Consider the following 576,716-nt stretch of genomic DNA (forward strand, 5'->3'; position numbering starts at 1 on the left):
AACTACCTCTTAAAACGCACCACAGGGCGTGTTTGCACACTGGTGAAGGGAGGGGGGCCTGAGGTGACAAGTGTGCAAACACACCCTGTGGCCGTTTTAATTTGGAGGATAAAGTCCTCTTGAATCCTGAGAGTCCCTAGGGTCAAACTAGCCCACTAGGTACCTCCAGTAAGCGCCATTGCAGAGAGGTGTAAAAAGGGGCATGGCCTGGACCACCTCTCTGCAACGCAGCGCAGTGGCGCTTACTGGAAGCACCTGGTGGGCTAGTTGGCCCCCAGGTGCCCTCAGGATTCAAGGGGAATTATTTCCCCAACTTAAAACACACCACAGGGCGTGTTTGCACACGTCACCTCAGGCCCTGTCCCCTACCTTCACCACTGTTCAAACGCGCCCTGTGGCAGTTTTAAGTTGGGAAATTAAGAGGCATATTCCCAAGGTGGGCGATAAGAGATTATCGCCGCTTTAGCGGCTGTTTTTGGCCGCTAAGCGGTGATAATTTTATCGCCCTATTAGCAAGCTGTCGCTAACAGCAGTTAGCAACAGCTTGTAGGCGATAGCGAGCGGTTTGGGGCCCGCTTTGCATGTCAGCGATATTTATCGCTAATGACATGCAAAGTGGGCGTACCCAACCTGTCGCCTATTATCAACGCAGGCGTAGAGATGGAAATATTCGCGCTAAACTCGAATATCTCCAAGACCTAACACCTGCTCAGACCAGTTCTTAGCCTGTATATCCAATGGAAGGTGGATATTCAGGCTAAGACCCTGTTAGCGATAATGCCTGAATATCGCTGGATTACCAGCGATATTCACGCATTTCGCCTCTATCGCCGGACATTTTACCGCTGTAGAGATAAACGTTACTAATAGCACGTTATCTCTGCGATAAAATCCGGCGATGCGCGGCGATAAAAAATATGTCGCTAAGCTTATTTAGCGATAAATATCGCCTGTTGTTGATAATATGCCCCTCAGTCCCCTTGAATCCGTGAGAGTCCCTAGGGTCAAACTAGCCCACTAGGTACCTCCAGTAAGTGCCACAGAGCTGCGTTGCAGAGAGGTGTAAAAAAGGGCGTGACCTCTGAACACCTCTCTGCTACGCAGCACCCTGGCGTATACTGGAGGTACCTGGTAGGCTATTTGGCCCTCAGGGACCCTCAGTATTGAAGGGAAATTAATTCCCCAACTTACAACTCGCCAGGGGGCGCGTTTGCACAATGGTAAAGGAAAGGGGCGGGGCCTGAGATGACATGTCTGCAAACATGCCCTGTGGCGCGTTTTAAGTTGGGGAATTAATTCCTCTTCAATCCTGAGGGTCCCTGGGGGCCAACTAGCCCACTAGGTACCTCCAGTATGCGCCAGAGAGCTGCGTTGCAGAGAGGTGTTCAGAGCCCATGCCCATATTTACAACATTCTGCAACGCAGCTCTGTGGCGCTTACTGGAGGTACCTGGTAGACTAGTTGTTTTTCAGTTTTCTTGTGCTTCGGTTCTACCGAGGCACAAGATGGCTGCCAACACTTCCTGGTTTGGAGTGTTGACAGCCATTTAGAATACAGCTCGTGGTTGGGAGGGTCCGCGATCCACCACGGCCATAGACACTATTTAATAAAAAGAGTTTTTTCTAAACCAAGAGCTACCTTTTTGCCAAAATTGGTGTAATTCCGTTCAGCAGTTCGGGCTGTAGCCGCAGCTAAATTTTCCTAAGGAAAATTGCATGGGGAAAACATGTTTTGGGACCCACCTTTTTTCTCGGCCCCCGTTTGCTGAATCTCCCCAAAACTTTCAAGATAGGAGCAGACCAGAGCGGGCCACGAGTTTTGAAAATTTAGGGAAGATTCATCAACCGGTGCCAAAGTTATTGGGAATAGAATGTTGCGATTTTCCTATGGTAACTAGGTCCTAACTATAACTACCTACTGGCAACCGCCAGTAGGTAATATATACACATATATATATATTTTCTGAACAAACAAAGCTTAAAGTTATGTTATAGTTAAGTGATAATGTCAGTTTCTGTGGTGATTTTTAGTGAATATGGGCCTGATTCACAGAATGAACTTAAGACTCAATCCTAAACTTACTACTATTTTGGTATTCACAGAATGCACTTACTATTTTTGGTATTCACAGAATGAACTTACTACTTTTGGTATTCACAGAAGTTAGGATTTTGTCTTAAGTTTGTCTTAAGTCAGTCTTAAGTCTGTCTTAAGTTTGTCTTAAGACAAACTTAAGACAAAATCCTAACTTCTGTGAATACCAAAAGTAGTAAGTTCATTCTGTGAATGCCAAAAGTAGTAAGTGCATTCTGTAAATACCATAATAGTAGTAAGTTTAGGATTGAGTCTTAAGTTCATTCTGTGAATCGGGCCATATATATATATATTTCTTGTTCCGAAAACACCAATAACACGAGTCACTCGTGCAGCGGGTGCTGTTTCCGTGGTGGTGTCCCGCGATAACAATGTTCGCTCCAATTTCTTCAAATGATACCCAGCCGGGTTAGAAGAAGTACAGTACTCTCGGAGTTCCAATAGTCAGCAAAAATGGTTTTATTACCAAAACAAACGCGTTTCGGGAGAAACTCCCTTCGTCAGTGTTACAAACGAACGCGCTGCGCGGCGTCATTATGTACATCCGTTGTGGGTGGTAATAACAAACATAGGACTGCTTCAGACATTTCATGTTAAGCGCCATCTTTGAATGTGCATGTTATTGTTGTAAAAAACCACCACAGTACAATCCTGCCGTGTATCGGCAAAATAAACATAAATCTCAAATTTGTGACATATACAGTTTCTCTTATGCATGGGTCAACGGGATATCTCTCATTCCTGAATTACGATGTCGAAAGAATATAAAACATCGCTTCCCACATAATAAGTGTCAAATATAACAACCATATATGATTAGTATCTTTCCGTGGATCGGCAATTGCAGCCTTTTTAGGCTGCCCAAAAATCCAGGTTAATGAGATGCTCCCAGATATAGCCATATTCTTGCATTTTTTCAATACTATATAGCCACTAAATATGATTACCTTTAAAAACAAATTAGCCCTCATAACGAATACATCATAGATTAAACAATCTCTTCAGCAATTCAGAGTTCAAGAAATATCTAAATCACTGTTGCACTAGGGTTATCACACATATATCATCATTTTTCAGAATTGACATTCCAGTAACTGACGTTCCAAATTCATCCTAAATGAGATGACATTTCTTCTTCCATATTTAGACCCCCCCGGTGCCTTGGTCTCTAAATCGGTTATATATCGAGACTCTAATCTCCTGAGTATCTGTAACTTATTGCCACCTCATGGCCTTTCGGGAACACAATCCAGGCAGAAGAATCTCAGAAGATCCCTATTGCTGTTGTGCTTTATTGCAAAATGTCGGGCGACAGGATATGAAAAATCTTTATTAGCTATCGCCCGCATGTGTTCAAGCACTCTCAATTTCACTGGATTGATGGTACTGCCAATATATTTTAGTTGGCATGGACACATCAAGCAGTAAACTGCATGGTCTGTATGGCAAGACATGAATTTGTTTATTCTTTTTCCACCCTTACAGCCCCTCACGTCAAATGTTAACGTTCGTTTACTCGATGCGCAGGCTTTACATTTTCCACAGGGGAAAAAGCCCTTGGCATCTTTCAATGTCCCTTGGATCTTTCGTGGGGATTTCAAATGGCTTTGAACCACACAGTCTCGTAAAGATCTCGCTTTTTTAAAAGTGATCAAGGGAACAGCCGGAATATCCGGACCAACAATGTGGTCAGTTTTTAGGATATGCCAGTGTTTTGTCGAGTCAAACATTGAAATTGATCAGGAAGCACCCACAAGCGGGTTGAAATTAACATCAAAATTTGTGCCACAAACCGCTATGGATGCTATTGACTCATTTTCTGACGCAGTTATTAAGGACCTGATGAATATGAGGACAGAACAAAAGTCCAAACAGAAAGATTTTAATATTTCGAAAGAACAAAGATTGGCTATAAAACAACTATCAGGGGACAATTCAATCGTATGTAAACCCTCCGACAAAGGAGGTAATATTGTCATCATGACAAGAGAGCAATACGTGATAGAAGCTATGCGGCAGTTAAAGGAATAGACTTGTTATGCCATAATAACCAAGAAAGAGTATCTTGAGAGCATTGATATGCTACATGATCTTTTGAAAAAATGGCATGACAAGCAGATGATAGAACTTGAAGAATATTTGTTTCTAAAAACTGTGAACCCAATTCTGCCCACGTTTTATCACCTGCCCAAGGTTCATAAAAACATTGACATTCCCCCAGGAAGACCGATCATCTCTTCCATTGGGGGATTAACTGAGAATCTCTCCAAATTTCTGGACCACTACTTATTTGAGTTCGTACTTTCATTGAAGTCGTACATTAGAGACACGTCTGACTTCATTCAAAAGATTGAGAACTTAAACTGGCAATCGACCTATGCATTAATAACTCTTGATATAACGAGTCTCTACACGTGCATTGAGCACGAGATGGGCCTACATGCCATAAAACATTTCTTGGACAAAAAATCACTAAAATATGCCATGCACAACAAGATGTTGTTAGAACTAATTCATTTCTGTCTACATCATAACATCTTTCTTTTCCAGGATGACATATACAGACAGTTGTCTGGAACGGCGATGGGCTCCTGCTTCGCCCCCCGCTACGCAAACTTGTTCGTTGGCTGGTGGGAGAAGCAGGTAGCCTTGGCCCCTGGGAATGCCACATGGAACACCAAGGTGGTGGCTTGGTGCAGGTACATCGATGATCTGCTCCTAGTATGGGATGGGTCTGTGGCAGAGGCCCATGAGTACATACGAGTGTTAAACAACAATGATTGTAACCTAAGATTCACGGGTGAAGTGAGCCAAGAAAAAGTTAACTATCTAGATCTGCAAGTGAGCATTAGGAAAGGTAAAATCTGTACCCTTTTATACCGTAAGCCCACAGCAGGGAACAGTGTGCTACACGCATCTAGCAGCCACCCCCGAAGACTTATAAACAGCATCCCATATAGGGAATTTCTTAGGCTAAAACGTAATTGTACCTCAGTAGAGGATTTTGAGAAGGCAGCCAGTGAGAGCTTGGACAGATTCTCTGATAGAGGATACAAACGGAATCTTCTATTTGATGCATTGAACAGTGTGAGGAAATTGGATCGAAGTTCGCTCTTTCAGAAGAAGTTACGTCCACAAACTGATGGGAAATTTCGTATGATTACCACCTATTCAGCCAATTCCTTTAGGTTAAGATCTATTATGACAAAACACTGGCATATCCTAAAAACTGACCACATTGTTGGTCTGGATATTCCGGCTGTTCCCTTGATCACTTTTAAAAAAGCGAGATCTTTACGAGACTGTGTGGTTCAAAGCCATTTGAAATCCCCACAAAAGATCCAAGGGACATTGAAAGATGCCAAGGGCTTTTTTCCCTGTGGAAAATGTAAAGCCTGCGCATCGAGTAAACAAACGTTAACATTTGACGTGAGGGGCTGTATGGGTGGAAAAAGAATAAACAAATTCATGTCTTGCCATACAGACCATGCAGTTTACTGCTTGATGTGTCCATGCCAACTAAAATATATTGGCAGTACCATCAATCCAGTGAAATTGAGAGTGCTTGAACACATGCGGGCGATAGCTAATAAAGATTTTTCATATCCTGTCGCCTGACATTTTGCAATAAAGCACAACAGCAATAGGGATCTTCTGAGATTCTTCTGCCTGGATTGTGTTCCCGAAAGGCCACGGGGTGGCAATAAGTTACAGATACTCAGGAGATTAGAGTCTCGATATATAATCGATTTAGAGACCAAGGCACCGGGGGGTCTAAATATGGGAGAAGAAATGTCATCTCATGTAGGATGAATTTGGAACGTCAGTTACTGGAATGTCAATTCTAAAAAATGATGATGTATGTGTGATAATCGTAGTGCAACAGTGATTTAGATATTTCTTGAACTCTGAATTGCTGAAGAGATTGTTTAATCTATGATGTATTCGTTATGAGGGCTAATTTGTTTTTAAAGGTAATCATATTTAGTGGCTATATAGTATTGAGAAAATGCAAGAATATGGGTATATCTGGGAGCATCTCATTAACCTGGATTTTTGGGCGGCCTAAAAAGGCTGCAATTGCCGATCCACGGCAAGATACTAATCATATATGGTTGTTATATTTGACACTTATTATGTGGGAAGCGATGTTTTATATTCTTTCGACATCGTAATTCAGGAATGAGAGATATCCCGTTGACCCATGCATAAGAGAAACTGTATATGTCACAAATTTGAGATTTATGTTTATTTTGCCGATACACGGCAGGATTGTACTGTGGTGGTTTTTTACAACAATAACATGCACATTCAAAGATGGCGCTTAACATGAAATGTCTGAAGCAGTCCTATGTTTGTTATTACCACCCACAACGGATGTACATAATGACGCCGCGCAGCGCGTTCGTTTGTAACACTGACGAAGGGAGTTTCTCCCGAAACGCGTTTGTTTTGGTAATAAAACCATTTTTGCTGACTATTGGAACTCCGAGAGTGCTGTACTTCTTCTAACCCCGCTGGGTATCATTTGAAGAAATTGGAGCGAACATATATATATATATCCATACTAATATAATAAAGAGAGAGCCCAAACCTTTGAGGCGGGTAATCTCAGGAACCACAGCACCAATCACAACACCCAATACAGCGTTGGAAAGGGCAGTTGCAGCAGAAGGACATAGGCTACGCAGACGCCCACCATATACATTTAAAAGGTAAAAGAACCAGGCCAGCAAAGAAGTCCCTTGTGGGCGTGTCTGCATTGTGCTGTGGGCCTGTGCTGGGGGCGTGACAAACGCTGGGGGCGTGTGGTACATTCCGCCCTTCGGGCTGGACTGTTCCCATGATGCACAGGGTCAAGGCTGATTTGCATATTGCCATGTCTGAACTGGGGTGGTGTGGATTGCAAAAACACGATGGATTTAGGCCCAGATCTCTGTACTGGGGTGAATGTATGACATTGTTCTGCATTCTGTCCATCAACTGTTGTTTTTGCATTTGTCACCCCGAGTGGTATGGGTGTGCTCAGACGTGAGTCCCATGCTCTCCACACCACTGGAGTCAAGTTATTCTGGCTCAAGATGGCTGATAGCCAAAAACTGGTCCTAGGATGGATAAATCTGGTCCAGGAAAAACATGGCTTGGCAGTTCGGGCTGGACTGTTCCCATCAGGCACAGGGTCAAGGCTGATGTGCATATCGGCATGTCTGAATTGGGGTGGTGTGGAGTGCAAAAAATGATGGAGTTAGGCCCAAATCTCTGTACTTGGGTAAATGTATGAAATTGTTCTGCATTCTGTCCATCAATTGTTGATTTTGCATTTATCACCCCGAGTGGGATGGGTATGCTCAGACGTGAGTCCCATGCACTCCACACCACTGGAGTCAAGCCCATGCACTCCACACCACTGGAGTCAAGCTATTCTGGCTGAAGACGGCTGATAGCCAGAAATCTGTCCTAGGATGCTTGATTCCCGTCCAGGAAACACATGGCTTGGCAGTTCGGGCTGGACTGTTCCCATGAGGCACAGGGTCAAGGCTGATTTGCATATGGCCATGTCTGAACTGGGGTGGTTTGGAATGCAAAACAAACGATGGATTTAGGCCCAGATCTCTGTACTGGGGTGAATGTATGACATTGTTCTGCATTCTGTCCATCAACTGTTGTTTTTACGTTAGCCCTTCATGCCATGACTCATATCGTGTGCTGAGGGCCTGGGCGTGTGCGGGGCGCGGGATTACGGGGAAAAAAAGCAAGCGTGTTCCAAATATTTCATTGTTTTTTCTTCCCAGGTTCTGTACATTCCAGCTCCGGGTGTCCACCCTGCTCCTTTTAAATACCAATGTACCCCATAATCATAACCCACCCGTACTCCTTAAAATACCCCAACACCCTTAAACACTAACCCATCATAACCCTATAAATATACCCTGTACCCCAAAACCCAAACCTATCCCTAAACCTTAAGAATACCCCTGTACCCTAAAACCCAAACCTAACCCTGAACCCTATAAATACCCCTGTACCTCAAAACCCAAACCTACCCCTGAACCATAAAAATATCCCTGTACCCCAAAACCCAAACCTACCTCTCAACCCTAAAATACCCCTGTACCCCAAAACCCAAACCTAGCCCTGAACCCTAAAAATACCCCTGTACCCCAAAACCCAAACCTAGCCCTGAACCCTTAAAATACCCCTGTACCCCAAAACCCAAACCTACCCCTGAACCCTAAAAATACCCCTATACCCCAAAACCCAAACCTACCCCTGAACCCTAAAAATACCCCTGTACCCCAAAACCCATACCTATCCCTAAACCCTAAAACTACCCCTGTACCCCATAACCAAAACTATATCTGAACCTTTAAAATACCCAAACACCCCAAACATATACCTTAGTACCCCAAAACATATACCCATATACCCATACTTACCTTATTTAAACATAAAAAAAATACTTTTACCATTCATGCATTTATAACGAATTTCGTTGCAAATGTATTCGTGTTAAAAGCATATAAAATGTAATGCCATGCCTTATAATGGCATTGCGGAGTCATGGTACTTTCGTAAGGAAAGTATGCGGAGTTTTGGTATGCGGAAAGAAAGTTGCCAAATAATGGGTGTTTACCCTCCCCCGGTAAGTACATTGGTGGCACAGCGGCCCACATCTCCAGCAACATACTCATATTTTTTCACCACCGATTTGAAAAATGCACAGGTTTCTCTCATTGATGGCCAGCACCGACATATACTTTTAGGCACACCTCCCGCCACAAGTTCTAGAATTGCGAACTTTAGAGCTGGCGAGCTACGTTCGAATCTCGGCTTCAGCTCAACATCCTGTGATTCCAGGCAAATCGCTTTGTCTCCTCGTGCCTACCACAAATGAATGTGTTCTTCTGTCATGCCATGTTGTCGAGTTCGCGCTATATAATATTTCAAGGAAAAATAAAGTAGGGCAACTCGAGTTCACTCACTATTGAACGGGCACTCTTAAGTGCATCAGCAGTGCACTGTGAATCGGAGCGTTTCACAGGCCTGTCACAGATAAGAAATGCTATCAAAACGAAATCCTACAAAACAATATACTACTGGCCGGCAGCAATTCATACCCGGACAACGTCGGGACAGGCTGCTAGTATATATATAAAAAAATATATATATGTATATATTACCTACTGGCGGTCGCCAGTAGGTAGTTATAGTTAGGATCGTTATCCATAGGAAATCCGCAACATTCTATTGGGAATAACTTTGGCGCCGAATGAGGGATCTGCCTGTAATTTTCCTTAACTTTGCCTCGCTGCGCTCCGCTCCTTCCCTGAAAGGTTCGGGGGGATCCGTTAAGCGGGGGCCGAGATAAAAGGGGGGTCCCAAAACGTGTTTTCCCCATGTTAATTTCCATAGGGCGGTTGGACTCACTTTTAGCCCGAACGGCTGAATGGATTTCCACCAAACTTGGCAAAATTGTAGGGACTGGTACCCCGATGTGCCTTTGCTATGTCTCAAGATATATGCTCCAGTGGTTTTTACGAAAATTAACTTTGAAAAAATATATATTGGGCTACATTGGGCTATATATTGTAGTGTAGTTCCTATTTTCCCAATAGGCTCTGCGCATTGGAATAGTACCTACAGCAGTAAAGGCCTAGGCCAGACGTTAACTAGGTCTACTACTGTCGATACTAGACTTAATTTTTGGGTTTGCCAGCTAAGCTCAGAGTTCGCTAGAAACTTTCTCGAATGTTCAAGGAAGGAATTAACTCCCCTGATTAGACAAGAAGGGATTTAGGGGTATATTATCAAGGGGTTTATCTCCGCTTTTTTGGCTTTAAAAGCCAAGAAAGCGGAGATAAAATTATCTCCCTATTACCAAGCTGTCGCTAACACCAGTTAGTGACAGCTAATAGGAGATAGCGACCATCTTGGGCCCCGCTTTGCATGTCAGTGATATTTATCACTAATGACATGCAAAGTGGGCGTGCCAAGATGTTAGCGACTGGAAACAGTCGCTAACATCGCTATCTCCTATTACCAACTTTTGGAGATATTCGCGCTAAGCGCGAATATTTCCAAAAGCTAACACCTGCCCTGAGCAGTTCTTCACCATGTTATCCAATGGGAGGTGGATAACATGGCTAAGAGCATTTGCTCGATAATGCATGAATATCGCTGACTTTTCAGCGATATTCATGCATTGCGGCCGTTTTTTATCGCATTTGCGATAAACCTTGCTAATAGCAAGGTTTATCTGCGATAAAAATCGCCGATGTGCGGCGATAATTTTTGTCTCTAAACAAGTTAGAGACAAAAATTATCGCTAGTTGTTGGTAATATACCCCTTAGTTTCTGACAACCATAGAACATGACAACTTTGCTCTCCCCTAATCAAGAGTCAATCTCGAGAGTCGTGTGAGCACAAGGCAATTATTTTACTCAGTCAGTACGTGCATTCTTAGTCTCATCAGAATGTAGAGAAAAGGAAGAGACGGGCGTGTTCAATAAAAGATGTTATTTATTGATCAGTCTCTTTTCTCGTACAAGAGAAATGGATCGATATTATTGCAATACTTATAGTTAAGTAAAGTGCATACATTAAAAGCAATAGTATAAAATAATACTGTAAAAACATTGATATGGTTTCTGAGCCATATGATGTTTAAAATGATTAAGATATATTTACATACACATATACATTTGACTAAACGTACTCAACTGGTGTTTCTAAATACGCCTACCCCGTGTACCTGACCTAAGTCTAATGCGTGGGCGGGAATAGAAAGTTACAGTTTAAGTTAAGTTTGTTTTTGCCAAGTGAATAACTAAAGAATTCTCTGTGAGGGGTTATTCAGTTCTGTACCTGGAATTTAGGATGGATGAGGAATGGTATCTCTTTCTCTGCTCTCGATATTCCAGGCTGCCTGCGAGGGCTGCCCGAAAGCGCCGGTGCTGGGTCTCTCGGCTTGAGATAGCAGCGCGTCTCTCAGCGCGTCAGGAAGGCGGGGCTGCTGCCAGCGGGGTCTGCTTCTGCTCTCGGCTTCGGCAAGTATGGCTGCTCCGTCTTGTCACCACGCGTGTGTTTGCATAGGGCAAGGTCGGCAATATTTATACCTTAAAGGTGCCGAGATTGACGTAAGGATGGACATAGGTACGTCAATAAAGATGTCATACGACTTACTCGTTAGCACATTCTTTTGCAAAAGTTCTCTGTGAAATCAAAACAATGGCCGCACGGATTATCCAGGTTGTCATAGGTTTGATTTGTTATGAGAACGTCGTATGCCTTATCAGGGGCTGGAGGAATGTCGCTTGTCTAATTAGATCTCAAGCGTTATGACCTAATCAGATAACACGTTCCTGTGCCGTAGTGTGACTGCGTCAGATAACGGTATCTGCATCATGGGGGTTTTCTTGCCTCATGGGCTGACTGTTAGTTAACTAGCTAGTTAGTTTAACCAGAATAGGGTCAGGAATAGGGGGATCGATTCAGGACCTATAGAAATACACGACACCCACTCCACGCTAACTATGGTCATATTTACTAATCTATGCATAGTATAACATAGTACAACATACTATAGAGTATAGTGTATACCTTACCACCCCAAAATACATAAATGCATTTCGAAATTTTCAAATATACTGAAAAATTGCAGTCATATATATTGTATGCACTTAAGCTATGAATTAAATGCAAAAGTAAACACGCATTTTTATGCATTATTGCTTATTGGTATATGAGAAATACACATGAAATGGCTCTTAATATGGCTATACAGAAAGGAAGTTCGAGACCATTTCATCACATAATAAAATATTTGTGAACATCCCAGCGGGCAGCTAAAGTCTATATAAAGTATCTAAAAATAGAAATCTTAGTTCTCTAGGAATAGTTTCTTACTTTAAGCAGAAGATCAGTGTCCCGGGAAAAATATAGGAAGAAAAATATTTTAGGGGCTTGCTGAAAAAATTGCTGTCCGTGAACTGGATTGTAATTGTTCATGTGACTTTATTTTTAAAAGTTGAAGGCCGAATTCAGGGAACGCCGTGTGCGAGTTTACTCAAAAGTCTCTATTTCTGTTCCGGAGAGAACATCATATCATTCAGGCTTTCGAAAAAACTGTCAACAGCTTCATGGGAAAGTTCCACTAAGTCGGAAATAGGGGTAACCATGCATTCGTGCGCATGATTGTCTGCATTGACATTCTGATTCGCATTGCTGACAGAAGGTCGTACCTGTTCGATGCTGCTTTCATCTCGAACTTCACTACTCTTCAATCGTAGCGGTGAAGATTCCAGGAATGCCGTCATCAGGATTGGCAGCCTTTGAGGGCAGCACAAAGCGTGAACCTTGGTAGGAACCAACAGTGTATCTGCATCCACTGGCGCATCCGATTGTAGCGTCAGACAGGTGTCTAACACGCATTCTTCTCCGCATAGCAGACACCTTAGTACAGGTAAAACACACCTTTGCCACATTGGTCGAAATGATAGAAACCAAGTCATGTTTAGGTCTCTAAGCCGGGAGAGTCCCAGGATTTTTGATATCCGGTCCCGGTATCCAATGGCTAGGATCGTATCTTCCATTGTCGCGAGAGTTTGATCTGTGACATGGGTTGCCATAACGAAAAATAAGGACTAGGAATAGGATTCCTGCAATTAGTCCCAGGATCAGGGGAAGTCCGCCAAAAATCGAATGGACGAAATCTGGAAAAATACCCAGTATGGCTTTGAATGGTGTTAATGCCATCGAAAATACTGTCTTAAATACCTTTGAGACCCCAGTGGTATCAGAAATATTTAAGATTTCGCTCAGGATTTCCGCGAAATGTACGGGGGAATTAGTTGATAATAATGTATGTATCTCTGCAGTCGTCCTTGCGACTTGTAGATCATACATTTCTTTTGATGACGTGAGCCTTGTAGGCGTCTGAAGAAGCACTGTTTTCATTCTGCTTAAAGTGTCTATTCAAATAGAAGTAATTTTCAAACTGGGCCATGCCCTTGCCTCCCTGTCTGGAAAGGAGCTGGGGAATAAAGAACGTCCACAGCACTTGACCTTCGCCGTTGTAGTTACTAGATAAGGAGTCCCGGGCATAAGACTGCAACATCTGCGGTCTACAATAAGAATGTAACTCCCATTATAGAGTCTTTGAAAGAATGGTTCTATTTCAGTTGCAGGTGCGCCTTGCTGGTGACATGAAAGGTTGTATGAATTCCCTTCACAGGCTCCATGCAAACTTATTCCGTTACACAGAAGCGTGCCGCTTAGTGACATAGCACAATTGTTGCCACTAAGAAACACTTTCTGTCCTTTATTACTGACACATGCATGTGAATAGGGCAGGTTCCAAGTTGTTTTAAGGTACCCCTTTCCCAATTTCTCGTACATGCCAGCCTGTATATATTTTTGGCAGTATTGAAACCTGAAGGTTGAGATTGGAATATTTATGATTCCGTGGATTATCCATTCACTGACAGGTCATTCTGACATTGTCATTGGTAATCTTTCTAGTTTTTCAATGCTCAAGATTGTATAATCAGCACCCTTTTGCGCCATACCGATTTGTCTATCAGTAAGGTTAAAGATTTGGAATAGTGACGTTGTGTTGATTAAACGCCAAGGCACATAGCCTGAACGCAGATTTTGTAACGTCCAGCCAAGCTGTACAATGGAACGCAATTGTGACTGACCATGTTGTAATAACAGTAAGTCTTGCGATAATATATCGATTGCTGAAGACACAATGCTGTCCAATGAAAAAATTCTGGAGGACAGAGTCATTAACCCATTGTCCACTACAGATAGTGATTTTTCCAAATTGATACGGTCAATTTCCCGTATTCTTTCTGCTGTCTCAATTTGAGTAACCTTCCAGGCCTCATTGTATGCTGCATATACAGAGGCTGCTATGAAACGCTTTTGACGCTGTTTGCGTGGTCCCAGTATGAAATCACGCAAGTCAGCACCATCAGTAAGTAAAGTTAGGTGTTGCTTAATTTCAGGCAGTGTGGAAGTCTGTAGCCATTGAAGGCATAATTTGCCCACACTGTAGGTTGTTATTATCCCTGGGTGATGTCTTTGGGGATATCTAGGGTCTGGCCTGGTCATTTTGAAACCCTGTGTTTTATTCAGGAATCTATCTTGACAGTTATTTGTATCTGTGGGCCAGATCAACCATTGTTTCCAATCAGGATGTGTTCTGTTTTGGTTAAGTATATGGTTTACGTCTATCTCTTCATCTGTATCAGAGCTATTGCTAAACATTGTTGGCTTTGGAATAGACGGTTTAATTAAATCTTTGATTTTGGCTAAGCCAAGACAGGTGGTTTGTTGAACAGTGTCATTTAAAAATATCATTTGTTCTGGGATCATGCAGGCTCTAAACAAAGCTTCTAAACCCTGTACTTGCCATTCTTTTGTACCCCAAACACTTTTCAAATCAACATTTTTGTCCCAATAATCAAATCCAAAAGTATTCATTTTTTCAAAGAACGAATCTGAATATATCAATTTTGTGTTGGTTATCATGGTTTTCATCCCTGTCTTGTTTGACAATTTAAAATAAAATGTTTCAGCATTACTTGTGTTAAAACCTGAAAAATATGAATATTTGTCATAAACAGTTCTAGAGCTCCCTTTTGGAGGTGTAGCACAATGTTCCCATTGATTATAATTTAAAACATTTCTAGGTTGTGCCGATTTATGCAAAAAATGGTTACCATAATGGTTATAGCAATACATACTATCATAATTTGTAGAACCTTGCAAATAATCATGTTTTGTAAATTTAGCAGACATTACTAAATCAGACATCATATTGTTAATGCTTTCGAAGTCCCAATCATCAGCAAATGAGTTTGGTTTTGCAAAGTCACTCAAAGAGATCTTGATTTGGTGTGGATATTTCAGGATCTCGACCGGACCATAAATTTCATAGTCAGTGTTGTCCCAGGCTACCCCACCAGGTATCGGATTGGCTGTGAAGTTGGCTGAAGAAAGTTCTGGAGAAAGTTCTCTTTTCTCGACGTGTGAAGATGTGTGTGGTTTGAGGACCAAGTTGATGTTCTGACTTGCTGTGTCCATTTTAGCATATTTTCCCTCAATGAAGCGTCCCAAAGTAATTACCATGATGAGCCAAAGTATGAGGATAAATGCACCAAAACCCACCCAAAATTCAATCCATGGAGAAATCAGATATGTTTCTTTCAGTTGTTTCAAAAGTTCCTTCGCTTTGTCTTTAAAGGATTTTGATGATGGCTGTGTCTTTGATTCACTGAAGCCGTCAGAGGAATCATCGAAGTTGATGAAGTAACCAGATGCAGTTCTGTCAATTGTTCCAATTGGTTCAGGATTTTTGTTTTTTGCATTTTCACTTGGTACTTCAGTATAGATTGGTGTGTCTCTGCTAAATGTCTTTATTTGGGTTTTCAGAGGTCTGAGTGCTATTGCATTGTTGCATAGTCCTTGTTGTTCTTCTGTAGGCGTTTCGAATGTGATGAGCCTCTTTGTTAGGACCTCTGTACTGGTAGCAAACCTTGGTGTTCTGCTACTTATTGGGAGTCCACTTGGCCTACTGTTTGTTATCGGCCACATGTTGTGGTTTTACCAGGTCGATGGATAGAACTCGGTTCTCCTTTTTTCCAGCAAGTGGCGGTAGTACAACTAATCTTGTCCCGTTGACAGACAAGACAGGAACTGCTTTTCTGTAAGAAGGCCCAAATTCCTTCTTTACCGCGATCTTCTCCCTGACTAGATCCCCGACTTTTGGAATCCAGACAGGTCTTGCTGGGACAGGTGGTGATTCTTCAGTGGTTGTTGGCTGTTTCAACTGTATGTTGCTCAGGTCTTTTCTTGTTTTGTTTAAGTCCTGCAAAATAGCCAAACGGTCCTTGACATCAAAGGTTTTTTCTATTACCACTGAAGTCTGACTATCAAGGTCAGAGATCAACATCCTAGTTCCGAATAATAATTCGTACGGACTGAATCCCTTCAGAGAATTTCTTGGCAAGTTATTTAGACTACGTTGGACACTTATTAGATGTTTGACCCACCCAGCTCCCGAACCTAATATCCTTTCTATTATAGATTGCTTTCTGCCTTGGTTTTTTCTTTACACCATCCCGTACCCTCAGGAAGGAAGTGAGAAGATTCCCGCTGGGCTGTGCTCATTTGGCCATGTTTCCCCCCCAGGCTGGATTGCCTGAGTGAAAACAATGGTCGAACGTAGCATGCTCTTAGCGTATATGCCATTTAGACTCGCAAATCTTGTATAATAGTCCGGACGTCAGCCGAGTGCTGGTGATCTACATTATAAGTGGAAACTAGCCTGTATATGTTAATCGCAAGCCATTCTTTTTGCTGGTAATATTATCTGCCTTGATACGACGAGGTATTAAACTGCTTCTCTCCCCACTGCGATCTCTGTTGCAGTTTGGGCAGTTTTTTACAAACATGGTGTAGTGCAGGCTCATGCCTGGCCACCAGTACCGTGATTGTAATTCTTCCAGAGAATCTTTTAATTTAAGGTGTCTGAGACCCTCGCCCATGTGTGCGTCTGCGATTAACAAGTTTCTCCTGTCCATGTTTGGAATCACTCTATCCCCCACTCCAGGGATTCGAGCAAAAGGGACGGAGTTTGCATCGATTATGTATGTATAATTGAGTGGATAGTTGATCGGTAACGCTGAGCAGTCGCCTTTTGATGACGTTTTCACCGCCAGCATTGTTTCACCGTCAATGTATTTTAATGTACGCTTTTTTCGATCTACGGGAGCCGGTTTAGTGGCTGCCGCTGCGGCTGTTTCAGCCAATGAATTCCCCACAACGTGAACGCCATCACGCTGATGACTCAGTGAGTGTGTCACGTGAGTCTTTGGTAGTTCTTTTTGTAAAAGAGCTATTTGTTCCCAGAGCAATTTCTGCTTTATTGGTGCATCTGTGTCATCTTTGTAACCGTTCTGAATCCATGTCTGCAAATCCTTGTTATATGCTTTGACGCAGTAATATGAATCTGACACTATAAGTGTCGGGAATTCGCGATCCGCATTATCTAGCGCCATTTTCAAAGCTATTATTTCAGTTTGATTTTCTGAATTAGTTTCTACTGAGTGTGATTTTGTTAATAGAGGTCTTAGTTTACCTCCGCGCCACACTTCTTTTGTAATCTCACATGTGGGGTTGTATGCTTGTTCTCCCCAAACGGAGGGTTGAGCATGTCCGTCTGTATAGATTACACAGGCGTAATGTCGTAGAGGCAGAATGTCGATTGGCAGAGGATACGTCTTTTCATATTTTAGATTTTTTAATTCTTCTAGTTCTTAGAAAATTGTCAACCAGGCTATACTTGATAATTCATATCCTACGTACAAGACTGTCAGATGGGCAATTCTGGATTTTTTGAAGTTGAATTTGTAACCCTCTGCAGCGAACCCAAGTATTATGGTGTTCACCCTTTTCAAGTGAGTCTCCAAGTCATCATCTGTTAAGTAAATGTCATCGACATAAGATAATGCTTCATCATCATATAGTTGTAGTAATTCTGTTACTCTCGCTGAGAATACCCCCGGGCTGTTCTTGTACCCCTGGGCTAACCGACAGAATTGTTTTTGAGTGCCATTTACTGAGAATGCAGTTAAAGATCTGCTCTCTGGTGCTATGTTTTGACAAAAGAATCCATTGGAGATGTCCAAGGTTGTTTTGTATTTTTTGCGCACTATGTTATTCATTAGTGCAGCACTGTGTGAGTTTTGCACTGCAAAGGTTTTGCAACATGTGTTAAGGTGTCGGTAATCCAAAACTAGACGATATGAATTGTCTGGTTTGGAGACCGGAAACAAAGGATTGTTCATTTGTGAGGTGCAAGTTTCAATCACCCCCTGGTATTCTAGCTGATCTAGTATTTCATTTACTTGTTTTTTAGCTTCTTGCTTAATTGGGTACTGCCTTTGTGCAGTAGGTTGTGATTTTAACTGGATTTTGTGAGGAGGGGAGTCCTCATCCCATCCTACATGATTTTTATATAAAGCAGGTGCTAAGGCCACTGCCCACTTTCTAGCAAGTGTATATTTTTTATGAATTGGGATTTGATTCGAGAAGGCAGGCATAATTACTTCTTCGCCATGAGGGCACTCCCTGACAAACTCTGGTGGCCAGTCTTTTTCAGCTAGAAGGATGTCATAGCCTTTGGAGAGGTTATCCCAAAATAGTCCCCTTATTTTCCTAGTCTTATCTCCCTCTATACGTAATGTTATCTCGTATATCTTGTGGGGCTTGCTAACTCTGGTGTCTGCAGTTTCCACTTGAAGGTATTCATTCGTGTCCACTGTCTCCAGATGATTCATAAGGACTTTGCGAGCTATGCTCACCTCTGCTGCGCTGTCTAGCATTGTCTGAGCCCAATCCCGTTTTTCAGTTGTGTCCTCAGTATTCTCGGCATTGTTAACTACCTTGATACTGGCTACCTTCTTTTTTGGAAATTGTAATTTCTTTTTTAGCTGAGCAGGTTCCTTGTCTTTGGACTTGGCGTGCTCTTCTGATCGTCCTCTTCTTTCCGATTTCTGCGAGGAATTCTGAAAAGATTGAGAGGGACGTGTATCAATGTCTTGATATCTATCAGGTTTTTTAATATTATCCCTATTTCTAAGGTTATATCTATTCCCAGAGGGGTCACTCTGCGGTGACCTCTGTCTTTGGTTTGGAGATTTCTCTCTTCGCCTCGGAGACCTTCCTCTGGACTGGAATTTCTTTTCTTTAGGATTGGATTGTTTGTTTCCATCCCAGTTCTTTTTTGGTGAAATATTATTAAAAATTATTTTTTCTGGACTTGTAGTCAGTTGCGGTTTTACTGGTATTCCACCTAGACTATCTCTGCCTAGTTCTTCATAGGATTTTTCTATGATTCTGGCAATTTCAGCTGGTTGGTCTGCTATATCTGTCTCTTTTAACCTCTGGCGGATCGCCACGTTTGCTGCCTCACCTTTTATGTTGGCTAATAATATAGCCGAGACCTGCTTGAAGTCTTTTAGTAATTTCATACCAAGAGTTAAAGCAGGTTCTGGACCGTATTCATCTTGAATTTGTTTTAGCACATCTGGTATTACCGAAATGGATGGAACACCGTGCGTTTTTGTGTAGATGGAAGCAAAGACTGTACCCCAAGTGTCACAGTCCTCAATGTGTGGTGCGATTCCCATTGGGAGACATATAGTCAGAATCCTGTGTTTTTCTAATGGGGTGGTGTCAGGAAACACCGCCTCTATTTGGGTAATTTTCTGTGCCAACCAGAATGGTATCTGTTCCCGTTTAGCTGGAACTTTACCTAGGCAGGATTGGATGTTCTGTGGTGTAATTTTATTTGTGTTCCCCTGGTGAGGGGTCAGCTGTGGAAGTTTAATCGCTGGCTGAATTGTTGAAGTCCGCATTACATACTGAACTAATTGTCTATGAATTTTTAGTAATTGTTTTAGCTGTATTAACAGCTCTCCTGTAGACATTCCTTCGATGTCTGGGTGTGGTGTGTATCCGGCCAAGACCGGCCACGTTGCTCCTAAAGGACCGAGCCTGGTAATGTGATTGTTATGTTTTAGGGCGCCATCAAATAAGAGCAAATGCTCTTGGAATTTGAGTGGTACTTCCACCTCCTCGAAAGGAGTGTATGTTTCAGGAGGTTCCTCTACTTTGTAATAGTGGAAGTACTTTGTTACAGCATTTGCTGCCGGAAAATGTATCCATGAATAGTATACCTCTGTCTGCCGATATTCGTGTGCCTCGATTACGAATATGACTGTGCCACCTCTAGGTGTCAGTCCATTTTCTATAAGTTTTAAGGTTATAGATCTCCTTTTAATGACCGGAATGAGTGTTATATTCGGGTCTGCTGCTTGCACGGTAGCATCAGCATCTGCGAGTTCAGTTGCTAATCTAACTGCCTCTCTTTCATCATCACTCTCTGCCATTTTACAGACAGGATGGTATTATGTTTGTTTGCAGATCAGGTTTCTTTATGGAACAAAGATTAGATGTACAATATTTTGGAACTGTTTATCCTTCAACGTTGACTATACCAAGAACCATACATAGGAGTTCCCTCCTGCGAGGTTTTGGAGGATATAACCTTTCACCCACTCCAGACGTCTTTGGAGTATTTGGGAAAAGGGGTCTGAGTGAGAAAGCACGACTGAGTTACTCTAAATGTCTTACGTTAGTTTTATCGCCCTTTCCAAACGCGTTGGGCGCCATGTAGTGTAGTTCCTATTTTCCCAATAGGCTCTGCGCATTGGAATAGTACCTACAGCAGTAAAGGCCTAGGCCAGACGTTAACTAGGTCTACTACTGTCGATACTAGACTTAATTTTTGGGTTTGCCAGCTAAGCTCAGAGTTCGCTAGAAACTTTCTCGAATGTTCAAGGAAGGAATTAACTCCCCTGATTAGACAAGAAGGGATTTAGTTTCTGACAACCATAGAACATGACAACTTTGCTCTCCCCTAATCAAGAGTCAATCTCGAGAGTCGTGTGAGCACAAGGCAATTATTTTACTCAGTCAGTACGTGCATTCTTAGTCTCATCAGAATGTAGAGAAAAGGAAGAGACGGGCGTGTTCAATAAAAGATGTTATTTATTGATCAGTCTCTTTTCTCGTACAAGAGAAATGGATCGATATTATTGCAATACTTATAGTTAAGTAAAGTGCATACATTAAAAGCAATAGTATAAAATAATACTGTAAAAACATTGATATGGTTTCTGAGCCATATGATGTTTAAAATGATTAAGATATATTTACATACACATATACATTTGACTAAACGTACTCAACTGGTGTTTCTAAATACGCCTACCCCGTGTACCTGACCTAAGTCTAATGCGTGGGCGGGAATAGAAAGTTACAGTTTAAGTTAAGTTTGTTTTTGCCAAGTGAATAACTAAAGAATTCTCTGTGAGGGGTTATTCAGTTCTGTACCTGGAATTTAGGATGGATGAGGAATGGTATCTCTTTCTCTGCTCTCGATATTCCAGGCTGCCTGCGAGGGCTGCCCGAAAGCGCCGGTGCTGGGTCTCTCGGCTTGAGATAGCAGCGCGTCTCTCAGCGCGTCAGGAAGGCGGGGCTGCTGCCAGCGGGGTCTGCTTCTGCTCTCGGCTTCGGCAAGTATGGCTGCTCCGTCTTGTCACCACGCGTGTGTTTGCATAGGGCAAGGTCGGCAATATTTATACCTTAAAGGTGCCGAGATTGACGTAAGGATGGACATAGGTACGTCAATAAAGATGTCATACGACTTGCTCGTTAGCACATTCTTTTGCAAAAGTTCTCTGTGAAATCAAAACAATGGCCGCACGGATTATCCAGGTTGTCATAGGTTTGATTTGTTATGAGAACGTCGTATGCCTTATCAGGGGCTGGAGGAATGTCGCTTGTCTAATTAGATCTCAAGCGTTATGACCTAATCAGATAACACGTTCCTGTGCCGTAGTGTGACTGCGTCAGATAACGGTATCTGCATCATGGGGGTTTTCTTGCCTCATGGGCTGACTGTTAGTTAACTAGCTAGTTAGTTTAAGCAGAATAGGGTCAGGAATAGGGGGATCGATTCAGGACCTATAGAAATACACGACAATATATGTTAGAGCCCAAATGTAGCCCAATGTAGCCCAATGTAGCCCAAAGATAGCCACCAGAGACAACAAAAAAACAAATGTAGCCCAAATATCAGCCAGATGTAGCCCAACTATAGCCCAATGACAGAATGTCCCAGAGTGTTCTAAAGAACAACTAGAGCGCTAACAGTCTTACTTATGACAAAAGTATGGCACACCTGAAGTCATCTTGATTGGAATAAAGTGTTAACACTTAAAACATTTAATTTGCAAAGGAACAAAATGAGGGGGTTCATTTTGCCATAGAAATTATGATTAGTGCTGAAGAAAGAAAAATTAGGGCACATTTTGAGTGACTTCTCAAATCCTCTTATATTTCATTAAAAAAATTCTGATATGCAGTCTCGCAAGATGGCCACCAGAGACAAAAGAGCCCAAATGTAGCCCAAATATCAGCCAGATGTAGCCCAGCTATAGCCAAATGACAGAATGTCCCAGAGTGTTCTAAAGAACAACTAGAACGCTAACAGTCTTACTTATGACAAAAGTATGGCACACCTGAAGTCATCTTGATTGGAATAAAGTGGTAACACTTAATACATTTAATTTGAAAAGGAACAAAATGAGGGGTTTCATTTTGCCATAGAAATTTCATATATATCTATATATCTATCTATCTATCTATCTATATATCTATCTATCTATCTATCTATCTATCTATCTATCTATCTATCTATATATATATATATATATATATATATATATATATATATATATATATATATATATTCACTGAAAAAACAATAGGTTTCACACCAGTTATAGTTAGGAATTAGCATTTAAAAAACCTATTAAATTCACTGAAAAAACCATAGGTTTCACACCAGTTATAGTTAGGTGGAAATTTTACTCGCATAAAACCATTGAAATTCCCACGTTATAGTTAGTTGGACTCACTATAACTTGCGCGTGCAATGCACTGCTGATGACGTCACATATTACATCACTCATGACATGGTCAGTGACATCACTCATGACATCACTGATGACATCTCAAATGACATCACTGATAACATCATCCAGTGAATGTGTATCTTTCTGAAAAATAAATATTTTTTAGATATGTATATCTAAAGGTTGATTGAAGAATAAATGGGTAAATAAATGTCTAAATGGATGTTTTTTTGTGTAAAATTGATTGGTTAACTGACTTATTAAATGTATCTTAGTGAATACATATATTAGCGAGTAATGTTTAAATATTTAAATATCTGTATCTGTGTCTCACTTTGTCTATAAGTAGCTGCATGGGTTGGTGAGTAGCTACATGAGTGTGTATATGGGTTATTAGTTGTTTTTTTGAGTATCAGTATCAGTGTCTGTATGGTTCGGTGGGGGATATTACTTAGAGCACAGATGCATGAATGAGTGACTCACTATTTGTATGTATTTTGAAGACAGCATGTGTGCAAGACTGTATGGGTGGATGATTGTGTGTATGGGTGGGTTAGTGAGTATGTGTTTTTATAATTGATTGTTTAAGAGAGTAAATATGTTTCCGTTTCTGTAGAAGTATGTGTAGTGGTGTGTATATAGCAGTATAATCAAGTAAATGTTTTTTTGATAGTTTATTTGCATGTGTGAATTTGTGTGTGAGTAACTATATGGATGGGTATTAGTGTGTAACAGGATGTATAGGTGTATGAGTACATATGATGAGTAAGTACATGCATGAGTGACTATATAGAACTGTTGGTGAATGAGTGGATGTGTATGTAGATGTTGGAATTACCTATTAAGTTGTTGTAATTGGTATTGGTTTCTCCTTTTTTAAGAAAATGTTAGTTTCTATTTTTGAATGTGTGTGTCAAGGGTTATTTTATGCTGATAGGAGGTCTGCCACTTTGTCACAAGGATGTTGTCATCAGTGATGTCATTTGAGATGTCATCAGTGATGTCATGAGTGATGTCACTGACCATGTCATGAGTGATGTAATATGTGACGTCATCAGCAGTGCATTGCACGCGCAAGTTATAGTGAGTCCAACTTTATGCGAGTAAAATTTCCACCTAACTATAACTGGTGTGAAACCTATGGTTTTTTCAGTGAATATATATATGTATATATGCATATATACATATACTAGCAGCCCGTCCCGACGTTGTCCGGGTATGAATTGCTGCCGGCCAGTAGTATATTGTTTTGTAGGATTTCGTTTTGATACCATTTCTTATCTGTGACAGGCCTGTGAAACGCTCCGATTCACAGTGCACTGCTGATGCACTTAAGAGTGCGCGTTCAGTAGTGTGTGAACTCGAGTTTCCCTACTTTATTTTTCCTTGCAATATTATATAGCGCGAACTCGACAACATGGCATGAGCACAATTTGCATTACAGAAGAACATATTCGTTTGTGGTAGGCACGGGGAGACAAAGCGATTTGCCTGGAATCACAGGATGTTGAGCTGATGCAGAGATTCGAACGTAGCTCCCCAGCTCTAAAGTTCGCAATTCTAGAACTTGTGGCGGGAGGTGTGTCTAAAAGTGTATGTCGGTGCTGGCCATCAATGAGAGAGACCTGTGCATTTTTCAAATCGGTGGTGAAAAAATATGAGTATGTTGCTGGAGATGTGGGCCGCCGTGCCACCAATGTACTTACCGGGGGAGGGTAAACACCCATTATTCCGCCACTTTCTTTCCGCATACCATCACTCGGCATACTTTCATTACGAAAGTACCATGACTCCGCAATGCCATTATAACGCATGGCATTACATTTGATATGCTTTTACCACGCATACATTTACAACGAAATTCGTTGTAAATGCATGAATGGTAAAAGCATGGTTTTTTTTTTACGTTTGGATAAGGTAAGTATAGGTATAGGGGTATATGTTTTGGGGTACTGAGGTATATGTTTTGGGGTGTTTGGGTATTTTAAGGGTTCAGATATAGTTTTGGGTTATGGGGTACAGTTGTAGTTTTAGGGTTTAGGGATAGGTACGGGTTTTGGGGTTCAGGGGTATTTTTAGGGTTCAGGGCTAGGTTTGGGTTTGGGGTACAGGGGTATTTTAAGGGTTCAGTCCTAGGTTTGGGTTTTGGGGTACAGGGGTATTTTTAGGGTTCAGGGCTAGGTTTGGGTTTTGGGGTACAAGGGTATTTTAGGGTTCAGGGGTAGGTTTGGGTTTGGGGGTACAGGGTTGTTTTTATGGTTCAGGGCTAGGTTTGGGTTTTGGGGTACAGGGGTCTTTTTAGGGTTCAGGGGTAGGTTTGGGTTTTGGGGTACAGGGGTATTTTTAGGGTTCAGGGCTAGGTTTGGGTTTTGGGGTATAGAGGAATTTTTAGGGTTCAGGGGTAGGTTTGGGTTTTGGGGTACAGGGGTATTTTAAGGGTTCAGACCTAGGTTTGGGTTTTGGGGTATAGGGGTATTTTTAGGGTTCAGGGCTAGGTTTGGGTTTTGGGGTACAGGGGTATTTTAGGGTTCAGGGGTAGGTTTGGGTTTTGGGGTACAGGGTTGTTTTTATGGTTCAGGGCTAGGTTTGGGTTTTGGGGTACAGGGGTATTTTTAGGGTTCAGGGGTAGGTTTGGGTTTTGTGGTACAGGGGTATTTTAAGGGTTCAGGGCTAGGTTTGGGTTTTGGGATACAGGGGTATTTTAGGGTTCAGGGGAAGGTTTGGGTTTTGGGGTACAGGGGTATTTTTAGGGTTCAGGGCTAGGATTGGGTTATGGGGTACAGGGGTATTTTTAGGGTTCAGGGGTAGGTTTGGCTTTGAGGTACAGGGGTATTTATAGGGTTCAGGGCTAGGTTTGGGTTTTGGGGTACAGGGGTAGTTTTAGGGTTCAGGGCTAGGTTTGGGTTTTGGGGTACAGGGTATATTTATAGGGTTAAGATGGGTTAGTGTTTAAGGGTGTTGGGGTATTTTAAGGAGTGAGGGTGGGTTATGAATATGGGGTGCAGGGGTATTTAAAGGGAGCAGGGTGGATACCTGGAGCTGGAATGTACAGAACCTGGGAAGAAAAACAATGAAATATTTGGCACAACGTTGATGGACCGAATGCAGAAAAATGTCATATATTCACCCCAGTACAAAGACCTGGGCCTACATCCTTCTTTTTGTGCACTCCAAACCACCCCAGGTCAGACATAGCCAAATGCAAGTTAGCCTTGACCCTGTGCCTCATGGGAACAGTCCGGCCCAAGGTGCCCAGCCATGTTTTTCCAGGACCGGAATGGCTCTCAGGCTACCAACTGTCTTCCATCAGGATAGCTTGACTCCAGTGGTGTGGAGAGCATGGGACTCATGTCTGAGCATAACCATCACACTCGGGGTGACAAATGCAAAAACAACAGTTGATGGACAGAATGCAGAACAATGTCATACATTTACCCCAGCACAGAGATCTGGGCCTAAATCCATCGTTTTTTTGCACTCCACACCACCCCAGTTCAGACATGGACATATGCAAATCAGCCTTGACCCTTTGCCTTGATGGGAACAGTCCAGCCCGAAGGGCGGAATGTACCACACGCCCCCAGCGTTTGTCACGCCCCCAGCACAGGCCCACAGCACAACGCAGACACGCCCACAAGGGACTACTTTGCTGGCACGGTTCTTTTACCTTTAAAATGTATATGGTGTGAGTCTGCATAGCCTATGTCCTTCTGCTGCAACTGCCCTTTCCAACGCTGTATTGGGTGTTGTGATTGGTGCTGTGGTTCCTGAGATTACCCGCCTCAAAGGTTTGGGCTCTCTCTTTATTATATTAGTATGGATATATATATACATATATATATTTTTTTTTCACTGGAAAAAAACAAAGGTTAAAGTTACATTATAGTTATAGGTGGAAACGTATATATATAATAAAGAAGGAAAATATTGTAAGTTCTAGTTACTTCCGTTATTTACAGTACATATAGAAAGAGGAAAACACTGTTAAGGATTGTTTTTGTGCAGGAAGATGTCACTTCCTGCACAAAACAACCCTGCCAAGGTGCAAGGGTATCTGCATTGGTGCTAGGCAGCAGAAATGCACCATATCTTCCTTAATATAAAGCATTTCTGCTGCCTTCCTTTCAGCAACACAGCAACTTTTCTTGTTGCCCTCCAATGTCAGAAAATTTAGTAAACTTGCCCAAACGTCTTTCATGAAGCTTTAATTCCTCAAGGTGTTACTAGATGTCAGTCAGATTTGAAATCTCAATTTGTTTCGGGAAGCTGCAGTTCCACAAGTGTTTACTAGTGGTCCCTCTCCATTCAAATACAAAAAAATAGCATTACTCATTGAAACCTGTGTACAGACTGTAGCAGCACGCCATAGACACTGATGTATGGTGGACTGAATTCTAAAGCCAAAAACCGGGACGTTTCACGGAAATAGAAGAAGGACTACAGTTTTAATTCCCACGAGCGCCCAGAATGACAGCGTTCTGCAGCACAGAATTCAAAATTTGCAAACATTTGTGACAAGAATTTTCAATTCTATTAAGGACTAGGAGGCGAGGATTATGCTAGTCTAATTTCTTTATTTAGAAATGCCCAGCAGCCATGTAAAAAACCACATTACCCAGAAACACTTGGGTGATAACCATAGAGTCTGCACTATAAATAGGTATGTAGACAATCCCACTTCCTCTTTCTTTGGTGAGGAGTAAATCCAGGAAACAGCAAACAGTTCAACAAAGTCAATACAAAAGCGAACCCCAATCCAGTGAAATGGACGAAAAGTTCCAAAACAGCAGCAGCCGAAGGCAGAAACCAGGAACAATCTTCAGAGAAGAAAACAGGAATATCCACGGTGCACCGCAGGCACGTCATTTGGGATCTGATCCTGAAAAGAGACACAAAGCCGTAATACACGTCCAGCAGATAGAGGAATATGTCGAAACAAGGGTGGGAAAGAAGACAAGGCAATAGATACTGTTCTAACAGAATAATGCATAAACATTTGTCATTAAACACAATCTATAAACCACGGGTGGGATAATCCTCGCCTCCTAGTCCTTAATAGAATTGAAAATTCTTGTCACGAATGTTTGCAAATTTTGAATTCTATGTCGGGACAGGAGGCTCCGATTATGCTTGTTCAAAGCTCATCCAACACCACAGAAGCAACAGTAGCAACAGGCTTAAAGTAAAAAGTCTTAAACACAGAATCTGTAGACCAATCAGCGGCTTTCATAATGTCCCCCAAGGTGACTCCCAATGAAAAGGCTTTAGAGGCCATGGCCCCATGAGCAGAATGAGCACCAAATATAGAAACATCAATGCCCGCCTCCCCCATAAGCCACCGTACCCAGCGAGCCAATGTAGCAGGAGTAACGGGGCGGAAAGGCTTTTGCAATGCAATCAACAATTGACCTTGCATATCAGAGCGAAGAAGCGAAGTACTCACCTCATAATCCTTAAGGCATTGGACAACACAAAGGTTGGGACGAGCAGGAAAAGAAGGGTAAGAAATAATCTCAGTATTAGTTTTTGTGCGCCTGGACAGGCGAAATAGAACCCCTTCAGGAGTGAAGCTGCGTCCAGCAAGATCTAACGCGCGAACGTCTGAAATTCGTTTGCAGGAAAGCAAACACAGCAACATAGTAAGCTTGGCCGAGAGCTGTTTACGAGAAAGCAAGGAATTGATTGGCCAGGATTCCAAAAAACGTAAGACAACCGAAACGTCCCATAAAGAAACATATTTGGGACGTGGAGGAATAGCCATTGGAATACCTTTAAGGACTTTAGACACCAGAGGATGTTCACCCACAGGTTTCCCATCAACAGGAAGATGGCCCGCCGAAATTGCGGAACGGAAGTTGTTGACTGTACGGTACGCCAAACCAGAAGCTGAAGACAGAGAAGCCAAAAAATTGACAATCAAAGAGACATCAGCAGATGTCTGATCAACTTGCCGTTGAGCACACCAATCACTCCAACGTTTCCATGAACCTCTGTAACGTTTGTGAGTAGCTGGGGCTCAGGCATTGCTGAGGAATCTGGTAGCGTCCGCAGAAAGGCCTGACATCGCCCAACGTTCCCCGAAATCCGCCACGCCAGGAGAAGGAGAGAGCCGGACTGAACCAGGGGATGCGGATTCTGAAGCGGATCCAACAGGAGATTCCGCCTCTGAGGCAGAAGAAATGGCAATGCACAAGCCATTTCCAGGAGAACCAGGAACCATGGTTGAGCCCGCCACAGAGGAGTGATCAGAATTAACTCCGCCTGAAAACGAGTCGCATAGGCCAGAACCCTGGGGATCATCATAAACGGGGGAAACGCATAACATAAGGTGGACGGCCACTGCTGAAGGAAAGCATCCATTGCCAGGGCCTCTGGATCCGGTCTCCAGCTGAAGAACCGGGGAAGTTGGGAGTTGAGACGGGACGCAAAGAGGTCGATCAGACAAGGGCCCCAAGCCCGGAGAAGCTGGCGGAACACACGAGGATGGAGTCTCCAGTCGCTGAAGTCCCTCAGATACCTGTAGTTCCAATCCGCTACAAGATTGCGACAACCAGGAAGGTATTCCGCAATAACTGTGATCTTGTTGTGAAGACAATAGTGCCAAAACTCCTTGGCTATCTCCGCCAACAACCTTGACCGAGTCCCTCCCAGCTTGTTGATGTACCGGACTGCTGAAACATTGTCCATCCGGAGAAGTATGCAGCAGCGGGACTGAAGAGGAGACAGACACTTGATCGCGAACGATCCCGCCAGTAACTCCAAACAATTGATGTGGAGTGAAAGTTCCTGCGGGGACCATCGTCCCCCTATCGAGATCGGGCCGCAGCGGGCCCCCCACCCCCAACGGCTGGCATCCGACTCGATCACAATCTCTGGAGAAGATCCGAAAAGAGCCCTGCCGTTCCAGGCCTCCATGTGATCCAACCACCACTGCATTTCCGACTTCGCTTCCTCCGATAGAGGAATGTGGTCGGAGTAACGAAGGCCCCTCTGAAGATGTTGAATCTTCAGACGCTGCAATGCCCGGTAATGCAGCGGAGCCGGAAATATCGCTTGCAGGGAAGACGCCAAAAGACCGACAACTCGTGCTAATGATCTCAATGATACTGTCGGATTCGAGACAACGGAATTCAATTCCCGTTTGATGTATCAAATCTTCTGACGAGGTAACAGAAGTTGGCAGGAGAGGGAATCGATCTGGAACCCCAAGAAATCTATCACCTGAGTAGGATGTAGTACAGATTTGGGAACATTCACTAAAAACCCGAGAGACTGAAGTAGGTCGACCGTCCATTCCAGATGAGTCATTAGCTTGACAGGACAATCTGCCAGAAGGAGGATGTCGTCCAAATAGATGATCAAGCAGACTCCGAGACTGCGGAGGGACTCCACAACCGGACGCAACAGTTTCGTGAAGCACCAAGGTGCTGATGAAAGGCCGAAGGGAAGAACCTGATATTGATACCAAGTTCCCAGCCACTAAAACTGCAGAAAGCGGCAATGGGGCGGGAAAATTGGAACAGTTTAGGGTCTAGCTTGAGCAGGATTGAGCGGCGCCTCTCGCTAGAGAGCGCGCAGTTGGCATTACCCAACTGGCAAATGGCGCGTTGAGCCCATTCAATGAGTTCATCAGGGTCAACCATCCTGTTAGTAGTCTTTGCCAGAAATCGAAGATCTAACATCTTGGTGAGGGGCCCCAAGAGATCTAAAACCTTGTCTTGGCAAGCCCGTCAAGACCTGTCAAGACCCTTCTTCGGATCTTTCGCAAATTTGCGCAAATATGTGATCATGGTGGGATCCACCTCAGGAGTCTCAGCCAGGTGGTCAGCCAAATCGGGCAGTGGGCACTCAGAACGGAGGCGGGCACGTACCTCCTTCTCGAATGGCTGACGTATGTGTTGTTGGACGTACTCCGTCACTGCTGGGGACGGTAGCCATGCCGTGGACTGGGGATGGACAATGTCCGCAGGTTCGAAAGTAAGCACTGGGGGGGGTGTTGAAGCGTCAACAAAATGCTCCTTACATTGTTTCTTCTTGGGAGGGGGAGGAGCGGGGTCCGAGGACGAAGAGGATTGCTGTTTATCACTCTCGTCATCCTCTACAATAGGATCAGGCTTGGCAGATGACAAAGACTGCGCCAACTTCCGGAAGTCCGAAGCATGCGGATTACCAGGAGAAGAAGAAGAGGACTTCTTGGCCGCAGGGACCCAACCCTGCTGTTGGGCATACTTGGTCAAGTGCCGCTTCAGAGGCGTAATAGCACGTACAAGGGCTTTATTCATGGAGTGTTGGACTCCTCGGTCTAAAGCCTCCACAAGATCCTGCTCCATGGTGTCAGGAGTCTCATCATCAAATTCCCCTTCCTCCTCATAATAGTATTCACTCATGACGCACGATGTTCATGCAAGTATGCCCACAAAATGAGGAAGGTAAATTTAAGTAATGCCAAAGGCAAAATTCACAGGGGAGTGAAAAAACCCTCACAGCAAGCCAAAGTAGTAAAACCACAGGTCAATAATAATAAAGAGTGGAGGGAGGGCTCACTGCCACACAAAAAAACGTCACTCTAGGCAAAGCCTATGCAAATTCTTACAACCAGAGCCTTTTGTCAGACACTGGCGTCAACAGGGTCAATCCCGGAGGCTGTGGGCGTTAACGTCTCGAAGGACGTCTTTCTGTGAGGCTCCGGCAAAGGAAGAAAACACGGAGCGCCGGAAACAATAAAACGCGCATGCGCGTTGACCGGCCGCCTACCAGGAAACAGGGCAGCTCGCGCGAGCAGTGCGAAGCTGTCCGGACCCCAAAACTCCACTCCACAGAAAGCAAGGAATACGGGCACAAAGCGCCCGACCTCTGGGTGGAGAAGCCTCGCACCCGACCGCGTCACACCGAAACGGAGAACAGAGGCAAAGAAGCCGAACGCGGCGAGAATGCACGAGCACAGCGCAATATAAGGCACAAACAATGCGGCAAGTCAAGCAGAAACAAGATTAATAACCACAATAATAATAGTAAGGTAAGAACACTTAACTGCCTGCGGAGCAGCAAAGAAAGAGGAAGTGGGATTGTCTACATACCTATTTATATTGCAGACTCTATGGTTATCACCCAAGTGTTTCTGGGTAATGTGTTTTTTTACATGGCTGCTGGGCATTTCTAAATAAAGAAATGAGACTAGCATAATCGGAGCCTCCTGTCCTGACATAGAATTAATGCTGGGACTGCTGGTGAAAAACCAGGACCGTCCGGGCAAATCGGGGACGCCTGGTTACCCTACACTGATGTGGCCCAGATTAATCAAACTTTCACGCAACAGAACGCAGCAAGACTCATTGGAATGGGAGAGGGCAAGAATGCACTATATTTAGCACTATGTGGTCCATTCCTGTATTTTCTTTGTGCTTGTGCACAATGTGCTGCCTTGCGGCATCGCAATCCTTTCTTTTAAATACTATATATGGGTTGACCTCCATAAAAGCAGCATAAAATAAAAGTCACATTGGGTTAAAAAACAATTAAATAAACTCAAAGCTGAAGTTTCCAAAAGGGACAATGCTGTAGTAAACAAGCATTTACAATGCAACGGTTTCGCCTTTGCCAAAGTTAGAGCTATTAGCATTGTAAATGACAAATTGTTTATTTATGAGTTGGTTTTGAAAACAGATAAATAAATGGCATTGTCATTTACAATGTCAATAGCTTAATCTTTCATGAATAAAACTTTGTTTCTTTCCATTGGATTACTTTGATTGAATTGTCTGCAAAATTATTCTGCACATAGGAGTGCTCAAGAGCGCCACCTTACACCTGTGAGTTTTTTTGTAACATAATATATGTATCAGGTGTAAAATAGTCCCCCATACAGAAGATGAAACAAAAATACTCCTGTGGCTGATCCAAGATGTGTCTGATAATATTTCAAGCCAATGTCTGAAGACCAATCGACCACTTTTCTTACTTTACAGGCGCCCTGGAAGGCTGCCTGCTGCACATTCTGTTCACAAATTCTGACCACAGTGAAATCTTAAAGCTCTCTTTTCAATGGCCTCAAAAACATTTAAATGAAAACATGCCTGAGAGAAAGTTTGCAGGGGGTAGAGGGTGCTAAAATGATGACAAACAGATTTAGAGCCTTAATCCCCTGTGCACTTTAAATTGTTCGCAGGTGTGCCTAACACATCAATAATTAATCTGTTCCCTTCCAGCTGGCAGCAACAGACCAAAAGAGGGGCACGCGCGGCGCACTCAGGAAAAGCATGCAGCAGAACAGACTTGTATGACAGGCTTGTGAGCGCTATAAAACTAAATGAATCTAAGAGACAATAGTTATGGAGACTTGTGAGCACTGTCAAATGGTGGTAGTGAGGGAATCCCTGGTCTGCATTTTAACAGCTTTTCGTCATTATGGCATTCCTTTCTCTTGCCCGCATTATCTTCACCCTACCGCTCCCATTTTTTTCAACATACACTTAAAAAGATGACAAATGGAGGGGCGCCACATTTGGTTTTGTAGGTGGGAGGTTGGGGGGTGGAAGTGCCGGGGGCACTCGGAGCAAAGGCCAGCTCTGCCACAGCCAGGAATATGCGTTTGCGCTGGTTATAAGTGAAAGCGTGCCTGTTGGCGGATTGAGTGGGCGTGCACCCGCTTGTGGCGGAACGGAGATCCTCTTGTGTTTATATGAACCACACTTGTGTGCTTGCTCTGCACACCGCCCGCTGTCTGCGCTGGTGTCTTATTACAGAAGGAAGGGGAGGGCCCGGCCCTGTCCTCGCCCAGGCAGAGAGTACACTCTGAGCTGCGAAGGGCACCGCAGCGGGCAGACCTCAGCACAATCATCAGGTGCTTCAGTCCCACGACAAGGACCTACATTTAAGCAGACCCCTTCCGTGGGTTTAGAGAGTAGGCAAGCCCCCCAAGGCAGTCTAGGTAGGTGATGATATCGCCGTCCTTACCAACCCACCCGCTGCTCTATGTTCACCTTAAGCTTAGTTGTCACTGAAGAGGAACAACTACACCCCACGCAGAAACGCAGCCCCAGCCCGCAATACCACCCTCCATCCAGCAGCTACAACACATCCACCCTCCACCTCTCAGCTACAACACATCACCGACAACAACCCGCCCTCTAGTCCCCACCTACAGCAGTACTTCCTCACTACACCCGTCCTACAATTCGAACGGCTACACTCCTTTCACAAATCCACCCTCTTGTAATGTACCGTTGGCTACCTCTGGTATCTTGTTTGCTCACAATTGTCACTATTGCCTCATGTAACGTAACGTTTGATTTTCTAATTTGCTCACTTGTAATTTTCTCCTCATGTATCATTACTGTTCCTACTGTGAAGCGGTCTGACACCTTCGGGTAAAGTCCGCGCTATATAAAAACGCATTAAATAATAAAAAACTGGAACACTGCCACCCTCTCCACCCCGCCCAAGGCAGATGCACTTCTAAAATCCACCACCAGTTGCTCACCTACAACAATACTACCTTTGACATCCCCCCCACACGTCTGCGCTCTACAACTACCTGCAAAAATACAAGCATCACACGCCTTACCTACTACATAATACACCAACCGCAGCAATGCATCCGTTATAGCTCCACCTATACACACCAATGTCACCCTCGACACCTCACAGCGTTCCACTCTAGGCCCTCACCTGCAGTTCTACTTTGCACATTACCCTATAAAAAACACACACCATCGATAGCGCCACACCAGCCGCGCCCTCAACACTCTGTCCACAGTACCATCGCCCCACCTACACACCAGCCAACGGCTCCACTGTTAACAGCACACCCTACAGCCTCCCTGCGAACACCGGCACTCTCTACTTCGCACCCGTCCTACAGCACCGCCAGAATCCCTCCCGTGCGCGCGGTCGCAGCACGCGCCCCCCGGCGGCAGCGGCGTCCAGTGCGGCTCCAGGCCACGCGGCTGTGCCCCCTGACACAGTTGGGGCCGCGCCAGGCCCGTGTGATGGAAACAAACGCGGACGCAGTTCCCAAAATATGCCGCTGTGTGCTGCCAGAACTCGTGACTGAGTAAACTGTCTCTCCCGCCCTCATGGCCACGCCCATACTCCTCCAGGCCGCCCACTCTGCGCAGCTCCGACCCGAGCCTCGGGGCGCCTGGAAGCGACAGCGAGGATTCTTTTACAGGCGTTTTATAAAACGGCCATACCCGCTGATGACGTCCCAGTAACGGTTCCTTTTTAGTTGGTAACTTGAGCGCTCCCACTCCATAGAGTTGCGCCGCACTCCCTCCCCCACGTATTCACCTGAAGAATATGTTACTCTCTCTTCCCATTTTTCATGGACTGGGTTCAAATTACGCCTTTACACGTGTACCGGTGGATTGGGATTAAAAATCGGCCCGGGGAACGCTAAACAAGCCAGGTCCCGGGCCGCGCTGTGATTGGCTGACGTCACGGGGGTGTCCCGGGCGGCAGCCAATCACAGCGCGGCCCAGGAATGACGTCACGGGGGTGTCCCGGGCCGGCAGCCAATCGCAGCGCGGCCCGGGACAAAGGGGCGGGGCTTAAAAAAGCACCAGAAACGCCCCCGAATCGCGTTTTCGAGAGAAAGCGCGATTGACAGCCTCTGTCTCCCAATGGCTAGTCTCCATTTATGGAGCTAGCCAATTGGAAACAGAGGCGGTCCGAACCTCACTACTGAAAACAAAAGATTTCGATCTGGGAGGGGCTTTGCCCCTCGCCAGGTCGAAACATAAAAATATTTGTTATTTAGATTTAAATAAAATCTGAATAAAAGCTTTCGCACTTTAAAACATACATTTGGAGGAGATGCTGTATGAAATCAATATTTTGTTAAAAGTGTGTCTATTCTTGGGCGATTATGTTTAGTGGTTCATCGAATGGTGCAGGAAGGGGCAGCTTCCTGCACTAAAACAACCCTCCTAGCCTTTTTTCTCTTTCTGCATATGCTGCAGAATGCAGCATGTGTACAAAGAGAAAAAACGAGATGAAATAAAGATATTTCTCCTCATTATGCCTCCCCTTGGAAGGTGTAGCATTTTGATGCATTCCTAGTTCTACCACTAATAGTAAATCTGGGAATGTGTGAAAATCCATGGGTGGATGTGTGGTAACACCCACGCTTTGCTCCACAGAAAGTGATATGTGTTCTGCGCTGTGTCGAGTGACTGGGAGAGAGCAAGAAAGTGTCATAGCTACAGATAAATAGCATTATATTGCTTTCTCCCTGGCACCGATGCACAATTATGCTGCCGAGCATCACACACACACCTTTGCGCCATAGTGCTAGGGTGTATGCGTGATGTATAGCATAGGTTTTGCAGTGGAAGGCTACCCTTCCAGTGCAAAATACTATGCCTAGACAAACTTGAAATATTTTCCATCTTCGGATGTGTGCCGTACAGTACAGCATACATGTAAAGTCATAAAGTTAGGAGAAATAATCCTTTTAATCTAAAGAGACATCAAGATACAACACTGCCTCCCCTGGTGATTGCCCCGATCCCCGCTTCCCGCCGCCGTGATCTCGTGGCCCCACCCCCTTTTCTTCCGTGTCCTCCCCGCTCCCGCCTCCCAGCTGCTCCTCCCTCCCACTTGGCCTTAAATGTAGACTGCGAGGACGCGCAGCGGGCGCGCCGATTGTGCGCCGCAGGCGCGCCAAAGGCAAGCCCGTCTGCGCCCGTCCGCGCCTGGACCGCGCCCTGCGCCAGGACCCTTGGCCCCCGAGGATGCCAGCCCACACAACGGACTTACGACTCCACCACCCTCTACGCACTCAACGCCGGCTGGAACCCCGCCTGCTACCGAGCCACCCCGAGACGCACCCACGGACCCTTCACCTGCCAAGCCTGCAAGTTCTCCTGCCTCCGGACCTGCACCGCTCCCGCCAAACCAAACCCCAGCAACAACCACCTGAAGTGCATCCTGCTAAACACCCGCTCCGTCCACAGGCACGCCGTCGAACTCTGGAAGCTGCTTGACACAACAGCACCAGACGTCGCCTTCCTCACGGAAACCTGGATGAACACCTCCTCAGCGCCTGACATCGCCATTGCCATCCCGGACGGATAGAAGATCACCCGGAGGGACCGCGTCAACCAGACGGGAGGAGGCATCGCCATCGTACACAAGAACACCATCCGCATCTCGACCAACTCCGACAACACCTTCACCGCCGCCGAACACTTCCACTTCCAGATACACACCGACCCCAAGACGACCCTCAGAGGCACTCTCATCTACAGACCCCCGGGACCTCGCACGCAATTCAGCGAAGACATCGCAGACTTCATCAGCCCGCACGCCCTCCCCTCCGCTGACTACATCCTCCTAGGGGACCTCAACTTCCACCTGGAGAACAACAATGACAACAACACCACCACGCTGCCGGCCAACCTCGCCAACCTCGGACTCAAGAAACTGGTGAACACCCCGACCCACTACGCCGGCCACACGCTTGACACCGTCTTCTCATCCAGCAAGCACATCTCCTTCAGCCACTCCACCGGACTTCATTGGACTGACCACAGCTGCGTCCACTTCAGCTTCAGAAGAACCACGACCCACCACCACCCGCAACAGGTTCCTCGCCGGAGCTGGAGCAAGATCACCGCCGAGCAGCTCACCGCCTCCCTCAACGAGAACCCTCCCACCAGCACAACGGACCCCAACAAAGCAGCCAGCAACCTCACACAGTGGCTGACTGCCTGCGCCGATGACCTCGCACCACTAAAGTACCCTCACAGCAGACCCGGCAGCAAGAAAACCCCCTGGTTAACCGATGAACTCAAGGACTCCAAGAAGAACTGCCGCACCCTCGAGAAAGCCTGGCGCCACGACCAGACCACAGACAACAGGACCGCCCTCAAGCAAGCCACCCGCAAGCACCACCAGCTGATCCGCGCCACCAAGAAGACAGCACTCAAAGAACGACTGGACAACAACGCCCACGACAGCAAGGAACTCTTCAGCATCGTCAAAGAGTTCTCCAACCCCAGCGCCGGAAACAACGACATCACACCCTCGCAAGACCTCTGCGACTCACTCGCCTCCTTCTTCCACCGCAAGATCGCCGACATACACAACAGCTTCGGCGCACAGACCACGCACCCAACCACCGAACCAACACCTGCCACCACCACCCTCTGCAACTGGACCCCGGACAGCACCAAAGACACCACCCGCACGATGAACACCATCCACTTCGGATCCCCTACCGACCCCTGCCCCCACCACGTCTTCAACAAGGCCGACGCCATCATCGCACCCCATCTCCGGGACATCATCAACGCCTCCTTCCACACCGCCACCTTCCCGGAGAGCTGGAAGCACGCCGAGCTCAGCGCCCTCCTGAAGAAACCAACAGCGGACCCCACCGACCTCAAGAACTTCCGCCCCATCTCGCTCCTCCCTTTTCCTGCCAAAGTCATCGAGAAGACCGTCAACAGACAGCTCGCCGCCTTCCTCAAGATGAACGGATCCCTCGACCCCTCACAGTCCGTTTTCCGAGCCAACCACAGCACAGAGACCACCCTGATCGCAGCCACCGATGACATCAGATCCCTGCTCGACAACAGGGAAACAGCGGCCCTCATCCTCCTGGACCTCTCCGCAGCATTCGACACTGTCTGCCACCGCACCCTAGTGCAGCGCCTCAGCAACATCGGAATCCAAGAGAAGGCACTGGAGTGGATCATCTCGTTCCTCGCCAGAAGAACCCAGAGAGTCCGCCTCCCGCGTTCAGATCCGAAGCCACCAAAGTCATCTGTGGCAATGCGATGTGCGAAACAAAGTGCTTTAAACTTAATGCGCTCCTCAATAGGGAGCCAATGAAGTTTAAATAATGCCGTCTTTCCTGATGCTCTGCACGGAATAGCATTATATTGCTTTCTCCCAGGCACCGATGCACAATTATGCTGCCGAGCATCACACACACACCTTTGCGCCATAGTGCTAGGGTGTATGCGTGATGTATAGCATAGGTTTTGCAGTGGAAGGCTACCCTTCCAGTGCAAAATACTATGCCTAGACAAACTTGAAATATTTTCCATCTTCGGATGTGTGCCGTACAGTACAGCATACATGTAAAGTCATAAAGTTAGGAGAAATAATCCTTTTAATCTAAAGAGACATCAAGATACAACACTGCCTCCCCTGGTGATTGCCCCGATCCCCGCTTCCCGCCGCCGTGATCTCGTGGCCCCACCCCCTTTTCTTCCGTGTCCTCCCCGCTCCCGCCTCCCAGCTGCTCCTCCCTCCCACTTGGCCTTAAATGTAGACTGCGAGGACGCGCAGCGGGCGCGCCGATTGTGCGCCGCAGGCGCGCCAAAGGCAAGCCCGTCTGCGCCCGTCCGCGCCTGGACCGCGCCCTGCGCCAGGACCCTTGGCCCCCGAGGATGCCAGCCCACACAACGGACTTACAACTCCACCACCCTCTACGCACTCAACGCCGGCTGGAACCCCGCCTGCTACCGAGCCACCCCGAGACGCACCCACGGACCCTTCACCTGCCAAGCCTGCAAGTTCTCCTGCCTCCGGACCTGCACCGCTCCCGCCAAACCAAACCCCAGCAACAACCACCTGAAGTGCATCCTGCTAAACACCCGCTCCGTCCACAGGCACGCCGTCGAACTCTGGAAGCTGCTTGACACAACAGCACCAGACGTCGCCTTCCTCACGGAAACCTGGATGAACACCTCCTCAGCGCCTGACATCGCCATTGCCATCCCGGACGGATAGAAGATCACCCGGAGGGACCGCGTCAACCAGACGGGAGGAGGCATCGCCATCGTACACAAGAACACCATCCGCATCTCGACCAACTCCGACAACACCTTCACCGCCGCCGAACACTTCCACTTCCAGATACACACCGACCCCAAGACGACCCTCAGAGGCACTCTAATCTACAGACCCCCGGGACCTCGCACGCAATTCAGCGAAGACATCGCAGACTTCATCAGCCCGCACGCCCTCCCCTCCGCTGACCACATCCTCCTAGGGGACCTCAACTTCCACCTGGAGAACAACAATGACAACAACACCACCACGCTGCCGGCCAACCTCGCCAACCTCGGACTCAAGAAACTGGTGAACACCCCGACCCACTACGCCGGCCACACGCTTGACACCGTCTTCTCATCCAGCAAGCACATCTCCTTCAGCCACTCCACCGGACTTCATTGGACTGACCACAGCTGCGTCCACTTCAGCTTCAGAAGAACCACGACCCACCACCACCCGCAACAGGTTCCTCGCCGGAGCTGGAGCAAGATCACCGCCGAGCAGCTCACCGCCTCCCTCAACGAGAACCCTCCCACCAGCACAACGGACCCCAACAAAGCAGCCAGCAACCTCACACAGTGGCTGACTGCCTGCGCCGATGACCTCGCACCACTAAAGTACCCTCACAGCAGACCCGGCAGCAAGAAAACCCCCTGGTTAACCGATGAACTCAAGGACTCCAAGAAGAACTGCCGCACCCTCGAGAAAGCCTGGCGCCACGACCAGACCACAGACAACAGGACCGCCCTCAAGCAAGCCACCCGCAAGCACCACCAGCTGATCCGCGCCACCAAGAAGACAGCACTCAAAGAACGACTGGACAACAACGCCCACGACAGCAAGGAACTCTTCAGCATCGTCAAAGAGTTCTCCAACCCCAGCGCCGGAAACAACGACATCACACCCTCGCAAGACCTCTGCGACTCACTCGCCTCCTTCTTCCACCGCAAGATCGCCGACATACACAACAGCTTCGGCGCACAGACCACGCACCCAACCACCGAACCAACACCTGCCACCACCACCCTCTGCAACTGGACCCCGGACAGCACCAAAGACACCACCCGCACGATGAACACCATCCACTTCGGATCCCCTACCGACCCCTGCCCCCACCACGTCTTCAACAAGGCCGACGCCATCATCGCACCCCATCTCCGGGACATCATCAACGCCTCCTTCCACACCGCCACCTTCCCGGAGAGCTGGAAGCACGCCGAGCTCAGCGCCCTCCTGAAGAAACCAACAGCGGACCCCACCGACCTCAAGAACTTCCGCCCCATCTCGCTCCTCCCTTTTCCTGCCAAAGTCATCGAGAAGACCGTCAACAGACAGCTCGCCGCCTTCCTCAAGATGAACGGATCCCTCGACCCCTCACAGTCCGTTTTCCGAGCCAACCACAGCACAGAGACCACCCTGATCGCAGCCACCGATGACATCAGATCCCTGCTCGACAACAGGGAAACAGCGGCCCTCATCCTCCTGGACCTCTCCGCAGCATTCGACACTGTCTGCCACCGCACCCTAGTGCAGCGCCTCAGCAACATCGGAATCCAAGAGAAGGCACTGGAGTGGATCATCTCGTTCCTCGCCAGAAGAACCCAGAGAGTCCGCCTCCCGCGTTCAGATCCGAAGCCACCAAAGTCATCTGTGGCAATGCGATGTGCGAAACAAAGTGCTTTAAACTTAATGCGCTCCTCAATAGGGAGCCAATGAAGTTTAAATAATGCCGTCTTTCCTGATGCTCTGCACGGAATAGCATTATATTGCTTTCTCCCAGGCACCGATGCACAATTATGCTGCCGAGCATCACACACACACCTTTGCGCCATAGTGCTAGGGTGTATGCGTGATGTATAGCATAGGTTTTGCAGTGGAAGGCTACCCTTCCAGTGCAAAATACTATGCCTAGACAAACTTGAAATATTTTCCATCTTCGGATGTGTGCCGTACAGTACAGCATACATGTAAAGTCATAAAGTTAGGAGAAATAATCCTTTTAATCTAAAGAGACATCAAGATACAACACTGCCTCCCCTGGTGATTGCCCCGATCCCCGCTTCCCGCCGCCGTGATCTCGTGGCCCCACCCCCTTTTCTTCCGTGTCCTCCCCGCTCCCGCCTCCCAGCTGCTCCTCCCTCCCACTTGGCCTTAAATGTAGACTGCGAGGACGCGCAGCGGGCGCGCCGATTGTGCGCCGCAGGCGCGCCAAAGGCAAGCCCGTCTGCGCCCGTCCGCGCCTGGACCGCGCCCTGCGCCAGGACCCTTGGCCCCCGAGGATGCCAGCCCACACAACGGACTTACAACTCCACCACCCTCTACGCACTCAACGCCGGCTGGAACCCCGCCTGCTACCGAGCCACCCCGAGACGCACCCACGGACCCTTCACCTGCCAAGCCTGCAAGTTCTCCTGCCTCCGGACCTGCACCGCTCCCGCCAAACCAAACCCCAGCAACAACCACCTGAAGTGCATCCTGCTAAACACCCGCTCCGTCCACAGGCACGCCGTCGAACTCTGGAAGCTGCTTGACACAACAGCACCAGACGTCGCCTTCCTCACGGAAACCTGGATGAACACCTCCTCAGCGCCTGACATCGCCATTGCCATCCCGGACGGATAGAAGATCACCCGGAGGGACCGCGTCAACCAGACGGGAGGAGGCATCGCCATCGTACACAAGAACACCATCCGCATCTCGACCAACTCCGACAACACCTTCACCGCCGCCGAACACTTCCACTTCCAGATACACACCGACCCCAAGACGACCCTCAGAGGCACTCTAATCTACAGACCCCCGGGACCTCGCACGCAATTCAGCGAAGACATCGCAGACTTCATCAGCCCGCACGCCCTCCCCTCCGCTGACCACATCCTCCTAGGGGACCTCAACTTCCACCTGGAGAACAACAATGACAACAACACCACCACGCTGCCGGCCAACCTCGCCAACCTCGGACTCAAGAAACTGGTGAACACCCCGACCCACTACGCCGGCCACACGCTTGACACCGTCTTCTCATCCAGCAAGCACATCTCCTTCAGCCACTCCACCGGACTTCATTGGACTGACCACAGCTGCGTCCACTTCAGCTTCAGAAGAACCACGACCCACCACCACCCGCAACAGGTTCCTCGCCGGAGCTGGAGCAAGATCACCGCCGAGCAGCTCACCGCCTCCCTCAACGAGAACCCTCCCACCAGCACAACGGACCCCAACAAAGCAGCCAGCAACCTCACACAGTGGCTGACTGCCTGCGCCGATGACCTCGCACCACTAAAGTACCCTCACAGCAGACCCGGCAGCAAGAAAACCCCCTGGTTAACCGATGAACTCAAGGACTCCAAGAAGAACTGCCGCACCCTCGAGAAAGCCTGGCGCCACGACCAGACCACAGACAACAGGACCGCCCTCAAGCAAGCCACCCGCAAGCACCACCAGCTGATCCGCGCCACCAAGAAGACAGCACTCAAAGAACGACTGGACAACAACGCCCACGACAGCAAGGAACTCTTCAGCATCGTCAAAGAGTTCTCCAACCCCAGCGCCGGAAACAACGACATCACACCCTCGCAAGACCTCTGCGACTCACTCGCCTCCTTCTTCCACCGCAAGATCGCCGACATACACAACAGCTTTGGCGCACAGACCACGCACCCAACCACCGAACCAACACCTGCCACCACCACCCTCTGCAACTGGACCCCGGACAGCACCAAAGACACCACCCGCACGATGAACACCATCCACTTCGGATCCCCTACCGACCCCTGCCCCCACCACGTCTTCAACAAGGCCGACGCCATCATCGCACCCCATCTCCGGGACATCATCAACGCCTCCTTCCACACCGCCACCTTCCCGGAGAGCTGGAAGCACGCCGAGCTCAGCGCCCTCCTGAAGAAACCAACAGCGGACCCCACCGACCTCAAGAACTTCCGCCCCATCTCGCTCCTCCCTTTTCCTGCCAAAGTCATCGAGAAGACCGTCAACAGACAGCTCGCCGCCTTCCTCAAGATGAACGGATCCCTCGACCCCTCACAGTCCGTTTTCCGAGCCAACCACAGCACAGAGACCACCCTGATCGCAGCCACCGATGACATCAGATGCCTGCTCGACAACAGGGAAACAGCGGCCCTCATCCTCCTGGACCTCTCCGCAGCATTCGACACTGTCTGCCACCGCACCCTAGTGCAGCGCCTCAGCAACATTGGAATCCAAGAGAAGGCACTGGAGTGGATCATCTCGTTCCTCGCCAGAAGAACCCAGAGAGTCCGCCTCCCCCGTTCAGATCCGAAGCCACCAAAGTCATCTGTGGCAATGCGATGTGCGAAACAAAGTGCTTTAAACTTAATGCGCTCCTCAATAGGGAGCCAATGAAGTTTAAATAATGCCGTCTTTCCTGATGCTCTGCACGGAAGGTTGAGCACCAGGCGAGCGGCAGCATTTTGAACGCACTGCAGTTGGTGTATGCCTTTTTTGCTTAAGCCAAGGAGTAGAGCGTTGCCGTAGTCCAGATGTGGTGTGACTAGGGCGTGAATGAGTGTTTTCCTGGCGCTGATGGGGAGAACGTCGAGGACTTTCCGAAGTGTTTTCAGTATTCCAAAACATCTTCCCGTGATTTTACTAATCTGTTGTTTAAAGGGAAGCTCTGCGTCAAGCATGATTCCTAGATTTCTGACGGACTCCGCCGGGAGGGGAATTGCGCCCAATTCAGTCGGCCACCAAGCCTGCAACCAGGCAGAGGGGGATTTACCAACAACCAGCAGTTCTGTTTTGTCGCCGTTGAGGCGCAGGCAGTTGTTGTTCATCCACCCTGCCACAGAAAGCATGCAGTTTGAAAAGTTTGTGGCGTCCTCTGTCTGATTGTGGGTGAGTTTAATTATCAGTTGGGTATCGTCAGCATATGTGACGATATCCACTCCAAAAGTTTCCACAATATGGGCTAGGGGTTCCATATAGAGATTGAACAGCGTAGGGCTCAGACTTGAGCCCTGTGGAACCCCATGTCTCAGCTTGCGAAGAGAGGATTTGTGAGGAGGGCAGAGCACCTGAAAACTCCTGTTTTCTAGAAAGGATCTAATCCATTCCAATGCCGATCCTTCCACTCCCATATCTGAGAGGCGAGACAGCAGCATCGTGTGCAGCACGGTGTCAAAAGCTGCACTAAGATCTAATAAAACCAACGCTGCTGTCTGCCCCTCATCTACTAGTTGTCTCAGACATTCTGTGGAGAAAAGAACCGCCGACTCCGTCGAATGGCCTGCTCTGAACCCTGACTGTGTGGAGTGGAGAAGGGAATTCTCCTCAAGAAATTTCATGAGTTGGCTGTTAACTACCTTCTCCACAACTTTCCCGCAGAAAGGGAGGAGGGAGATAGGGCGGAGATTGTGTAGTTGGGAGATATGTATGGTGGATTTTTTTTTCAGGGGGATGACTTGTGCCGTTTTCCATACGTCAGGTACATGGCACTCCTGAAAAGATAAGGTGATCAGGTGTTTAATCTGATCAATCATACATTCTAGGGCTCCCTTACAGCGATTGGGAGAGATCACATCATAGGGAGAACCAGACTGGATGCTGTTTGCAATGGTGAGCAGGTCTTGCCTATCAGGAACTTTAAAGCAGGTCAGATGGGGTTTGGTGGCAGAGTCACTTCTCACTACCGAATGTTTAATCGGCATGCTACCTGTAAAAGTGGCATGTATTATATCCACTTTCTTTACAAAATAGTCTGCAATGTCATCACATAGCTCATTAGAGTAGGTGACTTGGGCCTCAAGTCTGATTGGGACCGTAAGTTCTTTGTAAATGGAGAAAAGTTCTTTGGTGGGATTATTAGCAGATTCTCTTCGTTCCCTAAGATGAGCGCCTTTGGCTGCTCTCACGAGTTTGTGATATTTTTTTAATTCTCTTTTATAGTTAAGCTTGTCCTCTGGATTGTAGTTTTTTCTCCAGCCACGTTCTATGTTTTTGCATTTGGCTTTGGCTTCCTTAAGCTCTTTGGAGAACCAAGGAGCAGTTTTGGTTTTTCTGGTGGGGGGCTTGAGTGTCCATGGTGCTACTGTGTCTAGCGCCCTGGACATCCATATTTCATAGTCAGCCAATGCCTTTAGCAGAGTGTCGCTAGGAAGGGGAGGTTCTTTGAGCAGGGCAAATTTGAAGTTTTCCTGCGTGAACTTCTTCCAGTCTCTACGTTTCTGAGGCCTGAGCTTGGTCATCCTGCAATCCTGTGGGGCAACTTCTGCCTCGAAGGGAATGATAAAATGATCTGACCATGTTATTTGAATCGGGGTGGCCACTTTAATGCCCTCCCAGTTAGCAAAAACAGGGTCCAGGAGGTGACCTAATTGATGCGACGGGACGTTGATTGTAGTTTGAGCGTCAGGGATTTCAGTGCATCAACCACAACCTGTGCCTCCTTACAGTTTGTGTCCTCAAAGTGGAGGTTAAAGTCTCCTAAAATGAGAAATTTTTTGTACCGAATTGCAGGCTGAGTTATCAGTTCTGTCAATTGATTGCAGAACTGTGAAGTCTTGCCTGGGGGCCGGTACAGGAGGAGTCCATTGATAATATTTTTAGGATTGACTTTTATAGTGAAAAAACCAACTTCACTGTTAGGCAGTGTGGCCTTCTCTAAGGTACATTGTAGGTTACTTTTGTAGATCATTGCCAGAGCCCCACCTCTCTGCCTTTCTCTGTCAATTCTGAGCAGACAGTAGCCTAGGGGAACAGCTTCCAGAATTTCGGGTGTCGAGGCTTCATCTAGCCATGTCTCTGTTAGGAAGAGCACATCGAGATCCCCCTCTAGCAACAGGTCATGTATCTCCAATTTGTGCTTTTTCATGGATCTACAATTTAATAATGTTAGTTTTATTTTGATCAGTGTCAACTCGTCGCTCTTCCGCTCATAGGTGGCAAAGCGGCAAGTCGCGCAATGCGGCGCTGGTGAGTCCACTGACAGGGTATGGCGACAGCTATCTTCAACAATGGGGCGGAGGGCAAGTAGGTCACTTGTAGTATACCTAATTTGTCTTCTATTATTACTGTCAATGGAGATAAAAGGGGCAGGGGTTCTGGCCCCGCGCCCCGTTCGGCCGCGGACGGGCGCAGACGGGCTTGCCTTTGGCGCGCCCTCTGCACGGACGGGAAGACGGCATCTTTTTATCCAGTGTGGAGGCGGGCGGGAAGCGTCCGACCACTGGACGGCTACCCTATTCCTCCCACCAAGATGGCGTGCCCCCTCCTAGCCTACCGGCATCAGCACCTGAATCGGCTGCACCGGTCAAGAAATGACTGCGAGGGGCCTCGGAACTACGTAAATCTCGCACCGAGGGGTCAGTGATGAAAGCAGGTAAAAATGAACAGTTTAAAATATTTTACAGTTTGTTAAAAGAAGTTCAGCAATCAATAGAATAGGTGCCTGTGGGCTGCAGGGATAGCGTAGAGGGCCCCCGGCTTCCGCCTCAGGGGTGAGCAAAGCAAATCTAGTTCTAGTGATCACCTTGTATCAGTCCAAACAACCCTTATGGTGATTGGTTGTAAGTCAACCTTATAGACCAGCTATCCTAATGGTAGCATGGACAAAGCAGTCTTAGGCTAAACTCTTTTGGCATGTGAAGCCAGCTGTTTTACCACAATATAACCCCTTGAATACCAGATGAAAGGACACCACACAGGTTGTTATGAAAATAAACAGTATATTTATTAATAACAACACCTCTAAACTCTTTATGAGGTCAGAGGGCTAAGCACATGACAATCTCTTACGAAAAATACGACAAGTTGCACAAAATTACAATGGTGCCTTAGAGGCACGACAAACCATATACTAAGTAAGTGGAATGTGAGAGTCGATAAAAGGAATGGAGCTGTCCAGAGGCTGGTGGTTCGCTAGGACTACGCTATCTTCACCTTAGGTAAGTAATAGGAGGCCCACGGGACGCGTGTGTAGAGTGTGAACTCACACGCGAGATGCGTAACAACGTCTATGGACAGTACAGTTCAAGTTAAAGGTGAGTACGGACAATCCTGACTAGGTAGGACTAAAACGACTGTGGAACTGGACACTAGGACAGTTAAACTACCCTTGAGCACCAAAATGCTCTCGTTACCTCACCCACGGGCTGCTGGTGCATAGGTGCCAAAGTGTGTCAGGTTCTCGCGTTGAAGTCAATGGAGCCTAAAAGAAAAGATGCTGCAGGCGACCAGGAGGAAGATGTCCGGTGCGATCCAAGGGTGGATCGGTGAAGAAGAGGACCTGAAAGCAGAGGGGACAATGTTCACAGTCACTAGCCAGTGACTGGAGTGGAACCAGGAAGGGACCAGATGTCGTCGTCGCAATCAGGTGAAGAGTGGACGCTTGACTCTGCAGCCACGTGGACCAGGAGGTGTCTTCGATGACCAGGATGGAGGCACGAGCTGTCCCACACAGGCTCTCGCAGTCGGCGGTGTTGGATCCGGAATCGGCGTCAACAGACCTTGGCAAAGGCAACCCACGTGGTGAGTGGAGAAAGCGTCTGGTGCGGACTAGGAGAGTCCGGGGTGCCCCTCTTTTGGAAGGGAGCAAGGGCCAGTCTGGAGCAACCAGACCAGCAGCAAAGATTCAAAGGTTCGTCGTCTAGGAGGCCACTAGCCAGCTGGCAAGTGACCAGACAACGCGTCAAGCAGCAAACAAGCAGAAGGGCCCCACGCAGATCTCGTGGATGCTGGAGGGCTGATCTTCGGTGCAGGGGCTGCTCGGGGCTGGGGCTTCTCAGTCCCCAAAGCACTTGGTCGAGTTTACCTCGGGAGTCGTGCTGGAAGCGAAGTGCAGGTTCGTTCAAGATGGCCGGTCCCACGTGTCTCGTCGCACCCACGGGTCTCAGCTTTGCTGCAGATGTGAGTTGAGGTCGGAGAGGTCTGGGAATCTGGGTCTCGACGGGCTCTGAAGTCTGGATCCTCAAGTGAAGACGACAAAGTGAAGCCGCTGGACGCTTGATGGTGCCTGCAGTTGCAGGGTGGACACTCCTTGCCCACAAGGGAGATTTTCTTCAGTCTTCTGTGGAGCAGAACGTCGAAGTCCAGAGTTTCTTCTTGTAGAGTAGTTCAAGATTAATCTAATTTGGAATGGGACCAGCTCCTACCTTTATCCTGCTAAAGGGGGCTGCACTACTGACTAGGTCCCTCCCCTGGGTGGGACCAGGAAGGGGGGTTGTTACACCCCCTATCCTTTGTCCGGTTTCCCGCCAGAGCTGGGGCTGGAGTGCCCCAGCAACTGGTTTGAACCGGTGTATGCACAGGGCACCTTGTGTGCCCCAGGCATGTCTCATTCCTTTCAGGCCTATCCTACCCAATACACAAAATCCTGTCTGGGGTGGTGCTAGCACCTCCCAAGGCAGGAAACCCTTTGTCCAAGCCTCCCTCGCTGGAAGGACTCCCAGCAGCAGGAGGTCAGACTTGTGTCTGTGGTGGCAGCATCCATTTTGTGATGCCAAGGCTCGAGTTAACTTTAACCGGGGTTCACAGTTACATACATGTTGTGTCCCTCTAGAAGGGTGGAATGCTACCCCCGTCACCAGAATTGGCGAGGGGGTAGTATTCCAATTCGTATGACACCTTACTCGACATGTTTTGATAATGTTATACCAGAGTTAGCATTTAACCGCGAGGTTGATAATGCACTTAAGAGTATATGGTAAAGCGTTATCATGGAACAGCTATTAGGACTTGGTTCCGCAAGCTGCAGATGGGCTCAGCTCATGCCAGAGCACCATCTCACATAATTCCAAGCACTCTACCTTCAGGATTGTTAAGGCCTGCCATAGGAGTGACTGATAGGAGGATATGTGTCCATTTTAGGGTTAGATATAGGTATACTATATCTATAGCAAAGGGTGATTACACCACCTTGCCCCAGCTGTCATCCAGCCAGTTGTGTCAGTTTTAGATGGCCAGCCAGGGGTGGCATAATACATGCTTCAGCCCCTGGTAGGCCCTGGGTACACCTATGCCCTGGATACCTAAGGTATACTGTACAGGGACCGATAAGGTGGCCCAGTACCAATTGGTAAATGCACCTAAAGTACATGGTTGTCGATTTAGAGAGAGAACAGCTAGGCTGTGGGTCTGATTAGCAGGCCCACAGCCAGGGAAAGTCGTAAACCAGTGAAGCAAAAAGCAAAAATCTGGGGTGACCATAGGATTGCAGACCCCACTCTCCTACATAACCCCCTCCCCAAACTTAGGGACATTAAACTAACCTTGACCAGGTGAGTCTTCCTGTTCTAAGTGGAAATACCTGGAGAGACCATCTGCATTGCCATGGTCAGTCCCTGGTCTGTGCTCCACTGTAAAGTCCATCCCGTGTAGGGAAATGGACCACCTAAGAAGTTTGGGGTTTTCACCCTTCCTCTGATTTAGCCATAAGAGGGGCTTATGGTCGGTCTGAATCTTGAAGTGAGTTCCAAACAAGTATGGCCTCAACTTCTTCAGGGCCCAAACCACAGCAAAGGCCTCCCTCTCAATAGCTGACCAACGTTTCTCTCTAGGGGTCAGCCTTCTGCTTATAAAAGCAATGGGCTGGTCATGACCATCAATATTCAGTTGAGATAGAACAGCTCCCACACCCAACTCAGATGCATCTGTTTGGACAATGAAGGTTTTGGAGTAGTCATTACTCTTGAGAATAGGTGCAGTACACATGGCCTGCTTTAGGTCATCAAATGCCTTTTGACAGCTAACTGTCCACTGAACTTTCTTTGGCATTTTCTTGCTTGTCAAGTCATTAAGTGGTGTCACAATGGACCCATAATTTTTGACAAACTTCCTATAGTAACCAGACAGGCCCAAGAAAGCTCTGACCTGTGTCTGGGTGGTTGGAGGAGCCCAGTCCTTTATGGCCTGTATCTTGCTCTCCAATGGTTGAACCTGGCCTCCACCCACAAGGTGGCCCAGGTACACAACCTGACTCTGCCCTATCTGGCACTTAGTAGCCTTGATAGTGAGGCCTGCCTTTTGCAGGGCCTCCAAAACTTTCCTCAGGTGGATCAGGTGATCCTCCCAGGTGGAGCTAAAGACAGCAATATCATCTAGATATGCTGCACAGAAGTCATTCAACCCAGTGAGAACTTGGTTCACCAACCTTTGAAAAGTGGCAGGTGCATTTTTCAAACCAAATGGCATCACCACAAATTGGTAATTACCTCTTGGGGTAGAAAATGCTGTTTTGGCCTTGGCATCCTCAGCTAACCTGATCTGCCAATAACCAGCTGTTAGGTCAAATGTACTTAAGAAAGTTGCAGAAGCCAACTTGTCTATCAGTTCATCTGCCCTAGGTATTGGATGGGCATCTGTCTTAGTGACAGCATTGAGACCCCTGTAGTCTACACAAAACCTCATCTCTCTCTTACCATCCTGGGTGTGAGGTTTAGGCACTAGAACTACAGGACTAGCCCAAGGGCTCTCTGAGGGTTCAATGACTCCCAATTCCAACATCTTTTGGACTTCCTTCTTTATGCAGTCCCTGACGTGGTCAGGTTGCCTGTAGATTTTACTCTTGACAGGCAGACTGTCACCAGTGTCCACCTCATGGGTGCACCAGTTTGTCTGACTGGGGGTCAGTGAAAACATTTGCCTGAAGGATTGAAGAACCTGTTTACAATCCTCTTGTTGATGCTCAGAGAGGCTGTCAGAAAAGACTACACCATCTACTGACCCATCATCAGGGTTCTGAGTGAGCAGGTCTGGGAGAGGGTCACTCTCTTCCTCCTGCCCCTCATCTGTGGCCATGAGCAAGCCCATGTCCTCCCTGTCGACAAATGCTTTGAGCCTGTTTACATGAAGCACCCTGTGGGGGCTCCTGGGAGTTCCCATGTCTACCAAGTAGGTGACTTCTCCCTTTTGCTCAATGATGGTATGGGGTCCAGACCACTTGTCTTGGAGAGTTGCTGGGGCCACTGGCTCCAACACCCACACCTTCTGTCCTGCATGGTAAACAGTTAGGACAAAGACAGTTGTGGTGAGATGCACACCTTTCCTTTCAATTTGTATTCGACTCCAAATTTTTCTCGTTTACTCATTTCCACTCGTATTTTAACATTTTTTCGGCGTGCAAGCCTACTCCGCGCTCCGCCCAAATTGCGCTGCAATTGTGAAACCAAACTGAAGTGAGGCCTGTTTAGACCCCGTTTAAGCTGCACAGCCATGTCATCAAATAAGTCCAATAAATCAAACTTATATTTTGCTTCAATTTAATCCTTATTTTCTCCATGCTTTTATCAATCCTTTCATCCTTTAATTTCTTCGATTTATTTTACTCATTTTCACTTCTTTCTCGACGCCTTCGTACACAACACAGGAGAAACTTGTTTCCACATGTCACCATTTATTTTTAGAATACCCAATGCATTTCGGGATTTCCCTTCGTCAGGGGTTTATCTGAGAAAACCAAACGTATACTATCAATACAATCCGATTTTTCAGCAGCAGTGCACAAGCATTAAATTAAATATACATCAACACTATCTGTTAAAAATTGCTATTTGTTAAACCTTATTTCATTAAAAAAAATTATTATCACCGTGTACAACAACTTAATACTCATTTCTATTCAGAGTTCAACAAGAATGTCCTCCTGATTTTAATGTATCATATAGCTCCCTTTTAAATATAGAACCTACAACTTTATTATACTTATGTTGTGAATTCCCTCCGTTGAGGCAACTTTAAAGTTCATCCGAACCCTCAACTTCCACTGTCTGCTTTCTATTAGAGTCTAAACTGAAAATTCAGCCCATACTCTGCTTACCGTGACTCGTGTTCGAAAACTGTTGCCATCATCATTCTGATCTGCTTTACGCATTTAATCGAGCCTCATTCCCGCCGTCTCACGGTCTATCTGCGGTTACGCCCGCAATCTTGTTACTTACACAGCTTTGCTCTGTTTCTACAATTTATGTCCAGACCTCCCTTTCCCAGGTGTTCTGATTCAATGCTCCGCCATGTGACATTTCATGTTCATGGTATTTACAGAATTTAATGTCACATCATATAGCGTTTAAAATAGGTGAGCCCACGGCGGAGATGAGTGTTAGTTCAGGGTGGGTAATTGCATTCTGAGTAATGTAGTTTTAATATGAGAGCACGACACAGTGTACGTTTTGATGATATCCAACTGAAGTTTTTATAAACATGTCGTAGAATAAGAGGGCTCAACTCCGGTCCGTATCTTAGGCGGAGCATTGAATCAGAACACCTGGGAAAGGGAGGTCAGGACATAAATTGTAGAAACAGAGCAAAGCTGTGTAAGTAACAAGATTGCGGGCGTAACCGCAGATAGACCGTGAGACGGCGGGAATGAGGCTCGATTAAATGCGTAAAGCAGATCAGAATGATGATGGCAACAGTTTTCGAACACGAGTCACGGTAAGCAGAGTATGGGCCGAATTTTCAATTTAGACTCTAATAGAAAGCAGACAGTGGAAGTTGAGGGTTCGGATGAACTTTAAAGTTGCCTCAACGGAGGGAATTCACAACATAAGTATAATAAAGTTGTAGGTTCTATATTTAAAAGGGAGCTATATGATACATTAAAATCAGGAGGACATTCTTGTTGAACTCTGAATAGAAATGAGTATTAAGTTGTTGTACACGGTGATAATAATTTTTTTAAATGAAATAAGGTTTAACAAATAGCAATTTTTAACAGATAGTGTTGATGTATATTTAATTTAATGCTTGTGCACTGCTGCCGAAAAATCGGATTGTATTGGTAGTATACGTTTGTTTTTCTCAGATAAACCCCTGACGAAGGGAAATCCCGAAATGCATTGGGTATTCTAAAAATAAATGGTGACATGTGGAAACAAGTTTCTCCTGTGTTGTGTACGAAGGCGTCGAGAAAGAAGTGAAAATGAGTAAAATAAATCGAAGAAATTAAAGGATGAAAGGATTGATAAAAGCATGGAGAAAATAAGGATTAAATTGAAGCAAAAACAGTTAGGACAGCCATTTGGTCATGCCAAGCTTTTTGAAGTTCTTGGCTGGCCTCAAGGTTTTTAGATGCCTTCTCCATGTACTCTGCCATCCTGGAGCGGAGACCAAGTACATAGTCCACTATGTCAAGTTTAGGCTTTTTGAGAGGTAACTCCCATCCTTCCTTCACAAGACATAGGGGTCCTCTTACAGGATGTTCAAACAAAAGCTCAAAAGGGCTGTAACCAACCCCCTTCTGTGGGACCTCTCTGTAGGCAAACAGAAGGCAGGGTAAAAGGATGCCCCATCTTCACCTAAGCTTTTCAGGTAACCCTTTTATCATCCCTTTGAGGGTCTTGTTGAATCTTTCAACAAGCCCATTGCATTGTGGGTGATAGGGTGTGGTGAATTTGTAATTTACACCACACTCCTTCCACATAGCAGTCAAGTATCCTGACATGAAGTTTGCACCTCTGTCAGAGACAACCTCCTTAGGAAACCCCACTCTGGAGAAAACTCCAACCAGGGCCCTAGCCACAACAGGAGCTGTAGTGGTCCTCAGGGGAATAGCTTCTAGATACCTGGTGGCATGATCCACTACCACCAGTATAAATCTGTGCCCAGATGCTGTTGGGGGGTCCATTGGTCCAACAATGTCAATCCCCACTCTTTCAAAGGGAACCCCCACCACAGGTAGTGGTATAAGGGGGGGCTTTGTTGTGCCACCTGATTTGCCACTGGCTTGGCAGGTGACACATGAGCGACAAAACTCTTTAGTGTCCTCAGACATATGAGGCCAGTGAAAGTGTGGGGCAAGCCTGTCCCAAGTCTTGTTCTGGCCTAAGTGACCTGCAAGGGGAATTTCATGGGCTAAGGTGAGAAGGAAACCTCTCAGAGACAAGGGGATGATCAGCCTCCTGGTAGCACCAGGCTTGGGGTCTCTTGCCTCAGAGTATAGGAGTCCATCATCCCAATATACCTTATGGGCACCTGTAGCATTCCCTGCAGCCTCAGCAGCAGCCTGCTGTCTGAGGGGTTCAAGAGAGGAACAGTCTAACTGTGCCTGCCTCAAGTCTGCCCTGGAAGGTCCCCCTGTCCCAAGAAACTCAACCTGTTCAGGCTCAAGCTCTTCTAGGACAGTTCCTTCTGGGGTCTTGGGCTCAGTCTCCTGAGAGAGCTGATCCTCCACCTGAGGCAGGGGGGAAGGGTCCACCTTACCCCTACTGCTCTTTCTCTTGGGTAGTGTCTGGTCCATTCTTCCAGGATCCAGCACTAGTTCAGCTGGGTATTTCTTGGCCTGTGACCTAGTCACAGCAAGGACATGTGCTGATAAACCTAACATTTCCACATGAGTCCTATACTCCACATCTGACCATAAGGAGGATTCCAAATCATTGCCCAAAAGACAGTCCACTGGGAGGTCTGAACTAACAACAACCCTTTTGAGGCCATTTACCCCTCCCCAGGAGAAATTAACAAGTTCCATACTATGGGAGGTAGTGGCATTGCTAGCATTGGTCACCAGGTAGTCTGAACCTAGTATTACCTGTTCAGGGTCCACAAAGTTTGGTGTCACCATGGTGACACTGGCACAAGTGTCCGTGTAGGCCTGAGCCATTTTTCCATTGATTAAAGGCGTCTGCCTGTACTTGCCAGAGTACTGGGACTTATTGTAGGGGTCATATCCATGTCCCCAGTACAAACAAGAACAGCCTGAGTAGGTATCCTGACTAAGTCAGAACCCGCCTCAGTTCCCAGGGTTAACCCCACTATAGCCTTGGGAGGATTACTACCACTACTAACTGTACTAGGGGGTGTAGATGCCTTAGGGGCAGTAGTGGTAGGAGTTGGGCCTTTCTTGGTGCACTCACTAAACCAGTGAGTATTACTTTTGCAGTATTGGCACCATGGTTTCTTCTGACCATTATTCTTCTTCTTTTGGGAATTCTGGGAATTCTGGGACCCACCCTCTTTAGATTGTTGGGGCCCTGTTGAAGACTTCTGGTCACTTTGCTTATTCTCATTACCCTTGGAGTCTGCTTTCTTTTGGCCACCACCCTGGTTCTGGTTCTGCTCCTTGACCCTTGTCCTGACCCATCTGTCTGCCTTCTTTCCCAATTCTTGGGGAGAGGTCAGATCTGAGTCAATAAGGTGCTGATGCAACAACTGATTTTGACAATTATTTAAGATTTGTTCTCTCATAATTAGATTATACAATCCTGTGTAATCAGTGACTTTACTTCCCAGTAACCAGCCTTCAAAAGCCTTAGTGGCACAATCAACAAAGTCAGCCCAATCCTGAGACTGAATTTTCTGGGTGTCTCTGAACAGCAACCTGTACTGTTCAGTTGTTAAGCCAAACCCATCAATCAGTGTAGTTTTCAGGACTTGGTAATTGTTAGCATCCTCAGCTCTAGTAGTGAGGAGCTTATCTCTACCTTTACCTTCAAAGGAGAGCCACAATATAGCTGCCAACTGACTCTGGGGGATGCACTGGACAGTGCAGGCCCTCTCCAAAGCAGTCATCCATTTGTGGATGTCATCCCCTTGTTTAAAGGGGGGCACTATTTTACTCAGGTGTCTAGTATCAAAACTCCTGTCTTTATCCTTAGGGATATTGCTGCCATCAGTGGGGACTACCCCACTCAACTGTTGCTCTCTAGCAAAGGCAAGCTTCTCCTCGGCAAGGGCAAGTTCTTCCCTCTGGATCCTCAGATTAGCCTGTTTCATCCTTGCTTCATATTCTCTCCTCTGAGGGGAAGTCATTCTCCTCTGGGGAGAAGTCATTCTCCTCTGAGAAGAGGCATGAGAGTGCACAGATCTATTGGAGTCCCTAGAATGAGACCTATCTCTTCTAACTCCAAAGTTAGGCCTGCTTAGGGTCAGTACTGGGGGTCCCCCAGATCCTTCGCTATGTAGGTCTCAGTTGGCCCTAGTAAGTCTGCTGACTAGCTCAGGACCTCTGTCTGCCTCATCCCCAGAGAGAACCTCTTCATCCTCCTCCTCCTCTACTTCTTCAGTTTCAGGGAGGTCAGGATCACCAAGGGTACCCTCTAAGGCTGGCATGCTCCCATCTGTCTGAGAAGCTTTCCTAGCATCATATGTCTCTAAGAGACAGAAAAGGAGTGATAGGGTTAGAACCCTGTTTCAATTTCCTGGAGGTACACAATTGTCTCATCTCCTGGAAACTGAGAGCTGCATATCTGGAAAGGACCTGTGGAGGGCCACTAACCACTAGGGGAGTCTCTGCAGACTCTCCATGGGTAGACATGCTTCTAGTGTGGTGTAAGTGATGCACCTACCTACACTATGGGTTTACCTACTGATCCCTTGCTAGAGTTGTAGTTAGGGTGTGCTAATCCCTGTTACACTACAACAGCTGGTTCAGTAGAACTCAGAGTATTATAAGCTAAGTTATATGTACCTTGGTACTTATGTGATCTTTCAAATGATATTCTTAGGATACGTGTGTGGTAAAACAACAGCAAGCTCAAATCCCAACCGCTGCTCACCAATGTGAGAAGTTGGCCTGATATATAGTGCTGACTATTCTAGTGATCACTCTGTATCATTCCAAACAACCCTTATTGATGATTGGTTGTAAGTCAACCTTATTAGACCAGCTATCCTAGTAGCGTGGACAAGAGCAGTCTTTAGGCTAAACTCTAGAGGGCGTGTTAAGCCAGCTGTTTTACCATCACATATACCCCTTGAACACCAAGTGAAAGGACACCACACAAGTTGTTATAAAAATAAAGGATATTTATTAATAACAAGTCTACCCTGAACTCTTTATGAGTCAGGGAGCTAAGCACAATACAAAACTCTTACGAAAATACTACAAGTTGCACAGATAACACAAATGCCCGAGGGGCACGAAAAACCATATACTCTAAAAGTGGAATGCGAAATACTAGCAGGTAAGTAACACGATCCAGAGGCTTCAGGACCGCTAGGACTACCTTACTGAACCCTCAGGTTAGGAGCAGGAGGCCTAGGGAACCCGGGTGCAGAGTGGGAACTCTTACGCGGGATGCGGGACAAAGTCTATGGATACTAGTATTTCTAAAGTTACTGTTTCCGGACGAATCCGACTAGGTAGACTAAAAACGAAAAAGGATCTGGACACTAGGATAGTGAACCTGTGCTGGAGCACCGAAATGCTCGAGTTACCTAGCCCAGGGGCTGCGGCTGCATAGGGTTCAAATGTCGTCGGGAATCCTCGTTGTAGTCTATGGAGCCTGAAAGAAGATGTTGCTGGCAGGCGACCAGTGAAGATGTTCGGTGTGATCCAAGACTGGATCCGTGAAGAAGTCGACCTGAAAGCAGAGGGGACTCAGTTCTTAATCACTAGCCAGTGATTGTGTGGGCACCAGGATGGCACCGGATGAAGTCACCGCGATCAGGTGAGTGGGTGACGCTGGACTCTGCAGCCACATGGGCCAGGAGGCGTTGTTGGCGTCCAGGCTGGAGGTGCGAGCTGTCCCACGATGGTGTCTGCTGTCGGCGCTGCTGGATCCAAGATTGGAGCAACAAGCCTTGGCAAAGGCAAGCCCACGCGGTTGAGTCAAAAGGGCGTCTGGAGTGGACCAGGAGGGTCCAGGGCGCTTCTTGTTGATCAAGGAGCAAGGGCCAGTCTAGAGGACCTAGACCAGCGGTGAAAACGTCGTGGTACGTCGACAGGAGGGCCACTAGCCGACGGGCAAGGGACCGGACAATGTGGCAAGCAGCAAGGAAGCAGAAGGGCCCCACGCAGACCTCCTGGATGCTGGGGGGCTGGACTTCGGTGCTGGAGCTGCTCAGGGTTGGGGCTTCTCAAACCCCAGTGCACCCACTCATACCCTTCTTCAGACATAATTGTTCCCTGATCACAAGTTTTTCACCACGAGAGGGCGCTAGTGACCAGTGTTCCTGTGAGCGGAGAGCAGCAGAGAGCAGCGAGCCGGGAGGCTGCGAGGAGCTGCGAGGAGCAGGGACGAGGTGAGGGCGAGGCAAGGAACAGGGCAAGGCAAGGAGCCCCCACCTCCTCCCCCAGCCCCACCTAAAGCTCCGAAAAGCCCGAGCTACAGTGGATACTGGCACCGGCACCTGACACCTGGAAACTCGGTGCGAGAGGAAGGAAGAGGAGCAATGGGGCAAGCGGCGAACGGTGAGCACGAGCAGGTGAGCTTGTGAGTGGACCCCTGCCGTGCCTTCCCGCTTTGCTCCGGTCCTCCCCGCCTCCCTGCTTCCCTGCTTCCCTGCCTCCCTTTATCTCCGTTTACCTCTGTTTTCCACGATCTCGCGGTCTGGCCCAGTACCTGAAATCAGCAGCACCTGGGGGCGAGAGGAGGGGTGGGCGGCAGAGAGTGAGGTGAGCACGGGCGGGTGAGTTTGCTCACGGTTCCTGTGGCTCCCCGCGGTTCCCTGCCCCGCGCACCGCTCGCCATCTCGTTTCCCTGCTACCCCACCGTACTGCAACAGGATAGACCGGCGAGCTGGGAAAAAGGTCGGTCCAGCCGGGCAAACCAGGAGGGAGCTTCGACTCAGTGCTCATTCAGTGCTCGCTCCCTCCTGTGCTCGAACCTCGCCTACCACCCCAAACACCACTCCCTTGGACATTCAACCTATTTAACAAATTAATTAAGCTGAAAACAAGGGAGCAACCAAGGAACCAAACAACCAATATAACCAATACCGGCTAAACAAAACTAATTAACTAGGGAACTAAGGAAAAACCTCCTATCAACCTCCTATCAAACCTCCTATCACCTCCAAGGCATCTTCAGGGTGCCTTCAAAGGCAACAGAGTGAGTGAATACGAAGGAAGCAAAGGACAAGGATAAAAGACAAAGGGCAAAGGCCTTAAAAGGATACAAAAAAAAAAGGGGACCAAAAGAAGCAATAAGAGATAGAAAATAAGAATCAAGAAAAAGAAAGGAAAGGAAAGCAGTGAAATGAGGTCCGGGAAGACAAGGAACTACTCGGTGCCAACAAGCCCACCCAAAAGACTAAGGAAGCAAAAGAATAACTCTAAAAAGAACGTAATGGACGTCTGCAACGAGGGAAACGAGAATGGAAAGGACAAGCGAAAGATTGGAGAGGAAGAGGGCGAACTCCCTCTGATTTCCCCCTTCATATTAGCCATGGGGACACTAAAGTGCGTCAATGCTCACATAGCCCGTTAGGGAGCAAAACGGGCTTTCAACCAAAAATCTACACAAAATTCTCATTTATCAAAGATCCCAGCACGGCTCTCTATCTAAACAGCGCCAATGCAAGCAATTTACCATCACCACTCCAACCAACCAAAACAAACGGAACATCCCCCTCAAAACAAGAACCTCCGGCGAAGGAGGAGATGATCAAAATGGACTACAAAAAAAGTGAATACAGCATAGTGGAGGGTACATCGGCAGCCAGAGGAGAAGAGAGCAAGGGGCCTCCCGGAGACCAATCAGCACAGGCCCAGGCCAAGGGAGAAAGACAGGACTGGGGTGACCCAAGTACAAAAACAAACCGAAATATAATCAGAATCACCGAAGTCCATACGGAGGAACACACCATAGCGGACCAAAGGGCAATCCCAAACTTTAACACCTCAATAACAGACAGTAAGGAAAGGAACACCACACCCTTCACAAACATAACAAAACACAACAATTACCATAACTGTACTGAGGAGGAATACCTCGAATGCTCAGCAGCCAAGATGAGAAGGCAAGGCTCATCTGGATGCTCACCGGGAAGCGACAAGGGACCGGGCGGACCAGCCGGGGCAGCAAACAGGGGACCTCAGGTCTCATCCTTGCAGGACGACTGGCAGAAGATCGAATTCACGCAGAACGCCGAGACACCAATACAAGGAGAAACACTAGCCTTCACTCACACAGCGACAGCGTCAGCGGACAGGCTAGTAAGGTACAACCTCAGGGACCTGAGGGAACCCATAACAAGGGCAGACTTAGATACAGCTAGGCAACCAAACAGCACAACTTCGCAGGATGCAAGAGCCCAGGATCTATGCGCACCCCACCCTAATGTCCCACAATGCGAAAAACATGACAAACCCGAGCAGCAAGAGGAGGGCGCAGGGCAAAGGCGCCGCTCTAAACCGACCGAATCAGAACCTCTAGGCCAATCTTCTGTATCCATCCTACAATCCAATAGAGCACCTACACCATCAAGGATAACGGACCTTGAATCCTCGTACCTCACCCCGGAAGAGTGGGAAGAACTGGTAGCATCTTATCCCTCGGTCTCTAAGAGGGACTCTCCAGAGAAAACCATCAGCGAAATCCCGGGGACGGAATCATCAAAGGCAAAGGAAGACATTTGGGCCTCCCTCCTGCATACAATGCAACTATCGGTAAACGCCATACAATACCAGTCGGATAAGATGGACCTACAATTCTCCGTCCTCAACTCCCTGTCAACATTCGTTAATAATATTGACGGTAAGCTAGCAGAGCTGAACGACATGGTAAAAAGGGCGCAAGCTGAGACCCAACTAATACAATCCAATTGCTCCTGTATCTCAATTGTGGACAAACTGGCAACACTACCAACAGCAATGGACAACCTCCTCTCGGACATTAGGGAAGCAGCAAAAAATAACAGGCCTGGTAATTCCACCAACAATAGATACGAAACGGCATTGCTCACGCACATAGGACCACCGCCCCCACCTCAGGAGAAGCAAAAGTCAACCCCAGATCCGCTTTCGCCCCTGGGAAAAGCAAATGAAAAGAATGCATCGGCTAACAATAGACAAAAACACAAAGGACCCCAAACCCCTCTAACAGAGAGCATAGCGCAAATAGAAAAAACACGTCAAAAAGACGAAGCGCCGGCCCACCATCAACAAGGAAAAGTGGGAAGAAAACAGAAAAGGAAGGGAAGAAACCAAAAGATAACACCTGCAGTGATAGCATGGTGCAACGGCCCCACTAGAGAGAAAGCAACAGCCAACTTATCACAAGATAGGCCGACCGAGATGAGCGATGCAACAGACTTCGAGCGCAACACCCCAAATAAAAACCAACCAAGGGAAACAAAACCCGAAAGAAACCCGCCATCAGAAAGAAGGCCTACAGATAGCCCTCCTTCCAAAAGCGTGAAAGTAACGCCCAACCCACCACAAGCATGGCAGAAGGCCAAAAGCGATGACGCCGAAAGGGTGTATAACTTGCAAGAAGCCCCAAACCCAACTGATAGGGGGCACAAACTACAGGAAGCCACAATCTCAATTGATAGGGAAAACGATGAAAGTAGCCCACCTCAAGACCGAGGACATTCCAAAAATCCTCTTCAGATAAAGGAAATTACACAACCTGGAGAAAGCCCCGAACTGTGCGCATCGACATCAGTAAGTACGGCCAGACAAAAACCAACGCAAAGTTGTAAAATGGTTGACAAACGACACATAGTAGAGGCGGAGGATCTTCATGGCCAGGCGAAGGATTCAATCGACAACGTAGATAACAGTCGGATACACGACATGGGGCAAATTGGTACGACCTCAATAACATTCCATCCAGAGTATCAATCTAGGGGCCCAATGGACATCCTAAACAGGGGGAACATCCTACGACTACTGAAAACCATAGATAGCCTAAAAGATATTACATCTAGGGACCTGGAATCAGTAGAATTTACAGAACCATCGGGAACACTCAGAGTAGAATCAACAAAAACTGTATGGGCCACGGCAGAATTCCCGGAGAGACTACTAAAAGAAAAAGCAAAGTTCGACTCCTGGGGAATAAAACTACAACCTTTCTCGAAACCAAGATACCCCGATCCTCTATCACTTGTCAGCCAGCTGAGGATAAGAGCAAAGGAACAATCACACCAGAACACAGTTTTAAGAGGGGCTCAAAGCAAAACACCTGAGATCCTAGGCCATCAAGAACAGTCCTACAAGAGAACATCAGACATCGACAATCCGCCCGAGTATAATTGGAGCTGGTTATCAAGGACTATAAATACCAAAGATACAAATCAATGACAAAGCAAGGCAAAAACAGAAAAAACATTTAGTACTGTCAGCTTATGCTCTTGGAATATCAATGGCCTAGGAGACAAGTTCTCGGATGCAGAACTAAATATCTACCTGCAAAGATTCGCCATTATCTCACTGCAAGAAACCTGGTCAGATTCCCCTCCGGCACTGTCTGGATTCAATCTGAACTGCGTTCCGCCCACGCAGAGCTTGCCGTTTGGACATAAGAAAGGAGGTCTTGCAATATACAGTGCAATACAATTGATAGCTAAAACAGTACCACTGACGTACAAGCTAACCCCCCCAAATGCAATGCAAGCCTTGAGACTGTCACTTCGTGAACAGAATAAAAAAGAAGACATAATCTTAATAAACCTCTACTTGCATCCAAGGGAGAAAATCAAGGGAGCACAACAGCTGAAGGAAGAAGTTGCAAAAATAATAAAATCTGAGAACACAAACAGCATAATCATCACAGGGGACTTTAACCTAAATATGCTCGGCATCTCGGTTTCTGAAAGCACCAATGAGGAGGATCCGTTTGCCTGGGAGCAGAATCATCAAGATCGCACTTCGGGAGGCAGAAGTACGAAAACCGCCAGGAGTCTGCGGGTCAAACTTGAAGAGCTGGGCTTCAGGGCACTTAATGGCAGATTTCCCGGAGATCGCCCACAATCTGCAACATTTCACAGCACAACGGCAAGCTCCACAATTGACTTCACATTCTTCTCTCGCAGTCTGTACGAAAGGGTAAGAGATTTCCACATTCGCACAACGGACCTCAGCGATCACCTCCCCCAGGAAACTACAATGGATGCAGCAGCAATTCCAAGTCCTCCAGGCGGCAGCAAACTAGGCACGGACTTCACAACAAATGAAAGACGGATAAAGTGTAAAACCAAAGACCCAAAAAACCTCCTATTACAAGCGAAACAAGTGCTAGAAGAGGCACAATCCGCATTTCCAAATGTAATTACATGCTGGGAGGCTTTTACAAAAAATCTGAGAGACACAGCCGGAAAAAAAACTAGAAACATAAAGCCAGACGGAAAGGGCTACGCCGCGAAACACAAGAGCATCTACAACTTCAGAAATTATACACGGCTAAAAAGGTTGAAGACGCAGATTAACAATACTTTGCGGAGAGTAAAAACAGATCCCACCGCTCGCCAAGCACTGACACAGCTAAAAGGCAGCCGTAGGAAATTATTATGGCAACTAAAAAAAGACGCTGAAGAGGCCTTTTGGGGAAAACTCCTATACGATGTGAAAACAAATAACAGCGCACAGTTCTGGCAAAAGATCAACAGCCTGATTAGTGAACGAAGCCAGGGGATCGAATCCCACGTGACGGAAGAGGCTTGGACATCTTACCTCAGTTCAAACTTCAATGACCCCCAGGAACCGCGGAAAAAATCTTGTATCACTCAATCTAGCTGTAAAGAACAGAAGCCCTCGCCCCAAGAATCCATAGCAGGTGACGAGGAACTATTAATCACGAACCAACAAATATGTAATAGGATCTCAAAAGGGAAAAGAGAGGGAGCACCTGGCCCAAATGGCATACCCCCAATCGTATTCAAACAAGAGCCAGAATACTGGGCCGCTGTCCTTAAACCAATGTTTGAAAATATATGGCAGGCTTCAGCAATCCCACACTCATGGAGAGGAGCAATCATCTCTCCAACATTCAAAAAAGGAGACCGAAATGACCCAAGAAGCTACCGCCTCATAGCTCTACTCGACAATGAGGCAAAATACTATGCTGGCCTCCTACTCCAAGAGCTAACATCATGGGCGGATGAAAATTCAGTAATACCACTCAACCAAACAGGCTTTAGGAGAAACATGGGGACGACCACCAACATATTAGCCCTTTCACTTCTCATTGACACAACGCTAGAGGCAAAACAATCTTTATATCTGTGCTTTATCGACTACAGCTCCGCCTTCGACCACATAAATAGAAATCTCCTGTGGAAAAAACTAAAGAGAATGCAAATTCCTACAACACTGCTCAACCAACTAATTCTTCTGCACAGTGATACCTGGGTTCAGGTCAAACTAGGAGCAGGGGACTTCCTAACCATGAAAATCCCAACTAGTACAGGAGTAAAGCAAGGATGCGTGTTAGCACCAACCCTATTCAATCTCTTTATGGCCGAATTATCATCCACACTAAATGAAAACAACTCTCACGCACCTAAACTGGGAGGTTTCCAGCTGTCCAACCTATTTTATGCGGACGACCTAGTGCTAATTAGCCGGAGCCCAATAGGCCTACAGCGGCTCCTCGACATCACCGCGCAATACTCCAAACTAAACAAACTTAGCATCAACTATGACAAAACAAAAGTCATGTGCCTCAACCATTGCAAAAAGAAATCAACACACAGTTGGTTTATGGACGAAAAGAAATTGGAAATCACAAACAAATATCGCTATTTAGGAGTAATCATATACAACAGGGGAAGTTTCACACCACAACGAGAGGAACTAAAAAAGAGAGGCCTAATGACAGCTGTATCTTTAAGAAAGTTGAAAAACAAAATTGCTGGGCCAAACCTCTCCCCACTAATAAAGCTGATCCAAGCCAAACTGACCCCATCCATCACCTATGGAAGTGAAGCAATGAGAAGCAGGGACGCTGAAACAGTAAACAGAATAATAACAAGAGCGATGCGCATGATTCTTGGACTTCCGCGATACACCTCACCGGCGCAAATCCGACTCGAATTCGGGTTGGTAAAAGAAGAGCTGTCGCGCAAGGGAGCTTACCTCAAAAGCTGGTACAAAATCAGTAGGGGAGAGGCAAATACCCTGAACGCACTACTCTGGAAAGAACTTCAAAGCAAAGACAAAAGCCCAGCAAGGCTTTTTTTGGAGGACTCGATAAAGCAACTGGGGGCGCGACAACTGTGGGATCTTCAAGGGACCTTGGCAGGCTTTAAAAAAACAGTAAACAATGTCGTCAGAAAAGAATCTCTCTTACAGGATAAAGCCTCACTGACGGAGCGAGCACACGGCTGGCTAACTGTGCACACTTATAAAAAGCTTGCACCACAACCGTATCTTTTGACCAGCTTCACCAAAAAAACAAAAGAGGCATTCCTAAAACACCGACTAGGTGTACTGCCCTCCGCAGACCACATGGCCCCTTGGCTGCGACCTCCAAAACCAGCAAAATGCCGCCTGTGCGGGAACGATGAGGAAAATATCATACATCTCATTACAATCTGCAAGGCGCTGCAGACAGAGCGCAGGAACCTGCTGAGACCACTGTTCAACAAAAAAGGGATCAGGTCCTGCAGGCAAGCAGTTCTGGCTTGCTTTTCAGGCGATGAAGTCCAAATGGCCTCTCGACTGGTAAAATATATCAAAGCCGTAGAAGCCAGAATCAATATAAAGTAAGAACAAATGGACAAAGAAACCGTATCTTCCATACCCCTGGAGCATAAAACACTCGATCCACATAGAGGCACAGTTGACTAACTGGCATAAACACGGACAGAGCTCCCAAAAGGCTCGAGCACATGGGGACAAAGAACAGTACTCCTTCGAAAATGGAACGAGATCCGCAACGCTCTACGAAATGGAAAAGAGGCTAGGTTAACCACAAGAAATCGCCCCAGAGGAACTGCAGCAACGCCTTAGTGACGGACAATCATTCACCCCCAAAAAACTTTCCTTCCGTTCTTTTAAACTTTAATTTTCAGTACTGTTTAAGCGAAGCTATCTTCCTTTAATTGGAGTTTTTAACTACTCACAAGAACCAACATTTATGTTGCTACAGATATCTTCCATTTTTAATTGTTTTTATCGCTGCTGGTTTTTTGTAATGGTTTTTATTAACTGTACAATAAATATTACTTACTTACTTACTTACCCAGTGCACCCACTCGAGGATCCCTCTGTGGTCGTGCTGGTTAAGCGTCGTGCAGGTCTTGAAGATAGCCGGTCCCACGTGTTTCGTCGCACCCACGAATCTCAGCTGGGCTGATGATGCAGGTAGAGGTCAGAGATGGCGGGGAATCTGGGTCTCGTCGAGCTGGTCAGTCTGGATCCGGAGGATGGACGTGCAGCAAACCGCAAGCGCTTAGATGGTGCCTGCTGGTGCAGGGTGGCTACTCCTTAGCCACAATGGAGAGTCTTCAGAGAGTGACAAGAGTTCCTTTCATGGAAAGTAGTTCAAGTTTCAAGATTATCCAATTTGGGAAGGGTGCCCGCTCCTACCTTTATTCTAAGAAAAGGGGCTGGCACGCGACTAGGTCCTGCCCATGGGTGGGACCAGGAGGGGGGTGGTTACACCCCTCTCCTTTGTCCGGTCTCTCCCCAGCTCAGGGGCTGGTGTGCCCCTGGAACTTGTTTGAGCCGGCATATGCACAGTGAGCACCGGGGTGCCACTTGCAGTCATCTTCCTCTCATCCCTGCCTACCTGGGATACACAAAATCCTGTCTGGGATGGTGCTGGCTAAGACATCAGGGCTTCTCAGGTCTATTGGGCCTTCTAAGGTGTAGCATCAGAATCAGTTCTGTCAGGAGTGCGGTCTGGTGGACTGGTCATGAAGGCTGAAAATGGTGCGCCAGTTCCAAATTCAGCAGCTCTGGCCAGAGTGCCACATCCTCTCCCACACTGAACACCATATTGCCCCACTGAGAGACATTTGCACTGCCTTCAGCTACAACTCAATTGAGCTGCGACTAAATCCAAATTATGCACTAGACAACAGTAAAATGCTGCCTGCAAAAAATTAGTCACCCTGGAAAAAGTAAACACTCATAAGGAATGCAAGAAGAAGCAAAGCATGTGAAATGTATTCAGGAACAACATGGTTACCTTAACAGTTTTAAACTCATTATTCAGAAATCAGTAAGTGATTTTGCTTGAAAAATTCAGGACAGGACTACAGGATTAGGAAGGGACCCGTTTCAATGTCCATTGCTTAAATCCTTTCAAAATGTAAGCAGTTTGGTTTAAAAAGGACCACATCCTCGGACACAGATCCGCAGTACACATTTTATAAGCTAAAATAATTAAAATAGTTGAAAACGATCATATTAAACATTTCCACTCCACCCATCAACCAGGTATTGCAGTCCCTTTAGGAATGGTGCACTTACCCACCCTGAAAAAACAATGGGGCATATTATCAAGGGGGTTTATCTCTGCTTTTTTGGCTTTCAAAGCCAAGAAAGCAGAGATAAAATGATCTCCCTATTACCTAGCTGTCGCTAACACCAGTTAGCGACCGATAGTAGGAGATAGCGAACATCTTGGGCCCCACTTTGCATGTCAGTGATATTTATCACTAATGACATGCAAAGTGGGCGTGCCAAGATGTTAGCGACTGGAAACAGTCGCTAACATCGCTATCTCCTATTACCAACTTTTGGAGATATTTGCGCTAAGCGCGAATATCTCCAAAAACTAACACCTGCCCTGAGCAGTTCTTAGCCATGTTATCCAATGGGAGGTGGATAACATGGCTAAGAGCATTAGCTCAGTAATGCATGAATATCGCTGACTTTTCAGCGATATTCATGCATTGCGGCCGTTTTTTATCGCATTTGCGATAAACCTTGATAATAACAAGGTTTATCTGCGATAATTTCTGACGATGCTTAGCGGTAAAAAATTAGTTGCTAAGCATCGTTAGCGATAAATATCGCTTAATGTTGGTAATATGCCCCAATGTTGTTCAAAGAAAGAAGAAAAAAAAAGAAAGTAGCGTTTTCACTGGCAAACTCTGTAAAGTGGCGCTAATGTGTGTGGGTGTAAATAACAATCTGGCCTGTCTACTGACCACTCTGTGACGCTTTCTTTAGATATTTAATCATTTTTTTCTCTCTGTCTGAGGTTTTTCTTTGGAATTATACAACAGTCAGCAAATGCGGACATTTCCAGCCAAAGTGTTCTGCTCATTTTTGGATCCATTTCACAGGGAAACAAATAAGGAAAAGGTGAAGCAAGAGAGAGTACTTAAGAGCTGTCTCTAGAAATCAGAACTGAAGGAGGGAGACCGAGACAGAAAGAGATGAGGGAATAAAGAGAGGGAGGGGGGCGGAGGGAAGCTGCCAGAGGCAGATCAGGAGTGGGCACTGTCCTTGCCTTCCCTGGGCATGACGGAAAAGGGACAGAGGGGCATATTATCAAGGGATTTATCTCCGTTTTTTTGGCTTTAAAAGCCAAGAAAGCGGAGATAAAATTATCTCCCTATTACCTAGCTGTCGCTAACACCAGTTAGCGACAGCTAGTAGGAGATAGCGACCATCTTGGGCCCCGCTTTGCATATAAGAGAAATCTATCACTAATGACATGCAAAGTGGGCGTGCCAAGATGTTAGCGACTGGAAACAGTCGCTAACATCGCTATCTCCTATTACCAACTTTTGGAGATATCCGCGCTAAGCGCGAATATCTCCAAAAGCTAACACCTGCCCTGAGCAGTTCTTAGCCATGTTATCCAATGGGAGGTGGATAACATGGCTAAGAGCATTTGCTCGGTAATGCATGAATATCGCTGACTTTTCAGCGATATTCATGCATTTCGGCCGATTTTTATCGCTTAGGAGATAAACCTTGATAATATCAAGGCTTCTAAGCGATAAAAATTGTTGCTACACGGCGATAAAATTATTGCCGCTAAGCCAACCTAGCGATAATTATCGCTAGTTGTTGGTAATATGCCCCAGAGTTTTTTTTCCTTCTCTGCCCTTCCCAGACCGCAGAGCCTTCATGCAGCATAACAAAGGGCAGAGGGCGGGTGGCCTCTTTGAAGACTTTGACTCCAGGCAGGTCAAGTGCAGGGCCATTAGGTAGCACTTACACGTGCTAATGGCCCTGTGAATAACAGAAGGCAGAGGGGAAAGTCTTTTGTCGCCTCTTTTCCCCACCCTTGTCCCCCGTGACCCTCCCACTCCAAAATCTGGGGGGGATATATCCCCCACGTACCCCACGCTTCCTACGCCCATGCGTCTCTCAGACTCGAGTCGGGAGCAGCAGGAGTCCTGCACAGGCGCCGACGGTGGCGCGAGTTTGCGAGTCTGCAAAATGCGTGACAAGGCATTTCAGTGCGGTGATGCGGAACACCGCACTGAAATGCGTGAGTGTCACACCCGATGCGTGATACTTGGCAGGCATGATCGCCTAAAAGCTGTCGCTAACATCAGTTAGCGACAGATTGCTAATAGGGCGATGACATTATCGCTGATTAGCGGCCGAAAACGGCCCCTAAAGCGACGATAATGTTATTTCGCCAGGCTTGAATATGCCCCAATGTTTTTACCGATTTAAGAGTGAATCAGTGGATCTCATCAGGACCTGGTGCAAAATACCGAGGCATAAAGTAAACCCTCATTAGAATACAGAGAAATGACATCTGGGGGCATATTACCAAGCAATATTTATTTATTTATTTATTTATTTATGCGATTTTATATAGCACGAACTTTACCCGAAGGTGTCAGAGCGCTTTACATAGGACCCAGTTTCAACCATAAGAACTGATGGTTACATTCGGTAGAACAGATTTGCATATTTTTGACTTACATAAGAACCAGTTGAAAACATACGGACTTAGCAATTACATGCGTACACAAGGAAGATACACAAATGGATATATTCTAGGCCTATACTAGTAATATCTCTATCAACATAGGGAGGGGATACACATGGATATACTCTAACAGTCATATAGGGGACTAGTCGTTAGAGTTATCTCTATATACATAGGGAAGGGTTATGACTGGATAAACTCTAAGGCCCTCATTTATATAGAGCTTGCGCCGCCGGTGCGTCAAAAATAATGGCGCATCGTCGGCGCAACGCATGCGCCATATTAATGAAGTGGCGCATCTCCGACGATGCGCCACTTTCAGCCCACTGCGCACGGAAAACCACTGCGTCAAAATGCCCTGCGACACGTAAGTATTAATGTATGCAAGGTGGGCGTTACCACGGAGAAACACGCGCAAAAGTGACGCATCCATATTAATGACTTTATCCACTTTTGTCGCATCTGTTGCGGAAAATGCGCATCGTTGCGGTTACGTCAGAATTGGTGCGCCTACAAAACGGACGCGCAGGAAATGACGCATCGGCACATAGCAAGAGGAGAGGCCACAGTGGACATTGCTGCAACTATCCCCACACCATGGAGGTGGTAATGCTGCGAGTAGCTGCCAGACGGAGACGACTAGCACCAGGAATCCAACCACAACCCCCGCCCCACAAACCCCCACCCCCCCCAAGGCAACGCCGCAGAAAGGAGCGGTTATTCCGTCAAAGGAGCATCCTGAGAGGCCTCAGGAATGAGGAGGTCATAAGTCTATTTCGCCTCAAGAAGCAGACCATACTACATCTACTGCGACTCATTGGACCAAGGCTAGAGGTAGGAACCAACAGGCCTACCAACATACCGCCACAGGCAAAGCTCCTGGCTGTGTTGCATATGCTAGCGTCGGGCTCCTTCCAGACAACAGTTGCCAAAGTGGCAGGAATATCCCAGCCAGCTTTCTCATCATTCCTACCAACTGTCCTGGATGCCATCATCCAACTGACACCCCGCTACCTCAGTTTCCCCAACAATCCACAACAGCAGATGGAGATCAAGCAAGGATTCTATGACATAGCAGGCTTACCCCATGTGCTGGGTGCCATTGACTGTACACATGTGCAATTAGTACCTCCGGCAGCAACAGCACATTTGTACATAAATCGCAAACATACATATTCAATCAATGTACAGGCCATTGTGGATCACCGTGGACTATTTACCAATGTGCTGGCAAAATACCCTGGCAGTGTACATGATGCCTTCATATTCCGGAACTGCATCATAAATGACCGCTTCAAGAATGGCCAGTATGGCAATGGCCTACTTGTAGGTAAGCAAAAGAGTATGATACAATGCACCATCCATGCTACCCTACTGTTAATATTGCTTCAATTACGCTTAAATGAGGACATGGATGGAATAATGTTGCACTAGCATATACATATACAGCAATAGAAGGGGCATAATTAATTAAGGTCATGCGCTGCTGGTGCCTAACTTAAAAAATGGGAAAAAGTCACGCACCAGTGGCACAAGTCCTTCATAAATGAGTGCCAAGGTCATGTAGAGGCATATAGGGAGTCAATGCATGTCCGTCCAAATCTGTGTCCATTTCCCAGCATAACTATGTGCCAAAGGTGTCTTGCATGTGAGTCACTGGGTGTGTTCTCTGCAACATCCATGGCCAATGGACACTGCCAAATGAAATATTACACACAACATATGGCCTGTACTCGACCAGAACCATTACAAGCATTTCATTGTACCTTCTCATTTATTCCATTACAGCTGACCAGGGATATGGCATCCAGCCATGGGTGATGACACCTTATGGAAACCCACAGTCGCCACAGGAAGTAGCGTACAACCAAGCACATTGCAGGACCAGGAACATTGTTGAAAGAACATTTGGTCTGCTCAAGGCCAGGTTTCGGCGCCTGGACAAGTCTGGTGGACGTATGCTGTATTCACCAGAGACAGTGTGCAAATTAATTTTGGCTTGTGCAATACTGCACAACATATGTGTGCTCACAAAAGTCCCCTGGGATGAGGGACCTGATTTAAATCCACAAATGCTGGAGGATGACCAGGAGGACGGCCATGCTCCTGTAAACCAAAGCATAGCAGCAGGCATCCGCGTGCTGACATAGTGCATAATTTTTTTTAAGAATGTGAAAAATAACATCCTCATCATGCATTTTGATTTTTGTTAGGACTAATAAAAATACATCATACAACCTTTACTCCCTTGTGCATGATTATTTTTCCAAAATTTACACTGCAAGTTGCATGACAATCTCATATGTGGAGTACATCATCAATCAATCAATCAAAGCTATTATATAGCGCACTACTCACCCGGAGTGTCTCAAGGCGCTAGGGGAGGGGGGGTCCGCTACTGCTCGAACAGCCAGGTCTTGAGCCACTTCCTGAAGGCAAGGTGGTCCTGGGTCAGGCGGAGGTGGGTCGGGAGGGAGTTCCAAGTCTTGGTGGCCAGGTAGGAGAAGGACCTTCCTCCTGTGGTGGCTCTTCGGATGCGCGGGACGCCGGCAAGGGCGTGGCCGGTCGATTGAAGCTGGTGTGTGGGAGCGTAGAAGTTGAGGCGGCTGTTGAGGTATCCTGGGCCTTGGTTGTGTCGGGCTTCGTGTGCGTGGGTGAGGAGATGGAAGGTGATTCTCTTCTTGACCGGGAGCCAGTGCAGATCTCTCAGGTGTCCGGAGATGTGGCAGCGATGGGGAATGTCCAAGATGAGTCGTGCTGAGGCGTTCTGAATCCGCTGGAGTGTCTAGTGGAGTTTGGCAGTGGTTCCTGCGTAGAGGGAGTTGCCATAGTCCAGTCGGCTGGTGACGAGGGCCTGGGTAACAGTCTTTCTGGTCTGGGTGGGGATCCACCGGAAGATCTCACGTAGCATGCGCAGGATGTTGAAGCACGACGAGGAGACTGCGTTGACTTGTCTGGTCATGGAGAGGGAGGAGTCCAGGATGAAGGCCAGGTTGCGTGCGTGCTCTGTTGTTTTGGGTGCACTGCCCAGGGCGGGGGGCCACCAGGAGTCGTCCCAGGCGGAGGGTGAGGATCCCAGGATGAGGACTTCCGTCTTGTCCAAGTTCAATTTCAAGCGGCTGTTCTTCATCCACATGGCTACGTCTGTCATCCCTTCGTGTAGGTTGGCTCTGGCGGTGGCGGGGTCGTTGGTAAGGGAGAGGATCAGCTGTGTGTCGTCAGTGTAGGAGATGATGTAGAGGTTGTGTTGGCGTGCGATGGCTGCAAGGGGGTTCATGTAGATGTTGAAGAGGGTTGGGCTGAGTGAGGAGCCCTGGGGAACGCCGCAGAGGACTGTGGTGGCTTCTGATCTGAACGGGGGGAGGCGGACTCTCTGTGTCCTTCCGGCAAGGAACGAGGTGATCCATTCCAGTGCCTTCTCCTGGAGTCCAACGTTGCTGAGGCGCTGCGCTAGGGTACGGTGGCAGACAGTGTCGAAGGTCGCGGAGAGGTGTAGGAGGATGAGTGCCGCTGTTTCTCCACTGTCTAGCAGGGCTCGGATGTCATCGGTGGCTGTGATCAGGGCCCTCTCGGTGCTGTGGTTTGCCCGGAAGCCAGACTGCGAGAGGTCGAGGGATCCGTTCGTCTTGAGGAAGGCGGCCAGCTGCTTGTTGACGGTCTTCTCGATGACTTTAGCAGGAAACGGGAGCAGCGAGATGGGGCGGTAGTTCTTGAGGTCGGTGGGGTCGGATGAAGGCTCCTTTAGTAGAGCGCTGATTGCGGCGTGCTCCCAGCTCTCCGGGAAGGTGGCGGTGTCGAAGGAGGCGTTGATGATGTCCCTCAGGTGGGGTGCGATTACAGCGTCGGCCTTGTTGAATACGTGGTGAGGGCAGGGGTTGGTTGGAGATCCGGAGTTCATCGTGCGGATGGTGTCTTTGGTGCTGATCGGGGTCCAGGCGCGGAGGGTGGTGGTGGTGGGCGTTCGTTCAGTCGTGGCGAGCGTTGGTTGAGTGCTGAAGCTGTAGTGTATGTCCGTGATCATGTTGTGGAAGTAGGAGGCGAGGGACTTGCAGAGGTCTTGCGAAGGGGTGATGTCGTTGTTTCCGCCGTTGAGGTTGGAGAGCTCCTTAACGATGTTGAAGAGTACCTTGCTGTTGTGTGCGTTTGTCATGAATCCACTTACCCCTAACACACATATCCTAAGACATGTGCTGATTTCCCCCTTGGAAAAACCCACCCCTGTCCCGTGCTCCACGCACGCTTCTAGTCAGTGTGATTGGGTGCTTACATTTTCATCTGCCTTATCACATGTTGGTCACCTCCTTAAGGTTTTGTTACTCTTGACTTTGCATGTGCTCCTTATTGCTAGTACACTGCTGTATTGCCTTATATGCTTGTTGAACTTTTGGAGCTCAATTGATGTGCTTTGTAAGCTCCGCTTGTGGCTCCGTGAAAGACAACGCCCTCGCGAAGGTCTTTCAGATCTCTCCCCGCATCCCTACACGCTGCCTTTTGGTGCGCGCTAGAACTGGGACTGCATTCAGCGTCCCCGCGCACGTTAACAGAACGTGACTGGGAGCGGCTGGGTGCAGTCAGGTATTTAAACCGCACCCAGCCTTCTGGAAGGCGCTTTGCCTTCAGGTTTTCTTCGGAGAAGGTCGCGTCAGTAGGAGGAACTCACCTGAAGGAGGATTTTATCCTGGCAGGACTCCACGGCGGTGCTTCTTATTTCCTGGAGATTGAAGTCTAAAGAACTAACTCTGAAAGCTAAGTACTTTTGCTACTTTTAAGGCGCCCTTCGCAAGAAAGGTTAATTTTTGGAACAATTACTTTGTGAAAGCCTTCACGAAGAAAGAGACTTCGGACATTCAAGGCCTAACAGTATTTTGAGGACTATTTGCCAGATCATTACGTTTGTAAATTGTTAAGAGAATTACAAAGAACTTTATGTTTGTGAAATTGTGAAGAGATTTACAAGGAACTTTTAGATTTTGTTTAAGAAATGTGGGATTTAAGAAAGATATCTAGGAAATGGTGTGTCTTTGTTTAATGCTTTTTTTATAGCACAATTAACAAAAAGGAACAGAAACCCCGAGACCAAGAGACAAAGGTTAATACCAAGTAAGTTTAGGAAAGAGACAGAAAGAATGCAAAGGGCTTCTTAAAATAGTAAATAATCCTTCCTTTCTTTTATGTACATTTTCAGACGAACAAGCTGACATCACATCGGACAACCAACTATCCTAGAGGACATCTGACAACTTAATCACCACAACCCTACATCCCTACAAAGACATACTGGGCGAAGGCCTTCAACTTGCTGATTGCAGGTAGGGGGATCTCTGAACAGCTAAACTAGATTATCGGAGCTCTGATTAGATAGAGATCGTGGCGAAGGGGGCTAGGGAGGTTAGGAAAGCTCACTCCTAAAACGGAATACTAATATCTTGGTGCTTGTTGCTTCGCAGGTCGACAGCAAGAATCAAAGTCTTCTCTTCAACGCCCAGTACCGGCCCTCCTCCCTAATTTCTAGTTTAAAATCTTGCTGTTAATATTTAATTCAGTAAGTTTTAGTTAGTGATTTGGGAAGTTGGTCCCTTGCGTCCCTGCGAAATCATCCACGTCTTCCAAGAGAACTTCGGTCAAGACAAGGTAAGGGACGACGTGGTTAGCTTTGACAGAAGGCAAAGCCCACGTAGATAATTTCGCCCGGACGCAATGGATCAAGTAAATATGCAGGATTTGGCAGCAGTTTTAGAAGCTATTAGGCAGGATAATGCAGCCTTACGTAGAGATTTATCCTCTCTTCAAGACTCTATTCAGCAAAAACCAACCACTTTTCTGAGTCCCTCATCCAGTACAGATACCAAGACTCAGATCCAAGTGGTAACTCCGTTCCCCACTCCTTTAGCCCCACCAGAAAGATTTTATGGGGATTGTAATAAGTTTTCTGTATTTTTACAGCAATGTCACCTACATTTTATAGCCAAGACTACAGCCTTCCCGGACGATTCTTCTAGAGTAGCTTTTATGTTGTCCTATATGGGTGGAGATGCTGCTCTTTGGTCAGTTCCTTTAGTAGAAAGGGACGACCGAATTTTGTATAATTTTAAGGATTTCGAGAGGGCTTTAAAGAAAATGTTTGCAAAACATCTTTTCGTTCAGTCTGCAGACAATGAGCTTCTAAGTTTAAAGCAGGGATCTTCGGATCTGATACATTACATATCTACCTTTAACCGTCTGGTTTTAGAGGCTGACTGGCCATACGACAAAAGAGTTTCTATCTTTTACAGAGGTCTAAGAGAGGAATTAAAGGACATGATTACTCAGATTCTTGAACCCCCTGAAGACATAAGCGAGTTCATTGACTTAGTGGTAAAACTTAATCATCGTATTTCTGAACGAAAGGGAGAAAGAGGGAAAACTGAGCATAAAGTAGTTTTCTTTAAGGAAAGGTCAACCCCGAATCGAGAATCAGGTCCAAGATCAGATTCCGTCGAACCCATGCAAATTGGTTCGATCCGTGGACCCTTAACTAAGGAGGAGAAAGATAAAAGACGACGTTTAAACCAGTGTTTATATTGCGGAAAGACAGGACACTTCGTAAAAGAATGCCCAACTCGACCTAACAAGTTTAAAACCAAGACTTCCGATGTGGCCATCACACAGGAAAAGTCGGAAAACTAGTACACTCGGTAAAGGGAGAGGTCAGTTTATCGGGTGGTCTTTCTAGTTTGGCCTCAACTCTTCCCCCTGCAGGTTTCAGACACTTTTCTATCTTAGTAGAACTCCGAGATTTGCTTCCTAAATCTCACACAAGAAAAGTGGAAGCCATTATAGATTCTGGGGCTACAGGTAATTTTATTGATTCCAAATTTTTCTTACAGTTGGGCTTTCAGTCAGTGTTTAAAGATCATCCAGAAACAGTCAGAGCAGTTGATGGCAAGGAATTGACTTCAGGGCTGGTAAACAGACAAACCGAACTTTTAGAGATGGATTGTTCTCCCATACATCGAGAAAGAATACAATTTGACATAATTGATGCCCCTCAATTCAAGATGATTTTAGGGATACCTTGGTTAATAAAACATAACCCAATCATAGATTGGGTAACCAGGTTAATTACCTTTAAGTCAACCTTTTGTACTGAGCAGTGCTTCCTAATCAATAGGTCCAAGGACATAGTTCAAGGTTTTGATTTCGGAATTGAATCACCCAATGTCCTGCTTTTGGAAGGGGTTCCATCGGTTTATAGCGACTTATCTGATGTGTTTGACAAAAGAAAAGCCAATACTCTACCTCCACATAGAGATTTCGACTGTAGAATAGATCTCGTGCCTGGAGCAACCTTACCCTGCAGTCGCATTTATGCTCTTACGGAGGCAGAGAACATTCACCTGAGAGCATACCTTGATGAGTATCTTGCAAATGGGTTCATTAGACACTCTAAATCTCCAGTATCTTCAGCTCTTTTTTTCATTCCAAAGAAGGGAGGGGAATTGCGCACGTGCATAGATTATAGGCAATTAAACAATGTCACCATTAAGAACAGGTACCCCTTACCCTTGATCCCAACACTTTTGGATCAAATTAAGAAAGCTAAGATTTATACAAAACTGGACTTGCGAGGAGCTTACCATTTAGTCAGGGTAAGAAAAGGAGACGAATGGAAAACGGCTTTCCGCACTAAGTTCGGTCTCTTTGAATACCAAGTCATGCCTTTTGGACTATGTAACGCTCCTGCCGCCTTCCAGTTTTTTATAAACGAAGTGTTGCATGAATTTATTGACATCTGTTGCGTAGTATATATTGATGACATTCTCATCTACTCAGACACTGAGGAAGAACATGTACAACAGGTCCGCGCCATTCTTCAAAAACTACTCTCCAATTCTCTTTATGTAAAATTGGAAAAAAGTCTGTTTCATGCCTCCAAGGTGGACTTTCTGGGTTATATAATTAGTCCCGAAGGTATTGAAATGGATCCTAAAAAGGTGGAAGCGGTAACAACCTGGCCCAGTCCAACTTCTGTGAAGCAGATCCAAAGCTTCTTAGGTTTTGCAAACTTTTACCGTAGATTCATCCAGAACTTTTCTCAAATAATTACACCCATAACCAAGTTACTGAGAAAAGGAGTGAAATTCTTGTGGAACTCTGATGCTGAAGAAGCCTTCCAAATTTTAAAGAAGAGATTTACCATGGCCCCAATCTTGTGTCATCCAGACCCCAATCAACCATTTATTGTAGAAGCAGATGCATCTCAATATGCATTGGGAGGAATTCTTTCACAACGAAGTTCCGATACTGGCCAAATGCACCCTATAGCTTACTTTTCCAGGAAATTGTCTGAAGCTGAACAGAATTATGCCATTGCCGATAAGGAATTATTAGCAATAAAGGCGGTTTTTGAAGAATGGCGCCACTACCTGTTAGGGGCTCGTCATCCTGTAACAATTTATACTGATCACCGTAATCTTCAAGCTCTAAGATCTGTGAAAGCTTTGACAGCTAGACAGTTACGTTGGTCTATGTTCTTCAATGACTATACCTTTGTGATAACTTATCGCCCTGGAAAAGAGAACTTGAAAGCAGACGCTTTGTCTAGGATAGGAGATAAAGACCCAGAAAAACCTGAAATTATCCATCCTGTAATCCCGACTTCTTGTTTTCAGGGAAGTTTAACCACTAGTAACATTATTAATGATATTAAGGAGGCCTTGAAAGATACGGATGTTGAGATGCTGAAAAGAGATCATCCTTACCTCCTGGAGAAAGATGATTTGATGATGGTACATGGTTTGATTTACGTTCCTACTGAAAAGATACAAAAATCCATAATTCAGCTTCATCACGATACAATGTTATCTGCCCATCCTAGCATCTTAAAGACCATGGAACTAATAAGACGAACCTTTTGGTGGCCTTTGATGTTCAAAGACATTCAGTTGTTTGTAGAAACTTGCAGTGTTTGCATTCAACATAAGACTTCTCATCAAGCTCCTAGTGGGTTGTTAATGCCTCTGCCTATCCCACCTCAACCCTGGCATACTATATCGCTAGACTTCATAGTTGAACTACCTGAAACCAAGAAGGGATTCAATACAATTTTAACTGTAGTGGATCAGTTCACAAGAATGGCCCATTTCGTTCCCTTAAAGAAACTTCCCACTGCCTTAGAGCTGGCTCATCTAATTATGTCACACGTGATCAGATTACACGGAATCCCATCAGTGGTCATTTCGGACAGAGGCTCCCAATTTGTTTCTAAGGTTTGGCAAAAGTTGGGTACATTGTTACAAATGGACGTTCGTTTGTCTTCTAGTTACCATCCCCAAACAGATGGTTTAACTGAGCGAACTAATCAGACAATCGAACAATATCTCCGATGTATGTTACCCAATGTTCCTGATGAATGGTCTGATCTCTTGAGCCCCCTAGAGTTCGCTTATAATAACTCTGAACATTCATCTATCAAAATGTCTCCGTTCTTTTGCAATTTCGGTTTCCATCCCAAAAGCATTCCTGAAAATTCTTTAAACTCTGATTCAGTACCTGCAATTTCTGACTATATATCCAAAGTATTTTTTATCCAAGAAGAGGCCAAATTCAACTTGGCTAAGGCGAAAGAATCTCAGAAAGAGACCAAGGACAGACATCGATCTGAACAACCGCAATACCAAGTAGGTGAAAAAGTATGGTTGAGTACAAAAAACTTGAAACTTAGAGGAAATCGGAAATTCAATCCAAAATTCATTGGTCCCTTTCCTATTGAGAAGATAATTAACCCGGTTTGTGTAAGGTTGAGTCTCCCTCATAAGTACTTGATACACCCGGTTTTCCATGTCTCCCTGGTTAAGCCATTTCATCCCCAGACCCGCATCTCCAAATCCCCATCCCCCATCATGATTGATGATCACCCGGAATTCGAGGTTAAAACTATCTTAGATTCCAAAAGAGTTCGAGGAAAACTGTTTTACCTCATAGATTGGAAAGGTTATGGCCCAGAGGAAAGGTCTTGGGAACCTTTAGACCATCTAAAAAACTCCCCTAGATTGATCCGACTCTTCCATCTAAGACATCCTGAGAAACCAAAGCCCATTTCAACCGTTCTGGGGGGGATCTTGAGGAGGGAGTACTGTCATGAATCCACTTACCCCTAACACACATATCCTAAGACATGTGCTGATTTCCCCCTTGGAAAAACCCACCCCTGTCCCGTGCTCCACGCACGCTTCTAGTCAGTGTGATTGGGTGCTTACATTTTCATCTGCCTTATCACATGTTGGTCACCTCCTTAAGGTTTTGTTACTCTTGACTTTGCATGTGCTCCTTATTGCTAGTACACTGCTGTATTGCCTTATATGCTTGTTGAACTTTTGGAGCTCAATTGATGTGCTTTGTAAGCTCCGCTTGTGGCTCCGTGAAAGACAACGCCCTCGCGAAGGTCTTTCAGATCTCTCCCCGCATCCCTACACGCTGCCTTTTGGTGCGCGCTAGAACTGGGACTGCATTCAGCGTCCCCGCGCACGTTAACAGAACGTGACTGGGAGCGGCTGGGTGCGGTCAGGTATTTAAACCGCACCCAGCCTTCTGGAAGGCGCTTTGCCTTCAGGTTTTCTTCGGAGAAGGTCGCGTCAGTAGGAGGAACTCACCTGAAGGAGGATTTTATCCTGGCAGGACTCCACGGCGGTGCTTCTTATTTCCTGGAGATTGAAGTCTAAAGAACTAACTCTGAAAGCTAAGTACTTTTGCTACTTTTAAGGCGCCCTTCGCAAGAAAGGTTAATTTTTGGAACAATTACTTTGTGAAAGCCTTCACGAAGAAAGAGACTTCGGACATTCAAGGCCTAACAGTATTTTGAGGACTATTTGCCAGATCATTACGTTTGTAAATTGTTAAGAGAATTACAAAGAACTTTATGTTTGTGAAATTGTGAAGAGATTTACAAGGAACGTTTAGATTTTGTTTAAGAAATGTGGGATTTAAGAAAGATATCTAGGAAATGGTGTGTCTTTGTTTAATGCTTTTTTTATAGCACAATTAACAAAAAGGAACAGAAACCCCGAGACCAAGAGACAAAGGTTAATACCAAGTAAGTTTAGGAAAGAGACAGAAAGAATGCAAAGGGCTTCTTAAAATAGTAAATAATCCTTCCTTTCTTTTATGTACATTTTCAGACGAACAAGCTGACATCACATCGGACAACCAACTATCCTAGAGGACATCTGACAACTTAATCACCACAACCCTACATCCCTACAAAGACATACTGGGCGAAGGCCTTCAACTTGCTGATTGCAGGTAGGGGGATCTCTGAACAGCTAAACTAGATTATCGGAACTCTGATTAGATAGAGATCGTGGCGAAGGGGGCTAGGGAGGTTAGGAAAGCTCACTCCTAAAACGGAATACTAATATCTTGGTGCTTGTTGCTTCGCAGGTCGACAGCAAGAATCAAAGTCTTCTCTTCAACGCCCAGTACCGGCCCTCCTCCCTAATTTCTAGTTTAAAATCTTGCTGTTAATATTTAATTCAGTAAGTTTTAGTTAGTGATTTGGGAAGTTGGTCCCTTGCGTCCCTGCGAAATCATCCACGTCTTCCAAGAGAACTTCGGTCAAGACAAGGTAAGGGACGACGTGGTTAGCTTTGACAGCGTTGCTGTCCAGTCGGTCCTTGAATGCATGTTTCTTGGTGGCGTGGATTAGTTGGTGGTGTTTTCGGGTGGGGAGCTTGAGGGCAGTCATGTTGTTTGGTGTTGGGTCTCTGCACCAGGCTTTCTCGAGTGCTCGGCAGTTCTTCTTTGAGCTCTCGAGTTCGTTGGTGAACCATGGGGCTTTCTTGCTGCGGGGTCTGCTAGGTGGGGTCTGCAGAGGGGCGAGGTCATCTGCGCAGTTGATGATCCACTTTGCGAGGTTGGTGGCGGCCTGGCTTGGGTTAGTTGCGCTGGTGGGAGGGTTCATGCTCAGGGAAGTCGCAAGATGGTCGGCTGTGATCTTGTACCAGCTTCTGCGTGCTAGCTGTTCCTGGTGGTGGTGGATCGTGGTCCTTTTGAAGCTCAAGTTGACGCAGCTGTGGTCCGTCCAGTGGAGTCCGGTGGCGTGGCTGAAGGTGATGTCCATGCTGGATGAGAACACGGGGTCGAGTGTGTGTCCGGCGTAGTGGGTGGGGGTGGTTACCAGCTGCTTGAGACCGAGGTTGGGGAGGTTGTCCAGCAGGGTGGTGCTGTTGCGATCTTTGTTCTCCAGGTGGAAGTTGAGGTCCCCGAGGAGGATGTAGTCAGCGGAGAGGAGGGCGTGCGGGCTAATGAAGTTGGTGATGTCTTTGCTGAATTGTGTGCGTGGTCCTGGGGGTCTGTAGATGAGGGTGCCTCTGAGGGTGGTCTTGGGGTTGATGTGGATCTGGAAGTGCAGGTGTTTGGCGTGTGCGAGGGCGTCGTCGGTGTTGGTCGTGATGCGGATGGAGTTCCTGTGGATGATGGTGATGCCACCTCCTGTCTGGTTTACGCGGTCCCTCCGGATGATCTTGTAGCCGTCCGGGATGACGATGGCGATGTCGGGCACTGAGGAGGCGTTCATCCAGGTTTCTGTGAGGAAGGCGACGTCTGGAGATGTGTTGTCGATCAGGTTCCAGAGTTGGACGGCGTGTCTGTGGATGGAGCGGGTGTTGAGCAGGATGCACTTGAGGTGGTTGCTGCTGGTGCTCGGCTTGGTCGGTGCTGGTGTAGTGCAGGTCTGGATGCAGGTGAACTTGCAGGAGTGGCAGCAGAAGGGTCCGTGGGTGCGTCTCGGGGTGGCTCAATACCAGGCTGGGCTTCGGCCGGCGTTGAGTGCGTAGAGTTTGGCGTTGGCGTAGGTCCGGCGGGTGGGCTGGTGTCTGCGGGAGCCAGGGGTCCTGGCACTGGGCGCGGTCCAGGCGTGGACGGGCGCAGACGGGCTTACCTTTGGCGCGCCTTCGGCACACATTCGGCGCTCCCGCTGTGCGTCAACGCTGCGCGTGCGCACGGTCGCCATTTATGGCCAAGTGCAGGGAGGGAGGAGCAGCTGGGAGCGGGGAGGGCACAGAAGGGAGGGGGCGTGTCCACACTCCCGGTGGCGGGAAGCGGGGAGCGGGGGACAAAATACACAGGGGGGGGACACCAGTACAAGCAGAGTGCAAAACAGGAATTAAATACGGAATGCTGTACAGTTACAAACTAAACAACAAAAGGCAGAAAATGCGGGAGAACGAGCAGCAGCGGGGTGCCTGGCCAGAGGAAGGACGGCTCAGCGAGGCTGAGAGCAGTGGCAATCAGGCGGGGGGCACACGCGACAGCTGGTGGCCGTGCGGCGCGGGTGTGTCCTAAGGATAGGTCACCAGGTATACATGACATTTACTCTCATGTCTGGAGGCTGACATCAGACATACATCAGGCCACACATCCATTTACATTGTACTGCCTTGCAATTTCACCTGCAATGGCCACACTCACCAGTGTATGTTCAACACAGGTACCCCGGCACCATAGTGCATGTGTGTCTGTGTGCAGGGTATGAATGCACATGTGTATGAAGGTGAACGTTCCTGTACTAAAATATTCCTCCATGCAACACAGCATACATAGTGCAGGTAGGCAGGCCGGCCATTGTGAGTCAGCGCACATGAAAAGCACAGGAATCTCCCCTATGTCAAAGACACAGCACCTTCCTGCCCTATTAGCTTGCTGCAGGGAAGTGCCGCAGGAATGCATGCTGTAATAATCTACACAAAAACATCATAAATTAGGGTATAAATTCACAATAGTCAAAAAACAACATTTACCATCCCCATTTAGTGGTGCAGAAAATGATAAAAGCACAGGTGAAGATGAGTCCACATTATGAAATCACACAGCAGGTAAAAATATAAAACATTTCTTGTAAGTTGCTAAGTCATGTTGGAGGTAAATCAATAATAGGACAAACATTACATTCATTATTATGTTACACAGTGGATGTGAGGCTAAATATGACCATCCATGAAAAAGTTGACCTCAGTGCTCACACAAGTTTGCATTATAGAACTAATGTGGCAGGCACATAAATGAAGTAGGTGTATCATACTTCACAATCTCATCCATGCATTCATGACTCTACACACAACAGTGACGTTGGGTCTGCGTATGTCACAATCTGACCCATGCATTCCTGACTCCACGCACAAAAGTGACGTTACACAAGGACCAAAAGTGACTTTGGTCAACACATGTCATAGTCTGACTCAGCTGAATATAGAAACATGAAATATTTACACACAAACATTTTGTGTTCCTGTTGAGACACTTTCACGCTAAGCGTAAACATGCATCTTTTGGCCAGCGTCAAAACATACAGCACTTAAGATATGCAACAACATTGTCAGATAATAACTGCAATGTGCCTTTAATGAAGATTGTGACGCATGCCAGTAAAGTCACATCTACTAACACTGGTCGCACCTTGGGGAGAAAATATGTCATCAGTAAGCCATGCATCTAATTTACGATGCGACATTATGAAGATTGTGTCGCATGACAATAATGACGCTTCCACCAGAACAGTTCGCACCTTGAGGGGAAAATATGTCATCAGTCAGCCATGCATCTAATTTACGATGCGACATTATGAAGATTGTGTCGCATGACAATAATGACGCTTCCACCAGAACTGTTCGCACCGTAAGGGTAATATGTCATCAGTCACCCATACTTCAAATCAATGATGCGACATGATAAAGATTGTGTCGCATGACAATAATGACGCTTCCACCAGAACTGTTCGCACCGTAAGGGTAATATGTCATCAGTCACCCATGCTTCAAATCAATGATGCGACATAATAAAGATTGTGTCGCATGACAATAATGACGCTTCCACCAGAACTGTTCGCACCGTAAGGGTAATATGTCATCAGTCACCCATGCTTCAAATCAATGATGCGACATAATAAAGATTGTGTCGCATGACAATAATGACGCTTCCACCAGAACTGTTCGCACCGTAAGGGTAATATGTCATCAGTCACCCATGCTTCAAATCAATGATGCGACATAATAAAGATTGTGTCGCATGACAATAATGACGCTTCCACCAGAACTGCTCGCACCGTAAGGGGAAATATTTTAACTGTACCATGCTTCAAGTCAACGATGCGACATAATTACGTTTTATTCACATGCCAATAATGACGCATCGACGGAAACGAGTCGCATCGCAACAGGAAATGATGTAACCAGCCTGCCCTGCTCACAAACAGGAAGTTATATAATACTTTTGCTTTCTCTTTCACTCCTTTGTAGTCTCAGAGAGGTGTAGGAGTATGTTTGCAAAGTGCTTGAGAGTTTTGTCCTGTCCTGCAGTTGTTTTACAGTGTGTGTCTTGCTAACTGTGTCCAAATAGTCTCTGTAGTGTTGTGTATTGTCTACCTGTGTGTTGTGTGTAAAGGGGTGTCTGTCTGTTTAGGGGTTTTAATATTCATTAATAGGGGGGATTAGTGTTGTTTTAAGGGGTTTTCAAAGTTGATAATAGGGGGATTAGTGTTCTGTTTAGTGGATTTATACTATTAGGGGGATTCCTGTGAAAGACACCATTTTTTTTGTTGCATTCACACAGCGTGGCTTGTGCTTTGTCACAATGTCACCCAGGTCTAGGAACCTCACTGAGCAGGAGTATGGGAGGCTACTGTGGCTGATTGTCCACTACCTCCCAAACATGATTGGGAGTGGAGGCAGGGTACTGCTGGGTTACCCAACCCAAGAAAGGAAGCTGAGGTGGGAGAGGGTCCGGTACCAGATGTTGCGAATATTTGGAGTGGACCGGACCCTCAGACAGTACAAGAATCGGTGGGCTGATGTCATCAACCGTGAGCAGGATCTCCTGGACCACCTTGGAATCGAGGTCGAGGGAACAATTGGTAAGTCAAATTACATTTATTTCATGTATTAACAGCTGTATTGTAAGGTGAAGCTATTCCATTGTGAAACTACAGGGGTCTCACTGATGATCCCCTTGCACGGCTGTGACATCAGATATAGGGCCATATCTATCAACAAACCCTTTGGCTAATCTAAACTTGAGATTATCAAGGAATCCCTATTTATGATTTGCTAAATGGTATGTATTAAGAAAAATCGCTATTATTTTAGGAAATCATTAATCTTTCGTATGTGCAACTTAGCATGTTTATACTTTGCAATTAAGGGATAATTCCATATGCATTGCCATGGCCCAGGAGGGCCATAGGAATAATTTGCAATAAAAACACTTATTGCAAATCAGCTATTTGCTAATCGACATTTGTGAATTATTACAAGGGTGCAGGGGTGTCTCAAAGACGCACTGCTGCAGCCCTCAAAAGTATATGGGCCCGATTCACAGAATGAACTTAAGACTAAATCCTAAACTTACTACTATTTGGTATTCACAGAATGCACTTACTACTTTCGGGATTCACAGAGTGAACTTACTAGTTTCGGGATTCACAGAATAAACTTACTACTTTCGGTATTCACAGAATAGATTTAAGACTACTAACTCTAAGTCCGAAATCGGGGAGTAAATTACGGCCCGGAGGCGGAGCTTCCGGCTTGGGGGTGGAGCTTGTGGCCCAGAGGCGGAGCTTCCAGCCCGGAGGCGGAGCTTCCGGCTCGGAGGTGGGGATTTTTGCCATGCCGAAATCTCCAACTCTGGGCTGCAAGCTCCGACTCCGGGCCGGAAGCTCCGCCTCTGGGCCGCAAGCTCCGCCTCCGGGCCGCAAGCTCCGCCTCCGGGCCGCAAGCTCCGCCTACGGGCCGCAAGCTCCGCCCCCAAGCCGGAAGCTCCGCCTCCGGGCCGTAATTTACTCCCCGATTTCAGACTTAGAGTTAGTAGTCTTAAATCTATTCTGTGAATACCGAAAGTAGTAAGTTTATTATGTGAATCACGAAAGTAGTAAGTTCACTCTGTGAATCCCGAAAGTAATAAGTGCATTCTGTGAATACCAAATAGTAGTAAGTTTAGGATTTAGTCTTAAGTTCATTCTGTGAATCGGGCCCTATGTGTGTGCATATGGTGCACATACATGCCCTATGGCCATGTGTGTGCATCACCTGCCACCTTCCTAAAAGCAAAATTGTGCATATTTGGAAAAAAATGCACCTTACCATTAACTACAGGTTGGTGTTAATTTGCTAAATATCTAACATATTTTGCTACACCAAAATGCAACATACATAAAGGCAGATTAATTAGGCAGTTGTGCCTCTTTGCACCGCAATTGCGTCACTTTATTTGACCAACTACCGCGCAAATAAAGCGCCCTATTTACAACGTTGTAAAGCACTGCGCCATAAGAAGGTGTTCCTGCGCAGGGGGGGGGCCTTCCTGCGCAGGAACCCCTCATGAAAGTGGCTGAGTGAAATCTATGAAATTTCACTCAGTCACTTTCTGGGCAATGCTGCGTAAAAACCCTGCGCCTGCTTGAAGCAGGCGTAGGTCTTGACGCAGCATTGTGCAGATGGTGCATCCCCGAGCCTTGCTGGAGCTGCGTTGCGCTTGCGACGCAACTCCAGCAATGGCCCACAATTCCCGCACAGATGCCTCGCGCATCTGTGCCGTTTGTTCACCATGGTGTGCTGCATTATTAATGAAGTCCCCCATAAAAGCACAATCACATACATCTACACAATGCAAACATATTATCGATATGGGACAAGTGTGCAAGTATTTGGCAAATGCCATCTCAATGTGACACCACAAACAAAGGATCACATGTGTGTCATACATGCAGTGGAAGAGTGTGCTTCACATGTGAAGTACTTAGCCAGAGACTGTTGTATGAATCAGGTTGCCTCATGGGATGCATCGTAAGCCAATGTTGAAGATACCACTGACTCTCATGTAATCTCTGTACTGTGTTAAAATATGCAACATTTGCTGAGAATCTGCACTATTGTCTTTCCCTTGTAGGTGGTCCACCACCATACACAAGGGGTGAGGTGGAGTCCTTCAAGGATCCTAAGGCCATTGGTGAGTGTGAAATCCTTACTATGTTTGTCTGTATGCTTAAAATGTCTCCTCATGCATGTCAAGTATGCAGACAGTGCCAAAATCATCATTCTTGCATGCAGCATGTTTACACATCACATGTGCATGGAAGTGTGAAGGACTCAATGGCACCATGTGGAAAACCATAAACTCAATGATAAGGGTCACATGTATGAGGTGTTACAGTGTGCAAGGGACACAGTAAAAAATCTTGTGCTGCTGTAAGTATCTATCACATAAATTGAGACCACAATCAAACAATACATCTATACCTCCATAGAGCACCATACTCAGGTGTGAGGGTCTGAAGGCACTGAAGGGAGGGGGTGTGCTGCTACTGATGAAATAGGCAGCTCTTCAGTTCTTTAATGAAGGTAAGATGGTCCTGGTCAGTCGTAGTTGTGCGCCAAGGGACTTTCATGTCTTGGTGGCCAGGTAGGAGGATGATCTTGGTCCAGTGGTGGATGAGTCAATCCTTGGGATGGTGGCCAGTGGGAGGCTGGTGGAGCGGAGGTGGCGGGTAGGACGTGATAACGAGAGGCGGTTGAGGAGTCATTCTGGGCCCATGTCATGTGTCTGTGTGTGTGTGTGGGTGAGGAGGCAGAACGTGATCCATGTGTTGACGGTGACCCAGTGTTGGTCAATATGGCCTGTAGAAATGCTGCAGTGGTGAGGGCCGTCGAGGATGAGTCGTGCCGATGGATTTACTATGGGTAGTAATTGTAAGTGAAGTCTGGCAGTGGTTCCTGTGTATAGGGCCTTCCCGTTGTACAATTGGCTGTTGATGAGGGCCTGGGTGACCGTCTCACACGTTCCGGTGGTGATCCACCAGAATATATATCCGAGCATGTGCAGGGTGTAGAATCATATGGATGACATGACGTCCACTTGTTTGTTAGTTGTAAGTGAGTAGACCTTGAAGAATCCCAAGTGGGGTGTATGCTCCGTGGGTGTTCTTGCAGTGACCATTGTTGTGGACCAATAGGCGTCGTCCCTGGCGGATGTTGATTTGCCAAGAATGAAAACCTCTGTATTGTGTGTCTACAGTATCCGCTGACTGACCTTCTTCCATTCTGCAGCGTCTATCTTTCCTTCATGGAGGTTGTTTTTGTTTGTGGCTGGGTCATGGGTGAGGGACCGTACCAGATGGGTGTCATTGGCATAGGTTTGTATGTTGTGGTGGTGTGTGCATGCAATGGTGGCAAGTGTGCACATGGAGATGTCGAAGAGTGTCATGCTGAGCAAGGAGACTTGGGGTACGTGACAGTCAGTGTATGTAGACCATGGCTACATGACACATGCTAATTGTAGTACAACATAGACATACCTCCTACAAGTAGGATTTCCTTGTGCCCCACGTGTGTCAGTACTTGCCATTGTTAGAGGGATGCAACAGTGCTGCAAGTCCATCATCAATTAGCACAATAATCATGCAGTTACCTATGCAACTAAAAGGGCCACCGGCAGATTTGACTATTGACATCAGTAGTAAATATGCATTGATGTACATGTGTATAAATGGCCATTGCAACATTTATCATGCATAGTCAACTCACATACCAGGCCTTGATGCTGGCCATGATATGACGTCCCCTGTCAAGATGCGTCTACCATGAAAGTGTTGTGCAGTGTGTGTTGCGTAGTGTGAAAATGCAGCACGTATTTACTCCCAAGCAGCACCCCATGTACAAGAGTTAAATGATAGGAGGCGGTGCACAAATCAATTGCAGTGCACACCTGTGTCTTTCCTTGAAACACAATCCTAATTTGGCCATGTTTTGTTTCCATGGTGCATTTTACATGTGTGTAGGCTTGTGCAGCATACAGGGATGATGTTCCATATACCTTGCTATGTATCTGCGTATGAAGAGCACAATTACAATGCCTATACAAACCTTGCCTGCACACAGATGCACTGGCATCATTTTGAGAAGGGGCCTGCATATGTGATTGGCGAGCATTGGGTACATGGCCAGGACAAATGCATTGGAATGCACCATCTCATATGTATTGAGGCCTTACATGTCATGTAGATTATTTATCATGTTAGGTAGTACGCAACATCACTTAGCATCCCTGTGTATGACCATCGATGAGGATGCCAGCATGCTTTTAAATTGATGCCCTGTTAACGATAGCCCCTTGACAATTTTTACTGAAGATTGCATGAATGTGCATGTGTACAGGTGTCAATGTGTTAGTGCAGACTGATGTGGATGTCATTGCTCCATTACAGAAAACATGACACAAGATGAGGAGAGGCAGTATCGCATCCGTCTAGAGAGATACCGCCACATACGGAATGTTGGTCATTCATTCAGGCAGATGGGACGCCGACATGAGCACTCACGTGCTGATGGAGCATGGAGATCTCCAACTCCCACTCCACCATCCAACACGCGGAGTCGGAAGGAAAAGGCTAAAACCTCACGCATGCACTCCGGACAACCAACTGGATCATGTGAAGATCAACATCCCCAGATGGACACCAAATCTCCTACACAGAGTGGACCCTCAGGCATTCAGACATCAGCACCATCAACATCTGGTTTGGTTGCACCCCCAGCTGGTCTTGGTTCAGGATCTGCTACTCAATCCACTTCTGGACATCCCTCGGATATGACCCCAGTGACAACCACTGCTCCAAAATCGCAACCCACAACAGCAGAGGCCCTTCCAACGAGGACAGGTGGAGCTGCAGTAGCGCAAGTTGGACATACAGCAACAGGGCATGCAGCAGCTCCCCCTGAGATCGACGGTGTGCTCCTGATGGCCAAAATTAACAAGATTGAGGGCCAAATGGAAATTTTTGAAAAAGGCCAAAAGGAACTGACATTGAAGGTTGCGGGCATGCAACTGCAGCTGGCCACCCTGCTGTCCATGGTTGCCGACATGAAGGCCACCATTGAACAAATGGACGAGCAGGAATGAACACAGAGTTAACAACTGTGGTCGTTGTCCATGACATGGAATTTCACATGTCAAGTTACGAACGTTGTTATTGTTTACATTTTTAAAATAGTTAGATAGTATTTAGGATAGTTGTAGTACTTAGGAATAGTGTTAGGATAAGTGTTAAGTTATTAGGAGTGGGTGGGGGCTGATGTATAGTGTATGTTAAATGTATTTTTAGATGTATAAAAAAATATATAAAAAAAAATATATCATTGTTTAGTTAGGTAGGTTAATTAGTATGTGTTTAGATTAAGTGTATGTATGCCTGATGTGTGATTGTTGAATAGGGGGTGGGGGGTCATCTGTGTGTTGTGTAGTATGTGTGAGGTAGGTATAGGAACAGTTAGACAAGATAAGTGTAGATGTTAGTGCATTAGATTAGATTAGTGTAGGATTTTATAAATATTTTTGAATAGTGTAGTGTAGTTTAGCATAACATTTAAATACTCTGAACAATTTTTGTTAATAAAATATCTGTTTCAATTACAATAAGTTGTACTTGTAGGCATATGAAGTAGAGAAATCAGCTCTGGGTGAGCCTTACCCTTGCTGGCCAAGGAATGTCAACAATGATCTCTTAGCTGAGATTACCGTTACATGTTAGCTATTGTAAGCCAAATGTTCATTACACTATCACAAAATCATACAGGCCAATACTCACCCTTGAGGGACTTTAGGTAATGTGTCTCAGGTGAGGCCATGTGATCAACAATCATGTGTAAAGATTCTGGGACCTCTTTCATGACGTTTTTCCGTAGTGGAACACAGCAGGCCTTCCTGTAGCGCTACCCTTTTGCAGGATTAAGTGCAGGACCGTGCCGTATCTGCTAGTTACTGCGCAGTCCTGTTGTTCTCACCAGCACTGTTGCACAATGTCCTGTTCATCGCTAACGCAGTCACCTTTGCACAATGGGGCAAGTGTGTCTGCCTTGCAGTGAACATCAGACTTGTACAGGAAAGGACACCTCTCAGTTAATCATTCATCACAACGGCCTCTTCCTCTTACTATGTCTACTGCATTGTGAGAAAAAGGGGAGACAAGGAGAATTCATCATATTTGTCAACATTGAGCCTTCTTCACGCCTGCACTGGGTCTGTGTAATTTCTGGACAGTGCCTCACATTTCATGTTCCTATTACATCTGTGGCAGTGTCAAAAGGCAATGGATGTTGCTGGGAAGGCACCCAGCAACACCCATTGCACGTGCCTGTAACGCAGATCAATGCGTGCAAGGGTTGGATTTGCTGCATGCAGCATTATCCCATGACTATGTTCCTTGGTGATGGATGATGACTGTTATGCAGGGTTAGGCATCACACAACGTCACAACAAGTGAGGGTCAGATGGCACAAGGGCCGTCATTTATTGGGCCACCTGGTATTGAGACTGTACCTCAATGTTTGCAGTGTTTCCCAATGCTGAGGGCCAGTATGACCCACGTCTTTCCTGCAAGTGGAAAAGAAAGCTGGTTTACAGCCTGGCTATGTAGATGCAGGGAAATGTGACCATGGATAGGTCTGTATTGCAGACGTATGTCTTGTGGGCCTAGAAGCAGATTCATTGGTAGAGGTTTGCTGGCCCAGGGTTCTGGCTGACTGTGTAGGTGTGTGTGAGCTCCTTGAGTGTCAGTATAGCTGTATGGGTGTGGATGCAGTAGAGCTCCTGTATGTGCAGGCGGAAGTGGTATTATCATGTGAGCCACAGGGAACGTCTACCTACGGTTGTCTGGACATTCATCTTTTTTGTACTGAGGGTATTTTTGATAATGTTATTGAGGGCTTTCACATTGCACAGGCTGATGATGATGGATGTGTGGCAGATCCAATCAATGCATCAGTTGGCAATAATTGTGATGCACTTGCAGAGTTAGCAGAGGGTGAAGAAGTATGGTGAGGATACTGCTATTATCCGTAATGACGGGGTGAGGGATGTGTTCTGTACAATGTATAGTTTGTGTGGCACATATGAGTGCAGAACTGTTTATCCAGCCCAGGGTACCCCCAGGTATAGTTCCATGTGGTAGTGGTTCTTGGGATTATGATGACTTTTTTTGACAACAAATGGAGATTTGTCCAGCTGAGGCACATACTTGTTGGCACATCTCGCATCCATTGTGGTTAGTCGTGTCCTGTGATGTTGGGTACCTTGGTGAGGGAGAGGCAGAGCTGGGTGTATTAGGCGTAGGGTACTATGCAGAGTCCATGTTCACTGATGCCCTCAGCAAGCGGAGCCATGTAGACATAGCAGACAAAGGTACTGAGGGACAATCCCTGAGGAACTCAGCATCAGTACTCTGTGTGTTGTGCTGTGAAATGTATTAGGCTGATTCATCTGCTCCGGCCTGCAAGGGTGGAGACATTCCAGTGTGGTGTATTACCTTGCCTCATGCCATAGTGGAGTCTAACTGCTAGTGTGTTGTGGAACATTGGGGCATATTACCAACCAATAGAGATAATTTTTGTCTCTAACTTGTTTAGAGACAAAAATTATCGCCGCAAATCGGCGATTTTTATCGCAGATAAACCTTGCTATTAGCAAGGTTTATCGCAAATGCGATAAAAAACGGCCGCAATGCATGAATATCGCTGAAAAGTCAGCGATATTCATGCATTATCGAGCAAATGCTCTTAGCCATGTTATCCACCTCCCATTGGATAACATTGCTAAGAACTGCTCAGGGCAGGTGTTAGCTTTTGGAGATATTCGCGCTTAGCGCGAATATCTCCAAAAGTTGGTAATAGGAGATAGCGATGTTAGCAACTGTTTCCAGTCGCTAACATCTTGGCACGCCCACTTTGCATGTCATTAGTGATAAATATCACTGACATGCAAAGCGGGGCCCAAGATGGTCACTATCTCCTATTAGCTGTCGCTAACTGGTGTTAGCGACAGCTTGGTAATAGGGAGATAATTTTATCTCCGCTTTCTTGGCTTTTAAAGCCAAAAAAGCGGAGATAAAGCCCTTGATAATATGCCCCATTGTTTCTTGCAATGATGCGATGTATTGTGTATATGGAGTGCCAGTGTGACCTACTTTGAGGATTGTGTGGATGTTGTTGTGGCATGTAGGAGGGACCTCTGGATGCTGTTGTTTGTCATGGCGGAGGATTGGGGATGTTCTATGTTCCTATGAACATCACTGGGTGCATGATGACCCTCTGGTTAATGATTTTGACTGCATATGTGTGTGGAAAGATGTGCCTGTGGGTCTTGACATCTGTTTGGTCAGCAGGGGTGTAACTGCTAATGTCATGTAGCTCTCAGCATTTGCTATTACTGTGGAGGTGCATGTTCCAATGGTGGAGGCCATGTACTGTCACTGTTTGTGTGCTATGGGGGATGCAGCCCTGTGGAAGATGTGCTGTGGGCAGGGGTGTGTGGGTGCTCCTTAAAGTATGTCCATCACGGTGTTTGTGATGTGAAACATGTAGACATGTGGACACCAGAGGATGGTGTGTAGTGTGGCTTACTTGGGCTAAGGTGTTGTGTGGTATGCCTTGCTTATGTTCATCTAAGTTGACATTCACTTTGATGATCTAGTGGTAGGAGACTGTACCAAGTGTGTATCAAAGGCATTGAGGCATGAGGGCCACAGTCTTTGCAGCAGCACTGAATGTTTTGTAGGACTTCATACATGAGACACCATGTGAGTGTTGAGTGATGTTGTTTCAATCACTGGTGTGAAGCATGTCCCTATTCCCATGCTTAAGTTAATAAAATTGTGTGCTACTCATCTTACGTTAGGATGTGCCTTTGATGCCAGCCACCTGCTGATGTTTTCCTTTCATACATACATGTGGTATGTCAGATATTTCATCATCACATACATACACCTTGGACTGACCCACAATCATGGTAGCGTGCAAGCATATCTGGTGTTCCCAGTCACCCCCTCCTTGTACAAAGTTGTACTGTTACTCATTCGAACTAAAGTCATCATTCGTAATGTTGCACATTAGCAATGCTGTTGTACACACGTTACTAGTCACTTTATGAACGTTGCCAGTTGGACATTGCATGTTGTGGGTGCACATTTATGTAAGTGACACAAGTTAGCAATTAGCAAGGTATGACAGGACTATTCTGATCAAGGGACACATACAGTAGGGTTGAGTTTGTACATGCACAGTCCATACATCAACATGACATTTGAGACATGCATGAGTGAGTAGTGTTTTTATTGTGTGAGACGGGAGTGTCAACATCATATGTTCACCTCATGGAGGGAGGCCACAGATAATTAATAGTACATCCATTGGCTAGCAGTAATTTGTTGTTCATCATTACTGTGGTACAATGTCAGTATTATGTGCACCAGACAATGTATATGTATTGTCCATGTACAATATGTCATGCTAACGCATGGTTCTGCGGAGGACTGGACAATCTTCAGACTCTTCTTCATCAGATGTGTTTGTTGTCACAGCTGATGGTGGAATCAGTGGTGCAGTTGACACGGGAGGCATAGACACATCAGGGGCTGCAGATGTAGATGGGATTGTACCAGCATCATGTTCCATGCCCATCAGGTACCGCATGAATGCACTGAGCATGAGTTGTTGATTTTCAAGCACAGCTGTTACATCACGTTGGTAGTTAGCCAATTTGGTCAGGTAGGCATCCTGTTTTGCATTCATTTCTTTAAGGGTGTCCTGAATTTCCCTCAGCCTGTTGGCCACTTCAAGACTGCCACTTGTGTTAGGCATTTGTCTGTGCCTCTGCTGCATGACCTCTGATATCTCATTCACGGCGTGAAACAAAGTACGTGGTGGTGCATCATTGCTGCTACCAGTTTCCGCACTGCCACTATTGGATGATAGGCAATGGAGCACTCCCTCTAGGGTGCCTGCCATGCTCTCAATGCCTTTACGCACCTCCTGTGCCAACTGCCCCTGTACATCCACGACACGTTGTTCAAAAGAATTCAGCGTGTTTGGCGAGTGGTGAGGCAGAGATGTTGTGGGAGGTGGCGTAGGAGTGCTTCCAGGTTGGGCAAGCGGAGATCCCACTGTGCTGGTTTGCCTTCTGGTGCGGGGAGAGGGAGTTTGTATTGATAGTAAGAGGTCCTGGATGACGTCTGTGTCCACACTTGGTACACTTTCCACGCCGTCATCATCGGATTCAAACATTTGTTCCTGCTCATGAGGATGTGTGCCATGCTCTGAAATAAAAAATAGATGTATGTTTATGATCATGTCTGACATATGGTGTACAGATGCACAATTCTGAGTCATCTACCCTTTTTGAGTTTGATGTGTGTCAACATGTCAAAGTTAAAGCTACACATCATCACTCATGTTACCTAAAATGACATGGCATGAATCATTTGATGGATTCAAAATGTTTGTCCAAAAACATGGCACATGGCCACACAGTGCTTGCACACTTGCAACATTCAACTTGAGTGCATGTCCTGATGTCTGTTTTGTTGGTGTATATTGGGGACACATTCCAGCACAGTAGCAAGTCCAAGTGGCTTTTTGCACTCTATATATGTGCAACAGGTATCAGGCCACAATTACTGAGGATTGGGGACATGGCTTTCTTACCATCTCCCATCATCCCACCTGTCATAGCCATCACAGCTGTGTTGTTTGTGTGTGGACCATTTCCTGTGTCTTCATGCTAATTACGTTACATTTTGATAATACAGATTGCTCCTGGTATGTTGCTCAACCTACACCCAGCTCCCCCTGTGTGCCCCTGCTGCCGCTGCTGAGTACACACTGGCAGGTGTGCAGTACCACCATATTAGTGTCCCATTAGTGGCCTCATTACAACTATTTTACACCCTGTTTGCACACCATTTTGGTTTCAGTGCCACTGTTCCACCACCCCATGTACACTTGCTGCTCCCGCCTATCAGCTGCTCCTCCCTCCCACATCCCCATATGTCCCAAACTGTGCTCGACTGTGCTACTTGCGCACCAGAGACACACCTTAAGCAAGCCAGTCTGCAGCCATCTGCGCCTGGACCATGCCCAGCGCCAGGACCCCTTGTGGCCACTAACGCCACTACACCAGACTCAAGTACTACGCCGGTACCCTCCATGCACTCAAAGCCATCCTACACAACAGTTGCTTCCAGGCCACCACAATAACATACACACGGGACCCTTCTCCTGCCGCACATGCAGCTTCACATGCAAGTGAATCACCAAACCCCCATGGAGTGGACCCAACCACCTCTGATGCATTATCCACAACACCCACTCCACACGAACACAGCCCATGCGGCTCTGGGATGTGCTTGACACCTCCGCCCCAGATGTGTGATCATTAAACTTGACCTGGTGGGACTACTCCTCTGCAACCAACATCACCATAGACATCCCAGACAGCTACAAGTTGAACCGCAGGGATTGCGCTGACTGATTTTGTGTATGGGTCACCATCAACCACAAGTCCACCCTCAAGGTCGGCACCCATACAGACAACACCATCAACACCGCCAACCACCTGCACATACACATCCACACCGACACCCAACACCACCTTCAGAGGACCCTCGTGTACAGCACACCAACCCTGTGCTCAGTTATGCTGCTCCATCAATGACCTCCCCAGCACCCACACACTCCCCTCCACGCACCACATCATCCTGTGGGACCTGACCTTACACCTCAAGGACAACAACGACGACAACTCCACCATACTGATCAACGACCTCACCAGACCCGGCTGCAGACTACTCGGGACCAAACCCACGCCGCCAGCCACAAGCTGGACCCCGTCTTCTCAACAGGCACCCACGTCACCTCCAACCACACCACTGACCTGCACTCGACCGACCACCGCAGCATCAATTTTACCTTCTATTCATCAACCACACACCACTGCAGACAACTGCTGCCTCACCAATGCTGGGTAGAAGTAAACGTAGACCAGCTGGTCACACCCCTCAGCCAGGGCCCGAACTACAACCCCACCAACCCAGTCGCCAGTGCCCAAAACACTATGACAGTGTATGTAGGACTGCACCAACACCTTTGCCCCACTCACGTTGCCCTCCAACAGCCACGCCTGCAGCAGAGCCACCCGGTTCACCGACTACCTCCAGACCTACCAACGCACATGCCGGAAGATTGTGAACATGGCTCCATTGACACACACTGCACAACCACACAGTCCACAAGGACGCCACGTGTATACATCACCACCTCAACAGATTGGCAAAGAGCTCCTCCTTCCAAACCTTTCTGGATACCAATGCACACAACAGCAATGATGTCTTCTGCATCGTTATTGAACAGAGAAACCCATGCGCAAACGTTGTCAACATCCCACCATCACAAGAAGTGTGGGACTCACTGTCCATCTTCTCACAGCGCACGTTTAGTGCCATCGATGACAGGTTCACCACCACATCCACACCAACTATGCCAGACTCCACCTCCCCAGCGAGGACCACCAGCCCCAACCGCAGCACATCCTGGTACTACGTCGAAAAGGACGCAACACACAAGGTCATGAACTCCGTACACTCTGGATCACCACCAGTACCATCACCACACCACTTATTGTAAAAAGCAGAGGAAGCGATCATACCACAACTACACAAGTTCACCTACATCTTCTTCAATGCAGCAACATTCCATGAAATATGGAGGCACGCCACAAGCAATGCCCTCCTCAAGACGCACAAGGCACACCCCAAGGCCCTCGGGGACTCACCGCCCATCTCCCTGCTCACGTTCCCAACGAAGGTCTTCTAGGTAATGATGTACATGCTATTGGGCCGCGGGCTGGTAGACCCCTACATGTTTCACCCGTCCCAGTCCGGATTCATACGTACATACAGCAGCAAGACAGTCCACATGTCCGGCACAGACAACATCATGCACCAACTAGCCAGCACCAAGTCAGCAGCCCTCTTCCTCCTGGACCGGTCAACCGCCTTTGACACGGTATGCCATCACACTCTGAAGACACACCTCCGAGAATCATGATTCCAATTGAAGGCCCTAGACTGAACCACGTCCTTTCTCTCCCGCAGAACCCAGAGCGTCCAGAGTCTCCAAATCCCATCCATCAAATGGGACGCCATCAACATCATCTGCGGCGTACCCCAGGGGTCATCCCTCAGCACAACACTGTTCAACATGTACATGTCCCCCTCGTACACGTGGGCCGCCATCACAGACTCTACATCATCTCCTACACCAACAACACCCAGCTCATCCTCTCCATCACCAGGGGCCCACACACACCCTCAACAAACCTCCACGAGGGACAGAATTCCCTCACCAAGTGGATGAGGAGCAGCAGTCTGAAACTGTACTTGGACATGACACAGGTCCTCATCCTTGGACCCACACCCTGAGCCTGGGACGACTCCTGGTGGGCAACCACACTGGGAACAGCAACAACACCCACTGACCATGCACGCAACTTACTATACATCCAGTACTCCTCCCTCTCCATGTCTGAGCAGGTCGACGCCATGTCCTCCTCATGCTACAACTGCCTCCACATGCTATGCTGGATCTACAAGTGGATCCCCACCCCAGACTGACATTAGTGTGACGCAGGCGCTGAGCAGCAGCGGACTGGACTACCGCAACGCACTGTACTGAGGATTCCCTGACAAACACCTACAAGTACTGCAACGCATCCAATACACTTACAGCTCATTGATTGTCAACGTCCCACACCGCAGCAACATCTTCCCCCAAATGTGAGACCTACACTGGTTCCCCATCAGCAAGTAGATTAGCTTCAAGCTCCAGACCCAGACGCACAATACACTCCAGTGGCCCGGAGCAGCCTACCTGTACAGCAGACTCAGCTTCTACACCCCCACATGCCAGGTCCACTCCACCAGCCTCCCCCTCACCACTGTCCACCGCATCCTATGATCAACCTCCAGCAGCAGATCCTTCTCCTACCTCGCCGCCAAGACCTTGCACACCCTCCTGGCCCACCTACGGCAGACCCAGGACCTACTCCCATTCAGAAGACTCATCAAGAGCTGTCTCTTTGAGCGGTAGCCGCAGCCCCTTCCCATCAGAGTGGGAGATCCAACAGGTGTTTTTACATGCAGAAAGAGTTGTTCCAAGGACACAGACTTCTGTAATCTCTGAATTATTTTTCAAGCAGCTGTGGTTCATGCAGACTGCAACGTAATGCATTCCACAATGTATTTCAAGTGTTTGGTTGGTGTAGTCTTAGGTGTGAGAGAGTATGACCTGTCTGTCATCAGCAATGGATACAATGTTGAGGTTGTGTTTGTTTTCAAATGGCGCTGAGGCAGCCCTGTTGATGTTGACAAGGGTCAGACACATAGATGGTCCCTCTTGCATTCTGCATTGGAATGACATGATTATGAAGACGAAGGTTGTCAGTCGGATCCTTGGACCTCTTGCTGGGATGAGTGACCCAGTTAAGCGTTGTTCCTTGGAATCCTGCTTCATGTAGTGTAGCAAATCTGTGTGGTGTTAGTCTGTGTCGGAGCACACTCACAGCTCTTGGTCCCGGAGGGTGCAGATGTCACCTGTGGCTGTGAATAGGGTGATCTTGGTGCTGTTGTTGATGTGATGAGGACAGGGCTGTAGTGATCCCACAGGTGGCTGTATCTCATGTTGGAGGGGGTGCATTGAGCTTTGACTGGTGTCCCGGTGGGTATGGTAGTATGGCTGTTGTGTTGGAAGAGGTTTGCGTGGTGCTGCCTGTGGCATCTCCTGTGTACAGCAAAGTTGTTGTAGTGACATTTTTTACTTTATGGTGAACTTTGTTGGACACTTATCACCGGTCTGTAGTGCCAGGGTGATGTCTGTAGCTTTGCAGCATAGGTTGTTTTATTCATGCAGGACCTTGACGAGTTTGCAGGACTTGGCATTATCGTAGACTATTTTTTTGTGGTACTCCCTCATTGCGTCCATGTATGTGTTTTACATTTCAGGGGCCTCATTTCTGAAGGACTTGTGCCGCCGGTGTGTCACTTTTTCCATTTTTAAAAGTGGCGCACCGGAGGCGCAAGGCCTTCATCAATAAGGCCCACAGTGCTGCAGACTCGCTGATGATCCATTTGTATAATTAACTATGGTGCATATTTGCTGGATGTTCATCATCTGCACTGCGCACCTTGCAATATAGGTGTGCTGCAGTGCATGCATAGGTACAGATCATGAATGGAGGCCTTTGGTGAGATGGTGCACATTCCTGCAAACTATTGATGTTGGATGTTCTTTCACTGCAAGAACACCATTGGTACACTTATGTTTTCCCCAAAGTCATGACAACATAGATGTGCTGTATTCACTGCATGTCACTACATGTTGTTATTCATGTTATATACGTCATTCATCCAGACGTAGCTGGTCAGTGCTTTAGTCATGCATTCATGTGAGGAGCATCATTCAAGTACATCAAACCTTGGTGCAGGCCTCTCCCAGTGGCACTGGCTCACCCCTATACCTACCATGATGCAGGTGTGAGGTACTGACACAATTGCCAGATGCTAATGTATTAAAGAAATGTGTAATGATTGCACATCACCACTACTGATATTTTTATTTGGATGTGCAGACCCACCATGCATACGTTATACATGATGCTTGTGTAATGTGGCACAGGGCTTCGCATGCTGAGTAACATTCATGAGTACTTTCCCTTACATATGCAGATGATGTGGCTAAAACGATCATGCACAAAGTAGTACAATGACAGATTTTGGGCCTGCATGGGGTGACTATGAGTAGGGTCTATTTATTGGTGTCACCTGTCCTTCACAACGACACAGGTGCGCAATGCTTGGCATGCGCCGACCCAGGCAAACTTGCACCATGTTGCAGGGGGTCCAGCGGTGCAGGGGATCAGTGTTTGTGTGCATGGAAGGGACACATTCCTGCATGATGCAGTCATCTACAGATTTTTCCGCTTTCTATGTGTCCACTTGCATGCAAAAGCTATATGTTGGGTATATCCGAGAGGGAACAGTTTGTATTTCTTGAGGTTGTGCATGCCTTACACAGACCCTGTGGATGCATATATTTGTGGCACAGCGTCATTGTTACAGTTTGACTTTGCTATTGGACATTCTCAATTGGACATGGATGTTTGTGGGTACACCCCCAGCAACAGCCCTGGAATTGCGCTTTCTCACACTTTAATGTGGGAATGGTGCAATGACACGATATGTTGTACTATGTTACATGGCTGTCTGTGGCCTATTATTGTGGGTGTGGCACATTGTGACACCACTACATGATCAAAATGACATCATGGTATTTCATGAGGGTAGTTGGATATTTGCACCTGCGTGTGGCACTTGTCAGGTGCAGCAGTGGGCTGGGACTTCACTTAGAACATATGTTATTACTTTGACAGGGGTAGGTGTTTACCAAATGTGACATGTGCATGTCCCTGGTACATTACTTTTTGTAGACCCTTCACAGTTCATGACATTGCATGACTACTCTTTCCACTACACGTCTGTAATTGAGCCGGCTACCTTACTTTATGGACTGCACAACATTACCTTCTTTGCACATTTCCCCTTGTAGGGACTTACCCTGTGTGTCTTGCGGTTCCTCATGCTCTGCACTGTCCTGTCCTGGAATGCCAACCACCAACTCGTCTGGGATGACCGCCGCAACCCGCTCCTCAAGGTCATCCAGCTCTTCCTGTTGTGATGGGCTGCCTCCTCCTGTCGCCGCTGCTTCTTTGCGGTTTTTTGCCATTTTCTCTTTAGTCCGGCGCTTTATGTCGTTCCACGTTCCTTCAGGTCAATGACTGTCCTCTTAGATTGGGCCACACAGTTGACCTTTGCCAATATGGACAGCCAAATTGCCTCTTTTTTTGATAGTGGCAACTTGGAACTAGCAAAGAGCTGGTGCTGGTGGTCTGTGACCTCATTTATGAGTATGTTGTTCTCCTCAGCACTAAAATTAATTTTCCTCTTCCTCTTGACATGGGTTTCTCCCTGTGTTTCAGGCTGCGCATCCTGGGTGCCATGTGGCTGGACATCCTGGCTGCCATGTGGAAGGTTCCCTTGGCTGCTGCTCTGTCCTTCAGGCTCCATGGTAACAATTTTTTCCATTTGCGGGAGAATTAGGAGATGGATGCGTGTATTTTTGGCGTTTTCCGGATTGTGACGCAACGTAAATGTGACGCAGCGATGCGTAAGCTTACGTCAGTTCCGCGATTGCGACTTACGGCACTTTTCTCGTACTTGCGTGACTTTCCGGTACGTCAGGACGCCAGCGTCTGCGTGTCTTTTTTCCGGCTTACGGCATCACTTGCGACATGATGCGCCATTCCATTAATGTGACGCATCCGCGTCGCAAACTTCTGACGCAGCGCGTCGTAAGGAATTGTGGCGCATCCCTGCGCCTGCGCAAGGATGCGTCACTTTTCATAAATGAGGGCCCAAGAGTCACATAGGAATGGTGGAGAGCACAATGGCCTACAGCATATACTAGTGATTAGAGCTATCTCTATATACATAGGGAAGGGAAAGGACTGGAAATACTCTAAGAGAGGGCAGGCACGTGAGATAACGAACTTTACCCGAAGGTCTCAGAGCGCTTTACATAGGATCCAGTGGACAACATAAGGACTGAAGGTTACATGCGTAAAATGATTGCAAAAATTTAGCATTACAAAAGAACCAGTTAAAAGCATACGGACTTAGGATTACAAGCGTTACAAAAAGGTATACAAATGGATATACTCTAGGCCTAAACTAGTAATATCTCTATCAACAAAGGGAGGGGATAGACATGGACATACTCTAAACAATCAAATGCGAGACTAGTCGTTAGAGTTATCTCTATATACATAGGGAAGGGATATAACTGGATATACTCTAAGAGTCACATAGGAATGGTGGAGAGCACAACGTTCTACAGCATATACTAGTGATTAGAGCTATCTCTATATACATAGGGAAGGGAAAGGACTGGATATACTCTAAGAGTCACAGAGAAGGCAGGCACGCGAGATAAACAAGAGAGGGAAGCAGAGAGTGATGAACAAGACAGTGAGGAGTGTGTCAGAGGCAACAGGAGAGACAATAGGAAAGTCGAAAGGTCAGTGGGCGATCACTAAAAAGGCGGAAGAGAAAGTTAGAAGAAGAGGCAAGTCATACAGAGAAAATGGCGGGGAGCACGGAGGTCCATGTCCGAAAGTTCAGGAAGAGGGCTGGCACAGCCAGCAGGTCCAGGGGGAGAAAGGCAGTCCGTAGCAAAGTTGCAGCCTCATTTTTCAAGAGGAGCTGGGGCAGAGGAGATCAATCCGGAGACCAGAGGAGGGTCAGGGGAGAGAGACCACAGGCGCCCAGGCAGAGATGGAGGGCAGCAAAGTTTGAAGCAAAGGGAAGGAGGGGCCTCTCACCAGAGCCCAGTTAAGCACAATGTGGGTGGTGGCGTTGAGCGTGTGGGGGGGGGGAGACCGTGTTGGCGCTATGGATGCGGTCGCGCTGGCTCCCGGCGAGTTGCGTGTGAGTTCATCCGCCCTGGCATGTGTTCATGTCCCTGGAGCCTGTATCCGCCGGTCGTAGAAAGCGTGACCCCAAGGGCGCCATCTTGGAGTCAGGCACCGTTGGCGCGAAACAGCGTGGTCAGCAAGGGGGGGGCACATCACTGCCCTCGGGCCCAGGCCCGTCTGTGGCGGAGAACGGATGTATGGCCCCCGGAGCAGGTAAGTGGGGATGGTCACGAGGCGGCGCCGTCATCAGCAGAGGGCGCCGCCGTCAATCACCTGCCCTTTTCTGGAGTGCCCCTGGAATGACCGCAGAGTCTCGGCGGGTGGCGGCGGGTGGCAGCGGGGGACGCGGTAGGAGCCCTACATACCGCTCGGGTGATCAGCGCCTGTCACGCTCGCCCCCGGCAGGACGCCACAGGCTCCGCTCCTCATCCTTGTTGTTTAGCCCGGGCTGGTATCGGGCGGCCGCCATGTTGGGTCCCAGGCAGGGATCGAGAGGAATCAACCAGCGCCGCTCCACAGGCACCAGCAGCGATCGGGGGCAGCCCTGCAGGTGCCCCACACCTTCCGCTTCAGTTAGGAAGCGTGTGCATCGCGGAGGGCTTCCTAAGGACGCTGGGCTTCAGGCCGGAGCAGCGCGCGGACCGGGAGCCGAGACGGTCCACGTCCGTCCGTCTCGGCTCCTCCTCCTCAGATAATTATCGCTATTGCTTGGTTAGAGACAAAAATTTACCGCTGAGCTGCGGCGATTTTTGTCGCAAATAAACCTTGGTATTACCAAGGTTTATCGCAAATGCGATAAAAATCGGCCGCAATGCATGAATATCGCTGAAAAGTCAGCGATATTCATGCATTACCGAGATAATGCTCTTAGCCATGTTATCCACCTCCCATTGGATAACATGGCTAAGAACTGCTAAGGGCAGGTGTTAGCTTTTGGAGATATTCGCGCTTAGCGCGAATATCTCCATAAGTTGGTAATAGGAGATAGCGATGTTAGCGACTGTTTCCAGTCGCTAACATCTTGTCACGCCCACTTTGCATGTCATTAGTGATAAATATCACTGACATGCAAAGTGGGGCCCAAGATGGACGCTATGCATGAATATCGCTGAAAAGTCAGCGATATTCATGCATTATCGAGCAAATGCTCTTAGCCATGTTATCCACCTCCCATTGGATAACATGGTGAAGAACTGCTCAGGGCAGGTGTTAGCTTTTGGAGATATTCGCGCTTAGCGCGAATATCTCCAAAAGTTGGTAATAGGAGATAGCGATGTTAGCGACTGTTTCCAGTCGCTAACATCTTGGCACGCCCACTTTGCATGTCATTAGTGATAAATATCACTGACATGCAAAGCGGGGCCCAAGATGGTCGCTATCTCCTATTAGCTGTCACTAACTGGTGTTAGCGACAGCTTGGTAATAGGGAGATAATTTTATCTCCGCTTTCTTGGCTTTTAAAGCCAAAAAAGCGGAGATAAACCCCTTGATAATATACCCCTTAATAACGTCTCTGGACTCGGGAGGAGTAGGAAGAGGTGCAGTAACACTGGCTGTCCCCAGAGGTCCCTGTCTTCATCGACGCTGAGAGGGTGCAGTGTCGCAGGCTGTCCCCAGAGGTCCCTGTAGAGTCTGCACTGTCGCCAGGTGTGAAAGGGTACAGTATCGCAGGCAGTCCCCAGAGGTCCCTGTAGAGTCAGCACTGTCGCCAGGTATGAACGAGTGCAGTACCGCAGGTCCCTGTAGAGTTCTATAGCAGCAACTACACTGGTGATCGCAATAAAAGCCAGGGGGCATATTATCAAGCCTGATCTCTGCATTACATTTTTTTTTAAATAAAATAAATATATATATATATATATATATATATATATATATATATATATATATATATATATATATATATATATATATATATATATATATATATATATATATATATATATATATATATGTGTGTACATCTCCTAACGGTCATACAGAAAAGCCAAATCAAAGATGTCTGAGTTTGCTGTGAGGTGCGGTTCATTCATCGCTTTGTATGGGTGGTGCTGTGTCATCCTTGGGTCATGCATTTTTATTTACACTTGCATTCACATGGCCCTTTCTACATTTTTATTTGCCTCCTGGGGAGAACATTTTCTATGTGATTTTTTTTTAAAGACGGTGAGGCAAGTTATCAACACTTTGTCGCAGAGTTATTAAATCTTTGTGCTAGTGCAGTCATGGAAAATGACGCAAACCACTGCTTTATTATTTGGAAATTCCGAGCCTCATTTACAAAGAAATCACGCTGTGCCGCAAGCCATTTTGCTGCGCTGAGCTGCTTCATTTTAAAAGCACAAAGATGCGTCGTATTAACAACAATACAACACATTCATGTGCTTTCCCCTGCACTGGCGCACAATTAGATGCCTTGCACCAGTCCAGGCACCCTTACGTCATGTTGCAAGGGTGCCTGCATTGTGGGGATGATTGTTTTTGTGCATGAAGAGACAGCTTCCGGCACAAGCATACCCATTAATGGGGTTTTCCTCTTTCCTTGTAAATATGGGTATGCACACAGCACCGCCGGTGCGTCAAAAGAACTGATGCACCAGACGGCCCAACAGCCTTGTAAATGAGGCCCTTCATTTGCACCAAAAAGTAGCCCTAAAAGTAAAAACAATGGGGCATATTACCAAGGGTGGCGATAGGCAATTGTAGCCGGTTTAGCAGCCGTTTTCGGCTGCTAAGCGGCGATAATTCTATTACTCTATTAGCAAGCTGTCGCTAACGGATGTTAGCGACAGCTTTTAGGTAATCGCGAGCGATTTGGGGCCCGCTTTGCATGTCAGCGATATTTATCGCTAATGACAAAAGTGGGTGTACACAACCTGTTAGCGACTGAAAGCAGTTGCTAACGTCGCTATCGCCTAATAGCAAGGCAGGCGTAGCGATGGAAATATTCCCGCTATCGCCAAAAACCAAAGTCTCCTCAGACCAGTTCTTAGCCATGTTATCCAATGGGAGGTGGATAACATGGCTAAGAGCATTTTGTCGCTAATTCGTGAATATCGCTGTATTCTCAGCGATATTCACGCATTTCGCCGCTATCGCTGGATATTTTAGCACAATGGAGAAAAACGTTGCTAATAGCATGTTTTCTCCGCTAACATATCCAGCGATAGGCAGAGATAAAAAAAATCGTCGCTAAGCCTATTTAGCGATAATTATCGCTTCTAGTTGGTAATATGCCCCAATAACTGTTTGTGTTACTTTGTATTATTTTGTGTCAAGCAGGAGTCCAGTGGGTAGTGCATGGCATCACCACACTCCCACCCATGCTTTTTGATTCGAATCCCTAGCTACTAAAAGTGTTGTACAGGGATTTGTGCCACAAATTAACATCCCCTCAGGGCACGCTCTATGGGACTTATTTATAAGCCCCGTGCGTCTTTTTTTTGACTCACCGGCGGCACAGTGTGCCTGCCCTTACTTACAAGGCCACATAAAGTCACCCTGCATGGCTTTTCATGGCGTTGCAACTATGGCCCCCTCTCATGCGTTACTCTGCATGAAGGGGTGTTTCATGGGTGTTGCTGTGGCTGGTTCCATGCAACATCCATTGAACCTGACGCATTCCCAGATTTACAGTGTTTGGTAAACCTGGGAATGTGTTATATTCCTACGCCTCCCCAGGGGAGGCACAACAAGGAGAAATACCTTTATTTCCACGTGTGTTTCCTTTTTCTATGTGTGCTGTATTATGCAGCACACATAGAAAGAGGAAATCACCTCTCGTGAAGGAAGGTGTCCCTTCCTTCACAAAAACAATCACCCCTACAACGCAGACACCCTTGCTCCATGGCACAGGGGTTGGCGCTTGGTAGTCCATTGTGCGCCAGTGCAGGGGAATGCTTGCTGCAATGCTGTGCATCAAAATATTGTAAACCTGGCCCAAGTTAGAGCTTGGGTTTTATTTTTCCAAACTTAAGGTATGTGTTGTGCCAAAGCAAAGGGACACATAGCAGCGCAAAGTGTGGAGAAAATATTTAGGGTCAGCTTTATGATTCAATTGTGTTGCCTTACATCACGAAAGGACAAAATAATCCATAAGACAGATTTACCAAGCAGTGCAAGGCCACCGATGGCGCAAATGTGGCGTACGGGGCTTGTAAATCTGCCCCTTAGGGTTTATTTTTTGACATAGGTAAGGCATACTTTTGACATTCTCAAGGTTGATGGAAGAATAAATGGGTATATAAGTGTCTAAATGGATGATTTTTTTGTGTGTAAAATTGATTGTATAACGGACTGATAAAGTGTATCTTAGTGAATACATGGGTTAGTGAGTAATGTTTAAATATGTAAATATCTGTATCAGTCTCTCACTTTGTGTATACGTGACTGCATTGGTTGGTGAGTAGCTACATGAGGGATGTATGACGTTATAACGCATACTTTTACTCCGCAGACCATTACAACGCGACTTTTACTCCGCATACCGTTACAACGCATAGCGCCTTGGGGCGCTGGATAGTGGTAAGTATAATTTACTATTCTAACTCCAGTCCCCGTGGACCCTAGGGAAGGTGTTGGATAGTAAATTATACTTATCCCCTATCCTAGAGCGCCCCCCAGCGCAATGCGTTGTAATGGCATGCGGAGTAATGGTCGCGTTGTAATGGGTCTGCGGAGTAAAAGATCCGTTGTAACGGGTGTATACCCTACATGAGTGTCTATATGGGTTATTACTTGGTTTTTCGAGTATCAGTATGAGTGGCTGTATGGTTCAGTGGAGGGTATCACTTAGTTCATAGATGCATGAATGAGTGAGTCACTGTTTGTATGTGTTGAAGACAGTATGTGTGCAGGACTGTATTGGTGGATGAGTGTGTGTATGGGTGTGTTAGTGAGTGAATGACTGTGTCAATAGTGTCTTTATAAGTAACTACATATATTTTTAACTAGTATATGTATGTATTGGTATATATAAGTGAGTATATGTGAGAGTGAGAGATTGGAAGAGTCCCTGTATGAATACGTATATATGTTTCTATAAGTGATTGTTTAAAAGAGTAAGTATGTGTACGTTTCTGTAGAAGTAAGTGTGGTGGTGTGTGTATAACTGTATATGTATGTAAATGGATGTTTGATTCTTTGTTAGCATGCGTGACTATGTGTGTGAGTAACTCTATGGATGAGTGGCGGTGTGTAACAGGATGTATAGGAGTACATATGATGAGTAAGTACATGTATGAGTGACTGTATAGGACTGTTGGTGAATGAGTGGATGTGTATGTAGATCTTGGAATTACTGAATAGGTGTGTTGTAAGTGGTATAGGTATGTCCATTGTTTTGAAATTGTTAGTTTCTATTTTTGAGTGTGTGTATCAAAGGTTATATTAGTGTGAGAGGAGGTCTGCCACTCTATCACAAGGATGATGTCATCAGTGATGTCATTTTAGATGGTCAGTGACATCACTCATGACATCACTGATGACATATCATGAGTGATGTAATATGTGACGTCATCAGCAGTGCATTGTGGGCGCGCAAGTTATAGTTAGCTGAATTAACTATAAACGGGGACATTTCTAGGGTTTTGTACGAGTGAAATGTCCAGCTATCAATAACGCCCCTGAAACCTATGTTTTTTTCAGTGAATTTCAAAGGTTTTTTAAATGCTAATTTCTAACTATAACATGAATGAAACCTATGGTTTTTTAAGTGAATTTCAAAGGTTTTTTAAATGCTAGTTTCTAATTATGCTTACAGAGGTAGGACATGTGAAGAAAGAACAAAGAAAATTGCAGGAAGAAGGAAGACTTGCAGAAAGAACAAACAGAGGAGCAGAAAGAAACCTTGTTGCAAAATCATCCTGTACCCTCATCTTTTTCCAATGGGTACTTGTGGTAACTGAGTCTGACTAACCAGTCCTAGAGCCAGTACTATGCTACAAGGCACTTACATACACTATGGAACACTATGCGTTGCGGTACCCCTGTGACTACCATGGCCTCCTCTGTAAGATCCTAGTACATAATAGGGCAGGGGGATTAAATCTTCCTCTTAAAAGGCACCATAGTGCGTGTTTGCACACTGGTGAAGGGAGGGGGGCCTGAGGTGACGTGTGCAAACACACCCTGTGGCCGTTTTAATTTAGAGGATAAAGGGGCATTTTACCAAACAGGACGATAGGCAATTATCGCCGCTTTAGCGGCCGTTTTCGGACGCTAAGCGGCGATAATTCTATCGCTCTATTAGCAAGCTGTCGCTAACAGCAGTTAGCGACAGCTTTAGGCGATAGCGAGCGTTTTGGGTCCCGCTTTGCATGTCAGCGATATTTATCGCTAATGACATGCAAAGACGGCGTACCCAACCTGTTAGCGACTGAAAGCAGTCGCTAACGTTGCTATCGCCTATTAGCAAGGCAGGCTTAGCGATGGAAATATAACCGCTATCGCCAAAAACTAACGCCTGCTCTGACCAGTTCTTAGCCATGTTATCCAATGGGAGGTGGATAACATGGCTAAGATAATTTTGTCGCTAATGCGTGAATATCGCTGTATTCTCAGCGATATTTGCGCTATCGCCAGAAAATTTATCGCTTTGGAGATAAACGTTGCTAATAGCACATTATCTCAGCAATAATTTCCGGCGATGCTTAGCGATAAAATATTTGTTGCTAAGCCTAGTTAGCGATCAATATCGCTAATCGTTGGTAATATGCCCCAAAATCCCCTTGAATCCTGAGAGTCCCTAGGGTCAAACTAGCCCACTAGGTACCTACAGTAAGCGCCGTTGCAGAGAGGTGTAAAAAGGGGCATGGCCTGGACCACCTCTCTGCAACGCAGCGCAGTGGCGCTTACTGGGAGAACCTGGTGGGCTAGTTGGCCCCCAGGTGCCCTCAGGATTCAAGGGGAATTATTTCCCCAACTTAAAACACACCACAGGGCGTGTTTGAACACGTCACCTCAGGCCCTGTCCCCTCCCTTCACCACTATGTAAACGTGCCCTGTGGCCGTTTTAAGTTTGGAAATTAAGGGGCATATTACCAAGGCGGGCGATAAGAGTTTATCGCCTCTTTAGCGGCCGTTTTCATCCGCTAAGCGGTGATAATTTAATCGTCCTATTAGCAAGCTGTCGCTAACAGCAGTTAGCGACAGCTTGTAGGCGATAGCGAGCGGTTTGGGACCCACTTTGCATGTCAGCGATATTTATCGCTAATGACATGCAAAGTGGGCGTACCCAACCTGTTAGTGACTGAAAGCAGTCGCTAACATCGCTATTGCCTATTATCAACGCAGGCATAGCGATGGAACTATTCGCGCTAAGCGCGAATATCTCCAAAACCTGCTCAGACCAGTTCTTAGCCTGTATATCCAATGGGAGGTGGATATTCAGGCTAAGACCCTGTTAGCGATAATGCCTCAATATCACTGGATTACCAGCGATATTCATGCATTTCGCTGCTATCGCTGGAAATTTTACCGCCTCAGATATAAACGTTGCTAATAGCACCTTATCTCTGCGATAAAATCCGGCGATGCGCGGCGATAAAAAATATGTCGCTAAGCTTATTTATCGATAAATATCGCTTGTTGTTGATAATATGCCCCTCAGTCCCCTTGAATCCTGAGAGTCCCTAAGGTCAAACTAGCCCACTAGGTACCTCCAGTAAGTGCCACAGAGGTGTAAAAAGGGGCGTGGCCTCTGAACACCTCTCTGCAACGCAGCTCCCTGGCGTATACTGGAGGTGCCTTGTGGGCTATTTGGCCCTCAGGGATCCTCAGTATTGAAGGGGAATTAATTCCCCAACTTACAACTCGCCAGGGGGCGCGTTTGCCAATGGTCAAGGAAAGGGGCGGGGCCTGAGATGACATGTCTGCAAACATGTCCTGTGACGCGTTTTAAGTTGGGGAATTACGTCCTCTTCAATCCTGAGGGTCCCTGGGAGCCAACTGGCCCACTAGGTACCTCCAGTATGCGCCAGAGAGCTGCGTTGCAGAGAGGTGTTCAGAGGCCATGCCCATATTTACAACACTCTGCAACGCAGCTCCGTGGCGCTTACTGGAGGTACCTGGTGTACTAGTTGTTTTTCTGTTTTCTTGTGCCTCGGTTCTACCGAGGCACAAGATGGCTGCCAACACTTCATGGTTTGGAGTGTTGACAACCATTTAGAATACAGCTCGTGGTTGGGAGGGTCCGCGGATCCTCCGCGGCCATAGATATCACTATTTTTTTACATTTGATTTTCTCAGCAACTACTGGACGGATTTACACTATTTAATAAAAAGAGTTCTTTCTGAACCAAGAGCTACCTTTCTGCCAAATTTGGTGTAATTCCGTTCAGCAGTTCGGGCTGTAGCTACGGCTAAAGTTTCCTAAGGAAAATTGCATGGGGAAAACACGTTTTGGGAACCCCCTTTTTTCTCGGCCCCCGCTTGCTGAATCTTTGAAAATTTAGCGAAGATTCGTCAATCGGTGCCAAAGTTATTGGGAATAGAATGTTGCGATTTTCGTATGGTAACTAGGTCATAACTATAACTACCTACTGGCAAGCGCCAGTAGGTAATATATACACATATATATATTTTCTGAACAAACAAAGCTTAAAGTTATGTTATAGTTAAGTGATAATGTCAGTTTCTGTGGTGATTTTTAGTGAATATATATATATATATCAAACACGAGAGTTTACTTGTTAGAGAGAGGACCACACACAGGCCTTACTTACAAGGCCACATAAAGTCACCCTGCATGGCTTTTCATGGCGTTGCAACTATGGCCCCCTCTCATGCGTTACTCTGCATGAAGGGGTGTTTCATGGGTGTTGCTGTGGCTGGTTCCATGCAACATCCATTGAACCTGACGCATTCCCAGATTTACAGTGTTTGGTAAACCTGGGAATGTGTTATATTCCTACGCCTCCCCAGGGGAGGCACAACAAGGAGAAACACCTTTATTTCCACGTGTGTTTCCTTTTTCTATGTGTGCTGTATTATGCAGCACACATAGAAAGAGGAAATCACCTCTCGTGAAGGAAGGTGTCCCTTCCTTCACAAAAACAATCACCCCTACAATGCAGACACCCTTGCTCCATGGCACAGGGGTTGGCGCTTGGTAGTCCATTGTGCGCCAGTGCAGGGGAATGCTTGCTGCAATGCTGTGCATCAAAATATTGTAAACCTGGCCCAAGTTAGAGCTTGGGTTTTATTTTTCCAAACTTAAGGTATGTGTTGTGCCAAAGCAAAGGGACACATAGCAGCGCAAAGTGTGGAGAAAATATTTAGGGTCAGCTTTATGATTCAATTGTGTTGCCTTACATCACGAAAGGACAAAATAATCCATAAGACAGATTTACCAAGCAGTGCAAGGCCACCGATGGCGCAAATGTGGCGTACGGGGCTTGTAAATCTGCCCCTTAGGGTTTATTTTTTGACATAGGTAAGGCATACTTTTGACATTCTCAAGGTTGATGGAAGAATAAATGGGTATATAAGTGTCTAAATGGATGATTTTTTTGTGTGTAAAATTGATTGTATAACGGACTGATAAAGTGTATCTTAGTGAATACATGGGTTAGTGAGTAATGTTTAAATATGTAAATATCTGTATCAGTCTCTCACTTTGTGTATACGTGACTGCATTGGTTGGTGAGTAGCTACATGAGTGTCTATATGGGTTATTACTTGGTTTTTCGAGTATCAGTATGAGTGGCTGTATGGTTCAGTGGAGGGTATCACTTAGTTCATAGATGCATGAATGAGTGAGTCACTGTTTGTATGTGTTGAAGACAGTATGCGCCCGATTCACAGAATGAACTTAAGACTCAATCCTAAACTTACTACTATTTTGGTATTCACAGAATGAACTTACTACTTTTGGTATTCACAGAAGTTAGGATTTTATCTTAAGTCTGTCTTAAGTCTGTCTTAAGACAAACTTAAGACAAAATCCTAACTTCTGTGAATGCCAAAAGTAGTAAGTTCATTCTGTGAATACCAAAATAGTAGTAAGTTTAGGATTGAGTCTTAAGTTCATTCTGTGAATCGGTCCCTATGTGTGCAGGACTGTATTGGTGGATGAGTGTGTGTATGGGTGTGTTAGTGAGTGAATGACTGTGTCAATAGTGTCTTTATAAGTAACTACATATATTTTAAACTAGTATATGTATGTATTGGTATATATAAGTGAGTATATGTGAGAGTGAGAGATTGGAAGAGTCCCTGTATGAATACGTATATATGTTTCTATAAGTGATTGTTTAAAAGAGTAAGTATGTGTACGTTTCTGTAGAAGTAAGTGTGGTGGTGTGTGTATAACTGTATATGTATGTAAATGGATGTTTGATTCTTTGTTAGCATGCGTGACTATGTGTGTGAGTAACTCTATGGATGAGTGGCGGTGTGTAACAGGATGTATAGGAGTACATATGATGAGTAAGTACATGTATGAGTGACTGTATAGGACTGTTGGTGAATGAGTGGATGTGTATGTAGATCTTGGAATTACTGAATAGGTGTGTTGTAAGTGGTATAGGTATGTCCATTGTTTTGAAATTGTTAGTTTCTATTTTTGAGTGTGTGTATCAAAGGTTATATTAGTGTGAGAGGAGGTCTGCCACTCTATCACAAGGATGATGTCATCAGTGATGTCATTTTAGATGGTCAGTGACATCACTCATGACATCACTGATGACATGTCATGAGTGATGTAATATGTGACGTCATCAGCAGTGCATTGTGGGCGCGCAAGTTATAGTTAGCTGAATTAACTATAACAGGGACATTTCTAGGGTTTTGTACGAGTGAAATGTCCAGCTATCAATAACGCCCCTGAAACCTATGTTTTTTTCAGTGAATTTCAAAGGTTTTTTAAATGCTAATTTCTAACTATAACATGAATGAAACCTATGGTTTTTTAAGTGAATTTCAAAGGTTTTTTAAATGCTAGTTTCTAATTATGCTTACAGAGGTAGGACATGTGAAGAAAGAACAAAGAAAATTGCAGGAAGAAGGAAGACTTGCAGAAAGAACAAACAGAGGAGCAGAAAGAAACCTTGTTGCAAAATCATCCTGTACCCTCATCTTTTTCCAATGGGTACTTGTGGTAACTGAGTCTGACTAACCAGTCCTAGAGCCAGTACTATGCTACAAGGCACTTACATACACTATGGAACACTATGCGTTGCGGTACCCCTGTGACTACCATGGCCTCCTCTGTAAGATCCTAGTACATAATAGGGCAGGGGGATTAAATCTTCCTCTTAAAAGGCACCATAGTGCGTGTTTGCACACTGGTGAAGGGAGGGGGGCCTGAGGTGACGTGTGCAAACACACCCTGTGGCCGTTTTAATTTAGAGGATAAAGGGGCATTTTACCAAACAGGACGATAGGCAATTATCGCCGCTTTAGCGGCCGTTTTCGGACGCTAAGCGGCGATAATTCTATCGCTCTATTAGCAAGCTGTCGCTAACAGCAGTTAGCGACAGCTTTAGGCGATAGCGAGCGTTTTGGGTCCCGCTTTGCATGTCAGCGATATTTATCGCTAATGACATGCAAAGTCGGCGTACCCAACCTGTTAGCGACTGAAAGCAGTCGCTAACGTTGCTATCGCCTATTAGCAAGGCAGGCTTAGCGATGGAAATATAACCGCTATCGCCAAAAACTAACGCCTGCTCTGACCAGTTCTTAGCCATGTTATCCAATGGGAGGTGGATAACATGGCTAAGATAATTTTGTCGCTAATGCGTGAATATCGCTGTATTCTCAGCGATATTTGCGCTATCGCCAGAAAATTTATCGCTTTGGAGATAAACGTTGCTAATAGCACATTATCTCAGCAATAATTTCCGGCGATGCTTAGCGATAAAATATTTGTTGCTAAGCCTAGTTAGCGATCAATATCGCTAATCGTTGGTAATATGCCCCAAAATCCCCTTGAATCCTGAGAGTCCCTAGGGTCAAACTAGCCCACTAGGTACCTACAGTAAGCGCCGTTGCAGAGAGGTGTAAAAAGGGGCATGGCCTGGACCACCTCTCTGCAACGCAGCGCAGTGGCGCTTACTGGGAGAACCTGGTGGGCTAGTTGGCCCCCAGGTGCCCTCAGGATTCAAGGGGAATTATTTCCCCAACTTAAAACACACCACAGGGCGTGTTTGAACACATCACCTCAGGCCCTGTCCCCTCCCTTCACCACTATGTAAACGTGCCCTGTGGCCGTTTTAAGTTTGGAAATTAAGGGGCATATTACCAAGGAGGGCGATAAGAGTTTTTTCGCCTCTTTAGCGGCCGTTTTCATCCGCTAAGCGGTGATAATTTAATCGTCCTATTAGCAAGCTGTCGCTAACAGCAGTTAGCGACAGCTTGTAGGCGATAGCGAGCGGTTTGGGACCCACTTTGCATGTCAGCGATATTTATCGCTAATGACATGCAAAGTGGGCGTACCCAACCTGTTAGTGACTGAAAGCAGTCGCTAACATCGCTATTGCCTATTATCAACGCAGGCATAGCGATGGAACTATTCGTGCTAAGCGCGAATATCTCCAAAACCTGCTCAGACCAGTTCTTAGCCTGTATATCCAATGGGAGGTGGATATTCAGGCTAAGACCCTGTTAGCGATAATGCCTCAATATCACTGGATTACCAGCGATATTCATGCATTTCGCTGCTATCGCTGGAAATTTTACCGCCTCAGATATAAACGTTGCTAATAGCACCTTATCTCTGCGATAAAATCCGGTGATGCGCGGCGATAAAAAATATGTCGCTAAGCTTATTTATCGATAAATATCGCTTGTTGTTGATAATATGCCCCTCAGTCCCCTTGAATCCTGAGAGTCCCTAAGGTCAAACTAGCCCACTAGGTACCTCCAGTAAGTGCCACAGAGGTGTAAAAAGGGGCGTGGCCTCTGAACACCTCTCTGCAACGCAGCTCCCTGGCGTATACTGGAGGTGCCTTGTGGGCTATTTGGCCCTCAGGGATCCTCAGTATTGAAGGGGAATTAATTCCCCAACTTACAACTCGCCAGGGGGCGCGTTTGCCAATGGTCAAGGAAAGGGGCGGGGCCTGAGATGACATGTCTGCAAACATGTCCTGTGACGCGTTTTAAGTTGGGGAATGATGTCCTCTTCAATCCTGAGGGTCCCTGGGAGCCAACTGGCCCACTAGGTACCTCCAGTATGCGCCAGAGAGCTGCGTTGCAGAGAGGTGTTCAGAGGCCATGCCCATATTTACAACACTCTGCAACGCAGCTCCGTGGCGCTTACTGGAGGTACCTGGGGGCATATTACCAACACAGGCGATAAAATTATCGCTTGCTTTATCGGCAGAAAACTGCCGCTAAAGCCGCTTTTGCGGCAGTTTTCTGCCGCAAAAGCGGCTTTAGCGGCAGTTTTCTGCCGATAAAGCAAGCGATAATTTTATCGCCTGTGTTGGTAATATGCCCCCTGGTGTACTAGTTGTTTTTCTGTTTTCTTGTGCCTCGGTTCTACCGAGGCACAAGATGGCTGCCAACACTTCATGGTTTGGAGTGTTGACAACCATTTAGAATACAGCTCGTGGTTGGGAGGGTCCGCGGATCCTCCGCGGCCATAGATATCACTATTTTTTTACATTTGATTTTCTCAGCAACTACTGGACGGATTTACACTATTTAATAAAAAGAGTTCTTTCTGAACCAAGAGCTACCTTTCTGCCAAATTTGGTGTAATTCCGTTCAGCAGTTCGGGCTGTAGCTACGGCTAAAGTTTCCTAAGGAAAATTGCATGGGGAAAACACGTTTTGGGAACCCCCTTTTTTCTCGGCCCCCGCTTGCTGAATCTTTGAAAATTTAGCGAAGATTCGTCAATCGGTGCCAAAGTTATTGGGAATAGAATGTTGCGATTTTCGTATGGTAACTAGGTCATAACTATAACTACCTACTGGCAACCGCCAGTAGGTAATATATACACATATATATATTTTCTGAACAAACAAAGCTTAAAGTTATGTTATAGTTAAGTGATAATGTCAGTTTCTGTGGTGATTTTTAGTGAATATATATATATATATATATATATATACATATATATATATACATATATATATATATATATATATATATATATATATATATTCACGCTCCAAGGTTGTCCACCTTATGAGTAGCACGCGAGCAGCAGCTTTATTTATGTGTAGGTGAGGACGGGGATCCGCTCGTAGACGCCGCTCCGTAATGGATCTGCCCGACGCGTTTCGAAGCTCCATCTGCTTCTCTTCAGGGGCTTTAACAGAAGCGGTGTGCGCACCCGTTACACTTCTCCAATTTCATATAACTCACCCGCCAATGGGAGGCTCCAATGAGACTTCTGGGAAGTGTAGTGCGGAAAGCACACAATCAAGTCCTGTATGGACTCCACGAGTGGGCCCGTCCTCGATCCCATGTACGGCTGCTACTTCACTGCCGTGACCCCCACGTTAACGGGGTGGTGCATACTCTGCGGCTGGACTGCCGCATATAGATTCACGCTCCAAGGTTGTCCACCTTATGAGTAGCACGCGAGCAGCAGCTTTATTTATGTGTAGGTGAGGACGGGGATCCGCTCGTAGACGCCGCTCCGTAATGGATCTGCCCGACGCGTTTCGAAGCTCCATCTGCTTCTCTTCAGGGGCTTTAACGGAAGCGGTGTGCGCACCCGTTACACTTCTCCAATTTCATATAACTCACCCGCCAATGGGAGGCTCCAATGAGACTTCTGGTAAGTGTAGTGCGGAAAGCACACAATCAAGTCCTGTATGGACTCCACGAGTGGGCCCGTCCTCGATCCCATGTACGGCTGCTACTTCACTGCCGTGACCCCCACGTTAACGGGGTGGTGCATACTCTGCGGCTGGACTGCCGCATATAGATTCACGCTCCAAGGTTGTCCACCTTATGAGTAGCACGCGAGCAGCAGTTTTATTTATGTGTAGGTGAGGACGGGGATCCGCTCGTAGACGCCGCTCCGTAATGGATCTGCCCGACGCGTTTCGAAGCTCCATCTGCTTCTCTTCAGGGGCTTTAACGGAAGCGGTGTGCGCACCCGTTACACTTCTCCAATTTCATATAACTCACCCGCCAATGGGAGGCTCCAATGAGACTTCTGGGAAGTGTAGTGCGGAAAGCACACAATCAAGTCCTGTATGGACTCCACGAGTGGGCCCGTCCTCGATCCCATGTACGGCTGCTACTTCACTGCCGTGACCCCCACGTTAACGGGGTGGTGCATACTCTGCGGCTGGACTGCCGCATATAGATTCACGCTCCAAGGTTGTCCACCTTATGAGTAGCACGCGAGCAGCAGCTTTATTTATGTGTAGGTGAGGACGGGGATCCGCTCGTAGACGCCGCTCCGTAATGGATCTGCCCGACGCGTTTCGAAGCTCCATCTGCTTCTCTTCAGGGGCTTTAACGGAAGCGGTGTGCGCACCCGTTACACTTCTCCAATTTCATATAACTCACCCGCCAATGGGAGGCTCCAATGAGACTTCTGGGAAGTGTAGTGCGGAAAGCACACAATCAAGTCCTGTATGGACTCCACGAGTGGGCCCGTCCTCGATCCCATGTACGGCTGCTACTTCACTGCCGTGACCCCCACGTTAACGGGGTGGTGCATACTCTGCGGCTGGACTGCCGCATATAGATTCACGCTCCAAGGTTGTCCACCTTATGAGTAGCACGCGAGCAGCAGCTTTATTTATGTGTAGGTGAGGACGGGGATCCGCTCGTAGACGCCGCTCCGTAATGGATCTGCCCGACGCGTTTCGAAGCTCCATCTGCTTCTCTTCAGGGGCTTTAACGGAAGCGGTGTGCGCACCCGTTACACTTCTCCAATTTCATATAACTCACCCGCCAATGGGAGGCTCCAATGAGACTTCTGGAAAGTGTAGTGCGGAAAGCACACAATCAAGTCCTGTATGGACTCCACGAGTGGGCCCGTCCTCGATCCCATGTACGGCTGCTACTTCACTGCCGTGACCCCCACGTTAACGGGGTGGTGCATACTCTGCGGCTGGACTGCCGCATATAGATTCACGCTCCAAGGTTGTCCACCTTATGAGTAGCACGCGAGCAGCAGCTTTATTTATGTGTAGGTGAGGACGGGGATCCGCTCGTAGACGCCGCTCCGTAATGGATCTGCCCGACGCGTTTCGAAGCTCCATCTGCTTCTCTTCAGGGGCTTTAACGGAAGCGGTGTGCGCACCCGTTACACTTCTCCAATTTCATATAACTCACCCGCCAATGGGAGGCTCCAATGAGACTTCTGGAAAGTGTAGTGCGGAAAGCACACAATCAAGTCCTGTATGGACTCCACGAGTGGGCCCGTCCTCGATCCCATGTACGGCTGCTACTTCACTGCCGTGACCCCCACGTTAACGGGGTGGTGCATACTCTGCGGCTGGACTGCCGCATATAGATTCACGCTCCAAGGTTGTCCACCTTATGAGTAGCACGCGAGCAGCAGCTTTATTTATGTGTAGGTGAGGACGGGGATCCGCTCGTAGACGCCGCTCCGTAATGGATCTGCCCGACGCGTTTCGAAGCTCCATCTGCTTCTCTTCAGGGGCTTTAACGGAAGCGGTGTGCGCACCCGTTACACTTCTCCAATTTCATATAACTCACCCGCCAATGGGAGGCTCCAATGAGACTTCTGGGACGTGTAGTGCGGAAAGCACACAATTCCGTACTACACTTCCCAGAAGTCTCACTGGAGCCTCCCATCGACGGGCGAGTTATATAATTGGAGAAGTGTAGCGGGTGCACACACCGCTTCCGTTAAAGCCCCTGAAGAGAAGCAGATGGAGCTTCGAAACGCGTCGGGCAGATCCATTACGGAGCGGCGTCTACAAGCGGATCCCCGTCCTCACCTACACATAAATAAAGCTGCTGCTCGCGTGCTACTCACATGGTGGACAACCTTGGAGCGTGAATCTATATGCGGCAGTCCAGCCGCAGAGTATGCACCACCCCGTTAACGTGGGGGTCACGGCAGTGAAGTAGCAGCCGTACATGGAATCGAGGACGGGCCCACTTGTGGAGTCCATACAGGACTTGATTGTGTGCTTTCCATACTACACTTCCCAGAAGTCTCACGGGAGCCTCCCATCGACGGGCGAGTTATATAATTGGAGAAGTGTAGCGGGTGCACACACCGCTTCCGTTAAAGCCCCTGAAGAGAAGCAGATGGAGCTTCGAAACGCGTCGGGCAGATCCATTACGGAGCGGCGTCTACAAGCGGATCCCCGTCCTCACCTACACATAAATAAAGCTGCTGCTCGCGTGCTACTCACATGGTGGACAACCTTGGAGCGTGAATATATATATATATATATATATATATATATATATATATATATATATATACATATCAAACACGAGAGTTTACTTGTTAGAGAGAGGACCACACACAGGCGAGTTGTTATCTTGCTTTATTGGTTGACCAGGAGGCATTTCTTTGTGACTTGTTGCACAGCAATAACATAAGACAGTCCCTCCCGACGCGTTTCGTGCCTGGTAGGCACTTCTTCCTGGGGTTGTGGGCTGGAAACAGTGGAGAAAGCATAGATTTCCAACACTCCTTTTCAGGTAAAACAGAGTTCCGCCCCAGTGGGCGTGGCCACCAGCGTGGCCTGATGGTACATGTAGTGTTGTTTGTTTGTATCTAGTGAGTCTTTGCTTTTCACCACGGCGTATATCAAAAAATTTATCCCAAGTGGGTTTGTTGTGTCAAGTTCGTCGCACGGAGTGCCGCTTACTCCCATCAGCCGCACACTCCTGTCCCAAGGCTGAAGCGTAGGTTGACACTTCTGCAGGAGTGTCAACCTACGCTTCAGCCTTGGGACAGGAGAGTGCGGCTGATGGGAGTAAGCGGCACTCCGTGCGACGAACTTGACACAACAAACCCACTTGGGATTAATTTTTTTTTTTGTGCAGGAAGATGTCCCTTCCTGCACAAAACAAAACAACCCTGCCAAGGTGCAAGGGTATCTGCATTGGTGCTAGGCGGCAGAAATGCACCATATCTTACTTGATATAAAGCATTTCTGCTGCCTTCCTTTCAGCAACACAGCAACTTTTCTTGTTGCCCTCCAATGTCAGAAAATTTAGTAAACTTGCCCAAACGTCTTTCATGAAGCTGCAATTCCTCAAGGTGTTACTAGATGTCCCTCTCCAATCAGATTTGAAATCTCAATTTGTTTCGGGAAGCTGCAGTTCCACAAGTGTTTACTAGAGGTTCCTCTCCATTCAAATACAAAAAAATAGCATTACACATTGAAACCTGTGTACAAACTGAAGCAGCACGCCATAGACACTGATGTATGGTGAACAGAATTGTAAAGCCAAAAACCGGGACGTTTCACGGAAATAGAAGAAGGACTACAGTTTTAATTCCCACGAGCGCCCAGAATGACAGCGTTCTGCAGCAGAGAATTAATGCTGGGACTGCTGGTGAAAAACCAGCACCGTCCGGGCAAATCGGGGACGCCTGGTTACCCTACACTGATGTGGCCCAGATTAATCAAACTTTCACGCAACAGAACGCAGCAAGACACATTGGAATGGGAGAGGGCAAGAATGCGCCATATTTAGCACTATGTGGTCCATTCCTGTATTTTCTTTGTGCTTGCGCACAATGTGCTGCCTTGCGGCAACGCAATACTTTCTTTAAATACTTTATATTGGTTGATGATCATAAAAGCAGCATAAAATAAAAGTCACATTGGGTTAAAAAACGATTAAATAAACTCAAAGCCGAAGTTTCCAAAATGCCGTAGTAAAAAATATTTGTTATTTAGGTTTAAATAAAATCTGAATAAAAGCTTTCGCACTTTAAAACATACCTTTGGAGGAGATGCTGTATGAAATCAATATTTTGTTAAAAGTGTGTCTATTCTTGGGCGATTATGTTTAGTGGTTCATCCAATGGTGGTGTGCAGTCACTCTTACACCATGGTGCAAGGGTGCTTGTGTTGCAGGCAGGATTGTATTGTGCAGGAAGGGGCAGCTTCCTGCACTAAAACAACCCTCTTAGCCTTTTTTCTCTTTCTGCATATGCTGCAGAATGCAGCATGTGTGCAAAGAGAACAAGCATTTGCAATGCAATAGGTCTCGCATTAGGAAATTTTGAGCTATTGGTATTGTAAATGACAATTTTTCTATATATGTGTTGGTTTTGAAAATAGCGCAATTAATAGCTTTGTCATTTACAATGCCAATAGTTTTAACTTTCGCAAATGTGACACATATAGCATTTGTACTGCAATGTGTGTTGTATTTACGTGACTTAGATGTATTGATATTAAAAATAACAATGGCTTTTAATTTTTTTATATAATTAATACTTAAATGAAAGTTATTGTAATTTATAATGGCAATAGCTTAAACTTTTGTAAATGACTTTTGTGAAGATTATGTTCAGTTTATTTTATTGTGACGAAAATCCAAGAACAGAAGTGAAATATTAATATATTTTTGAGACATTTATAATAAAGCTTGAAACATTGAGATAACATATTTGAACTAGTTGTTGTTGAATGGTTGCACAGATTGATGCTGTGGAGGTGCTGAGTGATGCTGTGGTGATGCGATAGCTAGAGTGAGTGAGGGCGATAGATAGATAGAGTGAGGGCGATAGATAGATAGAGTGAGGGCGATAGATAGAGTGAGGGCGATAGATAGATAGAGTGAGGGCGATAGATAGACAGAGTGAGGGAGATAGATAGATAGAGTGAGGGCGATAGATAGATACAAAGAGGGCGATAGATAGAGTGAGGGCGATAGATGATAGAGTGAGGGCGATAGATAGAGTGAGGGCGATAGATAGAGTGAGGGCGATAGATAGATAGAGTGAGGGCGATAGATAGAGTGAGGGCGATAGACAGATAGATAGATAGAGTGAGGGCGATAGATAGATAGATAGATAGATAGAGTGAGGGTGATAGACAGATAGATAGATAGAGTGAGGGCGATAGATAGATAGAGTGAGGGCGATAGATAGAGTGAGGGCGATAAACAGATAGATACATAGAGTGAGGGCGCTAGATAGATAGATAGAGTGAGGGCGATAGATAGATAGATAGAAAGATAGAGTGAGGACGATAGACAGATAGATAGATAGATAGATAGAGTGAGGGCGATAGACAGATAGATAGATAGAGTGAGGGCGATAGATAGAGTGAGGGCGATAGATAGATAGAGTGAGGGTGATAGAGTGAGGGCGATAGATAGATAGAGTGAGGGCGATAGATAGAGTGAGGGCGATAGATAGATAGAGTGAGGGCAATAGATAGAGGGCCCGATTCACAGAATGAACTTAAGACTCAATCCTAAACTTACTACTATTTTGGTATTCAGAGAATGCACTTACTACTTTTGGTATTCACAGAATTAACTTACTACTTTTGGTATTCACAGAAGTTAGGATTTTGTCTTAAATCTGTCTTAAGTCTGTCTTAAGTTTGTCTTAAGACAAACTTAAGACAAAATCCTAACTTCTGTGAATACCAAAAGTAGTAAGTTCATTCTGTGAATGCCAAAAGTAGTACGTGCATTCTGTGAATACCAAAATAGTAGTCAATTTAGGATTGAGTCTTAAGTTCATTCTGTGAATCGGGCCCAGAGTGAGGGCGATAGACAGATAGATAGATCGAGTGAGGGCGATAGATAGATAGATAGAGTGAGGGCGATAGACAGATAGATAGATAGAGTGAGGGCGATAGACAGATAGATAGATAGAGTGAGGGCGATAGACAGATAGATAGATAGAGTGAGGGCGATAGACAGATAGATAGAGTGAGGGCGATAGATAGATAGCGTGAGGGGGATAGACAGATAGATAGAGTGAGGGCGATAGATAGATAGATAGAGTGAGGGCGATTGATAGAGAGAGGGTGATGGATAGAGTGAGGGCGATGAATAGAGTGAGAGCGATGGATAGATCGATAGACAGATAGATAGACAGATAGGCAGAGACAGATATACAGACAGATAGAGAGACAGAAAGACAGATAAAACAGATTTGACAGATAGAGTGAGGGTGATAGATAGGTAGAGTGAGGGTGACAGATAGATAGAGTGAGGGCGATAGATAGATAGAGTGAGGGCGATAGATAGATAGAGTGGGCGCGATAGATAGATAGAGTGAGGGCGATAGAGTGAGGGTGATAGATAGAGGGCGATTGATAGAGTGAGGGCGACAGGCAGACAGACAGATAGACAGATAGATAGATAGAGTGAGGGCGATAAATAGATAGAGTGAGGGCGATAGATAGATAGAGTGAGGGCGATAGATAGATAGAGTGAGGGCGATAGATAGATAGAGTGAGGGTGATAGATAGAGTGAGGGCGACAGACAGATAGATAGAGTGAGGGCAATAGATAGAGTGAGGGCCATAGATAGATAGATGGTTGTGTGTGTGGGGGGTGTTGTGTTTTTGGGGCTGTTGTGTTTGTGGGGGGTTGTGTGTGTGGGGGGGGGTTGTGTGTGTGGGGGAGGTTGTGTGTGTGGGGGCGTTGTGTGTGGGGGGTTATGTGTGTGTGGGGGGTTGTGTGTGAAGGCGGTTGTGTGTGTGGGGGGGCGGTTGTGTGTGTGTGGGGGGCAGTTGTGTGTGTGTGGGGGCGGTTGTGTGTGTGGGGGGGGCAGTTGTGTGTGTGTGGGGGGTGTTGTGTGTGGGGGCGTTGTGTGTGGGGGGTTGTGTGTGGGGGAGTTGTATATGTGGGGTATGTGTGGGGTGTGGGTGGTTGTGTGTGGGTGGGGTTGTGTGTGTGTACGGGTTTGTGTGTGGGGGGTTGTGTGTGGGGGGTTGTGTGTGGGGGAGTTGTGTGTGTGGGGTGTGTGTGGGGTGTGGGTGGTTGTGTGTGGGTGGGGTTGTGTGTGTGTAGGGGTTTGTGTGTGGGTGGTTGTGTGTGTGGGGGATGTGGGGGGTGTAGGGGGTTGTGTGTGTGTGGTTGTGTTTGTTTGGGGTTGTGTGTGTGGGGTTATATGTGTGTGGGGTTGTGTGTGTGGAGTTGTGTGTGTGGGGTTGTGTTTGTGTGGGGGGATGTGTGTGTGGGGGGTTGTGTGTGTGTGTGGGTTGTGTGCGTGTGTGGGGGGTTGTATGTGTGTGGGGTGTGTGTGGTTGTGTGTGGGGGTGTGTGTGTGGGGGGGGAGGTGGGGGGGGTGGGGGGGTTGGGTGTCTGGGTGTGAGGGGTGTGGGTGTGTGGGTGGGGTTGCTGATGGGTGTGTGTGGGTGTGTGTGTGGTTGTGTGTGGGGTTGTGTGTGGGACGGGATTGGTCAACCAATTCCTGCTGTGAACAAACATCTATTTTATTTATTGCTTTGCAGTTTTATGTAGGGCTTCATTTATTGTTTTGCACTTTTATGTAGCACTTTGAAATCTGCAGGTATAGAGTGTTTTACAGAGATCGGTTTCTAGCTACATGCAGGAAGTTTACACTCGATCACGGACACTGACTTTTGGTAGCAGCTGCTACTGGTATCTCGCACAAAGTCCTATATTGTAAAGGGGCCTTTCCAGGCATTCGCCGCATGATCACCAGACCCACCCTCTGGTCCTGGCGAGAGTATACCTCAATGCTGTTCCACCAAAGCGCACTACTACCAATACACGCTACAGTGGGCTGGAACCCTGAGATTGTTATTGTGTGCCATATTGTAATAGTTGTCACTCGAACGACACTGTCTTTCTAATAGGTTGTGCAAAATTTAAAAAACTTTAATAAAAAGAGAAGAGTTTAATAAATTTAAAAAAAACGAACACCACCACACCACCAGGCTCCAGCATCCAAAAAGTGCACAATCGCCAAACAACGTGTGGCTGAAACGACAAGGTTGAGACAGAGGCAGAGTCGAGTGAAGTGAAGTGGAAATAGATACAAACAGAGAGGTGGGCCAAAAAGAGATGAGTGAGAGTGAGGTGAGGCAGATGGGGCGAGATACGGCGAGCTGTAATGGAAACTGCAGATGTTGAATTACAGAGAACTGTTACAGGGGTAGAGAGAAGCCTAGAAAGTGGTAAAGAGACAGGTGGAAGACTGATAAAGATTCAAAAGGCAAGTAGACAGATGTGGCACTGATAAGTGTATTGTGAGTGTTGAGGTAGACAGAGGTGAGTTAAAGCAGGGCTGGTTTTGTAGGTGAGGTGCATAGAGATGTAGAAAGAGGGTAAACGAGAGGGAAAGAGGAGTGAGGTAGAAGAGATGAGATTAAATAAGGAGAGATGGGATAGAAAGATATGTGAGTGAGACCGAGAGAGACAGGCAGGATGTAGTAGAGAGGTGAAACAGAGATAGAGAGAAAGGGAAACGGTGAAGCGAGGTAAAGAGATGAGCATGAATGTTGTGATTGGTGAGGTAGAGATAAAAGATACATGGAGTAGTGTGGCTCACTGGTTAGAGGCGGCAGGCCTGAGAGCAGAAGTCAGCCTGGGACCAGGGTTCAATTCCCGACGCGGCAGGGTCGTGGACCTTGGTCAGCGGACTCGATAATTCTCGCTTCGGTGCTTACTCTAATCAGGGGTTCCACTCGGCAACTCTGGGCATTAGCTTGCCTAATCTCCACAACGGCCCCACCAATTCCGGGGATGCCTGGCTCCACCTTGGGGACTCCCAGCAAGGGACCATCCCACAGGGAAAGCCAGGACGGGTTCCCCAGAGTTATACAGCGCCGGGACGCCCCGTTGCTGGGGCAGCTGTGCGCTTTACAAGTATACTACATTTACATTTACATTTACATTTACATGAAGACAGATTGGGAGGTACGGGCGTGAATAAAGATTGTGGGAATGACTGCAGGGGGTGCACTAATGGGGCGTAAGCACTCACACATCTGCTCACTCACCAATGCAGCCATTCACACCTACACTTACTCTCCAGTACAGCCGCTGGTTCCAACAGTATTTGAGTGCAAGTCCGGTGAATCCTGAGTGCCAGTCCGGCAGAGGCTCAAGGCGAGCCCCACAGATGATTAGTGCATGCGCCCCAGATCAAGAGTGCCAGCACCACAGAAGATAAGTGATATCCCGCATGGGGGAAGCCAAGCCCTACAGGGGCCGAGTGTAAGCTCCACATACCCTTTTCTGCAAGGTGCACAAAGTGACTGTTGTATTTGGAATCATAACTGCCAGTCACTACCATCTTCGGACCTGCAACCCCCGCCTGCTCTTCAAGGGGACATTTAAAAACGCCAGCCCATGGCAGCCTGAGCCGGCAGGCTTTGCCTCAAAGGCCATGTGAATGGCTTCCTGCAGCAGGTTTGACATCGCATCGCGCGCTGCGGAACCTTCTGACAGAAGCGAACTTTACAAGAAAGGGTTTAAAGGAATGCCCGGTTACTCACCGGTAATATCCATTACTCCGAGTCCTGGTCTCCCCGTCCCATTCCTTACAAGTGAGCTAGTCTGCTCCACAGAAACCTAGTACCTAGCAGAGCTTTTTGCCCCTCTCCCAGTATGGCGTCACCATCATGTGACAATAAAGGGGGAGGAGCGGCAGAGAAAATTCCTGAGAATACCAAAGACAAAAACCCAGAAACTAAACAATCCCCAAAACCAAAAAGAGGGAGGGAGGGAAGGGCTCAGGAATGGGACGGGGAGACCAGGACTCGGAGTAATGGATATTACCGGTGAGTAACCGGGCATTACCTCCTCGTCCTGTCTCCCCGTCCCATTCCTTACAAGTGAGCCCATACCCAAGCACACGGTGATTGTAAGAAAAAAACAGACCAAACAGTTGAGAGAAAAAAAACAGGTCCATTTTAATCCACAGAAAACAGTACAGTTCACAAACCATGTACCGCAGAAAGGACACTAGCCCCAAAGGCAGCCGAGGCCGCCAACCCCAACTGAAGACGACAATGTGTAACAAAGCCCACGTGGCAGCATTGCAAATGTCCCTCAAAGAGGCCCCCTTGAACATGGCCCAGGAGGACGACACGCTCCGAGTCGACCGACCCTGAACAGAAGAAGGCAGAGGACAGTGGGCAGAATCGTAAGCAGAAACCACAGCGCCCCGGACCAAACGAGACAAGGTGGACAAAGAAGGCCGAAGCCCCAGACCCGCGAGGCCATAGGTGACGAACAAGGAATCAACCATACGCAAATCAGCCGTACGCTCCAAGCAGATGTGGAGAGCCCTCAGCACATCCAACGAATGGAGGAGCACCTCCTCAGGGGAGGCAGGAGCCGGAAAAAACACCGGGAGAACAACATCCTCCTGACGGGGAAAAGAAGACACCTCCTCAGGAAGAAAGAACGGACTCGGACGGAGAATTACCTTGTCAGCGCAAAAGCGCAAGAAGGGGGGAGAAGCCACCAGCGCCCCAATCACACCAAAACTCCGCCCAAAAGTAATGGCCAGCAGGAAAATAACATTAGCAGAAAGGAACTTCAGGGCCATTGAGTCCAAAGGCTCGAAAGGAGGACCCGTCAAAGCCCGCAGAATCAAGGGAAGAACCCAAGGAGGCACAGGAGAACGAGAGACAGGACGCTGAAGCAAGAAACTCCCCAGAAGGCGAGCCACCAACGGGGAGACAGAGGAAACAGAGGAACCCCGAAAAGCAAGAAAGGCAGCCCATTGCACCCGCAGGGAAGAAACCGCAAGCCCCAAGACAAAACCATCCCGCAAGAAGGCCAACACCCTTACGGCCTCACAGGAGGCAGAAGAGAGACCCCTCCCAAGACACCAGGAGGAGAAACATCTCAAGCGAGGGGCATACGACTTCAAGGCGGAAGGACGCCTAGAAAGCCGGAGACATTGGGCAACCTCCACTGAGCAACCCAGACCCAGCAAACACAACCCCTCAAGCTTCAAACCCCCAGCCGGAGGCGGCGCAGGGAGGCAAACCCGAGAAGAGGAGCCCGCAGGGCAGAGGGAGACAGGGGAAACTTCCAATGGGGGCAAACAGAAAGGGCTAGCAGAAGGGGAAACCAAGACTGCCGAGACCACACCGGACCCACCAGGAGAACCTCCGCCCGAACCAAACGAAACTTCCGGAGGACCCTCGGAATGAAGGCAAATGGAGGGAAGGCAAACAGCAGACCCTCCGCCCACGGAATCGAGAAAGCAACGGGGGCCCACGCCAACCGAGAGGGATCGCTGCAAAACAGAGGAAGAAGGGCGAATCCTCCGAGGCATAAAAGATCCAGCCAAGGAAGGCGGAACCGGAGAACAAAAAGAACCAACAGAACCGGGGACAGACCCAGGGACACCGAGGAGGGGAACACCGGGCCCGATTCACAGAACTAACTTAAGACAAAATCCTAAACTTATACAATTTTGCTATTCACAGAAGGCACCTACTCATTTTGGTATTCACAGAAGGCACTTACTCATTTCGGTATTCACAGAAGTTAGTAGTCCTAACTTTAGGACTCCTAAATGTGTTCTGTGAATACCGAAAGTCTTAAAGTTAGGATTTTTCTCAATTTAGTAGTAGTAAAGTTAGGACTCCTAACTTTAGGACTCCTAAATGCCTTCTGTGAATACCGAAAGTCTTAAAATTAGGATTTTTCTCAACTTTACTACTACTAAACTGAAAAAAATACTAATTTTAAGACTTTCGGTATTCACAGAAGGCATTTAGGAGTCCTAAAGTTAGGACTCCTAACTTTACTACTACTAAATTGAGAAAAATCCTAATTTTAAGAATTTCGGTATTCACAGAGGCATTTAGGAGTCCTTACTTTACTACTACTAAATTGAGAAAAATCCTAACTTTAAGACTTTTGGTATTCACAGAACACATTTAGGATTCCTAAAGTTAGGACTACTAATTTCTGTGAATACCGGAATGAGTAAGTGCCTTCTGTGAATACCAAAATGAGTAAGTGCCTTCTGTGAATAGCAAAATGGTAGTAAGTTTAGGATTTTGTCTTAAGTTAGTTCTGTGAATCGGGCCCACCCACCTCAAAGAAGCCGCAGGCCCAATCACCCACCCCGGAAGAAAGACCGCCGTCAGAGACAAGAGACACGACTCGGCCCAAAAGCCGAACCTCCGGGGCGGGAGAAAAAGAGCATGACACAAGCCCCCAAGGCGATACACAGAAGCATGAACCACCAGAACTACGGTCTGCACCGAGACCGCCCGACCCCAAAGGAGAGGAGCGAACCAAAGAATAGCAAACCTATCCGCCCCCAACTCCTTCCAAGCCGAGGACTCGAGGGACTCGAAACGGGACCACCGACCCGAGCCTAGGAGGCACCCAGAACGGCACCCCACCCCAAAGCACAGGCATCCGCGGACAACACGACCACAGCCAGAGGAGGAAGGAGGATGAACCCCCGGGAAAAATACAGTGGGGACAACCACCACTGGAGATCTGCCCGAATCCCCGGAGTGACAGGGATCAGAGTCTCGTAGTCCAAGGAGGCAGGACCCCAGCGTGACAGGACATGACGCAACAGGGGGTACAGACATAGCCTGGCCCAAGGAAGGAGAAGCAAAGCGGACGCCAACACCCCAACACCGCAACCAGAGACGGGCAGACACCCGGGAAAGAAAGTCAACCGGCGCCCCCGGGAGAGGAACACCATGCCCAGGTCCAAGAGGGAGAGAGCCCCAGGAACCACAGGGACAGGGAGAGCACCAGGGAGGACTTCCGGGGGCCGATGAAGCCAGCCAACCAGAAAGGGAAACACATGCAGCCCCCTGGAATGAAGAAAACCCACCAGAGGGGCCAAGAGCTCGGTGAAAACCCCAAAACATACCACCGGGGGACACACACACAGCAGTGGGAGGACTCGAACCCTGGACCGCGAGGGCGGGCATCACCAAAGGTACAAGACGCACCAACGAGCCAAAGCATCTCGGTCGCAGAAACGCAACCATCAGATCCAGGGCTGCCAGGAAGCACCCGGAAGCACCAGAGGCAGAAAGGATAGCAGAAACACCATCCGGAATGGACGACGGAGAACGAAGTGAAAGACCCGCTTCAGATCCAAAACAGGACGCCGAACCGAAGAATCCTTCCCGGAGACCAGAAAAAGGACCGAACAGCAGCCTCCACAACAGCCACCTCCTCCAACAGAAGCCGTACACCCGCCAGCAACGTCTTCTGACGCAGAGGAAGATGGGGCAGGAGAGCCAGAACGAAACCCAGAGGGGGAGGAGAGGAAAAAACCAACTGGCAACCCTCCGACACAGACCGAACCGCCCAGGCATCCGGAACAGACAACCACCGGGACAGGAAGGAACGGAGGCAACCACCAACAGGCACAGGCAGAAAAGCCAACGGGAAGAGGAGGAAGTGGGGGCAGCAACACCGGCAGGGGCACGGGACCAGGCACCCTCAGGGTTCCCCGGCCACGACCCCAGCCATAAAAAAGGGTCGCGAAGCACCCCGAGCAGGAGGCCCAAAGGCACGGCGGCAGGCAAACCCACGTCCCCAAGAAGGAGGGCATGCAGGAGCCACAAGCACGCGGGACCACAAGCACGTCCACGGGAACCCACAAAGGGCAACCCAAGCAGGACCGAACACTGAGAAGACCCAGCCTACCAGGAACGCAACCAGGCAGGACGCCATGCAGTAACCGAAGCAGCAGAAGCAGCGCAGTGGCACACAGAGGGACAACAACCAGTGCACCTGCAACACCAGGAGGGCCAAGAGAGAGGAGGCATCCATACCATCCCGCAAAAGAAAAACCAGGGCCCAGACCATGTCAGCAGAACAGGCCCACGCCCCGACAAAAAAGCGGGAAGCAGCAGAGGAACGCCACACCCCACCAACAGCCAGCCGAGCCCGGAAGGCAGCAGCAACCCCCACACGTAGAAGCAGGAACAAGGATGCCATGAGGTGCATGCAGAGAGCACCGTCTCACTGCCAGCAGAGCAGCAGGCAAACAAGGCGCAGAACAGTACATCGCGAGAGACGACCGTGCACTGAGAGAACCATGAGAGTCCGCAGGTGAAGAGGCATCCAGCACCACGGCAGGAATGCAAGATAGGAGGAAACAAAGCAGCCACAGAGGACAGGACCCAAGAAAAAGGGACCCGCCTGGAAAGGCATGAAGTCCCAAGGCCCTGTCCCCACACGGGAAACAGGGGGGGGATGCTGAAAAAGCGTCCGGCTGCCCAAAAACATCCCCAGGGAGCTGAGCACCCAGCAGGAAACACAGCCGAAAAACCCCGCCCGCTAAGCAGGGCGCATTGGGAACGGCATCGAGAGGAATGGCCGCTAGAGCAGGCCGGCATTGAGAGGAACGGCCGCTAGAGCAGGCCGAGGAGGCACAAAAACACAAGACGTTGCAAACAGGATCCAAACCTGCGCAGGGAAACCCACACGGAGTTCAAGCGCAACGCCTCCACCGTATGTAATAGCAACAAATGAGGCCAAAAAAGGTGGGTCACAGATAGAACCTATACACACTACATGAGAGCTCCACAACTGCTCCCTTCATGTGAAGCATTGTGCTGAATAGCAACTGCCCGTGCACTTTCCAGAATAGAACCCATGAACATGGGTACCAAGCACCACGAGATCACTGAACAGATCACTCCAGTGCCCAAAAGCAAGCAGCAGCCAAAAAAGGAGGCACAGCCGGCCGCCAGAGCGAACCGAGCAAGTGACAGGGCCCCCCCCCATAAAACTACAAGAAGGTGGAGCCACAAAGAGCAGGGAACGTACCTCCGGTAGTCCCACAAGCAATAAAAAGTAAAAAAGGCGGCCGCTATAGCAGGCCGCCACAATAACAACAAAAAAAGAGACAAACTTACCCCCAAACAGCTCTTGCCAGGACATCAGTAGACTGCGAATGCAGAAAAAAAAGAACAGGAAGTTTCTCTGCCGCTCCTCCCCCTTTATTGTCACATGATGGTGACGCCATACTGGGGGAGGGGCAAAAAGCTCTGCTAGGTACTAGGGGGCAGATTTATGTTAACTGGCGCATCCCCAGGGATGCGCCAGTTAATGTGCGCCACAGTGTCAGATCCACATTTGCTTCCTCGATTCAGTATGATGCACAAAAGGGGTCCACCTCCCGATGTCCCCAACTCTGGATGTAACACAGAGTAATGAGGCAATCAGGTGAGTGAAAAAAAGGTGTAGGGAGGGGTCCGCGGGGAGAGGGAGACCTGTAACAAAAAAGAACACAGTGTAAATACAACACACTAATCCTTCTACTCTCGTAAAGTCTCACTAGAGCGGACCTAGTACCTGGGATCTAGCTGCTGAACACTTTGCTCCCCAGGAAATCAACTTGTGGTCATCTACAGAGATACTTCTCTCCAAATATACGATGTCTCTACAACAGAAAAGCATGAAAGATTAACCGCTCTTCCATACACACCAACTGGCCATAATCTCCTGAAATGCATTCATACCTACCCACAACCGGGTACTCTCTAGCAACCCGTAATTCCACGCAACTCAGGAAGCCACTCCACACAGCAGGATTAGGACAGCAATCAAACAAGATCAGTGGAAGGAAGGAACCCAGCCTCCAAATAGCCGGACAGGAATGAGTACTCAGCGCGAATCAAAACCTGAAGCAGGATCTCCCTGGCGCTTACGTTAGCGCAAAAGTGATAATGTTCCCCTTTCGCTATCCAGCACGAACTATGTACAAAGTACTGGTGCACTCCAGCACTTACGTCAGCGCGGGAGGTGAAGTCTTCCGAGAGCACTTCAAGGCGCGGTAAATATCCAAAGTACGAGTGCTTCCCAGCATTTACGTCAACGCGGGAAGACCAAGCCAGATCCAAACGAACGGCGCTGTAGAACAGACTGCCCAGCCGGGCAGCAACGAGGAAGAGCAGCGCCACTCCCAGCAAGGCACAGAATCCAATTCGGAACATAAAGGTAGCCCCTGGAACCAAGAGATTACGATCGGTGCAGACTAGGAACCACCAAACAGCATGTCTGCCTGAAGAGACAGGATTACGCGCACTTCCTGTGCGCTCTGTCTGACCTATAAAAGTTACGCTCCTCCCCTGCTTTCACAAGCATGCTGGGAGTTGCAGTCCACTCCTAGTATATTGCGTAGGCACATCAGATCAACTCCTGACAGTACGCCAACCTCCCAGGCGCCTCCTAGAAACAGGCTTCTCCGGGTGACGGGCATGAAAATCTCGCACTGCCCTGGGAGCATGTACGTTCGCGGAGGGTTCCCAGGAGTCGTCCTCCGCCGAATAGCCCTTCCAGGCGATGAGGTACCACAACCAGCCACGACGAATCCTGGAGTCCAACACCTTCCGCACCTCAAACTCCAGCTGACCGTCCCGTACCACCGGCGGCACCGCCACCCTCCTGGCCCTTCCCGCAGGCTTCAACAAGCTGCAGTGAAACACTGGATGTATACGCAGGGAAGCCGGCAACTTCAATTTGTAAGCCACAGATCCGACCGGATGAATCACCTCAAAAGGCCCAATGAACCTAGGATGAAAAATGCTACGGTAACGGAAGCGGATGTTCCTGGTGGACAACCACACCCGATCTCCTGCCGCATAAGTGGGACCCTCCTGACGATGACGATCTGCCCAGGATTTGTACTGAGACTTAGCCTTCCGTAGACTGCTCTGAATCTTCCGGTGCATCTCCTGCAGAACCACCATCTGAGACGCCACAGTAGGCTGATCCACCACATCCTCAGGTATCGACAATGGCAGGACTTTTGCATGGTACCCATGATTGGCCCTAAAAGGCGACTCATTGATAGAACTATGCCAGGCATTGTTATACGACAGCTCTGCCAACCATAACAAGGAAAACCAAGAGTCGCTTGCTTCCTTTGCATAACATCGCAAATAGGTCTTTAGGGTTTGGTTCAGGCGTTCCGTCTGACCATCCGTCTGCGGATGGAAACTGGTCGATGTAGCCGCCTCGATCTGAAGAGTCTTACACCACACCTTCCAGAACGGCGCGATGAACTGCGGTCCCCGATCCGAGATGATGACTCTTGGGAGTCCATGCAGTTTGATCACATGGGTCAACAGCAGTTGGGCGGTCTGCCCTGCAGTGGGAAGGTTTTTACACGGTATAAAATGGCCCATCTTAGTGAGACTGTCAACCACCACCATGATGGCATCACAACCATGGTCCAAAGGCAGACCCAGAACAAAGTCCATGCTTATAGTGTGCCACGGCTGAGAGGGAGTCGGCATGGTAACCAACTTGCCTTTTGCTTTGGAATGTTCATTTTTGGCCCGTGCACAGACATTGCATTGTTGCACCCACTGACATACATCCTTATTCATGTGTTCCCACCAGAACTGTCTCTGCATCAACCTGAGCGTTTTGTTACATCCAGAATGACCGGCTAATACAGAGTCATGACACCAATTGAACGCCTTTAGGCGAAGCTCCAAGGATGGTAGGTACAGACGGATTTGACAAAAAGGGATTCCATGCTTGAGGGTCCTGTAAGAGACCTGATTTGCCCATGTTCTCCACTGCTCTGGGTCCTTATGTGTTTGTACCTCTTCCAGAAAGTTCTCTATTGTAATGGTACACAACACCTTCTCGAGTGAGATGATGGCCTCGGAGGTGACAGGCCGAGCCTCATGATCTTCTTCCTGCCGAGATAGGGCATCAGCCTTCCTGTTCTCAGACCCTGGCCTGAACGTGACAACAAAGTCAAACTCCGCAAAAAACAGCATCCACCTCATCTGTCGTTGGGTGAGGTGCCTTGCTGTTTTCATGTATTGCAGATTCCGGTGATCGGTGTATACTGTTACTGGATGTCTAGCTCCCCAGAGATACTGCCTCCACTCTTGGAAAGCCTTCTTGATGGCCAACAGTTCTTTTTCCGCCACTGTATAATTGAGTTCTGCAGGACTCAGTTTCTTGGAGAGGAAAGCTATAGATGGAGCTGTCCGGTCAGTCGATCTCGTTGAGACAGAACAGCCCCCACTGCGATGTTGGATGCGTCTGCCTCTACTATATACGGTACATCGCTCTGTGGATGACGCAGAATCGGTGCTGATGTAAAGGCTCTTTTCAGGTAAGTAAAGGCGTGCATGGCCTCTGTGTTCCAGCAAAAAGGGTTCCCCTTCCTCAGTAGACGTGTTGAAGGGGAGACCAGCTGGGAGAAGTGAGAGATGAATCTCCTATAATAATTGGAGAACCCCAGAAAACATTGTACGTCTCTCACATTTTTGGGGATAGGCCATTCCTGCACAGCCAACACCTTTCTTTCCGACATACTTAATCCTGCTGGCCTCAGAATCACTCCCAAGAATTCCACCTCATGCACATGAAACACACACTTGGTCAATTTGCAAAACAGTCCATGTTCCAACAACCGCTGCAATATGAGAGACACATGACGAACATGCAGTTCTTGATTATTCGAGTAAATCAATATGTCGTCAATGTAGACAACCACAAATTTGTCTACATATTCTTTCAGGGCATCGTTTAAGAAGAATTGAAACGCCGCGGGGGCATTACACAGCCCGAACGGCATCACGAGATACTCGAACAACCCATAGCGTGTCTTAAAAGCCGTCTTCCACTCATCCCCCTCTCTCATCCTTACCAGGTGGTAGGCCGCTCTCAAATCAAGTCGGGTGTAAATGACTGCCTCTCTAACCTGGCCCAGCAAGACAGGGATGAGTGGAAGAGGGTAGCGATTCCGGACTGTATTCCTGTTCAACACCCTAAAGTCAATGCACGTCCTCAATTCTCCATTGGCCTTCTTGATGAAAAACAAAAGCGAGGCCGCAGGAGACCGGGACGGCCGTATGAACCCTATCTTTACGTAATGTTCTAGGTACTCTCTAAGGTGTTGTGTTTCGGGTTCTGACAGCGCATAGACCCGACATGAAGGCAATACAGCCCCGGGTATCAGGTCTATCTGACAATCATAACTTCGGTGAGGCGGCAGAATCTCCGCCTTACTCTCACTGAATACCTCACTGAACTGGGCGTACTCAGATTGTGGTTCTGAAAATCTGGACCCTGTTGTCATCCCGATATCGAGGTCCAATACCCGTGTCACAAAATATCAACGTACCATGACGAATTTGGTGTCAGCGAACCGATAATGATTAGGGCATCATTCCGATGCATTTGCGTCATAATCGAGGGTCGCCAACACCCCCAAATCGTAGTTTCCGTCCAAACCCCTTAGACTCCATTTTGTGAACGGCATCCATCTTACGTCTTGCCCTCATGATAAGTCAATTAAAGGTCGAGCTTGATCTAAAAGGACATGTCCTCCTTCCCTGACTTCCCCCTGACCTATCCCAACCGACTCCACTGCCTTTAGCCAAACCTGTCTGGGCAGCCCCTCGCCCAGTGGCCAAATGCGATAGCATCGATACATAACATTCCCCAAACCATTCACTACATACAAACCATGCTTTCTACAAACACACACCTGTCCTGTTCCCTGTTTATGGCCAGTTTTATGACTAGGAGGTGCCTTCCTTTATTAGGGTTTCATCGATATCTGATGGGAGTTCCGGGCTTGGCAGAGTAATCTATCACACATTGGACATCTAAAATACGGGCTTGCCTACATGACTTCGCTCTTTTGTATTATTGTAGAAATATGTGTATAGCCATATCATAAACTCAAGAATTCTCGCTCGCAGCTATTATTTCTGTATATAAGGAGAAGGCTGGTTCTGTAAAAACGAACAGTCTCCTGAGAACACATGACCCGTGTTTGTCGTGCTTCTAGGACACCTGGTACTTGGTAGCTATCAATAAAACTCGATCTCTGACTCGACTAGAAGACTCCGTGTTTCTGTGGTCCGGAACAGGGAGAACTCAGAGGTCTTCGGGTGTTATCCCCTGGCACCAAACGGGTTCCTAAAAACCCGTTACCTCAGTTGGCGCCCAACGTGGGGCCATATCAAGCGGCGACGGTCCAAGCCAGATGTTCGTGAGGAGCTTCGTGTGAAAATTCCGGAGGACGGCCAGCCACTTCAGCGACCCCTGTATGTCGACGTGGTTCCGAAGGTCTTTGCTGCGAGGTTCCCCGCGTCCCGACGGCTACGAAGGACTGCTGCCCTGACTATCGCCTTGTTTTGGACCCAGTGATCCTTGGTAGAGCGAAACGATAGACGAGTCTTCTAGCGACGTCACCGATCTTCAAATACTTCAGTTAAGTATAAGTGGAGCGTCTCCCAGTCCTTAGTTTGTCCTTAGTTTTTGGTATCCTTGAGATACGCCTTGATTTGGTACTTGCAAGCCCCAAAGCCGAAGGATTTGTTTTTTCACGAGAAATATCGTAATTGATAATCCTTTGAAGTTTGAAGCTAGACTAGTGAGCAAAGATGCCTGGTTTTAGCAGACTTGGAAACTTGTTTTGTCTTGGTTATAGTAAGGACTCCCGATTAGAGGATTCCTGTCCGGTTCCTCCGATTGGAACTCCAACATATGAGCTCTACGTAAAGCACGGCGTAGGCCCTATCACATATAATGAAGTATGGATAAAATACACCCGCAAGGATGGTGTTTTAAAATGGCCCCAATATGGTAGTTTCGACTCAGAAATATTAGATAACCTAGAGGTCAAATTATTTAAGAGAAAAACCCGGCCGGCGATGTTTGACTCTTTTCGCTTATGGCGCAAAGAAGCCAAACAGAAAGAAATAAAGTTAGCGAAAAAGAATAAAAGAGGTATGTCGATGGTGCAAGCTGCCGTTGCATACAGGGATAACGAGGAAGAGCAAGAAAGCGAACAAATACTTAGGAGCAAGAAACTAGCAGTAGATAAATGCTACCCGATGTTACCAAATAAGGGACAAGGTCAAGAGGAAAGATCCGAGAAAGATCCATTAATGTCCCACTTATTAAGCTCACCTCCACCTTATGCGTTAGACGCTACTACAACGCCAAAGCGTTTTTCTATACCACGCCCCGGCGCACGAAACACAGCTTTTGCACACACGCCAGCTACTGTTCAGCTGGTTCCTACTTCTCCGGCGCAGCCTTCTCAAGGGCCGCCATCTTTACTACCTACCCCATCTACTTCTACGACTTTGCCTACAGCTCCAGCTATTGTCTATGATACCACGTCTGCTACTACTTCAACTTCCTCTACTATTGCCTCTACTTCTTCTTTGCCTCAGCCTGTTTTTTCCGATGCACTTGCTCCTCCGCAAGCTTCTCCTTCTATTAGACAAAGAGTGACAGGTACCGTCACTGGTCTGCTTTCACCCTTCTTCTGGTCGCCTAAGACGACCCCTAAAACAGAAGATAGACAGTTACGTAGTCAACTGCCTGATTACGAGGAAAGAAAAGTGCTAAATGAACTAGCCCGTAAATGGATTACGGATACTGTTAGATATGATGTTCAGTCTGTTATGGAAGTTTTCCGTCAATGGAACGCACCCACTCAGAGATACGTATTCGAAGAAATGTGTGTATATCTGGGCGAAGATTTGGAGACAAATGATCCCACATACACAATGAACGAACTATGGCGTACACGCTTTAAGTTCCACGAAGGCATGATTACAGGCAGAGATGTTGAGAAAGCGATAGAGTTATTACTCTCTTATAGGAGTAAAGGAAACGTCTCTAGATCTTTGTACGAAGACGACGTATCAGATAGGAAAAGAGCGAGACAGTACCCCATGAGAGAGGTTCCTCCGGTTTGGAGGGAAGGCGATGCCAATGTAGTACCGCCAATTCTGCCTCATTTCCAGCATGTATGGGTACATGTCCCCTGGAAACGATCCGAAGTCTTGGCGCTCAAGCAGACATTGCCTGATCCTCGTAAAAACCCGACTGGGTATTATAAGGAGTTATCGCAAGCTCATGTATACTGAATTTAGCGGACATAGACATGCTGTTTGGGAACGTTGTCCCACATCCTCTATGGAGCAAAATACGCCATACGAACCATGCCCAAGAACTAGGTGACTCATGGGCGAACATTGCCGCTATAGATGCTAGACAAATTGGTGGTTCTAAACCTGAGCCGTTAATAGCTGAACTTCCCGGTAGAATTATCGCGTACATGAAAACGATAATGCCCGAGGTACGCGTAAACTGGGACAAGCTATCTGCATGCAAGCAGAAGAAAGATGAGAATGTGTCTGACTTTTTCACAAGATTCGAGGAGACTTTCACCGATCATAGTGGTCAGGATATGGCTACCGAGGGTGGCCAAAGATTGTTTGTAGACAAGTTCGTACATAATTTAATCCCTGAACTGTGTAATAAATTGAAAGATTCAGAGAGTGCTTGGGCTGTCTCTACGTCAGCTCAAATTTTAGCTACAGCCCAGTACTATGAAAATAGGCGCAAAGACGAGCTAGATAAAGTAGACAGAAAGACAAAAGATTTAAAAACTAAAGTTCTTCTCCAGCAAGCTTATCCACCTCGTACGGCTAGTCAGCCCAGTTATCAACCGCAACATCAGTATTCGAGAAACGCGCAAGGAAACGAGTTTTCCCACCAGCGTATTGCTTATGGCCCGAATCAATGTGCATATTGCAAGGAAGAGGGTCACTTTAAAAGTAATTGTCCGGCTCTTGCGCGACGTTTGAGCGGTGCTTCGGGTGTAAGGAGAAGAGATGTTCAACATGCCCCTAGAGGTAGGGGCCGTGGAAATTCCACGCAGAATACAACTTCTTTTACGCCTCAGAATTCGATGAACAGCTTCGACCAACAGAATAATGCGTCGACCAGGTCAGCTCAGTACTATGCTGACGACTATTACACCGAACATTAATACGAGGGTAACGATTGCTAGGACAGCCATGGACAAAGAGAGGGAGTTGTTTCAGTTCCAGTAGATCAGAATGGACCTTATGTCGAGGTAATAGCCTCAGGAGTGTCAGAGCCATTTCTGCTGGATACTGGTGCTACAAAAAGTTCTATCATGCACTCGAAACTTCCTGGCGCACCTTTGTCTGGCGAAATGAATGTCTCAGTAGGTTTCTCTGGCGCCCCTGTTAGAAACCCGATCTCCAGTCCTGTATCTCTTTCTATTGGCCCATGCGAATTAGAGGCACCCCTCATTCTTACAACAGGTTGTGGTGAAAATTTGTTAGGATTGGATTTGCTAAAAAGGTTATATGCGACTTTGTACTGTTCACCATTAGGAGTACAACTTACTTTCGGTAAGAAAGTCATTTCTCCAATGTATGTGTCGAAAGAAAATATTGCAACTGAATTGTCGTGTCTTCCTGATGCACTCTGGGCAAATGGTTCTAATGATGTAGGTCGTTTGGAGATAGCACCGTATGTCATAACGTTGAAAGCCAACATTAGGTTGCCACGTATTCCCCAATTCAAAATATCTAGCGAATGTGAAAAGGCGTTATTGACGATTGTTTATGACTTGATCGATAAAGACGTCATCGAAGAAACAACAGGAAATGTTTGTAACAGTCCAGTTTTGCCCGTCTTAAAACGTACTGATCCTTCACAACCCCCTGTGTATAGGTTCGTGATCGACCTCAGAGAAGTGAACAAGATAGTTATCCCACAGTTTCCAGTTGTCCCCGACATTACTGCTTTATTGACGATGGTTCCAGCTTCAGCAAATTGGTTCTCGGTGATTGACCTGAAGAACGCTTTCTTCAGTATCCCGATTGCTGAGGAGAGTAGAGATATTTTCGGATTTAATTTAGGAGGACGAAGTTTCCGCTTCAAGTGCGCTCCTCAAGGCTACTGCGAAAGCCCATCAATATTCAGTCAGGCCCTGAAAACACAACTAGACACGATTGTTCTACCAAATGGTTCAACTCTGATTCAGTATGTAGACGATCTACTGATCGCTGCAGACACTGAAGAAATTTGCAAGAAAGCTACGTTATCATTATTGCATCACTTATGTGACATGAAGCACAAAGTGTCTCTTTCCAAACTACAATTTTGCCGACAAGAAGTAACCTACTTAGGTCACATCTTGTCGAAGGAGGGAAGGAGACTGACACCAGAAAGAATACAGGCAATCGCAGAACTAAGTGCCCCAAGGACACAGAGAGAGGTTCGAGCCTTCTTGGGCATTACATCGTACTGTAGACAATGGATACCGAATTTCTCACTACTAGCTAAACCCTTGCTGGCACTACTCTGTAAAGACACGCCAAATCCTATGCCTTGGTCTGAAGATTGCCAGACGAGTTTTCGCAAGTTGCGTGATGCATTATGTTCGGCTCCTGTGTTGGGAAACCCCAACTACAGTAAGCCTTTTACATTATATGTCCACGAGAAGGAAGGTTGTGCATTATCAGTTTTAACACAACATTTTGGGGACAGACAGCGCCCATGCGCGTATTTTTCGGCAACTCTAGACCCTGTGGCTAAAGCCCTACCAAGTTGTCTGAGGGCTACCGCCGCAGCAGCTGTCTGCATCCGACAGTCCGCTGGATTAGTCATGAATAATACTCTGATCGTTATGGTTCCGCATGCAGTAGACATTTTACTAAACAGGACGAAGACACAACACCTTACTAGCGCTCGACTATCCAGTTACGAACTTACGCTGCTAGCAAGTCACATCCACATAAAGAGGTGCGATACACTGAATCCTGCAACGTTATTACCTATTCCGACAGGAACAGACGAGATTGATAAACATGACTGCTGCTTTAGGACAGAAGAAGAGACAAAAGGGAGAGTAGACTTACAGGACACTCCCCTTCCTGAATGCAATGATACTTTATGGGTTGATGGTTCATGTTTCAAGCTGCCGAATGGTGATACGACTGCAGCATATGCCGTAACGACATTACACACCATTATAGAGACTGCGCGCATTTCCCATAATTCTGCACAAGCTGCAGAGCTAATTGCGCTTACCAGAGCATGTGTGTTAGCGAAAGGAAAACGAGTGAATGTGTACACTGAAAGCCAACACGCCTTTGGTGTGGCTCACAGTTTTGGGAGATTGTGGCGTGAACGTGGGTTTCTTACGTCACATGGTGCAAAGATACAACATGGTCAGCTAGTTAATGAGCTCCTCCAGTCACTGACCTTGCCACTACAAGTTGCCATTATAAAATGTAGTGCACACAAAAAGATTCAGGATGATGTTGGCCGCGGTAATGCATTTGCAGACGAGGTTGCGAAAGAGACTGCAAGGAACACAATGAGTCGGATGTATGTTGTAGGTCCCGCTAGATGGATTACTGATGTAGGAATGTGTGAGGACACCATTGAAAGCGTGAAATCTATACAAGCAGAGGCAACTGAGAAAGAGGTGAATGAATGGAGAGAAAGTAAGGGTAGATTAGACACGAATGGTTGTTGGGTCGAATTGTCAGAACACCAGCGATGGTTATTGCCTAACGCCTATGTACTTGCAGTAGTAACAATGGCTCACGGATTTGCACACATCAGTTCGAGAGGAATCTGTAAAGTATTGGCCCCAGTATGGCCAAATAGCAACATCCCGAAATATGCAGAGCATGTGGTCAGAAACTGTTTGGTGTGTTTGAAGTACAATCCCGGTAGGGGAACCCCAACTCCAGCTGGTCATTTTGCGCCTCCAACGTATCCGTTCGAGGTTTTGCAGCTCGATTTCATTCACATGGAGAGATGCAACAATCTGAAGTATGTGCTCGTTGTTGTTTGCTCTTTCTCCAGGTGGGTGGAAGCGTACCCCCTTAAAGACAACACTGCCTTGTCAACCGCCAAAGCCCTTGTCAAAGAGTTCTTCCCGAGGTTTGACATGCCTAGAATTGTCTGGAGTGATAATGGAAGTGAATTCGTAGGACGTGTGATGAAGAGAGTGTGTGAATGTTTAGGCATACAGCAAAAATTCCACTCTGCGAATCACCCCCAATCAGCTGGATTGGTAGAGTGCTACAACGGCACTTTAAAGCTCAAATTAGCCAAAATCCAAGCCAGTACAGGTCTTAAATGGCCTGACGCCTTGCCCCTAGCACTCTTGTCAACGAGAATGACAGTCCATTCCAGATTAGGACTTAGCCCCCATGAGATAGTGTTTGGCCGCCCAGCCAACGTCTGGGGCGTGCCAAGACCAAAGAAACTTAGCGAAATAGAGCACCCCGTACTGCTTGACTATTTGTGCGAATTGACAACTAAATTGCGTGTTTTACACCAACAGGTTCACAGTTCCTCTCCACCAGCCTCTGACGATCCAGGTCACTCCATCACACCCGGCACGTGGGTTTTGGTGCGGAACTTCCAGCGCACCAACAACGGACAGCCGAGGTGGACCGGACCTTACCTGGTACTTCTTTCCACGAGGTCAGCGGTTCGGGTGGACGGCAAAAAGAACTGGGTGCATGGGACCCATTGTAAACGGGTCCCTCTGCCCCTTCCATACGACCGGTGGGTCAACAAAGGAATTGCCGACTCCGAGACAGAATCCATACCTCGCTTCATCCCTTTCAGCGATGCACGTTTAAAAGAAACTGGTACCGAAAAGGAGAGTGATCATATCTTACAAGGATTTGTGCCACAGTCTATGCAGTTGGACACTACCTAACCTGAGACATTGTTTGAAGACCACACCGTACCTGGGAAAGAACAGTATAATCTAAGGTCAAGACAAAGAGACTAATAAAAAGACACACAAACGAATGTGATTTTCCCTTCCCCCAAGAACTATTTTTGATTTTTCAGCTCTCTCGCTCTCAGGAAACTTGCTCATTTTTGATTTTCGAACCGCCATCCGGTTCTGCTGCTAGTGTCGCGGTTGAAGGCTGGGGAGTGCAACTGGGGACGTTTAGGTCAACGGTTCTGGTTGGTCCAAGGGAGTTACCCCGGACTGAACAGAGCGCACCCCCTGGCAGAACCAACCTACCACCGCGGACAGCAACTAGAGGATGGAGTTTCCTAGGGTAAAGAGACCTACCAGACTCCCAAACTTTGAAAGACAATTGTGCACTGTACTGACCAAAAGAAAGTTTCTGATAACATGTATTTTAATGTTGTGTAGCATAACGATGTTTTTGACTGGTTATACTCTATTCGTATTCCGAGTTACCTTTTCAAATGACACCCGGCCACAGCCTCCTCCTACTATCTCTCCACACTACTTTCACCCTCTACCTGAACACGAATCTGCCAGAAGACTCGAATTTGTAAATAACTCATTTATTCAACTCCTACACCAACACCAGTCCATCATGAACACATCGAACTGTTGGATATGTGGACTCATGCCACACACAACGGATAAGGGTATCCCATATTTCATCCTGCCTTTCAGTTATTATGGTTCTCTGTGGGCTTTCCAGACCATGTTCCTATTCGCCCTAGAACCATACCCGACACGTTCTACTGAAAGTGATTCCAGTAACAAGGCACTAATAGCAGGGATAAGAAATATGAGTAGAGAGTTCGACACCTATCTTACGATTCCCAAAGATGAACTCACTCCGTACACTCGTTGGAACGTAACTAAATATGGGGTTTACCTGAGTAAGAGCCAGACAGCAAAGAAATCCCGCCCAGTTTGGATAGTACCCAACCGAGGTCACTTATGTTTACAGGGTATCGGCAGGGATCCCAAAGCTCAATTAGGGAAGAGTATATGCGCGGAAACATATGTGTTCGCTTCCCGAACTTCCCCTATACTATTAGCAGCCAAAGGCACGTATTTCGTCTGCCATGACCAAGCTTACACGTGGTTGCCCCCTGACTTCTCAGGTACATGCTTTATCGCATTTCTGCTGCCTCCCACTTACACGGCCAGAGCAGATTACCATCGGACAAGGACAGCTAGAGGTGTCGTGAGTAAAGACGACACCGCGGGTCAGGAATTCGCTGACTTCGCAAAGGGTTTTCTGCCATTTTGGGGGCCTATGGTAAACAGCAGGAATATTCGCCAGTTATCGAGGATAGTTGAATCCGCCGTGACTACAACGGCCGGAGCCCTTGGAAATTTGACGACCGAACTTCAGTCGGATCGACTTATGACCCTTCAGAACCGAGTTGCCCTAGATATCATAATCGCCGATCGTGGTGGTGTGTGTAGAGTGATCCAATCCAGTTGTTGCATTTTCATCCCTGATAACGCACCGACAGTGTACCAAGCCATCTCTAAACTACACAAAATATCTGATTCCCTCCACGTGGAAAAAGGAGATTGGTCCTTACTAGGGTGGTTCTGGGTACTGATCGCTACATGGGGATGGAAAACACTGATCTTCATTGGGATGATCTTAGCACTTCTGTTTATGTTCTGCCTGTGTATACAGTGCGCTCCTGCACTATGTGGCCTCTGTGCTACGTCATGTGTACGGAAGCCTGTGTCAGGAGACGAACTGAGCACCAGAATGATGTTACAGCAGCATCTCCACGAATTCCTTCATACGGATTTGGACTCCGATTAATATGAATTATTGCCTTACATAAGGGCAAAAGGAGGGTCTGTGGTTCTGAAAATCTGGACCCTGTTGTCATCCCGATATCGAGGTCCAATACCCGTGTCACAAAATATCAACGTACCATGACGAATTTGGTGTCAGCGAACCGATAATGATTAGGGCATCATTCCCATGCATTTGCGTCATAATCGAGGGTCGCCAACACACCCAAATCGTAGTTTCCGTCCAAACCCCTTAGACTCCATTTTGTGAACGGCATCCATCTTACGTCTTGCCCTCATGATAAGTCAATTAAAGGTCGAGCTTGATCTAAAAGGACACGTCCTCCTTCCCTGACTTCCCCCTGACCTATCCCAACCGACTCCACTGCCTTTAGCCAAACCTGTCTGGGCAGCCCCTCGCCCAGTGGCCAAATGCGATAGCATCGATACATAACATTCCCCAAACCATTCACTACATACAAACCATGCTTTCTACAAACACACACCTGTCCTGTTCCCTGTTTATGGCCAGTTTTATGACTAGGAGGTGCCTTCCTTTATTAGGGTTTCATCGATATCTGATGGGAGTTCCGGGCTTGGCAAAGTAATCTATCACACATTGGACATCTAAAATACGGGCTTGCCTACATGACTTCGCTCTTTTGTATTATTGTAGAAATATGTGTATAGCCATATCATAAACTCAAGAATTCTCGCTCGCAGCTATTATTTCTGTATATAAGGAGAAGGCTGGTTCTGTAAAAACGAACAGTCTCCTGAGAACACATGACCCGTGTTTGTCGTGCTTCTAGGACACCTGTTACTTGGTAGCTATCAATAAAACTCGATCTCTGACTCGACTAGAAGACTCCGTGTTTCTGTGGTCCGGAACAGGGAGAACTCAGAGGTCTTCGGGTGTTATCCCCTGGCACCAAACGGGTTCCTAAAAACCCGTTACCTCAAGATGGGACTTCCATATCTTTTTCTGCAGCAGTAGCTACCTGATAACTATGTGACAGAGCCAGTACATGAGTGCTAAAGGAGTGGTTGCAAGAAGTGCGACATTGCTCTGACTCAAAAGCCACTTCTTTCGCAGTCCAGTCTACCGTGGGGTTATGATACCACAACCAAGGCATACCAAGGATTATCTCATACTGTGGTGCCTCTATGATGTTTAATGAAATCCGTTCCACATGATTCATGGATTCCCCCGGTTTTACCAACTCCAATTCCTCTGTCATCTCCGTGATAGGGCCAGATTTCAGGGGTTTCCCATCTACCGCCAACACCATTTCTGGTGTCTCTCGTAGTATACGTTTCAGTTCTAAACGCTGGACCAAACCGCTGTCTATAAAATTCCCTGTGGCACCGGAATCCACCATAACCCCTACCTGATGTGTCTGTTGATGGTTCGTTAGAAACATGGTGAGCACAATGTGCGACACTGAGGTCACGTCGTTGACTCCTGCCAAAGAAGGCAACTGCAGCCCCTGAGAAAGGGCTCGGCCTTCGTTCTCTACAGGCTCATCAGTACATGGACTAGGAACAGGAATGGCTGTCACAGCCACCTTTTTCATAAAGCCAAACTTGCCTGATCTCTTGGGCTTAATGGGACAGTCCTTAACAAAATGGCCCTTTTTCCCACAATACATACAAAGACCCAGCATCCTACGATTCTCCCTCTCTGTCCGGGATAAAGGAGCCCGTAGGGCTCCCACCTCCATGGGTTCTGACTGTTGTTCTGAGGAAGTGGATGAATTTCTCTTACCTTTCTCGGTCTTTTCCGTAGGGGCATAAGACCTTTCACCCCTCCTTTTGGCTAACCTATGGTCCAAACGGAGAGTTAGGTTCATTAGAGCAGTATATGTGGTGGGCTGCGGGTCTATCTGGGCAAGCACGTCTTTCATGTCATCCCTCAATCCCTGATAATATAGTGACATCCTCTTGTCTTCAGGCCATGCAGTTTCAGCTATCAAATGGTTGAACTGAGTCAAATACGAAATCAAATCCTGTTTCCCCTGTCTAAGCGTTAACAGTTCACGATCAGCAGATAGGGTCGTAGCTCTCCTATCGATCACCCTCTCGAATTCTCTTCGAAAAGAGTCCCAATCGGTAGAGAGGGAGTCATCATATTTAACCAGAGGAACAGCCCAATTGGCTGCATCTCCCGTCATATATGAGATAGCAAACGCCACCCTGGAATGATTGGTGGGGAATGAGGCGGGTTTACAGGAGAAGTGAAGCATGATTTGCGTCAAAAAGGTCTGGACTTTTAAGGGATCCCCTGAAAACCTCTCAGGACTAGCCAGTGGAATTGGAGGAGGCACATTCACTTGTATTTGTGATGATGCTTGTGAAGCATCAAACGGATTCCTAGACTGTCGGTCTACCCTTTCCCTAAGAGCGGCTGTTTCTGCTTTGGATGCTGCCAATTCCTGTTGCACCAACACTAAGGGCGATATGTATCAACATTCCAATGTGCGATTCCTAAATAGCGATTTTTAAGGAATCGCTATTTAGGAATCGCACAATGGTATGTATGTAGAAATCAGCTTCTTTTTAGCGATTTCTTAATATTCCTTAATTGCGATTAGCAAATTGCTAATCGCAAATAAGGAATAATTTCCCATTTATTTCTATGGGCCAGGAGGCCCATAGGAATGAAGGGGAAATGTGCGATTAGCAATTAGCTAATCGCAAATTGGGAATATTTTCAAGGGTGCAGGGGTGTCCAAAGGACACCCTGCTACACCCCTGAAAATGACATGTGTGCGCATATGGCGCACATACATGCCCTAAGGGCATGTATGAGCGTCACATGGCACCTTTTGTTTTTAAATAAAATGCTTTTTAAAAGGAATTCGCAACTTACCACCAACTTGAAGTTGGTGGTAATTTGCGATTCCTTAGGAACAATTAGCAATATTTTATTGCATCATACATTGCATTTAAGGAATCGCACATTTTGCGATTCCTTAAATGCAATCGCAAAATAAGGAATAGCAAATTGTGCGATTCCCTATTTTGTACCACATTTGTGTCATACATACCATATTGATAATTCGCATTCGCAAAGGCCAAAATTCTGAGAATTTCGGCCTTTGCGAATGCGAAAATGCTTGATACATATCGCCCCAAAGCTTGTAAGACATCATCTAAGGACGCCATTCTTATGCCTCATACAGAAGAGAGGAAGCGGTGTACCGTAGGCGCGTAATTCTGTCAGATCCACATTTGCTTCCTCGATTCAGTATGATGCACAAAAGGGGTCCACCTCCCGACGTCCCCAACTCTGGACGTAACACAGAGTAATGAGGCAATCAGGTGAGGGAAAAAAGGTGTAGGGAGGTGTCCGCGGGGAGAGGGAGACCTGTAACAAAAAAGAACACAGTGTAAATACAACACACTAATCCTACTCTCGTAAAGTCTCACTAGAGCGGAACTAGTACCTGGGATCTAGCTGCTGAACACTTTGCTCCCCAGGAAATCAACTTGTGGTCATCTACAAAGACACTTCTCTCCAAATATACGATGTCTCTACAACAGAAAAGCATGAAAGATTAACCGCTCTTCCATACACACCAACTGGCCATAATCTCCTGAAATGCATTCATACCTACCCACAACCGGGTACTCTCTAGCAACCCGTAATTCCACGCAACTCAGGAAGCCACTCCACACAGCAGGATTAGGACAGCAATCAAACAAGATCAGTGGAAGGAAGGAACCCAGCCTCCAAATAGCCGGACAGGAATGAGTACTCAGCGCGAATCAAAACCTGAAGCAGGATCTCCCTGGCGCTTACGTCAGCGTAAAAGCGATAATGTTCCCCTTTCGCTATCCAGCGCGAACTATGTACAAAGTACTGGTGCACCCCAGCGCTCACGTCAGCGCGGGAGGTGAAGTCTTCCGAGCGCTCTTCAAGGCGCGGTAAATATCCAAAGTACGAGTGCTTCCCAGCGTTTACGTCAACGCGGGAAGTGTGGAAAAGTAAAATTTTGCCATGTTCTGTGTCCCTACGTGTTCCCCATCTCATGCTATATGTGCATGATTAATATGCATATGTATTCCCCATGATCGATTAAAGACGCAATTACAGTTGTGTCCATCTCTAGTATGCCAGTTTCCAGTTCTCGTGAAAGCTATGAGTATTAGGCCTATGTAAAGCTACATTGCCACGTTTCTCAGTGTGCACGTTATTTCATTGAAAGTCCCCGTTTCTAGGCCTCAAAAGGGCCCGGACTCAGATTCAGCTCCTGTCTCCTGAACCCTCTCCGAGGAGCGATACAGCCCCCGCCTGTATCCCTGACCCTTCACTTACTTCCTGCCTCACAGTGCCCGGCTCGGCCTGGCTCTGCCTGCCAGTCTGCCAAGAGTATGTTATGATTCTAGTTATCAGTCCAGCTCTCTTTCTCTGCATTCCTAAGCTACTGAATCGCATCAATAGTTTCAGTCATCGTCTAGCCTTTACGTCTCCATGTAAGAGAAATACTGTATTTATGGTCATTTAATATTCCTCAACACACACACTACATGTAGAATAATGCATGCACCAGTCTTAGTGTCTGTTAGCCTTTGCCCTGATAACTTTTGGATTCTATCAACATGTTCTCTAAACATCAGATACTAGATAGTGTTTAGGTACATGTCGCTCTGACTCTCCAGACTTTCGTCTCTCCTTCTAGCTCAGAAGTCATAGCCCCCAGCTTCTCCCTAGTAACACGTCATTGCCAGCTTGCGCGTACCACTAGGTTAGAGGTCCCGGCTCCTTAGGTAGCCCCCTCCATGTTTCCGCCCATTTGTGACATATTCCGTTACGTTTACATCACATGTCTATGTATACGCCCTGTTCACGCCTCTTGTTACACCTACTTTCTGCCTTATCTCTCGCGACTGCTATAGGCCCTGCCTACTGTTACGCCTATTGTATTGAATACCATGTATTTTGTTTAAGTATATATACTTGTGCACTGTTATTAAAAGCCCCCATTCCATTCCTTTGTCCCTGCCCCGTGCAGCGCTGCCATCCTATTCCCGTGCAGGTTGTCCTGTTCCTGTCCTTTATGCTGTATTAAACCTGCAAACTCCTACTACCTCGAATCTTGACTCTTATTTATTGAGCTATCTGTTATTGTATATCTAGTCAAAAATAGAGGTATTATTTATTTATTTACCACATAATGGCGCCCGAATAGGGACTTGCCCTTTCCCCACGCGCCGGTGAAGCCACGCAAGCCCCCTGATCCTCTGCAGCCGTGACGGAACCATACCGGCCACGTGCAGATATTTCTGCTTCAAGTATCCCTCAGGCCCACGGAGGAGACGGAGGTTGTGGTCCAGCGTCCAGACGAGGCGGTGGAGGAACGCGGCGAGTCCCGACCAGAGCCCAAGCCGAGAGTCCAAGGTCCGAGGTATCCGGAGGCCCACCTGTAACTGAAGTCCGAAGTTCGTCCGTCCGTCGTCGTAGCAGTCCAGTCCAGTCCGAGGCCTTCCGTTCTTGCTGCCCGGTGAGTACCGTTGCTGGGGTAGTATCTAGACAGGGTCAATTGCATTGTCTCTGGTCCGTGGGTTTGGGTACACAGATCCAACACGAAGTGTCCACTTAGGTGGATGCGGGTCCTGACGTGTCTCTTTATGAGACCGGTAAGTTTCATACTGTTCTAGCAGTGCACCTCGTTTCTGTTCTAGTCCGTTCTGTTCTCGAGAAATTCATGTATTCTGTTTCCAGTATTCCAGGTAGTATTTTGTCCGAACTGTTATTTTAAATGTCATTCATGTATTTCAATGTCGTGGTATGAAAGTGGTGTACCTTCAGTAATTATCGTGTTCATTGTGTATTGTAATTGTGTCTAGACTCCAGCCCAGTCATGCCATTGTTTTCAAAGTTACGTCAGTTAAGAACTAGAAAAGGTCTGTTAGAAGAAGCAGTTCCTGTCCCGCCTAGGGACAGTCCAGGTCATTTTATGTATCAAAAGCATGGCATAAGTGCCATATTATACCTAGATTTATGGGTGGAGTACACCAAACAGTTAGAAGAAAAGTATAGATGGCCCATATCGGGTACATGGGATGCCGAGTGCATCATGCGAGTAGAAGAAGCATTATGGAAAAAGAAAGCCAGACAGTCACAGAAAGATGCCATCGAGTTATGGCGCAAAGAATCTCATAAAAGAACCGAAAAAGAAATCAGAAAGTCAGAATTAAGTAGAGAATCCTTAGAAAGAGCCCAAGAAAGGGAATTAATCGAAATAGGTGAACGAGTTAAAACCGAACAGTCAGACAGACAGAGGAATGCCCTCATTAAGGGTATGTATCCTCTTCTTGCCGAGGGCTTGCCAAAAGCAACCCCGGAAGCATCCAGTAATTTTCCGCCACCCTTAGTTCCGACCAAGCTACGTCACAAACCGACCGCAGCTGATATTTTTCTCTCGTCCTATTTGGACGACACAGTCCCAGAATATGCAAATCCTGTTCCGTCAGTCCCTGTAAATAATGTAAATCCTGCTCCTCCAGTCACCGGGGCACCTGTTACAGCACCTGTTACGGTACCCCCGGTCCAGCCTACATTACAAGTACCCGCTACACTGGTCACTCTGCCAGCACGAAGAGTATCAGTCGACGATTCCAGCTTAGGGGCCGCGGGAGGAGGTCCTCCGGGAACCCCGCCGCCACACAAACGTGTAACGTCAGTCGAGTTACATGAACGTGCGTTACAGCGCACGCCCAAACATCAGTCTGTTGCAGATATCAGACGAGCTCTTACCGAATGCCGTTATGATCCGGTCCCAGGTGATGATAGTATGGTTATATATTCATTACGTGTAAGACGGGTGACCGAGTATTTGGACACCCTACCAAATATGAAAGAAGATCTAGACAGAATGTATTGTTTCATTCGTACAGGACAAGATCCAGAAAGTATTGGTGAAGTCATGTCTCACAGAAAATCTGAGATCCAGTTCATGCTGTTAAAGTTTCTGATCAATTGTTTAATTAGGGAACAAGATTCCCCGACTAAAGATCCGACCGAAATGAAAATTCTGACAAAGTGGAGTGATAATATAGCCGAGGGTAAGCACAAGACACTCAATAGTATAGAGAGTATGTACGAGAAAATACGTAAAGAAATAATAAGGTTACACGAACAACGCAAAGAAGCTCTAGGAAGCGAGAAAGAAAATGACTCTCCTACTGAAGAGGTAGACGACGAGAACACCGCCAGAATAGCGTATGTAGGTAAATCTAGATTTCCAGACCGACATTTACGCCTAGAACACAAGAAAACTGTTCCTCTTCCAGCACCAGAACAAGGTTCTCTAGAACAAGTATTTCAAGCTACCGATCACATTCTGAAATCACGAATCGGTTATAGTAAATTAAGTACCATGCATGAACAAGAACTAGCCCGATCAGCAGTCCGATGGATTACTGATTCTACCACTTTTCCAGACGAAATAGTGGCACAAATGTTTCTGAAACTGCCCCCAGCCGAGCAGCGACTGGTGGGTATGTATATGATCCAGCACCTCATTACTCTGTATGAGGGTCAACATTCTGATCCAGGTCCGTTACATGATGTCCTGAACGAGTTACTCCAGTATAGATGGAAAGGTTTAGGCACCGATTTAATTAGTGTCATTCTAGAACAGCGCCACAAATATAGAACGTTCCTAAATCCGCATTTTGTTCATGTCTCACCTCCAGAAAGTAAACCATTTTATATAGATAGACAGCATCCGTTACGAGAAGTACACCCAGTTAGGACAGCGGGTGGTGAAATGCAACGAGTATTTGTTTACACCCCAGTTACCAAGATGGAACTCTTAGAGATGAAGAAATTAATTCCCTGTCACGACAAAGATCCAGCAGGGTTCCACCGAGAATTAAAAGACATGCTCCGTATGGGAGAATACACATATCCGGATATAATTAAAATGTTAAAAGTCCTGTTGCCTGCGGGCATATATGAAAAACTCAAGGAAAAGGATTGGGAGGTGGGAGAGAAAAAGATCGATTGGACAGCTCTAGAAGCTGAAGATAAGATACGTGTACCAGGTACCGGTCTTGGAGACAAATGTAAAGAATTACCAGAATTATTAATACAAGTTTTGCCTAGATTATTAGCCACTAAAAAGGAAGACTGGGATGCAATCTCAGCATGTAAACAGAAACCAGACGAAGATACTAGTGATTTTTATTCTAGATTTGAGAAATGTTTTATAATAAACAGTGGTTTGAAGACGAGTAGCGAGTCATACCCTCATCTTTTTGTTACTAAATTAGTCGAGAATTCAAGTCCACAAGTTAAGAATCGAGTTTTGAAAGTCGAAAGTACTTGGCAAGCTAGTACCCCGTCCCAGATGCTCCAAATGCTCCAGTATCACCAGAATAGAATCAGAGAAGAGCAAGAACACGAGAGAAGACGTATGAAAGACACAAAAATGAAAGTACTAGTTGCACAATCTGTTCCTCAAGACAGTCAGAAGAGGGGTCCGAATCAAGCCAGTCATCCTGCAGCTCCCGTTAAAGGGACATGCAATTATTGTAAACAACCAGGTCATTTTATAAACGAGTGTGCAGTTCTGAAACACAATATAGCCACTGGTAAAACTAAAGAAAGACCACGTCCGCCTAGACAAGAACAAGTTTCACAGACTTCTCAGCCACAGAATGCACAACAGACAGTTACAGCACCGCAGCCTATCGCTGCAACACAGCATGTTACACAGCAGATGTACCAGTATGCACAGACAGAGTATCCAGAGTATCAAGCGTATTCATGAAACAGCCTAGAGAGGGAGGTAGGCTTGCCTCTCATCGAGATTCCTGTAGATCAAGAAGGTCCCTATGTTCACAGTCAAGTATTAGGGAAAGACAGAAAGTTTCTGATTGATACAGGGGCAAGTAGGACTACCATTAGTCACGATGAGGTTCCAGGGGCTCCGCTCTCAGGCTCTAGAAATGTTTCCCTTGGATTTTCAGGAAAGCCTATTGTAAACGAGATATCAAAGCCAGTTACTCTAGAAGTAGGTCCATTGTCCCGAACTACTGATCTATTGCTTACGAAGTCATGTCCAGAAAATGTGTTAGGTATTAAGACACTGAAAGAATTAGGTGCAGTTATTTGCTGTTCCCCAGAGGGGATACATTTGTTTTTACGTGACTTCAAGGGTCACTATGTATTACGAGATTTTGATCCGAGATTGTCAAATGTCCCGCAACATCTATGGGCGCAAGGTCCAACTGATGTTGGTTTCATGCGAATCACACCCCATCGTGTGACTCTCAAGCAAGGTGTAGTGTTACCACGAATCAGACAGTACAGATTGCCACCTGAGGCTGTAGCAGCCTTATCCAAAATTATTGACGAGCTTATGGCTCAAGGAGTAGTTGTAGAAACTGACTCCAATGTATGTAATTCTCCTATCATTCCAGTCATGAAACGTACTGATCCAAATGCACCCCCAGTATATCGATTAGTGATTGACCTTCGAGAACTCAATAAATGTATCATTCCTCAATACCCAGTTGTTCCAGATATCTCATCTCTATTGACAGCCATTGATTCTGAGGCAATATTTTTTACAGTAATCGACCTGAAGAATGCATTTTTCAGTGTCCCCATTCATCCAGACAGCCAGTACCTTTTCGGATTCTGTTTAAATGGAAGGAGCTATAAATTCACACGAGCTCCTCAAGGTTTCACAGAGAGTCCTAGTATTTACAGTCAAGCACTTAAGAGACAACTAGACAATATTCACATGCCAACCGACACTGCCCTGCTCCAATATGTCGATGATCTACTGATCACTGCCCGTTCTGAACGTGCTTGCGAGCGAGCGTCACTCACAGTTCTGTATTTCCTAGCCGAGATGGGGCACAAGGTGTCCCCTTCAAAGCTTCAATTCTGTGTCCAGCAAGTGATCTACTTAGGCCACTTACTGTCCAAGTGGGGTAGGCAGTTGACACCTGACCGTATCCAGTTAATAGCGAGTCTCCCTCAGCCCAAGACACAGAAGGAGGTACGTGCTTTTATCGGCCTCACTTCTTACTGCAGACAATGGATTCCTCAGTATGCATTTCTAGCCAAGCCACTGATACAGTTAACGACACAGGAGGCAGCCGTATCGACTGTTCTCCCTTGGACATCTGAACATACACTTAGTTTCAATGAGTTAAAGAAAGCTTTATGCCAAGCACCTGTTCTAGCTACACCGAACTACAGTAAGCCTTTTACACTTTTTGTCACAGAACGTGATGGTACTGCATTATCTGTTCTCACACAAGATCAAGCCGGACAATACAAGCCCTGTGCTTATTTTTCGAGCACATTAGATCCAGTAGCCCAGGCGCTGCCTGCGTGCCTCAAGTCAGTTGCAGCCACAGCACTAGCTATTAGACAAAGTGATTCCATAGTATTAGGACATTCCCTGACAGTACAAGTTCCACACTCCGTGGAAGTTCTTTTAAACCGAACACAGACTCAGCACTTGACAATTGCACGTTTGACAGGTTATGAATTGACACTATTCCAGCCACACATAGAAATCAGACGCTGCAACGTTCTAAATCCTGCTACACTGTTACCGTCAGTTACTTCAAATCCTGCCATGCATGATTGTGTGGAAGTTGTTAACACTATGACTAAGCCAAGACAAGACCTGACAGATATTCCGTTACCAGACCCCGACCTGACACTTTATGTGGATGGTTCATGTATGAGAACGAGTACAGGAGAACTAGTAGCCGCGTATGCAGTGACTACTGACACTGAAGTTATTGAAACACACCGTATTGACACCCTGTCTGCTCAAGCAGCAGAGCTAGTTGCTCTGACTCAAGCCTGCATACACGCCAAGAACCTGAAAGTTAATATTTACACAGATTCACGCTACGCATTCGGAGTTGTACACGACTTCGGAGTGCTCTGGCAGGAGAGAGGTTTCATGACTTCTCATGGAACCAAGATTCAGCATGGTCTCCTCATTCAAGCTCTGTTAGATGCAATACATTTACCGACATCCATCGCTATTATGAAATGCAAAGCACATACTAAAGTTACTGACATTATTTCCCAAGGAAATGATCTAGCAGATCGAACAGCCAAGCTTACAGCACATACTCCAGACATACCAGTTAACAAGACACCGACATCCACTCTCGAACAGACTACTTGTATGACAGTTAAGGACCCTACTCAAGATGTCATAGATATCCAGTCACATGCTACTCCGGAAGAAATTAAGAAATGGTCCGAACAAGGAGGGGTCCAGACAGATCAGGGATGGTTGACGAGGGGAAAAGCCACATGGTTTCTCCCCGACTCAATGGTTCAAGTCATTATCAATACCGCACATAGTCCAGCACACTTAGGAGAAAAAGCCATGTTAGACAGTATCCAGAACATTTGGTTTAACAAACATTTACGAGCTGCAGCCAAGCAGAAAGTCCGTACCTGTATGATATGTTGCCAGTTCAATCCAGGTAAAAGTGTCCCGGTGGAACAAGGTGGATTCCAACCTCCTGACCACCCTTTTGAAGTCCTCCAGATGGATTATATTCAGATGGAGCGATGTCGAGGTTTCAAGTATGTCCTTGTAGTTGTATGCGCTTTGTCCAGGTGGACAGAAGCATATCCAGTCCCAGATTACACAGCCGCAACCACTGCCAAGCAGTTGGTTCGTGAATTCTTCCCCCGTTATGGACTCCCTAGGGTCGTGTATTCTGATAACGGCCAGCCATTCTCATCTGAACTAATGAAGCACGTTTCCCTTTTGTTAGGGTACCAGTGGAAGTTCCATTGTGTACGCCATCCAGAAGCAGCCGGTCTCGTAGAGAGACATAATCAAACCTTGAAAATCCGCATTGCCAAAATCTGTCAAGAAAAAGGTGTAGACTGGTTAGTTGCTCTGCCAGTCGCTTTGTTTTATATGCGCATGGTTGCACACTCCAGATCAGGTCTGTCCCCTTATGAGGTCGTATTCGGCCGCCCCCCGAATATGTGGGGTACACCTAGACCCCGAAGTATTACAGATGTTTCCAGTAATATGCTGACAGATTACCTAGCTTCCTTGATGTCTGCCCTACACTCTTGTCGTTCACAGGTTGCCGCTGCATTTCCCGACAATACTGAAGTCAAACCACACGAGATCCTTCCCGGCACCCTGGTCCTCGTCCGCAATTTTGATCGTTCAAGTCCGCTGGAGCCTCGCTGGAAGGAGCCGAAGTTAGTCCTTCTAACCACCCGTACTGCCGTCAAGTTGGAAGGCAGGAAGGGGTGGGTGCACCTGTCACACGTCAAGAGATTTCACGGACTAAAAACTGTTTCCAAGAACATTTCCAAGGATTGTCAAGATTTTAAAGACTGCCAAGATACTATTCTTAAGGACTGTCCCGCAAATGACATTGATATCAAGCCCTCCCTGTTAGAGAAAACTCCGCAGCAGGAGTATAAAAGTAAGCTACGGTCTAGTAAAATAAGTCAGCCAGTTTAATTGTCTAAGTCCTCCCCTAGGTGAAACGGTTAGACCGGTATCTGACATGTATGAGATAGACCCCCATAGTGAGAGAGTTAGTCAAAACTCTATCCGATGTATCGTTTTTCTAAGTTTTATATTGTTTTTAAGCTTAATGGTTACCTGCACGAGTTATGCATTTCATTTATGTTTTCCAATTTCTCATGTAAATATGTTTTCTAATGCTACAGTAGAGCACACATTTAGTGATCTGCCTCCTCACGAACTATCCTATCGTCTTGCTATGCGCAATAACACATTTATCCGTATGTTGCATTATTCACACCAGACCAGCAATGCCACTAATTGTTGGGTGTGTGGTCGACTCCCCCCTTTCCAGACACCGAAGGGAGTTCTGCCACTGTTTCCTTATCCGTTTTCACATAATGGTTCATGTGGAGCATGGTCCACGTTAACGTCATCCTCAACTGATATGTCCCTTCTGAACAGTACATGTTTTCCAGACAAGCAAGGTCTTCCCCACAGAACAGGGTTAGATCTAGAAAATGAAGTTTATAATTTGGGTAATTATTCTTCGAATTTCATGGTTCTGAATGTTCAGTCTGATCCTACTCCAGACTTACCTGCTATTTCAGTATTACCAGTCAAAGGCGAATTATGTGTCCGAAATAATGGTTCCGTACATGTAGGACATAGTGATTGTACTACTATTGTCGAGTATAGTGACAGTGGGAAATCTATTTTCAAAGCTTCACGTCATTCTTATTTTGTTTGTGGTCAGACCGCATATGTTCGTCTGCCCCTCGATTGGGAGGGAACCTGTTACATTGCCTTCCTACTGCCACCAGTTTTCCTAGCCCCATCTGATTATCATAGAAACACACATCTAGTACACATTAGACATAGAAGGGAGATCGAGTCCCAGATTGTCGATCAAACTGAAACTGCTCTAGAACAGTATACAGATTTCAATAGAGGATTCTTTTTCTTTATAGGACCTATCCAGAATAGTAAGTTAATCCGTAGATTAACCAGAACCCTTGAGGCAGTAGTGAATGAGACTGCCTCTGCTCTAGGTAACTTAACCGAAGAGCAATCTGCTATGAGATTTGTCGTGCTCCAAAATCGTCTCGTTCTTGACGTCATACTGGCCGATAGAGGAGGAGCATGTAGAGTCATCGGATCTAGTTGCTGCATTTTCATTCCTAATAACGCGCCGTCTGTTTATTCAGCTATAACCAGACTTCATAAAATTGCCCATCAGTTACACCAGAATCCAGGCACCTGGACATGGTCCGGTTGGTTTTGGAGTATAATTCCTGCCTGGGGATGGAAAGTATTGTCCTTTCTAGGTATTGCAGTAGCGATCATATTCAGTTGCTGCCTCTGTATACAATGTGGCCCTGCGATTTGCGGCATTTGTGCTACCTCTTGTATTCCTAGTCCCAAGTCCCGTCCTAGATCCCGTTCCAAGAAATTTCGAGACGAGCAAATGATACTGTATGAAATGATAGATGGTATCATGAATATCGATGTTTCCTGATGGAAACGTAGTGACAAGGAGGGAATGTGGAAAAGTAAAATTTTGCCATGTTCTGTGTCCCTACGTGTTCCCCATCTCATGCTATATGTGCATGATTAATATGCATATGTATTCCCCATGATCGATTAAAGACGCAATTACAGTTGTGTCCATCTCTAGTATGCCAGTTTCCAGTTCTCGTGAAAGCTACAAGTATTAGGCCTATGTAAAGCTACATTGCCACGTTTCTCAGTGTGCACGTTATTTCATTGAAAGTCCCCGTTTCTAGGCCTCAAAAGGGCCCGGACTCAGATTCAGCTCCTGTCTCCTGAACCCTCTCCGAGGAGCGATACAGCCCCCACCTGTATCCCTGACCCTTCACTTACTTCCTGCCTCACAGTGCCCGGCTCGGCCTGGCTCTGCCTGCCAGTCTGCCAAGAGTATGTTATGATTCTAGTTATCAGTCCAGCTCTCTTTCTCTGCATTCCTAAGCTACTGAATCGCATCAATAGTTTCAGTCATCGTCTAGCCTTTACGTCTCCATGTAAGAGAAATACTGTATTTATGGTCATTTAATATTCCTCAACACACACTACATGTAGAATAATGCATGCACCAGTCTTAGTGTCTGTTAGCCTTTGCCCTGATAACTTTTGGATTCTATCAACATGTTCTCTAAACATCAGATACTAGATAGTGTTTAGGTACATGTCGCTCTGACTCTCCAGACTTTCGTCTCTCCTTCTAGCTCAGAAGTCATAGCCCCCAGCTTCTCCCTAGTAACACGTCATTGCCAGCTTGCGCGCACCACTAGGTTAGAGGTCCCGGCTCCTTAGGTAGCCCCCTCCATGTTTCCGCCCATTTGTGACATATTCCGTTACGTTTACATCACATGTCTATGTATACGCCCTGTTCACGCCTCTTGTTACACCTACTTTCTGCCTTATCTCTCGCGACTGCTATAGGCCCTGCCTACTGTTACGCCTATTGTATTGAATACCATGTATTTTGTTTAAGTATATATACTTGTGCACTGTTATTAAAAGCCCCCATTCCATTCCTTTGTCCCTGCCCCGTGCAGCGCTGCCATCCTATTCCCGTGCAGGTTGTCCTGTTCCTGTCCTTTATGCTGTATTAAACCTGCAAACTCCTACTACCTCGAATCTTGACTCTTATTTATTGAGCTATCTGTTATTGTATATCTAGTCAAAAATAGAGGTATTATTTATTTATTTACCACAGAAGACCAAGCCAGATCCAAACGAACGGCGCTGTAGAACAGACTGCCCAGCCGGGCAGCAACGAGGAAGAGCAGCGCCAATCCCAGCAAGGCACAGAATCCAATTCGGAACAAAAAGGTAGCCCCTGGAACCAAGAGATCACGATCGGTGCAGACTAGGAACCACCAAACAGCATGTCTGCCTGAAGAGACAGGATTACGCGCACTTCCTGTGCGCTCTGTCTGACCTATAAAAGTTACGCTCCTCCCCTGCTTTCACAAGCATGCTGGGAGTTGTAGTCCGCTCCTAGGGCCCTATTCACAGAATGAACTTAAGACTCAATCCTAAACTTACTACTATTTTGGTATTCACAGAATGCACTTACTACTTTTGGCATTCACAGAATGCACTTACTACTTTGGTATTCACAGAATGAACTTACTACTTTTGGTATTCACAGAAGTTAGGATTTTGTCTTAAGTCTGTCTTAAGTCTGTCTTAAGTTTGTCTTAAGTCTGTCTTAAGTCTGTCTTAAGTTTTTTTTAAGACAAACTTAAGACAAAAACCTAACTTCTGTGAATACCAAAAGTAGTAAGTTCATTCTGTGAATGCCAAAAGTAGTAAGTGCATTCTGTGAATACCAAAATATTAGTAAATTTAGGATTAAGTCTTAAGTTCATTCTGTGAATCGGACCCCACGTATATTGCGTAGGCGCATCAGATCAACTCCTGACACACACTGCGCCACAGCTCCGCCACCCATGGTGCAAGGCATGGAAGATGCATGACGCATCTTTCGGCGTACGGGTGGCGCATTGCTGGAGTCAAGTCGCAAGTGCGACATGACTCCTGCAATGCACAGGGGCCACCCCTACAATGCATGGTGTGTCACCCTTATGCCTGCTTCAAGTAGGCGTAAGGAATTGACGTAGAAAGTGACTGAGTGAAATCTCATAGATTTCACTCAGCCACTTTTAGGAGGCATTCCTGCGGAGGAACGCCTCCTTATGGCGCAGGGCTTTCCAACATGACGCATCTCCTAGATGCGTCACGTTGTAAATAGGGTGCATTGTTTGTGCCGCCATTGCGTCAAATTAAGTGACGCAATTGCGGCGCAAAGAGGCGCAAGGGCCTCATAAATCTGCCCCTAGGTTTCTGTGGAGCAGACTAGCTGCTCACTTGTAAGGAATGGGACGGGGAGACAGGACGAGGAGGTAATGTACTAGAAGCTGCACTGCTTCTAGTTTCAATCAGGAAAAGGTTCTATTGAGAGACTCGCAAGTAGATGAAATAGTTATCTTTATTTTAGATAAGGAACGAGAAATGTAGTGTTTTATACAGCTCCCCATATCGCTTCATAGCGGTGTAAATAGCAGCCGCTAGTGTAGTTATCTTTCTGGTTTATTCAGCATTTCTTCTAAATTGAATGACGGAAACGATGATAAAATGCTAACGCGCGGATGGTATGCATGGATGAAGGTGGGTAGATAAATGGATGAGGAGAGATGGAGGAAACGTGATTCTGTACGCTGGATTGTGGAGAGGAGGGCAGTGAAAGGGAGGAGAAGGGAGGGGTACCATGCCAACTCTCCGTCCAACACATTCTACAGCGAATGATCTACAGGTGGATGGAGAGTCGAAATGCACCAGTACAATAAGGGGAGAGGATGTGGTCCGTCGGCTTAAACTGCCGACTCTGGTGCTGGAAACCAGGGGGCAGATTTATGTTAACTGGCGCATCCCCAGGGATGCGCCAGTTAATGTGCGCCACAGTGCGCCACAGCTCCGCCACCCACGGTGCGCCGCATTTACAATGCGACGCACCATGGGGCAAAAACGGCACAGATGCGTGACGCATCTGTGCCGTAAAGGCGGCGCATTGCTGGAGTTGCGTCGCAAGCGCGACGCAGCTCCAGCAAGGCTCGGGGGTGCCCTATCTGACCAATGCTGCATCAAGACCTACGCCTGATTCAAGCAGGTGCAGGCTTTTGACGCAGCATTGGCCTGAAAGTGACTGAGTGAAATCTTATAGATTTCACTCAGCCACTTTTGCGTGGCGCACCTGCCCCGGAACGCCCACCCTGCGCCGGAACGCCCACAAGCGGCGCAGGGCTTTACAACGAGACGCCTCTGCCTAGATGCGTCACGTTGTAAATCGTTCATAGGGATGCGCCACGTTTACGCCGCCTTGCGTGACGCAACAGCGGCGTAAACGTGGCGCAAGGGTCTCATAAATCTGCCCCCAGGGGTCGAGCCTCGAGGTCGCGTCCGCATCCTGTGATTCTGGGCAAATCACAATCTCCCTGTGCCTGAATGTGTAATGTAAATACGGTGCTCATGTAAAGCGCTCCAATACCTTCGGGTCAAGTTCGCGCTATAAAAAATATGCACAAAAAAAAAAGTACAATTCTCTGAATACAGGTGAACCCGTTGCATCGTTCTTTCTCTTATCAATATATTTACCTATGTTTGATATGCAGCTGCTAAAATGGCTCCGAGTCCACACGATAAGGAACAGGCCACGTTGTGCTCTCACTTCATTTACGTCAAATGTGGTTCACGTCAGTGGAGATGAAGCAGGTAAGAAGAAGGGGGCAGATTTATGTAGGGGTTGCGCCACGTTTACGCCGCCGTTGCGTGACGCAACGGCGCGGAAACGTGGCGCATCCCTGCGACCTATTTACAACGTGACGCATCTAGGCAGATGCGTCACGTTGTAAAGCCCTGCGCCACATGAAACCTGCGTCAGGTTTCATGTGGGCGTTCTGTCGCAGGGTGGGCGTTCCCTCGTAGGAAAGCCCCGTAAAACTGACGCAGTGAAATCTACAAGATTTCACTGAGTCAGTTTTATGACGCTGCTGCGTCAAATCCTTACGCCTGCTTGAAGCAGGCGTAAGGAGTGATGCACCATGTTATGTATGGGTGGCCTCTGTACATTGCAGGAGTTGCGTCGCACTTGCGACGCTACTCCAGCAATGCGCCGCCCGTACACCACAAGATGCGTCACGCATCTTCCGTTCCTTGCACCACGGTGCGCCGCATTGTAAATGCGGCGCATCTGTGGTGTCGCAAGGAGGGAATTGCGTGACGCATCAGTTCTGGCGCATCCCTGCTGATTTGCAGAGATGCGCCAGAACTCATAAATCTGCCCCAAGGTGCGGAGATATTAACAAGGCGCCGGAAGGAGGCTTGTGTGCGATGTGTGTTAAGACATTGGCCGAGAACCCTCTGAGCAGGCTGTGAAGTCGTCGCTCACGAATCCAGTCACACAACACTCCGCCGAGGTCCCGCCCTGTGGTGTAAAGCCCTGGCGAGCAAGGTTTGAAGTGCAGCGAGGCACAGTGAACATTCTGTGGTGCGCAGGCCTGGTGGACAAGGCTTAAAGTGCAGCAAACACTCTCTGTGGTGCACAACCCTGGTGAGCAAAGCTTGAAGTGCAGGGCTGTGCCGGGATCCCGATCTATGGTGCACAACCCTTGTGAGCAAGGCTTAAAGTGTAGCGCTGCACAGTGAACACACTGGGCCTCATTTATGAAAAGTGACGCATCGCTGCGTGAAAACAGCGATGCGTATCTTTTCATTGCGCCCTCCTTGCGACACCAATGATGCGTCATTTTTACAGTATGCTGCATCATCGCGCAAGGACTTACAGATACGTCAGTAGTCAGTATTTCTGACGTATCTGTATGGCGCAAAAGTGACGCATTGCTGGAGTGTGTCACAAAAGTGACGCAACTACAGCAATGTGTCCTTTCACATGGGGCAAGCCCCATGTGAAAGGGCCTGCGTCAGTCTTATGCCTGCTGTGAGGCAGGCGTAAGAAATTGACGCATTTGTGTCCTAGAAGTGGCGCAGTGAAATCTTATAGATTTCACTGCGTCACTTCTATGACCTTTTCTTGCATCAGAACGCCCCCCTGCATACATTATACCTGGCGCAGGTATAATGTAGAGCAGGGGTTTACAAAGTGTTGCATCTACCTAGATGCGTCACTTTGTAAATATGGTGCAACAAGGCACATTTGTTACGCTGCTGGTGCGTCACAAAAAGTGACGCACCGGCAGCGTAAAAGTGACGCATGGCCTCATAAATGAGGCCCAAACCGTGGTGAGCAAGGCTTAAAGTGCAGCGCTGCATAGTGAACACACTCTGTGGTGCACAACCCTGGTGAGCAAGGCTTAAAGTACAGCGCTGCACAGTGAACACACTCTGTGGTGCACAACCCTGGTGAACAACACTTGAAGTGCAGCGCTGCGCCTTTCACTCTCCACAGCGTTAAAGTGCAGCAACCGTGGCGCTGTGCTGGGGAAGGTGTGTGTGTGTGTGGGGGGGGGTGCATTCCCAAGATGATAAAGAGCCCGTAAACATTGAACATGATGTTCATATCCGTTTCTCCTCTTCTTAACTACAGGATGAATGAAGCTAAAGTGAAATAAAACAATTAAAAAACTAATATCTTTGCAGAATTATTAAAACTCTGCTTTATACTTCGCTTTGAAATATTGAACACGCTACAGTCTATAAACAGTTTCTTATCCTCTTCGCGGTTACACCTTCAGGTCAGTCTCGGGTGCATTGTGGGCTGTGCAACGGGCAGTGGTGGGGGAACAGATGAAGCGCTTTCGGCTGGCCGCTGTTGTATTTCCCAGGGGATGGTGTGGCGCCGTGGTTCAATTGGGCTCGGTAATGTTTGTTGCCCCAGCGGGTGTTTTGCAGCATCTGTGGTACCGTGGCGGAGGTACTGCGATGCAGGGAGGGGGAGCGGGGATGTAGGAACAGGTTGCTGCTGTGTGAAGAGGTTGTGTGCATGTGTGTTGCCAGGGTTCTGCTGGGGAGCGGGGCTGTAGTGCTTTCGGCGGGCGGACAGGGTGGGGTTGTCGGTTCTTGAAATCAAGGATGAAATAAATAGCGCGACCTCACAGCATGCAGCAAGCCTTTCCACGTCTCTCGTCGGAATGAAAGGGAGAGCGGATTTCCACTTTCATCTGCACCAGGAAGGTTTCCTTTGACCGATGTCTTCACGCAGCGTTCGCGAGAATGTTCATGAAGTGATCGTGTGGATTATGGTGGTGATATCAACGCGTGGTAAGAGAGCGCTTGGCCTGATGGGATATGTAGTCCCTGCAACTCTTTCTATTTGAACACGGAAGACAGCGATACCGAAAGCAGCCTGGGCTGAGAGTGAGAGGGCGAGGGGCTGCCCGCGCATGCATGCTCTTTGTTATGGAGAACGAAGTCCGGCAGCTGAAGTCCCGGTGCCAGGAGGGGGCCCGGGTGAAGACCAGCACTGTGGAGCTACCATGCCGAGACTGACCCACTGGCTGACGAGGTAGAGAGGGACACGGAACACGCTGAAAGAGCCCGGTGAGTGTGGGGGGAGGGGCGGATGTGTGCGAATGTGTGTGTGTGTGCGTGCGTCTGTCTGTGTGTGTGTGTGCGCGTGGCGGGGGGTGGGGGGGTGTCTCTGTGTGTGCGTGCGTGTATGTGCGCTCGTGTGTGTCTCAGTGTGTGCGCTCGTGTGTGTCTGCTTACAAGGAGCTAAGGAGACAGGAGATGGTGAACGCGCGCGCGACCTGATCCGATTCCGCAAGGTTGCGCGTGCACATCTCTTGTCTCTCCCTTAGCTCCTTGTAAGCAGAACTGATTGCAATAAAGTCTCGCAGAGACGTTCGCTTCGCGATCCGTTCTCAGGTGCGAGACCTAAAAAACGAGAAGAAATAAAGATATTTCTCCTCATTATGCCTCCCCTTGGAAGGTGTAGCATTTTGATGCATTCCTAGTTCTACCACTAATAGTAAATCTGGGAATGTGCGAAAATCCATGGGTGGATGTGTGGTAACACCCACGCTTCGCTCCACAGAAAGTGATATGTTTTCTGCGCTGTGTCGAGTGACTGGGAGAGAGCAAGAAGGTGTCATAGCTACAGAGAAATAGCATTATATTGCTTTCTCCCAGGCACTGATGCACAATTATGCTGCCGAGCATCACACAAACACCTTTGCGCCATAGTGCTAGGGTGTATGCGTGATGTATAGCATAGGTTTTGCAGTGGAAGGCTACCCTTCCAGTGCAAATTACTATGCCTAGACAAACTTGAAATATTTTCCATCTTCGGATGTGTGCCGTACAGTACAGCATACATGTAAAGTCATAAAGTTAGGAGAAATAAAAGCATTTCTCCTTTTAATCTAAAGAGTCATCAAGATACAACATCAAGACCAAAGACTGATTACAGTGGAAGTGCCTCAGATCCTGGTTAGTCTCAACTGGTTTCAATGCCTAGCAGAAGATTATACTATTGAGAGTGCAGGAAAGGGGAGAGGGGCAGAAAGCAAAATTGTTAGTCATGCGTCTGTGGATCCTGGTGGACCAGGACGAGAACAGAACATGACTCTATGAACATTTTGGTTGGGAAATCCATGCCTGCTTGAAACTCACAAAAACCCATAGAGCATGAATCTCAGCCCAACTCGTTGAAACAGCTAATTAAATCTCTTGCAGAAGAAGCTAAAGGTGGGGTTGCCACATCCTTAGCTAACCAAAAGGAGCTCCAGGGAGTTTGTGAGGGGCTTGCTGAGAAATTTGAATCACTCTCTCAAAGAACATATGCATTAGAGGGCTTAGTCACGGAACTACAATAGAACATGACACAAGACTGGCAAGAATTGAACAGTTAAAGGTGAAAGTCAAAGAGAACCAAGACAAGCTGGAATCTTTAGAGAATAACGCACAGCTAAATAACATCAGAGTGCTGAACGTGCCGGAAGGAAGTGAGGTGGAAGATTTAAAAACCTTTTTAAAAACCTTTTTATTTGATGTTCTTCAGTCCAGCGGTGTTTAGAAAGGTCCGGCAGAAATTCTGACCCAGGATATTCAGAGGATCCATTGAGACCCCTTCAGGAAAAATGTAAACAGAACAAAGCCAAGCAGAATTTTAGTGAATCTATACCTATACTCAGTGGCGGCTAATGACATTTGAAAGTGGTGAGACGTATTTTTGCCATACTACACGGCTGCGAGCGACCGTAGCGAGCGAGCCTGAACAACCAACAGAACATTTTGAAAAAAGAGTGGATAAATGGTGCTTTTTCAAGCAAATTTGAGGAAGCAGGAAGGTTAATAAAGCAATACGATTGAATTATTTATCATTTAAGAAATTGCCAATATTGCCTATATATTTTTTTTCACTGTTTGGTACATACATTGGATAAACAATTTTCGCAAACTGAAGATGGTGTAATATCGTACTTATTTTAATCGTGATAAAGCAGTTTGTTCAATAACCTATTACAGTGCAACTTTCGAGCCACGTCTCTTGTCAATGAATAGTGAGGTGTGCATGTAGTAAAACCACGGGCATATTACCAAGAGTGGCGATAGGCAATTATCGCCGGTTTAGCGGCCATTTTCGGCCGCTAAGCGGCGATAATTCTATCTCTCTATTAGCAAGCTGTCGCTAACTGATGTTAGCGACAGCTTTTAGGCGATCGCGAGCGGTTTAGGGCCCGCTTTGCATGTCAGTGATATTTATCGCTAATGACATGCAAAGTGGGCATACTCAACCTGTTAGTGACTGAAAGCAGTCGCTAACGTCGCTATCGCCTATTAGCAAGGCAGGCGTAGCGATGGAAATATTCCCGCTATCGCCAAAAACCAACGCCTGCTCAGACCAGTTCTTAGCCATGTTATCCAATGCGAGGTGGATAACATGGCTAAGAGCATTTGGTCGCTAATGCGTGAATATCGCTGTATTCTCAGCGATATTCACGCATTTCGCCGCTATCGCTGGATATTTGAGCACAATGGAGAAAAACGGTGCTAATAGCATGTTTTCACCGCTAACATATCCAGCGATAGGCAGCGATAAAAAAATCGTTGCAAAGCCTATTTAGCGATAAATATCGCTACTTGTTGGTAATATGCCCCTACATATTTATAAAGTATTTACTCATTCATACACTTGTATTATATAGATATAAAATTTAGAAATAACAATTTCAAGAATCCACCACAAGGGCCAGGGAAGACATGCATGTGACCTCAGAATCAACAGCTTTAAGTAGTAACTCACATTACCGGTATGTCTCTCCTTTACCTTTCTCCCTTCACACCTACCAGAGGAATCACAATGACCCCCAGATCAACAGCCCGCTCTAAAGCTCAGCTGGCCAAATAAAGACTGGTGCAGTCTCACAGCCACCACCTGTTGACACCATTGTGTTTTCCTTTATATTTAACTCCTCCCTCACAACTCGCTCTGCTGGGGATGAGCAGAGATGCAACAACTACAACTTAAACCGAAGAAGTGAAGAATGAAAAGAAAGTGAGGTGAGAGAAGACTAGGGGCATATTAACAGGGAACAGGGAAAATGTACGCTAAGGGCGCTTAGCGTTAATTTTTTTAATGACCGCTATCGCTGGATAATATTGCCTGGTTATCGCCTTATTAACAACGCTAACGGCCGAGGCGATAAAAAACCCAGCGATAGCGACATTTTGGGAGGTTATCGCTGGTAATGCAGTGATAAAACTACAAGGATATGGATATCCTTGTTGATAGCCCATGGTGGACTTAGCCATAAAATCCACCTCCCATTGGATTACATGGCTAAGTCTGAAAATTAGCAGACGTAAAAAAGCAGGTTAGCGCCGCTTTTTTTGTCTCTAACAGGGTTAGCGTGAAGCTTGCTAATAGGAGAAATGTCACTTAGCGAAATTTCTCCTATTATTTTGCTCTGGAACGCCCACTTTGCATCTCATTAAAGATGCAAAGGGAAGCGTAGTGAAAAAGGGTGCTAACATGCGATTTTGCATGTTAGCACCCTGTTGTTGAAAGGGCGATATTTTTATCTCCGCTTCTTTGGCTTTTAAAGGCAAAAAAGAGGAGATAAAACCCTTGATAATATGCCCCAAAGTGATTACGGCAGAGGACCAGGTCGATAGAAATCAGACAGAATTACGATGGCATAAGGCATAGTGGGGCATATTACCAAGGGCTTTAGCGGGAATTTTTCCAGCTAAAGCGGCGATAATTTTATCGCCCTATTACCTAGCTGTCGCTAACACCAGTTAGCGACAGCTAGTAGGAGATAGCGGGCATTTAGGTGCCCACTTTGCATGTCAGCGATAATTATCGCTAATGACATGCAAAGTGGGCGTGCCAAGATGTTAGCGACTGGAAACAGTCGCTAACATCTCTATCTCCTATTACCAACTTTTGGAAATAATCACGCTAAGCGCGATTATCTCCAAAAGCTAACGCCTGCCCAGAGCTGTTCTTAGCCATGTTATCCAATGGTAGGTGGATAACATGGCTAAGAGCATTTGCTCGGTAATGCATGAATATCGCTGACTTTACAGCGATATTCATGCATTTCGGACGATTTTTATCGCTTAGGAGATAAACCTTGATAATAGCAAGGCTGCTAAGCGATAAAAATCGGCGGAGCTCGGCTGTGATGTATTCCTATAGGTTCTGTATCGATCCCCCTATTCCTGACCCTATTCTGGTTAACAAGCTAACTAGCAGCCATCCCATGATGCAGAAACCGTTATCTGATTACGCCAGACCACGGCTCAGGAGTGCGTTATCTGATTAGGTCATAACGCTTGCCATCTAATTAGGCAAAGCAAATATTCCTCCAGCCCCTGATAAGGCATACGGAGTTCTCAAAACAAATCAAACCTATGACAACCTGGGAAAAACCCTGCGGCCATTGTTTTGATTTCCCCGAGAACTTCAGTAAAAGAATGTGCTAACGACCAGCTCGTATGACATCCTTATTGACGTATCTATGTCCATCCTTACGTCAATCTCGGCACCTTACAGGTATAAATATTACCGATATTGCCTTAAGCAAACACACGCGGTGGTGACGAGATCGGAGCAGCGAGACTTGCCGAAGCCCAGCAGAGAGCGAAGCCCACTGGCGCTGCCCCGCCTTCCTGACGCGCTGAGAACGAGGCGTTGCCTTTCTCCTGCCGAGAAATCCAGCTCCGGCGCTTCCGAGCAGCCCTCGCAGGCAGCTTGGAATATCGAGACCTCAGACGAGAGATACTATCCCTCAACCATCCTAAACCTCAGGTACAGAACTGAATAACCCCTTGCAGAGAATTCTTGAGTCAGTCACTTGGCAAAACAAACTTAACTTAAACTGCTACTTTCTATCCCCACCCACGTATTAGGCTTAGGTCAGGTACACCGGGGTAGGCGTGGTTAGAAGCACCAGTTGAGTACGATTAGTCAAATGTTTATATGTATGTATCTATTTTATCCATTTTAAACACCATATGGCTTAGAAACCATATAAATGTTTTTACAGTATTATTTTATAATTCTGCTTTTATTGTATGCACTTTACTTAACCATAAGTATCGCAATAATATCGATTCATTTCTCTTGTACGAGAAAAGAGACTGATCAATAAATAACATCTTTTATTGAACACGCCCGTCTCTTCCTTTTCTCTACAATCTGGTGAAACTAAGAATGCACGTACTGACTGAGTAAAATAAGTTGTCTTTTGTTTTCACACGACTCTAGAGATATACTCTTGATTAGGGGAGAGCAAAGTTGTCATGTTCTATGGTTGTCAGAAACTAAATCCCTTCTTGTCTATCCAGGGAGGTTCAACTCCTCCTTGTCTATTCGAGAAAGTTTCTAGTGAACTCTGAGCTAGCTGGCAAACCCAAAACTTTAAGTCTAATATCGACAGTAGAAGACCTAGTTAACGTCTGGTCTAGGTCTATACTATTGGAGGTATTATTCCAATGCGCAGAGCCTATTGGGATAATAGGAACTACACTACATGGCGCCCAACGTGTTTGGAAAGGCGATAAAACTAACGCAAGACTTTAGAGTAACTCAGTCGTGCTCTTTCACTCAGACCCCTTTTTCCCATAATACTCCAAAGACGTCTGGAGTGGGTGAGAGGTAAAATCCGCCAAACCTCGCAGGAGGGAACTCCTATGTATGGTTCTTGGTTCAATCAACGTTGAAGGATACACTGTTCCAAAATATTGTGCATCTAATCTTTGTTTCCATAAGGAACCTGATCTGCAAACAAACAGAATAACCTTTCTGACAGTAAAATGCCAGAAAGTGATGATGAAAGAGAGAGAGTTAGATTAGCAGCTGAAATAATAGAAGCTGATAATACTATGCAAGAAGCAGACCTGGATATAATACTCATCCCGGTCAACAAAAGAAGATCTATAACGTTAAAACTTATAAACAATGGACTGACACCAAGAGGTGGTACAGTCATATTCGTAATTGAGGCACACGAATATCGGCAGACAGAGGTATTCTATTCATGGATAAACTTTCCAGCAGCAAATGCTGTAACAAAGGAGTTCCACTTTTATAAAATAGAGGAACCTCCTGATGACTACACCCCTTTCGAGGAAGTGGAAGTACCACTCAAATTCCAAGAGCACCTGCTCTTGTTTAATGGCGCCCTAAAACATAATAATCACATCACCAGGCTCGGTCCACTAGGTAGACCAGGAGCAACGTGGCCGTCCTAGCCGGATACACACCACATCCAGACATCGAAAGGATGTCTGCAGCAGATGTTTTAGTACAACTAAAACAATTAATTAAAATATATAGACAACTAGTCCAATATGTAATGCGGACTTCAACCATCCAACCTGTAGTTAAAATTCCACAGCTGACCCCACATCAGGGGAACACAAATAAAATTACACCACAGAACATACAATCCTGCCTAGGTAAAGTACCAGCTAAACGGGAACAAATACCATGCTGGTTAGCACAAAAAATCACCCAAATAGAGGCGGTGTTTCCAGACACCACCCCTGTGGATAAACACAGGATTCTGACTATCTGTCTTCCAATGGGAATCGCACCACACGTGGAGGACTGTGACACTTGGGGTACAGTCTTTGCTTCCATTTACACAAAAACACATGGAGTTCCATCCATGTCAGTAATACCAGATGTGCTAAAACAAATTCAAGACGAATACGGTCCAGAACCCGCTTTAACTCTCGGTATGAAATTACTAAAAGACTTCAAGCAGGTCTCGGCAATATTACTAGCCAACATAAAAGGGGAAGTAGCGAATGTGGCGATCCGCCAGAGGTTAAAAGAGACAGATATAGCAGACCAACCAGCTGAAATTGCCAGAATTATAGAAAAATCCTATGAAGAACTAGGTAGAGATAGTTTGGGTGGAATACCAGTGAAGCCCCAACTAATTGAAAGTCCTGAAAAAATATTTATTAAAAATAATCTAAACAGTCAAAAGAAAAACTGGGATGGAAACAAACAATCCAATCCAAAAGAAAAGAAATTCCAGTCCAGAGGAAGGTCTCCTCGGCGGAGAGAAAGATCTCCAGACCAAGGACCCAAGTCTCCCCAAAGGGAGCCCTCTGGGAAAAAAATACAACCTTAGAAATAGGGATAACATAAAGAAACCGGATAGATATCAAGATTTTGATACACGTCCCTCTCAATCTTTTCAGACTTCCTCGCAGAAATTGGAAAGAAGAGGACGATCGGAACCCAGGGAAGGGCACGTCAAGTCCAAAGACAAGGAACCTGCTCATCCAAATAAAAAATTACAGTTTCCAAAGAAGAAGGTAGCCAGTATTAAAGTATTCAACAATGCCGAGAATACTGAGGACACAGCTGAAAAACGGAGAGTGGGCTCAGACAATGCTAGACAGCGCAGCAGAAGTGAGCATAGCACGCAAAGTCCTTATGAATCATCTGGAGACAGTGGACACGAATGAATACATTCAAGTGGAAACTGCAGACACCAGAGTTAGCAAACCTCACAAAATATATGAAATAACTTTACGTATAGAAGGGGATAAGACTAGGAAAATAAGGGGCCTTTTTTGGGATAATCTCTCCAAGGGCTATGACATCCTTCTAGCTGAAAAAGATTGGCCACCAGAGTTTGTCAGGGAGTGCCCACATGGCGAAGAAATAATTATGCCTGCCTTCTCAAATCATATTCCAATTCATAAAAAATATACACTTGCAAGAAAGTGGGCAGTAGCTCAAGCTCCTGCTTTATATAAAAATCATGTAGGATGGGATGAGGACTCTCCTCCTCACAAAATCCAGTTAAAATCACAACCTACTGCACAAAGGCAGTATCCAATCAAGCAAGAAGCTAAAAAACAGGTAAAAGAAATTCTAGATCAACTAGAATACCAGGGGGTGATTGAAACTTGCACCTCACAAATGAACAACCCTTTGTTTCCTGTCTCCAAACCAGACAATTCATATCGTCTAGTTTTGGATTACAGACACCTTAACTCATGTTGCAAAACCTTTGCAGTACAAAACTCGCATAGTGCTGCACTAATGAATAACATAGTGCGCAAAAAATACAAAACAACATTAGACATCTCTAATGGATTCTTTTGTCAGAATATAGCACCAGAGAGCAGATACTTGTCTGCGTTCTCAATAAATGGCGCTCAAAAAGAATACTGTCGGTTACCCCAGGGGTACAAGAACAGCCCAGGAGCATTCTCAGCGAGGGTAACAGAGTTACTACAAACATATGATGATGAAGCATTATCTTATGTCGATGACATATACCTAACAGATGATGACTTGGATACTCACTTGAAGAGAGTGAACACCATAATACTTGGGTTCGCAGCGGAGGGTTACAAATTCAACTTTAAAAAATCTAGAATTGCCCATCTAATAGTCCTGTTCTTAGGATATGAATTATCAAGTGAAGGCAAAAGCCTGGCTGACAATTTCCTAGAGAAATGTGCCGTACTCCAAGCACCTAGAACACTAAAAAACCTACAGTCAATTCTAGGCTTCCTAAATTTCGGAAGAACATACATTGCAAACTACGCAGAAAGGGTCAAACCCCTTTATGATCTAATAAAACCAGATTTAAAAAAAAACAATTGGACTCAAAAACACACAGAAATTCTGAGATCCTTACAAACAGATATGTTAATTAAAACAAAATTAGAAACACGTGATAACACACGCAACCTTGTGATTCGAGTCATCCCAGGAAGATGCGGAGTCACATCCCTGACCTCTAACGAGGGAGAAAAGGTACCAATTGCATTCAAATCACACTTGTACACTAAAGCTGAAATGAAATTTAGCCCAACGGAAAAAATTCTTACTGCAACACAGACAGCTATAGCAAAAGAACGAGCCCTTTCACAAGGTAAACGAATAATCATCGTGACACCAATACCAGCCCTGGAGGCGGTAACAAAGGCAAGCATTCCGAATGCTAAAGCACTCCATCCGAGATGGATACAATGGGCTAATTCTCTTGCTGCAACAGACGTGGCATACGAATTTGATCCTAACTTAAAAACACAAGAGTTTCTCCAATACGAATTCGAATGTCCACCGCCGACCGAAATTCTGCCTCTAGAACGTTACGGCTGTATAATATATACAGACGGATCAGCACAACCCGCAGTAGGAGGTAAACAAGCTTACAGTGCTGCGTGTGCGATTGTAAAAGGTCGCTGGCACGATGGGAAATTCAAACCAGCGGTCACTAAAACACAATCTCTAGGAGATTGTACAGCTCAGCGAGCAGAACTACTAGCATTCAAGATGGTGCTTGAAAATACCGATCGAGAATTCCCCACACTCATAGTGTGTGATTCGTATTATTGCGTTCAGTCTTACAATGAATACTTACAGATCTGGCTTCAGAATGGTTTTAAGGATGCAAAAGGAGGCACAATCAAGCATAAAATGCTTTGGGAACAAGTAGTTCTTTTACAAAAGGAACTACCAAAGACTCACGTGATACATACACTGAGTCATCAACGTGATGGCGTTCACGTTGCAGGGAATTCATTGGCTGATGAGGCCGCGAAGGCAGCTGTGCAAACGGCTTCCGTAGCTGCCATCACTCGGTTAAAAACAAAAATAGACAGCGATATATTACAAGCTGTCAGCGCTACAGTAAAAGATGCGATAGAAACACTCCTGAAAGGCTTTCCAGTAAAGTACTCATACATAACTGATGCAAATAATGTTCCATTTGCTCGAATCCCTGGAGTGGGGGATAGAGTAATTCCAAACATGGAACATAGGTCAGGACTCATCATAGCGGCACACGAAGGACTTGCTTCTGTACATGCTGGCGTCTCAGCCACAGTATCGTTATTAAAACAGAGATACTGGTGGCCACAAATGAGAAGACAAACCAGGAACTATGTTCTAGAATGTGACATATGTCAAAAAATGAAAGTATCAACAGTGAGACGACCAGCACAGATGCCCCTTCTAATCTCGGATAAACCATTAGCCTGTGTTTACCTGGACCACTGTGGTCCCTTACAAAGGGATGGTAACTATAAGTATATCTTGGTCGCAGTGGATTCATGCATGAGATTCATATGGATGTGGCCCCAGCGAACGGCTGACGCCAGAACTGTTATAAAAGATTTGCGAGTCTTTATCGGCACATACGCAATAGGCGTGCTACATTCTGACCAGGGTCCTGCTTTTAGCTCTAGAGCTTATAAGGAGGCCATGGCCAGCATGGGCATTGCATTGCGGTATTCTTGTCCATTTCATCCCGAGGGAAACGGAATTGTTGAAAGAAAAAAACATGACATAAAGCAATCTATAACAGCAAAGGTATTAGGTTCGGGAGCTGGGTGGGTCAAACATCTAATAAGTGTCCAACGTAGTCTAAATAACTTGCCAAGAAATTCTCTGAGGGGATTCAGTCCGTACGAATTACTGTTTTTGGGACTAGGATGCTAGTCTTAGATCTCGACAGTCAGACTTCAGTGGTGAAAGAGAAAAGCTTTGATATCAAAGATCGTTTGACTATTTTACAGGACTTAAACGAAACAAGAAAAGACCTGAGCAACATAAAGTTGAGAACTAATACATAGCACCCCCCTGTCTAGGGGGAAGCACCTCCGAGCACTACGTGGGGTGACCGGGTGGGTCTTATTCCATAAGTGAATTTAATCCAGACTTTGTGGTTTTCTTTAGAACTTCTTTATTCATTAAACGCATTCAACCTTCATGGTTTAATAAATCAACATTGAGTTGTTGTTTAGAAGAATGATGGCATAGTTATAACCAATCCCGATGCATTTCGGGCTCCGCCCTTCTTCAGGGGATGGCTCTACAAACGGAAACATGAAAGAATCGTGGTATCGGTACATAATCGAAATTGCAATGTTAGTAAACGCGTGCACGAAGATCTACATGGTGCATAAAGAAATAGATGCGCGATGAAGTCGTGAGTTATAAGAATGTGGTCAGAACACACCAGGGTTAAAAGGTGTACATAAGCTATTCGTTGCAGAAATAAACCGTCAGTGAGGGAGCCAAGGAGGTTCACAGGCGTTAGCGTGGACACAAATGTAAACAGGTGATCAACTGAAAGTGCGCGTGAATAGTAACCAACTGATTCTGCCCACAGAACCGAAAATGTGCCCATAACCGTAAAGCGGTGTAAAAGAATACGGGGTGCTCATAAAGTACTCACGTTCAGGACAACTATGCAGGGACTCCGAGGAGTTCCGACAGGTAGTGATAAAACAAACGCCGAGTGCGATCACGGTGATGTTATGAAGAGTGAAAACAAAACATAGAAGAGGGTGCGTTGACTAACCAGGTCGTGAAGCTACAACACGTGAAAATGGGCGCCATCTTAGAATGGGTTACAAAACTATGGGAGAAATCATGACTGGGTGCGAGTGCTATATTGGACAGGGGTAATCCAAAGTAAATAAGGTAAAGAAATAGGGTAGTAATGTAATCTCATGCACATGCACAGTTTATAATCACAAATAACATTGAAATTCCATCCTGTCGTTAAGACCATGCGGTATCATGGTGGACATGAAGCGGATCCAGAAATTTTCACGTTTCAACAGAGTGTTTTTGTTGTTCGTGGTCACCTGTACTTGCTCAAGTATTTGGAACTTTAGTTGGGCCACATTATGTCTGTTTTCATGAAAGTGTGTGGCAACACTAGATTTCAAGTTGTTAGTCCTGATATTGCTCTTGTGCTCAAGAATGCGAACACGTATCTTCCTTTCGGTGTGGCCGATATAACCTTTGCCACACGGGCATTTTAGTAGATAAATGACATTGCTGCTGTTACACGTTGCATTTACGTGTAATTTTATGGGGTGACCTTTGAGTGGGTGATTGGTGGTATTCCCAGTGATGCAGTTGTTGCAATTACTGCAATTGTAACAGGGCCGTAGGCCAGTGTAGGTAATTTGGGTGGTTAATGTTTTGTCTTTGGTAAGAATCTCTTTCAGGTTGCGGCCTCTGGTAAAGGCAAACATGGGTGGTTGGTTGAATAATCCTTGGAAGTCAGGTTCCATAGTTAAGATTGGCCAGTGCTTGCGTATGATGTGTTGGAAAGTTTTTGAGAGGATCGAGTACTTTGAAACCACGACCATGCGGTTTGACTTAACCTTAGGTTTGGGGAGTAGGAGAGTACTCCTAGTAATTGCTTCACTTCTCACCATGGCCATGTCAAGGATCGGTGGCGGATAGCCACGTGCTTTGAGCTTATCCAACAATTTCCTCATTTCTTGTTTGCTGTCCTGTGATCTTGAAACTATGCGTTTTACCCGTAGAGCTTGGGCAAACGGTAAGTTATTCTTCAATTGCCAAGGGTGAAAACTTGTGTAGTGCAACGTGGAGTTGCGGTCTGTAGGCTTACGATATAAACTCGTGTGCCATTGATCTTGTTCTTTGTGTATCTCCACATCAAGATAGTGTACACAGCTCTCATTGAAGTCCCATGTAAATTGTACTCTGTCGTTGATGTTATTCCATGTCTGAAGAAATTCAACAAGGGATTCAGCTGGACCACCCCATAATAGAAAAATGTCATCGATGTAGCGCAAGTAGAGCTTGCCATGTTCATGCCAGTTGGTCTGATTCGTGATGTATGTTTCCTCAAAGTGCTTCATGAAGATATTCGCGTAACAGGGAGCTGCGCAATTTCCCATGGCCGTACCATTTAGTTGGTGTATCCATTTGTCATGTATTGAAAAGTAGCTATGGTAAAGTGTAAATATGGTCAATTCCATTAGAAACACTTTCAGGTCTTGATCCAATTCGGATGTCATAAGGGCATGTTCCACAGCTTCAATGCCCCAGTCATGGGGGATGGAGGTGTATAGGGCACAGACGTCAACTGTGCACATGATCAACGTGGAGTCTTTTAGTACATCCATAGTGGGTGTTAGTTTCAATAAAAAGTCTGTAGTATCTCGTACATGTGATTTGGTGCTCAGAACAAACGGTTGAAGATATTTGTCTAAAAATTTGCCGGTCTTCTCATGTATACTGCCCTTGGTGGATACAATGGGGCGGAATGGTGGTCTGGTGGGATGCTTATGAATTTTCGGTTTATTTCTGCAACGAATAGCTTATGTACACCTGTTAACCCTGGTGTGTTCTGACCACATTCTTATAACTCACGACTTCATCGCGCATCTATTTCTTTATGCACCATGTAGATCTTCGTGCACGCGTTTACTAACATTGCAATTTCGATTATGTACCGATACCACGATTCTTTCATTTTTCCGTTTGTAGAGCCATCCCCTGAAGAAGGGCGGAGCCCGAAATGCATCGGGATTGGTTATAACTATGCCATCATTCTTCTAAACAACAACTCAATGTTGATTTATTAAACCATGAAGGTTGAATGCGTTTAATGAATAAAGAAGTTCTAAAGAAAACCACAAAGTCTGGATTAAATTCACTTATGGAATAAGACCCACCCGGTCACCCCACGTAGTGCTCGGAGGTGCTTCCCCCTAGACAGGGGGGTGCTATGTATTAGTTCTCGTGGATTTTCCGCTGTCAGGCCAGGCAGCGTCTCTCTCTGAGCACACAACAGAACTTGAACTTTATAAGTCTGTGGATTATCATTTGGGCTGTGCGAGTCCCACCACCCACTAGTCTTCACTATTCCCTGACCTTGGAACCCAGCACGCCAATTTAGACAACATGAATTTCGACTCGGAATCTGGTATGACCGATCAAAAGGCAAGCACATTTGCCTTCACAACTGAGGATGCCGACAAGATTTACGGCATGATCCAGGATGACATCACCTCCACTGCAAACACCCGCAGTGTTGAGAGCAACATCAAGCAGCTACTCTACTTACTGAAGAAAGAATCGAATCAAAAACTACACGCTAGTACCCTCATACGGTACCATCGGGCACAAAGGATCCCCCGGGGCTTGAGAGTCCCCTTGAAGCCTCTACTTTGTAAAAACAATGCCAAATTTGTTGAACGTTGGTTCTCTATCCTGAATAAGTGTTCCCTCGACCTAATCCTGCTGATAGTCGAGGAGTTGTCTAGAACACTGGAAGAGCTATCTCAAGAAATCAAGAGCGTCAGGAATGAGCTGGACAATGCCATTGATGGAGAGCGGTAATTTCTTCTGGTAGTTTCTCAATGCAAAACCCTCATGCTACCTCTATTTTACCGCTCAAAAGGTGTTGGGCCCTTCACACCATGTATTACCATCAGGAGAAATTTAAATAAAGATGAACAGTCAAAATGCTATTATTATTGTAAGCCAATAAAGAGAGTTGTTGATTATTTTAAAGGGTTTTATTTTCTAGTCAAAAAGTTAATTTATCTCTGACCCTTTATTCATTAGTAAAATATCAATTAGGTTACAGAATTTTGGAAAACAGGAAAAATATCAATAATACAGAACACATTACAGTCTGCATATAAGTATTACATGTAGTTATGAAAATGTGGCGCAAAATTTCAGTCACAATTCTTAAAGAGTTTCTAAGAAAAATAGTCTTGCAAAGCTAATCAATAATTGAATAGTTGGCAAAAAATCTCCCATTAAGAGAAATAAATGCATAAGACAAATAAATCTTTTAGACCTAATTAATTAGTCAAAACATATTAGCATCTAATCCTATCCTGATCCACTGCACTCTCTGTCTGTCTGTGTCTAAAGAGGAAAGCAGCCCGCCCTTCACAGGCCTCAAAGGAATGTGGCATAAAGTGCCAAGATATGACGTGGAAGCAAGAAACCTCCCCCTGACACTCCTCGGACGCAAGCCCGCCCTTGAGCAATCTCCCGGGACGTTTCTCGTACCTAACCCATAGAAGCCAGCTGAGCTGAGAAAAAAGAAGAAGTGGTGGCTCCCATCCAGAGAGGACAGTATTTATACCATAATTATTGGCAGAGTACACAAAGATGTAACATTTTTCAGGAGAACCTTACGTGATTGGTCAGTCATAAAGGCATGAGGTCACACTTCCCTGACTCATTCTAAAAACCTGACTTCACTAGTCCTAACAAAAGAAGCATACATGAATAAATACATTTATAAACATTTGCAACATTTACTAGGAAAAATGTTTCAATCTAATTCATCCTTCTTCCTTCTCAGCGCAGTAGATGGATACTTTTAACTAACTGGTACATTGGCAGAATGACAAGAATGTGCAGTTCACGCTGTTCTTGTCATGAGGAAAGCTGCCACAGTCTGCGCATGCTCCCTTCTCATTAAATTGAAAGTCAAAGCCTTGATGGATTCACAGGCAGCCATGTTTTGTGTAGGCCCCAAAAATAAAACAAACACAAAGATAATATTAATTTCATGTAAATCAGTCCATTATGTGTCCCAAGTGCATTATTAATTCACACACATTATAAAAAGAGGTGTTATTAACTGAAAATGTTTATCAAAATATGCAACAAGTCAAAGTCTATTAAGACAGGAATAATACATTTAGTTTACATGGATGTGCTGGGAAGAGAGAAACACATTCTATTAAAAATCTTCAAAGGTAAAAAGGCCACTTTTTCTCTACATTGCAAAAAAAAACATGTTAATTTAATTCAGCAAAAGCATTTTCAGTCTGAAGTGAATAGGCCTCACTTTTCATGTTTTTCATGTGCCATGTTTTTAACCTGCACCAAAATGTGCGTGGCAATTTAAATGCAGCCTGTCTGAAGCACAAAAAATAAAACAATGCATGACTGTAGATGAAATCTGCTCCATCAATCCACCCTCTTGATAATTCAAATCATAATAAAATGATTTATAATTAATCACACATATTTCATTTCACAAGTGACAGTATATATATATATATATATATATATATTTTATTTTATTTTTTAATTGCAAAGCTGAGCCTAAAGAATGTTACTTCTATTTCTAAGGCAAAACATAAGTTTGGTCTGTAATCAGATCATATATAGCCAAGCTCAAATGTTTTAGTGCAGAGATCTGTAAGTAGCTTCTTGGAACAGTTAGTCTTCTTTAAAATAAGTAACTAAAATAATAAAAAAGGAATTCAACAGGACAGTTTCAGCATTTCTTTACTCATTGTCATCAGCTTGTCATCAGTATGGCTCATACTTTCCATGCAAATTGGACTACTTAGGTGCTGAGAAACTCTGACAGAGCACCATCAATCCTTTGCACTTTTTCAACCAAGGCCTTTCACTCTTATTTTCACTTTGATCAGATTCAGATGTTTCACCACAACATCTCTCAGATCAAAACCGTTGCACCATCCATTATGCAGATCTTGTGTAGCAGCTGCAATCTGGTGAGAAACTGCACACTGTACATCAACCAGACCTACACAGCAATGGCTAGTGTTCTCCTCAGTGTTTTCCACAAGTGCATTTGCATATGCATTTTCAAGCCACTTTAGTGTTGCTGAAACACAGTCTTTTGCAAAAGGTCTCTCAGTGCTGCCATTGTGTTGCTTTATTATGCGTGACACTTCAGGCAGATAGCTACAATCCATTTCTTGTCCAATCTGTTGTTCTGCACTCATTATCTTTGAGACCACATTATGATCTGATTTCAGAGAAACTGGCCATCTATACCTGGGCATCAGTCTTTGCAATAACACATTTGCCACTTTGCAATTGTCATTTTTCTCAAAAACAGTTCTGATACAACCCTGTTGTGCTGCTTCAAAAACATTTTCTTGAGCCTCTTTTAATTCATCTGTGAAGATTCCATAGAATGTACATGCTAACAGAACACAATTTTGTGCAACTGAATTAGCATTTCTCTCTCCCATGACAACAGTGACTCCCAATTGAGCAGATATACTGCATGTTATGGTAAGGGCAATCAATTTCGAATTTTGGGCTGGGGTAATTACTAAAAGCCATGAAGCTTTGACAACATCATGTATAAGGAGCACAGCATGTGCTGCTTTTAATGTGTCACCTTTCAAACATGGGCCATCTACAAAATGGACATTGTTGGGCTGACTCAGATGTTCATCCTTCAAGTCTGAATTTGGCTTTATGCATATTTTCATGATATTTAGACACTCATTTTCAGTTTCATAACAATCCAATCCATTTGCTGACATTTCTGTGTAGTTAGGGTCAAAGGCCATTGGGCAATACATCACAGACCCTTGAAAACATTCATCTTTTTGAATAAGCAATGAGAGAGCGCAGCCCTCCCTCTCACTGCAAATTAGTGTATTTTCTTTCAAATAAACTTTCATTCCTAGTGCTGGGGCGCGCCATTTTTTCTCTTTCAACTCTAGGAATGCTTTTGTGCAATTGTTGTCCAATGGAAGCGGATCAGACACACCTGAGTGTGTCAGCCTCAGTAAAGGCTTAGCCACTAGGGAACTGTTTATTAACCACTCTCTACAGCAGCTAACCATTCCCAAAAATGTCCTGACTTCTTTCTGAATTTGAGGTGGATTCATCTTGGAAATTATTTCCACCTTCTCTGGTGACACCTTTCTACCTCCCTTTCCAATTTTGTGTCCCAGATATTCATCTTCTTTTTGACAGTACTCCTGACTATTCTCATGCAATGGCACTGTGACATGAACGTGGCAAAAATCAATAAAAGTAAGCCATTCTTCACCACATGGAATGTGAAAAAATATATTGGCTGGATTCGGTACCACAGGACAACATGGAAAAAATATGCTTTTAATCTCCTGCACTATTCTGTTCTTTTCATTTATTTTCTGTGAACCTATGATCAGAAAGTTACACAAACTTCCAATCAGTTCCATCAAAAATCCTTTTATTGGTAAAATTCCTGCAACTGATTGTGTTCCTGAATACATGTCATCTGGTTCAAATTTTAATAAGACATGTTCAGCACATTTTATTAGCCTGGCATCCTTCTCTGTGAACTCTCTTATTTCTGTGTTTAATATTTTTTCCAAAGCAGAAGGTAATTTTTCAACTGTCTTTTCTGAAAACAATGCTACAACTGTCTCTTGATGGGCCATTTTAAAATGTACATCCTCATCAGGAATCTGAAAAATAACATTATCTGATGTACAGTAATCTGAGCTGCTTACTTTGCAAAATAATTGTTTTTCTGCTAGGCCTGAGTCACAGACAACAGTTTTGCAATCTTCCTCAAATGGGCCTAATTTTGGTGCACAATTTTCTAATACTTGGTTTGTAATTTCTTTCTTTAAAACTCCTGCAACTAAATCTTGACTTTCCACTGCCCTCACAATGGAATTGGTAAATTCAGAATTGTGAGTGTTAAAACTCTCATTTGCAAAAAGAGCAACCTGTTGGGCTGGGTTCTGTTTTTGTCTCTGGAAACAATTCACATTTACTCTGGGCAACTCATTTAAATTAATTTTAGCATTTTCCATATTTTGTGGGACCATCTGTGCTTGAAAAATTTCTGCCATTGGTACCTGTTTCTGAACTGACATTTGCATTTGCCTAACTGGCATATTTTGCACCTGCATTTCTCCATGTTTTTGTGCATCATGTTTAAATTTAGTTTTCTTCTTCCAATGCTCAAATCTGTTATAAAGATGGCAAAAGGACACATTTTCCAGCAGTACAACATCCATACCTGAATTTGCACAAACCAAAACACCTTTACTTCCATCCTGTGTTCTTTTAATCTGTACCCAATCAACATCCTTTGCTAGCACTCTGCCCTTTAGGAAATAAATCACTGCTATATTTTCCTCCATAACAACAGAAAATGATGGTGCATTCATGCAAACCCTTTTCATTGTCTCTTCACTTGGCCTTTCCACAACTTTAGATTCAAACCACAATTCTGTTTGCATGGCAATGTAAAAGAATATTTCCAAATGAATGCACAACTCTTTTAAAAATTCATCAAATCCATCAACTTGTGGGTACCACAGCATAAATTTGTCTCTCAATTGTGGGATTGTGTTCAGAAATGCTGCAAGTTCACTTTTATTCTGTGGCATATGCACATACATTTCTCCCACCTTTTCTCTCAATGAGTAAGCAAAAGCCTCTCCCTCATTCTGTTTATTATTTTTCTCAACTAAATCTGGTGGCTTCTTTTCCTTATCCAGTTTCCTTGCTAGGTCTGGTCGTTTCTTTTTCTTCTCATGTTTTCGTGCCCATTTGTCTCCTAATTTCTCAAACCCATTGCATTTGAAAATATATTTTATTTCTGCAAGGTGCAATTGCATTTCTGAAGAATACATTTTCTCATTTGCTTCATCATCCATGTGTACCCTGAAACTTTTCTGAAATGGAAAACTTCCTGAAACATCATTTTCATATTTTTGAGCCAAATCTGTCAGTCCATTATGTGTAGTTAATGAACATGTAGCTGTTTCCTTACTCAGGGAAATTAATTCTTTTTCTTGACACTGGTTCACATTTTCATTATTTAAACAGCAGGGACAGTTAATTTCTTCATGTTCACATGTTGAATTTAAAACACTAAGCTGTTTCTCTTTTTCAGGGCCTGTGTTAATATGTTCCCCCATGTTTTCTATATTTTTAATCACTGCTGCTTCCTCAGAGCAGGTTTGAAAAATCCCATTTTCAAATATATTTATTTTATCCTGGGCTGCAGATGTTGTAAATACCATTTTTCTCTCACCTTTCAGTGCTTGGTGTACTTTCTGTTCAATAATCTGTGTGTTCTTAGTTTCTGAAATAAACCCTGGCAAAATCACTGATTCTGCAGCTCTTTGAACCTTTTCAGTAGGGACCATATTAATTGGGACAGTCATAATTTTTCTAGGCATTATCTGTGCATCTGCAGTTTGCAATTCTTGGACTAAATCAGGCACATTTAAAGCAGTAACACCTGGAGGTATCACTGTCAGTACTGAATCAACAGGTAATGGTTCAATATAAAATGTCTGCACAGTTCTCTCAGTCTGTATTTCTCTCTGTTCAACAGAAGCAGTAGCCCCTGTAGTATTTACTGGTGCACTATTTTCAGTATTTTTCATGGGAACCACATAAAGTGGTGGACACTCAGTTAACAATGCATCCATTATTTCATCCCCTGAATTATTATTTATTTGAAGCTCTTTTTCAGCATTAATTCCCTTCTCCTGTATATGGTGCTTTACCTTTTCATCCTCACTTGCTTTCTCTCTTGCTGCTTTTTCCCACAGGCTTAAGGCCTCAAATTGTGCAGCTTTAGATGGTGTCTTTATTTCACATAACACTTCCCTTAATTTGTCAATAATTTGCAATTCAAAAGTACCATCTTTTGGAAACCTCAAAGCACCCTCTTTTTCAGTAATCTTGCACCATTGTTGAACCCACATACATGTGTTTTGTCCCAAACTGGTAGACATAAAATGCACAGGTGTTCCTTCAGGAGCATCACCAATAAAAAACGAATTTTTCACTTTACCTCCTAACAGCTTCTTTAAACCTTCAAACAGTTTCATTTTTGCAATAGTTCAATGCAATTTCTTTTCTCCAAGCTGTCAATCTAAATTTCAGTCAGTTTTACTCCTACCACTGACCCTCCACAAAATCTTACTGCAATATTTCTCTTAATCAATAACTCTGTTAGTAACAACATAAATACATTCGCTACTCTGTCTGTTGTGCTAAATAAAGGATAGATTTATATTCACTGCGAGTAACACATTCCGCTTACCCTTCACAAAGTAAGACTTTCCGTTTACTCTTCAAACACTACAGGTAAATCCCTTCCGCTTACCTTTCACTCAAGCTCAGAAGAACCTGCTACTCCTTTGGACTTATCCTTCAGGATATATCTTAGGCCAAAGTTTCACCAGCGAACCCTTTTGCTGTCAATCAAGCTCAGAAGAACCTGCTACTCCTTTGGACTTATCCTTCAAGATATATCTTAGGCCAAAGTTTCACCAGCGAACCCTTTTGCTATCAATCAAGCTCAGAAGAACCTGCTACTCCTTTGGTGTGACCCTTTCTAGGTGATATCAGACCAAAGTTTCACCAGCGAACTCTTTGCTATTAATCACTCACACAGAAAATAGTCCCTAATTTAACACTGCCAGCCCTACCTAGCTTCTCAGTGCTATTCCAACAGACGAGTAACCTCAGTGCAGTGTGGCTTCCATTTACCACCCGCTATTCCTTCCCGGGATTCCACAGGTGTGCATACCTGCGTGTTCCAGACAACAAAGAACAAGACACTAACTAAACATGAAGAGTTAAAACATGTAATCAATAACCAAAAAAGTATGTCCTATGAAATTACCAATATAATCAATAACACCATCAATTCAAAATGAGCTAAATTTCACCAATAGCAAAAAAACGTAATATTTTCAACACTTCAAAAAACATGCTAGCATATTAACAACATTTCACAACCCTATTGATACTCACACCTCTTCTTGCATCACCTGCCAGTACTGCTTTGCCAGTCTTCAGGTTCTGAGCATTGGAGTCAGGAATCAGGACTTGGACATTTATCTAACTTGGGCAATTATTTTATTTCCCTCTTAAGGTCAATGATCCATTAGTTGAGTAGTTGATGGTGAAATCAATAATTACTAATCACCAAACTAATCAATAATGACCATCCTCTGCTTACCAAAAACTGATGGAGAGCGGTAATTTCTTCTGGTAGTTTCTCAATGCAAAACCCTCATGCTACCTCTATTTTACCGCTCAAAAGGTGTTGGGCCCTTCACACCATGTATTACCATCAGGAGAAATTTAAATAAAGATGAACAGTCAAAATGCTATTATTATTGTAAGCCAATAAAGAGAGTTGTTGATTATTTTAAAGGGTTTTATTTTCTAGTCAAAAAGTTAATTTATCTCTGACCCTTTATTCATTAGTAAAATATCAATTAGGTTACAGAATTTTGGAAAACAGGAAAAATATCAATAATACAGAACACATTACAGTCTGCATATAAGTATTACATGTAGTTATGAAAATGTGGCGCAAAATTTCAGTCACAATTCTTAAAGAGTTTCTAAGAAAAATAGTCTTGCAAAGCTAATCAATAATTGAATAGTTGGCAAAAAATCTCCCATTAAGAGAAATAAATGCATAAGACAAATAAATCTTTTAGACCTAATTAATTAGTCAAAACATATTAGCATCTAATCCTATCCTGATCCACTGCACTCTCTGTCTGTCTGTGTCTAAAGAGGAAAGCAGCCCGCCCTTCACAGGCCTCAAAGGAATGTGGCATAAAGTGCCAAGATATGACGTGGAAGCAAGAAACCTCCCCCTGACACTCCTCGGACGCAAGCCCGCCCTTGAGCAATCTCCCGGGACGTTTCTCGTACCTAACCCATAGAAGCCAGCTGAGCTGAGAAAAAAGAAGAAGTGGTGGCTCCCATCCAGAGAGGACAGTATTTATACCATAATTATTGGCAGAGTACACAAAGATGTAACATTTTTCAGGAGAACCTTACGTGATTGGTCAGTCATAAAGGCATGAGGTCACACTTCCCTGACTCATTCTAAAAACCTGACTTCACTAGTCCTAACAAAAGAAGCATACATGAATAAATACATTTATAAACATTTGCAACATTTACTAGGAAAAATGTTTCAATCTAATTCATCCTTCTTCCTTCTCAGCGCAGTAGATGGATACTTTTAACTAACTGGTACATTGGCAGAATGACAAGAATGTGCAGTTCACGCTGTTCTTGTCATGAGGAAAGCTGCCACAGTCTGCGCATGCTCCCTTCTCATTAAATTGAAAGTCAAAGCCTTGATGGATTCACAGGCAGCCATGTTTTGTGTAGGCCCCAAAAATAAAACAAACACAAAGATAATATTAATTTCATGTAAATCAGTCCATTATGTGTCCCAAGTGCATTATTAATTCACACACATTATAAAAAGAGGTGTTATTAACTGAAAATGTTTATCAAAATATGCAACAAGTCAAAGTCTATTAAGACAGGAATAATACATTTAGTTTACATGGATGTGCTGGGAAGAGAGAAACACATTCTATTAAAAATCTTCAAAGGTAAAAAGGCCACTTTTTCTCTACATTGCAAAAAAAAACATGTTAATTTAATTCAGCAAAAGCATTTTCAGTCTGAAGTGAATAGGCCTCACTTTTCATGTTTTTCATGTGCCATGTTTTTAACCTGCACCAAAATGTGCGTGGCAATTTAAATGCAGCCTGTCTGAAGCACAAAAAATAAAACAATGCATGACTGTAGATGAAATCTGCTCCATCACCATGACCCAGGAAGAACTTACCAAAATGTTGGAGGACATTACCACCCAACTAGACAAACACACTCGTGAGATACAAGAGAGAAAATTCCGGAAATTCAAGAGAGACACCATCGATTATAAGCTCGGCGAGGTGTACACCTGGGCAGAGGTGTACGCCCGCCGACGCTCCAACAAACCGTACAACCCATTCTCAGGCGCTGAAACATCGTCCTCCGAAGATGAAAATCGACAACGACAAACACATACCACACCTACCTCTGAACCTCAGACACCAAGCACATCAGTTCAACCTGCGGTGCATTTTTTAGAACCAGGCCAGGACTTACAAGCCGACCCCGGGGGGGCAAGACCCGCCGTGGTAACAGAAAAAGAACAGACACCACCGACCGGCAAGAACAAACGCAACAGAAAAGCAAGATGATAATGGAAGAAAATCTAGTTATCAATATTTCCTCGACACCTTTGTCCAGTGAAGAAATTGCAACCCTGCAGAAGGGACAATCCTTTGTCCCTACAACCCGCACCAACACACTTGAGCTGGAAGTCAGCACGTTCAAATTGCTACGCAACATGAGGTTGAGACACTTCTTCCAGAATGTGTGCCCAGCACCACCCCAAATGGATGACATGCTCAGAGGACTCCGTCCCCACAGTACATTTATGGCTCCTTCCAGCCACAAGATCATAGACTCATTTGAGAACTTGGTCAAACAGGAAATCTCCAAATTGCCATTTCAACGTCCCATAAAGCACGGAAATGTTTCCTGCAAAGAGAGAAACATCTTGCAACAGTTAGCCAACAATCCGCATATTACTTGCCAGAATGCAGACAAAGGTGGTGCACTGGTTGTCATGGACACCAGTTTCTATGAGGAACAAATTGAGATGCACATCATGGATACTAATCTCTACGATGTCCTACCTGGGGACCCCACAGTTGAATACACCAAGAATTTGGTTCAAATTATCAATCAGGCTTTTAACAATGGTACGATTGATGACAAAACACGACGTTATCTGACACCCAACAATCCGAAACCCCCCGTGCTACACATGCTACCGAAAATTCATAAGCATCCCACCAGACCACCATTCCGCCCCATTGTATCCACCAAGGGCAGTATACATGAGAAGACCGGCAAATTTTTAGACAAATATCTTCAACCGTTTGTTCTGAGCACCAAATCACATGTACGAGATACTACAGACTTTTTATTGAAACTAACACCCACTATGGATGAACTAAAAGACTCCACGTTGATCATGTGCACAGTTGACGTCTGTGCCCTATACACCTCCATCCCCCATGACTGGGGCATTGAAGCTGTGGAACATGCCCTTATGACATCCGAATTGGATCAAGACCTGAAAGTGTTTGTAATGGAATTGACCATATTTACACTTTACCATAGCTACTTTTCAATACATGACAAATGGATACACCAACTAAATGGTACGGCCATGGGAAATTGCGCAGCTCCCTGTTACGCGAATATCTTCATGAAGCACTTTGAGGAAACATACATCACGAATCAGACCAACTGGCATGAACATGGCAAGCTCTACTTGCGCTACATCGATGACATTTTTCTATTATGGGGTGGTCCAGCTGAATCCCTTGTTGAATTTCTTCAGACATGGAATAACATCAACGACAGAGTACAATTTACATGGGACTTCAATGAGAGCTGTGTACACTATCTTGATGTGGAGATACACAAAGAACAAGATCAATGGCACACGAGTTTATATCGTAAGCCTACAGACCGCAACTCCACGTTGCACTACACAAGTTTTCACCCTTGGCAATTGAAGAATAACTTACCGTTTGCCCAAGCTCTACGGGTAAAACGCATAGTTTCAAGATCACAGGACAGCAAACAAGAAATGAGGAAATTGTTGGATAAGCTCAAAGCACGTGGCTATCCGCCACCGATCCTTGACATGGCCATGGTGAGAAGTGAAGCAATTACTAGGAGTACTCTCCTACTCCCCAAACCTAAGGTTAAGTCAAACCGCATGGTCGTGGTTTCAAAGTACTCGATCCTCTCAAAAACTTTCCAACACATCATACGCAAGCACTGGCCAATCTTAACTATGGAACCTGACTTCCAAGGATTATTCAACCAACCACCCATGTTTGCCTTTACCAGAGGCCGCAACCTGAAAGAGATTCTTACCAAAGACAAAACATTAACCACCCAAATTACCTACACTGGCCTACGGCCCTGTTACAATTGCAGTAATTGCAACAACTGCATCACTGGGAATACCACCAATCATCCACTCAAAGGTCACCCCATAAAATTACACGTAAATGCAACGTGTAACAGCAGCAATGTCATTTATCTACTAAAATGCCCGTGTGGCAAATGTTATATCGGCCACACCGAAAGGAAGATACGTGTTCGCATTCTTGAGCACAAGAGCAATATCAGGACTAACAACTTGAAATCTAGTGTTGCCACACACTTTCATGAAAACAGACATAATGTGGCCCAACTAAAGTTCCAAATACTTGAGCAAGTACAGGTGACCACGAACAACAAAAACACTCTGTTGAAACGTGAAAATTTCTGGATCCGCTTCATGTCCACCATGATACCGCATGGTCTTAACGACAGGATGGAATTTCAATGTTATTTGTGATTATAAACTGTGCATGTGCATGAGATTACATTACTACCCTATTTCTTTACCTTATTTACTTTGGATTACCCCTGTCCAATATAGCACTCGCACCCAGTCATGATTTCTCCCATAGTTTTGTAACCCATTCTAAGATGGCGCCCATTTTCACGTGTTGTAGCTTCACGACCTGGTTAGTCAACGCACCCTCTTCTATGTTTTGTTTTCACTCTTCATAACATCACCGTGATCGCACTCGGCGTTTGTTTTATCACTACCTGTCGGAACTCCTCGGAGTCCCTGCATAGTTGTCCTGAACGTGAGTACTTTATGAGCACCCCGTATTCTTTTACACCGCTTTACGGTTATGGGCACATTTTCGGTTCTGTGGGCAGAATCAGTTGGTTACTATTCACACGCACTTTCAGTTGATCACCTGTTTACATTTGTGTCCACGCTAACGCCTGTGAACCTCCTTGGCTCCCTCACTGACGGTTTATTTCTGCAACGAATAGCTTATGTACACCTTTTAACCCTGGTGTGTTCTGACCACATTCTTATAACTCACGACTTCATCGCGCATCTATTTCTTTATGCACCATGTAGATCTTCGTGCACGCGTTTACTAACATTGCAATTTCGATTATGTACCGATACCACGATTCTTTCATTTTTCCGTTTGTAGAGCCATCCCCTGAAGAAGGGCGGAGCCCGAAATGCATCGGGATTGGTTATAACTATGCCATCATTCTTCTAAACAACAACTCAATGTTGATTTATTAAACCATGAAGGTTGAATGCGTTTAATGAATAAAGAAGTTCTAAAGAAAACCACAAAGTCTGGATTAAATTCACTTATGGAATAAGACCCACCCGGTCACCCCACGTAGTGCTCGGAGGTGCTTCCCCCTAGACAGGGGGGTGCTATGTATTAGTTCTCGTGGATTTTCCGCTGTCAGGCCAGGCAGCGTCTCTCTCTGAGCACACAACAGAACTTGAACTTTATAAGTCTGTGGATTATCATTTGGGCTGTGCGAGTCCCACCACCCACTAGTCAACATAAAGTTGAAACAGCAGCCAACAACCACTGAAGAACCACCACCTGTCCCAGCAAGACCTGTCTGGATTCCAAAAATCGGGGATCTAGTCAGAGAAAAGATCGCGGTAAAGAAGGAATTTGGGCCTTCTTACAGAAAAGCAGTTCCTGTCTTGTCCATCAACGGGACAAGATCAGTTGTACTACCGCCACTTGCTGGTAAAAAGGAGAACCGAGTTGTATCCATCGACCTGGTAAAACCACAATCATGTGGCCGATAACAAACAGTAGGCCAAGTGGACTCCCGATAAGTAGTAGAACACCAAGGTTTGCTACAAGTACAGAGGTGCTAACTAAAAGGCTAATCACATTCGAAACGCCTACAGAACAACAACAAGGACTATGCAACAATGCAATGGAACTCACACCTCTGAAAACCCAAATAAAAACATTTAGTAGAGACACACCAACCTACAATGAAGTAACAAATGAATATGCTGAAGCTGCAAGAAACAGTAATCCTGAAGCGATTGGTACAATAGACAGAACGGCATCCGGCTACTTCATCAACTTTGATGATTCTTCTGAAGATCTAAGTGAATCAAAGACACAGCCATCAACAAAAACTTTTAAAGATAAAGCTAAGGAACTCTTGAAAGCGGTGAAAGAAACCTATCTGATTTCTCCATGGATTGAATTTTGGGTGTCCTTTGGTGTATTTATCCTCATACTTTGGCTCATCATGATACTATGCTTGGGACGCTTCATTGAGGGAAAATATGCAAAAATGGACACAGCAAGCCAGAAAATCAACTTGATCCTCAAGCCACACACGTCTTCACACGTCAAGAAAAGAGAACTTTCTTCAGTCAACTTCACAGCCAATCCTATACCGGGTGGGGTAGCATGGGACAATACTGACTATGAAATTTATGGTCCGGTTGAGATCCTCAAATATCCACACCAAATTAAGATCTCGTTGAGTGACTTTGTAAAACCAAACTCATTTGCTGATGATTGGGACTTTGAAAGTATTAATAACATGATGTCTGATCTAGTGATGTCTGCTAAATTTACCAAACATGATTATTTGCAGGGTTCATCTAATTATGATAGTATGTACTGCTACAACCACTATGGTAACCATTTTTTACATAAATCAGCACAACCTAGAAATGTTTTAAATTATAATCAATGGGAACATTGTGCAACCCCTCCAAAAGGAAGCTCAAGAACCTTTTATGACAAATATTCATACTTTTCAGGGTTCAACACTAGTAATGCTGAAACATTTTATTTTAAATTGTCAAATAAGACAGGAACAAAAACCATGCTTACAAACACGAAATTGATATATTCGGACTCATTTTTTGAACAAATGAATACATTTGGGTTTAATTACTGGGACAAAAATGTTGAAGTAAAAAGTGTTTGGGGTACAAAAGAATGGCAAGTACAGGGTATAGAATCATTGTTCAGAGCCTGCATGATCCCAGAACAAATTATATTCTTGAATGAAACTATTCAACAAACTACCTGTCTTGGATTAGCCAAAATCAAAGACTTAAATAAACCGTCTATTCCAAAACCAACAATGAACAGCAATAACTCTGCGGATGAAGAGATAGACGTAAACTATGTATTAAATCAAAACAGAACAAATCCTGATTGGAAACAATGGTTAATCTGGCCCACAGATACTAATAACTGTCAAGACAGATTCCTGAACAAAACACAGGGGTTCACATTGACCAGGCCAGACCCTAGATATTCCCAAAGACAACACCCAGGGATAATCACCACCTACAGTGTGGGCAAACTCTGCCTTCAATGGCTAAAAACTTCCACACTGACAGAAATTAAGCAACACCTAACTTTACTTACTGATGGTGCTGACTTGCGCGATTTCATTATGGGACCGCGCAAACAGCGTCAAAAACGCTTCATAGCAGCCTCTATATATGCAGCTTACAACGAGGCCTGGAAGATAACTCAAATTGAGACAGCAGAAAGTATACGGGAAATTGACCGTATTAATTTGGAAAAATCGCTTTCTGTAGTGGACAATGGGTTAATGACTCTGTCCTCCAGAATCTTTTCATTGGACAGCATTGTGTCATCAGCAATCGACATAATATCGCAAGACTTACTGTTGTTACAACACGGTCAGTCTCAATTGCGTTCTATTGTACAGCTTGGCTGGACGTTACAAAATCTGCGTTCAGGCTATGTGCCTTGGCGTCTAATCAACACAACGTCACTATTCCATATCTTTAACCTTACTGATAAACAAATCAGTATGGCGCAAAAGGGTGCTGATTATACAATCCTGAGCATTGAGAAACTCGAGAGATTACCATTGACAATGTCAGAACGACCTGTCATTGAATGGATAATACATGGGATAATTAATATTCCGATATCTACTTTCAGGTTTCAATACTGCCAAAAATATATACAGGCTGGCATGTACAAAAAATTGGGAAAAGGGTACATTAAGACAACATGGAACTTTCCCTATTCACATGCATGTGTCAGTAATAAAGGACTGAAAGTGTTTCTTAGTGGCAATAATTGTAATGTCACTAAGCGGTACACTTCTGTGTAATGGAATTAGTTTGCATGGAGCCTGTGAAGGGAACTCAAATAACCTTTCATGTCACCAGCTAGGCGCACCTGCAACAGAGATAGAACCATTCTTTAAAAGACTCTATAACGGGAGTTACATTCTAATTGTGGATCGCACATGTTGTAGTCTACTGCCCGGGGTTCCTTATCTCGTTAGTACGACTGCGAAGGTCATGTGCTGTGGACGCTTATTGTTCCCCAGCTCCTTTCCAGACAGGGAGGCAAGGGCATGGCCTAACTTGAAAATTACTTCTATTCGAGTTGATACTTTAAGCAGAATGAAAACAGTGCTTCTTCAGACGCCGACCAGGCTCACGTCATCAAAAGAAACGTATGATCTCCTAGTCGCAAGGACGACTGCAGAGATTCACTCATTGTTATCAACTAATTCCCCCATATATTTCGCAGAGATCCTGAATGAAATCTTAAATATTTCTGATACCAGTGGAGTCTCAAATGTATTTAAGACAGTATTTTCGATGGCATTAACACCATTCAAAGCCATACTGGGTATTTTTCCAGACTTCGTCCATTCGATTTTTGGAGGAGTTCCCCTCATTTTGGGACTAATTGCAGGAATCCTATTCTTAGTCCTTATATTTCGTTATGGCAAACCATGTCACAGACAAAACACCTGCGACAAGGGAAGAAACAATCCGAGCCATTGGATACCGGGACCGGATATCAAAAATCCTGGGACTAACCCGGCTTAGAGACCTGAACATGACTTGGTTTCTTTCATTTCGGCCGATATGGCAAAGATGTGTTTTACCTGTATTAAGGTGCATGCTGTGCGGAGAAGAATGCGTGTTGGACACCTGTCTGACGCTACAATCGGATGCGCCAATGGATGCAGAAACATTGTTGGGTCCGGTAAAGGCTCATGCATTGTGCTGCCCTCAACGGCTGCCAATCCTGATGACGGCATTCGTGGAAACTTCACCACTACGATTAAGGGGTAGTGAAGATCAAGATGAAAGCAGCATCGATCAGGTACAACCTTCTGTCAGCAATACTACTCAAAACGTCAATGGAGACAATCATGCACATGAATGCATGGTTACATCCTTTTCCGAGTTAGTGGAACTCTCACAGGAAGCTGTTGACAGCTTTTTCAGCAGTCTCAATGATATGATGTTCTCACCAGAGCAGAACTAATGACTCTTGAACAGGCTAGCACACGGCGTTCCCGACACCTTGAATTTGGCCTTCAACTTTAAAAATAAAGTAGCAAGATCGACTTATCCTCCAATCCACGGACAGCAATTTTTTAGCAGCCCCAAAATATTATTTTTTTCGGGACACTTATCTTCTGCTTAAAGTAAGAACTATTCTTAGAGAACTAATTTCTGTTTTTAGAAAGTTCATAGACATTAGCTGCCCGCTGGTATGTTCATAAATATATATTTTTTTCTTGAACTGTGATGAAGTGGTCTCGAACTTTTCTTCTGTATTAAGAGCCATTTCATGTGTAATTCTCATATTCAATTACTAATAATGTATACATATGCGTGATTAATTTAGCATTAGTCTACTGCTTAAGTGCATATAGTACATATGGCTATTTTATTTTCCCGTACATTACATAATTTCGAAGTGCATTATATGTATTTTGGGGTGGTAAGGTATACACGATACTCTACAGTATGTTTTACTATGCCTAGATTCGTAAATATGGCCATAGTTAGCGTGGAGTGGGTGTGATGTATTCCTATAGGTTCTGTATCGATCCCCCTATTCCTGACCCTATTCTGGTTAACAAGCTAACTAGCAGCCATCCCATGATGCAGAAACCGTTATCTGATTACGCCAGACCACGGCTCAGGAGTGCGTTATCTGATTAGGTCATAACGCTTGCCATCTAATTAGGCAAAGCAAATATTCCTCCAGCCCCTGATAAGGCATACGGAGTTCTCAAAACAAATCAAACCTATGACAACCTGGGAAAAACCCTGCGGCCATTGTTTTGATTTCCCCGAGAACTTCAGTAAAAGAATGTGCTAACGACCAGCTCGTATGACATCCTTATTGACGTATCTATGTCCATCCTTACGTCAATCTCGGCACCTTACAGGTATAAATATTACCGATATTGCCTTAAGCAAACACACGCGGTGGTGACGAGATTGGAGCAGCGAGACTTGCCGAAGCCCAGCAGAGAGCGAAGCCCACTGGCGCTGCCCCGCCTTCCTGACGCGCTGAGAACGAGGCGTTGCCTTTCTCCTGCCGAGAAATCCAGCTCCGGCGCTTCCGAGCAGCCCTCGCAGGCAGCTTGGAATATCGAGACCTCAGACGAGAGATACTATCCCTCAACCATCCTAAACCTCAGGTACAGAACTGAATAACCCCTTGCAGAGAATTCTTGAGTCAGTCACTTGGCAAAACAAACTTAACTTAAACTGCTACTTTCTATCCCCACCCACGTATTAGGCTTAGGTCAGGTACACCGGGGTAGGCGTGGTTAGAAGCACCAGTTGAGTACGATTAGTCAAATGTTTATATGTATGTATCTATTTTATCCATTTTAAACACCATATGGCTTAGAAACCATATAAATGTTTTTACAGTATTATTTTATAATTCTGCTTTTATTGTATGCACTTTACTTAACCATAAGTATCGCAATAATATCGATTAATTTCTCTTGTACGAGAAAAGAGACTGATCAATAAATAACATCTTTTATTGAACACGCCCGTCTCTTCCTTTTCTCTACAATCTGGTGAAACTGAGAATGCACGTACTGACTGAGTAAAATAAGTTGTCTTTTGTTTTCACACGACTCTAGAGATATACTCTTGATTAGGGGAGAGCAAAGTTGTCATGTTCTATGGTTGTCAGAAACTAAATCTCTTCTTGTCTATCCAGGGAGGTTCAACTCCTCCTTGTCTATTCGAGAAAGTTTCTAGTGAACTCTGAGCTAGCTGGCAAACCCAAAACTTTAAGTCTAATATCGACAGTAGAAGACCTAGTTAACGTCTGGTCTAGGTCTATACTATTGGAGGTATTATTCCAATGCGCAGAGCCTATTGGGATAATAGGAACTACACTACACGGTGATATTAATATTGCCGCTAAACCAACATAGCGATAATCATCACTAGTTGTTGGTAATATGCCCCAGTGAGAGGAAAGGAAAATGAAAGGTGGAGCAAGAATTAGATTGAGACAATGTCAGGAAGACGTGGAAAACACGCTGATAGAAATGGGAGACAAGAGAGACAGGCGTGGGATTTAGACGGAAAATGTGCAAAAACCAAGAGAGAAACAAGAGGAAAGAGGCGGAATGACAGACTGACGGAAGGGAGAAATAGAGGAAGAGAAAAGAAGGGAGAGGTACAGAGGTGGAGAGAGAGAGAGAAGGGGGTTGTACTAATAAAGAGAGCAGAGAGACCAGGGCAGTTGGTTTTATGTAGGGAGAGTGCTCCAGACTAAGGGGTGCACTTCTGAGAGGTATTGTCCTATAGTTAAAAAGAAGAATGCGGTGGGGGAGATGTTATAAGCACACATAGGAGGAGTGACAGAGAATGAGGATAAACGAGGGGCAGAGTAAGGGAATGTGGCAAAAGAGCTGAAGGAGATTTATTGGGTGCGGGAATATGTGAGAGAGAAGGTATGCGGCAGAGGGTGAGGACATGTGGCAAAGAAATCGAGCATCCCTGGGAACTAAAATTATTACTAACTGTATATGTTCACGAGACACATCAACGCTTTACAATCAAAAACTAAGTTCAGGGGACTAGAACATCCAAATGCTTGACTCGTTAGTAAAAAGTCTAATTGTCTACCTTAAAGCAAAAGGACATCAAACAGCTTTAAGCGCTCGGAAGAAGTCTGCTGACACACGAGGCTGCCTGAAGAACTCACTGAAAATAGGTTTAACATGCCAAACTGCAAAGATTTCCAATTAAACTCTCGTACTTGACAGCTACATTTTCTTCAGCTTTAAACACAAGACTTCAGAGGAAGGATTATTTGTGTATTTGGGCTTGAATTTCGGAAGGACTCAGGCAAGTGCATGCATCTTCATGCTATTTGCGGGGTTTTTTATCGATAGTATACTATAAGTGCCAGGAGCAGGCCACTCACGCCATCCGCTGCTTTCCTGACCACAGCCACATTAGCAATACTCGCCGGGGAGTTGGGATGCCGGGGAAGTTTAAAATTAACAGATAATCAAAGAAAACGTACCTGATCCGCGCCGCTTCTGCTCGAGTGGACTGCTCCTGGGCCGGGGTCCCGCACACGCTCTTCTTGAACAGACAGGAACAGCCGGGACGCGTGGCGGGGGGTGGGGGGATGTCTCTGTGTGTGCGTGCGTGTATGTGCGCTCGTGTGTGTCTCAGTGTGTGCGCTCGTGTGTGTCTGCTTACAAGGAGCTAAGGAGACAGGAGATGGTGAACGCGCGCGCGACCTGATCCGATTCCGCTAGGTTGCGCGTGCACATCTCTTGTCTCTCCCTTAGCTCCTTGTAAGCAGAACTGATTGCAATAAAGTCTCGCAGAGACGTTCGCTTTGCGATCCGTTCTCAGGTGCGAGACCTAAAAAACGAGAAGAAATAAAGATATTTCTCCTCATTATGCCTCCCCTTGGAAGGTGTAGCATTTTGATGCATTCCTAGTTCTACCACTAATAGTAAATCTGGGAATGTGCGAAAATCCATGGGTGGATGTGTGGTAACACCCACGCTTCGCTCCACAGAAAGTGATATGTTTTCTGCGCTGTGTCGAGTGACTGGGAGAGAGCAAGAAAGTGTCATAGCTACAGAGAAATAGCATTATATTGCTTTCTCCCAGGCACTGATGCACAATTATGCTGCCGAGCATCACACAAACACCTTTGCGCCATAGTGCTAGGGTGTATGCCTGATGTATAGCATAGGTTTTGCAGTGGAAGGCTACCCTTCCAGTGCAAATTACTATGCCTAGACAAACTTGAAATATTTTCCATCTTCGGATGTGTGCCGTACAGTACAGCATACATGTAAAGTCATAAAGTTAGGAGAAATAAAAGCATTTCTCCTTTTAATCTAAAGAGTCATCAAGATACAACATCAAGACCAAAGATTGATTACAGTGGAAGTGCCTCAGATCCTGGTTAGTCTCAACTGGTTTCAATGCCTAGCAGAAGATTATACTATTGAGAGTGCAGGAATGGGGAGAGGGGCAGAAAGCAAAATTGTTAGTCATGCGTCTGTGGATCCTGGTGGACCAGGACGAGAACAGAACATGACTCTATGAACATTTTGGTTGGGAAATCCATGCATGCTTGAAACTCACAAAAACCCATAGAGCATGAATCTCAGCCCAACTCCTTGAAACAGCTAATGAAATCTCTTGCAGAAGAAGTTAAAAGTGGGGTTGCCACATCCTTAGCTAACCAAAAAGAGCTCCAGGGAGTTTGTGAGGGGCTTGCTGAGAAATTTGAATCACTCTCTCAAAGAACATATGCATTAGAGGGCTCAGTCACGGAACTACAATAGAACATGACACAAGACTGGCAAGAATTGAACAGTTAAAGGTGAAAGTCAAAGAGAACCAAGACAAGCTGGAATCTTTAGAGAATAACGCACAGCTAAATAACATCAGAGTGCTGAACGCGCCGGAAGGAAGTGAGGTGGAAGATTTAAAAACCTTTTTAAAAACCTTTTTATTTTATGTTCTTCAGTCCAGCGGTGTTTAGAAAGGTCCGGCAGAAATTCTGACCCAGGATATTCAGAGGATCCATTGAGACCCCTTCAGGAAAAATGTAAACAGAACAAAGCCAAGCAGTATTTTAGTGAATCTATACCTATACTCAGTGGCGGCTAATGACATTTGAAAGTGGTGAGACGTATTTTTGCCATACTACACGGCTGCGAGCGACCGTAGCGAGCGAGCCTGAACAACCAACAGAACATTTTGAAAAAAGAGTGGATAAATGGTGCTTTTTCAAGCAAATTTGAGGAAGCAGGAAGGTTAATAAAGCAATACGATTGAATTATTTATCATTTAAGAAATTGCCAATATTGCCTATATATTTTTTTTCACTGTTTGGTACATACATTGGATAAACAATTTTCGCAAACTGAAGATGGTGTAATATCGTACTTATTTTAATCGTGATAAGCAGTTTGTTCAATAACCTATTACAGTGCAACTTTCGAGCCACGTCTCTTGTCAATGAATAGTGAGGTGTGCATGTAGTAAAACCACGGGGCATATTACCAAGAGTGGCGATAGGCAATTATCGCCGGTTAAGCGGCCGTTTTCGGCCGCTAAGCGGCGATAATTCTATCTCTCTATTAGCAAGCTGTCGCTAACTGATGTTAGCGACAGCTTTTAGGCGATAGCGAGCGGTTTAGTGCCCGCTTTGCATGTCAGTGATATTTATCGCTAATGACATGCAAAGTGGGCATACTCAACCTGTTAGTGACTGAAAGCAGTCGCTAACGTCGCTATCGCCTATTAGCAAGGCAGGCGTAGCGATGGAAATATTCCCGCTATCGCCAAAAACCAACGCCTGCTCAGACCAGTTCTTAGCCATGTTATCCAATGGGAGGTGGATAACATGGCTAAGAGCATTTGGTCGCTAATGCGTGAATATCGCTGTATTCTCAGCGATATTCACGCATTTCGCCGCTATCGCTGTATATTTGAGCACAATGGAGAAAAACGGTGCTAATAGCATGTTTTCACCGCTAACATATCCAGCGATAGGCAGCGATAAAAAAATCGTTGCAAAGCCTATTTAGCGATAAATATCGCTACTTGTTGGTAATATGCCCCTACATATTTATAAAGTATTTACTCATTCATACACTTGTATTATATAGATATAAAATTTAGAAATAACAATTTCAAGAATCCACCACAAGGGCCAGGGAAGACATGCATGTGACCTCAGAATCAACAGCTTTAAGTAGTAACTCACATTACCGGTATGTCTCTCCTTTACCTTTCTCCCTTCACACCTACCAGAGGAATCACAATGACCCCCAGATCAACAGCCCGCTCTAAAGCTCAGCTGGCCAAATAAAGACTGGTGCAGTCTCACAGCCACCACCTGTTGACACCATTGTGTTTTCCTTTATATTTAACTCCTTCCTCACAACTCGCTCTGCTGGGGATGAGCAGAGATGCAACAACTACAAATTAAACCGAAGAAGTGAAGAATGAAAAGAAAGTGAGGTGAGAGAAGACTAGGGGCATATTAACAGGGAACAGGGAAAATGTACGCTAAGGGCGCTTAGCGTTAGTTTTTTTAATGACCGCTATCGCTGGATAATATTGCCTGGTTATCGCCTTATTAACAACGCTAACCGCCGAGGCGATAAAAAACCCAGCGATAGCGACATTTTGGGAGGTTATCGCTGGTAATGTAGTGATAAAACTACAAGGATAGGGATATCCTTGGTGATAGCCGATGGTGGACTTAGCCATATAATCCACCTCCCATTGGATTACATGGCTAAGTCTGAAAATTAGCAGACGTAAAAAAGCAGGTTAGCGCCGCTTTTTTTGTCTCTAACAGGGTTAGCGTGAAGCTTGCTAATAGGAGAAATGTCACTTAGCTAAATTTCTCCTATTATTTTGCTCTGGAACGCCCACTTTGCATCTCATTAAAGATGCAAAGGGAAGCGTAGTGAAAAAGGGTGCTAACATGCGATTTTGCATGTTAGCACCCTGTTGTTGAAAGGGCGATATTTTTATCTCCGCTTCTTTGGCTTTTAAAGGCAAAAAAGAGGAGATAAAACCCTTGATAAAATGCCCCAAAGTGATTATGGCAGAGGACCAGGTCGATAGAAATCAGAATTACGATGGCATAAGGCACAGTGGGGCATATTACCAAGGGCTTTATCGCCCTATTACCTAGCTGTCGCTAACACCAGTTAGTGACAGCTAGTAGGAGATAGCGGGCATTTAGGTGCCCACTTTGCATGTCAGCGATAATTATCGCTAATGACATGCAAAGTGGGCGTGCCAAGATGTTAGCGACTGGAAACAGTCGCTAACATCTCTATCTCCTATTACCAACTTTTGGAAATAATCACGCTAAGCGCGATTATCTCCAAAAGCTAACGCCTGCCCAGAGCTGTTCTTAGCCATGTTATCCAATGGTAGGTGGATAACATGGCTAAGAGCATTTGCTCGGTAATGCATTAATATCGCTGACTTTACAGCGATATTCATGCATTTCGGACGATTTTTATCGCTTAGGAGATAAACCTTGATAATAGCAAGGCTCCTAAGCGATAAAAATCGGCGGAGCTCGGCGATATTAATATTGCCGCTAAACCAACATAGCGATAATCATCACTAGTTGTTGGTAATATGCCCCAGTGAGAGGAAAGGAAAATGAAAGGTGGAGCAAGAATTAGATTGAGACAATGTCAGGAAGACGTGGAAAACACGCTGATAGAAATGGGAGACAAGAGAGACAGGCGTGGGATTTAGACGGAAAATGTGCAAAAACCAAGAGATAAACAAGAGGAAAGAGGCGGAATGACAGACTGACGGAAGGGAGAAATAGAGGAAGAGAAAAGAAGGGAGAGGTACAGAGGTGGAGAGAGAGAGAGAGAAGGGGGTTGTACTAATAAAGAGAGCAGAGAGACCAGGGCAGTTGGTTTTATGTAGGGAGAGTGCTCCAGACTAAGGGGTGCACTTCTGAGAGGTATTGTCCTATAGTTAAAAAGAAGAATGCGGTGGGGGAGATGTTATAAGCACACATAGGAGGAGTGACAGAGAACGAGGATAAACGAGGGGCAGAGTAAGGGAATGTGGCAAAAGAGCTGAAGGAGATTTATTGGGTGCGGGAATATGTGAGAGAGAAGGTATGCGGCAGAGGGTGAGGACATGTGGCAAAGAAACCGAGCATCCCTGGGAACTAAAATTATTACTAACTGTATATGTTCACGAGACACATCAACGCTTTACAATCAAAAACTAAGTTCAGGGGACTAGAACATCCAAATGCTTGACTCGTTTGTAAAAAGTCTAATTGTCTACCTTAAAGCAAAAGGACATCAAACAGCTTTAAGCGCTCGGAAGAAGTCTGCTCACACACGAGGCTGCCTGAAGAACTCACTGAAAATAGGTCTAACATGCCAAACTGCAAAGATTTCCAATTAAACTCTCCTACTTGACAGCTACATTTTCTTCAGCTTTAAACACAAGACTTCAGAGGAAGGATTATTTGTGTATTTGGGCTTGAATTTCGGAAGGACTCAGGCAAGTGCATGCATCTTCATGCTATTTGCAGGTTTTTTTAATCGATAGTATACTATAAGTGCCAGGAGCAGGCCACTCACGCCATCCGCTGCTTTCCTGACCACAGCCACATTAGCAATACTCGCCGGGGAGTTGGGATGCCGGGGAAGTTTAAAATTAACAGATAATCAAAGAAAACGTACCTGATCCGCGCCGCTTCTGCTCGAGTGGACTGCTCCTGGGCCGGGGTCCCGCACACGCTCTTCTTGAACAGACAGGAACAGCCGGGACGTCACTGCCAACCACTTTACTGACGCTGCTCCAGCAGCGCCAGGATTGGTTGAGGGCAGAAATACTCCCTGCCCATTAGGAGACCAGGGGCTGAGGGCATGATGCAACCCTTGATCTCTTAAGGGGAAGGCTAGTGCGCATGTTCGGGCTAATCATAAAAATTACCAGCCCAAAAACGAACATGCACAGCATTGCTGTGACTGTAGTGTGCTGCTGCCTGTCACTCAACTCCCTGAGTGCTGCCGCAGCCCCGCCCCCTCCCACCCCCTTCAGCGTCCCTCGTTCTACTTCTCCGACGCTAATTCCAATCAGGAGTCCTGATTGGAATTTCCTGATTGGAATTAGCGTCAGAGAAGTAGAACGAAGAATTTGCAAGCCGTGGCATTAGTGGGACAACGCCCCAGCGCCCTCAATGGACGCACCGCCACTGTGGAAACCCCTAAAAGTAAGTATATTACATATATAATGTTATTAAAATCAAAAGGTCTTGAATAAGGCTAGATCTAAGAATCAACACGCAGGTCCAGATTTAACATTTACTCACACAGCGCAGTGCAGCAGCCACAAATGCTGCGCTGCGTGAAAAGGAAAGAGGAGGAGAGCGCCATATTTATAGAAATCTGGCACTCTCCTACTTTCTCCCTAGAGCCGACGCAGAAATCCGTTGCCGTACGCCACGGAAACATCTTTACGCCATGGTGCATTGACTGACTTTAACCCTTTTCCCTCTTTGTATGTGTGCTGTAAAGTGCAGCACACGTACAAAGTCAGAAAAGGAAGGAGAAAATAAAGCATCTATCACTCGTTGCGCCTGCTTCGAAAGAGTGCAGTTTTCTGATGCTAAAACCGGTCTACTTTAGTTAGTAAATAGGGTTTAGCATCAGAAACCGTGGGTTGCATGGAAACGCCCATTCTCCACCTATGGCACGCCCTCTTGGCGCTAAGTAATGTTACTTTCACATTATTTTCATCAAGTTTAGAGCTGGAAAGAAAATCAGAAAAAAAGATTTCACAACGATTTGCGTCACTTTTGTGACGCAAACACTGTGTCAAATCTTAGTAAATCTCTGCAGTTGCTTCTATATATACAGGCTGCTTTTTCAATTCAATTTTAGTTCAATTACAAAAAGACACAGGGGCATATTACCTAGCAATAACGATATTTATCGCTGAGCAGGGGTAGCGGGAATAATTTTATTACCGCGCTACAACGCTTTTTATCGCTGAGATACCTTGCTATCGACAAGGTTTATCTCAGAAACGATAAAAATCATTCAAAATGCGTGAATATCGCTGGAAATACAGCAAAATTCACACATTATCGTGACAATGCTCTTAGCCATGTTATCCACCTCCCATTGGATAACATGGCTAAGAACTGCTCTGGGCAGGTGTTAGCTTTTAGAGATATTCGCGCTTAGCGCGAATATTTCTAAAACTACGACTTTGTAGGTAATAGGAGATAGCGATGTTAGCGACTGTTTTCAGTCGCTAACATCTTGGCACGCCCACTTTGCATGTCATTAGTGATAAATATCGCTGACATGCAAAGCGGGCCCCAAGATGCTCGCTATCGCCTATTAGCTGTCGCTGGTGTTAACAACAGCTTGGTAATAGGGCGATCAAATTATCGCCGCTGTACCGGGAAAAAGTCCTGCTAAAGCGGCGATAAGGGCCCTTGGTAATATGCCCCACAATTCAACTCAATTATATAGAGTTTCGTAAAATATTATGAAGCAGACCTGCTGTTGCGATAATGCTAATGTTTTTACCGATTTAAGAGTGAATCAGTGGGTCTCACCAGGACATAGTGCAAAATATAGAGGCAGTAAAGTAAACCTTCATTTAGAATACAATGAAATTACATCTGTTCTTTTAAATAGTTGTCCTGAACCCTCCTGGTAGAAATATAGGGGCATATTATCGAGAAAGGGCGTTACATTATCGCCGCTTTTATCGGCAGGAAACTGCCGATAAAGCGGCGATAATGTGCTTGATAATATGCTCTATGAATTCCCATCGAAGCCCATGTTAGATGTCTTCATATCTAACATGGGCTTCGATTGGAATTCATAGAGCATATTATCAAGCACATTATCGCCGTTTTATCGGCAGTTTCCTGCCGATAAAAGCGGCGATAATGTAACGCCCGTTCTTGATAATATGCCCCATAATAAAGTTGGACAGATTGATGAGAGCAGCTAGTAGCTGGGCGGAAAAAGAGCTCCTCAGAGTGACATGTGCGCGAGACGACTTTACGTTATTCTGTCAAGGCCGACATTTTACCCCAATCTGTCATGGCCGCTTGTTAGCAAAATATCTTCCCGGTTTTACGTCTTTCAACCCGATCCAGCATGGACGCCACGCCTCTCATTAAAGTGACGTCCAAACCAATAGCGAGCCATTCTAAACCAGTGAGGTGTTTGGTTTGTCGGATCTCAAGCAGGGCGTGGCCGCAGTACTAATATTTGCATATTTTCTGTGCAATGCCATGGACTTCTTTTCTTTGTTTTTCTTTGTTAAATTGTCAATATTAACTTCTTTTACTACCCGCAGATCTTTTACTCCTTTCCATTTCAATCAAAAATTAATAATTTGGCAAGACCTATTAAAAGTAGGTATTTCTTAGCCCTACCACGTGAAATTGCACATTATCTTTTTAAGATCATAGCTCTTTACTATTTGTCTAGAAGGTTTCTCTTAAAGAGAAGCCGCCAAATCATTGTTAATGTAAGATGTGGAAAAACGTCTAAATTCTAATCTTAATCGAATGGAACATTGATGTCGAATTACTTGGATATTATTATCAAACTCGTTGTAATAGGAAGTAGGGAATACATTTATGGATATCTTTTACTATGCAAGTTACTTAATGGTGGATGTTGCCAGCCGATTTTATATAAACGAGTACAGTGAGGCTCGTCGTTGATTGCCGAAAATTGCCCAATTAACTGTAGCTTGTTTTGTTAACTGGATTTTTTTTATTCCAGGTTATCTCCATTCTAGATTTGCTGCTAAATAGAATGCCTTGTCAGTAGTTGTCTCTCCAGCGATAAATAAATGATTGCAACGAGCTAAAAGTTCAACTAAACAGACTTGCACAGTGTAAAGTAGCGGCCCCGGGCCCACTGGCTAAAGAGACACTGACACTGTTGACATCACAGTCGAGGTGCGAAATATGGATTCCGCGAGGGAAGGCCGAGGCCGAGTAACAACTTAATAAACGTCTCTGGAGGAGCAGGAAGAAGTGCAGTACCACTGGCAGCCCCCAGAGGTCCCTGTAGAGTCTGAATAGGGCTGCACGAATACAGTATCGCAGGCTGTCCCTAGAGGTCCCTGTAGAGTCAGCACTGTCGCCGGGTGTGAAAGGGTGCAGTACCGCAGGCTATCCCCAGAGGTCCCTGTAGAGTCAGCACTGTTGCCAGATGTGAACGAGTGCAGTACCGCAGGTCCCTTTAGAGTTCTATAGCTTTCAAATATATATATATATATATATAGATATATATATATATATATATATATATATATATATATATATATCTATATATATATATATATATATCCAAAAATCTTGAGTTACCCCATGAGCCACAAACCAGGAAGGTTAAACTCCGTTTATTTCGTGCAAGTGACAGCACAGTGGAAGGAAAACTGTCCATAAATCTGCCAGCCTGACGCGTTTCATGCTTCCCTGAGCATTTCTTCAGAGGCTTTGATCCAGCAAGGCACGAAGCATCAGCATTACTTGTAACTCCCACCACTTACCAAATTTTGCATCGCAGTGAAGCAGCTCACTGGAGTATTATTGAAAGGCACTACAAAGACCATCAGGCTCGGGGAGAGCCGACGCCCACTGAGGCAGGTATTTATAAGCCCAGTGTGTCACTTTTTTTGACTCACCGGCGGCGCAGTGTGCCTGCCCTTACTTACAAGGCCACATAAAGTCACCCTGCATGGCTTTTCATGGCATTGCAACTATGGCCCCCTCTCATGCGTTACTCTGCATGAAGGGGTATTCCATGGGTGCTGCTGTGGCTGGCTCCATGCAACATCCATTGAACCTGACGCATTCCCAGATTTACAGTGTTTGGTAAACCTGGGAATGTGTTATATTCCTACGCCTCCCCAGGGGAGGCACAACAAGGAAAAATACCTTTATTTCCACGTGTGTTTCCTTTTTCGATGTGTGCTGTATTATGCAGCACACATAGAAAGAAGAAAACACCTCTCGTGAAGGAAGGTGTCCCTTCCTGCACAAAAACAATCACCCCTACAACGCAGACACCCTTGCTCCATGGCACAGGGGTTGGCGCTTGGTAGTCCATTGTGCGCCAGTGCAGGGGAAGGCTTGCTGCAATGCTGTGCATCAAAATATTGTAAACCTGGCCCAAGTTAGAGCTTGGGTTTTATTTTTCCAAACTTAAGGTATGTGTTGTGCCAAAGCAAAGTAACACATAGCAGCGCAAAGTGTGGAGAAAATATTTAGGGTCAGATTTATCACTGAATTGTGTTGCCTTACATCACGAAAGGACAAAATAATCCATAAGACAGATTTACCAAGCAGTGCAATGCCACCTTGTGCAGCCCTGCATGGCTAGGTAAATGTGAAGTAACACAAGGTAAGTTCTCTGTCGTGGGGCGCATATTTATAAGAACTGACCCATCACCATAAGCATCGCTGCGTCAGATTTCATGCTCCTGCCGCACAGGCCCAAACGCCCGTACCGCGCAGTGTTGTTGTCAATAATGGCAGTTCATTCCGCATCAGTAATATTATCACTGATTTCACAGAACATGGCCTGAGTGTGGTAATATGTGAGGACATAAGCAGTGCATGGCAAGGCCACAAGTTATAGTTTTCTAACTATAACTGTTGAATCGCAGTGTATTTTTTTGGTTTAAAATGGTATGTGACATTTTCACCTATCTATAATGTCGCTTTCACTTTTTTATTTTTTCAGTGAAATTATGTTTTAAAGTATATTTTATTACCATATCTTCTTATCCCAACTCCCCAGAGTACAATGGGGCATATTACCAAGCCTGGCAAAATGACATTATCGCCGCTTTAGCGGCCGTTTTTGGCCGCTAAGCGGCGATAATTCTATCGCTCTATTAGCAAGCTGTCGCTAACTGATGTTAGCGACAGCTTTTAGGCGATAGCGAGCGGTTTGGGGCCCGCTTTGCATGTCAGCAATATTTATCGCTAATGACATGCAAAGTGGGTGTACCCAACCTGTTAGCGACTGAAAGCAGTCGCTAACGTCGCTATCGCCTATTAGCAAGGCAGGCGTAGCGATGGAAATATTCCCGCTATCGCCAAAAACTAACGCCTGCTCAGATCAGTTCTTAGCCATGTTATCCAATGGGAGGTGGATAACATGGCTAAGAGCATTTCGTCGCTAATGCATGTATATCGCTGTATTCTCAGCGATATTCATGCATTTCGCCTGATTTTTATCGCTTTTGAGATAAACCTTGCAAATAGCAAGTTATCTCAGCGATAAAAACCGGTGATGCGCGGCGATAAAAATATTGCCACCAACCCTACTTAGCGATAAATATCGCTATTTGTTGGTAATATGCCCGAATGTCTTTAACTTTGCTTGGTAGTAGTTGGTGAGCTGGCCCTGGTCTTAGGCCAGGCCCTGTCCCCAGACCCCTTCGGGCAGCTAACACCTCATCGCAGGGTCATCTGTCAGTGTGCAGCAACCCACAGCAGAAATTCACCCCCTGCTTCTGCCCTTTTTTTTAACATTTTCCAATCTCGCAAGACTCTTGTGCGAGCCAACGCCACCCTATGTGCTCCTGTGGGACTGGCTCCTTCAGGACACCCGTGGTATTGCGGTAACCCAAAAATATTTTTGGGACATTTGGCCAGAAGGGCCTCTTCCCCAGTCGTGGTTCGCCTGCCTTTCCACCTTATACCTTATTTTCAATTTTAGGACACGGGGACCAAGTCACTGTGTCCGGAAATAGCAGCCGCATTTCTCTTTGTGTTGTGTTCAGCCAATCAGAGCATAAGCTAAAGATGAAATAAATGCATAGGGGCAGTTTACAACTTCTGGCGAATCTCTGCTAGTCAGCAGGGATGCGCCAGAAGAGTTGTGACGCATATGCCCACATGTGCGCCACCACTGATGGGCCACATTTCCAATGTGGCGCACCGTGGCACACGGATGGGCAGATGCGTGTCGCATCCCCGAGGGGAAAAGGCGGCGCATTGCTGGAGTCGTGACGCAAGCGCAACACAACTCCAGCAAGGCTCAGGGTACCCCTATTCCTAACATGCTGGGTCAATCCTTACACCTGCTTCAAGCAGGCGCAGGGTTTGGACGCAACATGGCCGTAAAAGTGACTTCGTGAAATCTTGTAGATTTCACTCAGCCACTTTTTGGAGGCGTTCCTGCCCCGGAACGCCCCCCCTGTGCCGGAACGCCCACATGTGGCGCTGGGCCTTTACAACGTGATGCATCACCCCAGATGTGTCGCGTTGTAAATAGCCCGCAGCATGGCGCTGGCTTTGTGCCGCCGCTGCGTCACAAAAGTGATGTAGCGGTGGCGCAAATGTGGCGTACGGGGCTTGTAAATCTGCCCCATAGGGTTTATTTTTTGACATAGGTAAAACATACTTTTGACAGTCTCAAGGTTGATGGAAGAATAAATGGGTATATAAGTGTCTAAATTGATGATTTTTTTGTGTGTAAAATTGATTGTATAACGGACTGATAAAGTGTATCTTAGTGAATAAATGGGTTAGTGAGTAATGTTTAAATATGTAAATATCTGTATCAGTCTCTCACTTTGTGTATAAGTGACTGCATTGGTTGGTGAGTAGCTACATGAGTGTCTATATGGGTTATTACTTGGTTTTTCGAGTATCAGTATGAGTGTCTGTATGGTTCAGTGGAGGGTATTACTTAGTGCATAGATGCATGAATGAGCGAGTCACTGTTTGTATGTGTTGAAGACAGTATGTGTGCAGGACTGTATTGGTGGATGAGTGTGTGTGTGGGTGTGTTAGTGAGTGAATACCTGTCTCAATAGTGTCTTTATAAGTAACTACATATATTTTAAACTAGCAGCCCGTCCCAACGTTGTCCGGGTATGAATTGCTGCCGGCCAGTAGTATATTGTTTTGTAGGATTTCGTTTTGATAGCATTTCTTATCTGTGACAGGCCTGTGAAACGCTCCGATTCACAGTGCATTGCTGATGCACTTAAAGAGTGCGCGTTCAGTAGTGTGTGAACTCGAGTTTCCCTACTTTATTTTTCCTTGCAATATTATATAGCGCGAACTCGACAGCATGGCATGAGCACAATTTACATTACAGAAGAACACATTCATTTGTGGTAGGCACGGGAGACAAAGTGATTTGCCTGGAATCACAGGATGTTGAGCTGATGCCGAGATTCGAACGTAGCTCCCCAGCTCTAAAGGTCGCAATTCTAGAACTTGTGGCGGGAGGTGTGTCTAAAAGTGTATGTCGGTGCTGGCCATCAATGAGAGAGACCTGTGCATTTTTCAAATCGGTGGTGAAAAAATATGAGTATGTTGCTGGAGATGTGAGCCGCCATGCCACCAATGTACTTACCGGGGGAGGGTAAACACCCATTATTCCGCAACTTTCTTTCCGCATACCATCACTCTGCATACTTTCATTACGAAAGTACCATGACTCCGCAATGCCATTATAACGCATGGCATTACATTTCATATGCTTTTACCACACATACATTTACAACAAAATTCGTTGTAAATGCATGAATGGTAAAAGCATGTTTTTTTATTAATGTTTGGATAAGGTAAGTATGGGTATAGGGGTATATGTTTTGGGGTACTGAGGTATACGTTTTGGGGTGTTTGGGTATTTCAAGGGTTGAGATATAGTTTTGGGTTATGGGGTACAGGGGTAGTTTTAGGGTTTAGGGATAGGTATGGGTTTTGGGGTACAGGGGTATTTTTAGGGTTCAGGGCTAGGTTTGGGTTTTGGGGTATAGGGGTATTTTTAGGGTCCAGGGGTAGGTTTGGGTTTTGGGGTACAGGGGTATTGTAAGGGTTCAGGGCTAGGTTTGGGTTTTGGGGTACAGGGGTATTTTTAGGGTTCAGGGCTAGGTTCGGGTTTTGGGGTACCGGGGTATTTTAGGGTTCAGGGGTAGGTTTGGGTTTTGGGGTACAGGGTTATTTTTATGGTTCAGGGCTAGGTTTGGGTTTTGGGGTTTAGGGGTATTTTTAGGGTTCAGGGGTAGGTTTGGGTTTTGGGGTACAGGGGTATTTTAAGGATTCATGGCTAGGTTTGGGTTTTGGGGTACAGGGGTATTTTAGGGTTCAGGGGTAGGTTTGGGTTTTGGGGTAGAGGGGTATTTTTAGGGATATGGGGTAGGTTTGGGTTTTGAGGTACAGGGGTATTTATAGGGTTAAGGGCTAGGTTTGGGTTTTGGGGTACAGAGGTATTTTTAGGGTTTAGGGACGTTTGGGTTTTGGGGTACAGGGTATATTTATAGGGTTAAGATGGGTTAGTGTTTAAGGGTGTTGGGGTATTTTAAGGAGTAAGGGTGGGTTATGATTATGGGGTGCAGGGGTATTTAAAGGGAGCAGGGTGGACACCCAGCGCTGGAATGGTTTTTTTCCCCATAATCCCTCACCCCGCACACGACCACGCCCCCAGCACACAATATGAGACATGGCTTGAAAGGCAGAAAGCAAAAACAACAGTTGATGGACAGAATGCAGAACAATGTCATACATTCATCCCAGTATAGAGATCTGGGCCTAAATCCATTGTTTTTTTGCACTCTACACCACCCCAATTCAGACATGACCATATGCAAATCAGCCTTGACCCTGTGCTTCATGAGAACAGTCCAGCCCGAACTGCCAAGCCATGTCTTTCCTGGACCAGCATCTAGCATCCTAGTACTGGCTATCAGCCCTCTTCAGCCAGGATCGCTTGACTCCAGTGGTCTGGAGAGCATGGGACTCACGTCTGAGCATACCCATCCCACTCGGGGTGACAAATGCAAAAACAAGTGGATGGACAGAATGCAGAAAAATGTCATACATTCACCCCAGTACAGCGATCTGGGCCTTAATCCATTTGTTTTGCACTCCACACCACCCCAGTTCAGACATGACCATATGCAAATCAGCTTTGACCCTGTGCCTCATGGGAACAGTCCAGCCCAAAGGGCAGAACGTACCACACGCCCCCAGCATTTGTCACGCCCCAGCACACGTCCACAGCACAACGCAGACACGCCCACAAGGGACTACTTTGCTGGCCCGGTTCTTTTACCTTTTAAATGTATATGGTGGGCGTCTGCATAGCCTATGTCCTTCTGCTGCAACTGCCCTTTCCAACGCTGTATTGGGTGTTGTGATTGGTGCTGTGGTTCCTGAGATTACCCGCCTCAAAGGTTTGGGCTCTCTCTTTATTATATTAGTATGGACTAGTATATGTGAGTATTGGTATATATAAGTGAGTATATGCGAGAGTGAGAGATTATAAGAGTTCCTGTATGAATAAGTATGTGTTTCTATAAGTGATTGTTTAAAAGAGTAAGTATGTGTAAGTTTCTGTAGAAGTAAGTGTGGTAGTGTGTGTATAACTGTATATGCATGTAAATGGATGTTTGATTCTTTGTTAGCATGAGTGACTATGTGTGTGAGTAACTCTATGGATGAGTGGCGGTGTGTAACAGGATGTATAGGTGTATGAGTACATATGATGAGTAAGTACATGTATGAGTAACTGTATAGCACTGTTGGTGAATGAGTGAACGTGTATGTAGATCTTGGAATTACTGAATAGGTGTGTTGTAAGTGGTATAGGTATGTCCATTGTTTTGAAAATGTTAGTTTCTATTTTTGAGTGTGTGTATCAAAGGTTATATTAGGGTGAGAGGAGGTCTGCCACTCTATCACAAGGATGATGTCATCAGTGATGTCATTTGAGATGTCATCAGTGATGTCATGAGTGATGTCATGACCATGTCATGAGTGATGTAATATGTGACATCATAAGCAGTGCATTGCGGGCGCGCAAGTTATAGTTAGCTGAACTAACTATAACGGGGACATTTCTAGGGTTTTGTACGAGTGAAATGTCAAGCTATCTATAACACCCCTGAAACCTATGTTTTTTTCAGTGAATCTCAAAGGTTTTTTAAATGCTAATTTCTAATTATAATGTGACTGAAACCTATGGTTTTTTAAGTGAATTTCAAAGGTTTTTTAAAAGCTAGTTTCTAACTATGCCTACAGAGGTAGGACATGTGAAGAAAGAAGAAAAAACGTACAGAGAGAAAAAAAAGAAATGCAGAAAGAAGCAACAGAAGTCCTCAAAGATAACGAAAAGTACAGGAAGAAGGAAGACATGCAGAAAGAACAAACAGAGGAGCAGAAAGAAACCTTGTTGCAAAATCATCCTGTACCCTCAACTTTTTCCAATGGGTACTGGTGGTAACTGAGTCTGACTAACCAGTCATAGAGCCAGTACTATGCTACAAGACACTTAGAATACAGCGAAAACACCTACATACTCTAGGAACACTATGCGTTGCGGTACCCCTGTGATTACCATGGCCTCCTCTGTAAGACCTAGTACATAATAGGGCAGGGGGGTTAAAACCACCTCTTAAAACGCACCACAGGGCGTGTTTGCACACTGGTGAAGGGAGGGGGGGGCCTGAAGTGACATGTGTGCAAACACACCCTGTGGCCATTTTAATTTGGAGGATAAAGTCCCCTTGAATCCTGAGAGTCCTTAGGGTCAAACTAGCCCACTAAGTACCTCCAGTAAGCGCCGTTGCAGAGAGGTGTAAAAAGGGGCATGGCCTGGACCACCTATCTGAAACGCAGGGCAGTGGCGCTTACTGGAAGCACCTGGTGGGCTAGTTGGCCCCCAGGTGCCCTCAGGATTCAAGGGGAATTTTTTCCCCAACTTAAAATACACCACAGGGCGTGTTTGTACACGTCACCTCAGGCCCTGTCCCCTCCCTTCACCACTGTGTAAACGCGCCCTGTGGCCGTTTTAAGTTGGGAAATTAAGGGGCATATTACCAAGGCGGGCGATAAGAGATTAACACCGCTTAAGCGGCCGTTTTCGGCGGCTAAGCAGCGATAATACTATCGCCCTTTTAGCAAGCTTACGCTAACAGCAGTTAGCGACAGCTTGTAGGCGATAGCGATCGGTTTGGGGCCCGCTTTGCATGTCAGCGATATTTATCGCTAATGACATGCAAAGTGGGCGTACCTAACCTGTTAGCGACTGAAAGCAGTGCTAACATCGCTATCGCCTATTACCAACACAGGCGAGAGCGAATATCTCCAAAAACTAACACCTGCTCAGACCAGTTCTTAGCCATTATATCCAATGGGAGGTGGATATAATGGCAAAGACCCTGTTAGCGATAATGCGTGAATATCGCTGTATTCTCAGCGATATTCACGGATTTTGCTGCTATCGCCAGGAATTTTATCGCTTTTGAGGTAAATGTTGCTAATAGCACGTTATCTCAGCGATAAAATCCCGTGATGCACGGCGATAAAAAAATTGCCCCTAACCCTACTTAGCGATAAATATCGCTATTTGTTGATAATATGCCCCTGCATTTCTCAAGAACAATGGTTTGAAGCAGATACCTTGGATTCTCTTTTGACTGAAGTTAAATCCAAAATTGTTAATGGTTGGAACATGCTTAACAAAAAAGGGGCATATTACCAAGGGCCTTATCGTCGCTTTAGCAGGAATTTTTCCTGCTAAAGCGGCGATAATTTTATCGCCCTATTACCTAGCTGTCGCTAACACCAGTTAGCGACAGCTAGTAGGAGATAACGATCATCTTGGGGCCTACTTTGCATGTCAGCGATATTTATCGCTAATGACAGGCAAAGTGGACGTGCCAAGATGTTAGCGACTGGAAACAGTCGCTAACATCGCTATCTCCTATTACCTACTTTTGGAAATAATCGCGCTAAGCGTGATTATCTCCAAAAGCTAACGCCTGCCCAGAGCAGTTCTTAGCCATGTTATCCAATGGTAGGTGGATAACATGGCTAAGAGCATTAGCTCGGTAATGCATGAATATCGCTGACTTTACAGCGATATTCATGCATTTCGGCCGATTTTTATCGCTTAGGAGATAAACCTTGATAATTGCAAGGTTTCTAAGCGATAAAAATAGGCGAAGCACGGCGATGAGATTATTGCCTCTAACCAAGCTTAGCGATAATTTTCGCTTATTCTTAGTAATATGCCCCAAAATCTTTCTGACAATTTAAGACCGTTTTGGGAAGTTAGGGATGAACTTACTGTCAATGACCATTAGGTGATAAGGTGATCCCTCCTATATCTTTAAGAGAACACATTATTCACTAATCACATGTAGGTCATCCTGGTATCACTCGTACTAAATCAAGAGTTAAAGATCTTTATTGGTGGCCAGGAGTTGATAGTTGTGTTGAGAAAAGTGTCAGATCATGTATTAGTTGTGAAACTTCAGATAAGTCAAAGAAAACATTCAATCCTCCCTTAGGTGTAGTTCGTTCTCCGAATTTACCTTAGGAAGAAATTGCATTGGACATAATGGGTCCACTAATCCTCCCTTAGGTGTAGTTCGTTCTTTGAATTTACCTTGGGAATAAATTGCATTGGACATAATGGGTCCACTCACCTGGATTGATGGTACAAGTAAATACATTCTTGTTTTGGTTGATTTATTTTCAAAATGGTTTGAGCTCAGTATTGTTGATAAAATCGACACGAAATCGGTTATCACATTTTTAGAATCTATTTTTTTACAAGAAGGATTTCCTGCTTCTATACTTACTGACAACGGTGTACAATTTAAATCTAAAGAAATGTTGAATTTTCTTTCTGTCAATGGAATTAAACAAAATGTTACTCCCTTATATCATCCTTCCTGCAATGGCGTTGTGGAAAGGTTAAATAGAGTTATTAAAGATACCTTGCAGTTATGTAGGAATTCCAAACTATCTTGAGATGATGAACTAAAGAAAATGTGATGGTCTTACAGAGTTACCCCTCATCCTTCTTTAGGAAAAGTCCCTTTTATCTTATACAATGTAGAGTTCCTTTCTCTAAAACCAATCCTGGATGGATGAAGCGAAATGGAATGTTTTTTTGTAATCTTGATGATGTTAAAAGTACATTGAATAGTTCTCAAGAAAAAAACAGATTGGCTTATGATGCCAAACATGGTACCCGTCCATCTGATTTACAAGTTGGTCAGTGGGTTTGTGTTAAAAATCCAAGGAAAGTACCTAAAGGGTTTAACAAATGTTCTCAACCTAGGAAAATTTCCAATATTCATCATAACACTGTTACTTTGGACAATGGTGAGACCTGGCATACTAGTCGCCTAGCATTGGCCCGTTCTGTCCTTGATGATTCACCATCATCCTCTCAACATTGTTCATCATCTCCATTTTGGTGTTATGATAATACCTTAGAATCATCCACTATTCCTTGTGATCCTGTGGATGATTCTAATGATAATCCTCATGATATTGCTATCTGTAATAGACCTTTATCTAAGGTTCAAACGTCTTTTGGTAGAGTTGTTAAAAGACCTGAAAGATACAATGAATTTATTTGTTATTCAGTTTTATTTTATTTTATTTTTTCAAAAGGGGGAAGATGTGTAGTAGATAGCTAGCTTGTGGTAAGTTGTATTTATTTAATTATATTTGTGGAGTCATAGAATTTGGAGTTCTTGTATTATTCTGTATTCTGTGTGAGGCATTTGAGTGTAATCGGTTGTGAAGGCATTATGAATTGACCTGTAACCTTACTGGATGTTATCTGTGGCTTGTCTAATAAAGACAAATGACGTATAATCTAAAAGGTGTTACTACGTTGTTACTACACAGTCTTTGTGAGCGAGGCCCACAGTGTTGTTGTTAACTGTACACCGTTGCATCTGATGGGCGATTTTCAATACCTCTCTTCAGCCTAATGGGTACCCCACTTTGTACACGTCAAGCAATCAGTCTCATCAAATAATGAGGGATCACCGCAAGAGGTCTCGCCGGACCCCTCATTACTTGATGATACAGAGCGCTCTTCCATGCACAGGCTGCTGCTGCATTACGGTCATCACTGGTAGAAACTCAACATACTGAAAACCGCTTACGATCATCATGCCAGTCACACAGAAGAGCAGCAGTAAATATTTTCACTGGCTCAACCAAAATTTTAACCTGCTGTCATTTTGACAAGTTAGCTGCCCACCGGATACTTCTGGCCTAGCATGCTCAGAGCTTTTGCATATGCCATGCTCAACCACTTTACTGCGCAAACCGAGAAGCAGCTAGGCTTGAAGTAAGCAGCAGATGTGCAGCCTTGGAAGCCCCCAGAGGAACAATAGTAAATGCAGCTGCACCAACTAATGACCATCCACAATTGAACCAGAGAAAGTAGCCAGCCATCATGGTTGAGCTTCTGCATAGCACTATCAATAAACCCCCACGTGTATGCAACTGGGCAGATGAGCTAGTGCCCGGGTTGGGCTTAAAGGCCACTTTGATATAATCTTAGGGCCCGATTCACAGAATGAATTTAAGACTCAATCCTAAACTTACTACTATTTTGGTATTCACAGAATGAACTTACTACTTTTGGTATTCACAGAAGTTAGGATTTTGTCTTAAGTCTGTCTTAAGTCTGTCTTAAGTTTGTCTTAAGACAAACTTAAGACAAAATCCTAACTTCTGTGAATACCAAAAGAAGTAAGTTCATTCTGTGAATACCAAAATAGTAGTAAATTTAGGATTGAGTCTTAAGTTCATTCTGTGAATCGGGCCCTTAATTCCTTTTACAGTCGTAGGGCTCGATTCACAGAACTAACTTAAGACAAAATCCTAAACTTACTACCATTTTCGTATTCACAGAAGGCACTTACTCCAAAGTCCTAACTTTACTACTACTAAACTGAGAAAAATCCTAATTGTAAGACTTTCGGTATTCACAGAAGGCATTTAGGAGTCCTAAAGTTAGGAGTCCTAACTTTACTACTACTAAATTGAGAAAAATCCTAATTTTAAGACTTTTGGTATTCACAGAAGGCATTTAGGAGTCCTAAAGTTAGGAGTCCTAACTTTACTACTACTAAATTGAGACAAATCCTAACTTTAAGACTTTCGGTATTCACAGAAGGAATTTGGGATTCCTAAAGTTAGGATTCCTACCTTCTGTGAATACCGAAATGAGTAAGTGTCTTCTGTGAATACCAACATGAGTAAGTGCCTTCTGTGAATACCAAAATGGTAGTAAGTTTAGGATTTTGTCTTAAGTTAGTTCTGTGAATCGGGCCCATAGTATCTGCCTCAAAAGATGGCCAATTGCAAAAGCACAGATCCTGAATAATCAAAGATGGACACTTGATCAAAATGTTCAATAGCAGTAGCTCCACATATTTGTATAAGCACCATAGCCCTATGGTCCCGAATGATCTGGAGTTTACTTCCAACACCTCCAAAAAGTTATCTTATTTACACCTACTTATCAGTCAAGGGGCCAACAAGATATCCTAAATAGAGCCAACATGATAAAAGTGAATAGAACATTACCAGGTCTATCGGATGTAAAATCGCACAATTTGTACAGGGTAGCTTTTATCTCCAATCCCTGCCTTAGTGGATAAACGAGGAACAACCATAACATGGAGGTCTGACACCGCTTTGGCAGAAGCAATACTGGTGCAAAAGGAGACCATGTTGAGATGCGGCATTCTCATTAAAGAAGGGAAACTGGAACCTTATTCATATTTCAAAAACCCCTATAACAAAGCCGGGCTCCTGACCCATATTCACATCCAAGTTCAATACTGAGATTGGCTTGTGAACGAGGTGGACAACTGAGCAAGATTAGCCAAGTTTTATTATAACCGTGCGTACAATTGAGGCTGATGATGCACTACCACCGCCTACAGTCAATCCACAAGATATAGGGTTGCATAATGCCATGGTCCACCAGTTTATGAGCATAGTATATTACCTTCCACGGCCTGTGACTACCACTCAGCATTACCAACCCGGCAGCAGCAGATACATGCATAGGAATGGGAATGGGAAGCCGCTCACACTGGGAGCGGGTCTGGATGGATATTAAGGGGCATATTAACAACAAGTAGCGATAATTATCGCTAAATAGGCTTAGCGACGATTTTTTTATCGCTGCCTATCGCTGGATATGTTAGCAAAGAAAACATGCTATTAGCAACGTTTTTCTCCATTGTGCTATAATATCGCGGCGAAATGTGTGAATATCGCTGATAATACAGTGATATTCACGCATTAGCGACGAAATGCTCTTAGCCATGTTATCCACCTCCCATTGGATAACATGGCTAAGAACTGGTCTGAGCAGGCGTCGGTTTTTGGCGATAGCGGGAATATTTCCATCGCTATGCCTGCGACGTTAGCGACTGCTTTCAGTCGCTAACAGGTTGGGTACGCCCACTTTGCATGTTATTAGCGATAAATATCGCTGACATGCAAAGCGGGACCCAAACCGCTCGCTATCGCCTAAAAGCTGTCGCTAACATCAGTTAGCGACAGCTTGCTAATGGAGCGATAGAATTTATAAATACATTTCTCTTTATTCCAGGGTAAACCTTGTCCAGACTCTTGCCGCAGAGGAGGGCAGGTTTGGTTTCCTGGAACAGTAAAAAGAGCCTACCTCCCTGCAAATTGAACACTTGTGACCAGGACTTGTCTTTAATTACTTCCAGTGTAGAATGAATCCTCTTCTATGGATTCGTTCAAAACTTCTGACATCCTATGCTAACTAAAGACCTTGCAATGTGGTTGAACCATGGCATGTTTTTTGAGTTGTTGTGTTTTGCTAGATTTGTTCGAACTTAGGGGCATATTACCAAGGGTGGCGATAGGCAATTATCGCCGGTTTAGCGGCCGTTTTCAGCCGCTAAGCGACGATAATTCAAGCTACACTCTTTACGAATGTACACGAGGACTTGGTCAGATAAAAATCAGACTACTGCTTGCAATGCACTTAAGGTGGTGATGAAATGGGATTGCGCTTTATGCCATTATGCTCTTATTCCTTTACAGCCAGGAGACTCTACCTACACCCGCACAATACATTTTAGACAGATATTTGACTAAGCACATCTGTATTTTAGAAGAAAAGCAAGGTAACTTCATTAGTACAGAGGAACCAATGAACTAATTGTAGAATTGGGTTTATATATCAAATCTCACCCACCTATACTTGCATCTGAGGGTTAATGGGTCCTGGAGTCAGGAGGGATTGGCATACACTGTTGGATATTTGGAGTATAATGTATCCATATGTCAACATCTAATAGTAAAATTACAGCGTAGATATTGCATTGAGATGGCAGGAGTGATTGACTTATTTTCATACAGTAATTGACTATTTTTATTTATGCATATTATTCGATTGCTTTGACTTTTTTTTAAATGGTAGTTTTCTGAAATGTGATAGGACAATAGAATTTGTACAGGTGTTGTTTTATTTTTCTTGAATCGTGTGTGTTATATTGTATGGTCTACTATTGTAAGCCGAATCAATACAATGTTTACGTTTGATGGATAGATCTAAGAGACTTGATAACTATCATGAAAGCAACTTCCCAAGAAAGGAACTGCAAAGGGTGTGAATAAAGTGGCTCGAAAGAAGGGAGGCTCCCTAAGTCTAATAAAGACAATATAGAGATTTCAGGCTGGTGCTGGAGGTACCTTTGGTGGAATTATGAGGCATATTATCAAGGACCCGTGTTAAAATTATCGCCGTTTTATCGGCAGGAAACAGCCGATAAATCGGGGATAATGGGCTTGATAATACGCCCTTGTTAATTCCCATAGGAGCCCATGTTCTGAGGTTAACATGGGCTTCTATGGGAATTAACAAGGACGTATTATCAAGCCCATTATCGCCGTTTTATCGGCAGTTTCCTGCCGATAAAACAGCGATAATTTTAACACTGTGAAGCAGGTTCAATAATAACAGGAGATGGGATCACTGACATAATATCGAGGGACATAATATCTACTATCAAAAATATCGGCGACAAAATATCGACAGACAGAATATCGAGTTTGTATCTACAAACAGGTAAGTACAAAAATATCGAGTAAAAAATATCGTTTACAAAAATATAGGGACAGATTTATAAGCCCCATGCGCCACGTTTACGCCGCTGTTGCATCACGCAAGGCGGCGTAAACGTGGCGCATCCCTACGAGGCATTTACAACGTGACGCATCTATGGAGATGCGTCACGGTGTAAGGCCCTGCGCCACCTGAAACCTGCGTCAGGTTTCATGTAGGCATTCCGGTGCAGGGGGGGCGTTCCGTCGCAGGAACGTCCCTGAAAAGTGACTCAGTGAAATCTACAAGATTTCACTGAATCACTTTCCCAACGCTGATGCGTCAAAACCCTGCGCCTGCTTGAAGCAGGCGTAAGGCTTGACGCACCACATTAAAGATAGGGCAAGTTGGAACAGTGATGGAGTTGCGTGCCGCTCGCAACACAACTTCAGCACTGCGCCAACTTTACGCCCAAGATGCGACACGCATCTGTTCATTCCTGCGCCATGATGCGCCGCATTGTAAATGCAGCGCATCATGGGTGGCGCAAGGATGAATCTTTCCTGGCGCATCTCTGCCGATTTGCAGAGATGCGTCAGGCAACGTAAATCTGCCTCTTAGTTTATAAAAATATCGACTTTATTAAAAACAGTGTTAAATTAAATTAATATTAAAAATTAATTACTAAAATATACTTAAAAATACTTAAATTAACTTATAATAATTAAATACTTAATGAAAGTTACAATCATATTTGTTAAAACATATATATATATATATAGTAACATAATATAATTAAATAATATCCAATATTATTACCGTACAATAGCAGAAGTGTAAAAATTACTATTCCCACTCCAGTGGGTGCAACAGTAGGGAAAGCGTTGGATAGAGTAGGGGTAAAAATTACTATTCCAACTCCAAAGAGTGCAACAGTAGGGAAAGCATTGGATAGCGTAGGGGTAAAAATTACTATTCCCACTTCAAATAGTGCAACAGTAGGGAAAGCGTTGGATAGTGTAGGTTTTACAATTACTATTCCCACTCCAAAGAGTGCAACAGTAGGGAAAGCGTTGGATAGCGTAGGGGTAAAAATTACTATTCCCACTCCAGTGGGTGCAACACTAGGGAAAGCGTTGGATAGCGTAGGGGGTAAAAATTACTATTCCCACTCCAGTGAGTGCAACAGTAGGGAAAGCGTTGGATAGCGTAGAGGTAAAAATTACTATTCCCACTCCAGTGGGTGCAACAGTGGGAAAAGCGTTGGATAGCGTAGGGGTAAAAATTACTATTCTCACTCCAGTGAGTGCAACAGTAGGGAAAGCGTTGGTTAGCGTAGAGGTAAAAATTACTATTCCAACTCCAAAGAGTGCAACAGTAGGTAAAGCATTGGATAGCGTAGGTGTAAAAATTACTATTCCCACTCCAAATAGTGCATCAGTAGGGAAAGCGTTGGATAGTGTAGGGGTTAAAATGACTATCCCACTCCAATGGGTGCAAAAGTAGGGAAAGCGTTGGATAGCGTAGGGGTAAAAATTACTATTCCCGACGCTAATTCCACTTAGGAGTCCTGATTGGAATTAGCGTCAGAGAAGTAGAACGAAGAATTTGAAAGCCGTGGCATTAGTGGGGCAACGCCCCAGCGCCCTCAATGGACGCACCGCCACTGTGGCAACCCCTACAAGTAAGTATATTGTAGTGTGTTATCTAGGAAACCTGAATCGATATTCCTATTTTATGCCCTTGTCCGGTTATAATCAATAATATCCATACAACGGCATAATAATCATATCCATAATTCAGTCGTAGCACATGCTGTCACATTAAGCAAGGCTACTTCTCCGGCCCCCTAGTAAGCACACTGAGTTCTCTAAACAAAACCAAGCCTCCAGCAACCTGGGAAATCCCCCTTGCCTTTGTTTTGATTTCGTCCTAGAACTCCAGTAAAGCACTGTAAGAACGGCCAGTTCTTAGTGACATCTTTATTGACGTCTTATGTCCAACCTTACGTCAAACCCAGGCACCTTTCAGGTATAAATATACCAACGTTGCCTTAAGCAAACACACAGTGGTAATTCTGGAGCAGAGCAGCTATCTACTTCCGAGAGCCCAGCTGATGCGAGAGCCCACGGACGCTGCCCCTCCTCCTTGACGCGCTGAGAAAGACACTGTCTTTTCTCCGGCCGAGAAATCCAGCTCCGGCGTTTCCAGCCTACCCTTGCGGGTTGCTGGGATATCGAGTCCTGAGAGAGAGATACCAGACCTCCTGCTTTCTATTACCCAGGTACGGAACTGACTAAACCCTTACAGAGAATTCTTGAGTCAGATTCTTGGCAAAACAAACTTAACTTAAACTGCTACTTACTTACTCCCTCCCACGTATTAGGCTTAGGTCAGGTACACCGGGGTAGGCGTAGTTTGAAGCACCAATTGAGTACGATTAGTCAATGTATATATGTATGTATCTATTTTATCTATTTTAAAGTATCATATGGCTAAGAAACCATATCAATGTTTTTACAGTATTATTTTATAATCCTCCTTTTACTGTACGCACTTTACTTTATCATGAGTATTACAATCGTGGCAATTCATTTCTCTTGTATGAGGAAGAAGACTGCTCAATAAATAACACCTTTTATTGAAAACGCCCGTCTCTCTTTTCTCTGCATTCTGGGGAAACTAAGTACGCACATTTGGCTGAGTGAAATAGCTGTCTTTTGTTTTCACATGACTCTAGAGATACACTCTTATTCAGGGAGAGCAAAGTTGTCATGTTTTATGGTTGTCAGAAGCTAATCCCTTCTTGTCTATCCAGGGAGGTTAAACTCCTCCTCGTTTATTCGAGAAAGTTTCTAGTGACCTCTGAGCTAGCTGGCAAACCTTAAGTCTAATATAGTCAGTAGAGACCTAGATAACCTCAGTCCTACGTCTACACTGCTGAATATATTATTCCAATTCGCAGAGCCTATTGGGAATATAGGAACTATACTACATGGCGCCCAATGTTTGGTAAGGCGAGAAATCTAACGCAAGACGTTAGAGTAACTCAGTCGTGCTTTTTCACACAGACCCTTTTCCCGTAAATACTCCAAAAGACGTCTGGAGTGGGTAAAAGGTTAAAAATCCGCCGGAACTTAGTAGGAAGAGATTTCTATGTATAGTTTTTGGTTTATTCAACGTTGAAGGATACAGTGTTTCAAAATATTGTGCACCTAATCTTTGTTTCCTTGGAAACCTGCTCTGCAAACTTTCATTAAAACAATGTCAACTAACAGCGACAACAACGAAACCGGTGAAACTGCAGTAGATGCAAATCAACGCGGATTTCGATGTTACAGGGTTTAATGAAAATTAACCGGGTGCAATTATCATCCCGGAAAACATAAGAAAAACTATAACTCTTAAACTTATAGAAAATGCACTGACATCGAGAGGTGGTACAGTCATATTCGTAATTGAGGCACATGAATATCGGCAGACAGAGGTATTCTATTCATGGATAAACTTTCCAGCAGCAAACGCTGTCACACACGAATTCCACTATTACAAAATAGAGGACCCTCCGGAAGAGTACACCCCTTTCGAGGAGGTGGAAATCCCATTAAAATACCAAGAGCACCTGCTCTGGTTTAAAGGCGCCTCTAAAACATAATAATCACATCACCAGGCTCGGTCCACTAGGTAGACCAGGAGCAACGTGGCCGGTTCTAGCCAGCCACACACCACATCCAGACATTGAAAAAATGTCAAGTGAAGAACTCTTAGTTAAAATAAAAGAATTAACACAGGCATATAGAGAGTTGGTTCAATTGGCAACGGAGGATATAACATTCCTCCAGAAATTAAAAGAAACAGATATAGCAGAACAACCATTTGAACTTGCCAGAATCATAGAAAAATCCTATGAAGAACTAGGAAGAGATAGTTTGGGTGGGAAACCAGTAAAACCCCAACTAACTGAAAATCCAGAAAAAATATTTATTAAAAATAATCTAAACACTCCAAAAAAGAGCTGGGATGGAAATAAACAATCCACTCCCAAAGAAAAAAAGATTCCAGTCCAGAGGAAGGGCTCCTCGGCGGAGAGAAAGATCTCCGGACCAAGGACACAAGTCTCCCCAGAGGGAGCCCTCTGAGAAAAGATACAACCTTAGAAATAGGGATAATATAAAGAAACCTGATAGATATCAAGATATTGATACACGTCCCTCTCGATCTTTTCAGACTTCCTCGCAGAAATCGGAAAGAAGAGGACGGTCAGAACAAAGGGAAGAGCACGTCAAGTCCAAAGACAAGGAACCTGCTCATCAAAGTAAAAAATTAAAATTTCCAAGAAAAAAGGTAGCCAGCATTAAAATAGTCAAACATGCCGAGGATACTGAGGACACAGCTGAAAAACGGAGAGTGGGCCCAGACAGCGCTAGACAGCGCAGCAGAAGTGACCATAGCTCGCAAGATCCTGATGAATAATCTGGAGAATGTGGACACAAATGAATACATTCAAGTGGAAACTGCAGACAGCAGAGTTAGCAAACCTCATAAAATATATGAGATAACATTACGTATAGAGGGAGATAAGACTAGGAAAATAAGGGGTCTATTTTGGGATTACCTTTCCAAAGGCTATGACATCCTTTTAGCTGAAAAAGACTGGCCACCAGAGTTTGTCAGGGAGTGCCCTCATGGCGAAGAAATGATTATGCCTGCCTTCTCAAATCACATTCCAATTCATAAAAAATATACACTTGCAAGAAAGTGGGCAGTAGCCCAAGCTCCTGCAATATATAAAAATCATGTAGGATGGGATGAGGACTCTCCTCCTCACAAAATCCAATTAAAATGTCAACCAACTACACAAAGGCAGTACCCAATTAAGCAAGAAGCTAAAAAACAGGTCAGGGAGATCTTAGATCAACTTGAATACCAGGGGGTGATTGAAACATGCACCTCACAAATGAACAATCCTTTGTTTCCTGTCTCCAAGCCAGACGATTCATATCGTCTAGTTTTGGACTACAGACACCTTAACTCATGTTGCAAAACGTTTGCAGTACAAAACTCACACAGTGCAGCACTAATGAATAACATCGTGTGCAAAAAATACAAAACAACATTAGACATCTCTAATGGATTCTTTTGTCAAAACATTGCACCTGAAAGCAGGTATTTGACCGCTTTCTCAATAATGGGCTCGCAGAAAAATTTCTGTCGACTCCCACAGGGGTTCAAGAACAGCCCAGGATTATTCTCAGCAAGAGTAACAGAGTTACTACAAATATATGATGATGAAGCATTATCTTATGTCGATGATATCTATCTGACAGATGATGACTTGGATACTCACTTGAAAAGAGTAAACACAATAATACTTGGGTTTGCTGCAGAGGGTTACAAATTCAACTTTAAAAAGTCCTGAATTGCCCATCTAACAGTCCTGTTTTTAGGATATGAATTATCAAGTGAAGGCAAAAGCCTGGCAGACAATTTCTTAGAGAAGTGTGCTGTACTCCAAGCACCAAAAACGCTGAGGAACTTACAATCAATACTAGGTTTCCTGAATTTCGGAAGAACTTACATTCTAAATTATGCAGAGAGGGTTAAACCTCTCTATGAATTAATAAAACCTGATTTTAAACCAATCAATTGGACTCAAAAACACACAGAAATTTTTAGATCATTGCAAACAGACATGTTGGCAAAAACAAAATTGCAAACTCGTGATAATACACGCAACCTTGTAATCCGAGTCATCCCAGGAAGATGCGGATTCACGTACCTGACCTCTAATGAGGGGGAAAAGGTACCAATAGCGCACAAATCACACTTGTACTCACAAGCTGAAAAATCATTCAATCTTGCGAAAAATTTTGTAAATGCGGTTCAAACAGCTGTAGCAAAAGAAAGCGCCCAGGCCCAAGGCAGACGGATTACTGTTTTAAAAGCAGAATCAGCCTTCGAGGCATTAACAAGCCCATGTAATTTAACTACCGTGGCATTAGATCCAAAATGGATACAATGGGAAAATTCTCTTGCTACAGAAAAAGTGAAATACTATTTTGATCCGGAAATGAAAAAATTGAGATTTCTAACATATGAAAAAGAATATCCTCTGCCTAACGACATTCTGCCTATACAACAGTACGCCTGTGTAATATATACAGACGGATATGCACAACCCTCAGTTTGGGGAAAACAAACTTATAAGGCTACGTGCGAGGTTGTTAAATGCCGGTGGCGCGGATGTAAATTGATGCCACTGGTAACAATATCACAATCTGTAAAAGACAATTCAGGTCAACAAACTGAATTAATAGCTTTAAAAATGGCGCTCGACATTGCCGATCGCGAATTCCCGACACTAATAGTGTGCGATTCGCATTCCTGCGTCAAATCATACAATAATGACTTGCAGAAATGGGTTCAAAACGGTTACAAAGATGACACAGGTGACACAATCAAGCAAAAATCGCTTTGGGAACAAGTAGTTCTTTTACAGAAAGAACTACAAAAGACTCACTTGATACATACACTGAGTCATCAGCGTGTTGGCGTTCACGCTGTAGGGAATTCATTGGCTGAGACAGCCACAGCGGAAGCAACTAATCCGGCTTCCGTAGCCACAAAAAAGCATTCAGAAAAATACATAGACGGGGAAACCGTGCTGGCGGTAAAAACGTCTTCAAAAGGCGACTGTGCAGCATTACCCGTGAACTCAATTATACATACATAATCGATGCAAACTCCGTTCCTTTTGCTCGAATCCCTGGAGTGGGGGATAGAGTGATTCCAAACACGAACAGGAGAATCTTCTTAATACAAGAAGCACACATAGGATTAGGTCTAAGGCATCAGATGATCAAAGAATCTCTGACAGAATTACAATCAGAATACTGGTGGCCGGGAATGAACGTGGATAATCACAAATTTGCAAAAAATTGTGAAAACTGCAACAGAGATCGCAGTGGCGAACCGGCCGAAGTAGTGCCAGAACACCTAATAGAAAGCATAAGGCGATCTATACGCATGATTAAACAGGAAACATGCATCCCAATGTATATTATTTAAGACTAGATTCACTTAAAATATAGACACCAGCGCTCGGCTGACGCCAGAACTGTTATAAAAGATTTGCAAGTCTATATCGGCACATACGCAATTGGCATGCTACATTCTGACCAGGGTCCTGCTTTTAGCTCTCGAGCTTATAAGGAGGCCATGACCAGCATGGGCATTGCATTGCGGTACTCTTGTCACTTCCTTCCTGAGGGAAACGGGATTGTGGAAAGAAACAAACCGAGACATAAAGCAATCTATAACGGCGAGGGTATTAGGTACGGGTGATGGGTGGGTCAAACATTTAACAAGTGTCCAACGTAGTCTTAATAATCTGCCAGGAAATTCTCTAAAAGGTTTCAGTCCGTATGAACTATTGTTCGGGACTAGAATGCATATTCAGGACCTCGATAGTCAGACTTCAGTAGTAGAAGAAAAATGCTTTGATCAAAGATCGTTTGGCTATTTTACAGGACTTAAATGAAACAAGAAAAGACCTGAGCAACATAAAGCTAAAACAGCAGCCAACAGCCACTGAAGAGAAACCACCTGTCCCAGCAAGGCCTGTCTGGATTCCAAAGATTGGGGATCTGGTCAGAGAGAAGATCGCGGTGAAGAAGGAATTTGGGCCTTTTTACAGAAAAACAGTACCTGTCTTAGCTGTCAACGGAACAAGATCAGTTGTACTACCGCCCCTTGCTGGTAAAAAGGAGAACCGAGTTGTATCCATCGACCAGGTAAAACCACAATCATGTGGCCAATAATAAGTAGTAGGCCCCGTGGACTCCCAAGAAATAGCAGAACACCAAAGTTTGCTACAATATAAGAGGTTCGAACTGAGAGACTAATCACATTTGATAAACCTGCAGTGAATAAAAAAGGACTATTCAATAATGCCATGGAACTTGTACCTCTTGAAACCCAAATTGAAACAGTTCATCAAGAAACACCTGTCTACAACGATGTAGCCACAGACTATGCTAATGAAACAAAGAAAATTCCAAAAGCAAATAAAAATCCGGAAGCGATTCCAACAATTGACAGAACTGCATCTGGCTACTTCATCAATTTCGATGACTTTTCTGAGGATCCAAGCGAGCCTGAAGAACAGCCAACAACCAAATCTTTTAAAAACAAAGTAACAGAACTCTTTAATCAACTCAAAGAAACCTATCTGATTTCTCCATGGATTGAATTTTGGATTGTGTTAGGTGTACTTTTCCTCCTGCTTTGGCTCATCATGGTACTTTGTTTGGGAAAATTCATTGAGAGAAAATACAGTACAATGGACACAGCAAGTCAGAACATCAACTTGGTCCTAAAGCCACACAAGTCATCTCACATTGAGAAAAGAGAACTATCATCCGTGAATGTCACAGCCAATCCAATACCCGGTGGGGTAGCTTGGGACAAAACAGATTACGATATTTATGGCCCGGTCGAGCTCTTGAAGTATCCACACCAGTTCAAAATTTCATTGAGTGACTTTGTAAAACCGAGCACATTCTCTGATGATTGGGACTTTGAAAGTATTAATGATATGATGTCAGATTTAGTAATGTCAGCAAAATTTACAGAACATGATTACTTGCAGGGTTCATCTAATTATGACGAATTGTACTGCTACAACCACTTTGCGCATCACTATTTGCATAAATCTGCTCAACCTAGAAATGTTTTAAATTATAATCAATGGGAACATTGTGCAACTCCACCAAAAGGTAGTTCAAAAACATTTTATGAGAAATTTCCATACTTCTCAGGGTTTACCACAAGTGAAGCAGAAGCCTTTTATTTCAAAATGTTAAATAAGACAGGAATGAAAACAATGCTGACAAACACTAAATTAATCTATTCACAAGCATTTTATGAAAAAATTACTACATTTGGTTTTGATTTTTTGGAAAAACAATATTGAAACAAAAACCATCTGGGGTACCAAAGATTGGCAGGTCCAAGGTATAGAATCATTATTTAGAGCCTGCATGATCCCAGAACAAATTATATTCTTGAATGATACCATTCAACAGACAACCTGTCTTGGCCTAGCCAAAATTAAAGACTTAAATAAACCGTCTATTCCAAAGCCAACACCTGACAATAATAGCACTACAGATGTTGAGATAGACGTATCCCATATTTTTAACCAAAACAGAACACATCCTGATTGGAAAAAATGGTTGATCTGGCCCACAGACACAAATAACTGTCAAGATAGATTCCTGAACAAAATACAGGGGTTCAAATTGACCAGGCCAGACCCTAGATACTCCCAGAGACAACATCCAGGGATAGTTACAACATACAGTGTAGGAAAACTCTGCCTCAATGGCTACAGAAATCCACACTGGCAGAAATTAAGCAACACTTGACTTTACTTAACGATGGTGCTGACATGCGTGATTTCATAATGGGACCACGCAAACAGCGTCGAAAACGTTTCATAGCGTCCGGTATATATGCAGCTTACAACGAAGCTTAGAAAGTAATGCAAATTGAAACAGCAGAGAAAATACGGGAAATTGACTGTATTAATTTGGAAAAATCACTTTCTGTTGTGGATAATGGGTTAATGACTCTGTCTTCCAGAATATATTCACTGGACAGTATTGTATCATCTGCTATAGATATAATAGAGCAGGACTTACTAATGTTACAACACGGTCAGTCCCAATTACGTTCTATTGTACAGCTTGGCTGGACGTTACAAAATCTGCGTTCAGGCTACGTGCCTTGGCGTTTAATCAACACAACGTCATTATTCTCTATCTTTAACCTTACTGATACACAAATCAGCTTGGCACAGAAAGGAGCGGAATATACAATTCTGAGCATTGAAAAACTTGAGAGATTACCATTGACAATGTCAGAACGACCTGTCATTGAAAGGATAATACACGGAATAATAACTATTCCGATAACAACTTTTAAATTTGAATTCTGTCAAGAATATATACCAGCAGGTCAGAATGAAAGGTTGGGCAAAGGGTGCATTAAGTCATCATGGAAATTACCTTACACACACACATGTTATAGTGAAAAGGAACAGAATGTATTTCTTAGTGGTAATAATTGTAAAAGATCACTAAGTGGTACAATTCTGTGTCAAGGTATTAACCTGCATGGGGCCTGTGAGGGGACTTCAAATAACCGTTCATGTCACCAGCATGGCACACCTGCAACTCGAATAGAGCCATTCTTTAGACGGCTTTCTAACGGGAGCTACATTCTAATAGTGGACCACAGATGTTGTGGCATGGTGCCAGGAAAAGCTTATCTAGTTAGCGTTAGTTCCATGGTCACTTGCTGTATGCAAGTATTGTTTCCAAACAGCACTCCAGACAGGGAGGAAAACATTTGGCCATTTTTGAATATCTCTTCTATTCGAATTGATACTTTAAGCAGAATAAAGTCTGTCCTTTTGCAGACAACTGTGCCCTTGACGTCATCAAAAGAAACGTATGATCTGCAAGTCGCAAAGACAACGGCAGAGATACATAGCCTTTTATCAGCAAATTGCCCTACATTTCGCGGAAATGTTAAGCCAAATCCTAAATATGTCCGATACTGGCGGTATCCCTCATGTATTTACGACAATTTTTTCGGGACTGTTAACACCCTTCACAACAGTTCTGGGCATTTTTCCTAATTTTGTCCATTCTGTTTTTGGTGGCCTACCACTCCTGTTGGGACTCGTAGCAGGCATTTTATTTTTGATTCTCCTGCTTCGTTATGGCAAGCCAAAACGCAGACAAGACTGCAGCAACAATGGAAGAAACGATCCTAGCTATACGCTATTGGGACCGCATAACTAAAGTCCTTGGATTAGCCCGGCTAAGGGATCTGAATATGACCTGGTTTCTTTCATTCAGACCCATCTGGCAGAACTGTATCTTACCTGTGCTACGATGTTTGCTATGCGGAGAAGAATGCGTGTTGGACGTCTGTCTTACACTACAATCAGAAGTACCATTGGATACAGATACTTTGCTAAGTCCTGTAACGGCTCATGCATCGTGTTGTCCCCAGCGGTTACCCATCCTGATGACGGCATTCGTTGAGACTTCACCACTGCGTTTAAAGGGTAGTGAAGTACGAGATGAGAGCAACATCACCCAGGTACGACCTTCTGTGAGCACTGCTGATCCTGTCATCGATGATAGCAATCATGCTCATGACTGCACAGTTGCGGCATTTTCCAACTTGGTCAAACTTTCACCTGAAGCGGTAAACTGCTTTTTTGAAAGTCTGTCTGAAATGATGTTTTCCCCCCGAACAAAAAGAATAACTTTTAAGCAAACTAGTACACAGCGTTCCATGAACTCTGAATTCGGCCTTCGGCTTTGATAAACAAAAGCTACTGAACATATTTAGAACTATATATTTTTTTCTCTCCCCCCTGAAAGCAAACTTTTTTTTTCCCGATTCCAAAATATTTACCTTTTTTTTGGCACATGTACTCTGCTTGAAGTAGAACTATTCTTAGAGAACAGAGCTTCTATTTTAGGACCTCTAAAGACAATATATCACGTCTAGCACATTTACAGCAACTGTATTTATATGTGATGGAATGGTCTCGCACCTTTTTTATGTATTAAGAGCCATTTCATGTGTAAATTTCGCAAATCATTCATGCCGATATATATATGCATCTTTTTTAATGAATGATTACACTGCTTGAAACGCGTACAGTACCTATAATCATTTTCATGTATTTCGCATACACCATTTCAAATGCAAAAATGTATTTTGGGGTCGGTTGGTATACACGTGCACCTTTTATGTTTACTATTGCTTAAGTTTTAGTAATGATGGACATTAATTCGTGGAGTGGGTATAGTGTGTTATCTAGGAAACCTGAATCGATATTCCTATTTTATGCCCTTGTCCGGTTATAATCAATAATATCCATACAACGGCATAATAATCATATCCATAATTCAGTCGTAGCACATGCTGTCACATTAAGCAAGGCTATGGCCCCCTAGTAAGCACACCGAGTTCTCTAAACAAAACCAAGCCTCCAGCAACCTGGGAAATCCCCCTTGCTTTTGTTTTGATTTCGTCCTAGAACTCCAGTAAAGCACTGTAAGAACGGCCAGTTCTTAGTGACATCTTTATTGACGTTTTATGTCCAACCTTACGTCAAACCCAGGCACCTTTCAGGTATAAATATACCAACGTTGCCTTAAGCAAACACACGGTGGTAATTCTGGAGCAGAGCAGCTATCTACTACCGAGAGCCCAGCTGATGCGAGAGCCCACGGACGCTGCCCCTCCTCCTTGACGCGCTGAGAAAGACGCTGTCTTTTCTCCGGCCGAGAAATCCAGCTCCGGCGTTTCCAGCCTACCCTTGCGGGTTGCTGGGATATCGAGTCCTGAGAGAGAGATACCAGACCTCCTGCTTTCTATTACCCAGGTACGGAACTGACTAAACCCTTACAGAGAATTCTTGAGTCAGATTCTTGGCAAAACAAACTTAACTTAAACTGCTACTTACTTACTCCCTCCCACGTATTAGGCTTAGGTCAGGTACACCGGGGTAGGCGTAGTTAGAAGCACCAGTTGAGTACGATTAGTCAATGTATATATGTATGTATCTATTTTATCTATTTTAAAGTATCATATGGCTATGCCCTTGTCCGGTTATAATCAATAATATCCATACAACGGCATAGTAATCATATCCATAATTCAGTCGTAGCACATGCTGTCACATTAAGCAAGGCTACGGCCCCCTAGTAACCACACCGAGTTCTCTAAACAAAACCAAGCCTCCAGCAACCTGGGAAATCCCCCTTGCCTTTGTTTTGATTTCGTCCTAGAACTCCAGTAAAGCACTGTAAGAACGGCCAGTTCTTAGTGACATCTTTATTGACGTCTTATGTCCAACCTTACGTCAAACCCAGGCACCTTTCAGGTATAAATATACCAACGTTGCCTTAAGCAAACACACGGTGGTAATTCTGGAGCAGAGCAGCTATCTACTACCGAGAGCCCAGCTGATGTGAGAGCCCACGGACGCTGCCCCTCCTCCTTGACGCGCTGAGAAAGACGCTGTCTTTTCTCCGGCCGAGAAATCCAGCTCCGGCGTTTTTAGCCTACCCTTGCGGGTTGCTGGGATATCGAGTCCTGAGAGAGAGATACCAGACCTCCTGCTTTCTATTACCCAGGTACGAACTGACTAAACCCTTACAGAGAATTCTTGAGTCAGATTCTTGGCAAAACAAACTTAACTTAAACTGCTACTTACTTACTCCCTCTCACGTATTAGGCTTAGGTCAGGTACACCGGGGTAGGCGTAGTTAGAAGCACCAGTTGAGTACGATTAGTCAATGTATATATGTATGTATCTATTTTATCTATTTTAAAGTATCATATGGCTAAGAAACCATATCAATGCTTTTACAGTATTATTTTATAATCCTCCTTTTACTGTACGCACTTTACTTTACCATGAGTATTACAATCGTGGCAATTCATTTCTCTTGTATGAGGAAGAAGACTGCTCAATAAATAACACCTTTTATTGAAAACGCCCGTCTCTTTTTTCTCTGCATTCTGGTGAAACTAAGTACGCACATTTGGCTGAGTGAAATAGCTGTCTTTTGTTTTCACACGACTCTAGGGATACACTCTTATTCAGGGAGAGCAAAGTTGTCATGTTTTATGGTTGTCAGAAGCTAATCCCTTCGGGCCCGATTCACAGAACTAACTTAAGACAAAATCCTAAACTTACTACTTTTGGTATTCACAGAAGTTAGGATTTTGTCTTAAGTGTGTCTTAAGACAGACTTAAGACAGACTTAAGACAAAATCCTAACTTAAGTCTGTCTTAAGTCTATCTTAAGTCTGTCTTAAGACAAAATCCTAACTTCTGTGAATACCAAAAGTAGTAAGTTCATTCTGTGAATACCAAAAGTAGTAAGTTTAGGATTTTGTCTTAAGTTAGTTCTGTGAATTGGCCCCTTCTTGTCTATCCAGGGAGGTTAAACTCCTCCTCGTTTATTCGAGAAAGTTTCTAGTGACCTCTGAGCTAGCTGGCAAACCTTAAGTCTAATATAGTCAGTAGAGACCTAGATAACCTCAGTCCTACGTCTACACTGCTGAATATATTATTCCAATGCGCAGAGCCTATTGGGAATATGGGAACTACACTACAATATTACATATATAATGTTATTAGCTCAAAAGGTCTTGAATAAGGCTAGATCTAAGAATCAACACACAGGTCCAGATTTAACATTTACTCACACAGCGCAGTGCAGCAGCCTACTGTCTCCGTAGAGCCGCGCAGAAATCCGTTGCCGTACGCCATGGAGACATCTTTACGCCGTGGTGCATTGACTGACTTTAACCCTTTTCCCTCTTTGTATGTGTGCTGTAAAGTGCAGCACATGTACAAAGTCAGAAAAGGAAAGAGAAAATAAAGTATTTCTCCCTCGTTGCGCCTGCTTCGAAAGTGTGCCGTTTTCTGATGCTAAAACCTGTCTACTTTAGTTAGTAAAAAGGGTTTAGCATCAGAAACCGTGGGTTGCATGCATAGCTGCAAAGGTTTCAGATTGCAATGTGTGTGACATTTTCATAATTTCAGTGAAATTATGAGTGACATTTCAACGACTATGAGTGACACTTTGTTGTGAGCAAAATCAAGCAATGATGACGAGGGAAACATAATTCAGAAAGTACATCCATTTGAGCAATGAGATGGTCTTAAAAATCTTGTGTTCAAAGATACGTAGTTCAGCTAAACGTACCACATTATAACACATTTTAACCCATGTCCAACTTGTAGGGGTAAAAGTGATGAGGCGAACAAGATATCACAAGGACCATGGCACTGAACATCTCAATATAGAAATTCATGTGAGTAGGCAGGATGCACGCGCATTAGAAGTATGGTTATAAAAGTCCCAGTAACGCTTGGTGCTGTAGGCTTACAAAGCAAAAACTAGCCTAAACTCATCATCATGATATGGAACAATTTGGCGACTAAAGTGGTAATGTTTAACTAAATTCAGATGGTTAGTAGCCTAGCACAACCCTTCCTAAAAATAAATTAAACGTTTTTCGATATAGTACCAAATAAAGAAATGCCACTTCAAATTGCCGTCCTTTTGAAACACGAGAACACTGCAAATACTGACTGTAACCTTTTATTTCCAGCTTCGTATTTTTTAAAATACCCCTGACCTTAAGCTTTTCTACAACAGCTTAGATCCCAAGTACGGAAGAAATTATTACTCTATTAAAAATGCCAGAATAAAAGCAAGCCTGCAGGAAGCATGTCTACAAAATCCAGAATAAAAGCAGGTTTACAGCAAGACCGCCTCTACAAACATGCAGCTGCTGGGATAATCGAACTTCACTTGCTTTCTAAAATTAACATGTCCTGCAAGGGAGACGTACGCTGCACCAAGCTCTCTGGGGCAGATTTATGATGACTGGCGCATCCCCAGGGATGCACCAGTTATTTTGCTTCCGGGCCAACCACAGCACCGAGACCGCCCTCATCGCAGCTACCGATGACATCCGAGCCCTGCTCGACAACGGAGAAACAGCGGCCCTCATCCTCCTGGACCTCTCCGCGGCCTTCGACACGGTCTGCCACCGTACCCTAGTACAGCGCCTCAGCAACATCGGAATCCAGGAGAAGGCACTGGAGTGGATCATCTCCTTCCTCGCCGGAAGGACACAGAGAGTCCGCCTCCCCCGTTCAGATCGGAGGCCACCGAAGTCATCTGCGGCGTTCTTCAAGGCTCCTCGCTCAGCCCAACACTCTTCAACGTGTACATGAGCCCCCTCACAGCCATCGCACGCCAGCACAACCTCAACATCATCTCCTACGCCGACGACACCCAGCTGATCCTCTCCCTCACCAACGACCCCGCCACCGCCAGAGCCAACCTGCACGAAGGGATGACAGACGTAGCCAAATGGATGTCGAACAGCCGCCTGAGACTGAACTCGGACAAGACGGAAGTCCTCATCCTGGGATCCTCACCCTCCGCCTGGGACGACTCCTGGTGGCCCCCGGCCCTGGGCAGCGCACCCAAACCAACAGACCACGCACGCAACCTGGGCTTCATCCTGGACTCCTCCCTCTCCATGACCAGACAAGTCAACGCCGTCTCCTCGTCATGCTTCAACATCCTGCGCATGCTACGTAAGATCTTCCGATGGATCCCCACCGAGACCAGGAAGACGGTCACCCAGGCCCTCGTCACCAGCCGTCTGGACTACGGCAACTCCCTCTACGCCGGAACCACCGCCAAACTCCAGAAGAGACTCCAGCGGATCCAGAACACCTCAGCACGACTCATCCTGTACATCCCCCGCCGCAGCCACATCTCTGGACACCTGAGAGACCTGCACTGGCTCCCGGTCAACAAGAGAATCACCTTCCGGCTCCTCACCCACGCACACAAAGCCCTACACAACCAAGGCCCAGGATACCTCAACAGCCGCCTAAACTTCTACGCTCCCAAACGCCAGCTTCGATCGACCAGCCACGCCCTCGCCACCGTCCCCCGCATCCGAAGAGCCACCACAGGAGGAAGGTCCTTCTCCTACCTGGCCGCCAAGACTTGGAACTCCCTCCCGACCCAACTGCGCCTGACCCAGGACCACCTTGCCTTCAGGAAGCAGCTCAAGACCTGGCTGTTCGAGCAGTAGCGGACCCCCTCCCCCCCAGCGCCTTGAGACCCTCCGGGTGAGTAGTGCGCTATATAAATGCCTTGATTGATTGATTGATTTGCGCCGCTGCTCCGCCACCCATGGTGCACCGCATTAACAATGCGGCGCACCATGGGGCAAAAACGGCACAGATGCGTGACGCATCTGTGCCGTAAAGGTGGCGCATTGCTGGAGTTGCGTCGCAAGCGCGACGCAGCTCTGGAAGGCTCGGGGGTGCCCTATCTTTACAATGCTGCGTCAAGACCTACGCCTGCTTCAAGCAGGCGCAGGGTTTTGACGCAGCATTGGCCTGAAAGTGACTTATAGATTTCACTCAGCCACTTTTGCGAGGCGCACCTGCCCCGGAACCACCACCCTGCCCCGGAACGCACACAAGTGGCGCAGGGCTTTACAACGTGATGCGTCACGTTGTAAATGGGTCATAGAGATGCGCCACGTTTACGCCGCAGTTGCGTGACGCAAACGTGGCGCATTACCACCATAAATCTGCCCCTTTCTGTTTAAGTTTCTGCAGTCGCTTGGGGGGAGGCGGGTTAACTACTTCCGTTTGTGTGTTCTGCGGCTGCGTAGGGACAGTCAAAGTATGAATAATATTGGTGAAATAATTTATTTCTTAGTGCGCTCTTTCAAGCGTTTTCTGCCATAAAGGGACAACAATGTAGTATAATAGTTTCTGTTCGGAGCTAAAGTGAAATCTAAGATAAATGTTACAGCAGTATGGTGCAAGCCAGCGGCCGGGCGCAGGTGAGCCATTTCGCCGCAGAGTCTAAAAATGTAATAACTCCACGTGCTGTTAGCAGGACGTGACGTCACGTCCTCCTGTGGCGCTACGGGCAGTCTGAGACTGTGCTACTCAGCCCTGCGGCGCCTCGGAAATCACTCTTTGGACACACTGCAGGAGCGCTGACTGGCTGCTACTGTGAGGCTGAGTGAGCCTGTTCGGCTGCTGAAAGTGACCTAAGCCTACGGGAGCATCCTGCGCTGCCACACGCAGTTGTTTGCAGCATGCTTTCTGTGACAGCTGAGACTACTGCATCATGCATGACAATGCATTTCAGTGCGGTGATGTGGAGCACCACACTGAAATGCGGTAGTGTCACGCCTGATGCGTGATGCTTGGCAGTACTGTGCATGGAAACGCCCATTCTCCACCTATGACATGCCCTCTTGGCGCTAAGTAATGTTACTTTCACATTATTTTCATCAAGTTTAGAGCTGGAAAGTAAATCGGAAAAAAAGATTTCACAATGATTTGCGTCACTTTTGTGACGCAAACACTGTGTCAAAACTTAGTAAATCTCCTCCGCAGTTTCTTCTATATATACAGGCTGCTTTTTCAATTCAATTTTACTTCAATTACAAAAAGACACAATTTGTGGTATAGCGGTCTAGCCTTCTAGTACCGGCTATGACGTTTCAGGATTTCTGGCGGCGGCCATTTTAGATCATTGGCGCGCTGACTTCAATGAGTGAGGAGAGCCCGTTCGGCGCTCCTGATGTACTATAGTTAAAACGCAGCGGTTTAATAATAAACCTGCTAATTTAATTAAACAAGTGTCCTGGCATCAATTACAGGCTACAAGGAACTTGCAACATTATAATGGCGATGAGTGACGGGATCCGACCATGATATCACGAACCTATCAATCAATCAATCAAGGTATTTGTATAGCGCGCTACTCACCCGGAGGGTCTCAAGGCGATTGGGGGAGGGGGGGTCCGCTACTGCTCGAACAGCCAGGTCTTGAGTTGCTTCCTGAAGGAGAGATGGTCTTGGGTCAGGCGGAGGTGGATGGGGAGGGAGTTCCAAGTCTTGGCTGCCAGGTAGGAGAAGGATCTTCCTCCCATGGTGGCTCTTCGAATGCGAGGAACGGTGGCGAGGGCGTGGCTGGTCGATCGTAGCTGGCGGGTGGGAGTGTAGAAGGTCAGGCGGTTGTTGAGGTACCTGGGGCCCAGGTCGTGGAGGGCCTTGTGTGCATGGGTGAGGAGTCGGAACGTGATTCTCTTGCTGACGGGGAGCCAGTGCAGGTCTCTCAGGTGTCTGGAGATGTGGCTGTGTCGTGGGGATGTCCAGGATGAGTCGTGCGGAGGCGTTCTGGATGCGTTGGAGTCTTTTCTGTAGTTTGGCAGTGGTTCCGGTGTAGAGGGTGTTTCCGTAGTCCAGTCGGCTGGTAACGAGTGCCTGGGTGACCGTCTTCCTTGTTTCCGTGGGGATCCATCGGAAGATCTTTCGGAGCATGCATAGGATGTTGAAACATGATGATGAGACGGCGTTGACTTGTCTGGTCATCGAAAGGGAGGAGTCCAGGATGAAGCCCAGGTTGCGTGCGTGGTCCGTTTGTTTGGGTGCGCTGCCCAGGGCAGGTGGCCACCAGGAGTCGTCCTAGGCTGAGGGAGATGGTCCGAGGATGAGGACTTCCGTCTTGCCTGAGTTCAGTTTCAGGCGGCTGTTCTTCATCCATTCGGCGACGTCTTTCATCCCTTCGTGTAGGTTGGTTCTGGCGGTGGCTGGGTATTTGGTGAGGGAGAGGATCAGCTGGGTGTCGTCGGCGTAAGAGATGATGTTGAGGTTGTGTTGGCGTGCAATGGCTGCGAGGGGGCTCATGTAGACGTTGAAGAGGGTGGGGCTGAGTGATGATCCTTGTGGTACGCCGCAGATGACTTCGGTGGCCTCGGATCTGAACGGGGGGAGGCGGACTCTCTGGGTTCTCCCGGAGAGGAATGAGATGATCCACTCTAGTGCCTTCTCTTGGATTCTGACGTTGCTGAGGCGCTGTACTAGGGTGCGGTGGCAGACAGTATCAAACGCTGCGGAGAGGTCCAGGAGGATGAGGGCTGCTGTTTCCCCGTTGTCGAGCAGGGCTCGGATGTCGTCAGTGGCTGCGATGAGGGCGGTCTCGGTGCTGTGGTTGGCTCGGAAACCGGACTGCGAGTGGTCGAGGGATCCGTTTGTCTCAAAGAAGGCGGCAAGCTGTCTGTTGACGGTCTTCTCGATGACTTTGACAGGAAACGGGAGGAGCGAGATGGGGCGGTAGTTCTTGAGGTCGGTGGGGTCTGCTGATGGTTTCTTCAGGAGGGCGCTGAGTTCGGCATGCTTCCAGCTCTCCGGGAAGGTGGCGGTGTTGAAGGAGCAGTTGATAATGTCCCGGAGTTGGGGTGCGATGACGGAGTCGGCCTTGTTGAAGACGTGGTGGGGACATGGGTCGGTGGGTGATCCGGAGTGGATGGTGTTCATCGTGTGTATGGCGTCTTCGGTGCTGACCGGGGTCCAGGCGCGGAGGGTGGTGGTGGGGGGCGTCGGTTCGGTGGTTGGGTGCGTGGTCTGTGTGCCGAAGCTGTTGTGTATGTCGGCGATCTTGCTGTGGAAGAACGAGGCGAGTGAGTCGCAGAGGTCTTGTGAGGGAGTGATGTCGTTGTTTACGGCGCTGTTGTTGGAGAGCTCTTTCACGATGCTGAAGAGTTCCTTGCTGTTGTGTGCGTTGTTGTCTAGTCGTTCCTTGAATGCTGCCTTCTTGGTGGTGTGGATCAGCTGGTGGTGTTTGCGGGTTACGTGCTTGAGGGCGGTCATGTTGTCTGTAGTTGGGTTTTTTCGCCAGGTTTTTTCGTGGGTACGGCAGTTCTTCTTGGAGTTCTTGAGGTCGTCGTTGAACCAGTAGGCTTTCTTGCTGCCGGGCCTGCTGGGATGGTTTTTCATAAGTGCGAGGTCGTCAGTGCAGTTGGTGATCCACTGAGTGAGGTTGTTGGCTGCTTGGTTGGGGTCAGTTGAGCTGGCGGGAGGGTTCTGGCTCAGTGATGTGGTGAGCTGGTCGGTGGTGATCCTGTTCCAGCTCCTGCGGGGAACCTGTTGTTTGTGGTGGTGAGTCGTGGTCCTTCTGAAGGTGAAGTGGACGCAGCTGTGGTCTGTCCAGTGGAGTACCTACCAGCGCAGGACAGGCTAGTCCATACCACCGGACACCTACAGAAACAAGGGAGCGTGGCAGCGACGGGCGACTACAGGAACTGTGCTAGCAACACGAGCAAGTCCTTTCGGGAAGAATGGTGAGAAGTGGCTAGCGCGCAGAGGGCACATATACACTTAAACACTGAAATATAAGCACTGGCAGGCCGTGCATGCGCCAGCAAACCCCTAAAAAGAGGCGCTGGAGTCCCAAGGCAACAGAGAAGCGCGGGAAGGGGAAAAAGCCCAGCCAGCAGGCGTCCAGACTGAAGAGGAGTTACCTCACACCTCAGAGCCAGAGGAGAGTGAAAGGGAAGCGTCCAGCGCTGCGAGAGACCCAACCATGTGCGCCCAAATGTCGGCGTTAACTATCCCGGTACCATTCCTGCCAAAAATGGGAGAACCCGACATGCCCTGGGAAGACTGGAAGCAATACATCCTCAACTACCTCTCAGCACTAGAGGAAGAAGGCGAAAACGAGTTCACAGAGGCTTGACGCAAGAAAATATTGTTGCACAACCTTGGGCCAGCGGGCCAGAGGGTATATCTCAATTTAGTGAAACCGGACAGACCAACCACGGACACGGATGTTTTCCAACATGCACTTCAAGACCTAGATGCCCATTACAGGCCTGTGGTCTGCACGGCCATCGATAGGTACAACTTCTTCCAAAGAAAGCAGGCTAAAAGTGAAACGGTGGATGAATATGTTGCGGCACTGCAGAAGTTGGCTCTCACGTGCAAGTTCGGAACCTTACAGGAGGAATTGATCCGCGATCAAATAATAATGCACACTGTCATCACGTCGGACCAGGAAAAACTATGGGTAAACGGGGACGCACCCCTAAAGGAAGTGGTGGCGCTGGTAAAGACAGCAGAGATGTCAAAAAGGTGTGCAGATGCGGCGAGGCAAGAAACCAACCAAAGCGCAGCAGTATGCAAAGTGACGGACAGGAAGTGGACGGAGGCCAAGCAACAAACGGGGCACCAAGGACCACGCATGAACAAAAGACTAGGCCAGAAAACATACAAGATCCAAAGGAACTGGGGCAAGAATGCGTGTTATAGGTGTGAAAGCACAGCACACGCGGCCAGCGACAAAGGGTCCCCGGCTTATGGCGCCAAGTGCGCGTTCTGCGGCCTTATAGGACACTAGCAGCCCGTCCCGACGTTGTCCGGGTATGAATTGCTGCTGGCCAGTAGTATATTGTTTTGTAGGATTTCGTTTTGATAGCATTTCTTATCTGTGACAGGCCTGTGAAACGGTCCGATTCACAGTGCACTGCTGATGCACTTAACAGTGCGCGTTCAGTAGTGTGTGAACTCGAGTTTCCCTACTTTATTTTTCCTTGCAATATTATATAGCGCGAACTCGACAACATGGCATGAGCACAATTTACATTACAGAAGAACATATTCATTTGTGGTAGGCACGGGAGACAAAGCGATTTGCCTGGAATCACAGGAAGTTGAGCTGATGCAGAGATTCGAACGTAGCTCCCCAATTCTAGCTCGCAATTCTAGAACTTGTGGTGGGAGGTGTGTCTAAAAGTGTATATCGGTGCTGGCCATCAATGAGAGAGACCTGTGCATTTTTCAAATCGGAGATGTGAGCCGCCGTGCCACCAATGTACTTACCGGGGGAGGGTAAACACCCATTATTCCGCAACTTTTTTTACGAAAGTACCATGACTCCGCAATGCCATTATAACGCATGGCATTACATTTCATATGCTTTTACCACGCATACATTTACACCGAAATTCGTTGTAAATGCATGAATAGTAAAAGCATGTTTTTTTTAATGTTTGGATAAGGTAAGTATGGGTATAGGGGTATATGTTTTCGGGTACTGAGGTATATGTTTTGGGGTGTTTGAGTATTTTAAGGGTTCAGATATAGTTGTTTTTTTTAAACATTTTTATTTGCATTTTGGTTATAACTCAACAGTACAGTCATGCAATTATCCGTGCTCAACCCCCTACTCCCTCGCCCATCCTTCCACAATCCAACTTTGCTGTTACGTTTCATATCACACCTGTTCAATGTCCGTAGATTCGATGTGCAGAGATCTCTCAGGGTCCCCTCCCAGACCTCCCGTGAGGTGTCTAAGCAGTTTTGCACCCTAATGCTGAGCTCACCTCCCTCCCAGCCCCCCATCCAAACCATGATAATGGCGCCACCTGGCCCAGACCTTACGGAACTTCCTTGGACACCCTCTAGCTTTACAGGTCACTCTCTCGGCAGCCATGTAGAGATCTAACCCTCTTCTCCATTCCTCTAATTCCGGGGGAGTCGGTGACCCCCAGTATTTCGCTATATCCCTTTTGGCTACCACCAAGGCCAAAACCAAGAAGGTTAGGAGAGGGCGCGGTAGGTCCACGTCGTTAGTCATTCCCAAGAGGGCCAGCTTGGGCTCCTGGATAAGTGGGACCTCCAATACCTCTCTCAGTTCCATAAATATGTGGTTCCAATAGTTTTGAATCACGTCACATGCCCACAATATGTGATAAAAATCTCCTTCGCCCCTGTGGCATCGGAGGCATGTAGTGTCGTCTATTTTCTCCATTTTATGGAGTCTCACCCTGTCATAATAAGTCCTCTGTAGTACATTATATTGAATGAGACGCAGCCTGGACTTGATCGCCACCTCCCTGGGATGCATCAACACTATGGGCCCGATTCACAGAATGAACTTAAGACTCAATTCTAAACTTACTACTATTTTGGTATTCACAGAATGCACTTACTACTTTTGGCATTCACAGAATGAACTTACTACTTTTGGTATTCACAGAAGTTAGGATGTTGTCTTAAGTTAGTCTTAATACAGACTTAAGACAGACTTAAGACAAAATTCTAACTTAAGTCTGTCTTAAGTTTGTCTTAAGTCTGTCTTAAGTTTGTCTTAAGACAAACTTAAGACAAAATCCTAACTTCTGTGAATACCAAAAGTAGTAAGTTCATTCTGTGAATACCAAAAGTAGTAAGTGCATTTTTATGAATACCAAAATAGTAGTAAGTTTAGGATTGAGTCTTAAGTTCATTCTGTGAATCGGGCCCTAGGTCATCAAATTCTCCCACCTCCTCCTCCCATGTATGTCTAAGTTTCACCAGATCTCTTAGCATATTGTTGGTTAAGGTTTTATAGGTGAGTGAGACCGCCTTCCCCTGAATCTGTTCCTGTAGGAGCCGACCCTCTAGTGGTGCATATTCTGAGAGCCCAGGTAAGTGTATGTTTTGTATCCGCCAAGCATGACGCAGCTGTATGTATTTGAAAAGCTGTGAGTATTGAAGCCCAAACTCCGATTTTAGGGTCAGAAAGGATTTAAATTCCCCCCTGGCGACCACATCTCCAATGGTGGAGATACTGATGTCATCCCATCGTTTAAATCTCTTAAGTTTATGAAGTTCAGTTAGCCATTTGCAGTGCCATAGTGGCGTTTGCCGGTGGGTTTCTTCTCCCAGCCAGTACGTTTCGTGGCCTTGTGCCACGCAAGTAATGTTATAACAGTCGCTAGGAGGAGCAGCTCCCGTCCAGAACCCCCATACAGATAGTACAGTATGTTGTGCGGGGACAGTTTGTGTCGTTCTAGGGCATATGTGGGATGGTCTGCCTGGGTATGTAGCCACTCATTAATCGGGGTCATGTGTTCCGCCCAATAGTAGGCTTCCAAATTAGGTAACGAGATTCCTCCACTGTATTGGTGTCTCTGGAGGGTAGTCAGTGCTATTCTAGGTTGTTTACCTAGCCAGAGAAAAGCCCTGAGATCTGAATGGATTTTAGGCAACATCGTTTCCGGTAGTGGGTAATATTCATTCTGTAGAGCGTATAGATATTTGGGGAGGATGATCATCTTATACATAGCCGCTCGGCCTAAGAGCGTAAGCGGCAGCTGCCTCCAGCGGTCCATATCCGCTGTGGAGTTCAGCATGATCCTCTCTAAGTTTTTCTGAAGTGAGAGTTTCCTGTCAAGGGTGATGTAAATCCTGAGATACTGAAAGCCCTCCGTCGTCGTAATTAGTTGCCCTGGAAATGTCGTCCAGATTTCACTGCCCCGTGGGTCGTACAAGACCGATTTATGCCAGTGTATTTTGTACCCGGAGTGTCTACCATAGCATTCCAATTCCAGGAAGAGCTCCGGGACAGTGGTCTCCGGGTCGGTAATGTACAAGAGTACATCATCCGCATAGAGGGATAGCTTCTCTTGTGCAGGGTCAGTATCGGCTCTTCTGAATCCAGTAATCCTTGGGTTTTGTCGGACCCTAGCTGCTAGTATCTCGATGGTAAGTGTGAAGAGGAGGGGGGACAGAGGGCATCCTTGTCGGGTCCCCCTCTGAATCTGAAATTCACGTGATAGTCTCCCATTCACCCTCACCCTAGCTCGCGGCGCGGTATAGAGGAGCCGGACCCGGGTCCGAAATTTAGGACCAAAGCTAAATTTATACAAGACACCCTCCAGGAACAGCCAGTGGACCGCGTCGAAGGCTTTCTCAGCATCCAGGGAGAGAAACCAGTGCGGTAACTCTCTGTCCCGCACCTCCTGCAACCAATTGTGGGTGCGTCTAAGGTTCAGCTTGGTGGCCCTGTCTGGCAGGAAACCGGTTTGATCCAAGTGTATGAGGTCTGGGATCACCGACCTCAATCGTAGCGCCAAGATAGTCGCAAGGAGTTTCACCTCTGTGTTCAGGAGGGAAATGGGGCGGTAGGACGCACAGTCCTCTCGAGGTTTGCCCTCCTTATGTATTGGAATGATCGTCGCCATGGAGAGGTCTGGCGGGAGCCTCCCCTCCTGATATGCCCCCGTGAAGAGGTTCCTCAAGTGGGGGAGCCAAAAGGTCAGCCGTACACTTAAAAAATTCTGCCAGGAAACCATTTGGTCCCGGTGTTTTACCCGGTCTCAGTCGAGCAATGGCCTCAGAAATGTCCTCTACAGTGATATCAGCCTCTAGTGTCTTAAGGGCATCAGGATCCAGCGAGGGAAGGTCAATCTGTTCCATATATTGTAGAGCCTCCTCGCAAGTCCCTAGGTCCCTGGAGGTGTAGAAGCTTTCATAATGCATAGCAAAAGTCTCGGCAATGTGCGCATCGGTGCTAACAAGAGCCCCTTCTGAATCCCTAACCTGGTCCACCCATCTATCTGCCCGTTCCCTTCTACTAAGCCACGCCAGCAGTTTGCCTGATTTATCACCTAAATCATAGAGGAGGTGGAGGGTGGCCAGGTGTTGAGTCTTGGCCTCCTCCGTCACTAATTCTCTATATTGCTTCTGTTTGGCAACCAGTCTCCGAAGAGTCCCGGCATTTCTCAAACTCAGGTGTTCTCTCTCCAGGTCCAAAATAGTCCGCTCTAATGCAGTTACTTCTCCCTGAAGTTTTCTCCGTTCCTCTCCCAGTCTATTTTGTATCCTGTACCGCATCACAGGCTTCAAGGCTTCCCAGAGGGTCACCCCTGAATCAACTGACCCTTCGTTTTCGGCAATGTAGACCCTTACATCCGCTCTCACACCTCTCCGTACAGGTGTCTTTTGGAGATCCCAGATGGCAAGGCGCCAGGAGGCCACTCCGGCACCCCGATTCTGACCCATTATCAATAACAGTGGTGAGTGGTCGGAGATTCCCCTCGCCTGATATTTCGCAGTTGCGTCTGCCGTCAAGTGCTGTCTGGACATGAATATGTAATCTAATCTTGAGAATACCTTGTGGGCGGCCGAGTAAAATGAATAGGCGGTGTGGCCTGGGTGCAACCACCTCCAAACATCCGTGAGGCCTATAGTCGCCATCTGCCGGGCTAGGGGGGTCCGGTTCCCCCCCCGCAGCTGGTGTCCCTGACCGGTCCATCCCTATTTCCATTACATCGTTAAAATCACCACCTACTATTTGAATGGTGTCAGCCGTGTCGAGGAGTATGTTGGCCAGTATCCTAAGTGTGTTCGCCTGTAACTTGGGCGGTGCGTAGACTGATATGAGCGTGTAGGTGCGTCTGCGCCATGTCCCCTGAATCCCGACACAAGTTCCCAGTGGGTTGACCCAGGTGCGTGTAGTACAGAACGGGGTGGTGTTCTTTATAAGGACTGCTACCCTTCTCGAATCAGTTGTGTAGCCCGCGTGTGCCAGAACTTTATGGCGCCCCCTGGCTATAAAGGGGCAATTATGTCCCTTAAGATGAGTGTCCTGTAGGAAAGTGATATCTGGGTCTAGCCTTTTTAGGTATGAGTTGACCAATCCCCTTTTAATCTTGTTACCAAGCCCGTTTACATTCCAGGTCAGGACACTAACTTTTCTGCATTCTGTGGATTATGCTGCTACTGCATTCGCCATTCTAGGGTACAACTAGGGCTGTGTAGACGGTCTCCGGTGTAGGAGTGTAACATGAAGCACCAAGGCACATGACTGTATTCAGTTAAATCACAAAAAGATCCCTGTGTCAAGGACAATAATTACCGTGTGTCTAATCAACATGAGTGTACACCCATCTGGATATTAAATTTTATAATTCCAGAGATACCCCCTATTTTTCACGGTAAGGTGTGTATTCTCAAATGTCTTGTTGTCCACAACAAACCAATGTTTGAATCTAAAAACCTGGAGTTTCAGGGTAGCGTTCAACTCAACATGTCCAATGATGTCTGCCCCCTTTAAGACAGTACATCCACCCACAATTAGACGGATGAAAAAATGTGTGGTGGAACGGAAGGCACCTCACGGGCGAACACCCTCGGGGAACTTGGCAGATGTTACCAATTCTATGCCCCTTTCTCATCATTGGTTGCCATTCCAATTCCGAAAGTAATGAGTGTACAAAACAAAACACATGTACAACACAAAACAAAAAGGTGCGTGCAAATAAGTGCTAGACACGAAGCTATAACAATAGTAATAGCTCACTAGTGTGACCAACTTACAAGAGTGATATAAAATCATCAGACACACTCACTCTATCACTTTAATATTCGTACTAGTGTGTACTGGTGAATTAAAACGGCTGGTAGCTTAATATTGCATACCACTACCTGACACCGACATGTTTCTTAGCTATTTAGCTGAGTAAGGGTGTAAGTTTTGAAGGCTTTCCCACACAGGCAATAGATCAACTCCTGACAGTCCCCGTTGACGATAGTCTGTATATCTGCGGGAATAAGATGTTAGGTCAGGCAGAAGCGGATACGTAAGCTAATATATCAGAAGCTGGCTGTTGGACGTTAGGAAATGCCAAAGTTCGTGAAGATGTAATGTGTACTATTTTGTGCGTATATATAACATGATCATTGTGTTGTGTGGCTGTGTGGGTAATTGCACTTAATGAATATGAACGTAAAAACGCTAGTCCACCACACTCCAAGATGGCGCTCGCTATTCTCACATATGAGTAAGCCAGTCTGAGCATGCCCTGCACATCACGTGACCGGACATCCTCAGGCGCGTTACAATTGACACGCAGTTAAATAACGCCGGTTGGGAGTACACAGCGTTCCTGGGATGATACAAGGTCCTGGATCCAGAGATGTACGGTGAGGAGTTGGGGGTGCTATTTTAGTTTAACATGCCCGGTAAAGAGATTGGAATACGTAGGTAACGGGCAGAAATACTATCTAGTTGGATATCGAACCGGAGTTGAAGTCTCCATGGAAGACTGCCGTTTACTGGGTGAATGTGGGCTCGTGCATATGGGGTCACCATCCATGTGCTATAAGTGCAAGACAGGCTTCATATCAGGATAATCTGTTAATCCATCAGTATACAATTGAAGGATTATGCTTGAGTGTGATTTTATGCTCGACAAACCGATTGATATAAGACGTGATGTTTCTAATTACAGACTTCTTATTTTCAGATTGCTGCTTCAATCGACAATAGGGTGGATGTTTGGCCTGATCAGCCGGTATGAGATGACGGGGCTGATTTAGGGTAATGATTTTGATACTGATAGTAACAATGTAGAGAATAAGATAGCCAGATTGGGTCCAATTATGGTTTTTAATGGGTGTGTTTTTCAACTCAACAGCTTCCAAAAAAAGATGTCTAAAATTGGTGCGGTGGCCGAGTGTTAATACCCTGATGAATCTGCCAAAAGTATTGGGGCAGTGAAACATGTCGGTGTCAGGTAGTGGTATGCAATATTAAGCTACCAGCCGTTTTAATTCACCAGTACACACTAGTACGAATATTAAAGTGATAGAGTGAGTGTGTCTGATGATTTTATATCACTCTTGTATGTTGGTCACACTAGTGAGCTATTACTATTGTTATAGCTTCGTGTCTAGCACTTATTTGCACGCACCTTTTTGTTTTGTGTTGTACATGTGTTTTGTTTTGTACACTCATTACTTTTGGAATTGGAATGGCAACCAATGATGAGAAAGGGCTATAGAATTGGTAACATCTGCCAAGTTCCCCGAGGGTGTTCGCCCGTGAGGTGCCTTCCGTTCCACCACACATTTTTTCATCTGTCTAATTGTGGGTGGATGTACTGTCTTAAAGGGGGCAGACATCATTGAACATGTTGAGTTGAACGCTACCCTGAAACTCCAGGTTTTTAGATTCAAACATTGGTTTGTTGTGGACAACAAGACATTTGAGAATACACACCTTACCGTGAAAAGATAGGGGGTATCTCTGGAATTATAAAATTTAATATCCAGATGGGTGTACACTCATGTTGATTAGACACACGCTAATTATTGTCCTTGACACAGGGATCTTTTTGTGATTTAACTGTATTGAGTGGAGGGCGATCCCTTGGGTACCTGTCTTTTCCCTCTTGGCTCCTTTGTGTTATTGCATGACTGTATTCAACCAATTGTTTCCCCCTCCCCCCAACCAATGTCCCCCAACAAAGCTGTTCGAGAACCCCTATCCCTGCCCTCCCCCTCCCCACCTTTTCCTCCCGTCCATCCCATCCGTACAACCATTGACCAATAGGACTTTCAGGTGGTTAAGGTCTGTCGCCCTCCCAGTGGTAACCCCGACTAAGCTATCTCTAGGGCTCTATCTAGAGCTCCCGGAGGGTCTTTCGTGCGTCAACCGCCCCACAAACAGTAGGCCGGGTCCACCCGTGCCGTGTGGAGCGATGGGAGCGCCAATAAACCAACAAACAATGGTATAAGTCAACACAGGAAGAAAAGTGCTTGTAACTTGCGTGCCCCCAGCAGCGGTGTACTGCTGTTTCGGATATCTGTTCCGTACTTCCTCAGGAGTGGGAATCTTGCGTTTTAATGTCATGGTCGTCCGATGTGCCAGTCGCTCCTTGTTCCAGCTTTCGGATTGCTGTGAGTAGAGGATGCAGCGAGTGGTCCTTCGATTCTTCCACGTGTGACATATGGTCACTTCCCACGTTTTCCACCTCTGCACCAGTGTGGTGTGCCAGACAGCTGAACCTGGACCCGGGCACCGGGTTTTCCTCTGCAGACGTAGCCCGGCCCCGTGCCCCCCGGCCCGTCGCGGAGTGATCCGGATAGGGCGACGAGTACGAGTATCTTCTCGTTCTCGGATTTTGGGACCTTTGCGCCTTGGGCAGGCTCCTCCGGAAGTTGGCTGGGTTCAGATATAGTTTTGGGTTATGGGGTACAGGGGTAGTTTTAGGGTTTAGGGATAGGTATGGGTTTTGGGGTACAGGGGTATTTTTAGGGTTCAGGGCTAGGTTTGGGTTTTGGGGTATCGGGGTATTTTTAGGGTTCAGGGGTAGGTTTGGGTTTTGGGGTACAGGGGTATTTTAAGGGTTCAGGGCTAGGTTTGGGTTTTGGGGTACAGGGGTATTTTTGGGGTTCAGGGCTAGGTTTGGGTTTTGGGGTACAGGGGTATTTTAGGGTTCAGGGGTAGGTTTGCGTTTTGGGGTACAGGGTTATTTTTATGGTTCAGGGCTAGGTTTGGGTTTTGGGCTACAGGGGTATTTTTAGGGTTCAGGGGTATGTTTGGGTTTTGGGGTACATGGGTATTTTAAGGATTCAGGGCTAGGTTTGGGTTTTGGGGTACAGGGGTGTTTTAGGGTTCAGGGGTAGGTTTGGGGTTTGGGTTTTGGGGTACAGGAGTATTTTTAGGGTTCAGGGGTAGGTTTTGGTTTTGAGGTACAGGGGTATTTATAGGGTTCACGGCTAGGTTTGGGTTTTGGGGTACAGGGGTATTTTTAGGGTTTAGGGATAGGTTTGGGTTTTGGGGTACAGGGTATATTTATAGGGTTAAGATCGGTTAGTGTTTAAGGGTGTTGGGGTATTTTAAGGAGTAAGGGTGGGTTATGATTATGGGGTGCAGGGCTATTTAAAGGGAGCAGGGTGGACACCCGGCGCTGGAATGTTTTTTTTTCCCATAATCCCTCGCCCCGCACACAAACACGCCCCCAGCACACAATATGAGACATGGCATGAAGGGCAGAACGCAAAAACAACAGTTGATGGACAGAATGCAGAACAACGTCATACATTCACCCCAGTACAGAGATCTGGACCTAAATCCATTAATTTTTTGGACTGCATACCTCCCCAGTTCAGACATTACCGTATGCAAATCAGCCTTGACCCTGTGCTTCATAAGAACAGTCCAGCTGCCAAGCCATGTCTTTCCTGGACCAGAATCAAGCATCCTAGAACCAGTTTCTGGCTTTCAGCCATCTTCAGCCAGGATAGCTTGACTCCAGTGGTCTGGAGAGCATGGGACTCACGTCTGAGCATACCCATCTCACTCGGGGTGACAAATGCAAAAACAACAGTTGGTGGACAGAATGCAGAACAATTTCATACATTCACCCCAGTACAGAGATCTGGACCTAAATCCATCGTTTTTTTGCACTCCACACCACCCCAGTTCAGACATGGCCATATGCAAATCAGCCTTGACCCTGTACCTCATGGGAACAGTCCAGCCCGAAGGGCAGAACGTACCACACGCTCCCAGCGTTTGTCACGCCCCAGCACACGCCCACAGCACAACGCAGACACGCCCACAAGGGACTACTTTGCTGGCACGGTTCTTTTACCTTTTAAATGTATATGGTGGGCGTCTGCATAGCCTATGTCCTTCTGCTGCAACTGCCTTTTCCAACGCTGTGTTGGGTGTTGTGATTGGTGCTGTGGTTCCTGAGATTACCCGCCTCAAAGGTTTGGGCTCTCTCTTTATTATATTAGTATGGATTATGAGAAAGTGTGCAGAAGGAAGCTGGCTAGGAATGAAGTCAAATATGTGGCACATGAGTCTGTCCAAGGAGACGAAGAGGCAGATAGAAGCGAGGAAGACGAAGTCCTGATGATTGGAGATCAGATATTAGGTATTGAAGTAGCCACTGAGAGGAAGCCAAAATGTGAAATGGAGATAGGTGGAGTGAAAACGACCATGATAGCCGATTCAGGGTCGCCCTACACGATCATCCAGAGGAGCATTTGGGAGAGAGAGTTCGCGCCCAAAGTGGGGCAGCAACTTTTGCCATCAGACATTCATCCAGTGACATACACGGGAGAGCCCATTCCCATGGTGGGATATTCACTTTCAGAGGAGGTCAACAGGAGGCAATTTGTATGTAGCGGAGAAGGGTCCGTCCGTGCTAGGATGGAAAGATCAAGGAGCCCTAGGGATAAAACTGAACCCAGGAGGGCGAACAGAAGTGCTGGCGATGGAAGAAGCCGAGACATATGAAGCGAAGTCTTGGAAAGAAGAGTTCCCGGAAGTGTTCAGAGACACTATAGGTCACCTAACAAAGTATACGCACAAGATATGCCTGATGGAAGGGGCAAAACCCAAATGCCAGAAAGTACGAAACATCCCATTCAGGATTAGAGCAGCAGTGCAAGAAGAATTGCAGAGGCTAGAGGACAACGGGGTGATAGAGGCCATTGACAGCGCAGAGTGGTTGGCACCGTTGGTGGTGGCGCAGAAAAGTGAGGCAGTGTGTGGACCTCCGCGAACTAAATAAATGCATCGTAGTGGACAAGTTCCCGCTCCCCAAAATAAACTAAATGCTGGCCAAGACACGGGGAGTGTCATTCACAGAATGCACTTACTACTTTTGGTATTCACAGAATGAACTTACTACTTTTGGTATTCACAGAAGTTAGGATTTTGTCTTAAGTTTGTCTTAAGACAAACTTAAGACAGACTTAAGACAAACTTAAGACAGACTTAAGTTAGGATTTTATCTTAAGTCTGTCTTAAGTCTGTATTAAGACTAACTTAATACAAAATCCTAACTTCTGTGAATACTAAAAGTAGTAAGTTCATTCTGTGAATGCCAAAAGTAGTAAGTGCCTTCTGTGAATACCAAAATAGTAGTAAGTTTAGGATTGAGTCTTAAGTTCATTCTGTAAATCGGGCCCAGAGACAATACTCGTATTCCTCACAGACGTCTTCATACGGGAAGGAATACCAAAAGGTATACTGAGTGACAATGGTCCCCAATTTGTTTCCACCAAATGGCCCAATTCATGGAGAGAAATGGTGTCGCGGTCAGACACACCCCGGTCTATCACCCGGCTGGTAACGGCTTGGCGGAGAGATTTAACTGGGTGATCATGGGCTCCATCCAGGCCACCATCAGCCAAGGGAAGGACTGGGAGAAGGAGTTGAAGCGATTGGTGTGGGCGTACCGCATAACACCGACATCCACAGGATACAGCCCGTTCAGGATTCTGAGAGGACGAGGACCGTTCACAAAGGACAACGTTGCCTGGAAGCGGCTTACGATCCAGAGTCAGTGGTCACCCGCAGTCGTCCGCAGGAACCTAGAGAAGGCTCAGGCAATCTACACAGAACAATATAACAAGAGGCGCAGCACCCAGGAAACCAACTTGGAGAAAGGAGAATGGGTGAGAGTCAGACAACCAGTTCAAAAGAAGAAGGGAGAAAGCAAATTCACTCCTCCCCTTCGAGTAGTAGAGCCGTTTTCCAGATCTGCACTGCTCAGCGATGGCAAGGTATGGTCTCAAGACCGCATGGCAAAATACAATCGCGTGGAGAACTGGGATGTGGTGAAAGAGAATGTGAGAGACACCCGGACCGGAGGGACGCTAGTAGGTGTCTGCAAGAGGGAGGTATTCTGTGAGCAAATTTGCTGGGATACTGAACCCCTCCGAGTCCATGGGGCACAGTTAGGTCCCACTACATGAACCACGTGTTTGGAATAAATACGTAGGTATTCTTGCATGCACTAATTATAGATTGCAGCATTTTTTACTAAAAATAACTCATTGCAGAGCTAAGGAGTGGCGAACACAGGGCTGGTCCCTGTGTAGTCCCGAAGAAGTGCTTGGGGTATGCACGAAACATGTTGACAGGAGTTGATAGGTACACCTTAACACATTACGTTTAGGGACCCTATTTTTCCACCCCATTTTTAATACTACCACCTAGAGGCAGGAATAAAGTCTATTGGAAACCTACTGGGCAGGTATTTTTAAACACATCACCTAGTCCACTCCACTATCACACCCGCACCACACATAGTCAATTACAAGTGCTCCTACGTAATTCGCAAGTCGCAGCACGCCCCAGCCCGTAGAGGACTGGGATGGCCCCAATGATGAAGCATGTCACCATGGGGCAACCCTGGTGAGTGAGGGGACACCTAGAAAAAGAGCAATTTCTCCTTTTCTATCTACTATACCATCCAGACCAACCCCATTGAGCGTTGTGAATGGATTTATAGTGACCGGCTAGGCTCTCAGGTATCTGGTAACAGAGACCTTATGTTGAATGTTAGAGACACGCCAGGAACAGAAGGAACCACTAGGAACCCCACGGGAAATAAGGGAAACATCTGCCAAAGGGAAACCCCGTGGGAGAAGGACAGGGAAGATAGACAAGCAACCAGCACCCCTAGCAGAGTCATAATAAGAGAAGAACAAGAAGATGGGGATGAAAGCCGTGAGCCCATGCTCAGCCCAGAGACTAAGAGACCGTCACCAGTAAACACCCAGCAGGACTTGCAGACGCGGAGTAGCAGGAGAATCATGTTGCCCAGGAGGTTTGAGGAGTTCCACATGGAGAGCAAGCAGTAGCGGTGCGTCCATTGGGGGCGTCACGCTGAGGCAGGATGGGATGTACATATTATAATGTGAGTGTAAGCGCGCACGTAACTTCTCTGCGGCCGGCAACCCTAGCTCAATAATTACCGGGACAAGGCTGGCTGGCTGACATCGCGGAAGGTGTGGGGGCGGTTATTGACAGCACATACACAGTACAGCAAGCAGTCTGCAGAAACAGCGCAGCTGCAGTCTGCGCATGACAATGTCTGGATACTCGATTTTTCGACTTGCCCGCGCATGCGCTCATGTTACAGTACCTTCCCCTCCCTCCCCAACAGCGAGTCAGAGGGCAAGGGACCCGGGCCCCCGGGGTCTCATAAGGGCAGGACGTAACCCTGCTCTTAGCCAATCCTGGCGCAGTGGTGCTGCTAATGCAGCGCCAGGATTGGCTGAGACTCCACTGCGCAGACTGGATAAATTTCAAACAACTGATGATGGAACACTCGAGTCTCTGAGGCGGCGGCACGGCGTGTGATTCGGCCCGGGGTGTGGAGAAGGAGCGGAGCCTAGGTCCGGAGGAAGGTAAGGTTTTCTTTATTTTATTACCCTTGCCGACGCCGTCCCCTGCGCAACACTCCTGGACCTGTACCGAACTCTCTGGTGGTACTGGGGGTCTCAGCCTCACTCTCCGGCACCCTCCTTTTGCTGTCGCTTCCAGGCTTTGCAATTAAATAATTTTGCGGCAAATAAGTAACATAGCGGGTTTAATTTCAGGCGGGGCGCGCTCCGGGAGTCCCTGCGTTCCCAAGAGGAATGTGGTGGGTGCCGGGGCAGTGTGTTGTTGGAGGGGTGGGGAGGGGGGCGGGGCACACACCTTTCAAGTTCCCCAAAGACTGAGAGGGCTCCTACCTGCTTCCGGGGTCCCGATCTCACCATCTCCAAGAGCAGCAAGAAAGTGCAGAGCGACCAGGAGCTCATCCTCCGAAGGCAGGAGGGACCCGCGAGCCTGGGGGGAGAGAGGAGGCAGAGGCAAGGAGGGAGAAGGGACCGGGAAGACAGGGTGAGACCGGAGAGCGTGGGACAAGACAGGGAGAAGGGGACAGAACAGGGAAAGACAAGAGAAAGCGGGGCAAACAGGAGAGGGGCAAGACAGGAAAAGACAGGAGAGAGGGAGGACAGGCAGAAGAGAGAGAGTGGACAAGACAGGGAAAGACAGGAGAGAGGGGGCAGGCAGGAGAGGGCACAGGGGACACAACAGGAAAAGACAGGAGAGAGGGGGGCAGGCAGGAGAGAGCACAGGGGGCAAGACAGGAGAGAGGAGGGACAAGCAGGAAAGAGAGGGGGGCAAGACAGGAAGGAGAGGGCAAAGGGGCGCAGAAAAGGGAAAGAGCAGTAGAGAGTAAGAAGATAGAGGGATTACAGAGAGGTGCCGAGAGGAGACAGAGCGAGAGGATGGGACATGAGCAGAGAGCGAGACGAGAAGGAGACACAGAGGAGAGGGACAGAGGTGGGAGAGAGTGAAAGGACAGAGGAGAGAGAGACCCCGGGAGGAGCGAGGACCGAGGAGAGCGGGTGACAAGATGAAAGTGAGAGCCCAGGAGAGGAACAAAGTGTTGGCAGATAAAAGGAGGGGTGAGGGGAGCGCAGGTTACCGATAAGAGGGAGTGAGGAGGGAGGCAGGGGTAAACTTCAGAAGGGAGTGAGGGGCCCGCTGTGAGAGAGCAGGAAGAGGAAAGACCAAGGCAGGGGGCGAAGGAGCGTGAAGGGGGGCTGGGAGGGGATGAAAGAAGGAGCTGCGGGCGAGTGGGGAGGGGGAAGGAAGTGAGGTGAGGAGGCTGAGGAAGAGTGAGGAGGGACGGAGGCTAAATCATCAGAGCGGTCAGTCCTCCGCAGCTCAGAGTGAATCGCCTCTCTTCTCTGCCGCTCATCAGTGCGCTGGTAATTATGGTGCTTAGAGTCTACCGTACATTTATTTGCTAAGTGAATATTTTTAAATGTGTAACGTTCATAACAATTATGTAGCGCTTCAAACTGTGCTTCTGGTAGTCACAGCACAAAAACAGTGTATTTGAATATTAACTTGTGGTGCTAACAAGGATCAGATGATTGTGGCACATTGAACTGTGTTGCTAAGCTGATTCCTTGAATAAAAAATACACTCTGTGTTTTTTGAGCAGATGGTGGTAAATCTAAATAATAGCATGCTGCGTGATCAGTTGTGGCCGAGTGGAGACAGCACTTTTGCTGAATAGTTACTCCCCCAAGGAGTTTGTGGGTGTGCGTGGGAAATTATTTAGCACTGTAGCACACTAGTCTAGATCTTAAGCTTTAGTAGCGTAGCTGCCTGGTACGGGACAGCAAGAATATTGATAGTAATAACAGGCATTGGTCACCGAGGCTGAGAACCTGTATATATATGCCTCAGCCTTGGTGCAATATGATGATGGCAAATATTGGCCAGATAGTAAAGGAAATCCACACAGCTGTAGAGCATCTAGGTTCTGTACGAGGGTAGGCTCTGGCCAAGGTTAGTACTGAAGGGGAATCTATGGGTCATGACACGGCATGCAAGGAAGCTTGTTGCAATCAGTGGGCCCATGTCAGCTGAGAGCTCTCTATTTTGGTGTTCTGTCTGTGCCAATGCAGTGCTGTGTGAAAGAATTGTATATTATATATACACTGTATATATCGTAGACTTCTGTTTCCAAACTGTTCATATCCTTGTGGTAAATAAATAAATAATACCCTATTTTTGACTAGGCATATAGCATAACAGATAGCTCAATAAATAAGAGTCAAGATTCGAGGTAGTAGGAGTTTCTGCAGGTTTATTACAGCATAAGGACAGGATCAGGACAACCTGCATAGGAACAGAATGGCAGGGCTAGAGTGGCCCGGCAGCTGCCGGGGCTGGGTCTGGGATGAGCGCGCTAACTTTTCATAACAATACATGAACTTATATACATAGCGCAAACACATAGCATTACATTGCAGTAGGCGTAGCAGTGGGTGGAGCAGAAGGCGTGACGCGTAGCAGTCGCGGAAGATAACAGTAAAAGTAGGTGTAACTGGGCGTATACATAGACATGTGGTGCAAACGTAACAGAATATGTCATGAATGGGGCGGAAACATAGGAGGGGGCTACCTAAGGAGCCGGGACCTCTAACCTAATGGTGCGCGCAAACTGGCAATGACGTATCACTAGGAGAAGCTGGGGGCTATGAACTCTGTGCTAGGAGCAGAGACTAAAGTCTGGAGGGTCGGAGCGACATGTACCTAAACCCTATCTAGTATCTGATGTTTAGGGAACATGTTGATATAAACTAGAAGTCATGAGGGGAAAGGCTAACTTGATTCTAAGACTGGACCATGCATTATTCTACATGTGGTGTGATGAAGAATACTAAATGACCATTAAATACAGTATTTCTCTAACGTGGAGCCGCATAGGCTAGACAATGACGGGAACTATTGATGCAGTTCAGTAGCTTAGGAATGCAGAGAAGGAGGACTGAACTGATAACTGGAACTATAACATACTTTTGGCAGACTCAGAGGCAGAGCCAAGCTGCACCGGGCACTGCGAGGCAGGAAGTAAGTGAAGGGTCGAGGATACAGGTGGGGGCTGTATCGCTCCTCAGCGAGGCTTCAGGAAACAGGAGCTGAATCTAGGGTCCGGGCCCTGTTGAGGCCTGGAAACGGGGACTTTATAATGAAATAACGTGCACACTGAGAAACGTGGCAACGTAGCTTTACATAGGCCTAATATTCGTAGTATTCACGAGGACTGGGAAACTAGCATACTAGAGGTGGACACAACTGTAATTGCGTCATTAATCGGACATGGGGAATAACATATGCATATTGGTCATGCACACATAACATATGATGGATGAGGCGTAGGGACACAGAACATGGCAAAATTTACTTTTCCACATTCCCTCCTTGTCACTACGTTTCCATCAGGAAACATCAATATTCATGATACCGTCTATCATTTCATACAGTACCATTTGCTCGTCTCGAATTATCTTGGAACGGGACTTAGAACGGGGCTTGGGACTAGGAATACAAGAGGTAGCACACATGCTGCAAATCGCAGGGCCACATTGTATACAGAGGCAGCAGCTAAATATGATCGCTACTGCAATACTTAGAAAGGACAGGACTTTCCATCCCCATGCGGAAATTATATTCCAGAACCAACCGGACCATGTCCAGGTGCCTGGATCTTGGTGTAACAGATGGGCAATTTTATGAAGTCTGGTTATAGCTGAATAAACAGACGGCGCGTTATTTGGAATGAAAATGCAACAACTAGATCCGATGAGTCTACAGGCCCCGCCCCTATCGGCCAGTATGACGTCAAGGACGAGACGATTCTGTAAAACGACAATTCTCATAAAGGATTGCTCTTCAGTTAAGTTACCTAGAGCGGAGGCAGTCTCATCTACTACTGCTTCAAGGGTTCTTGTTAACCTACGGATTAGCTTACTGTTTACAACTGTACCTAAATAAGGGAAAACACCTTTATCTATATCAATGAATTGTTCTGCGGCGGTTTCAGTATAATCGACAATCGGGAGATTTCTTTTGTGTCTAGTATGTACTAGGAAGGAATTCCTATGGTAGTCAGGTGGGGCTAGGAAAACAGGTGGCAGTAGGAAGGCAATATAACAGGTTCCCTCCCAATCGAGGGGCAGACGAACATATGCGGTTTGACCACAAACAAAATAAGAATGACGTGAAGCTTTAAAAATAGATTTCCCACTGTCACTATACTTGATAACAGTAGTACATTCACTGTGTCCTACGTGTACAGAACCATAACTACGGACACATAATTCGCCGTTGACTGGTAGTACTGAAATAGCAGGTGAGTCTGGAGTAGTATCAGACTGAACATTCAGGACCATGAAATTCGACGAATAATTACCTAAATTATACACTTCATTTTCTAGATCTAAACCTGTTCTGTGGGGGAGACCTTGCTTGTCTGGGAAACATGTACTGTTAAGAAAAGACATATCTGTTGCGGATGACGTTAACGTGGACCATGCTCCACACGAACCATTATGTGAGAATGGATAAGGAAAGAGTGGCAGAACTCCCTTTGATGTCTGGAAAGGGGGGAGTCGACCACACACCCAACAATTAGTGGCATTGCTGGTCTGGTGTGAATAATGTAACATACGGATAAATGTGTTGTTACGCATAGCGAGGCGGTAAGAATATTCATGAGGAGGCAGATCACTAAACGTGTGCTCTATTGTAGCATTAGCAGACTTATTTACATGAGGAACTGGAAAATACAGATAGAACGCATAGCTGGTGCAGGAAATCATAATGCTGATGAATAATATGAAACTTAGAAAAACGATACATCTGATTGAACTTTGACTGACTCTCTCACTATGGGGGTCTATTTTATACATGTCAGAAACAATCTAACCGTTTCACCTAGGGGAGGACTTATACAATCAAACTGACTGACTTATTTTACTAGACCTGAGCTTTAACTTATACTCCTGTTGCGGAGTTTTCTCTAACAGGGAAGGGGTTGTAACAATGTCTTTTGCGGGACAGTCCTTTAAAACAATGTCTTGGCAGTCTTTAAAATCCTGGGACTCCTTGGAAATGTTTTTAGAAACGGGTTTCAATCCATTGAAAAGTTTTACATGAGAAAGGTGGACCCACCCCTTCCTGCCTTCCAGCTTGACGGCAGTACGGGTGGTCAAGAGGACCTGACGTGGCTCTTTCCAACGAGGCTCCAGCGGACTTGATCTGTCAAAATTTCGGACCATCACAAGGGAACCTGGAACGATTTCATGCGGTGCCACCTCGGTGTTGTCTGGAAAGGCGGCAGCAACCTGTGAACGACATGAGTTGAGGGCAGACATCAAGGAAGCTAGGTAATCTGTCAGCATATTACATGAAACATCGGTAATACTTCGGGGTCTAGGAGTACCCCACATGTTAGGGGGGCGGCCGAATACGACCTCATACGGGGACAGACCTGATCTAGAATGTGCGACCATGCGCATATAAAATAGAGCAACTGGCAGAGCTACTAGCCAGTCCACACCTTTTTCTTTACAAACTTTTGCAATACGAATTTTCAGGGTCTGATTATGTCTCTCGACTAGACCGGCTGCTTCAGGATGGCGTACACAATGGAACTTCCACTGGTACCCTAACAACAGGGAAACGTGCTTCATTAACTCTGAGGAGAATGGCTGACCGTTATCAGAATATACGACTCTAGGGAGTCCATATCTAGGGAAGAATTCACGAACCAACTGCTTGGCAGTGGTCGCGGCTGTGTAATCTGGGACTGGATATGCTTCTGTCCATCTGGACAAAGCGCATACAACTACAAGGACATACTTGAAACCTCGACATCGCTCCATTTGAATATAATCCATCTGGAGGACCTCAAAAGGGTGGTCAGGGGGCTGGAAACCACCTTGTTCCACCGGGACACTTTTACCTGGATTAAACTGACAACATATCATACAGGTACGGACTTTCTGCTTGGCTGCAGCTCGTAAATGCTTGTTGAACCAAATGTTCTGGATACTGTCTAACATAGCTTTTTCTCCTAAATGTGCTGGACTATGTGCGGTATTGATAATGACTTGAACCATAGAGTCGGGGAGAAACCATGTGGCTCTACCCTTCGTTAACCATCCTTGATCTGTCTGGACCCCTCCTTGTTCAGACCATTTCTTGATTTCTTCGGAAGTAGCATGTAACTGGATATCTATGACATCTTGAGTAGGGTCCTTAACTGTCATGCATGTAGTCGGATCTGGAGTATGTGTCTGATTAACTGGAATGTCTAGAGTCTGTGCTGTAAGCTTGGCTGTGCGGTCTGCTAGATCGTTACCTTGGGAAATAATGTCAGTAACTTTCGTATGTGCTTTGCATTTCATGATAGCAATGGATGTCGGTAAATGTATGGCATCTAACAGGGCTTGAATAAGGAGACCATGCTGAATCTTGGTTCCATGAGAAGTCATGAAACCTCTCTCCTGCCAGAGCACTCCGAAGTCGTGTACAACTCCGAATGCGTAACGTGAATCTGTATAAACATTAACTTTCAGGTTCTTGGCGTGTATACAGGCTTGTGTCAGAGCAACTAGCTCTGCTGCTTGAGCGGACAGGGTATCAATACGGTGTGTTTCAATAACTTCGGTGTCAGTAGTCACTGCATACGCGGCGACTAGTTCTCCTGTACTAGTTCTCATACATGAACCATCCACATAAAGTGTCAGGTCAGGATCTGGTAGCGGAATGTCTGTCAGGTCTTGTCTTGGCTTTGTCGTAATGTTAACTACTTCCACACAGTCATGTGGGTCAGGGTTCAAACTGACTGATGGTAACAGTGTAGCAGGATTCAGAACGTTGCAGCGTCTAATTTCTATGTGTGGCTGGAACAGTGTCAATTCATAACCTGTTAAACGTGCAATTGTCAAGTGCTGAGTTTGTGTTCGGTTTAAAAGAACTTCCACGGAATGTGGAACTTGTACTGTCAGGGAATGTCCTAAAACTATGGAATCACTTTGTCTGATAGCTAGTGCGGTGGCTGCAACTGACTTAAGGCACGCAGGCAACGCCTGGGCGACTGGATCTAATGTGCTAGAAAAGTAAGCACAGGGCTTGTATTGTCCTGCTTGATCTTGTGTGAGAACAGATAATGCTGTACCTTCACGTTCAGTAACGAAAAGTGTAAAAGGCTTACTGTAGTTCGGTGTAGCTAGAACTGGAGCTTGGCATAGGGCTTTCTTTAACTCGTTGAAACTAAGTGTATGTTCAGATGTCCAAGGGAGGACAGTCGATACGGCTGCCTCCTGTGTCGTTAACTGTATCAGTGGCTTGGCTAGAAATGCATACTGAGGAATCCATTGTCTACAATAAGAAGTAAGGCCGATAAAAGCACGTACCTCCTTCTGGGTTCTGGGCTGGGGAAGACTCGCTATTAACTGGATACGGTCGGGTGTCAACTGCCTACCCCTCTTGGACAGTAAGTGTCCTAAGTATACCACTTGCTGGACACAGAATTGAAGCTTCGAAGGTGACACCTTGTGCCCCATCTCGGCTAGAAAATACAAGACTGTAAGTGATGCTCGCTCGCAAGCACGTTCAGAACGGGCTGTGATCAGTAGATCATCGACATACTGGAGCAGGGCAGTGTCAGTTGGCATGTGAATGTTGTCTAGTTGTCTCTTGAGTGCTTGACTGTAAATACTAGGACTTTCTGTGAAACCTTGAGGAGCGCGTGTGAACATATAGCTCCTTCCATTTAAACAGAATCCGAAAAGAAACTGGCTGTCTGGATGAATAGGAACACTAAAAAATGCATTCTTGAGGTCTATGACAGTGAAGAACGTGGCTTCGGAATCAATGGCTGTCAATAGGGAAGAGATGTCTGGGACAACTGGGTACTGCGGAATAATACATTTATTAAGCTCTCGTAAATCAATCACTAATCGATATACTGGGGGTGCATTTGGATCAGTGCGTTTCATGACTGGAATGATCGGAGAATTACATACATTGGAGTCAGTTTCTACAACTACTCCTTGAGCCATGAGCTCGTCAATAATTTTGGATAAGGCTGCTACAGCCTCAGGTGGCAATCTGTACTGTCTGATTCGGGGTAACACTACACCTGGCTTGAGAGTCACACGATAGGGTGTGATTTGCATATAACCTACATCAGTTGGACCTTGCGCCCATAAATGCTGCGGAACTTTAGACAGTCTGGAATCAAAATCTCGTAATACATAGTGACCCTTAAAGTCACGTAGGAACAGACGTATTCCCTCTGGGGAACAGCAAATAACTGCACCTAATTCTTTCAGTGTCTTAATGCCTAATAGGTTTTCTGGACATGACTTAGTAAGTAACAGATCAGTAGTGCGGGACAATGGACCTACTTCTAGAGTAACTGGCTTTGATATCTCGTTAACGATGGGTTTTCCTGAAAATCCAAGGGAAACATTTCTAGAGCCTGAGAGCGGAGCCCCTGGAACTTCGGCATGACTGATTGTGGTCCTACTTGCCCCTGTATCGATCAAAAACTTTCTGTCTTTCCCTAATACTTGACTGTGAACATAGGGACCTTCTTGATCTACAGGTATCTCGATGAGAGGCAAACCTACCTCCCTCTCTAGGCTGTTTCATGAATATGGCTGATACTCTGGATACTCGGACTGTGCATACTGGTACATCTGTGATGTGACATGCTGTGTTGCAGCAATAGGCTGCGGTACTGTAACTGTCTGTTGTGCATTCTGTGACTGAGGAGTCTGTGAAACTTGTTCTTGTCTCGGCGGACGTGGTCTTTCTTTAGTCTTACCAGTAGCTATATTGTGTTTCAGAACTGCACACTCGTTTATAAAATGACCTGGCTGTTTACAATAATTGCAGTTCCCTTTAACGGGAGCTGCAGGATGACTGGCTTGATTCGGACCCCTCTTCTGACTGTCTTGAGGAACAGATTGTGCAACTAGCACTTTCATTTTCGTGTCTTTCATACGTTTTCTCTCGTGTTCTTGTTCTTCCCTGATTCTATTCTGGTGATACTGGAGCATCTGGAGCATCTGGGACGGAGTATTAGCTTGCCAGGTGCTTTCGACTTTCAAAACTCGATTTTTAATTTGTGGACTTGAATTCTCGACTAATTTAGTAACGAAAAGGTGAGGGTATGACTCACTACTTGTCTTGAGACCACTGTTAATACTAAAACATTTTTCAAATCTAGAATAAAAATCACTAATATCTTCGTCTTGTTTCTGTTTACAGGCTGAGATTGCATCCCAGTCTTCTTTTCTCGTTGTCAATAATCTGGGTAAAACTTGAATCAATAATTCTGGTAATTCTTTACATTTCTCTCCAAGACCGGTACCTGGTACTCGTGCCTTGTCTTCAGCTTCTAGAGCTGTCCAATCGATCTTTTTCTCTCCCACCTCCCATTCTTTTTCCTTTAGCTTTTCATACACCCCTGCGGGTAACAGGACCTTTAACATTTTAATGATATCTGGGTAAGTGTATTCTCCCATACGGAGCATGTCTTTTAATTCTCTATGGAACCCCGCTGGATCTTTGTCATGACAGGGAATTAATTTCTTCATTTCAAGAAGTTCCATCTTTGATATTGGAGTGTATACAAACACTCGTTGCATTTCGCCACCCGTCCCTCTGACTGGGTGGACTTCTCGTAACGGATTCTGTCTGTCTATGTAAAACGGTTTACTTTCTGGGGGCGAGACATGAACAAAATGCGGGTTCAAGAACGTTCTATATTTGTGACGCTGTTCTAGAATGACACTAATTAAATCGGTACCTAGACCTCTCCATTTGTACTGGAGTAACTCGTTCAGGATATCATGTAACGGGCCTGGATCAGAGTGTTGACCCTCATACAGAGTAATGAGGTGCTGAATCATATACATACCCACCAGTCGCTGCTCGGCTGGGGGCAATTTCAGGAACATTTGTGCCACTATTTCGTCTGGAAAAGTGGTAGAATCAGTAATCCATCGGACTGCTGATCGGGCTAGTTCTTGTTCATGCATGGTACTTAACTCACTATAACCGATTCGTGATTTCAGAATGTGATCGGTAGCTTGAAATACTTGTTCTAGAGAACCTTGTTCTGGTGCTGAATGATAGAAAATAGACTTGGGTTCTAGGCGTAAATGGCGATCTGGAAATCTAGATTTTCCTACATACGCTATTCTGGCGGGATTCTCGTCTTCCTCTTCAGGATCAGAGATACTTTCTTTCTCGCTTACTTGTGCTGCTTTACGCTGTTCGTGTATCTTTATTATCTCTTTACGGATTTTCTTGTACATACTCTCCATAGCACCGACGGTCTTGTGCTTACCCTCGGCTATATTATCACTCCACCTTGTCAGGATTCTCATTTCGGCGGAATCTTTAGACGGGTAGTCTTGTTCTCTTATTAGACAATTGATCAGGAACTTTAATATCATGAGCTGGATCTCGGCTTTCCTTTGAGACATAGTCTCGCTAATACTTTCTGGATCATCCCCTGTACGGATGAAACGATATATTCTGTCTAGATCTTCTTTCATATTCGGTAAGGTGACTAGATACTCGGCCACCTTCCTTACGCGGAACGAATATAAAACCATATTATCCTCGCCTGGGACTGGATCATAGCAACATTCGGCAAGGGATTTTCTTATTTCTGCAACAGACTGATACCTAGGCGTACGCTGTGATGCTTGTGCATGTAATTCGGCTAACGTTAAACGCTTGTGTGGCGGCGGGGTTTGAGGAGGACCTCCTCCTGCGGCCCCTAAACTGGAGTCGTCTACTGAGGCTCTACGTCCTGGCAGAGTGGGAAATGGAAATGCAGGCTGGACTTGTATGACGGGCTGGACCGGGGGTACCGTAACAGGTACTCCGGTGTCTGGAGAAGCGGGAAGTGCCTGATTTGCAGGGACTGGCGGGGCGCGAACAGGATTTGCATATTCTGGGACTGTGTCGTCCAAGTAGGACGAAATAAAAATATCAGCTGCGGTCGGTTTGTGACGTAGCTTGGTCGGAACTAATGGTGGCGGGAAATTACTGGATGCCTCTGGGGTCGCTTTTGGCAAGCCCTCGGCAAGAAGAGGATACATACCCTTAATAAGGGCATGCCTCTGTCTGTCTGACTGTTCGGCTTTGACTCGTTCACCTATCTCGATTAATTCTCTTTCTTGGGCTCGTTCTTGGGATTCTCTACTTAACTCTGACTTTCTGACTTCCTTTTCGGTTCTTCTATGCGCTTCTTTACGCCATAACTCGATGGCATCTTTCTGTGACTGTCTGGCTTTCTTTTTCCATAATGCTTCTTCTACTCGCATGATACATTCGGCATCCCATGTACCCGATACGGGCCATCTATACTTTTCTTCTAACTGTTTGGTATATTCTACCCATAAATCTAGATACAATATGGCGCTTATGCCATGTTTCTGATACATAAAGTGACCTGGACTGTCCCTAGGCGGAACAGGAACTGCTGCTTCCAGCAGACCCTTTCTAGTTTTTAACTGACGTAACTTGGAAAATATAGGCATGACTGAACTGTAATCTAGACACAATACAATACACAATAAACACAATACTTATTTCCCATTCATACCACGACATTAAAATACATGAAAAACATTATAAATAACAGTTCGAACAGAATATTACCTGGAATACTGAGAACAGAAATACAAGAATTTTCTCGAGAACGGAACAGACTAGAGTTACTGGATGCACTGCTGTAACAGTACGGAACATACCGGTCCCATAAAGGGACGCATCAAGACCCGTATCCACCTAGGTGAACACTTCGTTTGTGAGTCTGGGCACCACCAACCCACGGACCAGGAGTCAATTTAGATTGGTCCTGTCTAGATACTACCCCAGCAATGGTACTCACCGGGCAGCACGGAACGGAAGGCCTTGGACTGGACTGCTACGACGACGGACTTCAGTTACGGGTGGGCCTCCGGATACCTCGGACCTTGGACTCTCGGCTTGGGCTCTGGTCGGGACTCGCCGCGTTCCTCCACCGTCTCGTTCGGATGCTGGACCGCCTCCTCCGTCTCCTCCGTGGGCCTGAGGGATACTTGGAGCAGAAATATCTGCCAGTGCACGGTATGGTTCCGTCACGACTGCAGAGGGTCAGGGGGTCGGCGTGGCTTCACCGACGCGTGGGGAAAGGGCAAGTCCCTATTCGGGCGCCATTATGTGGTAAATAAATAAATAATACCCTATTTTTGACTAGGCATATAGCATAACAGATAGCTCAATAAATAAGAGTCAAGATTCGAGGTAGTAGGAGTTTCTGCAGGTTTATTACAGCATAAGGACAGGATCAGGACAACCTGCATAGGAACAGAATGGCAGGGCTAGAGTGGCCCGGCAGCTGCCGGGGCTGGGTCTGGGATGAGCGCGCTAACTTTTCATAACAATACATGAACTTATATACATAGCGCAAACACATAGCATTACATTGCAGTAGGCGTAGCAGTGGGTGGAGCAGAAGGCGTGACGCGTAGCAGTCGCGGAAGATAACAGTAAAAGTAGGTGTAACTGGGCGTATACATAGACATGTGGTGCAAACGTAACAGAATATGTCATGAATGGGGCGGAAACATAGGAGGGGGCTACCTAAGGAGCCGGGACCTCTAACCTAATGGTGCGCGCAAACTGGCAATGACGTATCACTAGGAGAAGCTGGGGGCTATGAACTCTGTGCTAGGAGCAGAGACTAAAGTCTGGAGGGTCGGAGCGACATGTACCTAAACCCTATCTAGTATCTGATGTTTAGGGAACATGTTGATATAAACTAGAAGTCATGAGGGGAAAGGCTAACTTGATTCTAAGACTGGACCATGCATTATTCTACATGTGGTGTGATGAAGAATACTAAATGACCATTAAATACAGTATTTCTCTAACGTGGAGCCGCATAGGCTAGACAATGACGGGAACTATTGATGCAGTTCAGTAGCTTAGGAATGCAGAGAAGGAGGACTGAACTGATAACTGGAACTATAACATACTTTTGGCAGACTCAGAGGCAGAGCCAAGCTGCACCGGGCACTGCGAGGCAGGAAGTAAGTGAAGGGTCGAGGATACAGGTGGGGGCTGTATCGCTCCTCAGCGAGGCTTCAGGAAACAGGAGCTGAATCTAGGGTCCGGGCCCTGTTGAGGCCTGGAAACGGGGACTTTATAATGAAATAACGTGCACACTGAGAAACGTGGCAACGTAGCTTTACATAGGCCTAATATTCGTAGTATTCACGAGGACTGGGAAACTAGCATACTAGAGGTGGACACAACTGTAATTGCGTCATTAATCGGACATGGGGAATAACATATGCATATTGGTCATGCACACATAACATATGATGGATGAGGCGTAGGGACACAGAACATGGCAAAATTTACTTTTCCACATCCTGATGAGAGCCACTGTGTGTTTGTTCGTTGGTACGGTTTTGCTGCAACAGAGTTTTTTTGCAGCCAACCTTTGGCCACACATTTGCCTGTCTGGCTATTACTGCCGGCTATTAGGCAGTGTGTGTGAATTATTTTCTAGCATGCACTGCCCTGCAGGACGTGTGACTGGGTAGAACAGCCTGCCTTTGAAGTACTCCCCCAGATCAAGGCGATGAGTGCCGCTCAAAGGAGAATGAATGATTCATTCAGACGCTCTTCTAATCTGCACTAATAAACATGCTGATCAGAGGCAAAGAAGAAATCAATCAACAATGACTCCGGCCTGATTTGTGAGGTTTTTGCACATGGGAGCTGCTATGGGGTGGAGCATGAACCTTCCGCTGCCATTTGTTAGAGTAGTGAACAAACAAATGTTCAGCTTAATTTTGTTTTACCTTCTGATTTAAAAAAAAAACACTTTTTAGGAAAAACGATTCCGACATGTTTTTATAAGATGCATAGATCACTTGAAGTGCCACCATTGAGAGCTCTGAAGCAAAAGGTGAAGCCGTGAAGGCAGTGCGAATATTTCATGGTGTCTATTGGGTCAAAAAGGTGTTCAGAATACTTGCTTAGTCATCCAGTCCTTGGCCTCCCTGCTAGCATGCAGAGCAATGGTCACTTATTCCAGTTGCAATTGTGATTCCGTGCAACTTTGTGTGAAGGAAGTTGGCAAAATATTGAGAATGCAGAAGTAAATCTAAATGCAGTACTTACAGGTGTGTCGGTGTGTTGTATGTTTGTGAAGTGAAGGAGATGCAGGGAAGTGCATTACGGAGTCAGTGAAAGGAGTCTTATGAAGATAAGATATACATATGGGCAAGATGTAGAGAGAGAAAAGGGTGCACTAATCTAACATAGAATGAGCATGACTGCACTATTGAGGCACTCTGAACATCACTACTACCCCTTCCACATCTGACCCAAAACGACTTTCTTTTTAGATAAATGTGCTCTGCCTGTCACGATAAAAGTTGTGCTGCAGCAAGTCATGATGGCTTTGCTGAACTACTTCATGAACAACAACTGCATCATTTGCAATGTTCATAAAGTATTCAGCTGGTTTTGATGCTGTAGAGGACCATCAAGGGGAGATAATAGAATTCAATCAGGATGGGGGTGATGTGATCATATTTCTTCATCCCCTCAATGAGACTTGCAGACTGGCTACTCCCAGAGATGTATTCGCCAAGCCACCTCTTTCTCAAATGTGCTTGAGAATGCACCATTTTCCCACTTTTTTCAAAATGTTCTCGTGGGAGAACCCCCCAACCCCCCATAGGTGGTTCGGCCTCACTCGCTGCGCTCGCTACAGTGCAGTATTTACGGCTCACCACTTTCAAATGTCACCAGCCACCACTGAGAGCAAGTAAGACTGTTCAATGTTAAGCAAGATTGTAAAAGGGGGAGATGTGGTGTAGCGGTCTAGCTTTCTAGTACTGGCTATGACGTTTCAGGATTTCTGGCGGCAGCCATTTTAGATCATTGGCGCGCCGACTTCAATGAGTGAGGAGAGCCCGTTCGACGCTCCTGATGTATACTAGTGATTAGAGTTATCTCTATATACATAGGGAAGGGGTAAGACTGGATATACTCTAAGAGTCACATAGGAATGGTAGAGAGCATAGCGGACTACTGCATATTCTAGTGATTAGAGTTATCTCTATATACATAGGGAAGGGATACACATGGATATACTCTAAGAGTCACATAGGAGACTAGTTGTTAGAGTTATCTCTATATATATAGGGAAGGGATACACATGGATATACTCTAACAGTCACATAGTAGACTAGTCGTTAGAGTTATCTCTATATACATAGGAAGGGATATGACGGGATATACTCTAAGGGTCACATAGGAATGGTAGAGAGTACAAAGGTCTACTGCATATACTAGTGATTAGAGTTATCTCTATATACATAGGGAGAGGATATGACTGCATATACTCTAAGAGTCACATAGGAATGGTAGATGGTACAAGGTCTACTGCAAATACCAGTGATTAGAGTTATTTCAATATGCCAAAAAGCAGAGTTCCATAAGTGTGGATGCAGTCACAGCACAAAGGGAGGGTGGGAGGTATGAAAGGGTATGGAGAGAAGGGAAAGGAGAAAAGGGAAGAAACATTAGAGGATCATCCAGGGGGGAAAGGGTTAAAGGACGAGGGAATGGAAAGAGGGCCAGAGTCCAGAGAAAACTGTCCGAAATCAGCAGCAAAGTGTTGGCCAGGACAGAACAAAAAGTCCAGAAGTCCAGGAGAGAAGGTGGGAGCCCAGGTGGGAGATGAAGCTGGAGGCCAGCCGCAGGCACGCCACCATCTTTGAGAGCTTGCGGTCATCCGGCTCGGTGGGGGTGAGAGTGCGCAAGGTGGTGAAGGCCGTGTTGACGCTGTTGGTGCGGTCACGCGTTGACTCCGGGAGCAATGCAGGCTTGCACAGCACATTCAGAACACTGGTGCCATGCAGGGGGGGAGGGGTGAGTGATCCGGAGATCCGGCCCGTGTTGCAGGACCACAGGGCATTCCGGTAATGGTAGTGGCCCCAAATCGGCAGCAGGTCGGGTGGCAGGCCAGACAATCTGAGAGAGGGCCGCAGGATAAACAAGAGGCCGGAGAGAAGTTGGGGCGAGCCCGAGGAAGCGACGATCGCCATCCGAAAGTCGCCGCCGGCCGCCATCTTGGAGTCAGGCAGGCGCTGGGAGGATTCCCTCAGTAGCAGGGGCGGCCTTAGGCATGTGCAAGCTGTGCACCTGCACAGGGCCACCAAACCCCAGGGGCCACCACGCCAATATATATCCATAATATAATAATCCTCTGAGGATAGATACATATTTGTGTGACGGCCCCTGGCAGGGATTTGGCGGCCTCCGGCTCTGTTCCACTTCCAAACACCCTGACCCCCCTCTCCCCCACTTCACTGGCCTCCGTGCTGCGCCCCCCTTGGACCCCCTCTTCCGGGGCCCCCTACCTACGCTTTCTGCCCAGGGCCACCATGAGCCTAGAGCCGCCCCTGTCAGTAGGGGTCGCCGTCAAAGTAAAGCTAGATGATGCTATGTCCCGTCAGCTGCTGCGAAAATCGGCGAGAGTCTAGGCAAGCCGGGGGAGCGCAGGTCGCAATCCTACCTCCCAGCAGCGGCCGCAGTCGGCGGAGTCCACGGCGAGGTGCCGCCCCCATTTTGAGGGCCACCGCCCTCTTTTCCTTCTCTTCGGGAGATCGGACCAGTCCTCCTACTTAGGAGCGATCACTGTCCGCAAATGCCCCACTCGCTCCGCTTCATGAGGGGAAAATGGGCGATCAAAAGAAGGGCTGTAGCAGCCTAGAGCGGGGTTCGAGCAGCTCGTGAACCGGGAGCCGAGACGATCCACGTCCGCTCGGCTCCCGGCTCCTCCTCATCAGGACCTGGTGCAAAATATAGAGGCAGTAAAGTAAACCTTCATTTAGAATACAGAGAAATGACATCTGTTCTTTTAAATAGTTGTCCTGAACCCTCCTGGTAGAAACATAATAAAGTTGGACGGACTGATGAGAGCAGCTAGTTGTTGGGCGGAAAAAGAGCTCCTCGACGTGCGTGAGACGACTTTATCGTCATTCTGTCAAGGCCGACATTTTACCCCAATCTGTCATGGCCGCTTGTTAGCAAGATATCTTCCCGGTTTTACGTCTTTAGACCCGATCCAGCATGGACGCCACGCCTCTCATTCCAGTGACGTCCAAACCAATGGCGAGCCATTCTAAACCAGTGAGGTGTTTGGTTTGTCGGATCTCAAGCAGGGCGTGGCCGCAGTACTAATATTTGCATATTTTCTGTGCAATGCCACAGACTTCTTTTCTTTGTTAAATTGTCAATATTAACTTCTTTTAGTACCCTCACAACTTTTACACCTTTCCATCTCACTCAAAAAGTAATATATTACATAGGACCTATTAAAAGTAGGTACTTCTTAGCCCTAGTCCGTGAAATTGCACATTCACGTGCAGAATATTGCTCTTTACTATTTGTCTAGAAGGTTTTTCTTAAAGAGAAGCCGCCAGATCATTGTAAATGTAAGATACGGGGAACAGTTTAAGTTCTAATCTAGAAGAAACGGAACGCTGACAAATAATATCGTCATACTCGTTGTTTTGTGAAGTGGGACTTGCTGCTAAATAGAATCCTGTGTGAGAAGTTGTCTCTCCAGCGATAAATAAATGATTGCAACGAGCTGAAAGTTCAACTAAACAGACTTGCACAGTGTAAAGTAGCGGCCCCGGGCCCACTGGCTAAAGAGACACTGACACTGTTGACATCACAGTCGAGGTGCGAAATATGGATTCCGCGAGGGAAGGCCGAGGCCGAGTAACAAGTTAATAAACGTCTCTGGAGGAGCAGGAAGAAGTGCAGTACCACTGGCAGCCCCCAGAGGTCCCTGTAGAGTCTGAGTAGGGCTGCACGGATACAGTATCGCAGGCTGTCCCCAGAGGTCCCTGTAGAGTCAGCACTATCGCCGGGTGTGAAAGGGTGCAGTACTGCAGGCTGTCCCCAGAGGTCCCTGTAGAGTCTGCACTATCGCCGGGTGTGAAAGGGTGCAGTACTGCAGGCTGTCCCCAGAGGTCCCTGCACTGTCGCCAGGTGTGAACGAGTGCAGTACCGCAGGTCCCTTTAGAGTTCTATAGCAGCAACTACACTTTTTTTTTAAAATTTAGGGGCATATTATCAAGGGGGTTTATCTCCGCTTTTTTGGCTTTAAAAGCCAAGAAAGCGGAGATAAAATTATCTCCCTATTACCTAGCTGTCGCTAACACCAGTTAGCGACAGCTAGTAGGAGATAGCGACCATCTTGGGCCCCACTTTGCATGTCAGTGATATTTATCACTAATGACATGCAAAGTGGGCGTGCCAAGATGTTAGCGACTGGAAACAGTCGCTAACATCGCTATCTCCTATTACCATCTTTTGGAGATATTCGCGCTAAGCGCGAATATCTCCAAAAGCTAACACCTGCCCTGAGCAGTTCTTAGCAATGTTATCCAATGGGAGGTGGATAACATGCTAAGAGCATTAGCTCGGTAATGCATGAATATCGCTGACTTTTCAGCGATATTCATGCATTGCGGCCGTTTTTTATCGCATGTGCGATAAACCTTGGTAATACCAAGGTTTATCTGCGATAAAAATTGCCGCAGCACAGCGGTAAAATTTTGTCTCTAACCAAGCAATAGCGATAATTATCGCTATTGCTTGGTAATATGCCCCTTATTTATTTATTTGTGCGATTTTATATAGCGCGAACTTTACTCGAAGGTGTCAGAGCGCTTTACATAGGACCCAGTTTCAAACATAAGGACTGAAGGTTACAAGCGGACAAACAAATTGCAAATTTTTGACTTACATAAGAACCAGTTGAAAACATACGGATTTAGGATTACATACGTTATAAAAAGGTACAAACGGAAAAAATTGCAAATGTACAAGAGATAAAGTCACACAAGGAGGAGATACAAATGGATAAATTCTAGGCATATACTAGTGATATCTCTATCTACTTAGGGAGGGGATACACATGGATATACTCTAAAAGTCACATAGGAATGGTAGAGATTACAGCGGACTCCTGCATAAACTAGTGATTAGAGTTATCTCTATATACATAGGGAAGGGGTAAGACTGGATATACTCTAAAAGTCACATAGGAATGGTAGAGAGCAATGCGGACTACGGCATGTTCTAGTGATTAGAGTTATCTCTATATACAAAGGGAAGGGATACACATGGATATACTCTAAAAGTCACATAGGAGACTAGTCATTAGAGTTATCTCTATATACATAGGAAGGAATATGACTGGATATACTCTAAGGGTCACATAGGAATGGTAGAGAGCACAAAGGTCTACTGCATACACTAGTGATTAGAGTTATCTCTATATACAAAGGGAGGGGATATGACTGGATATACTCTAAGAGTCGCATAGGAATGGTATATGGTGCAAGGTCTAAAGCAAATACCATTGATTAGAGTTATTACAATAAGTCAAAGAGCAGAGGGGCATATTATCAAGGGGGTTTATCTCCGCTTTTTTGGCTTTAAAAGCCAAGAAAGCAGAGATAAAATTATCTCCCTATTATCTAGCTGTCGCTAACACCAGTTAGCGACAGCTAGTAGGAGATAGCGACCATCTTGGGCCCCACTTTGCATGTCAGTGATATTTATCACTAATGACATGCAAAGTGGGCGTGCCAAGATGTTAGCGACTGGAAACAGTCGCTAACATCGCTATCTCCTGTTACCAACTTTTGGAGATATTTGCGCTAAGCGCGAATATCTCCAAAAACTAACACCTGCCCTGAGCAGTTCTTAGCCATGTTATCCAATGGGAGGTGGATAACATGGCTAAGAGCATTAGCTCGGTAATGCATGAATATCGCTGACTTTTCAGCGATATTCATGCATTGCGGCCGTTTTTTATCGCATTTGCGATAAACCTTGATAATAGCAAGGTTTATCTGCAATAATTTCTGACGATGCTTAGCGTTAAAAAATTCATTGCTAAGCATCGTTAGCGATAAATATCGCTTAACGTTGGTAATATGCCCCAGAGTTCCATAAGTGTGGGTGCAGTCACAGCACAAAGGGAGGGTGGGAGGGATGCAAGGGTATGGAGAGAAGGGGAGGCAGAAAAGGGAGGAAACATTTGAGGATCATCCACGAGGAAAAGGGTTAAAGGACGAGGGAATGGGAGGAGGGCTAGAGTCCAGAGAAAACTGTCCGAAAACAGCAGCAACCTGTCGGTCAGGACAGAACAAAAGACAAGGGGGCATATTACCAACGATTAGCGATATTTAACGCTAACGAGGCTTAGCAACGAATTTTTTAACGCTAAGCATCGCCGGAAATTATTGCAGAGATAACTTGCTATTAGCAAGGTTTATCTCAGAAGTGATAAAAATCCTTACGCTAACTGCCAAATGAGAGATTATCACTGGAAAACCAACGATAATCTCTCGAAGTTTGGAGTTAGCTTAATGATAGGGGCTCACAAACTTAGCCATGATATCCACCTTCCATAGGATATCATGGCTAAGTCAGGAAAATACCAGGTATAAAAAAAGCAGCGCTAACCGCGGTTAGCACTGCTTTTTTTATCACTGACCGGGTTAGCGAAATCCTTGATAATAGGAGAAATGTCGCTTAACAACATTTCTCCTATTATTTTTCTCTGGAACGCGCCCCTTGCATCTCATTAGAGATGCAAGGGGAAGCGTAGAGAAAAAGGGTGCTAACATGCGAATTTGCGTGTTAGCACCCTGTTGCTGATAGGGAGATAATTTTATCTCAACTTTCTTGGCTTTTAAAGCCAAAAAAGCGGAGATAAATCCCTTGATAATATGCCCCAAGAAGTCCAGGAGAGAAGGTGGGAGTTCAGGTGGGAGATGAAGTTGGAGGCCAGCCGCAGGCGCATCGCCATCTTGGAGAGCTTGCGGTCATCCGGCTCGGTGGGCGTGAGAGTGCGCAAGGTGGTGAAGGTGTTGGTGCGGTCACGCTGTTCGGGGCTGAAGGCAGGTCAGGCAGGTATTGCTGGGCCCTGTCGGCAATGTTGAAAGAACACAGGGGCATATTATCAAGGGGTTTTATCTCCGCTTTTTTGGCTTTTATCTCCCTATTACCAAGCTGTCGCTAACACCAGTTAGCAACAGCTAATAGGAGATAGCGACCATCATGGGCCCCACTTTGCATGTCAGTGATATTTATCACTAATGACATGCAAAGTGGGCGTGCCAAGATGTTAGCGACTGGAAACAGTCGCTAACATTGCTATCTCCTATTACCAACTTTTGGAGATATTCGCGCTAAGCGCGAAAATCTCGAAAAGCTAACACCTGCCCTGAGCAGTTCTTAGCCATGTTATCCAATGGGAGGTGGATAACATGGCTAAGAGCATTTGCTCGATAATGCATGAATATCGCTGACTTTTCAGCGATATTCATGCATTGCGGCCGTTTTTTATCGCATTTGCGATAAACCTTGCTAATAGCAAGGTTTATCTGCGATAAAAATCGCCGATTTGCGGCGATAATTTTTGTCTCTAAACAAGTTAGAGACAAACATTATCGCTAGTTGTTGGTAATATGCCCCACAGTCCCAACCTGGGGGACAACCTGGAATCAGGCGGGGAAATCACAGGGGGAGACCACATGAAGCCCAGGCAGGTTAAGAGCAAGCCCCGCGTGGCGCCGATCTTCGCTCTGCGGTCACTGGCGGCCGCCATCTTAGGTCCAGGCAAGTTGCAAGGAGGGTGGTGCGAGGGGGAGCCGCCGCAGCACTAGGGGCCAGTTGTGCGCCCCCCGCCCAGATATGTTAGCGGGAGGCTCCGCTAGGAATCAGCGAGCAGCCGGCAACCCTACCTACCGGGAGCAGCCTCCGATCGTGTGGGCATCGCGCTGGCCGCCATTTTGGTGGAGCCGTGCAGGACGAATTATGCCAGGCACTGCAGACTGCTTCTGTGAGTAGCGTTGTTGGGAGCGCACCCAGGTATGATTTTGCGGCATCTCCTGGTGCTGCATGTGTTCCGTCACCTGGCTGATGTCAGTACAGGTCGGGGCGACGCCAGGAAGCGGGCAGTATGAAAGCCCGATCGCGGAGCCTCAGCAGGACACGTCTGCCTGCTGAGGCTCCTCCTCCTCTCTGATTATCGCAATAAAGGCCAGCTCGCTGCTTTCAAATATATATATACTAGCAGCCCGTCCCGACATGTCCGGGTATGAATTGCTGCCGGCCAGTAGTATATTGTTTTGTAGGTTTTCGTTTTGATAGCATTTCTTATCTGTGAAAAGCCTGTGAAACGCTCTGATTCACAGTGCACTGCTGATGCACTTAAGAGTGCGCGTTCAGTAGTGTGTGAACTCGAGTTGCCCTACTTTATTTTTCCTTGAAATATTATATAGCGCAAACTCGACAACATGGCATGAGCACAATTTACATTACAGAAGAACACATTCATTTGTGGTAGGCACGAGGAGACAAAGCGATTTGCCTGGAATTCCAGGATGTTGAGCTGATGCCGAGATTCGAACGTAGCTCCCCAGCTCTAAAGTTCGCAATTCTAGAACTTGTTGCGGGAGGTGTGCCTAAAAGTGTATGTCGGTGCTGGCCATCAATGAGGGAGACCTGTGCATTTTTCAAATCGGTGGTGAAAAAATATGATTATGTTGCTGGAGATGTGGGCCGCCGTGCCACCAATGTACTTACCGGGGGAGGGTAAACAGCCATTATTCCGCAACTTTCTTTCCGCATACCATCACTTCGCATACTTTCATTACGAAAGTACCATGACTCCGCAATGCCATTATAACGCATGGCATTACATTTTATATGCTTTTACCACGCATACATTTACAACAAAATTCGTTGTAAATGCATGAATGGTAAAAGCATTTTTTTTTAATGTTTGGATAAGGTAAGTATGGGTATAGGGGTATACGTTTTGGGGTATTAAGGTATTTGTTTTGGGGTATTTGGGTATTTTAAGGGTTCAGATATAGATTTGGTTATGGGGTTCAGGGGTAGTTTTAGGGTTTAGGGATAGGTATGGGTTTGGGGTACAGGGGTATTTTTAGGGTTCAGGGCTAGGTTTGGGTTTTGGGGTATAGGGGTATTTTTAGGGTTCAGGGGTAGGTTTGGGTTTTGGGGTACAGGGGTATTTTAAGGGTTCAGGGCTAGGTATGGGTTTTGGGGTACAGGGGTATTTTTAGGGTTCAGGGCTAGGTTTGGGTTTTGGGGTACATGGGTATTTTAGGGTTCAGGGGTAGGTTTGGGGTACAGGGTTATTTTTATGGTTCAGGGCTGTTTGGGTTTTGGGGCACAGGGGTATTTTTAGGGTTCAGGGGAAGGTTTGGGTTTTGAGGTACAGGGGTATTTATAGGGTTCAGGGCTAGGTTTGGGTTTTGGGGTACAGGGGTATTTTTAGGGTTTAGGGATAGGTTTGGGTTTTGGGGTACAGGGTATTTTTATAGGGTTAAGATGGGTTAGTGTTTAAGGGTGTTGGGGTATTTTAAGGAGTAACGGTGGGTTATGATTATGGGGTGCAAGGGTATTTAAAGGGAGCAGGGTGGACACCCGGAGCTGGAATGTACAGAACCTGGGAAGAAAAAACAATGAAATATTTAGCACAACGCTTGCTTTTTTTTTCCCGTAATCCCGCGCCCCGCACACGCCCAGGCCCCATCACACGATATGAGACATGGCATGAAGGGCGGAACGTAAAAACAACAGTTGATGGACAGAATGCAGAACAATGTCATACATTCACCCCAGTACAAAGATCTGGGCCTAAATCCATCGGGACTTATTTATGAAGGCCTTGCGCCGCCGGTGCGTCACCTTTAAAAAGGGAAAAAGAGACGTACCGGCGGCGCAAGGCCTTCATAAATAAGGCCCCTCGTTTTTTTGCACTCCACACCACCCCAGTTCAGACATGGCCATATGCAAACCAGCCTTGACCCTGTGCCTCATGGGAACATTCCAGCCCGAACTGCCAAGCCATGTCTTTCCTGCACCGGAATCAAGCATCCTAGGACCAGTTTCTTCAGCCAGGATAGCTTGACTCCAGTGGTGTGGAGAGCATGGGATTCACGTCTGAGCATACCCATCCCACTCAGGGTGACAAAAGCAAAAACAACAGTTGATGGACAGAATGCAGAACAATGTCATACATTCGCCCCAGTACAGAGATCTGGGACTAAATCCATCATTCTTTTGCACTCCACACCACCCCAGTTCAGACATGGCCATATGCAAATCAGCCTTGACCCTGTGCCTCATGGGAACAGTCCAGCCCAAACTGCCAAGCCATGTCTTTCCTGGACCGGAATCAAGCATCCTAGGACCTAGGAATCAAGCGTCCTAGGACTGGTTTCTTCAGCCAGGATAGCTTGACTCCAGTGGCGTGGAGAGCATGGGATTCACGTCTGAGCATACCCATCCAATTCGGGGTGACAAATGCAAAAACAACAGTTGATGGACAGAATGCAGAACAATGTCATACATTCACCCCAGTACAGAGATCTGGGCCTAAATCCATAGTTTTTTTGCATTGCACACCACCCCAGTTCAGACATGACCATATGCAAAGCAGCCTTGACCCTGTGCCTCATGGGAACAGTCCAGCCCGTACTGCCAAGCCTTGTCTTTCCCGGACGGGAATCAAGCATCCTAGAACAGGTTTCTGGCTATCAGCCGTCTACAACCAGGATAGCTTAACTCCAGTGGTGTGGAGAGCATGGGAGTCACGTCTGAGCATACCCATTCAACTCGGGGTGACAAATGCAAAAAACAACAGTTGATGGACAGAATGCAGAACAATATTATACATTTGCCCAAGTACAGGGATTTGGCCCTAAATCCATCGGTTTGTTTTGCACTCCACATCACCCCAATTCAGTCATGGCCATATGCAAATCAGCCTTGACCCTGTGCCTCATGGGAACAATCCAGCCCGAAGTGCCTGAGATTACCCGCCTCAAAGGTTTGGGCTCTCTCTTTATTATATTAGTATGGATGTACCACACGCCCCCAGCGTTTGTCACGCCCCCAGCACACAATGCAGACACACCCACCCTATTTTTAGGGTTTAGGGATAGGTTTGGGTTTTGGGGTACAGGGTATATTTATAGGTTTAAGATGGGTTAGTGTTTAAGGGTGTTGGGGTATTTTAAGGAGTAAGGGTGGGTTATGATTATGGGGTGCAAGGGTATTTAAAGGGAGCAGGGTGGACACCCGGAGATGGAATGTACAGAACCTGGGAAGAAAAACCAATGAAATATTTGGCACAACGCTTGCTTTTTCTTCCCGTAATCCTGCGCCCCGCACACGCCCAGGCCCCCAGCACACAATATGAGACATGGCATGAAGGGCGAAACGTAAAAACAACAGTTAATGGACAGAATGCAGAACAATGTCATACATTCACCCCAGTACAAAGATCTGGGCCTAAAGCCATCGGGCCTTATTTATGAAGGCCTTGCGCCGCCGGTGCGTCACTTTTAAAAAGTGACGTACCGGCGGCACAAGGCCTTCATAAATAAGGCCCATCGTTTATTTGCACTCCACACCACCCCAGTTCAGACATAGCCATATGCAAATCAGCCTTGACCCTGTGCCACATGGGAACATTCCAGCCCGTACTGCCAAGCAATGTCTTTCCTGCACCGGTATCAAGCATCCTAGGACCGGTTTCTTCAGCCAGGATAGCTTGACTCCAATGGTGTGGAGAGCATGGGATTCACGTCTGAGCATACCCATACCACTCGGGGTGACAAATGCAAAAACAACAGTTGATGGACAGAATGCAGAACAATGTCATACATTCACCCCAGTACAGAGATCTGGGCCTAAATCCATCATTTTTTTGCACTCCACACCATCCCAGTTCAAACATGGCCATATGCAAATCAGCCTTGACCCTGTGCCTCATGGGAACAGTCCAGCATGAACTGCCAAGCCAGTCTTTCCTGAACCGGAATCAAGTATCCTAGGACCTAGGCATCAAGCATCCTAGGACCGGTTTCTTCAGCCAGGATAGCTTGACTCCAGTGGTGTGGAGAGCATGGGATTCACGTCTGAGCATACCCATCCAACTCGGGGTGACAAATGCAAAAACAACAGTTGATGGACAGAATGCAGAACAATGTCATACATTCACCCTAGTACAGAGATCTGGGCCTAAATCCATCGTTTTTTTGCATTGCACACCACCCCAGTTCAGACATGGCCATATGTAAATCAGCCTTGACCCTGTGCCTCATGGGAACAGTCCAGCCCGAAGGGCGGAACGTACCACACGCCCCCAGCGTTTGTCACACCCCCCCAGCACACGCCCACAGCACAATGCAGACACACCCACAAGGTACTACTTTGCTGGCACGGTTCTTTTACCTTTTAAATGTATATGGTGGGCGTCTGCGTAGCCTATGTCCTTCTGCTGCAACTGCCCTTTCCAATGCTGTATTGGGTGTTGTGATTGGTGCTGTGGTTCCTGAGATTACCCGCCTCAAAGGTTTGGGCTCTCTCTTTATTATATTAGTATGGATATGTGAGGAGACTTTTTTTTTTCAAGGTTGAGACAGTTCCAAACGGTGATACAGAAAAGCCAAATCAAAGATGTTTGAGTTTGCTGTGAGGTGCGGTTCATTCACTACTTTATATGGGTGGTGCTGTGTCATCGTTGGGTCATGCATTTTTATTTACACTTGCATTCACATGGCCCTTTCTACATTTTTATTTGCCTCCTGGGGGGACCATTTTCTTTGTGATTTTTTTTAAGACGGTGAGGCAAGTTATCAACACTTTGTGGCAGATTTATTACATTTGTGCTGGTGCAGTCATGGAAAATGACGCAAACCACTGCTTTATTATTTGGAAAGTCTGAGCCTCATTTACAAAGAAATGACGCAGTGCCGCAAGCCATTTTGCTGCGCTGAGCTGCTTCATTTTAAAAGCAGAAAGATGTGTCGTATTAACAATAATACAACGCATTCATGTGCTTTCCCCTGCACTGGCGCACAATTAGATGCCTTGCACCAGTCCAGGCACCCTTGCGTCATGTTGCAAGGGTGCCTGCGTTGTGGGGATGATTGTTTTTGTGCATGAAGGGACAGCTTCCGGCACAAACATACCCATTAATGGCGTTTTCCTCTTTCCTTGTAAATATGGGTATGCACACAGCACCGCCGGTGCGTCAAAAGAACTGATGCACCAGTGGCCCAACAGCCTTGTAAATGAGGCCCTTCATTTGCACCAAAAAGTAGCCCTAAAAGTGAAAACAATAACTGTTTGTGTTACTTTGTATTATTTTGTGTAAAGCAGGAGTCCAGTGGGTAGTGCATGGCATCACCACACTCCCACCCATGCTTTTTGATTCGAATCCCTAGCTACTAAAAGTGTTGTACAGGGATTTGTGCCACAAATTAACATCCCCTCAGGGCACGCTCTATGGGACTTATTTATAAGCCCCGTGCGTCACTTTTTTGGACTCACCGGCGGCGCAGTGTGCCTGCCCTTACTTACAAGGCCACATAAAGTCACCCTGCATGGCTTTTCATGGCGTTGCAACTATGGCCCCCTCTCATGCGTTACTCTGCATGAAGGGGTGTTCCATGGGTGCTGCTGTGGCTGGTTCCATGCAACATCCATTGAACCTGACGCATTCCCAGATTTACAGTGTTTGGTAAACCTGGGAATGTGTTGTATTCCTACGCCTCCCAGGGGAGGCACAACAAGGAGTAATACCTTTATTTCTACGTGTTTTTCTTTTTTCGATGTGTGCTGTATTATGCAGCACACATAGAAAGAGGAAAACACCTCTCGTGAAGGAAGGTGTCCCTTCCTGCACAAAAACAATCACCCCTACAACGCAGACACCCTTGCACCACGGCGCAGGGGTTGGCGCTTGGTAGTCCATTGTGCGCCAGTGCAGGGGAAGGCTTGCTGCAATGCTGTGCATCAAAATATTGTAAACCTGGCCCAAGTTAGAGCTTGGGTTTTATGTTTCCAAACTTTAGGTATGTGTTGTGCCAAAGCAAAGTGGCACATAGCAGCACAAAGTGTGGATACAATATTTAGGGTCAGATTTATGATTGAATTGTGTTGCCTTACATCACAAAAGGACAAAATAATCCATAAGACAGATTTACCAAGCAGTGCAAGGCCACCTTGTGCAGCCCTGCATGGCTAGGTAAATGTGAAGTAACACAAGGTAAGTTCTCTGTCGTGGGGCGCATATTTATAAGAACTGACCCATCACCATAAGCATCGCTGCGTCAGATTTCATGCTCCTGCCGCACAGGCCCAAATGCCCGTACCGTGCAGTGTTGTTGTCAATAATGGTAATTCATTCCGCATCAGTAATATTATCACTGATTTCACAGAACATGGCCTGAGTGTGGTAATATGTGAGGACATAAGCAGTGCATGGCAAGGGCACAAGTTATAGTTTCCTAACAATAACTGCTGAATCGCAGTGTAATCTTTTGGTTTAAAATGGTATGTGACATTTTCACCTAACTATAATGTCGCTTTCACTTTTTTATTTTTTCAGTGAAATTATGGGGCTGATTCACAGAACTAACTTAAGACAAAATCCTAAACTTACTACTTTTGGTATTCACAGAAGTTAGGATTTTGTCTTAAGACAGACATAAGACAGACTTAAGACAGACTTAAGACAGAATCCTAACTTAAGTCTTTCTTAAGTCTGTCTTACGTCTGTCTTAAGACAAAATCCTAACTTCTGTGAATACCAACAGTAGTAAGTTTAGGATTTTATCTTAAGTTAGTTCTGTGAATCTGGCCCTATGTTTTTAAAGTATATTTTATTACCATATCTTCTTATCCCAACTCCCCAGAGTACAATGGGCGCCGATAATATCATCGCCCTATTAGCAAGCTGTCGCTAACTGATGTTAGCGACAGCTTTTAAGGGATAGCGAGCAGTTTGGGGCCCACTTTGCATGTCAGCACTGTTTATCGCTAATGACATGCAAAGTGGGCGTACCCAACCTGTTAGCGACTGAAAGCAGTCGCTAACGTCGCTATCGCCTATTAGCAAGGCAGGCACAGCGATGGAAATATTCCCGCTATCGCCTGTTCAGATCAGTTCTTAGCCATGTTATCCAATGGGAGGTGGATAACATGGCTAAGAGCATTTCGTCGCTAATGCGTGAATATCGCTGCATTCTCAGCGATATTCACGCATTTCGCCTGATTTTTATCGCTTTTGAGATAAACTTTGCAAATTGCAAGTTATCTCAGCGATAAAAACTGGTGATGCGTGGCGATAAAAATATTGCCGCTAACACTACTTACCGATAAATATCGCTATTTGTTGGTAATATGCCCCAATGTCTTTAACTTTGCTTGGTAGGAGTTGGTGTGCAGGCCCTGGTCTTAGGCCAGGCCCTGTCCCCAGACCCCTTTGGGCAGCTAACACCTCATCGCAGGGTCACCTGTCAGTGTGCAGCAACCCACAGCAGAAATTCACCCCCTGCTTCCGCCCTTTTTTAAACATTTCCCAATCTCGCAAAACTATTGTGCGAGCCAACGCCACCCTATGTGCTCCCGTGGGACTGGCTCCTTCAGGACACCCGTGGTATTGCGGTAACCCAAAAATATTTTTGGGACATTTGGCCAGAAGGGCCTCTTCCCCAGTCGTGGTTCGCCTCCCTTGCCACCTTATACCTTATTTTCATTTTCAGGACACGGGGACCAAGTCACTCTGTCCGGAAATAGCAGCCGCATTTCTCTTTGTGTTGTGTTCAGCCAATCAGAGCGTAAGCTAAAGATGAAATAAATGCATAGGGGCAGATTTACAACTTCTGGCGAATCTCTGCTAGTCAGCAGGGATGCGCCAGAAGAGTTGTGACACATGTGACCTGTGCGCCATCACTGATCGGCCACATTTCCAATGTGGTGCACCACGGCACACGGATGGCAGATGCGTGTCGCATCCCAGAGGGGAAAAGGCGGCGCATTGCTGGAGTAGCAAGCGCGACGCAACTCCAGCAAGGCTCAGGGTACCCCTATTCCTAACATGCTGCGTCAATCCTTACGCCTGCTTCAAGCAGGCACAGGGTTTGGTCGCAACATGGCCGTAAAAGTGACTTCGTGAAATCTTGTAGATTTCACTCAGCCACTTTTCGGAGGCGTTCCTGCGCCGGAACGCCCCCCCCCTGTGCCGGAACGCCCACATGTGGCGCTGGGCTTTACAACGTGATGCATCTCCCTAGATGCGTCGCGTTGTAAATAGCCCGCAGCATGGCGCTGGCTTTGTGCCGCCTCTGCGTCACAAAAGTGATGCAGCGGTGGCGCAAATGTGGCGTACGGGGCTTGTAAATCTGCCACTTAGGGTTTATTTTTTGACATAGGTAAGACATACTTTTGACATTCTCAAGGTTGATGGAAGAATAAATGGGTATATAAGTGTCTAAATGGATGATTTTTTTGTGTGTAAAATTGATTGTATAACGGACTGATAAAGTGTATCTTAGTGAATACATGGGTTAGTGAGTAATGTTTAAATATGCAAATATCTGTATCAGTCTCTCACTTTGTTCATGTATACAAGGACGGTGCACCAAATAAGGAGTGCTCATGAGCTCCAATTCATATTTTCAAGTTCTTTTATTAAATTTTCATTTAAAACAAATTCCTCAGCCAACACGTTTCGTTCACATTGAACTTCGTCAGGGCTGAAACAATGTAAAATTACATAGTCAATACAACAAATAATAAACTCGATAAAAAACACCACCTCACAAAGTGCATAGTCATAATAAAACCCTAATTTTATATATATACAAATTAATCCTATAATATATTTAAAATTATGAATCTCAAAAGGAAAAAAGGAATGAGAGAGCACAACACATATCCAAATACAGTTTCATTTTCGTCATATTTCTGCAATTTGTTGGTTCTCTTTATTCACCAGTGAAAACAACAAATCTAAACCAATCATAAATACTTTGTATATAAGTCTAATCTAACACACAAAATTTTAAACAACATAAGACAGAAAGAGAGGGAAAGGTGAAAAAAGAAAAAAGAACTGAGAAAAAAGAGGGGGGAGGAACGAAAAAAGGGGGGGAGGTAAAGGGAGGGGGAAAAAAGGGGGGGGGAGGGTGAAGGAGGAGAAAGAAGAACATCTTCCATTTTGAAAGGATTCCTCACCTATCAACAAGAGGAGAATTTCATGCAGTTTAAACCCATCATTAAGGATTCAAAGCATCGTCATTTCACAATAGGCCACCCAGAGGATGGCGGCCACTAATTAAATAGAGTGGTTAGTCTCCATTCTGTAAGAAAACAAAACCCTACATGAATATCAATTTGCAATGTAATCTAAGAATCAATCCCTAAGAGTGAGTACAACCTCCTCATAGCAAATTCAACCGAGAAACACCCTACTTGAATAAAAAAAGCGAACACTCTTACCTAAAATAAATACCCAAATAGGGTCCCGCAGTGTGATATCTTTGGGAGGATTCAACCTAAATTTTGTCCGCCCGTATCTGTAAGGAAAATAATAAATGTAATATCGTTAAACTCAACTATGGTAGGGGTACGGTCTACAGAGAAACTAGAACTCAACTGTCATATCCTTAGTGTACATACCAGTACAAGCCCACTATGATACATGTGGGAGAAAAGGGAATATAAACGTGTATGGATCCACAAAACCCAAAAGCGATTTACCTTGACCCAAGGGGCCAACGGACTAAGTACGTTAATATACCCCAACGACAAATTTGAACTTTACAGAAAGTATATATATCAAAGGATTGTGGGAGAAATATTCCCGCAATATATTCTAATCATAAGAAACGTCACGATGTAGCCAGCTAAAATATAGGCGAAGCGGAAAAATATATGTCAATGTATATGGAGCCGGACCAAATCCATTCCCGGTTTCTTACATGCTTGTATTTCTTTGGATTTGGTCCCTCCATATCACACTAACATGCACAGACATTTTAAAAAAGCATCCGTGGTCCCCAATCGTGAGCTCTAGGAGAAACTGACAACATCAGCCACAATGACAGGTACCACAAACCGAGAGCCACCATGTCGAGTAACCTCCCCTCCCTCTTCAGGGCTTACAGAGTCGCTAGAAGTGCAGCGGATGAATGAGTCACAAACCGAGCTTGGAACTGCCTTCCTCCGCGTCATAGGTACAATCAATTTTGGCTCGTATGTTGGTGCCGATAAATATCGGCGCCATGTTTGAATACGTAAAATATGGACATTTTTGGGCAGAGTCGAGGTATCTACCAATAGCGATATGTAAAACCCATATCAGAATGGAGTATAATTAAGAATAATGTGTTTATTAAAGTATAATCATGTCCGATATACCCAATTTTTGTGTTTGCCGGTTATAATTTAGTCGCCATTTCGGAGTGGTGGATCCATGTCTCCGATTGCGGTTTTTACAAACCTCATTGTTTTTGCTAATCCCCATCCATGTCATATTAAAAAAAAAATTATTTCAACAGGTAAATATTACCTTCAAGATTAGATCTATATTTATATCATCTAATCTAATAGTATCCGATACACCCAATTTTTGTATTTGCCGGTTATAACTTAGTCGCCATCTTAGAGTGGTGGATCCATGTCTCTAATTGCGGTTTTTACAAGCCTCACTGTTTTTGCTAATCCCCGTCCATGTCATATTAAACATTTTTATTTCAATCAAATAAATACTAACTTTGGGATTAGATCTATATTCATATCATTCACCACGACCTTTTAATAATGATCAAATCCTAGTTAGAAAAGCCTCCTCACCTCCATATATAACAAACTCAAAAAAGAAATTAAAAGAAAAAAAGGTGGAAAAAGAAGAAATTAGAAAAAGAGTACAATAATTGAGGATAGCACAGAATCCTTTCATACTTTCCTATTGACAATTGACAATAACGTAATGTTGAATCATGAATGCACATAATAGGGAGAATAAGTAAAATTGGTCCCCATATTAAAATCATAATTAAATCCATTTCATTTCATTTAAAATGTTAGGTATTTCTAACTTATGATGCACATTAAATGTAATCCATCTCACTGAGCCCAGTGGGAAATATAAATAACTTCTCTAGGCATCATAGAAAGTAATGCATCTCACAATCATTATTATGCCCTTGACTGGTGGCCCTCAGTCGGCAAATCCACTTAGCTTTCTTTTGTCGTAATAGAAGCTCTCTGTTGCCACCACTTTTTGGTGTCGGAATGTGGTCTATTGCATGGAACCAAAATTCAAGATCATCAGGGTGTTCGGTAGTGTAGTGGTTCGTGATGGGATATCTTATGTCCCTTGTTGTAATTGCGCGTCTATGTTCTTGTATCCTCAGTTTTAGGGGGCGTACTGTACTGCCCACGTAAATAGTACCGCATCTACATCCAAGCACGTATACTACATGTGTAGTATTACAATTGATAAAATGATTGATCTTATGATTTTTATTAGAATTGTAACTGAATTCAAAGGTCTTGTTTTTGCCCATAGGGCAAATATTGCACATTCCGCATGTAAAGAAACCTTTTGGTCTATTTGGGAGCCATGTAGGAATGGTTTTCGGAGTTGTAACATAACTAGGGCATAATGTATTTATCAAAGATGTGCCCCTCCTATATGTTACAGAGGGCCTACTTTCAATGTGTTCCTTTAGTCCTGTGATATCCTGCAGTAAGTGCCAATGTTTCCGGAGGATGTTAAAGACCGCACCACTGCGAGTGGTATATTGGGTCACAAATCTGGCTTTGGGATGTTTAATCTCACCCTTCTTTTTGTCTTGTAGTGTATCATCTCTACTCACATTTTTAACTCTTTCCTCTGCTCTTTCAAGTGTTCTCTTGTTATATCCTCTCTTTGTAAATCTATTGACAGTATCCCTAATATTTGCAGTAAAGGTGTCATCTTCACTACAGTTTCGTCGGATTCTTATCATCTCTCCGTATGGAATGTTATTTTTCACAGAGCGAGGGTGTGCACTTGCTGCATGTAATACTGAATTACATGATGTTTCCTTTCTGTACAGAGTACTATTAATCCGACCCCCCTTTACATAAAATTGGATGTCAAGGAAGTTGATGCGATTTTCGTGGTGCATCATAGTAAATTTGATATTGAAGGGATTGTCATTAAGGAAGGTAACATATTGCTCCAGCTGTCCAGTAGTACCAGACCAGAGGCAGATGACATTGTCAATGTACCTCCCCCAGTACACGATGTTGCTGGTCCAGGGGGAGGCACCTCATCCCCAAGCATGCTCCCTCTCAAACCACCCCATGAAGAGGCAGGCATAAGAGGGAGCAAACTTGGATCCCATGGCCGTTCCATGTATCTGTTGGTACCAACAGTTGTCAAATAGGAAAAAGTTATTTGTTAGGATGATTTCAATCATTGAGATTATCATCTCGTTATATTCATATAACCCAGCATCGTCCTTATCCAAAAAAGAACGTATTGCTCTCACCCCATCTTCTCTGTTAATGGAAGTGTAGAGGCTTTCTACATCAAGGGTTACGAAGAGTAACTCATCAGACCACTCAAAATCTAGAAATTTCGTTAGGATATCATTACTATCCCTAACAAATGATGGTAGGTTGGGGACCAGTTTTTGGAGCTTTTGGTCAACAAATTTAGATAGTTTGTCCGTAGGGGAAATGATTCCTGATATAATAGGTCTTCCCGGGGGGAAATCACCCCCCTTATGCACCTTGGGTAGTACATATATACAGGGGAAAGATGGACTATCAACCCTCAGGAATCTGTATTCCTCCTCACTGAGGAGACCCATGTCTCTCCACTCAATGAGCTGTGTATTGATCATAATGATACTTTCAGGGATCGGGTTGTTGCTAATCTTCTTGTAAAACATGTGGTTTTCAACTTGTCTTTTGATCTCTCCCATATAATCTACATGATTCATTATAACAATATTGCCTCCTTTGTCGGCCTCTCTAATGACTATACTCGAGTCATTATTCAACTGTTTGAGTGCCAACCTTTCTGCTGAGATAATATTGTAGTTCATTTTCGGGCTATATTTATTGAGATTTTCCAAATCATATAAATCAGCTGTAACTTTCTCAAAAAAGATGTCGATATTGTGATGGTATGAGTGTGTTGGAACATATTTTCAAAATGGTTTGAGCTCAGTATTGTGGATAAAATTGACACGAAATCGGTTATCACATTTTTAGAGTCTATTTTCTTACAAGAAGGATTTCCTGCTTCTATACTTACTGACAACGGAGTACAATTTAAATCTAAAGAAATGTCGAATTTTCTTACTGTCAATGTTACTCCCTTATATCATTAGATCAGATTAGATTTTATAAAGCGCGTAGTCACCCGTAAGTATCCCAGCGCTAAGATCCGTACATCAGAGGGTCACTGGGGCGAAGGGGGAAGTCAGATCAGGGGAAAAGGTGCGTTTTCAGCCGCTTCCTGAATCGGAGATAGTCTGGTTCCGTTCTTAGGTCGCGGGGTAGTGAATTCCAAAGGCGGGCAGTGTTAACAGAAAAGCGCCGCCCACCCGTACGTACCTTCTTGACTCTGGGGATGGTGATAAGGTATTCCTGATCAGATCGGAGGGCTCTTGGGGCTTTGTAAGGCCTGATAAATTTTCTTAGAATAGGGGGGGCTTTGCTTTGTAGAAGTCTGTGAGACAGACAGAGAGCCTTGAACTTCACCCGCTCTCTCACTGGTAGCCAGTGGAGGAGTTTTAGGGCTGGTTTGGCCGAAGTTCTGGCCGGAGTATTGGTAAGGATCCGAGCCGCGGCGTTCTGGATCCTCTGTAATTTGTCTAGGGTTGCCTCGGGAGCACCTAGGTAGATGGTGTTACTGTAATCCAGCCTTGATAAAATAAGGCCTTGGATTAACAGTTTCTGGGAGGCAGGAGGAAGTAAGGGCAGAATCTTCCTGGTTGATTTAATGAGCCCAAAGCAAATCCCCGCGATTTTTTTTGGCTTGCGTCTTGAAAGACAGATCTTTTTCGAGCCAGATACCCAGGCTTTTAATCTCAGACTTAGGAGCAGGGGGATCACCCATGCAGGGGGGCCAGATGTTCTGCGAGAGGGAGAGCCCCTTCTGGCCGAGGAGGAGAATATCCGTCTTTGAGCCGTTAAGTTTCAAAGACGAGCTATTCATCCATCCTTGTATTTGTGTCAGACAGTTGTATAAATCCGATGGTTCATGGTTTGGGTGAGACAAAGACACCACTAATTGAGTATCATCAGCGTAACTGATGACACTCACTCCGAACGGGTTGACGACCTCCTCCAATGGGGACATGTAGACATTAAATAATGTCGGGCTCAGGGATGAACCCTGGGGCACACCGCATTGGAGGGGGATTTCGGGGGAGCGTGTGTCATTCTCCCAGACCTGAAAGGATCGTTGGCTAAGGAAAGAGGTGAGCCAGGTCAGCGCAGTGCCATCCCCACCGATATTCCTAAATCGATGGATTAGGATCCGGTGGTTAACGGTGTCGAAGGCCGCACTGAGGTCCAGGAGGATCACTGCCACTGATCCTCCCTCGTCCAGAAGTGCTCTGGCTTCTTCCACCGCTGCGAGAAGGGCGATGTCAGTGCCCTGCCCTGGGCGGAATCCGGTCTGCGAGCACCTAAGCAGATTGTTGGTTTCCAGGTACTGCGAAAGTTTTTTGTTCACAAGCTTTTCAGCGATTTTGCTGGTTCCGGGGAGAAGGGAGATTGGCCTATAGTTGGCCAGATCCGAGGGGTCCAGGGAGGGTTTTTTCAGTAGCGCCTTGACGACAGCCGCCTTCCAGCTAGAGGGGACAATTCCCTGTAGCAGTGAGGCATTAATGAGATGGGTAAGAAGAGAGACGATGGTCGGGGCTACTTTCTTAAGGGTGCGTAGCGGGACAGGATCCCTAGAAGAGCCGCTTTTTATGGTTTCTAGCGTGGTTGCGACCTCTTCGGCTGTTACTGGTCCCCATAAGGTTAGACGGGGAGAGGTGGAAATCATGTTGGTCCCTTCTTCCTCGCTGAGATTAGTAGGAGGAATGGAGGCAAGGATTTTCTGAATCTTCTCCTCGAAGAAGTTGGCCAGTTTAAGGCATTTTTCTTCATCTGCTTTGGGGTCTGGCGGAGTTCTTGGTCCGGAGTCAGGAGCTTTAAGTAGTTCTTTTAAAATGATAAAAGTTTCCTTGCTGGAGCAAGCGGAGTTTTTTATCCTTTCCTGGAAAAATATGCTTTTAGTATTGCGAAGGGCATTCTTGTAATTTTTTAAGGAGGTGTGGTAAGCATCCTTCTTAGCGATTGACTTATCCTTCCTCCAGGAGCGCTCCGTTCTTTTACATTCTTTCCGTAAAAGATTGAGCTCCGGAGTGTACCAAGGGGCAGGGCTCACTCTTTTGATTCGCCTGAGGGTGGTGGTTTTGGGGAGAAGTTTGTCCAATGAAGAGGTAAGCCAAGAATTTAACTGATTATCAGCATTGGCTGGGTCTGGGATAGGGGAGGGGAGAGAGTCCCTGAGAATGGTGATCCATTCGTCTGGCACAAGTTTGTGCCAGCGCCGGTCGATGACCCGAGTTTTAGTCTGTTGGGTGGGTGGAATGAGGAAATTCCAAAAAATGGGAATTAAAAAGTGGTCTGTCCAGGGAAGGGGCCGGGGGGAGCTAGTGGTGATGTCCGTGATGTTGGTAAAGACAGGGTCCAGGAGGTGCCCCTTGTCGTGGGTAGGTCCTTCATTGACTAACCGGATATCAAAAGACTTGAGGTCGAGGAGGAGTTCGGACGCCGTTAGATCTGTGGGGTCTGATATGTGCAGATTGAGGTCACCCACGAGAAGGAAGTTGGGAGAAGAGGATGCTATTTGAGAAACAATGTCAACAAGAGCACTAGAGAATTTCCCTGGAGTTCCCGGCGGGCGGTAGATCAGCAGCCCCGAGAGGGAGTGTACAGGGGATATTTGAAGAGCGAAGTGGCAGCTCTCACAGTCTTCAATGTCGGCATTACTGGTTCTACAAGCGAGGTGTTCTCTGTAGATTATCGCAAGGCCACCCCCTCTGCCACGAGGTCTGTGTAGGGTTTGAATTAGGTAGCCAGGGGGTAGTGCGTTGACAATGTCAGCCTCTGACCAAGCAGTAAGCCACGTTTCAGTAAGAAACAAAACGTCCAGACCAAGGTCCTGAATCAACAGGTTAGTTTCATGAGTGTGCTGAGGGAGGGACCGACAATTGAGAAGGCCCATCTGTATTCCAGAGTTACCAGCGGGGATGGTATCAGGGTTACACAGTTCACAATTAATGTAGGGTTTACCTTCTGCTTGGATGTAGCTACACTCCGGATTTTTTTCCGAGTGGAGAGCAAGGAGCATGTCACTCGTGTAGACCAGTCGGTCTTTTGATGGAACGGGCAGAGTAACTGGGCCTGGGTCCGGCTGGGCCCGGACGGGCCCAGACGGGCTTGCCTTAGGCGCGCCTTCGGCGCGTCCGCTGCGCGTACGTGGAAAGCCCATCTTATATAGGTGTAGGGGGCGTGGCCTCGAGCGAGTGGGCGTGGCCACAAGACCGGCTCACTCGCTGATGGCGTCAAAGAGAAATAACAATCCCGCAGCAGCGTATATCTCGGCTGCTCGGGTGAATACAGATAAGAAAAGTGCCCCAAACGGAGTGCAGGCAAGGGAGGGTTGTGGGTTTTAAAAATACAAGTTCTAACACACAATTTTAAAATCACGATGTTTTTCAGCAAAACGCTCCCGGCTGTGCCTCAGGAGTAAGATCTCTGGAGAGCTAGCATTCAGCTCGATTAAGTAGGCGGAGGGGGCGTGGCCTCGAGCGAGTGGGCATGGCCACAAGACCGGCTCACTCGCTGATGGCGTCAAAGAGAAATAACAATCCCGCAGCAGCGTATATCTCGGCTGCTCGGGTGAATACAGATAAGAAAAGTGCCCCAAACGGAGTGCAGGCAAGGGAGGGTTGTGGGTTTTAAAAATACAAGTTCTAACACACAATTTTAAAATCACAATGTTTTTCAGCAAAACGCTCCCGGCTGTGCCGCAGGAGTAAGATCTCTGGAGAGCTAGCATTCAGCTCGATTAAGTAGGCGGAGGGGGCGTGGCCTCGAGCGAGTGGGCGTGGCCACAAGACCGGCTCACTCGCTGATGGCGTCAAAGAGAAATAACAATCCCGCAGCAGCGTATATCTCAGCTGCTCGGGTGAATACAAATAAGAAAAGTGCCCCAAACGGAGTGCAGGCAAGGGAGGGTTGTGGGTTTTAAAAATACAAGTTCTAACACACAATTTTAAAATCACGATGTTTTTCAGCAAAACGCTCCCGGCTGTGCCTCAGGAGTAAGATCTCTGGAGAGCTAGCATTCAGCTCGATTAAGTAGGCGGAGGGGGCGTGGCCTCGAGCGAGTGGGCGTGGCCACAAGACCGGCTCACTCGCTGATGGCGTCAAAGAGAAATAACAATCCCGCAGCAGCGTATATCTTGGCTGCTCGGGTGAATACAGATAAGAAAAGTGCCCCAAACAGAGTGCAGGCAAGGGAGGGTTGTGGGTTTTAAAAATACAAGTTCTAACACACAATTTTAAAATCACAATGTTTTTCAGCAAAACGCTCCCGGCTGTGCCTCAGGAGTAAGATCTCTCTCATCCTTCCTGTAATGGCGTTGTGGAAAGGTTAAATAGAGTTATTAAAGATACCTTGCAGTTATGCAGAAATTCCAAACTATCTTGAGATGATGAACTAAAGAAAATGTGATGGTCTTAAAAAGTTATCCCTCATCCTTCTTTAGGAAAAAGTCCCTTTTATCTCATGCAATGTAGAGTTCCATTCTTTTAAACCAATCCTGGATGGATGAAGCGAAACTGAATTTTGTTTGTAATCTTGATGATGTTAAAAGTACATTGAATAGTTCTCAAGAAAAACCAGATTGTCTTATGATGCCAAACATGGCACCCGTCCATCTGATTTACAAGTTGGTCAGTGGGTTTGTGTTAAAAATCCAAGGAAAGTACCTAAAGGGTTTAACACATTTTCTCAACCTAGGTGAATTTCCAATATTCATCATAACACTGTTACTTTGGACAATGGTGAGACCTGGCATATGAGTCGCCTAGCATTGGCCCGTTCTGTCCTTGATGATTCACCATCATCCTCTCAACATTGTTCATCATCTCCAATTTGGTGTTATGATAATACCTTAGAATCATCCTCTATTCCTTGTGATCCTGTGGTTAATTCTAATGATAATCCTCATGATATTGCTATCTGTAATAGACCTTTATCTAAGGTTCAAACGTCTTTTGGTAGAGTTGTTAAAAGACCTGAAAGATACAATGAATTTATTTGTTATTCAGTTTTATTTTATTTTATTTTTTCAAAAGGGGGAAGATGTGTAGTAGATAGCTAGCTTGTGGTAAGTTGTATTTATTTAATTATATTTGTGGATTCTAGAATTTGGAGTTCTTGTATTATTCTTTATTCTGTGTGAGGCATTTGAGTGTAATCGGTTGTGAAGGCATTATGAATTGACCTGTAACCTTACTGGATGTTATCTGTGGCTTGTCTAATAAAGACAAATGACGTATAATCTAAAAGGTGTTACTACGTTGTTACTACACAGTCTTTGTGAGCGAGGCCCACAGTGTTGTTGTTAACTGTACACCGTTGCATCTGATGGGCGACTTTCAATACCTCTCTTCAGCCTAATGGGTACCCCACTTTGTACACGTCAAGCAATCAGTCTCATCAAATAATGAGGGATCACCGCAAGAGGTCTCGCCGGACCCCTCCTTACTTGATGATACAGAGCGCTCTTCCATGCACAGGCTGCTGCTGCATTACGGTCATCACTGGTAGAAACTCAACATACTGAAAACCGCTTATGATCATCATGCCAGTCACACAGAAGAGCAGCAGTAAATACTTTCACTGGCTCAGCCAAAAGTTTATCCTGCTGTCATTTTGACAAGTTAGCTGCCCACCGGATACTTCTGGCCTAGCGTGCTCAGAGCTTTTGCATATGCCATGCTCAACCACTTTACTGCGCAAACCAAGAAGCAGCTAGGAGAGAAGTAAGCAGCAGATGTGCAGCCTTGGAAGCCCCCAGAGGAACAATAGTAAATGCAGCTGCACCAACTAATGACCATCCACAATTGAACCAGAGAAAGTAGCCAGCCATCATTGTTGAGCTTCTGCATAGCACTATCAATAAACCCCCACGTGTATGCAACTGGGCAGATGAGCTAGTGCCCGGGTTGGGCTCAAAGGCCACTTTGATATAATCTTAATTCCTTTTACAGTCGTAGGGCTCGATTCACAGAACTAATTTAAGACAAAATCCTAAACTTACTACCATTTTCGTATTCACAGAAGGCACTTACTCCAAAGTCCTAACTTTACTACTACTAAACTGAGAAAAATCCTAATTGTAAGACTTTCGGTATTCACAGAAGGCATTTAGGAGTCCTAAAGTTAGGAGTCCTAACTTTACTACTACTAAATTGAGAAAAATCCTAATTTTAAGACTTTTGGTATTCACAGAAGGCATTTAGGAGTCCTAAAGTTAGGAGTCCTAACTTTACTACTACTAAATTGAGACAAATCCTAACTTTAAGACTTTCGGTATTCACAGAAGGAATTTGGGATTCCTAAAGTTAGGATTCCTACCTTCTGTGAATACCGAAATGAGTAAGTGTCTTCTGTGAATACCAACATGAGTAAGTGCCTTCTGTGAATACCAAAATGGTAGTAAGTTTAGGATTTTGTCTTAAGTTAGTTCTGTGAATCGGGCCCATAGTATCTGCCTCAAAAGATGGCCAATTGCAAAAGCACAGATCCTGAATAATCAAAGATGGACACTTGATCAACATGTTCAATAGCAGTAGCTCCACATATTTGTATAAGCACCATAGCCCTATGGTCCCGAATGATCTGGAGTTTACTTCCAACACCTCCAAAAAGTTATCTTATTTACACCTACTTATCAGTCAAGGGGCCAACAAGATATCCTAAATAGAGCCAACATGATAAAAGTGAATAGAACATTACCAGGTCTATCGGATGTAACATCGCACAATTTGTACAGGGTAGCTTTTATCTCCAATCCCTGCCTTAGTGGATAAACGAGGAACAACCATAACATGGAGGTCTGACACCGCTTTGGCAGAAGCAATACTGGTGTAAAAGGAGACCATGTTTAGATGCGGCATTCTCATTAAAGAAGGGAAACTGGAACCTTATTCATATTTGAAAACCCCCTATAACGAAGCCGGGCTCCTGACCCATATTCACATCCAAGTTCAATACTGAGATTGGCTTGTGAACGAGGTGGACAACTGAGCAAGATTAGCCAAGTTTTATTATAACCGTGCGTACAATTGAGGCTGATGATGCACTACCACCGCCTACAGTCAATCCACAAGATATAGGGTTGCGTAATGCCATGGTCCACCAGTTTATGAGCATAGTATATTACCTTCCACGGCCTGTGACTACCACTCAGCATTACCAACCCGGCAGCAGCAGATACATGCATAGGAATGGGAATGGGAAGCCGCTCACACTGGGAGCGGGTCTGGATGGATATTAAGGGGCATATTAACAACAAGTAGCGATAATTATCGCTAAATAGGCTTAGCGACGATTTTTTTATCGCTGCCTATCGCTGGATATGTTAGCAAAGAAAACATGCTATTAGCAACGTTTTTCTCCATTGTGCTACAATATCGCGGCGAAATGCGTGAATATCGCTGATAATACAGCGATATTCACGCATTAGCGACGAAATGCTCTTAGCCATGTTATCCACCTCCCATTGTATAATATGGCTAAGAACTGGTCTGAGCAGGCGTCGGTTTTTGGCGATAGCGGGAATATTTCCATCGCTATGCCTGCGACGTTAGCGACTGCTTTCAGTCGCTAACAGGTTGGGTACGCCCACTTTGCATGTTAATAGCGATAAATATCGCTGACATGCAAAGCGGGACCCAAACCGCTAGCTATCGCCTAAAAGCTGTCGCTAACATCAGTTAGCGACAGCTTGCTAATAGAGCGATAGAATTATCGTCGCTAAGCGGCTGAAAACGGCCGCTAAACCGGCGATAATTGCCTATCGCCACCCTTGGTAATATGCCCCTAAGTTCGAACAAATCTAGCAAAACACAACAACTCAAAAAACATGCCATGGTTCAACCACATTGCAAGGTCTTTAGTTAGCATAGGATGTCAGAAGTTTTGAACGAATCCATAGAAGAGGATTCATTCTACACTGGAAGTAATTAAAGACAAGTCCTGGTCACAAGTGTTCAATTTGCAGGGAGGTAGGCTCTTTTTACTGTTCCAGGAAACCAAACCTGCCCTCCTCTGCGGCAAGAGTCTGGACAAGGTTTACCCTGGAATAAAGAGAAATGTATTGATAAATTCAAGCTACACTCTTTACGAACGTACACGAGGACTTGGTCAGATAAAAATCAGACTACTGCTTGCAATGCCCTTAAGGTGGTGATGAAATGGGATTGCACTTTATGCCATTATGCTCTTATTCCTTTACAGCCAGGAGACTCTACCTACACCCGCACAATACATTTTAGACAGATATTTGACTAAGCACATCTGTATTTTAGAAGAAAAGCAAGGTAACTTCATTAGGACAGAGGAACCAATCAACTAATTGTAGAATTGGGTTTATATATCAAATCTCACCCACCTATACTTGCATCTGAGGGTTAATGGGTCCTGGAGTCAGGAGGGATTGGCATACACTGTTGGGTATTTGGAGTATAATGTATCCATATGTCAACATCTAATAGTAAAATGACAGCGTAGATATTGCATTGAGATGGCAGGAGAGATTGACTTATTTTCATACAGTAATTGACTATTTTTATTTATGCATATTATTCGATTGCTTTTACTTTTTTTTAAATGGTAGTTTTCTGAAATGTGATAGGACAATAGAATTTGTACAGGTGTTGTTTTATTTTTCTTGAATCGTGTGTGTTATATTGTATGGTCTACTATTGTAAGCCGAATCAATACAATGTTTACGTTTGACGGATAGATCTAAGAGACGTGATAACTATCATGAAAGCAACTTCCCAAGAAAGGAACTGCAAAGGGTGTGAATAAAGTGGCTCGAAAGAAGGGAGGCTCCCTAAGTCTAATAAAGACAATATAGAGATTTCAGGCTGGTGCTGGAGGTACCTTTGGTGGAATTATGAGGCATATTATCAAGGACCCGTGTTAAAATTATCGCCGTTTTATCGGCAGGAAACAGCCGATAAATCGGGGATAATGGGCTTGATAATACGCCCTTGTTAATTCCCATAGGAGCCCATGTTCTGAGGTTAACATGGGCTTCTATGGGAATTAACAAGGACGTATTATCAAGCCCATTATCGCCGTTTTATCGGCAGTTTCCTGCCGATAAAACAGCGATCATTTTAACACTGTGAAGCAGGTTCAATAATAACAGGAGATGGGATCACTGACATAATATCGAGGGACATAATATCTACTATCAAAAATATCGGCGACAAAATATCGACAGACAGAATATCGAGTTTGTATCTACAAACAGGTAAGTACAAAAATATCGAGTAAAAAATATCGTTTACAAAAATATAGGGACAGATTTATAAGCCCCATGCGCCACGTTTACGCCGCTGTTGCATCACGCAAGGCGGCGTAAACGTGGCGCATCCCTACGAGGCATTTACAACGTGACGCATCTATGGAGATGCGTCACGGTGTAAGGCCCTGCGCCACATGAAACCTGCGTCAGGTTTCGTGTAGGCATTCCGGTGCAGGGGGGGCGTTCCGTCGCAGGAACGCCCCTGAAAAGTGACTCAGTGAAATCTACAAGATTTCACTGAGTCACTTTCCCAACGCTGATGCGTCAAAACCCTGCGCCTGCTTGAAGCAGGCGTAAGGCTTGACGCACCACATTAAAGATAGGGCAAGTTGGAACAGTGATGGAGTTGCGTGCCGCTCGCAACACAACTTCAGCACTGCGCCAACTTTATGCCCAAGATGCGACACGCGTCTGTTCATTCCTGCGCCATGATGCGCCGCATTGTAAATGCGGCGCATCATGGGTGGCGCAAGGATAAATCTTTCCTGGCGCATCTCTGCCGATTTGCAGAGATGCGTCAGGCAACGTAAATCTGCCTCTTAGTTTATAAAAATATCGACTTTATTAAAAACAGTGTTAAATTAAATTAATATTAAAAATTAATTACTAAAATATACTTAAAAATACTTAAATTAACTTATAATAATTAAATACTTAATGAAAGTTACAATCATATTTGTTAAAACATATATATATATATATATATATAGTAACATAATATAATTAAATAATATCCAATATTATTACCGTACAATAGCGGAAGTGTAAAAATTACTATTCCCACTCCAGTGGGTGCAACAGTAGGGAAAGCGTTGGATAGAGTAGGGGTAAAAATTACTATTCCAACTCCAAAGAGTGCAACAGTAGGGAAAGCATTGGATAGCGTAGGGGTAAAAATTACTATTCCCACTTCAAATAGTGCAACAGTAGGGAAAGCGTTGGATAGCGTAGGTGTTACAATTACTATTCCCACTCCAAAGAGTGCAACAGTAGGGAAAGCGTTGGATAGCGTAGGGGTAAAAATTACTATTCCCACTCCAGTGGGTGCAAGACTAGGGAAAGCGTTGGATAGCGTAGAGGTAAAAATTACTATTCCCACTCCAGTGGGTGCAACAGTGGGGAAAGCGTTGGATAGCGTAGGGGTAAAAATTACTATTCTCACTCCAGTGAGTGCAACAGTAGGGAAAGCGTTGGTTAGCGTAGAGGTAAAAATTACTATTCCAACTCCAAAGAGTGCAACAGTAGGGAAAGCATTGGATAGCGTAGGTGTAAAAATTACTATTCCCACTCCAAATAGTGCATCAGTAGGGAAAGCGTTGGATAGTGTAGGGGTTAAAATGACTATCCCACTCCAATGGGTGCAAAAGTCGGGGAAAGCGTTGGATAGCGTAGGGGTGAAAATTACTATTCCTGACGCTAATTCCACTTAGGAGTCCTGATTGGCATTAGCGTCAGAGTAGTAGAACGAAGAATTTGAAAGCCGTGGCATTAGTGGGGCAACGCCCCAGCGCCCTCAATGGACGCACCGCCACTGTGGCAACCCCTACAAGTAATTATATTGTAGTGTGTTATCTAGGAAACCTGAATCGATATTCCTATTTTATGCCCTTGTCCGGTTATAATCAATAATATCCATACAACGGCATAATATTCATATCCATAATTCAGTCGTAGCACATGCTGTCACATTAAGCAAGGCTACTTCTCCGGCCCCCTAGTAAGCACACTGAGTTCTCTAAACAAAACCAAGCCTCCAGCAACCTGGGAAATCCCCCTTGCCTTTGTTTTGATTTCGTCCTAGAACTCCAGTAAAGCACTGTAAGAACGGCCAGTTCTTAGTGACATCTTTATTGACGTCTTATGTCCAACCTTACGTCAAACCCAGGCACCTTTCAGGTATAAATATACCAACGTTGCCTTAAGCAAACACACAGTGGTAATTCTGGAGCAGAGCAGCTATCTACTTCCGAGAGCCCAGCTGATGCGAGAGCCCACGGACGCTGCCCCTCCTCCTTGACGCGCTGAGAAAGACGCTGTCTTTTCTCCGGCCGAGAAATCCAGCTCCGGCGTTTCCAGCCTACCCTTGCGGGTTGCTGGGATATCGAGTCCTGAGAGAGAGATACCAGACCTCCTGCTTTCTATTACCCAGGTACGGAACTGACTAAACCCTTACAGAGAATTCTTGAGTCAGATTCTTGGCAAAACAAACTTAACTTAAACTGCTACTTACTTACTCCCTCCCACGTATTAGGCTTAGGTCAGGTACACCGGGGTAGGCGTAGTTTGAAGCACCAATTGAGTACGATTAGTCAATGTATATATGTATGTATCTATTTTATCTATTTTAAAGTATCATATGGCTAAGAAACCATATCAATGTTTTTACAGTATTATTTTATAATCCTCCTTTTACTGTACGCACTTTACTTTACCATGAGTATTACAATCGTGGCAATTCCTTTCTCTTGTATGAGGAAGAAGACTGCTCAATAAATAACACCTTTTATTGAAAACGCCCGTCTCTCTTTTCTCTGTATTCTGGGGAAACTAAGTACGCACATTTGGCTGAGTGAAATAGCTGTCTTTTATTTTCACATGACTCTAGAGATACACTCTTATTCAGGGAGAGCAAAGTTGTCATGTTTTATGGTTGTCAGAAGCTAATCCCTTCTTGGCTATCCAGGGAGGTTAAACTCCTCCTCGTTTATTCGAGAAAGATTCTAGTGACCTCTGAGCTAGCTGGCAAACCTTAAGTCTAATATAGTCAGTAGAGACCTAGATAACCTCAGTCCTACGTCTACACTGCTGAATATATTATTCCAATGCGCAGAGCCTATTGGGAATATAGGAACTACACTACATGGCGCCCAATGTTTGGTAAGGCGAGAAATCTAACGCAAGACGTTAGAGTAACTCAGTCGTGCTTTTTCACACAGACCCTTTTCCCGTAAATACTCCAAAAGACGTCTGGAGTGGGTAAAAGGTTAAAAATCCGCCGGAACTTAGTAGGAAGAGATTTCTATGTATAGTTTTTGGTTTATTCAACGTTGAAGGATACGGTGTTCCAAAATATTGTGCACCTAATCTTTGTTTCCTTGGAAACCTGCTCTGCAAACTTTCATTAAAACAATGTCAACTAACAGCGACAACAACGAAACCGGTGAAACTGCAGTAGATGCAAATCAACGCGGATTTCGATGTTACAGGGTTTAATGAAAATTAACCGGGTGCAATTATCATCCCGGAAAACATAAGAAAAACTATAACTCTTAAACTTATAGAAAATGCACTGACATCGAGAGGTGGTACAGTCATATTCGTAATTGAGGCACATGAATATCGGCAGACAGAGGTATTCTATTCATGGATAAACTTTCCAGCAGCAAAAGCTGTCACACACGAATTCCCCTATTACAAAATAGAGGAACCTCCGGAAGAGTACACCCCTTTCGAGGAGGTGGAAATCCCATTAAAATACCAAGAGCACCTGCTCTGGTTTAAAGGCGCCTCTAAAACATAATAATCACATCACCAGGCTCGGTCCACTAGGTAGACCAGTAGCAACGTGGCCGGTTCTAGCCAGCCACACACAACATCCAGACATTGAAAAAATGTCAAGTGAAGAACTCTTAGTTAAAATAAAAGAATTAACACAGGCATATAGAGAGTTGGTTCAATTGGCAACGGAGGATATAACATTCCTCCAGAAATTGAAAGAAACAGATATAGCAGAACAACCATTTGAACTTGTCAGAATCATAGAAAAATCCTATGAAGAACTAGGAAGAGATAGTTTGGGTGGGAAACCAGTAAAACCCCAACTAACTGAAAATCCAGAAAAAATATTTATTAAAAATAATCTAAACACTCCAAAAAAGAGCTGGGATGGAAATAAACAATCCACTCCCAAAGAAAAAAAGATTCCAGTCCAGAGGAAGGGCTCCGCGGCGGAGAGAAAGATCTCCGGACCAAGGACACAAGTCTTCCCAGAGGGAGCCCTCTGAGAAAAGATACAACCTTAGAAATAGGGATAATATAAAGAAACCTGATAGATATCAAGATATTGATACACGTCCCTCTCGATCTTTTCAGACTTCCTCGCAGAAATCGGAAAGAAGAGGACGGTCAGAACAAAGGGAAGAGCACGTCAAGTCCAAAGACAAGGAACCTGCTCATCAAAGTAAAAAATTACAATTTCCAAGAAAAAAGGTAGCCAGCATTAAAATAGTCAAACATGCCGAGGATACTGAGGACACAGCTGAAAAACGGAGAGTGGGCCCAGACAGCGCTAGACAGCGCAGCAGAAGTGACCATAGCTCGCAAGATCCTGATGAATCATCTGGAGAATGTGGACACGAATGAATACATTCAAGTGGAAACTGCAGACAGCAGAGTTAGCAAACCTCATAAAATATATGAGATAACATTACGTATAGAGGGAGATAAGACTAGGAAAATAAGGGGTCTATTTTGGGATAACCTTTCCAAAGGCTATGACATCCTTTTAGCTGAAAAAGACTGGCCACCAGAGTTTGTCAGGGAGTGCCCTCATGGCGAAGAAATGATTATGCCTGCCTTCTCAAATCACATTCCAATTCATAAAAAATATACACTTGCAAGAAAGTGGGCAGTAGCCCAAGCTCCTGCAATATATAAAACTCATGTAGGATGGGATGAGGACTCTCCTCCTCACAAAATCCAATTAAAATGTCAACCAACTGCACAAAGGCAGTACCCAATTAAGCAAGAAGCTAAAAAACAGGTCAGGGAGATCTTAGATCAACTTGAATACCAGGGGGTGATTGAAACATGCACCTCACAAATGAACAATCCTTTGTTTCCTGTCTCCAAGCCAGACGATTCATATCGTCTAGTTTTGGACTACAGACACCTTAACTAATGTTGCAAAACATTTGCAGTACAAAACTCACACAGTGCAGCACTAATGAATAACATCGTGTGCAAAAAATACAAAACACCATTAGACATCTCTAATGGATTCTTTTGTCAAAACATTGCACCTGAAAGCAGGTATTTGACCGCTTTCTCAATAATGGGCTCGCAGGAAAATTTCTGTCGACTCCCACAGGGGTTCAAGAACAGCCCAGGATTATTCTCAGCAAGAGTAACAGAGTTACTACAAATATATGATGATGAAGCATTATCTTATGTCGATGACATCTATCTGACAGATGATGACTTGGATACTCACCTGAAAAGAGTAAACACCATAATACTTGGGTTTGCTGCAGAGGGTTACAAATTCAACTTTAAAAAGTCCCGAATTGCCCATCTAACAGTCCTGTTTTTAGGATATGAATTATCAAGTGAAGGCAAAAGCCTGGCAGACAATTTCTTAGAGAAGTGTGCTGTACTCCAAGCACCAAAAACGCTGAGGAACTTACAATCAATACTAGGTTTCCTGAATTTCGGAAGAACTTACATTCTAAATTATGCAGAGAGGGTTAAACCTCTCTATGAATTAATAAAACCTGATTTTAAACCAATCAATTGGACTCAAAAACACACAGAAATTTTTAGATCATTGCAAACAGACATGTTGGCAAAAACAAAATTGCAAACTCGCGATAATACACGCGACCTTGTAATCCGAGTCATCCCAGGAAGATGCGGATTCACGTACCTGACCTCTAATGAGGGGAAAAGGTACCAATAGCGTACAAATCACACTTGTACTCACAAGCTGAAAAATCATTCAATCTTGCGAAAAATTTTGTAAATGCGGTTCAAACAGCTGTAGCAAAAGAAAGCGCCCAGGCCCAAGGCAGACGGATTACTGTTTTAAAAGCAGAATCAGCCTTCGAGGCATTAACAAGCCCATGTAATTTAACTACCGTGGCATTAGATCCAAAATGGATACAATGGGAAAATTCTCTTGCTACAGAAAAAGTGAAATACTATTTTGATCCGGAAATGAAAAAATTGAGATTTCTAACATATGAAAAAGAATATCCTCTGCCTAACGACATTCTGCCTATAAAACAGTACGCCTGTGTAATATATACAGACGGATATGCACAACCCTCAGTTTGGGGAAAACAAACTTATAAGGCTACGTGCGAGGTTGTTAAATGCCGGTGGCGCGGATGTAAATTGATGCCACTGGTAACAATATCACAATCTGTAAAAGACAATTCAGGTCAACAAACTGAATTAATAGCTTTAAAAATGGCGCTCGACATTGCCGATCGCGAATTCCCGACACTAATAGTGTGTGATTCGCATTCCTGCGTCAAATCATACAATAATGACTTGCAGAAATGGGTTCAAAACGGTTACAAAGATGACACAATCAAGCAAAAATCGCTTTGGGAACAAGTAGTTCTTTTACAGAAAGAACTACAAAAGACTCAAGTGATACATACACTGAGTCATCAGCGTGATGGCGTTCACGCTGCAGGGAATTCATTGGCTGAGACAGCCACAGCGGAAGCAACTAATCCGGCTTCCGTAGCCACAAAAAAGCATTCAGAAAAATACATAGACGGGGAAACCGTGCTGGCGGTAAAAACGTCTTCAAAAGGCGACTGTGCAGCATTACCCGTGAACTCAATTATACATACATAATCGATGCAAACTCCGTTCCTTTTGCTCGAATCCCTGGAGTGGGGGATAGAGTGATTCCAAACACGAACAGGAGAATCTTCTTAATACAAGAAGCACACATGGGATTAGGTCTAAGGCATCAGATGATCAAAGAATATCTGACAGAATTACAATCAGAATACTGGTGGCCGGGAATGAACGTGGATAATCACAAATTTGCAAAAAATTGTGAAAACTGCAACACAGATCGCAGTGGCGAACCGGCCGAAGTAGTGCCAGAACACCTAATAGAAAGCATAAGGCGATCTATACGCATGATTAAACAGGAAGCATGCGTCCCAATGTATATTATTTAAGACTAGATTCACTTAAAATGTAGACACCAGCGCTCGGCTGACGCCAGAACTGTTATAAAAGATTTGCGAGTCTATATCGGCACATACGCAATTGGCATGCTACATTCTGACCAGGGTCCTGCTTTTAGCTCTCGAGCTTATAAGGAGGCCATGACCAGCATGGTCATTGCATTGCGGTACTCTTGTCACTTCCGTCCTGAGGGAAACGGGATTGTGGAAAGAAACAAACCGAGACATAAAGCAATCTATAACGGCGAGGGTATTAGGTACGGGTGATGGGTGGGTCAAACATTTAACAAGTGTCCAATGTAGTCTTAATAATCTGTCAGGAAATTCTCTAAAAGGTTTCAGTCCGTATGAACTATTGTTCGGGACTAGAATGCATATTCAGGACCTCGATAGTCAGACTTCAGTAGTAGAAGAAAAATGCTTTGATCAAAGATCGTTTGGCTATTTTACAGGACTTAAATGAAACAAGAAAAGACCTGAGCAACATAAAGCTAAAACAGCAGCCAACAGCCACTGAAGAGAAACCACCTGTCCCAGCAAGGCCTGTCTGGATTCCAAAGATTGGGGATCTGGTCAGAGAGAAGATCGCGGTGAAGAAGGAATTTGGGCCTTTTTACAGAAAAACAGTACCTGTCTTAGCTGTCAACGGAACAAGATCAGTTGTACTACCGCCCCTTGCTGGTAAAAAGGAGAACCGAGTTGTATCCATCGACCAGGTAAAACCACAATCATGTGGCCAATAATAAGTAGTAGGCCCCGTGGACGCCCAAGAAATAACAGAACACCAAAGTTTGCTACAATATAAGAGGTTCAAACTGAGAGACTAATCACATTTGATAAACCTGCAGTGAATAAAAAAGGACTATGCAATAATGCCATGGAACTTGTACCTCTTGAAACCCAAATTGAAACAGTTCATCAAGAAACACCTGTCTACAACGATGTAGCCACAGACTATGCTAATGAAACAAAGAAAATTCCAAAAGCAAATAAAAATCCGGAAGCGATTCCAACAATTGACAGAACTGCATCTGGCTACTTCATCAATTTCGATGACTTTTCTGAGGATCCAAGCGAGCCTGAAGAACAGCCAACAACCAAATCTTTTAAAAACAAAGTAACAGAACTCTTTCATCAGCTCAAAGAAACCTATCTGATTTCTCCATGGATTGAATTTTGGATTGTGTTAGGTGTACTTTTCCTCCTACTTTGGCTCATCATGGTACTTTGTTTGGGAAAATTCATTGAGGGAAAATACAGTACAATGGACACAGCAAGTCAGAACATCAACTTGGTCCTAAAGCCACACAAGTCATCTCACATTGAGAAAAGAGAACTATCATCCGTGAATGTCACAGCCAATCCAATACCCGGTGGGGTAGCTTGGGACAAAACAGATTACGATATTTATGGCCCGGTCGAGCTCTTGAAGTATCCACACCAGTTCAAAATTTCATTGAGTGACTTTGTAAAACCAAGCACATTCTCTGATGATTGGGACTTTGAAATTATTAATGATATGATGTCAGATTTAGTAATGTCAGCAAAATTTACAGAACATGATTACTTGCAGGGTTCATCTAATTATGACGAATTGTACTGCTACAACCACTTTGCGCATCACTATTTGCATAAATCTGCTCAACCTAGAAATGTTTTAAATTATAATCAATGGGAACATTGTGCAACTCCACCAAAAGGTAGTTCAAAAACATTTTATGAGAAATTTCCATACTTCTCAGGGTTTAACACAAGTGAAGCAGAAGCCTTTTATTTCAAAAGGTTAAATAAGACAGGAATGAAAACAATGCTGACAAACACTAAATTAATCTATTCACAAGCATTTTATGAAAAAATGACTACATTTGGTTTTGATTTTTGGAAAAACAATATTGAAACAAAAACAATCTGGGGTACCAACGATTGGCAGGTCCAAGGTATAGAATCATTATTTAGAGCCTGCATGATCCCAGAACAAATTATATTCTTGAATGATACCATTCAACAGACAACCTGTCTTGGCCTAGCCAAAATTAAAGACTTAAATAAACCGTCTATTCCAAAGCCAACACCTGACAATAATAGCACTACAGATGTTGAGATAGACGTATCCCATATTTTTAACCAAAACAGAACACATCCTGATTGGAAAAAATGGTTGATCTGGCCCACAGACACAAATAACTGTCAAGATAGATTCCTGAACAAAATACAGGGGTTCAAATTGACCAGGCCAGACCCTAGATACTCCCAGAGACAACATCCAGGGATAGTTACAACATACAGTGTAGGAAAACTCTGCCTCAATGGCTACAGAAATCCACACTGGCAGAAATTAAGCAACACTTGACTTTACTTAAGGATGGTGCTGACTTGCGTGATTTCATAATGGGACCACGCAAACAGCGTCAAAAATGTTTCATAGCGTCCGGTATATATGCAGCTTACAACGAAGCTTGGAAAGTAATGCAAATTGAAACAGCAGAGAAAATACGGGAAATTGACCGTATTAATTTGGAAAAATCACTTTCTGTTGTGGATAATGGGTTAATGACTCTGTCTTCCAGAATATATTCACTGGACAGTATTGTATCATCTGCTATAGATATAATAGAGCAGGACTTACTAATGTTACAACACGGTCAGTCCCAATTACGTTCTATTGTACAGCTTGGCTGGACGTTACAAAATCTGCGTTCAGGCTACGTGCCTTGGCGTTTAATCAACACAACGTCATTATTCTCTATCTTTAACCTTACTGATACACAAATCAGCTTGGCACAGAAAGGAGCGGAATATACAATTCTGAGCATTGAAAAACTTGAGAGATTACCATTGACAATGTCAGAACGACCTGTCATTGAATGGATAATACACGGAATAATAACTATTCCGATAACAACTTTCAAATTTGAATTCTGTCAAGAATATATACCAGCAGGTCAGTATGAAAGGTTGGGTAAAGGGTGCATTAAGTCATCATGGAAATTACCTTACACACACACATGTTATAGTGAAAAGGAACAGAATGTATTTCTTAGTGGTAATAATTGTAAAAGATCACTAAGTGGTACACTTCTGTGTCAAGGTATTAACCTGCATGGGGCCTGTGAGGGGACTTCAAATAACCTTTCATGTCACCAGCATGGCACACCTGCAACTCGAATAGAGCCATTCTTTAGACGGCTTTCTAACGGGAGCTACATTCTAATAGTGGACCACAGATGTTGTGGCATGGTGCCAGGAAAAGCTTATCTAGTTAGCGTTAGTTCCATGGTCACTTGCTGTATGCAAGTATTGTTTCCAAACAGCACTCCAGACAGGGAGGAAAACATTTGGCCATTTTTGAATATCTCTTCTATTCGAATTGATACTTTAAGCAGAATAAAGTCTGTCCTTTTGCAGACAACTGTGCCCTTGACGTCATCAAAAGAAACGTATGATCTGCAAGTCGCAAAGACAACGGCAGAGATACATAGCCTTTTATCAGCAAATTGCCCCTACATTTCGCGGAAATGTTAAGCCAAATCCTAAATATGTCCGATACTGGCGGTATCCCACATGTATTTAAGACAATTTTTTCGGGACTGTTAACACCCTTCACAACAGTTCTGGGCATTTTTCCTAATTTTGTCCATTCTGTTTTTGGTGGCCTACCACTCCTGTTGGGACTCGTAGCAGGCATTTTATTTTTGATTCTCCTGCTTCGTTATGGCAAGCCAAAACTCAGACAAGACTGCAGCAACAATGGAAGAAACAATCCTAGCTATACGCTATCGGGACCGCATAACTAAAGTCCTTGGATTAGCCCGGCTAAGGGATCTGAATATGACCTGGTTTCTTTCATTCAGACCCATCTGGCCGAACTGTATCTTACCGGTGCTACGATGTATGCTATGCGGAGAAGAATGCGTGTTGGACGTCTGTCTTACACTACAATCAGAAGTACCATTGGATACAGATACTTTGCTAAGTCCTGTAACGGCTCATGCATCGTGTTGTCCCCAGCGGTTACCCATCCTGATGACGGCATTCGTTGAGACTTCACCACTGCGATTAAAGGGTAGTGAAGTACGAGATGAGAGCAACATCACCCAGGTACGACCTTCTGTGAGCACTGCTGATCCTGTCATCGATGATAGCAATCATGCTCATGACTGCACAGTTGCGGCATTTTCCAACTTGGTCGAACTTTCACCTGAAGCGGTAAACTGCTTTTTTGAAAGTCTGTCTGAAATGATGTTTTCCCCCGAACAAAAAGAATAACTTTTAAGCAAACTAGTACACAGCGTTCCATGAACTCTGAATTCGGCCTTCGGCTTTGATAAACAAAAGCTACTGAACATATTTAGAACTATATATTTTTTTCTCTCCCCCCTGAAAGCAAACTTTTTTTTTCCCGATTCCAAAATATTTACCTTTTTTTTGGCACATGTACTCTGCTTGAAGTAGAACTATTCTTAGAGAACAGAGCTTCTATTTTAGGAACTCTAAAGACAATATATCACGTCTAGCACATTTACAGCAACTGTATTTATATGTGATGGAATGGTCTCGCACCTTTTTTATGTATTAAGAGCCATTTCATGTGTAAATTTCGCAAATCATTCATGCCGATATATATATGCATCTTTTTTAATGAATGATTACACTGCTTGAAACGCGTCCAGTACCTATAATCATTTTCATGTATTTCGCATACACCATTTCAAATGCAAAAATGTATTTTGGGGTCGGTTGGTATACACATGCACCTTTTATGTTTACTATTGCTTAAGTTTTAGTAATGATGGACATTAATTCGTGGAGTGGGTGTAGTGTGTTATCTAGGAAACCTGAATCGATATTCCTATTTTATGCCCTTGTCCGGTTATAATCAATAATATCCATACAACGGCATAATAATCATATCCATAATTCAGTCGTAGCACATGCTGTCACATTAAGCAAGGCTACGGCCCCCTAGTAAGCACACCGAGTTCTCTAAACAAAACCAAGCCTCCAGCAACCTGGGAAATCCCCCTTGCCTTTGTTTTGATTTCGTCCTAGAACTCCAGTAAAGCACTGTAAGAACGGCCAGTTCTTAGTGACATCTTTATTGACGTCTTATGTCCAACCTTACGTCAAACCCAGGCACCTTTCAGGTATAAATATACCAACGTTGCCTTAAGCAAACACACGGTGGTAATTCTGGAGCAGAGCAGCTATCTACTACCGAGAGCCCTGCTGATGCGAGAGCCCACGGACGCTGCCCCTCCTCCTTGACGCGCTGAGAAAGACGCTATCTTTTCTCCGGCCGAGAAATCCAGCTCCGGCGTTTCCAGCCTACCCTTGCGGGTTGCTGGGATATCGAGTCCTGAGAGAGAGATACCAGACCTCCTGCTTTCTATTACCCAGGTACGGAACTGACTAAACCCTTACAGAGAATTCTTGAGTCAGATTCTTGGCAAAACAAACTTAACTTAAACTGCTACTTACTTACTCCCTCCCACGTATTAGGCTTAGGTCAGGTACACCGGGGTAGGCGTAGTTAGAAGCACCAGTTGAGTACGATTAGTCAATGTATATATGTATGTATCTATTTTATCTATTTTAAAGTATCATATGACTATGCCCTTGTCCGGTTATAATCAATAATATCCATACAACGGCATAATAATCATATCCATAATTCAGTCGTAGCACATGCTGTCACATTAAGCAAGGCTACGGCCCCCTAGTAACCACACCGAGTTCTCTAAACAAAACCAAGCCTCCAGCAACCTGGGAAATCCCCCTTGCCTTTGTTTTGATTTCGTCCTAGAACTCCAGTAAAGCACTGTAAGAACGGCCAGTTCTTAGTGACATCTTTATTGACGTCTTATGTCCAACCTTACGTCAAACCCAGGCACCTTTCAGGTATAAATATACCAACGTTGCCTTAAGCAAACACACGGTGGTAATTCTGGAGCAGAGCAGCTATCTACTACCGAGAGCCCAGCTGATGCGAGAGCCCACGGACGCTGCCCCTCCTCCTTGATGCGCTGAGAAAGACGCTGTCTTTTCTCCGGCCGAGAAATCCAGCTCCGGCGTTTTTAGCCTACCCTTGCGGGTTGCTGGGATATCGAGTCCTGAGACAGAGATACCAGACCTCCTGCTTTCTATTACCCAGGTACGGAACTGACTAAACCCTTACAGAGAATTCTTGAGTCAGATTCTTGGCAAAACAAACTTAACTTAAACTGCTACTTACTTACTCCCTCCCACGTATTAGGCTTAGGTCAGGTACACCGGGGTAGGCGTAGTTAGAAGCACCAGTTGAGTACGATTAGTCAATGTATATATGTATGTATCTATTTGATCTATTTTAAAGTATCATATGGCTAAGAAACCATACCAATGCTTTTACAGTATTATTTTATAATCCTCCTTTTACTGTACGCACTTTACTTTACCATGAGTATTACAATCGTGGCAATTCATTTCTCTTGTATGAGGAAGAAGACTGCTCAATAAATAACACCTTTTATTGAAAACGCCCGTCTCTTTTTTCTCTGCATTCTGGTGAAACTAAGTACGCACATTTGGCTGAGTGAAATAGCTGTCTTTTGTTTTCACACGACTCTAGAGATACACTCTTATTCAGGGAGAGCAAAGTTGTCATGTTTTATGGTTGTCAGAAGCTAATCCCTTCTTGTCTATCCAGGGAGGTTAAACTCCTCCTCGTTTATTCGAGAAAGTTTCTAGTGACCTCTGAGCTAGCTGGCAAACCTTAAGTCTAATATAGTCAGTAGAGACCTAGATAACCTCAGTCCTACGTCTACACTGCTGAATATATTATTCCAATGCGCAGAGCCTATTGGGAATATGGGAACTACACTACAATATTACATATATAATGTTATTAGCTCAAAAGGTCTTGAATAAGGCTAGATCTAAGAATCAACACACAGGTCCAGATTTAACATTTACTCACACAGCGCAGTGCAGCAGCCTACTGTCTCCGTAGAGCCACGCAGAAATCCGTTGCCGTACGCCATGGAGACATCTTTACGCCGTGGTGCATTGACTGACTTTAACCCTTTACCCTCTTTGTATGTGTGCTGTAAAGTGCAGCACATGTACAAAGTCAGAAAAGGAAAGAGAAAATAAAGTATTTCTCCCTCGTTGCGCCTGCTTCGAAAGTGTGCCGTTTTCTGATGCTAAAACCTGTCTACTTTAGTTAGTAAAAAGGGTTTAGCATCAGAAACCGTGGGTTGCATGCATAGCTGCAAAGGTTTCAGATTGCAATGTGTGTGACATTTTCATAATTTCAGTGAAATTATGAGTGACATTTCAACGACTATGAGTGACACTTTGTTGTGAGCAAAATCAAGCAATGATGACGAGGGAAACATAATTCAGAAAGTACATCCATTTGAGCAATGAGATGGTCTTAAGAATCTTGTGTTCAAAGATACGTAGTTAAGCTAAACGTACCACATTATAACACATTTTAAACCCATGTCCAACTTGTAGGGGGAAAAGTGATGAGGCGAACAAGATATCACAAGGACCATGGCACTGAACATCTCAATATAGAAATTCATGTGAGTAGGCAGGATGCACGCGCATTAGAAGTATGTTATAAAAGTCCCAGTAACGCTTGGTGCTGTAGGCTTACAAAGCAAAAACTAGCCTAAACTCATCATCATGATATGGAACAATTTAGCGACTAAAGTGGTAATGTTTAACTAAATTCAGATGGTTAGTAGCCTAGCACAACCCTTCCTAAAAATAAATTAAACGTTTTTCGATATAGTACCAAATAAAGAAATGCCACTTAAAATTGCCGTCCTTTTGAAACACGAGAACACTGCAAATACTGACTGTAACCTTTTATTTCCAGCTTCGTATTTTTTAAAATACCCCTGACCTTAAGCTTTTCTACAACATCTTAGATCCCAAGTACGGAAGAAATTATTACTCTATTAAAAATGCCAGAATAAAAGCAAGCCTGCAGGAAGCATGTCTACAAAATCCAGAATAAAAGCAGGTCTACAGCAAGACCGCCTCTACAAACATGCAGCCGCTGGGATAATCGAACTTCACTTGCTTTCTAAAGTTAACATCTCCTGCAAGGGAGACGTACGCTGCACCAAGCTCTCTGGGGCAGATTTATGATGACTGGTGCATCCCCAGGGATGCACCAGTTATTTTGCTTCCGGGCCAACCACAGCACCGAGACCGCCCTCATCGCAGCTACCGATGACATCCGAGCCCTGCTCGACAACGGAGAAACAGCGGCCCTCATCCTCCTGGACCTCTCCGCGGCCTTCGACACGGTCTGCCACCGTACCCTAGTACAGCGCCTCAGCAACATTGGAATCCAGGAGAAGGCACTGGAGTGGATCATCTCCTTCCTCGCCGGAAGGACAAAGAGAGTCCGCCTCCCCCCGTTCAGATCGGAGGCCACCGAAGTCATCCGCGGCGTTCCTCAAGGCTCCTCGCTCAGCCCAACACTCTTCAACGTCTACATGAGCCCCCTCGCAGCCATCGCACGCCAGCACAACCTCAACATCATCTCCTACGCCGACGACACCCAGCTGATCCTCTCCCTCACCAACGACCCCGCCAGAGCCAACCTGCACGAAGGGATGACAGACGTAGCCAAATGGATGTCGAACAGCCGCCTGAGACTGAACTCGACCAAGACGGAAGTCCTCATCCTGGGATCCTCACCCTCCGCCTGGGACGACTCCTGGTGGCCCCCCGCCCTGGGCAGCGCACCCAAACCAACAGACCACGCACGCAACCTGGGCTTCATCCTGGACTCCTCCCTCTCCATGACCAGACAAGTCAACGCCGTCTCCTCGTCATGCTTCAACATCCTGCGCATGCTACGTAAGATCTTCCGATGGATCCCCACCGAGACCAGGAAGACGGTCACCCAGGCCCTCGTCACCAGCCGTCTGGACTACGGCAACTCCCTCTACGCCGGAACCACCGCCAAACTCCAGAAGAGACTCCAGCGGATCCAGAACACCTCAGCACGACTCATCCTGAACATCCCCCGCCGCAGCCACATCTCCGGACACCTGAGAGACCTGCACTGGCTCCCGGTCAACAAGAGAATCACCTTCCGGCTCCTCACCCACGCACACAAAGCCCTACACAACCAAGGCCCAGGATACCTCAACAGCCGCCTCAACTTCTACGCTCCCAAACGCCAGCTTCGATCGACCAGCCACGCCCTCGCCACTGTCACCCGCATCCGAAGAGCCACCACAGGAGGAAGGTCCTTCTCCTACCTGGCCGCCAATACTTGGAACTCCCTCCCGACCCACCTGCGCCCGACCCAGGACCACCTTGCCTTCAGGAAGCAGCTCAAGACCTGGCTGTTCGAGCAGTAGCGGACCCCCTCCCCCCCAGCGCCTTGAGACCCTCCGGGTGAGTAGCGCGCTATACAAATACCTTGATTGATTGATTGATTGATAGGTTCGTGATATCATGGTCGGATCCCGTCACTCATCGCCATTATAATGTTGCAAGTTCCTTGTAGCCTGTAATTGATGCCAGGACACTTGTTTAATTAAATTAGCAGGTTTATTATTATTAAACCGCTGCGTTTTAACTATAGTACATCAGGAGCGCCGAACGGGCTCTCCTCACTCATTGAAGTCAGCGCGCCAATGATCTAAAATGGCCGCCGCCAGAAATCCTGAAACGTCATAGCCGGTACTAGAAGGCTAGACCGCTACACCACAAATTGTGTCTTTTTGTAATTGAAGTAAAATTGAATTGAAAAAGCAGCCTGTATATATAGAAGAAACTGCGGAGGAGATTTACTAAGTTTTGACACAGGTTGGTTCTGGCGGTGGCTGGGTTCTCCCGGAGAGGAATGAGATGATCCACTCTAGTGCCTTCTCTTGGATTCTGACGTTGCTGAGGCGCTGTACTAGGGTGCGGTGGCAGACAGTATCAAACGCTGCAGAGAGGTCCAGGAGGATGAGGGCTGCTGTTTCCCCGTTGTCGAGCAGGGCTCGGATGTCGTCAGTGGCTGCGATGAGGGCGGTCTCGGTGCTGTGGTTGGCTCGGAAACCGTACTGCGAGTGGTCGAGGGATCCGTTTGTCTCGAAGAAGGCGGCAAGCTGTCTGTTGACGGTCTTCTCGATGACTTTGGCAGGAAACGGGAGGAGCGAGATGGGGCGGTAGTTCTTGAGGTCGGTGGGGTCTGCTGATGGTTTCTTCAGGAGGGCGCTGAGTTCGGCATGCTTCCAGCTCTCCGGGAAGGTGGCGGTGTTGAAGGAGCAGTTGATAATGTCCCAGAGTTGGGGTGCGATGACGGAGTCGGCCTTGTTGAAGACGTGGTGGGGGCATGGGTCGGTTGGTGATCCGGAGTGGATGGTGTTCATCGTGTGTATGGTGTCTTCGGTGCTGACCGGGGTCCAGGCGCGGAGGGTGGTGGTGGGGGGCGTCGGTTCGGTGGTTGGGTGCGTGGTCTGTGTGCCGAAGCTGTTGTGTATGTCGGCGATCTTGCTGTGGAAGAACGAGGCGAGTGAGTCGCAGAGGTCTTGTGAGGGAGTGATGTCGTTGTTTACGGCGCTGGAGTTGGAGAGCTCTTTCACGATGCTGAAGAGTTCCTTGCTGTTGTGTGCGTTGTTGTCTAGTCGTTCCTTGAATGCTGCCTTCTTCGTGGTGTGGATCAGCTGGTGGTGTTTGCGGGTTACGTGCTTGAGGGCGGTCATGTTGTCTGTAGTAGGGTTTTTTCGCCAGGTTTTCTCGTGGGTACGGCAGTTCTTCTTGGAGTTCTTGAGGTCGTCGTTGAACCAGTAGGCTTTCTTGCTGCCGGGCCTGCTGGGATGGTTTTTCATAGGTGCGAGGTCGTCAGTGCAGTTGGTGATCCACTGAGTGAGGTTGTTGGCTGCTTGGTTGGGGTCCGTTGAGCTGGCGGGAGGGTTCTGGCTCAGTGATGTGGTGAGCTGGTCGGTGGTGATCCTGTTCCAGCTCCTGCGGGGAACCTGTTGCGGGTGGTGGTGAGTCGTGGTCTTTCTGAAGGTGAAGTGGGCGCAGCTGTGGTCTGTCCAGTGGAGTACCTACCAGCGCAGGACAGGCTAGTCCATACCACCGGACACCTACAGAAACAAGGGAGCGTGGCAGCGACGGGCGACTACAGGAACTGTGCTAGCAACACGAGCAAGTCCTTTCGGGAAGAATGGTGAGAAGTGGCTAGCGCGCAGAGGGCACATATACACTTAAACAATGAAATATAAGCACTGGCAGGCCGTGCATGCGCCAGCAAACCCCTAAAAAGAGGCGCTGGAGTCCCAAGGCAACAGAGAAGCGCGGGAAGGGGAAAAAGCCCAGCCAGCAGGCGTCCAGACTGAAGAGGAGTTACCTCACACCTCAGAGCCAGAGGAGAGTGAAAGGGAAGCGTCCAGCGCTGCGAGAGGCCCAACCATGTGCGCCCAAATGTCGGCGTTAACTATCCCGGTACCATTCCTGCCAAAAATGGGAGAACCCGACATGCCCTGGGAAGACTGGAAGCAATACATCCTCAACTACCTCTCAGCACTAGAGGAAGAAGGCGAAAACGAGTTCACAGAGGCTTGACGCAAGAAAATATTGTTGCACAACCTTGGGCCAGCTGGCCAGAGGGTATATCTCAATTTAGTGAAACCGGACAGACCAACCACGGACACGGATGTTTTCCAACATGCACTTCAAGACCTAGATGCCCATTACAGGCCTGTGGTCTGCACGGCCATCGATAGGTACAACTTCTTCCAAAGAAAGCAGGCTAAAAGTGAAACGGTGGATGAATATGTTGCGGCACTGCAGAAGTTGGCTCTCACGTGCAAGTTCGGAACCTTACAGGAGGAATTGATCCGCGATCAAATAATAATGCACACTGTCATCACGTCGGACCAGGAAAAACTATGGGTAAACGGGGACGCACCCCTAAAGGAAGTGGTGGCGCTGGTAAAGACGGCAGAGATGTCAAAAAGGTGTGCAGATGCGGCGAGGCAAGAAACCAACCAAAGCGCAGCAGTATGCAAAGTGACGGACAGGAAGTGGACGGAGGCCAAGCAACAAACGGGGCACCAAGGACCACGCATGAACAAAAGACTAGGCCAGAAAACATACAAGATCCAAAGGAACTGGGGCAAGAATGCGTGTTATAGGTGTGAAAGCACAGCACACGCGGCCAGCGACAAAGGGTCCCCGGCTTATGGCGCCAAGTGCGCGTTCTGCGGCCTTATAGGACACTAGCAGCCCGTCCCGACGTTGTCCGGGTATGAATTGCTGCCGGCCAGTAGTATATTGTTTTGTAGGATTTCGTTTTGATAGCATTTCTTATCTGTGACAGGCCTGTGAAACGCTCCGATTCACAGTGCACTGCTGATGCACTTAACAGTGCGCGTTCAGTAGTGTGTGAACTCGAGTTTCCCTACTTTATTTTTCCTTGCAATATTATATAGCGCGAACTCGACAACATGGCATGAGCACAATTTACATTACAGAAGAACACATTCATTTGTGGTAGGCACGGGAGACAAAGCGATTTGCCTGGAATCACAGGATGTTGAGCTGATGCAGAGATTCGAATGTAGCTCCCCAGTTCTAGCTCGCAATTCTAGAACTTGTGGCGGGAGGTGTGTCTAAAAGTGTATATCGGTGCTGGCCATCAATGAGAGAGACCTGTGCATTTTTCAAATCGGTGGTGAAAAAATATGAGTATGTTGCTGGAGATGTGAGCCGCCGTGCCCCCAATGTACTTACCGGGGGAGGGTAAACACCCATTATTCCGCAACTTTTTTTACGAAAGTACCATGACTCCGCAATGCCATTATAACGCATGGCATTACATTTCATATGCTTTTACCACGCATACATTTACACCGAAATTCGTTGTAAATGCATGAATAGTAAAAGCATGTTTTTTTTAATGTTTGGATAAGGTAAGTATGGGTATAGGGGTATATGTTTTCGGGTACTGAGGTATATGTTTTGGGGTGTTTGAGTATTTTAAGGGTTCAGATATAGTTGTTTTTTTAAACATTTTTATTTGCATTTTGGGTATAACTCAACAGTACAGTCATGCAATTATCCGTGCTCAACCCCCTACTCCCTCGCCCACCCTTCCACAATCCAACTTTGTTGTTACGTTTCATATCACACTTGTTCAATGTCCGTAGATTCGATGTGCAGAGATCTCTCAGGGTCCCCTCCCAGACCTCCCGTGAGGTGTCTAAGCAGTTTTGCACCCTAATGCTGAGCTCACCTCCCTCCCAGCCCCCATCCAAACCATGATAATGGCGCCACCTGGCCCAGACCTTACGGAACTTCCTTGGACACCCTCTAGCTTTATAGGTCACTCTCTCGGCAGCCATGTAGAGATCTAACCCTCTTCTCCATTCCTCTAATTCCGGGGGAGTCGGTGACCCCCAGTATTTCGCTATATCCCTTTTGGCTACCACCAAGGCCAAAACCAAGAAGGTTAGGAGAGGGCGCGGTAGGTCCACGTCGTTAGTCATTCCCAAGAGGGCCAGCTTGGGCTCCTGGATAAGTGGGACCTCCAATACCTCTCTCAGTTCCATAAATATGTGGTTCCAATAGTTTTGAATCACGTCACATGCCCACAATATGTGATAAAAATCTCCTTCGCCCCTGTGGCATCGGAGGCATGTAGTGTCGTCTATTTTCCCCATTTTATGGAGTCTCACCCTGTCATAATAAGTCCTCTGTAGTACATTATATTGAATGAGACGCAGCCTGGACTTGATCACCACCTCCCTGGGATGCATCAACACTATGGGCCCGATTCACAGAATGAACTTAAGACTCAATTCTAAACTTACTACTATTTTGGTATTCACAGAATGCACTTACTACTTTTGGCATTCACAGAATGAACTTACTACTTTTGGTATTCACAGAAGTTAGGATGTTGTCTTAAGTTAGTCTTAATACAGACTTAAGACAGACTTAAGACAAAATTCTAACTTAAGTCTGTCTTAAGTTTGTCTTAAGTCTGTCTTAAGTTTGTCTTAAGACAAACTTAAGACAAAATCCTAACTTCTGTGAATACCAAAAGTAGTAAGTTCATTCTGTGAATACCAAAAGTAGTAAGTGCATTTTTATGAATACCAAAATAGTAGTAAGTTTAGGATTGAGTCTTAAGTTCATTCTGTGAATCGGGCCCTAGGTCATCAAATTCTCCCACCTCCTCCTCCCATGTATGTCTAAGTTTCACCAGATCTCTTAGCATATTGTTGGTTAAGGTTTTATAGGTGAGTGAGACCGCCTTCCCCTGAATCTGTTCCTGTAGGAGCCGACTCTCTAGTGGTGCATATTCTGAGAGCCCAGGTAAGTGTATGTTTTGTATCCGCCAAGCATGACGCAGCTGTATGTATTTGAAAAGCTGTGAGTATTGAAGCCCAAACTCCGATTTTAGGGTCAGAAAGGATTTTAATTCCCCACTGGCGACCACATCTCCAATGGTGGAGATTCCGATGTCATCCCATCGTTTAAATCCCTTAAGTTTATGAAGTTCAGTTAGCCATTTGCAGTGCCACGCAAGTAATGTAATAACAGTCGCTAGGAGGAGCTGCTCCCGTCCAGAACCCCCATACAGATAGTGCAGTATGTTGTGCGGGGACAGTTTGTGTCGTTCTAGGGCATATGTGGGATGGTCTGCCTGGGTATGTAGACACTCATTAATCGGGGTCATGTGTTCCGCCCAATAGTAGGCTTCCAAATTAGGTAACGAGATTCCTCCACTGTATTGGTGTCTCTGGAGGGTAGTCAGTGCTATTCTAGGTTGTTTACCTAGCCAGAGAAAAGCCCTGAGATCTGAATGGATTTTAGGCAACATCGTTTCCGGTAGCGGGTAATATTCATTCTGTAGAGCGTATAGATATTTGGGGAGGATGATCATCTTATACATAGCCGCCCGGCCTAAGAGTGTAAGCGGCAGCTGCCTCCAGCGGTCCATATCCGCTGTGGAGTTCAGCATGATCCTCTCTAAGTTTTTCTGAAGCGAGAGTTTCCTGTCAAGGGAGATGTAAATCCTGAGATACTGAAAGCCCTCCGTCGTCGTAATTAGTTGCCCTGGCAATGTCGTCCAGTTTTCACTGCCCCGTGGGTCGTACAAGACCGATTTATGCCAGTGTATTTTGTACCCGGAGTGTCTACCATAGCATTTCAATTCCAGGAAGAGCTCCGGGACAGTGGTCTCCGGGTCGGTAATGTACAAGAGTACATCATTCGCATAGAGGGATAGCTTCTCTTGTGCAGGGTCAGTATCGGCTCTTCTGAATCCAGTAATCCTTGGGTTTTGCTGGACCCTAGCTGCTAGTATCTCGATGGTAAGTGTGAAGAGGAGGGGGGACAGAGGGCATCCTTGTCGGGTCCCCCTCTGAATCTGAAATTCACGTGATAGTCTCCCATTCACCCTCACCCTAGCTCGCGGCGCGGTATAGAGGAGCCGGACCCAGGTCCGAAATTTAGGACCAAAGCTAAATTTATACAAGACACCCTCCAGGAATGGCCAGTGGACCGCGTCGAAGGCTTTCTCAGCGTCCAGGGAGAGAAACCAGTGCGGTAACTCTCTGCCCCGCACCTCCTGCAACCAATTGTGGGTGCGTCTAAGGTTCAGCTTGGTGGCCCTGTCTGGCAGGAAACCGGTTTGATCCAAGTGTATGAGGTCTGGGATCACCGACCTCAATCGTAGCGCCAAGATAGTCGCAAGGAGTTTCACCTCTGTGTTCAGGAGGGAAATGGGGCGGTAGGACGCACAGTCCTCTCGAGGTTTGCCCTCCTTATGCATTGGAATGATCGTCGCCATGGAGAGGTCTGGCGGGAGCCTCCCCTCCTGATATGCCCCCGTGAAGAGGTTCCTCAAGTGGGGGAGCCAAAAGGTCAGCCGTACACTTGAAAAATTCTGCCAGGAAACCATTTGGTCCCGGTGTTTTACCCGGTCTCAGTCGAGCAATGGCCTCAGAAATGTCCTCTACAGTGATATCAGCCTCTAGTGTCTTAAGGGCATCAGGATCCAGCGAGGGAAGGTCAATCTGTTCCATATATTGTAGAGCCTCCTCGCAAGTCCCTAGGTCCCTGGAGGTGTAGAAGCTTTCATAATGCATAGCAAAAGTCTCGGCAATGTGCGCATCGGTGCTAACAAGAGCCCCTTCTGAATCCCTAACCTGGTCACCCATCTATCTGCCCGTTCCCTTCTACTAAGCCACGCCAGGAGTTTGCCTGATTTATCACCTAAATCATAGAGGAGGTGGAGGGTGGCCAGGTGTTGAGTCTTGGCCTCCTCCGTCACTAATTCTCTATATTGCTTCTGTTTGTCAACCAGTCTCCGAAGAGTGCCGGCATTTCTCGAACTCAGGTGTTCTCTCTCCAGGTCCAAAATAGTCCGCTCTAATGCAGCTACTTCTCCCTGAAGTTTTCTCGGTTCCTCTCCCAGTCTATTTTGTATCCTGTCCCGCATCACAGGCTTCAAGGCTTCCCAGAGGGTCACCCCTGAATCAACTGACCCTTCGTTTTCGGCAATGTAGACCCTTACATCCGCTCTCACACCTCTCCGTACAGGTGCCTTTTGGAGATCCCAGGTGGCAAGGCGCCAGGAGGCCACTCCGGCACCCCGATTCTGTCCCATTCTCAATAACAGTGGTGAGTGGTCGGAGATTCCCCTCGCCTGATATTTCGCAGTTGCGTCTACCGTCAAGTGCTGTCTGGACATGAATATGTAATCTAATCTTGAGAATACCTTGTGGGCGGCCGAGTAAAATGAATAGGCGGTGTGGCCTGGGTGCAACCACCTCCAAACATCCGTGAGGCCTATAGTCGCCATCTGCCGGGCTAGGGGGGTCCGGTTCCCCCCCGCAGCTGGCGTCCCTGACCGGTCCATCCCTATTTCCATTACATCGTTAAAATCACCACCTACTATTTGAATGGTGTCAGCCGTGTCGAGGAGTATGTTGGCCAGTATCCTAAGTGTGTTCGCCTGTAACTTGGGCGGTGCGTAGACTGATATGAGTGTGTAGGTGCGTCTGCGCCATGTCCCCTGAATCCCGACACAAGTCCCCAGTGGGTTGACCCAGGTGCGTGTTGTACAGAACGGGGTGGTGTTCTTTATAAGGACTGCTACCCTTCTCGAATCAGTTGTGTAGCCCGCCTGTGCCAGAACTTTATGGCGCCCCCTGGCTATAAAGGGGCAATTATGTCCCTTAAGACGAGTTTCCTGTAGGAAAGTGATATCTGGGTCTAGCCTTTTTAGGTATGAGTTGACCAATCCCCTTTTAATCTTGTTACCAAGCCCGTTTACATTCCAGGTCAGGACACTAACTTTTCTGCATTTTGTGGATTATGCTGCTACTGCATTCGCCATTCTAGGGTACAACTAGGGCTGTGTAGACGGTCTCCGGTGTAGGAGTGTAACATGAAGCACCAAGGCACATGACTGTATTCAGTTAAATCACAAAAAGATCCCTGTGTCAAGGACAATAATTACCGTGTGTCTAATCAACATGAGTGTACACCCATCTGGATATTAAATTTTATAATTCCAGAGATACCCCCTATTTTTCACGGTAAGGTGTGTATTCTCAAATGTCTTGTTGTCCACAACAAACCAATGTTTGAATCTAAAAACCTGGAGTTTCAGGGTAGCGTTCAACTCAACATGTCCAATGATGTCTGCCCCCTTTAAGACAGTACATCCACCCACAATTAGACAGATGAAAAAATGTGTGGTGGAACGGAAGGCACCTCACGGGCGAACACCCTCGGGGAACTTGGCAGATGTTACCAATTCTATGCCCCTTTCTCATCATTGGTTGCCATTCCAATTCCGAAAGTAATGAGTGTACAGAACAAAACACATGTACAACACAAAACAAAAAGGTGCGTGCAAATAAGTGCTAGACACGAAGCTATAACAATAGTAATAGCTCACTAGTGTGACCAACATACAAGAGTGATATAAAATCATCAGACACACTCACTCTATCACTTTAATATTCGTACTAGTGTGTACTGGTGAATTAAAACGGCTGGTAGCTTAATATTGCATACCACTACCTGACACCGACATGTTTCTTAGCTATTTAGCTGAGTAAGGGTGTAAGTTTTGAAGGCTTTCCCACACAGGCAATAGATCAACTCCTGACAGTCCCCGTTGACGATAGTCTGTATATCTGCGGGAATAAGATGTTAGGTCAGGCAGAAGCGGATACGTAAGCTAATATATCAGAAGCTGGCTGTTGGACGTTAGGAAATGCCAAAGTTCGTGAAGATGTAATGTGTACTATTTTGTGCGTATATATAACATGAGCATTGTGTTGTGTGGCTGTGTGGGTAATTGCACTTAATGAATATGAACGTAAAAACGCTAGTCCACCCCACTCCAAGATGGCACTCGCTATTCTCACATATGAGTAAGCCAGTCTGAGCATGCCCTGCACATCACGTGACCGGACATCCTCAGGCGCGTTACAATTGACACGCAGTTAAATAACGCCGGTTGGGAGTACACGGCGTTCCTGGGATGATACAAGGTCCTGGATCCAGAGATGTACGGTGAGGAGTTGGGGGTGCTATTTTAGTTTAACATGCCCGGTAAAGAGATTGGAATACATAGGTAACGGGCAGAAATACTATCTAGTTGGATATCGAACCGGAGTTGAAGTCTCCATGGAAGACTGCCGTTTACTGGGTGAATGTGGGCTCGTGCATATGGGGTCACCATCCATGTGCTATAAGTGCAAGACAGGCTTCATATCAGGATAATCTGTTAATCCATCAGTATACAATTGAAGGATTATGCTTGAGTGTGATTTTATGCTCGACAAACCGATGGATATAAGACGTGATGTTTCTAATTACAGACTTCTTATTTCCAGATTGCTGCTTCAATCGACAATAGGGTGGATGTTTGGCCTGATCAGCCGGTATGAGATGACGGGGCTGATTTAGGGTAATGATTTTGATACTGATAGTAACAATGTAGAGAATAAGATAGCCAGATTGGGTCCAGTTATGGTTTTTAATGGGTGTGTTTTTCAACTCAACAGCTTCCAAAAAAAGATGTCTAAAATTGGTGCGGTGGCCGAGTGTTAATACCCTGATGAATCTGCCAAAAGTATTGGGGCAGTGAAACATGTCGGTGTCAGGTAGTGGTATGCAATATTAAGCTACCAGCCGTTTTAATTCACCAGTACACACTAGTACGAATATTAAAGTGATAGAGTGAGTGTGTCTGATGATTTTATATCACTCTTGTATGTTGGTCACACTAGTGAGCTATTACTATTGTTATAGCTTCGTGTCTAGCACTTATTTGCACGCACCTTTTTGTTTTGTGTTGTACATGTGTTTTGTTTTGTACACTCATTACTTTCGAAATTGGAATGGCAACCAATGATGAGAAAGGGCTATAGAATTGGTAACATCTGCCAAGTTCCCCGAGGGTGTTCGCCCGTGAGGTGCCTTCCGTTCCACCACACATTTTTTCATCTGTCTAATTGTGGGTGGATGTACTGTCTTAAAGGGGGCAGACATCCTCGAACATGTTGAGTTGAACGCTACCCTGAAACTCCAGGTTTTTAGATTCAAACATTGGTTTGTTGTGGACAACAAGACATTTGAGAATACACACCTTACCGTGAAAAGATAGGGGGTAGCTCTGGAATTATAAAATGTAATATCCAGATGGGTGTACACTCATGTTGATTAGACACACGCTAATTATTGTCCTTGACACAGGGATCTTTTTGTGATTTAACTGTATTGAGTGGTGGGCGATCCCTTGGGAACCTGTCTTCTCCCTCTTGGCTCCTTTGTGTTATTACATGACTGTATTCAACCAATTGTTTCCCCCTCCCCCCCAACCAATGTCCCCCAACAAAGCTGTTCGAGAACCCCTATCCCCGCCCTCCCCCTCCCCACCTTTTCCTCCCGTCCATCCCATCCGTACAACCATTGACCAATAGGACTTTCAGGTGGTGAAGGTCTGTTGCCCTCCCAGTGGTAACCCCGACTAAGCTATCTCTAGGGCTCTATCTAGAGCTCCCGGAGGGACTTTCGTGCGTCAACCGCCCCACAAACAGTAGGCCGGGTCCACCCGTGCCGTGTGGAGCGATGGGAGCGCCAATAAACCAACAAACAATGGTATAAGTCAACACAGGAAGAAAAGTGCTTGTAACTTGCGTGCCCCCAGCAGCGGTGTACTGCTGTTTCGGATATCTGTTCCGTACTTCCTCAGGAGTGGGAATCTTGCGTTTCAATGTCATGGTCGTCCGATGTGCCAGTCGCTCCTTGTTCCAGCTCTCGGATTGCTGTGACTAGAGGATGCAGCGAGTGGTCCTTCGATTCTTCCACGTCTGACATATGGTCACTTCCCACGTTTTCCACCTCTGCACCAGTGTGGTGTGCCAGACAGCTGAACCTGGACCCCGGCACCGGGTTTTCCTCTGCAGACGCAGCCCGGCCCCGTGCCCCCCGGCCCGTCGCGGGGTGATCCGGATAGGGCGACGAGTGCGAGTATCTTCTCGTTCTCGGATTTTGGGACCTTTGCTTCTTGGGCAGGCTCCTCCGGAAGTTGGCTGGGTTCAGATATAGTTTTGGGTTATGGGGTACAGGGGTAGTTTTAGGGTTTAGGGATAGGGATGGGTTTTGGGGTACAGGGGTATTTTTAGGGTTCAGGGCTAGGTTTGGGTTTTGGGGTATAGGGGTATTTTTAGGGTTCAGGGGTAGGTTTGGGTTTTGGGGTACAGGGGTATTTTAAGGGTTCAGGGCTAGGTTTGAGTTTTGGGGTGCAGGGGTATTTTTGGGGTTCAGGGCTAGGTTTGGGTTTTGGGGTACAGGGGTATTTTAGGGTTCAGGGGTAGGTTTGCGTTTTGGGGTACAGGGTTATTTTTATGGTTCAGGGCTAGGTTTGGGTTTTGGGCTACAGGGGTATTTTTAGGGTTCAGGGGTATGTTTGGGTTTTGGGGTACAGGGGTATTTTAAGGATTCAGGGCTAGGTTTGGGTTTTGGGGTACAGGGGTGTTTTAGGGTTCAGGGGTAGGTTTGGGGTTTGGGTTTTGGGGTACAGGAGTATTTTAGGGTTCAGGGGTAGGTTTTGGTCTTGAGGTACAGGGGTATTTATAGGGTTCACGGCTAGGTTTGGGTTTTGGGGTACAGGGGTATTTTTAGGGTTTAGGGATAGGTTTGGGTTTTGGGGTACAGGGTATATTTATAGGGTTAAGATGGGTTAGTGTTTAAGGGTGTTGGGGTATTTTAAGGAGTAAGGGTGGGTTATGATTATGGGGTGCAGGGCTATTTAAAGGGAGCAGGGTGGACACCCGGCGCTGGAATGTTTTTTTTTTCCCATAATCCCTCGCCCCGCACACAACCACGCCCCCAGCACACAATATGAGACATGGCATGAAGGGCAGAACGCAAAAACAACAGTTGATGGACAGAATGCAGAACAATGTCATACATTCACCCCAGTACAGAGATCTGGACCTAAATCCATTAATTTTTTGTACTGCATACCTCCCCAGTTCAGACATTACCGTATGCAAATCAGCCTTGACCCTGTGCTTCATAAGAACAGTCCAGCTGCCAAGCCATGTCTTTCCTGGACCAGAATGAAGCATCCTAGAACCAGTTTCTGGCTTTCAGCCATCTTCAGCCAGGATAGCTTGACTCCAGTGGTCTGGAGAGCATGGGACTCACGTCTGAGCATACCCATCTCACTCGGGGTGACAAAAACAACAGTTGGTGGACAGAATGCAGAACAATTTCATACATTCACCCCAGTACAGAGATCTGGACCTAAATCAATCGTTTTTTTGCACTCCACACCACCCCAGTTCAGACATGGCCATATGCAAATCAGCCTTGACCCTGTACCTCATGGGAACAGTCCAGCCCGAAGGGCAGAACGTACCACACGCTCCCAGCGTTTGTCATGCCCCAGCACACGCCCACAGCACAACGCAGACACGCCCACAAGGGACTACTTTGCTGGCACGGTTCTTTTACCTTTTAAATGTATATGGTGGGCGTCTGCATAGCCTATGTCCTTCTGCTGCAACTGCCCTTTCCAACGCTGTGTTGGGTGTTGTGATTGGTGCTGTGGTTCCTGAGATTACCCGCCTCAAAGGTTTGGGCTCTCTCTTTATTATATTAGTATGGATTATGAGAAAGTGTGCAGAAGGAAGCTGGCTAGGAATGAAGTCAAATATGTGGCACAAGAGTCTGTCCAAGGAGACGAAGAGGCAGATAGAAGCGAGGAACACGAAGTCCTGATGATTGGAGATCAGATATTAGGTATTGAAGTAGCCACTGAGAGGAAGCCAAAATGTGAAATGGAGATAGGTGGAGTGAAAACGACCATGATAGCCGATTCAGGGTCGCCCTACACGATCATCCAGAGGAGCATTTGGGAGAGAGAGTTCGCGCCCAAAGTGGGGCAGCAACTTTTGCCATCAGACATTCATCCGGTGACATACACGGGCGAGCCCATTCCCATGGTGGGATATTGCCCATTAACCTTCACTTTCAGGGGAGGTCAACAGGAGGCAATTTGTATGTAGGGGAGAAGGGTCCGTCCGTGCTAGGATGGAAAGATCAAGGAGCCCTAGGGATAAAACTGAACCCAGGAGGGCGAACAGAAGTGCTGGCGATGGAAGAAGCCGAGACATATGAAGCGAAGTCTTGGAAAGAAGAGTTCCCGGAAGTGTTCAGAGACACTATAGGTCACCTAACAAAGTATACGCACAAGATTTGCCTGATGGAAGGGGCAAAACCCAAATGCCAGAAAGTACGAAACATCCCATTCAGGATTAGAGCAGCAGTGCAAGAAGAACTGCAGAGGCTAGAGGACAACGGGGTGATAGAGGCCATTGACAGCGCAGAGTGGTTGGCACCGTTGGTGGTGGCGCAGAAAAGTGAGGCTGTGTGTGGACCTCCGCGAACTAAATAAATGCATCGTAGTGGACAAGTTCCCGCTCCCCAAAATAAACTAAATGCTGGCCAAGACACAGGGAGTGGAATGGTTTTCAACGATTGACCTCACTTCAGCCTACCATCAAATCGAATTGCACCGGTCATGCAACCACCTGACGTCATTTACCACGCCCTTCGGGTGTTACAAGTTTTTGAGAATGCCGTTCGGGCTGGCGTCCGCAGCGGCAGTCTTCCAAAAGTTGATGCATCGCCTTTTCCACAAAATGGAAGGCATCCAATACTTCCAGGACGACATCCTGATCATGGGAACGTCGCGAGAGGACCATGATAAGAAGCTAAAGGACGTCCTGACCACCCTAAGAGACTGTGGGCTCACTGCCTAATGGGACAAATGTAAGTTCGGAGTCAAACGGGTCACATACTTATGGCATGAAATAAGCAGTTGAGGCATTGAACCAAAGGCAGCGAATGTAAGTGCCATCAAAGATGCACCCACTCCAGAGAGCAAAGATGACATAAGAACGTTCCTAGGGATGGCAGAGTTCTACGGAAAGTTTGTGCCACACATTGCATCGAAAACCCATCACATGCATCAAGTACTCAAAGACAAGTCCACATTCCGATGGGGTAAGGAAAAGCAAGGAGAGTTCGAGGAAATGAAACGGAGCATTTGTGAAGCGGTGCCCATACAAGGATTTGACCAAGAAGCTGACACAATACTGACCACAGATGCTAGTGACCGAGGATAAGGTGCCGTGCTCACACAACAGTCTGCGGGAGGCAAGGCCTCCACCATCAGCTTTGCATCAAGGGCGCTGGCCCCAATTGAACAAAAGTTCAGCGTCATTGAAAAAGAAATGCTTGCTGCTGTGTGGGCGATGGAAAGGTTCAGGCAGTTTCTGTGGGGAGGAAAATTCACGGTAAGAACTGATCACAAGCCTTTAATCAAGGTGCTCACGTCCAGCGGCCATGAGCGACCGACTCCAAGGATCGCTAGGATGATGTTAAGATTGCTAGATTTCGTATACGACGTTGAGTACCTGCCTGGCCATAAGAATAAAGTCGCCGACTTTCTGAGTCGAGCGGCAGCAAAGGAAGGCACAGAGGAACAAGGCAGGAGCGAATGGGAGGATTACGTAATAGCGACGACAACTGACCCTGAGAAAGCAATAAGCATCCAAGAGTGGGAAGACGCATACATCAAAGACGAAAGGCTGGAAGCAGTGAAGTCGTATGTAGCCACTGGATGGCCAGATAAGAGAATGCTAGAAGAAGATCTCAAACAGTTATGGGAAGTCAGAGAAGAGTTATCGGTGGGGGACAACCAGTGTTTCCTGTTGAGGAGTGGGAAAGTGGTACCACCAGACTCTCTGATCGAACAACTTTTGTGCATTGGTCACGAAGGACATCAAGGGATAGTCAAAACTAAAAGGAGGGTGAAGGAAGACTACTAGTGGCCGGGGATGGACAAGAGAATCGAAAGATACGTCCGCTCCTGTGAACAGTGCAACAATGCGGACAAAACGCAACGGCTATTGCGCCCACACTTGGAAGTGCATGAACAACCAGAAAATCCGTGGGAGGAAGTAGCGATTGACATTCTCGGACCTGTCCTAGACTCTCAAGGCACGCAGAAGTACATCACAGTATTGATGGACAGGTACTCGAAGTGGCCCGAAATCAACGTGACGGAGGACACGGAACCAGAGGGCCCGATTCACAGAATGTACTTAAGACTCAATCCTAAACTTACTACTATTTTGGTATTCACAGAATGCACTTAATACTTTTGGCATTCACAGAATGCACTTACTACTTTTGGTATTCACAGAATGAACTTACTACTTTTGGTATTCACAGAAGTTAGGATTTTGTCTTAAGTTTGTCTTAAGACAAACTTAAGACAGACTTAAGACAAACTTAAGACAGACTTAAGTTAGGATTTTATCTTAAGTCTGTCTTAAGTCTGTATTAAGACTAACTTAATACAAAATCCTAACTTCTGTGAATACCTAAAGTAGTAAGTTCATTCTGTGAATGCCAAAAGTAGTAAGTGCATTCTGTGAATACCAAAATAGTAGTAAGTTTAGGATTGAGTCTTAAGTTCATTCTGTGAATCGGGCCCAGAGACAATACCCGTGTTCCTCACAGACGTCTTCATACGGGAAGGAATACCAAAAGGTATACTGAGTGACAATGGTCCCCAATTTGTTTCCACCAAATGGCCCAATTCATGGAGAGAAATGGTGTCGCAGTCAGACACACCCCGGTCTATCACCCGGCTGGTAACGGCTTGGCGGAGAGATTTAACTGGGTGATCATGGGCTCCATCCAGGCCACCATCAGCCAAGGGAAGGACTGGGAGAAGGAGTTGAAGCGATTGGTGTGGGCGTACCGCATAACACCGACATCCACAGGATACAGCCCGTTCAGGATTCTGAGAGGACGAGGACCGTTCACAAAGGACAACGTTGCCTGGAAGCGGCTTACGATCCAGAGTCAGTGGTCACCCGCAGTCGTCCGCAGGAACCTAGAGAAGGCTCAGGCAATCTACACAGAACAATATAACATGACGCGCAGCACCCAGGAAACCAACTTGGAGAAAGGAGAATGGGTGAGAGTCAGACAACCAGTTCAAAAGAAGAAGGGAGAAAGCAAATTCACTCCTCCCCTTCGAGTATTAGAGCCGTTTTCCAGATCTGTACTGCTCAGCGATCGCAAGGTATGGTCTCAAGACCGCATGGCAAAATGCAATCGCGTGGAGAACTGGGATGTGGTGAAAGAGAATGTGAGAGACACCCGGACCGGAGGTACGCTAGTAGGTGTCTGCAAGAGGGAGGTATTCTGTGAGCAAATTTGCTGGGATACTGAACCCCTCCGAGTCCATGGGGCACAGTTAGGTCCCACTACATGAACCACGTGTTTGGAATAAATACGTAGGTATTCTTGCATGCACTAATTATAGATTGCAGCATTTTTTACTAAAAATAACTCATTGCAGAGCTAAGGAGTGGCGAACACAGGGCTGGTCCCTGTGTAGTCCCGAAGAAGTGCTTGGGGTATGCACGAAACATGTTGACAGGAGTTGATAGGTACACCTTAACACATTACGTTTAGGGACCCTATTTTTCCACCCCATTTTTAATACTACCACCTAGAGGCAGGAATAAAGTCTATTGAAAACCTACTGGGCAGGTATTTTTAAACACATCACCTAGTCCACTCCACTATCACACCCGCACCACACATAGTCAATTACAAGTGCTCCTACGTAATTCGCAAGTCGCAGCACGCCCCAGCCCGTAGAGGACTGGGATGGCCCCAATGATGAAGCATGTCACCATGGGGCAACCCTGGTGAGTGAGGGGACACCTAGAAAAAGAGCAATTTCTCCTTTTCTATCTACTATACCATCCAGACCAACCCCATTGAGCGTTGTGAATGGGTTTATAGTGACCGGCTAGGCTCTCAGGTATCTGGTAACAGAGACCTTATGTTGAATGTGAGAGACACGCCAGGAACAGAAGGAACCACTAGGAACCCCACGGGAAATAAGGGACACATCTGCCAAAGGGAAACCCCGTGGGAGAAGGACAGGGAAGATAGACAAGCAACCAGCACCCCTAGCAGAGTCATAATAAGAGAAGAACAAGAAGATGGGGATGAAAGCCGTGAGCCCATGCTCAGCCCAGAGACTAAAAGACCGTCACCAGTAAACACCCAGCAGGACTTGCAGACGCGGAGGGGCAGGAGAATCATGTTGCCCAGGAGGTTTGAGGAGTTCCACATGGAGAGCAAGCAGTAGCGGTGCGTCCATTGGGGGCGTCACGCTGAGGCAGGATGGGATGTACATATTATAATGTGAGTGTAAGCGCGCACGTAATTTCTCTGCGGCCGTCAACCCTAGCTCAATAATTACCGGGACAAGGCTGGCTGGCTGACATCGCGGAAGGTGTGGGGGCGGTTATTGACAGCACATACACAGTACAGCAAGCAGTCTGCAGAAACAGCGCAGCTGCAGTCTGCGCATGACAATGTCTGGATACTCGATTTTTCAACTTGCCCGCGCATGCGCTCATGTTACAGTACCTTCCCCTCCCTCCCCAACAGCGAGTCAGAGGGCAAGGGACCCGGGCCCCCAGGGTCTCATAAGGGCAGGACGTAACCCTGCTCTTAGCCAATCCTGGCGCAGTGGTGCTGCTAATGCAGCGCCAGGATTGGCTGAGACTCCACTGCGCAGACTGGATAAATTTCAAACAACTGATGATGGAACACTCGAGTCTCTGAGGCGGCGGCACGGCGTGTGATTCGGCCCGGGGTGTGGAGAAGGAGCCGAGCCGAGCCGAGGTCCGGAGGAAGGTAAGGTTTTCTTTATTTTATTACCCTTGCCGACGCCGTCCCCTGCGCATCACTCCTGGACCTGTACCGAACTCTCTGGTTGATGAGTTCAGGCCTCAGCAAGGCCCAAAGGTACCGAAAGGGTCCGCCCTTCTGTGTACAAAGTCCTTAGACTTTCAAATGAAGTTGGCAAGGAAACTGGAAATACAAAAACATAGTTTAATAAACCTTTAAAGGTGGTGATACAACCTCCACAACACTTCTACAGCATTGTACAGAGTAGCACACTGAATACAAGCACATGGCCCCTTTTATACACAGTGGAAGGGGTTCAGTTTACAGCTTAGACAGAGGTTACAACCACGTAAGGACATTTCCAAATATATCAGTGGGTGGAGCTAACAGTATTTCTAGAACATGGGAGGGCTATGCTAATAAGGAACAACTGTTACTTCTGCTGAGCATGCGCTACACTCTCAAGAAGGACTAATAATAACTGTTGCTAGGTAGAATCCACAGTGTAACTGGCAGAGAGGTAGGACAATCAGAACATTGAGCACATGGCAATGTAGGGCATGAAAATGGCGGACTCGAAATACAAAATGGAATCCCTATACTAGATATTTGGACTGATGCATTATGGCTTCAGCTAATGCTTAATAATACCGTTGTTTTATTTACAACAGACGACCCTTTCAGCGTTAGCTGAAGCCATTCCATTTCATAGGGTAGTCATCATACTCATCTTGAATGTCAATGCTCATAATGTTAGAAATCTCTTTAGTTAGACTCTTTTGATAAGCAGCTTCGGAAACAGCTTTCTTATTGGGTATACAAGAGGTAATGCAAAGAGAACATATCATAGGACCACAGTGAATACACATACAGCAAGTGAAAAGAATTGCTACTATTATACAAAGACCAGTGAGGATCTTCCAACCCCATGTAGTAAATAAGGTCCAAAACCAACTAGAGAAGGTCCATGTACCATTATCTACATGTATGTCAGCAGCTATTTTATGCAGTTTATTTATGGCATTATAAACAGAAGGCGAGTTGTCTGGGATGAAGACACAACAGCTACTTCCAATAAGTCTACAAGCTCCTCCCTTTTCTGCTAATATGACATCTAACACCATTCTGTTTTGCAGGGCAACAATTCTAGTAATTTGCAACTCTTCAGTTACGTTTCCTAGTGCTGCAGCAGTTTGGTTGGTCACTGCCTCTACAACTCTAGTTAATCTTCTTATCTTTCTACTGTTTAGGGCAGCTCCAACAAAGAAGAATAAACCTAAGTTAAAATCTACATATTGCTGCAAACTAGTGTCGGTCTGGTCCACATCATCGATAGATAAAGTACGTTTGTATCTATTCACAGTGGCATTATTCAACAATTTCAAGTTTTTATGATAAGTGGCAGGTGCTAAAAACACTGGTGGTAATAAAAACGATACATAGCATACTCCTGACCAGCCAGCTGGTAATCGATAATATCCTCTATTACCGCATACAAAATATGTATTATGGGATGCTAAAAATGTGCTATTATTCAAACCATCTATATTTAAGACTTTAATACAATCACTAACACCTACAGGGATGTACCCAACACTTTGTACGCATAAGTCCGCTTGTGCTTGTGCAACTGAGATCACAAATTTTTCACTTTCGACAGTGTCTCTAGTGTTCGTAAAAATGTAGGGAGTAGACTCATTGTCTGGACGATATTCTTCCCACTCCCATATAGTTCCATTGGCTTGTGGATAGCCTTCTTTATTCTGGTGACATTCCTTGTTTAGTCTAAAAAGTAATCTTCCAACAGCAGGCTTTCTTGTGGCAAATAGAAGAGTATACCAGGCACGACAAGAACCATTATGAGAGAAAGGGAGAGGTATAAACGGTGTTCCCCCCTTCTTCTGGTGCGCTGGCATCATACCACATATCCAGCAATTTGTTTCATTTGTAGCAGTGTGGGTATGATGTAGCATCTGAATGAAGGTGTTATTTACAAAGGACAAGCGGTGTTTTGATTCCTGATAGGGGAGCGTATAAAAGAAATGCTCCTCTGGCACCGGTGTAGAAACCACATATAGATCACGGGCAGGAATTACATCCTCAACAAACCACGTGATAATGGCAACAACTGCCACACTAGCAATAAATCCAAAGGCGCAGATCACTTTCTTTCTCTCCATGTTGAACAAATGTCTCGCAAATCTTCCTGAAACTAAAAAAAGGCTGTCAGAACTCTTCCCCCAAGGCGGCTGTTGTTTTCTTCACCAACGGGCCAAGACGGGTGTCACTACTCTAATGCAAGGCTGATCCCCCCCCCCCTTGCCTCATCGGCTCTCCGTTGCACCAACCGAGAGGCCGTTCTGACAGCAGTCTAAACAGCAGCAAACTTCTTCCTGGGTCGAAGGTTGTATTTTCTTACTCCAGAAGTCGTCGGGTCCGGGAAGAACTCCTCTTGCTCATCAGGTACCACAGCAGGGCCTTTCTCTGTAGTCAGGATTTCTCGATGGTCAGTCAACACGGCAGGCTCCACCAATCCGGGTTGCACTCTACGACAATCAAGGGAGTGAATCCAGTTCTTCCGGTTGGTCACTCGGACGGCCGTTCTTGTTGCGAGCAGAACCTGCTCGGGACCGCACCATCGGGGCTCCAGGCCACTCGTCCTCTCAAACGCCTTGATGAGGACGAAGTCACCGGGTCGGAGACTATGACCCTCACCTGTGGACCGGTCAGGGAGTGCTTCTCGAACCTGTTGATGAATAGAAACCAAGTTATCAGTTAATTGTGCCAGATAGTCATTCATCAATACACAAGGTACATCATATACGGAACTTGGTTTGGGCACTCCCCAAATATTCATGGGACGACCAAACACCACTTCATACGGTGTAAGGCCGGTTCGGGAGTGTGGTACTGATCTTATTGACAACAATGCCAAGGGCAAAGCGTCGGGCCAAGTCAGAGAAGTGGAAGCCTGGATCTTTGCTAGTTTAAGCTTCAGTGTTCCATTGTAGCGTTCCACCAAGCCAGCCGACTGTGGATGGAATACTGCATGAAACTTTTGTTTTATCCCCAGACCTCTCAGAACGTACTTGATAACGTCTGCTATAAAATGAGGCCCGTTATCACTCCATAATAGTCTACAAACACCATACCTAGGGAAGAACTCCTTCAGTAGTACCTTTGCTGTAGTCATTGCAGTATTGTCCTTAGTAGGGTAGGCTTCAATCCATTTACTGAAAGCACACACCACCACCAAGACGTACTTTAGATTATTACAGCGTTCAAGTTGGATATAGTCCATTTGCAGGACTTCAAAAGGTGCAGTAGGTATTTCAAATCCTCCTGCTGGAGTCCGTGTTCCTTTCCCTGGGTTGTATTTAAGACAGATCATACAGGTCTGTACCACTCTCTTGGCCGTGCTAGCAATCTCTGGATGCTCCCAAACTTGCGCAAGCAATTTCACAATCGCTGAGGCTCCAACATGTGCTAGCCCATGTGCCATTTGAACCATAGGTTGGACAAAAGCTGTGGGCAACTTCCACCTATCCATTTGTTTGTTGCGCCAACAACCTTCATCATCCAGTTCTCCATTTTCAGACCATTGCTCTCGTTCTTTATCAGAAGCAACTCTCTGTATTTCCCTCACTTCTTTCCTAGCATCATGCCATCGTTCTGCTTGTGACTTCACAACATACATTGAAGTGGAGTCAGGTCTCATTGCAGTTTCTCGTGCTACTTGGTCAGCGAAAGCATTTCCTTGCCCTACTTTGTCAATAACTTTCTTATGTGCACTGCATTTCACTATAGCTATCTTTTTAGGAAATGTCAGGGCAGTCAAAAGATTGTGCACCAATTCTCCATACATAATTTGTGTTCCATGTGATGTCAGAAAACCTCTTTCCTTCCAGAGCAGGCCAAAATCGTGCGCTACTCCGAAAGCATAGCGGCTATCTGTATAAATATTCACACACAACTCTGCACTAAGCTCACATGCTCGTGTCAATGCTATCAGCTCCGCTGCCTGGGCTGATTTCTGTGGTATGCGTGCTGTTTCCACGATAGTATACAAAGTAGTGATGGCATATGCTGCCGAAGTCGTACCATCCGGTAGCTTCAGGCAGGAGCCATCCACCCATAATTCTCCATCTACATCTGAGAAAGGCGTATCCTGGAGATCGATACGACCCTTTGTCTGTTCCTCAGTCACAAAAATACAATCATGTGCTTCTTGTGCCTCAGGCTGAGTCGTCAGGAATGGTAACAATGTTGCTGGATTTAACGTAGCAGGTAGGTAGGTCACCTTAGGTCTACAGAATTGCAATTGCTTCTTAGATACCTTATGATTGTGAGAAGCCAAAAAGGAAAGCAAGGACAACGTACACGTCTCACATTGCTATGGGGTGTCAGCAGCCAACAAAATATCGTCGACATATTGAATAAGCACTACCCCCTCAAGCAAGACAAAGGAATCCAACTGTCTTTTCAATGCCTGACTGTAGATACTAGGGCTCTCAGTATAGCCCTGTGGAATTCTACAAAATCTATACGATCGATTATTCAAAGTGAAGCCGAAAAGGTAACGGCTATCAGGGTGAATAGGGATCGAAAAGAAGGCATTCTTCAGGTCGACAACCGAGAACGTTGTCGCTGTTGGTGGGACCAAGGTAAGAAGTGTCGTAGGGGCCGATTCACAGAACTAACTTAAGACAAAATCCTAAACTTACTACTTTTGGTATTCACAGAAGTTAGGATTTTGTCTTAACACAGACTTAAGACAGACTTAAGACAGACTTAAGTTAGGATTTTATCTTAAGTCTATCTTAAGTCTGTCTTAAGACAAACTTAAGACAAAATCCTAAATTCTGTGAATACCCAAAGTAGTAAGTTTAGGATGGTGTCTTAAGTTAGTTCTGTGAATCGGGCCCGTAATGTCAGAAACAACAGGGTATTGGGGCACCACTATCTTGTTCACCTCCCTCAAATCAATAATAAATCGATATACCCTAGTATCGGTGTCTTTCTTCAAGATTGGTAAAATAGGACTGTTACAAACATTGTATGGGACTTCTTCCACCACCCCCACTCGAATGAGATCCTGCACAATCTGTATGAGCGCCTCCTCACCCTCCTGTGAAATCCTATATTGAGGCAGGCGTGGCAACACAGCTCCCTCCTTTACACTAATGCGAACCGGAGGAATGACCATCTGTCCCACATCAGTGTCTGAAGTAGCCCACAACGTGTGAGGTAAAGAGGCTAATGCAGCACTTTCAGCGACCATACACACTCTCTCTTTTGCAGGGTAATTGTCATTTAAAATCACGCGTACTCCTTCAGGGGAGCAGCGGATTGTGGCTCTAAAATGTTTCAGCATGTCTAGACCCACAATGTTGTCAGGCGTGTTTGAGGAAAGCAAGAATGGACATGGTGCTGTAAATTTGTCGACATGAAATGCAAGGGGTTGGGATAATGGGCTAAGAGAAGGTGTTCCATCGAACCCTATAGATGTGATCGTTAAGCCAGACAGGGAAGCCCTCGGAACCAAGTGTTTAGACAAAGCGCTAAGAGTAGCCCCTGTATCAACCAGAAACTGATCAGTAGAACCCAAAACATGTGCTGTAACATAAGGACCCCTCTGATCTACTGGCACTTCAACTGATTCCTCCCCCCATCCTACGCAATCCTATGCATATTGGGAATAATGACTTTCGGGGTGCACATAGTCAGACATCTGATACTGATTTCGTCTATCAAAGGTATTAGACCCTCCTTGTTGTTGCTCCCTAGATTCGAATCTAGCCCTGTCATTTAGGTTACCTCGTGGTCCAGAGAAAACCCCACGATTTCTCCCAAAACCTCTACCCTGTCCCATAGCCCTGTGCTCTCGCGCTAAAGGACACTCATTGGCCCAGTGGCCTCGTTGTTTACAATATGCACATTGATCTTTAGCCAAGTCTGTGCGGTTATATGTAGAATCATAAAAACCCCGACCACCTCTATTATTTCCTCTCTGGGGTGGTCCATACACTTGTGCTAACATAACTTTTGTTTTTAAATCCTTAGATTTCTTATCTTCATTACTTTTTGCTTCTAATTCCTGACGCTCGTAATACTGAGCCATTGTCAGGAGGGATGCCGGAGTCGAAGTCGTCCAGGAGCTTTCACTCGCTTTCAACCGAGCTGCTACTCCCGGTAATAAATTCGAAACATATTTGTCTACAAACAGATGTCGACCCGTGTCATCCGTCAGAGACTGACCACTGAAATCGTGAAAAGTTTCTTCAAATCGCGTAAAAAAGTCAGAAACTGATTCATCTGTCTTTTGCTTGCAAGATGCTAACATAGTCCAGTCAATCTTTTTAGGGGGGATAATCGTCTTCAATTTAATCAAAATGGCAGCAGGGAGGTCTAGAATGAGCTGGGGTGGTTTCTGCGCAGGTTTCCTAGCTCTGTCCTCCTCCTCAATGTCTTCCCATTTAGCTTTAAACGTCACTAAATCATCAATTTTCCGTACTGATCTCCACATGTCAGGGGGTAATATAAGACCAAAGAATAAATCAATGTCAGCTAATGTCATAGTACAAGAATTCAAAGCCCCCTCAACTTCTTCATAAAAGGCAGCAGGATTTTTCCGTGGGTCAGGTAACGCTTTCTTTAGGGCCATAACATCCGCTCTATTCCAAGGAGTATATACCCAATTATAGATAAAATACCCTCGGGCATCAGCTGAATCTTTATCTGAACTAGTACCCGCTCCTTTAGGAGGAACATACAAAGGCGCTGCCTCTCGCATAGGTTTAACATGCACAATATCAACCTTATCTGAAGAAAAGGTAGGTGATTGTTTCCCGTCGCCACTCAAACCCGTCTCTTTGTCGTCCGCCGTCTTTTGTCGTTTTTCTTCTCGTAACCGAGACGCCTCATCCCGCAATACGAATAACCGTCGAACTGCATCAGCTGCCTGGGAAGGAGAAAAGAGACCTTTACGCAATTCTTTCTTATCTTGTATTATGTCATCAGGTTCAAGAACAGGAGAATATTTTCGAAAAGCCCCGACTACTTCATTAGAAAAGGTTTCAAGAAAATAAATTTTTTCCCTGTCCGGCCATTTGTCAAGAGACAACAATATTTCAGCAAGAGGAATTGTACCCTTAAGAATACGATAAGAAATTTGTCGGAGCTCCGCCATACGATCAGATGTTAACTTAGACCGCGTGTCTACCTTATCTTTAAATGATCCAGAATCCTCATCTTCCCCTTTCGGAGCAGACGGGCCAGCATACGGAGGCGGAGAACGATCTAGTAATGAAAAATCATCATCAGAATTATTAAGGACAGGATAAAGAGGCCGTCTAATAGGATATTGGCCAGATATCTGCAATCTACGTTCCTTTTCCCGTTTTTCTTCCGCTTCTTTTTGTTCACGTTGTCTCATTTCTTGCGCCTTCTCACGCACATTCTTCCTCTGCTCTTTCTCAATCAGCGCATGTTCACGTTTCTCACGCTCACGTACTTCTTTCACCCACATTCGCACACTCTCAAACATGTCTTGTCTCGCTCGGCGCTTACACAGGCACTGTTCCACATACTCAATTTTGCGCACATCAAACGAACCATACAAAGGCCATCTAAACTCAGGATCCTTCTTGGTATACTTCCTCCACAATGTGCTGTACATTATAGGGGAAAGACCAAACTTAATATACATGTCCCTATTCGGCGTCCCTTCTGGGGGAGCCGGCTGCGATTCTTCAAGACTTAACCGGTTTCCACAGCAGCACCACTTACGTAGTGCGCTAAAAACAGGCATGCTAGAAATAGTGCGAAATACGCAATATTTATACAGAAAAATGGCACTTAATCGTTGCGCCGCTCACAACCATATGTTGGAAAAAAATCTCCACATTGCCTGCCTATATGTGTTGCAACGCATATATACCCATATTCATAATCATAATATGATCGATCATCCAAACATATCCATATCCATATCCATATCCATAAGCCACAGCAAGCGTATCCTAAAACTGCCTTGATAATCACTGGCTACCATAAACACTCACAGTAATTACCATACAATGGTCCTTACCAAGCACGAGCGTCCAGATTCCACTTGCCAAGTTCCACAATTTGCTCAAACAGCTTATCCACGGCAAACCGACAGAAGAGGTCTCAGTCGAGGACCGGCGCCACCCAGATGGTCAGATCGGAAGGAAGGAAGAAATACCTCAGGATGCCAGGACTAAAGACGCCGCTGGCAGTGATCACTTCCCCGGCAGAGTTCCATTCCTTCGTCACGACCAGTCCTTCGAGCCTCCGAGTCGCCGATGAGCCCCACGTGACGGGCGCCAATTGATGAGTTCAGGCCTCAGCAAGGCCCAAAGGTACCGAAAGGGTCCGCCCTTCTGTGTACAAAGTCCTTAGACTTTCAAATGAAGTTGGCAAGGAAACTGGAAATACAAAAACATAGTTTAATAAACCTTTAAAGGTGGTGATACAACCTCCACAACACTTCTACAGCATTGTACAGAGTAGCACACTGAATACAAGCACATGGCCCCTTTTATACACAGTGGAAGGGGTTCAGTTTACAGCTTAGACAGAGGTTACAACCACGTAAGGACATTTCCAAATATATCAGTGGGTGGAGCTAACAGTATTTCTAGAACATGGGAGGGCTATGCTAATAAGGAACAACTGTTACTTCTGCTGAGCATGCGCTACACTCTCAAGAAGGACTAATAATAACTGTTGCTAGGTAGAATCCACAGTGTAACTGGCAGAGAGGTAGGACAATCAGAATATTGAGCACATGGCAATGTAGGGCATGAAAATGGCGGACTCGAAATACAAAATGGAATCCCTATACTAGATATTTGGACTGATGCATTATGGCTTCAGCTAATGCTTAATAATACCGTTGTTTTATTTACAACATGGTGGTACTGGGGGTCTCAGCCTCACTCTCCGGCACCCTCCTTTTGCTGTCGCTTCCAGGCTTTGCAATTAAATAATTTTGCGGCAAATAAGTAACATAGCGGGTTTAATTTCAGGCGGGGCGCGCTCCGGGAGTCCCTGCGTTCCCAAGAGGAATGTGGTGGGGGCCGGGGCAGTGTGTTGTTGGGGGGGTGGGGAGGGGGGCGGGGCACACACCTTTCAAGTTCCCCAAAGACTGAGAGGGCTCCTACCTACTTCCGGGGTCCCGATCTCACCATCTCCAAGAGCAGCAAGAAAGTGCAGAGCGACCAGGAGCTCATCCTCCGAAGGCAGGAGGGACCCACGAGCCTGGGGGGAGAGAGGAGGCAGAGGCAAGGAGGGAGAAGGGACCGGGAAGACAGGGTGAGACCGGAGAGCGCGGGACAAGACAGGGAGAAGGGGACAGAACAGGGAAAGACAAGAGAAAGCGGGGCAAACAGGAGAGGGGCAAGACAGGAAAAGACAGGAGAGAGGGAGGACAGGCAGGAGAGAGAGGGTGGACAAGACAGGGAAAGACAGGAGAGAGGGGGGCAGGCAGGACAGGGCACAGGGGACACAACAGGAAAAGACAGGAGAGAGGGGGACAGGTAGGAGAGAGCGCAGGGGGCAAGACAGGAGAGAGGAGGGACAAGCAGGAAAGAGAGGGGGGCAAGACAGGAAGGAGAGGGCAAAGGGGCACAGAAAAGGGAAAGAGCAGTAGAGAGTAAGAAGAGAGAGGGATTACAGAGAGGTGCTGAGAGAACACAGAGCGAGAGGATGGGACATGAGCAGAGAGCGAGACGAGAAGGAGACACAGAGGAGAGGGACAGAGGTGGGAGAGAGTGAAAGGACAGAGGAGAGAGAGACCCCGGGAGAAGCGAGGACCGAGGAGAGCGGGTGACAAGATGAAAGTGAGAGCCCAGGAGAGGAACAAAGTGTTGGCAGATAAAAGGAGGGGCGAGGGGAGCGCAGGTTACCGATAAGAGGGAGTGAGGAGGGAGGCAGGGGTAAACTTCAGAAGGGAGTGAGGGGCCCGCTGTGAGAGAGCAGGAAGAGGAAAGACCAAGGCAGGGGGCGAAGGAGCGTGAAGGGGGGCTGGGAGGGGATGAAAGAAGGAGCTGCGGGCGAGTGGGGAGGGGGAAGGAAGTGAGGTGAGGAGGCTGAGGAAGAGTGAGGAGGGACGGAGGCTAAATCATCAGAGCGGTCAGTCCTCCGCAGCTCAGAGTGAATCGCCTCTCTTCTCTGCCGCTCATCAGTGCACTGGTAATTATGGTGCTTAGAGTCTACCGTACATTTATTTGCTAAGTGAATATTTTTAAATGTGTAACGTTCATAACAATTATGTAGCGCTTCAAACTGTGCTTCTGGTAGTCACAGCACAAAAACAATTATTTTCTAGCATGCACTGCCCTGCCGTGTGACTGGGTAGAACAGCCTGCCTTTGAAGTACTCCCCCAGATCAAGGCGATGAGTGCCGCTCAAAGGAGAATGAATGATTCATTCAGACGCTCTTCTAATCTGCACTAATAAACATGCTGATCAGAGGCAAAGAAGAAATCAATCAACAATGACTCCGGCCTGATTTGTGAGGTTTTTGCACATGGGAGCTGCTGTGGGGTGGAGCATGAACCTTCCGCTGCCATTTGTTAGAGTAGTGAACAAACAAATGTTCAGCTTAATTTTGTTTTACCTTCTGATTTAAAAAAAAAAACACTTTTTAGGAAAAACGATTCCGACATGTTTTTATAAGATGCATAGATCACTTGAAGTGCCACCATTGAGAGCTCTGAAGCAAAAGGTGAAGCCGTGAAGGCAGTGCGAATATTTCATGGTGTCTATTGGGTCAAAAAGGTGTTCAGAATACTTGCTTAGTCATCCAGTCCTTGGCCTCCCTGCTAGCATGCAGAGCAATGGTCACTTATTCCAGTTGCAATTGTGATTCCGTGCAACTTTGTGTGAAGGAAGTTGGCAAAATATTGAGAATGCAGAAGTAAATCTAAATGCAGTACTTACAGGTGTGTCGGTGTGTTGTATGTTTGTGAAGTGAAGGAGATTCAGGGAAGTGCATTACGGAGTCAGTGAAAGGAGTCTTATGAAGATAAGATATACATATGGGCAAGATGTAGAGAGAGAAAAGGGTGCACTAATCTAACATAGAATGAGCATGACTGCACTATTGAGGCACTCTGAACATCACTACTACCCCTTCCACATCTGACCCAAAACGCCTTTATTTTTAGATAAATGTGCTCTGCCTGTCACGATAAAAGTTGTGCTGCAGCAAGTCATGATGGCTTTGCTGAACTACTTCATGAACAACAACTGCATCATTTGCAATGTTCATAAAGTATTCAGCTGGTTTTGATGCTGTAGAGGACCATCAAGGGGAGCTAATAGAATTCAATCAGGATGGGGGTGATGTGATCATATTTCTTCATCCCCTCAATGAGACTTGCAGACTGGCTACTCCCAGAGATGTATTCGCCAAGCCACCTCTTTCTCAAATGTGCTTGAGAATGCACCATTTTCCCACTTTTTTCAAAATGTTCTCGTGGGAGAACCCCCCAACCCCCCATAGGTGGTTCGGCCTCACTCGCTGCGCTCGCTACAGTGCAGTATTTACGGCTCACCACTTTCAAATATCACCAGCCACCACTGAGAGCAAGTAAGACTGTTCAATGTTAAGCAAGATTGTAAAAGGGGGAGATGTGGTGTATGTCTAGCCTTCTAGTACTGGCTATGACGTTTCAGGATTTCCGGCGGCAGCCATTTTAGATCATTGGCGCGCCGACTTCAATGAGTGAGGAGAGCCCGTTCGGCGCTCCTGATGTATACTAGTGATTAGAGTTATCTCTATATACATAGGGAAGGGGTAAGACTGGATATACTCTAAGAGTCACATAGGAATGGTAGAGAGCATAGCGGACTACTGCATATTCTAGTGATTAGAGTTATCTCTATATACATAGGGAAGGGATACACATGGATATACTCTAAGAGTCACATAGGAGACTAGTTGTTAGAGTTATCTCTATATACATAGGGAAGGGATACACATGGATATACTCTAACAGTCACATAGTAGACTAGTCGTTAGAGTTATCTCTATATACATAGGAAGGGATATGACGGGATATACTCTAAGGGTCACATAGGAATGGTAGAGAGTACAAAGGTCTACTGCATATACTAGTGATTAGAGTTATCTCTATATACATAGGGAGGGGATATGACTGCATATACTCTAAGAGTCACATAGGAATGGTAGATGGTACAAGGTCTACTGCAAATACCAGTGATTAGAGTTATTTCAATATGCCAAAAAGCAGAGTTCCATAAGTGTGGATGCAGTCACAGCACAAAGGGAGGGTGGGAGGTATGAAAGGGTATGGAGAGAAGGGAAAGGAGAAAAGGGAAGAAACATTAGAGGATCATCCAGGGGGGAAAGGGTTAAAGGACGAGGGAATGGAAAGAGGGCCAGAGTCCAGAGAAAACTGTCCGAAATCAGCAGCAAAGTGTTGGCCAGGACAGAACAAAAAGTCCAGAATTCCAGGAGAGAAGGTGGGAGCCCAGGTGGGAGATGAAGCTGGAGGCCAGCCGCAGGCGCGCCACCATCTTTGAGAGCTTGCGGTCATCCGGCTCGGTGGGGGTGAGAGTGCGCAAGGTGGTGAAGGCCGTGTTGACGCTGTTGGTGCGGTCACGCGTTGACTCCGGGAGCAATGCAGGCTTGCACAGCACATTCAGAACACTGGTGCCATGCAGGGGGGCAGGGGTGAGTGATCCGGAGATCCGGCCCGTGTTGCAGGACCACAGGGCATTCCGGTAATGGTAGTGGCCCCAAATCGGCAGCAGGTCGGGTGGCAGGCCAGACAATCTGAGAGAGGGCCGCAGGATAAACAAGAGGCCGGAGAGAAGTTGGGGCGAGCCCGAGGAAGCGACGATCGCCATCCGAAAGTCCCGCCGGCCGCCATCTTGGAGTCAGGCAGGCGCTGGGAGGATTCCCTCAGTAGCAGGGGCGGCCTTAGGCATGTGCAAGCTGTGCACCTGCACAGGGCCACCAAACCCCAGGGGCCACCACGCCAATATATATCAATAATATAATAATCCTCTGAGGATAGATACATATTTGTGTGACGGCCCCTGGCAGGGATTTGGCGGCCTCCGGCTCTGTTCCACTTCCAAACACCCTGACCCCCCTCCCCCCCACTTCACTGGCCTCCGTGCGGCGCCCCGCTTGGACCCCCTCTTCCGGGGCCCCCTACCTACGCTCTCTGCCCAGGGCCACCATGAGCCTAGAGCCGCCCCTGTCAGTAGGGGTCGCCGTCAAAGTAAAGCTAGATGATGCTATGTCCCGTCAGCTGCTGCGAAAATCGGCGAGAGTCTAGGCAAGCCGGGGGAGCGCAGGTCGCAATCCTACCTCCCAGCAGCGGCCGCAGTCGGCGGAGTCCACGGCGAGGTGCCGCCCCCATTTTGAGGGCCACCGCCCTCTTTTCCTTCTCTTCGGGAGATCGGACCAGTCCTCCTACTTAGGAGCGATCACTGTCCGCAAATGCCCCACTCGCTCCGCTTCATGAGGGGAAAATGGGCGATCAAAAGAAGGGCTGTAGCAGCCTAGAGCGGGGTTCGAGCAGCTCGTGAACCGGGAGCCGAGACGATCCACGTCCGCTCGGCTCCCGGCTCCTCCTCATCAGGACCTGGTGCAAAATATAGAGGCAGTAAAGTAAACCTTCATTTAGAATACAGAGAAATGACATCTGTTCTTTTAAATAGTTGTCCTGAACCCTCCTGGTAGAAACATAATAAAGTTGGACGGACTTGATGAGAGCAGCTAGTTGTTGGGCGGAAAAAGAGCTCCTCGACGTGCGTGAGACGACTTTATCGTCATTCTGTCAAGGCCGACATTTTACCCCAATCTGTCATGGCCGCTTGTTAGCAAGATATCTTCCCGGTTTTACGTCTTTCAACCCGATCCAGCATGGACGCCACGCCTCTCATTCCAGTGACGTCCAAACCAATGGCGAGCCATTCTAAACCAGTGAGGTGTTTGGTTTGTCGGATCTCAAGCAGGGCGTGGCCGCAGTACTAATATTTGCATATTTTCTGTGCAATGCCATAGACTTCTTTTCTTTGTTAAATTGTCAATATTAACTTCTTTTAGTACCCTCAGATCTTTTACACCTTTCAATCTCACTCAAAAAGTAATATATTACATAGGACCTATTAAAAGTAGGTACTTCTTAGCCCTACTCCGTGAAATTGCACATTCAAATGTAGAATATTGCTCTTTACTATTTGTCTAGAAGGTTTTTCTTAAAGAGAAGCCGCCAGTTCATTGTAAATGTAAGATATGGGGAACGGTTTATGTTCTAACCTTGAAGAAACGGAACGCTGACTAATAATATCGTAATACTCGTTGTTTTGTGAAGTGGGACTTGCTGCTAAATAGAATCCTGTGTGAGAAGTTGTCTCTCCAGCGATAAATAAATGATTGCAACGAGCTAAAAGTTCAACTAAACAGACTTGCACAGTGTAAAGTAGCGGTCCTGGGCCCACTGGCTAAAGAGACACTGACACTAGTGACATCACAGTCGAGGTGCGAAATATGGATTCCGCAAGGGAAGGCCGAGGCCGAGTAACAAGTTAATAAACGTCTCTGGAGGAGCAGGAAGAAGTGCAGTACCACTGGCAGCCCCCAGAGGTCCCTGTAGAGTCTGAGTAGGGCTGCACGGATACAGTATCGCAGGCTGTCCCCAGAGGTCCCTGTAGTCTGCATCGGCGCTGAGAGGGTGCAGTGTCGCAGGCTGTCCCCAGAGGTCCCTGTAGAGTCTGCACTATCGCCGGGTGTGAAAGGGTGCAGTACTGCAGGCTGTCCCCAGAGGTCCCTGCACTGTCGCCAGGTGTGAACGAGTGCAGTACCGCAGGTCCCTTTAGAGTTCTATAGCAGCAACTACACTTTTTTTAAAAATTTATTTATTTATTTGTGCGATTTTATATAGCGCGAACTTTACCCGAAGGTGTCACAGCGCTTTACATAGGACCCAGTTTCAAACATAAGGACTGAAGGTTACAAGCGGACAAAAAAATTGCACATTTTTGACTTACATAAGAACCAGTTGAAAACATACGGATTTAGGATTACATACGTTATAAAAAGGTACAAACGGAAAAAATTGCAAATGTACAAGAGATAAAGTCACACAAGGAGGAGATACAAATGGATAAATTCTAGGCATATACTAGTGATATCTCTATCTACTTAGGGAGGGGATACACATGGATATACTCTAAAAGTCACATAGGAATGGTAGAGATTACAGCGGACTCCTGCATAAACTAGTGATTAGAGTTATCTCTAGATACATAGGGAAGGGGTAAGACTGGATATACTCTAAAAGTCACATAGGAATGGTAGAGATTACAGCGGACTCCTGCATAAACTAGTGATTAGAGTTATCTCTAGATACATAGGGAAGGGGTAAGACTGGATATACTCTAAAAGTCACATAGGAGACTAGTCATTAGAGTTATCTCTATATACATAGGAAGGAATATGACTGGATATACTCTAAGGGTCACATAGGAATGGTAGAGAGCACAAAGGTCTACTGCATACACTAGTGATTAGCGTTATCTCTATATACAAAGGGAGGGGATATGACTGGATATACTCTAAGAGTCGCATAGGAAGGGTATATGGTGCAAGGTCTAAAGCAAATACCATTGATTAGAGTTATTACAATAAGTCAAAGAGCAGAGGGGCATATTATCAAGGGGGTTTATCTCCGCTTTTTTGGCTTTAAAAGCCAAGAAAGCAGAGATAAAATTATCTCCCTATTATCTAGCTGTCGCTAACACCAGTTAGCGACAGCTAGTAGGAGATAGCGACCATCTTGGGCCCCACTTTGCATGTCAGTGATATTTATCACTAATGACATGCAAAGTGGGCGTGCCAAGATGTTAGCGACTGGAAACAGTCGCTAACATCGCTATCTCCTGTTACCAACTTTTGGAGATATTTGCGCTAAGCGCGAATATCTCCAAAAACTAACACCTGCCCTGTTCTTAGCCATGTTATCCAATGGGAGGTGGATACCATGGCTAAGAGCATTAGCTCGGTAATGCATGAATATCGCTGACTTTTCAGCGATATTCATGCATTGCGGCCGTTTTTTATCGCATTTGCGATAAACCTTGATAATAGCAAGGTTTATCTGCGATAATTTCTGACGATGCTTAGCGTTAAAAAATTCATTGCTAAGCATCGTTAGCGATAAATATCGCTTAACGTTGGTAATATGCCCCAGAGTTCCATAAGTGTGGGTGCAGTCACAGCACAAAGGGAGGGTGGGAGGGATGCAAGGGTATGGAGAGAAGGGGAGGCAGAAAAGGGAGGAAACATTTGAGGATCATCCACGGGGAAAAGGGTTAAAGGACGAGGGAATGGGAGGAGGGCTAGAGTCCACAGAAAACTGTCCGAAAACAGCAGCAACCTGTCGGTCAGGACAGAACAAAAGACAAGAAGTCCAGGAGAGAAGGTGGGAGTTCAGGTGGGAGATGAAGTTGGAGGCCAGCCGCAGGCGCGTCGCCATCTTGGAGAGCTTGCGGTCATCCGGCTCGGTGGGCGTGAGAGTGCGCAAGGTGGTGAAGGTGTTGGTGCGGTCACGCTGTTCGGGGCTAAAGGCAGGTCAGGCAGGTATTGCTGGGCCCTGTCGGCAATGTTGAAAGAACACAGTCCCAACCTAGGGGACAACCTGGAATCAGGCGGGTAAATCACAGGGGGAGACCACATGAAGCCCAGGCAGGTTAAGAGCAAGCCCCGCGTGGCGCCGATCTTTGCTCTGCGGTCACTGGCGGCCGCCATCTTAGGTCCAGGCAAGTTGCAAGGAGGGTGGTGCGAGGGGGAGCCGCCGCAGCACTAGGGGCCAGTTGTGCGCCCCCCGCCCAGATATGTTAGCGGGAGGCTCCGCTAGGAATCAGCGAGCAGCCGGCAACCCTACCTACCGGGAGCAGCCTCCGATCGTGTGGGCATTGCGCTGGCCGCCATTTTGGTGGAGCCGTGCAGGACGAATTATGCCAGGCACTGCAGACTGCTTCTGTGAGTAGCGTTGTTGGGAGCGCACCCAGGTATGATTTTGCGGCATCTCCTGGTGCTGCATGTGTTCCGTCACCTGGCTGATGTCAGTACAGGTCGGGGCGACGCCAGGAAGCGGGCAGTATGAAAGCCCGATCGCGGAGCTTCAGCAGGACACGTCTGCCTGCTGAGGCTCCTCCTCCTCTCTGATTATCGCAATAAAGGCGATAGTATATATATATATACTAGCAGCCCGTCCCGACGTGTCCGGGTATGAATTGCTGCCGGCCAGTAGTATATTGTTTTGTAGGATTTCGTTTTGATAGCATTTCTTATCTGTGAAAAGCCTGTGAAACGCTCTGATTCACAGTGCACTGCTGATGCACTTAAGAGTGCGCGTTCAGTAGTGTGTGAACTCGAGTTGCCCTACTTTATTTTTCCTTGAAATATTATATAGCGCGAACTCGACAACATGGCATGAGCACAATTTACATTACAGAAGAACACATTCATTTGTGGTAGGCACGAGGAGACAAAGCGATTTGCCTGGAATCCCAGGATGTTGAGCTGATGCCGAGATTCGAACGTAGCTCCCCAGCTCTAAAGTTCGCAATTCTAGAACTTGTTGCGGGAGGTGTGCCTAAAAGTGTATGTCGGTGCTGGCCATCAATGAGGGAGACCTGTGCATTTTTCAAATCGGTGGTGAAAAAATATGATTATGTTGCTGGAGATGTGGGCCGCCGTGCCACCAATGTACTTACCGGGGGAGGGTAAACACCCATTATTCCGCAACTTTCTTTCCGCATACCATCACTTCGCATACTTTCATTACGAAAGTACCATGACTCCGCAATGCCATGGCATTACATTTTATATGCTTTTACCACGCATGCATTTACAACGAAATTCGTTGTAAATGCATGAATGGTAAAAGCATTTTTTTTTTAATGTTTGGATAAGGTAAGTATGGGTATAGGGGTATACGTTTTGGGGTATTAAGGTATTTGTTTAGGGGTATTTGGGTATTTTAAGGGTTCAGATATAGATTTGGTTATGGGGTTCAGGGGTAGTTTTAGGGTTTAGGGATAGGTATGGGTTTGGGGTACAGGGGTATTTTTAGGGTTCAGGGCTAGGTTTGGGTTTTGGGGTATAGGGGTATTTTTAGGGTTCAGGGGTATTTTAAGGGTTCAGGGCTAGGTATGGATTTTGGGGTACAGGGGTATTTTTAGGGTTCAGGGCTAGGTTTGGGTTTTGGGGTACATGGGTATTTTAGGGTTCAGGGGTAGGTTTGGGGTACAGGGTTATTTTTATGGTTCAGGGCTGTTTGGGTTTTGGGGTACAGGGGTATTTTTAGGGTTCAGGGGAAGGTTTGGGTTTTGAGGTACAGGGGTATTTATAGGGTTCAGGGCTAGGTTTGGGTTTTGGGGTACAGGGGTATTTTTAGGGTTTAGGGATAGGTTTGGGTTTTGGGGTACAGGGTATTTTTATAGGGTTAAGATGGGTTAGTGTTTAAGGGTGTTGGGGTATTTTAAGGAGTAACGGTGGGTTATGATTATGGGGTGCAAGGGTATTTAAAGGGAGCAGGGTGGACACCCGGAGCTGGAATGTACAGAACCTGGGAAGAAAAAAACAATGAAATATTTAGCACAACGCTTGCTTTTTTTTCCCCGTAATCCCGCGCCCCGCACACGCCCAGGCCCCATCACACGATATGAGACATGGCATGAAGGGCGGAACGTAAAAACAACAGTTGATGGACAGAATGCAGAACAATGTCATACATTCACCCCAGTACAAAGATCTGGGCCTAAATCCATCGGGACTTATTTATGAAGGCCTTGCGCCACCGGTGCGTCACCTTTAAAAAGCAAAAAAGAGACGTACCGGCGGCGCAAGGCCTTCATAAATAAGGCCCCTCGTTTTTTTGCACTCCACACCACCCCAGTTCAGACATGGCCATATGCAAACCAGCCTTGACCCTGTGCCTCATGGGAACATTCCAGCCTGAACTGCCAAGCCATGTCTTTCCTGCACCGGAATCAAGCATCCTAGGACCAGTTTCTTCAGCCAGGATAGCTTGACTCCAGTGGTGTGGAGAGCATGGGATTCACGTCTGAGCATACCCATCCCACTCAGGGTGACAAAAGCAAAAACAACAGTTGATGGACAGAATGCAGAACAATGTCATACATTCACCCCAGTACAGAGATCTGGGACTAAATCCATCATTCTTTTGCACTCCACACCACCCCAGTTCAGACATGGCCATATGCAAATCAGCCTTGACCCTGTGCCTCATGGGAACAGTCCAGCCCGAACTGCCAAGCCATGTCTTTCCTGGACCGGAATCAAGCATCCTAGGACCTAGGAATCAAGCGTCCTAGGACTGGTTTCTTCAGCCAGGATAGCTTGACTCCAGTGGCGTGGAGAGCATGGGATTCACGTCTGAGCATACCCATCCAATTCGGGGTGACAAATGCAAAAACAACAGTTGATGGACAGAATGCAGAACAATGTCATACATTCACCCCAGTACAGAGATCTGGGCCTAAATCCATCGTTTTTTTGCATTGCACACCACCCCAGTTCAGACATGACCATATGCAAAGCAGCCTTGACCCTGTGCCTCATGGGAACAGTCCAGCCCGTACTGCCAAGCCTTGTCTTTCCCGGACGGGAATCAAGCATCCTAGGACAGGTTTCTGGCTATCAGCCGTCTACAACCAGGATAGCTTAACTCCAGTGGTGTGGAGAGCATGGGAGTCACGTCTGAGCATACCCATTCAACTCGGGGTGACAAATGCAAAAAACAACAGTTGATGGACAGAATGCAGAACAATATTATACATTTGCCCAAGTACAGGGATTTGGCCCTAAATCCATCGGTTTGTTTTGCACTCCACATCACCCCAATTCAGTCATGGCCATATGCAAATCAGCCTTGACCCTGTGCCTCATGGGAACAGTCCAGCCCGAAGTGCCTGAGATTACCCGCCTCAAAGGTTTGGGCTCTCTCTTTATTATATTAGTATGGATGTACCACACGCCCCCAGCGTTTGTCACGCCCCCCAGCACACAATGCAGACACACCCACCCTATTTTTAGGGTTTAGGGATAGGTTTGGGTTTTGGGGTACAGGGTATATTTATAGGTTTAAGATGGGTTAGTGTTTAAGGGTGTTGGGGTATTTTAAGGAGTAAGGGTGGGTTATGATTATGGGGTGCAAGGGTATTTAAAGGGAGCAGGGTGGACACCCGGAGATGGAATGTACAGAACCTGGGAAGAAAAACCAATGAAATATTTGGCACAACGCTTGCTTTTTCTTCCCGTAATCCTGCGCCCCGCACACGCCCAGGCCCCCAGCACACAATATAAGACATGGCATGAAGGGCGGAACGTAAAAACAACAGTTAATGGACAGAATGCAGAACAATGTCATACATTCACCCCAGTACAAAGATCTGGACCTAAAGCCATCGGGCCTTATTTATGAAGGCCTTGCGCCGCCAGTGCGTCACTTTTAAAATGGGAAAAAGTGACGTACCGGCGGCACAAGGCCTTCATAAATAAGGCCCATCGTTTATTTGCACTCCACACCACCCCAGTTCAGACATGGCCATATGCAAATCAGCCTTGACCCTGTGCCACATGGGAACATTCCAGCCCGTACTGCCAAGCCATGTCTTTCCTGCACCGGTATCAAGCATCCTAGGACCGGTTTCTTCAGCCAGGATAGCTTGACTCCAGTGGTGTGGAGAGCATAGGATTCACGTCTGAGCATATCCATCCCACTCGGGGTGACAAATGCAAAAACAACAGTTGATGGACAGAATGCAGAACAATGTCATACATTCACCCCCGTACAGAGATCTGGGCCTAAATCCATCATTTTTTTGCACTCCACACCATCCCAGTTCAAACATAGCCATATGCAAATCAGCCTTGACCCTGTGCCTCATGGGAACAGTCCAGCATGAACTGCCAAGCCAGTCTTTCCTGAACCGGAATCAAGTATCCTAGGACCGGTTTCTTCAGCCAGGATAGCTTAACTCCAGTGGTGTGGAGAGCATGGGATTCACGTCTGAGCATACCCATCCAACTCGGGGTGACAAATGCAAAAACAACAGTTGATGGACAGAATGCAGAACAATGTCATACATTCACCCTAGTACAGAGATCTGGGACTAAATCCATCGTTTTTTTGCATTGCACACCACCCCAGTTCAGACATGGCCATATGTAAATCAGCCTTGACCCTGTGCCTCATGGGAACAGTCCAGCATGAACTGCCAAGCCAGTCTTTCCTGAACCGGAATCAAGTATCCTAGGACCTAGGAATCAAGCATCCTAGGACCGGTTTCTTCAGCCAGGATAGCTTGACTCCAGTGGTGTGGAGAGCATGGGATTCACGTCTGAGCATACCCATCCAACTCGGGGTGACAAATGCAAAAACAACAGTTGATGGACAGAATGCAGAACAATGTCATACATTCACCCTAGTACAGAGATCTGGGCCTAAATCCATCGTTTTTTTGCATTGCACACCACCCCAGTTCAGACATGGCCATATGTAAATCAGCCTTGACCCTGTGCCTCATGGGAACAGTCCAGCCCGAAGGGCGGAACGTACCACACGCCCCCAGCGTTTGTCACGCCCCCCAGCACACGCCCACAGCACAATGCAGACACACCCACAAGGGACTACTTTGCTGGCACGGTTCTTTTACCTTTTAAATGTATATGGTGGGCGTCTGCGTAGCCTATGTCCTTCTGCTGCAACTGCCCTTTCCAACGCTGTATTGGGTGTTGTGATTGGTGCTGTGGTTCCTGAGATTACCCGCCTCAAAGGTTTGGGCTCTCTCTTTATTATATTAGTATGGATATGTGAGGAGACTTTTTTTTTTCAAGGTTGAGACAGTTCCAAACGGTGATACAGAAAAGCCAAATCAAAGATGTTTGAGTTTGCTGTGAGGTGCGGTTCATTCACTACTTTATATGGGTGGTGCTGTGTCATCGTTGGGTCATGCATTTTTATTTACACTTGCATTCACATGGCCCTTTCTACATTTTTATTTGCCTCCTGGGGGGACCATTTTCTTTGTGATTTTTTTTAAGACGGTGAGGCAAGTTATCAACACTTTGTGGCAGATTTATTACATTTGTGCTGGTGCAGTCATGGAAAATGACGCAAACCACTGCTTTATTATTTGGAAAGTCTGAGCCTCATTTACAAAGAAATGACGCAGTGCCGCAAGCCATTTTGCTGCGCTGAGCTGCTTTATTTTAAAAGCAGAAAGATGTGTCGTATTAACAATAATACAACGCATTCATGTGCTTTCCCCTGCACTGGCGCACAATTAGATGCCTTGCACCAGTCCAGGCACCCTTGCGTCATGTTGCAAGGGTGCCTGCGTTGTGGGGATGATTGTTTTTGTGCATGAAGGGACAGCTTCCGGCACAAACATACCCATTAATGGCGTTTTCCTCTTTCCTTGTAAATATGGGTATGCACACAGCACCGCCGGTGCGTCAAAAGAACTGATGCACCAGTGGCCCAACAGCCTTGTAAATGAGGCCCTTCATTTGCACCAAAAAGTAGCCCTAAAAGTGAAAACAATAACTGTTTGTGTTACTTTGTATTATTTTGTGTAAAGCAGGAGTCCAGTGGGTGGTGCATGGCATCACCACACTCCCACCCATGCTTTTTGATTCGAATCCCTAGCTACTAAAAGTGTTGTACAGGGATTTGTGCCACAAATTAACATCCCCTCAGGGCACGCTCTATGGGACTTATTTATAAGCCCCGTGCGTCACTTTTTTGGACTCACCGGCGGCGCAGTGTGCCTGCCCTTACTTACAAGGCCACATAAAGTCACCCTGCATGGCTTTTCATGGCTTTGCAACTATGGCCCCCTCTAATGCGGAGAAGTGTGGCTCACTGGTTAGAGGAGGCAGACCCTGAAGCAGAGGTCAGACCCGGGACCAGGGTTCAATTCCCGACGCGGCAGAGTCTTGAGCCCAAATATCCACGGACTCGATAATTCTCGTTTCGGTGCCTACTCGAATCATGGGTTCACACTCTGCAGCTCTGGGCATTAGCCTGCCTAATCTCCACTACACCCCCCCCGCGGCGGGATGCCTGGCTTTCACCTTGGGGGAAGCCAGGACGGGTTCCCAAGGCAAGCGCCGAGATGCCTATGGGTAATCGAGCGCTATATAAGAACGCATAATAATAATAATGCGTTACTCTGCATGAAGGGGTGTTCCATGGGTGCTGCTGTGGCTGGTTCCATGCAACATCCATTGAACCTGACGCATTCCCAGATTTACAGTGTTTGGTAAACCTGGGAATGTGTTGTATTCCTACGCCTCCCAGGGGAGGCACAACAAGGAGTAATACCTTTATTTCTACGTGTTTTTCCTTTTTCGATGTGTGCTGTATTATGCAGCACACATAGAAAGAGGAAAACACCTCTCGTGAAGGAAGGTGTCCCTTCCTGCACAAAAACAATCACCCCTACAACGCAGACACCCTTGCACCACGGCGCAGGGGTTGGCGCTTGGTAGTCCATTGTGCGCCAGTGCAGGGGAAGGCTTGCTGCAATGCTGTGCATCAAAATATTGTAAACCTGGCCCAAGTTAGAGCTTGGGTTTTATGTTTCCAAACTTTAGGTATGTGTTGTGCCAAAGCAAAGTAACACATAGCAGCGCAAAGTGTGGATACAATATTTAGGGTCAGATTTATGATTGAATTGTGTTGCCTTACATCACGAAAGGACAAAATAATCCATAAAACAGATTTACCAAGCAGTGCAAGGCCACCTTGTGCAGCCCTGCATGGCTAGGTAAATGTGAAGTAACGCAAGGTAAGTTCTCTGTCGTGGGGCGCATATTTATAAGAACGGACCCATCACCATAAGCATCGCTGCGTCAGATTTCATGCTCCTGCCGCACAGGCCCAAACGCCCGTACCATGCAGTGTTGTTGTCAATAATGGCAATTCATTCCGCATCAGTAATATTATCACTGATTTCACAGAACATGGCCTGAGTGTGGTAATATGTGAGGACATAAGCAGTGCATGGCAAGGGCACAAGTTATAGTTTCCTAACAATAACTGCTGAATCGCAGTGTAATCTTTTGGTTTAAAATGGTATGTGACATTTTCACCTAACTATAATGTCGCTTTCACTTTTTTATTTTTTCAGTGAAATTATGGGGCTGATTCACAGAACTAACTTAAGACAAAATCCTAAACTTACTACTTTTGGTATTCACAGAAGTTAGGATTTTGTCTTAAGACAGACATAAGACAGACTTAAGACAGAATCCTAACTTAAGTCTTTCTTAAGTCTGTCTTACGTCTGTCTTAAGACAAAATCCTAACTTCTGTGAATACCAACAGTAGTAAGTTTAGGATTTTATCTTAAGTTAGTTTTGTGAATCTGGCCCTATGTTTTTAAAGTATATTTTATTACCATATCTTCTTATCCCAACTCCCCAGAGTACAATGGGCGCCGATAATATCATCGCCCTATTAGCAAGCTGTCGCTAACTGATGTTAGCGACAGCTTTTAAGGGATAGCTAGCAGTTTGGGGCCCACTTTGCATGTCAGCACTGTTTATCGCTAATGACATGCAAAGTGGGCGTACCGAACCTGTTAGCGACTGAAAGCAGTCGCTAACGTCGCTATCGCCTATTAGCAAGGCAGGCACAGCGATGGAAATATTCCCGCTATCGCCTGTTCAGATCAGTTCTTAGCCATGTTATCCAATGGGAGGTGGATAACATGGCTAAGAGCATTTCGTCGCTAATGCGTGAATATCGCTGCATTCTCAGCGATATTCACACATTTCGCCTGATTTTTATAGCTTTTGAGATAAACTTTGCAAATAGCAAGTTATCTCAGGGATAAAAACCGGTGATGCGTGGCGATAAAAATATTGCCACTAACACTACTTAGCGATAAATATCGCTATTTGTTGGTAATATGCCCCAATGTCTTTAACTTTGCTTGGTAGGAGTTGGTGTGCTGGCCCTGGTCTTAGGCCAGGCCCTGTCCCCAGACCCCTTTGGGCAGCTAACACCTCATCGCAGGGTCACCTGTCAGTGTGCAGCAACCCACAGCAGAAATTCACCCCCTGCTTCCGCCCTTTTTTAAACATTTCCCAATCTCGCAAAACTCTTGTGCGAGCCAACGCCACCCTATGTGCTCCCGTGGGACTGGCTCCTTCAGGACACCCGTGGTATTGCGGTAACCCAAAAATATTTTTGGGACATTTGGCCAGAAGGGCCTCTTCCCCAGTCGTGGTTCGCCTCCCTTGCCACCTTATACCTTATTTTCATTTTCAGGACACGGGGACCAAGTCACTCTGTCCGGAAATAGCAGCCGCATTTCTCTTTGTGTTGCGTTCAGCCAATCAGAGCGTAAGCTAAAGATGAAATAAATGCATAGGGGCAGATTTACAACTTCTGGCGAATCTCTGCTAGTCAGCAGGGATGCGCCAGAAGAGTTGTGACACATATGCCCACCTGTGCGCCACCACTGATGGGCCACATTTCCAATGTGGTGCACCACGGCACACGGATGGGCAGATGCGTGTCGCATCCCAGAGGGGAAAAGGCGGCGCATTGCTGGAGTAGCAAGCGCGACGCAACTCCAGCAAGGCTCAGGGTACCCCTATTCCTAACATGCTGCGTCAATCCTTACGCCTGCTTCAAGCAGGCACAGGGTTTGGTCGCAACATGGCCGTAAAAGTGACTTCGTGAAATCTTGTAGATTTCACTCAGCCACTTTTCGGAGGCGTTCCTGCGCCGGAACGCCCCCCCCCCTGTGCCGGAACGCCCACATGTGGCGCTGGGCTTTACAACGTGATGCATCTCCCTAGATGCGTCGCGTTGTAAATAGCCCGCAGCATGGCGCTGGCTATGTGCCGCCTCTGCGTCACAAAAGTGATGCAGCGGTGGCGCAAATGTGGCGTACGGGGCTTGTAAATCTGCCACTTAGGGTTTATTTTTTGACATAGGTAAGACATACTTTTGACATTCTCAAGGTTGATGGAAGAATAAATGGGTATATAAGTGTCTAAATGGATGATTTTTTTGTGAGTAAAATTGATTGTATAACGGACTGATAAAGTGTATCTTAGTGAATACATGGGTTAGTGAGTAATGTTTAAATATGCAAATATCTGTATCAGTCTCTCACTTTGTTCATGTATACAAGGACGGTGCACCAAAAAAGGAGTGCTCATGAGCTCCAATTCATATTTTCAAGTTCTTTTATTAAATTTTCATTTAAAACAAATTCCTCAGCCAACACGTTTCGTTCACATTGAACTTCGTCAGGGCTGAAACAATGTAAAATTACATAGTCAATACAACAAATAATAAACTCGATAAAAAACACCACCTCACAAAGTGCATAGTCATAATAAAACCCTAATTTTATATATATACAAATTAATCCTATAATATATTTAAAATTATGAATCTCAAAAGGAAAAAAGGAATGAGAGAGCACAACACATATCCAAATACAGTTTCATTTTCGTCATATTTCTGCAATTTGTTTGTTCTCTTTATTCACCAGTGAAAACAACAAATCTAAACCAATCATAAATACTTTGTATATAAGTCTAATCTAACACACGAAATTTTTAAACAACATAAGACAGAGAGGGAAAGGTGAAAAAAGAAAAAAGAACTGAGAAAAAAGAGGGGGGAGGAACGAAAAAAGGGGGGGAGGTAAAGGGAGGGGGGAAAAAAGGGGGGGGAAGGGTGAAGGAGGAGAAAGAAGAACATCTTCCATTTTGAAAGGATTCCTCACCTATCAACAAGAGGAGAATTTCATGCAGTTTAAACCCATCATTAAGGATTCAAAGCATCGTCATTTCACAATAGGCCACCCAGAGGATGGCGGCCACTAATTAAATAGAGTGGTTAGTCTCCGTTCTGTAAGAAAACAAAAACCTACATGAATATCAATTTGCAATGTAATCTAAGAATCAATCCCTAAGAGTGAGTACAACCTCCTCATAGCAAATTCAACCGAGAAACACCCTACTTGAATAAAAAAAGCGAACACTCTTACCTAAAATAAATACCCAAATAGGGTCCCGCAGTGTGATATCTTTGGGAGGATTCAACCTTAATTTTGTCCGCCCGTATCTGTAAGGAAAAGAATAAATGTAATATCGTTAAACTCAACTATGGTAGGGGTACGGTCTACAGAGAAACTAGAACTCAACTGTCATATCCTTAGTGTACATACCAGTACAAGCCCACTATGATACATGTGGGAGAAAAGGGAATATAAACGTGTATGGATCCACAAAACCCAAAAGCGATTTACCTTGACCCAAGGGGCCAACGGACTAAGTACGTTAATATACCCCAACGACAAATTTGAACTTTACAGAAAGTATATATATCAAAGGATTGTGGGAGAAATATTCCCGCAATATATTCTAATCATAAGAAACGTCACGATGTAGCCAGCTAAAATATAGGCGAAGCGGAAAAATATATGTCAATGTATATGGAGCCGGACCAAATCCATTCCCGGTTTCTTACATGCTTGTATTTCTTTGGATTTGGTCCCTCCATATCACACTAACATGCACAGACATTTTAAAAAAGCATCCGTGGTCCCCAATCGTGAGCTCTAGGAGAAACTGACAACATCAGCCACAATGACAGGTACCACAAACCGAGAGCCAGCATGTCGAGTACCCTCCCCTCCCTCTTCAGGGCTTACAGAGTCGCTAGAAGTGCAGCGGATGAATGAGTCGCAAACCGAGCTTGGAACTGCCTTCCTCCGCGTCATAGGTACAATCAATATTGGCTCGTATGTTGGTGCCGATAAATATCGGCGCCATGTTTGAATACGTAAAATATGGACATTTTTGGGCAGAGTCGATGTATCTACCAATAGCGATATGTAAAACCCATATCAGAATGGAGTATAATTAAGAATAATGTGTTTATTAAAGTATAATCATGTCCGATATACCCAATTTTTGTGTTTGCCGGTTATAATTTAGTCGCCATTTCGGAGTGGTGGATCCATGTCTCCGATTGCGGTTTTTACAAACCTCATTGTTTTTGCTAATCCCCATCCATGTCATATTAAAAAAAAATTATTTCAACAGGTAAATATTACCTTCGAGATTAGATCTATATTTATATCATCTAATCTAATAGTATCTGATACACCCAATTTTTGTATTTGCCGGTTATAACTTAGTCACCATCTTAGAGTGGTGGATCCATGTCTCTAATTGCGGTTTTTACAAGCCTCACTGTTTTTGCTAATCCCCGTCCATGTCATATTAAACATTTTTATTTCAATCAAATAAATACTAACTTTGGGATTAGATCTATATTCATATCATTCACCACGACCTTTTCATAATGATCAAATCCTAGTTAGAAAAGCCTCCTCACCTCCATATATAACAAACTCAAAAAAGAAATTAAAAGAAAAAAAGGGGGAAAAAGAAGAAATTAGAAAAAGAGTACAATAATTGAGGATAGCACAGAATCCTTTCATACTTTCCTATTGACAATTGACAATAACGTAATGTTGAATCATGAATGCACATAATAGGGAGAATAAGTGAAATTGGTCCCCATATTAAAATCATAATTAAATCCATTTCATTTCATTTAAAATGTTAGGTATTTCTAACTTATGATGCACATTAAATGTAATCCATCTCACTGAGCCCAGTGGGAAATATAAATAACTTCTCTAGGCATCATAGAAAGTAATGCATCTCACAATCATTATTATGCCCTTGACTGGTGGCCCTCAGTCGGCAAATCCACTTAGCTTTCTTTTGTCGTAATAGAAGCTCTCTGTTGCCACCACTTTTTGGTGTCGGAATGTGGTCTATTGCATGGAACCAAAATTCAAGATCATCAGGGTGTTCGGTAGTGTAGTGGTTCGTGATGGGATATCCAATGTCCCTTGTTGTAATTGCGCGTCTATGTTCTTGTATCCTCAGTTTTAGGGGGCGTACTGTACTGCCCACGTAAATAGTACCGCATCTACATCCAAGCACGTATACTACATGTGTAGTATTACAATTGATAAAATAATTGATCTTATGATTTTTATTAGAATTGTAACTGAATTCAAAGGTCTTGTTTTTGCCCATAGGGCAAATATTGCACATTCCGCATGTAAAGAAACCTTTTGGTCTATTTGGGAGCCATGTAGGAATGGTTTTCGGAGTTGTAACATAACTAGGGCATAATGTATTTATCAAAGATGTGCCCCTCCTATATGTTACAGAGGGCCTACTTTCAATGTGTTCCTTTAGTCCTGTGATATCCTGCAGTAAGTGCCAATGTTTCCGGAGGATTTTAAAGACCGCACCACTGCGAGTGGTATATTGGGTCACAAATCTGGCTTTGGGATGTTTAATCTCACCCTTCTTTTTGTCTTGTAGTGTATCATCTCTACTCACATTTTTAACTCTTTCCTCTGCTCTTTCAAGTGTTCTCTTGTTATATCCTCTCTTTGTAAATCTATTGACAGTATCCCTAATATTTGCAGTAAAGGTGTCATCTTCACTACAGTTTCGTCGGATTCTTATCATCTCTCCGTATGGAATGTTATTTTTCACAGAGCGAGGGTGTGCACTTGCTGCATGTAATACTGAATTACATGATGTTTCCTTTCTGTACAGAGTACTATTAATCCGACCCCCCTTTACATAAAATCATGTTGCCCAGGAGGTTTGAGGAGTTCCACATGGAGAGCAAGCAGTAGCGGTGCGTCCATTGGGGGCGTCACGCTGAGGCAGGATGGGATGTACATATTATAATGTGAGTGTAAGCGCGCACGTAACTTTTCTGCGGCCGGCAACCCTAGCTCAATAATTACCGGGACAAGGCTGGCTGGCTGACATCGCGGAAGGTGTGGGGGCGGTTATTGACAGCACATACACAGTACAGCAAGCAGTCTGCAGAAACAGCGCAGCTGCAGTCTGCGCATGACAATGTCTGGATACTCGATTTTTCGACTTGCCCGCGCATGCGCTCATGTTACAGTACCTTCCCCTCCCTCCCCAACAGTGAGTCAGAGGGCAAGGGACCCGGGCCCCCGGGGTCTCATAAGGGCAGGACGTAACCCTGCTCTTAGCCAATCCTGGCGCAGTGGTGCTGCTAATGCAGCGCCAGGATTGGCTGAGACTCCACTGCGCAGACTGGATAAATTTCAAACAACTGATGATGGAACACTCGAGTCTCTGAGGCGGCGGCACGGCGTGTGATTCGGCCCGGGGTGTGGAGAAGGAGCGGAGCCGAGGTCCGGAGGAAGGTAAGGTTTTCTTTATTTTATTACCCTTGCCGACGCCGTCCCCTGCGCAACACTCCTGGACCTGTACCGAACTCTCTGGTGGTACTGGGGGTCTCAGCCTCACTCTCCGGCACCCTCCTTTTGCTGTCGCTTCCAGGCTTTGCAATTAAATAATTTTGCGGCAAATAAGTAACATAGCGGGTTTAATTTCAGGCGGGGCGCGCTCCGGGAGTCCCTGCGTTCCCAAGAGGAATGTGGTGGGGGCCGGGGCAGTGTGTTGTTGGGGGGGGTGGGGAGGGGGGCGGGGCACACACCTTTCAAGTTCCCCAAAGACTGAGAGGGCTCCTACCTGCTTCCGGGGTCCCGATCTCACCATCTCCAAGAGCAGCAAGAAAGTGCAGAGCGACCAGGAGCTCATCCTCCGAAGGCAGGAGGGACCCGCGAGCCTGGGGGGAGAGAGGAGGCAGAGGCAAGGAGGGAGAAGGGACCGGGAAGACAGGGTGAGACCGGAGAGCACGGGACAAGACAGGGAGAAGGGGACAGAACAGGGAAAGACAAGAGAAAGCGGGGCAAACAGGAGAGGGGCAAGACAGGAAAAGACAGGAGAGAGGGAGGACAGGCAGGAGAGAGAGGGTGGACAAGACAGGGAAAGACAGGAGAGAGGGGGGCAGGCAGGAGAGGGCACAGGGGACACAACAGGAAAAGACAGGAGAGGGGGGGCAGGCAGGAGAGAGGACAGGGGGCAAGACAGGAGAGAGGAGGGACAAGCAGGAAAGAGAGGGGGGCAAGACAGGAAGGAGAGGGCAAAGGGGCGCAGAAAAGGGAAAGAGCAGTAGAGAGTAAGAAGAGAGAGGGATTACGGAGAGGTGCCGAGAGGAGACAGAGCGAGAGGATGGGACATGAGCAGAGAGCGAGACGAGAAGGAGACACAGAGGAGAGGGACAGAGGTGGGAGAGAGTGAAAGGACAGAGGAGAGAGAGACCCCGGGAGGAGCGAGGACCGAGGAGAGCGGGTGACAAGATGAAAGTGAGAGCCCAGGAGAGGAACAAAGTGTTGGCAGATAAAAGGAGGGGCGAGGGGAGCGCAGGTTACCGATAAGAGGGAGTGAGGAGGGAGGCAGGGGTAAACTTCAGAAGGGAGTGAGGGGCCTGCTGTGAGAGAGCAGGAAGAGGAAAGACCAAGGCAGGGGGCGAAGGAGCGTGAAGGGGGGCTGGGAGGGGATGAAAGAAGGAGCTGCGGGCGAGTGGGGAGGGGGAAGGAAGTGAGGTGAGGAGGCTGAGGAAGAGTGAGGAGGGACGGAGGCTAAATCATCAGAGCGGTCAGTCCTCCGCAGCTCAGAGTGAATCGCCTCTCTTCTCTGCCGCTCATCAGTGCGCTGGTAATTATGGTGCTTAGAGTCTACCGTACATTTATTTGCTAAGTGAATATTTTTAAATGTGTAACGTTCATAACAATTATGTAGCGCTTCAAACTGTGCTTCTGGTAGTCACAGCACAAAAACAGTGTATTTGAATATTAACTTGTGGTGCTAACAAGGATCAGATGATTGTGGCACATTGAACTGTGTTGCTAAGCTGATTCCTCTGAATAAAAAATACACTCTGTGTTTTTTGAGCAGATGGTGGTAAATCTAAATATTAGCATGCTGCGTGATCAGTTGTGGCCGAGTGGAGACAGCACTTTTGCTGAATAGTTACTCCCCCAAGGAGTTTGTGGGTGTGCGTGGGAAATTATTTAGCACTGTAGCACACTAGTCTAGATCTTAAGCTTTAGTAGCGTAGCTGCCTGGTACGGGACAGCAAGAATATTGATAGTAATAACAGGCATTGGTCACCGAGGCTGAGAACCTGTATATGCCTCAGCCTTGGTGCAATATGATGATGGCAAATATTGGCCAGATAGTAAAGGAAATCCACACAGCTGTAGAGCATCTAGGTTCTGTATGAGGGTAGGCTCTGGCCAAGGTTAGTACTGAAGGGGAATCTATGGGTCATGACACGGCATGCAAGGAAGCTTGTTGCAATCAGTGGGCCCATGTCAGCTGAGAGCTCTCTATTTTGTTGTTCTGTCTGTGCCAATGCAGTGCTGTGTGAAAGAATTGTATATTATATATACACTGTATATATCGTAGACTTCTGTTTCCAAACTGTTCATATCCTGATGAGAGCCACTGTGTGTTTGTTCGTTGGTACGGTTTTGCTGCAACAGAGTTTTTTTGCAGCCAACCTTTGGCCACACATTGGCCTGTCTGGCTATTACTGCCGGCTATTAGGCAGTGTGTGTGAATTATTTTCTAGCATGCACTGCCCTGCAGGACGTGTGACTGGGTAGAACAGCCTGCCTTTGAAGTACTCCCCCAGATCAAGGCGATGAGTGCCGCTCAAAGGAGAATGAATGATTCATTCAGACGCTCTTCTAATCTGCACTAATAAACATGCTGATCAGAGGCAAAGAAGAAATCAATCAACAATGACTCCGGCCTGATTTGTGAGGTTTTTGCACATGGGAGCTGCTGTGGGGTGGAGCATGAACCTTCCGCTGCCATTTGTTAGAGTAGTGAACAAACAAATGTTCAGCTTAATTTTGTTTTACCTTCGGATTTTTAAAAAAAAACACTTTTTAGGAAAAACGATTCCGACATGTTTTTATAAGATGCATAGATCACTTGAAGTGCCACCATTGAGAGCTCTGAAGCAAAAGGTGAAGCCGTGAAGGCAGTGCGAATATTTCATGGTGTCTATTGGGTCAAAAAGGTGTTCAGAATACTTGCTTAGTCATCCAGTCCTTGGCCTCCCTGCTAGCATGCAGAGCAATGGTCACTTATTCCAGTTGCAATTGTGATTCCGTGCAACTTTGTGTGAAGGAAGTTGGCAAAATATTGAGAATGCAGAAGTAAATCTAAATGCAGTACTTACAGGTGTGTCGGTGTGTTGTATGTTTGTGAAGTGAAGGAGATGCAGGGAAGTGCATTACGGAGTCAGTGAAAGGAGTCTTATGAAGATAAGATATACATATGGGCAAGATGTAGAGAGAGAAAAGGGTGCACTAATCTAACATAGAATGAGCATGACTGCACTATTGAGGCACTCTGAACATCACTACTACCCCTTCCACATCTGACCCAAAACGCCTTTATTTTTAGATAAATGTGCTCTGCCTGTCACGATAAAAGTTGTGCTGCAGCAAGTCATGATGGCTTTGCTGAACTACTTCATGAACAACAACTGCATCATTTGCAATGTTCATAAAGTATTCAGCTGGTTTTGATGCTGTAGAGGACCATCAAGGGGAGCTAATAGAATTCAATCAGGATGGGGGTGATGTGATCATATTTCTTCATCCCCTCAATGAGACTTGCAGACTGGCTACTCCCAGAGATGTATTCGCCAAGCCACCTCTTTCTCAAATGTGCTTGAGAATGCACCATTTTCCCACTTTTTTCAAAATGTTCTCGTGGGAGAACCCCCCAACCCCCCATAGGTGGTTCGGCCTCACTCGCTGCGCTCGCTACAGTGCAGTATTTACGGCTCACCACTTTCAAATATCACCAGCCACCACTGAGAGCAAGTAAGACTGTTCAATGTTAAGCAAGATTGTAAAAGGGGGAGATGTGGTGTAGCGGTCTAGCCTTCTAGTACTGGCTATGACGTTTCAGGATTTCCGGCGGCAGCCATTTTAGATCATTGGCGCGCCGACTTCAATGAGTGAGGAGAGCCCGTTCGGCGCTCCTGATGTATACTAGTGATTAGAGTTATCTCTATATACATAGGGAAGGGGTAAGACTGGATATACTCTAAGAGTCACATAGGAATGGTAGAGAGCATAGCGGACTACTGCATATTCTAGTGATTAGAGTTATCTCTATATACATAGGGAAGGGATACACATGGATATACTCTAAGAGTCACATAGGAGACTAGTTGTTAGAGTTATCTCTATATACATAGGGAAGGGATACACATGGATATACTCTAACAGTCACATAGTAGACTAGTCGTTAGAGTTATCTCTATATACATAGGAAGGGATATGACGGGATATACTCTAAGGGTCACATAGGAATGGTAGAGAGTACAAAGGTCTACTGCATATACTAGTGATTAGAGTTATCTCTATATACATAGGGAGGGGATATGACTGCATATACTCTAAGAGTCACATAGGAATGGTAGATGGTACAAGGTCTACTGCAAATACCAGTGATTAGAGTTATTTCAATATGCCAAAAAGCAGAGTTCCATAAGTGTGGATGCAGTCACAGCACAAAGGGAGGGTGGGAGGTATGAAAGGGTATGGAGAGAAGGGAAAGGAGAAAAGGGAAGAAACATTAGAGGATCATCCAGGGGGGAAAGGGTTAAAGGACGAGGGAATGGAAAGAAGGCCAGAGTCCAGAGAAAACTGTCCGAAATCAGCAGCAAAGTGTTGGCCAGGACAGAACAAAAAGTCCAGAAGTCCAGGAGAGACGGTGGGAGCCCAGGTGGGAGATGAAGCTGGAGGCCAGCCGCAGGCGCGCCACCATCTTTGAGAGCTTGCGGTCATCCGGCTCGGTGGGGGTGAGAGTGCGCAAGGTGGTGAAGGCCGTGTTGACGCTGTTGGTGCGGTCACGCGTTGACTCCGGGAGCAATGCAGGCTTGCACAGCACATTCAGAACACTGGTGCCATGCAGGGGGGCAGGGGTGAGTGATCCGGAGATCCGGCCCGTGTTGCAGGACCACAGGGCATTCCGGTAATGGTAGTGGCCCCAAATCGGCAGCAGGTGGGGTGGCAGGCCAGACAATCTGAGAGAGGGCCGCAGGATAAACAAGAGGCCGGAGAGAAGTTGGGGCGAGCCCGAGGAAGCGACGATCGCCATCCGAAAGTCCCGCCGGCCGCCATCTTGGAGTCAGGCAGGCGCTGGGAGGATTCCCTCAGTAGCAGGGGCGGCCTTAGGCATGTGCAAGCTGTGCACCTGCACAGGGCCACCAAACCCCAGGGGCCACCACGCCAATATATATCCATAATATAATAATCCTCTGAGGATAGATACATATTTGTGTGACGGCCCCTGGCAGGGATTTGGTGGCCTCCGGCTCTGTTCCACTTCCAAACACCCTGACCCCCCTCTCCCCCACTTCACTGGCCTCCGTGCGGCGCCCCGCTTGGACCCCCTCTTCCGGGGCCCCCTACCTACGCTCTCTGCCCAGGGCCACCATGAGCCTAGAGCCGCCCCTGTCAGTAGGGGTCGCCGTCAAAGTAAAGCTAGGGGGCATATTATCAACACAGGCGATAAAATTATCGCTTGCTTTATCGGCAGAAAACTGCCGCTAAAGCCGCTTTTGCGGCAGAAAACTGCCGCAAAAGCGGCTTTAGCGGCAGTTTTCTGACGATAAAGCAAGCGATAATTTTATCGCCTGTGTTGATAATATGCCCCTAGATGATGCTATGTCCCGTCAGCTGCTGCGAAAATCGGCGAGAGTCTAGGCAAGCCGGGAGAGCGCAGGTCGCAATCCTACCTCCCAGCAGCGGCCGCAGTCGGCGGAGTCCACGGCGAGGTGCCGCCCCCATTTTGAGGGCCACCGCCCTCTTTTCCTTCTCTTCGGGAGATCGGACCAGTCCTCCTACTTAGGAGCGATCACTGTCCGCAAATGCCCCACTCGCTCCGCTTCATGAGGGGAAAATGGGCGATCAAAAGAAGGGCTGTAGCAGCCTAGAGCGGGGTTCGAGCAGCTCGTGAACCGGGAGCCGAGACGATCCACGTCCGCTCGTGTTGTATCTGTACCTTTTATTTCCAATTCTATGACGTGTACTGTATTCTATAATGACACATACCGCATTCCATGTTCTATGTTTGAGCTCTGCTGTCGGGTCATTTGATTCCGTGACTTGGACACGACAGCATTGCTCTCCCTTAGCCTGTTCTTGTGGGTTTATATAATTACAGATTTATTCTTAATAAATCTTCTACCCAAACTCCTGCCTTGATATGTTGTTATTCCTGTAAAAATACAACATAAATATGGCGACGATGGATTGGGATCTTAGAGATTTCTATTGAAAATTAATTTTTTGGCAGTTCGAGTTTGATTTGAATTACCCACCGAGAAAAGACTAAGTTTTTCAAGAAACGAAGACTTTAATTACAGCGACTACTTTCATATGGTAAGATCAATTTACCAACTTGTATACGTCGCTAAACTGAATTCGTTTAAAATGTTACCTTAATTCCACTTGAAAATCGTTGGGAAACGAGCGCGTGTGAAGAGGAGCGAGCTGAGAACAGAGCGTCATCAGGAACTGAGCGCGAGCGGAGAAGAGCGAGAAAGCTCTGTGCGCGAGATTAAAACAGCTCAGTTACACTCTGTCATCACGCAAGGTCAAGCAACGTGACACCACGCAGCGGCCATTTTGATTCACTCGTAAACAAAGGAAAACATCACCGATTAAAAAACGAGCAAGTTCTTTTCATATATTAAAAGAAGATCGTCAATGGTAATATTAATTATTTATAAATCGGATCATTTTTGTTTTCGATATCTGAAGTTAACTCTTTAAAAAAAAAAAAAAAAAAAAAATTTTTTTTTGAAATAAGATAATAGAACAGCTATAAGGTGAAATATTAACTATGGCTTACCAAATTCAACCTTATCAAATAAATCCTTTCCTACAGAATGCTGGTAAACCACCTGTTAAATGGGAACAGTGGCATAAATCTTTTAAAAGCTATCTTATTGCAATAGATGGTAAAGATTATACTAAGGAGAGGAAACAAGCTGTTTTATATGGACTGTTAGGTGATGCTGGAAGAGAAATCTTTGATAATATGCCTGAAAGTGAACCACCACCTGGACAGTTCATTCCTTGGGATGAGTACACTGAGGCAGTAAAAAGATTGGAAAAAAGATTTAAAGAACAACCAAATATAATGGTAGAAAGGCATGGATTTAATAAGAGAAAACAATTACAAGATGAGAGCATTGAAGACTATCTTTCTAGTTTGCGTATTTTAGCTTCTAAGTGTGAATTTGGTGACATGCTCGATACTTATTTGAGAGATCAATTAGTCTTTCACTGTTTTTCAAACAAAGTTCAAGAACGTCTTCTAGCATGCAGAAATCCCACTTTAAATGAGGTCATCGACATCGCAATTGGTATTGAAAGGTCTTCAGTTTCAGCTAAAGTTATATCTGGAACAAGCAATGCGGAACCTGTATGCTCTATAACAAATAAGAGTAAGTTACAAGACTTTAAAAAAGAAAAAGGATCCATTTCTACAAAAAAGAATATAGTTTGTTATCGTTGTGGTTCCAAAACTCACATCGCTAATAATCCTATTTGTCCGGCACATGGAAAGAAATGTGCGAAATGTAGGAAAATTGGACATCTTGAAAGTGCATGCAAAACTATTTTTAAAAATAGAAATGTTTCACATACTAGTGTAAATGCTTTAGATGACATGGAAGAAGAAATTGGTAACCTTGTTATTAATGTTAATTTAGAAGACTCTGAGATTACCTTCAAAGCACCTTTAGGCGAAGCTTTTATTCATGGTGTTAAATTAGAAGTAATGGCAGACTCAGGGTCACCAATAACCATTTTAGATGAAATGACTTATGCCAATTATCCTTTTCCTAGTAAACTTTCTGTTGCTGATGTTAATCCAAAAGCAATTGGTGGACAATTCCTCAGAATACTGGGATACTTCACTGGTTTAGTTGAACTGTTAGGTAGAGAAATTACAACAAAAGTTTATGTGGTTGAAAAAGGCAAAGATATTATTGGTTGGCGAGATTTAGGTAAGATGGGCATTATGTTAAAACCTGGCAGTGACACTCCTATTATTCTTGGTGACATTCCTATAGCTTCTATAGATATCTGCAGAGAGAAAGTATTTTTTAATAACCTAGATTCTATTCTTAGTAAATACAAAGAAGTATTTGAAGATAGAATCGGTTGTGTGAAGGGTGTTGAGCATGACATTAAGTTAAAGGACAATGCTGTGCCTATTATACACAAGGTCAGAAATGTACCATTGAGTGTGCGAGCAGAGTTAAAAGAGCATTTGGATGGTCTATGTAAAGATGGAGTGATTAAACCTACAGATTCCTCTGAGTGGGTTTCTGCAGTTGTATTGGCCAAACGGAAAAATGGTAAGTTGCGCATGTGTGCAGATTTGCGCTCTCTGAACAAAAACATTTTGGTGGATTGTCACCCATTGCCATTGATTCAGGAGATGCTTATGGCAATAGGAGATTCTACTCATTTTTCATTAATAGACTTAAAATCAGCCTACCATCAGGTTGTTTTGTCAAAGAGATCACAAGATCTTACTACTTTTGTTACTCCCTTTGGTGCCTTCAAATATACGAGACTCCCTTTTGGATTAGCTTCTGCAGCTAGTGTATTCCAGAAGCTAATGGACTCGTTATTTGGAGACATCAAAGGGGTGCAAGCATTTCAGGATGACATACTCATTTTTGGAAATGGAGTCGAAGACCATAATAAAACTCTTGACAAGGTTTTAAACATCTTGAGTAAAAGGGGAATGACTGTGTCAAAAGAGAAATGCAGTTTCTTAGTTCAGGAATTAGAATATTTAGGGCACTCTATAACTAAAGAGGGTATTAAACCAAAAAAGAACCTGATTGATTCCATCATGCTTGCACCAGCTCCAATTGATAAAGACTCTCTTAGATCTTTTTTAGGATTAAGCGAATACTATGCACGTTTTGTGCATGGTTATGCATTTGTGGTGGAACCTCTCAGATGTTTAACGAGGAAGAATGAAAAGTTTGAATGGTCTTTTGTCCATGATGAAGCATTTAACAAAGTCAAGGATATGATTAAGAATGCACCAGCTTTGAAACCATTTTCTTGTGGTGTTAAGTGTATTGTTACCGTAGATGCTAGTTGCGTAGGTCTTGGTGGAGTTCTTACACAGTTTGTGGATGGAAAAGAAAATACCATTGCCTTTATTTCAAGAACCTTAACTACAGCTGAGACCAATTATAGTACCATAGAGCGTGAGGCTTTGGCTTGCTCATGGGCGGTCGAAAAGTTCAGGTGTTATTTATGGGGAACTCGTTTTGATCTTGTTACAGATCATAAACCCCTCATTTATTTGATGAATGGGAATGGTACAGGCCATGCAACTTCAAGACTAGTTAGGATTATCTCTAGGCTACAAGAGTATAATTTTGATGTTAAACACATCTCAGGAGGAGCAAATTTTAGGGCAGACTGTTTGTCAAGAATTCCTCTTGACAATCAGATTGGATCCTCTGATGTTCTTGATGATGAGTGTGTTGTAGTTTCAGCAATAGATGCGTGTGACAATTCTTTGGGATGTTTTTCTGAAAATGATTGGTTGGATGGTTATGAGAAAGATCAAATTTTGGAAAAAATCAAAGAATACATTAGAAAGGGATGGCCACCTGTTAGAAGTCTTAGTAAAGATCTTGTACCTTATCAGCAAATATCCTCTGAATTAAGTTTGGAAAATCAGTTCATCACCAGATGTGGACTTTTTATTCCGCCCTGTGATTTGAGAAAGGGTCTTGTAGAGAGAGCTCATTCTGGGCATCCAGGAATGTCTGGCACCAAGAAAATTTTGAGAAAATTTTATTGGTGGCCTAGTATGGATTCTTTAGTTGATGATTTTGTTAACCGGTGTCCTGAATGTCTTCTGTCCGACAAGCATTGGAAGAGTAAAAAAAATGTTACATCTACTAATTTATTGCCTGAACAAGCATGGGAAAAATTAGCAATTGATTTTTCGGGACCTTATAATATTTTGCCGGAAGATATGAGATATTTAATTGTCTTAACTGACTATTATTCTAAATGGATCTCATATGATTTTGTTAAATTTCCCTCTACGGATATTGTAATTGAATTTCTAGAGAAGATTTTTAATGTAGAAGGTTTTCCAAAGAAATTAGTATCCGATAATGGCACACATTTTGTATCTAAAAAAATGGTGGATTTCCTGAATAAATATGACATAAAGCATATTAAAAGTCCTTTGTATTTTCCAGCTGCAAATGGACTAGTTGAAAGAGCAAACAAATTTTTCAAAGAAGGCATACAAACAGCTTTGTCATCAGGAATGGAGGTCAGGAAACATGTAAAAGACAAGGTTTGGAGTTATCTTAATACTCCACATTCTATCACTGGTTTTACCCCTTTTTTCTTGTTGAAGGGCAGGGATGCAAATGATATCATCAAACCTCTTTTTGATAAAAAATCATCTTCTTTAAATAAGTTACATCTTTCAAAAGCTGATTCAGTTGATGAGTGTGTCAGGCAGAATTTTGAGAAAAGATATAAATTTGCAAATAATATTTCTCCGACAAATTTTGAGTTTAAAACGGGTGATTGGGTAATCATTAAAAAACCAAAAAAAGTTGTCAAAGGTGAATCTAAGTTTTCTTTGCCCCAACAGGTTGTTAGATCATCTAATTCATCTGTTATGATTAAGAATAAGGGTTGGTGGAATAAGAGTGCTGTTATCAAGCTTGAATCTTATCAAAAAGACATTATCTTAAAAAAACTTAAAAATAAGAATATTTCAAGAAATTCCTCCTTTTTATGTTACAAAGATTTTTTGGATTTTGTGCAACCATTTTTTCCTTTTGATTTTGATCAAGGGTTAACATCTAGAGATCACGAAGTTTTTGATAATACTCAAAGTTCTTCACATGTTAGTGAAACTAATTCTCATTCTTGCTTTGGTGAGGGAGTGGGTGAGAGTAATCTGTTAGATGTAGAAACTGATGCAAATTCTGTAGATAAGGTAGCAGAAACAGTTGTTAATGCTGATGCTAATTCTGCAACTAAGGAGGTTGAAGCAAGTCAAAGTTCTTTATCTGATTCTGATTTGAATCTGACTTCTGTAAAGTGAAACATTGTTATGCCTTCCAAATTTAAAGATTATTATTTGTATTGAAACTTGTTGAACCTAATCATATTTGTTTTACTTACTTTTGTTTTCTTTTCCTTTATGGAAAGGAGATGTTGTATCTGTACCTTTTATTTCCAATTCTATGACGTGTACTGTATTCTATAATGACACATACCGCATTCCATGTTCTATGTTTGAGCTCTGCTGTCGGGTCATTTGATTCCGTGACTTGGACACGACAGCATTGCTCTCCCTTAGCCTGTTCTTGTGGGTTTATATAATTACAGATTTATTCTTAATAAATCTTCTACCCAAACTCCTGCCTTGATATGTTGTTATTCCTGTAAAAATACAACAGCTCGGCTCCCGGCTCCTCCTCATCAGGACCTGGTGCAAAATATAGAGGCAGTAAAGTAAACCTTCATTTAGAATACAGAGAAATGACATCTGTTCTTTTAAATAGTTGTCCTGAACCCTCCTGTGTTATGTTGTTATTCCTTTAAGTTCACGTGGGTAGAACGTTAGAATGCAATGGTAGGATGGTTCCATGTGGAACGTGAGAGAGATTGAAGGAGTTGCTGAGAGAAGGACATCGTTTCCCTGGCTCTCATCTGTTATATTTATTATAACTTAAATAAATACTACATTCACCTACTCAACGTGTTGGCTACCATCACTTCAATTTGGCGACGAGGGAAACCGGCGTTTGGACGTCTTTACGGACCAATTTGTTAAAGGAAAAATTCGAAGGACTTTAATATTTAAAGGGTGAAGAAATCGAAGCGGATTTGAACTAGAGACTTCCGTGAGTTAAAAATTTTCTCTTTCGTTTTTACGTTGCCACCACCTGCCGACTACGTGTTAATAGATATGTTTCTATGAGCACGGCGTTACTTTAAACAACCGTTACAAACAGCGCTTACCTGCATCATTTCAACTGTGCCTGCCATTCTATTGCGTGTGCCAGCTACGAAGAACACTGCGCGCGTCACTTCAGCCTGCCATTCCATTGCGTGCGCCGACTGCGAAGAAGACTTATCACGTCACCTCAGCACCCGACGTCAGACGCAGGTCACGCAGCGTGACCCCAACGTGGCGGCCATTTTGCGGGTTTTGTTTACATCAGGTACATCGAGAAGAAACCGAGAATGACGCGCTCCGGAATGAAAGTCTAGTTGCGTGGTGCAACGCGAAAGAGATAAAACTCTCACTCTAAGAGGATAAATTCACAGTAGGTGGAACAAACATCTTTTATAAGAAACTATTTTTTTTCCTTGTGGAGCATTATAACAGATGAGGAAGTCGGGAGAAAGTTGTTATTATTAATTTAAACTGCACCTTACAGTGTATGGAAGAAGGTGATTCCAGTGTAAGTACCGTAGCTAAGGACATGGCACAACAAAATTTTTCGATTAGTCCTCCAGAACCATTTTGGGTTAGAGGTACCCAACCTAGTTTAAAGTGGATAGAATGGAAAGAATACTTCGTTAATTATTTGGAGGCTGTTGATGAAACTAAGAAAATGAAGCCTGAGCAGAAAAAGAGACTTTTATTACATTCCTTAGGTCCCGTGGGTTTAAAAACATTTTCTAGAATGAGTAAGTCCGATGACTCTGGTCTAAATGAGTTTGAAAATGCGATAAAAAATATGGACAAATATTTTGCACCCAAGGTATGCATTGGAGTCATAAGGCACAAATTTTTTCAAAGAAAACAAACTAAAGAGGAAACTGTAGATGAATGGATGGATGACCTCAAAAAATTAGCCATCGATTGTAAATTTGACAATTTGCATGATGACCTTATACGTGATCAGTTGGTGATGCACAACAACAACACTACCCTACAAGATCGTTTATGGGTTAATGGTGATGCACCTCTTGATGATATAGTTGCCATCATGAGAAAATCTGAAATGTCAGGGAGGTGTGCCACGGTGGTAAACGAGACTGAGAAAGAGTTGTCCAAGGCTTCGGGAACTATTTGTAAAATTCAGGCTTCCAATAAGAATTTTCGTCAGCAGCAACAACAAGGGAGATGGTCTGGTCAGCCTACAAGAGTTCAGAACAAAAACATGGAAGATAGAAGATGCTATAGATGTGATAGTAAAGAGCATCTAGCATATAGTAGAATGTGTCCAGCGTTAAAAAAAAAATGTGGTATTTGTGGACTTTTAGGTCATTTTAGCAAGATGTGTCGCAGACGCAGTAATGTGAAATATGTGTATGAGGATGAGGATGAGAGTGTGGAGGAAATGGGAGCTGAGGATGATTGTTGCATAAAAAGTATTCGGGGAAACTACGTTATCAACATCTCTGAGGATTCGCTAAAAGGAAAACCTATTTGTGAGATATCTCTTGGGGGGGTAGTCATAAGTGTGTATGCGGACTCTGGTTCCCCTTACACGATTATAAATGAAGAAGTCTGGCGGAAGAAGTTTGTGAATAAGATTGGTGAACAATTATATCCATCAGATGTTTGCCCAATCAGTTTCACGGGTAATAGAATTGGTATGATTGGTTTTAGATGGCTTACCTTTTTGTTTAAAGGCAGATCCACAAGAGCGAAGCTGTATGTAGCAAAGATAGGACCATCGGTGTTAGGGTGGTTCGATCAGAAAAAATTACACATTATTTTAGACCCTAATTCTAAAGACAAAGTATTGATTTTAGATGACTGCAGTAAAATGGGAGAAACTTTGTCTGAAAGCTTTCCTAAAGTGTTTAGCAAGGAATTAGGTGTTCTGAAGGAGTTTGAACATAAGATAATTTTAAAAGCTGACGCACAACCCAAAGTTCACAAGGTGAGACCCATTCCTATACTTATAAGAGAAGAAGTTAAAAAGGAGATTCAGGGACTACTTACTAAGGGCATTATAGAGGAAGTTGAGACATCAGAATGGATTTCGCCGATTGTGGTTGCCCGGAAACCCAACGGAAAAATCCGTCTATGCATTGATTTGCGCCACTTAAACAACAATATCGTGGTTGAAAAATTCCCCCTTCCCAAAATCAATGAAATGGTATCTTCCCTTAAAGGTGCTACGTAGTTTTCCACGGTTGACCTCTCTGCCGCTTACCACCAGGTGATGTTGGATCCTGACTCTAAGAATCTTACGGCGTTCATAACACCGTTTGGTTGTTACCAATTCAGGCGTATGCCTTTTGGGTTGGCTTCAGCCGCTGCTGTTTTCCAGCGGTTGATGCACAGACTTTTTGGAGACATGGAAAATATCTCTTTCTTTCAGGATGATATTCTCATCGCGGCTAAAGACAAAGAGAACCATGACCTTAAGTTAAAACAAGTTTTGGAAACCTTACAGTCAGCTGGTCTGACTGTAGAGTTATCCAAATGCAAATTCAGTCAAAGAAGTGTTTCGTATTTGGGACATATTATAAGTGAGGAAGGAGTTGAACCCAAACCAACATTAGTTGAGAATATAGTTAAATTCTCCGCACCTGTTTCAAAAGATGAGGTAAGAGCATTCCTTGGCATGGCCGAGTATTGTGCCAAATTTATAAAAAATTTTGCTGCAAAAGTTTATAATATGCGTGCTCTTTTGAAAAAGAACACTAAGTTCATATGGAGTGAGTTATGTGAAGGAGAATTTAAGTTAATCAAGAATGAACTACAAAAAGTAAATGCTCTTGCCAGTTTTGACCCCAATTTGGATTGTTTGTTAACAACTGATGCAAGTGACAAGGGTTTGGGTGCTGTATTGTCACAACAGGATGAGGAGGGTAAAGAAAAAGTGATTTTGTTTGCTTCTAGAGCACTTTCCCCTGCAGAAAGTAGGTACCCTATTATCGAAAGAGAAGCCCTTGCATGTGCGTGGGCGTTGGAACATTTCCGAGCATTTGTTTGGGGGAAGCCTGTGACAATTCGCACTGACCATAAACCGTTGATCCGCATTTTATCATGTGAAGGCATTTCTGGTGCGTCTGCAAGATTAGCCAGATTATCGATGCGGATGAAAGAATATATATATAAAATGGTTTACCTACCTGGAAGAGATAACCGCATTGCCGATTGTTTGTCGAGGCTTCCACCTCCTCTTGAAAAATGTGAAGATGATCCCTGGAGTGAATACTGTGTGGCTTTAGTGCATGATTGTGGTGAACCTGCCATAAGTAAAACAGAATGGTTGGTGGAACAGGAAAAAGACTCTGTTTTAAAAAATGTTTTAGAATATATTTGCAAGGGCTGGCCCAAGGAAAAGAGTGTTCCTGGTTTGAATGCTTTTTGGCAAATCCGCATGGAGTTGTCCTCTGAAAATGATATGCTTTTTAGAGGTGATAGAATTGTTCCACCCATGTCATTAAGAAAGAAAATTCTGCAACTTTGTCATGAGGGGCATTTTGGAATCGTGAGGACCAAATCAATTGTTAAGGGGATGTTTTGGTGGCCAGGAGTGGATAGCGAAGTCGAGGAGTTTGTCAAGAAATGTGAGGTTTGCAGGTCCGCTGACAAAACTCTCAGGACATTTAAGCCCAAGATGAGTGATGGTTTAATTCCTAGCTTTCCTTGGGACACCATCGCCGTTGATATTTTTGGGCCTGTTGGGGACTCTAAAGAATATGGTTTAGTAGCAATTGATCTTTTTTCCAAATGGCCTATTGTCAAAATTGTTGAAAAGGTGGACACTCAAACAGTACTTAGATTTTTGGATAAAATATTCTTGGTGGAAGGGTTACCGAGTTGCGTGCTATCTGATAATGGTGTCCAATTTACGTCCAGGCAAGCTAAGGAGTATTTCGACAGGTGTGGAATCAAACATAAGACAACTGCGTTGTATAACCCTAGTGGGAATGGCACTGTTGAAAGGTTCAACAGAGTAGTTAAAGGTGTCATTCAGGCCTCGGTGCATAGTGGACTAGATTGGAGAATACAAATACAAAAAGCAGTTTGGTCATATAGAGTTACGGTGCAGAACAGCACTGGTTTGTCCCCGTTCACAATGATGAGAGGCAGAACAGCTAGATGTAAATTTAATCCTGGTTGGCTTTTTGATGGGAAAATAGCGTGTTGGTCTCCAGTAGATGTCAAAGATAAGTTGCTGTCCAATCATGAGAAGAGTAAAGAATTTTATGACTCTCATCACAACACCAAGGATGTTTCTGTTAAGGTTGGAGATTGGGTAAGAGTTAAAAAACCTTTTAGGGTACCTAAGGGTATGAGTCGTTTTGAACCACCATGTAAAGTAGCTGAAGTTTTAAGAAATTCTGTAAGACTGGAGGATGGAAGAGTATGGAATCTTAAAAATATTGCCTTTAACCCTGACCAGAACTGCATAGAAGTACTTCCTGACTCTGATGTCAACAGTTTTGATTGGGTGGAGGATCAATTTGAGAATAGTCATGTTCAGTCTCAGCTTAGTAATGATTTTGCGTCTGTTTCTTTTGAGCCTAGGCAATCCAGCTTTCCTTTAAATATTGAAGGGGGAGTGGGTGAGGGTTACAGTCATGAAGTCCAGAATAACATCAATACCTCTAGCTCTACAAATTTGGACAAAAGTGTTAACCAGAATGAGACCAGTGTGTTACTCGATAAAAGAACAAGATCTATGCCCAAATGGCTTAAAGACTATACTGTGTAATATGGATGAACTCTCCTTTTGTTTTTTTATTTCCTTACCACTTAATTTTTTATGTTCAATTTTTCTTTATTGTATAGGGGGGGGATGTGTTATGTTGTTATTCCTTTAAGTTCACGTGGGTAGAACGTTAGAATGCAATGGTAGGATGGTTCCATGTGGAACGTGAGAGAGATTGAAGGAGTTGCTGAGAGAAGGACATCGTTTCCCTGGCTCTCATCTGTTATATTTATTATAACTTAAATAAATACTACATTCACCTACTCAACGTGTTGGCTACCATCACTTCATCCTGGTAGAAACATAATAAAGTTGGACGGACTGATGAGAGCAGCTAGTTGTTGGGCGGAAAAAGAGCTCCTCGACGTGCGTGAGACGACTTTATCGTCATTCTGTCAAGGCCGACATTTTACCCCAATCTGTCATGGCCGCTTGTTAGCAAGATATCTTCCCGGTTTTACGTCTTTCAACCCGATCCAGCATGGACGCCACGCCTCTCATTCCAGTGACGTCCAAACCAATGGCGAGCCATTCTAAACCAGTGAGGTGTTTGGTTTGTCGGATCTCAAGCAGGGCGTGGCCGCAGTACTAATATTTGCATATTTTCTGTGCTATGCCATAGACTTCTTTTCTTTGTTAAATTGTCAATATTAACTTCTTTTAGTACCCTCAGATCTTTTACACCTTTCCATCTCACTCAAAAAGTAATATATTACATAGGACCTATTAAAAGTAGGTACTTCTTAGCCCTACTCCGTGAAATTGCACTTTTAAGTGTAGAATATTGCTCTTTACTATTTGTCTAGAAGGTTTTTCTTAAAGAGAAGCCGCCAGTTCATTGTAAATGTAAGATTTGGGGAACGGTTTATGTTCTAATCTTGAAGAAACGGAACGCTGACAAATAATATCGTGATACTCGTTATTTTGTGAAGTGGGACTTGCTGCTAAATAGAATCCTGTGTGAGAAGTTGTCTCTCCAGCGATAAATAAATGATTGCAACGAGCTAAAAGTTCAACTAAACAGACTTGCACAGTGTAAAGTAGCGGTCCTGGGCCCACTGGCTAAAGAGACACTGACACTAGTGACATCACAGTCGAGGTGCGAAATATGGATTCCGCAAGGGAAGGCCGAGGCCGAGTAACAAGTTAATAAACGTCTCTGGAGGAGCAGGAAGAAGTGCAGTACCACTGGCAGCCCCCAGAGGTCCCTGTAGAGTCTGAGTAGGGCTGCACGGATACAGTATCGCAGGCTGTCCCCAGAGGTCCCTGTAGTCTGCATCGGCGCTGAGAGGGTGCAGTGTCGCAGGCTGTCCCCAGAGGTCCCTGTAGAGTCTGCACTATCGCCGGGTGTGAAAGGGTGCAGTACTGCAGGCTGTCCCCAGAGGTCCCTGCACTGTCGCCAGGTGTGAACGAGTGCAGTACCGCAGGTCCCTTTAGAGTTCTATAGCAGCAACTACACTTTTTTTTTAAATTTATTTATTTATTTGTGCGATTTTATATAGCGCGAACTTTACCCGAAGGTGTCACAGCGCTTTACATAGGACCCAGTTTCAAACATAAGGACTGAAGGTTACAAGCGGACAAAAAAATTGCACATTTTTGACTTACATAAGAACCAGTTGAAAACATACGGATTTAGGATTACATACGTTATAAAAAGGTACAAACGGAAAAAATTGCAAATGTACAAGAGATAAAGTCACACAAGGAGGAGATACAAATGGATAAATTCTAGGCATATACTAGTGATATCTCTATCTACTTAGGGAGGGGATACACATGGATATACTCTAAAAGTCACATAGGAATGGTAGAGATTACAGCGGACTCCTGCATAAACTAGTGATTAGAGTTATCTCTAGATACATAGGGAAGGGGTAAGACTGGATATACTCTAAAAGTCACATAGGAGACTAGTCATTAGAGTTATCTCTATATACATAGGAAGGAATATGACTGGATATACTCTAAGGGTCACATAGGAATGGTAGAGAGCACAAAGGTCTACTGCATACACTAGTGATTAGCGTTATCTCTATATACAAAGGGAGGGGATATGACTGGATATACTCTAAGAGTCGCATAGGAAGGGTATATGGTGCAAGGTCTAAAGCAAATACCATTGATTAGAGTTATTACAATAAGTCAAAGAGCAGAGGGGCATATTATCAAGGGGGTTTATCTCCGCTTTTTTGGCTTTAAAAGCCAAGAAAGCAGAGATAAAATTATCTCCCTATTATCTAGCTGTCGCTAACACCAGTTAGCGACAGCTAGTAGGAGATAGCGACCATCTTGGGCCCCACTTTGCATGTCAGTGATATTTATCACTAATGACATGCAAAGTGGGCGTGCCAAGATGTTAGCGACTGGAAACAGTCGCTAACATCGCTATCTCCTGTTACCAACTTTTGGAGATATTTGCGCTAAGCGCGAATATCTCCAAAAACTAACACCTGCCCTGAGCAGTTCTTAGCCATGTTATCCAATGGGAGGTGGATACCATGGCTAAGAGCATTAGCTCGGTAATGCATGAATATCGCTGACTTTTCAGCGATATTCATGCATTGCGGCCGTTTTTTATCGCATTTGCGATAAACCTTGATAATAGCAAGGTTTATCTGCGATAATTTCTGACGATGCTTAGCGTTAAAAAATTCATTGCTAAGCATCGTTAGCGATAAATATCGCTTAACGTTGGTAATATGCCCCAGAGTTCCATAAGTGTGGGTGCAGTCACAGCACAAAGGGAGGGTGGGAGGGATGCAAGGGTATGGAGAGAAGGGGAGGCAGAAAAGGGAGGAAACATTTGAGGATCATCCACGGGGAAAAGGGTTAAAGGACGAGGGAATGGGAGGAGGGCTAGAGTCCAGAGAAAACTGTCCGAAAACAGCAGCAACCTGTCGGTCAGGACAGAACAAAAGACAAGAAGTCCAGGAGAGAAGGTGGGAGTTCAGGTGGGAGATGAAGTTGGAGGCCAGCCGCAGGCGCGTCGCCATCTTGGAGAGCTTGCGGTCATCCGGCTCGGTGGGCGTGAGAGTGCGCAAGGTGGTGAAGGTGTTGGTGCGGTCACGCTGTTCGGGGCTAAAGGCAGGTCAGGCAGGTATTGCTGGGCCCTGTCGGCAATGTTGAAAGAACACAGTCCCAACCTAGGGGACAACCTGGAATCAGGCGGGGAAATCACAGGGGGAGACCACATGAAGCCCAGGCAGGTTAAGAGCAAGCCCCGCGTGGCGCCGATCTTTGCTCTGCGGTCACTGGCGGCCGCCATCTTAGGTCCAGGCAAGTTGCAAGGAGGGTGGTGCGAGGGGGAGCCGCCGCAGCACTAGGGGCCAGTTGTGCGCCCCCGCCCAGATATGTTAGCGGGAGGCTCCGCTAGGAATCAGCGAGCAGCCGGCAACCCTACCTACCGGGAGCAGCCTCCGATCGTGTGGGCATTGCGCTGGCCGCCATTTTGGTGGAGCCGTGCAGGACGAATTATGCCAGGCACTGCAGACTGCTTCTGTGAGTAGCGTTGTTGGGAGCGCACCCAGGTATGATTTTGCGGCATCTCCTGGTGCTGCATGTGTTCCGTCACCTGGCTGATGTCAGTACAGGTCGGGGCGACGCCAGGAAGCGGGCAGTATGAAAGCCCGATCGCGGAGCCTCAGCAGGACACGTCTGCCTGCTGAGGCTCCTCCTCCTCTCTGATTATCGCAATAAAGGCGATAGTATATATATATATACTAGCAGCCCGTCCCGACGTGTCCGGGTATGAATTGCTGCCGGCCAGTAGTATATTGTTTTGTAGGATTTCGTTTTGATAGCATTTCTTATCTGTGAAAAGCCTGTGAAACGCTCTGATTCACAGTGCACTGCTGATGCACTTAAGAGTGCGCGTTCAGTAGTGTGTGAACTCGAGTTGCCCTACTTTATTTTTCCTTGAAATATTATATAGCGCGAACTCGACAACATGGCATGAGCACAATTTACATTACAGAAGAACACATTCATTTGTGGTAGGCACGAGGAGACAAAGCGATTTGCCTGGAATCCCAGGATGTTGAGCTGATGCCGAGATTCGAACGTAGCTCCCCAGCTCTAAAGTTCGCAATTCTAGAACTTGTTGCGGGAGGTGTGCCTAAAAGTGTATGTCGGTGCTGGCCATCAATGAGGGAGACCTGTGCATTTTTCAAATCGGTGGTGAAAAAATATGATTATGTTGCTGGAGATGTGGGCCGCCGTGCCACCAATGTACTTACCGGGGGAGGGTAAACACCCATTATTCCGCAACTTTCTTTCCGCATACCATCACTTCGCATACTTTCATTACGAAAGTACCATGACTCCGCAATGCCATGGCATTACATTTTATATGCTTTTACCACGCATGCATTTACAACGAAATTCGTTGTAAATGCATGAATGGTAAAAGCATTTTTTTTTAATGTTTGGATAAGGTAAGTATGGGTATAGGGGTATACGTTTTGGGGTATTAAGGTATTTGTTTAGGGGTATTTGGGTATTTTAAGGGTTCAGATATAGATTTGGTTATGGGGTTCAGGGGTAGTTTTAGGGTTTAGGGATAGGTATGGGTTTGGGGTACAGGGGTATTTTTAGGGTTCAGGGCTAGGTTTGGGTTTTGGGGTATAGGGGTATTTTTAGGGTTCAGGGGTAGGTTTGGGTTTTGGGGTACAGGGGTATTTTAAGGGTTCAGGGCTAGGTATGGATTTTGGGGTACAGGGGTATTTTTAGGGTTCAGGGCTAGGTTTGGGTTTTGGGGTACATGGGTATTTTAGGGTTCAGGGGTAGGTTTGGGGTACAGGGTTATTTTTATGGTTCAGGGCTGTATGGGTTTTGGGGTACAGGGGTATTTTTAGGGTTCAGGGGAAGGTTTGGGTTTTGAGGTACAGGGGTATTTATAGGGTTCAGGGCTAGGTTTGGGTTTTGGGGTACAGGGGTATTTTTAGGGTTTAGGGATAGGTTTGGGTTTTGGGGTACAGGGTATTTTTATAGGGTTAAGATGGGTTAGTGTTTAAGGGTGTTGGGGTATTTTAAGGAGTAACGGTGGGTTATGATTATGGGGTGCAAGGGTATTTAAAGGGAGCAGGGTGGACACCCGGAGCTGGAATGTACAGAACCTGGGAAGAAAAAACAATGAAATATTTAGCACAACGTTGCTTTTTTTTCCCCGTAATCCAGCGCCCCGCACACGCCCAGGCCCCATCACACGATATGAGACATGGCATGAAGGGCGGAACGTAAAAACAACAGTTGATGGACAGAATGCAGAACAATGTCATACATTCACCCCAGTACAAAGATCTGGGCCTAAATCCATCGGGACTTATTTATGAAGGCCTTGCGCCGCCGGTGCGTCACCTTTAAAAAGGGAAAAAGAGACGTACCGGCGGCGCAAGGCCTTCATAAATAAGGCCCCTCGTTTTTTTGCACTCCACACCACCCCAGTTCAGACATGGCCATATGCAAACCAGCCTTGACCCTGTGCCTCATGGGAACATTCCAGCCTGAACTGCCAAGCCATGTCTTTCCTGCACCGGAATCAAGCATCCTAGGACCAGTTTCTTCAGCCAGGATAGCTTGACTCCAGTGGTGTGGAGAGCATGGGATTCACGTCTGAGCATACCCATCCCACTCAGGGTGACAAAAGCAAAAACAACAGTTGATGGACAGAATGCAGAACAATGTCATACATTCACCCCAGTACAGAGATCTGGGACTAAATCCATCATTCTTTTGCACTCCACACCACCCCAGTTCAGACATGGCCATATGCAAATCAGCCTTGACCCTGTGCCTCATGGGAACAGTCCAGCCCGAACTGCCAAGCCATGTCTTTCCTGGACCGGAATCAAGCATCCTAGAACCTAGGAATCAAGCGTCCTAGGACTGGTTTCTTCAGCCAGGATAGCTTGACTCCAGTGGCGTGGAGAGCATGGGATTCACGTCTGAGCATACCCATCCAATTCGGGGTGACAAATGCAAAAACAACAGTTGATGGACAGAATGCAGAACAATGTCATACATTCACCCCAGTACAGAGATCTGGGCCTAAATCCATCGTTTTTTTGCATTGCACACCACCCCAGTTCAGACATGACCATATGCAAAGCAGCCTTGACCCTGTGCCTCATGGGAACAGTCCAGCCCGTACTGCCAAGCCTTGTTTTTCCCGGACGGGAATCAAGCATCCTAGGACAGGTTTCTGGCTATCAGCCGTCTACAACCAGGATAGCTTAACTCCAGTGGTGTGGAGAGCATGGGAGTCACGTCTGAGCATACCCATTCAACTCGGGGTGACAAATGCAAAAAACAACAGTTGATGGACAGAATGCAGAACAATATTATACATTTGCCCAAGTACAGGGATTTGGCCCTAAATCCATCGGTTTGTTTTGCACTCCACATCACCCCAATTCAGTCATGGCCATATGCAAATCAGCCTTGACCCTGTGCCTCATGGGAACAGTCCAGCCCGAAGTGCCTGAGATTACCCGCCTCAAAGGTTTGGGCTCTCTCTTTATTATATTAGTATGGATGTACCACACGCCCCCAGCGTTTGTCACGCCCCCCAGCACACAATGCAGACACACCCACCCTATTTTTAGGGTTTAGGGATAGGTTTGGGGTTTGGGGTACAGGGTATATTTATAGGTTTAAGATGGGTTAGTGTTTAAGGGTGTTGGGGTATTTTAAGGAGTAAGGGTGGGTTATGATTATGGGGTGCAAGGGTATTTAAAGGGAGCAGGGTGGACACCCGGAGATGGAATGTACAGAACCTGGGAAGAAAAACCAATGAAATATTTGGCACAACGCTTGCTTTTTCTTCCCGTAATCCTGCGCCCCGCACACGCCCAGGCCCCCAGCACACAATATAAGACATGGCATGAAGGGCGGAACGTAAAAACAACAGTTAATGGACAGAATGCAGAACAATGTCATACATTCACCCCAGTACAAAGATCTGGACCTAAAGCCATCGGGCCTTATTTATGAAGGCCTTGCGCCGCCAGTGCGTCACTTTTAAAATGGGAAAAAGTGACGTACCGTCGGTACAAGGCCTTCATAAATAAGGCCCATCGTTTATTTGCACTCCACACCACCCCAGTTCAGACATGGCCATATGCAAATCAGCCTTGACCCTGTGCCACATGGGAACATTCCAGCCCGTACTGCCAAGCCATGTCTTTCCTGCACCGGTATCAAGCATCCTAGGACCGGTTTCTTCAGCCAGGATAGCTTGACTCCAGTGGTGTGGAGAGCATGGGATTCACGTCTGAGCATATCCATCCCACTCGGGGTGACAAATGCAAAAACAACAGTTGATGGACAGAATGCAGAACAATGTCATACATTCACCCTCGTACAGAGATCTGGGCCTAAATCCATCATTTTTTTGCACTCCACACCATCCCAGTTCAAACATAGCCATATGCAAATCAGCCTTGACCCTGTGCCTCATGGGAACAGTCCAGCATGAACTGCCAAGCCAGTCTTTCCTGAACCGGAATCAAGTATCCTAGGACCGGTTTCTTCAGCCAGGATAGCTTGACTCCAGTGGTGTGGAGAGCATGGGATTCACGTCTGAGCATACCCATCCAACTCGGGGTGACAAATGCAAAAACAACAGTTGATGGACAGAATGCAGAACAATGTCATACATTCACCCTAGTACAGAGATCTGGGCCTAAATCCATCGTTTTTTTGCATTGCACATCACCCCAGTTCAGACATGGCCATATGTAAATCAGCCTTGACCCTGTGCCTCATGGGAACAGATGATTCAGAAAAGGGGGTGGTGATGAACAGAGTGCCTGAATTAAGCAGACCACTCTTACCCAGTCCAAAGATCAGGGCTTGATCCATCACCGTTTTTTAGCTCACTGCACCATCCCAGCTCAGAACTTGGCCATATGCAAATTAGTCTGTTCCTGTCCCAGTGCATGATGGGAACAGGGCAAACCAAACTACCAAGCCAATTCTTATACTGGGAAGGAAACAAGCTTCCGGGGACCGGTTTCTGCCATTTCAGGCGTCGTCGGCCCGGCTTGCTTGAATCCTGATGGTGCAATGAGCAAGGGACTCACATCTGAGTATACCCTTCCACGCTTATGGTGGACAAAATGATTCAGAAAAGGGGGTGGTGATGAACAGAGTGCCTGAATTAAGCAGACCACTCTTACCCAGTCCAAAGATCAGGGCTTGATCCATCACCGTTTTTTAGCTCACTGCACCATCCCAGCTCAGAACTTGGCCATATGCAAATTAGTCTGTTCCTGTCCCAGTGCATGATGGGAACAGGGCAAACCAAACTACCAAGCCAATTCTTATACTGGGAAGGAAACAAGCTTCCGGGGACCGGTTTCTGCCATTTCAGGCGTCGTCGGCCCGGCTTGCTTGAATCCTGATGGTGCAATGAGCAAGGGACTCACATCTGAGTATACCCTTCCACGCTTATGGTGGACAAACAGTCCAGCATGAACTGCCAAGCCAGTCTTTCCTGAACCGGAATCAAGTATCCTAGGACCTAGGAATCAAGCATCCTAGGACCGGTTTCTTCAGCCAGGATAGCTTGACTCCAGTGGTGTGGAGAGCATGGGATTCACGTCTGAGCATACCCATCCAACTCGGGGTGACAAATGCAAAAACAACAGTTGATGGACAGAATGCAGAACAATGTCATACATTCACCCTAGTACAGAGATCTGGGCCTAAATCCATCGTTTTTTTGCATTGCACACCACCCCAGTTCAGACATGGCCATATGTAAATCAGCCTTGACCCTGTGCCTCATGGGAACAGTCCAGCCCGAAGGGCGGAACGTACCACACTCCCCCAGCGTTTGTCACGCCCCCCAGCACACGCCCACAGCACAATGCAGACACACCCACAAGGGACTACTTTGCTGGCACGGTTCTTTTACCTTTTAAATGTATATGGTGGGCGTCTGCGTAGCCTATGTCCTTCTGCTGCAACTGCCCTTTCCAACGCTGTATTGGGTGTTGTGATTGGTGCTGTGGTTCCTGAGATTACCCGCCTCAAAGGTTTGGGCTCTCTCTTTATTATATTAGTATGGATATGTGAGGAGACTTTTTTTTTTCAAGGTTGAGACAGTTCCAAACGGTGATACAGAAAAGCCAAATCAAAGATGTTTGAGTTTGCTGTGAGGTGCGGTTCATTCACTACTTTATATGGGTGGTGCTGTGTCATCGTTGGGTCATGCATTTTTATTTACACTTGCATTCACATGGCCCTTTCTACATTTTTATTTGCCTCCTGGGGGGACCATTTTCTTTGTGATTTTTTTTAAGACGGTGAGGCAAGTTATCAACACTTTGTGGCAGATTTATTACATTTGTGCTGGTGCAGTCATGGAAAATGACGCAAACCACTGCTTTATTATTTGGAAAGTCTGAGCCTCATTTACAAAGAAATGACGCAGTGCCGCAAACCATTTTGCTGCGCTGAGCTGCTTCATTTTAAAAGCAGAAAGATGCGTCGTATTAACAACAATACAACACATTCATGTGCTTTCCCCTGCACTGGCGCACAATTAGATGCCTTGCACCAGTCCAGGCACCCTTGCGTCATGTTGCAAGGGTGCCTGCGTTGTGGGGATGATTGTTTTTGTGCATGAAGAGACAGCTTCCGGCACAAACATACCCATTAATGGCGTTTTCCTCTTTCCTTGTAAATATGGGTATGCACACAGCACCGCCGGTGCGTCAAAAGAACTGATGCACCAGTGGCCCAACAGCCTTGCAAATGAGGCCCTTCATTTGCACCAAAAAGTAGCCCTAAAAGTGAAAACAATAACTGTTTGTGTTACTTTGTATTATTTTGTGTAAAGCAGGAGTCCAGTGGGTGGTGCATGGCATCACCACACTCCCACCCATGCTTTTTGATTCGAATCCCTAGCTACTAAAAGTGTTGTACAGGGATTTGTGCCACAAATTAACATCCCCTCAGGGCACGCTCTATGGGACTTATTTATAAGCCCCGTGCGTCACTTTTTTGGACTCACCGGCGGCGCAGTGTGCCTGCCCTTACTTACAAGGCCACATAAAGTCACCCTGCATGGCTTTTCATGGCTTTGCAACTATGGCCCCCTCTAATGCGGAGAAGTGTGGCTCACTGGTTAGAGGAGGCAGACCCTGAAGCAGAGGTCAGACCCGGGACCAGGGTTCAATTCCCGACGCGGCAGGGTCTTGAGCCCAAATATCCACGGACTCGATAATTCTCGTTTCGGTGCCTACTCGAATCATGGGTTCACACTCTGCAGCTCTGGGCATTAGCCTGCTTAATCTCCACTACGCCCCCCCCGCGGCGGGATGCCTGGCTTTCACCTTGGGGGAAGCCAGGACGGGTTCCCAAGGCAAGCGCCGAGATGCCTACGGGTAATCGAGCGCTATATAAGAACGCATAATAATAATAATAATAATAATGCGTTACTCTGCATGAAGGGGTGTTCCATGGGTGCTGCTGTGGCTGGTTCCATGCAACATCCATTGAACCTGACGCATTCCCAGATTTACAGTGTTTGGTAAACCTGGGAATGTGTTGTATTCCTACGCCTCCCAGGGGAGGCACAACAAGGAGTAATACCTTTATTTCTACGTGTTTTTCCTTTTTCGATGTGTGCTGTATTATGCAGCACACATAGAAAGAGGAAAACACCTCTCGTGAAGGAAGGTGTCCCTTCCTGCACAAAAACAATCACCCCTACAACGCAGACACCCTTGCACCACGGCGCAGGGGTTGGCGCTTGGTAGTCCATTGTGCGCCAGTGCAGGGGAAGGCTTGCTGCAATGCTGTGCATCAAAATATTGTAAACCTGGCCCAAGTTAGAGCTTGGGTTTTATGTTTCCAAACTTTAGGTATGTGTTGTGCCAAAGCAAAGTAACACATAGCAGCGCAAAGTGTGGATACAATATTTAGGGTCAGATTTATGATTGAATTGTGTTGCCTTACATCACGAAAGGACAAAATAATCCATAAGACAGATTTACCAAGCAGTGCAAGGCCACCTTGTGCAGCCCTGCATGGCTAGGTAAATGTGAAGTAACACAAGGTAAGTTCTCTGTCGTGGGGCGCATATTTATAAGAACGGACCCATCACCATAAGCATCGCTGCGTCAGATTTCATGCTCCTGCCGCACAGGCCCAAACGCCCGTACCGTGCAGTGTTGTTGTCAATAATGGCAATTCATTCCGCATCAGTAATATTATCACTGATTTCACAGAACATGGCCTGAGTGTGGTAATATGTGAGGACATAAGCAGTGCATGGCAAGGGCACAAGTTATAGTTTCCTAACAATAACTGCTGAATCGCAGTGTAATCTTTTGGTTTAAAATGGTATGTGACATTTTCACCTAACTATAATGTCGCTTTCACTTTTTTATTTTTTCAGTGAAATTATGGGGTTGATTCACAGAACTAACTTAAGACAAAATCCTAAACTTACTACTTTTGGTATTCACAGAAGTTAGGATTTTGTCTTAAGACAGACATAAGACAGACTTAAGACAGACTTAAGACAGAATCCTAACTTAAGTCTTTCTTAAGTCTGTCTTGTACAGGATGTAAATGTAAATGTAAATGTACAGGAATTTATATAGCGCAAATCACCAAGCGGTTTCTAAGCGCTTGCTTAGGGAACCCGTCCTGGTATTCCCCTGTGAGATAACCCTGGCAGGGTATCCGCAAGGTGAAAGCCAGGCATCCCGCCGCGAGGGGCCGTTGTGGAGATTAAGCAAGCTATTGCCCAGAGTCGCAGAGTGTGAACCCGTGAATCGAGTAGGCACTGGAGCGAGAATTGTCAAGTCCATGGACATTTTAGGACTCAAGACCCCGCCGACCCGGGAATTGAACCCTGGTCCCGGGCTGACCTCTGCTTCCAGGTCTGCCTCCTCTAACCAGTGAGCCAAACTTCTTACGTCTGTCTTAAGACAAAATCCTAACTTCTGTGAATACCAACAGTAGTAAGTTTAGGATTTTATCTTAAGTTAGTTCTGTGAATCTGGCCCTATGTTTTTAAAGTATATTTTATTACCATATCTTCTTATCCCAACTCCCCAGAGTACAATGGGCGCCGATAATATCATCGCCCTATTAGCAAGCTGTCGCTAACTGATGTTAGCGACAGCTTTTAAGGGATAGCGAGCAGTTTGGGGCCCACTTTGCATGTCAGCACTGTTTATCGCTAATGACATGCAAAGTGGGCGTACCCAGCCTGTTAGCGACTGAAAGCAGTCGCTAACGTCGCTATCGCCTATTAGCAAGGCAGGCACAGCGATGGAAATATTCCCGCTATCGCCTGTTCAGATCAGTTCTTAGCCATGTTATCCAATGGGAGGTGGATAACATGGCTAAGAGCATTTCGTCGCTAATGCGTGAATATCGCTGCATTCTCAGCGATATTCACACATTTCGCCTGATTTTTATCGCTTTTGAGATAAACTTTGCAAATAGCAAGTTATCTCAGCGATAAAAACCGGTGATGCGTGGCGATAAAAATATTGCCGCTAACACTACTTAGCGATAAATATCGCTATTTGTTGGTAATATGCCCCAATGTCTTTAACTTTGCTTGGTAGGAGTTGGTGTGCTGGCCCTGGTCTTAGGCCAGGCCCTGTCCCCAGACCCCTTTGGGCAGCTAACACCTCATCGCAGGGTCACCTGTCAGTGTGCAGCAACCCACAGCAGAAATTCACCCCCTGCTTCCGCCCTTTTTTAAACATTTCCCAATCTCGCAAAACTCTTGTGCGAGCCAACGCCACCCTATGTGCTCCCGTGGGACTGGCTCCTTCAGGACACCCGTGTGGTATTGCGGTAACCCAAAAATATTTTTGGGACATTTGGCCAGAAGGGCCTCTTCCCCAGTCGTGGTTCGCCTCCCTTGCCACCTCATACCTTATTTTCATTTTCAGGACACGGGGACCAAGTCACTCTGTCCGGAAATAGCAGCCGCATTTCTCTTTGTGTTGCGTTCAGCCAATCAGAGCGTAAGCTAAAGATGAAATAAATGCATAGGGGCAGATTTACAACTTCTGGCGAATCTCTGCTAGTCAGCAGGGATGCGCCAGAAGAGTTGTGACACATATGCCCACCTGTGCGCCACCACTGATGGGCCACATTTCCAATGTGGTGCACCACGGCACACGGATGGGCAGATGCGTGTCGCATCCCAGAGGGGAAAAGGCGGCGCATTGCTGGAGTAGCAAGCGCGACGCAACTCCAGCAAGGCTCAGGGTACCCCTATTCCTAACATGCTGCGTCAATCCTTACGCCTGCTTCAAGCAGGCACAGGGTTTGGTCGCAACATGGCCGTAAAAGTGACTTCGTGAAATCTTGTAGATTTCACTCAGCCACTTTTCGGAGGCGTTCCTGTGCCGGAACGCCCCCCCCCCTGTGCCGGAACGCCCACATGTGGCGCTGGGCTTTACAACGTGATGCATCTCCCTAGATGCGTCGCGTTGTAAATAGCCCGCAGCATGGCGCTGGCTTTGTGCCGCCTCTGCGTCACAAAAGTGATGCAGCGGTGGCGCAAATGTGGCGTACGGGGCTTGTAAATCTGCCACTTAGGGTTTATTTTTTGACATAGGTAAGACATACTTTTGACATTCTCAAGGTTGATGGAAGAATAAATGGGTATATAAGTGTCTAAATGGATGATTTTTTTGTGAGTAAAATTGATTGTATAACGGACTGATAAAGTGTATCTTAGTGAATACATGGGTTAGTGAGTAATGTTTAAATATGCAAATATCTGTATCAGTCTCTCACTTTGTTCATGTATACAAGGACGGTGCACCAAAAAAGGAGTGCTCATGAGCTCCAATTCATATTTTCAAGTTCTTTTATTAAATTTTCATTTAAAACAAATTCCTCAGCCAACACGTTTTGTTCACATTGAACTTCGTCAGGGCTGAAACAATGTAAAATTACATAGTCAATATAACAAATAATAAACTCGATAAAAAACACCACCTCACAAAGTGCATAGTCATAATAAAACCCTAATTTTATATATATACAAATTAATCCTATAATATATTTAAAATTATGAATCTCAAAAGGAAAAAAGGAATGAGAGAGCACAACACATATCCAAATACAGTTTCATTTTCGTCATATTTCTGCAATTTGTTTGTTCTCTTTATTCACCAGTGAAAACAACAAATCTAAACCAATCATAAATACTTTGTATATAAGTCTAATCTAACACACAAAATTTTTAAACAACATAAGACAGAAAGAGAGGGAAAGGTGAAAAAAGAAAAAAGAACTGAGAAAAAAGAGGGGGGAGGAACGAAAAAAGGGGGGAGGTAAAGGGAGGGGGGAAAAAAGAAAGAAGAACATCTTCCATTTTGAAAGGATTCCTCACCTATCAACAAGAGGAGAATTTCATGCAGTTTAAACCCATCATTAAGGATTCAAAGCATCGTCTTTTCACAATAGGCCACCCAGAGGATGGCGGCCACTAATTAAATAGAGTGGTTAGTCTCCGTTCTGTAAGAAAACAAAAACCTACATGAATATCAATTTGCAATGTAATCTAAGAATCAATCCCTAAGAGTGAGTACAACCTCCTCATAGCAAATTCAACCGAGAAACACCCTACTTGAATAAAAAAAGCGAACACTCTTACCTAAAATAAATACCCAAATAGGGTCCCGCAGTGTGATATCTTTGGGAGGATTCAACCTAAATTTTGTCCGCCCGTATCTGTAAGGAAAAGAATAAATGTAATATCGTTAAACTCAACTATGGTAGGGGTACGGTCTACAGAGAAACTAGAACTCAACTGTCATATCCTTAGTGTACATACCAGTACAAGCCCACTATGATACATGTGGGAGAAAAGGGAATATAAACGTGTATGGATCCACAAAACCCAAAAGCGATTTACCTTGACCCAAGGGGCCAACGGACTAAGTACGTTAATATACCCCAACGACAAATTTGAACTTTACAGAAAGTATATATATCAAAGGATTGTGGGAGAAATATTCCCGCAATATATTCTAATCATAAGAAACGTCACGATGTAGCCAGCTAAAATATAGGCGAAGCGGAAAAATATATGTCAATGTATATGGAGCCGGACCAAATCCATTCCCGGTTTCTTACATGCTTGTATTTCTTTGGATTTGGTCCCTCCATATCACACTAACATGCACAGACATTTTAAAAAAGCATCCGTGGTCCCCAATCGTGAGCTCTAGGAGAAACTGACAACATCAGCCACAATGACAGGTACCACAAACCGAGAGCCAGCATGTCGAGTACCCTCCCCTCCCTCTTCAGGGCTTACAGAGTCGCTAGAAGTGCAGCGGATGAATGAGTCGCAAACCGAGCTTGGAACTGCCTTCCTCCGCGTCATAGGTACAATCAATATTGGCTCGTATGTTGGTGCCGATAAATATCGGCGCCATGTTTGAATACGTAAAATATGGACATTTTTGGGCAGAGTCGATGTATCTACCAATAGCGATATGTAAAACCCATATCAGAATGGAGTATAATTAAGAATAATGTGTTTATTAAAGTATAATCATGTCCGATATACCCAATTTTTGTGTTTGCCGGTTATAATTTAGTCGCCATTTCGGAGTGGTGGATCCATGTCTCCGATTGCGGTTTTTACAAATCTCATTGTTTTTGCTAATCCCCATCCATGTCATATTAAAAAAAAAATTATTTCAACAGGTAAATATTACCTTCGAGATTAGATCTATATTTATATCATCTAATCTAATAGTATCCGATACACCCAATTTTTGTATTTGCCGGTTATAACTTAGTCGCCATCTTAGAGTGGTGGATCCATGTCTCTAATTGCGGTTTTTACAAGCCTCACTGTTTTTGCTAATCCCCGTCCATGTCATATTAAACATTTTTATTTCAATCAAATAAATACTAACTTTGGGATTAGATCTATATTCATATCATTCACCACGACCTTTTCATAATGATCAAATCCTAGTTAGAAAAGCCTCCTCACCTCCATATATAACAAACTCAAAAAAGAAATTAAAAGAAAAAAAGGGGGAAAAAGAAGAAATTAGAAAAAGAGTACAATAATTGAGGATAGCACAGAATCCTTTCATACTTTCCTATTGACAATTGACAATAACGTAATGTTGAATCATGAATGCACATAATAGGGAGAATAAGTGAAATTGGTCCCCATATTAAAATCATAATTAAATCCATTTCATTTCATTTAAAATGTTAGGTATTTCTAACTTATGATGCACATTAAATGTAATCCATCTCACTGAGCCCAGTGGGAAATATAAATAACTTCTCTAGGCATCATAGAAAGTAATGCATCTCACAATCATTATTATGCCCTTGACTGGTGGCCCTCAGTCGGCAAATCCACTTAGCTTTCTTTTGTCGTAATAGAAGCTCTCTGTTGCCACCACTTTTTGGTGTCGGAATGTGGTCTATTGCATGGAACCAAAATTCAAGATCATCAGGGTGTTCGGTAGTGTAGTGGTTCGTGATGGGATATCTTATGTCCCTTGTTGTAATTGCGCGTCTATGTTCTTGTATCCTCAGTTTTAGGGGGCGTACTGTACTGCCCACGTAAATAGTACCGCATCTACATCCAAGCACGTATACTACATGTGTAGTATTACAATTGATAAAATAATTGATCTTATGATTTTTATTAGAATTGTAACTGAATTCAAAGGTCTTGTTTTTGCCCATAGGGCAAATATTGCACATTCCGCATGTAAAGAAACCTTTTGGTCTATTTGGGAGCCATGTAGGAATGGTTTTCGGAGTTGTAACATAACTAGGGCATAATGTATTTATCAAAGATGTGCCCCTCCTATATGTTACAGAGGGCCTACTTTCAATGTGTTCCTTTAGTCCTGTGATATCCTGCAGTAAGTGCCAATGTTTCCGGAGGATGTTAAAGACCGCACCACTGCGAGTGGTATATTGGGTCACAAATCTGGCTTTGGGATGTTTAATCTCACCCTTCTTTTTGTCTTGTAGTGTATCATCTCTACTCACATTTTTAACTCTTTCCTCTGCTCTTTCAAGTGTTCTCTTGTTATATCCTCTCTTTGTAAATCTATTGACAGTATCCCTAATATTTGCAGTAAAGGTGTCATCTTCACTACAGTTTCGTCGGATTCTTATCATCTCTCCGTATGGAATGTTATTTTTCACAGAGCGAGGGTGTGCACTTGCTGCATGTAATACTGAATTACATGATGTTTCCTTTCTGTACAGAGTACTATTAATCCGACCCCCCTTTACATAAAATCATGTTGCCCAGGAGGTTTGAGGAGTTCCACATGGAGAGCAAGCAGTAGCGGTGCGTCCATTGGGGGCGTCACGCTGAGGCAGGATGGGATGTACATATTATAATGTGAGTGTAAGCGCGCACGTAACTTCTCTGCGGCCGGCAACCCTAGCTCAATAATTACCGGGACAAGGCTGGCTGGCTGACATCGCGGAAGGTGTGGGGGCGGTTATTGACAGCACATACACAGTACAGCAAGCAGTCTGCAGAAACAGCGCAGCTGCAGTCTGCGCATGACAATGTCTGGATACTCGATTTTTCGACTTGCCCGCGCATGCGCTCATGTTACAGTACCTTCCCCTCCCTCCCCAACAGCGAGTCAGAGGGCAAGGGACCCGGGCCCCAGGGGTCTCATAAGGGCAGGACGTAACCCTGCTCTTAGCCAATCCTGGCGCAGTGGTGCTGCTAATGCAGCGCCAGGATTGGCTGAGACTCCACTGCGCAGACTGGATAAATTTCAAACAACTGATGATGGAACACTCGAGTCTCTGAGGCGGCGGCACGGCGTGTGATTCGGCCCGGGGTGTGGAGAAGGAGCGGAGCCGAGGTCCGGAGGAAGGTAAGGTTTTCTTTATTTTATTACCCTTGCCGACGCCGTCCCCTGCGCAACACTCCTGGACCTGTACCGAACTCTCTGGTGGTACTGGGGGTCTCAGCCTCACTCTCCGGCACCCTCCTTTTGCTGTCGCTTCCAGGCTTTGCAATTAAATAATTTTGCGGCAAATAAGTAACATAGCGGGTTTAATTTCAGGCGGGGCGCGCTCCGGGAGTCCCTGCGTTCCCAAGAGGAATGTGGTGGGGGCCGGGGCAGTGTGTTGTTGGGGGGGTGGGGAGGGGGGCGGGGCACACACCTTTCAAGTTCCCCAAAGACTGAGAGGGCTCCTACCTGCTTCCGGGGTCCCGATCTCACCATCTCCAAGAGCAGCAAGAAAGTGCAGAGCGACCAGGAGCTCATCCTCCGAAGGCAGGAGGGACCCGCGAGCCTGGGAGGAGAGAGGAGGCAGAGGCAAGGAGGGAGAAGGGACCGGGAAGACAGGGTGAGACCGGAGAGCACGGGACAAGACAGGGAGAAGGGGACAGAACAGGGAAACACAAGAGAAAGCGGGGCAAACAGGAGAGGGGCAAGACAGGAAAAGACAGGAGAGAGGGAGGACAGACAGGAGAGAGAGGGTGGACAAGACAGGGAAAGACAGGAGAGAGGGGGGCAGGCAGGACAGGGCGCAGGGGACACAACAGGAAAAGACAGGAGAGAGGGGGGCAGGTAGGAGAGAGCGCAGGGGGCAAGACAGGAGAGAGGAGGGACAAGCAGGAAAGAGAGGGGGGCAAGACAGGAAGGAGAGGGCAAAGGGGCGCAGAAAAGGGAAAGAGCAGTAGAGAGTAAGAAGAGAGAGGGATTACAGAGAGGTGCCGAGAGGAGACAGAGCGAGAGGATGGGACATGAGCAGAGAGCGAGACGAGAAGGAGACACAGAGGAGAGGGACAGAGGTGGGAGAGAGTGAAAGGACAGAGGAGAGAGAGACCCCGGGAGGAGCGAGGACCGAGGAGAGCGGGTGACAAGATGAAAGTGAGAGCCCAGGAGAGGAACAAAGTGTTGGCAGATAAAAGGAGGGGCGAGGGGAGCGCAGGTTACCGATAAGAGGGAGTGAGGAGGGAGGCAGGGGTAAACTTCAGAAGGGAGTGAGGGGCCCGCTGTGAGAGAGCAGGAAGAGGAAAGACCAAGGCAGGGGGCGAAGGAGCGTGAAGGGGGGCTGGGAGGGGATGAAAGAAGGAGCTGCGGGCGAGTGGGGAGGGGGAAGGAAGTGAGGTGAGGAGGCTGAGGAAGAGTGAGGAGGGACGGAGGCTAAATCATCAGAGCGGTCAGTCCTCCGCAGCTCAGAGTGAATCGCCTCTCTTCTCTGCCGCTCATCAGTGCACTGGTAATTATGGTGCTTAGAGTCTTCCGTACATTTATTTGCTAAGTGAATATTTTTAAATGTGTAACGTTCATAACAATTATGTAGCGCTTCAAACTGTGCTTCTGGTAGTCACAGCACAAAAACAGTGTATTTGAATATTAACTTGTGGTGCTAACAAGGATCAGATGATTGTGGCACATTGAACTGTGTTGCTAAGCTGATTCCTCTGAATAAAAAATACACTCTGTGTTTTTTGAGCAGATGGTGGTAAATCTAAATAATAGCATGCTGCGTGATCAGTTGTGGCCGAGTGGAGACAGCACTTTTGCTGAATAGTTACTCCCCCAAGGAGTTTGTGGGTGTGCGTGGGAAATTATTTAGCACTGTAGCACACTAGTCTAGATCTTAAGCTTTAGTAGCGTAGCTGCCTGGTACGGGACAGCAAGAATATTGATAGTAATAACAGGCATTGGTCACCGAGGCTGAGAACCTGTATATGCCTCAGCCTTGGTGCAATATGATGATGGCAAATATTGGCCAGATAGTAAAGGAAATCCACACAGCTGTAGAGCATCTAGGTTCTGTACGAGGGTAGGCTCTGGCCAAGGTTAGTACTGAAGGGGAATCTATGGGTCATGACACGGCATGCAAGGAAGCTTGTTGCAATCAGTGGGCCCATGTCAGCTGAGAGCTCTCTATTTTGGTGTTCTGTCTGTGCCAATGCAGTGCTGTGTGAAAGAATTGTATATTATATATACACTGTATATATCGTAGACTTCTGTTTCCAAACTGTTCATATCCTGATGAGAGCCACTGTGTGTTTGTTCGTTGGTACGGTTTTGCTGCAACAGAGTTTTTTTGCAGCCAACCTTTGGCCACACATTTGCCTGTCTGGCTATTACTGCCGGCTATTAGGCAGTGTGTGTGAATTATTTTCTAGCATGCACTGCCCTGCAGGACGTGTGACTGGGTAGAACAGCCTGCCTTTGAAGTACTCCCCCAGATCAAGGCGATGAGTGCCGCTCAAAGGAGAATGAATGATTCATTCAGACGCTCTTCTAATCTGCACTAATAAACATGCTGATCAGAGGCAAAGAAGAAATCAATCAACAATGACTCCGGCCTGGTTTGTGAGGTTTTTGCACATGGGAGCTGCTGTGGGGTGGAGCATGAACCTTCCGCTGCCATTTGTTAGAGTAGTGAACAAACAAATGTTCAGCTTAATTTTGTTTTACCTTCTGATTTAAAAAAAAACACTTTTTAGGAAAAACGATTCCGACATGTTTTTATAAGATGCATAGATCACTTGAAGTGCCACCATTGAGAGCTCTGAAGCAAAAGGTGAAGCCGTGAAGGCAGTGCGAATATTTCATGGTGTCTATTGGGTCAAAAAGGTGTTCAGAATACTTGCTTAGTCATCCAGTCCTTGGCCTCCCTGCTAGCATGCAGAGCAATGGTCACTTATTCCAGTTGCAATTGTGATTCCGTGCAACTTTGTGTGAAGGAAGTTGGCAAAATATTGAGAATGCAGAAGTAAATCTAAATGCAGTACTTACAGGTGTGTCGGTGTGTTGTATGTTTGTGAAGTGAAGGAGATGCAGGGAAGTGCATTACGGAGTCAGTGAAAGGAGTCTTATGAAGATAAGATATACATATGGGCAAGATGTAGAGAGAAAAAAGGGTGCACTAATCTAACATAGAATGAGCATGACTGCACTATTGAGGCACTCTGAACATCACTACTACCCCTTCCACATCTGACCCAAAACAACTTTATTTTTAGATAAATGTGCTCTGCCTGTCACGATAAAAGTTGTGCTGCAGCAAGTCATGATGGCTTTGCTGAACTACTTCATGAACAACAACTGCATCATTTGCAATGTTCATAAAGTATTCAGCTGGTTTTGATGCTGTAGAGGACCATCAAGGGGAGCTAATAGAATTCAATCAGGATGGGGGTGATGTGATCATATTTCTTCATCCCCTCAATGAGACTTGCAGACTGGCTACTCCCAGAGATGTATTCGCCAAGCCACCTCTTTCTCAAATGTGCTTGAGAATGCACCATTTTCCCACTTTTTTCAAAATGTTCTCGTGGGAGAACCCCCCAACCCCCCATAGGTGGTTCGGCCTCACTCGCTGCGCTCGCTACAGTGCAGTATTTACGGCTCACCACTTTCAAATGTCACCAGCCACCACTGAGAGCAAGTAAGACTGTTCAATGTTAAGCAAGATTGTAAAAGGGGGAGATGTGGTGTAGCGGTCTAGCCTTCTAGTACTGGCTATGACGTTTCAGGATTTCCGGCGGCAGCCATTTTAGATCATTGGCGCGCCGACTTCAATGAGTGAGGAGAGCCCGTTCGGCGCTCCTGATGTATACTAGTGATTAGAGTTATCTCTATATACATAGGGAAGGGGTAAGACTGGATATACTCTAAGAGTCACATAGGAATGGTAGAGAGCATAGCGGACTACTGCATATTCTAGTGATTAGAGTTATCTCTATATACATAGGGAAGGGATACACATGGATATACTCTAACAGTCACATAGTAGACTAGTCGTTAGAGTTATCTCTATATACATAGGAAGGGATATGACGGGATATACTCTAAGGGTCACATAGGAATGGTAGAGAGTACAAAGGTCTACTGCATATACTAGTGATTAGAGTTATCTCTATATACATAGGGAGGGGATATGACTGCATATACTCTAAGAGTCACATAGGAATGGTAGATGGTACAAGGTCTACTGCAAATACCAGTGATTAGAATTATTTCAATATGCCAAAAAGCAGAGTTCCATAAGTGTGGATGCAGTCACAGCACAAAGGGAGGGTGGGAGGTATGAAAGGGTATGGAGAGAAGGGAAAGGAGAAAAGGGAAGAAACATTAGAGGATCATCCAGGGGGGAAAGGGTTAAAGGACGAGGGAATGGAAAGAGGGCCAGAGTCCAGAGAAAACTGTCCGAAATCAGCAGCAAAGTGTTGGCCAGGACAGAACAAAAAGTCCAGAAGTCCAGGAGAGAAGGTGGGAGCCCAGGTGGGAGATGAAGCTGGAGGCCAGCCGCAGGCGCGCCACCATCTTTGAGAGCTTGCGGTCATCCGGCTCGGTGGGGGTGAGAGTGCGCAAGGTGGTGAAGGCCGTGTTGACGCTGTTGGTGCGGTCACGCGTTGACTCCGGGAGCAATGCAGGCTTGCACAGCACATTCAGAACACTGGTGCCATGCAGGGGGGGAGGGGTGAGTGATCCGGAGATCCGGCCCGTGTTGCAGGACCACAGGGCATTCCGGTAATGGTAGTGGCCCCAAATCGGCAGCAGGTCGGGTGGCAGGCCAGACAATCTGAGAGAGGGCCGCAGGATAAACAAGAGGCCGGAGAGAAGTTGGGGCGAGCCCGAGGAAGCGACGATCGCCATCCGAAAGTCGCCGCCGGCCGCCATCTTGGAGTCAGGCAGGCGCTGGGAGGATTCCCTCAGTAGCAGGGGCGGCCTTAGGCATGTGCAAGCTGTGCACCTGCACAGGGCCACCAAACCCCAGGGGCCACCACGCCAATATATATCCATAATATAATAATCCTCTGAGGATAGATACATATTTGTGTGACGGCCCCTGGCAGGGATTTGGCGGCCTCCGGCTCTGTTCCACTTCCAAACACCCTGACCCCCCTCTCCCCCACTTCACTGGCCTCCGTGCTGCGCCCCGCTTGGACCCCCTCTTCCGGGGCCCCCTACCTACGCTCTCTGCCCAGGGCCACCATGAGCCTAGAGCCGCCCCTGTCAGTAGGGGTCGCCGTCAAAGTAAAGCTAGATGATGCTATGTCCCGTCAGCTGCTGCGAAAATCGGCGGGAGTCTAGGCAAGCCGGGGGAGCGCAGGTCGCAATCCTACCTCCCAGCAGCGGCCGCAGTCGGCGGAGTCCGCGGCGAGGTGCCGCCCGCCATTTTGAGCGCCACCGCCCTCTCTTCCTTCTCTTCGGGAGATCGGACCAGTCCTCCTACTTAGGAGCGATCACTGTCCGCAAATGCCCCACTCGCTCCGCTTCATGAGGGGAAAATGGGCGATCAAAAGAAGGGCTGTAGCAGCCTAGAGCGGGGTTCGAGCAGCTCGTGAACCGGGAGCCGAGACGATCCACGTCCGCTCGGCTCCCGGCTCCTCCTCATCAGGACCTGGTGCAAAATATAGAGGCAGTAAAGTAAACCTTCATTTAGAATACAGAGAAATGACATCTGTTCTTTTAAATAGTTGTTCTGAACCCTCCTGGTAGAAACATAATAAAGTTGGACGGACTGATGAGAGCAGCTAGTTGTTGGGCGGAAAAAGAGCTCCTCGACGTGCGTGAGACGACTTTATCGTCATTCTGTCAAGGCCGACATTTTACCCCAATCTGTCATGGCCGCTTGTTAGCAAGATATCTTCCCGGTTTTACGTCTTTCAACCCGATCCAGCATGGACGCCACGCCTCTCATTCCAGTGACGTCCAAACCAATGGCGAGCCATTCTAAACCAGTGAGGTGTTTGGTTTGTCGGATCTCAAGCAGGGCGTGGCCGCAGTACTAATATTTGCATATTTTCTGTGCAATGCCATAGACTTCTTTTCTTTGTTAAATTGTTAATATTAACTTCTTTTAGTACCCTCAGATCTTTTACACCTTTCCATCTCACTCAAAAAGTAATATATTACATAGGACCTATCAAACGTAGGTACTTCTTAGCCCTACTCCGTGAAATTGCACATTCACGTGCAGAATATTGCTCTTTACTATTTGTCTAGAAGGTTTTTTTTAAAGAGAAGCCGCCAGATCATTGTAAATGTAAGATACGGGGAACAGTTTAAGTTCTAATCTGGAAGAAACGGAACGCTGACTAATAATATCGTGATACTCGTTGTTTTGTGAAGTGGGACTTGCTGCTAAATAGAATGCTGTGTGAGAAGTTGTCTCTCCAGCGATAAATAAATGATTGCAACGAGGTAAAAGTTCAACTAAACAGACTTGCACAGTGTAAAGTAGCGGCCCCGGGCCCACTGGCTAAAGAGACACTGACACTAGTGACATCACAGTCGAGGTGCGAAATATGGATTCCGCGAGGGAAGGCCGAGGCCGAGTAACAAGTTAATAAACGTCTCTGGAGGAGCAGGAAGAAGTGCAGTACCACTGGCAGCCCCCAGAGGTCCCTGTAGAGTCTGAGTAGGGCTGCACGGATACAGTATCGCAGGCTGTCCCCAGAGGTCCCTGTAGAGTCAGCACTGTCGCCGGGTGTGAAAGGGTGCAGTACCGCAGGCTATCCCCAGAGGTCCCTGTAGAGTCTGCACTATCTGTGGTGATGGGGTCAGGGCCTTGGCACTTGGGGCATTGGGATACAATGACTGGACAGACACTCTGAGATTGGGTTGCCGGGAAGACCACGAGCGATCTTCCCCGGGGTTTATTATACCCTCGGGTCGTGCCCGCCCTGAGGGGTGAAGTGGATGCATGGATATTGATACATTGTATGGTAGAGCCCGCCTGGCTCTCTACATCCCTCCTTCATTTCAGTCTGCTTCATCACCAGTTCTTGGTCTTCAGGGGGAGGTACACACAAAGTCCCGTAACTTGTGGCTTGGGCCAGGGTTTGGCCGAAGGTTGTATCTTTGGCTTCGGCCCTTTGGTGATTGAGTGTCCCCAGCCGGGGACACCTCTTCTTGCGCTCCGCAGGTCGGGGAAATGTCGGCCAATGCGCCCGGCAACGGCAATGGATCTTGGTTTCTCCTCTGGTCTTCGACCGACATTGGATCATCAGATCCTCTCACCGATGACGAGGCTGTTGGAGACAGACCGGCTTGTCGTGGCCCGACCTCTTCTTCCTCGCCCTGGTCATCTGTTCCTCCCCTTGCTGGTTTAAAGCATGACACATTTCGCGTGACTCTTTGTTCGCCTTTCTTGACGGTCACCATGGTTCCTTTGATCCTTTCAACGGTCCACAAGTCTGGTTCATAGGGGGTCCTATACTTCCATCCGGGGTGTCGGTCATGGACCACTACGGTGTCACCTTCCTGTAGATTTGATGTCTTCGCACGTCTGGCCGCACTGGCCTTCTGGTTAGTTACATCTCTTCTGGACTGAATGGCATCCCCATCTCGCTCAGGTGGTGTCCACGTGCTTGCGGACGGGATGATGTCCCTGGGGGCCCTTTTGAACAGTAAATGGGCCGGGGCACACTTGGTTGTGCTGTGGGGCGTTTGTCGGTAGGCTCCCAGGAACCGGTCTAGGGCTGATTCCGGATCTTCTCCTTGACTTACGGCAATCCTCAGGGCTCTATTAATGGTCCTCATAAGTCTCTCAACCTCTCCATTGGCCTGCGGCCACAAGGGGGTGATTTTCCGATGCTTGATTTGGAGGGCGTCCAAGTAGGCTTGGAAGTCTCGGCCTTGAAAGGGAGGACCGTTGTCCGTTTTAATTTCCACCGGCAATCCCATGGTCGCGAAGATCTTGTCTAGATTCCGTTTAACATGGGGAAAAGCCGTGGAGGGGATCACCTCCACCACCGGGAACTTGGAGAAAGAGTCCACTAGAACCAGGGTATGGCGACCATCCGGGAAACTCCCGAAGTCCAGGCTTAGGTTGGTCCAGGGCAGCGTCGGGGAGGGCTCCGTTATAACGGGGGCCGGGGCGGGATCTCCTCCGGTGATTAGACACGCGTGGCAGGCCCTCACCATCTCTTCTACTTTGAGGTCCATCGCCGGGAACCAGACTCGGCATCGCAGCCTGGCCTTTGTTTTGGCCATTCCCTGATGCCCAACGTGAGCGAGGGACAGAATCCTGGGATGGAGGTTTTCCGGTATCACAATTAGATGCCCTCGTAGAACCACATCTTCATCCCCGATGCTCAGTTCATTCTTGATCTGCCATATCTGCTGGCGGGCATGACTGACTTCCGGCCTGAGTCCATGTATTCCATCCAGGAAATGTGCCCATTGGTTTCCCCTGAGTGCGTGCTTGACTCGGCATAGTGTTTCGTCTCTTTCCGTTGCTTCCCCAATTTCTTTCAGAGTCATTGTCTCTGAACACGCGTTTTCTGAGATCAAGCGCACAAAAGCGTCTGCATCTTGACTTTCCTCAAGTCTAGTGGCTGGTTTGGTGCAGTCCGGGTGTCTTGACAGATAGTCCGCCGGGTTGTTGACCCCCGGGCGGAAGATGACTTTGAAGTTATAGCCCTGTAGCTGGACAGCCCACCTTTCGATCCTTGGAGGGGCCAGCCTCGCTGATCCTGCAAAGAGGGGCACAAGGGGCTTGTGGTCCGTTATCACCCGGAATTCCTGGCCGCATAGGTACAAGTGAAAATGTTGACACGCCCATTTGATGGCCAGGGCTTCTCTTTCGATCTGTGCATAGCGGGTCTCGGTGTCCGATAGAGCCTTGCTGGCGTACGCCACCGGTTTCCAGACATCAGCTCCGTATTCTTGAAGGAGCACCGCTCCCAGGCCCACCGGGCTCGCGTCGACCACTAGTTCAGTCTTCCTCTTTGGCTGGAAATACGCCATCACAGTGGTGTCCAGGAGGCTGTTCTTGATAGCTTGGAATGCCACGTTCGCCGCCACGGTCCAGTCCCACTTTTGATCATGGCGGGTGAGTAGCCTCAGTGGCTCGGCCATGCGACCTTGCGAGGATCAGGATCTCATCGAGCGAAATCCCTGGTTGGCGCAGGATTAGTTTCCTGAGCAGCTTAGAACGGCACCCCACAATGATTTGATCCCGAATTTCCTCACGAGGGTCTGTGAACGGGCAGGTGTTCGCCAGCCGGCGTAGCCGTGCGTAGAACATGTCTACCGACTCGGAGCCCGTTTGCCACGCCCGTTTGAATTTAAACTTTTCGAAATCATTGTTTAGCTGGGGGTCAAAGTGTTTGTTTAGCGCGGCCACCGCGGCCTCGTAGTCGCCGTCACCTCCTGTGTTGGGGAGCGTCTCAAAAAGCTCGTCTATCTCTGCTCCACCGTATAGGATCAAAAGGGACCTCTTGACCTCGCCATCTGTCTCCCGGGTGCCCTTGAAATAATGATTCAGCCTGCGGACCCACGCCTTCCATCTCACCGCCGCAGTGGCCGGGTCAGACGCTTCACTGAACGGCGGCAACGGCGCCGCACCTGCATGGGTATGATACATTGTATGGTAGAGCCCGCCTGGCTCTCTACACTATCGACGGGTGTGAAAGGATGCAGTACCGCAGGCTGTCCCCAGAGGTCCCTGTAGAGTCTGCACTATCGCCGGGTGTGAAAGGGTGCAGTACCGCAGGCTGTCCCCAGAGGTCCCTGTAGAGTCTGCACTATCGCCGGGTGTGAAAGGGTGCAGTACTGCAGGCTGTCCCCAGAGGTCCCTGCACTGTCGCCAGGTGTGAACGAGTGCAGTACCGCAGGTCCCTTTAGAGTTCTATAGCAGCAACTACACTTTTTTTTTTAATTTATTTATTTATTTGTGCGATTTTATATAGCGCGAACTTTACCCGAAGGTGTCAGAGCGCTTTACATAGGACCCAGTTTCAAACATAAGGACTGAAGGTTACAAGCGGACAAAAAAATTGCAAATTTTTGACTTACATAAGAACCAGTTGAAAACATACGGATTTAGGATTACATACGTTATAAAAAGGTACAAACGGAAAAAATTGCAAATGTACAAGAGATAAAGTCACACAAGGAGGAGATACAAATGGATAAATTCTAGGCATATACTAGTGATATCTCTATCTACTTAGGGAGGGGATACACATGGATATACTCTAAAAGTCACATAGGAATGGTAGAGATTACAGCGGACTCCTGCATAAACTAATGATTAGAGTTATCTCTATATACATAGGGAAGGGGTAAGACTGGATATACTCTAAAAGTCACATAGGAATGGTAGAGAGCAATGCGGACTACGGCATGTTCTAGTGATTAGAGTTATCTCTATAAACAAAGGGAAGGGATACACATGGATATACTCTAAAAGTCACATAGGAGACTAGTCATTAGAGATATCTCTATATACATAGGAAGGAATATGACTGGATATACTCTAAGGGTCACATAGGAATGGTAGAGAGCACAAAGGTCTACTGCATACACTAGTGATTAGAGTTATCTCTATATACAAAGGGAGGGGATATGACTGGATATACTCTAAGAGTCGCATAGGAATGGTATATGGTGCAAGGTCTAAAGCAAATACCATTGATTAGAGTTATTACAATAAGTCAAAGAGCAGAGGGGCATATTATCAAGGGGGTTTATCTCCGCTTTTTTGGCTTTAAAAGCCAAGAAAGCAGAGATAAAATTATCTCCCTATTATCTAGCTGTCGCTAACACCAGTTAGCGACAGCTAGTAGGAGATAGCGACCATCTTGGGCCCCACTTTGCATGTCAGTGATATTTATCACTAATGACATGCAAAGTGGGCGTGCCAAGATGTTAGCGACTGGAAACAGTCGCTAACATCGCTATCTCCTGTTACCAACTTTTGGAGATATTTGTGCTAAGCGCGAATATCTCCAAAAACTAACACCTGCCCTGAGCAGTTCTTAGCCATGTTATCCAATGGGAGGTGGATAACATAGCTAAGAGCATTAGCTCGGTAATGCATGAATATCGCTGACTTTTCAGCGATATTCATGCATTGCGGCCGTTTTTTATCGCATTTGCGATAAACCTTGATAATAGCAAGGTTTATCTGCGATAATTTCTGACGATGCTTAGCGTTAGAAAATTCATTGCTAAGCATCGTTAGCGATAAATATCGCTTAACGTTGGTAATATGCCCCAGAGTTCCATAAGTGTGGGTGCAGTCACAGCACAAAGGGAGGGTGGGAGGGATGCAAGGGTATGGAGAGAAGGGGAGGCAGAAAAGGGAGGAAACATTTGAGGATCATCCACGGGGAAAAGGGTTAAAGGACGAGGGAATGGGAGGAGGGCTAGAGTCCAGAGAAAACTGTCCGAAAACACCAGCAACCTGTCGGTCAGGACAGAACAAAAGACAAGAAGTCCAGGAGAGAAGGTGGGAGTTCAGGTGGGAGATGAAGTTGGAGGCCAGCCGCAGGCGCGTCGCCATCTTGGAGAGCTTGCGGTCATCCGGCTCGGTGGGCGTGAGAGTGCGCAAGGTGGTGAAGGTGTTGGTGCGGTCACGCTGTTCGGGGCTGAAGGCAGGTCACGCAGGTATCGCTGGGCCCTGTCGGCAATGTTGAAAGAACACAGTCCCAACCTGGGGGACAACCTGGAATTAGGCGGGGAAATCACAGGGGGAGACCACATGAAGCCCAGGCAGGTTAAGAGCAAGCCCCGCGTGGCGCCGATCTTCGCTCTGCGGTCACTGGCGGCCGCCATCTTAGGTCCAGGCAAGTTGCAAGGAGGGTGGTGCGAGGGGGAGCCGCCGCAGCACTAAGGGCCAGTTGTGCGCCCCCCGCCCAGATATGTTAGCGGGAGGCTCCGCTAGGAATCAGCGAGCAGCCGGCAACCCTACCTACCGGGAGCAGCCTCCGATCGTGTGGGCATCGCGCTGGCCGCCATTTTGGTGGAGCCGTGCAGGACGAATTATGCCAGGCACTGCAGACTGCTTCTGTGAGTAGCGTTGTTGGGAGCGCACCCAGGTATGATTTTGGGGCATCTCCTGGTGCTGCATGTGTTCCGTCACCTGGCTGATGTCAGTACAGGTCGGGGCGACGCCAGGAAGCGGGCAGTATGAAAACCCGATCGCGGAGCCTCAGCAGGACACATCTGCCTGCTGAGGATCCTCCTCCTCTCTGATTATCGCAATAAAGGCCAGCTCGCTGCTTTCAAATATATATATACTAGCAGCCCGTCCCGACGTGTCCGGGTATGAATTGCTGCCGGCCAGTAGTATATTGTTTTGTAGGATTTCGTTTTGATAGCATTTCTTATCTGTGAAAAGCCTGTGAAACGCTCTGATTCACAGTGCACTGCTGATGCACTTAAGAGTGCGCGTTCAGTAGTGTGTGAACTCGAGTTGCCCTACTTTATTTTTCCTTGAAATATTATATAGCGCGAACTCGACAACATGGCATGAGCACAAATTACATTACAGAAGAACACATTCATTTGTGGTAGGCACGAGGAGACAAAGCGATTTGCCTGGAATCCCAGGATGTTGAGCTGATGCCGATATTCGAACGTAGCTCCCCAGCTCTAAAGTTCGCAATTCTAGAACTTGTTGCGGGAGGTGTGCCTAAAAGTGTATGTCGGTGCTGGCCATCAATGAGGGAGACCTGTGCATTTTTCAAATCGGTGGTGAAAAAATATGATTATGTTGCTGGAGATGTGGGCCGCCGTGCCACCAATGTACTTACCGGGGAGGGTAAACACCCATTATTCCGCAACTTTCTTTCCGCATACCATCACTTCGCATACTTTCATTACGAAAGTACCATGACTCCGCAATGCCATTATAACGCATGGCATTACATTTTATATGCTTTTACCACGCATACATTTACAACGAAATTCGTTGTAAATGCATGAATGGTAAAAGCATTTTTTTTTAATGTTTGGATAAGGTAAGTATGGGTATAGGGGTATACGTTTTGGGGTATTAAGGTATTTGTTTAGGGGTATTTGGGTATTTTAAGGGTTCAGATATAGATTTGGTAATGGGGTTCAGGGGTAGTTTTAGGGTTTAGGGATAGGTATGGGATTTGGGGTACAGGGGTATTTTTAGGGTTCAGGGCTAGGTTTGGGTTTTGGGGTATAGGGGTATTTTTAGGGTTCAGGGGTAGGTTTGGGTTTTGGGGTACAGGGGTATTTTAAGGGTTCAGGGCTAGGTATGGGTTTTGGGGTACAGGGGTATTTTAGGGTTCAGGGGTAGGTTTGGGGTACAGGGTTATTTTTATGGTTCAGGGCTGTTTGGGTTTTGGGGTACAGGGGTATTTTTAGGGTTCAGGGGAAGGTTTGGGTTTTGAGGTACAGGGGTATTTATAGGGTTCAGGGCTAGGTTTGGGTTTTGGGGTACAGGGGTATTTTTAGGGTTTAGGGATAGGTTTGGGTTTTGGGGTACAGGGTATTTTTATAGGGTTAAGATGGGTTAGTGTTTAAGGGTGTTGGGGTATTTTAAGGAGTAACGGTGGGTTATGATTATGGGGTGCAAGGGTATTTAAAGGGAGCAGGGTGGACACCCGGAGCTGGAATGTACAGAACCTGGGAAGAAAAAACAATGAAATATTTAGCACAACGCTTGCTTTTTTTTCCCGTAATCCCGCGCCCCGCACACGCCCAGGCCCCATCACACGATATGAGACATGGCATGAAGGGCGGAACGTAAAAACAACAGTTGATGGACAGAATGCAGAACAATGTCATACATTCACCCCAGTACAAAGATCTGGGCCTAAATCCATCAGGACTTATTTATGAAGGCCTTGCGCCGCCGGTGCGTCACCTTTAAAAAGGGAAAAAGAGACGTACCGGCGGCGCAAGGCCTTCATAAATAAGGTCCCTCGTTTTTTTGCACTCCACACCACCCCAGTTCAGACATGGCCATATGCAAACCAGCCTTGACCCTGTGCCTCATGGGAACATTCCAGCCCGAACTGCCTAGCCATGTCTTTCCTGCACCGGAATCAAGCATCCTAGGACCAGTTTCTTCAGCCAGGATAGCTTGACTCCAGTGGTGTGGAGAGCATGGGATTCACGTCTGAGCATACCCATCCCACTCAGGGTGACAAAAGCAAAACAACAGTTGATGGACAGAATGCAGAACAATGTCATACATTCACCCCAGTACAGAGATCTGGGACTAAATCCATCATTCTTTTGCACTCCACACCACCCCAGTTCAGACATGGCCATATGCAAATCAGCCTTGACCCTGTGCCTCATGGGAACAGTCCAGCCCGAACTGCCAAGCCATGTCTTTCCTGGACCGGAATCAAGCATCCTAGGACCTAGGAATCAAGCGTCCTAGGACTGGTTTCTTCAGCCAGGATAGCTTGACTCCAGTGGCGTGGAGAGCATGGGATTCACGTCTGAGCATACCCATCCAATTCGGGGTGACAAATGCAAAAACAACAGTTGATGGACAGAATGCAGAACAATGTCATACATTCACCCCAGTACAGAGATCTGGGCCTAAATCCATTGTTTTTTTGCATTGCACACCACCCCAGTTCAGACATGACCATATGCAAAGCAGCCTTGACCCTGTGCCTCATGGGAACAGTCCAGCCCGTACTGCCAAGCCTTGTCTTTCCCGGACGGGAATCAAGCATCCTAGGACAGGTTTCTGGCTATCAGCCGTCTACAACCAGGATACCTTAACTCCAGTGGTGTGGAGAGCATGGGAGTCACGTCTGAGCATACCCATTCAACTCGGGGTGACAAATGCAAAAAACAACAGTTGATGGACAGAATGCAGAACAATATTATACATTTGCCCAAGTACAGGGATTTGGCCCTAAATCCATCGGTTTGTTTTGCACTCCACATCACCCCAATTCAGTCATGGCCATATGCAAATCAGCCTTGACCCTGTGCCTCATGGGAACAGTCCAGCCCGAAGTGCCTGAGATTACCCGCCTCAAAGGTTTGGGCTCTCTCTTTATTATATTAGTATGGATGTACCACACGCCCCCAGCGTTTGTCACGCCCCCAGCACACAATGCAGACACACCCACCCTATTTTTAGGGTTTAGGGATAGGTTTGGGTTTTGGGGTACAGGGTATATTTATAGGTTTAAGATGGGTTAGTGTTTAAGGGTGTTGGGGTATTTTAAGGAGTAAGGGTGGGTTATGATTATGGGGTGCAAGGGTATTTAAAGGGAGCAGGGTGGACACCCGGAGATGGAATGTACAGAACCTGGGAAGAAAAACCAATGAAATATTTGGCACAACGCTTGCTTTTTCTTCCCGTAATCCTGCGCCCCGCACACGCCCAGGCCCCCAGCACACAATATGAGACATGGCATGAAGGGCGGAACGTAAAAACAACAGTTAATGGACAGAATGCAGAACAATGTCATACATTCACCCCAGTACAAAGATCTGGGCCTAAAGCCATCGGGCCTTATTTATGAAGGCCTTGCGCCGCCGGTGCGTCACTTTTAAAATGGGAAAAAGTGACGTACCGGAGGCACAAGGCCTTCATAAATAAGGCCCATCGTTTATTTGCACTCCACACCACCCCAGTTCAGACATGGCCATATGCAAATCAGCCTTGACCCTGTGCCACATGGGAACATTCCAGCCCGTACTGCCAAGCCATGTCTTTCCTGCACCGGTATCAAGCATCCTAGGACCGGTTTCTTCAGCCAGGATAGTTTGACTCCAGTGGTGTGGAGAGCATGGGATTCACGTCTGAGCATACCCATCCCACTCGGGGTGACAAATGCAAAAACAACAGTTGATGGACAGAATGCAGAACAATGTCATACATTCACCCCAGTACAGAGATCTGGGCCTAAATCCATCATTTTTTTGCACTCCACACCATCCCAGTTCAAACATAGCCATATGCAAATCAGCCTTGACCCTGTACCTCATGGGAACAGTCCAGCCCGAAGGGCAGAACGTACCACACGCTCCCAGCGTTTGTCATGCCCCAGCACACGCCCACAGCACAACGCAGACACGCCCACAAGGGACTACTTTACTGGCACGGTTCTTTTACCTTTTAAATGTATATGGTGGGCGTCTGCATAGCCTATGTCCTTCTGCTGCAACTGCCCTTTCCAACGCTGTGTTGGGTGTTGTGATTGGTGCTGTGGTTCCTGAGATTACCCGCCTCAAAGGTTTGGGCTCTCTCTTTATTATATTAGTATGGATTATGAGAAAGTGTGCAGAAGGAAGCTGGCTAGGAATGAAGTCAAATATGTGGCACAAGAGTCTGTCCAAGGAGACGAAGAGGCAGATAGAAGCGAGGAACACGAAGTCCTGATGATTGGAGATCAGATATTAGGTATTGAAGTAGCCACTGAGAGGAAGCCAAAATGTGAAATGGAGATAGGTGGAGTGAAAACGACCATGATAGCCGATTCAGGGTCGCCCTACACGATCATCCAGAGGAGCATTTGGGAGAGAGAGTTCGCGCCCAAAGTGGGGCAGCAACTTTTGCCATCAGACATTCATCCGGTGACATACACGGGAGAGCCCATTCCCATGGTGGGATATTGCCCATTTACCTTCACTTTCAGGGGGAGGTCAACAGGAGGCAATTTGTATGTAGCGGAGAAGGGTCCGTCCGTGCTAGGATGGAAAGATCAAGGAGCCCTAGGGATAAAACTGAACCCAGGAGGGCGAACAGAAGTGCTGGCGATGGAAGAAGCCGAGACATATGAAGCGAAGTCTTGGAAAGAAGAGTTCCCGGAAGTGTTCAGAGACACTATAAGTCACCTAACAAAGTATACGCACAAGATTTGCCTGATGGAAGGGGCAAAACCCAAATGCCAGAAAGTACAAAACATCCCATTCAGGATTAGAGCAGCAGTGCAAGAAGAACTGAAGAGGCTAGAGGACAACGGGGTGATAGAGGCCATTGACAGCGCAGAGTGGTTGGCACCGTTGGTGGTGGCGCAGAAAAGTGAGGCTGTGTGTGGACCTCCGCGAACTAAATAAATGCATCGTAGTGGACAAGTTCCCGCTCCCCAAAATAAACTAAATGCTGGCCAAGATACAGGGAGTGGAATGGTTTTCAACGATTGACCTCACTTCAGCCTACCATCAAATCGAATTGCACCGGTCATGCAACCACCTGACGTCGTTTACCACGCCCTTCGGGTGTTACAAGTTTTTGAGAATGCCGTTCGGGCTGGCGTCCGCAGCGGCAGTCTTCCAAAAGTTGATGCATCGCCTTTTCCACAAAATGGAAGGCATCCAATACTTTCAGGACGACATCCTGATCATGGGAACGTCGCGAGAGGACCATGATAAGAAGCTAAAGGACGTCCTGACCACCCTAAGAGACTGTGGGCTCACTGCCCAATGGGACAAATGTAAGTTCGGAGTCAAACGGGTCACATACTTATGGCACGAAATAAGCAGTTGAGGCATTGAACCAAAGGCAGCGAATGTAAGTGCCATCAAAGATGCACCCACTCCAGAGAGCAAAGATGACATAAGAACGTTCCTAGGGATGGCAGAGTTCTACGGAAAGTTCGTGCCACACATTGCATCGAAAACCCATCACATGCATCAAGTACTCAAAGACAAGTCCACATTCCGATGGGGTAAGGAAAAGCAAGGAGAGTTCGAGGAAATGAAGCGGAGCATTTGTGAAGCGGTGCCCATACAAGGATTTGACCAAGAAGCTGACACAATACTGACCACAGATGCTAGTGACCGAGGATAAGGTGCCGTGCTCACACAACAGTCTGCGGGAGGCAAGGCCTCCACCATCAGCTTTGCATCAAGGGCGCTGGCCCCAATTGAACAAAAGTTCAGCGTCATTGAAAAAGAAATGCTTGCTGCTGTGTGGGCGATGGAAAGGTTCAGGCAGTTTCTGTGGGGAGGAAAATTCACGGTAAGAACTGATCACAAGCCTTTAATCAAGGTGATCACGTCCAGCGGCCATGAGCGACCGACTCCAAGGATCGCTAGGATGATGTTAAGATTGCTAGATTTCGTATACGACGTTGAGTACCTGCCTGGCCATAAGAATAAAGTCGCCGACTTTCTGAGTCGAGCGGCAGCAAAGGAAGGCGCAGAGGAACAAGGCAGGAGCGAATGGGAGGATTACGTAATAGCGACGACAACTGACCCTGAGAAAGCAATAAGCATCCAAGAGTGGGAAGACGCATACATCAAAGACGAAAGGCTGGAAGCACGGAAGTCGTATGTAGCCACTGGATGGCCAGATAAGAGAATGCTAGAAGAAGATCTCAAACAGTTATGGGAAGTCAGAGAAGAGTTATCGGTGGGGGACAACCAGTGTTTCCTGTTGAGGAGTGGGAAAGTGGTACCACCAGACTCTCTGATCGAACAACTTTTGTGCATTGGTCACGAAGGACATCAAGGGATAGTCAAAACTAAAAGGAGGGTGAAGGAAGACTACTAGTGGCTGGGGATGGACAAGAGAATCGAAAGATACGTCCGCTCCTGTGAACAGTGCAACAATGCGGACAAAACGCAACGGCTATTGCGCCCACACTTGGGAGTGCATGAACAACCAGAAAATCCGTGGGAGGAAGTAGCGATTGACATTCTCTGACCTGTCCTAGACTCTCAAGGCACGCAGAAGTACATCACAGTATTGATGGACAGGTACTCGAAGTGGCCCGAAATCAACGTGACGGAGGACACGGAAACAGAGGGCCCGATTCACAGAATGAACTTAAGACTCAATCCTAAACTTACTACTATTTTGGTATTCACAGAATACACTTACTACTTTTGGCATTCACAGAATGCACTTACTACTTTTGGTATTCACAGAATGAACTTACTACTTTTGGTATTCACAGAAGTTAGGATTTTGTCTTAAGTTTGTCTTAAGACAAACCTAAGACAGACTTAAGACAAACTTAAGACAGACTTAAGTTAGGATTTTATCTTAAGTCTGTCTTAAGTCTGTATTAAGACTAACTTAATACAAAATCCTAACTTCTGTGAATACCTAAAGTAGTAAGTTCATCCTGTGAATGCCAAAAGTAGTAAGTGCATTCTGTGAATACCAAAATAGTAGTAAGTTTAGGATTGAGTCTTAAGTTCATTCTGTGAATCGGGCCCAGAGACAATACTCGTGTTCCTCACAGACGTCTTCATACGGGAAGGAATACCAAAAGGTATACTGAGTGACAATGGTCCCCAATTTGTTTCCACCAAATGGCCCAATTCATGGAGAGAAATGGTGTCGCGGTCAGACACACCCGGGTCTATCACCCGGCTGGTAACGGCTTGGCGGAGAGATTTAACTGGGTGATCATGGGCTCCATCCAGGCCACCATCAGCCAAGGGAAGGACTGGGAGAAGGAGTTGAAGCGATTGGTGTGGGTGTACCGCATAACACCGACATCCACAGGATACAGCCCGTTCAGGATTCTGAGAGGACGAGGACCGTTCACAAAGGACAACGTTGCCTGGAAGCGGCTTACGATCCAGAGTCAGTGGTCACCCGCAGTCGTCCGCAGGAACGTAGAGAAGGCTCAGGCAATCTACACAGAACAATATAACATGAGGCGCAGCACCCAGGAAACCAACTTGGAGAAAGGAGAATGGGTGAGAGTCAGACAACCAGTTCAAAAGAAGAAGGGAGAAAGCAAATTCACTCCTCCCCTTCGAGTAGTAGAGCCGTTTTCCAGATCTGTACTGCTCAGCGATCGCAAGGTATGGTCTCAAGACCGCATGGCAAAATGCAATCGCGTGGAGAACTGGGATGTGGTGAAAGAGAATGTGAGAGACACCCGGACCGGAGGGACGCTAGTAGGTGTCTGCAAGAGGGAGGTATTCTGTGAGCAAATTTGCTGGGATACTGAACCCCTCCGAGTCCATGGGGCACAGTTAGGTCCCACTACATGAACCACGTGTTTGGAATAAATACATAGGTATTCTTGCATTCACTAATTATAGATTGCAGCATTTTTTACTAAAAATAACTCATTGCAGAGCTAAGGAGTGGCGAACACAGGGCTGGTCCCTGTGTAGTCCCGAAGAAGTGCTTGGGGTATGCACGAAACATGTTGACAGGAGTTGATAGGTACACCTTAACACATTACGTTTAGGGACCCTATTTTTCCACCCCATTTTTAATACTACCACCTAGAGGCAGGAATAAAGTCTATTGAAAACCTACTGGGCAGGTATTTTTAAACACATCACCTAGTCCACTCCACTATCACACCCGCACCACACATAGTCAATTACAAGTGCTCCTACGTAATTCGCAAGTCGCAGCACGCCCTAGCCCGTAGAGGACTGGGATGGCCCCAATGATGAAGCATGTCACCATGGGGCAACCCTGGTGAGTGAGGGGACACCTAGAAAAAGAGCAATTTCTCCTTTTCTATCTACTATACCATCCAGACCAACCCCATTGAGCGTTGTGAATAGATTTATAGTGACCGGCTAGGCTCTCAGGTATCTTGTAACAGAGACCTTATGTTGAATGTGAGAGACACGCCAGGAACAGAAGGAACCACTAGGAACCCCACGGGAAATAAGGGAAACATCTGCCAAAGGGAAACCCCGTGGGAGAAGGACAGGGAAGATAGACAAGCAACCAGCACCCCTAGCAGAGTCATAATAAGAGAAGAACAAGAAGATGGGGATGAAAGCCGTGAGCCCATGCTCAGCCCAGAGACTAAGAGACCGTCACCAGTAAACACCCAGCAGGACTTGCAGACGCGGAGGGGCAGGAGAATCATGTTGCCCAGGAGGTTTGAGGAGTTCCACATGGAGAGCAAGCAGTAGCGGTGCGTCCATTGGGGGCGTCACGCTGAGGCAGGATGGGATGTACATATTATAATGTGAGTGTAAGCGCGCACGTAACTTCTCTGCGGCCGTCAACCCTAGCTCAATAATTACCGGGACAAGGCTGGCTGGCTGACATCGCGGAAAGTGTGGGGGCGGTTATTGACAGCACATACACAGTACAGCAAGCAGTCTGCAGAAACAGCGCAGCTGCAGTCTGCGCATGACAATGTCTGGATACTCGATTTTTCAACTTGCCCGCGCATGCGCTCATGTTACAGTACCTTCCCCTCCCTCCCCAACAGCGAGTCAGAGGGCAAGGGACCCGGGCCCCCGGGGTCTCATAAGGGCAGGACGTAACCCTGCTCTTAGCCAATCCTGGCGCAGTGGTGCTGCTAATGCAGCGCCAGGATTGGCTGAGACTCCACTGCGCAGACTGGATACATTTCAAACAACTGATGATGGAACACTCGAGTCTCTGAGGCGGCGGCACGGCGTGTGATTCGGCCCGGGGTGTGGAGAAGGAGCGGAGCCGAGGTCCGGAGGAAGGTAAGGTTTTCTTTATTTTATTACCCTTGCCGACGCCGTCCCCTGCGCAACACTCCTGGACCTGTACCGAACTCTCTGGTGGTACTGGGGGTCTCAGCCTCACTCTCCGGCACCCTCCTTTTGCTGTCGCTTCCAGGCTTTGCAATTAAATAATTTTGCGGCAAATAAGTAACATAGCGGGTTTAATTTCAGGCGGGCGCGCTCCGGGAGTCCCTGCGTTCCCAAGAGGAATGTGGTGGGGGCCGGGGCAGTGTGTTGTTGGGGGGGTGGGGAGGGGGGCGGGGCACACACCTTTCAAGTTCCCCAAAGACTGAGAGGGCTCCTACCTACTTCCGGGGTCCCGATCTCACCATCTCCAAGAGCAGCAAGAAAGTGCAGAGCGACCAGGAGCTCATCCTCTGAAGGCAGGAGGGACCCGCGAGCCTGGGGGGAGAGAGGAGGCAGAGGCAAGGAGGGAGAAGGGACCGGGAAGACAGGGTGAGACCGGAGAGCGCGGGACAAGACAGGGAGAAGGGGACAGAACAGGGAAAGACAAGAGAAAGCGGGGCAAACAGGCGAGGGGCAAGACAGGAAAAGACAGGAGAGAGGGAGGACAGGCAGGAGAGAGAGGGTGGACAAGACAGGGAAAGACAGGAGAGAGGGGGGCAGGCAGGACAGGGCGCAGGGGACACAACAGGAAAAGACAGGAGAGAGGGGGGCAGGTAGGAGAGAGCGCAGGGGGCAAGACAGGAGAGAGGAGGGACAAGCAGGAAAGAGAGGGGGGCAAGACAGGAAGGAGAGGGCAAAGGGGCGCAGAAAAGGGAAAGAGCAGTAGAGAGTAAGAAGAGAGAGGGATTACAGAGAGGTGCCGAGAGAACACAGAGCGAGAGGATGGGACATGAGCAGAGAGCGAGACGAGAAGGAGACACAGAGGAGAGGGACAGAGGTGGGAGAGAGTGAAAGGACAGAGGAGAGAGAGACCCCGGGAGGAGCGAGGACCGAGGAGAGCGGGTGACAAGATGAAAGTGAGAGCCCAGGAGAGGAACAAAGTGTTGGCAGATAAAAGGAGGGGCGAGGGGAGCGCAGGTTACCGATAAGAGGGAGTGAGGAGGGAGGCAGGGGTAAACTTCAGAAGGGAGTGAGGGGCCCGCTGTGAGAGAGCAGGAAGAGGACAAGCATTTACAATGCAACGGTTTCGCCTTTGGAAAAGTTTGAGCTATTGGCATTGTAAATGACAAAATTTGTATTTATGTGTTGGTTTTGAAAACAGATAAATAAATGGCATTGTCATTTACATTGCTAATAGCTCTAACTTTTCCAAAGGCGAAACCGTTGCATTGTAAATGCTTGTTTATCTCTTTTCCTGCGGGGCGGGTTCACGTGGGATAGTCTCTGTGCTGGGCAGTGGGAGGCGTTACTGTCCGAGTAACGTTATATTTTGTGTAACCTTGTCCTCGGAGGGACGGGGCACTGGGGGGGGGGGTTCTTTTTCCGTGGGTTTCGATCTACCTTATGGTGTATCAGTTAATGTTTTTAAGTATATTGGTCTGTGTTTTCTCCTTTCCTGCGGGGCGATTTCTCTTGGGATATTCCTTTTCTGGGCAGTGGGAGTGGCTCGCTTAGCTGCGCGATCGACTCCGGTCCTGTGGGCCAGGGTCCTCTTCGAGCGTCTGTGGGTATGGCTTCCTTGGCATACACTGCGTTTGGTGTTCAGGGCCACCCGGCGTTGTTTGCCTGGAGAGAACATGCGTGCATTTATTGTGTAACAGGGGTCGGGGTAGGCCCTTGTCCTGGTTAGTAGTTAGCACCAGGATCTCTCCCGTGTCCGGAGTCACCTTTACTTTCTACAGAGTCTCGCTCTGTGCATACTGGATGCGGGCTCGCGGCAGACCCCCCAGGGCTTGCGGTCCAGTTGCCCTTACTTGTAGTAGCCTGCCAACCCTTACGCGGTGCCCCTGGACTTCCTATTAGCGACAGTGGCCATCTTGAGTGGGCGCCATTGTCCGGCCACGTGAGTCAGGGGCAACACAACAGCTATCCACACGGCAAGAATGCTCTTTGAAAGCACCCGCACTCACCGACTGTCTTCTGGCGGGCGGGGCTCTCCTCCTCACACGGGAGCCTTGCTCCCTGCAGCACTCCTCCGGTGGTCGCTTTGGGGCCGCGGGCGGGGTTCCTCTCCTCCTGGGCTCTCGTAGATGCAGCAGGGCTCCCTCGCATCACGGGAGCCCTGCAAACCGGCCACCATGCTTCTTCTTTCTTCCCCCTGGGCTGCGGGGGCGGGCACTTCCGGCCGGCCGCGCTGGGATTGGCCGGCCGGCCGGCCAACCACTTCCGGGTCGCTGCGGGCAGCGCAGCGGCCCTTCTCCTTAGGTAGGCAGGCGGGGGCTGATTTTTACGGGCAAATGCCGGGTGGGCACCGGCTCTTTAAAGATAACCATCAATCGAGGTGGGCACTCGATCGGCCACAAAACGGTCCAGATGCCGGGTGGGCGAGGGGGACACGGACAGCGGGAGGGGGTGGGAACGGGCACAAACCCATTAAAAAAAAAACGAAACCCCGCCCACCGCTGCATGACTACACAGAGGGAACGCCCAGGGAAAAAATCGCGGGAACGCCCCCGAATCTGGTCCGGCCTTGACGGACAGATCTCTGTTCCAATGGCTAGCCTCCATTTATGGAGCTAGCCAATGGGACAGGGGGGCGTATTCCATTTTCCTTACTGGAAATCAAGAGATTTCTCTGGAGGCGGAGCTAAGAGCTCCGCCCTCCAGCGAAACCTAAAAAACCAAGGCAGGGGGCGAAGGAGCGTGAAGGGGGGCTGGGAGGGGATGAAAGAAGGAGCTGCGGGCGAGTGGGTAGGGGGAAGGAAGTGAGGTGAGGAGGCTGAGGAAGAGTGAGGAGGGACGGAGGCTAAATCATCAGAGCGGTCAGTCTTCCGCAGCTCAGAGTGAATCGCCTCTCTTCTCTGCCGCTCATCAGTGCGCTGGTAATTATGGTGCTTAGAGTCTTCCGTACATTTATTTTCTAAGTGAATATTTTTAAATGTGTAACGTTCATAACAATTATGTAGCGCTTCAAACTGTGCTTCTGGTAGTCACAGCACAAAAACAGTGTATTTGAATATTAACTTGTGGTGCTAACAAGGATCAGATGATTGTGGCACATTGAACTGTGTTGCTAAGCTGATTCCTCTGAATAAAAAATACACTCTGTGTTTTTTGAGCAGATGGTGGTAAATCTAAATAATAGCATGCTGCGTGATCAGTTGTGGCCGAGTGGAGACAGCACTTTTGCTGAATAGTTACTCCCCCAAGGAGTTTGTGGGTGTGCATGGGAAATTAGTTAGCACTGTAGCACACTAGTCTAGATCTTAAGCTTTAGTAGTGTAGCTGCCTGGTACGGGACAGCAAGAATATTGATAGTAATAACAGGCATTGGTCACCGAGGCTGAGAACCTGTTTATGCCTCAGCCTTGGTGCATATGATGATGGCAAATATTGGCCAGATAGTAAAGGAAATCCACACAGCTGTAGAGCATCTAGGTTCTGTACGAGGGTAGGCTCTGGCCAAGGTTAGTACTGAAGGGGAATCTATGGGTCATGACACGGCATGCAAGGAAGCTTGTTGCAATCAGTGGGCCCATGTCAGCTGAGAGCTCTCTATTTTGGTGTTCTGTCTGTGCCAATGCAGTGCTGTGTGAAAGAATTGTATATTATATATACACTGTATATATCGTAGACTTCTGTTTCCAGACTGTTCATATCCTGATGAGAGCCACTGTGTGTTTGTTCGTTGGTACGGTTTTGCTGCAACAGATTTTTTTTGCAGCCAACCTTTGGCCACACATTTGCCTGTCTGGCTATTACTGCCGGCTATTAGGCAGTGTGTGTGAATTATTTTCTAGCATGCACTGCCCTGCAGGACGTGTGACTGGGTAGAACAGCCTGCCTTTGAAGTACCCCCCCAGATCAAGGCGATGAGTGCCGCTCAAAGGAGAATGAATGATTCATTCAGACGCTCTTCTAATCTGCACTAATAAACATGCTGATCAGAGGCAAAGAAGAAATCAATCAACAATGACTCCGGCCTGATTTGTGAGGTTTTTGCACATGGGAGCTGCTGTGGGGTGGAGCATGAACCTTCCGCTGCCATTTGTTAGAGTAGTGAACAAACAAATGTTCAGCTTAATTTTGTTTTACCTTCTAATTAAAAAAAAAAACACTTTTTAGGAAAAACGATTCCGACATGTTTTTATAAGATGCATAGATCACTTGAAGTGCCACCATTGAGAGCTCTGAAGCAAAAGGTGAAGCCGTGAAGGCATTGCGAATATTTCATGGTGTCTATTGGGTCAAAAAGGTGTTCAGAATACTTGCTTAGTCATCCAGTCCTTGGCCTCCCTGCTAGCATGCAGAGCAATGGTCACTTATTCCAGTTGCAATTGTGATTCCGTGCAACCTTGTGTGAAGGAAGTTGGCAAAATATTGAGAATGCAGAAGTAAATCTAAATGCAGTACTTACAGGTGTGTCGGTGTGTTGTATGTTTGTGAAGTGAAGGAGATGCAGGGAAGTGCATTACGGAGTCAGTGAAAGGAGTCTTATGAAGATAAGATATACATATGGGCAAGATGTAGAGAGAGAAAAGGGTGCACTAATCTAACATAGAATGAGCATGACTGCACTATTGAGGCACTCTGAACATCACTACTACCCCTTCCACATCTGACCCAAAACGACTTTATTTTCAGATAAATGTGCTCTGCCTGTCACGATAAAAGTTGTGCTGCAGCAAGTCATGATGGCTTTGCTGAACTACTTCATGAACAACAACTGCATCATTTGCAATGTTCATAAAGTATTCAGCTGGTTTTGATGCTGTAGAGGACCATCAAGGGGAGCTAATAGAATTCAATCAGGATGGGGGTGATGTGATCATATTTCTTCATCCCCTCAATGAGACTTGCAGACTGGCTACTCCCAGAGATGTATTCGCCAAGCCACCTCTTTCTCAAATGTGCTTGAGAATGCACCATTTTCCCACTTTTTTCAAAATGTTCTCGTGGGAGAACCCTCCAACCCCCCATAGGTGGTTCGGCCTCACTCGCTCGCCACAGTGCAGTATTTACGGCTCACCACTTTCAAATGTCACCAGCCACCACTGAGAGCAAGTAAGACTGTTCAATGTTAAGCAATATTGTAAAAGGGGGAGATGTGGTGTAGCGGTCTAGCCTTCTAGTACTGGCTATGACGTTTCAGGATTTCCGGCGGCAGCCATTTTAGATCATTGGCGCGCCGACTTCAATGAGTGAGGAGAGCCCGTTCGGCGCTCCTGATGTATACTAGTGATTAGAGTTATCTCTATATACATAGGGAAGGGGTAAGACTGGATATACTCTAAGAGTCACATAGGAATGGTAGAGAGCATAGCGGACTACTGCATATTCTAGTGATTAGAGTTATCTCTATATACATAGGGAAGGGATACACATGGATATACTCTAAGAGTCACATAGGAGACTAGTTGTTAGAGTTATCTCTATATACATAGGGAAGGGATACACATGGATATACTCTAACAGTCACATAGTAGACTAGTCGTTAGAGTTATCTCTATATACATAGGAAGGGATATGACGGGATATACTCTAAGGGTCACATAGGAATGGTAGAGAGTACAAAGGTCTACTGCATATACTAGTGATTAGAGTTATCTCTATATACATAGGGAGGGGATATGACTGCATATACTCTAAGAGTCGCATAGGAATGGTATATGGTGCAAGGTCTAAAGCAAATACCATTGATTAGAGTTATTACAATAAGTCAAAGAGCAGAGTTCCATAAGTGTGGGTCACAGCACAAAGGGAGGGTGGGAGGGATGCAAGGGTATGGAGAGAAGGGGAGGCAGAAAAGGGAGGAAACATTTGAGGATCATCCACGGGGAAAAGGGTTAAAGGACGAGGGAATGGGAGGAGGGCTAGAGTCCAGAGAAAACTGTCCGAAAACAGCAGCAACGTGTCGGTCAGAACAGAACAAAAGACAACAAAAGACAAGAAGTCCAGGAGAGAAGGTGGGAGTTCAGGTGGGAGATGAAGTTGGAGGCCAGCCGCAGGCGCGTCGCCATCTTCGAGAGCTTGCGGTCATCCGGCTCGGTGGGCGTGAGAGTGCGCAAGGTGGTGAAGGTGTTGGTGCGGTCACGCGTTGGCCGTGGTGCGCTGCGACGGCAGCGGGTGGGACAGAAACAAGTTCCAGTAAAAACCAAAGCAATCCAGAGGCACTGTCTTCGCAGTGTATCGGTGACCGGACTCAACCCCGGGCAGCAGCCGCCCGACAGGGGTAGTGGATCTGATATGGGGTGGATCTGATCAGGAGACCTGTGCCAAACAGTAGTAGTCACTGGTGTTCCGGGGCGCGAGGGCCAGGGTCCCCCAAAGCACGGCCCACCCCTCGGAAGTTGCTCTACCGAAGGCTGTTTGGGGCTGAAGGCAGGTCAGGCAGGTATTGCTGGGCCCTGTCGGCAATGTTGAAAGAACACAGTCGCAACCTGGGGGACAACCTGGAATCAGGCGGGGAAATCACAGGGGGAGACCACATGAAGCCCAGGCAGGTTAAGAGCAAGCCCCGCGTGGCGCCGATCTTCGCTCTGCGGTCACTGGCGGCCGCCATCTTAGGTACAGGCAAGTTGCAAGGAGGGTGGTGCGAGGGGGAGCCGCCGCAGCACTAGGGGCCAGTTGTGCGCCCCCCGCCCAGATATGTTAGCGGGAGGCTCCGCTAGGAATCAGCGAGCAGCCCGCAACCCTACCTACCGGGAGCAGCCTCCGATCGTGTGGGCATCGCGCTGGCCGCCATTTTGGTGGAGCCGTGCAGGACGAATTATGCCAGGCACTGCAGACTGCTTCCGTGAGTAGCGTTGTTGGGAGCGCACCCAGGTATGATTTTGCGGCATCTCCTGGTGCTGCATGCGTTCCGTCACCTGGCTGATGTCAGTACAGGTCGGGGCGACGCCAGGAAGCGGGCAGTATGAAAGCCCGATCGCGGAGCCTCAGCAGGACACGTCTGCCTGCTGAGGCTCCTCCTCCTCTCTGATTATCGCAATAAAGGCCAGCTGGCTGCTTTCAAATATATATATACTAGCAGCCCGTCCCGACGTGTCCGGGTATGAATTGCTGCCGGCCAGTAGTATATTGTTTTGTAGGATTTCGTTTTGATAGCATTTCTTATCTGTGAAAAGCCTGTGAAACGCTCTGATTCACAGTGCACTGCTGATGCACTTAAGAGTGCGCATTCAGTAGTGTGTGAACTCGAGTTGCCCTACTTTATTTTTCCTTGAAATATTATATAGCGCGAACTCGACAACATGGCATGAGCACAATTTACATTACAGAAGAACACATTCATTTGTGGTAGGCACGAGGAGACAAAGCGATTTGCCTGGAATCCCAGGATGTTGAGCTGATGCCGAGATTCGAACGTAGCTCCCCAGCTCTAAAGTTCGCAATTCTAGAACTTGTTGCGGGAGGTGTGTCTAAAAGTGTATGTCGGTGCTGGCCATCAATAAGGGAGACCTGTGCATTTTTCAAATCGGTGGTGAAAAAATATGATTATGTTGCTGGAGATGTGGGCCGCCGTGCCACCAATGTACTTACCGGGGGAGGGTAAACACCCATTATTCCGCAACTTTCTTTCCGCATACCATCACTTCGCATACTTTCATTACGAAAGTACCATGACTCTGCAATGCCATTATAACGCATGGCATTACATTTTATATGCTTTTACCACGCATACATTTACAACGAAATTCGTTGTAAATGCATGAATAGTAAAATAATATTTTTTTAATGTTTGAATAAGGCAAGTATGGGTATAGGGGTATACGTTTTGGGGTACTAAGGTATTTGTTTAGGGGTATTTGGGTATTTTAAGGGTTCAGATATAGTTTTGGTTATGGGGTACAGGGGTAGTTTTAGGGTTTAGGGATAGGTATGGGATTTGGGGTACAGGGGTATTTTTAGGGTTCAGGGCTAGGTTTGGGTTTTGGGGTACATGGGTATTTTAGGGTTCAGGGGTAGGTTTGGGGTCAGGGTTATTTTTATGGTTCAGGGCTGTTTGGGTTTTGGGGTACAGGGGTCTTTTTAGGGTTCAGGGGAAGGTTTGGGTTTTGAGGTACAGGGGTATTTATAGGGTTCAGGGCTAGGTTTGGGTTTTCGGGTACAGGGGTATTTTTAGGGTTTAGGGATAGGTTTGGGTTTTGGGGTACAGGGTATTTTTATAGGGTTAAGATGGGTTAGTGTTTAAGGGTGTTGGGGTATTTTAAGGAGTAACGGTGGGTTATGATTATGGGGTGCAAGGGTATTTAAAGGGAGCAGGGTGGACACCCGGAGCTGGAATGTACAGAACCTGGGAAGAAAAAACAATGAAATATTTAGCACAACGCTTGCTTTTTTTTTCCCGTAATCCCGCGCCCCGCACACGCCCAGGCCCCATCACACGATATGAGACATGGCATGAAGGGCGGAACGTAAAAACAACAGTTGATGGACAGAATGCAGAACAATGTCATACATTCACCCCAGTACAAAGATCTGGGCCTAAATCCATCGGGCCTTATTTATGAAGGCCTTGCGCCGCCGGTGCGTCACTTTTAAAAAGGGAAAAAGAGACGTACCGGCGGCGCAAGGCCTTCATAAATAAGGCCCATCGTATTTTTGCACTCCACACCACCCCAGTTCAGACATGGCCATATGCAAATCAGCCTTGACCCTGTGCCTCATGGGAACATTCCAGCCCGAACTGCCAAGCCATGTCTTTCCTGCACCGGAATCAAGCCTCCTAGGACCAGTTTCTTCAGCCAGGATAGCTTGACTCCAGTGGTGTGGAGAGCATGGGATTCACGTCTGAGCATACCCACTCGGGGTGACAAAAGCAAAAACAACAGTTGATGGACAGAATGCAGAACAATGTCATACATTCACCCCAGTACAGAGATCTGGGCCTAAATCCATCATTTTTTTGCACTCCACACCACCCCAGTTCAGACATGGCCATATGCAAATCAGCCTTGACCCTGTGCCTCATGGGAACAGTCCAGCCCGAACTGCCAAGCCATGTCTTTCCTGGACCGGAATCAAGCATCCTAGGACCTAGGAATCAAGCGTCCTAGGACTGGTTTCTTCAGCCAGGATAGCTTGACTCCAGTGGTGTGGAGAGCATGGGATTCACGTCTGAGCATACCCATCCAACTCGGGGTGACAAATGCAAAAACAACAGTTGATGGACAGAATGCAGTACAATGTCACACATTCACCCCAGTACAGAGATCTGGGCCTAAATCCATCGTTTTGTTGCATTGCACACCACCCCAGTTCAGACATGACCATATGCAAATCAGCCTTGACCCTGTGCCTCATGGGAACAGTCCAGCCCGTACTGCCAAGCCTTGTTTTTCCCGGACGGGAATCAAGCATCCTAGGACAGGTTTCTGGCTATCAGCCGTCTACAACCAGGATAGCTTAACTCCAGTGGTGTGGAGAGCATGGGAGTCACGTCTGAGCATACCCATTCAACTCGGGGTGACAAATGCAAAAAACAACAGTTGATGGACAGAATGCAGAACAATATTATACATTTGCCCAAGTACAGGGATTTGGCCCTAAATCCATCAGTTTTTTTTGCACTCCACATCACCCCAATTCAGTCATGGCCATATGCAAATCAGCCTTGACCCTGTGCCTCATGGGAACAGTCCAGCCCGAAGTGCCTGAGATTACCCGCCTCATAGGTTTGGGCTCTCTCTTTATTATATTAGTATGGATGTACCACACGCCCCCAGCGTTTGTCACGCCCCCAGCACACGCCCACAGCACAATGCAGACACACCCACCCTATTTTTAGGGTTTAGGGATAGGTTTGGGTTTTGGGGTACAGGGTATATTTATAGGTTTAAGATGGGTTAGTGTTTAAGGGTGTTGGGGTATTTTAAGGAGTAAGGGTGGGTTATGATTATGGGGTGCAAGGGTATTTAAAGGGAGCAGGGTGGACACCCGGAGCTGGAATGTACAGAACCTGGGAAGAAAAACCAATGAAATATTTGGCACAACGCTTGCTTTTTCTTCCCGTAATCCTGCGCCCCGCACACGCCCAGGCCCCCAGCACACAATATGAGACATGGCATGAAGGGCGGAACGTAAAAACAACAGTTAATGGACAGAATGCAGAACAATGTCATACATTCACCCCAGTACAAAGATCTGGGCCTAAAGCCATCGGGCCTTATTTATGAAGGCCTTGCGCCGCCGGTGCGTCACTTTTAAAATGGGAAAAAGTGACGTACCGGCGGCACAAGGCCTTCATAAATAAGGCCCATCGTTTTTTTGCACTCCACACCACCCCAGTTCAGACATGGCCATATGCAAATCAGCCTTGACCCTGTGCCTCATGGGAACATTCCAGCCCGTACTGCCAAGCCATGTCTTTCCTGCACCGGAATCAAGCATCCTAGGACCAGTTTCTTCAGCCAGGATAGCTTGACTCCAGTGGTGTGGTGAGCATGGGATTCACGTCTGAGCATACCCATCCCACTCGGGGTGACAAATGCAAAAACAACAGTTGATGGACAGAATGCAGAACAATGTCATACATTCACCCCAGTACAGAGATCTGGGCCTAAATCCATAATTTTTTTGCACTCCACACCATCCCAGTTCAAACATGGCCATATGCAAATCAGCCTTGACCCTGTGCCTCATGGGAACAGTCCAGCCCGAACTGCCAAGCCATGTCTTTCCTGGACCGGAATCAAGTATCCTAGGACCTAGGAATCAAGCGTCCTAGGACCGGTTTCTTCAGCCAGGATAGCTTGACTCCAGTGGTGTGGAGAGCATGGGATTCACGTCTGAGCATACCCATCCAACTCGGGGTGACAAATGCAAAAACAACAGTTGATGGACACTCCACACCACCCCAATGGCCATATGCAAATCAGCCTTGACCCTGTGCCTCATGGGAACAGTCCAGCCCGAAGTGCCAAACCATGTCTTTCCTGGACCAGAATCAACCATTCTAAGACCAGTTTCTGGCTATCAGCCAGCTTCAGCCAGGATAGCTTGACTTCAGTAGTGTGGAGAGCATGGGACTCACGTCTGAGCATACCCATCCCACTCGGGGTGACAAATGCAAAAACAACAGTTGATGGACAGAATGCAGAACAATGTCATACATTCACCCAAGTATAGAGATCTGGGCCTAAATGCATCGGTTTTTTTGCACTCCACACCACCCCAGTTCAGACATGGCCATATGCAAATCAGCCTTGACCCTGTGCCTCATGGGAACAGTCCAGCCCGAAGGGCGGAACGTACCACACGCCCCCAGCGTTTGTCACGCCCCCCAGCACACGCCCACAGCACAATGCAGACACACCCACAAGGGACCACTTTGCTGGCACGGTTCATTTACCTTTTAAATGTATATGGTGGGCGTCTGCGTAGCCTATGTCCTTCTGCTGCAACTGCCCTTTCCAACGCTGTATTGGGTGTTGTGATTGGTGCTGTGGTTCCTGAGATTACCCGCCTCAAAGGTTTGGGCTCTCTCTTTATTATATTAGTATAGATATGTGAGGAGACTTTTTTTTTTCAAGGTTGAGACAGTTCCAAACGGTGATACAGAAAAGCCAAATCAAAGATGTTTGAGTTTGCTGTGAGGTGCGGTTCATTCACTGGTTAGAGGAGGCAGACCTGGAAGCAGAGGTCAGCCCGGGACCAGGGTTCAATTCCCGGCACGGCGGGGTCTTGAGTCCTAAAATGTCCATGGACTCGACAATTCTCGCTCCGGTGCCTACTCGATTCTCGGGTTCACACTCTGCGACTCTGGGCAATAGCTTGCTTAATCTCCACAACGGCCCCTCGCGGCGGGATGTCTGGCTTTCACCTTGCGGATACCCTGCCGTGTTATCTCACAGGGGAATACCAGGACGGGTTCCCTAAGCAGGCGCTTAGAAACCGCTCGGTGATTTGCGCTATATAAATTCCTGTACATTTACATTTACATTTACTTTATATGGGTGGTGCTGTGTCATCGTTGGGTCATGCATTTTTATTTACACTTGCATTCACATGGCCCTTTCTACATTTTTATTTGCCTCCTGGGGGGACCATTTTCTTTGTGATTTTTTTTTAAGACGGTGAGGCAAGTTATCAACACTTTGTGGCAGATTTATTAAATCTTTGTGCTGGTGCAGTCATGGAAAATGACGCAAACCACTGCTTTATTATTTGGAAAGTCTGAGCCTCATTTACAAAGAAATGACGCAGTGCCGCAAGCCATTTTGCTGCGCTGAGCTGCTTCATTTTAAAAGCAGAAAGATGTGTCGTATTAACAACAATACAACGCATTCATGTGCTTTCCCCTGCACTGGCGCACAATTAGATGCCTTGCACCAGTCCAGGCACCCTTGCGTCATGTTGCAAGGGTGCCTGCGTTGTGGGGATGATTGTTTTTGTGCATGAAGGGACAGCTTCCGGCACAAACATACCCATTAATGGGGTTTTCCTCTTTCCTTGTAAATATGGGTATGCACACAGCACCGCCGGTGCGTCAAAAGAACTGATGCACCAGTGGCCCAACAGCCTTGTAAATGAGGCCCTTCATTTGCACCAAAAAGTAGCGCCAAAAGTGAAAACAATAACTGTTTGTGTTACTTTGTATTATTTTGTGTAAAGCAGGAGTCCAGTGGGTAGTGCATGGCATCACCACACTCCCACCCATGCTTTTTGATTCGAATCCCTAGCTACTAAAAGTGTTGTACAGGGATTTGTGCCACAAATTAACATCCCCTCAAGGCAAGCTCTATTGGGCTTATTTATAAGCCCCGTGCGTCACTTTTTTGGACTCACCGGCAGCGCTGTGTGCCTGCCCTTACTTACAAGGCCACATAAAGTCACCCTGCATGGCTTTTCATGGCATTGCAACTATGGCCCCCTCTCATGCGTTACTCTGCATGAAGGGGTGTTCCATGGGTGCTGCTGTGGCTGGTTCCATGCAACATCCATTGAACCTGACGCATTCCCAGATTTACAGTGTTTGGTAAACCTGGGAATGTGTTGTATTCCTACGCCTCCCAGGGGAAATACCTTTATTTCTACGTGTTTTTCCTTTTTCGATGTGTGCTGTATTATGCAGCACACATAGAAAGAGGAAAACACCTCTCGTGAAGGAAGGTGTCCCTTCCTGCACAAAAACAATCACCCCTACAACGCAGACACCCTTGCACCACGGCGCAGGGGTTGGCGCTTGGTAGTCCATTGTGCGCCAGTGCAGGGGAAGGCTTGCTGCAATGCTGTGCATCAAAATATTGTAAACCTGGCCCAAGTTAGAGCTTGGGTTTTATGTTTCCAAACTTTAGGTATGTGTTGTGCCAAAGCAAAGTAACACATAGCAGCGCAAAGTGTGGATACAATATTTAGGGTCAGATTTATGATTGAATTGTGTTGCCTTACATCACGAAAGGACAAAATAATCCATAAAACAGATTTACCAAGCAGTGCAAGGCCACCTTGTGCAGCCCTGCATGGCTAGGTAAATGTGAAGTAACACAAGGTAAGTTCTCTGTCGTGGGGCGCATATTTATAAGAACTGACCCATCACCATAAGCATCGCTGCGTCAGATTTCATGCTCCTGCCGCACAGGCCCAAACGCCCGTACCGTGCAGTGTTGTTGTCAATAATGGCAATTCATTCCGCATCAGTAATATTATCACTGATTTCACAGAACATGGCCTGAGTGTGGTAATATGTGAGGACATAAGCAGTGCATGGCAAGGGCACAAGTTATAGTTTCCTAACAATAACTGCTGAATCGCAGTGTAATCTTTTGGTTTAAAATGGTATGTGACATTTTCACCTAACTATAATGTCGCTTTCACTTTTTTATTTTTTCAGTGAAATTATGGGGCTGATTCACAGAACTAACTTAAGACAAAATCCTAAACTTACTACTTTTGGTATTCACAGAAGTTAGGATTTTGTCTTAAGACAGACATAAGACAGACTTAAGACAGACTTAAGACAGAATCCTAACTTAAGTCTTTCTTAAGTCTGTCTTACGTCTGTCTTAAGACAAAATCCTAACTTCTGTGAATACCAACAGTAGTAAGTTTAGGATTTTATCTTAAGTTAGTTCTGTGAATCTGGCCCTATGTTTTTAAAGTATATTTTATTACCATATCTTCTTATCCCAACTCCCCAGAGTACAATGGGGCATATTACCAAGCCTGGCAAAATGACATTATCGCCGCTTTAGCGGCCGTTTTCGGCGCCGATAATATCATCGCCCTATTAGCAAGCTGTCGCTAACTGATGTTAGCGACAGCTTTTAAGGGATAGCGAGCAGTTTGGGGCCCACTTTGCATGTCAGCACTGTTTATCGCTAATGACATGCAAAGTGGGCGTACCCAACCTGTTAGCGACTGAAAGCAGTCGCTAACGTCGCTATCGCCTATTAGCAAGGCAGGCACAGCGATGGAAATATTCCCGCTATCGCCTGTTCAGATCAGTTCTTAGCCATGTTATCCAATGGGAGGTGGATGACATGGCTAAGAGCATTTAGTCGCTAATGCGTGAATATCGCTGCATTCTCAGCGATATTCACGCATTTCGCCTGATTTTTATCGCTTTTGAGATAAACTTTGCAAATAGCAAGTTATCTCAGCGATAAAAACCGGTGATGCGTGGCGATAAAAATATTGCCGCTAACACTACTTAGCGATAAATATCGCTATTTGTTGGTAATATGCCCCAATGTCTTTAACTTTGCTTGGTAGGAGTTGGTGTGCTGGCCCTGGTCTTAGGCCAGGCCCTGTCCCCAGACCCCTTTGGGCAGCTAACACCTCATCGCAGGGTCACCTGTCAGTGTGCAGCAACCCACAGCAGAAATTCACCCCCTGCTTCCGCCCTTTTTTAAACATTTCCCAATCTCGCAAAACTCTTGTGCGAGCCAACGCCACCCTATGTGCTCCCGTGGGACTGGCTCCTTCAGGACACCCGTGGTATTGAGGTAACCCAAAAATATTTTTGGGACATTTGGCCAGAAGGGCCTCTTCCCCAGTCGTGGTTCGCCTCCCTTGCCACCTTATACCTTATTTTCATTTTCAGGACACGGGGACCAAGTCACTCTGTCCGGAAATAGCAGCCGCATTTCTCTTTGTGTTGCGTTCAGCCAATCAGAGCGTAAGCTAAAGATGAAATAAATGCATAGGGGCAGATTTACAACTTCTGGCGAATCTCTGCTAGTCAGCAGGGATGCGCCAGAAGAGTTGTGACGCATATGCCCACCTGTGCGCCACCACTGATGGGCCACATTTCCAATGTGGCGCACCACGGCACACGGATGGGCAGATGCGTGTCGCATCCCAGAGGGGAAAAGGCGGCGCATTGCTGGAGTCGCAAGCGCGACGCAACTCCAGCAAGGCTCAGGGTACCCCTATTCCTAACATGCTGCGTCAATCCTTACGCCTGCTTCAAGCAGGCACAGGGTTTGGTCGCAACATGGCCGTAAAAGTGAGTTCGTGAAATCTTGTAGATTTCACTCAGCCACTTTTCGGAGGTGTTCCTGCGCCGGAACGCCCCCCCCCTGTGCCGGAACGCCCACATGTGGCGCTGGGCTTTACAACGTGATGCATCTCCCTAGATGCGTCGCGTTGTAAATAGCCCGCAGCATGGCGCTGGCTTTGTGCCGCCTCTGCGTCACAAAAGTGATGCAGCGGTGGCGCAAATGTGGCGTACGGGGCTTGTAAATCTGGCACTTAGGGTTTATTTTTTGACATAGGTAAGACATACTTTTGACATTCTCAAGGTTGATGGAAGAATAAATGGGTATATAAGTGTCTAAATGGATGATTTTTTTGTGTGTAAAATTGATTGTATAACGGACTGATAAAGTGTATCTTAGTGAATACATGGGTTTTAGTGAGTAATGTTTAAATATGCAAATATCTGTATCAGTCTCTCACTTTGTTCATGTATACAAGGACAGTGCACCAAAAAAGGAGTGCTCATGAGCTCCAATTCATATTTTCAAGTTCTTTTATTAAATTTTCATTTAAAACAAATTCCTCAGCCAACACGTTTCGTTCACATTGAACTTCGTCAGGGCTGAAACAATGTAAAATTACATAGTCAATACGACAAATATTAAACTCGATAAAAAACACCACCTCACAAAGTGCATAGTCATAATAAAACCCTAATTTTATATATATACAAATTAATCCTATAATATATTTAAAATTATGAATCTCAAAAGGAAAAAAGGAATGAGAGAGCACAACACATATCCAAATACAGTTTTATTTTCATCATATTTCTGCAATTTGTTTGTTCTCTTTATTCACCAGTGAAAACAACACATCTAAACCAATCATAAATACTTTCTATATAAGTCTAATCTAACACACGAAATTTTTAAACAACATAAGACAGAAAGAGAGGGAAAGGTGAAAAAAGAAAAAAGAACTGAGAAAAAAGAAGGGGGAGGAACGAAAAAAGGGGGGGAGGTAAAGGGAAGGGGGAAAAAAGGGGGAGGAAGGGTGAGGGAGGAGAAAGAAGAACATCTTCCATTTTGAAAGGATTCCTCACCTATCAACAAGAGGAGAATTTCATGCAGTTTAAACCCATCATTAAGGATTCAAAGCATTGTCATTTCACAATAGGCCACCCAGAGGATGGCGGCCACTAATTAAATAGAGTGGTTAGTCTCCGTTCTGTAAGAAAACAAAAACCTACATGAATATCAATTTGCAATGTAATCTAGGAATCAATCCCTAAGAGTGAGTACAACCTCCTCATAGCAAATTCAACCGAGAAACACCCTGCTTGAATAAAAAAAGCGAACACTCTTACCTAAAATAAATACCCAAATAGGGTCCCGCAGTGTGATATCTTTGGGAGGGTCCAACCTAAATTTTGTCCGCCCTTATCTGTAAGGAAAAGAATAAATGTAATATCGTTAAACTCAACTATGGTAGGGGTACGGTCTACAGAGAAACTAGAACTCAACTGTCATATCCTTAGTGTACATACCAGTACAAGCCCACTATGATACATGTGGGAGAAAAGGGAATATAAACGTGTATGGATCCACAAAACCCAAAAGCGATTTACCTTGACCCAAGGGGCCAACGGACTAAGTACGTTAATATACCCCAACGACAAATTTGAACTTTACAGAAAGTATATATATCAAAGGATTGTGGGAGAAATATTCCCGCAATGTATTCTAATCATAAGAAACGTCACGATGTAGCCAGCTAAAATATAGGCAAAGCGGAAAAATATATGTCAATGTATATGGAGCCGGACCAAATCCATGCCCGGTTTCTTACATGCTTGTATTTCTTTGGATTTGGTCCCTCCATATCACATTAACATGCACAAACATTTTAAAAAAGCATCCGGGGTCCCCAATCGTGAGCTCTAGGAGAAACTGACAACATCAGCCACAATGACAGGTACCACAAACCGAGAGCCACCATGTCGAGTACCCTCCTCTCCCTCTTCAGGGCTTACCGAGTCGCTAGAAGTGCAGCGGATGAATGAGTCGCAAACCGAGCTTGGAACTGCCTTCCTCCGCGTCATACGTACAATCAATTTTGGCTCGTATGTTGGTGCCGATAAATATCGGCGCCATGTTTGAATACGTAAAATATGGAAATTTTTGGGCAGAGTCGATGTATCTACCAATAGCGATATGTAAAACCCATATCAGAATGGAGTATAATTAAGAATAATGTGTTTATTAAAGTATAATCATGTCTGATATACCCAATTTTTGTGTTTGCCGGTTATAATTTAGTCGCCATTTCGGAGTGGTGGATCCATGTCTCCGATTGTGGTTTTTACAAACCTCATTGTTTTTGCTAATCCCCATTCATGCCATATTAAAAATCTTTTTATTTCAACAGGTAAATATTACCTTCGAGATTAGATCTATATTTATATCATCTAATCTAATAGTATCCGATACACCCAATTTTTGTATTTGCCGGTTATAACTTAGTCGCCATCTTAGAGTGGTGGATCCATGTCTCTAATTGCGGTTTTTACAAGCCTCACTGTTTTTGCTAATCCCCATCCATGTCATATTAAACATTTTTATTTCAATCAAATAAATACTAACTTTGGGATTAGATCTATATTCATATCATTCACCACGACCTTTTAATAATGATCAAATCCTAGTTAGAAAAGCCCCCTCACCTCCATATATAACAAACTCAAAAAAGAAATTAAAAGAAAAAAAAGGGGGAAAAAGAAGAAATTAGAAAAAGAGTACAATAATTGAGGATAGCACATAATCCTTTCATACTTTCCTATTGACAATTGACAATAATGTAATGTTGAATCATGAATGCACATAATAGGGAGAATAAGTAAAATTGGTCCCCATATTAAAATCATAATTAAATCCATTTCATTTCATTTAAAATGTTAGGTATTTCTAACTTATGATGCACATTAAATGTAATCCATCTCACTGAGCCCAGTGGGAAATATAAATAACTTCTCTAGGCATCATAGAAAGTAATGCATCTCACAATCATTATTATGCCCTTGACTGGTGGCCCTCAGTCGGCAAATCCACTTAGCTTCCTTTTGTCGTAATAGAAGCTCTCTGTTGCCACCACTTTTTGGTGTCGGAATGTGGTCTATTGCATGGAACCAAAATTCAAGATCATCAGGGTGTTCGGTAGTGTAGTGGTTCGTGATGGGATATCTTATGTCCCTTGTTGTATTTGCACGTCTATGTTCTTGTATCCTCAGTTTTAGGGGGCGTACTGTACTGCCCACGTAAATAGTACCGCATCTACATCCAAGCACGTATACTACATGTGTAGTGTTACAATTGATAAAATGATTGATCTTATGATTTTTATTAGAATTGTAACTGAATTCAAAGGTCTTGTTTTTGCCCATAGGGCAAATATTGCACATTCCGCATGTAAAGAAACCTTTTGGTCTATTTGGGAGCCATGTAGGAATGGTTTTCGGAGTTGTAACATAACTAGGGCATAATGTATTCATCAAAGATGTGCCCCTCCTATATGTTACAGAGGGCCTACTTTCAATGTGTTCCTTTAGTCCTGTGATATCCTGCAATAAGTGCCAATGTTTCCGGAGGATGTTAAAGACCGCACCACTGCGAGTGATATATTGGGTCACAAATCTGGCTTTGGGATGTGTAATCTCACCCTTCTTTTTGTCTTGTAGTGTATCATCTCTACTCACATTTTTAACTCTTTCCTCTGCTCTTTCAAGTGTTCTCTTGTTATATCCTCTCTTTGTAAATCTATTGACAGTATCCCTAATATTTGCAGTAAAGGTGTCATCTTCACTACAGTTTCGTCGGATTCTTATCATATCTCCGTATGGAATGTTATTTTTCACAGAGCGAGGGTGTGCACTTGCTGCATGTAATACTGAATTACATGATGTTTCCTTTCTGTACAGAGTACTATTAATCCGACCCCCTTTACATAAAATTGGATGTCAAGGAAGTTGATGCGATTTTCGTGGTGCATCATAGTAAATTTGATATTGAAGGGATTGTCATTAAGGAAGGTAACATATTGCTCCAGCTGTCCAGTAGTACCAGACCAGAGGCAGATGACATCGTCAATGTACCTCCCCCAGTACACGATGTTGCTGGTCCAGGGGGAGGCACCTCGTCCCCAAGCATGCTCCCTATCAAACCACCCCATGAAGAGGCAGGCATAAGAGGGAGCAAACTTGGATCCCATGGCCGTTCCATGTATCTGTTGGTACCAACAGTTGTCAAATAGGAAAAAGTTATTTGTTAGGATGATTTCAATCATTGAGATTATCATCTCGTTATATTCATATAACCCAGCATCGTCCTTATCCAAAAAAGAACGTATTGCTCTCACCCCATCTTCTCTGTTAATGGAAGTGTAGAGGCTTTCTACGTCAAGGGTTACGAAGAGTAACTCATCAGACCACTCAAAATCTAGAAATTTTGTTAGGATATCTTTACTATCCCTAACAAATGATGGTAGGTTAGGGACCAGTTTTTGGAGCTTTTGGTCAACAAATTTAGATAGTTTGTCCATAGGGGAAATGATTCCTGATATAATAGGTCTTCCCGGGGGGAAATCACCCCCCTTATGCACCTTGGGTAGTACATATATACAGGGGAAAGATGGACTATCAACCCTCAGGAATCTGTATTCCTCCTCACTGAGGAGACCCATGTCTCTCCACTCAATGAGCTGTGTATTGATCATAATGATACTTTCAGGGATCGGGTTGTTGCTAATCTTCTTGTAAAACATGTGGTTTTCAACTTGTCTTTTGATCTCTCCCATATAATCTACATGATTCATTATAACAATATTGCCTCCTTTGTCGGCCTCTCTAATGACTATACTCGAGTCATTATTCAACTGTTTGAGTGCCAACCTTTCTGCTGAGATAATATTGTAGTTAATTTTCGGGCTATATTTATTGGAATTTTCCAAATCATATAAATCAGCTGTAACTTTCTCAAAAAAGATGTCGATATTGTGATGGTATGAGTGTGTTGGAACATATTTTCAAAATGGTTTGAGCTCAGTATTGTGGATAAAATCGACACGAAATCGGTTATCACATTTTTAGAGTCTATTTTTTTACAAGAAGGATTTCCTGCTTCTATACTTACTGACAACGGAGTACAATTTAAATCTAAAGAAATGTCGAATTTTCTTACTGTCAATGTTACTCCCTTATATCATCCTTCCTGCAATGGCGTTGTGGAAAGGTTAAATAGAGTTATTAAAGATACCTTGCAGTTATGCAGAAATTCCAAACTATCTTGAGATGATGAACTAAAGAAAATGTGATGGTCTTAAAAAGTTATCCCTCATCCTTCTTTAGGAAAAAGTTCCTTTTATCTTATGCAATGTAGAGTTCCTTTCTCTAAAACCAATCCTGGATGGATGAAGCGAAACTGAATTTTGTTTGTAATCTTGATGATGTTAAAAGTACATTGAATAGTTCTCAAGAAAAACCAGATTGTCTTATGATGCCAAACATGGCACCCGTCCATCTGATTTACAAGTTGGTCAGTGGGTTTGTGTTAAAAATCCAAGGAAAGTACCTAAAGGGTTTAACACATTTTCTCAACCTAGGTGAATTTCCAATATTCATCATAACACTGTTACTTTGGACAATGGTGAGACTTGGCATATGAGTCGCCTAGCATTGGCCCGTTCTGTCCTTGATGATTCACCATCATCCTCTCAACATTGTTCATCCTCTCCAATTTGGTGTTATGATAATACCTTAGAATCATCCTCTATTCCTTGTGATCCTGTGGTTGATTCTAATGATAATCCTCATGATATTGCTATCTGTAATAGACCTTTATCTAAGGTTCAAACGTCTTTTGGTAGAGTTGTTAAAAGACCTGAAAGATACAATGAATTTATTTGTTATTCAGTTTTATTTTATTTTATTTTTTCAAAAGGGGGAAGACGTGTAGTAGATAGTTAGCTTGTGGTAAGTTGTATTTATTTAATTATATTTGTGGAGTCATAGAATTTGGAGTTCTTGTATTATTCTGTATTCTGTGTGAGGCATTCGAGTGTAATCGGTTGTGAAGGCATTATGAATTGACCTGTAACCTTACTGGATGTTATCTGTGGCTTGTCTATTAAAGACAAATGACTTATAATCTAAAAGGTGTTACTACGTTGTTACTACACAGTCTTTGTGAGCGAGGCCCACAGTGTTGTTGTTAACTGTACACCGTTGCATCTGATGGGTGATTTTCAATACCTCTCTTCAGCCTAATAGGTACCCCACTTTGTACACGTCAAGCAATCAGTCTCATCAAATAATGAGGGATCCCGCAAGAGGTCTCGCCGGACCCCTCATTACTTAATGATACAGAGCGCTCTTCCATGCACAGGCTGCTGCTGCATTACGGTCATCACTGGTAGAAACTCAACATACTGAAAACCGCTTATGATCATCATGCCAGTCACACAGAAGAGCAGCAGTAAATACTTTCACTGGCTCAGCCAAAAGTTTATCCTGCTGTCATTTTGACAAGTTAGCTGCCCACCGGATACTTCTGGCCTAGCGTGCTCAGAGCTTTTGCATATGCCATGCTCAACCACTTTACTGCGCAAACCAAGAAGCAGCTAGGAGAGAAGTAAGCAGCAGATGTGCAGCCTTGGAAGCCCCCAGAGGAACAATAGTAAATGCAGCTGCACCAACTAATAACCATCCACAATTGAACCAGAGAAAGTAGCCAGCCATCATTGTTGAGCTTCTGCATAGCACTATCAATAAACCCCCACGTGTATGCAACTGGGCAGATGAGCTAGTGCCCGGGTTGGGCTCAAAGGCCACTTTGATATAATCTTAATTCCTTTTACAGTCGTAGGGCTCGATTCACAGAACTAACTTAAGACAAAATCCTAAACTTACTACCATTTTCTTATTCACAGAAGGCACTTACTCCAAAGTCCTAACTTTACTACTACTAAACTGAGAAAAATCCTAATTCTAAGACTTTCGGTATTCACAGAAGGCATTTAGGAGTCCTAAAGTTAGGAGTCCTAACTTTACTACTACTAAATTGAGAAAAATCCTAATTTTAAGACTTTCGGTATTCACAGAAGTCATTTAGGAGTCCTAAAGTTAGGAGTCCTAACTTTACTACTACTAAATTGAGACAAATCCTAACTTTAAGATTTTCGGTATTGACAGAAGGAATTTAGGAGTCCTAAAGTTAGGATTCCTACCTTCTGTGAATACCGAAATGAGTAAGTGTCTTCTGTGAATACCAACATGAGTAAGTGCCTTCTGTGAATACCAAAATGGAGGTAAGTTTAGGATTTTGTCTTAAGTTAGTTCTGTGAATCGGGCCCATAGTATCTGCCTCAAAAGATGGCCAATTGCAAAAGCACAGATCCGGAATAATCAAAGATGGACACTTGATCAACATGTTCAATAGCAGTAGCTCCACATATTTGTATAAGCACCATAGCCCTATGGTCCCGAATGATCTGGAGTTTACTTCCAACACCTCCAAAAAGTTATCTTATTTACACCTACTTATCAGTCAAGGGGCCAACAAGATATCCTAAATAGAGCCAACATGATAAAAGTGAATAGAACATTACCAGGTCTATCGGATGTAAAATCGCACAATTTGTACAGGGTAGCTTTTATCTCCAATCCCTTATCAGGGGCGGCTCTAGGCTCATGGCGGCCCTGGCAAGGGAGCGTAGGTAGGGGGCCCCGGAAGAGGGGGTCCGGGCGGGGCGGAGCGCGGAGGCCAGTGAAGAGGGGGAGAGGGGTCAGGGTGTTTGGAAGTGGAACAGAGCCAGAGGCCGCCAAATCCCTGCCAGGGGCCGCCACGCAAATATGTATCCATCCTCAGAGGATTATTATATTAAGGATATATATTGGCTTGGTGGCCCCTGGGGTTTGGTGGCCCTTTGCAGGTGCACAGCTTGCACATGCCTAAGGCCGCCCCTGCCCTTAGTGGATAAACGAGGAACAACCATAACAAGGAGGTCTGACACCGCTTTGGCAGAAGCAATACTGGTGCAAAAGGAGACCATGTCGAGATGGGGCATTCTCATTAAAGAAGGGAAACTGGAACCTTTTTCATATTTGAAAACCCCCTATAACGAAGCCGGGCTCCTGACCCATATTCACATCCAAGTTCAATACTGAGATTGGCTTGTGAACGAGATGGACAACTGAGCAAGATTAGCCAAGTTTTATTATAACCGTGCGTACAATTGAGGCTGATGATGCACTATCACCGCCTACAGTCAATCCACAAGATATAGGTTTGCATAATGCCATGGTCCATCAGTTTATGAGCATAGTATATTACCTTCCACGGCCTGTGACTACCACTCAGCATTACCAACCCGGCAGCAGCAGATACATGCATAGGAATGGGAAGCCGCTCACACTGGGAGCGGGTCTGGATGGATATTAAGGGGCATATTAACAACAAGTAGTGATAATTATCGCTAAATAGGCTTAGCAACGATTTTTTTATCGCTGCCTATCGCTGGATATGTTAGCAAAGGAAACATGCTATTAGCAACGTTTTTCTCCATTGTGCTATAATATCGCGGCGAAATGCGTGAATATCGCTGATAATACAGTGATATTCACGCATTAGCGACGAAATACTCTTAGCCATGTTATCCACCTCCCATTGGATAACATGGCTAAGAACTGGTCTGAGCAGGCGTCGGTTTTTGGCGATAGCGGGAATATTTCCATCGCTACGCCTGCGGCGTTAGCGACTGCTTTCAGTCGCTAACAGGTTGGGTACGCCCACTTTGCATTTTATTAGCGATAAATATCGCTGACATGCAAAGCGGGACCCAAACCGCTCGCTATCGCCTAAAAGCTGTTGCTAACATCAGTTAGCGACAGCTTGCTAATAGAGCGATAGAATTATCGCTGCTTAGCGGCTGAAAACGGCCGCTAAACCGGCGATAATTGCCTATCGCCACCCTTGGTAATATGCCCCTAAGTTCGACCAAATCTAGCAAAACACAACAACTCAAAAAACATGCCATGGTTCAACCACATTGCAAGGTCTTTAGTTAGCATAGGATGTCAGAAGTTTTGAACGAATCCATAGAAGAGGATTCATTCTACACTGGAAGTAATTAAAGACAAGTCCTGGTCACAAGTGTTCAATTTGCAGGGAGGTAGGCTCTTTTTACTGTTCCAGGAAACCAAACCTGCCCTCCTCTGCGGCAAGAGTCTGGACAAGGTTTACCCTGGAATAAAGAGAAATGTATTTATAAATTCAAGCTACACTCTTTACGAACGTACACGAGGACTTGGTCAGATAAAAATCAGACTACTGCTTGCAATGCACTTAAGGTGGTGATGAAATGGGATTGCACTTTATGCCATTATGCTCTTATTCCTTTACAGCCAGGAGACTCTACCTACACCCGCACAATACATTTTAGACAGATATTTGACTAAGCACATCTGTATTTTAGAAGAAAAGCAAGGTAACTTCATTAGGACAGAGGAACCAATCAACTAATTGTAGAATTGGGTTTATATATCAAATCTCACCCACCTATACTTGCATCTGAGGGTTAATGGGTCCTGGAGTCAGGAGGGATTGGCATACACTGTTGGGTATTTAGAGTATAATGTATCCATATGTCAACATCTAATAGTAAAATTACAGCGTAGATATTGCATTGAGATGGCAGGAGTGATTGACTTATTTTCATACAGTAATTGACTATTTTTATTTATGCATATTATTCGATTGCTTTTACTTTTTTTTAAATGGTAGTTTTCTGAAATGTGATAGAATTTGTACAGGTGTTGTTTTATTTTTCTTGAATCGTGTGTGTTATATTGTATGGTCTACTATTGTAAGCCGAATCAATACAATGTTTACGTTTGACGGATAGATCTAAGAGACGTGATAACTATCATGAAAGCAACTTCCCAAGAAAGGAACTGCAAAGGGTGTGAATAAAGTGGCTCGAAAGAAGGGAGGCTCCCTAAGTCTGATAAAGACAATATAGAGATTTCAGGCTGGTGCTGGAGATACCATGGGGCATATTATCAAGGGCCATTATCGCCGCTTTAGCAGGACTTTTTCCCGCTAATGCGGCGATAATTTTATCGCCCTATTACCAAGCTGTCGCTAACACCAGTTAGCGACAGCTTGTAGGCGATAGCGGGCATTTAGGGGCCCACTTTGCATGTCAGCGATAATTATCGCTAATGACATGCAAAGTGGGCGTGCCAAGATGTTAGCGACTGAAAACAGTCACTAACATCGCTATCTCCTATTACCTACAAAGGCGTAGTTTTGGAAATATTCGCGCTAAGCGCGAATATCTCCAAAAGCTAACACCTGCCCAGAGCAGTTCTTAGCCATGTTATCCAATGGGAGGTGGATAACATGGCTAAGAACATTGTCACGATAATGTGTGAATATCGCTGTATTTCCAGCGATATTCACGCATTTCGAATGATTTTTATCGTTTCTGAGATAAACCTTGATGATAGCAAGGTATCTCAGCGATTAAAATCGTCGTAGCGCGGCGATAAAATTATTCCCGCTAACCCTGCTTAGCGATAAATATCGCTATTGCTAGGTAATATGCCCCCTTGTGTTTATTGTCCTCCATAAAGACTCTGATACTGGGATTTTGAAGAGCGAAGAGCGTTCCTTGTTCTGCATGTATGTACCAATGGCAGCAAGGTGTAGCCGAAGTGATGTGTAGACTAACCCTGAGTTATGTGAGTGTAGAAGGTAACAAATAATATCTTGTACCATAGGTGTAAGAAGGTTTATGTGGTTTGGGACACAATAGTGGAGAAAACGCTTTAATTTGCAAGATAGCAGGTGAGTGTAGTGGTCCTATGGGCATCTCTTGAGGTCGACCAAGGTAACCAAACTCTAGGACCTCAAGACCCAAATCGCCAGGTTGAGCTGTCTGAGGTCTGGTTGTCTGAATTTGCCGTGGTTTCTCTGAGAAGGTCTGGCCTATTTGGGAGCTTCTTCTGAGGGGCAATAGACATTTCTAGAAGGGTTGAGCACCATGGTTCTCTGGCTGTCCGAGGATGGAGCCACCAGGATGAGGGCGAGGAACGTTTGTCTCATCTTTCTGACCACGTACGGTATCAGTGGGAGATGAGGACAATGCATAGGCATCCCATGACCAGTTCATCTACACAGCATTGCCCGGGGACTGGGAGTGCGGAAACCTGGCGGCGAATTTTGAGTTTTTGTATGTGGTAGGAAGATCTGTGGTTGGGGTGGCCCATCTCTGAAAGCAAAGGAGTAGGAGGTGTGGGTGGAGTTTCCACTCGTGAACTGTAAATTTCAGGTGTCACACCCACATTTTGCCCCATTTTGAATATTAGGCACTGGTGTAATGTCTTCGCAATTCCCTGAGCCCAGCTAATCAGAACTCAGTGCAGGTTCTCTGACCCTTAAAAGGGTACATGGTTGAATTGCTCATACCCAATTGGCATAGCCTAACTTACTTGTAAGTCCTTGGGCCCATATTTATCAAGGTTTTGCGTTGCGTTTGCACCACGCAAGGGGGTGCAAGGGCGACGCAAAACCTAAATGAGATTTACCAAGCCACACAAGGCCACCTTGTGGGGCCCTGTGTGGCTTGATAAATCTAGAGTAATGCAAGGCAATGCAAATCTCTGTGGCAGGGAGGCATGCCATGGTGGGGCTTGGGTGCTCCCACCTATCCAGCCTTGCATTCTGACACATTCCCAGATCTACCAACACTGGTATACCAGGGAATGTTGGTCATACGGGAGGATGAAGCATTGTATCTCATCTTATACTTGGAACAGTGGCGATTTAAATCATATCTGAGGTACCCATAATAACGGTAAATTCACTGTGTATGTCTCAAGAGTTTTATCTCTAAAGTGGACCCCTGCAATCATCCAATATCGATTAATCTAAGAACTCCCAGCAATGGTTGAGTCCTCCATGGTGGGATATACCTACCATAGTGTGGAATATCGTGTATGACCTCACCATCACAGTTATGGGTGAGGTGATAACTCTAAAATCTTTTTTGATTCAGGTAGAGCTTCACCTAGACTAGAGATTAGTGACCACTCGTTGTGCGATTATTTATAGGTGAGGAGGACATGCCCAGGTCTCATTCCTCTTTTTCGTCGTTTATGTAAACAAACCTGGAAATGCATCAGAATTGTATGTCTCCCCACCAGAGGCCCAACAAGGAGAAATATCTTTATTTTTCCTCGTTGTTTCCTCTTTGTGCAGCACACTTAGGGGCATATTATAAAAAAAAAAAAAAAAAAAACGAGCAAAATTTTTTTTTAATCGCCGCGCATCGCCGGATTTTATCGCAGAGATAAAGTGCTATTATCAACGTTTATCTCAAATGCGATAAAATATCCGACGATAGCGGCGAAATGCGTAAATATCGCTGGGAATTCAGCGATATTCAGGCATTAACGCCAATTGGGTCTTAACCTGAATATCCAACTCCCATTGGATATACAGGTTAAGAAGTGGTCTGAGCAGGCGTTAGTTTTCAGCGATATTCGCGCTTAGCGCAAATTTTTTCATCACTTCACCTGCATTGATAATAGGCGATAGCGATGTTAGCAACTGCTTTCAGTCGGTAACAGGTCGGGTACGGCCACTTTGCATGTCATTAGCGATAAATATCTCTGACATGCAAAGCGGGCCCCAAACCGCTCGCTATCACCTAAAAGCTGTCGCTAACTGATGTTAGCGACAGCTTGCTAATAGGGCGATGAAATTATCGCCGCTTTGCGGCCGAAAACGGCCGCAAAAGCGGCGATAATTTCATATCGCCCACCATGCTAATATGCCCCTTAGAAAGAGGAAAATGGCTCTGAGGATTGTTTTTGTGCAGGAAGGTACGGCTTCCTGCACAAAATCAATCCTGCCTACAAAATCAATCCTTCCTACAATGCAGGCTCCCTTCCACCATAGTGGCGTTAGGCAGCAGTTTGTGCATCAGCACAAACAAAAAGCAGGAATGCGCTGTATTATGTTAAGTGTGGTTAATTGCTGCCCTCTCCCCTTCATGCAGCACAGTAAGGATGGCTTGCGGCGTTGTGTAAAATATTGATAAATATGTGCCTTAGTATATGGTACAGAGGAACCCAAGGCCTCTAAGTTAGAGTGTCCCTTCAAGGAATGCGGCAATTGTTATGCCACCTTGAGTTGTATATTGTAAAACATGTCTCCCAGTCTGGCACTGCAGAATGGAAGGGCAGTTTTATACTGCTGACTTGACTTTGCCAGCCCAAACTTCTGTTGAGTCTTAAGGCAGGGTGCAACATATTAGCAGTGTAGAACATGTGTTTGAAGTTTTCTGCCACTGGTGTCCAGACCCGGATGCCCCCTGGCCTGGCAGTGGACTTCGTGCAGGGTGCTGGTGCACTCTCCTGCTCTAGGGCATCTGGCGGGCTGGTGAGTAACCCATGGAGATCTTCAGGTTGGACATTGGCACTCTGCCCTCCATTTTCTGGCCTGAACATAACTGGTAACACTAAATGGACCTAACTCTTTACTGGATCCTGCGACAACGGGGAAGTCGGGATTGTGTCAGGGGGACTCCCTTCGATCAGAAACTACCCCTTTCACTCAGTACCATTTCATTCTTTTTCCAGGCTCGACTACTGGTTTGCATACTCTGACCTTCTTTCTTCTGTCGCAGACATTGAATACTTACCCCATACACAAGCTGATCATTTACCAACCCTGTGTGACTTGTTTCTTTCCTACCCTCAATTTGCCCATGTCTACTGGCGCTTCCGGGCTTCCTCACTCTTAGACCATATCTTCAAAGACAAGCTCCGGGGTGTAATTCCAAAGTACTTAAGTTTTTTTATTCTGGCTCAGTCTCTAAATCTGCTACCCTCTGGGAAGCCTTCAAAGTGTATATTTGTGGACAGGTAATATCAAGACATGCTGGCGTACCAAGGGACATACTGGGCCAACCCACTCGGTTGGAAACTGCACTGCAGATCATTGAGACCCAACTAGAAAGTACGCTTTCCAGGGAATTGGATGGTAACATAGCCAACTTCTTCGACAGTAGCGGGACCTAGCCGATAGGGAGCTGCATCACCTTGGGAAATATGCGCTGGCTAGGCAGTATGGCTAGGGTGTGCAGCCTGGCAGAATGCTATCCTGACTTCTCCAAAAGAGAGAGAACAAAATTGTGCAGTGTCGGTCTGGATGGCCACAATGGGAGAACTCTAACCACAGACGAAGACATCCTTTCTGAGTCCTTTCATTATCATTCTCAGTTCTGTTGTGAACCAAATGTTAAATATCAGGCAGACATCTCTGGGTATCTGGATGAGGTGGCTCTGGTGTGCTTGGAGGGAGGCCACCGCCAATTTTTATCTCAGCCTATATCAAGAGAGGAACCTATTGCCGTCATAGACTCTTTGGCCTTTTCCAAAGTCCGGAGTAGCAACAGGCTTACCCATGGTTTTTATAAAGTCTATAAACATATTTGAGCCCCTCACCTTATTGAGGTATATGTGGAGGCAACACAAGACAAAGAATTGCCATCATCTATTCCAGAGGCACTAATTTCTCTCCTCCCTAAACGTGGGTAACTGTCTTTGTGGACTTAGCTGGTCCCCATGACTGCCTCCCTGCTGAAGTAAGTCACCTAAAATAACTCTAAGTAACTGCTTTACAACTTGTCCATGTTTTTCTTGAACACGTTTTTACGCGTCAAATTTGTTGAATTTGCCAATGATTGTTCACTGGTACCTAAGAAGCTGTGATTTACTACACCATTTAAATTCTGTATCCCCGGAACTCTCCAGTGGATATTTTTAATTTGATGTCAAAAAACCCATAAAGTTAAATCTATTTTTATAAATTAGTGTCGCACTCTTTTCGTTTCTCATTTCTTTCTTCTTCAATTGTTTTGGTGCTGTTTAGGTGCTTTACGCTTCTTATTTTGTGTATGCCTGACTGCTCAGAGCCACAGCTCTCCAGGGCTGAGATAAGGTTCAACAAACAAAACCTAACTGGCCTTAGAGGGGGTTAGTAGTGTATTACATGGTGAGGTCACACAACCATACCATATAATACACCCTGTTCCCTCACATTGGTCCCTTCTGGTGGGATCCAGAACTTGTGTTTAGCCGTACAATACGGTTATTGAAGTCTGAAACTACTGAGAATCATCTTTTTAGGGTGTCAAGTGGAAGAAAGTTCTCGTGACTCTCAAAGCAGCAACTAAGTTTTGGTGTCTCCAAGAGCACTGTTTCCAGGAGTTTGCTAAGTTGAGAATAGTCATGACAAAGATTTCCAAAAGACTCTAAACGTTTCAAAAAGTTTTGAAAAAGTTTAAGGAATCACTTCTTCAGCAAAGAAGCATGTAGCGCGACATGGCAAGTCTGTCCCTCCTCAAGAGAGATGAGCTGAGGGCACTTTGCAGGGACAGAAAGATCAATATGGGTCCCAGGGCCAAGTAGAATGATCTGATCAAATTACTCAAGGCTTGGGAGAAGGCCCACAGAGCTCCACCAGTCTTGGAGAAAGATTACCCAAGGCAGTGGGGAAGAAGATGTAAGAGACGTAGATGGCAGGAGTGCCATTAAGAAAACAGAAGAGGCAGATGAGAGCCTAACCCCCAACACCAGGCGGAGGACGGCCTCTGGAGCCTGCAGCCTAAGAGAATCTATCACTAGCCACAGGTCCCTCCAGGAGGGCCTGGCAGCATTTGGAGCTGGAGGAGATGGCCCTGGCCATATAAGTAAGAAGAATGGCCCTTGAGGAGAGAAGAGCCAATTTGTGCATGAGGCCCAGAGATGATGTGATAGCAGAAAACTGACTGAGGTATCTGACAGGGGTGCCTCAGAAGTCAAGTTGCCCAAGGGTATTGTTCCTTGCTATGCCCCAGGAGATGACATTGACAAGTGGCTGGCCTAATGTGGAAAGCTCTCAAGATGAGGAAGGTGGGTGCACTACACTGGAGGACACTACTCTGGGAGTTAATACCAGTAGTTGATAGGGATATACTGCTTACACTTGGGGGGTGAGGTAGCATAATCATACCCACACATGAAGGTTGCACTTTTATAACTCTTTGGACTTACTTCTGAATAGTACAGGTAGACGCTTAGGATAACACACAAGGGAGCAACACATACCTGGGTGGACTTTGTTGATACCTCAGTAAAGGCACTGGCTAGCTGAATTTAGGGAAATTGGGTAAGTACCTATGTGGGACTCTACACTTCGGTGGTTAAGGACCACGGGGCAGATTTATGTTAACTGGCGCATCCCCAGGGATGCGCCAGTTAATGTGCGCCACAGTGCGCCACAGCTCCGCCACCCATGGTGCGCCGCATTTACAATGCGGCGCACCATGGGGCAAAAACGGCACAGATGCGTGACGCATCTGTGCCGTAAAGGCGGCGCATTGCTGGAGTTGCGTCGCAAGCGCGACGCAGCTCCAGCAAGGCTCGGGGGTGCCCTATCTGACCAATGCTGCATCAAGACCTACGCCTGCTTCAAGCAGGCGCAGGCTTTTGACGCAGCATTGGCCTGAAAGCGACTGAGTGAAATCTTATAGATTTCACTCAGCCACTTTTGCGAGGCACACCTGCCCCGGAACGCCCACCCTGCCCCGGAACGCCCACCCTGCGCCGGAACGCCCACAAGCGGCGCAGGGCTTTACAACGTGACGCATCTGCCTAGATGCGTCACATTGTAAATCGTTCGTAGGGATGCGCCACGTTTACGCCGCCTTGCGTGACGCAACAGCTGCGTAAACGTGGCGCAAGGGCCTCATAAATCTGCCCCCACATCCTTACAAACTGTCCCTCAGAAAAGTTACACCAGCATCAAGTAGACTCAAAAGTTTGTAGTCCCGGAGAGCTGTGCAAGGTAACAGATGAACGTGTACGGGCATGAGTGTCCAAGAAAACCCAGGGAGTGATCCTAAAAAGGATGAGTTTCCCACAGAAGGGAAAGGAGGGAGGTGGTCAATCTGCCAGAGAGATTCCCTCTGACCCCTGCAACCCTAAGGTGGGGGTCAAGACTCTGTCCACCTCCTGCAATCAGAGTAGTGGGGACCTGGGATTAAAAAAACTCTTATGAAAGAGGTTGGGTTTTGACTTCAACAGCCAGGACACGACAAAGGGTGATGCAGGCCTCGAAAAATCATAAAAATGGTACTAAACCTGTAGGTCAAGTGACTCGAATAATCTACTCGACACAACTGTAATGCGCTTGGCCCATAAACTGTTACACATGACAGGGAAACCCAAAAAACCTGCAGGAGACTGGTACAACACTCTAAGAAACACAGACTCCTGAAAGCATGATTTGCCAGGAATCGTACAGTTGAAGGACTGGTAGAAAACCTATCCAATCCAATGTCAATATGAAATATATTAAATTATTTCTTAATTCAACAATGAGATCAGACGTATTTCAAGTATAAAAAAACGTATGTGTTTATTGGACAAACAAACCAGGTTATTGTAAGGGTCTGAGCCCAGCACCAGCCAGCTGCTGTAAAGGTCGCTTTCGTATCCTTCAGTCCACTTTGTGACCCTTAGCAGCACAGCGACCAGTCAACAGAACCACAATAACTTGAGCAACCTCACTCGGGGGCATATCAGCAAGGTCTGGCAATAATTATCGCTCAGCGCTCTTAGAGCAAGGATAATTATCACTGGCTAACGCTGGATTGTATCTCTGAGATAGCGTGCTATCAGCAACACATCTCAAACGCGATACAATTCCAAACGTAAGCTGCCAACAGCGCGATTATCGGTGGAAATCCAGCGATAATCCCACAAGGTTTGGCGATAGCTTGATGATAGGGCAGGGCATACTTAGCCATTATATCCAATGGAAGGTGGATATAATGGCTAAGTCAGACTGAAAGCAGGCGTAAGGAAAGTAGCGATAACTGAGGTTGGTGCTACTTTTCTTATCGTTATGCTGTTCAGCGTGCAGCTTGTTAATTGGCAAAAATATCGGTTAGCGACATTTCTCACGTTATGTAGGTGTGGAACGCCCACTTTGCATCTCATTAGAGATGCAGAGGGAGGCGTAGGGAAAAAGGGTGCTAACATGCGATTATGCATGTTAACCCCTTCTTGTTAATAGGGCGATAATTTTATCGCCGCTTTTTTGGCTTTTAAAGCCGATAAAGCCCTTAATATACCCCTCAGTCCTTTCCCCTGTAGGCGGGTTTAAGAGTCCATTCCAAATAACTTGTAGTGGTCAATGCATCAATCTTTCAGTCTCCAAGTATCTGACCAGTACACAAGACCATCCTCAGGACAGTGTGTCAGGTTACATTAACAATAGAAACCCCTAAATAAAGGTTCTCCAGACAAAACCAATCCAGACAATGAATGTAGAGTTTCCAAAGATAGTGTCATAATTACTGAAAGTTATTCCAACGTGATTCTTGTTACATCTGGTCACCAGTCCCACATGAAGCTAATAGACTTGATACCTACATTCTGAAAGAATCTGACAAGAGGAAGTACAAAAATACTCAGCCCCTCTGCAGAGCTATTTACCATATATATTTGTTTTTGTATACATGAAGTATGCCACATCTCATTAGTGAGTTTTTTAATTTTTTTTTAATTTTTATTATTTTATTTATGGCATTTCAAGTACAGCAATACAAACCGGCAAAAAACATATTGTCTTACAGTCAATTCGGCAGTGACATTGGCAGGCACATCAGATCAATGCAATAATACAACATAATTCCGTATGTTATACTCAGCGAAAATCTTTCACTTGCAATATACACATTAGTCCTTAACCAATCATATCCATATGCAATGTTCAAGAAAATATACAGTGTCTGTTCAGAGTCTGTTCAGAAACCTCACGTCCCGCTGCCCCCAGCCAGCTACACAGCATTCTACCCATAACGCAAGAGTAACCCCCCATAGTTAGTGTGGGACCATTACTGACTGCTGGGGTGACAAAAGGGAGTTTCGACCTATGCAGTCCCGTAATGTATGCATCAGTGTATCCTGTGTACCTCATGCGGTGCCCTCTAGTGATCCCCATCCCATAGCGGTCTGGGTGTTGTCAGCGTCTTCAGTGTCCGTCACTGGCCTCCTCTCCAGATACAGCTCCCAGTAATTTTTGGGTCAGTTTCGTGGGGGTAATAATTCGCTGTACAGGCCTGTTTGGGTACAACAATATAGCATATCATTAGTCTATTTATTTAATGTTGGAACGGGCCCCTTCATCCAGGTAAGTGCCACACACCGCCTGGCCACTAGGAATGCTATGTCTATTAGACGGCGGAATTCCAGTGGTATACCTTTAGAATAGCCCAGCAGGGCAATCAGAGGGGAACAATGTAAATTACTCTTTGTACCCTGTTTTTTTGATACATAAAATCAAAGGAAAATTAATAAATAATGTACAAAAAATTAAATCCTCTCGATGTATATTTAAATTGACTTGCCGTGTATCTTGTGCAGTTCTGGCTCCTAGATATGTCACCCCTTTATTATTAGTTGCATCCCCCCCGGGACCATAATATCTCAAGGGCAGGGTTGTTCTTTTGCTCTCTTTCCAATCAGAGGGGAAGGGCTTAAGGATAATTCAGTGATACTATTCACCTCATTATAAACCTCTTGCCAAAAGGCAGCCACCTTCGGGCATATCCATGACAAATGAAAAAAATCGGCAGAAGGCGCCCAGCATCGCTCACAGCTGGAATCATCTCGTAACCCATATCTATGCAGACGTTCCGGTGTATAGTATACCCTATTTAGAAATGTAAAATGTAATAATCAGTGTCTGCCATTTAACGAGACTTTCCTGACGTTTGCGCAGCAATATTTCCATTTATACTCCGGAAGATCAACCCCCAGGTCGGACTGCCATGCTAACGTAGGCTTCGTATAAGGCGATATCCTCTCCTTCAGCGTATCACTGTACAGACGTGATATGAGGCGCGATGGGGATTTAGCCGTGACCACATAGTCGTATGCGTTAACCGTAGGTGGTTCCTCCATATCATCTCCAAGCAGCATTCGTAGGGCGCTTCTCACTCTATGGAATTGGAACCTTGCCAGTGGTTGCTCTCTAGGACTGTCCTCCGCAGTTACCTCCCCCCATTCACGGACCTTGCCGTTAAGGAAAAGATCCCCCATAGTGAGTAGATTTAATTTGGCCAGCGCAGACAAAACTCCTTTATCCCTGCATGGGCCAAACCAAGAGCACCATTCTAGGTTCGCCCCTGGTGCATACAATAGCGAGCAGGCCTGAGCGTCCATCAAGTAATACCAGGCGTGAGTCACCGCGTTGAGAGAGTCTAATAAGCCAGTTTTTCTGTCTCTTGTACGAGCCATAAGCGCCGGTAACGGAGTTGGAGCATCCACTATACCTTCAATGAGTACATGAGGAACGTTGGCAGGGCCGTGCATCCAGTAGTACGCATGCGCACCCTGAGCAGCTCGATAATATAGCTCCAGATCAGGAGCCAGTAAGCCTCCTTCCTTATAAGGTCGAATGAGAATATCCCAATCTACCCTAGGTTGTTTGCCGGCCCAGACCAACCGCAATACCACTGTATGTAACTGTTTAAAAAATGTGCGCGACAACACCATGGGGATATTACTGAACAGGAACAGGAAGTGGGGAAGCACAATAATTTTGAGCAATTAAATCCTGCCCACCAGGGAGAGGGGGAGGCCGATCCACTTCTCTATATCATCCTCAAACATGGAGATAGCAATACCATAATTCTCCCTGAGAACGACTTCCGAGTCTGTGTGGAGCTTTATACCCAAATATCTGACCGAGTCCGTAGTCCATTGTATCGGGTAGTCCGAATCTATTCTGCCGGTGGCAGGTGTGAGGGGGAACATCACCGTTTTGTTCCATTTCACCATAATCCCGGATAACGATCCGAACAAAACTACCTCTCTCAAAACCCTTGATAGATTAGTGTCTGGGTCACTGACATAGAGGAGAGTGTCGTCAGCGTATGTAGTTACTATCAGGTTATAGCCGGTAAAACGAATACAGTGTGTTAACTAGTTGTATGAACAGCTCTCCGACCCCCATACGTTGCAACACCGCGCGTAGAAAAGGCCATTCGACGGAGTCGAATGCCTTCTCCATATCCAGGAAACCTGCAACTGCGGGTACGTCTTGTCTCGTATGTTGGAAGGCAGCAAATACTGTACGCAAATTGTAGGTTAAAGTACGACTAGGGACAAATCCCGCTTGTTCAGGGGCCACTAGAGTCGAAATCAGCGGACTTATACGATTCGCTATTACTTTTGCAAATATCTTAGCGTGTACATTTAGAAGAGATAGCGGCCGATAGGAAGCGCAGTCCTCCGGAGGCTTGCCCGGTTTAAGAAGAGTTATGATGACCGCCTCGCACATTGTCGGTGGCATCCGCCCGTCTTCTGCTATCTGTTCCACTAGCTTCAGCAGCTTAGGAATCAACAGCTCTGAGTAAGTCTTATAAAATGAGGCAGGAAAGCCATCGCTCCCCGGCGCACTACACGCCCTCATTGATGACAATGCCAAAACAATCTCTTCCCGTTCAATTGGTCGCGCTAAGAATTCGCGGTGAGTGTTTGTGAGCCAAGGTAATTGAATATATGACAGATACTCCATAATGCGCTCCTCCGATATCGGGCCCCTCGAAGTGTACAATGCAGCATAGTATTCACGGAAACGGACCGCCACATCCGCATCACCCAGCACCTCACCAGTAAGAGGAGAGCTAACGGTCACCCTCCCACCATTGTGTCTGCGTTGCTTGGCCAGTTGGGCCAATACCGCTCCCGGGGGTTTCCCTCCCCATAAGACTTAGCAATAGCATATTTACCAAGATACTTTACCTCCGCATCTGCTTCGTCATTATATTCTCTAATCGTTTGCGCTAATTCCTGTGTCAGGTCTATGCTACGGTCTGTAAGCCGACGTGACTCTATGTCTTGAAGCCTGCCTTCTAAAAGTGCCAGACGATCACGGATAGACTGGAGGACCCCGGTATGTTTAGAAATAAGTATACCACGGATATACGCCTTAAAGGCCTCCCATATCGTGGTGAAGGAGTCAACCGACCCTTCGTTTCTTTCAAAGAAGTCCTCTATCGCGGAAGACACCTCCTCTCGAAAAGCATCATCAAGTAGTGCATATGGGGTCAGTCGCCAGGAGAAGGGAGGCGGTCGGCGCATCGGAGCGCGAACAGTGACTAGCACCGGGGAGTGATCTGAATAAGTACGTGGCAGTATCTTACACGTTCGTACACTAGAGAGGAGGCCATAAGAGAACAGCCAGTAATCAATGCGGGTATGTACGTCGTGTTGGGACGAATAGTGAGTGTACCACCCCGAGTCGGGTATTTAGTCCTCCACAAGTCTTGGAGACCCATTCTTGTCATCACCGCTTCCAAAGCACGTGCGGAGGCCGAAGGGCGTCTACTAGGCCCATCTGATCGGTCCTTTCCAGGGTCTAGGGTCAAGTTTAAGTCACCTCCCCACACCAGTCGCCCCTCCCCCAACTCACGGACAGTACTCGCTATGGTAGTATAAAAAGAGGGACAGTCAAAATTGGGGCCATACGTGTTAATCACATGAAACTGCATTCCCTTTCCAATACATTCCGTGATCACATATCTCCCCTCGGGGTCAGTGACAGTCGGTTGGAACGTAATAGAGGACTTTGGGTTCACCCAGGTCAGTACACCCCTGGCGCTAGATGTGAAGCCCGCAGAATGGATGTGGTTGTGCAGACCTCTGTAGCGCAAGGTAGGACTATCAGGGCGTAGATGGGTTTCTTGTAATATCACAATGTCCACCTTGTGACTCGCAAGATACTGCAGTACCTTCCGCACGTTTATATGATCGTTTAGTCCCCTAATGTTCCATGTCAGAAAAGTGATAGTGTCACCGTTATGTGATCTGTGCATTGTCCCAGTAGGCCGCGGGTCAACAGAGGTCATGTCGTTACCCTGCGCAAGATTGGTCATTGTATGAACGGTGTAGATGCATGCTAGCAAGCTCCCTACAGTGTCCAGGAAAGCATCGCCCGTGTCGGCCAACATCTCTGCCGAAAAGAATTACTATTGTGCCTTTAACTGATGTGTGTGCAAACAACTGTACCAACAACAACAAGAACTGTTCCTGCAATCGCCCCCTTCCCCCCACCCACGCATGCCCATCCCAAATGTGGCCGCGCCCCATGCCCCTACTCTCCCCACCCCTCAGTACCCTACCCAACCCACTTGACCAACTCCCCACCACCCATCTCTCCATTACCCACAACACAATGTAACTATACAAACAAAAAGAAAAACAATGACCCAGTCTACCAGTTATCCCCAACTCGTAAGATCTCGAACACTTGTGGCATACACACAGGGACGTAGGTAGCTCACTTACTAGAAGTATTGAACTGTATCAATCCACGTAATGTGCTGCAGCACATCCGCTCCCCCGCTGCCAAGACAAAAACAAAGTTCACAGCGCATGTCCCCAATTATCTAGATTGTGTTTCAGTGACATCTTAACAGTGCATATCACCCTGCGTTGTTCAGTCACGGCGACCACAAAACCCAAATCCGCCGAAAGCAATCACTCCAGTTGACCATCCAGATCTAGCCAGCAGTTCGAGGGAACAGGTCCCCCCAAAACTTTGCTCACTTAACAATATAGCAGGGCGTAAACGCATCACCATCAAAGTAAAGGATTGACAATCTAAAAAATATCCCTCCCTCCCCCCCTCTCTCACCCCACTTACAGTTGCATATCCGCCATGTCAGCCACGTCCCTAGTATCGGGAACCTGTGGGTCCTCAACCTCACGTAGCAAGATCTGTAGTAGGAGTTCCAATGCGAGGCTCTCAGAGGAGCACGCCACATGTGTCGGTAAACTCCCCCCAGCAACAAACCAGCAGTTCAGTTCAGTCCCGTGTTTCCAGTGAGCTGGTCGCAGGTATGTCGACAAGGTCATCTCCCGCCGGGTGTCTCGTGCTTCTGTTCCAATTCTTCATGGCCTTCTGAAGCGCCCGCGGATCCGTGAAGATTGTAGATTTCCCTTGCCTGTTGACTCTGAGCTTGGCGGGGTACAGCAGGGCGTAGTCTATCCCCAGGTCTCTAAGTTGACGCTTCATCGGTGTGAACTGTCGCCTGGCCTCCTGCACCCATCTCATTAGTGAGTTAACAATGATTTGAAAATATTTCAAATTGGCATTGGATTGATAATATTTCCTACCAATCCTTTAACTGTGGGATTCCTGGCAAATCACTCCTTCAGGAGTCCCTGCGTGTCCTTGACCCATACACTGGTCTCAAATTGTGTGGGCCCGATTCACAGAATGAACTTAAGACTCAATCCTAAACTTACTACTATTTTGGTATTCACAGAATGCACTTACTACTTTTGGCATTCATAGAATGAACTTACTACTTTTGGTATTCACAGAAGTTAGGATTTTGTCTTAAGTCTGTCTTAAGTCTGTCTTAAGTCTGTCTTAAGACAAACTTAAGACAAAATCCTAACTTCTGTGAATACCAAAGGTAGTAAGTGCATTCTGTGAACACCAAAAGTAGTAAGTTCATTCTGTGAATGCCAAAAGTAGTAAGTGCATTCTGTGAATACCAAAATAGTAGTAAGTTTAGGATTGAGTCTTAAGTCCATTCTGTGAATCGGGCCCTGTGATCCTAGTCAAATATTTAATTTCACAGAGTTGCCTTTTTCTTCAATTAGTACATACGAGAGCACCTACAATTATGTGGGTTCAGCATGTCTGCTGTACAAAAACATTTTAGTTTGATTAAACAGACTAAACCATTGTTCCATGTGTGATAAACATCTAGCCCATACTAGTGTAGAAATGTTTCTCAGTTCATTTAAATAGAAATCTCACTTTTAATAAATATATTACTGACGCATGGTGTGATGGCGCACTGTCCTTTACAGACTGCCCATTTCCATCGAAATACCCACACACCTTCCCACTTTCAGGCCGTTTCATTGCTAAAACTATATAGCGTACCAACAAAAAATGTGCGGAAATTGGGTTTCATGAAATATTTATCATTTGCACATCACCATGTAAAGTGTTTTGATACATTTTGATCCTATTAAAAGTTTTTATTGCATCAACACTTTAAAAAAAATTAAAAAAATTGTTTCTTAACAACTGAAATAGATTTTGAAATATCTGAACAGTTCATTTACAAGCTATTTAAATGATGTGTGTTCGAAGGACAAATGGCATCCTTCAGACTTTCTTTTTACACTTCCAGTACCCCAGAACGATTGTCAGATAGTTTACTTTACTTTTCTTTCTCTGACTGCAAATTTAGATACTTTTGTAAATACCAGTCTTCAGGAAAAAATAAGCAGCAATTTGTAAGGCATAGGTTGACATTTGTCTTTCAATACACAGCAACTGTAAAAAGATCAAAACAAGGGGGCTTATTTACAAGCCCCTTGCGTTGCCAGTGCGTATCTTTTTTTGACACACCAGTGGCGAAGTGTGCCTGCCCATATTTACAAGACCACGCAAAATCACCCTGTGTGGCTTTTCATGACCTTGTAAATACAGCCCCTTTTCTCGCATCACTTTGCGGGAAAGGGGTGTGCCATGGGTGTTGCTATGGGTGTTCCCATGTAACATCTATGGATTCTGCCGCATCCCCAGATTTACAACATTTTTTAAATCTGGGAATGCGTCTGAATCCTTCACCTCCCCAGGGGAGGCGCAACAAGGAGATACACATTTACTTCTCCTCGTTTTTTTTATCTTTCTATAGGTGCTGCATTGTGCAGCACACATAGGAAGAGGAAAACACCATCAATTATTGTTTTGTTGCTTGAAGGTGTCTCTTGCTGCACAAAATCAATCATCCCCGCATCGCAGGCACCCTTGCACGATCATGCATGGGTTCCTGCTTTGACGCATGGCAGCCAACTGAGCGCCAGCACAGGGGTGCGTCATATTGTTGTAAATATGACACATCCCTGTGCTTTTAAAATGATGCAGCTCGGCACAGCAAAAATGGCTTCCAGCGCCTACTGCGCCACTTTGTTGTAAATTAGGTCCAATATTTAAAGGCATTTAATTGCTCATTCACTTTCAGAACACCTGTTCTTTGTCAGGGGTTCTCTCACCAGATGGGGCCAGTAGGCCATAACATTATCTTTCAGGATGTCCCCATTGTACTGACAGAAGAGGGAATGGAAGAAGGGTTACTGCCACCTGTAATGGTTCCCCCCTACTCTGTACAGATAGAGGCATCCCAGAAATTCCCTCAAAGAAGGACATCCACCTGTAAGTGGAGAGCTCATGGTGTGGTTATGGGTACTGAGTACTGACAGCTGTCAATAGCCTCTGTTGTGTGCATGACTTTGCGGCAACCCTAGTCTTGGCATGGGGGTCAGATTCTATGCTGGGAACCAAGGTAGGGCCCCTGACCCTGACAACCTCTGTGGATACGCTAGGTGTAGCCCTAGCTAAGGTAGGACCAGGTGAGGTTGGTACCTCACAGTCCCAAGTAGAGGATGAAGAAAGGTTGGCAGGGACACAGTCCTAGTCAAGGTGCAATTTAGGTTGGGCCTGTAATAGTTTAAATTGGTCAGCTCCAGAGAAGGAATGGCCCTAGCAGAAGGATGTGAGGCAGAATAGGCCCTTCAATGGTCAGCCAGTTTACCCCATCCTCCCTCGCTGAATAGCCAAGGAGCAATACCAAATGTCTGGTTATGCTCTTCTGTACTTGTTAGCTGGGAGGGTTGTAAGGAAACAGGCTTTTTGCACTGTTGTAATGGCTCTGAAATGCTCTGAATGTTGTTAATCAGGACTCAGGGCTCCTGATCAGCCAGTCTATGTAGTGGAAGACAAAGGTTTTTCCCCTCTGGAGGTGAGGGTTGCCACCACTAAAACATTCGGTGAAGACGATTCGAGACACGGTAAAGCCAAACAGCAGCACCTTGAAATGGTAATGTTGACCATTTCCACAAAGCAGAGGTGATACCAATAGGCTGGATGGATTGGGATGTGAAAGTAAGTGTCCTCCTGGCCCATGTCAGGTACAGGTCATCCTGTATGGTGACCATGAGGCAATGTTCTGACAGGGTGTATCAGTTAAAAAGGCAGAGGTTGAGGATTGGTTTCAGAGATCCGTCCTTCTTGGGAATGAGGAAGTATAGGGAGTAGACGCCTTTGCCCTGGTGTTGACTGGAACTGGCTCTATTGCTCCCTTGAGTAAGAGCGTCTGAACCTCCTCTTGCAGTAACATAAGATGTTATGAGCTTAAGGTGTAGGTGGGATAAGGTATGTTTGGTGGGGTTGAGATGAGCTCAAAGCAGTAGCCATGCTCGCTGATGGATAGGACCTATCAATCTTGTTTGATTTTCTCCCGGCGTGGAAGAAATCCATGAAGTCGCCCAGGAGTATGTCTGCCTCACACGTTTGAGCTTTTCCACTTAAGAGGCCTGTAACACACCCCTGCCACCGTCTTGGTGATAACCCTGGTGCTGCCATTGATAGAACTGGGTTGGTTCTGGAGAAGTGGCCTTGAACCCTCCTCTAATCTGTTGCTTCAAAAAGGAACTCCTGCCTGAAGGGATCTGGAGGGCACCCATCACATTAGCAGCCTCTGTGTCCTTCTTACTTTTCTCAAGCATCAACCTGAGGTGTTCTCTATCGAACGGCAGGCTTATGTGGTACTGTTGCACCTCCAGCTTGAAGCCGAACACACATAGCCAGGACTGGAGCCAGGAGAAATTTGAGGTGTTCACTCCAATGGCCTCTGTATCTGCTGAATCCAAGGCACGCCTTATAGTAGTGTTGGAGATGGCTTTCCCTTCTCCATCAAGCTTTACCCCCCATTTACAGAGTTGATTAGAGAGGTGCTATAGGAGTGCTTCCATCTCCTCCCATTGAGCTCTATCAGACTGGGAGAGAAAACATACGGAATTGGTGATGTGCCAATGCGTGGCTGTACCCACCTCTACTCTCTTCCCTGTAGCATCAATTTGCTTGTTTTTCTTGTCAGGATGCAGAGCATCATCTGTGGCCTGGGCTGCTGTCCTTTTCTTAGCATTAGTGACAACCAGGGAATCTGGTGGGACATGAATTTTGATGTAGAGCGGGCAGGTGGCACTAGTTTTTTCTCTATGCGAGGAGTGACTACCCAGGATTTGTCTGGGTCCTTGAAAATGAAAGGGGTGGATTTTATTATGCCCTTGTGCATGGCGAGGTATTCAATAGAACACCCTTTAAAAGAGTCTCCACCAAAACATCGTGGGGCATATTACCAAGGGTGGCGATAGGCAATTATCGCCGGTTTAGCGGCCGTTTTCGGCCGCTAAGCGGCGATAATTCTATCGCTCTATTAGCAAGCTGTCGCTAACTGATGTTAGCGACAGCTTTTAGGCGATAGCGAGCGGTTTGGGGCCCGCTTTGCATGTCAGCGATATTTATCGCTAATGACATGCAAAGTGGGCGTACCCAACCTGTTAGTGACTGAAAGCAGTCGCTAACGTCGCTATCGCCTATTAGCAAGGCAGGCGTAGCGATGGAAATATTTCCGCTATCGCCAAAAACCAACGCCTGCTCAGACCAGTTCTTAGCCAATGGGAGGTGGATAACATGGCTAAGAGCATTTTGTTGCTAATGCGTGAATATCGCTGTATTCTCAGCGATATTCACGCATTTCGCCTGATTTTTATCGCTTTTGAGATAAACCTTGCTAATAGTAAGTTATCTCAGCAATAAAAACCGGTGATGCGCGGCGATAAAAATATTGCCGCTAAGCCTACTTAGCGATAAATATCGCTATTTGTTGGTAATATGCCCCCGTGTTCCTCAGGTGTGATGTAGAGGTCCACCTTATTGTAGGCTGTCACATACTGAGCAAAGCTATGAAACGCTGTGGTGTCATCTAGAGGGGAGGCCCTGACCAGTTATACCGTGTTCTAGATTTGGTTCTGTCTAGGGGTCCATGCCATAATCTTACCAAGGATCATCTGAGGAGCCAGTGTCGTCTGGGGTGAAGTCCTCAGTTAGGGAATACGGGAAAGGACTGCACGTATCAGAGTATGACTCCTGTGACACCTGAGCAAAGACCATAAAAAAGGTGAGGGAGGAGGAGGTAAGGGTGGAAGAGGTGGTGGCAGAGGAGGGAGGGTGGCAGAGGAGGGAGGGTGAAAGGAGGGGCAGGAGCCGGAGATAAGGGAGGAGGTGGAGGAGGAGCAGAAGCGTTGTCCTTAGACATCTTTGAGGGCAAAGGAGGTGCAGAATTGTCAATCAATCAAATTGAATTTGTGGAGCGCAATTAATCACTTGTAAGGGTATCCAAGTGCTGGGTTCTTGCTGTGATCACTCGAAGAGCCAGGTCTTGAGTCCTTTTCTGGATTCAGGTAGAGAGTGTGATGTGTGGAAGTGCATGGGGAGGTAATTCCAGGACTTGGTGGCAAGGTAAGAGAAGGAGCGTCTTCCACCGTTGCTTCGGAGAATGCAGGAGCGAGGGTGAGGGAGGTGATACGCAGGTGTCTGGAGAGTTGGTGGAAGTTCAGGTGGTGGTTGATGTATGCTGGTCCTTGTTCATGGAGTGCCTTGTAGGCATGTGTCAACATCTTGATTTAACATCTTTTCTGGTGGTTGTACGACGGTACAACGCAGAGAAATACAATGCATACCTTTACCACGCATGATTTTACCACGCATATGCTTTTACAGCGAATGCAATACCACGCATTGTTCTTATATATAAATACAATGTATTTGGGGGGCGACCCCCCAGCTTACCTTAAATGAGTGGTAAAGGCATGCATGTGGTAAAATATGCATGCTAAAAATGCGTGGTAAAGGCACAACAAGGTAAAAACCTTGTTGTAAAGGCTGTCTCCCTTTCTGGATGGGGAGCCAGTTGAGGTTCCTGAGGAGGGGTGCGATGTGGGTCTGTTTGGGAAGGTCGCCGATAAGTCTGGCGGCTGAGTTTTCTATCGTCTGGAGTCTCTTCAGATGTTGGGTGATGAGTCCTGAGTAGAGCGTGTTGCCGTAGTCTAGCTGGCTGGTGACTAGGGCTTGAGTAACGGCTTTCCTTGTGTTAACAGGGAGCCATCTGAAGATCTTTCGGAGCATGCAGAGGGTATGGAAGCAGGCAACTGCGTTAATCAGGGGTTTCATGGTGAGTTTGCAATCCAGGATGATGCAGAGGATGCCGGCCTGGTCTGTCAGTGTGGGTCTTAGTTTGGAGGACCACAAGGTGTCGTTTTATGGGGAGGTGTTGTTCCCAAAACTCGGCATTTCCATCTTGCCCGTGTGGAGCTTCAGGCAGTTGGTCTTCATCCTGTCAGCGACGCTCGTCATGAAGTTGTGGAAGCTTGTCCTGATGGTGAAGGGGTCTTCTGAGAGCAAGAGGATGAGCTGGGTGTCATCTGCATTAATGTTATATTGAGGTTGTGTTCTGATGATGTCGGCCAGGGGCGTCATGTACGTGTTAAACAGGGTGACCTGAGGGATGAGCCTTGAGGGACGCAGCAGATGATGCCCTTGGGCATCCAAAGTGGAGGGTGGTAGGCGGACCATTTGGGTTTGTCATGTGAGGAAGGATGCGATACATTTGAGGGCGTATCCCTGGATCCTGATGTGGCGGAGTCTTCTGATGAGGGTGTGGTCGGATACAATGTCAAACGCTCTTGATAGGTCAAGGAGGATCAGGGCAGCTGTCTCCCCACTGTTGAGGAAGGACCTGATGTCGTCTGTGGCAGTGATCAGGCATGTCTCGGTGCTGTGCTTGGCATGGAAACCGGTTTGGGAGGTGTCCAGCAGATTGTTGCTCTCCAAGCGTTCGGTGAGTTGGTGGTTGATGGCTTTCTTAAGGACTTTGGCAGGGAAAGGGAGGAGAAAGATGGGGAAGTAGTTGGTGAGGTTGCTGGGGTCGGCTGAGGGTTTCTTGAGGAGGCGCCTGACCTCTGTGTGTTCCATTGATCAGGAAAGGATGCTGTGGTGATGGATGCATTGAGAATGGAAGTATGTTCGCAGCTAATTTCTTTGCTCCCAAGGTCGAAGAAGCAGTGGGGGCAGGAGTCCATGGATGCTCCAGAGTGGATGGAGTTCATGATGGCTGTGGTGCTCTGTGTGGTGAACGGTGTCCATGCGGTGAGCAGATGGCGGTGGGGGCGTCAGTTGGTGTGAGGAGGCTGTAGAGGTCATTGGGTTGGGGTTAAAAATTTCTGTAGATGGTGGATATCTTGTTCTAAAATTAGTCATCCAGGGTGTAGTAGTGTTCCTGGGATTGGGATGGTGTCCTCAATGGCCAGAGAACGTTCTGATGATGTTGAAGAGTTCTTTGCTGTGGTTGGAGCTGACTTTGATGTGGTCCACCAGGGGGCAACTTTTCATATATTTCAGGCAATGATTGTATTTATTGAGGGCTGACTTGAAGGTCGTTCGATCTGTGGGATCTTTTTTGATGCACCATCGTCTTTCCAGGCATTTGCTGTCGCGTCTCATGGCCTTGACTTCTGGTGTATACCAGCTGGCTTGTTCGGTGGATCTATTGGTCTTGGTGAGCTTGATAGGAGCAACTCTGTTGATGCAATTGTTGATCCAGGCAAAGAAGTTCTCGACGGCCAGTTCCAGGTTGGTTCCAGAGTCGGGATGGGTGGGGTTGAGGGTATCCGTTTATTGGATCTCTGCTACTTTGTTCCAGCTGTGGTGGGATGAACTGGGAGGCTTGGTAGTGGTGCATGAGGATCCTTCGATGGTGAAATGGACGATGGTGTGATCGGTCCGGGTAAGCTTGGTGACATGACTGTACATGACTCTGTTGCTTGCCCGGAAGATCGGGTCAAGAGCGTGTCCTGTGCTGAATATGGGGTTGGTGACCAGTTGGGTGAGGCTGATGTTGCTCATGCATTCCAGGAGGTAGGCGTTGTCTCAGTCTTTGGGGTCATTGAGGTGGAAGTTGAGGTCACTGAGGAATATGCAGTGCTTAGAGTCAATGGCGAGTTAGGCGATGAATTAAGGAATGGTATTGCAGAATCCTGGGTGTGGTCCTGGGGATCTGTAGGTGAGGGTGCCTCCGATGGCACTTCTGCCATTGGTTTGGAGTTTGAAGTTGAGGTGCTCCATGAATGGTGTAGTATCGTCTTTTGTGGTGGTGGGGCGGATGGTTTCTTTGTGGGTGATGGCAATGTCGCCACCGTGTTTGTTGGTGCAGTCCAGGTGTCTCATCTTGTAGTCATTAGGCGTTGCAGTGGCGATATCTGGGGTGGAGGAGGGGTTGAGCCAGGTCTCTGTGATGTAGATAACATTAGGGTGAGGGTGGTGATGATGTTCCAGGCTTTGATGGTGTGTTTGCAGAGTGATCAGGTGTTAAGTAGGAGGTAGTGGAGTAGTTATGGGCAGTTGTGGTTGATGAGGTGGGTGTGGAGATGGTTTTGGTGATGGCCGGAGGTCATGAGTTGCTGGTGTAGAGGCAGCAGGTGAAGAGTCCTAATGTTGATTGAGGAGATGCGAGGCAGCAGTTTTTGGGACTTCTTCAAAAGAAAGCCTGTGAGTCTTTTAAAGGGTCATTTCTGAGGCAGAGCTCTTGCCTGTGCACAGGTGGATGATGATCTACCTTTATCTCTAATCCAGTGCCTACTGTAGCCTCTCGAGGATTGGGCTTTCCTCAATTTCGTCAGCGCAGGGGCTTTGGAGCAGACAGTGGTTCTGGCGTTGACTGCAGTTGTGTTGGTGCCGATGGCGTATTTGGCCTTGATGGTGGGCCTGGTTTCGAAGTGTTGGTGCCAATGTGTGTCCTCAGCTCGAGGCTTGCTGAGGGTCAAACCTCCTGGAAGAATCGTTCTTTGGCTCGGAGGCATGGCTTTGGTGTTCGACCAGGGCTCATGGGGGGTGGTGCATCGGAATGTGGCGGAGACTTATGAACAAACAAACAAGTTGCAATCCTCCAAACCCAACACTAGATGACAGGAATATGCAAACCATGTGTATCTATAGCCACATGTTCTATGAACACATGGTTACTATGCAAATAGTGTATACGACCAATGAATGTATATATTACAGAGACGTGTAACCAGAAATTGACTCCGGGGATGATGGTGGGCACAAGTGAATCTACTGCACTACAAGCTTCAAACAGATGCTTACTTGGTAAGTAACAGTTTCAGTTTTTAGCATGCATGCCTGTCAATACACATGTTCTCCATAGACTGTAAAGCAGTACCCCACAAAGCAGCGGCTAGTGAGTAGATGACGCAGCTGTCTGAAAGTTCACAAAACTGTTTGGCCAGCTCTAATCTGGTGACAGGCTAGAATAACCACACATTAGTAGAAGGTGTGTTGTGTTGACCATGTAGGTGCTTTACAGATGTCATTTATAGGCATATTCCCCAAGAAAGCCTTAGTTGCCCCCTTTTTTCCTAGTAGAATATGGTGCAGGGGGAGGTAGGACAACCATTTCCAGTTTAAGGTGTCTACTTTGGATATATTTAACGATCCATCTAGCTACGATACTGAATGTCATTCATGAGGTTTAGCAAAAGCAACAAAGAGCTATTGAGTTTTGCGAAAACATTGAGGGGCAGATTTACTAATATTTCTTGCAACGTAGAGAGCAATTTGTTACACTGCTTGAAAGAGAGAGAGCAGAATGTGCCATATCTATTAAGATATGCGGATATTCTGCTCTCTCCTAGAGCTAGAGCACTGAGTGCTACCTAGCACCAATGCAGACACCCTTGAGCCATAATGCAAGAGTGCCTGTATACAGGCAGAATTGTTTTTGTGCAGGAAGGGATACCATTCTATACAAAAACAAACATAAGTGGTGTTAGAAATGGGGTCTCTAGTTGGCAGAGTTAGGTACCTTTTTTCCAAATGGGGACCCTTGCTTCTAGTCAGGGTGAGGGGGGATACACTCCTAAAATTACCCCTGCTCACCCCCTTGGTAGCTTGGCACGAGCAGACAAGCTTATCTCAGAGGCAGTGTGTAAAGCATTTGTGAACACATACAGTAATTCAGTGAACACACTATAAAAGGAAACCACACCAATTTAGAAAAATAGTAAATCTTTATCTAAGCCAACAAGACCAAATACGATAAAAATCCAACATACAATACTGAAAAATAGTATTTGTGCAAAAGAACTTTTTAATTGTAGGAAAATCAATAAAACACAGTTCTTCCGATTCGATAGCTCCTCCTGGGTCTACCGTGATATTGAATACAACAGCGTCTAACAATTCCAGCCGATACGGGCCAGCTAATGCATCAACAGACTCGGGCACAGTACCTTTCTTGTTGCGACCGACACGTCACTGCGAGTCGTTCGGGGCAAATGTCGCGGTCATGTTGCGAAGCGGAGCATTGTGGCGGACGATGTCCTCACGATTCTGTGCAGGCAGGGGCTGGTTGACGGAGTCAGTGAGACCAAGGTTTGCGTTGAAGGGTGAGATAGTGGCCGATCACAGTGCAGCGACGGAGCCGGTCGATGTTCGGGTCGGGCAGCGACGGAGTCAGTGACGTCCTTGCAGTGTGTAGCGAAGCATTGCGGCGTGCGGTGCCCACAGGATGTGGTGCAAGCAGAGGCTCATTGACAGAGTCAGCGAGACCAGGGTTGCATTGCGAAGCGTTGCTCTCAGCAGTGCTTCCAGGACACGGAATTCTGCGACACTCGATGACAGAGTCGGTTAACCTTTTCTTCTGCTGCGACGATCAGAGACTGGGCCCACAGACACAGTGAGGTCTTTGCTGTTCCTGAGACCTCTAGAACAGGGGGCAAGCTCAGTTCAAGCCCTTGGAGATCTTTTTATTCAAGCAGGGGGGACAAAGCAAGCAGCAAAGTCTGTTTCTCCTTTCCTTGGCAGCATGTAGCCACTGCAGGCCAACCCCAGAAATCACACAGCACAGGGGGCAGTATTCCTCCTCAGCTTCTTGGCAAAGGCTCCTCTTGATTTCCCAGAGAGATCAAAAAGGCATGGCCCCTCTCTTTATACACTCAACTCCTTTCTTCTCTGAAGGCAGAGAGTGACTGTACCCAGCCAAAAGCTGTTCTATCCTCACTGGTGCAACTTCCTGGCAGGAGGTGGTGACAGCATTGTTTAAGGCAGACCAGGACCATTCAGGTGAAACGAAATCTCATCTCCCTATTCTAAATGCAGCCCAGGTCTATTCAGCCCAGCCCTGACTCATCAGACTTCTGGAGCCACTGCCCCTCTCCAGCCCCTGTCATCCAAAAGCCAGACATGCAAATACACAGACTTAGTAGAGACACACTGGACGGTTAGACAAGAAAATACCTACTTTCTAAAAGGGATATTTTCCAACACAGAATGTAAAACTCACCCTCACTAATATATGCCTTTTAACATTCTGAGTGCAGGCATACTAAACTTTTTTTTCTATGTTGTTCCCAGTTCCAGTTATGTTTATAAGATGTTATAAACAAACTACCCATTCTGTCCTATGGGAACAGTTAGCCTTGCAATAGTGAAAAACTAAATTGGCAGTATTTCATGATCAGGACATGCCACACACATCAGGGCATGTCCTACCTTTCACATACAATGCACCTTGCCCACAGGGGTACCTTGGGCCTACCTTAGGGGTGACTAATGTGTAGAAAAGGGAAGGTTTAGTGACTGGCATTTTTGTGCACTTGCCAAGTCGACATGGCAGTTCCAGACAGCACACAGGCTCTGCAATGGCAAGCCAGAGTTACATTTTACAGGCTGCTTCTGTGGGTGGCACAATCAGTGCTGCAGCCCACTAGCAGCATTTGATTTACAGGCCCAGGGCGCACACAGTGCACTATACTAGGGTCTGACAAGTAAATCAAATATGCCAATCATGGAATCACTAATCCATAACAACAATTTACAAAGGGAGCACTTGCACTTTGGTACTGGACAGCAGTGGCATAGTGCCCAAAGCATCTAGACCAGCAAAACAGAGTCCAACACACAGCAAAAACACAGGAGGCAAAGGCAAAAAATGCATTGGAGATCCACGCCAATGGTGCAAGGCAAAACAAGAGGCAATTACCTTTTTCTATGTTTGATACAAAATGCATTGTACATAGAAATAGGAAGTATCCAGGAAAAATAAAGATATTTCTCTGTATACCTCTCAGTGGTAGGTGGACCATTTTGGTGCAATCCTAGTTGTGTGGAGAAGTGTGGCTCTATGGTTAGAGCGGCAGACCCTGAGGCAGAAGTCTGGCCCGGGACCAGGGTTCAATTTCCGCCTCGGCGGGTCTTGGGCTCAATTTCCTCGGACCTGATAATTCTCGCCTCGGTGCCTATTCTAATCATGAGTCCCACTCTGCAACTCTGGGCAATAGCTTGCTTAATCTCCACAACGGCCTCAACAACGCTAGGATGCCTGGCTTCACCTTGGGAGTGCCCCGGAGTGGGCACTTCACAGGGAAAGGCCAGGAAGGGTTCCTCAGCGGTATTCGTACAAGCGCCGAGATGCCTACGGGTAGTCGTGCGCTATACAAGTGCGTAATTATCATTATTTTATTTTAGCTTAACTGTTTTTAGAAAATCTGGGATTGCCTGAAATTCCATGGATGAATGCCCATGCTCCACCAATGGAACGCCTACCACAGCAAAATGTAACGCAGTGCAAGCTGTTGCATTACATTTCTTTACAAAGTCATGCAAAGTGACATATAGCCAATTGCATGGCTTTGGAAATCATATTTAAGGCATTGCTTTGCCTTGTGCCAACTTGCATCCTGCAAGGACAAACCCAATTGTTAGTAGATTGAGTCTTGTGAGTACTATATTGAGGTATCAGCAAAGGGCAATCCTGCCATCCTGAATAGAGAAGAATGTTCCCTATTCGGCATGTGTGTAGCAACAGCTGCAAGGTGCAGATGCATGTGCTAATCCAGATTTCTGAAGGTGAAGCAAATGACTGATTTACTGCTGATGTAAGGAGGTCCAAGTTGTAAGAATTACAGTAGTGGACAACCCTTTTCCACGTTGCTGCAAAGCAAGCTCTAGTTGTGGTCATGCAAGCTACTTTTAGGATGTCTATACATTCTTGTGAAAGGCACATATTACTAGAATGAGTTGCCTGAGGTTTGGGTGCCAGACCTGCTCCTGAGTTAGAACAGCCAGCCAGTTGTTGAACCTCTCATGAGGTGCAACAGACATTTTGAGGAAGGTTGAGAACCATGGTTATCTGGCCCACATTGGTGCCACCAGGATGATTGCGAGGGATGTTTGCTGTACCTTGCTTATCACATATGAAAGGAGTGGGAGAGGAGGTAACGCAAAGGCACGTATCTCTGGCCAGTTCATCCATAGGGAACTGTCGAAGGACTGTAGCTCTAGAAACCTGGAGGCAACGTTTTGGCATTTTGCATTTTTATGTGTTGCAAATAAGTCTATTTAAAAGAACCCTTGCCTTTGAAAGTAGGGAAGTAGAGCTTGTGGGTAGAGGTGCCACTTATGGACTTGTTGATGTGTCCTGCTGAACAGTTGTTCTGTTTTCCACTCTTTGCAGGTACTCTGCTAGAACGGTGTATATGATGGTTAATCGCTCAATGCTAAATCTTCTGCAAATATGCTGACTGCTGCGGCAAGTGCAGCATTGTTTCTGCCCCTGTTGGAGTGGTAACCCAAGTATGCTACTGGCATGTAACCCTACTTCCTTGCTGATGGCAAGACTGCTAAGGTAGTCGGTATGAGCGGGGACCTTCAGAGGAAATAGTCACCGCTGTGCCCCTACATGACAATGTCACATTGTTGGTCTTTATCAACATTAACTTGCCCTGAATGCTCAGAAAGATGCCTTTGAGGGCTACATGAATGGCAAGAAGCTAGACGTAAATTATGTGAAATCCATGTCATTGGGGGGGGAACATAGACTCTGAATTGTCATGATGTAAAGATGTGCCCCCCCCCCTCAACAAGAGAGCAAGGCATTCATGGTAAGGGTCCATTGTGGAACCAGGTCCATAAAGGGTCGGCCCTGCAGCATATTTTTGCTGTGCCACCACTTCATTGAACCAGGAGTATTGGCCCTTATCAACACTAGAACTGGTAGATGACCCATCGCTTGCGATGATTGTGGTGAGAGGCACTCATGCAACATGTGCATGTGCCATCTGGCAAGATGCCATTTTTCCTAAGAAATGCATGAGCATCCTGACTGGAAGATGATGATTTGGCTGAAAAATATACAGGTATAAAAAAAGTGGTTCTGTCGGGAATGAGATAACTTCTTTTTTCAAATATAATAAATATATCCCAAACATTCAATTTTTAGTGAAAAACATTTACCAAATGGAAGACAAAGGTTCAACATCACGTTTAAAGAACCAATTAAGGATACGCGGAACACACCACAAGGACAAAAAACTTTTTGGTCAAAAATGACAATTGTATTGTATGAGTATTAATTTATGCACACAAATTAATGCAAAAGTCAATAAAACAATACAACACAAGGCAATCAAGTGATTGAAGTACAAGAAAAGTGACTTGTGGTGATACATGAAAAAGTGCTATACATATATTATACAAATAGATAATACATAAGGACAAGAACAGTTATTTTGTACTGTCCATTTCTTAATGCATGACTACACAAGGGAGACTTTGTGTTGGGGTCAGGGAAGCTGCATGGGCTAGTGTGACTTCAACGTCGACGTTTCGACCTTAGGCGGTAGCGCAGCTTAATATGCGTCAAAGGCGGGTCTTCATCAGGACAGGGGGGTAGGAAAACATTAGTTGACAGCCGCAATGAATGAATGCTGGGGATCTTCTGAGATAATGAGGGCCACATCTTCTCTCCATAGCTTTGTAACATTTTTGTCTACATGGGGGCCGAAGAAGTGTTCTCCATCAAATGGTAGATTAATGACATGCTATTGCACCTGTGGCCTATAGACACAGATATGGAGCCATGAATAACAGCATAACAGAGGTGTTTACCTCTCTGGCTACTCAATAAATCTAACATTTATAGAGCCCAGCAAATCACCCGTGAGGGCCTCACGGTGCTGGAGCTGTTTGCTGCTGCATGGAGGTTTGATTATTCAAACATCCAGGTCTTTAATTCTCTTCTGAATTGCTGGAGTGATGGTGCAGAGGGAGGTTCTTCCAAGCCTTGATTGCCAGGTGCGAGAAGGAGCGTCCTCCGCTGTTGGCTCGATGGATCCATTGGGTGTCTGCCAGGGAGAGGGAAGCTGATCGAAGGTGTTTGGTCAATTGGTGATGGGTCAGGCATTTATTGATGTATGCTGGTCCTTCGTTGTGCAGGGCCTTGTAGGCGTGGGTCAGCATCTTGAACTGGCATCTCTTCTGAATCGAGAGCCAGTGAAGTTTCTTGAGATGTGGTGTGATGCGGGTCCTCTGGAGAGGTCGAGTAGGAGTCTTGCTGCTGAGTTCTGTATTGTCTAGAGGGTTCTTCACGGGGTGTGCAGTGTTTCCGTAGTCCAGTCTGCTGGTGATGAGGGCCTGCATGATGGTAAATGTCAGCATTTGTAAAGCGCACAGCTACCTCCCGAGAGGTGTGCCAGCTCTGAGGGCCGTCGGGAAGAATAAGCAAGCTATTGCCCAGTCACACGGTGCGGGGCTAACCTGCTACCGGAGCCAGGAATCGAACCGTGAACTCTGTAGTCTGGAGTCAGGCACCCTGGCCGCTGCGCCACACCTCTTCCATGCGATCAGACGGTGGCAGGCAGGGGGGTCATGTAGATGTTGAAGGGGGCCGGGCTGAGGGAAAATCCTTGGGAGACTCTGCAGATCTTCTTGCACTCGGAGGTGAACTGTGGGTTTTGCTGGGGAGGTACATGGTGATCCAATTGAGGGTGTTTTCTTGGGTCCCAGTGTGGTAGAGTCTGTTGATCAGGATGTAGTGGGAGATGGCTACTGTTTCCCCGCGGTCCAGGAGGGCTCTGATGTCATTTTGGCTGCGATCAAGGCTGTCTTGGTGCTGTGGTTAGCTAGAAATGAGGATTGGGATGGGTCCAGGAGATTGTGGTTTTCTTGGTGTTGGACAAGTTGCTGGTTGATCTCTATCTCAAGGACTTTTCTTGATAGAGGAGCAGAGAGATGGTCCGGTAGATCTTCTTTTCAGCGGGGTCGGTAGATGTATTTTTCACAAGGGTCCTCTATTCAGCATGTTTCTAGTCATCAGGGAAGGAGACTGCTGTGATGGAGGTGTTCAGAACATTCCTCAGCTCATCGCAGATTTTCTTTTTTCCGAAGTTAAAGATGTGGTGGGGGCATGGGATTGTGGGTGCTCCCGAGTGTACACAGTTCATGATAGAGATAGTGTCTTGCGTGGTGAAGAGTTTCCAGTAGGCGAGAAGGTGTTCAGGGTTTGTGTTTGTGAGCTGGTTGATGCGGTCTGCGCGGAGGGTTGGCGTCCGAAGATAGATGTCCAGGATCTTGTTGTGGAAGAAGTCTGCAAGGTTATCGCACAGTTCTGGGCTGCAGGATTGGTGAACTCCTTCACGATGGCAAAGAGTTCTTTGCTGTGGTGTGTGCTGGCTCTGATGCGGTCTGCTAAGGCACACTGTGTGAGAGCAGATCTGAAAGCTGGTGTGCCATGCCAAGTTGTTGGTAGTTGCATTTGGTGGAGAGCAGTTCTTCGGTTAATCAGCTTGCTCTTTTGCTTTGTTCTTTGATCCTGGCTGTCTTGGCCGGGGCGATTGCATCGGCGCATTCTGTGATCCACTGGTAGATGCTCTTAGCTGCTTGTCCAGGGTCATGTGTAGAGTCTGGGAGTTGAGAGCGGAGAGTGTCATTCCACTGGTCTTCTGATACCTCTTTCCAGTCTCTTTGCATGGATCTGGAGGGCTACGGTGCCGGGGTAGGTCAGTGGTGTGGATGTACCAGACTGTCGATGAAGGTGAAGATGGAATCGACCATGTGTCCTGTAATGTGGGTTGGGCCGGAGACGAGCTCCCTGAGGCTGATGTTACTCATGCTTTCCAGGAGGTCGTGGATTTGGGATTGCTGGGGTAGTCGAGGTGGATGTTGAGGTCCCCTAGGAAGATGTAGTGCTTGGAGTCAATTAAAAGAGGGACAATGAGTTCTGGAGTGGTGCTGCAGAAGCTGGGGCGTGGTCCTGGTAGTCCGTAGGCAACGGTGCTTCTGATGGTGCTTTTTCCATGTGTGTGAAGTTGGGAGTTGAGGCGTTTCATTGCTGGTGTCGGGTCAACAGGGGATGTTGTGCATCGGATGGTGTCCCTGTAGATGACGGCTTTTCTGTCTCCGTGCTTGTTGGTTCAGCCCCGGTGTACTATCTTGGAACCTTGGGGGATGGCGGTGATTTCGGGTGCGTAGGCGGGGTTTTGCCATGTTTCTATGAGGAAGATGACATCTGGTGTGAGAGAGGAGTTCGTGTCCCAGGCCTCTGTGGCGTGTTTACTGAATGAACGTGCGCTGCGTAGGATGCACTGGAGTTGTGACGTGGTCTCAGTTGATGTAGGGGTGCGGCGGCTTTTGCGGTATCGCTTGTGTCATGGACTGCTTCAGTGCTGAAGGTGAGGCAGCGTGTTTGGCAGGAGAATGGTCCTCTGGTGGTGTGCGGGGATGTGCAGCAGTGGTTGTTGGTACGTCCAGGACTCCGAGGTCAGCGGTGGTGTATTTGAGGGGTGAAAGAGCCATGGGTCTTGGCACTGGGCGCTGCATCCTCCATTAAGTATGCCCTGGGAGGAAGGAGGGGTGCTGGGAGGCGGTGGGTAGGGCTGGGTGGGAAAACGGGCAGCAGGTTGGAGTGGCAATAAGAAAAACAAGCAAAATGCAGTGAAAGAAAATGAGGGAAGAGCTGGGGAAAGCATTCAGAAAAACGGGGAAAGGAGGAAGAAAGCTATAAAAACAAGGCAGAAAACAGGAAGCAGCACTCAGAAAAACAGGGGGAAAGGCAGGAGAGCGCAGCTGAAACGGGCAGAAGGAAGTACTCAGAAAAAGAGGTAAAGGAAGGAGAAAGCAGTAGAAACGAGGCAGAAAGCACGAGAAAGCACTCAGAAAAACAGGGAAAGGAAGAGCAGTACCGTAAAACTAGGCAAAAGCAGGGGAGAGCAATGCAGCAACACAAAACAGCTGGGCCGGGGACCTGCTATTGTATCGGAGGCATCCAATGCACATCGTACTCTAGCACTGGATACAATTTTTTTACCCTGTTTTCCTAAATTGTTCTGGGAGGTATTGCGTTGAAGTTAAAAATGGAACCCGAGGATCACTGGGGACCTTGGTTAAGAACATGTACAAGAAACACTGGTCCCACAGTCACACCCAATGCAAACAAATTAACCAAATGGTTATTTTAATCATTAGTTATTATCAATCATATATAAAGAACTTTTATTTAAAATAACGTTTACTTTGTGACAGCGTAATAGGTGAGTAGTGAGAGATGTGCTTGGTGCTCGCGATACATACGTGAAGCAATTCAATAATCAAAATTGTGTATCTTAAAAACAAAAACATGGCCCATTTATATAGAATTTAATCTATATAGGTTCTATTCTAGTAGTCGACAAAATTTCTATCTTTCAAGAAGATGAGGGGACAATCATCAGGTGTCATAAGATGAAAAGGAGTCAGGATCAAGGAGAACAAGGGCTGAAAGAAAGAAAAATAGACATAGTTCAGAAATGATAGTGTTATGGTGTAAGCCTTTAATATAGAGTGTATACTTACATTGCAAAGATTAAAAGCTTCTGTGAGGAAGAAGGTGTCCGCCCCTAAAATAAGAGATGAGGGTTTAAGATATAGCTGGTAGGTTTACCAATAAACAGAAAAAATGCGCAAGTGGGGAGAACAAGCTCTACCTGAATCCTGGTAGGTCAAATGAACAGGTAACAATATTGTAACTGTGAAGTCTGTCCCACTGGTGTATGGCTGAAAAAGACTATTATAACAATGGAGGTAAAAGGTATAGAGGCGCACTAAGGGAAGAAGTGTGAATTAAAAAACGTATAAATTAAAAAGGCCATACCCTTCAGATTTTCCAGAAGAAAAAGTATAACTGGCAGGAAATACCGCAGATTCCTTGATATCAGAGGTTATGTGGGGTTCCAAAAGTCCTTACGGTATTCTCCAGGAAGGGAAAATCAAAGCCAGTACACAGAAATCGTGCTCACTGTATCGCAGTGCTTGTAAGCACTGACTGCCTCACCGTGCTCAGAAAAACTAAAAGGTGACTCCCAAAGAATGGTCCATTAACAGCAGGTCAGTCGGGCAAATTCCGATAGAGCGCTGTGCTCGCTTATATAGAGAAGCGACTCTCACTGCACATACTCAGTGGGGAAGGCCCACAATGCCATGGGAGAGTAGTGGAGGGCAAAGAAAAACAGGTAGAGGAATAAGTGGTTGCTATGTTGGGAGAACACAAATTGTTGTATGGAAAAGTCACAGGAAAGAATAGGAAGAATCTATAGATAAACATATTAGAAACAGATGGATTGTCAGGCCAAATAAATTTAAAACAGAATATAGTATACATGATAAACGCAGAGAACAGCCAGGTAAAACCGCTTAATCAGTACAGATCATCAAATACAAGGCAAAATCAAGGGAGGAAAAAAAAAATCGAGTCCGAAAGCAGTCAAGTTGAAAAACCAGGAGCTAATATCAAGTATAATTAAAGCAGCCGTAGTTAAGGTGTTGATTGTCACCACTGAGGATTGATCAACAACAAACCATTACGAGAGGGTCCAAGGGATATACAGTTTAAAGACCTGTGCCTGATTATTATCCCCAGCTCCTTATACATGTATAACACAAAAACACAGGGGGTCTAGCAGCCTAATTATGTAGCTGCGCTGTCAATCCGAGTTACCAGTATCTCGAAGTGTTTGAATCACACGGAGACAGCATATTCCAACAGAAGGTGAACACTATGTGTATAGGAAGAACCAACACAGTACAGATCATTCACAATTGGTTAACAAATCCAAAACATTTAGCAAAGGGTTACCATCAAATTGACTAGGTGATCAGTCCTATCATCTGGCCAAACCCAGGTGTAAGTTAGGCTAGTCCCCTGATCATTGGGACATCAAGTGCCACACCATTCGTTGCTGGTAAAGGATTTGGTCCACCAACACAAATGAACCGTCAATGATGGCTGATCTTTGATGGTTGAGTGAGTAATAGTGCAACAAAAATAGTGACTTTAAAATAGGATGATGTGTCCACCTACTAACATCAGGGCCTCTGTTCTTTCAATAGTTGCACTTAGTGATAATGAAACTGATGGAGCGAGATTTGGAAATAAATGTATTTCAGCTCGCAAAGTTAAACTTCCATAATGAAATAATAATATTAATAATGTGTGCGCTGAAAATAATTAATCAACTTAGATTAAAATCGCAGATCAATACACGCGGGTTACTAATATATGTGCTCATATATGTGCCTTTTGTTGCAAATGCATGTTTGTGTTAAATAATAAATTAATTTTGTCTCTCGACTTTGTCAGAATTAATTGCGGCTGTTTTATAATTGCATGTGCTTATTTCTGTGTGCTTATGTTTTGTTTTTCTGTCTTCAATGTGCACAAATCTGTTTGTTACTTCTTCTGTTTCTGCTAGATAATATAGATTAATGGGTTAATAATTAGCAAAGGTGGGTGGGTAACAGAATGATTTCTAATTCTTGCAATAATTTTTCTTTTGTGTTTGTTTGAATACTAGTTACTGAGAAAAAGGCTTGAGGCCTAGTACGTCTTTAACATGGTGATTGGCGAAGCCCTGCTCAGAAAAAGCAAGAGCACAGTGTGGTAAGTTTTTGTCATGTTTGAAAAAGAATGCAAGTTTAATTGAACGATGAACTATTCGTGCTTTTGGCCAGACTAAACCAAGGTCAGAAACCGGCAGAGAGATTGTTAAGCTAAGGAAGTCACGGAGGGACTATTACAAATGTTTCAAATTGGAGGAAGATGCGTGACTTGAAAATAAGGGACAATAGGCTCTAAGAGAGTCGGAACTGGGCTTCAAAAAGATGATGACATTATGTGGTCTGACGTTTTGACAGCCAATCAGAATTATGAATGGCAGAGAAAAGTATTCATTTTAGTTAGATTAGTTAGTTAGAAAGGTATAAAAACCGTTTCCTGGGAGGGAGGGCGCGCTTGCTGCTCATCTTCTCCTGACACCGTGACGTGCTGACGGACTTTCTTGGAGCACGTAAGGATTAATAGGGCTAAATGTCTTTTACTTTATTCTTTGAGGTGAAGTGAGTTTTAGATAGGGACGTTAGGGCTTAGGTGATGGAAAACTGTTTATTCATCTTTGAAATATACTAATTGATTTGCTTGAGACTGTCAAAACCTTTTGTTAATCCTTAAATAATGATGCTTGAATAAAAAGATTATAATAAAATGCACTTTCCTTGAATAAAGAGTTAATAAATAAGATTTTTGAAAGACAAGCTGGCCTTGTTATTTCGCAAGTCATTACCATCAGCAGATCCATTTGCTTAAGTGGCTTAATTAAATGCAAAGTTTTATATAATCATGTTGAAATCATTATACTGCAGTTGTATATAAAATGTGTATATAGTTTGTGAATAGGTTTTATTAATTAGGTCACATGATTCAGTTGCTCAAAATATGTCATGTTAGTTTATGGGCCTTGTGAATGATTTATGATTAATGGAGAGTATTGTGGAGTTGGGTAGCGTTGCTTATGGCATATTTTCTATAGGGGCGCTGGATCAATTCTCTGGTAGCAGAGTTACAGTTGTATGGTAACTGACATGCTACATGATAATTACATAGGATCGATGTTTAACATATGTTGAGTTTTGTTCACTTGTTACATGTAGTCGAAAGGTTTTTTCCTGCAGTGTGAAAAATCCTAGTGTGCCGGCATATGAGTGGTGTGACAAAGTGAAGTTACACAGAGCATTTGTTCTGTTTCAAAAATAGTGGTATTGTTATCACTAGTGTTGTGGTCGTACAACACGAGTTTAGGGATTCTAGGTGTGCTAGGTAGAATGCATAGTGAGGATTGTCTATGAAATCGTAGCTTTCGAGTATAGGGACTTGGAGCCTGTTTTAAAACTTACTGCGAAAAGAGTAGTAGATTTAATCCAAGCTTGTGTGAAGGGTAAGGTAGCGTCGTCTATTTTACTGGCAAATGTGGATTTCTATGCCTGGTTAAATTCCTGCCAGAATTTCATGTATGTGTGGTTAGGGAAACTTTCCGTTTGAAAGTGCGCAAATGATTTTGTAATTCCGTTCGAGTCAAACTTTGAATTGCTACTTTATGTGCATACAGAGAGGAACGAGTTCGTTATTTCCTGTTAGAAGGGTAGAGTAAAGGTTTACTTTATTAACGAATGTATATTCTGTAAGAGTAGCGTTGTCTATTCCACGCAAAGAATGCTTGAATGTTTGTAAAAACTATCGCCTTATTTTAGTGAAACAGACAAATGGTTTAGTTTATTCGTTGTTAATAATTGAAATCCATTGAAAAAAGTGTTCTTAAAATGGCGCTGTGAAAAGTTTTTGTGAAGGAGGGGTGAGCGCTTGGAGTGAGAGACGAGAAGCTGCAGCGGCTGTGTACGTCACAGGGTTTGCGCTGTGATTGGCTAACATACGTCACAGCTAGCGCACTGATTGGCTCACGTGACTGTGAAGAGCTGTTAGCCGATTGGCTCTTTGGGAAAGCAGTGATTCTATTGCTTGAGCAAGGTGGTGACGTAGCTTAACCTGATTGGCTTGTTGGTGTGTTTCGCGCACGGATTGGTTGGTTTTGCGGAACAACCAGGAAACATTTACGATCACTTTAAATTAAGCGAATTTGATTAAAACATGAGTTATTATTATAAAAAAGAGGAGAAGAAGCTTACATTGCTTCAGAAATTTAAACATTTTATTTCACCTGACAAGAAAATTGAAACGCGAGGTGGAAAATTACTTCATAAGTACAAAACACCCGCAGCTTATATGGAAGGTGAATATGGTTATCATACTTGTCTTTGGATGGACGTTTGGATGCATTATACTAAAGATGATGGTGTTTTGGCCTGGCCGGAGGATGGCTCATTTAATATGAGAATTTTGAAAAACTTAAGTGAAAAAATGATGGCTCTTGTGCCGAAGCCTAGGCCAACATAATTTGAGGCTTTAGATGAATGGGAGGATGAGATGTTTCAACTTCAGCGGGAAGCGAATGGTATGATAAGACCCCCAAAATCAAACTTAAATAGAGAAACACATGAGGATAGAATGCGTAGGTGGAGACAGGCAGACATGTGTGATGGTCTCTATCCAGTGAGAGTAATGATTACAGAAATACCAGGTCAAAAGAATACCGAAAAGAAAAATAATATTGGAGAAAGTGATTTGGAAGATCCGGTTTTAGAAGAAATGTATATGACAAACAAAAAACAGACTCCTTTAAAACCAGCTTGTTCATGGTCTACCCCGATGGTTTCTACAGAAACCACACCGAGTGCACCTCCACTTAATGAGGAATCACTCAGATTTTACCCGAATAATACAGAAACTCCTGAAAGATTAGAGAGACAAGAACTAATTTTAGTGCATATAGGGAAAGCAGAAATTTTACTGAAACTCCAGTTTCAAGAAATGAGACTGTCTCCAGAGGTCTAATGGGTACCGGAGGAGATGAAGAAACTCCCAGTACTTCAGAATACTTACGATCAAAAGAAGAATTAATTCGGCAATTAACTAGAGGCATGGAAGCAGTAACAGTACCAGTAACGATTAGTCCTGTACAACCTGTTTTTGATCAGGGAGAAATTAAACATCCAGGTTTAACAATTCCATTAAATGCAGAAATTCAGAAAGTGGCTGAAAATTTTTACTCAGAATTAACTGAAATACATCGAGAGAAAACAATGATGCCTGATTTAACTTTTAATCCAGGTTCATTATGCAGAACACCGATAGGTGCAGAGTCAGATCCCGAGTCACCAGAATAGAGTGTTGAGAAAACAGATTCCTCTTCAAAACTTGATGTCGTAAAACTTAAAGCAGATTTGGAGGAATTAATCATTGGCACAATTGGTCCTGGCAGTTTGAAGCATTATCAAGATGATGAATTGTTATTCATTTGCAAAAGTGTACAGTGGAAAACAAAAAATAAATATGATCAATTAGAAGAATTGGCTGCAGAATTAGAGAATGATTTGAGCAGGGAGAAAAATTTGGGAAAACATTACAGATTGGATTTCACTGAAAAAGACATTGAAAATTTTAATACTACGGGAAGAATTGTGCATATAAAGGATTTGATTGTGTACATTAAGAAATTGGGTGACTTGAGCAAGTGGAGGGTGAAGTGGACAAAGAAAAGGGAGGAAGAAAAAAGAGAAAGGCTGGCTAATCAATACCCAATGAGAGAAATTGCAGGAGGTGGTTATGTGCATGTTCCTTGGTCTAGACAAGACATTCTGTTGTTCACAAATGATTTTTCTCGGCTGAGAGAAAAGCCTGTAGAATGGTATCGACAGGTGGACAGATTTATTAAAGTGTCGAAAGTTCTGTGGATTGATCTTGATGGATTCTCTGACATTGTTGTCCCATCAGATCTTTGGACAGAATGTAAAATTGCTGTAAGTTAGCCAAAAGTAGAACCAGCTCGAGACATCGCGACAGGTGCTCCATCATCAGAAGTCATGGGACTGTATGACAAAGTGATTTATTGGTTAAAAGGAAAAATTGCCCCTAAAGAAGTAGATTGGGTTAAAATTGACAGAACAAATCAGGAGCCAAAAGAGTCAGTTTATTCATTCTATGAAAGACTGTTGTTGGTTTTTAAACAGTACAGTGGCTATGAAAAATTAAGTGAAAAGGACATGAGCCACTTTATATACAGATTTGTTTATGGCCTGAGACCTGAAATTGGTGACATGATCAAGAATGGTATTGTCGGATGGCAAGCACTCTCAGTTGATGACATACTGAGGAAGGCAAAATACTGCAGTAATGAGATAGATGCCAGGCAGAAGAAATTAAAGGAGAAGGCAATGTGGGCACAGGTAAAGGTAGCTGAACAACAGATTGCAAATTTAGAGAATAAAAATGTAAATTTTTATCAGAATCAGGGTCAAGGAAAGTTTAAGGGAAATGTTAACAAGCCAAAATTTAATGTTAATATTGAAGAACTAAAGCAAAAATAGCCTTGTTTTAATTGCGGAGAAATTGGACACTGGAAGCGAGAGTGTAAAAATCTGCCCAGAAATTTTAAAAACGCATCATTAAATCCACAGATGCAGAATGATGTAAATCTGCAGCACCAGCTACAGCGACAGCTTAATGAGCTGAATCTTCAGCAACAGCTACAGCGACAGTTAGCAAATCAGCAGAGTCAGATTCCACAGCCTCCCCTTCCACACTATGGAGGTGGTCAAAGATATAATTCGGAAACAGGATTCAGCGGAGGTGATCAGGTAATAAGAACACAAAGAGCTAATGTTCCAAATGTTTCTCGACAATTTTTGATGACAGAAAATGGTGGAAGTGATTCTGAGGATTGTTTATGACGGTGCCTGAGAGAGGGGGAAGAGTGTGTGCTTGGAGCCACTCTTGAGGTTGACCAGTCAGGTCCATTTATAAATGGCAAAGTGAATGATGTAGAAATCACTTTTCTTGTGGACACTGGTGCTACCCGTTCTACTAATTTTAGTGCATATAGGGAAAGCAGAAATTTTACTGAAACTCCAGTTTCAAGAAATGAGACTGTCTCCAGAGGTCTAATGGGTACCGGAGGAGATGAAGAAACTCCCAGTACTTCAGAATACTTACGATCAAAAGAAGAATTAATTCGGCAATTAACTAGAGGCATGGAAGCAGTAACAGTACCAGTAACGATTAGTCCTGTACAACCTGTTTTTGATCAGGGAGAAATTAAACATCCAGGTTTAACAATTCCATTAAATGCAGAAATTCAGAAAGTGGCTGAAAATTTTTACTCAGAATTAACTGAAATACATCGAGAGAAAACAATGATGCCTGATTTAACTTTTAATCCAGGTTCATTATGCAGAACACCGATAGGTGCAGAGTCAGATCCCGAGTCACCAGAATAGAGTGTTGAGAAAACAGATTCCTCTTCAAAACTTGATGTCGTAAAACTTAAAGCAGATTTGGAGGAATTAATCATTGGCACAATTGGTCCTGGCAGTTTGAAGCATTATCAAGATGATGAATTGTTATTCATTTGCAAAAGTGTACAGTGGAAAACAAAAAATAAATATGATCAATTAGAAGAATTGGCTGCAGAATTAGAGAATGATTTGAGCAGGGAGAAAAATTTGGGAAAACATTACAGATTGGATTTCACTGAAAAAGACATTGAAAATTTTAATACTACGGGAAGAATTGTGCATATAAAGGATTTGATTGTGTACATTAAGAAATTGGGTGACTTGAGCAAGTGGAGGGTGAAGTGGACAAAGAAAAGGGAGGAAGAAAAAAGAGAAAGGCTGGCTAATCAATACCCAATGAGAGAAATTGCAGGAGGTGGTTATGTGCATGTTCCTTGGTCTAGACAAGACATTCTGTTGTTCACAAATGATTTTTCTCGGCTGAGAGAAAAGCCTGTAGAATGGTATCGACAGGTGGACAGATTTATTAAAGTGTCGAAAGTTCTGTGGATTGATCTTGATGGATTCTCTGACATTGTTGTCCCATCAGATCTTTGGACAGAATGTAAAATTGCTGTAAGTTAGCCAAAAGTAGAACCAGCTCGAGACATCGCGACAGGTGCTCCATCATCAGAAGTCATGGGACTGTATGACAAAGTGATTTATTGGTTAAAAGGAAAAATTGCCCCTAAAGAAGTAGATTGGGTTAAAATTGACAGAACAAATCAGGAGCCAAAAGAGTCAGTTTATTCATTCTATGAAAGACTGTTGTTGGTTTTTAAACAGTACAGTGGCTATGAAAAATTAAGTGAAAAGGACATGAGCCACTTTATATACAGATTTGTTTATGGCCTGAGACCTGAAATTGGTGACATGATCAAGAATGGTATTGTCGGATGGCAAGCACTCTCAGTTGATGACATACTGAGGAAGGCAAAATACTGCAGTAATGAGATAGATGCCAGGCAGAAGAAATTAAAGGAGAAGGCAATGTGGGCACAGGTAAAGGTAGCTGAACAACAGATTGCAAATTTAGAGAATAAAAATGTAAATTTTTATCAGAATCAGGGTCAAGGAAAGTTTAAGGGAAATGTTAACAAGCCAAAATTTAATGTTAATATTGAAGAACTAAAGCAAAAATTGCCTTGTTTTAATTGCGGAGAAATTGGACACTGGAAGCGAGAGTGTAAAAATCTGCCCAGAAATTTTAAAAACGCATCATTAAATCCACAGATGCAGAATGATGTAAATCTGCAGCACCAGCTACAGCGACAGCTTAATGAGCTGAATCTTCAGCAACAGCTACAGCGACAGTTAGCAAATCAGCAGAGTCAGATTCCACAGCCTCCCCTTCCACACTATGGAGGTGGTCAAAGATATAATTCGGAAACAGGATTCAGCGGAGGTGATCAGGTAATAAGAACACAAAGAGCTAATGTTCCAAATGTTTCTCGACAATTTTTGATGACAGAAAATGGTGGAAGTGATTCTGAGGATTGTTTATGACGGTGCCTGAGAGAGGGGGAAGAGTGTGTGCTTGGAGCCACTCTTGAGGTTGACCAGTCAGGTCCATTTATAAATGGCAAAGTGAATGATGTAGAAATCACTTTTCTTGTGGACACTGGTGCTACCCGTTCTACTGTTAGATCAGTGGAAATAGAAAACCTCCCTCTCTCTGGTGAAACCATCCAAGTAGTTGGTGTAGCAAATCAGCAGATTAAAACAAGTTTGACGGAGCCTGTCAAAGTTGAGATTGGCCAGTTTAAAGATAAACACAGATTTGTAGTTTGTAACAGCAGTCCTGTAAATTTGCTAGGGAGGGATATACTTTGCAAGATGAATTGCAAAATATATTGCTCACCTTAGGGTATTGAGTTTCAGATGCTAGAGGAAGATGGGCTTTACAGATTGACAATGCTAATGGTTGAGGCAGAGGAAAGCAAATTATTTCCTGTATTTGAAAAAAATAATCTTCCAGAGCAGTTGAAAGAAACAGTCAAGGCTGAAATTTGGGATTTATCAGGAAGTGAGATGGGCCTGATGAGAAATGTTAATCCAGTTAAAATTACAGTAAAGCAGGGAATAGATTTTCCAAACATACCACAGTACAAAATGAAGGCAGAAACAATTGAAGGTGTCATTCCTGTAATTGAAAAATTCATAAAGCAAGGTGTTTTAAAAGAAATTGAGAGCAGTCCTTGTAATTCACCGATCATGGGGATCAAAAAGCCAAATGGAACGTACAGAATTGTTCAGGACCTGAGAAAGGTTAATCAAATAGTTGTTCCTTGTTGCCCAGTTGTTCCAAACCCAGCAGTGATCCTTTACCAGATTCCGCATGATGCAGAATGGTATACAGTCATTGATCTTTGCAATGCGTTCTTTACTGTTCCATTGCACCCAGATAGCCAGCAAATCTTTGCGTTCAGGTTCCAAGGTCGGACATTACCATGGTGTCTTATTCCTCAGGGGTATACAGAGAGTCCATCTATCTTTAATCAGTTGCTAGAGAAATCATTGGAGAATCTAAATTTACCAGGAAGATCAACATTAGTCCAATATATTGATGACTTGCTCGTAGCAGCAAAAACACGAGATAACTGTGTCACTGAAACAATTACTCTTTTGAATCATCTGGCAGATGAGGGACATAAAGTGTCACCTGCAAAATTACAGTTTTGCAAACAAGAGGTAAAATACCTTGGTCACAGAATTGCAAAAGGAATCAGACAAGTGACAATTGAGAGAATTAAAATGATTCAGGGAATGCAACCTCCGAAAACACAGAGACAGGTCAGAATGTTTCTAGGAATGGTTGGCTATTGTCGTCAATGGATTAGTGGATTTTCAGTAATTGCAAAACCACTGCAGAGATTAACAAAATCAGATATAAAAGATCCAATTGTTCTAACAGAAATTGAAATGGAAGCTTTTGAAAAATTAAAAAGAAGCCTATGTGAAGCACCTGCTTTAGGTATGCCAGATTACGAAAAAGGATTTGAACTTTACTGCAGTGAGAGGGAAGGAAGTGCATTGTCTGTGTTAATACAGAGACATGAAAAACTGAGAAAGCCAATAGCATACTTTTCAGCAGTGCTTGATCCAGTTGCAAAAGCATTACCAGGCTGCTTGAAAGCAGTAGCTGCAACAAGTGTGAGCCTTGAGCAAAGTGAGGGAATTGTAATGGGATTTCCTGTAAAAGTCTATGTACCACATTCAGTTGAAATTCTTCTCACCAGAAGCAAAATGCAGCACTTAACAAGTAACAGACTTACTAAGTACGAGAAAGTTATTCTGGGATCAGATAACGTCTCAATAGCAAGATGTGTGAATTTAAATCCTTTCACATTATTGCCTGATGGTATTGTAACTGAATTCAGAGATGAAAATGATCTTGACCATGAATGCTTGGATGTTTTGGAATATTGCACCAAGCCAAGGCAGGACATTAAAGATGTCCCTTTGCCCGAATCAGACTATGTTTACTTTGTTGATGGTTCTTGTCTAAGAACAGAGGAGGGCATTTTGAGAGCAGCATATTCTGTTTGCACAGTTGCTGATGTTGTTGAAGCATCATGTCTCGAAGGAATTTGTTCACCTCAGGTAGCAGAATTGATTGCTTTGATTCGTGCATGTGAAAGAGCAATACATTTGAAAATTACCATAATAACTGACAGCCAGTACGGATACCGAGTTGTGCATGATTATGGACAGCTCTGGTCTCAAAGAGGTTATTTGACCTCTGCAGGTTCACCCATCAGAAATGCAAAACTAATTAAAAGATTGATTGATGGCATTCAATTACCAGAAAAGATTGCTGTTGTGAAATGTGCAGCACACAAAGGGTAATGCCTATGCGGATGAAATTGCTAGGTATTGCGCTAAAACAATTTTGCAATCAATCGGGAGAAAAACGATGAACATGTTCTAAATTCACTAATGCTAACATCAGTAGTTGAAACTTGGCAGGGATTAAAAGAGTTACAAGATGAAGCTGATGATGAAGAGAAAAACACATGGTTGAGAGCAGAATGTAGACAGCGAGATCAGGATGGAATTTGGACTTACAAGGATGGCAGAGTAGTTTTACCAAATAGCATGATTGCTGACATGGCTAGGATGTATCATGGTCTGGGACACATAGGAAGAGATTCTATGGTTAGACTTTTTAGAGAAACATGGTTCAATACAAAATTTAGAACTATTGCAGAATCCCTTTGTCAGAGGTGTCTGACTTGCCAGCAAATGAACCCAATAAGGAAAACAGGTGTGGGAATGGGAACCATAGGACGGGAGGGTGGTCCATTCACCAGATTGCAAATGGATTTTATTGAAATGCCACAACATAACAAATTGTGTTACGTCCTTGTATTAGTCTGTTTGTTTTCAAGATGGGTTAAAGCATTTCCTACGCGACATAACGATGCAATTACTATTGCAAAATTGCTCTTGAGGGAGATAATACCAAGGTATGGTTTCCCGGTGACTCTGGAAAGTGATCGAGGAAGACATTTTGAAAACAGATTGTTGAAATTGATTTGTGAAGCTTTACTCATAGAGCAGAAATTACATTGTGCATACAGACCAGAAGCATCAGGTGTGTTGAGCAAATAAACGGAACAATTAAGAACAGACTTGCTAAGATGTGTTTAGCTACAGGAATAAAGTGGACAGATGCACTTCCACTTGTTTTGATGTCTCTGAGAAGTACACCTGATAAAAAGACAGGTTTAAGCCCACACGATATTCTTATGGGCAGAGTCATGAGACAGGCATTCATACCAGTAGGGAAGTTGATGACTATTAATGATAACGTCATTTTGGAGTACTGCAGGAACCTGTCTGATGTCGTGACTTCTGTGTCCAATCAGGTGGGGACTGAGGTGCAGACAAGAGACAAAGAGCAAGCACATGATCTGTTACCAGGTGATTGGGTGAGGACAAAAATTCATCGAAGAAGAAATTGTCTGGTACCCAGGTGGCAGAAACCAAAACAAGTCATTCTTGTTACAACAAATGCGGTGAAGTGCAAGGCTCTGAAGAGGTGGATCCATGCAAGCCATACTATTCGTGTGCCTACACATGAAAACTCTGACGAAGAAAGTGACACCACAGCAGATTCAGATTCTGAAGAAGAACCTGAGAAAAATCCAGATTCTGAAGATCGACAAGCAGGTCGAAATCTGGGAAATTCATCTGTGAATGAAAAATTGATTGAAAAAGATTTGGAAATTGTGATTGTAGACTCTGAAAATGAAGATCTGCTAGAAAAAGAAGCAGAGGAAGAGTCTGATCAAGTTGTGATTCAAGACCAGGAGAGTACTGAAAAGCAGAAAAGAAGCTCTGAAAGCAGGAACGGAAAATCTGAAACTGGGAAGTTGAAGGTGATTGAAGAAGAAGAAGAATTACCGAGTACCAGCTTTAAAGATAGAGTTCCTAACGGAGTGAAATGGCCGAGTAAAGAAGTACCTGAGTCAAGAATCCGAATATCTGACAGTGAATCTGAAGACAGTGATGAAGAATCACAGATATGAAAATTCAGAAAGAGAACTTGGAGAACAGAGTGTAATGTGACTGAGCCAAAGAGAAAATTACCAAGAAAAGGTGATAATTGGCCAAGTGAAAGTGAAGGTCTGAAATTCAAATTGATAAAGAAATCAAAGGAGCAAATCAACGAGATTTCAAGTAAAAAAGATCCTGAAAAGAAAAATGAGGCAGGAAAGAAAATAGAAGTCATTAGCAGTAGGGCGAAGAGAGTTGTAAAACCGAATCAAAAATATAAGTCACCTGAGTGGACTTATATCATCATTCCACCTGTAGTGGAGATTAACAGTAGTAGCCAGGAAGAGATTGAAGACAATAGTGACAATGATTGAAGTATTTTTCTGTTAAAAATTAGGGTTTTTGTTTTTGGCGTAAGGCTGAAGAAATTGTGTTAGGTGACACAAGGTCGAAGAAACTTTGTTAGTTGGAAAACAAATTGTGACGCAACGTTGAAGAAAAGTTGTTAGAAGGCGGGTTTGTTTTAAAAAAAATTTTTTTAAAAAGGGGGGTATTAGAAATTTAGAAATTTTTAATTTTTAGTTTTGCATTCTTTGCAAGACTCTGTAAAAATGCCTTATGTTTTTGTTAATAACAGTTCAAGGTGTTCTATTTTCAAGAGATGTTGTAAGATGTCTTCAATTTGTGTGATTTTAATAATCTTGCTTTGGTTAGTTCTAGCTGTCATTTTCCCTTTTGGAATTGACAAGGAAAAGTATAAAGTCAACATGACGAGCAAAGCTTCAGTTAATCAAGACAAACATAGTGCAACAAGCAAAGCTAACAATGTTATTGATCACAGACCAGAGATCCATCAGGATAGATCTGTTAGTGATTGTTCTAGTAATACTTTTTCAAGACTCCTGGCTGAATATGTAAAGGTCATGGAGGTCAAGGATTGTTATATCTGTGTGAAATTGCCTGCTTCTGTTTCGGAGGGAGTGACATATAATAAACTTCCTCTTACTTATGGCATAACCTGCAGTGTAATAGCTAGCTTATTTTATCAGACTGGCCGTTTGGAATATTATTATTCCAATTATGACGAGATTTTTGCAAATCTAAAAATTGAGAAAAGCTTAAATAAGCACAAACAAGCTAAACAGATGAGGGAATTCTTTATTGTGACAAATGAACTCACCTATGAGAATGCTTTTAGAAATAATTTGACATGCAAATTGAGAACTGAGGAAAATTCTTTCCTGAATCTAGTTGAGGAGAGAAGAGCAATTTACAAAAGAAATGAGATGGTCAAGCAGACCAAATCCAAGTTCTGGCAGATGGAGGACGAAAAGCTTAATGGTAAATCGTTTGAAAATATTGCAATACACATAGACAAACCAATTAGTAGTAAATTATGTATTAGAAGAGATAACACGCTATTCGATAATTATTTTGTCGGAGCAAGCCATTGCGAGGACACATATCAAATCATGGGGGGTTGGGGATTCAAGTGTGGCAAAGACCCAATTTTTCCTGGAATTTATTTTGTTTGTGGAGACAAAGCCTACTATAACCTCCCAGATCACTGGTATGGGACGTGTTTTGTTGGACTTGTTTTTCCAAAAATATTTCATGTTGACAGAAATGCAGAAGGTTCATTTGAAATCAGCAATCATGTAAATAGGTTCAAAAGAGAAAGTTTCTCAGAAATTTTGGGAGACATCTTTGAAGCAGTGATACCTTCAGTGGGTATAACCCTGAATGCAGGCAGAATCAGAAAATTGTCTACAATAGTTGACAGATTGTCAACTGACACAGCTGGTGGTTTCCAATTAGTGGATACTGAGGTCATTGTTATAAGGTCCATGGTAATGCAGAATCGTCTTGCCTTAGACATTCTGCTAGCAAAAGAGGGAGGAGTCTGTGGCATTTTACATGTCCAACACTGCTGTACCTATATTCCAGATGAGAGGTGGAATATTGAAATGTATATCAAAAATATCACAGAGTTGCAATCAGAAATTGTACCCTTGGAAGAGGATGATTTTTCAGAACGTTTATCCAAAAGATTTGCAGCAATTAAAACCTGGTTTCAAGAGATTGGTGGTTCAATTCTTGGCAAGATACTGACACCTTTATTAGTTATAGTTTTTGTAATACTTTTGTTGAAGATCAGTTGCATGTCACACAAGAGAAAGAAATACCTGAGGGAAAAGAAGAGAATATACAAGATCAAAAAGGAACAGGAGAGAGAGAGATAGAACTGGAAGAGTTCCGTAGAACTCAATATGAGAGTTGCAGACAGACAGCTGAGACAAGTCTTTAGAAATACTAACACAGAGAAATTAAAACATGTTCATCTATAAGATAACATTTTGCTAAATTTTTGGGTGTGGTTTGGTGATTTTGAAATCACCAGATGAGGGAGTTGATGGAGCGAGATTTGGAAATAAATTTATTTCAGCTCGCAAAGTTAAACTTCCATAATGAAATAATATTAATAATGTGTGCGGTAAAAATAATTAATCAACTTAGATTAAAATCGCAGATCAATACACGCAGGTTACTAATATATGTGCTCATATATGTGCCTTTTGTTGCAAATGCATGTTTGTGCTAAATAATAAATTAATTTTGTCTCTCGACTTTGTCAGAATTAATTGCGGCTGTTTTATAATTGCATGTGCTTATTTCTGTGTGCTTATGTTTTGTTTTTCTGTCTTAAATGTGCACAAATCTGTTTGTTGCTTCATCTGTTTCTGCTAGATAACATAGATTAATGGGTTAATAATTAGCAAAGGTGGGTGGGTAACAGAATGATTTCTAATTCTTGCATTAATTATTCTTTTGTGTTTGTTTGAATACTAGTTACTGAGAAAAAGGCTTGAGGCCTAGTATGTCTTTAACATGGTGATTGGCGAAGCCCTGCTCAGAAAAAGCAAGAGCCCAGTGTGGAAAGTTTTTGTCGTGTTTGAAAAAGAATTCAAGTTTAATTGAACGATGAACTATTCGTGCTTTTGGCCAGACTAAGCCAAGGTCGGAAACCGGCAGAGAGATTGTCAAGCTAAGGAAGTCACGGATGGACTATTACAAATGTTTCAAATTGGAGGAAGCTGCGTGACTTGAAAATAAGGGACAATAGACTCTAAGAGAGTCGGAACTGGGCTTCGAAAAGATGATGACATTATGTGGTCTGACGTTTTGACAGCCAATCAGAATTATGAATGGCAGAGAAAAGTATTCATTTTAGTTAGATTAGTTAGTTAGAAAGGTATAAAAACCGTTTCCCTGGGAGGGAGGGCGCGCTTGCTGCTCATCTTCTCCTGACACCGTGACGTGCTGACGGACTTTCTTGGAGCACGTAAGGATTAATAGGGCTAAATGTCTTTTACTTTATTCTTTTAGGTGAAGTGAGTTTTAGATAGGGACGTTAGGGCTTAGGTGATGGAAAACTGTTTATTCATCTTTGAAATATACTAATTGATTTGCTTGAGACTGTCAAAACCTTTTGTTAATCCTTAAATAATGATGCTTGAATAAAAAGATTATAATAAAATGCACTTTCCTTGAATAAATAGTTAATAAATAAGATTTTTGAAAGACAAGCTGGCCTTGTTATTTCGCAAGTCATTACCATCAGCAGATCCATTTGCCTAAGTGGCTTAATTAAATGCAAAGTTTTATATAATCATGTTGAGATCATTATACTGCAGTTGTATATAAAATGTGTATATAGTTTGTGAATAGGTTTTATTAATTAGGTCACATGATTCAGTTGCTCAAAATATGTCATGTTAGTTTATGGGCCTTGTGAATGATTTATGATTAATGGTGAGTATTGTGGAGTTGGGTAGTGTTGCTTATGGCAAATTTTCTATAGGGGCGCTGGATCAAAACAAAAAGAAACACCACCACCACCAGAGTGGAAAAAGTAAGTAAAACGGTTGAATACAATACAACCTGTAACAACCGGAGACATTAGCCCTCCATATCAATTAGGAAGTACGATTTCCTTCATGGTAGGGGAATTGACCTCACCTCACCTGGACCTTGCTCAGGTTCTACGAGGCCTGCACTCTCCGTCGGTACCTCAAGCTCCCATCTGAGTCTTGGGGGAGGTCAAAGAACAGAGGCCCTGACGAATGCCAAGGGATGAAATACCCGTTAGGCAGAAACATGTTGGCCCGTTATAAGACAGATATTTGTTGACTGTCTCTTTTGCACTGTTCTAGGTTTTTATTTAGGAGGTGTTTTTCGGCCACAGAATAAAGTTGTTAGTAGGTGGACACATCATCCTATTTTAAAGTCACTATTTTGTTGCACTATTACTCACTCAACCATCAAAGATCAGCCATCATTGACGGTTCATTTGTGTTGGTGGACCAAATCCTTTACCAGCAACGAATGGTGTGGCGCTTGATGTCCCAATGATCAGGGGACTAGCCTAACTTACACCTGGGTTTGGCCAGATGATAGGACTGATCACCTAGTCAATTTGATGGTAACCCTTTGCTAAATGTTTTGGATTTGTTAACCAATTGTGAATGATCTGTACTGTGTTGGTTCTTCCTATACACATAGTGTTCACCTTCTGTTGGAATATGCTGTCTCCATGTGATTCAAACACTTTGAGATTCTGGTAACTCGGATTGACAGCGCAGCTACATAATTAGGCTGCTAGACCCCCTGTGTTTTTGTGTTATACACCACTGAGGATTGCTCAAATTACCAACTTCGACCAGTGGATCAAGAGCCGTGCAAACTCACTCGCGCCCATCAAATATAATAAAAAAGACCCAACCAACAGGCCGGCTGGTTTACAGACTACCTCCAGGAACCCAATGCCACTGCAAACAACTAGAAAGAAAATGGAGATCCAATCACGATGCAGACGCCAGAACCACCTATAAGGCTGCACTCCGGTTCTACCACCATCTCCCGAGACCAAAACAAGAGTCCTAACTGAACATATAGAGGTTCGCCCCAACATTTGCGAAAAGCTATTTGCATACCAGGTAGGTCGCTCCCCCTCCGCACAGCACCACCTGTGTGTCCCTGCACCAGCTGCCGCTGCTGAAGTTCGAGGCCCGCCTCCACCTGCGCCTCATTCCTGGTGGCCAGTGGTAGGACGTAGGTTTGTTTTCACCATGTGTTCACTGTATTTCATTGCAACTCATTGTATTGCCTTTATTGTATTGCCATCTGTTATTCAGTGACTGCTGATTGTCTGTCTTCCCCCGCAGCCTGCACTTGCCTGTGCCCACTTTTTCTTCTGTTCCCCTCGCTCTCCCCATGTCCATCTGCCCGTTTTTTTTTTCTGTTCCCCTCACTGTCCCCTGTTTTTCTTGGCCCACTTTTTGCCCTCTGTTCCTTCCATTGCCCTGTAACTTTGGGCCCGTTTTTGCCTTCTGTACCTTCATTACCCTGTAACTCTGTGCCCTCTTGCCTTCTGTTCCCTCGCAGTCTCCCACTCCAGCCGCTGCGTCCCCTGCGGCCCGCCCCCCCGACTGCTCAAATCGCTGCCCCTGCCTCCCGCCTGCTCCTCCCTCCCACCTCCCTATATATGCCGGGCGCTGCGCGGCCACACCACTGCACGTCCAAGGCAAGCCTGGCTGCGCCAGTCCGCGCCCACACCCCTGGACCCTGCACCCACCATGACGACCGCCGCCACTACGATGCCAGCACTCTGCATGCTCTCAACCCCAGATGGACCCACGCCTGCTTCAAGGCTACCCCGAAACACACACACGGCCCTTTCACCTGCCGGAACTGCAGCTACACCAGCCTCGGAAGCGACGAACCACCCTCCAAGAAAGACCCCAACCACCTCCGATGCATCCCACTGAACAACCGCTCCACACGCAAACACGTCATCAAGCTCTGGGACCTGCTCGACACATCATCCCCGGACGTCACCTTCCTGACACAGACCTGGATCCTAGATGGCTACAAAATCACTGGCAGAGACGGCACCAAGGGAATCGAGGAGGAATCGACATCGTCCACATGAACAGCATCAGGGTGTCGACCAGCACCGACGACACTCAGCACCGCCATACACATGCATTTCCAGATCCACCCAGACCCCCAACTCCACCCCCAGCCAAGAGAACCTCCTTTAAAGACCGCCTCAACAACAACGCACAGAATAGCAAGGAGCTCTTCAACATCGTGTAGGAACTCTCCAACCCCAATGACATCCCGCCGTCGCAAGCCCTGTGCGACTCCCTCACTACTTTCTTCCACCACAAGATAGCAGACATCCACGACAGCTTCAACACCCAGGCAGCCCCAACAGACAGCAACACAACAGACTCTCCACACATAATCTACCACGACCCCTTGCTAGCCTGGGCCAGCGTGAGCATCGACACCATCAAGACTATGAGCACAATCCACTCCGGCTCTCCGTCAGACCCACGTCTTCAACAAAGCAAGCAGCACCATCGCACCCCACCTGTGGAACGTCACCAATCTCTCACTCGATACCGCGACCTTCCCAGAAAGCTGGAAACACGCCGAGATCAACGCCCTACTCAAAAAACCAAAGGCAGACCCAAGAGATCAAGAACTTCCGGCCCATCTCCCTGCTCCCGTTCCCAGCCAATGTCATTGAGAAGATAGTCAATAGACAGCTAACCCGATACCTCGAAGAGAACAGAATCCTGGACCCTTCCCAGTCAGGGTTCCGCAGCAACCACAGCACCAAGACTACCCTCATCGCCGCCAACGACATCAGAACTCTGCCGGACAACAGTGAGGCCGCAGCACTCATCCTCCTAGACCTCTCCACCGCCTTCGACACCGTCTGCCACTGCACACTACGTGTACGCCTCCACACTGCAGGGATCCGAGACAAGGCTCTGGAATGGACCACCTCCTTCCTCTCTGGCCGAATCCAGAGCGTACACCTCCCCCATTCCGATCCAAAGCCTCAGAGATAAATCTGCGGAGTACCCCAGGGATCCTTCCTCAGCCAGACACTGTTTAACATTTACATGGCCCCACTCGCACACGTCGCCCGACAGCACGACCTCTACATAATCTCCGATGCCGATGACACTCGACTGATCCTCTCCCTCACCAAGGACCCAATCACCGCCAAAGCCAATCTCTACGAAGGAATGAAGGCAGTCGCCGATTGGATGAAGATCAGCCGTCTGAAGCTGAACTCTGACAAGACGGAGGTCCTCATCCTCGGCTCAAACACTTCGGACAGGGACGACTCCTGGTGACCGACGGCACTGGGGGCAGCCCCGACACCCACCGACCACGCATGCAACCTGGGAATCATCCTCGACTCAACGATCTCAATGACCAAGCAAGTCAATGCCGTCTCCTCCTCCAACACCCTCCGCATGCTCCGCAAGATCTACAGATGGATCCCAACAGGTACAATAAAGACATTCACCCAGGCCCTCGCCAGCAGCAGACTCGCCTATGAAAACGCCCTCTACGCGGGAGCCTCGACCAAGCTCAAACGACTACAACGCATCCAAAACGCTTTGGCACGACTGATCCTTGATGTACCATGCCACGGCCACATCACCCCCACCTAAGAAACCTGCACTGGCTCCCCATCAACAATAGGATATTCTTCAAGCTCCTCATCCACGCACACAAGGCACTCCACAAGACCTGCCCAGGCTAACTCAACTGATCACTTTCCTTCTACATCCCCAGCCACCAGCTAAGCTACGCCGACCTCTCACTCACCACCATCCCACGCATCCGAAGAACAACCTCTGGCGGGAGATCCTTCTCCCACCTCGCCAAGACATGGAACTCCCTCCCACTGAGCCTACGACAGACCCAAGACCTGATTACCTTCAGGAGGATACTCAAGACCTGGCTGTTTGACCAGTGGTGGCCCGCATACCCCCTCCCCCTTGAGACCCTCGCGGGTATGTAGCATGCTTTATAAATGACTGATCGATTGAATAGTCAAGGAGTTTACCACCCCAGAGGCCACTTATAACACAATTACAGGATATTATCTAACTTCTTCCACACCAAACTACTAAATTTACAGCAACTTAGACAACAACCCAAACCTAAGGATCTTATCACCAACCTGACCACATGGAAAATCTCACTGAGGAAGACACCACAAAAAACAAATCAGGTTTACAGTCCACTCAGGTGCCCAAACGGACCTATGCCCCCATTACATCTGCAACACGCGAGGACCACCGATCAGCAAAATCCTCAACTAAATCAACACCGCCATCAAAACAGCCACCTTCCCATGAGACTGAAAACATGCAGCTGTCAATGCCCGTCTCAAAAAATACTCTGCTGACCCCAACGAGCTGAGCAACTTCTGACACCCCCCTGCTCCCGTATCCAACCAAAGTGATAGAGCAGACAATTAACAAACAACTGACCAGCCACCTTGAACTCCACAATCCACTCAACCGCACCCAATCTGACACTCCGAGCAACTACAGCGCAGAAACACTCATCGCAGCCACACCCAAAATCCTCACAATACTAGAACACGGTGAAACTGCTACCGTCATTCTGCTCAACCTCTCCGCAATTTTCACAACTGTATGCCACTAATACCTCTTCAGAAGACTGCACGACATAGGCATCTAAGAACCGCCCATCAACTGGATGGTCAGTTGAGGGGCGGTTGTGGCAATGAGGTTTATTATAGGGGTGATTGTGAGACTTTACCATGTAATACACTACCAACACATTTAGGACCAGCCAGGTTTAGTTAGTTATACCTTAGCTCAACCGTGGGTAGCTGTGGCTCTGAGCAGTCATACTTACGCAAAGGAACAAGTGTAAAGCATTTAAACAGCACTAAAACAATTGAAGAAAGAAACAGGACTACAGAAATCCAACACCAATTAAAAACAAGCATTGGAAATGCAATAGGTCTCGGATTTATTTGAGTTAGAGCAAATGGCATTGTAAATGGCAATGTCTTTTCGCCATGTCTTATGGAGTGTATGCATGTGGTGTGTAGTGGAATTATGTGGGTTGGATTGGAATTGTAGCAATGGTGGCATGCTGCGCTTTAGATGGCTATGTTTAACAGTAAAGTGTGCAATACTGCGATTGCTACAATAGTTAATTGTGGATGCGTTAAAAATTGATGTTTGTAATGATGGCTGGTGGTGTGTGTGCCTGTAGAAATTGTGCACTGATGGCTGGTGGTGTGTGTGCCTGGTGGAAGCGTGCACTGATGGCTGGTGGTGTCACACCCTGCTCACCCTGCACACTCACACACTGCTGGCCCTGGACACCCACATACTGATCACCCTGCATACTCTAACACTGCTCACCCTGCATACTCACACTCTGCTCACCTTGCATACTCACATACTGCTCACCCTGCATACTCACACACTGCTCACCCTGCATACTCACACACTGCTCACCCTGCACACTCACACACTGCTGGCCCAAGACACCCACATACTGCTCACCCTGCATACTCACATACTGCTCACCCTGCATACTCACACACTGCTCACCCTGCACACTCCAACACAGCTGCCCCTGGACACCCACATACTGATCACCCTGCATACTCACACACTGCTCACCCGGCACACTCACACACTGCTGGCCCTGGACACCCACATACTGATCACTCTGCATGCTCACATACTGATCACCCTGCACACTCACACACAGCTGGCCCTGGACACGCACATACTGATCACCCTGCATACTCACACACTGCTCACCCTGCATGCTCACACACTGCTGGCCCTGGACACCCACGTACTGATCACCCTGCATACTCACACACTGCTCACCCTGCTGGCCCTAGACACCCACATACTGATCACACTGCATACTCACATACTGATCACACTGCATACTCACATACTGATCACTCTGCATACTCACACACTGCTCACCCTGCATACTCACACACTGCTCACCCTGCATACTCACACACTGCTCACCCTGCACACTCACACACTGCTGGTCCTGGACACCCACATACTGCTGGCCCTGGACACCCACATTCTGCTCACCCTTCAAACTCACACACTGCTCACCCTGCACACTCACACACTGCTGGCCCTGGACACCCACATACTGCTCACCCTGCATACTCACATACTTCTCACCCTGCATACTCACACACTGTTGACCCTGCACACTCACACACTGCTCACCCTGCATACTCACACACTGCTCACCCTGCACACTCACACACTGCAGGCCCTGGACACCCACATACTGATCACCCTGCATAATCACATACTGATCACCCTGCATACTCACACTCTGCTCACCTTGCATACTCACACACTGCTCACCCTGTACACTCACACACTGCTCACCCTGCATACTCACACACTGCTCGCCCTGCACACTCACACACTGCTGGCCCTGGACACCCACATACTGATCACCCTGCATACATACATACTGATCACCTTGAATACTCACACACTGATCACCCTGCATAATCACATACTGATCACCCTGCATACTCACACTCTGCTCACCTTGCATACTCACACACTGCTCACCCTGTACACTCACACACTGCTCACCCTGCATACTCACACACTGCTCGCCCTGCATACGCACACACTGCTCACCCTGCACACTCACACACTGCTGGCTCTGGACACTCACATACTGCTGGCCCTGGACATCCACACACTGCTCACCCTGCATACTCACACACTGCTCACCCTGTACACTCACACACAGCTGGCCCTGGACACCCAAATACTGATCACCCTGCATACTCACACACTGCTCACCCTGCACACTCACACACTGCTCACCCTGCATACTTACACACTGCTCACTGCTCACCCTGCACACTAACACACTGCTCATCCTGCACACTCACACACTGCTCATCCTGCACACTCACACACTGCTCACCCTGCACACTCACACACTGCTCACCCTGCATAATCACACACTGCTCACCCTGCACACACACACTGCTGGCCCTGGCCCTGGCCCTGGACACCCACATACTGATCACCCTGCATATTTACACACTTCTCACCCTGCACACTCACACACTGCTGGCCCTGGACACCCACATACTGATCACCCTGCATACTCACACACTGCTCACCCTGCATACTCACACACTGCTCACCCTGCACACTCACACACTGCTGGCCCTGGACACCCACATACTGCTCACCCAGCATACTCACACACTGCTCACCCTGCACACTCACACACTGCTCATCCTGCACACTCACACACAGCTCACCCTGCATACTCACACACTGCTCACCCTGCACACTCACACACTGCTAGCCCTGGACACCCACATACTGATCACCCTGCATACTCACATACTGATCACCCTGCATACTTACACACTGCTCACCCTGCACACTCACACACTGCTCATCCTGCACACTCACACACTGCTCATCCTGCACACTCACACACTGCTCACCCTGCACGCTCACACACTGCTCATCCTGCATGCTCACACACTGCTCACCCTGAATGCTCACACACTGCTCACCCTCCATGCTCTCACACTGCTCACCCTGCATGCTCACATACTGCTCACCTTACACACTCACACACTGCTCACCCTACGTAATGCGAAAAGACCTAGCTCTGCCCTTTGGCCTGTATTGTAATCGTACAGTAGGTTGTGAGTAGTTGCGCTTGATTGGTTGGGGCGTCCCCTCCTTGCTGCGCCCCTCACAGAGGGCCGGCTGCCTCCATGAAGCTTCCAAGACACGTGTTCAGCTGTTCTTTGTTTTAGCTCCTGTGTGTCAGTGCACCGTGTAAGCGCACAAGCATACCCTGCCCTCTCTGGAACACTCACACTGCTGAGTCTCTCTTACTCTGCAGTCACTCTCACTCTGCAGTCACTCTCACTCTGCAGTCACTCTCCAGTCACTCTCACTCTGCAGTCACTCTCACTCTGCAGTCACTCTCACTCTGCTGTCACTCTCACTCAGCAGTCACTCTCACTCAGCAGTCACTCATGCTGTCACTCTTTCTCTGCAGTCACTTTCACTCTGCAGTCACTCTCACTCTGCAGTCACTCTCACTCTGCTGTCACTCATGCTGTCACTCTCACTCATGCTGTCACTCGCACTCTGCAGTCACTCGCACTCTGCAGTCACTCGCACTCTGCAGTCACTCTCACTCAGCAGTCACTCTCACTCAGCAGTCACTCTCACTCAGCAGTCACTCTCTCTCAGCTGTCACTCATGCTGTCACTCTCACTCTGTTGTCACTCATGCTGTCACTCTCCTGTCACTCTCACTCTGCTGTCACTCTTACTTTGCAGTCACTCTCACTCTGCAGTCGTTGTCACACATGCTGTCACTCTCACTCATGTTGTCACTCATGCAGTCACTCATGCAGTCACTCTCACTCATGCTGTCACTCATGCAGTCACTCTCACTCTGCAGTTACTCTCACTCTGCAGTCACTCATGCTGTCACACTCACTCAGCAGTCACTCATGCTGTCACTCTCACTCTGCTGTCACTCATGCTGTCACTCACTCATGCCGTCACTCTCACTCTGCTGTCACTCATGCTGTCACTCTCACTCATGCTGTCACTCTCACTCTGCTGTCACTCTGCTGTCACTCTCACTCTGCTGTCACTCTCACTCAGCAGTCACTCATGTCTCTCTCTTTCTGCAGTCACTCTCAATCTGCAGTCACTCTCAATCTGCAGTCACTCTCACTCTGCAGTCACTCTCACTCTGCAGTCACTCTCACTCTGCAGTCACTCGCTCTGCAGTCACTCTCGCTCTGCAGTCACTCTCACTCAGCAGTCACTTACTCAGCAGTCACTCTCACTCAGCAGTCACTCATGCTGTCACTGTCACTCTCACTCTGCTGTCACTCACTCTGCTGTCACTCTGCTGTCACTATCACTCTGCTGTCACTCTCACTCTGCTGTCACTCTCACTCTGCTGTCACTCTCACTCTGCAGTCACTCTCACTCTGCAGTCACTCTCACTCTGCAGTCACTCTCACTCTGCTGTCACTCATGCTGTCGCTCTCACTCTGCTGTGGGAAGCAAGGTTTCCTCATATTATCAGTTTTGCAGTATCCTAGCAATAAATAGGAATTTGAACTTTCACTGTAGTGATGAGCGTGTAAACGGAATTTATGTGCACAGTTAATCGAAATAATGTGTTATTGGTTCACATTAATTTTCACTTATGTGGCTCGCGGGTGTATGGGGCACAATTAGTAGCATATGAAAAAAAGTCAGAGAGCGGGATCTAAAAGAATATTAAATATTGTTTACAGTGTTGTGAATTTAAATGCAGATTAGTCATGCAACCAAACGTGCAATTTCACAAAGGTGGACATTTGATGATATGTTGTGAAAACTTTAGACCTTCTTTCTCTGTGTGTTGTCGTTCTTGCACGAAGAAAGAAAGTACGAGGTATGATACCATAATGAAGAAATATAAGAAAAATGTCGACATTCGGAAAGACCAAGAGGAACACGCTTGTCTTAAGAAATCATTCACCCCCTGGTGTTTAGGGCTCGTAGCTGTCACCCCCGCGTGACGTCATAGTAAGTTACGTGGCTCACGCCGTGGAAACCTTCTGTAGGGTGTGCCTTCTTGTGTGGTGTGCTGTGGGTGTCCGTGTGGGCTTCCCCAGGGTTTCTAAAGTCGAATCACAATCTACACCGATTACGGGAGCAGGGAGGGGGCGAGGAAAGGCACTGGACACTTCCACCTGAGGCAGAGGTTGGTGTAGTGGGGTTACCATACTACAAGATCTTGGTCTGTACAGCATACCCCTACCTGCACGTGTCTAAGTAGCAGCACTACATGTAGCTTCGTAATCTGCGTAGCTGATGACACTGTGTACTTATTTGCACTGTGAAAAAATTGCAAAATAATTGCAAATGGCTTCCTGTACAGGGCCAGATATGATAAAATAAATATCTCTATCTTTATATGCTAAAGTGCATATAGTACTTTCACAATGATGAAACTGAAAAATTAGCAAGCAGTGGGGGATGTGATGATTTTGGGATCCTCCCTAACCTAGGGAGAGTACCAAACAGATGCCTTGAAAACAAAAAAGCACATCTTATTGAACGATTTAGTGGTGGTCCCATCCCCTTAAGACCAACCCAAACACAGTTATTGGCAAAAAAACATTCCCTGCAAAGCATTATGGGATGAGATTAGAAGGGGGCAGTGAATATTATATAGTATACAATATCAAAAGAATTCTACAAAGAGCTGCAGTTCAACTGGTGGTTATTAGATGTTCCCCACAAGTTAAATGCAAATGCTTGATGAAAGGGTTTCAATGGTTTTGCATTTGACTCGTGAGGGACATCTAGTAACGACTTGTGGAACTGCAGCTTGATGTAAGAATAATTTCAACGCAGTGGCGGAGGAGCCAAGCCCGGGTTTATCACTTACAGACTTGCAGGAAGGGATTTGTTGGACCTGGCCTCGTGGCGTGGTTCCCCCGTTCCTCAGCACCCCGTTAGTATAGCCTTGCACCCCGAAACCCCTGGTTGTCCCGTCCCCAGTCTGCCCCGCTCCCTGCACGACCCTGCCAACGGACGACCACCCCCGCATTCTGCCATCCCCCTTCCCAGCACCGGGCGCCCAGAACGTGCATCACCCCACAGGGCCCCCGGCCGCCATTACCCTTCCCGAGGTCCCTGACTCCCTAGGCCTTGCCTGACCCCGGCCCCAGCGAAACTTAGGCTTCAGACGCGCCATGCCCGGCTGGGGGGTAGAGGGCTCCCTGAGTGAGATAAGACTAAGAAGTTTTGATTGCACCCCCGGCATCCCCGGGAAGACTGGTTTCTCTCACACCTCTGGCCTTCCCCTGTGGGCTGGTTTCGATCGCACCTCTGGCCTCCCTGAGAGCTGGCTCCAGACCCTGCTGGGCGTCTCGGAATCCCTGGATGCATCTGCTAAAGGATCAAAGGGCCAGCCGACAGAACACTCCGACAACCAGCCCCGAGGCATGAGATTTCCGCCTGCGAGGGTCCGGACATCAAAGGGCCACTCGACTATATCAAGGCCCGCCCAAGAACTAGCGGGCAGTTGTATCCTGGACAAGAGAGCCCTGCTGATCTGATCGCGGCTCATCCTCGTGGTTAACCAGGTACTGGCTGGGTTGGAGGGATTCAGCGCCGCCTATCTGGACAATATCGCGGTATTCAGCTCCCACTGGACTGAGTACCTCCAACACCTCTGGGAGGTGCTGAGCCCTACGCCAAGCAGGTCTCACCATTAAAGCAAGTAAATGCCAAATCGGACAAAGGTCCGTGGTCTATCTGGGGCACCAGGTCGGAAGCGGCCTGGTAGCCCCCCTCCAACCCAAGATCGATGCGATCGTTGCCTGGGAGGCCCCCACGACCCAGACGGAGGTACGAGCTTTCCTGGGGCTCACAGGGTACTACCGAAGATTCATAAAGGGGTACGGCAGCATCGTAGTACCCCTTACGGAATTGACCTCCAAAAATCAGCCGAAGAGAGTTAGCTGGACCCCCGCCTGCCAGGAGGCTTTTGAAGCATTGAAAGGTGCCATGTGCATGGCCCCCGTACTACAGGCCCCCGATTACTCCCGAGAATTTGTGGTCCAAACGGACGCGTCCGAGCACGGCATCGGAGCAGTCCTGTCCCAACTGAATGAAAAAGGCCTAGACCAGCCAGTGGCATTCATTAGCCGGAGGTTACTCCCTTGAGAACAAAGGTGGAGCACCATCAAGCGGGAGGCCTTCGCGGTGGTTTGGGCCCTGAAGAAGCTGAGGCCCTACCTGTTTGGTACTCACTTCCGGGTCCAAACCGACCACGCCGGTGGCTAATGCAAATGAGAGGGGAGAACCCCAAACTGTTACGCTGGTCCATCTCCCTCCAGGGGATGGACTTCACTGTTGAGCACCGGCCTGGTGCTGACCACGCCAACGCGGACGGCCTGTCCCGGTTCTTCCGCCTCAGTGAAGAGAACCCCCAAGGGGATGGGTAGTTCTCTCCACCTTTCAGCTGGGGGGGACGCGTGTTGGACCTGGCCTCGTGGCGTGGTTCCGCCCGTTCCTCAGCACCCCGTTAGCATAGCCTTGCACCCCGAAACCTCTGGTCGTCCCTTCCCCAGTCCACCCCGCTCCCTGCACGACCCTGCCAACGGACGACCACCCCCGCATTCTGCCATCCCCCTTCCCGGCACCGGGCGCCCAAAACCTGCATCACCCCACAGGGCCCCCGGCCGCCATTACCCTTCCCGAGGTCCCCGACTCCCTAGGCCTTGCCTGACCCCGGCCCCAGCAAAACTTAGGCTTCAGACGCGCCATGCCCGGCTGGGGAGTAGAGGGCTCCCTGAGTGAGATAAGACTAAGGAGTTTCGATTGCACCCCCGGCTTCCCCGGGGAGACTGGTTTCTCTCCCACCTCTGGCCTTCCCCTGTGGGCTGGTTTCGATCACACCTCTGGCCTCCCCGAGAGCTGGCTCCAGACCCTGCTGGGCGTCTGGGAATCCCTGGACGCATCTGCTAAAGGATCAAAAGGCCAGCCGACGGAACACTCCGACCACCAGCCCCGAGGCATGAGTTCTCCGCCTGCGAGGGTCCGGACATCAAAGGGCCACTGGACTATATCAAGGCCCGCCCAAGAACTAGCGGGCAGTTGTATCCTGGACAAGAGAGCCCTGCTGCTCTGATCGCGGCTCATCCTCGTGAAGAAGAAACTGGAACCTCGGAGCCCTGCTGACGCTGTCGCGGCTCCTCAAGAACTGACAGACACTCTGTTCACTCCGGATTGAGCCCTGCTGACCTTGTCGCAGCTCGAGGAGAACTCTGGTCCGGCTGGACCATCGACGCTACCCACACGACCTGGCTCGAGGAGCAGTGAGTAGGACAGCCAGTACGACCTCCACCTTCCGTATCCCCCTGCTCGAGGATTGAGAGCTGTGCGCAGGGTACGCTTTGTACTGGCCTACACTGAGACTGTCCTGCTTCCCTATTCCTTACCACTGAGACTTTACGTTCCCTCGATCGCTTGTAAATACGTGTGCCCTGTGCCTAAATCTTTACTGTTGATAAAGAACTTGCTTATTGAGATCCACGGTGTGGTGTCCGTTCATAAGTGTGGTGTGCGTTCAGTGTGTACGATCCTAGACTCGGCTGTATTCTGAGGAGGGGTGGGTCACTGAGCGGTCCGGAGAGCAAATCCTGACCTTCGGGGGACGTTCTTTTAACAGGATCCATAGGGTATGACTCGTACCAGATGCTCTCCCACCCTCACTGGGGGCCTCTGGACCCCCATCACGGCAAGGCACAGCTCAAAGCAAGTACAGTGCAACGGATTTTTCACATTTGCCACGTAATCCATCTGCTGCCTAATCTGCAGATTTTGACAAAAACAAAATATTGTTTGCAGCTCAAAAAGTAACTAAAAACATGGTGACACACATTGCCACGCAGTGGAGGCCTTGTCAAATGTTGAAAAGGGTCACTTTTCTGCTGCTTATTGTTACTTTTGAGTTACACTGGTACTAATGAGGCGAAACCTTTGCCCAGAAAGTATTAACATGTGTAAAAACGATAAAAGAATGAAGTAATAAAATGACCTAATGTGCCGCATAAATTGCCTTTATTTGCTGCATAAATTGGTCCCCTCACCCCGCTGCAACATTCCAATGGCCCTGACAAAGGAAGGATCATCGGAATATGTAAAAAGGTAATTGTCTATACTTGCCACTGTATCCCTCCGGTCCGCTTCGTGTAGCTGCACTGTCCCGTTTTGGGCATGAGTAACACTGTGCCTTATTGCAAGATTATTGCTGTTCTTTATCCGGGCATTAGACTTGAGCCTCAAACCTGATCCGCCCCCTGGGCCTTAATTATAGCGCTGGAACAATCATTTGTCGACTGCGGGTCGCCTCGATGCTCGGAGATGATAGGCTTTCATGTTTATTTCGAGTGCAATTGAGCCTGTCCTATCCATTACAGTCTGATTGCAAAACACGCCGAAATGCACAGTACGAACGAACGCAGCTTTATGGAAAGCGGCGAGGAATTGCCTGGGTGGCTGTTTATGCTGCAGTTCTTGATAGGTGCTGCGCCAGGGCTTAATTGGTACCGGTGGTTGCAAGTATTGGGCACCGGCTCTCAGTTTAGGGGCGCACAATATCCATTTATCATCAGACAGTTTCCCAAAGAAAGTCAGAAAAGGCAGCAAATGAGAGACAAAGGGGGAAGAAAGGGAAGAAAAAGAACATGCAAGGTGAGACAAACAGGAAGTGTAGTCTGGTGAAAGAAAGAGGCATGACGTCGAATTGGGACTAGGCAAGGCACGGTATTCGGCGTACTGGACATTTGGAGGCACGGAGGGCGGCCTCTTTAACAACAACAAAAAAACTTTGGGCCTCAGCACTTTAAATAAGCATTGGAATATGCAGCATTCTCGTGTCAGATTTCTAGTGACATATCCAACATTCAAGAAAATCCATGTTGAAAACAGGGCGCGGAGACACAGAAGAGGCGCTGACAGGGAGAGCTTCCCCGTGAAATGGATCCCCAAAAAAATGAAAGAACCTCGAGAGTAGTGCGCGCACGTCACTGCGAGCATATGCTTTGAATTATCGCGGCTGTTAAGCCGCGATAATTCAAAACATATGGCCTCTGGTGCGTGTAACAGACACAAATAGGCCATAGGCGGAGCTACGCGACCACCTGTGGCCTATTGCGTTTGTTTAAAAACAGCACGCACACAAAGGCCAATGGAAATGGACCTTGGAAATCCACACGCACGAGCTATGTGGAATTTCAAGGTCCATTTTCAATACACCCGGAATAGGACTCTCGCTGTGCGACACTGCATGCGCAGTGTACGCAGAGCCCGAGCCCTAAAAAAAAAAAAGATTATATTAGGAATTCATGGACACCTAAGCGAAAAAGATCCACAGGAGGGTTTCAGAGATGGAGATTTTACAAGAAATAACACATTAGGACCTTTCACTTAACCGAAAACACACGTTGGCGAATTCAACACATTTGAAACGTAAAAACTTTTTCAGGAAAAACTGTCAAGATGGTCTTTGGGAGACCCACTCCAGCAGGAAACGAGTCAAGGAGACCAACAAGACAAAAATAAAAACGCTACTTTGCCAGGAAAAGCAGTCTTCAGTCCAGTTCCAGTATCATTGGCTCCTTGCCATTGACTTAAATGATGTGGTCATGATGCAAGGGATACACAATGCTGACAATGCTATACAGTCAATAGGGTTTTTACTGGGGCTACTGCTCAGTCCACGGTTCTGGTGAGACAAATCTGGCTACAGGGGGAGACATTCCTCAAAGCCCTCTAGGAATCCAGAATCCAGTCATCACCGGGCCAACAATCGCACAGCAGAGCTAGCACTTTCCTTCTTTTACCAGTATCTCTTTCTGGGCAGCCAAACTGCACTCATATGATTCTCCCAGGTTCATCAAACTTGGGTGCAACTTATGAGCAGCAGGTCCTGGTCTCTTAGGCTACACAGTGCAAGGAGTGACATTCCAGTGATCTCAGCTACCAACTCCCATGCAGACTACTACAGCTTTTGTTGACCTATACTGCAAGCAGGAAGCCAGCCAACTAGTTATAGAAGTCTCTTGCTTCTGGATGGGTAGAGAGGAAAAACTTCTCCACAAGCAGGGCACATCAAGCAGTTCCTTCTGTGCAGCATTTTCTTTGCCAGGTCCTTGGTATAGCAAGGCAGTCCTTAGGTCCACTTCTCCAGTTCAAAAAGATCTGAGTTCTGGGAGCACTGGGTGCCTCTTTTATGCCCAGAAAGAGTCCTTAGGGGGCGGGAGGTCCCAATTGCTAGCCAATGAGCTACCAGGATACCTCCCAGCTGATGACAACTTCCTGTAAAGTGTGACATCTAGCTATCCTAGAATGCTCTTTCCTGCCCACTCTAAGATGTTGGGACCAGTCTCTTAAGTTTGTGGAGCTTGACCACCTACCCTAGAGGTGTGGCCACCTGAGTGCTACACACGCACTGAAAAGCTGTTCAGCAACTTATTTCCTCACTCTGATCCCGCTGCCAGCCTGTCTGCCTAAATAACAGGTTAAACAGACAGTATCCCAACAGGTATTGTTTTAAAGACAATTATGCATGTATGGCGAAAGCATTACCGCAAAAGAAATAAGGAGACTTGATTCAAATTTAGATAGTTTGGTTGTTATTCATCATATATTTAAACAATAGTAGGGAGGGAAATACAGTTTAAGCAGCACTGTATAGAATGAATAAAAAACAACCCAAAAAAGCACTTGGTGCTAAAATATGTGCAAGTGACATAAGTGGTGACGCAAGTGACAAGGTGGATAGCGTGAGCGTCGCAAGGTGAAAAGTAGTGTCGATTATATACAGCGAGTGAAAGCATATGACTCAAGGATGGTGTAGATTGCACGAGTGACTAGTTTTGAATTTACAATGAGTCATAAGAGAGTTGCGCCATATTTTGCGCTGTGTGGTTAACGGCGTTTCGATCCTCGTGAGTTGGGATCGTCTTCAGGACAGGGCTGTTCAATTTAGTGGGTGCTGCGGGAGGGGGAAAAAAAACAGATCAGAGAGGGGAGGCAAGGGCGCAAGGATTCAGGTCCGGTGCGGGAGCTAGCACAAGGAAGTGCGTAACTAGCTCTTATGTACGCACATGGTCGATGGTGATCTTGATGGGCTGGATTCATGTGGAGGGTGGCTAAGAAATGTCTGGGAGGGAGGGAGGGCAGGCTAGGGGTCGCATCTACCTACGAGGGTGTCTAGTAGGAGAGACTACAAATTAATCGGTGTGATAGGTGATCAGGCCCAATGGAGTACTGGAGGGTGCAAGATTAAGAGTGCAGGATTAAGAGTGTGCGTGCCTGGGCTAACCACATCGCCGATTTCTTTAAGGATTTTCGGCGGGCAGGGATCAGAAGGGGATCCGGATTGAGAGTCTTGGATGTATCTAGCTACGGTCTCAACAGAGACGGAAGAAAAGGCAAGCAAAGTATTGTTGTTATGCTCACTACAGGTGAAATCTATCGAGGGGTGGAATTCTGAAAGTTATTGAAAATGTTCAACCCTTTCATCTTGAAGGCTGCTGCAATATTATTGCATAGTTCTTGGTCACACTTAAATCATGGGCCTTTTGCCGATGTAAGTATGTTCACCACTCTAAAGAGTTCCTTAGAAGAGTTTTTTGCTTCCTTGATTTGTCTGGTATAAAAATCCTTTTTACTAGCTATTAGCTGATCTTTAAAAAGCGATAGTGCTGTTTTGTAGATAGATTTCAGGTTAGGGCAGTACTTGGCGCGCCAGCGTCTTTCTAATTGCCGGCAGCGCTGTTTTTCTAGCCGAAGCTCTTCAGAAAACGAAGGAGCTGAGGGGTTTTGTCTATTTCCTGAGATTTTCTTTAAAGGGGCAGAAGTGTTAAATGCGTCGTTGAGCCATTTAAGGTATTTTGGGGCTGAAACTTCAGGGGACCCTAGGAATGAGGGAGAGGACTCTTCTAGCAGGGAGCGAAGGGATTGCTTATCCATGAGCTCCCACTTCCTTTTAGTAGTAGTGGCAGTCTTTGGTACCTTGGACGGTCCCAGGGGGGTAAATGGAAATGCAAATTTAATCAATGCATGGTCTGACCATGTTAGGGCCAGCGTTTCCATTGGCGCAAGGTTGTTGACATAATTAATTAGTATTAAGGTGCACTCACAAGAAACTTTGTCAAGTGGACAATGAATGTTTTAAAAATAGCATTGCATATGATGTGAAGCCACAGTGGCAGCGCACTTACAGAATGGAGATAAATGAATAAGCCTGACACTTGGAGACACTGTTACATGAGGTCTTTAATATGAAACACAAAACAGCACCATATGGTGGAATGATTCCTAAGGCATGAATGACTGAACCGAAAAAATTGCACATTAGAATGGTGGGATAGGGGACGTGTGAGGACAGACATGTGGATGGACTAAATCCCAACGTATAGAGTGAGGGGAGCACAGCCTGGGTAGTGCGTATGGAAAAGTGATTACTTGCAGAGGTCATTTAACTATGGGCAGGTATAGATTTAGGAAATGCGGTTGGTCCGAGATTATGTAGAGCAGGGGAACAGATAATATGGGCCGTATGTTGTTTAAGAGCTCATGTTACAATCGTACTGTTCCATTCATCGATCGTGTTCACGCCCTGGTTAATGGAGTCTCAGAGGGTCATCCATTTGCATTCTACCCGATTTACCTCTCGTGGGTAGAGGTAGTTTCTCAATTACTTGCCATCTGATATCCGTATCGAGATAATCATTTTCAAGAAAATGTGTGACCAGAGGGGCTGTGAGACCTTTGCAGTTGAATCTGCTCTTGTGTTGGATGATAGGTTATTTTATCATCTGTGTTGTTTGGCCAATGTAGAAGAGTTCACAGGGGCAGCGGATGGCATATACTACATTCTGGGATCTACAATTAGTGTGGTTCTTTAGTTTATACGTTCTGTCGCTGTAGTTGAAATCTTTTGTGTTAACAGTCCGGTCGCATACACTACAGTTCTGGCATTAGTAGTGTCCCACAATGGGTTCCAGCCCCCAGGAGGCTGTGATGGTGTGTCTGCCTGTTGGTAGCTCAGGCCAGGTAATGGCATGTACTAAATGGCTGGCTATATTGTTGCCTCGTTGATAAGAGAAGAGTAGCGGTTCTTTGAATTGTTTGCATGGGCGTAGCAAAGGCCAATTTTTTTATGATTTTGGATATTTTGTTGCTGTTAGGGCAGAATTTAGACACACACGGTATCCGTTCCATGGATTTCTTTGTTTGTGGAGTCAATAGGTGGTCTCTGTGACAATACCAGGCCCTCTTGCGAGCTCTGGTGACCAGTCGTTTTGGGTAGCCTCAGTGGATTAGGGTAGCTGCTTCTTTGAAGAAGTCTTTGCGCCATTTACAATTGCGTCGGATGCATAGAAATTGGCCACATGGGAGACCAACCCGTAGGTGGTAACTGGAGTAGGGTATTCTTCTCAGTCGGTTTGCGATATAATGAGGTACCCAGTTTGCCATCCTCTGCATGAATTGTGACAACCAAAAAAGTTAATCATTATTCTTACAGTCACTTGTAAACTTTAGGTGATCTTGTGAATGGTTAAGCCAAGTGATGAATGGGTTTAGTGATTCAGATGTGCCGTTCCAGATAAGCAGGATATCGTCAATGTATCGACACCAGAGATGGATATTGGCGATGAAGGGATTAGTGGTGGTAAGGATCAAAGTTTTTTCCATGTGGTGTACAAACAGAATGGCGATGTTTGGGGCAAAGCAGGCACCCATGGAAACGCCCCTTGACTTGTAGGTAGTATGTGTCTTGGTATAGGAAGTAGTTGTTCTGCAAGGCGCTGCGTAATAGGTCCATTATGAATTCTGTAGGAATGCGTGTGGGTTGTGGTCTTGTTAATAGGAGAGTCGATGACTTTTAGTCCTTCACTGTGGGGAATATTTGTGTAAAGGGACTCGATGTCCAACCCACACCATCATTTGTGTCTCGATGTCATATGGTTTATTCTCGATGGTGTTAATGAGGTCCATTGTGTCACGGATGAAAGTGTCTGTGATGGGCACAAATTCTTTGATGATTGAGTCTATGTATTTACCCAAAGGCTCGAGAATGGATCCGCAGCCGGAGACGATAGGACGACCAGAGGGATTGGTCCTGTCCTTGTGGACTTTAGGGAGGACATACAGAACCGGGGTACGTGGGTGAGGGTTATTCAAAAAGTCATGTTCGTTTTTCGAGATGATGATTAAATCCCTCGCCTGATTGGTTACATCTTGTATTTTGGATTTGATGTCCGTCAAGGGATCCTTGGAAAGGGGGCAGTAATGATCAAGGTTGGCTAGTTGGCGTATTATTTCTTGCTCGTATTTGTTGATATCCATAATCACTATCCCCCCGCCTTTGTCTGCTGGTTTGACAATGATTCCAGGGTTGTTTTTGAGGGGAAATAAGGCCTGTTTTTCAATCAAAGGTAGGTTGTATGTGACAAAATGGAACTCGGATTTGAGATCCATCACATCTTGCATTACCAAGCGTTCAAAAGCCAGGATTTCTGGCGGCATCATGTGGGATGGGGGATTGAAGGTGGAGGGAGGGTGAAAGAGTGATTTGCCTTGTGTGGTAGATTCCAGTGTGTCAGAGAAGAATTGCTTAAGTCTAATCCGTCTGAAAAATGAGTAGATTGGCTTGTAAGTCTAGGAAGTTAGTCCATTCAGTGGGGACAAAACTCAAACCACGTGACAGAAGTGTTGTTTCCTCATGACTCCGTATGTGATCAGATAAGTTGAATATATGTATGGATTGATCATGGGGCACCTGCGAGTTGTTGTCATTTATTGGGGGGTCCCCATTGGTAGTAACGGTTGCATGTTTGACGTTCCCCTGCAAATTGATGTTGGTATGGTCTTCCTCTGGTTGACCGGTTTTGAGGCAGGCCGCGTGCGTGGCCTCGTTCTAAAAAACCAGGGGGGGGTTGTGGTCTGTAGGTGGAGCCTGAAGTACTTGGACCGTTGTCAGAGTCTTCAATTGAGGTGTTGGAGGAATCGGAGAAAATGATTCTTGCGTGTTCTGGGAGGGATGTATGCTGTATTGAAAAATTTGTCACCGAGGTAAGGGTAGGTATGTTCCACTTTGTAGTATTTGATGTCTTTTTGGATCTTTGTGATCTTTTATTTAGTTCAAATGTATTGGAGGTAGTGGAATTGATTTTGTCCAAAAGGTTTTTGGCGTCCGTTATTGTAGTCTGCCAAAATCAGTTTCTATTCCTTCGAGTTCTAGACGCCTGTGTTCAATTGCTGTGTCGATCCCAAGGACCATCCAGTGACAGGAGCAGGTTGTCGCTAGATGGCTAAAGCTGGTTCTGAATTTGGGGTCTGGGGTGAAGATGGCAGGTGTGTTGCGAATTTGGAGGCCCACAGGAATGACACCGGATCTCAGATAGTCTGTGAGCATACGTGCGTGGAGTTCTGTCATGATCTGCTTTTTTTTCAATTTCTCAAGTTTTTCCAATAGTATGCATGAGGAGTTGGGAGTGGTGGAAGAGGTAGGGAGATTAGGTGGCCCAGAGAGGAGTGATGGGCCACCCAACAGGGATTGGATATATTCTTAAAAGTAAGATAAAATCTCCTTAGACATCCTAGGTGTACTAAAAAATGGCACATGGACAAGACCTATATTAATTAGATCAAAGAGTAGGTACCACAGGGGGTACAAACTCGCAGCTGCTCACAATCTTGTAAGAAATGACAGGAGTGTGACCCATAAACCACGTCGGGATTGGGGTAGAAGGATAGGTTAAGCAGACAGTATCCCCACAGGTATTGTTTTAAAGACAATTATGCATGTATGCCAAAAGCATTACCGCAAAAGAAATAAGGAGACTTGATTCAAATTTAGATATTATGGTTGTTATTCATCATATATTCAAACAATATTAGGGAGGGAAATACAGTTTAAGCAGCACTGTACTGTACATATTTTAGCACCAAGTGCAATTTTGGGTTGTTTGTGATTCATTCTATACAGTGCTGCTTAAACTATTTCCCTCCCTACTATTGTTTGTTTAAATATATGATGAATAACAACCATAATATCTAAATTTGAATCAAGTCTCCTTATTTCTTTTGCGGTAATGTTTTAGGCATACATGCAATACCTGTTGGGATACTGTCTGTTTAACCTATCCTTCTACCCCAATCCTGACATGGTTTATGGGTCACACTTCTGTCATTTCCTACAACAATGCTTAAATAACAGAGCAGCCCTTCTTTTGTGTGTTAAGCATTTGGCCTTCCAAGGTGGCTTCCCCTTTGAACATCTATTTTTGGTTAACACCCAGTGTGGCTTACGGCCTGGGAGAGGAGATAGGCTCCTATTGTGTCCTTTCCTGGAGGTCATTCACATATCTCTTCAGGGGGCAGAAGGAAGTCTGAGGCCCATCTGTGTGCAAATGGCAACTTTCCAAAGGTAAACTTTGCCCACTGGTGCCATTAAATTCGATTTAGCCTCTAGATTTAATGCACTGGTCTTTTCATACTTTACAGAGCCAACTTTAGTAATTCCATTCAGAGGTTCGCAGGGTTGAGACATCAGCCTGTAACTCTGCACTCACCATTGGGGTTACTAGCCTTTTAACAGTGAAACCAACAAATGTGGTTTTTAATGTGAGGACCATAAAAACTACAAGTCTAACCTGACGCACCCTGCCTTTAGGGCTCAGCTGATGGACAGAATGCTGAATTAATCAAACATTCACCAGTCTCAGAAATGGGTTGAATACATTGTTGCTTTGCACACCTCACCATTCCAGTTTAGACCCAGCCATATGCAAATAAGCCTGGACCATGTCCCCCATGGGAACAATCCAGCCCAAATTGCCAGGACCTCCCTAAACCAGAAACAAGCATTCTGTGACCAGATTTGGGGTGACCAGATTTGGGGTAAACCCCCCCCCCCCCCCCCAATCAGCCAGGCTAGCTTGAGTCTGGTAGCATAGCAAACACTGGACCCACGTTCGCGGGAGGGTGGTAGGCGGCAAAAGTACAAGTTACTACTTGTGTAACAATAATAAGAGACATTAGTGATAGATTCCTTACCTTAGAATATCCCCAGTCATCTGACTGGATCCGGAAAGTTGTGTCCGCAGTACCTTTGTGTGTCAGTAGGTGGTGTTGTGCGGCTCCAAGTCAGTAGATAGCATCGTAGGTGCCGAGATGACATCACAGACTTAGGCGCCACCTATGCGGGCTGGTGTCAGTTCTGTACAACACTTTCCGAGCCAGGAATGCAGAGCCATGCAAGAAACAGACCGCTGGTGCCATGAAACTAGGGCCCTGAAAGGGAATACCTTAACCCTAGAAATTAGTTCGCAGAACAGGGAGGTTGGGTGGGGCGGTTAGAAATCTATCACCAACTAATGCCTCTTATAGATATATTTTTACATAAGTAGTAACTTGTTCATCTGAAAGAGACATGTTAGTGATAGATTCCTTAGAATAGATACCCTTCAATATCAACCGCGGTGGAGAGTCAATATCAACCGCGGTGGAGAGTCTGCAAACAAGGTTACACCAGAAAGTCATGGAGTACAGAACGGCCAAAGAAGCAGTCTCTCCGGACTGGACTGTCAAGGCAGTAATGCTTGGTAAACTTGTGCAGCGAGGCCCACGTAGCTGTCTGACAAATGTCCTGCAAGGGAACACTGCATCCCGAGGCAGTAGTGGCTGTCGTTGCCCTGGTAGAATGGGCACAAACCCCCACAGGAGACTCCTTAGCCAACCACTAATACAATGTAGTGCACAGAACGACCCACCAAGAGATGGTTCGTTTCTGGATGGCCCAACCTTTTTTAGGCCCACTTAGCCAACAAAGCTTGTCATCCACCCGGAAATGTGTGCGCTTCAGATAGAACGAGAGCGCACGTTTTGGGAGCCTCTCTTCCTCTTTCGAAGGAGGCAGAAAGGTGGGCATAGTGATGTCTGCCCGTTGTGGAAGGGCGTGACAACCTTTGGCAAGAAAGAAGGATGGGTCCTTAAAATAACCTTGTCCGGATGAACAGAAAGGAGGTTTAGAAGAAAGAGCCTGGAGCTCACTCTTCTGGCAGAGGTGATAGCTACCAGTAAAGCAGTCTTTAGAGTGAGAAGACTTAAAGGACAGTTATGAAGGCGCTCAACAAACAAACTGGTCGCTACTCAATTTATTTAGAGCCTTTTATGTCAATTAAAAAAAAGTCCAATCCTGTTACTGTTTTAAATTCGAGGTGCCCGGTCAGGAGGGACAACTGTTGGGGACCAAAAAGTAGTGGGAACCACCATGTCCTACTTCTGGCCCAGGAACACGCTCAATGGCCCCCTTGGCCAAGAGGGCAGTGACTTTGTTGGAGAAGCATAAAGTGATCCCCTGACATGCAGTGGCATGGCTGGAGGGGCAGACTCAAAGGTGAGGGAGTAGCCCCTTCAGACAATTTGCAGCACCCACCTATCTGAAGTGACAGAACACCAGTGGGGGAGAGGTGGTGTTGAATCCTGCCACCCACCAGCGTGGGGTGCACCCCACAGCTCAGACTAGGAAGGCTTTGAGGCGGATGCCACAGGAGCAGAGGTGGTCTGACCCCGCACAATGGCCCCCTGTGCCGCCACTGCGGCCTCCAAGCCTACGCTGAGGTTGGTTCTGCTTAGGCTTCTGGCTGAACGCATAGGGGTGCCCTTTCCGTGGGCAAGAAAGATCGACATGGCTGGGCGTGTGGTGGAGAGACCCAAAAACTTGGCTGTAGCCTGAGAGTCCTTGAAACGCTCCAGCACACCGTCTGCCTTGTCGCCGAACAGGCGAGTACCATCAAAAGGCATGTCCATGAGGGAACTCTGGACATCCCCAGAAACATGAGGATCGCAGCCAGGCACAGCAACATAGGGCCACCGTCGTGGAGATCGCCCTACCCAAGGTGCCCATAGTGTCCAGCCCACAGCAGATTTTGCAGCATCCTTCCCCTCCGCAACAGCTTGGGAAAGTACAGCCCAAACCTCCTCCTGGCACTGGGGCAGGGTGCGCCACTGTGTCCCACACAGTGTGAGAGTAGCAGACCAAGAGGCATGCTGTGTTGACTGACCGCAGCCTAAGCTGGCAGAGGAAAATATCTTCTTGCCAAACAGCTGCAGCTATTTTGATTCCTTATCCAGCAGGGTGGTAGGGAATGCACTCCGGGAATTGGAAGCCTGGATGACCAGGTTCTCTGGAGTCGGATGATTGGTTAAAAAGGCAGGGTCACCCAGTGCTGAGCGAGGGCGCCTGGCCACGTTCTAATCCACAGGAACCCTGTGGCTTGTCTAGACCAGGTGGCCATCAAAACATCTGTCAAGGCCTCATTGAACTGAAGCAGAGGTTCCATAGAACTTGCTGCCGGCTTAAGTACTTCAGTAAGGAGGGTTGTTTTCAGAGTGACAGTAGGCAGGTCAAGGGCCTCAGCTGCTCTATGGAGCACCACAGTATAGGTGGCGCCCTCCTCCATGACAGCAGGAGGAGACAGAAAACCAGGCTCAGAGAAGAGGTAGAGGCCACCTGCATCCTCTGCCCACTCCTGTTCGGACTCGCACTGCCGTGGGTCCTCCGAGTCATCCCTCTGCGCCACAGCCCGAGGCACAGACTGCTGCGGCAGGGGGACAGGGAAATACAAACGCTCCAACAGCACCGTAAATGGCTATGCCCCAATTAGGGTCCCAATCTGGAGCCATATTGTCCGGAAACCTGGGCAAAGGCAGGGGTGGGACGAACGGGAACCAATGCAGCACCGGGAATGGAGACGGGGGGGGGGGGGGGGGCAGAGCTGCTGGCAGAGGACCATGCAGCGCAGACAAGGGCCTTCAACTGAGACCACAGGCCCAAAGGCACACCGGCAGGAGCCCTAGGCCTGAAAAGGCGGTCCATGGCAGCAAGAAATTCTTGCACATTGGCCAGAGTCACCGACTGACCCAGATATGGTGGGTAGGCCCCAGGACTCTCAGGCTCCAACGGAGCCATGGGGGAAGAACCCCTGGCCCCCTAGTCCTGAGACCGGCAGGGGGGACGTCAGAGCGAAAGCGCTTCTCCGACTTCTTGTGAAGTCTCTTACCCGATTCCAAGGGTGACAACTTTGACCCAGGAGCGACGATTGCTTTGGGGTCGGTCCCTCGAGTGACCCCTGGACCACAAACAGCACGGAGAAGACTGCCGGGCCTTCAGCAGCTGTTGGGGCCGCTCCCGCAAAGCATTCGAAGCCATGTCCAGACAGTCTGAACATGACAAGGAGTCGGTCACGCTTCAGGCAGTAGAGACAAACGCCGTGGGGGTCAGCCACAGACATCGTACGGAGCCAGGCCCTGCAGGATTTAAACCCAGGCATCCCGTTGCGGCACCAGGAGTCAAGACTCAAAACAAGTAGACAAAAGACTCAAAAGTTAGTCAAAAAGTGACTAGGGTACGCGCTCTACCGGATCTGCGCTTGCTGGCGCAGAAAAAGAAAAAACTGACGTCAGCGCGCATAGGTGGGGCCTTAGTAGTCTCCGTGACATCATCTTAGCGCTTTTAACACCAGCAGAGCCAGACGACATCACCTACCAACGCACAGGGTTACTGCTGACAAAACTTTCTGGATCCAGTCTGATGCCTGGGGATATTCTAAGGTAAGGAATCTATCACTAACTTGTCTCTTTTAGAGACGCTGTTATATGGGGGTGGGGGGGCTGGTAACCGGATCTGTCTCTTCAGATGGTGTCATTCAGGCAAAGCCTAGTCGCTCGTTGGGTGGGAGATGGGGAAGGCTTGTCTAGGTGGTGGGAGGGGCCTCCACTAGGGGACTTGGGCTGGGGTGGAAATCACACATTCAGGGTAAAAATTAAAAGAGACAGTTGGTCAGTAGGGAGTGGAAAATAAATGCTTCTGGTGTACTGTCAATGCTAACAAGTCAAGGATTTAAGCCAAAGTAAGACAATGATTGATAAACATTCATATTGCCTCCATTAACATCTGTATCTTAAATGATCCTAAAAAAGCTAGATTGGGTTAGACAGTCTGCTTACAAGAAATATATTGAAGGTTCTCAGATTTTTTTAAACTCCGATCTATAGACTTTTATGCAGCACCTCAAGGTGCTCGTTCTGTGTGGAAGTCTGTTTCTCCCCGAGGTAGCTTGTTAAAATGTACTCAGAGTCCGATCCCAACGGTAGATGAGTAGCAGCAGTTTGTCATTGTGCTTGGAGGAAAATTCACGTTGTGCTCAGTCTACAGTAGCATACTTGATGAACCCTCCAATATTAATCAGATATCTAGAGTTAACTCATCGTCCATCTATAGTTTATGTATTATGTGGGGACTTTAATATTAGTCTCCCAGGCAATTTTGATATAGGGGTACAACTAATGTATACCAGACGAAATCGCGGTTTCAATCCCTTAACCAGGTGTGTAATAACCACAGCCTGGTAGATGCTTGGTGCAAAAAGAATCTTCCTGGGCATGGTTACACTTATTTTTCTGCTCCACATTCCACACTCATCTGGATTACTTTTTTGCATCCAATGTTTATAACGAACTGTAAACTTGAACAATACCAACGGCGACCGTCGGACCACACTCCACTTGTACTAGAATTACAAGGTGTTTGTGGTGGGGTGGGGTGGGGGTCACAAATTGCATGGAGCTTTGAGCAGGCCCTCATTGCCATCTAGGATTTTTGTAAACATAAGCAGATAGATTCCAATATTCTGGGATAAGTTCAAGGCCTGCCGGGAAGGTGGGAGGAGGGTGAAGACCCTAAGGTTCTCTTAGTATCAATGATCTCCTGCTTCTCCAAACTAAACAAGATAATACAGCAGTAGCAGAGAAAAATGTAATAAAAGTGAAACAGGAGAGGGGGGGGGGGGGACAAAGGAAGCACAAATTAAGGTAACATTGGAAAGAGCAGAAATTGAGCCCATTTTCGCAAAGGCAGCAGCAGAAAAGAACGTACGAGTGCAGCAAGCAGGTTGGACACCAGCTCGCAGTAAGAGCAAGGCTGAGGTGTACGTCCGGGACCCAGTTCTTGGTGCAGTCCAGATTCAAATTAGGGAGGAATTTCAAGTGTTTTACCAAACCTTGTATACCAAAGAAATCAAGACTGCCATTGGAGAGTTCCTTGAAACAGTAGATTTGTAGATGGACAGGAATCGCTAGAAGAGCTATTACGGGACGAGATCTTCTTGCAATTTCTAGTCTCCCCTCTGGTAAAGCTGCAGGTGTGGATGCAATCCTTTGAGCATTGTATATAATGTTTGCTCCCTATTTGAAAGGTCAGATGACAACAGTGCTCAAATATTCAGTGTAGCCACCTTACCATTCTCTTGGTCTGTGCTACCCTGGCACAGCTATTATTCATACGTTTACAACTTGTTCTTTAAATTCCGTTACGAATACAATTAAAAGTGCTCCACAGTAAATTAGATATTAAAGTATTTTCTCCAGAACAAGAAACCGGTGCCAGATCTAGATTTTCTTGCGGTCACAATGGCGATTTTTAGGCTTAACTGCTACAGCTTGGCTCGGTACGCAGCCACCAGTTTCACTAGTTGGCCCACCGATCAGCTTTTTCCAATTCATAGAAAGCAGTAGATCTTAGATAAGGCTCCAATGAAAGAAAAAAGGGCACCTAGATTGGAAACTGATGTTTTAGGTCAAGACCGTATGGATCTTGGGTGGGGGAAGTGGCTTTATTTTTCCCTTTAAAAACGATCTGATATCTGGATCGGCTTAATGTTTTTATGACTCCTAGATTAATAGCAGGAAGTCTTGGAGGATTTTTTATTCCGGTTCCTCTTATGTATCTTGGTTATTGTTCATATTATTCCTCTGTCTATTTATTCCCTGATCGTGGGGTTGGGGTGGGTGATGTGTATTGTAGGAAAATATGCAATAAAGATTTAAAAAAAAGATTTAAAAAAGTCTTACAAGCGAAAGCCCATAGCAGTCTCAGATGCAGACAAAAAACAGTAACAATGGTCACTTCGTACAAGTCACCTGCTGTGTTAAGAGTAAAACCGATCCATGCCAATTGCCAAATAATGCTATGGTCAGTGCACCCCTGTCCCAAAAGCCTTTTTCTAAGAAAATCGCTTGCAAATGATGGAGCGCAATGCTAGGTGGCGGGAGTATTGACAGCGTGTGAATCTACAGTACTATGTGCTAAGAACAGATGCTTACAGGCTAACATTTTCCGTCCTTTATTAACTGGAGCACTTGTGTGCTTCGACCCAATGGCAGATACAATATGAAGATGGCACCCACAATGGACTTCCATGACATACGTCCAACGTCATAGGAGGACAAAGCAATAAATGGCCGACTAGAATGCACAACAAAAGGAATTTATAAACTAGCTAGCAAATAATGCACAAGTGAGCCAAGATGCACGTTGCAAAAATGATAGTACTTAACGTCTTCAGACCAGTCACATTTCTCAAGCCCTGTACGAAGTCTGCACTACATGTATTGATTTTCTATGCATTAGGGTTTAAAATGGCCAAATTATTTCCTGACTTCCCGGCACAAAATCAATTACTACACATACCCATGAATAAATGTAGGAAAGGCACAATCGTGTCCTACCTATCACGAAAAACTCTACAAAGGGCACAACACAAGAGTATACAGAGAGGTGGGATGAACTCCAAAGACTAGTACCAAAAGACAAATTAATGTAAACATGCAAGAAAGTCAAAGCCACCCCACAACTGGAGGCGCAAACTAGTAAAGATGTGATTCCTGTAACTGGTATTTCACATAAGCAAATTGGTTTCACGCCATCTTTCAATAGAAAAACACTACAAATCCTGAGGCAATGAATGAGAAGGATCATTACACTTCAGCAGCTGTGCATACATCTCAGAATGAATGACTTGTTACTAACAGCTCCTAGATTTTCTTTGGTCCAGGATAGTCTGCGAGAGTCAAGGTGAAATACGCGAGATACCGGCCATGAGCATGTAGGGGCTGAGGTGGGTAGGGTAAGATAATGAGACTTTGAACTACAAGTTGTGTGCATTGCCAAGGAGCTTATGTTGGCCCTGTCTGCAGGACCTACTGACATCAGGACTCTACAGTATAAGCACTCCACATTTATAGTGAGCGGGCTATTGGGACTGGTCAGTCACATGGTATAACAGGGTCTGGTAGGATAGGGAGCTGGTACACGTCAGACTGAAGCAATGCACCACTACACACACCTCAGTCTTAGACTGTGGCAATAGCCCAGTAACCCACCAAACCAGACTGCCCGGTCCGGATCTGTTGCCCATGGCCAAGTCAGCTCAGCATTCACCATCTCCTTTACAATTTTCAGCCCCCTGTTTTTGTTGCTCAGCCTGCAGTGGCATACACTGGTCATTAATCAACAGAAAAATGTAGGGGTATAAAAAGGTTTTTAAAGGTGTGCTGTGTTTGTAAATTGCTTAATAACTCTTCACACTGGGTTGGATGGAGAAAACGAGTAGGTGTCCAACACCAGAAGTATGCCATTCATAACACTAGTTGTGCCATGGTACAGTGCTAGTAGTGTCAAACAATGCACAATGCCTGTTCACTGGTCCTTCCATATGCAAAAGGACCTGCAACATTATTGTATCCAGTACTTTCCAATGATTAAGTGGTGCTACCTAATGTGTCAAAAGTGCTGTAATGTCTGCAAAATGAGATACTAACCTAAAGGATGCAGAGGAGAAATCAGCCACATCATAGAGCTGAGCTATGCCGGAAACCTTGATAGTGGAGCTCCACAAAAGACAGGACACCATGTTCAAACACAAGTTTATTGATGTTATGTTGTAGACCTGGACATTTATTTGCCTTTCTTGGCTTTGATCTTTCTCAGGTAGAATTCCAACTCTTTGCCTTCCAACACATAACCATCTGCCCGACCACACTGACCCGGTCTCGAAGCTATACAGGCTGCAAAAAAAAAAAAAAAAAAAAAAATCAGCTCAGTGCAAAGGTACTGCTTACTACAGTCTTAGAGGAAGGCAGACTTTATAGGTAACTTCATTTGCATATTCCCCCATTAAAGATTAACTGCGACATGGCAAGCACAGACCATGCATTCTATATGAGCCTTCATCAGATTTCCTACTGTCCTCACTTAAAATTCAGTAGCAGAACTGGACAAAGATATCATCACGAGAAGACACCAGGTCATGCAGCATAGTAGCAAAATACTGCCCACCTCAAGAATCTTTCAACACACCCATGTACTTGGGCCAAACTCACCAAGAAGCTTTCCCTGCTGGAACTGCTCTTCAAGCAGAGTGCTGATCTTCGCTGTCTTTTTTCGCTCTTCATATTTCTTCATGATCTTCTTAGATCTTTTTTTGTTGAGGATCTCCTCCTCTTCAGGAGTCTGCCGAAAAGTAAACATGTGTGATGAGACACCAGGCATGTCGCTTTCATACAGTTTGCGCATTTTAAACAATTGTGCTACACAGAGATGATCCAATCCATCTACCCTAGCTGGAGAATAAATGGCAGCCGTTAGAGGTTTGTGCGCAGTAAAGTGGCACCCAAGAAGAGAAGGTTTATAGGAAATAATGGTCAACCCAAGAAGGGAGGGGTCTTCAAGTAATCAGCAGACATTGCCGATACATGGTTTACCTTTAAAAATGAACAGTTTCTCCATACAGACTACGTACACAGCGAACTCAACACGTTTCTTTAAGTATGGAAACTAACCTATCACCCATTCATGCATACTACATTACGGGTCTATTTTAAATTTGCTAAACTTTGCTTCCACAATTTATACTTTTTCAAGTTTATTCTATATACACACGTTTCATTATGGTTGTAATAAGAAGGTTCTAGTTTCTCGCAATGATTCAATTAAGTGAACACTTTAAAAGATAAAAAATATTGCAATAGAAAAGTTGTAACCACAACGGAGTGTCGAATAGGAAAAGCAACTTAGAGGTGACAACACTATCCTCGGAAACTATGTTGTGCCATATGCAAGGCAGCCCAGATTTGCATTGAGAGCCATTACAAGCAGAGGATGGAAATAATCCCAGTAAGATACGGTAGCTAATTGAGAGGACATTTCATACCAACCCAGAGGCAGACAGTTTGACTGATCAGTTTTGCTTTAATGTATAAACAGTACTGCCAGGAATGGTGGCAGAGTTCTTGGATCAACTCCCATCAATTGTAAGACAGTATCTTCATGAATATACATATATACACACATACACACACACACACACACTGGAGGGAATACACAAAAGGTCCATTATCTTGGTAAAATATTCACCAGGAGGATTTTGAGCAAGATCGAATTGTGAGTTACTGAAAAATAGTGAAACAAAACCCAGGCAAGGTTTAGAAGCTTTCCGTTTAAACTGAGCAGCACTTAATGCCAACAGATCATTGCTGTGGGCAAGATGCATTTGGCAACATGGACATCGGAGAGCTATTGGAAAAGATTATGCTGGAGAAAAAGCCTGCAGCATCAGTCCATGGTTTCAAACCAACATTGAGATCCATCAGGACTGTTCCTTAGCCACGGAGCGGTTACTTCTATAATTTGGAGTTTGGTAAGAGGGGAGTGTAAAGTAGACACCCTCATGTAGGAACCTCACCACAGGCAGTATGTAGATAATGCACCCACTTGATTGGGAACTGAAAAACGTAAACAACTTAAGTTAGGTGTGTATCTTTTTTTGCAGAGGGAAGTTTGAGTTTAAGGATGTACAACTTGAAGATTCGAGTAACCACAAGTTAAAAATTCTGTACAAAAGCTAATTTGGTATAATATATATATAAAAAAATTAAAAACATGAAACAGTATGGTTGACAAATGATTTTTGTAGAGAACAGATGCAGAAAATCTATATAAAGGCTGTGGATGCTTTCAGCAAGTATTGAGCGGTTTTTTTTTAGTAAAAAGTATAAACAGCATGGGCTAGACAGAAGAGTGAAATGTGACATCATATAGGCAATTAGGCGCAACAATTAAATTAACTAAGGGAAGCTTACATGGAGAAACATGGCAGACCAAATTGGTGAGGGTTTAGAACATTGAGGGGTTTCGAGATGGAGCCTGTAGCTTACTGCAAAGCACTAACAAAGGTAACTACAATATCAGGGGCGTAAGGTTGTGCCTGGGGAGATTCGTTAAGTGCTGCACAGGATCCTACACTTAAATTTACCATACAAAGTATAGCGGTAAGCTGAACAGCAATCTGTTGCATTGACTTTAAAACTTGCTTCGTTCTTGTATTTAGCAAGTAGCCATGTGAAGGGTGATCTAAAGAATAATTTTAGGAATGTTGGAACACTTTAATCTGGTGGTAGCTGGAGGAATTCACGGTCTTCTGGCCAATGTAGGCAACAGAATCCTGAAGCGGTCCAAAAAGCTACATTGAGTCTTTGACAAGTTTGTGACTTTGTGTCCAGGCCACAACACCCCAAAACATGATCAAAAGGAGATGGGCAGCTCGCATACAAACCATGCAAACAAGGTCTGGCACACTGCAGAAACAGTGACAAACTGGATTGTCAAGAGGAAACTAAAAAGCCATTGGGTCAGGAGTGGGCTTTTTAGCAGCTAAATATATTTCAGTGTTAGAGGAGCTTAATATGAGGGAGCGGTCAGCCATCCAATGACGAATGGCTGCGAGAGACTTTGTATTGAAGAGGAGCGATACCAGGAAAGGAGAAAATATGTACCATCAAAGAGGCAGAACAAATTCAGTTCTTGTCTGTCTAGTATCGCAAACAAGGAGCAATGCACACTGCTACAAGGTGGAGTGGTTTCGCTGGAGGACACTGACGGCCAGGAAGAGATCGTAGATTAGGAGTGTTGAGTAGTATCCCTAGTTTTTAGGTTGAGCCTGGGGGTGCGTAGGAGCTGCGCTTACGAGACTGGTTTCAAAATGGCTTGGGGCACACCCATTGTTTAGCATTTGTTTATACCGCAGTCAATCCTGCCTTCTAGTTTGACAGCACCTGCCATTCGTCACTCCCTTTTCTTTCGGTAACACATGGACCAAACACTGATCAAGTTTAAGGTCCTTCCACTGGCCAGTACCTTTTCCCCAGCTCATCCAGTTCTTCCCCATCTGTTTACTGAACAGTTACAACTGACAAGTAAAAAAGCGCTAGCCGTTTTAAACTGTCGTTATCCACCGACCTGCACCCACGTCTTACCAACACGATTGCCAAAGCCAATAGCTCACCCACCAGTAAGATGTATTGACCATCCCATCAAGATCTACAAGTGTGCGCGCCTCTCGCCACAAGTAAAAAAAAAATTAAAAAAGAGGCACATCTGGCGAGTGGTGTGCGAACACCATGACCAGAGGAAAGCCAGATGGCGCCTCTGCTTGTAATTGTGCACGTAACTGCAAGCTCTAGGGCACACAAAGCCGTGTTCTGCTTTTTGAAGCCCACTTACTGAATGTCTCGCCAGAGCAGCGCCTGCGCTGGTTCAGGCGAGAACTAAAAAAGAAGCAGACTAGGACGGCAGTCACCGCAGTTGGGTTTCTAATAAGTCAGGAGCTTTGGGGGTTGATACCCAGAGATGAGTGAGGCCGAGAGAGCACATGTGGTGCAAAGGGTTTAAACAAGTACATGGGTACAAATGAAGGGTTTTCATTTTTGAGAGGCAGATCATTTTGAATTGTGAAACTAAGTTTGTGTGTACAGGGTTTGAAAAAGCGACTCGCCTACTCATTGTCGAGCAAGGTTTATTCAGGCCGAGCTATTTAGGAACTACCCGCCCTTTTTGGAGAGTTGAAAATCCTTTAACTTCAGAGAAGATAAACTTATTTTTGACCTCTGTCTCTGAAAGCAGAGCAAATGTGACAGGATAAGATTTTAAGGTATCTTTATTACTCAAAGTGAAAGAGCAATAAAAAGACCATTAGATCTGGTTAGTTCATCACATTTGCTGGCTTTCAGAGACCAATGTAATAAGATAAGCTGACGTTGGACCTATTTTTCTTTGTGACTTAAGTTAGATGATTTTGCAAAGTGAACTGTGTGACCATTGAACTGTGCATAGCATGTTAAATAAAAGGCTGTAAGATGTCAGGATTTTCTAATAGAGAAATAGCTAAGTGAACTGTTCAAACATTTCAAATATATTTCACTAGTTATGAAGACCCATTTTTGTAATTGTGGTAAATAAAATATTTATAGCATCAAAACAAATAGAACACTTTACTTGGTGATGTGCAAGGTTTAGATATTTTTGCTGAAACCCAAATTCCCAAAATTGTTTATTGGCTATTACCAGTAAAATTACATGTTAGTGGGAAAGTTGTGCTCATTTCAATGGAAAATTGGCCATCGGTAAACGATAATGCAGTACCACATTATTCTTTGTTAATATATTTATGAAAATGGATCTTTTAAACTGGAATTGGGTATTACTGCTCCTGCCCAGATAACGATGCTATTAGTGAATTAGGAGGCAAGCCAGGAATCATGTGTACCCTATACATGGGCTCAATTTGTTATACATGGAGCAAACATTTAGTCTACTAAATAAAAACTTTAGTACAGCACAAATAATGAACTTGCATATTTGAAGGTGCTCCCATATGTGATAAAGAAAAAGGCGGCTCCACAAGACAAAATATTTGCCTAAGATCACACAATGAGACCACTTCATGGGTCAAGTACATTACAGTTAGGTAGAGTAGACCTGCAGGTCTAGTAACATGATTTAGAGCCCAGGTGTATATATAAAGAATGATACGGCTGGATTGACTGAAAGTAACAAATGAAAAATTTTATTTTTTAAACTCAGACAGACATCTACATGGCAAATTGATGCCTGGAAGAGAAAGACTGAGGAGAGGTGGTGAGAACATGGATCATGCAAAGAAAGAACTTGCCAGAGATTGGAAGTACCTAGATGTCACAATGTTAAACAGCATTCTACTTTTGCATTGAGCATACATTCATGTGTACAGCAGATTTTAAGCAGGGGTTGGGGTTGCTTTTAGTGACACGTGGTGGCAGATCTGTGAAAGACTGCATGGTCAATAGAGGCTGGATTAACGCTAGGTGTTGCGCAAGAAATTTGAGAATTTCAAGCAGTTAACTCCGGGTAGAAAGAGTCAAAATTCAGACTAAAGTAGTCAGAGTGAAATTGGACGAGAAGGATTTAGTATTTCATTGAGATACAGGATCAAGACACCTGGAAGGGGGTAGTGGATATTAGGGCTTCTAAGATTAAATCAATGTCAAAGGGCCAATAACTCCAAAACAGGTGATAAACGGCGACACGGAGCACTCAAAAGGGACGTAATACAACTGCAGTTCTGAGGATGGCAATAGTTCATGTGTGGAAACAGTTGCAACAGATACAGAAGGAAGCGATTCAGACCAACTTTTCAGTTGCTGGTGTAGGACATCGGTAATAGACAGCTAGTGCAACAGTGTTGGTCTCCTCAATGATGTCAGCGAAAATCAAGTTTGAGAGGTAAGTGGCAAAAGGTTCAGCATGGGTAGGTTACATATTACGAGTGCGCGGTGGACAAAGACTATGAAAGGAGCCATGGAAAAGAAAAAAAAATTGACATGCAAGATGTTAGGTGTTCCCACAACACTAACAAGCATTTACAATGCAATAGGTCTCCCAGTATTAAAGTTTGAGCTATTGGCATTGTATATTACAATGTGTTACATTAATTTGTTATCAAACTCTGAATTGTTGTATAAAGATGATTTGTGTCACGTGACTTCCCTACCATCTCCTGCATGGCCTGCTGCCTGCAATGTCGTAAGTGCGATAAGCCACATATTCCAGAGGGGAAATACGCGCTATCACATACTCCTGGATGTCAGCGGAGGCTGGGTTTAGGCCACAGACTGCGGTCAAGTGCAGCGATAACCCCACCAGGTTACTTTCTTAACATAAAGGCAGACTGCTGATACAGGGCCTCACCTACCTACTGCAAACAGTTCAGGCACAAAAGGCCCTTGTGAAGAACTAGTGTAGACTGGAACATGTCAACATTCATAAAGAAAAACAACAACTTAAATAAGCAACACCACCAAGCTCTTAATGGCACATCTGCAAGACAACGGCATGCATTTAAAAAGACTTGGTACAAGTAGCAAAAGACATATCTTTGCACATTTACGAATAGGTAGTTGGACAGGTGGGAAAGATTCACGAAGACATGTAAAAGTATGTAAAAAAATACTCCCGCAAAAATATTACCCCTCATTGAGATAGAGTATTTTATTTATCAGCCCCTAAGTGAAGGCACTTTTACCAGGTGCCCCACTGACTGGTGACAAGTTAACTACAGACCTAAATGTATAAACAGGGAAACTATAATTATGCAAAAGGTCAAGATCAAATTGTTTTGCGGGTGTACCTGGGTTCCCAGCTATAGCACTTGACTGATTGTGTGATTTTGGGCAAATAGCCTAATCCCCCGTGCCTCTTTATATGTGAATGGCAGATTGCTAAGTGTGATCGTGACTAGTCCCCCAAACTCCTTGATGATGCAAAATCCTCCATGGTTTACCTGCTAAGCTGTTTTACATGCACACCATCACATACATCCCAAAACACTGAAACTCTATTGTGCTTAAGAAAAAGTGTGATTCATGCATATCGATTAATGGTGATTCATCGACCTTGGGAGGATAAAGTGTCCATTCGGCCCCACTGTTCTATTCTAACAAGCAGGTTACATAGAAATCATTGCAACAGGCACTGGACGCACCGGGCTATCTTCAGTGATGTGCAAAAACAAAGAGCTCCGAGGCTCGCAGCAGGGAATTCCCTCGTGGGAGCAGATGAGAGATAGCAATTACATCCTGCAGAAAAGAAACATGCCCACGCCTGTCAAGCAGAGGGTTATGTTACCAGAAACAAGTTCACTGCAGAAAATGTGGACTAACTTTGTATTGATTTTTTTAAATTCAATTTACTATTTCTCATTGTGTGCACCGTTTAAAGGGCACAGAGCTGGTGAGAGGCCTGAACTGACTGCGCGTCAAAAGCAGAGGCATGTGCCTTATCGGCGCGAACCCCACCAGCACGGCTGAAGAAGCCTTTCATCCTTCCAAAGTCAAGAAAGGCCTGGCGTTTGCAATGTTTCTGCTATGGACAGCACTGAACTCTAGGGATCGCTGTTGCAGCCATCGATAGCAGTCTGCACGTGTCTCCTACAAGAGCAAAGGATGTAAACATCACATAAGCCGAATAAATAGGGGTGGTGTGATGCAGACTGCCTTCACACCCGTGGACAGTAGAAATAGTTCTAGGGTGCCACAAAAGACAATTTTGAACCTTGGAAATCAGCGAGTGCACTGTGAACTAAAAGCTAATGCAAAAAAAATAAGTTTGGTGGGCTACGAATTTGTATCCGTGTGCCAGGGCCGGACTGGGAACGCATAGCAGCCCTTGCAATTTTCTTGGACCAGTCCCTGCCAGGAAAACTACCGTGGGGCGGGACTTCCGTTTCCTGCTGGAAGCCGCGCCCACGGAGTGCCTGCCCAGGAGAGGAGCGGTGGCGGCTGAAGTCCGGAGTGGCGGTAAGTGGGGGCGGGGGGGCGCTCGGTGCACTTGTGGGTGTGTGTGTGCACGCGACAGCGGGGGTAGGTTCTCTGTATGTGTGGGTGCGTGCGTGCATGGGTGCTTGTGTGTGTGTCTGTGTGTCTGTGTATGCGTCTGTGTATGCGCATGCGTGTTTGGTGAAAGAGCTTCCCGGGAGACAGCAGCTGAGCGCGTTCGCGAGCGCGTGCCCCGCTCAAATAGCCTCCTTGAAGAGGCAATGCGCGCGGCCAGCCCTGTCTCCTGGGAAGCATAGTCACTGACAAATGATCTCCTGGCGGACACAGCGCTGACGCGCTGTTAAACGCCAGGAGACCTAAAAATCATGGCTGTACCCTCCCACAATAATGTGATGGAATGTAAAGGGGCGTTCTATTAGAAGGCAAGAGGGAAGTTAGAATGTTCACTTGAGTGTCGGCATCAATATCCTGTACTCAGAATAAATGCATACAGAGGCCCTATTGCTTGCGAGTCTTTACTTGAGGGCTTCTACAAGCCCACCCAACTCCAGCCCACAACTAGCGTTATTGTGACTTGGACGAAAGCTGCTTTCCATTTGTCTGTTACCACCTCTAACAGTCTTATAAAGATAACCAGTGGTATCTATCCTTATTAGAGCAGCCAGCACAAACAGTTTAACTAGTTGCACCCACTATCTTACCCTCAGTGTGGGAGTCTCATGGAAGCAGGATTTACTTTGTGAGACCACTACAGCATGACTTTGGTTGTAATCAGTTTTATTAATTTTGAGACAAATAGTCAGTACAGCATTTATCCCACCTACATCCAAAGGCCAGTGTGGAACAATGAGAGAACAGCAATTAGGGAAAGTGGTAGACAGGAAATAAAGTGGGAAGGAGAGGGTAAAGGGTAAAAGAGAAGGTAAGTAGGGACAGAAAATAAACTTCCTTGACAGGTAATGGTAGATAAGCGTAAAGCAGCTACTGCTCAAGGGTAGAAGTGATTAAGGCCATCCTTGGTACCCCCATTGAGTATCATTGTCCAAGTGCGTAAGGCAGAGGACTCAAACAGGCTGAGCAAATTAGCTCCCTGAATTTGACAGGAATCTCACGGAAGGCACCAAGGTTTGTCAACACATTGCAGCATATTGGATACAGCTGCTGTTAATTTCTTTCAAACTTACGGTGACAGTCCAGGAGCATATGTCCAGAGTCAGAGCCCCAAACTGGCCAAGAGGACATTGCTGGCTGCACCAAGCGCCAGTGAAAATGGCCGGTCATCTCATTGATATCTGAGACTTCTGCCAAGAATGGCTGTATCATGGGGCAGTGCAAAAATAGGTGTAAGTGTGCTAGTCTGTCCACAATGTTTCCAACATGTCGCACCCCTGTCCTGCTCCCACTTGCTACCCTAGTCAGTGTATAGTACCAATAACGTGCAATCTCGAACATCATTTCTTTACCCAACGCACTGCAAGCAGAAGCACAGGCTCTTTGCCAAATGTCGCCCCATTCTTAGGCTGTGACTATGCGTTCACATTCAGGTTCCCAGTGTTGTTGGGATGGTGATGAAGGGCACCAGTAGGGCGTTTAAGAACTTGCATACCTGAGTATGCATCGGAGGAGCTATTTTCCAAAAGGAGGTCGGGGTCGGCTCACATGGGAGTGAATGTGAGACTGTAGGAACCAGTGTTGAAGGGCAATGTAATGCCAGCAGGCACTAGACTAGAGACCGTAAATTAGACTGGAGTTGCGCAAACTCCATGATTCCGCAAACATTAAAGAGGCCACCCAATCCTATGCAGTTGGCGGCTTGCCAAGGCAAAAAAAAAGGAAGTTCCCTGTAACATTGGGAAGGGGTTAGGATTTCCTATAAATGAGGGACAGGCGATATGAGTTTAGTTTATTTAAAACTTTTTATATAGCGCTGGCTGGACCCTATGGTATCAGAGCGCTTTACAAGAAAACATCAAGATAAGCATAACAGTGTTGCTAGAAAAGAGAGTTGAGGGAAAATGTAAGTACACGGTATGCTATAATGACCATAACAGTGAAAAACAACGAAGTGTATGAGAGCCAAGGACTAAAGATAGCAAAATTACAGGGTAGTATAGCTCAGAGAGAAAGGTCAGGAAGAGTAATAGTTGAGACAAAAGAAGGGAGGGGGGAAACTTGAGGGAGGAGGAATAAAAAGGGGAGGATGAAGATGCGCAGGGATCGTGTGGAAGAGTTCATTGAGTAAAGGGGAATTGGGATGAGTGAGATGAGAAGGAAGAGATGACTGGTGTGGTCGGGGGCGAGAAGTTGCAGTAGAATAGCGGGTAGAGGCCAGGTCAGAGAGAGAAGGTCCAAAGATCTTAACTCTAAATGAGAAAAGAGGGTAAGGAAGTAGGATAGGGGAGAATTAAGTGGGAGCGGAGGGGGGAAGCAGAGAGAAGGTAGGGTGAAAGAAAAAGAGTAAATACGGAAAAGTGTTAAGCGTAGGGAATAAAGGGAAAAGTAATGGTTGAGAATGTGCAATTTCAGAGCTTTTTTGAAGCTATGTAGGAGGGGTTGCAGCGTTGTTCAAAGGGGAGCGAATTCCAGATGGATGGCACATTCCCAGTGAAGGAGCGTGATTGGGTGGATTTTTTATTTAGCAGAGGAGGGATGAGGTGGTCAGTGCTTCTCAAATCTCTAGAGGGGCAAACTATTAGAAGTTTCTCAGAAAGGTATCGAGGGGTGTTTTGGTGAAGTGCTTTATGGGTGTTGCAAGCGGTTTTGTAAGTGGATCTGCCTTCAACGGGGAACCATTTGATGGATTTAAGGACAGGAGAAATGTGCTCAAAACGTTTGTCAATCTTGCGGCAAGGCTCAACACGGATTGCAGATTTAATTGGAGCTAAATGTATTTTAGGAGTTCCCGTGAGGATAGCATTACCGTAGTAAATTCTCGAAAGGGCAAGTGAATGGACCACAGATTTAAAGTCCTCGTTTGGGATAAAGTGTTTTATTTAGGTGTTGTAGTGTGAAGAGGGCACTCTTGGCAGCATTTCTTATGTGTGGTGAGAGACTGAGGTTCTGGTCATAGCTGATCCAGAGGGATTTAACTGAGCTGGATAAGGTGAGGGAGCAGTAAAGAGCATTCAGGTCAGAGATCCAGGACTGGATGGGGAGGGAGTTTTTAGGCGAGAAGAGGATGATTTCTGTTTTTTTAGAGTTAAGTTTACGATGGTTGGAATGGAACCAGGATTGAATCTTAGTCAAGGTGTCATTGAGGCGTAAGATATCAGAACGTGATTTATTCTTACAATAGATTTGGGTGTCATCAGCGTAAAGGTGGTAGTTGGTTCCAGATTGTTTAAGAATGAGGGTAAGGGCCTCCATGAAAAGGTTGAACAAAGCGGGAGTATAGATCTTTGGGGGACACCAAGGGAGATGGGTCTAGGTTTGGAAAGGCAATCAGAAACGTATTTGTTGGGACCTGTGTTGGATAAAGGAATAAAACCATTGGAGGACAGAACCATTGAGTCCAAAACGGTCTTTTAGAGTGTTAAGTAGGGAAAGTGATTTACAGTATCTAACGCCGCAGAGAGGTCAAGGAGGATAAGAAGGGAGGCTTCACCTTTGTCAAGGGATTGGTTTAAGTAGTCAATTACTTTAATCATGGCGGTTTCAGTACTGCAGCCCTTTCTGACACCCGATTGAAGGGGATCCAAAAGATTGGAGAAGATATGGTTGTCTAATTGTAGAAGGACGAATTTTTAAGGACTTTGAAGACCAAAAGGAGATTAGAAATAGGCCAGAGATTGTTAAGGTAGTTAGGGTCTGCCTGAGGGTTATTTGAGGATGGGGTGATTTGACCAAGCTGAAGGGAGATCGGTACACACCCAGAGGATAATGAAGAATTAATAATGTTTGTCCAATAGGGGGCAACGATGTATTTTAAATCTTGAAGGTTATCAGGGAGTGGGTCTTTGGAGCGTGAGGAGGGTTTCAGCTTAGAAATAATGTTAAGGACCTCACGTTCTGAGACCGGTTGGAAGTTAAGCCAGGAGGAGTTATTTTTTGGTGAGGGTAAGGAGGAGTCAAGATCAGGCAAGGGAAAGATATGGGGGAGAGGAGAGGCAGTGGAATTGGAAGTGGCAATGGAGGAATCAAAGTGGGAAGGGTAGGAGGAGGCTAAGGTAATGGAAGGGAGAGGGGATGAGGTGAAAGATTGGTCAATCTTGTTGACTTTGTCATTGAAAAAGGTGGAGATTTCCTCACATTTATCGATTGAGGCCAGTAATTTGGGGGGGCAGCGGTTTGATTTTTGGCAATTCTAAACAGTTCACGGGCCTGTTTTTGGCCCCATCTAATTGAGAGCGGGAGGAGGCCTTTACACCAAGAAAGTGTTTTTATATTTGGACCTAGCAGATCTTAAGAGGGTCAGATTAGTAGGGGACGGGTTTTGTCTATGCGCGTTCAAACATTCTAAGCGAACGTCTATCACGGTTGGTCAGAATTCAACCAGGATTTTGAGATGTTTTTTGGAGTTTTTAATTTCGCCGGAGCAATTGTTCAAGGACCTCAGTTATGTGCATGGGATTTGTAACATATCCCATTCTTCCAGTGTGGCTCGAATCACTGGGGAGATGTAGACTCCCTGGAAGTAGATAGGGTTTAGGCAGCCATGGCATTTTCCAGATGTGTTTTCTAGCCACAGCCCAATCCATGATGCACCAATGCTTTTCCACACACGTTAGACCATTCCACCATGTAACAAGTTGAGCCACCGGATAGTATCGTACTAAGTGTGGGAGAGGTGTGGCGCCGCGGCCAGGGCGACTGACGCTGGAATCTGGGGGATCAGGGTTCGATCCCGGCTCCGGCGGCAGGTTAGCCCAGCACCATGCGACTCTGGGCAATAGCTTGCTTAATCTTCCCGACGGCCCCCAGCGCCTAGAGACCCTAACGGGTGATTGTGCGCTATACAAATGTGGATTATTATTATAAGCGAGGAATGCCCACTCCACCCTGATAGGGCCTGGGCCTGTTTTTTCACTAATCAGGCCTTCTTGCCAGCCCAAATGAAATCTGTAAGATGTTGTAGCTTACAGTAAGAGTGCTGCAAATCTCCCAAACCAGGAAAGGGTATATTTTTTCTAAGTGGAAAGATGAGAAGCAGTAGCAAGGAGCATAGCATAGTTGCTTTCTGATCTGTAGGCCCACATATCCCACACCTTGGGCTGCAATGTGGCAGAGATGTTCCAAATGAGCTTGGTCAGCCTTGAGATGAGATTTGGGAAAGTTAATTTTGAAGCTAGAGGCTCGTCCAAAGGCCTCCATCCGCATCAGAGGGGACAAGGAAGGGAGAGGCCTTGTCAGCGCTATCACATCAGCATAGAGTGCTAATTTGCGTTCCATGCCCCCCACTTCACCCCACCCCCAGCTACAAGCTGTCAGTGTTCCTATGCATTTGTTTGGCAATGGGTTCCATATAGAGGTCAAAATCAAAGAGGGGGTGGAGCCCTCCTGGGTGCCCCTAGCTAGGTCAAAAGGCTGCGACATCAGCCCACAATGGCTTCCCTAGGTAGAGCATAACCACTAAATCCTGAGGCAAAGTCACAGGCCAAGGCCCCTTTTAGTTAGTACAAGGCGGAGGTATGGTCAGTGGATCCGGTCAAATGCTTTTTTGATGTAAACAGAAAGTATCTAGGTTGGAGTTAGAACGGCCAGAGAAACTTGCGCCAAGTAATAATCAGTGCTCAAAATCCAGGGCTTTAGCTGAGTTTAGAGTGGAACATAAGTGCTCAAAGGCCTCAGCTGTGTGCTCAACTTGGTTGAATCTGGGGGCATGGGAATCCTCCATGTTGGACTGAGCTTGAAGACCATGCGTCAGTAGGCGGCCCCTACTTGTTGCCCTGGACATAATATTTCTGCTTCATACACAGAAGTGAGTTTTCAGCTATCAGTGTCAAGGGCGTTGCTTGCAGGCTGCTGGGCTTTAAGGGAACCTGATCGCTTGTGCATTTCATCCAAGTCCATGACCCTCCAGCTGTGATACACACTTTTAAACACCTGTTCTAGCTGCCAGGAACAAAGTAAGCAGCTGACTGTTATAAACATTCAAGTTACTTTAAAAAGGTTTTGTTAGATTAGGCGGACTCTAGTTCGGCTGGCGTTTCTCACCATCACTGCAATACTCAGACACCCTTTTTGACTTTCAATTATTTTTGGTGGAAGTTTTTTTATGAGTCGTGCATGTCAAGATGGTCTCAATGCAGCATAGCACGAGTAGTTAGCAGATTACCTGCCCAGAAACCAGTGGTATATGTAACGCAGCATAACTACTGCAGGGTACCATTATGTGCCACAAGGAATCCTTGTGCAACACAAACAGGAGTGGTAACAGTTCACCATTTTCAAAGCCATCGTCTCCCAGGTCCTGTTTGGAATGACAGTACCTCCAAATTTAGGAGGTAGAGTACGCGATGGGTAGAAAAACTGGTAGTCTTCAACCTCAAAATACAGTCACTGTGACTAGACCAAAAACAATGCTTCCAGACCGCAACAGTTGTTGCATGCCAACACTGGGCAGAAACTTTTTTTTTTAAATATCAATGGGGTTTGCACATGATGCCACACTATTCAGATACAATTTCAGCTCGCACAGAGACTACTACCAGTAAAACAAAAAGGCAAGAGGTTGTTACAAACTAGCAAGCTACAACTTAGAAAATTGCCATGACAGGACTATAAAGACCTTTCAGGGTTAACTAAAATGGGAATGTGCCCACCCTTCGGAAGAGGCAGGCTACAAAGCAAAAGCCTGGCCTTTCTGCAAGATGGGGGTTAATCTAGCACTACAACAAATGACTATCCCGAGTCACAAGAAAGACCAAGGAGGCATTTAGAAGTGCATAAAAGACAAATCGAATTCCCCTGTTCTGTTTGCGAATGTGTTAAGTTAAAATAGGCCTCTTTCAACAGAGAAAAGATTAATCTGCATGCTCACAACCTCACAAAAACATGGCTTCCAGGGAAGAACACACAATTAGATACATATGCAATCAGGTTAATCAATATAGAAAGGAAATAATTCTTTAATATATTGTAACCTGCATTCCTCCATCATTTGCCCTGAAATCGTTAGACGATAAAACGAGTTGCAAACCACACAGTGCATAACTTCCATACACATTAATAGATTAAGCTTTAACTGTCCAAAGAAATGTGCACAAATTCAGAGTACTGCCCAACCATCAGCAACAAGTAACTTCTAGAAAGTACATGGGGAGTGCTATTGCAATGGTTTATTGTACTATGTAAAAGCGATGCCGCCACAACCCCCAGTACCTGCTTTTCAAGTTTGATGCAACGCATTTGCCAAACCAATCCCACCCAAACGGTACATACCAGCTTAGCTCCTTTCTTGCGTCCAAGCGGCAAGGCAAAGTGGGCCTCATACCACTGCCTGTAAGGAGTGCTGTCGATCAGGACGATGCAGTTTTTCACCAGGGTCTTCGTTCGAACCAGTTCATTGTTGGAGGCATTGTAGACAACATCAATGATCCTAGTCTTGCGGGTGCAGCCTTCCGGTAAATAAAGAACAAGTTAGACCAATGAGCCCCAGTATTAGATTGTACTGCATAATGACTAATTTAATGCTGCTATTCGAGTATACCAACTGCAAGACCATACAATAAAGCAACAGTTTAGCCACAAGCATGACACTGAAGTTCAGCAGTTACCATGGAGATCCAAACAAGTAGTACATATCACTTCAGCAAGTGACATTTACACCAGCTCTTCGGTTCCCATCAACAGCGTGAATCGCCCAAAACAATCCAAGTCTTTTGTACAAGACCATTCACACTTCCAAGGCAACATCTAAAATAAAAAGTAACCCAACGCCAAATGACCTGTCCATTGGTTAACAGTAAAGGTACAAGGCCATCGCCCTCCCAAAAGTAACATGGAGTGTAGAGGCCATGACATTAAATAAAAAATTGTAAAAAGTGGCACAGCTTCTCTAAGGGGTCTGACCAAACCGTATTTGAATCTATACAGATTAAACCAGGAAAAACTCAGCTGTCTAAATATTTGAACACCACATTTTAAAGCAACACGTCAAGCAAGAGCCCGTGGGTTATGGCACACGATGTACCATGTGACCAAATTAAACATTGACACAATCGCATTTAAAAACTGGATAGACTAGCACTGTGATGGCCCCTTTCCATGAGGCATTTGCAATATACTGGCCTCCGTCTAGAGTGGCACAGTGGGTGACAAGCGATGGATTGGAATGCTACCCCAAGCGATAGCCACGGGTTAGACTAAGTACTCATACCATCACCTTTTGGGTGTGTTATTGCCAGTAGTATGCCTTGAAACCTTAGACTGGCACAGATTTCTCAGCCCACTACTGCCAATGACTGCAAATTCCAAAAGTAGTACAATTGCACCCATTAAAGAAGCACTTCTATACGTGTAGATTACTATGTGGCAAACCAGTCACTATATAGACCAAACTCACAAGGTAGCGTACACTTTTGCATAGTTTACACTTTGGGCAGCGTACACTTTTGCATAATTTACACTTTTGGGTGAATTTAATCCAAAAGTGTAACTTAAATGCTATTGACAAATTGCACTTCTAATATACTACTACAAATCAAAAAATAAATTACTTTAGAAGTGCAGTTTGTGAGTAGCATTTGTTAGTAGGCTTGTACGGCTATTGTAGTACTACAAAATTAGCTTCTTAATATCCCCGGCCCTTTATGTAATACCTAAAGGTGGCATAGCTTATTTTTGTAGATTGAGAAAGTCTATTGAATATAACAAGGCGGTGCTTGACAGATCACATCCTGAACTCTCATGCAATAATAAAGTAAAAGGAGGCTCTGATAAAATGTTTGCCTAGAATCAGTTTGGACAAGCAGGGTAGCTGTATTGATTCAAGGTTTAATTTACACATATTGAAATTCAGCAGCCACTCTTTCCTGATTAACAGCAAAGGTCACAGTTGTGTCTTATTCTTGGCTAATGAGGAAAAAAACAGTTCAGGCTCAACTCCGGGTACCCTGACCCCACAATAAAGCCAAAATATAATTTATCGGGGGGAGGGGGTGGTGGAAATGTCACACTTTAAACACTTCCCTAAAGCTACGCCTCCGAGTAGAACAAACTGCGTCTCCAGGATTCAGGAGTAACAGACAGTAGGTTTAATATAACGCGAGTAAGGCTTACTGCGTATTCATGCCAGGAACCTAAAGCTATGGGGTTTACTGGTACATTTGACAACTGCAACATAAGAAATACCACCCGAATGAAGTGGACACGCAAATGGCCGCAGGGGGCGGCTCGATAAAGAAGCCATATAACAGACAAATGCCTTTTGAAAAATCAGCATTGTTTAGTAAGCTACCTCTACTTGCCGGAAGTAGTCCCGGGCGTAGATACTTACACTCTGAGCCCCAGGAAAAGTTCCCAGCATCCAACCTGAGGGCGCGATACTTCTTGTTACCACCACGGACTCTTACTGTGTGAATACGTCGAGGCCCAATCTACGAAGAAGTAGAGAAATCAGCACAAACAGTATCCAGACCACAGAAAACAGTAGAATATTAAATAAGGCAAAGCAATCAGAGTAACTATGACAACCCTATCACCGACAGGTGGATAAAATGCGACCAAAACAGTCTCATTCACCTGCCTAAGGATTCGTTTTCATCACGTACACTGCCTTGAGTTTAATACCGACATAGCCCACCTCCCTCTTGAAAGCCCAGTCAAACGTCCATCACCCACCTTTGTGTTGGCAGGAGGGCGCCCCAATTCATACTTCCTTTTTTTGTGGTAGGGCTTCCTTTTGCCTCCAGTTTTGCGGCGCTTGTGCCAGTTGTCCCGTGAGATACCTGGGAAAAGAACATGAGTAACCCCATATACACACATTTTAACAGTTTAGCATATACCCTGAACAAGTTATAATACCCCCCCGAATGAGTGCCTGTCCGATTTAACTCACATAAATATAGTCGATAAGATGTCATGCATGATATAACTATTCCACAAAAAATAGATATAGCTTACTAAATCCCGTCAGTGCAAATGGTGCGGTATAATCAAAATGGTCTAAACTACAAGTGTTAGTAAATTATAGAGTTGCGTGAACTATGTCAAAAGCCAGTTCTCATTAGAACGAAGTATATAAAAGACCAAAAATCAAATTGTCAATTAAGAGTGATGGACATGTCCTCGGCACTGTTTTTTCGGTCTATTTATACAAGTCTATCGAGGAAACAATCCAAAGCTGAATGGCGTGTCTGGCCTTTAACCAGATTTACCAGCGTTGCGACCGGGCTACAACAGTCCCAAAATGCGACGAACATACTAGAAAACATCAACGGCATACACAAGAAATAGATTATGCACATCGCAGAAACAAGACATTGCTAGACGGACTACATCACACTATACGGCGGTCACAATAACCACAGTTCAGTGTGGGAAAGGTAGGCGAGGGTGCATTTTAATGGCAAGAATGACACTTTCATTAGCACTCTTTAATGCCTACCCAAAAAACTTCGGTTTAATTAAACATATATCAGTGACATTAGGGTGACAGGTCGCAATCCTATCACGTGGACTTAGAGGGGACTGTAAAAAAATGTATTAACATTCTACAGCCCATTATAAATAATGTATCACGCGAAAATTCAAAGCAGGGAGAGCTGGGACACGTGGGCACACTTACAGGTAGTAAACACAATACATGCATTCTTATGCGCTAAAACACAAAAGTACCAGGTGCGAGTAAAGATACTCCAGCAATGCTCCGTTTCAGGACCTTTTCTGATAGTATACTTGAAGTATGCACGTCCCTCTACAATCTACATTCTGGGGTGTGTGCTTGTGACATCCCCGGTGCCAGCTCACGAGCACTGCCGACCCTCAGCAGGGCCGAGACTTCGCTGAAGATACTCGGTTCTTAGCCCTAAACACTCCGTTCAGACTGCAATGACAAACCATAGCAGGCCTTGTGCAGAGTTAGCTTCCCGGACCTCTTCAGACAACTGCAGGCTACAGGAGACCCTCGGCCCCCAAAAGACCGGTTTAAAAGTTATTGCTCATACAGTAGTCTGCTCGAATGCCTTTTACCACACATTAAGAATCTGAAAGGCCTCTACAATGAGCGCACGTAAGATCCTGAACAGTAGTAGTAATATCCATCATCGCCTTCTAAACGGAGCAAACGCCACCAAAAAAAGTAGATACAGGTCCCACCGTTGCCCCTAGAATACTCTCTACCCTACCGTCAACCGGCGTGGAACCGCAAACAGCCAAAAAGGAGGATTGCAGCGGATTTCAAACTCAGAAGGGCGGCCATTACATACCCATTCTCAGGTGCTGGCTAGAAAGAGGAAACGCAAAGGCTCATGGGTCAGTTTGATGGCTAGCAAATCGCGCGAGAGTCTGCTCGCCAAAGATGTCACTGCGAAACAACGCATTCGAGAGGAGTAGTATGTAGCGGCCATCTTAAAGCTGTAATACTTTCTAAAACCCAGTAACCCCACACAGGCGTAGGTGGAAAAATTACATATCACGAATTTAAAAAAATTATTGAACTACTTTTGAGGCTTTTTTGCAAATATTCGGGTTTTTAAAAAAGAAAACACTTTAATTATTATTGAATGTTTTCTATTGTTGCATTTTATTCTTAAAGAATAAACGTCACTTCACAACACCTATTGATAACTGAGTATCAAACATATTTATAATAAGGGACGTCGTTTTCAAAATACACAAACAATTAAGCCTTTTCCAATGGTGGTCCGATTGTCTGGAACAAGGGCATGGTTTTTGGAACAGCACAAAACTTTTTAATTTACCCCCTGTTCAGTGCAGTGTATTTTAATAAAGTCGCAGTACACACTGAACTGCCTTGCCCGATGTTATTGTTGTGATTTGTCTCCCGGTCGTGTCTTTCAGGTAGCCTAATCCTCTATAGATTACGGGCAACTGAACAAAAATGGACAGCGGGCTTCTTGCCACCGGAATCCATCGTTCCCATGTCTGGGACTTTATTCAAGAAATCAGTGCATGTTTAGGAGTTTAAATCCTAATCCGGCTGCTTGTCAGCCTTTATTAATTAGAAAGTATATTTTTCAACAAATCCACAGCCCACATATTTATCCGTGTTAACTACTTGCTTTAAGGAAGTTGCCTGCTGGCAAAAAAATAAAAATAGCTACACTCGGAGGAAGAGAATTTCCAACAGCCCTTTGAAAGATGTAATGAGTTAGCGTTCCAGCTATCCACCCGGTGTGAGCCGGATGTGTCGTTTCCACGCGCTCGGGCAGCCCGAGGCCGATTAATACAAGCATTGGCATAGCCAATAGGTCTTTCCTTTGGGACCTTAAAAGTGTTTAGCCATGCAACAATTGATGTTGTTGCACCAAGGATATTGTGCTGCATAACTAAATACTTATAAGGCCCCAAGAGCGAGACCTATTGGCTATGCCAATGCTAGTTTTTTAGGTCTTGTTTAAAGCATTGCTTTTAGCAATGCTTATTGTCGAGAATTATAGTAGGCAATCCAAGCTCTGAAACCATCACGGATTTCGGACAGTGCGTGTTGATTACTAGTGCGGAACGCGCGTCCACATCAAAGCCATCAGCCGCCCTCCCACAGGCATCTCTTGTTGCCCCAGCGTGCGCAGTGCGCGCTCGGCCTCACTTCTCCTCCCCCTAATTTCTTTCACTTTCACGGCCGCGAGGCCGTGAGCTACTTCAAAGGGATCCGCTCCCCCGGCCCCTGCTTCACTACAAAGGAAAGCGCATTTCCCAGCACTAGCATTTCCCGGCCGCTTGCATTTCCCGTACTTGTTTTACCTTTGTAAGCAGTCTTTGCTGCTGTTTTTTGTTGTTTGACTGTGACCTTTTTCCATCCAAGTACAGTTTTCTTGCTTTCAACTGTCCACATCAATGCCTATACACGCTTTTCCGTTTCTCTATGGTTCGTTTTCCTGTAATAAACTAATTTAGCCGTTATTTGAGCAGAGGTTGGTGTGTTGAAGTTTCAAAGCTGTCATTTCTAGCATTGTAGTCTGTCTACGTTAACATTTCTTTAGTTTTTACTATACCCTGATGTCCAGAGTGTGCATGTGACAACAATCTTTTTCTTAAAGTAATGGGAGGGATTAGCCTCAAACCTCGTGTCAGAAGATCATCTGTTAACGATAGTTCATGTGAAACCAACAACCATGGTTTCTCTAAACGTTTATTATCCCTCATCAAAGACATTACCTTACAAAGCTCTTCATCTTTTTGTAACTCTTCTTTCCACTCATCTTTCCTCACAACACCCTCAGTGACCTCACAAACATCTAGAAAATCATCCTCATCCATATTTACCTCATCATTGCACAGATCATTGCCACTTACAAGTCTTGAAAAACAATCTGCTGCCTTATTTGATACACCAGGTAAATATTGTACCTCAAAATCAAACTCCTGTAAGGATATTATCCATCTTCTAATCCTTGAAGAAATTGAGTCTAACCCTTTCTTACAAAAAACTTCCTTCAAGGGCTTATGGTCTGACTTTACAACAAATTTCGTGCCCCAGACTAAATTCTTAAATTTCTTAAGTGCCCAAAAAATAGCTAATGACTCTTTTTCAATCACCGAGTAATTGAGCTCTGGACCACGAAGACATCTCGACGCACAGGCAATAAGGGAATCATGTCCATCTTTATTTTGAACTAGAACAGCTCCCAGACCTTTATCACTAGCATCTGTATATACAAACGTAGGCAGACCAGGTACAAATGCCTGAAGACACGGAGCATTCTTTAGTTCATTCTTTATCTCATCAAATTCTTTTTTACAGTCAACTGACCATTCAAATGTCACATTTTTAGCGGTGAGCCTCCTCATATTCTTGGTCTTGTCCGCAAAATGTAAAATAAACTTGCCATAAAATTCAACCATTCCAAGAAATGATAACAACTCCTCTTTATTCACCGGCTCTACCATGTTATCAATCGACGTGACTAACTCAGACTTAGGGAAAACACCTTGACTCCTAATACAGTGACCAAGATAGTTCACTTCCTCCAAACCAAACTTACACTTTTCTTTCTTAAGAGACAAACCAGCATCTGACAACCTCTTCAACACCTCACACACACGTTCATTATGTTCTTGCATATTAGCACCATAAATTAGTAAATCATCTTGATAGCATTTCACTCCTGAGAGACCTTTTAGTATGTGAGTCATAATTCGTTGAAATACTGAGGCTGCTGAGATTAATCCAAATGGCATCCTTTTAAATTTAAAGGTACCCATAGGGGTAATAAAAGCAGTTAGATCTTGGCATGCGGCATCTAGCTCCACTTGGTGGTAAGCGGAAGCTAGGTCTAACGTGGTAAAGTACTTTGCTCCTTCTAATGTCCCTACAATCTCATCAATGTTAGGTAAAGGAAATCTATCTACGATTACCTCCTTATTCAATGCCCTCAAATCAATACATAGACGAATATCCCCAGAAGGCTTCTTAGCTATAACGATAGGAGCTAACCATTCTGTAGCTTCTACTGGTTCTATTATGTTACTATCAATTAATTTTTCAATCTCCTTCTGCACTTTTCCTTGCTCAGCTAAGGGAATCCTCCTTACTTTTGCTACAATAGGTATCGCATTCTTTTTCAACCTTATGCAGTGTTTATATCCCTTTAAACATCCTAACTGTTCTTTAAACACATTTGGAAACTTTTTTGAAAACATTTCTGACAAATTTTCAATTTGTTGTATTTGCACCTGGGGTGAAGCATTGGGATCAAGTCTCACTCCTAAATCTCTCTGATCTCTCCAACTAATCAAGGCATCACCAAAATTAGTCACATAAATTTTCCCTGGAATAATGCGACTTCCCAACTCAAGAGTGGCTGTGAAATATTGTAGGAAGGTTGATCCCTGACTATGGTTGCCCCCAACTTTTTGCCTGGTGTTTTGCTGGTTTTCTGACTTAGTTGACCTGAGGCCCTGCTATTCAGGACCTCAGGCCCACTGCTCTCTCTGTAAAATGGATTCCATGTACCTTAGGTACATATCTAAATTGGATACTGAGCCACCTTATCAGTCCCTGTACAGTGTACCTTAGGTACCCAGGGCATAGGCGTACCCAGGGCCTACCAGGGGCTGCAGCATGTATTATGCCACCCCTGGCTGGCCATCCAAATCTGACACAACTGGCTGCTTGACAGCTGGGGCAAGGTGGTGTAATCACCCTTTGCTTTAGATATAGTATACCTATATCTAACCCTAAAATGGACACACAGATCTCCTATCAGTCACTCCTATGGCAGGCCTTAACAATCCTGAAGGCAGAGTGCTTGGAATCGTGTGAGATGGTGCTCTGGCATGAGCTGAGCCTGTCTGCGGCTTTCGGGATCCATCCCTTAGCCGTTTCCATGATATCGCATACCATATACTCTTAAGTGCATTATAATCCTCGCGGTTATGTGCCAACTCTGGTATCGCTTTATCAAAACATGTCGAGTAAGGTGTCATACGAATTGGAATACTAACCCCTCGCCAATTCTGGCGACGGGGTTAGCATTCCACCCTTCTAGAGGGACACGACATGCATGTAACCTATAACCCGGTTAAAAGTCAGACAGAGCCTTAGCATCCACAAAATGGATGCTGCCACCGAGACACAAGTCTGCCCTCCTGCTGCTGGGAGTCCTCCCAGAACAGGAGATAAGGACAAAGGGTTTCCTGCCAGGGGCGGTGCCAGCACCGTCCCAGACAGGGTTTTGTGTATTGTAGGTAGGCAGGGCTTTAGAGGAAGGTGACTGCACGTGGCACCCCGGTGCTCACTGTGCATAGGCTGGCTGGAACCAGTTCCAGGGTCACTCCAGACCCTGTGCTGGGGAAAAGCCTGCCAAGGAAGTGGGTGTAACCACCCCCCTCCTAGTCCCACCCATAGGGCAGGACTTAGTCGCGTGCCAGCCCCTTTTTACAGGATAAAGGTAGAGACTGGCCCCCTTCCAAATCAGATCATCTTTGAATCCTGAAACTACTTTCTGCGAAAGGAACTCAAGACTTCTTCCTAAGATTTCTCCCTTGTGACTAAGGAGTAGTCACCCTGCATCCGCAGGCACCATCTAAGAACACTGCGGTCTGCTGCAAGTCCTTCCTCCGGAATCCGACTGCCCAGCTCGACGAGAACCGGCTTCCCCGGCACCTCTGACCTCTACCCACCTCTACAGCACAGCTGAGAACCGTGGGTGCGACGAGACCTCGAGGGACCGACCATCGCCAAGACTGCACGACTTCTGCACAGCAAGCCCGCCGAGTGAATTCCTGGTGAGTGCTTTGGGGTCCGAGAAGCCCCCACCCTGAGCAGCTCCAGCACCGAAGAGCAGCCCCCCAGCATCTCCACGATCTGCGTGGGGCCCTTCTGCTTTTTACTGCTCACCGCGTTGTTTGGCTACTAGCCCGCTGGCTTGTGGCCTTCCTGACGACGCCCGACGACATTTCTGCTGCTGGTCTGGTTGCTCCAGACTGGCCCTTGCTTCCCTCCATTGGAGAAGTACCCTGGACCCTCCTGGTCCGCCCAAGACGCCATTTTAGGTCCACCGCGTGGGCCTTGCATTTGCCAAGACTTGTTGCCCAATCCTGGGTCCAGCGACGTCGACAGCAAGAACCTTCGTGGGACAGCTCGCACCTCCATCCTGGTCGCCGACAACGCCTCCTGGTCCGAGAGACTGCAGAGCCCAGCAGCGCCCACTCACCTGACTGCGGTGACTTCGCCCGGTGCCATCCTGGTGCCCACTTAATCACTGGCTAGTGATTCAAGAACTTGGTCCCCTCTGCTTTCAGGTTTCCTTCTTCCTTGATCCAGGCTTGGATCCATCGAACTTTCCTTCACTGGTCGCCTGCCAGCAACTCCTTCCTTCCAGGCTCCTGGTCCGGCAACGAGATCCCCGACGTCTTTTCAGACCTATGCAGCTGCAGCCCCTGGGCTAGGTAACTTCGGCACTTTGGTGTCCCAGCATAGCCTCACTATCCTAGGGTCAGGATCCACTGTCGTTTTCTTCCTACCAGGTCGGGTTCGCCCGTGAACACTAACCTTGCCTTTACTAGCCTCCATAGACTTTGTCCCGCATCCCGCGTGAGAGTGCACACTCTGCACCCGAGTCCCCTAGGTCTCCTAGAAGTAATCTAACGATTCCCTAGTCAAGTCCTAGCGATTCCAAAGCCTATTAGTACTGTACTTACCTGCTAGTAATTTCGCATTCCACTTTTAGAATATATGGTTTTTCGTGCCCCTCTGGCATTTGTGTATAACGTGCTAACTTAAGTATTTTCATAAGAGTTTTGTTGTGTGCTTAGCACCCTGTCCTCATAAAGAGTACAGGGTTGTTGTGATTCTAATAAATACATTGTTTATTTTCATAACACTTGTGTGGTGTCCTTTCACTGGGTGTTCAAGGGGTAATGTGATGGTAAAACAGCTGGCTTAACACGCCCTCTAGAGTCTTAGCCTTAGACTGCTCGTATCCATGCTACTAGGATAGCTGGTCTATAAGGTTGACTTACAACCAATCATCAATAAGGGTTGTTTGGACTGATATATAGTGATCACTAGAATAGTGAGCACTGCACATCAGGCCAACTTCTCACATTGGTGAGCAGCGGTTGGGATTTGAGCTTGCTGTTGTTTTACCACACATGCCCTAAGAATATCTTGTGAAAGATCACATAAGTACTAAAGGTACATATAACTTAGCTTAGAATACTCTGAGTTCTACTGAACCATCTGTTGTAGCTCCTAGGGCCTAGCACACCCTAAACTACAACTCTAGCAAGGGATCAGTAGGCAAACATATAGTGTAGGTAAGTGCACCACTTACACCTCACTAGAAAAGCATGTCTACCCAGGGAGATTCTACTGAGACTCCCCTGGTCAGTGTTGACCCTCCACAGGTCACTTCAAGATATGCAGCTCTCAGTTTCCAGGAGATGAGACAGATCTGTGTCTCCAGAAAACTGAAGCAGGGGTCTAACCCCACCACTCCCTTTCTGATAGGTCTCTTAGAGACATATGATGCCAGAAAGCTTTCTCAATTACATGAGAACATGCCAGCCTTAGAGGGAACCTCTGGGGATCCAGACCTCCCCAACACTGATTCAGCAGTTGAGGAGGAGGATCAAGAGGAACTCTCTGGGGATGAGGTAGACAAAGGTCTTGAGGTAGTCAGAAGGCTAACTAGGACCAACTTAGACTTACTTGGGCTAGGATCTGGGGGACCTCCAGTACTAACCCGAAGTGGGCCTAACCTTGGAGTTAGGAGAGATAGATCTCTTTCTAGGGACTCCATTAGATCTCTGCACTCTAATGCCTCTTCTCAGGGGAGAAGGAACTCTCCCCAGAGGAGATTGACTTCCCCTCAGAGAAGAGAGCATGAAGCAAGGATGAGACAAGCTAGACTGAGGATTGAAAGGGAAGAACTTGCCCTGGCCAAAGAAAAGCTTGCATTTGCTAGAGAGCAGAAAATGAGTGGGTTAGCTCCCACTGGTGGCAGCAATCTCCCAAGAGATAGAGAGAAGGGTTTAGATACTAAACACCTGACTAAAATAGTGCCCCCCTTTAAGCAAGGGGATGACATCCAGAAATGGATGGCTGCTCTGGAGAGGGCCTGCACTGTGCAGGGCATTCCCCAGAGTCAGTGGGCAGCTATACTGTGGCTCTCCTTTGATGGCAAAGGTAGAGATAAGCTCCTCACTACTAGAGTTGAGGATGCTAACAATTACCAGGTCCTGAAAAATGCACTGGTTGATGGGTTTGGTTTAACCACTGAGCAGTACAGGTTGCTGTTCAGAGACACCCAGAAAACTCAGTCTCAGGACTGGTCTGACTTTGTTGATTGTGCCACTAAGGCTTTGGAAGGCTGGCTACTGGGTAGCAAGGTTACTGACTTCACAGGATTGTATAATCTTATTATGAGAGAGCAAGTCTTAAATAATTGTCAGAACCAGTTATTACACCAGCACCTGGTAGACTCTGATCTGACCTCTCCACAAGAATTGGGTAAGAGGGCAGACAAATGGGTCAGAACCAGGATTAGGCCCAAGAACCAAGGTGGTGACCAGAAAAAGGAATCAACCAAGCCTCAAGAGAAGGGTGGGAATAAATCTACAGATCAAACCACATCAGGGCCCCAAAAATCCTCTGAGGGGGGTGGGTCCCAGAATCCTTCCAACAACCAGAAGAAACCTTATTGTTATCCCTGTAAACAGGTGGGTCATTTAAAAACTGACAGCAGTTGCCCAAAGAATAACAATAAGGAGAACATACCCCCAGGTAACATTCCCAAACCTCCTGTTACTACTAGTAGTAATCCCCCAGGTGGTGGGAGTGCCCCCAAGAATTTGGGTGCATTTACTTTGGGAGTTCCTGGGGACTCAGGCCTAACCAGGTCCCCAAACTTAGATACTCTTGTCTGTGAGACTGGCATGGGGTTTGCCAACTTCACAACTTGTCCCAACACTTTGGGCAAGTACAGACAGGAGCCCCTCATCAATGGTATAAAAGTTGAGGCCTATAGAGATACAGGGGCTAGCATCACAATGGTGACTGAGAGTCTAGTCCCCTCAAGGCAACTTTTACCTGGTGCCACATACCAGGTGACCAATATTGATGGAGTACAGAGAGATCATCCCATGGCAGTGGTCAATCTCAGCTGGGGAGGTGTCACTGGCCACAAGAGAGTGGCAGTGTCACCAAACTTGCCTGTAGATTGCCTACTGGGGAATGATTTAGAGCTCTCAGCCTGGGCTGAAGTAGAGCAAGAAACCCATTCTAGAATGGTGAACATCCATGGTAAGGGTAGTGGGGCAGTGGTAGCCACAGCCCCAGTCCAAGATATCCTCCCATAACAGGTCAGGAGGGTTGTGCCAGTCACAACCCAATCTCAGACAACTTCCTTCCCAGAACTGGTTGTCAAGGCTGTGATGGTCACAGCCCACACCCAAACTGAGCCCCCTCCTGAAAAGGTTGGGAGAGTTGTGATGGCCACAGCTCAAACTCAGACAGATGACAGTGTTGTGAAGCCTGAAACTATGGATCACTCCACTCAGACAGAGAGTATTGAGGAGGAAGAGAAATCTCCCCCCCACCAGACTTTAGGAAAGGATCAGCCTCCTCAGGGAACTGATCTGACCCCTTGTGAAGAAACTGCCACAGAGGTAGTCAGGCCTAGCCTGGCAGAACCCCTGATGTCAGTGGACCCTTCCAAGGTGGGACCCAGTCTGGAGCAGGTAACCTGCCCCTCTCTACCCTGCCTCAGTCAGCCCAGGGCTGTAGAGGTCAGGGAGGCCAGTGTTGGACCCCAAAGGGCCCCCTGTCCAAAAGAATTCCCCAATCAGCAGATTAAGGGCACTGAAGCTAGTAGACCTAGCCAAGTGAAAATAAGACACACTCCTGAGGGATCCCCCTTAAAATTAGTTAGGGACCTCCCACAGATGGACACTGTTGGGCACAGCCAAACTTGGGACCTGAGGGCCCCAGACCTGAACTGTCCCTCCAGTAAGCCAAACAGAGGGACCCAACCTCCAGCTGTAGGTAGCCAGAGGTTGACCCTGAGAGCCCAAAACAACTCAGTCTTGGAAAGAAAGGCCTCTATGGTGGATAATGATTGGAGGAAGCTGAGCCCAAAGTTAGTGGAGCCTCACTTCAGTACTCCATTTCAGCACCAGCCTTTTTCTTTGACAAAACACACCACAGGTAGAGATTCCCTATGGTGGAGACCCTCAGACACCCTTAGGGTGAGGGATTGCTTAGTGGACCATGACATAGGGGGTAACCATGCCAGTGCTGGTACTTCCTTAAATGGCCACTTAGGCAATATAGGCTTACCTGGACAAGGATAGCCTTATCTCCTTTCGTTTGGGGGGGGGGTTATGTAGGAAGGTTGATCCCTGACTATGGTTGCCCCCAACTTTTTGCCTGGTGTTTTGCTGGTTTTCTGACTTAGTTGACCTGAGGCCCTGCTATTCAGGACCTCAGGCCCACTGCTCTCTCTGTAAAATGGATTCCATGTACCTTAGGTACATATCTAAATTGGATACTGAGCCACCTTATCAGTCCCTGTACAGTGTACCTTAGGTACCCAGGGCATAGGTGTACCCAGGGCCTACCAGGGGCTGCAGCATGTATTATGCCACCCCTGGCTGGCCATCCAAATCTGACACAACTGGCTGCTTGACAGCTGGGGCAAGGTGGTGTAATCACCCTTTGCTTTAGATATAGTATACCTATATCTAACCCTAAAATGGACACACAGATCTCCTATCAGTCACTCCTATGGCAGGCCTTAACAATCCTGAAGGCAGAGTGCTTGGAATCGTGTGAGATGGTGCTCTGGCATGAGCTGAGCCTGTCTGCGGCTTTCGGGATCCATCCCTTAGCCGTTTCCATGATATCGCATACCATATACTCTTAAGTGCATTATAATCCTCGCGGTTATGTGCCAACTCTGGTATCGCTTTATCAAAACATGTCGAGTAAGGTGTCATACGAATTGGAATACTAACCCCTCGCCAATTCTGGCGACGGGGTTAGCATTCCACCCTTCTAGAGGGACACGACATGCATGTAACCTATAACCCGGTTAAAAGTCAGACAGAGCCTTAGCATCCACAAAATGGATGCTGCCACCGAGACACAAGTCTGCCCTCCTGCTGCTGGGAGTCCTCCCAGAACAGGAGATAAGGACAAAGGGTTTCCTGCCAGGGGCGGTGCCAGCACCGTCCCAGACAGGGTTTTGTGTATTGTAGGTAGGCAGGGCTTTAGAGGAAGGTGACTGCACGTGGCACCCCGGTGCTCACTGTGCATAGGCTGGCTGGAACCAGTTCCAGGGTCACTCCAGACCCTGTGCTGGGGAAAAGCCCGCCAAGGAAGTGGGTGTAACCACCCCCCTCCTAGTCCCACCCATAGGGCAGGACTTAGTCGCGTGCCAGCCCCTTTTTACAGGATAAAGGTAGAGACTGGCCCCCTTCCAAATCAGATCATCTTTGAATCCTGAAACTACTTTCTGCGAAAGGAACTCAAGACTTCTTCCTAAGATTTTTCCCTTGTGACTAAGGAGTAGTCACCCTGCATCCGCAGGCACCATCTAAGAACACTGCGGTCTGCTGCAAGTCCTTCCTCCGGAATCCGACTGCCCAGCTCGACGAGAACCGGCTTCCCTGGCACCTCTGACCTCTACCCACCTCTACAGCACAGCTGAGAACCGTGGGTGCGACGAGACCTCGAGGGACCGACCATCGCCAAGACTGCACGACTTCTGCACAGCAAGCCCGCCGAGTGAATTCCTGGTGAGTGCTTTGGGGTCCGAGAAGCCCCCACCCTGAGCAGCTTCAGCACCGAAGAGCAGCCCCCCAGCATCTCCACGATCTGCGTGGGGCCCTTCTGCTTTTTACTGCTCACCGCGTTGTTTGGCTACTAGCCCGCTGGCTTGTGGCCTTCCTGACGACGCCCGACGACATTTCTGCTGCTGGTCTGGTTGCTCCAGACTGGCCCCTGCTTCCCTCCATTGGAGAAGTACCCTGGACCCTCCTGGTCCGCCCAAGACGCCATTTTAGGTCCACCGCGTGGGCCTTGCATTTGCCAAGACTTGTTGCCCAATCCTGGGTCCAGCGACGTCGACAGCAAGAACCTTCGTGGGACAGCTCGCACCTCCATCCTGGTCGCCGACAACGCCTCCTGGTCCGAGAGACTGCAGAGCCCAGCAGCGCCCACTCACCTGACTGCGGTGACTTCGCCCGGTGCCATCCTGGTGCCCACTTAATCACTGGCTAGTGATTCAAGAACTTGGTCCCCTCTGCTTTCAGGTTTCCTTCTTCCTTGATCCAGGCTTGGATCCATCGAACTTTCCTTCACTGGTCGCCTGCCAGCAACTCCTTCCTTCCAGGCTCCTGGTCCGGCAACGAGATCCCCGACGTCTTTTCAGACCTATGCAGCTGCAGCCCCTGGGCTAGGTAACTTCGGCACTTCGGTGTCCCAGCATAGCCTCACTATCCTAGGGTCAGGATCCACTGTCGTTTTCTTCCTACCAGGTCGGGTTCGCCCGTGAACACTAACTTTGCCTTTACTAGCCTCCATAGACTTTGTCCCGCATCCCGCGTGAGAGTGCACACTCTGCACCCGAGTCCCCTAGGTCTCCTAGAAGTAATCTAACGATTCCCTAGTCAAGTCCTAGCGATTCCAAAGCCTATTAGTACTGTACTTACCTGCTAGTAATTTCGCATTCCACTTTTAGAATATATGGTTTTTCGTGCCCCTCGGGCATTTGTGTATAACGTGCTAACTTAAGTATTTTCATAAGAGTTTTGTTGTGTGCTTAGCACCCTGTCCTCATAAAGAGTACAGGGTTGTTGTGATTCTAATAAATACATTGTTTATTTTCATAACACTTGTGTGGTGTCCTTTCACTGGGTGTTCAAGGGGTAATGTGATGGTAAAACAGCTGGCTTAACACGCCCTCTAGAGTCTTAGCCTTAGACTGCTCGTATCCATGCTACTAGGATAGCTGGTCTATAAGGTTGACTTACAACCAATCATCAATAAGGGTTGTTTGGACTGATATATAGTGATCACTAGAATAGTGAGCACTGCACATCAGGCCAACTTCTCACAAATATCCATATATTTTAATAGGCTTTTCACCATATCCTAAGGGTATTATGTCACTTTTAAAAAGTTTGACTTTATCTCCAAAGGTTTTACGTAATAACTCTTGGTCAATCATGGTGATCTGTGAACAGGAATCAAATTTAAACTCAATCATGGCATGATCAACCTTTACCAAATGTGAGGGATGTTCCAAAAGACCACTATTTACTTGGAAAGTCACAGTCTTCACCTGCGGTTGAGACCATTTTCTATATGCATTATCTCTCTTACTAGATCTAGTCCTACAACATTTAGAAAAATGACCTCTTCTACCACAGTTATTACATATTGACTTCAAAGCTGGACAATTTGATGAATTAGCTAAATGCCCATTATTTCCACACCTAAAACATGCAAATTTATTAGCAGAGTTAAAGTTAGGATTGAAGTTATTTGTTCCATTTTCATTTTTTTCTCCAGACGATTTCTCTTCGTGCTTCACTTGGCACACAACTTCTTCTACTTTAGATTCACTTTTTTTTTTTGGTTCATCCATTTTTTGTTTTTCCTCTTTTAACTCATCGACACATTTTGTCATGTGCTCCACCTGTTTTGCTATCACAAGAACTTCATCTAATGGTGGTTCATCTTTTAGCCATAGTTCCTTCCGAATATTGTCATGAGCGCACTTCAACACAAATTGATCTCTTATTCTCTCATCCAAAGTCTGTCCAAATTTGCAAGATGAAGCCAACTTTCTAAGAGCGGAAACATATTCCTCTACTGATTCATCTTTCTTTTGTCCCCTTAAGCCGAAATGATACCTCTCTATTATCGTGCTCAGTCTAGGAAGATAGTGTCGGTCTAATTGTTCAATTGCCACATCATATTCGTTTAAATTCCTCTGTTCCGCCGCTGTGAGTTCAGGCAAATGTTCTAATACATCTTGGCCTTCTCCTCCTAGACAATGTAATAGCAACGAATGCTTTCTTTCTGCACTTAAATTCGTGCCACACACTCTTGCATAATTAGCAAAAATCTTTTTCCATTTCTGCCATTTTACGTTTGGTTCACCTGGACTTGTTAAGAAAAAAGCAGGTTGTGTTACATTCTGCATTTTCTTCTTTTCGTGAAGATCAAAGCAAATTTTCCAAAGTTCTTTGTAAAATATTCCTTTAACAAATTAGATAACAAAATTGTTAAAATTAATGTTTTTTTTTTTAAAGAACATTAAAGAGGGAATTTTTTTTTTAAATATATATATATATTTTTTTTTTGATGATGTTGTGTACTGAATATTCTTCTTATTAAGAATTTTTCTTTGTAAAAACTCCTGTGTATTTTACAATGTACTTATTCTTCGAATTTCTTTTCTTTTCCTTTTTTTTTTTTTTTTTCCTGAGCGCTTCACAATGCTCTCTTTCTTCACGTTTTTCTATTAGAACGATAAGGCGTCACAAAGCCCCGAGTAATGGCCAGGCACGTCAAAGCTCACTCGCGTTCCAATGTTTGTTCATAGAGAGGCTTAGTTCTCTCCACAACGAGGCTAAGCTTTTCCCTTCAATGGCACGCAAACGACGCGTCACTGAAACGCATCTCCATTTTGTTTATGCAACAGCGCTAGAGAACGCAGAGCAAGCGCGCGAGGGATGCGCAGCGTTTTAAATTTAAACAAACGTGCCCAATTATTTTCCTTTTCCGCTTCCTTGAGTTTCAAATCCTTTTCTTTCAAACAACCTCCCGCTTGCTCCTCACCGTGTGTGTTTCGCTTCTGGTGATGATTTATTTACACAGCCGCTGGAAAGACTACGCTTTCTTGATTGAAGATACTGCCGCTGGAGAGGTGTCTGTGACAGCTGCGTGTTGAGGCGATGAGGTAGGATCGTCGCCAGTGTGAAATTATTAAATTGTAATAATAAATAATGATCAGTTTCTAGATGAAGATTCAGCATCTATTTATTAGCCTCATCCACGAACAGCCAAACAGTAACTGACCAGCCAGAACATCCAAGTGTTCTCAGAATGGTACCATGGTAGAATTCTACATTCTATGAGAAATCAAGTACTGTTAAGTAAAGTAATACATTACACCCGTAGCATGTATGAAGCTCTTGCCTCCATTAACCACCCACTTTCACCTCAGAAATGTTCCCGCGCTCTCCCGCGTTTTTTTCTGAAATGCGCCTCGTGCCGACTTAAACGCTTCATAACTATCCCCTCCCAGAGCACCCTGTTCTCAGGCTGCCTCTTCCTGCCCTCATGAGGATACTTCAATCTACTCTTAAATCCGAGTGCACTAATGCCTTCTACCCGAAGCTTGTTTCCCTCGTTTTTCTGCCCTTCTGCCCCTATTAGACTCGTTTTCTGTGCCCTTCTGCCCCTGTTAGACTCGTTTTTTAGGTTTCGCCCTGGCGTTGCAACTGCGTAGCAGTTGCCCCACCCAAGGGCGAAATCTAATGTTAGCTCTATAGTGGCGACTTGAAACCGCCCCTTCTTCCATTGGCTAGCTCCATAAATGGAGGCTAGCCATTGGAAGAGATTGGCCCTTGTTGTAAAGTGTATTTTATCTCCTTATCTGTCATCTATCTTCTCATGCTTTACAGCTTGCCTGTATTTAGAATGTTATACATGTCATAGAATACCTGCTAAGAGTTGAGTCTTCACTTGGTGATAGAAGGCTGAGCATCCAGGAGGACAGCTCCTGGTGGGGCTTAATTAACTACTAACTTAACCACTTAACTACCATCTTGATTCACTTGTACCATCTGTAACTACAACTACAATAAATATCAACTTGGAACTACACCTTGACTCCATGAAGATTATTACATTATTACAGCCGTCAATCACGTTTTCCAGAGAAAACGCGATTCGGGGGCGTTTCTGGGTCTTTTTTTAAGCCCCGCCCCTTGTTGCCGTGTGTTCCGGGCCGCGCTGTGATTGGCTGCAGGCCCGGGACACCCCAGTGACGTCATTTCCCGGGCCGCGCTGTGATTGGCTGCCGGCCCGGGACACACCCGTGACGTCAGCCGATCACAGCACGGCCCGGGACCTGACTTGTTTTTTCTCCAATGGAGGCCTAATAGCTTATCATTTTTTAAGCATGAACACAGATCAAGATTCCCAACTGCTATTACATGACCTCATTACTTTCCCTCTAATTGATCAGTCGATTAAAAAAAAGTAATCCAAGTGCTATAAATATTCCACAACTAATTGGCTGTCTGTGAGGGGACATTCACTGAGCACGTCAATTATTAAAATCGTAAACTGCTGCTCGAGCCTCCTTAGCCCCAGGGGTTTTTGGGTAAGGGACAATGGGAGTCCCCGGGGGCCGCGCGCTGCAGCAAGAGGCGCGAGCCACCTCCCGTCACCGGGGCCTTGCGTCTGCCAAGACACCTTCCCTGCGTCGCTGGCGCCAGAGAGGCAGGTGCCGCCATCAGCGCGCGCCACCGGAGAGACGTAGCAGGTTGGAGATGTTACATTCGATATCACAGCGGGGGCTGCCATTTGGGGTCCCAAGAGAGAGTAATTTCGCTGCCTTGCCTTTCATGCGTGCATAAACAAATTGCGGCTGATGTGACTTCAGATGCCGATTTTTTTTCCACCTCGAAAACAAACACATATATTTCATCTTTTAACGTGATGTCGTTTTTTAAAAAGAAATATCCATATTTTATGCGAATGCGGCATCACAGCGTACTATGTACTAGCCGCGGGAAAACGGTACTAAAGGTCTGAACTTGCAAGGTTGTCCTCCCGTTTTATGATGCCTATAAAAAAGGTTTCATGAAAACAAATTCATAACCAATAAACCTTGAATAGCTAAGCTTTATGTGCTTAAAAAAGTGCCCTTTTTAATAGTAGAAATAAGTGAGAAAAAAAAAGGAACGATGGAGCAGTGATGACATTTTTTTGAAGTAGCAATATTTTAAAAGCACCTTCGATCTAAACCGTAATTCTAATTTTATTTTAAATTAAGGGAACGGGTGCAGCTGTTTCACTTCACTTAAAATCAAGATTTGTTTTATTCACGGATAAAGAAGACGAGAATGCACATTTTCAAAAGAGTGGTGAGCTAATAATATGCAACATCCAATTTCCCCTCTTCTGATTTTGTGTCCCTATTTTTGTGAACCACATGTGTCCCTCCCGGCTCGTGTCCCGCTTCATGTGGCGCTTCTGCCGCCTCACAGGATCATGAAGTAATCCGATGTGAAGTCTCGGAGTGATTCCGACTCCTTCCTGTAAGTAGGTGCCAAGCAGCTAATGTCCCAAGAGGCCGGATGGCATCACGCCGCAGTGATGGCTCACTCTTTATGCTGGAAGAAGGACAGCAGGATGAGTTTACACTCCTGCTTCAGACATCTTCCTGGAACCTGGAGCCACCGCTTTGCATTTTGTTTGTTTCAGCCTTTTTGCTCACCTAGACCTGTCACTAACTCTTCATCTCATAATAACTACAGGTGCAGTACTAATGTCTAGGATTTCGGAAACCTGCAGTTTATTAAACAAAACATAAAAATGTGCCATTGAAGATGGGTGAAATGGTACAAATGCATAACCCTGAAAGAACGGTGCCTATTCCAATATATCACAGTTCTCTGAATAAAATCCAATACATCTAGGGGGGCAAAGCCCACTCTTCACATGAAGGTACCCGTCAGTCGTCTAGGCTTTACTCTTCACATAATACTTTCTTTCAGCATTGCCAGTCAGGTCTTTTTTTTATAACATTTTCCTGGAGGACTCGAGCAATTGAAAGTCGATTTTTGAAAAACTTAGGGTCGCCCCTGGTGCCTCTTCCAATTTCCCCAGCTCCTCCGGTTAATTGCAGCAGGCAAGGGGAAGCTTCAAATAAGAGAAGCAAAGGGAGGGAGGTGGAAAGGTGGAAAGAAAGTGATCAGAGGGATAAGAGAGGAGGCAAGAGAGAAACAAGCATTTACAATGCAACGGTTTCAACTTTGGAAAAGTTTGAGCTATTGGCATTGTAAATGACAAAATTTGTATTTATGTGTTGGTTTTGAAAACAGATAAATAAATGGCTTTACATTGCCAATAGCTCTAACTTTTCCAAAGGCGAAACCGTTGCATTGTAAATGCTTGTTTAGCCTTTCTGCCCCTATTAGACTCGTTTTTCTATTGTTTTTCTACCCTTCAGCCCCTAGTAGACTCGTTTTTTGTGCCCTTCTGCCCTCTGTTAGACTCGTTTTTCCCTTGTTTTTCTGCCTTTCTGCCCTTTGTTAGACTCATTTTTTGTGCCCTTCTGCCCCTGTTAGACTCGTTTTTTGTGCCCTCCTGCCCCTGTTAGACTCGTTTTTTGTGCCCTTCTGCCCCCTGTTAGACTCGTTTTTTCCCTTGTTTTTCTGCCCTTCTGCCCTCTGTTAGACTCGTTTTTGTGCCCTTCTGCCCTCTGTTAGACTTGTTGTCCCTTGTTTTTGTGCCCTTCTGCCCTCTGTTAGACTTGCTTTTTGTGCCCTTCTGCCCTCTGTTAGACTCGTTTTTTCCCCCTTGCAACCCCAGCATCACTCAGCGCAACCCCAGCATCACTCAGCGCAACCCCTGCATCACTCAGCGCAACCCCTACATCACTCAGTGCAACCCCTGCATCACTCAGCGCAACCATCACTCAGCGCAACCCCTGCATCACTCAGCGCAACCCCAGCATCACTCAGCGCAACCCCAGCATCACTCAGCGCAACCACAGCATCACTCAGCACAACCCCTGCATCACTCAGCGCAACACCTGCATCACTCAGCGCAACACCTGCATCACTCAGCGCAACCCCTGCATCAATCAGCGCAACCCCTGCATCACTCAGCGCAACTCCTGCAGCAATCAGCGCAACCCCAGCATCACTCAGCGCAACCCCTGCATCACTCAGCGCAACCCCAGCATCACTCAGCGCAACCCCAGCATCACTCAGCGCAACCCCAGCATCACTCAGCGCAACCCCTGCATCACTCAGCGCAACCCCTGCATCACTCAGCGCAACCCCAGCATCACTCAGCGCAACCCCAGCATCACTCAGCGCAACCCCTGCATCACTCAGTGCAACCACTGCATCACTCAGCGCAACCCCAGCATCACTCAGCGCAACCCCTGCATCACTCAGCACAACCCCTGCATCACTGAGCGCAACCCCTGCATCACTCTGCGCCACCCCTGCATCACTCAGCGCAACCCGTGCATCACTCAGCGCAACCCGTGCATCACTCAGCGCAACCCCTGCATCACTCAGCGCATCCCCAGCATCACTCAGCTCAACCCCAGCATCACTCAGCGCAACCCCTGCATCACTCAGCGCAACCCCAGCATCACTCAGCGCAACCCCTGCATCACTCAGCGCAACCCCTGCATCACTCAGCGCAACCCCAGCATCACTCAGCGCAACCCCAGCATCACTCAGCGCAACCCCTGCATCACTCAGCGCAACCCCTGCATCACTCCGCGCCATCACAGCATCAATCTCTGCAACCATTCAACAACAACTGGTTCAAATATGTTCTCTCAATGTTTCAAGCTTTATCACAAATGTCACAAAAAGTTGTTAATATTTCACTTCTGTTCTTGGATTTTCATCACAATAAAATACAGTGAACATAATCTTCACAAAAGTTATTTACAAAAGTTTAAGCTATTGCCTTTATAAATTAGAATCACTTTTATTTAAGTTTTAATTATTTAAAAAAAATTAAAAGCCATTGTTATTTGTAATATCAATACATCTAAGTCACGTAAATACAAAACATGTTGCATTACAAATGCTATAGGTGTCACATTTGCGAACGTTATAACTATTGGCATTGTAAATGACAAAGCTATTAATTTAGCTATTTTCAAAACCAACACATAAATAAAAAATTGTCATTTACAAGACCAATAGCTCAAACTTTCATAATGCGAGACCTATTGCATTGCAAATGCTTGTTTAATTGAGGGGACCGTGCATTCTTGCATTTATTTATACAAGTGTGAAAAAGTTAAAAAAAATAATGTGCAAAAAGACCAGGATAACTAAAGTGTATTCGACTTCATACAAAGCGTATTGCAAAATACGACCCAGGCCTGGGTGGCACTAGGTTCCTGTTGTGTACACTCGCTATGTAACTCGGCACAAACCACCCATTCTCTATTCATTCTAGAGTGTATGGTCTGTGCTGTGCTGTTTAAGTCAGTTAGATGTTGGAGATTGATGGCACTGGACGTCCTCCGGTGATGCTGTAACTTTATGGTCATGACCATGAAGAACAACCAATTGTCTTATACCAGTAGGCGTTATAGCTCTGTCTCCTCTCCAAATGATACCATTGAAGGATTTGTATAGGATGGAAGGTGCACCAGAACAAAGTCAGTAAACTCCCAGAGTATCAAAAGTATCTTTATTGTAGTTGAAGTTTAAAAATTGGACATCATCCAACGCGTTTCGTTTCACAGCTGGAACTTCATCAGTTCTTGACTATTTAAATCCCAATTCGTTCAGCGAGTGCATCTGAGTGAAATAGACTCCAAGGTCAGGCGAAATAAAAAAAATCCTAAAATCGAAAGCAATAATAAGATGTTCTTGTAGGTTCTATGTGATCCAGTAACCGTCCAAATTCGTATGTTTGTGATAGAGGCAAAAATAGTAGTGGCCTGGATCCGCAAATAATAATTAACTCAAAGATTCTGTGGTGTATTGCAATCATCCAACCTTGTGGAATTGTGGTGGTGGCACATATAGTGACCCAAGTCCTCCTCATCAAATGTAACACAATAACAACATATAATGTACCTCTCCCAGCATTTCAATTCCTGGTAGCCAGTGTAGCGGCCAGTGACCAGGTCAAAGTAAATGTCAGCAACAGTTTTTCCTCATCCGGAATTTCAAAAAACGTTTTTGAAACACTGCTGACTTCTTATCTAGACTTCCGGTACCACTTAAAGAGCACGTTCACAATCCATGGGACGATTTTCAGATTGCGTTAGTACATGATGAGGGTCCTCTTCTTATTAAAAAGGAAGTTTGTTCGTCTGAATACTCAAAAGACCATATTTTGCAAAAAGTCCAGAAATATATCCGGGAAGGCTGGCCTTCCAAGAAAGATTTCCATCCTGAACTTAAACGTTTCTGGCAGGTGAGAAATGAACTGTCATCCCCCAATGGTATCATTTGGAGAGGAGACAGAGCTATACCTCCTACTGGTATAAGACAATTGGTTGTTCTTCATGGTCATGAAAGCCACAATCGTATTGTAAGAACTAAACAATCTGTTAATAAATTATTTTGGTGGCCAGGATTGGACATTTTTGTGGAACGGATAGTTAGAGATTGTGTCACCTGCGCCAATGCTGACAAGTCTTTAAAGACACTCAGACCCAATATGGGCGAACATTGTGTTTCCAATGGGCCATGGGAAACGATTGCTATGGATATTATGGGACCCATAGGTCCAATGAACAAAGTAATTATTGCTGCATGTGATATATTTTCTAAGTGGCCAGTTTAAAATTTTTTGAAAAAGTGAACACAGATTCTGTATTACTATTTCTGGATGAAATATTCACAGAGGACGGGTTACCCATCTGTGTCATTACCGACAACGGAGTTCAATTTATTTCCAACAAGGCCAAAGATTACTTTCAGAAGATTGGTGTTTTACATTGTACTACTTCTGTGTATAACCCCAGTGGAAATGATAGAATTGAGAGATTTAACAGAGTACTGAAGGGTACCATACAAGTCACTGGAGTTGATGATTACAAATGGCAAATTCAGGTGGTGAAGACCATGTGGAAATACAGAACTACGACTAATGATATGACTGAGTGTTCCCCCTTTGAAATCATGAGGGGTAGATTACCAAGAACCAAATGTTGCCCTTCTTGGTTAGTGACTTCTACCAGTACTCGCATTCAATCAATCCATCAATCAATCAATCAATCAGTACATTTGTAAAGCGCACTACTCATCCGTGAGGGTCTCAAGGCGCTGTGGGGGGGGGGGGGGGGGGCTGCTACTGCTCGAATAGCCAGGTCTTGAGGAGTCTTCTGAAGGTCAGCAGGTCCTGGGTCTGCCGTAGGAGGATGGTGTGGGTGTTCCAGGTCTTGGCAGCGAGGTGGGAGAACGATCTGCCACAGGAGGTCAGTCTTCGGATGCGGGGGACGGTGGCAAGGGCGAGGTCGGCGGAGCGGAGCTGGCGAATGGGGGTGTAGAAGCTGAGTCGTTTGTTGAGGTATTCTGGTCCGGTGTTGTGGAGTGCCTTGTGTGTGTGGAGGAGAAGCTTGAAGGTGATCCTCTTGTTGACGGGGAGCCAGTGCAGGTCTCTCATGTGGGGTGTAATGTGGCTGCGGCGGGGATGTCGAGGATCAGGCGTGCAGAGGCGTTTCAGGAGTTTGGCCTAGGCTCCTGCGTAGAGGGCGTTTCGGTAGTCCAACCTGCTGCTAACGAGGGTCTGTGTGACCGTTTTTCTTGTTTCGGTGGTGATCCACTTGTAGATCTTGAGGAGCATGCGGAGGGTGTTGAAGCAGGAGGACGAGACAGCGTTGACCTGCTTTGCCATGGAGAGAGTAGAGTCGAGGATGAACCCTAGGTTGCGTGCATGGTCGGTGGGTGTTGGAGCTGTTCCCAGTGCGGTCGGCCACCAGGAGTCATCCCAGGCTGAGGGGGTGGAGCAGAGGATGAGGACTTCCGTCTTGTCTGAGTTCAGCTTCAGTCGGCTGTTCTGCATCCACATGGCGATGGTTTTCATTCCTTCATGGAGGTTGGTTTTGGCGGTGAGGGGGTCCTTGGTGAGGGAGAGGATCAGCTGGATGTCGTCTGTGTAGGAGATGATGTTGAGATTGTGCAGTCGGGCGACGTGGGCGAGCGGTGCCATGTAGATGTTGAACAATGTCGTGCTGAGGGATGAGCCCTGGGGAACGCGGCAGATGATCTTGGTGGCTTCAGAGCGGAAAGGGGGAGGCGGACGGACTGGGATCTGCCGAGAGCAAGGAGGTGGTCCAGTCCAGAGCCTTGTCTCGGATCCCAGCGTTGTGGAGGCGTGTGCGTAAGTTGCGGTGGCAGATAGTGTTGAAGGCGTCTGACAGGTCCAGGAGGATGAGGGCCATGGTTTCTCTGTTGTCCAGTAGGGCCCTGATGTCATCGTTGGCGACGATGAGGGCAGTTTCTGTGCTGTGGTTGCTGCGGAACCCGCACTGGGACGGGTCCAGGATGCTGTTCACTTCGAGGTAGCAGGTCAGTTGTCTGTTGGCAATGATTTAGAATTAGTTAAGAAAAGGATTGAAAAAACTCTTATAATCAATAAACATAGATTTGATTTGAAAATAGGCTCTAAAATTGATCCAGTTGTCTGGGTTGGTATGCTGGTTAAAGTTAAAAAACCTTGGCAGGTTACTAAGGGTCAAAGCCAATATATGGGACCATTTACTGTGAACGATGTTTTCAAAAATTCAGTAAGACTTTCCAATGGTAAAGTTTGGAATCTCAATAGAATTGCTGTACTCAAAGGTAACAAGAATTTGCATCGCGAGGAGCACATGTCTCCCAAGCAGAATTTTGATGATGAAGATATGAATAGTTGTCCTGTTGTCCTTGAACATAGTGGAGAAGGGAGTTCAAAGAATACGAATTCTTTCTCTTCTACGTTGTCCATGGACACTGGCTCTTTTTGTGTCAATTATTGTACATCTGTTCCTGCATTGCTTGAAACCAAGTGTTTACGCAAAAAGCCTGGTTGGCTTTCTGATTTTGTTACTTGCATTAGAGATAAGTTGTATAATCAATTTATTATTATTTTTTCCTGTATTTAATTTTTTTTAATTAAAGGGCGAAGATGTGTTGTGTACACTGTTGCTATGTAACTCGGCACGGACCTCTCATTCTCTATTCATTCTAGAGTGTATGGTCCGTGCTGTGTGCTGTTTACGTCAGTTAGATGTTGGAGATTGATGGCACTGGACGTCCTCCGGTGGTGCTGTAACTTTATGGATTAAACTACTTTTATTCCTACTACTGTGTGGAGTAGTGTGGCTCACTGGTTAGAGGCGGCAGGCCTGAGAGCAGAAGTCAGCCCGGGACCAGGGTTCAATTCCCGACGCGGCAGGGTCGTGGACCTTGGTCAGCGGACTCGATAATTCTCGCTTTGGTGCTTACTCTAATCAGGGGTTCCACTCGGCAACTCTGGGCATTAGCTTGCCTAATCTCCACAACGGCCCCACCAATTCCAGGGATGCCTGGCTCCACCTTGGGGACTCCCATCAAGGGACCATCCCACAGGGAAAGCCAGGACGGGTTCCCCAGAGTTATACAGCGCCGGGACGCCCCGTTGCTGGGGCAGCTGTGCGCTTTACAAGTATACTACATTTACTACATTTACTGGATGCTTCATTACTTAACAGTTCCCTTGAGGTTATTTTTAAATATGAACTTTCAACTTGTTTTGAAAATGCTGCTGCCCCTGCCAGCTGGTCACTGTGTACATTCCGGGGAAGCCTGCAATGTACTTTTGCACAATACAGAAAAGCAGCACCCCTTGCCCCTCCAACCCCACCAGGAGGATGCCTTTCTAAATCTATTTATATCGAAACCTTTTTTCCATCATATTTCATGCATATACAAATGGAAACTTCCACTTACATTTCTGGCTGGTAATAATGAGGTGAAACCTTTGCCCAGGCAGTGGTAACGTGTAAAAATGACAAAGTAATGACTCAAGTACTAGTATTACAAGATGTGCTGCCTTATGACGCACAATTTAGTCTTTAGAGTAATAGACCTGGTGCTCCCAAGAGACATGAGCTGAAAACCCAAATGGGACATAAGCAATTACCTTGAGATCTGACCTAGCTCTAGGCCTGGGTGCCCTCTGTATACTGCAGGTTCTGTCAATGTCGAGTTGTTTGTAATCACAAAAGAGCCCAGGATAAACCATACATACAAGGCAGCAGTGAGTCCAAAACCTCTTCATTTAACTATGTGAGAAGTCAATCACCAAGAGAATGATCAACGCTCCTCCTTAAAACTATAACATGTGAAGCTAGGGTCACCAGTGATTCCGCGGCCTAGCCTGGGTGCCATGGGCCCGCATGCAAGTAAGAAATAAGCCAGCCCTCATCCCATAGTGCCAAAGTTATAGAAAAAAAACAATTAGCTGTCGTTGGATGCAGTCAGCTCCTCGGACTCCTGGTGCCACGGCACCTGCTGCACTTCGGATAGTTGTGCCCCAGCACTGTTTCGGTACTATTTCGAAAAGAGGTGCGGGATTCCGAGCAATTTGACCAAAGTAGCAATTGAGACGTTTTTTGAAAGGAAAGTTCGCGAATTTTATATTGTTTATGGAGTGAGTTGGGCCCCTCTGAGAGTGCTACAGAACACAAGCCCATTAATTCAGAAGTGCCTGTAGACACTAGCATAATTCTACGAGGTACGTTTGTATAGCTAGGCGATTTGTTTCTCAGCTTGGAAGCTGGTGAAAGAGCTAAGTGAACTAATGCAAACACTGTAGAGATAAAAACGTTATCATATAACATGTAAAGCTCTCTGATACCTTCGGGCCTAGCTAGCGCTATACAAATCTAAAAAAAATAATAATAATAATAGGCTCCAAATTCAGTCTTTCGTCCTTCAGAGGTCGATAAAATGGTAGCATTAAGCTGGGTAGTAATGTACATATCAGTGCCTAGTTACCAAACAAAAATGGTAGACAGCTCTATGTAAATAAAGTTAATTGTGTTATTTTTGTCTGCCCCAGCCCTACATAAGTTCGCTCAACAATAATTTTTGCGGTGAGCAAGCGGCGAAACAAGATGGCCGCAGACTAGCGTCGCTCCGCGCGAAACCCTTCCCCCCCCACAATTATCTGCCCATAAAATCCGTGACCCGAGGCAAGGACCAGATGGCGGATGCTCTGCTGATCAGAACGAGCCTAAATTCGAGCCACAAGCGCACAGGTTCCTTCGGTTCCGGCTGGCACGAGCGCGCAGCCTGCAATGGGCCGAAAGCCGGGATCTCGAGTGACGAGGTTGCCCGCATTGGAGTGAAGGCTGGCAGGCTGCAAATATCCGGAGCTCCGCAGGGCGGACCAGTGGCACCCTTGAAAACCAAACTGAAATCCGGAGCAACGGGAGTGATCGTGCTTCCTTCCGCTGCACACAGGTGGTCTCTACTGACCTGAGGCGGCAAGATCCATAACTCAGAATCGGACCCGGTCTAAAGGAGGGTCTGACAGCAAGTATCCAGCTGGTGGGGCCCTTCATGTTTGGGTGACCCCAGAATCTGTCGCACCATCATGCAGAGGCCGGACGGCCTGGCTGGGACGCCCGGAGGCCCATGTGCACGCTGGAGCCGGGGCCTCAGGTATTGGAGGAGGCCCTTGAAGGTGCAGGTACTAGTAAGTGCTGCAGGGGATCCGTGAGGCTGGCAGCCCTGGTGTGTTGACCGCCCCCAGAACCATTGCCACGGAGTGAGGCATCCGTGGACATCACACCCCGGGGGAGGCATGAGAAAAGCGGCGGGCCGCCATTTTGGGGCCGAAGGTTAGCGGTCACGTCTGGAGACCCATCAGACACAACCACTAACGAAAAGCAGCTGCGGCAATAAAGGAAACAGGAGATCCAGCAGAAAGTCACATGATTGCCCACGTGATGCACCAGAGGCTGTGCTTGCAGCTGGGGACCTACCGGCACAACCCAGTTTGACCCAGAAGTGCTTAAGATGTTGCTCCAGCTCGACTGCCCAGCAAGGAATTCGTAATGGTGCTGATGCACGCACACCAGGCATGATGTCGACTTCCAGGGGCCCCAAAACCATCCAGACCAACAAGCTAGACAGGTACACTTGCCCCAAGGCGACCACGCCTGACCAGCAACAGCTCAGAGACAATCCGATGGGGGGAGCAGAAGGTGGTGTCCCAGAGCCCACACTGAAAGACGTAATGGAAGCAATCAGCGAGATCCGCACCTTCTTAGAGCAGAGAATGGACAAGATCTTCTCGGAGGTGATGCTGATCAGGGCGGACCTGGCTACAAACAGGGAAAAGGTCAAGCAGTTTGAAATAACGACTACAAGCCTCGTCGATGACACCAACCAGCTACAAGATGAAGCCAGGGAACCACAAGCATTCCGTAAGTTAGCCAAAGGGAAATTAGATGACTTTGAAGGGCGATCGAGGCGTAACAATGTACGCATCTTAGACATGCCGGAGAAAGCAGAAGGCCAGGCTGCAGACATTTTTGTGGAGGGCCTAATCACAACTCACCTCCAACTGAAAGGCTTGTTGAACATTTTTGTTGTGGAAAGAGGCCTTAGGGTACCGGGAGGCCGCCCGAAGGTCGGGGCTCCCCCCCGCCCAATGCTGGCCAGACTCCTGAACTATCGGGATAGGGATGTTCTTCTTCAAGTGGCCTGAGTCACACCGCCGCTTCGGTGGGAGAACTCAGTAATCACCTGCTTTCCAGACTTTACCCAGGCGGTTCAGAGACAGTTCAGATCGTTCTTGGCAGTCAAGAAGAGACTGATGGACAAGGGCCTGAAGTAAGCGATGATGTTCCCGGCTCGACTTCGAGTGGAGGCCGGGGGAAAAAGTCTGTTTCTTCAACGTTCCGGAGAAAGCTGCCGAATGGCTGGATGACTGGAGAGACTCGGTGGAACACGACTCACACAAACACTAGCTGGCACAGGAATGCTCCAACTACCAGGTTTTGAATCTGTAAAGTTGGTGTTCCTCTGTCACATATAGAATGCTTATTGTATTGACTCCGGTTGACATAAGGCACAGGGGGATCAATATAGACATTGTGGCTTAATCTGACCATTCCAATATAGCTTAAGGCTTGTCATATCCAGGGTCATTATTTATTTATGTTGCCGAGTGAGGAGGGGCGAGCGAAGCAGTATTTTCCCCCCAACTTTCTTTTTTGGTATAGTTTTGGGGCGA

The 576,716-nt window shown here is 45.7% G+C and overlaps 2 protein-coding genes, 3 long non-coding RNA genes and 8 other non-coding genes across 13 annotated transcripts; 5 read left to right on the forward strand and 8 right to left on the reverse strand.

Moving 5' to 3' along the window:
• Nucleotides 1–95,051: 95,051 nt before the first annotated feature.
• LOC144807851 (uncharacterized) lies at nucleotides 95,052–277,227 on the reverse strand. The gene is made up of 2 exons (XM_078673484.1): nucleotides 276,817–277,227; nucleotides 95,052–96,042 (listed from the first exon to the last, which is right to left on the reverse strand). The coding sequence occupies exons 1-2, from the start codon at nucleotides 276,866–276,868 to the stop codon at nucleotides 95,237–95,239; spliced, it is 858 nt and encodes a 285-aa protein (XP_078529610.1). The 5' UTR covers nucleotides 276,869–277,227; the 3' UTR covers nucleotides 95,052–95,236.
• On the forward strand, nucleotides 209,603–209,657 carry LOC144808132 (U7 small nuclear RNA). The gene has a single exon (XR_013606660.1). It is a non-coding gene; the product is annotated as a U7 small nuclear RNA (small nuclear RNA).
• Nucleotides 277,228–277,671: 444 nt separating the features above from the next.
• On the forward strand, nucleotides 277,672–277,724 carry LOC144808136 (U7 small nuclear RNA). Its single transcript, XR_013606664.1, has one exon. It is a non-coding gene; the product is annotated as a U7 small nuclear RNA (small nuclear RNA).
• Nucleotides 277,725–290,840: 13,116 nt separating this feature from the next.
• LOC144801241 (uncharacterized) lies at nucleotides 290,841–352,908 on the reverse strand. Its single transcript, XR_013605101.1, has 4 exons — nucleotides 352,427–352,908; nucleotides 291,660–291,736; nucleotides 291,396–291,520; nucleotides 290,841–290,914 (listed from the first exon to the last, which is right to left on the reverse strand). It is a non-coding gene; the product is annotated as an uncharacterized LOC144801241 (long non-coding RNA).
• Nucleotides 352,909–353,282: 374 nt separating this feature from the next.
• On the forward strand, nucleotides 353,283–353,335 carry LOC144808137 (U7 small nuclear RNA). Its single transcript, XR_013606665.1, has one exon. It is a non-coding gene; the product is annotated as a U7 small nuclear RNA (small nuclear RNA).
• A 12,009-nt stretch (nucleotides 353,336–365,344) lies between these two features.
• On the reverse strand, nucleotides 365,345–375,125 carry LOC144807852 (uncharacterized). Its single transcript, XR_013606474.1, has 4 exons — nucleotides 374,883–375,125; nucleotides 366,175–366,251; nucleotides 365,911–366,035; nucleotides 365,345–365,431 (listed from the first exon to the last, which is right to left on the reverse strand). It is a non-coding gene; the product is annotated as an uncharacterized LOC144807852 (long non-coding RNA).
• An 11,516-nt stretch (nucleotides 375,126–386,641) lies between these two features.
• Nucleotides 386,642–386,694, forward strand: LOC144808138 (U7 small nuclear RNA). Its single transcript, XR_013606666.1, has one exon. It is a non-coding gene; the product is annotated as a U7 small nuclear RNA (small nuclear RNA).
• A 13,554-nt stretch (nucleotides 386,695–400,248) lies between these two features.
• LOC144807853 (uncharacterized) lies at nucleotides 400,249–409,301 on the reverse strand. The gene is made up of 3 exons (XR_013606475.1): nucleotides 408,976–409,301; nucleotides 400,513–400,589; nucleotides 400,249–400,373 (listed from the first exon to the last, which is right to left on the reverse strand). It is a non-coding gene; the product is annotated as an uncharacterized LOC144807853 (long non-coding RNA).
• A 530-nt stretch (nucleotides 409,302–409,831) lies between these two features.
• LOC144808142 (U7 small nuclear RNA) lies at nucleotides 409,832–409,884 on the forward strand. Its single transcript, XR_013606670.1, has one exon. It is a non-coding gene; the product is annotated as a U7 small nuclear RNA (small nuclear RNA).
• A 120,520-nt stretch (nucleotides 409,885–530,404) lies between these two features.
• Nucleotides 530,405–549,527, reverse strand: RPS8 (ribosomal protein S8). The gene is made up of 6 exons (XM_078671746.1): nucleotides 549,505–549,527; nucleotides 547,919–548,025; nucleotides 547,575–547,674; nucleotides 545,519–545,694; nucleotides 530,873–531,002; nucleotides 530,405–530,557 (listed from the first exon to the last, which is right to left on the reverse strand). Exons 1-6 carry the CDS (start codon nucleotides 549,506–549,508, stop codon nucleotides 530,448–530,450), a joined length of 627 nt encoding a protein of 208 aa, XP_078527872.1. The 5' UTR covers nucleotides 549,509–549,527; the 3' UTR covers nucleotides 530,405–530,447.
• Nucleotides 530,719–530,787, reverse strand: LOC144808185 (small nucleolar RNA SNORD38). Its single transcript, XR_013606709.1, has one exon. It is a non-coding gene; the product is annotated as a small nucleolar RNA SNORD38 (small nucleolar RNA).
• LOC144808198 (small nucleolar RNA SNORA35) lies at nucleotides 544,888–545,024 on the reverse strand. The gene has a single exon (XR_013606723.1). It is a non-coding gene; the product is annotated as a small nucleolar RNA SNORA35 (small nucleolar RNA).
• Nucleotides 547,747–547,850, reverse strand: LOC144808188 (small nucleolar RNA SNORD46). The gene has a single exon (XR_013606712.1). It is a non-coding gene; the product is annotated as a small nucleolar RNA SNORD46 (small nucleolar RNA).
• Nucleotides 549,528–576,716: the final 27,189 nt, after the last annotated feature.

Source organism: Lissotriton helveticus, chromosome 1_2, assembly GCF_964261635.1.
Source record: "Lissotriton helveticus chromosome 1_2, aLisHel1.1, whole genome shotgun sequence".
NCBI lineage: Eukaryota > Metazoa > Chordata > Amphibia > Caudata > Salamandridae > Lissotriton > Lissotriton helveticus.

Coding starts and splice junctions, on each gene's coding strand:
- LOC144807851 (XM_078673484.1), bottom strand. CDS start 276,868: ATGGGGGCGGCACCTCGCCGTGGACTCCGCCGACTGCGGCCGCTGCTG. Junction 96,043..276,816: donor ACTGCGGCCGCTGCTGGGAG/GTAGGATTGCGA, acceptor TTTTTATTTCAG/AGCATGGCACACATCCTCAT.
- RPS8 (XM_078671746.1), bottom strand. Junction 547,675..547,918: donor GCCCTCCTGCCAACACAAAG/GTGGGTGATGGA, acceptor ACTTCTTCGTAG/ATTGGGCCTCGACGTATTCA. Junction 545,695..547,574: donor CTTTTCCTGGGGCTCAGAGT/GTAAGTATCTAC, acceptor ATTTACCGGAAG/GCTGCACCCGCAAGACTAGG.